Source organism: Caretta caretta, chromosome 4, assembly GCF_965140235.1.
Source record: "Caretta caretta isolate rCarCar2 chromosome 4, rCarCar1.hap1, whole genome shotgun sequence".
NCBI lineage: Eukaryota > Metazoa > Chordata > Testudines > Cheloniidae > Caretta > Caretta caretta.
In genome coordinates, this window is record NC_134209.1 from 150,676,166 (window position 1) to 151,202,165 (window position 526,000).

At 48.0% G+C, this 526,000-nt stretch overlaps 2 protein-coding genes across 12 annotated transcripts; both read right to left on the minus strand.

The window, feature by feature from the left end:
- Window positions 1-92,448: 92,448 nt before the first annotated feature.
- Window positions 92,449-396,740, minus strand: DYSF (dysferlin). 7 transcript variants are annotated; one of them, XM_075128160.1, is made up of 57 exons: window positions 396,546-396,738; window positions 356,059-356,114; window positions 353,195-353,286; window positions 332,097-332,202; window positions 315,890-316,004; window positions 309,083-309,270; window positions 308,599-308,727; window positions 307,248-307,310; window positions 304,509-304,559; window positions 304,369-304,399; window positions 302,824-302,939; window positions 299,077-299,203; window positions 298,197-298,300; window positions 292,301-292,369; window positions 292,156-292,199; window positions 291,141-291,223; window positions 287,882-287,923; window positions 285,752-285,867; window positions 284,952-285,065; window positions 283,767-283,944; window positions 281,360-281,484; window positions 273,519-273,625; window positions 256,909-257,101; window positions 251,006-251,161; window positions 245,071-245,202; window positions 243,985-244,151; window positions 241,649-241,763; window positions 240,760-240,865; window positions 239,336-239,478; window positions 234,385-234,558; window positions 218,238-218,331; window positions 215,961-216,038; window positions 202,360-202,541; window positions 200,724-200,864; window positions 199,015-199,044; window positions 195,031-195,057; window positions 193,551-193,592; window positions 190,031-190,132; window positions 189,235-189,396; window positions 187,880-188,045; window positions 186,637-186,710; window positions 166,752-166,814; window positions 154,122-154,220; window positions 152,141-152,269; window positions 147,577-147,732; window positions 145,444-145,535; window positions 142,192-142,362; window positions 141,363-141,505; window positions 138,338-138,477; window positions 135,224-135,312; window positions 134,721-134,816; window positions 132,459-132,600; window positions 120,310-120,409; window positions 110,046-110,224; window positions 109,026-109,135; window positions 108,239-108,386; window positions 92,449-96,133 (listed from the first exon to the last, which is right to left on the minus strand). In XM_075128160.1, the coding sequence occupies exons 1-57, from the start codon at window positions 396,631-396,633 to the stop codon at window positions 96,095-96,097; spliced, it is 6,324 nt and encodes a 2,107-aa protein (XP_074984261.1). In that variant the 5' UTR covers window positions 396,634-396,738; the 3' UTR covers window positions 92,449-96,094. The 7 variants fall into 7 exon arrangements, with proteins under 7 accessions (XP_074984261.1, XP_074984265.1, XP_074984262.1 ...); XM_075128164.1 differs by lacking the exon at window positions 396,546-396,738 and adding an exon at window positions 380,174-380,299; XM_075128161.1 differs by lacking the exon at window positions 287,882-287,923.
- A 17,691-nt stretch (window positions 396,741-414,431) lies between these two features.
- Window positions 414,432-486,659, minus strand: ZNF638 (zinc finger protein 638). 5 transcript variants are annotated; one of them, XM_075128169.1, is made up of 31 exons: window positions 486,419-486,659; window positions 477,475-479,098; window positions 469,989-470,050; window positions 469,656-469,694; window positions 465,714-466,015; window positions 462,986-463,335; window positions 461,466-461,612; window positions 461,155-461,286; window positions 460,747-460,805; window positions 460,533-460,594; window positions 459,899-459,949; window positions 458,930-459,001; window positions 456,801-457,013; window positions 456,606-456,674; window positions 456,454-456,522; window positions 455,253-455,305; window positions 452,707-452,838; window positions 452,408-452,536; window positions 451,828-451,869; window positions 448,984-449,124; window positions 444,181-444,306; window positions 431,267-431,316; window positions 425,126-426,581; window positions 424,454-424,519; window positions 420,663-421,785; window positions 420,397-420,468; window positions 419,362-419,535; window positions 419,182-419,241; window positions 417,252-417,344; window positions 415,739-415,857; window positions 414,432-414,916 (listed from the first exon to the last, which is right to left on the minus strand). In XM_075128169.1, exons 2-31 carry the CDS (start codon window positions 478,894-478,896, stop codon window positions 414,845-414,847), a joined length of 6,957 nt encoding a protein of 2,318 aa, XP_074984270.1. In that variant the 5' UTR covers window positions 478,897-479,098; window positions 486,419-486,659; the 3' UTR covers window positions 414,432-414,844. The 5 variants fall into 5 exon arrangements, with proteins under 5 accessions (XP_074984270.1, XP_048702395.2, XP_074984271.1 ...); XM_048846438.2 differs by having other exon boundaries at window positions 419,182-419,535; window positions 486,419-486,657; XM_075128170.1 differs by having other exon boundaries at window positions 419,182-419,535; window positions 426,416-426,581; window positions 486,419-486,653.
- Window positions 486,660-526,000: the final 39,341 nt, after the last annotated feature.

Genomic DNA, 526,000 nt, shown 5'->3' on the forward strand with positions numbered 1-526,000 from the left:
ATTTTTGTTACCAATCTGCTTGAGGCATCAGGAGATCAGGCTGAGGCTACAGGATTGTTGGGGGAGGAGATAAGGGAACACAGCAAGAGTCTAAATTTTAAAGCTTTATTAATAAAATAACAGGGGAGAGTGATGGGTGCTCCCCACGTCACTCTGAGGAAGGAAGAAACCGTTAGTGCCCCAAGCCCTAACCCACTTCCATACTCACACACTTACTACCCGAAGCTGGCCAGGCCTGGGTGTAACGTAAGAAGAAGAGGGGGAAGGGTGGACGGGAGTTCTGTCCTGTGTGCACAGGTTGTCCAGGGTCCGCTGTTCATCTCCAAATTGCTCCAGCTCTTAGGAGGGCTTTAAGTCCTGGGTTCCTTTGGGGGTGTTTTATTCCATGACCTTTGTTCCTGGGGCTTTTTGTGGTCTTCTTTGCTTTTTTAAAACATACTGGCTCCAGGGACATGAAGCTCTGCTCCCCCTTCGTTCTCTTGCTGGTGTTTTTCATTTCTGCACCCCTGGTTTAGAGTATTTTTTTCTTTTTTTGATGGCTATCTGTGGCTGGGTGAGAGATAAACGCAGCTGAAGACTTTTTATTTAGGGCCGTGACCTTGGACTGGGGCCAGCGTCTTATCGTCAGACTGAGCTTGCTAGCTGCAGTGTTGAGTTAACCCGTTCTCTGCTCTCTTTCTCCTTCCCCCTTTGGTCTTTTGCAGCCTGCAAAGGAATCTTCCACTCCCCCCTTTGCATATATAATGCTGATTTGCCTTCCCCAGGAAACCCCCTGAGGGAGGTGGCCTTTGGGGTGTGACACTATGACTGGAAAAAAATTGGGCTTTTAATTTCTAGGATGCTTTTAAATTCTAGGATGCAACATGGATTGTCTCAAGTGTTTTCTCCACTGAGCTATCTGAGAGAACCCAGCATCATCTCATGCCACCACACCAGGCCAGCTATTGCCAAGCAATAAGAAGATGGGTCAGCAGTGACCTAGTCTGTTCTCACAAACTGAGCTGGGGGGTTGGTTGAATGGGTGACTTCCAAATCCATCCCACATACTACAGAAAATGATGTGGCTTACTTAGAAGGTGGCACTTTTCCCTGAGAGTCAGTATTGAATCAGGGGCTGAGCTTGGTACCAGATGGCTAAAGATGCTGTCTTTCAGGTGAGATGCAGAAGTGAGGTTGTCAAGGTTCCTTCCCCACTCTGAACTCTAGGGTACAGATGTGGGGACCTGCATGAAAGATCCCCAAAGCTTATTCTTACCAGCTTAGGTTAAAAGCTGCCACCACCAAAGTGTTACACAAAGAACGGGGAAAGAGCCCACTTGGAAACGTCTTCCCCCCAAAATATCCCCCCAAGCACTACACCCCCTTTCCTGGGGAAGGCTTGATAAAAATCCTCACCAATTTGCATAGGTGAACACAGACCCAAACCCTTGGATCTTAAGAACAATGAAAAAGCAATCAGGTTCTTAAAAGAGAATTTTAATTAAAGAAAAAGTAAAAGAATCACCTCTGTAAAATCAGGATGGTAAATACCTGACAGGGTAATCAGATTCAAAAACATAGAGAATCCCTCTAGGCGAAACCTTAAGTTACAAAAAGACACAAAAACAGGAATCTACATTCCATTCAGCACAACTTTTTTTATCAGCCATTTAAACAAAACAGAATCTAATACATATCTAACTAGATTGCTTATTAACCCTTTACAGGAGTTCTGACCTGCATTCTTGCTCTGGTCCCAGCAAAAGCATCACACAGACAGAGAGGACCCTTTGTTCCCCCACCCTCCAGTTTTGAAAGTATCTTGTCTCCTCATTGGTCATTTTGGTCAGATGCCAGCAAGGTTATCCTAGCTTCTTAACCCTTTACAGGTGAAAGGATTTTTCCTCTGGCCAGAAGGGATTTAAAGGTGTTTACCCTTCCCTTTATATTTATGACAGGTCCTGGCTACTCATCACCCTTGACTGCCCCATGTCACTTTTCATCATGTGGGTTGGTGGCTCCATTTTCGTAGCTAAAGAGATTCAGTGGAGATGTATGTTTGTGAGTACAAAAAAATGGCCTCATGATACCCGTATGATAAATTGGGCTCATTTCACATCTTTGACCACCAAGCATGCCCCTTCCCTCTAGCCCATCTGAGCAGGGACCGCTGCTACCCTTCTGAACCTCTGAGCCGCTGCCACTTTGTAATAATACAAACACAACCTGCCACAAAAATACAGGACTGGGAACCTAGAGATCGGGGTCCTTTTTCACAGTGGAGGCCCTGTTTTAATGCAGAGATTGTCTTGCGACACCTCCCCGTTCATTTACAAATCTGCTACAACCCAACAACCATTACTGTGGCTGCTTCAGGTGAAAAAGTAACATCAGGGAAGTGTTGCGTACAGTTATTAGCCATTGGTCCTTTACGAAGGACACTGGGAGGAGCAGCCAGCACATGGAATGGATAACTAGCAAGCAGATCACAGCTTGAGAACCCTTGCTGCAATGTGTAACATCTGGTTACCTCACCTTAACCTGCATAAGTCTAGTTACCCTCCCTAAAATCATCCATCGCTGTTTAGAACCCAGCTTACAGCATTTCATGCTCTGAACTCCTGCATCAGTGAGTTCCAAAGGTAGGAAGGACGATTTTCTTCTTTCGCTGCCTTTCATTCTGTAGAAATCAAAACATTATGAGCCATGCTGATGGGAACTGGGGAATGTTGTCCTGATGCATTACACATTTCTCCAGCAGTGTGAATTTTGTTTGGGGTTTTCTCTGCTCCCACTACTCCCTGGGTCCCCCATAAGGCCCTGACAGGGTGCTGATAAACTAGTTGGTCCCTGATGAACAAGGAGTTAACTCCATCTCACCTGTCCCTCCACTTGCAGGGGTGCTCAAGGCTATAAAAATGGCTGCTGGGGAGACAGAGGTGGGGAGTTGAGAACATAGGACTGGAAGAGACCTCTTGGGTCACTGAGTCCAGTTCCCTGCTATCTCAAGCAATCCCATTCATAAACTTGATCTTAAAACCTAGTCAGCCATTTGCACCCACTCCTCCTACTGGGAGGCTGTTCCAGACCCTCCCTCCTCTGAGGGTTAGAAACCGTCTTCTAATTTTCAGCCTCAATTTACTCATGGTCAGTTTATCTCTATTTGGTCTTGTGCCAACACTGTCCTTTGGCTTCAACAGTTCATCTCTCCCCTTGGTGTTTATCCCCGCAATGTATTTATAGGAAGCAGGCATAGCCACTCTCAGCCTTCATTTTGCCAGACTAAACAACCAAAGCTCTCTGAGTCTCTTCTCATAAGACAGGCTTTCCATTCCCTGATCATCCTAGCAGTTCTTCTCTGCACCTGTTCCAGTTTGAATTCATCTTTCTTGAATGTGAGTGACAAGGAGAGCGCTGGGAGAGCGCTGAGCCAATTCAACTGAATGTCTTCTCATGTGGACTTGCTCTGTTCTCTTGTTGGGAATATTGTGCCTTGATGAGCAATGGCAGGTACGTCACCACAATGATCATAGAATCATAGAATCATAGAATATAAGGGTTGGAAGGGACCCCAGAAGGTCATCTAGTCCAACCCCCTGCTCGAAGCAGGACCAATTCCCAGTTAAATCATCCCAGCCAGGGCTTTGTCAAGCCTGACCTTAAAAACCTCTAAGGAAGGAGATTCTACCACCTCCCTAGGTAACGCATTCCAGTGTTTCACCACCCTCTTAGTGAAAAAGTTTTTCCTAATATCCAATCTAAACCTCCCCCACTGCAGCTTGAGACCATTACTCCTCGTTCTGTCATCTGCTACCATTGAGAACAGTCTAGAGCCATCCTCTTTGGAACCCCCTTTCAGGTAGTTGAAAGCAGCTATCAAATCCCCCCTCATTCTTCTCTTCTGCAGGCTAAACAATCCCAGCTTCCTCAGCCTCTCCTCATAACTCATGTGTTCCAGACCCCTAATCATTTTTGTTGCCCTTCGCTGGACTCTCTCCAATTTATCCACATCCTTCTTGAAGTGTGGGGCCCAAAACTGGACACAGTACTCCAGATGAGGCCTCACCAATGTCGAATAGAGGGGAACGATCACGTCCCTCGATCTGCTCGCTATGCCCCTACTTATACATCCCAAAATGCCATTGGCCTTCTTGGCAACAAGGGCACACTGCTGACTCATATCCAGCTTCTCGTCCACTGTCACCCCTAGGTCCTTTTCCGCAGAACTGCTGCCTAGCCATTCGGTCCCTAGTCTGTAGCTGTGCATTGGATTCTTCCGTCCTAAGTGCAGGACCCTGCACTTATCCTTATTGAACCTCATCAGATTTCTTTTGGCCCAATCCTCCAATTTGTCTAGGTCCTTCTGTATCCTATCCCTCCCCTCCAGCGTATCTACCACTCCTCCCAGTTTAGTATCATCCGCAATGTCACTAGGGTGACCAGATGTCCCGATTTTATAGGGACAGTCCCAATTTTTGGGTCTTTTTCTTATATAGGCTCCTATTACCTACCCCATCCCGTCTCGATTTTTCACACTTGCTGTCTAGTCACCCTAGATGTCACTTTCATAGATTCCAAGGCCAGATTGACCACTGGGATCATCAAGTCTGCCCTCCTGTGTAACTTATAGCCTTTCTATCTTACAATGTGGGAAGACCATAGCTGTGCCCTGGGCTGTCATGGCTATAACTGCATATGCCAGTTGCCCTGCTGGGACCTATGTTTTTTATAGAATCATGGGTCCTTGTGCAATTGCATTTACTCCCTTCTCTCAAAGCTCCTAACGGCTTTAATGGGTGTTTGCCAGAATAAGGGAGGATTAAAAACTGAGTACAAATTATGTAAGGAGCTCAGGATTTGGCCCATGGAAATTAGAAGGGGATAAGACACACCTTGTCCCTCCCTCTACTCAGTACAGGCCTGTCCCTACAGTATATGCTGTCGTGCTTTGTCTAGTTTAGTTTCAAGCGGTGAGGAAAGCTGGTGGCCTGGCGCACAGGTTCTGGGTTCAAGTCCCATCTCTGCTACATGCTCCCTGTGTGATATGTGGCAGCTCACCTTGTCTCCCTAGGGCTCAGTTCCCCTTCGGTACAATGATGGTTTGTGCTCATTGCCTCATCTTTGTCAGATGGGATTTTCAAAAGCACGCCCCGCAAGTGAAGGGTTCAGTTCCAACTGACAGTCAATGGAAGCGAGGCACCGCACTTACTTGGGTGCATCTGAAAGTCCCCCCCTTCAGATAGCAAACCCTATGGGGGCAGAGACGGTCTCCCACACCGTGTCTGTACAGCACCTGGCATAGTGGGCCCCCAATCTTGACTGGGGCCTTGGGGTGCTCACCTTATGCAAATAACTCAAGCCACGGAGCTGCTTCTAGAGCTTCCTCGGCAAGACTCTCAGGCAGTCGAGTAGGAGGACATAGTACGACTTTCTTCAAGTTCAGTTCCCTTTTGTTGAGCTTTACCCAGTGCATCTCTCTACTCCCTTGGACACGCTAAGGAATGCCTCTCTGTCAAGATTCTTCTGCTCTCTCCCTGATGCTCAGCACATCAGATGGCACTTAAGCCCACCTCTTGTAACAAGAGAAGCTTCAGGCGCATGCATGCAGGCTGTCTAAGATTTTTGCTTTCCATCACCCTCCAGCCCAGGTAGCCGAAGAAAAATGTTTTCTACATCGGTCGCTTGAAAGACTACAGATCACCTACAAGTATTTTTATTGAGGCAGTTTTGTTCTTGTTCCGAACTGTAAATACTTTATGTCTTCCAGGTGCCGGCTACTTGGCTGTTGATGGAGTGTGTTTAGCCGAGTGCACAGCTGGGCCATGCAGGTGTGTAGAACACACAGTCAGGTGAATCTAAACAGCTGCTGGACGGGGAGAAACTGGAAGTCCCTTTCAGTCCTCGTGCCTTCTTAAAGTTGAAGCCACGGGGTGCAGTGTGCTGATGACCCAACGCAGGCTAACTGCTTTGAGAAGGGTCTCTCCTGCAAGCTGATTTTCAAAATCAAGCAGTGGAGGACAGCGAGCGGTGCGTGCGATAGAAATGACACAACACTGGGCTGTGCAGACATTGCATGGTAAATAGATGGCAACGTTCAGTCATCTCTGCTGCCTTGGCAACACCTTCTGAGTCGTCACTGCCTCTGAAGCAAAGATGAGTCCTCCGCTGAGACATGACATGAGATGGAGAACCCTGGAGGTGGAATGTGTTATGTCAGTCACAGCTGTGTGAAGCTAACATGAGATGGGTGTGAACCACGGTCCGGGAGCATTTTACTGTCCACTTTTGCAGCGGTGTAAATCATCATGCAGGAGGTGAGGCTGCGGAGAATCAGCAGTTTAGGACAGCAAGTGAAGCAGAATACTGTATTCTGCACTTCAGAGGGAATTTTGGGAGGCAGAGTGTAATTATCCAGGCTGGAATTGGGGAAGGATATCAAAGGGGCAATTTACATGAGATCGGGAGATTGCAGAGCAATTCCTGACTACTTTCATCATACCTTCTGAGTCCCATATAATACATTAAAGGCCAAATTTCACTCTGTGAATCATCGTGACAGCTGTATAGATCTCAAGGCCCAGGCTGAAGCACACAAGAGCTGGAAACAAAGCATCTGGCTATGACATGGACTTCCAGGGGAGATTAAAAAAACAAAAAAAATCTAGAACCTGATCATTTTAGGTCACCTTAGAAAAAGACGTTACACGATAGCACTAACACCCCCTATAGGCTGATATTATGGTTCAAATTTTCAACCCAGTTCTTTGACACAATCTCTAGAGATGAGAAAACACCTGGGCGGGGGTGAGGGGAGGGAAGAGAAAGCTTCGTAAACTGCAAATCTCACCCCAAGCATGTTAACCAACCTGACTCATGTGTGGAATTTTGATAATTGAAAACCCACAGTGCATTCAGGTGCCTAACTCCCGTTGAAACTATTGTAACTAAATATCTTTAAGGCTCTGGGCTTTGCTGACTACAACAGACAGGCTGAGAATTTTTCACCTGATTTATTCAGTGAACCAGTTTTGTATCACAAACAAATTTGAAAAAACTTACAAGCTGCTTGTGGGCAGTTATCAAGCTGGAAAAGAGGTTAACTTAATCAAGGTATTTAAGCCTTGGTAAAATACATCCCCTTCGATTGAATGTTTTCCCTGGTTTTTTTAAAGGGAAATTAATCTTTCAAAAAAGTCCATGCTCATTCTATTGTTTGTTTTTTAAAACAGCAGGAACACGAAGCGTTAGCCTTCAGCTTTGAATTTCCGGACTTTTAGCAGCTTTTGCAACACCCTTAATTAAATGTGTGTGGCGGGTGGTGGGAGGATGTATGTACATATGTTGTGGCAACGAGCCAGTCCTTAGATGCCTGGATGGAAATGGAAAACGGGCTGTAATGAAGGAGGAAACTACATCTGCAACCCATGAAATCATCAGAAAGATTACAGGCTGCAGCTGGCTGCGAAGATGTGTTGCTCTGGAGAACCAGAGAACAGGTTCATTTCCAAAGTTCTCCTCCCCAGCCTCAAATGGTGACAAAGGATGAGATGCTGTCAAAGCCTGTGTCTCTGAAAGAGAATGAATCCATTAAATTGGAAGTAATGCAGTAGCGAATCGGCTGAGGGCTACTGAGGGTTAAGCTGGTGGCAGGAAATCCCTCCTCTGGCTTTGCTGGAGGTGCTTATCCAAGTGTAAATGAAGAGAAGGAATCAGTCCAGCCTCAGAATTTTCACTGGTGGGATCCAAAGGAGGTGAACTGCTTTCTGTCTCCCAGGCGTCTGCAGAAACAAACGCCATGCACAGCACATCAAAGATGGTCACGTGTTGCTGAACCCCAAGCTGGAGGAGGAGGAGGTGGTGGTCTCATGCTCCATTCCCTTTGATGCTTTCCAACACTCAGCCTACTATTCAGCAATAAAACAGAAAGTGCAAGCATGTGCACGTTGGCAGTTATTCAGAGCACCTCGCTCTTGGCCTGTTTAACGCATCATGGAAGGATTTTTCCTTGGCTCTACAGTAGCTCATGTTCTGTCTTGAGGGTACTGACTAGGGCGGTCTGGTCAAAAATGTTCCCTCAAAACTGTTTGCAGTCAAATGAATGTTTTTGCAAAAAGTGTCTGCTTTCAATGGAAAAAGCTGGATTTTTTTCATCCAGAAATCAACCACCTGAAATATTCTGATTCAGCTATCTCCCCATAGTGTCTCATTGGAGTCATAAGTTCCGTTTCCTCATGTCTCCATTCACCTCTATGAGCCTCACTCTCCAGCTAGACTACATTTCCCATGAGGAATCACGACCAGGGATTCCCACGATGTAACCTCTTCCCCTCACCATGAGAGGACACCATGGTGCATCATGGAAGGTGTAGTCCAGCTAGGGAGCCTGACCTATAAAAAGGGAGAGTAGGAGACTGCCAAACTACCCCTCCCATGATGCACTGTGGTAGGCTAGCCAAATTGAAATATTTCAGTTTTGATGAAATTTTTCTATAGGAAAAAAAGGCACTTTTTTGTTGTTGTTTACCAGCTCAGCTACTTACCCCTGTTTTTTCAGGGTGGAATTCACCCCTGTGCCGAGGGCTGCCACCAGATCTATGCACCATTTAAGTCTAACTTCTTACCCATCATACCTCCCTTGTGTGTGCCTCAGAGTCATAGCTACTGATATTAGCAGCTATGATTTGTTTTTGCACCTTCTTAGTCCAGCAGGAGCCCACACAGCCCTGGGAAAGGGAGCTGGGGTCTGTTCCGTCTTGTGCATCATCAGCAGAATTCTTTACCAAGCTCCAATCCAGTCCACCTGTGCAAACCCATTGGAGGTGGTGAGACTGCATGTGTCCTGAGGGCACACGGTATCCAGCTTTTATCTCAGTGATGATATGCAAGCAGGAAAGAACCCAGTTTAATTCTTGGAGACCAAACTGAGTTTGCAGTTTTGCCAGGTACCAAAACCACTTTTATGAATGTAAGCCAAGCACGTTTACTGGCCTGATTCTCATTTCCATGGAAGTAATGCAATGGAAAGGACAATCAGGCCCTCGCTATTGAAACTACGAAGACCCGGTAGGCACAGAGCCCAGCAATGCTGTTTCTGCAGTCTCTTTTCAGGGCAGAACCGTATTTTTAAGGAGCCCAATTCATTGCTAGCATCACTCCCTGGAGTTCAGTAGAGCAACACCATTTTAAAGTGCCATAACGGTGCAAACTGGAACACAGTCACAATTGAGCTCTTGGGTCTAAGGACTCAGAAGTGGCATGTGGTTGTGATTTCCTCTGGTTTTTCGGAGGACGGGCATTCAATATGGTGTGAACATCAGGCCTCTTCAAAGTGACTCAAGATGGACAACCGACCATTGTTGCATCTGAAAATCACTAGCTGCTTCTGCTAATGTAGGCCACAGTTTAAAGGGCACAGGCAGAAGCAGTATACAGGTGATGCATGGGCAGCTGCAGAGCAGCAAGTAACCATTATAACCTGAGTGCCTCGTGGAACAGGAGGTCTCCCTGGAGCACTAGGGGACATCTCTACAGGCAAAGCACAGAGAAATGGATTCATGCTGACCACGGTCTGCATGCCTCCTCTGGACAAAGGAAGCTCCTCTTGAGTCCCACAGCAGTTTGAACCCTGGACAAGCCCCCACTTCTGTGATGGTTGCTAACTCCCTAGCGAGGGCTGTAACAGGCTCATATCAGGCAGAGAGGGGGACCTGTATGTTATATGCACTCAGCAGTGCATTACATAAACACAGCTCAGAGTTCCCAAAGACCAGCCCTCAGCTGTCCTGCAAAACTGATAAGGGCTGGCAATGCATCCTTCCTCTTATTGTTGTTTATTTGTGTGGCTGTGGCACCTGAGAGCCCCAGTCATGGACCAGCCCCGTTGGGCTAGACACTATACAAAACACATCAGAAAGATGGTTCCCTCAAAGAACTTCCAATCAAAGCAGAAGACCAGAGGCAATAATAGATATACCCGGGAGCGGAAGAGACCAAACCGGCGACACTGGACAGCATGGCCGGCAGGATCTCAGCGCACCAGTTGTCTAACCCTGGACAAGTTTTTTGGAGGCATAACGCTGACACCCGTGGGTGGGTTGTCTGCAGCAAAGATCACACCTGGGACCACTGGAGCTTAATACACGAGCTTCTATTGCCTGAGCTAAAAGGCCCACCTCTGTTAGCTAAGGCGGTAGCAGGCTCGTCAACCTCTAATTGGCCCAGCCACCACTAGAGAAGGGGGATCTTGGTATAGGGGGGCAGAGGGGGACAGAGTTCCACACCGAGCAGGCACCGCATACGTCGCTATCCTGGCAAAGGAGGAAACGCTTGCCGTACGACAAAATATTGGGCCATGGTGAAAGGTGCCAGCTTAACTCAGTCCTGCAGACTGAATTCCTCTGTTCCAGGAACAAGTGGTACCACCGGGCAGCAGCAGGAAAAGTTGTCTCAGCAACTGGTCTCCACCATTACCCAACAGGACCATTTCCAGAGATGAGAGGCCCTTTCAGGCCTTGGTCTCCCTGCTGAGACAGATAGAGAAAGGGCTACTTCATACCAAACAGGACAGTGCTCCTTGGGATGGGGATACCTGCTCACTAGAGCCGGACCGAGACCCACGACTCATTTCACAACGAGGGCACTAAACTCACTTCAGCCTCATTTACACCAGAAAGTTGCACCGGTTCAACCTCCGTTTCTTTTTGAACCAATTTAGCTAAAATTGGGCAAGCCATGAATGGATGCTCTTATTTTCAGTTTCAGAGTGGCTTACTGTAGTTTAGCTCAAACCAGTTCCTAACTGGCTTCAACTAAACTGAAATAACCTGATTTAAACCAGAATAGGAGTGTCCACACACCATTGTTCACCAGTTTAACTACAACTGGTTTTAAACTCACACCTTTATAGGTCGTGGCACAGAATTTAAGGCCAGAAGGGACTGTTTGGTCATCTACGTCTACTCTGACAGTGGCATATAGAGTACAGGCATGACACATGTTGCTACGTGCCATGGAGAAAGGCAGGCTGTGTCTACACTTGCCTCTGTGGTGTGTTGCTACCCGTGGCAGTGAAAGACACTGGCAGCAGAGAGCTGCAAGAGCCTTTCCCCACCTGCCAGAGCTTTTTACTGCCGGGGGGGGGGGAAAGGCTCAGGGTAGCAGGGAGGCAGCGGGACAAAATGAGCAGTGTAGATGTGAGACGCACTGCCTTGATGTGTAGGGTACATACCCTGTCGGGTACTCTATGCTACTCCACCCACCTAAACCAGGCCTCACCAGCTACCCTGATATTTACACCAGAGTGAGCTGGGCATGCAGTGTCTGTGCGCTACACACTCCCGTTCGTGTAGACATCCCTCTCGTCTGACCTCCTGTACGTCACAAGCAACTTACATTTCACCCAGGTACCCCTGTATTGAGCCCAGTATCTTGGGGTAAACTAAAGGCATATCAGTCCTTTGGAGACTAAACCATTCTGTGTCACAGGCAGGGAGCAGGAGAGACCGAAGTGCCACCCATGGCCAAGGCACTTACAATGGCGGAGAATTGATTGGAAGAGACATGCCCAGATGATCCCAGCGGGCGATCCACACTCCATGCTGCAGAGAAAAGTGAAAAATGTCCAAGGTCCCTGCCAATTTGAGTCTATTCTACTCTAAGTGCCAGGTGCATTTCTTTGACTTTGCCTTTTCTAACATAAGCACCTAGTAATGTGTGTGAATGTAGAGAAAGAGAGGGAGATTTTAAAAAATCCCAAACAAAACACTCCACTGCACACTTCTCCCTCTGGGGAGAGGATGAGTGAACAAACACACGACGGACATTACTCACGACTGGGAGGTGCTCAGAAGCTATGGTAGTGAGAACAGCTTAAGAACCAAGACAGAATAGAAACCAGTGCAATTCGGCATGTAGACCAGCCCTTAAAACCCTATGGTAAGCATTCTGGGCCAGGGACCATGCTTTCATTATATGTCTGTACAGCACGTAACACTGTGGGGCCCTAATTCCCAACCTGGGCTTCTAGGCATTACTGTCATACAAATCAAAAATAATCATATCCATATAGAAATGTCACTTAGCCCCTTCTGAGCTACACTCACTTGGAATTGATCCAGGAGCAAAAGGCATGATAGCCCATTACCAATGCCTGAGCTATACACTCCCCTTGCTCAGACATGAAATGAAAGGTCACAAAGGCTTATCTACTGTATCTCAGATTCGTTAGGTCAGTGTTTCTGGTATTTTAATACCCTGACAGTTATTAAAAACATATTGGTTGAGGTTTACAAACTAATCTAGCCATTGCAGAGCTGTTAAACCTCAACAAAATATGTTTCTAATACTCACATGCTATTCATTTAACATGAAAATTTCCTTAATAAATCGGAGCTTGACGTAATTTGGGGATCGCTGCTTATTGTTAAATCACTGACTGATGAGTACTGAAAACACTTTTAGCAGGGTTTAACAAGTACCCAACAAATCAAACCCACACGACTGTCATTGGCTCAAATCTAACAGCTGTAATCAGTCCTTGCCCAGGCAGCCCTTCCCGTGGGCTCACGCCTGAAGTCCTTACGCATAGCCCGTGTTTGGAGCCTGATTGTGCAATGCTGTTATGCTGCAGTGAAATACATGCCTACATGAGGCTCCAGAGGGCTTTTGTCCCCTTTAAGAGGTGCACAGACTTTACTCTGGGGTGATGCGTACTTTCGGAACTCATCCCGTTGACGTCAATGGAGACACTCAGCGACACGTGCAAGAATTGCACAACTGCCTCTTTGAATTTTGACTGGATACACAGTAAGGACTTCATTGATCTATTTGCTTGATTAAGAACTCAGGAGTTGCCCCATCATGACTAGAGCTGGAATGACCCCCCAGTCCCGTGTTCATACTGTCTAGGATACTTATAGTCATTCCTGAGCACCTCACAGACTTTAACGTCCATGGTGCCCATGGAGTGTGTGTCTCATCTTTCAATGGTTTGATGCATTGATTATGCCCTTTTCATTCAGATACAGGGCGTAATTCCCTTGCACAGAGCAGGCCATTGGCCAGAGCTGCCAGCACTCAGGTCCAGATCCTCAGAGACATTTAGATGCCTAATTCCCGTTCATTTCAATGGTCGCGAGGTGCCTAAATACCTTTGAGGATTGGGGCTGAAGCGTCTGTAGCACAGGGTAGTGGTATTGTTGCTTTGTGAAAACAGATTCCCCTATGTGGGTAGAAAGAACCAATTAAGCCACAAGAGAACTGTCACTCACCGGGTGTATTTCAGGCCTTGGGTTGCACCGTCTAGAACCAATCTCTGCATGGGATGGCCCAAACAGGCACAGTCATTGGGCTCTTCTCGGTTCTTGCGAGCACATCTGCTCACCTGAAGATGCTGGCAAGTTCCCACGGAAGAGGCAGTCAGTGCCACTCATGCTACTCATGGCAGGCAAAAGTCACACGCTGGATAAAAGCTCTGCTAGTTGGCAGCGGAGCCTGAACCATCCATGAGAATCTGTTTCAGCTGTTGCTGGCCGTACTGTCGCTCATCTGGGCGTCGTAGCAGAGAGTGGAGGTGTAGTGTCTAGTGAACAGGGCACCATGTTGGGTGACCAGGGTTTCATTCCTGAACGACTATGTGACTGTACGCAACCCTTATAGCTTTGTTTCTGTCTTGTCTATTTGACTGTGAGCTGTCTGGGGCGCAGGCTGCTTCTTACTACGTAGCTGGGCAGCACCCGGCGCAAGGGAGCCCTGATCTCACTCGGGGCCTTTTACAAAGATAACATTGTATTAAAGCCCAGACTGTGCAGTGAAGCTCACCATCAGCATCTGAATTTCACATGTGGCCCCTATTTTGATCACAGGCCAAACCAAAATCCTGGCTCCAAAGATCCCAGAATTATGGAGATGTTTAACATTCCCATCTGGAATCCAGTCCAGCCTCTTGGCCAGTGCAGGACTGCTCTCAACAGTCGATTCTCCAGTGCTCCCTTTAAATGTCTCATTGGTGCTCAGATACTTCAGAGGGAGACCATGGTATATTAATCCAGGCAAACTATAAGTATATTGACTTGTGATCATACCCACAATGCATAAGGTGCTGTGGCCAGAAACAGCCTGGCACAGTCCCTGCCCTAGAGCTGATTGAAAAATGGAATTTCCGTCCCATGGGAAATTCAACTATTTCATCCTGAATCAAGACAAAAGTTGAAATATCAAAACTGTTCCGCCGTGGTGCATCATGGGACATGTAGTCTACCTGGGAATTTGTACCCATAGTGGAGACTGACGGCATGTGGGACCCAGAACTACAAGTCCCATGAGGTAATGCAGCCATTCAGGAAATCCAGAAATCAGGGTCAACTGAAAACAAAATATTATGTTTCAGGTTCCACAAACCGAAACGAAGCATTTTTGTTTCAATTTTCCAGATGCAAAATTCTTCCAAAATTGATCTTTTACTGCAGAAAATTTCAATTTCAATGAAACCCCATTTTTCTGACTGGAAAATGTTTTGTTCTCAATTTTTCAGTCAGCCCTGTCCTGCTCAAAAAGAGCTTGCAAGCGAAGAGTACAAGGAGAGGGTTAAAACAATCAATGGGGCTTGGGGGTGTTTATTTTAAAATAAATATAAGATATCCCTAACTTCCCTTCCGCTGAGCCGTTGTTGGTTGGCTGATTGATATAATGGTTCAGAAGCAAGTTCCAAGTGTGGCTCTGAAGACGGAGAAGGTGGTGGCCTTGTGGGCAGGGGAAGGGGGATGTCCCACGTGTATGGGGTGGAGTCGGAGACAGAAAAGAGAAATCTGTGGGAGAGGTGATCAAATGGGATCTGAGCAAACTTCTCTTTGGAATAAGTTGGCAAGATCTTGTGCGGGGTGGGAAAGAGCTTAGAGGAGTAGGAGGGAAGGTTTTAGGTTAGAGACCAGGGAGGTGAATAGGCAGCTAGGACTGGGAGTCAGTTGATGAGACAGGAGCATCCGTGTTGTTCAGCCATGAAGATCGCAGAGGTGAGGGAGCACAGAGGGTGAGCTGATAGTGGAAGAAGTCTCTATGGTCACAGGACTTTTTTGGTGCTCAGTAGCATAAGGACAGGAGTGGAGGAATCAGGTGTTCAGGGGTGAAGCAAGGCTGGAGAGATGGACTTTGCTGTTGGAGAGGCAGGCAAAGGAATCGAGGGTGGTGGCCGGCATCAGTGACTGAATCAGCTGAGAAGAGGGCTGGGAGAAGGGGGCTAAGAGTGGGAGAGGTCACTTAAATTGCTGGTCTGAATGGAGCAGCAGGAGATGGCAGGTAAGTGGGTGATGCTGAAGTGGAAGAGGTGTTCGCAATCAGACAGGAAAGAACTCCGTGATGGAGGGATCAGAGAAGGAGCAGTGTATGTAGTTCATGTTGTCACAGCATTGGGCTCTGATTACCTTAAGTACTGAGCACACCCAGCTCCCACTGACTTTATCATGTGCTCAGCCCTTCAGAAAAACAGGCCCTGTGTGTCTCTGTCCGCCTCTAGTGGCTGGTCCACCTAAGAAGATAAGAGTCTATTAATGCTACCAGCTGGAAGAGTTACACCTTTGGCCTGAGGAAGATCAGCTCATGCTTTTGGCTGTGAGGGTCTCCCATTCAAGCCTTCTGGTGACTCAGGTAAGGCTAGTTACTCAGGTAAGCCAGCCTGGGGCTTGAACTTTGGTAGGCTTCAGACTGAGCTGCCCTAGACAAGGGAAGTAGACGACCCACATTAGCACAGCATGTTCTTTGTCACCTCCCAGAGGCTGCAAGCATAGTACAGCTGGCATGTGTAGGCGTGATTATACTTAGTGAAGACAAGGTCGATGGAAAGATGGCCCTGGTTGGGTTTCCAGACATTTCTCCTGGGAGACTATTCCAGAGGGGATAGGTCCAGAAGGACATGTTTCCTTGGTGAGACTGTTCCCCTTCTTGGAGTTCCTTCATGCTCCACGTTCTGTGCCCTGCAGCTCTGACCTGAAGAGGCCCATACAAAATACAGAAGCACCCAAGGGGACAGCGCATGAAGGGGGATTACTTGAAATCCAGCCAGGGTTTCCGTTGTGCACACACCACAACTTTTCTCACTTGACTTCTCTTTGGCAAGACTGTGTTATGAATGCTCCCCCCGAGGCGTAAATCAGAAACCACAATGAGTCGTCTTGACAGCGCCGCCATAGGAAATACGCCTTGTACAGCCATCTGGAATGAGATAACCCCGCTGATCTCCTCATGACCATTCAAGTTCCTCCACCTTTGGTCAAAGGTCCCAGTTTTTTACTCCCACGTCTATCTGGGCCTTTTTTTTTTTTTAACACGTGGAGGGGAGAAGAGACTCGGTGCTACTGTAAATGCTGAAATGCTTAGAGTAGCACCGATGGGGACGAGGGGGCGGGGGTGGTAAAAAGAAGCATGTTATTTGGCCAGCTGGATGCCTTTGGCAGGCAGGTAAAACCAGGAATATATTTTTTATCAAATTGCCTAATTTCCCTTACAGATGTAGACATAAATAACTTAAAAAACCCAACTCCCTGATTTCTTCCTCCGAGCCGAGGTCAGGCAAGGATGTGCACAGAGAGAAATCGTACGCTTTCAGTCACTGTTTTGCATGGATAAAAACTCTATTTTCGGTTCCGCCGTGTAAAAACAAAAGAAAATGAATAACATTGCCCCATTAGAGTGGAACGTTGCTGCTTCTTTTTAATCATTTTTCCTTTCCACGCTGTGAAGAGAGCAAGCCAGAGGTCAGGCACTGCTCAGAAGTATATTCAATATATTCCCCGCAGCAGGACGACTGGGTTCTCCTCCGACTGCCCAATCCACAAACGAAATGAATTTCTTCCGTAATAATGAGCGATGGCTCGCGCCGCTCCAGATATGGCACGGGGACAAGATGGGAATGAAATCCAATGAAGATGGTCTTGAAATATCAGCTACTGCTTGTTATTAGATTTCCTGCTGCAGCTAAACGTCTTCTTTTTTTTTAAGTTCTATATCGAGGCGCGTGGGGCCGCCAGCACTTGTTTAATTGTAGCCAAGTGAAATGTTCTCGCCTGGTTGGTTTACCAGCCGCGGGGAGGAGAAAAAGCTTGGGGATTCCCGTCATGCTGAATAACAAGGCTCAGCCACAGAGCAGATCGTGTGCGCCGGGGGAACTGGCTTGGGACCTCCTGCACAGTAAGTGGGTCTGAGCTGAGGAATGGGGTGCAGGACTAGAGGGGAGATCAAGAGATGGGTGATGCTGCAGGACTGACCTGGGGAGCAGGGCTCAGGGAGGGAAACAGAAAAGCCTTTATTTAACTGATTCTCCCACTCCAGTGTGATGCTTCTAATTTCTATTATGTCACCAGAAGAAGATACAGCTCCACCCTGTAGACCCCAGCCCAGCTGGACATCAGGTCTCTTTCAGAAAGTCATCAAAACCCCTTGAGGATGTGGCATTATGATTTACCTGGGGCGTGGGGAAGGACCCTGGGTGGTTGGAGATGGAGGGGGCTCATCATGCAAAGCCATTAGCCACTTTCCCATTGATTTCAACCTGGCACATTTCAATGCTAGACAGAATTCACTGGTGCTGATTCTTTGACGAGCTTCACAACCTGAGCTGGGAGCTTCAATCTAGCTCTTAGTGGACAGTGGACGTCGCAGCTGATTACAGCTGGCAGTCTCCACGGGGTGGCTGAGGATTAAATGGAAGTTGGGGACAGATTTCCCCTCTCACCCTCCAGGTCAGGGTTGACAACCCATCAGGCAAGGCCAGGAATGGGAGACTTGCATAGCTGCAAACCATTCCTCTCCCCTGTGACTCAGAGAGCAGGTATCTCGGACTGAAGCAGATACAAAGCTTCCAAGCCAAACAGATGGTGATGAAGAGGAGTGTGTGTGTGGCGGGGGAGATAATCCAGCCACTTAGCTAGTGGGGAGTGCCTTGTGGCCCACCTACAAACTTGCAATTCTGCCTTGAATCTCTCTCCAGCTGATATCGTAACCTGGCCCTCCAGTTAAGAGCCTGTCTCTTGGAAGCAGCCCTTTGGAACGCCTGCTGTTTTACTGCTTCTCCAGGCCAGGTTTTCCAGGCTCTGTGTTGGCCAGTTCCCCTGATTCCAGCCTTGCACTGTGGGATTGTTTTATTTCATTCTCAGCAGCTGCTTGAGCTTGAAATGATAGACTGGAACAGAGCAAAAAAAATCCACTCTGTTGGAGAAGCCCAGTGTTTCTGGGTTGGTTATTGTTACAGAGACAGTCGGAGTTCCATTAGGAACAACGAAATGAAAACCCCACACCAAGTGCCACACGGCTTTCCAGTCCAACTGCCATCCTATGGGAGCTAAGCCATGAAGGCAGAGTGGTCTAGTGGGCAGGGTCCTGCATTGAGGAGTTGGTCATTCTATTCCTGACCTGCTGTGGGACCGTGGGCAAGCAGTTTCCCCTCCATCCCTTTGTCTGCTTCAATTTCTCGGGTCAGGAACCATCTCTGACTATTGGTTTGTAAGATGCTTAGCACAGTGGCTACTAATAAACACAGCATCAAGGTGATGCTGATTCTCTCAGCACCTTTTCCCCACAATCACTGGCCAAATCCATTTCTGTTGCTTGTAGATGTGTGAGGAGGGTCCAGATACAGGATTATAGCCTACTACTGCTATGCTTTAATGGATTTACCGCTTTAGCTCAAGTGAGACCATTTAGTGCTGTCGTGAGGCAGAGCCCAGATTTAAAGGTGGCTCATGACCAAAGGTACAAGTGTGAGTTTGGGATGGAGAGATGTATGCGTAGCTTATACACGGCACATGCTTTGCTGCAAAACTATTTTTACAAATGTTTTGTAAAAGTTTTTAAACAATGGTCCTGGGACTATTTTTTGTATCCTTCCACCAGTAAAGTCAAGTGCATTAGGGTGTGTCTACACTACACACTAAGCCCAGGCTCTGACTCAGGTTTGCGCCCAAGACCGCCTTCCATCCATATACAAATCAGTCTGACTCGGGCCAGCAAGCACTCAGGACCCGGGTCCTAAGACCCTGCTAGTTGGCAGTGAGTCAAAGCCTGAATCCGGCTGCAAAGCTGGTCCAACCCCTTTCATTTTGCAGTGTGGATGCAACTCAAGCCACAGACCTGAGTCAGAAGGTCTGTGCACTGCAGTGTGGATATGTTAGCATGGCTGTGGATCCAGGTCCAACAATTGTATCCCTAGGTTTACAATGCAAGGTGGACGCTCAAGCTTGGGCTTGGAAACACTGAATCCTCAAGCCTGGGTCCCACAGACCTGGGTTTACAATGCAGCAGCTCCAGACCTTCAGTCACCATGAAGGCAACTATAAGGAACTTGCAGGAAAAGAGGAATGACATGCAACAAAAATGGAGTAGCCTCTAGACATGACCTAAAATAGCTTTTCTGTACATCATAACCCTTGAGTCTAGGGGTACAGGCCAGTGTAGCACATCCCAGTGGAAAACTGGAAATATTCCCTTTGCAAAACTTCAATCTCCTGTTTCTAGTCTGGACAGTTTGCAGGATATTAGATCCTAAACTTCTCAGAGGCCTAGGACTGACTGTTGCGGTCCAATGTATAATTATTAGAGCTGGTCAGTACAAAAGGTGTACCACCACTTGAGGCAACCACATTAGGGGGTTCAGCAGCAAGGCTCTCCAGCTAGAGCCCTGCACAAATACAAAATGTGCATCTGCATCCGATCTGCGATCTGCAAACAGGGTCAATGGATAGCTGTAGATTTTCAGGGCTGTAGCTTCGGCCCCAACTCCAGTGCATCCCAAGAACCACGCAGGCATGTCGCTACCATGAAGGGCTATTTTCCTAGAGCTGGCAGAGAGCGGGAGGTTGCAAACACCCTTGGTACCATGGCTTAAACAGTTGCAATTTAAGGTAAAACCATAGTGGTTCTTATTTGGACTCCGGAGGGAGGAGAGTCATGAGTGGGTTAGCTCTCCATAGGCCTCATGCATGGAAGACCTTCTCCAATCCAGTCCTATATGAAAGGCGAGTATGTGTTTTCAGGTTTCCAGGCAGGATAGTTAGTGGTCTGTCTCATTGCGCCCCGCACGCTGCTGCTTCCCCAGAGGTTCTGCGTGGACCTGACTCCAGCTGCAACATCTGCCCCCTCAGCCTGTTCCACAGGCGGTTCCTCAGCTCCTGCTGCAGCTCCATGTTTGGTTCCCTGGCTGTTACCCCCACGTGCAGCATCCCGGCTATTCCCCGTTTGCCACCTGGGTGCTGCTGCCCAAAGGCCCAGGGGACGTCTTGGGTCGGGATCTTTTGCAGAGTTTCTGCCCTCTTCTCCTGGCTGGCCCCAGGACAGGAATGTGCCCGTGTGTCCTCCCCCAGAGGGTCATAGCGCGATGGGACGGAGGGGACTGATGGGAAGGAGCGTTCCCACTTAGCAGATTCGTCACACGTCACTTTGGGGTGAAATGCCGCATTTTCAAGCATAACAGGCACGTTTCTCTGTGGAGTCATTTTACTAAAGATACAGCAGCTGCTGGAAGCTGCTCAGCAGCCTGGATTGGCAGCAAGAGCCCCGGTGGGGGGAGGGTTACCTACAGGGGCAGGTGAAGGCTGTCAATACATACATTGGGTAGTTGAAAGATACTTTTTGGATAGGACACAAGTGCTAACACTCCGACTCTGGTAAACAGCATCATGGGAGCTTTAATAACGGCATGGTCAGGACTTCAGGTTTCTGTCTCATTTGAAAGATGGCCCCCTCCGCCCCTACAAGCTCCAGGCTGGGGCATCAGCGCTGTCATAAACATAGAGATAAGGGTAGCATAAAATCCCTCCTGGGCAGCTGTACTAAATCGCTTTACCTGTGAGGGGTAAGAAGCTCAAATAACCTAGTTGGCACCTGACCAGAAGGACCAATAAGGAAAGAAGATACTTTCAAATCTGGGTGTGGGGGGGGGGGAAGGTTTTGTTTGTGGCTCTCTTTGTTTGTTCCCTCTCCGGACATGGACAGACACGGAAAGACTCAAGTCTGACCCCAGGGGCACCTTGGTTTTGAAAGCAGGAGCCAATGCTCCTTGTGGGGCAGTGGGGGTGGGGCTCAGGATGGCTTTTCCAATGGGGCAGTTCTCTCCCCCCCCCAAGACTTTGGTTACCCCACCCCAGGCTTTCATAGGTCGATCTGTATTGGAAGGATTCGATTTTTATCGGCAAAAGTCAGGAAACATTGATTTCACCATACCCACGCAAACTGACATGGAAAGTAATTCCATCGATAAGCACTGAAATTCACAGGGAGGCAAAGCAAGGCACATACAGCTGAGCGGATGATGGAAGGCTGCATATGTGCTGTATTTTGACATGGGATGTCAACCATTTGTGTTTTAACAGCTAGACAGAGGTCACTTTCAGAGTCTCAACCGCAACTGTCATGAAATGACACACCCCCGTCACACCCCACAACGGTGAAAGCGTACACTGACAAAAACTGGGGGGAAATGCTTCAAAATAAACATTGACATTATTCGTCAAACATATCAAAAAAGCAAAATCAAATTCTGCTCAGCCTGGCTATATGCTCCACTCCCCCCACCACCCCCTCCCACTGGCTTTGCAGAATATAATATAAGCACACATAATCTTCTATATGCTGACACAACTGTGCCCCATCCCCACCCTGAATTGCTCGGAAATAAAGCCGCTGGCAGGGGCACCTAGGGCCCACACCCCTGAGCGACAAAAGGTTTGCTGACTTGGGTGTTAGTGTAAACGTGGCCTAAATGAGGGGGCAGGGCATACTGATGACTTTATCACACTGTATCCGTGCATCATAGGATTTGTCTACAGGGAGGTGCTCAGGAAAATTAATCTGAATTAACTAAAGGTGTGAATTTAAAGTGGATTACTTATATTGCATTAAACCTCTGTGTGGCTCCTCGCATTCCAGAATTAAAGTGGCCTTAATTTAGTTAAAATTATTTAAGGCCACATTAAATCTGAATGAAAGTGTCCACACAGGGGCTTAATGCAATGTAGCTAATCCACTTTGAATTCACACCTCTAATTAATTAGGATTAATTGTCCTGTGTGTCTCCATGTAGACAAGCCCATAGAGTAACAATCAGGCTCTGCTCCATGGCACAGTTGCTCTCCACCCTTGCAAGGCTGAATAGTGCTGGCAGGGCTGGCTTCCAAACACAGCACAAAGAAAAGGCTTTTATAAAAACTGGGGTCGGGAGGGGGGGTTTAAAAGAAAAAAAATTCTTCACATTTTGGTCCCTTTTTATTGCCCGCATTGCTTAAGATAGCATTACCATAAATCGACTTGACCAGAACATTATTTGGAAACCAAATGGATTACCACATTTATTAGAATATTTAAACCATCTGTGTGAGGCTCAGTGCTCTCTGTGCCATAGGACAGACACATATTGGCCAGCTAGCCTCTGCTCCTCTTGGGCATGGAGCTGCTGCGTTTTTACTGAAGAGGGTTGTATTCCATATTAATGTGAGGAGAGGGTCGGTATTTTTCCAGCATCATTTACGTGGGGACCTCAATGGAATTTACAAATATTATTTAAGCCTCAGAGCACCCTTGCATGTCGTCCCACCACCATGAGAAACCTCAGGCACTGGGAGATTGAGGCCAACATTTTGAAATGTAAGAGCCCAAAGTTAGGTACCTAAATTACTTGGCCTGACTTTCAGAAGCTTTGAGTAGCTCTTGGAGGAGAGTTGTGGGTGACCAGCAATTCTGAAATACCAAGGCAGGTTACTGACAGAACATGAGGAACCACTAGGAAAAGGACAGACATGAGACAGAAAATATCATAACGCCACTATATTAATCCAGGGTACGCCCACCCTTTGACTGGGTGACGTTCTGGTTGCCCCATCTCAAAAAAGATATATTAGACATGGAAAAGGTTCAGAGAAGGGCAACAAAATGATGGGAGGGGAGGCGGTGCAACAGTTTCCATATGAGGAGTGAGTAAAAAAGACTCACTGTTCAGCTTGGAAAAGGATGGAAAGTGGGGGAGGGGATCTGATCGAGGTCTATAAACTAATGACTAGTTTGGAGAATGTGAATAAGGAAGTGTTATTTACCTCTTCACATAACACAAGAACTAGGGGGTCACCCAATGAAATCAATAGGCAGCAGGTTTTAAACAAACATAAGGAAGTACATCTTTATGCAACACACAGCCAACTCATTTCCAGGGGATGTTGTGAAGGTCAAAAGTATCACTGGGCTCAAAAAAGAACTAGATAAATTCATGGAGGACACATCCGTCAATGGCTATCAGCCAAGATGGTCAGGGACACAACCCCATGCTCCTGGTGTCCCTAAGCCTCTGACTGCCAGAAGCTGGGACTGGATGACAGGGATGGATCAGTCAATAACTGCTCTGTTCTGTTCACTCCCTCTGAAACATCTGGCACTCACTGCTGTGGGAAGACAGGATACTGGGCTGGCTTGGACCATTGGTCTGACCCAGTGTGGCCATTCTTATGTTTTTATTGTGTGCGTACATGTAGACTAAGATGTCTAGCTTTAAGCATCCACATTTCTCAATGTTGGCCTAAGTGTCTTGCTCCAAGATGACACAGTAAATCAGGGCCTGAGAACACAACAGAAGAGTCCTGACTTCCAGTCCACTGGCATGCCATTCTCCACCCCTAGATATTGGCCATCTATTGATTGCTTCTTTTGGTCGTTATTTTACTGCACCTCTCTTTCAACAGGTGTTAGCTTCCTGGGCATAGAAATAGGGTAAGGGACATTTACCTTCAAAGGGGTGAGACTGGACACAGTCTGGGTGTTGTGCTGGTTTCCGAGTTTCACAAAAGGCCAGAATGGATTGTCAAATAATCTAGTCTGACCTCCTGTATAGTACAGGCCACTAAATTGCACCCAGATAGCCCTGTATTAAGACCAAATACTTTAATAAGAACAAGACGTTTTAGTCCCTCGGAAATAAAACTGTATGCCAAAGGCAGAGAACAGGAGAGACCAAGATACCGCCCATGCCTGAGGCATCTGCAACGGAATCGATTAGGAGAGACATGCCCAGATGGTCCCAGCAGGCGAACCCCACCCCAGGCTGCAGGGGAAGTCGAAAAACTCCAAAGGCCCCTGCTAATCTGGCAAAAGGGTCTGTGCCCATGAGCTCACACGCCCCTTCAGAGCCTGGACTAAAACCCAAGACCAGTGTGCATTTCATCCCCCCTCTCACAGAGGATAACAACCTACAGTGCTATCGGTTAGGCTGTTAGCTTAATTGGAGAGGGCTGTGGTGGCTCAAAAGATTCCACCCCTGTTGATGAGCCCAGGGGACGGGAATGATGCTGCGTGATGGAATTTCTTCAGTTTGCTTTTTTAAAAACCTCAGAAATTATTGGCAACAAACCCCACCTTAAAAAGAACATGGGGGTTGTAAACTCAAGCTCTCACAAGTTAACGGCCTGGGAAACCTTAATTCAGCCTCCTTGTGTGTGTGCATTGTGATAGTGTTTTTAACTACATGAGCACAGACTGTTTCTACCACAGCGCCCGCCTCGTTCAGTGCATGGGTTGGACCTACTGTAGGGACGACCACAGTGAAGGAGGCTTTTGTGTGTGGGTATGCATCACAGCAAAAAAAAAAACAAACCTGCAGCAGGGAGTCTCAGAGCCTGGGTCAACAGACTCGGGTTTGCAGAGCTCAAAGTAGCAGTGTAGACATTCCAGCTTGGACTCAAGCCGGGCTCTGAGACCCTCCCCTCTCACTAGGGCTCCGAGTCCAGGCTCCAGCCCAAGCCTGAACATCTGCACGGCTATTTTGAGCCCTGCAAACCCGAGTCAGTTGACCCAGGCTCCGAGACTCTCTGACATAGCTCTTGTTTTGTTCTGCTGCGCAAACGTACTCTGTAGGACCCCTGCTTCATTTGTTGCCAAAGTTGGATCGTGAATAAGGCAGGAGCTTGCAGGGAGAGAGGATCCGATCTCATGGTGAAGGCAGTTAAATGCAGCTCTGGAGAACTGCATTCTACCCCTGCCACTGAGTTCCTGTGTGATCGTGGGCATGTTACTTACACCTAACTTTGCACAGGTGGTTGCTAATTGTGAGTTCTTCATGTTTTGAGCACCCAACTTGAGACCCTGGGGTTTGATTTGCAGAAGTGCTGAGCACTCACAGCTGCAGCTGGAGTCAAAGGGGGCTGTGCTTGGAACACATTGCTTTACGAAGCTAAGTACTGGGAAATTTAGGTTCTAGGGGTCTCAAATTGGGCACCAAAATTGGTGAACTTCTTTTACCTTGATCGCTCTGTGTCTCACTTATTTGTCTGTAAAATGGACATAATAGCACGCTTTCCCCTCTCGAGGTGTTGGGAAGATACATTAATTAGGGTCTGTAAAGCACCCCTATACTGTACTGATGAGTGCCACAGAGCAACACACGGGGAAATTAATAACTTTGCCTTCGAAGCAGGAGCAGCGGAAGCGCCCTAAAAGTGGGGGGCCCCCACAGGTGCCCAAATCATGGCCCCACCCCACGCTGTGCCCCCGAGACCCCACCCCCACACCACCCCTTCTCCAAGCCCCCTGCCCTCACATTGCCCATTCACCCCGAGGCCCTGCCCCCGCACTGCCCCTTCTCCCCAAGCCCCCACACTGCCCATTCCCCCCAGCCTCCGCCTTTGTACTGCCCGTTCTCCCAAGACCCTACCTCTCACACTGCCCCTTCCCCCAAGGCCCCTCTCCCACGCCACCTCCTCCCTCCTAAGAGCCTGTCCCAGGCTCGTTCCTCTCCGCTCCTTCCCCCACGTTGCTCACCCTTACAGCTGGTAAAAAGTGGGAGGGCCATGGCCCCCTGGCCTCCCCTGTTTTGGTGCCCCTGCCTCGAAGCTAGGTTTGAATGGTGTGCAGTAAAATAAGCCACCCATTGAAGAGGGAGAAAAAAACATATGTTATAGCTTCAGTGATGAGTGAAAAATGGGGGGGGGGCTTGTAGCGTTTCAGACCCCCATGCAGCACATGTAAATCCCCGAGATGATTCTACTATTGGTAAAATCTGGGACCGAGTCATTTTGGTTCCATTTTGTTTTGTTTTGTTTTAGGGATGAAATGGGGGGTGAGTCTCCGGCCCCCCAACCTCTGAGACTGTCAGAATGTGCTGAGTCCAAGCTTGCGAGCCCGCAAAGTGGCCTTCAATGCCAAAGGACGCTCTCTGAAAGGGCGAACTGGCAGCAGGTGCTGAAATATGAGCGGGGGGGGGGTTATTTTACTAAATCTCACTAGGGATTATAGTTCTGTCTCGGGCGGTGGTTGGTGCCTGTTCCCTAATAATTCTGTGCTAAACCTGCTTCCCCGTGGCTTTCTCATACTACGGGTTAACAATAACAGGCTGGCGTACCTCCACATGTCCTAGCTAACCCAGCCGGGAGGGAAAGCACACGGTTTTATCACCTTGGCTTCAGCATGGCTCTGATTTCCTCTCATCTGCAATGGAAGGGCTCCCTCTGCTGCAGTCCTGAGTCTTCTCCGTTGCTTTCCCGCTGGTCCAAGAAGGGGCGTCTTTGCTGCCATCTCTCTGCCTCCCCTGGGGAGCTGAAAGGGCCTAGTGTTACCTGTTCTTCTGAATCAAGAAAACTTGATTAATCTGCAAATGTAATTGCAAAGTGGTTTGGATCATAGAGACTCTATAATCTATCATTTTTATTATATGATGTGTGTTATATATGTGGCAGGAGCATTGCTCAGTGCAGCGGTGAGCTACCTTGCAATCTCAAAATTCTGCTGGGGAGATGGGACGTGACATTTTCTATAGAATTTTAGCTTTGATTGTTGTTATTATTTTTAATGACGTCAAATGGAAAGAGATGCAGGTTCTGGGGAAAGTGCAATTCAAACTATTCTCCACAGGAATATGCTTTCTGATCCGGTACCATTTGGAACTAGCTCCCTGCTGGAGTTGGACAAAAATGGTCCAGTTTCATTCATCATTCTGCAGAGAACGTCGCCTACCACATTCCGGGTGGCAGGTCTGGGGCGAAGGTCTAGGCCCTCAGCATGATCCTCCATCACAGACCCATTGCTTGGGAAGATGCCAGTGTTGACCACATATCAGCCTGCAAGGCCAGGCTCCACATCCATCTGCAAGGACAGATAACATAGTAAAGGTACTTAAATACACCTAGCAAAGCACTGGAGGAGGAACCTAGATAGAGAGACTTCATGTCATATTTTGACAGACGTATTCATCCATGGTGCTGAATAAATATTAATATCTCACAGTATGATGGGAGCGGCTATCCCTGACCAAGAAGGGCTGGAAACCATCATTCTCAAAGCAAACCACATTATGTGGTACACAAAAGATGAGAGAAGAGTGAGAGGGATGTTCCCAAATCAGAACCCCTGTGGGCAGGACCCCAGATTAGGAGTTGTGTGACTGGCCACGGTTCTTCCAAAGACTCCGTGCATGGACTTGAACAATTCACTTAGGACCACTTCTTTCTTCTAGCTCCCACTGAAATCAAGGAGAATTTGGCACCTATCTCCTTTTAAATATCTGTCTCCTAGGCTCTGTGCCTCAGTTTCCCCTGCTGTAAAAGGGGGATAACCATACCTCCCTTCGCAACGCTCTTTGAAAACTCTTTGAAAAATCAGTATTAATAATGATTATAACCAGCCAGACATGCCCAAAGGGTGGGAAGGGAGTTGTTACTATTATTTATTATTTAGTGCCTAAAAGCCCTAGTCACGGACCATGATCCCATTTTGCTAGGTGCTGTACAAATACAGAACAAAAAGACTGGCCCTGCCCCAGAGAACTGAGTTCCAGAGCGGACCCTGCACACAAAGATGAGGTGTCTCTCACTCTCTCTCGCTCTCTGCGTGGAGAGAAAATGAAATTGTTGACGCAAACCTGCATTCCAGTTGTGAGAGGTGGGCCCATCTCAGAAGTTGCCTTCGTAATAGCCCCCAAATAAATGTGCCTTAAAGGCTAAGCTGGCCCCACTTCTATATGGAAGGGAGGGAAAGGATGCAGGGGTCTTTCTTGGCACCTGCACTCCATGCACAGTTCCCTGGGGGGGCACAGGCTCTGCTAGCACCCTGGCATAGACATCTGAAAGGGGGCAGGGGCCTGGTGCCCAGGGAGGCATGTCAAATCGCTCCCCTAGCATGGTGGCATTGCCTCTCCTGTGCATTTGTCTTCAGAGTTACTTTGAGCCTCAGCAGAGGGTTGAATGGGTCATGGAGACTGAACCTTTGGGTGTTCCGGCCAAGGTCAAGTTTGCGGTTCATTGATGGTGCAGCATAAGAGAAGCTTGCACTGCCTTTTCCTTTGTTTTCTCTAGAGCTGTCAATCCAACAACCAAATCCAGTGAAAAAACAACAGCAATGAATGCCAGGCCCAAATCTCACGCCAGCTTCTGATGCTCCCTGCTCCCCAGTCTCCAGCCATTTTGGCGTACTTCCTGGGGAAATGGGCCTTGCATTCCAGCCATACATCTCCACATTTACAGGGAATATTTTTTCAGACACAGCTGCGTCTCTACCTTTCCCCCTCCCCCCTTCCCCCCACTTCTCCATTTTCTTTTTGCTGGAAAGCACAATTTGCTGCAGGGAATGCAAATAGAAATGTTCTGTGGAGGTTGGTGAAGTGTCATGCCGAGGCTTTGATGTTCCTTTGATTTCCTTTAACTATGGGAAGAAAAAAAAAGATGGCCACCCCCAGCATGCCATAAAATGTGCTGAAAATTAGCATGGAAGGAGATGGGGGGTGGCGGAGGGTGGCGGGGGAAATGGAATAAAGGCTGGAATGAACCAGACATGGATGTGTGGCAAAAAAAAATAAAAAATAAAAAACCCAAAACCAACGCTCTCTTCTTAATTGGAAACAGCTCTGCGAGGGCAAGTTCTGTAATGAGTTTACGAGTGGGTTTGGAAAGGGAAGGATCGCACATGTAATTAAATGTGCAGGGGTAATAAAAATACTCGAAGAACCTTGTGTGGAATCAAGAGGGAGTTTAAAACCCCAAGGGCTAAACCGAGCTGCTAATAATTATAAGGCCATGGGAGTGCTAGTCCCTGAATAAATAATGGGATTCTTTTTTTTTTTCTCCCATGGAAGTTGAGAGGCAGCTCTTCACCGGGCCAGGCCTTCATGCCAAAGCAGATGAGCAGGGGCTGGGTTTTGAGATGGGAGCGCTGGGCTCTGCGATGTAACCTGACAGCTTCATCAGTCAATGGCAGGCAGAGGGATGCAGCAGACCATACGTTTTCCTGCCTTTGCTCCAAGAAACCCTGTGGTGGTGGTAACGATATTAAAAGCAAACATGCAGAGGGACTGCCACGGCTCTTCTGGCCCGATGAGTAAAGCGTTGTATCAAATGGTTCATTAATGGCCCTAAAAGTCCCTCAGGCAGCAAGCTCCATGTCCTTAGAAATGAGAGGACTCTCGCTGAGACTACGGTTCATTCAAAGTAGAAATACCTGGGGACCAAGGCGTTTCCAGGGGAGTGAAGGTTTGGGGCTGATCTGGCATTAAGGTTCAGTTTAGGAATACTAGGCCTTTAGATAGCTCTTTCCAAGCATGGATTGCATAGTGCCTTACAAAGCGGGGGGCTAAGTGTCTTTCTGCCTCTGAGCCCATCTGGCTCCAATAATCTTAACACTTAACGAATTTACCTTCAACAACCCTTTCTGTGAGACGGGAAGTGCTATTACCCCTCTTCTACAGATAGGGAACAACAAGATTGGGCAGGACGTGCATGGCAGAAGCTAAAATGCAATGCCAAGCTCCTAAGTTCAGTGCTGCCCACCCTCAGTTGTGATTCCCCTTTTCACAGGGAGGTCAAGTGACTTGTCCAAGGTCACAGAGAAAGTCAGTGGCAAAGAAAAGAGTAGGTCAAGGTCTCCTGTTTTCCAACCCTATTAGGACACATCTATTTCCATTTGAATCTAAGGAATTTTGCTTTTCCCAGTAAGTCAACTGCAACAATAGAAATCTCTCTGTCTTTTTCTCTCTTTGTAGGCATTTATACTACACTCTGGGACCTGGAACAGTTCTGGAAGAAGAGAAGGGGACGGCATGGCCAACCAGTGAGGTAGCCCTGAGCCAAAATTCCAGGTCCCAACTGAGAAGCTGTTTGGACTCCAAACCTCGATTCAGGCCCCCTATCTTACCAACAGGCTAAAGCAAAGCAAAGCCAAACCAAATTCATTAGCTGTGTTCTCCGGTTCCATGAACACCCACGTTACCCACAAGATACAAACTATATTGTCTAATATCTGGTAAGGGACATAGGTCACCAGCCAAACAGGTTTTCATTTGCTGTAATGCTGCAACATTTTTCAACAGCGATAACAACTCCATCATAGTCTAGTGCAGACACCCGCTTATCACCACCACGTGATACCAAGCTACAGTGTTTGGTTCTTCGTTCAAAGTTAGGAGTAATTTGGATCTGGGGGAATAGGTTCTGCTCTGTATATAAGCAGGGCCCAGAGGTAGTTGGTTCTGTGGTTTGGGCCCATCTTCATTCATCGACTCATAGATTTTAAGGGCAGAAGGAACTAGCTGATCACCTCTTCTGACCGCTTGTACCACACGAACTATAGAACCTCACTCAGCTACCCCTGTACTGGGCCCAAGAACTTACATTTGGCTAAAGCACATCAAGTTGCAGTGGGGGAGGTTTAGATTGGATATTAGGAAAAACTTTTTCACTAAGAGGGTGGTGAAACACTGGAATGCGTTACCTAGGGAGGTGGTAGAATCTCCTTCCTTAGAGGTTTTTAAGGTCAGGCTTGACAAAGCCCTGGCTGGGATGATTTAACTGGGAATTGGTCCTGCTTCGAGCAGGGGGTTGGACTAGATGACCTTCTGGGGTCCCTTCCAACCCTTATATTCCATGATTCTATGATTCCAGAGAGGCATCCAGTCTGGATCTGAAGCCACCAAGAGGTGGAAAAGTCACCATTTCCCTTGGGGGTTTTGTTCCAATGGTTAATCACCCACACTGTAAAAAATCCGTGCTACATTTCTAATTTGGATGTATCTGGCTTTAACAAAGTCTATCAGTCTCCGGTATCTGAGGGACGGATGCCACTCTAAAACAACTAGATCTACCACTGTATGTATTGTTATTTATTTGTTTGCGGTGTTGTTGTAGCCATGTTAGTCCTAGGATATGAGAGAGACAAGGTGGGTGAGGTCATAGCTTTTATTGGACCAACTTCGCAGAGCTCTTCTTCCGGTCTGGGGAGGGTACTCGGAGTGTCACAGGTAAATACAAGTGGAAAGGATGGTTAAGCATAAGAAGTTAACACATATTGCAAGGAACTATTCAAAATGAAGTGGGTGGTTAACAACTCAGCAGTCATAGGACAAAAGGGAGTTGGTGGGTTACAGATTGTTGTAATGAGACATAAAACCGGCAGCATCTCTGCGTCCATGATTTTTAGCATCTATCAGAGTTATGAATTTAAGCTCCCAAGCTCGTCTTTTGAAGGTGCTGTGCAGGTCTCCTTTATTATTTATTTGTATCACAACAGGACCTAGTGGTGTCAGCAGGGCAAGGCCCTATTGTGGTAGGCATGGTACCGATCGATCTATCGATCGAAATCCCGAACTACCAGCCATCCTGATCTCGCTCACACATGAAATTCCATTGGCTTCAGAGCTGTTACTCCTGATTTAGAGCAGCATACGGAGATCCGATTAGGGCCCGACTGTGTCTAAATCTTCAGAGCTTATATATCACACCACAAACTTTATCAGCCATGAAGAGGAGAGTTAAACTCTGTTCTCCGTAAAGGGAAGGAAACAAGGGGGGAAAAGCCAGGTCACTGAGCAGAGCAGTCGTTCCTCCCCACTTATCAGTTTTGCTTCATATATTTCATTTATGGCTTTTTTTTATTGACCAAAGGAAGCCATGGAAACCTTATTTTCCTTTTTACCGTGGCAACACCGACGTGGTAAGACTGGGGACTGACCACATGAACATCTGAGCAGAGGCACTAAAAATTCCAGTAAATGTTTTTCTAGTATGAAACTAATAGTAAGTAAGCAAACCAGTCTTCCTCCGGGAGCAATTAACCTTGCTGTTACCCAAGAAGATTCTGCTGAACTCCATCAGCTACTCAGCTTATTTAGACGTACATCTTGGGGGGCGGGGAGGTTAGTACATCAGCTGTAGGAGCCTGCGGGTGCTCCGTTTGACACCACGGACTAGATTTTACCTCAGAGACTCACCACAGCACGTAATTAAGGGTCTCTGTGAAAACAAAAGTCACCTGCTTTGCTCTCCATATGTTGCTGCCTCTGGTGGGGACACGGTAACCACATCCCTGCTTGTGTCGCGTTTGGGCTGCGTCATCATGGCACCAGGAAAAGAACCCCCTGGGGTCGCTGATATTGGAGGTTGTGGAGTGCTGGGGGGGAGGAGATGAGGACTGGATGCCCGTAGCATGACCAGGAAAACTCTACGGGTGGTGAGAAATGGGAGGTATATGCAGACAGCTCCGAGAGAAGGAAGGACGTGACAGATTGAGTACAGTAAACAGATATCGATTAGCTAGATGCAGGATTGGGAACAGAGGCGGATCCTCCGCTGAGCATATGGCCCCCAAGTGTTCTTCACCAGACCTCATCGCTAGCAGATTTTCTCCTCCCCCGAGACCCCCAGAGGGATTTCAGTGCCTTTCCTTAACTACAGGAAAAAGATCAACGTTGTCAGGCAATGGGACTTGTATGATGTTAGCAGAAGCTCATCTTTTGGCAACAAAGTTTCTGACTCTTTTTTTGTACAATGGCCTGATGACAATGTGAACGTAAGTTATTTTCCACAGCTATTGCCTTTGGCTTGGGAGGGCAATAGGGTTATGGGCTCTCTGACCTCTACAGATCAGTGTCATCAACATCAAGTAGTTATATAGATCAACAAAACACAAGCCAATGTCTTGCAGAGAACAATCCCCACACATGGGGTTGATGAGGCCTAATTAGACATGGCCCTTCCATGGTCCTTTTGGGTCTGGATCTGAGGCGATCTGACCCAGTGTACTCGTTAGGTGAGAGCTAATTAGCCATTTCTATCTTGTGGTTCTTTCTGTGGTTCTATGATTGAATTAGCTCGTTATATGGTGGGGAGGGCATGCTAGCGGGGTGATGGAGCTGCAGTGTTTTTCATTTCTGCATTAGGTTTCCAGCTAGAATCCAGCTCAGATTGCAAGAGGTTGAGCAAAGTATTGTCTCACATTTGTTTGAAGGCCTCTACGAAAAGAGATGGGCAGGAGGGGCCATCTGTCTAGCTAGCCCCATACTTTTCCATCCATCTGTTTGTCCATCTGTCTGTCTATCCCCAGAGGATTTCTCCATCCATCCAGCTGTCCATCCCTATATGGTCCCACACAGCTATCTATTGATCTACACTTACACACACACATATAATATATTACCTTTTGACCTTGAATCCAGGGTTTACACTCTCCCACCCCCGCCCATTGGGATAAAGTTCCAGTTGCTCAAGCTCCCGGGAACCGCAATGTTTTCCACTGGTCTGAGTTAACAGCAATCCCTCGCAGTGGTGCTCTAGGTCATAGGCCGGCACACTCCATAAATCAGCCACCCAGCCTTGTAAAAGCATGTTGCACACGCTGTGTCTGGTAATGAGAGTCTCCCGGTTGTGAGGGTCGTGGGGAGGGGGCATTAGCACCTCCGCAGACTGACGTCAAGGGACTCTGACTAACCTCCGAGCAATCCTGCCAGTCTGATAGACGCCCCCCTCCCCACACACACACACTCTTTGTTCGAAGGAAGTGAGGGAAAAGTGCGGGCTGGCCCTCCACCATCGGCTGTGAAACTCCCAGGGCAGATCCCAGCTATAGCCCCACCACGCAACCTGATGGAGCTTTGATCCTTGCTGGGTTTTGTTGCGCTCAAAGGTTAAACACTGAGAATCAGAGACAGAGAAGGGCCTTTCGGGTCAGCTAGTCCACCCTCCTGACCACAGCAGGGCTGTTTCCAAAGAGACATTTCCTAGGGCGTTTTCCAGCCTAATTTTACATACAGCCAATAGATGAGCAGTCCTTTCCAGGGGAAATCATCTGAAATTAAATTGAATTTTCTCACTCATGTCAGTTGATAGTGCTGGAGGCTGAAGTCCTCTCAAGCATCCACAGCCAGACCCTCTTCCACCCACTATCCCCCAAGCCAGCCTAGACCTGTCAGCCACAGCCTTGACATGCAGGGACCACCCTTAGAGAAGAGATGGCCGCTCAGCCTCCAGGTCTCTCCGCAAAGGAGGAACCTCCATCACCAGTGGTGAGTTTCCCTGGAGTGGAACCTGTTCTCGCCGGAATGGAATCTGCCTCCTCATCAGCCCCTTAGACTCTGAGACAGACGGGAGCCTGATGGCAGAGGATCCTGTATGGCGACGGTCTTGCTTCATAACCATGCATAGGCTGGGGGCTCCTCCTTGCGGGGCTGATCTAGGGAGTAACAAGCCGCAACTCTAATCGGCAACTTGTACCATTCATGGCACATTCACAGGCACTCCCACCTGCTGTCTCGGCAACTTTGGGAGATGAACACTTCTCCGCTAGCAATGGGACCGAGGCCCTCAGCTCAGCTCCTACTGGTCCCTCCCACAAAGATCTTGCAATCTAAATATAACAGGAGAGGTGGATGCAACAAACAGACCACAGGAGCGCAAGACAGGAGCGGGTGAGGGGAGGAAGAGATGTGGGAAGGAGGGAAGGAACAAAGGAAAGGTGCAAGGAGGGGGCGTGGGGGACCTGGAGCCTGCAGCCAATCAACAGAGGAGAAAGACAATTCCAAGCAAAAGCAGACTGATGACATCATTGGCGACTGATGGACCCTGCAGAAGGTACTTGTAGAGATAAAATTAGAAAGGCCAAGGCACAAAACAAGACTTAACTAGCTAGAGATGTAAAGGGTAACAAGCAAACATTCTACAAATACATTAAAAGCAAGAGTAAGACCAAGGACAGGGTAGGCCCATTACTCAATGAGGGGGGAACAACAGTAACAGAAAATGTGCAAAAGGCAGAAGTGCTAAATGATTTTTTGTTTCAGTTTTGACCAAAAAGGTTTGTAGCAATTGGACGTCTAACATAGTGAATGCCAGTAAAAATGAGGTGGGTTCAGAGGCTAAAATAGGGATAGAACATGTTAAAAATGCCCTACACAAGTTAGATGTCTTCAAGGTCACCAGGGCCTGAAGAAACACCTCCTAGAATACTCAAAGAGCTGACTGAGGAGATGTCTGAGCCATTAGCGATTATCTTCAAAATGTTAACGAAGACGAGAGAGATTCCATGGGACTGGAAAAGGGCAAATATAGTGCCAATCTATAAAAAGGGAACTACGGACAGCCTGGGGAATCACAGACCAGTCAGCTTAACTTCAGTCCCTGGAAAGATGATGGAGCAAATAATTAAGCAATCAATTTGCAAACACCTGGAAGATAATAAGGTGATAAGCATGGATTTGTCAAGAACAAATCGTGTCAAACCAACATAATAGTTTTCTCTGACAGGATAACAAGCCTTGTGGATGGGGGGGAAGTGATAAATGTGATATATCTTGGCCTTAGTAAGGGTTTTGATACTGTCTTCATCAAGGATTTAGATAATGGCATAGAGAGTACACGTCTCAATTTTGCAGATGATACCAAGCTGGAAGGGGTTGCAAGTGCTTTGGAAGATAGGATTAAAATTCAAAATGATCTGGACAAACTGGAGAAATGATCTGAAGTAAATAGGATGAATTCAATAAGGACAAATGCAAAGCACTCCACTTACGAAGGAACAATAGGTTGCAAACATACCAAATGGGAAATGACTGCCTAGGAAAGAGTACTGAAGAAAAGGGTCTGGGGGTCATAGTGGACCACAAGCTAAATATGAGTCAACAGTGTAACACTGTGGCAAAAAAACCCAAACATCGTTCTGGGATGCATTATCAGGAGTGTTGCAAGCAAGACACGAGAAGTAATTCTTCTGCTCTACTCTGCGCTGATTAGGCCTCAACATGAGTATTGTGTCCTGTTCTGGGCACCACATTTCAGGAAAGATGTGGACAAATTGGAGAGAGTCCAGAGAATAGCAACAAGAATGATTAAAGATCTAGAAAACATGAGCTATGAGGGAAGATTGAAAAAACTGGGTTTGTTTAATCTGGAGAAGAGAAGACATGATAACAGTTTTCAAGTATATAACAATGACAAGGATGAAAAATTGTTCTCCTCATCCTCAGAGGATAGAACAAGAAGCAATGGGCTTAAATTGCTGTAAGGGCAGTTTAGGTTGGATATTAGGAAAAACTTCCTAACTGTCAGCATGGTTAAGCACTGGAATAAATTGCCCAGGGAGGTTGTGGAGATTGGAGATTTTTGAGAGCAGGTTAGACAAACACCTGTCAGGGATGGTCTAGATAATACTTAGTTCTGCCTTGAGTGCAGGGGACTGGACTAGATGACCTCTTGAGGGCCCTTCCAGTCCTATGATTCTAAGATTCTTTGTCTGCCTCTACTGGCGTGAGCACAAATTGCAACCGAAGCCTGTTGTCCTGCTTTGTATTAAACATGCCGGCTGCTCACTGCCATCTTACCCCTTTATATTGTTCAGTGAGCACAGGCGGGTTTGAGATCCGAGGTGGGGATCACAAGGAGCGGCAGACCCGGCCAGCTCACATCGGGAGCAGTTTAAAAACCCTGATTTCATCCCTTCGTGGCTTTGACATGCACTTGCTTAATCAAAGGCGTCTGGTTTATATTGTCACACACAAGCTGAAGAACCTCTGGAAGGGTTTTCTTTTTGTTCTGGAAGTGTGAAAGGTTAGAGCAGCTGTTTATGTGGAAAGGAAAATCTTGGATTAAAATCTGGGCAAGAGGCTGAAATCATTCAATTCCCATGACTTGCCTGTTTGGTAAATCTCTCCAATGCACAGGGCATAGCATATGAACTCTGCGGCCACTCGGGGAGAGAGGGGGTATACGTGCATGTATTGTAAGCCCTTTTGTCCTCTCACCCCAATGCACAGCAAGAGCATCTGCACTCCATCCCTGACGTTGCATCGACGCAAAGTAAGAGGCAAATCAAGCCCTTAATTCCTCATTCTCAGCAACACGCCAGCAGCTGCCGAGACCAGAAATAAAAAAATGTACCAAACACAGGGCAGCCAGCTTGTAAATCCTTTGCTCGCATTGGCGAGCCGTTACTTGCATGAGCTGTCCAGCTGAACTCAGACTTGTGAAGGGATTCACAGTCTGGCCCATAACAAGCAGCAGCTGCACGCATACAAATAGATGCCCTGCCGGAATTGACCCAGGGACGTCAGTATCAAAACCCCACATCCTTGCCATGACGAGCAAGCTCGCCTTAGTGACCCTGGCCAATTCTGCTAAGCCAGTGCCTGGAGCACAGGCCCCAAAGGAATAAGGCCATTTGCTAAATTCTGGCCTGAATCTAGGTTTGGAGTTCAAACGTTCCCACAAACAAGGTTTGTTCGGATTGGAGGCCCACAAATGCTGAGAAGAAGAGGGTGGGACTTTGAAGCCTGGCATCTTTCCACCTCTCAGCTGATCACCCATCCCTCTCTCCCCAGTTACTCATGGACCCCATCCCCATAGGATGAGAGCAGCCATGACCTTTGGAGTGTCTCAGGGCTACTGGAGAAAGAACTGACGTTAGAAGGCAGCTACGGCAGCTAGGCATCCAAAAGTCCTACAATTCTGGAAACAGTCCAATGACACACAACATCCCTCTGAAGCCTTACGTCTCAGGCCAAAAGTGTGAGGTATAGCCAGCCACATGAGGCCACCACGAACTTCTGATTACTGTGCCTGACCTCACTTAAACCACATGAATGCACCTCAGAGATGGTCGGAGACGATGGCCCAGTTTCTCCTCCTTTCCGCCCGGGTGAGGCCACGGATTCCGCTCCGGCTGGCCCAGCCTGGGAGAGAACTGGCCCAATAGCTTCTCTTTTTGCCTTCTGCTCAGATGGCTCTTTGGTGCCAGGTGAGAACGTTGCAATGTGACATCATGGTCTTGCAGTGCAGCCTTCTGGCCTGTATGCTCAACAGGAGGCTGGGGAGCAGCAAAGGGGCCATAAGCCACTCAAAACTAAAGGAGACAGAAAGGCTAGAGTAGGGGAAGGAGGCTGGCAGCTTCTCGATGTGCGAGTTGGATGTCACTGCTGCCCAGGGGAACTCTCCAGGAGCACATGGGGTGGGGCACAGGCTGTGCCTTGACTCCACCCTGTACTATTTGTAGAGCAGCTGTATATTAGTAACCCCGCCAACCCCGGAGCTAGTGGGGAACCAGGCTGGAATTGTATTGTGGAGTCACAACAGCTCCTGGGGCCTCTCCTAGGATGGTGCAGCCTACACTTCACCCCTAGCTCAGGGCTGCGTGTGTACAGGTGTCCCCCTAGCCCTGTGTAAGACAATCTTTGTTTCTCTTGTAACCAGCACACTCTGAAACCTCCGGCATACAACCCCAGAGGTGTGTGCAGGGGAGTGGACTTGCTGATGGATGGCCTGCTGAGCCCACCACTCTACACCACCTGTGTGCACTGAATAATTACACCCATCTTACAGATGGGGAAAACAAGGCACAGAGACTGAGTGGGGCTGACCCAGGACCACATGGTGTCTCTGTGACAGTGCTTGGGATGAGACCCCCCAAGGATTCCTGGGATCCATTTCCATGCTTAGAGCACACAGTCTCTCGTGTATGTTGACAACATTCAGGCAGGACTGCTAGAAGGTCCCACTGGGCCATATTGGCTAGGGCTTGTATCTGATGTTTACATGCAATGGAATTAAAATGTCATCCAATGGGGGGTGCCCTGTTTTTTATCAAGACAGAAGCGTCTCTTGTCTTCTAGCAGATATTTTTCCTTCCCTGGTTGGGAAAAAAGCAAACTCTTCATGCAAAGAACGAATGTAGTGGGGCTATGAACACAGTTATAAATATAGAAATGAAAGCAAAAGTGTCACATCAGTGAACAACAGGGCATTTATGGGATAGTTACCACAAATTAAGGGCTGGCACAAGCTGACTTGGGAGCATAATTTATACCGTTGCCTAAGTCCTGGCTCGCAGAAAAATGGGATAAAGTTGAGTTCACTGTGGAAGGTCTCTTTTTGTTCCACAGGCAGGGGGAGTGTTGTGTGCTCTGGAAGAAGTGGGTTGGGCATTATGTGAGAGACTCGAACCAGTTTGTGTGGGTGATGCTTGTTGTTAAGCTCTGTGCGATGAAAGAGAAGCCCGGAACAGAGACGTGCTGCATGATCTTCAATACAAGATTGGTGAGTAACAGAACATCAACCATCCGTGTCTGATGATGGATGAGGCCTCGGTTCTATGTGTGTAACTGACACATGGCTGGAGGACACTGCTAGAAAGGTTGATTCCTACACTCAAAAGACATACACAATAGGATATACAAAAGCCATCTTATTTCTGTGATGTCCACTTCCTGTGGTTCCTCCCACAAGTGAGGTCCTTGCAGTATACTCCCCCAGGGAAGTAAGGGAAGCCCTCTTGCTTGAGAGAGGACAGAGCGCTGGAGAAGGTACCATAGGGAATAATCCTGCACTGGCCGTGTTGAGTTTCACCATCTAACTTCTGCATTTCTCAGGGCTGCAAATTCTTGTCATTTTTATCGCAAGTTTCCCCATATTTGGTGTATTTCTCAAAGCCCCAGCTCTGGGAATCATGTGATTATGTGAGAATCTCAGCATTCATTTAAAAATCAGACAAATCCAGCCTTGTAGTTGCAGAGAAAAGCTTGAAAATTTGACCTGAGTGGCCCCTAAAGGCTCAGAAGCCACAAGGTAAATGAAAAGAACCCAGCATTTATTATTTTTGAAAATCTCATGGTTTTTAAGCCAGTCTCATGCATTTTAAACATTTGGGGCTGGGAGTCCTGTTGCTATAAAAGCTCTGCGTTAACTGGAGAAGAAAGAGTGATTGGGCCATTTTCCTTCCACCTCGCACCTCATTTGGTCTGAAACAGTCTCAAACTGATGATATCAGCAAGTTTAAAAATGTATGGATCGGATGAATAGACTATAAGGTGGGTAGAAAGCTGGCTAAATCATCAGGCTCAACGGTAGTGATCAACATCTCGATGTCTAGTTGGCAGCCGGTATCAAGGGAAGTGCCCCCAAGGGTCGGTCCCGGGGCTGGTTTTGTTCAACATCTTCATTAATGATCTGGATGATGGGATGGATTGCACCCTCAGCAAGTTTGTGGATGACACTAAACTGGGGGGAGAGGTAGATACACTGGAGGGTAGGGATAGGATACAGAGTGACCTAGACAAATTGGAGGATTGGGCCAAAATAAATCTGATGAGGTTCAACAAAGACAAGTGCAAAGTCCTGCTCTTAGGACGGAAAAATCCCAGGCACTGCTACAGGCTGGGGACAGACTGGCTAGGCAGCAGTTCTGCAGAAAAGGACCTGGGGATTACAGTGGACGAGAAGCTGGATATGAGTCAGCAGTGTGTCCTTGTTGCCAAGAAGGCCAACGGCGTATTGGGCTGCATTAGTAGGAGCATTGCCAGCAGATCGAGGGAAGTGATTATTCCCCTCTATTTGGCACTGGTGAGGCCACATCTGGAGTATTGCGTCCAGTTTAGGTCCCCCCACTACAGAAGGGATGTGCACAAATTGGAGAGAGTCCAGTGGAAGGCAACGAAAATGATCAGGGGGCTGGAACACATGAGTTATGAGGAGAGGCTGAGGGAGCTGGGATTGTTTAGCCTGCAGAAGAGAAGAATGAGGGGGGATTTGATAGCAACTACCTGAAGGGGGTTTCCAAAGAGGATGGAGCTCGGCCGTTCTCAGTGGTAGCAGATGACGGAACAAGGAGCAATGGTCTCAAGTTGCAGTGGGGGAGGTCTAGGTTGGATACTAGGAAAAGCTATTTCACTAGGAGGCTGATGAAGCACTGGAATGGGTTACCTAGGGAGGTGGTGGAATCTCCATCCTTAGAGGTTTTCAAGGTCAGGCTTGACGAAGCCCTGGCTGGGATGATATAGTTGGGGTTGGTCCTGCTTTGAGCAGGGGGTTGGACTAGATGACCTCCTGAGGTCTCTTCCAACCCTAATCTTCTACGATTCTATGATTCAATATCAGATTGTGGCACATGTCATTGTCCTGGCAGCTGCTGTCTTAGGAGGTGGGCATGCTATATTGCATCGTACTATAGTAACTGATGTCTTGGGCTTGCTGAGTGACAGATTCTGCCCAAAAGAACTTGCAATCCCAGTATCTGACAGGAGATGACCGATGGAGGGAAAGTGACAGACAGGGGAGCAGAAGGAAGCAGTGAGACAGTGTTGGTCAGAATGACGGGCAGGGGTCACAGCCCACGGCCAGCCACATCCTGCTCAAGTGTTTTGTAGGCGTCACGGCAAAGGAGAGGTTTGAAGGAGGACAGCAAGGTCACTTCTCCCAACGGTGAGGGGCATCTTTCTTATCACATGATAACGTGAATTCTCCACAGGGAAGAGAAGAGTCTTTGTACCCTTTGGTGGCCTGCCTTGTCCTCTGGCTTTGGTAAGTATGTCTGCTCAGCACGTACCCTGCGTACCCCTGCTCGGTAGCTTGCACTATGCCTCTGCTGTGGATAAACTGGGTTCAGCCTCCAGCGCTATCAAAAATGGCCTTAACAATAGAGAATGTGCTGGGAAATGGCAAGGAGCAGTTGAGCACAGGAGCGTCAATGAAAATAAAGCGCAGCTAGTGCGCGATGCCCTGAAGTCGCACTACCATAAGCTGCAGCATCTGGGACTAAGAAAGCTAGGGCAGGGGGAAAGGATCATTTAACTCAGCTAGCCACTGATTCAACGGAGACAGTATGAGCCTGTGAAGAGAGCAGAAGACAGATTCAGGAGAGTGGGGGCAGAGCCTCACCCACAATGGAGCTGGGCCAACTGATACCAGCTAAGGATCTGCTCCTAGGATTAGACTTTTGACTCTGCTGCGGACTTGTGCAGCCTGGGACAAGTTGTTGCGCCTCAGTTTCCCCACGTGTGAGAAAACAATAAGGACTGTGGGACTAATGCTTCTTCTGTGGTGCATTAATATCTAGCCCCAGGAAGTGCTACATAACGGTGAAGCATTGTTACTTTCACTCACTAGGACAAATCTGAGTGAAGACTTTTATATTATATAAACCATAAAGCCCTAACAAGAGCAATTTTGTGGCTTTGCTTTTATTTTTTAATAATGAAAAGGTATAATCGTAATATGGCTTCACAACAGCCCACAGTATATGCACAGTAGTTTTATTTAACTAAAAATCGAGACTGATTTAAGTCATGGCTACTTGCCAGGGGCATTAAAAAATATATATTAAAATCAAGCTAAGCTACTGGGGTTTTAAAAAACATTTAAAGATAAATTTAAAATCATTACCAGCCTCCGAGGGGCTATTTCCAGGCTGCCATTTGAGGTGAATGGGTTTCCATTGGTGACGGAGTCACAGGTTGATACTGCTATGTCCCATGGTATACATTTTAGCTTACTGAGCCAAAATGGCAATTTAAAACACTGGTGCAAACTCTTGGGCTTGCTGAATGTGTCACTCAAAAATTCCACATGTTAGCAGCAGAAGATGCTAGGATAGAGTTACTATAAATATTATGTACCCTTGGCAAAAAAAATAAAAATAAAAATAAAGGCCAATTGAAACTGGAACCTGATCTCATTTTACTATTACAGTTTGTCAAACTTTGTGGAAGCCTGTTCCACTGATAACGAGATTGGAGGTTTCCATAGTAGCTGAGCTTCAAGGGACAATTCACATCCCCTCTCAGAGAGGGCCAATGTTTTTTATTTGCTGTGAATAATCATCATCTTATATTGATATGGCTTGAATGCAAAATGAGTCCAAGCTCCTTCACAAACGATTTGCTGAAGGAACAGGAAGCAGCGAGTGTGGGTGCAGTGGTTAGAGGACAAAAATGGGAAACCATATTCTTGTGTTCTGGTTTCAGCTCTATTGCTTGCTCTGTGAATTTGGCAACTTGCCCCCTTTCTGTGCCTCGGTTTCCCCATTGATAAAAGTGGGGTAATAATACTTCCTTATCTCCCAAGTATGTTGTGAAGTTAGATTCATATTTATAATGGAGAGGGTCCTAAATCAAAAGCACAGATCTTGACAGGCCTCTGAACCTGTTGGCGTTTTCTGAAATCTGAATCCAAATTTTGCTTCTCCAGCCTATCTCTGGTTTATAAAGCTATTTGCTATATAAATGCATAGTATTTTTATTAGTATTCCAACCAAAAAAAACTAAACAGAATGTCAAGGTTGCCCGCATAACCTTACCTCTGCCCCTTGTGTGTATGCACTGCAATCTTGAATCTGAGCTGCACACAAAGTTGCAACAGTTTAACAACAGGTAGATGTCTGAGCGGGGGAATATCAAGCAGGGGGCTTGTATTACCACTCTGTACAGATCAGTGAGACCATTTCTGTGTCTAGTTCCAATGCCCACACTTTCAAAAGCAGGTTGACAGACTGGAAAAGGTTCAGAAAGAGCAACAAGGTCTGGAAAACCTGCCTTACTGTGAGCGACTAAAGAAGCTCATTATATGTAGTTTTTCCAAGCAAAGGTTAAGAGGGGACTTGATTAGAGTCCATAAGTACCTGCCTGGGGAGAAGATTCTGACAGTGGAGGACTCTTTAATCTTGCAAAAAAACGGCATTGCCTGGAAACTGAAGCGAGACAAATTCAGACTAGAGCTAAGGTACACTTTTTAACAGTGACGGCAATTAGCCATTGGAATAACGTACCAAGGGATGTGGAGGACTCGCCATCTGTCATAAATATAAAGGGAAGGGTAAACCACTTTAAAATCCCTCCTGGCCAGCGGAAAAATCCTCTCACCTGCAAAGGGTTAAGAAGCTAAAGGTAACCTCGCTGGCACCTGACCAAAATGACCAATGAGGAGACAAGATACTTTCAAAAGCTGGGAGGAGGGAGAGAAACAAAGGGTCTGTGTCTGTCTATATGCTGCTTTTGCCGGGGATAGAACAGGAGTGGAGTCTTAGAACTTTTAGTAAGTAATCTAGCTAGGTATGTGTTAGATTATGATTTCTTTGAATGGCTGAGAAAGGAACTGTGCTGAATAGAATGACTATTTCTGTCTGTGTGTCTTTTTTGTAACTTAAGGTTTTGCCTAGAGGGATTCTCTATGTTTTGAATCTAATTACCCTGTAAAGTATCTACCACCCTGATTTTACAGAGGTGATTCCTTTACCTCTATTTACTTCTATTTCTATTAAAAGTCTTCTTATAAGAAAACTGAATGCTTTTTCATTGTTCTCAGATCCAAGGGTTTGGGTCTGTGGTCACCTATGCAAATTGGTGAGGATTTTTACCAAACCTTTCCCAGGAAGTGGGGTGCAAGGGTTGGGAGGATTTTGGGGGCAAAGACGTAGTCCAAAACTACGTTTCCCAGTAAACCCAGTTAGAGTTTGGTGGTGGCAGTGGATATTCCAAGGACAAAGGATAAAATTAATTTGTTCCTTGGGGAAGTTTTAACCTAAGCTGGTAAAAGTAAGCTTAGGAGGTTTTCATGCAGGTCCCCACATCTGTACCCTAGAGTTCAGAGTGGGGGAGGAACCTTGACACCATCACTTGAGAACTTTAAGTCAAGACTAGATGTCTTTCTTAAAGACCTTTTCTAGCTCAACCACAAGATATGGGCTGGATGCAGGAACCAGCGGGAGAGGTCCTCTGATCTGTGTTACGCAGGAAGTCAGACTGGATGTTTATAATGACCCCTTTTGGCCTTCAACTGCGACAGTTGTGACTCGCCAGTGACGGATTGTGGGCCTTATTTTCAGAGGTTGATTGCCTTTTGCCTGCTGCTCCCCTTTGGAGCTGTGAGACTCCCCTTGGGCGGCGTGATGAAATCACAGCCCTGAATCCTGAGTACAGCTGGTTCATCTACAGCCTGGCTTGCTCTGGGTGCAACACAACAGAAGCCAAGGCTACAGGGAGGTTGTGGTGTTGCTTTGGGTTGTCGGTGATAAATGGGATTCTGAAGGCTAACAAAAAATAATGGTGAGAGAGCTGTCCGGCTGCTACGGGGAAAGCCTGGAGTAGCTAAGCCTTGGAAGGAGTGGGTAAGTATGTCACCCTGGTAAAAAAGTGATACTGCATTAAACTGAGGGTCAGTGGTTATGTGTCACATCCATTCCAGCATTGCCCAGAGGCACCTACAGTCACGGGTTGTTTCGCACCAATTCATTTATACAACTTTGCCTGCTTCCTCCTTTGCATCCTTCCTTCCCTTCCAGGCATTTTTACGCCTCCTCCTTCTTCTTGATCTGTGTTGTGTTAGCACTTCTAGCTCCAGGCCAAAACAGAGATCAGGTTCCCATGGTGCTAGGCCAGGTACAGACTCATTTTACATAGACATCATACAAGTGCCAGCCACAAAGCACTGAAAGTCTAAATCAGGCATCTCGAGTATGTACTTGTGTGGCCACTATGACATATTCAGGATGCACGTAATATTCACTTTCATTAAGAAGAAAACAGCAAGTTTCTAGTCCTCATGGCTGCAAAGAAAATCTTCCAAATCAACTTGAGAGGAAAATGACACAGCGTTGCCTTCCTGAATCTGCAAGGAGCCTGAAACAATGGCTCGGAGAAGTGTGAACTCCTCTTTCCCCTGTTAATCCCGTTGGGGTGGCAACGAAAGTGATGACACTTTAATGTCAACATTAACTATTGAGCTGCTGGATGGAACAGGAAAGGCGGTGTGAGGGAAGCCCAGGACGGGTGGGTATTAGGAGTCGCTGCAGGGACAGAAATGCAGAATGAGGAAAGGAAGAGACAGAAAGACAGAAAAGAGGGAGAAAAAGGAAGATGGGAAAGAAAATTAAAGAGCAGAAATAGTGCTGGCCCAAAGGAGGGGGTCCATATTTCCCCACTGAGTGACACTGAATGCGACAATGAAGTGCTTAAGGGACAACAGTAACTGAAAAATTAATATAATATAAAGCCAGATTCTATCCTTGATATCTCTGTGCAAATCTGCCCTGGAGATCAGTGGGTGCTCTGCTGGGCATAGAGGGAGACCTACTTGGACGAATGGACCAAAACTCTTAATGGAATTCAGCCCTCCCCACTCATAGAGACCCAGACGATGTACCCAGTCTAAACAGACCGGACAGACAAGGGGGTGCGGGCGTCAGAAGGGAGGAAGGAATATTACCCCTATTTTACAGAGGGGGAGCTACGGCACCGAGAGGTGAAGTGACTTGCCCACGGACACATGGGGAGTGTGACAGAGTCAAGAATTGACCTCAAACCTGCTGAGTCTTAGGCCAGTCCTTTAGCCAGACAGCCATCCCTGCCCATCTTAACCAGAGAGCTTGCCCCCCTCTCCTGCTAGCTGACAATTCCATGGCATGAAACAGGAGAGCAATCATCAGGATACAGATTACACAGAGACCAGGTCTAAACGGCAAAAGGCCCAATAAAGATTCCAGGATACACTAACCTGTCCCTCATCAATTCTTCATACCTCATTACCAACACTTTCCTGCAGTTGTAGGATCAGTGTATGTGGCTATGATAGACGCATCTAATGATAACTTGCTACACAGGATTCTAAAGCCAAATTCTGCTCTCATTGATCAGTGGGGATGCATACAGGTATGTGAGAGCAGAAGTCATCCTTTCGAGAGATTAGAGAAGAAAGACACCTTCCCGTCCATACCTCCATCCCCTTCCTGGCCAATGCAGGGTCAGATTCTATTATATATCCGCCAGGGCTTTGTCCAGTCCAGTTTTAAATAACTCAGCTGATGGGGCTTCCACCATTGCCCCAGGGAAAGGTATGGATCTCGCCATTGGAATTTTATTGCTGATTAGAGCTGGCCAAAATTTTTCCAATGATCAATGTTTCCATTGGAAAATGCTGATTCCGCAGGATGAACACATTCCATGGGAACGTGTTAATTTTGTTGAGACTTTCGATGAAATCAGGCAGGCAGGTAGGATGGCCTGGTTTCTTACCTTCTCACCCGACTCCCTAGAGCTCCTGCTCCCTAGCAAATCGCAGGTTTGCCAGGCTGCTGGGTGGCTTTTTCAGTAGCTGGCTGGCTCTCCGGGCAGCCGCTGTCCACCGGATGGACACATGGGTCCCCAGCTAGGGAACCAGCCAGAAACTTTTTAAAAAAAATCCATTTTGGTTCTTCCAAAAAACATTTTATTTTAGAATTCCTGTTTCACAGGAAATTTTGCCTTTTCTGGCATTTTGTTCCAATTTGGAATGAAAAAAAGAAATTCAGAAATGCAAAATGTGCGGTGGGATGTACAATTTCAGTTCCCTCCCAGTTCCATTACTGCTGTTCAGCCCAAACTGTCCTTTTGCTTAATTTCATCACATTAACCTTTATTCTTTGAAGCATTATCAGCAACGTGTTCCCCAGCATGGACCAGTTTTAAGTCAATACGGGAGGTTTTTCTAAAAGCTCAGCTCTCGGAATTATTCCGGGGACGTTCTATGGTCTGTGTCATGTGGAAGGTCAGACTAGATTATCACAGGGGTTCCTTCTGACCTGGGAAGCCATGAATCTATGAATTCCTCTGTTTCCTTGAAGCGTTCAATGTTTCTAGATAGTCTACCTGCTAGGCGACTCATATGTAGGCCAACATTGTCAAGCTTGGGTACTTAAAGCTCTCAGCTAGTTTATGTCCCAATCGTGGGGTTGCTGGACACCAGGACAGTCTTGAGGCACAACTTAGAGTGGTCAAGGGGTTGTTCTAAATTGGGCTGGTTGCTTACTTCCCAAAGCTAGTCCTGGTAGCTGGAGATCAGCCCGACATAAGGGTGCTCTGGCTATGCTTCCCCCCACCCCGCAATTTTCCTCAGCCAAACTGGAGGCTGGAAGGGGGTTAGTGTAAGATCCACTACACCCGTCCTACACATCTGGGGATTCACCCCATTAAGCCAGTTTCCCAGCTGCTTTGTTCAGCCTATGGGGCGTGAAGAAACTGGAGCTGGGACTGAGAATCTCTGCAAGCTCCCTGCTTTAGTACCGAGAGAGAGAGACTAGAATATGTCTCTGCAATGACACATTTCATTTCTCTTCTGCCTGCAACTGCTGAGGCATCCAGCATTGAGCACAGGCTATTAACTTAACAGCTCAAGAACGTTTGCTTTAGTCCAGCCAGAGTCTAAATACAGTTTTATACCCTAAACCCCAAGCCCTCCAAAAGGTACAGCGATCATCTGCAGCTGAAATATGAAAAGGGCTGCGGTTAGAAGGGAGATTCTTGGATGCGTCAGTCAGTCACTCTGGAAAAATTACTCCAGAAGGGATTATAGTGGCACGGTTTATGATTTTTAAACCCAGGGTGACGACATTGAAAAAGCAGAGTCAGGAAGCTCTCTGCCATGCAGACTCTGACACGGGGAAGCCACGGAGGAGACGAGGTCAATCATGACTGCATCCAAAATGGAAACAGGTAAAACAACAGCAGGATTCAGTTCTAGTCTCTACAGGTTCTTGTGCTTCACCTAGCCTGACTGGGTGAAAAATAAGGAATATACTTGCTGAATCCAGCTGGTCTAGTGGGTCCCTAAGGCCAATGACACACCAATCTCAGCCATATCATTCAGGGGCCATTGGGTATCTTGACAGCCTCTAACCTGGAGGAGCAGTCCTCAAATACTGGGCTAAAATGCAGCCCCGAGGTTGACTCTCGACTTCCATCAAGCAGAGGTAAATTGGGCTTGCTTTGTCCATGGTGCTGGGATGGCATGTACGCTGTGCTTATCGTGGGCTAGCCAGAGTCGTCTAGGCTGGAGGGCACTCATGTAACCTAGGCCTGCTTGGCGTGGCGCTCTGTCCCTCTCTAGTGGCACCTAGCACAGCTAGAGATTGATGAGTGTGTTACAACCTTAACTAAGAGCCACATGGCGTTTAGCTCATGCAGTGGAGGCTCATGCATTTAGCTCCAGAGGTCCCAGGTTCGATCCTGCCCATTACACTCACATAAGCCTTCACACTGATGTATGTGAACCCCTTATGAGCAGCAGCTGCTTTGGAATAACCTCAGGGACATGGGCTAGTCTAGGACCAGAAGGTCTGCGGTTAATCCAGACACTGAACCCAGGTCTCCTGAGTCCTAGTCTGGTGCATTATCATAGAATCATAGAATCATAGAATATCAGGGTTGGAAGGGACCCCAGAAGGTCATCTAGTCCAACCCCCTGCTCGAAGCAGGACCAATTCCCAGTTAAATCATCCCAGCCAGGGCTTTGTCAAGCCTGACCTTAAAAACCTCTAAGGAAGGAGATTCTACCACCTCCCTAGGTAACGCATTCCAGTGTTTCACCACCCTCATAGTGAAAAAGTTTTTCCTAATATCCAATCTAAACCCCACCCTCACTGCAACTTGAGACCATTACTCCTCGTTCTGTCATCTGATACCATTGAGAACAGTCTAGAGCCATCCTCTTTGGAACCCCCTTTCAGGTAGTTGAAAGCAGCTATCAAATCCCCCCTCATTCTTCTCTTCTGCAGACTAAACAATCCCAGCTCCCTCAGCCTCTCCTCATAACTCATGTGTTCCAGACCCCTAATCATTTTTGTTGCCCTTCGCTGGACTCTCTCCAATTTATCCACATCCTTCTTGTAGTGTGGGGCCCAAAACTGGACACAGTACTCCAGATGAGACCTCACCAATGTCGAATAGAGGGGTCTAGATCACGTCCCTCGATCTGCTCGCTATGCCCCTACTTATACATCCCAAAATGCCATTGGCCTTCTTGACAACAAGGGCACACTGCTGACTCATATCCAGCTTCTCATCCACTGTCACCCCTAGGTCCTTTTCCGCAGAACTGCTGCCTAGCCATTCGGCCCCTAGTCTGTAGCGGTGCATGGGATTCTTCCGTCCTAAGTGCAGGACCCTGCACTTATCCTTATTGAACCTCATCAGATTTCTTTTGGCCCAATCCTCCAATTTGTCTAGGTCCTTCTGTATCCTATCCCTCCCCTCCCGCGTATCTACCACTCCTCCCAGTTTAGTATTATCCACAACAGTAGGCCATCCTTCCTTCCCTGCCCACCTCCATCTGCCCTTGGAAAGCTAATGCCTCCCCAGCCCAGGGGACAGGGCTACATCTAGCTAACCGGGGCAATGTCACCCGCAGTATTTTCCCCACACAAGCAGGGAGCTCAGCTGTTCACATGCTCAGGTGGGAAACAGGGCACAGGGACCCAGGTTAGTTATAGATACATAGCATGGTTCCAGGGTGGGACAGGCCTATTAATGTGATGCACTTCTGGGCTAGTGGTTCAAACACATACCAGGTAGGCAGCATCTGAAGCTCATTCCTAACCTGACAGCTATAGTTCTCTGTTTGCAGGAGCTAATGGGCTCTGTCCAGTTCTGCATAGACAGGTGTCCACATTACAAAGAACCCCATCACCACTGGTCTGCTTGTCAGAACGCTCAGCAGAGGAGGGGCCTGGAGAATGAACTGTCCACTCATCCCACAAGATCACCAGATATGGCGATCAGCTAAACCCTGAGCATATGGGCAAGATTCATCAGCCAGATACTACAGAAAATTCTTTCCTGGGATCTGAGTTACCCAGGAAAGAATTTTCTGTAGTATCTGGCTGATGAATCTTGCCCATATGCTCAGGGTTTAGCTGATTGCCATATTTGGGGTCGGGAAGGAATTTTCCTCCAGGGCAGATTGGAAGAGGAAGTTTTTCGCCTTCCTCTGTAGCATGGGGCAAGGGTCACTTGCTGGAGGATTCTCTGCTCCTTGAAGTCTTTAAACCACGATTTGAGAACTTCAATAGCACAGATATAGGTGAGAGGTTTTTTGCAGGAATGGTGGGTGAAATTCTGTGGCCTGCGTTGTGCAGGAGGTCAGACTAGATGATCATAATGGTCCCTTCTGACCTAAATATCTATGAATCTAAGACAGGCATGGTACTGCGGTGGCCATTTCAACAGCTGCTCTATCTAATGGTTGTCTAGAGCTCCCATCACTGGAGTTTCCAAGGGCACGTCCACACTGCATTGTAAACCTGGCTCAGTGGTTGCCCCAGGCATGTGGACTCGGTGTTTCCAAGCCCACGTTTGAAAGTCTACACTGCATTGTAAACCTGGGCTTGTAGTTGCTGGTCCTGGGTTTCACAGCCATGCTAACACGTCCATACTGCACTATGCAGAACTTCTGACTCAGCTCTGTGGCTTGACCTGCAGCCACACTGCAAAATGACAGGGCTTGGGCCAGAGTCTCAGCAGGACTCGGGTTCTGCCCCACTCTCGTAGGACGGGGTCCTGAGTGCTTGCTGAGCTGAGTGCGACTGATATGTGTATGGACAGAAGGGCTCTTGGGCTCAAACCTGAATCAGAGCCTGGGCTGAGTATGCACTGTAGACCTATGCTCAAGTATTGTTCTGGCAGTTGTCAGCAGGTAGCGGTGTTACACATCATCTTCGAAGTGCTTTTCTTAGTGTGCAAGCAAGGTTTCGTTTTAGGGAAAACATGCTGGATTGCTGTTAGTTTCGGGTTATGGAAGGTTTTTATGTAGAGGCAGCTTTTGGCAAGGGAACTGTGGGAGCAGGAGGTGAGCTTGATCGCTGCCATGGGCTCTGATTAGAGTCAATTCTGAGGCCAAGTTGCTTACGGGAACTGGGCTTTGGTGTTGGGCTGAGATTCCTTGAAGAAGGGATTGTCTTGCATGCTGTTTGACCACCTCTGTTCCAGGTTTTATATGTGTAAATAAAACAAATTACAATTGGAATATATACAGATTCTGCATCACTGATTTCTCCTGCAACCGGCAAGGCCCAGGGCATCTGTTACTACTCTGCCCAGGGGTGACAGAGGAGTCAGAATGGGCCACTGGCATCAGAAGAAGGGGCAGCAATGTCCCTTTTGTCATGTGAATATGCAAAAAATAACACGCTAAGGCAGCATTTCTCAAACTTGGGGTCCCGACTCAAAAGGGGTTGCAAGGCTATCATGGGGGGGGGGGGGGCGCAAGATCACAAAAAACAGAGTTACCATACATCCGGGTTTTCCCAGATATGACCTCTTTTTTGGTCCTTACGCATTCTTTTTCCTTGCCTTCAGACCTGGGTGGCCGAAGAGCGGAAGCTGCTGGCAGCGGCGACTGGCAGGAGTGCTGTGTTCAGAGCTGGGCGGCCAGAGGGCAGCAGCTGCTGGCCAGCCACCCAGGTCTGAAAGCAGGGCCGCCACCACCAGCAGCGCAGAAATAAGGGCAGCATGGCATGGTTACTTAGCTCTGTAGGGATTTGCACTGATGCAGCAAAAGCTACATCCGGTACCAAGAGTGGCGGTCGGGGGCTTAGCAAAATCTGGAATATTTTCAAAGGGGGGCCCAGCAAAAAAAGTTTGAGACCCCCTGCTCTAGGTCTGTTAAGTGGGTACCTTTCACTGGCACTTAGTTTCTTCACTCCAAACTAAAAACATCATTTAGAAATAAACCCAAAGAGTATTCACATGTGAAGTAACCTCTGTCCACATTGAAAAACACACATGCATGGAGGGGAAGTAGAAGTGGGTGGAAGCCTGGGCAGCAGTGACCATGAGATGGCTGAGTTCAGGATCCTGACAAAAGGAAGAAAGGAGAGCAGCAGAATATGGACCCTGGACTTCAGAAAAGCAGAATTTGACTCCCTCAGGGAACTGATGGGCAGGCTAATATGCGGGGAAAAGGAGTCCAGGAGAGCTGGCTGTATTTTAAAGAAGCCTTATTGAAGGTGCAGGAACACACCATCCCAATGTGCAGAAAGAATAGCAAATATGGCAGGCGACCAGCTTGGCTTAACAGACAAATTTTCAGTGAGCTTAAACTCAAAAAGAAAGCTTACAAGAAGTGGAAACTTGGACAGAAGACTAAGGAGGAGTCTAAAAATATTACTGAGCATGCAGAAGAGTAATCAGGAAGGCCAAAGCACAACTGGAGTTGCAGCTAGCAAGAGATGTGAAAGGTAACAAGAAGGATTTCTACAGGTATGTTAGCATCAAGAAGGTGGTCAGGGAAAGTGTGGGACCCTTACTGAATGGGGGAGGCAACCTAGTGACAGAGGATGTAGAAACAGCTGAAGTTTCTCAATGCTTTTTTTGCCTTTGTCTTCAAAGACAAGGTCAGCTCCCAGACTACTGCACTGGGCAGCACAGTATGGGGAGGAGGGGAGCAGCCCTCAGTGGTGAAAGAACAGGTTAAAGACTATTTAGAAAAGCTGGACATGCACAAGTCCATGGGGCTGGATGCAATGCACCAGAGGGTGCTGAGGGAGTTGGCTGATGTGATTGCAGAGCCATTGGCCATTATCTTTGAAAACTCATGGCAATTGGGGGAGGCCCCAGACGACTGGGAAAAGGCAAATATAGTGCCCAAATTTTAAAAAGGGAAGAAAAAGAATTCAGGGAACTACAGACTGGTCAGCCTCACTTCAGTCCCTGGAAAAATCATGGAGCAGGTCCTCAAGGAATCCATTTTGAAGCACCTGGGGGAGAGGAAGGTGATCAGGAACAGTCAACAGGATTCACCAAGGGCAAGTCATGCCTGACCAACCTGTTTGCCTTCTATGATGAGATAACGGGCTCTGTGGATATGGGGAAAGCGGTGGACATGATATACCTTGACTTTAGCAAAGCTTTTGATACGGTCTCCCACAGTATTCTTGCCAGCAAGTTAAAGAAGTATGGATTGGATGTATGGACTATAAGGTGGATAGAAAGCTGGCTGGATCGTCAGGCTCAACAGGTAGTGATCAATAGCTTGATGTCTAGTTGGCAGCCGGTATCAAACGGAGTGCCCCAGGGGTTGGTTCTGTGGCCGGTTTAGTTCAACATCTTCATTAATGATCTGGATGATGGGATGGATTGCACCCTCAGCAAGTTCATGGATGACACTAAACTGGGGGGAGAGGTAGATAAGCTGGAGGGTAGGGATAGGGTCCAGAGTGACCTAGACAAATTGGAGGATTGGCCAAAAGAAATCTGATGGGGTTTAGTAAGAACAAGTGCAAAGTCCTGCACTTAGGACAGAAGAATCCCAGGCACTGCTACAGGCTGGGGACCGACTGGCTAAGCAGCAGTTCTGCAGAAAAGGACCTGGGGATTACAGTGGATGAGAAACTGGATATGAGTCAACATTGTGCCCTTGTTCCCAAGAAGGCTAATGGAATTTTGGGCTGCATTAGTAGGAGCATTGCCAGCAGATCGAGGGAAGTGATTATTTCCCTCTATTTGGCACTGGTGAGGCCACATCTGAAGTACTGTGTCCAGTTTTGGGCCCCCCACTACAGAAAAGATGTGGACAAATTGGAGAGAGTCCAGCAGAGGGTAACGAAAATTATTAGGGGTCTGGGGCACATGACTTACGAAGGGAGGCTGAGGGAACTGGGATTGTTTAGTCTGCAGAAGAGAAGAGCGAGGGGGGATTTGATAGCAGCCTTCAACTACCTGAAGGGGGGTTCCAAAGAGGATGGAGCTCGGCTGTTCTCAGTGGTGGCAGATGATGGAACAAGGAGCCATGGTCTCAAGTTGCAGTGGGGGAGGTTTAGGTTGGATATTAGGAAAAACTATTTCACTAGGAGGGTGGTGAAGCACTGGACTGGGTTCCCTAGGGAGGTGGTGGAATCTCCATCCTTAGAGGTTTTTAAGGCCCGGCTTGACAAAGCCCTGGCTGGGATGATTTAATTGGGGTTGCCACAGGACATAAGACAAATGAGAGCCAGGCTCAGAAGTAAAGAGTGATATACACTTAATAGGGGCTATGGAATACACGGTAACAAACGTTATTTGTTTACCCTCCCTGCCAGTAAAACCCCAACATGGAAATAATGAATGGACCTTGCAAATTAGTCACTAGAAATCACTTAACTCGTAAAAAATTATTAGCCCAGGAATAGAGGTTTGGAGAAAACAGTGAAAAAAGCCAGAGGAACTCTTGTCTTTAGACAAATGTTTTTTACACTTAAATTAATGGGGGTCAGGCAAGGGCATGGAAATAATATACAATAGGGCAGGAGGGTGGGGCGGGGGGAAACCCTCATTGGAGAAAGCCAAGACAAAATGAAGTTGGATATTGGTCAAATAAGTATTGCAATATTCTCAAGAAACCTGCCTCATTAGGCCAAATCCATTGCAGAATAGATATGGAGAGTATTTTGAAGTTAAAATATAACATAAGTGGGAGAAGCTAAGTAATTGCAAGTCTAATACAGTACAAAAAAAATTCTGGTTATAACAATATCACAATCTGGTGACATATTAAACTGCTTCACAATGGTGTGAATCACAGATTTGTAAAGACAGATTAATTGAAATAGATAATATGTAAGAGGGTTAGGTAGATATTGAACCAGCTTCTGTTAGAGAGACACAAGTTTGGGAGCTACACAGAGCTCTTCTTCACGTCTGGAAAGGTACTCCGAGTGTCACAGCTAAATACAAGGTAGAACAGATAGTTTAGCATAAGTAGATAACACATATTCTAAGGGACCGTTCAAGGTGAAGTGGCCTGTTAACGCCCCTGCAGTCATGGGACAAAAGGTCTATACATCAACATCCCTCACAATGACAGCGTAGTGGCCTGCCTCCAATATTTACAAGATAATGGACAACACTTAGGTATCAACCTCATACACATCACCAAACTCATCCATTTCATCCTCACCCATAACAATTTCACATTCAACAAACATTTTGTCCAAACCATGGCAACAACCATGGGTACTAGGATGGCTCCCCAGTATGCCAGCTTCCTCATGGGCCACTTTGAAGAAGAATTTCTGGACAAATGCACCACGAAACCAATAATATACCTGAGATACAGCAATGATATTTTCATTCTCTGGACAGGTTTCAGAGTAACAGCCGTGTTAGTCTGTATTCGCAAAAAGAAAAGGAGGACTTGTGGCACCTTAGAGACTAACCAATTTATTTGAGCATGAGCTTTCGTGAGCTACAGCTCACTTCATCGGATGCATACCGTGGAAGCTGCAGAAGACATTATATACACACAGAGACCATGAAACAATACCTCCTCCCACCCCTCTGTCCTGCTGGTAATAGCTTATCTAAAGTGAACATCAAGTTGGGCCATTTCCAGCACAAATCCAGGTTTTCTCACCCTCCGCCCCCGCACACACAAACTCACTCTTCTGCTGGTAATAGCCCATCCAAAGTGACAACTCTCTTCACAATGTGTATGATGTCTTAAACGTCCTCATAGATTTCCACCACAACTTCAACAACCACCACGCACTTCAAATCCTTCTGACAACACTTCTGCACCAGCATCAACTTCCTGGATACAATGATCAGCTTCAACAATGGAACCCTACAGACAGCCAAATACAAGAGACCCCCAGATCATCACACTTACCTTCAAAGATCCAGCAACCAGCCCAGATACACCAGGAAACCTGTTTTCTGCAGCCAGACACTCAGATATCAAGAATAAGAGTACTTGTGGCACCTTAGAGACTAACCAATTTATTTGAGCATAAGCTTTCGTGAGCTACAGCTCACTTCCCTAAGGTGCCACAAGTCCTCCTTTTCTTTTTGCGAATACAAACTAACATGGCTGCTACTCTGAAAGATATCAAGAATGTGCTCCAAGGAGAAAGTTCAGGATACAGACCTTAACGTACTCAAAATTGCCTTCATCAAACAAGGGTGCTCCACCACAGACGTAGCTCACATCACAGAATGGTCCAAATACCCGAGAGAACCTGCTTCAATACAGAAATAAAACCCCCTCTGACTGCACAAGTCTAGTTGTCAGCTACCACCTCACACTAGAACCCATACAGGGTATCATCAAACAACTACAACTCATACTCGACGGGGACCCCACCCTGAAAGAAATCTTTCCTGAACCCCCTCCTCTGGCTTTCAAAGAACGCCCGCAACCTCTCCAAGTCTCATCAGCAGAAGCCAACTCCCCACAGACCAAGACCCACCAACTCAAAGCAGTACCAGGCCCTAGAACAACAGATGCAAAACCTGTATCTCCCCTGCTAGTGATGAACACCCCCCATGACACCCCTTTCAAGATCATGGGACTGTCCTACACATGACTATCATAACATGTGGGGTACCTCATCCAGTGCATTAAATGCCCCAATAGTCACTACCTGGGTGAAATCAGTCTATCACTGTGCTCTTGAATGAACTCGCACAGAAAAATGATAAAAGACAAAAACACCCCATCACCTGTGGGCGAACACTTTTCACAAAGTGATCGCTCTGCATCTGACCTGTCAGTTCCTGACCCTCAGAGGAAACCTGCACAACACTTTCAAAAGACGAGCCTGGGAGCTTAAATTCATAACTTTGCTAGACACTAAAAATCATGGTCTTAATAAAGACACCCTGTAACCCACTAACCCCGCTTTTAGTCCTTGCATAATGACAGGTTTCAGAGTAGCCGCCATGTTAGGACTTGTGGCACCTTACAGACTAACCAATTTATTAGAGCATAAGCTTTCGTGAGCTACGGCTCACTTCATCGGATGCCACAAGTCCTCCTTTCCTTCTAATCCTATGACTTCAGGGGCGTTAACGGGCCACTTCACCTTGAATGGTCTCAGAATATGTGCTATCTACTTCTGCTAAACAATCTGTTCCACCTTGCATTTAGTTGTGACACTCCCAGTACCTTTCCTAGAGCTGAAGAAAAACTCTGAGTGGCTCGAAAGCTCGTCTCTCTGGCCCACTAGAAGATATAACCGCACCCACCTTGTCTCTCTATAATCCTGGGACCAACACGGCCACAACAACGCTGCATACAAGAGGATTAGGTAGCACTTTCAAAAGCTGCTATGAGACTTAGAAGCCAAAGTCCCGTTTTCAAAAGTGATGGAAGGTTCATCTCTGAGGTGCCACAAGGACTCCTGTTCTTTTTGCGGATACAGACTGACACGGCTGCTCTGAAACAGCTCCTCAGAGACAGTTAAGGTGCCCAACTCTGGGCCTAGGCATGTAGGAGCAGACATCTCACAGCATGTCAACAGGACTTAAGCTTACCTGCCGAAGTCTCCTCTGAAAATGGGACTTTCGGCACCTTAGTCCCTTTGTCATCAGGACCAAAGTTATGGAAAATAGTCAGATTTTTATCGTTTACTCTAAGGTACAACTAACACCTTTAGACGGCAGCAGCAGGGTACAGTGGGTAGCACATTAAACTGTGAATCAGGAGATCTCTGTCCCATTCCAGGCTCTACCACTGTCCTGCTGCGTGACCCTAGGCAAGTCACTTCACCGCTCTGTGACTCAGTTTCCCCTCCCACCTTTTGTCTATTTAGATCATCGGGGCAGAGACTACGTCTTCCCACCTGCATGTAAAGTCTAGCACAATGAGGCTGCAGTCTCAACTGGGGCCATCGGAATTTTGTATTTAGATAAAGATCAGATACAGCATCAGTCTCATGGGACTCTTAACATCAGTAGAAGCAGGACTGAGTCTTCTCATGTGAGGAAAAACTCCTATTGACCTTAAAAATGGGAGTTATTTCTGAGTAAGGAATATGAAACTGAGCTCTGTGTGTGTGTGTGCACACGCACTCATGCAGAGTATCAGGTTTGCCATTCCCTTCCAGTTGCTATTTGGAAATACAGAAGAGTCAGAACACATCTGAATTTATACTAAGCCCTATTAAACTGTGGGTGCTCAAATCCCACACTGAAAACTGAACGGAGGGGGAAATCTTGCACTGGGAAGGGAGAAGGCTGGATAATTATTTAATGTTTCATACTCCCAATTCTGTTCAATAGGAGGCCGGCTTTTTTTCCTCCCTCCTTCTTTCCCAAAGGTCAGGCGCGGGGCAAGGGAAACAGAGCGAAGGTGGGAATTATCTCAAGCTGCCTTGTGAGCAAATTTACCCAATAATTTACTTTGTAACAGGTATTTATGGAGCAGCAGGGACTGGCATCTAGGCCAGAAAATGGGCCAAATTCCCAGGGTATCCAGCTGTGATTTTTTTTTCACAAGCTATGACTCTTCAGAGGAGGAAAAAATACCACTCCAAACCCTATATTACCATGTGCAATTAAAGGGAAAGGTGGATACCAGTTCCCCTGGCTGGTGCAGCCTGTCTGGGCTGGGTCTGGCCTTTTATATGCAATCTCAATTACCTCGAAAGTGCATTCTTTTGGAAAAAAGGAAAATTGCAAGCAGACCTCTCAAAGGTTGGGGCTGGTTTGAAACACAGGGCCTCACCAGTGACTGCCTACTGTACCCAGAGACACAGCTGCCTCGTAGCCTGGCTTTAAATTAAAGCCAGGCTTTGCCTTTCGTTTTCAGCTGAAGTCCCCACCGCAAATCGACAAGCAGTGTGCTTTGCCAACAACTGTAAATAATGTTGCTAATAAACATTTGCCAGGAAGGAATAAACAGAGAAGGAGGTGGGGTGTCCCAGAGCAGGGGCACCACCCCACCAGCTGGGACAGACTCTCCCCCTCTGCTAACAATATATATGAACAAAATTATTGTTCCTGCTAATTTCCTTGGACGTCTGAAACCAGAAGCTAAGAGTCCACTGTATAAACTGCCCAATCCAGTGAAGTGCTGAGTAGCCCTGGTTGCTGTTGATTTTACTCGCACTGGTCTTGTGGTGAAAGACCACTGGAGCACTCAGAAGATATGGGTTCAGTTCCCTGCTCTGACACAAGTTTCCTGTGGGACCTTGGACGATTCACTGAATTGCCTCAGTTTCCGTCTTCTGCTTGTATGTTTGTTCCTTTCCTACTGCCCTTGGTCTATTTACACTGAAAGCTGTTTGAGGCAGGGAGTGTCTCTCACTGTGTTTATACAGCACCGAGAACAATGGGGCCCTGTTTTTGGTTGGGACTTCTAGGGTATGTCTACACGGCACACTAAGCCTGTGCTCTGACTCAGGTCTGATCTGAAGCCCCATTTCCATCCACACACAAATCAGTCTGGCTCAGGTCAGAAAGCACTCAGGACCGTATTAAGCAGCTGGATCAGAGCCTTGTCCTGTTGTGACTTGGGTCCAAGCCCTGTCATTTTGCAGTGTAGACGCAGGTCAAGCCACAGACCCAAGTCAGAAGGTCTGCACAGTGCAGTATGGACATGTTAGCATGGCTGGGAGACCCAGGTCCAGCAACTGTAAGCCCATGTTTACAATGCAGGGTGGTCACTCAAGCACAGACTTGGAAACACCAAATCCACAGGGCTGGGCCCCACAGATTTGGGTTCACAATGGCATCACCCCCCCCCCCATTTTACAGGTAGAGAAACTGAGGCACAAATTGGTTGAGGGCCAAACTTTTCAAAAGTAGCCTCTGATTCTGCACCCCCCCTAAAAACCCCACTTATGAATATGTTAGCCTACGTGAGTACAAAACCCAGCCCTCCTGAGTACCAGGCCTGTGTCCTACCCGCTGGGCACCACAAAGAGGTGTCTAGGCTAGGCCTGCGATTACCAAGCCTGGGGAAATATGCTCAAAACAATAGGAAGCAGGGCAAATCACGGGGACTGCCCTAAAACAGGTGTAAGAATGAGCTGCACTCCATGGCCTCGGAAGCCAGCGGAAGTTGGGGGGTGCCGGGAGGGAGCTCACAGACCATCAGCTCCTGGCAGGGAGTTGTCAATGTTTAACGATTTCTAATGGACTGTCAGTGCTGATCATTCTGGTGTCTTCCAAATAACAGCTATGGGAAGTGCTGAGCACAGCCACACGGCGATGGGCACGGGGCACGCTGCATGGGAACCCAGAAGGAAGCCCACTCCTGTTCAAGGAGTGCAGGGACTTGCTGCTCAGCTTGCTTGGCTGCAAAGTAACTCTGAGTGTTGTTAACCCCTCGTGCAATTGCCCCCCCGCCCCATCTCAGGCATTCCTTTCAGTCCCTATGCTGGTCTCACATATTTACCTCGAGATTTAACACAGCAAATCCGTGTTTTCTAGAGTGGACTCTGTTGCAAGCCGGTCCAGAACGTCCCTATGCCCTGTACATTGCTAATTCCTTCAGGCTTCTGAACCCAGGAGCTCCTGCTGAGCCGCCTCGCCTCGCATTGGCTCCCAGGCAACGTTTCATCAATGAGTGAAAGAGAATCGGCTTGTGCGTAAGACATTGACCAGAACAGCAGGGTTCCCTTACGACCTCTGCCACAGACTCCGTCTGTGACCTTGGGTGCACCACTTAGACCCAGATCCAGGGTCGCACAGAGGTTTTGGGTGCAAAATCTCAAACTGAGGCCCACCACCCTTCCAAAAAAATTACCATGAGGACAAAAGAGCAGCTGGGCCAAGACCTCCACAGGGGCGCTGCAATTCCATGTGCCAATGGTACTTACTCAAATTCCACAGGTTTGTGTCCCGCGCAAACAGGGGGCCTGGGACACACTGCTCCCCTCCCCTACCAGTGGCCCTGCCCAGACACTCAAAAGTATACAGCTACCTAACTCCCACTGAAAGCAGGAGAAGTGAGGTTCAGAATGGGCATATTCCCTGTACAGTTCCAACCATACCAAGGGGTAGATTATTGTGGGGATGGAGGCCATATAAGGACCTTAGTAGACAGACAGTGCTGCTCTTAGTAGAGACAGGCCCTCTTTGTGCTGAATATAAAGGTAATGTTTAACAAGGCTGCTGGGCCCAGATAGACCCTGTGGTTCTCTCTAGCTCCCAACCTCTGCTACTTAGTGTTTCCTTCCCAGGATCTCCCTAAGTCCTGGCCATACACGAAGCAGTCCTGCAATGAGCTACTGACCAACCCACGGGTTCTATGGATTTAAATTAGCAGCGGGAGGGGACGGTTAGTGACCTCAAACCAGGTTTATGAATCCGTAAAGTCGTTTTAGAGGAGTCCTTGAGGTTCATCCTCTCTGGGGCGAACTATCAGTTGATGTCCAGGTAGGAGTGATGTGGTTTTTGGAAGTTTTGAGAAGACTTTTTCCCGGACTGTGCTGTTAATTCACTCTCTAGATGCAGTTCAGCTAGGGGCACACAGTATTTCTAGCTGGCTTCAGGACTCTTGCCCTTACTCCGGATACAGTTATTGCTTGCCATTACATGGTTGGGTGGATAATTCAGGGGGCTGTGTGTCCCAGGTGCACAGTCACAGATCCCGTTAACCCTAAGTGCGCATTCGGAAGCCTGGAATAGCAGGTCTGCCCCAATGCCTCTGACCAGTCAATTCCGAGGAAGCCTCTTTGTTTTTTCAGCAGACAAGGGTTCTGCTCTGTGCCATTTTCCCCATTCCTCTGGCAGCTTTCAGAAAATCACAGAATCTGAATGGCTGCTGGATTTTCATTCTCATTTCCAGGACAACCAATTTGCAAGGAGAACAGAAGAACCCATGATATCCTGTCTTGGATGCTGCTGGTTGGGGGTGGTTCTCCTACATTACTGGCTCCAAAAGCTTTGTTGCTATCAGAGCTGGGGGTAAAATACTGCCAGCGTGTTGGGTGTTTTTCTGAAAATCATAATTTGCATTTTAAATGAATTTATTTTCACTGTGCTCGAGCCCCTTTTGTGTTCACTTTCCAAGGGTGAGTTTGTCAGCAAGACCGTTTGTGGACCACATAAGAGAAAATATTGTCCGAGAGCAAATGTCTGAGTTTGTAATCCATCAGTCTAGGTACTCACACAGCACCAGCCACTGTAGGATGTGGACAATTCCCAACTATGGGGTAGGGGAGGTCTCAGGACCTCCACTGTACAGATGAGGAACTGAGGCACATAGTCACTGGATGATCTGCCTAAGGGCATGTGGGAGGCCTATCAATAGAAATCATGTCTACTGAGGCCCTCTTCAATGTCTTAACTACAAGATCATCCTTCCACACCCACAGCCCAGAATGGCAATATGCCCGAGACCTATTCACGCTCAGCCAATCCAGAAATATCACATAACATGGGACCTGTTAAATATATCCAGTCATAAGTAACCAATGCAGCTCCAGTAACAAACATTAGATAATTATATGGACAATCAACCAAGTATTAGGTGCAGGTATTCAGAGAATCGTTCAAAGGAAATGCAATGTGCAAACAGAAGATATTATATTAACCCACTAAACTACTTGCTACAAATTGTTCCTTAGGCTATGTCTACACTACCACGGTAAGTCAACCTACACTACGCAACTCCAGGTACGTGAATACTGTAGCTGGAGTTGATGTACCTTAGGTCATGTTACCGGTGGGTCTACACTGTGGGAGGTTGACAGGAGAAAATCTCCCATCGACTTACCTTACTCGTCTCATCGGGGGTAGAGTACAGGGGTTGCCTGCAGAGTGATCTGCTGTCAATTTGGCTGGTCTTTACTAGACCCGTTAAATCGATCTCAGAGTGTCGATCCCCGCAGTAGTGTAGACCTGCCCTCAGTCTGGTGTTTATACCCCTTTGTCATTGTCCTTCCTCTGCTCAGGAATTCACAGAAAGCTCTTTGGGAAGGAAACAAGATATACTCTAACGGTGTAGCATGTACCGATCGGATCTGACACTGAGGGCCTTGTAAATACCCAGAACCTTATCAATTGGTTGAGATATTTATACTGTGGTCATCAACATGGGGTTATGAGCTGGGTGAAAGCTTGTTATGGGTTAAAAGCCCATTGAGATTGGAAGGTGTGAACTCCCCCGTCAATTAACATAGCGGTAAGCATAAGCCCCACTTAACACAAAAGGTGTGTGTGAAAACCTTCCAGGAGCTTTTGGCTGAATGTTGTTTAGGTGTGTGGGGGGAGGGAGAGAGCTCACAGAAAATGAGGCCATGTCCACACTACAAAATTATGTTGACCTAACGTCAGCATACAGCCACCGCACTTATTAAATCACTTACGGGTGTGCGTAACCCAGGCCTGCTTGGTGTGGCACTCTGTTCCCCTCTCGTGGCACCTAGACCACCAAGAGATTGATGAGTCTGCGACAGCCTAGGTTAAGAGCCACATGGCTTGTAGCTCATGCAGTAGAGCCTCATTCGTTAAGCTTCAGAAGTCCCAGGTTCGATCCTTCGCGCCGATGTCTGTTGGCATTACATAGGCACACTTGGCTCCTTATGTCAGCGGGATACGTCCTCACCGGCAGCACTTGTATCAAATGCACCGTCAGTGTGGGGCATTGTGGGATGGCTCCTGAAAGCCAGTAACAGTCGATGTAAGCAACACAGTGTCTATATTGACACTATGTCAACCTAGCTACATCGACCATGACTCTATGCCGCTCGGGGTGGTGGTGTTATTAAGTCGGCGTAGAGAGGCACTTACGTCAGCAGGAGCCAAATGTAAGTGAAGACTCTTCCACAGCTAGGTCAACGCAAGGCAGCTTATGTTGACCTAACTGTGTAGTGTAGACCAGGCCTGAGGTCCAACAAGAACCGATGGAGTGAGAGGCAGCCCAAAGCAGCAGCCAGGGTGTGGCTGACCCTGGAAAAGACCTGGGGAGAGGTTTTTGAGTCAAGGGTGCAGGCTGAAGAGTGTGGCTGGTGCTGCGAGCAAAAGATCTGATTTGATTCCTTCTGCATTCAGAGACACAGGACTTTGGTGCATTCTTTGTTAATAAACAGAACTGCATCAAAGGAATTCCAGATTACCACCAGTTTCTACTCCCAACTGGAACGCCCGCAGGGCTTCAAACTTTGCCTAGCTGCTCGGGTCAAAAAGGGGCCACAAGAGTAACAAGCTACAGGGATTCTCTAAAACAATCTGTCTGCGATGGGATTCGGCCTAGAGACAGATGGACCTTCAAAGGATCTGAGCTCACCTTCCAAGAAGCACCCGAATGTTCAGATGCTTCTCTGGCTGCCTCCGATTAGCATACGTGGGGGCTAGAAATCTCAGGAGAAGAAGGGTGTTTTGTCTCAGATCCTTCCTTGTTCTGTCGAATCCCAGGGTCCTTCTGGGAAACATGAGCAAAATAAAGAGGGAAGGTTGAACAGCTCCAGCCTCGGTGTGGGATAATCTGGGGCATCTGGATGTGTTCTGAACTGGCGCAGGGACAGCTGTTTTAGGTACAGCTGGCAAATGGGGCAGGTCACCCCTTTTCTGGAACCAATTGTCGTTAGATTTTTATATATAAGTATAAAACTGAAGTCTGCTTGGCACCTTGCTCCTCCTGGTTTCCCCTCCCAGCCCAGCCTCCAACGCTTATGCAGACATTCAGACGGCTTAAAAATAGACCCAGCTATTGCCACTGTAATGAAAGATGCACTACTCAGGCAAAGAGTGAAAAGCACTTTCCAAAGATGGAGAAGTATTGCTAGCTCTTTGCCCAGATTGGGGAAACTGAGGCACAGCCAGGGTAAGTGACTCGCCAAAGGTCAGTGGTCCCCATTACAATAAGATCTAAGCACCTCACGATTTTTACCATTGTTACCCTCACACACCCCCTCCTGTGAAGTAAGGCAGTGCTGTTATCCCCACTTTACAGATGGTGAAGTAAGGCGCAGCGAGACAAAGATGCTCTCTTCAACTGAAATCAGAGCCCCAACCAGGGCATTGCGCTGGTTTAACTCATCTGGTTTCAGTTCACTCCTTTAGTTAAGAGGGCACACCTCTCAGGGTAGACAAGGCCTATGTTGAGTCAAACACCATACTTGGGTAGTAAGGGGAAATTGAGGTAGAGTGGCTAAAACCACATTTTTCAAACGTAGAGGCCTAAATTAGGCATCTAGTTAAGTGGCCTGTTTTTTTCAGAGGTGCCAAGCATTGACTAGTCAATGGGCAGGAGGTCAGCACCGCTTTAAATCAGGCTACCTATTTGGGTACTGGAGGATGGATGCGGGCACCTAATTCTGGGCACACTAGTTTGAAATTTTTGCCCTAAGAGGCTCACCGAAGAGCGCACAGAGAGTCAGGGGCCCTTCCACCCTCACTCTCGCTTCCAGAGAAAACCTGTGAGTTACTGAGCATACAACTTGAAGACACCCCATTGAGCTAGTCTGCGTGTAAATTTCTAACCAGTAAGGTAGAGGAAGGCTGGGCAAGTGGGGTAATTAACCACTGGAACAACTTACCAAGAGTCGTGGTGGATTCTCCATCATGGGCAATTTTTAAATCAAGACCTGGTGATTTTCTAAAAGATCTGTTCTGGTTCAAACAGGAATTAATTCAGGGAAGTCCCATGGCCTCTGTTGTGCAGGTCAGGTTAGATGATCATAGCGGTCCCTTCTGGCTTTATAACATAATCTACTGATTAGTTTCCATGCGCCCTATTTCCCCATCTCCCAGCAAGCTTGGGAAGGTAACTATATTAGCACTTGTGAGGGGCGCAGAGCCTATCGGAATGGGAGCCAGGTGAGTACCGTAGACAGACAGGGCTGCTGTTGGGTTTGCCAGCCGACAGAAGACGCTACAGAGGACTCGTCCAGCAAACGTCCCCACCCTTGCGCAATTGGTGGCTGGGCGGAGTGCAGCCGAAGTGCAAACCGGGTCACTCGCCGTGCTCGAAGCTCGTCCGGAGCCCTGGCTCTGTGAATACTTGCTCGTCTCATCACCAAACCATCATCAACCCCCCCCCCCTTTTTTTTAAGGGGTGGGGATGGAGCATTTCTCTCTTTTCACTTTGAGCCAATTCAAGTGCAACTCAGAGTGCAGACGCCTCGGGGCCTGGCGAGGGGCTACAAAGCCTTGAGCAAAAGCCATCGCTGTCCACTGACTGGCCTGGGTGAAACAGGCTGGAAGAGCCAGGGCCTGGCTCCCCAGACTCTGCATCAGAAAATCCACCTGGCTAATACTCCTTGAGTTCTCAGCCGCGACAGAAGACTGAATGGGCCCCTGACATGGAACCACACAGGGCCTTTTGTGGGTCCAGATTGCCGTCCACTGGCCGGGCCCTGAGTGGAAAAGCTTGCCCCCTGCCTCTGTCGTTTGTAACACAGTCACACCTCGAAGCCCCAGCCACAGTAAGAAACAGACTCTCCTGTGTACTTTTACCAATGAAACAGACAAGAGTGAGAGGGGAAAGAGAGATCCAGAAAAGGGAAGTGACTTGCCCAGGGTCGCGGAGCAGAGAATCCCAGGAGTGCATCTAGCTACAGTACTGATCTGCTGCCCTCACCATGGTATCTGCAGACCTGTACAGACCTGCAATTATCCCCATTGTACAGATGGGAAACTAAGGCACAGAGGCTCAGGCCCAGGGTTTTTAAAACTATGGAGGCCCCGAACTCCCAGTGGCCCCAAGAAACGTGCCCAAGATCACACTGAAAGTCTATAGCAAAACAGGCTAGTGCCCTACCCACTGGATGATCCTGAATCTCCAGCTGGTGCTCTAGCCAAGGGACCCCTCTGCCTCCTCATTCCTGCCGGTGTCTCTCCCACAGCTAAAGCAAAGCTCCTCATTCTCCTGGGATGCCAATCCAGCCAGTTCCAGAAGCACCCTGATGATGGTGAGGGTCAGCATGCGGCCATAGCCACAACATCCATCATCACTGCCTCAGGCTCCCCAAGGCTATCTTCGAGAGGTACCCCAGGTCCCGACAGGGGGAAGTTAAAGGTCATTGCCGCAATGGGGCTGTCGGGTAAAGGAAAGGAAGCGAGGGAGGTTACCCAGAGGGCCTGGCCCTGGCTTAACTCATTCCTGATGGCTTGCTGTTAGAAAACAGGGCTCTGCAATAAGGGAGAACAATACGCTTAAGGTCTAGCCAATAAAAGGTTACGAGCCATGCCTCAGAGCCTGGCAACAATATCACATTTGATCGTAACCCACGGATGTCTTGTAAATCATTATTTGAGAACCCACCGCCTGTGCATGGCGCATGTTTTTATTTAGGACCTTGTGCTGTCTCAGACGTATATAGCACTGGGATCAGGTGGTGAGATGTTTGATTTGGGGCCCTTCTGTAGCTTGGACTGTACACTGAATGGCAAGACATACAAGGGGATGTTGCATGGGAGGGGTTGATGCATGAGCTACTTTTGCCTCTTGGGAAGAAGGGCGCAGTGCGTGAAAGTGGGGCTCCATATGTCGCCGTCAAGTTGTGATGCCTTTGTTTCCCATGTACCGTGACTTCAACGCGGCTGTGTGCGGGACCATCAGGCATTTTGTTCTTGGGGTCACTGCAGCTGCAGCATTGACCAGAAAAGTACCACCCTGGCTAAGCAACAAAGTAGAAAAGGCAGAGAGAGGCAAAAAGGCATCCTTTAAAAATTGGAAGTCAGATCCTACTGCGGCAAATAGACTGGAGCATAAACTCTGGCAAGTTGAGTGTGAAAGTATCCTGGGGCAGGCCAAAAAACAATTTGAAGAGCAACTAGCAAAAGACTCAAAAACTAACAGAAAAAAAAATAAGTACATCAGAAGCAGGAAACCTGCTGAACTATCAGTGGGGCCAGTGGATGATCACAGTGCTAAAGGAGACAAGGCCATTGTGTAGAAGCTACATGAATTCTGTACATCAGTCTTCAGTGCAGAGGATGTGAGGGAGATTCCCACACCTGAGCTATTCTTTTTAGGTAACAAATCTGAGGAACTGTCTGAAACTGAGGTGCCATTAGAGGACGTTTTGGAACAAATTGATAAATTAAACAGTAATATGTCACCAGGAACAGATGGTATTCTCTCAAGAGTTCTGAAGGAACTCAAATAAGAAATTGGAAAACTACTAACTGTGGTATGTAACCCATCATTTAAATGAGCTTCTGTACCAGATAACAGGAGGATAGTTAATATGACACCAATTTTTAAGAAAGTCTCTAGTTGTGATACTGGCAATTACAGGGTTAAGCCTAACTTCAGTACAAGGCAAATTGGTTGAAACTATATTAAAGAACAGAATTATCAGATACATCGATAAACATGATTTGTTGGGGAAGAGTCAACACAGCTTTTGTAAAAGGAACACGTTTCACCAATCAATTAGAATTCATCAATCGATTAGAATTCTTTGAGGGAGTCAACAAACATGTGGACAAGGGTGATCCAGTGGCTATAGTGTCCTTGGACTTTCAGAAAACCTTTACCCAGGTCCCTCATCAAAGGCAAAGAAAACAGTCATGGGATAAGAGGGAAGGTCCTCTCATGGATCAGTAACTGGTTAAAAGACAGGAAATAAAGAATAGGAATAAATAATTTTCACAAGGGAGAGAGGTAAATGTGGTGTCCCTCAGGGGTCTGTACTAGGACCTGTTTTGTTCAACATATTCATAAATTATCTGAGAAAAAGGGCTAAACAGTGAGGTGGCAAAATTTGCAGCCAATACAAAATCACTCAAGATAATTAAGCCCAAAGCAGAGAGCAAGGAGTTACAAAAGAATCTCACAAAACTGGGCAACAAAATGGCAGATGAAATTTAGTGTTAAGAACGCACATTGGAAAACATTACCCCAACTATACATACAAAATGATGGGGTCTCAATTAGCTGTTACCACTTCAGAAAGAGACCTTGGAGTCATTGTGGAGAGTTCTCTGGAAACATCCACTCAATGTGCAGCAGCCGTCAGAAAAGTTAACAAAATGTTAGGAACCATTAGGAAAGGGATAGAAAATAAGACCATAAATAACATAATGCCACTACATAAATCCATGGTATGCCCACCTCTTGAATATTGTGTGTGCAGTTCTGGTCCCCCCATCTCAAAAAAAACTATATTAGAATTGGAAAATGTGCAGAGAAGGGCAACAAAAATGATGAGGGGGATGGAACAGCTTCCCATATGAGGAGAGATTGATAAGACTGGGACTGTTCAGCTTGGAATAGAGATAAGGAAGGCGGAATATGATTGAGGTCTATAAAATCGTGACTGGGGTGGAGAAAGTGACTAAGGACGTGTTATTTATTCCTTCTCATAACACAAGAACCAGGGGTCACCCAATGACATTAATAGGCAGCAGGTTTAAAACAAACAAAAGGAAGTGTTTCTTCACAAAACGCACGGTTAACCTGTGGAACTCATTGCCAGGGGATGCTGTGAAGGCCAAGACTATAACAGGGTTCAAACAAGAATTAGATAAGTTCATGGAGGATAGGTCCATCAAGCCAAGATGATCAGGGATGCAACGCCATGCTCTGGATATCCCTAGCTGAGTGACAGAAGCTGGGACTGGATGATGGTATAGATCACTCGATAAGTTCCCTGATCTGTTCATTCCCTCTGAAGCACCTGGTATTGGCCACTGTCAGAAGACAGGATACTGGGCTAGATGGACCATTGGTCTAACCCAATATGGTCATTCTTATATTAGACACACACGCACACACAGGTACACATACACACAGTGCTCTTGTGTTCTCACACACTGTTCACTTTAAGTTAAACTGAAAGTCTTTCAGACTTAGAGTTTATGGTCACTCTACGTGTGAAAAAATATAACACCTGGTTCCTACCTGGTGACTGGAGTAATATTTGACTCTTGATAACATGCACACCCAAGGACTTTCAAGCACCTTACAAACATTAATAACTCCATCTTTTAATGTGGCTAGCCCTCAGGATTGTGACAATGTCACTGAAAATGTGAACCAATTGTAAGCGGACACAGTGAAGCCTGCCTGAGTTTGCAAATAGCCTGGAACAAAATCCTGAGAGCTGCGAACTGGCCCATTCATCTCAATGGGGCATTAACACAAAAAAAAACCTAATGATGATTATTCAGATGTCAACACAGTCATAGATTTAGCAGGTTATGCCTCCCTAGGTAGCTCAAACTGTCTCCCATACCACTCTAGAGCCCAAAACATCCGTCACTCTCCAGCCCTTCTCCCAGTACAACAGTTACAAGGCCATTGAGCCGTTTCCATTAAAAGTGATATTCTACAATAACAAGACACTTAGGTAGCAGGGGTCCGTGGTGCCAAATGGCCACGACCACATCACACGGCTTAATTCCCCGCATCCCAGAGCTCCGCGGGATCCTTACAGATCTGGTGCAGCCAGGTTAATCACAAATGACTCTGGTCGTGCAGTGTCCTCTCCTGACCTGAGGTCCAATCTCCAGGGGTTGAAATGTGGGGACTTTATCTCCGAATTGGGCTATATGACCAACAAGGGCCAGCCGGTGGTGACTGATGATGCCTTCAATCGCCTTGAGGCCAGTTCTCAATAATATATCCCTATGAATGATCAAATCAAACCATCTTATGCCCAGTAGTTGCCACCGGCAACATATATGAAATGCCTCCAGCCTCCTGATGCCTTGTTTAAGTAGCATCCATGTTTCAGATCCATATAAGAGGATCAGAAGTACACAGGTTTGATATCTCCCTGTTTGTGTATATAATTTCCCCTTCTTTAGGCTCCAGACCCTGGGCAGGTCTTTCATGCCTGAGGCTGCTAAACCAATTCTCCCTAAGCTGTTTGACTGGCTGCACCCATGTGATGACAATTTACTGCCTAGATAGATGAAATCATCCACTACTTCTACAGTTTGTCGAGCAGCACAGACCCCTTGTATCACAACTTCGGGGCTGACCCCCTGGATTTTTGTTTTGTCCAAGAAACCCTTAGCCGAAGGCCTAGTCGCACACGCTGGACGCTCTTTAATCATCTTTAAGGTCATTTGCGTCCGGGCTAAAGAAGACAACGTCATCCTCATAATCCAGGTTGATAAAAGAAGTTGATGTGACAGTTATCCCAGTCTTTGTGGAGATGTGTTCCAGGTGCCAATCCACTGTGTGGCAAAACAGGGCTGGGAGTCAGGGCACAGCCCTGCTTCATCGCAGCTTTTGTCTAATCCCCATTGGAGCTCAAGGTCCCCCATCACACCCACACCTCTAAGCCTTTATATAAATCTTGACTCAACCTCAGGAGGATGTTGGGAACAGCAAAGCCTTGTAGGACCTGCCACAGGGCAGTTCTGTTGACACAATTAAAGGCTGCCTTTAGGTCTACATACGCTGCTGCCAAAGGACAATTGAATTTGCGATGGATCTCAGAGAAAAGGCAAAGATGGAATATAGCGTCCATTATAGCACGCCCCACAAGGAAGCCCGGTTGCACCCAGCATAGCCCCAAACTGCCAAGGTGGGGATGCTGTGCTGAGTGCATTGTTCATTGTCACACTGAATAAAACCCAACCTTGAGGGAATTTATCTGATGCTGCTGCAGAACTGAACGGCCTCCTGACCATTATTGACTCCTGGGCTCTTCTTGAAAAATTTAGGTCCAAGTCTCCAGGGGGTACACAGGGCCTCGATTGCAATGAAGCACCTCCTGTGCGTATGTTACTGCTGCCCTCTTCTGGTTGGAATCAAAACAGCTCAACTGTGTGTCACAGGCCCTAGCCGGATAACCCTGGTGAGCACAAAATGTTCCTGGAACTATTGCGAAGAATGAACATATTGGTAAGAATCATGGCTTATTGGAGGATCGGTTACAATCTGAGCAAAAGGGCCCTTTTGCTCAGCTAAATTAATTGGAGCAAACCTGGTGCTGACGCGTATGATAATCATCTAGCCCAGGTCCTTCTTTCCACCGCTTCTTCCATCTCACTGTGATCAAGATTCTAGATATTAAGGCCAGAAAGGCCTGTCATGATCAGCCAGTCTGACTTCCTGCAGAACACAGAGAACCTCACCCAGTGAGTCCTGGGCCGGGTTCCATGACCTGGGGATTGGCTCTGATACCAGCTCTGGGATGGAGAAACATTTCAGAACCCCTCAGGCCTGGCAGCTCCAAGCTGAGGCCTGTGGAAGAGATTGGCGAGGTCTGGGCAGGTGGCTGAGAAGCCAGGAGTGGAAATATATTAATTTCAATCCGAACATTGGCGGTCCTGGAGATAAAGCACAAAGTGAGAGCCGAACGCCTGCTGCCATGTTAGATCCTCTAACTCCATGGATGAATCCTCCGCCCCTTCCCCCTCCAGACCCCAGGGCCCAGCAGTAGCTTTCCTGCTCTCATCAGCCTGACAAGGTTAACAAGGCAATATTGACCTGGTAGCCTTTAACATGTAATTAGCTTGTGGCATCACGTTACGTGTGACCGGGCTGCTTTATTTATGGAAACTCTGACTTGCTGTTCCCACATTTGGTTTGCAAAGGGAGGGATGGAGGAAGGGAGCTGTGGGGGAGTGCGGGGGGGGGGGGTTCTTTCTCTCTCTCTCTCTCTCTCTTTATCTGCTGTTCATTACAGACCTCCCGACAAAGCCTCTGGAGCAGAGAAATGGAACATTCCCTGACATGTCGAATCAGTTCAGCCAAAGCTTGGAACATCCCCGTCATTGCCATGGCCAAAGTAAACGCCCCAGGCCATCAATACGATTATTATTATTATTATTCTAAGTCAGTGCGCTGGATGGAAACCATGAACTGGTTTTCTAAGTTCTCAGGATCTGTTTTTTTTACTGAATAACAAGAGACAGAGAAAAAATAAAACCCAAGGCCACCACATCTGCAGTGACACAGGGTGACCGATTTGCTCAGCTGAACAGAGAGGGAGACATGCCCTGTATATGTGTGTGTATGTCTCTCTCTCTCTCTGTTTTTCAAACTTGAAGGCTGAGGTATGACACCACAGGCAGCCACTGTGGGCTGGTGTTTAGCAGCCTGGACTAGGACTCTGAAAATCTGGGTTTAAATCCTGACTGTGCCCCAGACCCCCTAGCTATTTTACGTAATCTCTCTGCACCTTAGCTTCCCTCGTGTATAAAATGGGGCTGCTAATGCTGCCTTCCTGTAGGGGGCGCTGTGAGGATAAACTCATTAATCACAGGGTTAGAAAGGACCGCGAGGGTCATCTAGTCTAACCCCCTGGCAAGATGCAGGATTTGTTGTGTCTAAGCCCCTCTGTGTGCAGTCGAAGGGACATTCTCCATAGTCCCTGGTAGGAGCCAGTTAACACCCAGTCACTGTACTCAGGGCCTGGGGAGTGGGCTGGAGGCGCTGGGGTCCCCAGCAGGAGGTGTGAACGCAGGAGAGGAATAATTGAGCTGAAAAGTCGATTTGACTCCGGGTCCAAATGTTTCTGACGCGGTCTTCTGGGCAGCAGGGCAGGGCTGCTGTGATATGCCCCCTCACAGGGCGTGCAGGTTGGTACAAACTCGAATCATAGAAGTGGTAGGACTGGAAGGGACCTTGAGAGGTCACCGAGTCCAGTCCCCTGCACTCATGGCAGGACTAAGCATTATCGAGACCCTCCCTGACAGGGGTTTGTCCAACCTGCTCTTAAACATCTCCAGTGATGGAGATTCCACCATTTCCCTGGGCAGTTTGTCCCAGTGCTTCACCACCCCGTACGCTCCAGCTGGGCACTTACTCTGAGCAGCAAGACGGGAGCTCTCCTGCCATAGCACCAGTGAGGGGAAAGGGCCACTCTCCCATACCCACGGCAGTGGTTAGGTCACAAACGTACTTCCGAAGAGAAACGCAAAGGGCTATTATGGGTTAATTTGAGCTGGCAGGATTGCTCAATGTGAACAATACAGCCCTCTTTCCTGATTACTATTTGTGTCCCTGAACCCCTGGAGGCCTGAGCTGATATCAGGGCCCATTGTACTAGGTGCTCCACTAGGGTTGCCAAGTCTCCGGTTTAAAAGGCACCCTAGCGGCTCTGGTCAGCACTGATGACCAGGCCATTAAAAGTCCAGTCAGTGGCACAGTGGGACTAAGGCAGGCTCCCAGGTCGGGAACCGTGGCCAATGGGAGCTGTGGGGGTGGCGCCTGCAGACAGGACAGCATGCAGACCCACCTGGCTGCGCCTCCGCGTAGGAGCCAGAGGGAGGACATGCCATTGCTTCCAGGAGCTGCCTGAGGTAAGCAATGCCCAGAACCTGCACCCCCTCCTGCGCCCCAACCCCCTGACCCAGCCCGAAGCACCCTCCTGTACCCCAAACCCCTCATCCCCAGCCCCACCCCATAGCCTGCACCACCAGCCAGAGCCCTCACACCCCCCCCCCCCCGCACTCCAACCCTCTCCCCTAGCCCCCTCCCACACTCCAAACCCCTCAGCCCCAGCCCGGAGCCCCCTCCTGCACCCCTAATCCCTCATCCCCAGCCCACCCCAGACCCCACACCCCCCAACCAGAGCCCTCACCTCCTCCTGCACCCCAACCCCCTGAGCCAGCCAGATGAAAATGAGCAAGTGAGTGGGGAGAGTGAGTGACAGAAGGAGGGGGGATGGAGTGAACAGGGGTGGGGCCTTGGAGTAGGGGCAGGGCCCCAGAGGTGGGGCAGAGCCTCAGAGGAGGGGCAGGGCAAGGGTGTTCAGTTTTGTTTAAGTATAAAGTTGGCAACCCTATGCTGTACGAACACAGTGAAAGATAGGCCTTTGCCCTCAGTTGGGGCCCAGTCCACCTATCAGACCTTGATATTTACAAAGCAATTGTTTGATGGACAGTTTACTCAAATTCCAGCCTCTGGCAAGTTTGCATACAGTTCATCTTGACTATTTGCTGCGTGTAACTGGGTCACCTAAGTGACATGATATTGTCACTGCTCACTGATTGGAGGATCTTTCTAAGCAGGAGGATGCCATACAACAGATAATGGATAAAAGATACACTTGTCCACTCGCCAAACCGCTCACTCACAAGTGAATAAAGTTACCCAAACAGAGCCCAGCCGTGCCTCAAATCTGTGCAAACTCATTTGCATAAATATTTAGGACCAGCAAATAAATTGGGTCACAAGTCGAGCTCATCGGGAATGTTTCAAGAAACCAGGTTTTTGCTGGAAAATTCTGATTTGTCAGAGCCAAAAAATTTTGCAGCAAAGGGTTGGGATGATGAAAATTTCCTCAGGAAGGTTTCCCAAGTCCGAGAGAGAAAGAGAGAGAGACCTCCCTTCCCCAAAGAGCCAATAAGCTGACGGTTAGGGGCAAAACACTCACCTGGCATGTGGAAAAAACAGGGTTCAACTTGCTGCTCTGAATCAACCAAAGTAGGGACTTGAACCTGGGTCTCCCACATCGCACCCTAATACTCTAATGAGCAGGCAGGGGGAGGAAAGCTTAGCGTCCCTCTTGTTTTTCACCAAAATAAAATGAAAGGCCTCATTTTCCTCCTGATGAAAAAAGGGAAAACATCGAAATCTTGAAAATGTTTACAGGATGGGAAAAGTATTTCCCACCTAACTCTGCCAGGGACCTTCAGCACTGAAGCACAAAGCTAAAGGAGTAACTCCATTGTCTGGCTGCAGTGGTAGGCTATTATCTTCTGTGTAAACCAGATGCTAGAGGAGAACATTACCTATACTTCATACGTGTATTACAGAAATAGCTGCAGTCCCAATTCCCGTCCCCAGACACTGCTACCACTTATCTAACTATGAACCTCCAAGACAGCTGCGCTCCTCTCGGATAAATCAGATCATAAAACGCATGAGACCTGGGCACAAAGCATCTGCGGTCAAGGGGATTTGGCTGTATAACAAACCACAGGAGAGAATCTGGAGTCTGATCACCTCTTGAAAATGGTGCAGAACCTTCCTCCTTGACAATGTTTTTCCACCATAGCCACAAGGACTTTCAAAGCATTGCCAAAGCCTGGTTTCGCCTTGTACACATCTAGCTCTTCACCATACCATCTGAGCACCAAGTAGGTGCGCATCTGTTGCTGTGTAGGAATTTCTCAACATTAATACAGCTTAGTTCACTGCAATATTTCCACCCCAGCCCCAGACATTCAAAAATTGTGATTCAGGGCCCCAGCAATCATGAGATTGAAAACAAACAAACATTAGGTCCTTTTTTATTTGTCGTCCCGTTTTGGAGTCTTTGAAGCCCTTCTCCACATCCATGAAGGCTAGAAACTTACTCCTCTTTGGGTTTAAATGAAAGCCTCGAGTCTCATGTGATCACCTGACTCCGGGAGCTGGGATTTGAATGTCACCACACAATACCATGAAGTTAATCAGCTGAGAGTGGCCTGCTCACTTGTACATTCTGTTTGTGGCCAGTCACATTTCCTTCTCCTCACATGCCAACCACAGTGCTGTGGTGTTTGGGTTACTAACGAGGCAGGGGAATCATTCAAATTAACTCCTTTAAAAAAATCTGATTTCTTTGTAAGTAATGCACAAAAATGGATCCGTTCTTATTAGATTACAAGGCAGCTGATGAGAAGCAGGAACCGCACTGCTTGGGCTATTTCAAAGCAAGGCTGGAGGGAGCACTAAAAAATATACTGCAAGCATCAGTCCTGCATTGAGTGATGTGATGTATTGAAACTGTTAAAATTACAAGCTATTGCTTTGAGTGTAGGGTGTTTCCTGGTTCTACTTGCATCCAGGTGTCTCTGTCAGGTGACACGTGATGAGAATCAGTTCTGCCTAGATTAAAGTCGGGTGAGTAGCCTGCTTTCTCTCTCTCTGTTTTGTGGTTCTAGTGTGGTAATGTTCTGAATTCTAAGAAATAAAGTCATGTTACCATTAAAAAGAACAGGAGGACTTGTGGCACCTTAGAGACTAACAAATTTATTAGAGCATAAGCTTTCATGGGCTACAGCCCACTTCATCGGATGCATAGAATGGAACATATAGTAATATATATATATATATATACTTACAGATAAGTTGGAAATTGCCATACAAACTGTGAGAGGCTAATTAGTTAAGACGAGCTGTTATCAGCAGGAGAAAAAAACTTGTGTAGTGATAATCAAGATGGCCCATTTAGATAGTTGACAAGAAGGTGTGAGGATACTTAACATGGGGAAATAGATTTAATATGTGTAATGACCCAGCCTCTCCCAGTCTCTATTCCAGGTTAATGGGATCTAGTTTGCAGATTAATTCAAGCTCAGCAGTTTCTCCTTGGAGTCTGTTTTTGAAGCTTTTCTGTTGCAAAATTACAGTCTTCCAACAAGAGTATGTTGTGTTTTTCTCCGAGTTCTCTGTGTGTAGGCTGGGAACTTAACAGATAAGCAGGGCAAAACTGGAGGTTCTAACAGATCTTTTCCACCTCTATCTTTACACCCCTTTTCCCCCTCCGTATTTTTCCAAGCTCTAAATTTCAGGCCTCAGATTCCCTGAGGATTATCCCCTTGAAGAGAGTCCCCCAGTGCAGAGTTCAAACTGTTTAGCAACAGGAAAGAGAGACACCATCCCTGCTTTCTCCTGACCCTGACGAAAACCCCAGGGCAGCCTTGATGGCATAGCTGTGGCAGCTCAGTTTAGAAAACTCTCTTGGGTGGCATTTGCGTGTTTTACCTCCTTCCAGTGCCACAGACAACTTTTTTGTTCTTAACACAGTAGCCAGCTGCTACCGAGGAACAAAAGACCCTCAGAGCTGCAGGCCACTCCTGCCCGAGTCATCAGACAGAGGTCTGTGTGGTTTTTACGTTGATGAAAGTAACGATTACACATTTTCTTTTCTTCATTAGGGAGTTTTACTGTTCCTGTAAAATACGCCAGGGTCCTTCCCCCCAACCGCTCCTGTCAGGGCTCGAACGGCAGGCAGTGTTGGCATGGGATCAACAGAATCAATGAGCTAATAAAGGCGGGCAGCCCTGATCCTCATTCATGCATTAACTTGGCATAACATTTATATAAACCCAGACCTGACTTCCATTACCCCAAATCCCCAACCGGAGCAGCTAACCTTCTATCGTAGCAATTAGTCTTTTGTCCAAGTTGGCAGCTTTCTTCCCGTCAAGGTCTGGATGATTTACTGGACTGGAATAATCTGGTAAAGGGGTGGGGGGTGGGAGGGTAGGAAAAGGCCTTTCCTGCAAAGTGTTTAACTCCTTCAGTGACAAACCTCCTCTCTCTGTGGCTTGCAGGCCCTTGCTGCTGATAACCAACTGATCAGCCTTTGAAATCAAATTACAGCACCAGTCTTGGGGGCATTCGCCTGATGCATCAGGACTGTGTCAGCTGGCAACCAGCTCAGTGGGTGCAAAGACTACCCAGCCCTGACAACGAGCGCAGCTGCTGAAAGGTTCCACCACAAATGCTTTTCCCCAACACCGTCTCAGGAAACAACAATGACATTTAGTGGCCAGTTTGCTTCATCACCGCAGGACGGAAAGGTTGAGGGATAGCAGGGGCTTCAGAACAGCATCCTCTCCTGTTTAGTGAGGAATTGCATCCTAGGGAGGCTACATCTCCCAGCATGCACAGCCGGCTTTATACGTGTGGCTCGTCCCAATCCCAGCTACCCCAGCCAGAAGTCAATGGGTGAGACCCTGTTAACCATACAGATTGTCCCATTCAGACACAGGTATGGCCATCTCCAGGTTCTGTCAAGTAGCCACTGTGGCTTTTAGTGGGGCAAAGTTTGGGAGCCCTGTTAATCAATGGGACCACTGAATCACAATATTAGACGCCTCCCCAGCTTAAGAAGCCTGGTCTAGTGGTGTGGGCATAGGTTGAGGACTTTGGAGACATTAGTTCTATTCCCTACTCAGCCTCTGTCATCCTGGGCCAACCTCTTTGTCTGTCCTGGGTGTGAAATGGAGATAGCAGTGAGGATAACCTCCATTTATGAGTGCGGTGGGAAGGCCCTGGCCCCTCATTACCCAATGGGGACCACCCGGTTCACAGACATATCAGAACAAAACCGAAAAGTCCGTTCTCACTGAATGTGCCCTAGGCAATACCAGAGATTTCCTAAGACAGTCTGATGTCACCAGACCTCCCTCCCAGGGCCAGATCCTCAGCGAGGGTAAATCAGAATAGGTCTATTGAAGTCCACCTGCAGAGAATCTGGTCCCTGAGAGACTGGGATGAACCACAACACTAGATACAAATGTAACAATCCTCATGGGTCACAGGGCCTAAACCTGGCACCTCTGGGACAGCAGCACAGATCGCTGCCACATATGCTAAAGGAGCAGCTCTGTTAGCTGGAAGTAGCAGTAGGCTGTTATCCTGTATGGACTAGCCACTAGTAATGGATAAAAAACACACTTTACAAGCATATCATCTATCTTACGTACCTCTATGGCCCCCGTTACCATCGTTTCTGAGTGCCTCACAATCTATGTATCCTCATACTCCCCTGTGAAGTAGGGAACTACTATTATCCCCATTGTATAGCTGGGGAAACTGAGGCACGGAGGAGCTAAAATTTTCCACTGAAACATATTTTGACACCCCACCCCACCCCCCCAGAAAAGGCTTTTTGACCACAATAAAATATTTTGTGGAAAATTTTCATTTTGATTGACGTGTTTCAGTTTAAAAAAAAAAGTTCGGAGTTAGGTTTTCAACAACTAAAGAAAAGGGAGAGAAAAGGGAGAGAAAAGGGTGAAGAAATCCAAAACCCACCCCCCCCCCCACGTTTTTTGTTCAATTTCAAACCAAAACAAAGTGGATTTTTTTAAATTTTGTTTAGTTGAACTCCAACAAAAAGTCTGTGCAAAATTTTGCATGAAATGACCAGTTTCATTTCTTGCACAAATGCTCGTGGCAAATACCACTTTTGAACATCCTTCCTATTTGTCTTTCTCTCTCTCAGTCTAGGCGAGCACCTTCCACGTCAAATCAAGAGCAACAGCAAAGGCCTTAAGGGACTTTCTGGACTCTCTAGCATGTCTCCCTTTCTGGGGTAAAGATTCTGGGATATCACTTAGATAGAGGCTTTGGGGAAAACATGCAGGGGCTGTTTGGGGAGATGGGAGTAACAATACTATGAGTGTCATGCTTGTTCTGATGAAAAGACCTTTTCAAAAAGACAATCACACTCTAGATTCACCTGATCTCCTCTGGAAGTTTGTTGCATAGCTTGATCTCTTTATCAAGACTGCTTGTCCACTAACAATGATCATTACCCCCCCCCCGCCCCCTTTGTGATGCCTGGATGAAAGATGATCTACTAATGAATATTATTTATTAATCCTAGTGACTGTATTAAGATTCCCATGCCTGTTAGCTACTGTACTCCAAATAACGCTAAGTGGAAAAGCACATTCCATACTGTACACATTGTTTACATTTAAATTGTACCCTCTGGATTCTACATCATCTCAAGGCGACCAGCAGCCTGAGTTAGCTGTTAAGCACTTTCTGCGTCTGAGATGGAAGACAGGAAAGCTCATTTGATAGACGATCTGATGTTTTTCCATCCTGAGACCCTTTGGTCATTATTATTATTATTTTGGAACATTCATTGCACAGCCAACTGCCTATAAAAATAACAAACTGTTGGCTTTTAACAATCTGTTACCGAAAAGTAGTATTCAATGATCTCCAGTTCTTCAGCTGGTCTCCTGCGTTTTAATCGCACACAGACCTTGCGGAATGTAGCAGCCCCGTGTTTTCCACTGGGATGATGCCATATTAGAACTGGATTTCCTCCCAACGGGCCTTCCCATGCTCAGTCTCGCATGGGGTTTCTGCTTGGGTCTTCAAACCAGGAGCTCAGTGGTGAGTAGGCCCTTTGCACAGGGTGAATATCATCCAGTGATATCAACTTCCATCCTTAGAGGAAGGCAACTGAAAAAACGAATAATGCTCCTCAGTCAGAAATGTGAGGTGTTGAGATGCAAGGATTTGGTCTGGGGGTCATCTCTACTTGTAACAGGTGAAAAGATATGCCTGGATCTTCCATTGCTTCATTGCGCTGCTTGCAGTGGGAGTTCAGGATGCACAAGACCAGGTCTGGTCCCATAATAACCAGCAACCGCAATAACCTTCGAGCCTGATTCTGATCTCATTTGTGGTGGTGGGAATTGGGAGTAACTCCACTGAGGTTAATGGCATTCCCAGGTGTAAGTGTAAGAGGAATCAGGACCTTTGGGGAATTTTCTTATTATATATAATGAATTCATAAGAACGGCCACACTGTGTCAGACCAAGGGTCCATCTGGCCCAGTGTCCTGTCTTCCGACAGTGGCCAATGCCAGGTGGTTCAGAGGGAATGAACAGAACAGGGAAATTATTGAGTGATCCGTCCCCTGTCGTCCAGTCCCATCTTCTGGGAGTCTGAAACTTAGGGACACCCAGAGCATGGGGTTGCATCCATGACCATTTTGGCTAATAGCCATTGATGGACCTGTCCTCCAGGAACTATCGAATCCTTTTTTGAACCCAGTTATACTTCTGGCCTTCACAACATCCCCTGGCAAAGAGTTCCACAGGTTGTCTGTGCGTTGCGCGAAGAAGGACTTCCTTTTGTTTGTTTTAAATCTGCTGCTTATTAATGTTATTGGGTGACCCCTGGTTCTTGTGTTATGAGAAGGAGTAAACAACACTTCCCTAGTCACTTTCTCCAAACCAGACATGATTTTATAGACCTCGATCATCTCCCCCCTTAGTCGTCTCTATTCCAATCTGAACAGTCCCACTCTATTTAAGCTTTCTTCACACACAAGCGGGTCCATTCCCCTAATCATGTTTGTTGCCCTTCTCTGAACCTTTTCCATTGCTAATATTTTTTGAGATGGGTTGATCAGAACTGCACACAGTGTTCAAGGTGTGGGCGTACCATGGATTTATATAGAGGCAATATGATATTTTCTGTCCTATTATCTATCCCTTTCTTAATTATTCCCAGCATTCTGTTTGCTTTTTTGACGGCCGCTGCACATGGAGTGGATGTTTCCAGAGAACTATCCACCAAGACGCCAAGATCTCTTTCTTGAGCGGTAACAGCTAATTTAGACCCCATCATTTTGTATGTACTGTTGGGATGATGTTTTCCAATGTGCATTACTTTGCATTTATCAACACGGAATTTCATCTGCCATTTTGTTGCCCAGTCACCCCGTTTAGTGAGATCCCTTTTTCCAGATCAGTTGTGAATATGTCGAACAGCACCGGTCCCAATGCAGACCCCTGGGGGACACCACTGTTTACCTCTCTTCTTCCTGAAAACTGAATTTCTTGCTAGTGAAAGGCCCCTGGGAGACTGGAGTCGTCCGACTGCCAGAAAGTAAACCACGTGACACACATCAGTGGCAGTGAAAGCTTCCTTCACACAGTGCCCCAAACCTGACCTGGAGTGGTCACTTACAAGAACACCTAGCTCTTACCCAGTACTCAAAGCACTTTACAAAAGAGGTAAAGTTATCCTGAGGTAAAAGAGGTAAAAGTTATCCTATTATTCTGGCCAGTTTTCAGATGGAGAAACTGAGGCACAGGGCCAGAAGTGACTTGCCCAAGGTCACTCAGCAGACCAGTGGCAGAACTGGAAATAGAATTCAGGTCTCCTGCACCCCAGCCCAGTGCTCCATCCACTAGGCCATGCTAGGAATGTAGAGAGCTCACTCTCCATGGCACATTCATTTCACAAACTGGGAGGAGTGGTAGATACGCTGGAGGGGAGGGATAGGATACAGAAGGACCTAGACAAATTGGAGGATTGGGCCAAAAGAAATCTGATGAGGTTCAATAAGGATAAGTGCAGGGTCCTGCACTTAGGACGGAAGAACCCAATGCACAGCTACAGACTAGGGACCGAATGGCTAGGCAGCAGTTCTGCGGAAAAGGACCTAGGGGTGACAGTGGACGAGAAGCTGGATATGAGTCAGCAGTGTGCCCTTGTTGCCAAGAAGGCCAATGGCATTTTGGGATGTATAAGTAGGGGCATAGCGAGCAGATCGAGGGACGTGATCGTTCCCCTCTATTCAACATTGGTGAGGCCTCATCTGGAGTACTGTGTCCAGTTTTGGGCCCCACACTACAAGAAGGATGTGGATAAATTGGAGAGAGTCCAGCGAAGGGCAACAAAAATGATTAGGGGTCTAGAACACATGACTTATGAAGAGAGGCTGAGGGAGCTGGGATTGTTTAGCCTGCAGAAGAGAAGAATGAGGGGGGATTTGATAGCTGCTTTCAGCTACCTGAAAGGGGGTTCCAAAGAGGATGGCTCTAGACTGTTCTCAATGGTAGCAGATGACAGAACGAGGAGTAATGGTCTCAAGTTGCAGTGGGGGAGGTTTAGGTTGGATATTAGGAAAAACTTTTTCCGTAGGAGGGTGGTGAAACACTGGAATGTGTTACCTAGGGAGGTGGTAGAATCTCCTTCCTTAGAGGTTTTTAAGGTCAGGCTTGACAAAGCCCTGGCTGGGATGATTTAACTGGGAATTGGTCCTGCTTCGAGCAGGGGGTTGGACTAGATGACCTTCTGGGGTCCCTTCCAACCCTGACATTCTATGATTCTATGATTTGCTGACACACCAACAATGGATCAGGTGGCAGCAGGTATTTTTTGTGACACCTGTCCAGTAGGCACCAGCCTCAGACGGCTGTTTAGACTTATCCCAATTGACCTGGAGAAACCCCATTGCACCACCATCACCAGGATCAAAAGGTGGGCCAACGGACTCATCTCATGTACAGGGTGCCCGTCATCAGCTGGCAACAACAGTCAACCTGAGCTGGAATAAAGTTGCGGTGAATGAGGACAATTCCCCTGCACCAGACAATCCTCAGCGACAGCAAGCGACTTATAATACCACCACCAAGCTCTTACATAGCCGCTCACACCTGTAAACCTCCAAGCGCTTTACAAAGGAGGCCATTCTCATTTCTCAGATGGAGGAAACTGGGACACAAGAACAAACATGATTTGCCTCAGGTCACCCAGCGGGCCACAGGCAGAGGTGGGACTACAACCCAAGTCTCCAGAGACTCAATCAAGTATGCTAGCTACTAGGCCACGCTGCTTCTTCATGGTGTACAGCAAGTGCCCCCCCTCCTTGTGCAGTTCACTGTCCACATGAACCAGTGGATGACCTGCATCTTTTCTACTCAATGTTTGCCTCGTGGGCCAAGAAATGATTGGTCAAAAAGAAGACAGTACATAGTTAAACTTGGGTTTTTTTTCCAATGCTGTTGTAGGCTTGGAAATAAATGTATTAACTGTCCATGTTTTGAAAAATAACTCTCCTGTGGATCTGCCAGTCAGCATCCCAGGGAGAGCAAAAACCAAACAACTGATGGCTAGAAAAAACAGTCCTGTGCTAATGTTGACAGAGAAGTGCAGATTTTGTTACACTGGCTGGATAAAGCTTTACAATTTGTTCTGCTCTCCTCCTTCCACCCAAGGATCCTTGGAGCTTTCTAAACGTGAATTAAGCCTCACACGACACCTCGGTGAGAAGGGGAGCATTGTTACCCCATTATACAGTGGGGGAAACTGAGGCACAGAGAAGTGAAGTGATTTGCCCCAGGCCACAATGAAGCAGTGTCAGAGCTGAAGACAGAACCCCGACACCTGCCACTCCAGCTGACGCTGTAGCCACAAGAACACGCCTTCCCTCTTGACCAGTTATGTTGGTGCAGGGATTTTAGATTGCGGCTAAAATTTTCAAAAGCACTTACGTGGCTTAGGACTCTAACTGCCCAAGTCACTTTTGAAAATGGGGCTTAGGTGCTTCAAAAATGTTACCCCATATTTACCACTCACATCGAGTCTCCAGCCCATCCATTTCATTGGGTTCAGATCCCCTCCCCCCAGTCCCAATCCGCCTATTTGTTCTGGTTCAATAGCAAACTGCATCCAAACTGGGAAAGGAGTGGCTCTCCAGGTCTAGCCCCAGCAAGACTGACTGGTTTGGGGTCAAAACACTACAAGGAGAGCTTGCAAGCAACATATTCAATCCTAGCCCTGGACTGACCTTCAACCCAGACCCTGACCCCACCAGTACACCTAATCCAGAGTCTCATCAGAGCAGCCCTGGCCAGGGGCCCATCTCTTCACCAAAATGTAGGATGAAACAGCTAATTCCATGCACAGTTTATCCAGGAACTACCGAACTACACAGACCAGGGCTCGCTCCATTCTTCTCTCTCCAACATTGGCCAACACCAGATGAACAAGAAACGCCCCAGTGGGCAGCTATGGAACAGGGGGCAGATAACCAACAGGGGAAGTGTGGTTAATTCATTGGACTGAGACTCATGGCCTGTATAAATCATGGCTCCGACACAGATTCCTGTGTGACTTTGGGCAAGTCACTTACTCTGTGTCTTGTTTCACAGAGGAAGATGTATCCCCTCCCATCTATTTAGACTGCAAGCTCCTAGTGTAGTGACTGTATCTCTGAGGCAGATCTGCACAGGGTCAGGACCAATGGGATCACAGTCTCAGTGGGGGCCTGTAGACATTATTATACTATGACCACAGCTGCAGCCTCTGATTCTGGTATTAACAGAAAAAACTTGTTCTTTGAAGCACCAGACAAAATCAGTTTCTACCGATGATATTTGCGCGATAATATGGATCTCGTTACCTTGCATATTTTGCAGAAACCTTTTATTGTATGTGAAGTATTTCAATGAAACTATTATAAAAATGGGTGTGTCTTTCTTATAAATTGTTGATTTTGCAGCAGGCATTGAAGTTGGTGTCAACAAATCAGAGCGAGGAGAAATCAGCTACTGTCCCTGTATTTCTTGTGAAATAGACCTGCCAGCGTTGCTTTCGACTTCCAGGACTGCCTTCCTTATCAACAGCAAATCAACAGCCTAAATGACCATTCCAATGAGCAGCGCTGCTCGTGAAGTTGTTTGGTCAGGCTTAACGGTCAGAATGAGAGCATGATGAAGTACTAAGCTAGGAGAGTTTGTTAAGAGCGTCTGTTTCCTGTAACTAACTACGTAGGTTTCACTAAAAGTTAAAAGCAGTTGTCTCAAAGCCGAAGCATTACCTAGAGGACCGCACAAGTGTCTTATTGCATCTGACAGGCAACAGCCAGCCTCTGGAGGGGCAGATTGAGCATATCACGAATCAATTTAAAGGGCAATCTAGGGAGGGGAAAACCAGAAAGTAACGACTACTTATAACCACACTTTCAATATCTGTGTGTTGTCCATATTTGCTTTCTGGCAATTAAAGTGCACGCCTGGGAAATCTACGTTCAACTCCCTCCTCTACCACAGATGCTATGTATGACTTCACACAAGCTTCTGTCCCTCACTTTCCACACTGTAACCAGGTGTAATAGCATTGCCCTTCCTCACAGGGGTGCTATGACTTCAGAGATACTACAGCAATGAGGGTACCGGGGTACCATAGCTAGATAGAACCAAGATCCCTGAGAAAATATCCATAAATCTGAGCGGGGGTTTCCATAGTCTCTCTCCTTCCTGAAAACAAAATGCTGGATCCAAAGGCCAAGGAACTGGATGGAAAGGTTCCCATTGACTCCAGAAGGCTTTGGATCAGGGCTGGAGAGCTTTCTCCAGTTTAAGTGCCCTGGCTTTGCTCTTTTCCTTCATAAAGAAGGTGGGATTTCCATAAAGGTGGGATTATGCTATTTCCAGAGGAAACCCCCATAAGGCCCGATTGTTGGTCGTGAGCAAAGCAGATGAATTTATTTCACACATGTTCTGAAAAGGAGAATGAAAAAAGAGAAAGAGAGAAGGCCTTGCGAGCGCTGGGACTGTCCTAACTGGTAAACCTATAATTCATGACTCCTCCTGGGATGGCATTCGTTTCACGAGGTCTGGAACCAAAGTGATGTCAAGCCACAAATGAAAAAGTACAAGAGGGGAAGAGACTTAAGGAGAGAGGGGGAAAATAAAGTATTCCACTTACAGCATCCCAGGCTAGAGAAGTGCTCCCGTGGCCACAGAGGGACAACCAATGGGGCCGTGGAGACTTAACGTCACTGGGGAAGAGGGTCCAAAGTAGAGATGAGAGATGGAGCTGAGCTACTCAGACATCTAGCTTGCCCCAGGCATCCAAAGCAGGGTGGTGCCCTATGGAGGCATTGCCAGGAGCTCGAAGTCTTAGGTTGTCTTCTCTTCTCATTAACAGCAGTGGGGTTGTCATGGGTGCAGCGAGGCCTTCTCCACACTGGGGACTGGCCCCAATTCCAGCTGCACCATTGCAAACCCTAGCGCAGAGAATCACAGAGTTACAGACTATCAAGGTTGGAAGGGACCTCGGGAGGTCATCTAGTCCCGCCCCCTGCTCAAAGCAGGACAAATCCCCAACTACATCATCCCAGCCAGGGCTTTGTCAAGCCTGACCTTAAAAGCCTCTAAGGAAGGAGATTCCATCACCTCCCTAGGGAACCCGTTCCAGGGCTTTGCCACCCGCCGAGTGAAAACGTTTTTCCTACTATCCAAGGTAAGCCATGATTTGCAGCGGTGCAGCTACATAGGTTCCAAGGCCAGACAGGAGCATTGTGATCATCTAGTCTGACCTCCTGCATAACGGCCCAGAGAACTTTTCCACCATAATTCCTGGGGCAGATCTTTTAGAAACACATCCAACCTTCATTTAAAATTTGTCACTGATAAAGAATCCACCACAGCCCTTGGTAGGTTGTTCCAATGGATGATTACCCTACCTGTTAAAACATTTACTCTGTTAAAAGTTTGTCTAGTGTCAACTTCCAGCCATTGGCTCGTGCCAGACCTTTCTCTGCTAGGTCGAAGAGGCCACCAGCAAATATTTGTTCCCCAGGTAGGTATTTATAGACTCCTGGGGACTGAAACCTCCCTTTTGTTATAGGGTGTGTACAACAACTAATCACAATGTGGCTCTGATCCCTGACTGGGACCTCTAGGTGCCATTGCTACATGAATGAATAATAACGCACCAGTGGCCATGCCAGTGGTGTTTGGAGTCACCGGATGCCTGAGAAGAGAATCTGCCCACTCCTGAGTCCCTGTCCAGTGCGCTATCCCCTAAGCTACACTGCAATCAGACAGTAGCATGCAGCCACCACAGAGCACCAGCAGAGTTTGCACCCAGTACCATCTGCACCAAAACACAGATATTGCCAACCGAGTTTAAAGAGCAGCTCCAACCCACAGGAGGCTGTTATCCTCTATAGGGACCAGCCAGTAGAGGGCGACGTGACACACACCGTACACGCAAAGTACAATGGCCTTTGCATAGCACATTTCCTCTTCAAAGTGCTGCTCAGACATTGACTAGTTCGTACTGATTGGGAAGTTTCCCTACAAACTGGCAGCGGGACCCACCTCTATGCTTGCGTGAGAATACCAGGCTCCAGGCCCAGCTGGGGACAGTCTCCCTCCAGACCCCAAAGTGGAGTCAAAGCAAACACTTCCTGCACTTGATGGTAAGAACATGTTTTACGGTGCCTGGCCTCTGAATGTTTAAGCACTGGATATTCGAGGCGGCTGTAGGATGTAAATGGGAAAAGCAGACTGCACAAATGGCTTGGTTTTGTACTGGGAGCTGATTCATGGCAAAGACCGAGAGATGCTGGTTTCACGCCCCATTGCTTACCTGTCTGCATCAGAGCTTGATGCAGATCAGAGCCCAAAGACCATCACACATGATGCTTGAAGCAGAAGCTCAATTCCCCCAGACCTCAGGTGCAATTTTGGTTTGGCCTGATAGACAGATAAGAGGTAGCTGCTAGGCTGGGATCTGTAGTTTACCCAGCAGCCCCCTTCCATGACTACATAGTCTGGCCAGCATTTGGGGAGACCCCGGGCGGTGACACAAGCCAGCACAGGCTGTTAGTCATTTTGGGAGCCAGAGAGCCAGGGTCTGGCGGTGTCCAGCAGCCTCAACAGAGAATCCCCTTTCTATTCATCCACTGCCAATCCTGCTCTTGCTCTACCAGGGAGGACGTTTCAGGGCTCGGATCCAACCTTCTCAGTCGAGGAGTGTTTCGACGGGGGCCTTTTACACAGCCAGGGGCTGACTGCGTCATTCAGAGCTGGATCGAATTTTCCCCCAAGCCTGAGGCTGGTCTGGGCCGATCATTACATACCCAACCCCAGGCTAACGTGGGCCACTCCAATGGCTGCACCGCCGGTGGCGTGCAGAGTACAGGGCTACCCGGGTGGTGACGCACGGCCGTGAAAGCAGGCTGTGTCCACGCTTGTCCCTGTGGTGTGTAGCCACGTGTGGCAGTGAAAGGCTCCAGTGGGGGAAGGCGGGGGGACACTATGCTGCTAAAAATACCAGTGTGGACATGGAGGCCTGGGGAGGATGTGTAGAGAGATACCCAGGAGATATCTTAGGATTCAGGCGAGGAGGGCCCAGCACCCTCGGAGCCTAAGCCGGGCCGCAGCGTCTCCACTGCTCTCGATCCCCGTGCCAGCTGGGTGTGCAGCGTCTGCACGCGACGTGCCACCGGAAGGGTAGACGTACCTAACGGTGCAGTAATATACCAGCCTACCAGGAGTCAGCGCCGGACTGGGCAGCAGGAGCCCTGGGTTCGAATCCTGGCTCTGCTGTGTGACCTTGGGCCAGTTGCCTCCCCCTCTATGCCTTTGCTACCCTTAGTCGTGTGACCTCTTTGGGCAGGGACTCTCTCTCCCAGACCCCGATCTGGGCAGCACAAATAGGAAGTAGCCAGCTGACGACAGAGACGCAGCAGCAGGTCCGAGCGCATGGAGCGCAGTGCGTTCTGCTCCAGGCCCGGTGCAGCCAGCCCGGCCCGCCTTGCCTGGCTCCTAACAGGAGCTTACACGGTATGTTTCCGTTCTGTCGACAGGTAATGAGTAGAGCTGACTGCAGGGCCCATTAGCTGGAGTTAAACCAACAAACGCAACCCCAGTGGGGCAGGGTCTCCAAACGGCTTTGCAGAGCGGCGTTTTATGGACAGCACGCAGACCCCCTCCTCTAATACACCACCCTGATGAAATCGTCTTATTGCAATGACCGGCCTGGGTTAACCCTCTCTTCTGAGCACCTGAGCGCCGGCAATCAATACAGCCCCCCCCCCAAATCCCTGCTTGGATTTTATTTTTAACTCCCGATTGGAGACAGAGGAGCCTGCCGGAGGTTAACAAAGTTCAGCCCGTTTGCGGTCTGGCAGCCTGCCAGCAGCTAATCTCCTAGGCCCACCAGCTCGCAGGGCTGAGCTGACCCGGGTGTCAAACACAAAGGCAGGCTGTTAGGGTGTCCCCTAAGGGGGACCCAGGCACTTCATAACTCCAGCCTTCAATTAGCCACGACAGCGAGTTAAAGACCAAGGAAATAATATAAAAACAAGCATCACAAAAGGGTTTAAGCAGTGGAACATTTGGTAATTAACTTTTACAGACATAAACACACAGACACAGCCCTGGAACTCCAAATGGCAGCATGGGAGACTCAGGCCATCCATTTGCCCGCTCTGCGCCTCAGTTTCCCCATCGATTACATGGAGGGGATAACATTTCCTGCCCTTGCCAGGGCAGGCAATCCATTACACAATTTCATGTGTGAAGGCCCTGATCTTGCGACTGGATCCGTAGAGCAGCCCCTGGAATGGAGCCCCATGGCAGCCCCTTCATTTTGTGCTCGTGCCATGAAGGGCTACTAGTCTTCTCTGTATCCCTGCAGCAGCTAGAGGCGCCAACTGAGAGCCAGGCCCCATTGTGCCGGGCGCTGTACAGACACAAAGCCCGCAACAGCGCCTGCCCCAAAGAATTTGCCATGGAAATAGATGAACGGGACAAGGTTTGGGAGGGGAAACCGAGGCACAGCGAGAGGGGAATGTGACATCCCCAGGGCCATGCAGCAGCTCAGCGCTGAGCTAGGAATTGAACCCAAGGGTCATCTATCCATTAGCCCGCACTGCCGCTATCCATGAACATGTGGACGGCGTGTTGCAGAGCTGGGCCCTACACATGTTTCACACTGGCTCTCTGAGCCCCCTGGCAGAATATGTCATCGCCTTGGGAAAGAGAGCGGAGATCACTCACCCGCTGGAAGGGAACGAGAGAGGCAGCCCCCCGCCGCCACAGGACAGCTACACTAAGGCCGCAGCTGCTTGTCTCTGCCCAGTTAAAGGGCTGGCCCCAGGAAGGCAACTCAGTAGGGCCCTGTTCCCGTGCAGGTATGTGAGAAGTAGCACACCCCACTGGTAGGAGGAACGGAGGCAGACCCACCATTCGGTGCCTCACGGGACTGGGCTCCTTCGAAGCGTCCCTCCAGCTCCCCTGCCCCTCCCAAAGGCTGGGCCTCCGCTGACGGGGGGGCAGGGAAAGTGAGAAGGCATGCAGCCCCCACTCCTTGCACGGCAGGACATCCGTGGGCACACGCTTCCCCACCCCCTTGGCGCCCACAGCTGTACCCATGTTCTGCACAGGGCACGCCATTGGCAGGGGCAGGGCTGCCCAGGGAGGCAAAAGGGGCCGTTTGCCTTGGGCCCGCAAACCGAACGGTCGCTTCTCACCGAAGTTCGGCTCAGCGGCCTGTCATGACGCGGGGTTTCCAGGCCGAACCCGAGTGACGCCGAGCCCCCTAGAGAGAGACAGCGGTTCAGTTTTGTGAACCATTTCCAGGACCAGCCCGGAATGGCTTCTACCCCGGTGACAAAGCCCCTGGCTCCTCACCCCAGCCTGGGCTCTGCCAGGGTTTACAGAGCATCACCTAGGCCAAGCTTCTCCGACGTAACCTTGCCCTAGATCCACTCTCGTGGCCTCCTCCCCAGCCACGCTGCCGCTCCTGGCAGCTGTGCATTCAGAGGGGTTGTACTAGACAATCTCCACTCCCACCTCCAACCCGGTCTCTGTCTCCTCTCCGTCTCCACATGCTGTCTCTGTGCAATTCACACACGTCAGCAGCCTTGCCCATAGCCTCACGGGAGTGAGCAATGAGGGGGCAGAAGGGGCATCAAATATCAGATGCATTTTGTGTGCGTCGGGGGCAGGATGGGGAAAGGAACAATAACCTCTCTCGGGCTGTGCACTTTGGACAATAAAACACACTGGGAACTAGAAGGTTTCATAGCATTTCATTTGTAACCACAGTGAAATCTGCAGTATTGCATCTAAGGCATAACAGGTGATAACATACACATTCTGGCTCCCTCCCTTCCAGCCCACATTGAACAACAGGTGACCCAGGAGAGGCTCCGCATGACTCTGGACTTCTTGTCTGTTTTGGTGATGGGACGGGATGCAGCAAAAATACAAAGTGCAGTAGGCGGACAGACAGCTCCTTTGTGCTACAACATGAAATTAACGTTCATTTGATCTTTCTTCTGTCATGATTTAGGGCCCCGTTTTGCCCAATTAAGTCCGTGGGAGCAGCAAACTCTTCTGAGAGCAAAATATGGCCCTGTGGTTTGAACTAGGGAAAGTGGAGGGTATTATATGGGGATGAAATTGAAGCAATACCATCCAAATGTTTTTGTTCTATGTAATGGTTTATTTAGGGAATCTGAAATCAGTACCCTTTATTAATGTTCTTTTCCCTCCATTGAACAGCCACCCTGGTTTGTTATGGTAGGGTTGCTCGGAAATGCTGGGAAAAACGCAGTGGTTTCTTAATGCAAGATGGCTTGTGAGAGTTTGAGCTGTAAATGTGGGTTTGCTCTAGTAGGGTTACTTGTCAGTGCCGGGTGCACAGAGTGGTTGTTGGTTTGGGTTGCTAATAAGCATCTGGCTGCATGCACTGGTTTGTTACAGCAGGATGGTTTATCCTTGCTGGGTTGCTGGCTCTGAGGTTTTCTTTCTGAGAGAGTTGGAGGTTATATAGCAGTGTGCTGGGATAAGGAGTTTCATGGACTCTGCAAGCAGATGCAAGAAGAAAAGGGAAGTGGAATTTTCTGCCTGATTCCCAACTGCAGCCTTGATGGTGCCTCTTTGCAATGAGTGCAGAGTAAGGAGATCCTGCAGCCAGCAGAAAGTACAGCACATAATACGTTGACACAGGCTGGGTATGGAGGAAGGAATAAATGAGACACCCACATAGACACAGGTGCATCTGCAAAACATACGGAGCCAACAGATGTGAAAAGGACATGAAATACTGGGTGCAAATAACACAGGGAGTTGTCCATACACTTCTCTTTCTTAGCCCAATCTTCTTAATGGAGAAAGGCTGGACTCTAATTTAACCCAACTTTGACTAAAACGCAGCAGTCTAATGTCTACAAACAAACAGGGCTGCAGTTTCTGACCTGAAATGCCTGTCAGTGGGGCTGGGGGCTGTTTGTGGAGCTGAATGGCAATCGGATAACTGCATCTGGCATTGGCCACTGCTGGAAGACAGGGTACTGGGCTAGATGGACCGTTAGTCTGACTCAGTCTGGACATTCTTATGGTTAGGAAGAACCCCCCCCCCCCCCCCGCCATCAGCAGGCTATTCCATCACTGACTTTGACAGAGTTTCTTGCACCTTTTTCTAAGCAGTTGGGGTTGGCCACTGTTGGAGACGTGATATTGGGATAGATGGAACCTTGATCTGAGCCAGCCTGGTGATTTCTTTTCAGAGCTGTGTATGGTCTTCAGGGCAGGGCCTGTTGCCCCTTGTGATTGCAAAGACTGGCATGTTCTGGTGCTAATCTCAATAATTAATAACAATGTATAAGGGATTTAGGGCTTGTTTCGTCTCCTCTCAATCCAGCAAAGCACTTAATTATGCGCTTCTTCGGGGCTTCCATTTAAACACATGCTTAAGCTCCGTGCTGGATGAGGATCACAGGGTCGCTAAGGGTCACCTTTCATTGTGGCTTGCTCTCACTGTGCACTTTGCATGGAGGGTTCAGGTACTGAGTGAAGCCGACCTACTGGACCAAACTGTCAACCCACTGGAGTCAATGCAAAAGGTTCCATTTACTTATTATTATTAGGGGGAGGGATAGCTCAGTGGTTTGAGCATTGGCCTGCTAAACCCAGCATTGTGAGTTCAATCTTTGAGGGGGCCATTTAGGGATCTGGGGCAAAAACTGGGGATTGGTCCTGCTTTGAGCAGGGGGTTGGCCTAGATGACCTCCTGAGGTCCCTTCCAATCCTGATATTCTATGATTTCAATGGGGCTAGGATTGAGCCCACAGACAATGAAAATAGTGGAATAACCTTATTGGAAAGAGACATGGGTCTTCTCACCTTTCACGTCCTTATTTTGGAAAGTGCTAACTTACTAGGGTAATGGACACAGAACAACAACCTGAAAAGACCAGATCCATCTAGTCTAGGATACTGCCTCCAAGAGTGGCCAAGGCTAGAAGCTTTAGAAAAAGATATAAAACCCTTTTCATCCACCTAGCTATACCAGGGGGGAAATTAGTTCCTGATCCCAGCTAGTGATCAGCTTACGTCCTGAAGTATGAGGATGGGCAACGAGAGGAAATGCAAATGCTGTTCTCATACAGAGAAATATGCATGTTCAAATATTGCGATCCTTACTCAGGCACAACTGCCACTTACTTAAATGGGAATTTGGACTGAGTAGGAGCCATAGAATTTGGCCTCCAATCCTTTAAAAAAGAGAGAGAGAAAAGAAAAAAAACGTATTAGGCTATTTCCCTCAATAATATCGTGTGGCAGTGAGTTCCAAAGGTTAGATAGTGAGTGTGTCTTAAATTATTGCCTTTTATTCCCAAATCCTGATTTAGAAGTTGAGGGGCATTAAACTGATTGTAATGTTGTATATTTCACTAGTGTTGCCATAATGTGATTTAACATTGCAGTTTGAGTGACACGTACATGTTTCTTCGGGGGAAGGGAGGGAATGGGAAACTAACATTGCACTGTCTGGCTCATGTGCTTATTCCTTCGGTATGTATTCACTCTGATTCCATTTAGCATGTTTGCAATGATACACTGTGAGGAGGAGGGTAGCTGTCTTGGAGGGGATGCAGATGGAAATGAAGAGTGCTATGGAAAGAAATCCTTGTAGCCCTTCTGAAAGCAAAACCCTCACTGAAGAGCGAGGGAGGTTTGCTCCAGTAATTACAATCAAATCCTGCCGTGCATTTGGTTGCTCTAGATTCTAATTCTATTCCTCTTCACAGTTTGATCCTGCAGTCCCTGTGTAGGCAAAGATCACACCCATTGACCTCAGCAGGAGCAATAGGTGCATTGTAACTCGCTTTAGGCTACACAGTGCTTTATATACCAGCTAATTCATCTACATTGCACAGAGGGCGAAACTAAGGCAGAGAGACTTATGCAAGGCCACCGAGAAAGGTATGACTGGAACTCAAGAGCACTTGGCTTGTCAGCCACTAAGCAGATCACTAGCCCACATTTCCTTTGCTAAGGACTGCATGATCAGTCATCTACACTGTCTCCGCAAAGCCTCGCAGAGTCTAACCAAGCCATACCAGACAAGGCCGTTTCTCAGTGGTGCATTGATATTCAAGCTTTACAGAATGCAGCATATAAAATAAGGGTAAAATAACAAATATTCCAAACTGGTATCAGTTACATGCTGCTTCTGAAACATTATTGTGCATACTGCATCGTTGCAAAGTTATAGCTGCTTTTTGGCAACAGTCTAGCATCCAAGAGCATGTGTTTCTTTTCCTTCTCTGCACCGCCACGCAGGCCGATGTGGAGTGGTCACTGATGTCAAACGGTGCCGTGCAGTATCCCAGGATGTACTAGACTCTCTGGCCCTCACTGGTGCCGGTTCAGCTGAAAGGTTTGACCAGTTTCATAGCAGCGTAGTTCTAAGGAAGGGAAGGAAACGAGAGGGGGGAAAAGAACAGACATAAAGCAAATACAATATAATGGCACATATATGTTAAAATGTTCTTCCTTCACATTGCTGCATGGCCCCAGCTTCATGGCAGGAACTGGTATAGAACTCACATCCTCAGGCTGCTAAAAGACAGGTCTATTACATGTGAGCTAAAAGGGACTCGCCTCTGGTTAGCAGCAGTACAGGGCTTTTGATACACAGGCAAGTGGTTCTGATTCCATCCAGTAGAGAGCAGAGGTGTCCGTCGTACTCACTAGCCACTAAACCATTGTAGTTACTCTCCAATTCTGTTTTCTCCTTCCATCTTATTTTTAAGATATCGAAAGTCGCACCTCTTCCCACACTAGTGTGTGCAGGGTGCTGCTGCCTGTCTCCTCCCATCAGCCCTGGCCTCAAACAGCCCCCCCACCAGCCTCCTTGCTGCAACTGAGTTTTAAACCCCCACTGACTTGCTCCAATCGCTCTGTCTCTTTCTATTCCCACTGTCCCCTTATCACCTGCTCCCTCTCTGTGCTCTTGTCCAGTCTCACTGCCAGGGATGCAAGAACCTTCTTCTCTGCAGATCCTACCCTCTAGAACAGACTCCCTGTATTGCTCTGACCTCAGCTGAAAGCTTCCCCTCTCTCACTTCCTTGTGTGTTCCTCTTAGTGCATTTCCCCTCTGTTATTGGCCTCATGGTGCAATGTGGCATTCCCCCCAACACACACCCCCATACGATATCATCCCCTTACTGTTTTCTGTGATTTCGAGCACCTTCTGCGAACCCTTGAATTTTGTATACTGCAAAGTGTCTTGCGATACAGGTTGCACGGAAGGAACTATACAATAAAGCCAGGGCATGTCACATTCTACTGTCGGCAGAATGCCCCCTTGAGAAAGGAGATGATAGTAACATGCCGATTAAAGGCTGGTTATCAAGACCATAATAGAAACATGTTAATAGGCGTGTTTATGTCATTTGGAAAGAGCTATATTTAAACTAGCTTTGATTCAGACACACGACCCCCCCCCCCAGCCAAATTGGAAGTTTCTTCTAAACACACTGAATCTAATTGGTACAAGATGTTCTGTCTTAGAATCATAGAACAGGAAGGGACCTTGAGAGGTCATCTAGTCCAGTCCCCTGCACTCATGGCAGGACTAAGCATCATCTAGACCATCCCTGACAGATGTTTGTCCAACCTGCTCTGAAAAACCTCCAATGATGGAGATTCCACAACCTCCCTAGGCAATTTAGTGTTTAACTACCAAGACAGTTAGGATGTTTTTCCTACTGTCCACCCTAACCCACCCTTGCTGCAACTGAAGCCCCTTGCTGCTGGTCCTATCCTCAGAGGTTAAGGAGAACAATTTTTCTCCATCCTCCTTGTAACAACCTTTTATTTACTTGAAAACTGTTATCATGTCCACCTCAGTCTTCTCTTCTCCAGACTAAACAAACCCAATTTTTTCAATCTTCCCTCATAAGTCATGTTTTCTAGGTCTTCCATCATTTTTGTTGCTCTCCTGTGGGCTTTCTCCAATTTGTCCACATCTTTCCTGAAATATGGTGCCCAGAACTGGACACAATACTCCAGGTGAGGCCTTATTGACGTGGTATAGAGCGGAAGAATTACTTCTCGTGTCTTGCTTACAACACTCCTGCTCTGCAAGGAGTCACTCTGTTGTTTTTAAAAGACAAAAACTAAAAGCAGGTTACAAGCAAGCTCTTTTGAAAAGCACAAGTAAAGTTTGACTAAAGGCATCATGATAAATTACAGCGCCTAGCGGATTAGGAGGCTGTTTGCCAATTGAGCGTCGCTAATAATGCCATAAATCAGGCGAGCAAAACTGGGGCTGCTTACCAAAAGTCATTAGAAAAGCCTCCAGTGGAATAGAACTTTCTAATTAATTACACACCATTTGTCTTTCCGAGTCTATCCTCCAGAATAGTATTATTTTTATGATTTGACTGGTTCCCTTTTGGAGGGGAGCAGGTTTCCTGTCCAGCTTTGAATTTCTATTAACGAAGTGCTGAAAGCCAACTAGGATTATCAATCAGTGCAGAAAGCAAGCTGTAATTAGAATGAATGGCAATGGAAGCAAAGCTGAGCTTGCATAGCACAAATAGAGCTTGAAAGGGGAGTAAACAGCTGTGTGAAAAAGAGAGCAGAATCCAGCTGGAATGAGCGTTACATTTTTGTATTTTGGTGGCCGCTAAAATCTTTACAATAAGCACTTTGTCAGGTAGATAACTTTACTGGGGTATTCCCTACATTTCATAGATTCAGAAGGCCAGAAGGAACTGTTATGAGCCTCTAGTCTGACCTTCTGCCTAACAAAGACTAGAGAATTTCATCCAGTGACAGGCATATTGGAAGGCAATATCTTTCCTTATTAAGTCAAGCTCAAATGGAAAGCCCATTTAGGTCGAAGGGGGTCTTTTCCATTAACTTCAGTGCACACTGGATCAGGCCCCAAGTGAGTGGTACTGAGCCTGACAGCTGGTGGTAGAGATATCTTTTAGAAAGACATCCAATCTCAAGTTAGAGAGTTCAAGAGATGATGAATTTACCACAGCTCTTGGTACGTTTTTCCAGTAGTTAATTACACTTGCTGTTAAACACACCATCTTATTTCCCATTTGAATGTTTCTAACTTCAGCTTCCAGCCACTGGATTTTCTTATGTTTTAGCCTGCTGATTAAAGATGCCCCGATGACAGACAAGGTAGAGGGTATATAGAAGGATAGGAATTTTCCAGGGAACATCACCATCAGAGTCCTTATGTGCAAAGGTAATGGTAAAGATTATAAGTGGCAACCACTGTATGAGTAAAGTTAGTTCAGGCTGTCAAGTAATCCGGCTGTGTGGAACAGTCTCCACTCGATTCAGGAACCTCAGACTACCAGCTTTTCAATATTTTGTTTCCATTTTTGCAAAACCTGACAAATTTTAGAGACAATCCACCAAACCTTGCAGTTTTCCGCTCAAAACCAGGATGTTTTTTGAGTGGAAATGGCTTCATCGTCAATTGAAAAAGGTCAATTTCCAATCATCTGCCAAAGTTCAATATTTCTGTAGCAAAACCCACAAAACTGGGATTTTGGTACATTTCCGTGGGAAAATGTGGTATATGGCAAAAAATTCATGAAAAAAAGCAATGGACTCACAAAGCAGCATGGAATGAAAGTGCAAATAGGGTTTTCTTTTTTTAAATATTGCCCCAAAATATTTGCTGTTTGCACAAAGCCCCAGTGGGAGGAAGGACATTCTTGTGAGTAAATTTTGAGATTAGGCCTGAGGAGATCTTTGTTCTATTCCCAGATCTATCAGAGACTTGCTTTGTGACTTTGGAAAAGTCACTTAGCCCCTGAATCGGCTAAACATGTGCTTAAATCCACCCCTAAGTCCTTAGGTGCTCTGCTCATCTGGGGCCTTCTCAATTCTCCCCTCTGTACAATGGGTGAAATACCTCCTCAAGCTCACAGTTCAGTTGTGGAGCTTAATTCACTGACATTTCTAAAATGAGCTGAGGACTTAACCAATTAAATCAACTGTAAAGCTTCCCTTGACTTACGTGGGGGTGCAGAATCAAACTGTGAGAGCCATGGATGGCAGGAACTATGCCAGGGAAAATTACTACTGTCGAAAGCCCATGGCTTAGACCTATGGATTGGCAATTTGCTCTTGGAATGTCTGATGACACTGGCTGCCAGAAACTGGCATTATTACATTGGGCATGGGAATCAATCCATGAGTCAGCTGGCTTGTTTCTGTTTCCTGATGGGTTCCTTTCTGCCTGAAATTCAAGGGCTCTTCAAGCTGTCACAGGATAAGAGGGAAGGTCTTCTCATGGATTGGTAACTGGTTAAATGATAGGAAACAAAGGCTAGGAATAAAGAGTCAGTTTTCAGAATGGAGAGAGGTAAATAGTGGTGTCCCCCAGGGGTCTGGAGGGACATTCAACATATTCATAAATGATCTGTAAAAAGGGGTAAACAGTGAGGTGGCAAAATGTGCAGCTGATACAAAACTACTCAAGATAACTAAGTCCCAGGCAGACTGTGAGGAACTATAAAAGGATCTCTCAAAACTGGGTGACTGGGGAACAAGATGGCAGATGAAATTCAATGTTGATAAATGCAAAGTAATGCACATTGGAAAATATCATCCCAACTATACATATAAAATAATGGGGTCTAAATAAGCTGTTACCGCTCAAGAAAGAGATCTTGGAGTCATTGTGGATAGTTCTCTGAAAACATCCACTCAATGTGCAGGTCTATAAAATCATGACTGGTGTGGAGAAAGTAAATAAGGAAGTGTTATTTACTCCTTCTTATAACACAAGAACTAGGGGCCATGAAATGAAATTAATAGGCAGCAGGTTTAAAACAAACAAAAGGAAGTATTTTTTCACACAACACGCAGTCAACCTCTGGAACTCCTTGCCAGAGGATGTTGTGAAGGCCAAAGCTATAACAGGGTTCAAAAAAGAACTAGATACATTCATGGAGGATAGGTCCATCAATGGCTACTAGCCAGGATGGGAAGGGACGGTGTCTCTACCCTCCATTTGTCAGAAGCTGGGAATGGGCAACAGGATGGATCACTTGATGATTACCTGTTCTGTTTATTCCCTTTGGGGCACCTGGCATTAGAGCCACTGTCGGAAGACAGGATACTGGGCTAGATGGACCTTTGGTCTGACCCAGTCTGGCCGTTCTTATGTTCTTATATTATATTCTATTCAGAGTAAGCCTTAGCTCCTGCATTGTCAAGTCCCTCAGAGTCTCTGGTGGAGATGCACCCCAGGTAAGGACATGGAAGCAGATTCCACACACCTCAAGATCTGGGACCTTTGACAACATTTTCCTAGCTAATACAAAGTGAGGAGGGCTCTCTAGCTCTGTACTCATAGGCCCATCTATGGAAAGACAATTCCTCCTTGGATAACATCCTGTGACACTAAATAACCTGGGCAAGTTTAGTGATGAGCACACAGTAGGAGGGCTTAGGGGGGAAAAAAGAACCAAGAAAGCTGTGGATCACCCTGATGAACCGCTGAGGAAATATACGCGTTTCGGCGACCCAGCACGAAGGACCTCCAGCAAAAGAAGCATCCTTTATTTGAGAAATGAACATACCACCAGAAGACGCTTCTACCCCCGGTATGGGTAGCCAAGTCCACAAGTGTGCACCTCAGCTACAAGAACAATGCTTGCTGGCAAAAAGGTAAGTGTGTGGGGCTTAGGGGCCCATGATGCAAAGTATCGTGCAAGATGCTTGATGTCTCTCTACAACAAAGTCAGGGAGAAGAAAACTGAGCAAAGCAGCACAGATAAGATGTTGCATGGGATTACCTTTGCTGAAGAGACAAGCGTTCACTGAAGAGACAAGACTGAATGAAGCTGTGACTCCAGTCTTTAAACTAGCAGACCTCCCACGGTTCTATAGAGCTAGACTAGAACAGCTGTGGGTGGCTGGCCAGGAGCATTCACAGCACTGAACTAAAATCCTGCATCCTTTCACATATGCCAGGTGTCCAAGCACAGAAAAGACATGATGTGCTCCATGCCTTCAACCAGGATATTGGACACACCCTCCGAAAAGCATGTGAGGAAGACTCTGACAATAGCAAAAATTATTCCAAGGGATATGTTTCAAATGAAACACAGTTTACTGGATCATTTGACCCAGGATGCCAAGCAAGATCTGTGTCTGAGGCACTATCGGCACTGATGTCCATGATATTGGATGGTCCAAACATTAAAACTCAGAACAAATTTCCATTCATCCAACTACACTTAGGTTGGCACACCTGTTGCTGTACAACAGCAATATCCATCGCCGTGAAGTACCACAACACAGCTTGAGAAAGATCTTTACCAATCAACATTGGTTTGACATTTCATGCACAGACACGAAAAAATGAGTGAGTGGATACCATCTTTCAATGTGGATTGTCCAACTCCTAAGACAGTGTCGGCCATCTGTCCCAACGTGGCAAACAGTGCATGCCAACACTTCCATTATGAGAAATGTTGTCTGTCTTCTAAAGATTTGTGGTGGTCCATTCACTACTGTGGATGACATAGACCACAATCCCAGCTCCAACACAGCCACAGACTCCTTCCACAGAACTGGGATATCATTTTTTCAGCATCTCAGTACTCAAGTAGAGGGAGTTGTCTGGGAGATTTCCAGCCCAGACCATGAGTCTGCAGCATCAGTGATGGAGACTATCATCACTTCCTGAGTCTTACACAATTGTCCCTCCCTTGATCTTGAAGAAAACCAGTGCTGCCATCCCGGCAGCAAAGGTTGACATCAGGACTGATTGCCAGCTGATTACCCAAGCCCTGCAAGAAGAATGCAGGTGGCTTGAACAAGTAAGACAAGCAGCAAGCCTGGATACCTTCAATAGAGATCAAGACATTTCCTGGGCAGTTTACTTCGCCAGCAGACAGCCAGTGCCAGATTTCACCCCAACCATTACTGAGTTTCTGCTCTTTCCAGGTGACTCCAAGTCTGTAGCAATGGTTCAGCATGCCAGGAGGTGATCAAGAGGGCTGTACACCACCTAAACCCATGCCAAGTGCCCCTGACTGCTGTGAATCAGCCCATAACCAAACAGACACAGTCGACCTGGCCTGCTGGGTACGGAGAGGACAAATCAGTCATTATGCTGGGTGGTCTTCATCTGGAAATGGCAAGTCTGAAGCTGATTGGAGATTGGCTAGAGGACAGTGGATGGACGGAAGCCCTTGTTCAGGCCAAAGTGGCCTCCCCAGCAATGGCTGATCCTTCTAGAAAGTGTCTCATATTGCATGAAGTAGGCATGCCCACCAAGTAACGGCCAGCAATCTGTACATCTTGGTCCCAAATGCAGACACAGAAGATCTCAGGGAAGGTGAGGCCTCCGTGGGGTATAATAAATGGTGTTGTCAGGTGCACAGCTGGCTCTCAGCTTGGTTGCTAGGCAACCCAGCAAGCTCCACTGGCCCAAAGAACCGTCTCCAAGTGGCCGTGCTTCCTCACTGGGCAGGGGAGCCAGCAGCCAGCCGTGTGAGCCTTGCGGCAGCACCGGGGCTGCTCAATACGTCCTACGCCCGCAGCTGTGTTTGCTCTGCTCCTGGTTCCAGTCCATGTTCCAGCCCTGCTCCCACCTGGTTCCAGTCCTTGTTCCCGCCCTGCTCCAGCCTGCCTCTAGCCCTTCCTCCAACCCTCACACCAGCCAGGACTCCTGTCCGCTCCAGTCTAGTCCTTGCCCTGCTCCTGATTCTGACTCCGGTTCTGACCTTTAGCTTGGCTCCTCGACCCTGGCTCCAGCTTCACCCTCGGCCTGCTGCCTGACTCCCGGATCTACGCTCACCATTACTCTGTGAGTAACCACCATGCAAGATCCTGCTCTACCGACTAGGTAGGCTGCCCGTGCCCCAGCAGCTTGGAGTGTGAGCAGCCCAAAAAGACCAGACATAAGGAGGGTGCAGGCATAACAATGTGGTGGTCCCTCCTGGAATGACTCCGCGGGAGCCAAACTCCCCCTTACAGAGTCAGTCAGGGCCTTCCAGGAACTGCAGACCAAGGTTGCTGCACTTTGGGATGAGAATGCAGTCTGGCGGGCCCAGGCTGTGATGAGACAATGACACAGGGATGCCACCCTCCAAGCCCCGGCGGTGGCTACAGCCCCCGACCTTCACGCATACTGTCCGCAAGCCCATGGTCCCCCAGGTTTAATGGGGACTGTGCCAGGTTCTGGGAGTTCTTGAATCAGTGTTGCCTGCAAGTGTTGAGGTCACCCCTTCTCAGAAAAGAGTGCAGACTTAGTTAAACTGGTTTCAGAGTAACAGCCGTGTTAGTCTGTATTCGCAAAAAGAAAAGGAGTACTTGTGGCACCTTAGAGACTAACCAATTTATTTGAGCATGAGCTTTCGTGAGCTACAGCTCACTCTTCATCTGATGAAGTGAGCTGTAGCTCACGAAAGCTCATGCTCAAATAAATTGGTTAGTCTCTAAGGTGCCACAAGTACTCCTTTTCTTTTTAGTTAAACTGGACACCAAAGACATTGCAGACTCTGTGAGGGAGGTTGAGACTTTGTGAGAGAGATTGAGAAGATCGGGCAGCAGCAGTTCCACATTTGTAACAGAGACAAGACAAAATCAAGCCATTAACAGAGCCTATCAAGCAAAATAAACTCCCTTTGTTCAGCAGACCTCCTGTAAGGGAGATCTCCAAGACCAAATTGCAGGTCTCATGGGGAATGGGATGTTTCAATATACTGACGACTGTGAAAGACTTTCTTGTTTCTTAATTCATTTTAGGCTGCATGTTTATGTAAACTTTATATAAACTGCCTTTTTGACACACAGCGATATCCAGTAATGCACAGATCAATCTGATATAGCATTATTAGCAAAGAGATATGTCACTTTCTGTTCGTGAAGAGAAATTTGTAAACTTATTGTGTTATTTTTCTACATAATTAATATTTCAGTAAAGACACTGGTGACATGCTACAGAGCATGTTAATTATCAATATTTTTGTGCAAGCTCAAGCCCTCGCAATCCATTGCGTTAGTTTTTAGGACACCTAATACAATAGGAAGGCAAATGTACAGAAATAAAAACCACTGGGAACCATAAATAATCAGTAACAGAAAAACGTCAATAGAAAAATTGCATTCAGAATTGTAAATGCTGCCGCAGAGGGAAAGACTACAGAGGAGACAGGAGTTCCCTGTGCAGAGAAACCCACAGGGAGCGGAAGAGTGATTGGCTCAGCGGAGGAAAGAGAAGCTAGGATGCTCTAGGGAGAAGCCAGAGGCCTGCAAACCAAAGGAAGGTCGTGTTAAACCCAAGCTGTGGGGAAGTCGCTTGGGGGCTTGGAGTTAGGACGTGAGCCAGGGAAACAGCAGCATATCAGAAGAAGCAGCCCTAACTGCTTAATAGACGGTCCCTGAGCTGGAACCCAGAGTAGAGGGTAGACCTGAGTTCCTCTAACAGCCCTGAAGAAGGGGCGTACAAGCCCAACAGAAGGAAAATTTAGCCTAGGATATGGCTGAAGACTGACCCCAAAGGACGGGCCAAGGAATAAACCATAAGGAGGTCAAAAGCTCTTTTGTGTTGGGACATTTAGTGAACATTCAAACTGGACTTTTTTGTGAACCCGGAAGGGGACTGAACTGTTTGGGACTTGGCTGGACGGCTGAGCCATGGAAGACCTGGTGAGAGGCAGACAGCCTGCAGGAGGCACCAGGGACAGGGGCCCCTTGCAGCATCGCACCCTGACACAAAGGGGAGCTAGGGGTAGTAAGGACACTACCTTCGAGCACCACCATTCAGGAAAGAGGTGGACAAACTGGAGGGAGTCCACAGAAGAGCAACAGAAATGATCAAAGGTCTAGAAAACCTGACCTCTGAGGGAAGGTTAAAACTGGGCCTGTGTAGTCTTGAGAAAAGACGACTGAAGTGGGGGGGGGGGCCTGAGAGTCTTCAGATGGGCCAGAGAAGTTACAAAGCAACCGGGGATCAGCTGTTCTCCACGGCCACTGAAGGGAGGACAAGAAGTCATGGGCTTCATCTGCCACAAGGGAGATGTAGGTTAGATATTAGGGAAAACTTTCTAACTCTAAGGGAGGCTGTGGAATCCCCATCATTGGAGGTTTTTAAGAACAGGTTGGACAAACAGCTGTCAGGGATGGTCCAGGTTTATTTGATGCTGCCTCAGCACCAGAAGATTGGCCAGACGACCAAGGTACCTTCCAGTCCGACATTTCTATGAGTCTATAAAAATCCTTAAGCTCTCTGCTGCTCTGAGACCTTTAGCTCTCCGTGTCTCAGTTTTCAGCTTTTATCTCACACCCTTTGTCTGTATAGATCAGTGGCTCTTTTCCATAATGCAACTTCCCCAAGTTTCCCCTCCCATTTACTTGGAACACCCTCCTCCATCCTTCCATTACCAATATGGGAAGGAAAGGCAGTCACAACCCACTGACACCTGCTCATGACTCCCAGACTGAGAACATATGCGTGTAAGCTTTTCAGGGACTGTCTCTTACTGTCTGTACATGCCACGCCTAGCACACTGTTGGCTGAAGCCTCTATGGACTACTGTAATCCAAATAATAATAATAAAGGCTTGTCCTTTAATGTATGCACTCTGAATTGTAACAGTGACTCTTGCCAAAGATCTGTATGTTATGGGTATCTAGAGTGACCAGACATCCCAACATTATCAGGACCTTCCCAGCATTAGGGGCTTTGTCTTATATATGGAACTGTGCCCCGCCCCTGAAAGAAAGTGTCCCGATTTTTCACACTTGCTATCTGATCACCCTAGGGGTAACCCCAAAACAGAAACAATCCCCACTGTTCTAGCTTTAGTACCAAAGGTTGATATTTAAGAGAAAGGAACTAAATCTCCAAATGGGATAGACAACCCGGTGACCCAAAAAACTGGGTGAAGCCATTTTAAATAAATAAAAACAGAAACATTCCATGAAACAGTCTAGCTTTCACGAAAGATGACTAAGCCTGTCCAAAGTAAAATGAAATACAACAACAATTTGCTAGGAACAGTCAGAGAAAAACACAAGCAATAATGAATGTAAATTAATATTCAGAGCTAAAGGATTTTTGTTTCTCTCCACTTAGTTTTAGTACCATAATATTGTAACAAATCCTAAACCACTGGAAATGTAAAGGAGACAGTAGGGATAGAACGGAGATCCTCCTGCTCAGAAAGAAGAGTCCCTGCTACTTGAGCTAAGGAAAATTGCTTGTAGTATAGGGCATAGGAAACACAACTGACCATTTCTGATTCTGTCCAGCAGAGGACGGTGCTTCGCACTTGTCTGATTATGTCTTTTTAAATAATAGTTAGCATGTAACTGATCCTTTCTCAGATGAGGCAAGTATTATTGTCCTCTAGTAAAGATGGGGAACCGGAGATAAAGAGACGTCTCTAGAGTTGAAAGCCAGGGACTCCAGAGCTGAAATCTTTGTCCCTCATATCTGTGTCCACAAGCACAATCTATTGTGTGTGATCTCAAATGGTTTGAAAGAGATTACAGTGCTTAGGATACTTGAACACTTTGCTTTATGGCTGCACACGAAGCAATCTGCAAATGCAGCCTCTCTCTTGGATAAAGATATAAATTACCCCAAAAGAGTGTGTGTTGGCGGGGGGTTATAGATGTACACGGCACAGAATTTGTTAAGTGCTGGAAAGAAAGAGGTCGGTCATTTTTCTATCAGTCTGGGGAAGGGAGGAATGGGATCCAAAACACAGCATGAATTATTTCAGTGTTTTAAAAACAGGAGGATTTGAAACCCATCCCCAGGCCAAGCTGGAAGGCTGGAGGTTTGGTTATTTATTTATTTTGTTTTGCAAATGGAATTGAACACAAGGCAGAAAAAGCCACTGTGCTGATTAATGAGGTGGGATCCTTTCCCCTCTGTTCCATACATTATATCAGCGGAACACTCCTTCCAAGCCCTGATAATGAGAGATTGGGCTGCTTGGATCCCTGTAAACTATCCTGCATCTTTAACCAATTACATTTGAACATACTTTCACTCCTGCTCAATGGAGGGGGGTGGGGAAAAGCTGCCTTTCTCTTCAAGTCAGCAGCAGAGCTTTCCATCCCTGGATGGCCTTCCACTTGGGGATCTCAAAGCACTTTGGAAATCAATGAAACCTCACCACCTACCCCGCGAGGCTGGGATTAGTATAATCGCCATCCCCATTCTACACATTGGGGAAACTGAGGCACAGAAAAGGTATATGACTTGACACACAGCAGAATCCAGACAGACAGACCCTGGAAACCCCCACGATCCCCATCCCTGGGGCAGTTCATTGGCGCTAGCAATGGAGATAAGGCTAGTGCAGGCCGACCATGACGAGGTGTGGCTGAGAAAACAAGGACATGCCCACGCTAGGGCTATGGGCGGAGTTGTGCCGACGGCAGGGCAGTGGTGGGAGATGGGTAAGTAAAATGCTAGCGTAGCCACGGCATGGGTGTTGGTTCTAATAGCTGCCTGGGGGGCCTGGCAGTGTTTCTCCAGCCCCTGCTGACATCGTACCGGGAAGGCGTAGATGAAAATCCCAATGAAGAGCAGCAGGATGAAGACCACGACGGCGACGAGAAAGACCCACTTGAAGCGCCGCCATAGGATGTACTTCATGGTTTTGTAGGGGGAGGTGAACCACAGGAAGGAGGTTTCCGGGCGCCTGCAACCAGGACCATCAGGGTTAGCTGTGAGCTCGCTGCACGGGATGGCCCCCTCAGCCTTTAGCGACTGCTGAGCACGACAGGCATCTCTAAGGGGGACTGCGCCCAGTCGGACGCGCCGCGGAATGTGCCGGCTGAACCCCCACACAGCGATCCTGGGTGCGTCCAGGCAGAACATGCCAGCTGAGCCCCCACTAGATATGCACTGACCAGATGTCCCCATGGTACCATCTGAACACTCTTGGATACCATGGGTACATCCTGGCACTACATCCCATCTGAGCCCCCGTGGATGCCATGAGTACATCTGGGCAATACGTGCCATCTGAGCCCCCTTAGAGACCACGGGATACAGGCAGGCAGTACGTGCCCTCTGAGCCCCCTTAGATACCCTGGGGTACAGGCGGGCAGTACGTGCCCTCTGAGCCCCCTTAGATACCCTGGGGTACAGGCAGGCAGTACGTGCCATCTGAACACACACACACACAGATGGTAACGAGCTATAATGCCCCACTATAAGTGTTTGCTGGATTGGGCCTCTGTAGATTGTGACCTCTTGTCACAGGGGCCTGTCTTTTCAACTTGCTTCTAAAGTGTCCCGGGTCCCTATGGTTGAGTTAGAATCAACAAGCTCTTACTTGGGGTCCTCCAGCTTCGGGTTCATGTTTGGCTCGTCGCGGCCCATCCCCGCCGGCCTTTCTTCCTGCTCCTGCTCTGTCACAATCTCCAAGGTCATTTCCAACTTACCCTGCATGGGAAAAGAGGCAGGAAATAGAGTAATTGGCTCTGTGGAGCGAAACACTGAATTGGGAAAGGAAAATTGTTTCAGGGCTTCGGCCAATGGCTAACTCTTAGGGATCAGGGTGATTATCCCACATCTGCTACTGCTGGATTTGGGTACTGGCCACAGGACGCTGGACTAGATGGACCATGGGTCTGATCCAGTCTGGCAATCGTTGTGTTCCTCTGTTTCAAATTAGAACTCTCTGTGCTAGGAGGCTGAGCTCGATTCAACCATATTTTTTTACGCCAAGAACATATCCCTTCCGTCGATTCTTCCATGAAAGCGCTAGCGAATAAGTGTACAGGCTGCAATGTCTGAGGAAACAACCAATATTGAGCCACTAATGGAGAATATTTGCAAAAAGTGAATTTTCAATATGTAATCACGCGCGTTCACTGGGGTCTAAGTACTCATCCAGTCAGGGAACAGACACGTGCTGTACCACGTGACCTCAATGACCAATCAGAACAATTCAGTTTTCCAACTATCAAACTCTCATTCAGGGACCATCATTTTGATCTGTTTCTATGGTGCCTAGCACAATGGGGCCCTGGTCAATGACTGAGGCTCTTAGGGCACACAAATTAATAATCATGAGAAATTTGAGAATACAAAACAAGGCAAAGTTCACTACAACAAATGATTTGTTCTGAATTATTTGCCCAGTGCTATGACAAAAGCTGGAAAACCCTTAACTGAGGAAGGATGGACCAGGGTTTAGGGCACTAGCCTAGACCCAAGATCAATTCCCTTCCCTGCCACAGATTTTCTTTGTGACCTTGGGCAAGTCACTTAGCCTCTCTGAGCCTCAGTTCCCCACCTGTACAACAGAGATAAAAGCAAAGATGATGTCAAGTGAGCCAAAGGGACTTACTGCTATGGTCTTCTTCTCTTCTGCCTCCACAACACAGGGCCACCAGCCCTTGACAGCTTTCTGCTCAAAGAGCGACACAAATCGATCAGAGGACAAGGTCTCATTCAGGATGTTTAAGGAGCACTTCTCAGCCGTCTTGGCGGGTGTTGGCATCCGGTTGAGGTCCATCTGAACAGAACCTGCAACGTTGAGCATTTACAGGTTGAGCATAAATCACATCTCCCAGGATCTGGAGGAAGATTGGGTTCGGGACAGGCTGGGGGTTCCCTGATCCCATGGCCCCAGCCATAAACGTTAACACGTGGCATAACGGGCACCGAAATCAGGACTGGATTTCCCTATGAGCTCAGCTCCCATTGTGATACCATCCGGCAGCTTTTCTCAGGAACTTAGTGCCCAATGTGCGGAGTGCTGGCCCCAAATGGTCGAGGACCAACTTATTTAAGACCTTGTCTCTCCCTGTGCCCTAGTGCCACTGGGGCAGTCAGGGGGCATCTGGTTTGTATAAGAGCAAGGGGAAACTGGCAACATTCTCCATTCTCAGGGTCTGGCTACACTGCAATGTAAGCTCAGGGGAAGTGGGGCTCAAGTGGAATCCTGGGCTTGAACATCTACATTGTATTTTAAAGGTCTATGTTAAGACCTTTCTAACCCATGCTCGAACCTAGGCTTGGGCGTCCACACTGCAGTGCTCAGACCCGAGTCAAAGTCACCATATCCCAAAGTCCCTAGCAACCCCTGCCGAAATGTGGCCACTGTAGCCCTAGGACCATGGTGCACTGGGGGAAAACTTTACTGCCCGCCCTACACATTACCAGGAAGCAGCTTGCTTTGGAAAAGGTTTGATGGATTCGCTCACCCTTGCAAACCCAGGCGGCTCTCTGATAGTGTGCTTGGAGATCGGAGATCAGAAGAGAAGGGGTTAACGCTGGCCTGAGCTGCTGCTTTTTGCAAATGGGAGGTAGCTTCCCTTCTCAGTGGAGTGGATTGCAGACTGTTGGGACAGAGAGGCCTGAGGAAGTTGTCCCGTGGAATCGTGGGATACTTCTGGCTCTCTCCTGGGACCCAAGTCAAACAGGGCTGTGTCTACACTGCAGTAAGCCTTGGACCCTGGGTCCCGACTTAACTCACTCTTGGACCTTCCAGCCATGCAGGGCCCTGGGACCCTGGGTCCAAGTCCTGGGTGAGCACCAGTGCAGTGTAGACGGAAGGGGTGTGAGGCTTGAGCCCGAGCTTGTGCTGCAGCATAGACATACCCTGAGCTTTGGAAGTCACTCCCTCTTGGTTTGACATAATTCAGGGTATGCTGCAAGCCATGCTGGCTTGCCTGAGCTCGGAGAGCCTGGCAGGCCACCAGCGGGAGCGTGAAGAACTAAGGACTATGGGAAGAATGAGATCTCCCTTTGTAGAGAGCGTTGAGTTCTATGGATGAGATGTAACAGGTACTATCACTCAATAGACATAATCAGCTGCCTCATTTATATGTGCATCTACGCTGCGTATAATTCATTGCTTACAGCGCTCTGTTAGACGCCTGACAAAAGGGCCTCCCAATTTTGGTTCTCGCTTTGCCAACATTCAGCAGCCTGAAATGCGGATTTCACGTTGTCCAGTCTCTCAAGTTAAGCAGAGGTTTTCTACAGGGAGGTTAGAACAACGTTCAGATAAGGAACCACCTAAGGAAATCCCAGAATTAATTGCTCCAGTGTGGTGGTGGGGCCGATGTGCGGCTGGAGGCACAGAAGAGAGGTAATGCTTTGGTCCTGACCATTTGTGGACAATAAAGACCCCACAGCAATATTTTCAGGGGGCAGTCTGTTAGCCCAGATGTCCTGCTTCCCACCCCGTTGGGTATTTACATTCTGCCTGCCCCACCCCTTCCACCTCTGCAATTTCAATTGGATACAATTTGCCTCCTCACTTCCCGTCCCAAACTGTTTTGTCAAAAATTCACTAGTTGTGAAGGATCTTGTTTTCTCCCTACATTGCCTGAACTAGCCATCTTCTAAATCTTACCGCTCCATGGTCCCAGCTAGCCTGATGGGGGCTGGGAACTTCGAATGCACCTAAGTGACTTAGGAGTAGGGGATTTCTCCTTCTAAGTCACTTAGGAAATCTCACCCCTGGATCTTGCTAGTGCATTTACAGCTTGAGCATAGATCACATTTCACAGGATCTGGGGGGAGATTGGGGTCTGGGACCGACTGGAGGTCCCCTGACCCAACCATTAAGAACTGCAAGAGAAACATCACCTAGGTCTGATCGCCCACCGCCACTGCTCCAACACCGTACTAGCCTGGGAGAGAAGTGGAGTATCTAAAGTTAGACAGCAAAATGCGTCGCAGACACCTACATGCTGATGTAAAGAGGGATTTAGACAGATAAATGCTGATCCAGGCACCTCCTTTGCCTCAGCCAGCGTTTAGGTGACTCCCAGTGGTATTCGGGTGCTCGACTTAGGCAGCCATATTTGAAAGTGGGGCCCAGCCTCGCTCTTTGCGTGTTCAGAGCCAGCAGTGACGAACGCAGAAGAGCTGCCCGGGGGAGTCAATGAGAGACAAGGCAGAGGAGGTAACATCTTTCATTGGAACAGCTTCTCTCCCTCTCACTAACAGTGGAGCCCATAAAGATGTCACCGCGCTCACCTTGTCTCTCTAGTACCCTGCGCCCGACATGGCTACAGCTACCCTGCAAACAGGAAGAGTAAATGAGATCTCCAGAGTCGCCCCTTGGCATGTCCTTGGCAGCTGTTCTGACCAGTCACCGGTGACGCTCTGTTGTGCTGCCTGCCGCAGTCTGCAGAGAGGCAAAAGCTGCTCTCAGAGACGGGTGGTCATTCGCCTCAGGGGGACGTGCAAAGCTGGACCTTAAGCCACTGTGTCACGTGTCCCCCCGAACCGCGGCTGGGTTAGACTAAGCCCCTCACAAGAGGGTCCTGAGATCCTCTATGTCCCTGGGGTGGTGTGTGCATACCGATGGCCCTCAAAGATATCATCTCTCTCCGCACTGCATCGTTAGCTGAACACAGAAACTTTTACCATGATCTATCCCGGTGTATTGTGATAATAATGCAAATCTTTAGACCCACGTAAAAAAAAAAAAGTGGCAGATTACATTATTTTTCTGGCAACTGGCAAATCCATTAAAAAAAACGGCCAGGCTGGTCAAATGCTGGCCAGGTGGTGACCCTACTTTGGCCCCTTTTCCCAGTGCTTCTTCCCCACCAGTTCTTTCCCAACGGCCCTTTCTGCCCAACAGTTATTCCCAGAATTCTGTGGCCTGTCCAGGCTGGGCCCCATATCCACCCCACTGCCTGTCAGTGAAGACACAAGGGGAAGCTGTCTCCAGCCTAGAGTCATGGCCAAGGCTAACTTCTCATGCTTGCTCTGGAGTCTGGGCTGCATTGTGCCTCCCCCAGGCAGTCACGCCTGATCGTATGGTTAAATTCACTGTGCCAAGCACTCCCGTGCTAAGAGCCAGGCCATTGCTCCAAGGCCGACCAGCTGTCATCCTTGGGGAGGCGCCGGGGACACTGACAATGATACCGCGCATGTCACAGGGCCGTTCCCCCCAAGAGAGTCCAAAGTGCTTTGTGGGCGTAATCGAAAGCCCCCCTGAAGTCAGTGGGAGTCTCAGTGGGAGTCTTTCCAATAGTGGCAGGCAGCGGGGAAGAATGGATGAGAGCCTGGGAGGCTGAGTTCATTGCTGGCGGGGTACGGGGATTGGGGGAGAGCTCCTGCAGCGGGAGACCAACATCACTTTAAGAAATTTTGAAGTATTGGCAACACTAATTGTCTCTCTCTCACACACAAACAACTCAGAGGGGGGAGTCAGGGGAGTGCAAAAATCAAAAACCAGACCAAAATCACAGCGTGTACACGTTTAATCTTCGGCTTTTTGGATTTGTCTTGTGGTGTTTGAACCATGGTGGTTGGCCAAAAGCTGCTTCAGGGAGACTCCATCCCTTTAACATGCAGCGGAGGCTACAAGTCCCAGTGGGTGCAGGGTATGATGGGACTGGTGGCAACTGAGGGTCGGGGGGCAGAGTACCCGGGCTGCGGTGAACGGGGAAGGTGGTTCTCCCGAAGGGGTCGATCCTGCCTCTCTTACCCAGCTACAGCATCCACTGGGTGGGGCTCACAAGCCCCTTCTCCCTGGGCCAGCGGGCGGCTGCCTTTTTTCACCTGGCTCATTTGTGCAGGTTCCTGCGAAATGTGAGACTTGTGGGGGCAAATACAATTGCTGGGCTGGAGGAGGGTCAGATGCGGGGGCTCCAAATTAATTATTTACATTGTTGGGGGTTGGGCTCGGCTCCATCAGGCACGAGCGAGAGCAGGACCAAAAATCTCCTAGTTAGGATTGGGTGTTCCTGTCACAAAACAACACATCCCTCCATCTGCAGTGTGTGGAGACACACATGCCCCCAGCAGAGAAGCCAAGCACAGTCCCCCAAAGGCTCACAAATCATGAGTCAACTCCAAAAATTATGAGATTTAAAAAAAAAATTTAATATGGACTTTTTTGGTCGGTCTTTTTTCTTTTTTGATCCCGCCCCACCATGCATGTGTAATTCAGTGTTGCCAGCTCTTCCAAATTTGAGTGAGATGATTTTGGCCCATATGTTCTTTTCTCCCCCAGCTACTAACACTGTTCTCCACCAACTAGGTTATTTGAACTGCTTAACCCTTTACAGGTAAGGCGATCCAGTACAACTGCCAAGGAGGGATTTTATGCTACCCTTCCCTCTATAAAAAGGAAAGGAGGACTTGTGGCACTGGGGTGGGGAGCAGCAGTTTTCGCTCAGGTCCGTTGCCCAGGGCGGACCAGGCCCGAGAGTAGAGCGAAGGAGGGAGTTCCCCGAACTGGCTCCAGCGAAATCTGGGGGCGCCCTCCGCTGGCAGCACAGTTGAGGCCCGTCACGTTACAACTGCTGGTCATGATACTCCGGCGGGTGGACCGACGGCTCCACCATGGCCATGAGTCACCCCTCTAAGGCCCTGACGGGCGCAGTAGTGAGGATTACACCGCAGGGACCGGGATGTCAGCACGTGGGCTCTGCACTCGAACACATGCGAACACGCCGTGTGCTACCCTCGAGAGCCAACACGCAGGCTGCCGGGAGCCTACGTGCCATTGACTGAGTCTGACCCCGCGAGACCGAAGCCCCGCAGGACAGGCCCAGCAACCCCACACTGCATCCATGGTGGAGAAACCCCGAAGGTGTTTCCCCGACCACCTGTCCCTGCGGGAGGTTCCAGGTGGCCCTGAGCTGGTCAGCTCGGTACAGGAGTGAGGAAGGGGGGGGAAGGGGAGGTGGACGAGGAGCACTCTCGGGCCCAGAAGTAGCTCCATCCCCTTCCTCACACCAAGCTCAGCATGCCCGGGACGCCGAGCCTGTCCCTGCACTGACCAGCTCGACAGCATCATGACAAGAACCCGCAGGAACCCGCACAAATGAGCCAGGTGAAAAAGGGCAGCCGCCGCTGGCCCCGGGAGAACCCGCTTGTGAGCCCCGCCCTGTGGATGCTGTAGCTGGGTAAGAGAGGCAGGATTGACCCCTTCGGGAGAACCACCTTCCCCGTTCACCGCAGCCCGGGTACTCTGCCCCCCGACCCCCAGTGGCCACCAGTCTCATCCTGTCCGGTACCCACTGGGCACTGGGACTTGTAGCCTCCTGCATGTTAAAGGCACAGAGTCTCCCTAGAGCAGCCTGGCCAACCCCGGCAGCTCAAACACCACGAGACAGACCCCAAAACCAGGTGATTGGCTCAAAAGCATGTGAAGTTTTGAAAACACAACCTAACTGTGTAGTTTTGGCCTTTGGAATTTTTAACAGCCCCTGCCCCCAGCATGGGATTTTGGGCCTCACTTGCAGGAGCTCTCACCCCACATTGCCCATCCCAAGTTCAGCACTCAGTTCTGCTCCCCAGCCGGAGCCCAGCTTCTCCTGCAGCTCCCAGTTTTTCACCCTCCTCCTTCCAAGCCCTGGGGACTGCAGCAGAGCCCCTTCCCTCCCTCTCCCAGGCCAGGTGTTGCAGGGGGAGGGGAAGGATATGGGGTTGTACCATCCGGTCCCCATTGCTCACAGGGGTCGGGGGACAAGTGGTGGAGCCGCCCTGAGCTGCTGGGGTCTCTGCTCCCCCCTCCCCTCCTGTGAAAGCAGCGTGGGCTCCTAAGAGTAGGGGAGAGAGCCCTGCCAGCTTCCAGCAGCAGTTCTCATTGGCTGCTCTTCCTGGGAGACAGGGCAATAGGAAAGGCAGCCAATCAGAGAGGGATCTGAAATGCATGTAGGCATTGGAGGTTCTGACTTCGCCCCAACCTGGCTTCCAGCCCTAGCCCCGCTGGACTCACCCCCTCCCCTGTCAGGGTGAGGTCTAGGGTTGCCAACTTTCAAATTGCACAAAACTGAACACCCTAGCCCTGCCCCTTCCTCGAGGCGACGCCCCCTGCCATGCCACTTCCCCGAGGCCCTGCCCCCCACTCACTACATTCGCTCTCCCTCGGTGGCTCACTCTCCCCAACCCTCACTCACCTTCACTGGGCTGCGGCAGGGAGTTGGGATGCAGGAGAGGGTGACAGCTCTAACTGGGGGTGTGGGCTCTGGGGTGGGGCTGGGGAAGAGGGGTTTGGGGTGCAGGAGGGGGCTCTGGGCTGGGGATTGGGATGCAGGAGGAGATGAGGGCTCCATCTGGGGGTGCGGGTTCTGGGGTGGGACTGAAGGGTTCAGGGTGCAGGAGGGGGGTGCAGGTTGAGGCAGGGAGTTGGGGTGCAGGGGGGATGAGGGCTCCAGCGGGGGTGTGGTCTTTGGGGTGGGGCTGGGGATGAGGGGCTTGGGGTACACAAAGGGGCTGTGAGTTTGGGGGGGGCTCAGGGCTGGGGCAGGGGGTTGGGACTCGGGGTGGGGGTGCAGGCTTACCTCAGAAGGCTCCCAGTCAGCAATGCTGTAGGGCTAAGGCAGGCTTCCTGCCTGTCCCGGCACTGTGCTGCAACCAGCAGGTCCAGCTACTAGGCGGAGGGGCCTGGAGGCTCCGCGCACTCCTCTCACCCTCAGGCACCGCCCCTGCAGCTCCCATTGGCCGCGATTCCCGGGCAGTGGGAGTGTGGAGCTAGTGCTCTGGGCGGGGGCAGCGCGCGGAGCATCGTGTCTCCCCCGCATAGGAGCCGGACTTGCTGGCTGCTTCCGGGGTGCAGTGCAGTGCCAGGACTAGCCTGCCTTAGCCCTGCAGCACTGCTGACTGGACTTTTAATGGCCCAGTTGGTGGTGCTGGCCGGAGCCGCCAGGGTCCCTTTTCGACGGGGCGTTCCAGTCGAAAACCGGACACCAGGTCACCCTAGTGAGGTCCCTGCAGGTCAGGGACGAGGCTCGGCGGGGGATGGGAAGGGCTGGTGCTGAGGTGCCATGCAGTTCCCTTTGGGGGACAGCAGTGGCCATGCTGGGCCCAGTCCAGAGCTGGGGCAAATGGACGTCAGTGGCAGTGCCCCCATTTACACCCACTCAGGATCCGTCCCGCCACCTCCAGGGCTTGGGCCAGCTGAGCCCTGAGCACACTGAGTGAAGGAAGACACCTGGGGATTTCATTAGTAGAGACTGAGGGAGCCTGATCCCTCAGGAGGAGCAAACCTAGCAGGAAAACGGCCTATTTCCCAGGCAGCGCCTCCGGCTGCTCCTGCATTAACCCTGTGCAGACGATGCAGGGCAGGGTCGGAGCTGGGAATTATCGGTGTTTTCATTCACAAGTGCCCAGAGAGAGGGTCACACTGGCACCAGGCCGCTTGCATGGGGACCACCTCTAATTTGCATTCAGTGGAGAAGATTGCATGCGCACTCTCTAACATATGCAGCCACCTTGCAAAGCCCTCACTGGTGCCGCTCTCCCTCGTGGGGTCCACTAGGACTTCAGAGGCGTATCCCATAGTGCTTTGTGCTGCCGTGACCTCAGCCACTCGAAGTCTTTCCCCGTGAACTCTGAGAGCCCTGGTCTGCGTTTGTGGACACACAGGGGGAAGGGTGGGAAGGCGCTGGAGAACTATCAGCGCTCGCGTAATGTAGCCTGGGTCCATACTGCTGAGTGGGACACAGGCTGTGACCCACGTGCCCAGCTGGGCCAGCTAGCCGAGTGAAAAGCAGCTCTTCACCAGGGTCAGAGGGTTGGGGGTGTGGATGGGAAGGGGCGAGGGGAACACCCAAGACCCCGCATTAACTCTTTAGTGAAGACAGACCCTGGATACTGTTGTGTTCCGGGGGAGCACAGCATGTTAGATGTGGAGTCTCCCCCATCTGCCCCTCTGTGTTAACAACAGTGGCTGCAGCACAGAAAGCTGGGGGCTGCGTCAGACCTATGGGGTGCATTGTGTCCCAGCCCCCACTTTAAGCAAACTAGAAAACATCCCTCCTCCAACCCTGAGTCAGGCACCTAATAAACAGCCACTAAACAATTCTGCGGTGCAGAGGCAACTGCCTATTCATACCCTGGACAACAATGGACCATGTGGACATGCAGATAAATCCGCCTGCTCACTCCAGCACACACCAAGGGAGACAGAAACATGGACCTCCAGCCAGACTGATAAATACACGGACACAAAGACTCTCTCCCAAATTTCAGCCCTGCCTGGGTGAAAACCCCCTCTGAGATTGGCTGCCTCCCTCTGGGGGCAGAGCGTGTCTGGACTGCTGGGGGGGGAGGGAGAAGTGATGGAGGCGGCACAGTGATGCAGAGAACTGATAGGGAAGCTGGGGGGTGGGGGGATGAACTGATGTTGGGGGAGAACTGATGGGACAAAGCTTCTGCAGCAGGGGGCCAAAGTCACTTCACTCCATACATTTGGGAGACCAGGCCACACTGATCATCACCCGCACACATTGTATTCAGAAATCAAAAGAATGGCCAGAAAACTCACTGCAACATGCAGCAGGGCTGAGCTGAAGAGTGAGGTTAGTTTTGGGCAACACATTTCAATGCAGAGCAGTCAAATCACAGAGAGTTTGGAGAATAGAGATCAGAAAGGTTTAGAAATTAAAATGCCCTGAAGAGATCAGAAGATGGAACACCTCACATTTCTATGGCACCTGAAACAGCCCAAAGCACTTCACACACTATATACATCCCGTGCAGCCACTTCTGGGGTAGAACGCCCAGCAAACTGCACAAAACAGAGCGGGCGGGATTTTGGCCAAGGAAGCCAAGCTCCTGCATTCTTACACAAAATGCCATCGGATCTTTAATGTCCATGCAGAACAGACCGGACCTTGGTATTTTAAAGTCTTGTCTTAAAGACTCATGTGTAGCAAACTGCATGGAATTCAGTTTATCTACCTTGGCATGGGCTGAAAGGCCGGGCATGTTTGTTCTGGAGGAGAAAAGGCGGAGGGGAAACATGAAAAGTGACTACAAATACAGGATACTAAAAGGGTGTTAGAAAGAGGTTTGAAGCCAATTCTCACTCATTACTGAAGACAAAACAAGATGCTCTGGGCTTATGGAAAGCTGCATCAAGGTGGAATCCTACGAAAAACTGTTTAAACTCTTAATAATATTGAAGATGATGGGGCAGGTACCAAGGTTTGTGAAATCAGCATTAATGGAGGTAGTGGGATAGAACCAGAGCTCATGTAAATCAGAGCAGCTCTACAGAAGTCATTGGAACTACTACTAATTTATACCAGCTGAGGGCCTGGTGCACTGAAGGTGGAGACTGGAGACCTATCACTTAGGGATTGCATCAGTCCTGCTGTGATACAGGGATCTGAACTATGCTGCCAATGACCCACTAGACTTTCCTGTAATCCAAAGGATTCCACAGTGATTTGATCTCTAGGGCCATAGCTTGCTCTCTCTCTCTCTATTTCAGTACTGGGCGTGACATTCATTGCCTGAAACTTTTTATCAGCGAAAAACGCAAATTCTGAGACACCAAAACATTTCTCAGATGTCTGACGGCTTCACCGAGTGGTTCACATCGAAACCAAAAAAACTTCTGAAAAAAAGTTTCAATTTTTCACTTCAAAATGACTTGTACAGAAATTTCATTTGGTTTTTTTAAAGTTAAAAAAAATCAAACTAAATCGACGTGGAATGTTTAGTGTTGAGTCCAACAAAACATTTTGTTCTACTCAAAAGGATTTTTTTTTTACTTTTCTATTTGCCAAAAATGTTCTAAAAATTACTTCTCAGGTCGACTCGATTTTTTTTTTATATATTTTTCAGAATTGACAGCAACCTGAGAAATCAGTTCTTTGAACTAGGGACAAGTCCCAACTTACCCAAGTAGTCATCAAAAGAGAATTTGTCATTGTCCCAGATCTGGAGGATAAGCTGGGGTGGGACTTTATTATCCGTCTTGTCCAAGCTCCAGAAGTGCTCCTGTGATCACAGGGGAAAGGAAACAAACCAGAAAAGATGTTGAGCAGAAAGAGGAATACAGGGGCAATCGTCATTTCAGACATTGTGTGTCTTTAGCTCCTTCAGTGTACGCAGCCATGCTACCACAGACTATAATCTCATTAGTTCTCACATGTTATAAACACTGGCCTTAGCCAAAGCATGGATGGGAGACATTCAGTGGTGGTGTAGGTGTCTCCTGCTGCCTAGACCACCCAGGGCCAATGACCCCGAAGGGTGGTAACAGGTACCATGCTGCTGAAGGATCTCTCTTTTCAATGCATACATTTTAAGGCCACAAGAACCAATCATAATCATCCAGTCCGAACTCCTGCATAACAGAGGCCAGAGGACCTCACCCTGCAATTCCTGCATCAAGACCACAATTTCTGTTTGGGCTATGGGAGATCTGTTAGAAAGATATCTAGTCTTGACTGAATGGCTGCATGTGATGGAGAACCCCACCACATCCCAAATTCCAAATTACCATCCATGTTTACAATGTATGCCTTATTTCTAGTCTGAATTTGTTTCCCTTCTGCTTCCAGTCATTGGATCTCATTCTGCCTTTTACTGCTAGATTAAAGAGCCATCTACTGTAAGAAATCTCTTCCACATACAGATACGTACAGACTTTGATCAAGTTACCTCTTAAACTTTTCTTTCATAAACTAAATTCATAGAATCATAGAATCTCAGAGTTGGAAGGGACCTCAGGAGGTCATCTAGTCCAACCCCCTGCTCAAAGCAGGACCAGTCCCCAGTGTTTGCCCCAGATCCCTAAATGGCCCCCTCAAGGATTGAACTCACAACCCTGGGTTTAGCAGGCCAATGCTCAAACCACTGAGCTATCCCTCCCCCCCAAATTGATTGAGTTTCTTCAGTTTCTCTCACTGGAAGGCACGATTTTCAGATCTCGAATCATTCTTGTGATTTTTTTCTGAACCCTTCCAATTTTTCATCATCTTTTGAAGTGTGAACCACAGAACTGGATACAGTATTCCAGTAATGGTCCCACCAGATGAGTCTTGGTCCCTGTCACAGGGGGCCTACCCCGCACCGGCCCTGAGAGGGTTAAAACCAGCTGAGCGGCAGGCAGCCAAAGGAGTGGCTGCAGGGGAAACAGCCAATCAGGGCCCCGCTGGCCCATATAAAAGGAAGTTGCAGACCAGAGTGAGGGAGTCTGCTGTAGGGAGCCCTAGGGAGAAGAATGACTTCCTAGGGGACTACAGAGAGACCAGCACCTGGGGAAGGGCAGAGGCTAGCAGGGACCGGGGAAAGCTAGGGAGAGCTCCTGATGGGCTGCCAAGACTTACAGGCTCGAGGCCCTGGGAAGAGGGCAAAGGAGCTGGAGCCAGAGGCAGGAGCAGAAGGAGCTGAGGCTGCGGGGAAGTGGCCCAGGGAATAGAGACAGTGGGCTGGAAGGAAGAGGCAGCAGGAAGCTGCTGTTTATATGATCCCTGGGCCGGGGCCCAGAGTAGTGGGTGGGCCTGGGCCCCCCCACTAGCCGCTGAAGGAGCGGCCCAGCTGTGTACTGCCAAGTCGCTGCGAGGAGTGGCTGGACTCTTGGTGGAGGAGTCCCCTGGAAGTGGGGGAAACCGGATGGTGACCCGGCCGCAGGGCTGTGCCATGAAACAGATGCTCAGAGGAAGGAGCCGTAACGGGTCTGCAGGCGGAGGCAAGGACGGGAGCCACCACCACCTGAGGGTGCACCCACTGGGACTGAGCTAGTTCCCAAAATGCCCAGCAGGAGGCACCAGGTGGTGGAGTGACCCCATGACAGTCCCACTAATATTCCGGCAATGGTCCCACCGGAAGAGTCTTAGGCCTTGAACACCGAGTCATTAAAGATCCCATGGCCCTTTTTGCAAGAGCTGGGATGTCAGTCCTGGTGGTCTGGCCATATGCTGATGTAAGAAATTGCATTGTGACCATCTAAATGTTCCCTGCACTTTCCATTAGATATGGTGCTCTCCCTCCATTCACCATCAGCCAGCTTTGCTCTTTGCAAATCTTCCCTCTGGAAACTTGGGTTCACATCCTGTGTACGCTCCAAGTGAAACTGAGCTTGTGGTGGCATCATCTAGTTTATCATAGATATTGGCCCACGTCAAAAAAACTGCCACTTAATTTGGTACAATTGGTCAGTGTCGTCTCTAAAAGGACCTGGTACTATGCTATTAGAAAGTGCCTGCAGATTAGGAGTGAGGTGCTTCGGTAGAGAGAGATGGAGACTCGTGCACAGTGAAGGCTTCATAATTCCTGGATCTAGTCAATGGAGTATTGCTCACATGGGGACGCAGGGTCAGGACCACTATCTCTGTTGAATGTTCTCATTAAGAGCCATGGTGCATCCCGTAGGCAAGGCTTCACGCCATCCTGTGTCAACATGGCACTATCATAAATGAAACTTGATTTAATTAAAACCAGGAAATGTGGGAATTATTCATGACACATTCTCCCCGCCATAAATTCACCACTGGAGCTACAAACCTTGTATTCATTATATCAAGCAATATAAGAAAAAAGAATGTGTCAGACTCCATAAAAACATAAATAATTGACATGGGGCGATGGTGGGGGGAGGGGAATATTTAAACCCCATTGAAACTGGTTTCATTTAAGAGATCCCTCTGGAAGGTTGTATTTCAATTTATCTCCAATCCTCTGCTCACTTTGTAAAAACACACTGACGGTTTTGAAATGGGGTGTTTTATTTATGCATCTTAAATATTTTAGGATCCAGAAAAATTATAAAATAATAAATGGAAACTTCAATGTTTTCACTTCTTCCTCTGAGAAACTGGTGTTTTTTCAAGGGGGTGGGAGAGGGGAGTCATTTTCCCAAGTAATAAATTATTCTAAATTAAAACTGCTAAAAAGGACTGGCGTCTGAGTCTTCCCATTCCTACATTTTGATTATGTCCTACCCTGTAGAGGGACTGTTAGCTACCCAAGGGGGAAACCACAAAAGAGGGTCCCCTGGGAAGTGTTATGGATATAGAGAGTCAACTTACAAAAGAGATATGGTTAAAATGTGGATGTCTTAAAGTGAGCCACCCAAATCCGTATTTTAGGTACCTAGACTATGCAACCCCATTTTCAGACGATCTGAGTACCTGCAACTCCCAGTTACGGGAAGGGCCTAACTTTAAGGGACCCGAGTTTCAAAATGCTGACCTGCCCCTTTAAATGCTGGAGGTAGGAGTGGCCTCCTTTTGCTCACCAGAAGAAAGGAGGCGGAGCTCCTGCCAAGAGGGGCAGAGACTTAGAGTCTGAAGGACCGACAACGAGGCTAACTGGCTCTGAGGGTGAACATATCATAGAAGCCGAAGATATCGCTGTATGTTCAATTTCACAGTGTCTCCCACAGTGAAAAGCACGTAGCATTTAACTGACTTTCATCAGCCGAGTCCATACTTTTTGCCACCGAAAACATGATGTTGGGAACAGGGATGAAATGTAGAATCTATTCGCAATTCATGGGGTGAGACGAAGAATTCGCAGCAAGCCGAATGCTGGGGCCCCTTGTCTGAGCCAAGTCCCGCCACGCTAACTCACGCTCCATTTTGATTTCAGTGGGCTTGATTCTAATGGCCTTATTCACATGTAGGCCTTGTCTACACTCCCACTTCTGTCAGTGTAACTTACGTCACTCAAGGGTGTGAAAAAACCCACATCCCTGAGCGACATGAGTGACACCGGCTGAAGCGCAGGTGTGGACAGTGCTATGTCGGCGGGAGAGCGTCTCCTGCCCACACAGCTACTGCTGCTCGTTGAGCTGGTTTTATTCTGTGGGCGGGAGAGCCCTCTCCCAATGGCACAGAGCGACTACATGAGCGGCGCTATCGAACTCACATAGACCCATCGAACTCAACCGTATGGAAAACGGAAGGCAGCCTGGACTGGCAGCAGGGCACTGACTTGGGTGTTGGTAGACCTGGCCTCTACTCCTAAGCAGCTGTGCAACCTCGACAAGATCTCCTCTCTATCTCTGCTTCCCCCCACCCCCAAACCCTTTGCTGATTTAGACTGTAGCTCCTCTGGGCAGGGACTGTAATGGGGCCCTGATCTCAGCCTCTCATTGCTACTCTAATGCCAATAATAACATGTGGAATACGGTGCTACTGAGTCTGGGCAGCAGAAACTGGCACAATGGGATTGCTCATGTACTCAGTTACTGCTCAGCCAGGGTATCAGAATCCAGTCCTCAACTTTTAGTCTGTAATAAGCACATTCACCGTCCAACACTGCAGCTTTTACTCAGCTGATCAACCCTGCCTTCAGTGAGGCTCTCTGCCTGACTAAGGATGATTCACGCAGGATGAGGCGTTTGGCGGATTCAGATACAGCACACAGTTTGCACAATCGGTACAGCTTGGCCTTTCTTGTGGAAAAATACTGTCAGCGTGGCTTGGCCAGCAGGAGAACACTCCTCCTAGGAGCCATGTGAACCAAGAGACACTGCAGAGCAAATCTGGAAACTAGGTTGTGAAAAGGGATCAGGTGGAGGGGAAAGGGGAGGAATTTGATGCATAGCTAAGTTTATGGTCTATTTCGAAGCAGCGAGAAATTTGCCTCGATGATTAAACCTTGCTACGAAGGTGCACCATAAAATTACCCTTTGCAACAATTTTGCAAGCCCGGGAGGGAAAAGGAGGTGAATTATTGTCGGTTTTGTTTTGCAGTGGTTTGGAGAGGGGGCGGTGTGTAAATGTTTTATGATTGTGAATAATACAGGAAGGAGGCATAAGAAATTGTTTCTATCGCTAGCAAAGTGTTGACAGCGCTGCAATTCTTCTGGGCTGTTTATGTTCTACGGAATACAAAGTCAAGAGCATTTTCTCTGGGGCATTGTGACCCTGAACTGCTGGTTTCCACTCGGTATCTTTGAAGAAAGTCTGGCTTGTTTCAGCCTGTGTCTGGAGGAAAGAGCTTCTTTTTTGGCCCCATAGCCTGCATTTGTTCCTCCTGGCTGCTCCAGAGGGGGACCCTGTGGCTGGGCGAGAGGCCCTGGAGCATCTCATTGGTGGTTGGCTGTCCGCTTTTTCTTGTGGCAGTTGAGCCCCTCCTCTTGTGACAACTAGAACTAACTGTTCCAAGGAGCAATCCTTCAAGGTGTCAAGAAACAGCTTCTCTGAACTTTGTCCCATTAGGACATTTCATCTATTTATAATAAGTAGGCAGCTGAAATCATCCGTTATTACTATTTCACTTGACTATGTTGCCTCTTTGAGCTCTGACTACTGTTGCCAACTCTCACAATTTTATCCAGCCTTTCACAATCCTTGGTGTTTTTCTTCAAGCCCCAGCTCTTGGAGTCAGGTGACTGCAATAGAGTCTCAGTATTCACTTTGAACAAAAATTCAGTTTCTAGCCTTCCTGGTAACAAACAAAAGCTTGGAAATGTGACCTCTTCAGGCTCAAAAATTAGAAGGCAGATGAAAAGAACCCAACGTTTCTTATTTTTAAATTCTCTTGATTTTTAAGCCAATCTCGTGATTTTTGGGGGTAACTGGCATAATTTTTAATTCTTGGGATTGGTAGCAACAGTCTCCATTAAAATTCTATCCTCAAAGTCCTTTCACTGATCAGGAGGCTGGCACCTTAACCCTATGAGTAATATACTGTTACTACTATATGACTGTGCAGTGCCTAGCACAATGGAGCCAAGAGCTAATGGAAGGCTGTAGTTGTCATCACTCTCTAAATGTTAAATAAATTATTTATTATTATTATTAATAATAATAATAGACTTGGGATTTTTATTCTCCAGACCAGGGGAGGGCAAACTATGGCCCATGGGCCAGATCCTGCCCATCAGGGCTTTCAATCTGGCCCACGGGATTGCCAGCCCCATGGTGCAGCAGGGCTAAGAAAGGCTCCCTGCCTGCCCTGGCCCTGCGCCGCTCCCGGAAGTGGCCGGCACCACATCCCTGCGGCCCCTGGGGGAGGGGGGAGGCAGAGGGCTCCATTGGCCGGGAACAGGGAACCGCAGCCAATGGGAGCTGCGGGGGTGGTACCCACAGGCAAGGGGAGCGCGCGGCAGAGCCGCCTGCCCCACCCCACCCCCAGGAGCCACTGCCGGACATGCTGGCCACATCCATGAGTGGCGCAGGGCCAGGGCAGGCAGGGAGCCTGCCTTAGCCCCGCTGCGCGCCGCTGCCACCGCGGAACTGCTCGAGGTAAGTGGCGCCGGGCCGGAGCCCACACCCCAAACCCCTCCTGCACCCCACACCCCAACCCCCTGCCCTGAGCCCCCAAACCCCCTGCCTTGAAACCCCTGCCTCACCCCTCCTGTACCCAAACCCCCTATCCGGAGCCCCCTCCTGCACCCCAAGACCCTGCTCCTGCACTCCCTCCCACACCACAATCTTCTGCCCCAGCCCTGATTCATAGCCCTGCATACAATTTCCCCACTCAGATGTGGCCCTCGGTTTGCTCATCCCTTCTCCAGACCGTATGGCATGGTGCTCTCTACTCTGGAATTGTGTCTCACTGCAGTCTATGGAATGTATTTGGCATAGTGCTAATTCCTCAGTCTCTACAATCTGTTCTTTCTATATAATTTATAGCCAGGTACCAGAGTGTTTGTGTGACTTTTGTTATTTCACTATCTTTCAGTAATGTCTAGCACATCATATTCCTCGTACATTGCCAGGCATTTCGGTTCACCCATTTTTGCCTTCCATTTTCTTGCTATGTTATCCATTTCTGTATATGTTTGTTTCTTTTATTATTAATACAATCAATAATCGGAAATAGAGCTGGTTGAAATTTTTCAACTGAAATATTTTTCATCAACATGGAAATGTTAGATTTGATTAAAATTTTGATTTTTCCAATGGAAACAAACTGAATTTTTTTGTTTCAAGTTGAAATTTTCATTTCATTTTTCAAAACCCAAAATATATTCAGTTTTCAGGTTCCACCATCTCATCTTTGTCTCCTGTATTTTACATTCCCCTTATTTTTTTCCACTGTAAAAGAAGGGAGGAAAGCAGGAAAAGGAGGGGGGGAAATCTCCATACTGAAAATCAATTACTGTTTTTTATCCCAGTTTTTGATAGCCAAAATGAAATGAAAATTTCAACAAAATGTAAAATTCAGTTTGAATTTTCTTCAACTGAAAAAAATCAAAATTTTCCACTAAAAATATCAAACAAAAATGTTTTGGGCACACTATGTTGCAGGAATAAACTTGGATTTTCCAACCAGCTCTAATCATGAGAAGAAAGAAAAGTTGGCTAGAAAGCACGCTAGATTGTCAGGCTCAACGAGTAGTGATCAACGGCTCGATGTCTAGTTGGTAGCCGGTATCAAGTGGAGTGCCCGAGGGTTCGGTCCTGGGGCTGGTTTTGTTTAACATCTTTATTAATGATCTGGATGATGGGATGGATTGCACCCTCAGCAAGTTCACAGATAACACTAAACTGGTGGGGGGGAGAAGTAGATACGCTCGAGGGTAGGGAAAGGGTCCAGAGTGACCTAGACAAATTGGAGGATTGGGCCAGAAGAAATCTGATGAGTTTTTTAAGGCTCGGCCTGACAAAGCCCTGGCTGGGATGATTTAGTTGGGGTTGGTCCTGCTTTGGGTAGGGGGTTGGACTAGATCACCTCCTGAGGTCTCTTCCAACCCTAATCTGCTATGATTCTATTTACATGACCCTATGCAAACATTTTCAAAAGAAAGGGTTTTAAAGAATGTGCCACTGATCCTGCAGGCACTCCATGTATGAACCCAGTGTTAGCTGAGGTTCCCTGGCATCCTACAGAAGGTGCTCAGCACCTTGTATGATCAGAACCTAAGTTCTTCAAGGAGCTTTGGTATCTTTCAAGGTGAAAAGCACAATATACCATGAGAAAAAAGCTGTGGTGTTGTAGCAGCAGTAATTGTAATTCTGGTTATTTTTCATGAGGAGGAAGGAAATGGGTAACTGTCCGCATAACTCAAGGGATAAACTCCAGGGAATGTGTGATGAGCATACTGAGCCAGATCTGCCTGTCTACTGATTTGTCTTAGGATTTTATAATGCAGAGCACCTCCCACATAGAATCAATAGCAACAGCAAAGTCCCTAATGGACTTCACAGAGTCTCTGGCTCTTCTCTTTGACCCCAGGCTGGCATACATCTGCTTAGGTCCATGGAATGCAATGGCCAAGTTACCCCAGAAGAGGTTCTGGCCCACAACACTCCTGGGCAGTCACTACCAGGAAGACATCAACAAATGGCAGTGAATCGACAGGAATTACTTGGTGAAAACAACTTACAAGGAAGCGAGGTAGGGTGAGGGCTGGACACGGCTATAGTTAGGAGTCATGGGGAAAAAACAAGCCTCTGGATGTAAGTCTCCTTCTTGCCCACTTTTTCCACTAGTCCATAGTGCCGCTCCCTGCTTCTCTTCAGATCCATCTTAAGACCCACCACTACCATGATGCCTACAGGAAACTGCCAACTGATAATGGCTACATAGAAAGCCGGTCAAGTTTGCTGCTATATCTGGGCCCTGATTTAGCAAAGCATTCAAGCAGAGGACTTCAACAGGGACTTAAACATGTGCTGATGCACTTTGTTAAACTGGGGGTGTATTAATTTACATACACATCCTACATTTAAATGTCTCACAACCATCAAGTCATGCCTCTGGGTATCCTACATAACCACTTATTCTTAGCACTGTTATCCACCTGCTCCCACCCCAACTACCCACTCTCATTTGTTATATCCACTTCCTGTGTCTTATCTTAAATAAGATTGAAGTAGGGGTGGTGTCTCCTTATATGTTTATATAGCACCCAGCCCTTGTCTAGGTCTTCAGAGCCTACTGCTATAGAAGAATCATGGAATCATAGAATATCAGGTTTGGAAGGGACCTCAGGAGGTCATCTAGTCCAACCCCCTGCTTAAAGCAGGACCAATCCCCAACTAAATCAAGAATCACACAAAATGAAGGGGAAGTAGAAGAAGAACATGCAGGGTGAGTATTAGGACATTTTCTATGGGTGAGATCCATTAATCTGCGGAGTAAACTCCCAAGGGAAGTAGCAGAAAGCTCATTGTTTAAAACAAAACTAGCCAAAGCCCTGGAGGAAAGTCTGTAGGAACCAATTTTGCATTGGCAGAGGAATGAGGAAGATGATTCAATGGACCTGTATGCATCTCTACCTTTGATGTTTCATTACGCTATTACAAGCAGAGACGAGCCTTATGCAAACCTCTTCATTTGATTTTCCCTCAATTTTAGGGTGAATATTTGCAATCCGGATCTGAATTTTGCATTCCGAGGTCCATCTCTCAATGGGGAGCTCAAGGTTCTTTGTGGATTAACTAACAGAGCGTGTAGCCCCAGGACAAACAAAGGAGTGGAAAGCCAGTGCCAGCACTCTTCTCTGCAGCACTTTCAGCTCAAATGCCACCTCCAGGAAGCCTGGGCGCAGGTGGCTTTTAGCTGCTTAGAATTTGCTGTCTGACCGTTTTGATTTAAATTCCGCTTTCTATGGCTGTATTTAAAGATCAGTGCATGGGCTTTTTACAGCAGCAGTAATGAACCTGGAGTTCAAACAGCACATGGCGAGATCAAAAATTGAAAGAGTGGAATGTGTCCTGCAAACACAAAGCATGGCTTTTCATTCGTTATTTTTGCCTCTACAGAGCTATTTTACAAGCTGTTTATTTTCTGATACAGTGTTGGCAGACATGTGGTCGGAGGAGAATCAATATCGGCACAGTGGGATGTATTTTCTCAAAGGGTTTATTGGGGGGGCTTTGCTTTTTCAAAGGGGATAATTGAATGTGCTACACACTGTACTTTTGATTTGTTTAACATGAAGCGTGAAATGGGTAGAGGTATGATTCTGTCAATCATCTTAAGTATCCAGTGATTCGCATTGAAACTGGGCACCTTCACGGGGGGTTGAAGCGGTGGGTGGAGGGGCTGGCTAGCTCAGGGGATTGGTAATGGAGCTAAGGAGTCTTTCGCACCAAAGCCCTGGCTCCGATCCATCTAACTCCAGAAAGTTATTTTCCTGTGAAGGGAATTGGGAGAGTGGCTTCTAATCTAGGTCACATCTAGGCAAAGGCCACACCCCAATAAGCTTTCTTAGGCAGAGAGACCAGTGGCTGAATGCACACAGAGACCAAGTTCTTACTGGAAGGGCAGTGAGATGGAGGCAAGAGCTCTTGTGGGGGGATTAATTCAGTATTGGAGTTTGTAACTGTAACACCGACAGACTCTGGTTATCAGCAGGTGGGATCAAACCTGGGACCTCAGGAGCTAAATGCATGAGCCTCCACCGCATGAGCTAAAAGCCCTATGGCTGTTAGCTAAGGCTGTAGAGCAGACTCATTAATATCTCTCTCCCTCTCTCTCTAAGTGGTCTCAGCATCACTAGATGGGACAGAACACCACACCCAGGAGGTGTGTGGTGTTACATACTTCCCCTAGCTGAGGAAGCACATCCCAAGCTTCAGAGACTTCCCAGTGGAAATCCCAGATGAGCTCCCCCTTGTAACGGCGACAGATCCTGGTCATCGGCAGGCAGAATCGAACGTGGGACCGCTGAAGCTAAATGCATGAGCCTCTGCTGCATGAGCTAAAAGCCATGTGGCCCTTAGCTAAGGCTGTAGAGCATACGCATTCATCTCTCTCTCCAGGTGGTCTCGGTGCCACTACAAGGGACAGAACACCCCACCCAGGAGGCCTGTGGGTTACATGATGATACCCCAAAGCAAGCCAGTTCCTGCAGAGAGAGATGGGACCTTAAAAAAAAAACTTCTCGGGAGAACTGGGGTAGGAGAGGTGGGGCAAAGTAGAATAGATCTCACCCCACCCCCCACCCATGAACGTATTCCTGGATATTCTGCCTACATTTTCCTTAATTTAATCCCAGCATGTCTAGCTCTACCCACCCACACACCCCTGCCTGCTCCTAGGCTTCCCTGACACTTATATCCCCTTCCAATATCTGTAGGCTCTTCCCTCCCTTCACTTTTGCCAACCCACGTTATGAAGATAATTGACTATTTGTAGCTTGATCAGCAGCACAGTGCTGAGGACTGTCATTGTATATTTGGCCCCAATTCAGGATACGTGTCGACAATTTCCTCATCTCGGGGTTCACTGCTACAGCTGGGCACACATGAGGTAAGTCGAGTGCCCTCTGAAGGTCTGTTTGATCCCCCTTGTGGCTGTCTTTTACTAGCACTACTTCATATGTCCAGAACCCCTTCTCGAGAGTCAGTCCCTCTAACCCAGCGGTTCTCAAACTGTGGATTGTGACCCCATTTTAATGGGGTCACCAGGGCTGGCTCAGACTTGCTGGGGCCCGGGGCCAAAGCCCAAGCCCCACCACCCAGGACTGAAGCTGAAGCCTGAGCCGCACCACCCAGGGCTGAAGCAAAAGCCCCAGGGCTTCAGTCCGGGGTGGTAGGACTCAGGTTACAGGCTCCCTGCCTGGGGCTGAAGCCCTTGGGTTTCAGCTCTGGACTCCCTGCCTGGAGCAGTGGGGCTTGGGCTTTGGCCCCCCAACCCAGGACAGTGGGGCTCGGGCAGGCTCAGGCTTCTGTCCCCACTCCTGGGGTAATGTAGTAATTTTTGTTCTCAGAAGGGGGTCACAGTGCAATGACGTTTGAGAACTCCTGCTCTAACCCCTTAACCACTGCTGTTGTGTAACCCACTGATTCATCGATTCGAAGGCCAGAAGGAAAGAAGTGTCACTAATCCTCCCTTCACCCCCATCATTCCCATGTAAAAACAGATCAATGGCAGGCATATCATTGCATAACTTCAATATGTTGTTTGCTGTGTAGAACAAGCACATGTTGTTTGCGGTGTTGTTGTGGCCATACTGGTTCCAGGATACGAGACCAGATGTATGAGGTAATTCTTTTACTGGACCATGCTTCTGAGCTTTTCTCTTTCAGCAACAAATGTTGGTCCAGTAGAAGATATTGCCTCAAATACCTTGTCTCTAACAAGAAGTATAGTCAGTCCCCCAAGGACTATAACTAGGCGGATGTAAGAAGCTTACCTTTTTAGCAATGTGACAGACTTGCTCAGCGGGAAGGTAGTCAAAGGGGAAGACAAATCTCCAGTTGAAATTCCCTTCGCCTCCCATAGACCGGTAATGCACATCGGTCTTCTGTTTGTTCTCCTCATGGCCAATCATCCAGCTGCAAAACACAAAGGCACTGAGTAATGAAATGAAAACAAAGGATCTTTGAGCAACTCACTCAAAACTGATGGGTGCAGATATAAAGATGACTGAAGGAATAATGACAGGTTTCAGAGTAGCAGCCATGTTAGTCTGTATCCACAAAAAGAAGAGGAGTACTTGTGGCACCTTAGAGACTAAAATTTATTTGAGCATAAGCTATCGTGAGCTACAGCTCACTTCATCGGATGCAACTCACGAAAGCTTATGCTCAAATAAATTTGTTAGTGTCTAAGGTGCCACAAGTACTCCTTTTCTTTTTGAAGGAATAATGATTGGCATATTGCCCATTGGTTGCCTATTGGCTTCCAACTGGTTTTAAGATGTTTTTGACCTACAAAGTCCTAAATGACCTGGGACCTACCTACATAAGGGAGCCTAACTTTAGCTTTGACAGTTTTTGTCAGTAATTGCAAAATAACTTTCTGTAGGAAATTTTAATACAAAATTATGCATTTATTTAGTATAAAATTTAATACAAAATTAGAAATAAAAAAATCTCCTTGTCATAGAATCATGTGGGGCTGAAAGGGACCTTCAGAGGTCGTCAAGTCCAGCCCCCTGCGCTGAGGCAGAATCAAGTAAGCTTAGATCATCCCTGACAGCTGTTTGTTTAATCTGTTCTTCACAACTCCAGTCATGGGGATTCCACAAACCTCCGTTGGAAGCCTATTCTAGTGTTTAATCATCCTTACATTAGAAAGCTTTTCCTAGTAGCTAACCTAAATCTCCCTTGCGGCAGATTAAGCCCATGACTTCTTGGCCTACCTTCCGTGGGCATGGAGAACAGCTGATCACCGTCCTCTTTGTACCAGCCCTTAATGTATTTCTAGACATATCTGTACTGGTGCTAACAAGGACCATCATGCCTGGCACAATGGGGCCCTGGTCTCTGTTGGGGCTCTAGGTGCTTCTTTGATACAGATAATAAATAGCAGTTTAGCTTCTTGCAAACAAAACGCACTGTTATTTATTTGAGGTATTAGGGCCCTGATTGTGATCTATCTCATCTGCCTGCTTATAAGGACCCAGCCCATCACAGTAGCCTCTGAGCTCTAGTTAGGAGGCCAACTAGGAGTCACACATAGTCACTAGTCTGACTTGTGACAGAGGTGCCTTTGTACCATAGGGCACAGTGCCAAATCACTTATGTGTCATTTGGGATTGGCTTTATAGGAGCCAGTGTCATGCAGGAATGTTGATTACCCCATCTTGGGAAGACATGGCAAATGATGGTTGGGCAAAGCATTTAGCTCATTTACAGCAATGGGTGATCTGTATGTTGGGAATGATAAAAAACCAGGCGGGCGGGGGGGCTTGATCAAACTTTAGATATTCCCACTTCCCCAATGCTATCCCGCCCCACTCTGCTAATTCCAAACTCCAAAACGTATGGAACCTCTTGGCTAGAATTGACAACAATGAACTTGATGCGAATACCAGGTAAGCCGTGTGCATTTTGGATTTACAGGAGGAAAATTGGGATTGTAAAAAAGGGATTTACAGTCTGTTTCAAAATCCTCCCTCTTCCTGTTCATAAAACCAAGAACGTACAAAATAAGTAACTCCCTTGGCTGTGATCGCACTATTTTACACAAGATAAAACATAAATGGAGTCAGACAGAGAAGGGAAAACGTGCCAGAGGAGTTACTGCCAGCTGCCACATTTTTGTCCAGGAAAAGGAATTTCAAAAAGGCAGCTATGTAAACAAGACTAGCTCTGTATACAACACATGCATAATCCATGCCATGGATGAGGCTTCAGTTGGGCTGGTGTCCAGCAATACAACATACTAGCACCTCTCTCAAGTTGCTATCTTGTCCTTCAGAATCTCAGTTGTTACGGTTGCAAAGAAAACCGCAGAAATGTGAAGTGACTGTAGCTAATGCACTGGTGTTTGCAAAGAGCCTGGAACAACAGCTCGCAGAGGTGTGAACTTGCCCCATTTATCTCAGTGAGGGGTTCACTCAGATGCCCAATGAAGACCACCTGAATGTCGCAATAGTTAACTGTTTCCTTGCTGATCTGTAACACATTGACACATCACTAACATAGCCTGAAGCAGCGGGATCGCCTACCCTTTCACATAGATGTCGCTCATCTTCTCTCCAGTGATACTGAGGTCATCTAGGATCACGTCTTTGGTGTTCCAGATAATGCAGCGCAAGAAGAACCTGAAATATCCCCCCACCACACACCGAGACATCAGAATGGAATAAAAACCATGGTCTAAAATGGAAGGAAGCTAAGGCTATATTTAAAGGCACTTTGCTTGCAGAATAGCTCAGATGCAAAGGGTCTGATCCTGTAACTTTCACTCATGTGAGAAATCTCCCTGGGTGTAAAGTCACCCAGGAGAGTTTGGGCTAAAGGATGCTTTAGAAGCATATGGCTGTAGGCAATTAGGGCAGGAGAACGCTCCAAGCACTCATATCTCCTCTGACATGTGCATTACGATTCCCTGGGCAGAACGTGCAAGCAGCCACTATTTCTTTGTGTAAGTGACCAGATAATGTGGTCTATTCCATCAGCATCCCCGACAGGGAGCTCACACACCAGCAAGAAACAAAAACCAAGTCACCTCTTTGCTCTGCGCGGCATGATGTTGAACGGAGGTCCAGGCGGACCCAGAGACTTTGGAAACAAGTCTACCCACATCTGTAGCTTTCCCTGTAATGAAACAAACAGCTGTGAGGTCTAGGAACTGGGTTAACGTCACTCTCCTTGTTTGATGTGTTCATGGAAATATCGACTCAAAACAATGAAAGAGCTCAAAGGCAGGAGGAGATTTATTTTCGACAATGGCAAGGAGCCCACTTCTTATTTCAGCAAACAGATCTGGGAGCTGAAGCAAAGTACCCTCCCGGGGAGCACATACAGCGTACGAAACGGCTCTTTCATTTAATAGAGAGAGGCTGAGCAAGAACCGGCTGGCTTAGCTTCCAGAAGGCCCCCATTTTGAAATAAGGGTGGTTAACCATTGGAACAAACTACCAAGGGAAGTGATGGATTCTCCCTCCATCTCTTGATGTCTTCAAATCAAGACTGGATCTCTTTCTGGAAGATACTCATTAGCCAAACACAAGTTACTGGGCTCAATACCTGGGTGAAATGTACGAGCCTGGGATACAGAGGAGCTCAAAGTAGATGATGTCATGGTGTGTTCTGGCCTTAAACTCTATGACTGAATCTACCTACATTGGGTCAGATGCTCTGCTGGTGTCAAAGGGTGTAGTAGCTTCATTGACTCAATGGTGCTAGATAGATTAACACCAGCTGGGGATATGGCCTGTTACTTTTTGATGTTGTTGGGAATGGGTGCAAGGAAGAATCTAGGGACATTTGACTGTGCAGTGTCAAGGGCATAATACTTATTGACTTTGAAAATCAGCCCATCATAAATGGCTTTGGGGTGGGGGGACGCCATGAAAAATCTTCTTGCAACAGGAAACGGTAGCAAACTTTGGGCAGGTCTCCACTACTGCTTAAGCAGATCTAACTTACATCGCTCAGGGGTGTGAAAAAGACACTCCCTGAACAACACAAGTTACAGTGACCTAAACGCTGTCCACACCAGCGCTATGTCAGCAGGAGATGCTTCTAGTGTAGACCTGCCCTTTGAAAACCCAGCGTATAACTTACTGGAAACAAGTGCACACATTCTTGTGATTGATTGTAAATGATTAGGGGTCTGGAACACATGAGTTATGAGGAGAGGCTGAGGGAGCTGGGATTGTTTAGCCTGCAGAAGAGAAGAATGAGGGGGGATTTGATAGCTGCTTTCAACTACCTGAAAGGGGGTTCCAAAGAGGATGGCTCTAGACTGTTCTCAATGGTATCAGATGACAGAACGAGGAGTAATGGTCTCAAGCTGCAGTGGGGGAGGTTTAGATTGGATATTAGGAAAAACTTTTTCACTAAGAGGGTGGTGAAACACTGGAATGCGTTACCTAGGGAAGTGGTAGAATCTCCTTCCTTAGAGGTTTTTAAGGTCAGGCTTGACAAAGCCCTGGCTGGGATGATTTAACTGGGAATTGGACTAGATGACCTTCTGGGGTCCCTTCCAACCCTTATATTCTATGATTCTATCTCCTAGCTTTAAAACAGTGGGCCAGGGCCTTCCTTTTGGGAACTCCAGAGGAGCTGCCCCGTGGACTCCCTGGGCCCAGTTTCTTCACAACTGATGAGAAGAGCCAGAGTGAATCCTTCTACTGATCCTTGGTACAAATCCTGAGAGGTGCTGAGTACCTGCAACCTGCTTGACTTCCATGGAACCAGCGCTTCTCGGGATTTGGTCCACATTAGTTCTGTGGGGGTGGCAATGGGCAAACTGCCCAAGATCTGGAGGATCCTTCAAGACTTATCCAACCGCTTGAGCTCAAGCTTCTTCCCAAGATTTCTGGTTCTGCTCACCAGGGGAGACCAGAAAAAACAACTCCGCTCATCATAGTTCTAGCCAAAAGTACGAAGCGCCGCACGGGCAGTACAATGTTTAGAAAAAAGAAAAGGAGTACTTGTGGCACCTTAGAGACTAACCAATTTATTTGAGCATAAGCTTTCGTGAGCTACAGCTCACTTCACGAAAGCTCACGAAAGCTTATGCTCAAATAAATTGGTTAGTCTCTAAGGTGCCACAAGTCCTCCTTTTCTTTTTGCGAATACAGACTAACACGGCTGCTACTCTGAAACAATGTTTAGAAAGGAGTTAACAGAACAGAGTTTAGTCTGATTATAAATTCCGCAAGCCAAGGACCATCTCTTCTGCTGTTGTGTCTACAACAATGTCATGCAGCCTAGAGGACTGAGCCCTGGGTTCTAATCTTGGTTCACCTACTAACCTGCTGCATGACCTCGGTCATGTCCCTGCACCTCTCTTTGTCCTGTAATCCTTCTCTATTGAGATTGTGAGCTTGTTGGGGCAGACAGTGTCTATCGCTATGTGTTTGTACAGCCCCTGACCTCGGCCTGCCTCTTTAAAGGGTGCTGTAACAGAGCAGAGCCTGCTATTGGCACATCAGTAAATAAGATTCAGGTGCTATTGTAGTCAGCATGCTCCACCAGAGGGAAAAAAGTGGTTGGAGAGACAGCGTGGCCAGGAAATGCTAGGTCCTAAACCTGAAAGCGCCTCTGTGGCCATGAGAAAGTCTTTAACCCCCATCCCCATCATCTGCAAAGGGCAGGCAATAGTCTGCTCCCAGGGAGTTATAGGCATTGCTGTCTGCTCAATACTACGGAAGTGCCCATCGTTACTTAGTGGGTTATAGACTAGCGCTGGTCCGAAGAGTTTGGTGGAAATCTGTGTGATGGATCTATTCGGGCATCACCCACTCATACCCACGGCCACCTCCTGCAATCCCTATCCCCACGGCAAGCAGTCCTCACTGACAGCAAGGCCACCTGTCCAATGGGATTACTCTGCAGGAGAAACGCTTTGTGGGATCAGGCCGTGATTGGTTCTTGTTTGATACACAGGGGAAGCCTAGCACCCCCTGGTGGATGCATGCACAAGATGCAGCTGCTCATGGCGTAGAAAGGCACTGCCAGGGTCATCAGAAGCCTGATCCTTGACAGCCCAGTATGAACCCGTGATGCATGGCAGACCCTTTGCCAGGGGTCCCTTCTGAGCAGGCTGCTGCTGGACCAGTAGAAAAGCTCTGTTTCAGGCTTGGTCACTGACATACCCTGTGGCTCCTACCTGCTCAATTTCAGGCTGCAGCGGGCTGTAGAGAGGCCTCGTCTCCACATGCTCAGGCACCAGGCCCTGCTTCCGCAGCGCGTACAGGGCGAGCCGCTCCTCTGGCGCTCCCAGGTGCGGGTTGAGGGGCTTGCCATCCTCTGCCACAGAGAGATCAGACAGCGAGCGAGGTTACTGAATGCCCTTCATGGCTCCATCACCGACCTGGGGCCCGATTCTGATCTCACACTGCGGCTTACCCCCGGGTCACTCCACGGACCACCCTGGGTCAGCGTGAGTCCAGAAGCCCGTCTCATGGGCACTGTGACAATCTGGGGCACACGAGCTAGCAGCCTGCTGCTTGGACCAGGAGGGAGCTGGCTGGAGGGGGACAGATGGGGGCATGCTTGGTGAGGGATGCTCAGCTCTGAAAGCCACAGTCCTCTTTGTCCCACCAGGTCCCGCATCTGATGAAAAGCCGCCCTGCCAGCGCTGGTTTAGGGTAGAGTGGCTGGAGATGGGAAGGTGAACAGGACCATTTGGGGGAGTTTGCTCGGAGGTCTGCATATATTTTTGTTAAGGTTTGATCAACATGGTTCAAACTGGGTCAGTTTAACCCATCTTTCTAACGTGCCGAGGGCTGCGGAGGGGCACTGCTGAAACCAGTGAGATCACGGCTTGTACCCGGGTCAGGGTCTTCTCTCCTGGCATTGATCTGAATAAGGAGCAACTCAGCTCTTCCATAGCACTTATCAGTATTTCACACACTTTACTGTATTTATCCTCACACACACCCTGTGAGACAGGGCAGGGCCCTGTTCCCGTTGTACAGATGGGGAAACTGAGGCACAGAGAGGCTAAGTGACTGGCCCAATGTCACACGGGGAGTCTGTGGCAGATCAGGGAATCCAACCCAGGTCTCCCAAGTCCCAGGTTAACGTCCTAACCACTGGAGAGGTGAATTGGCCCCTAGTGATTACATACAAACACCCATTTGCCCCCTGTGATATTTCTGATGAGATTTTCACAAGAGGCCAGCACAGAACGTTCCTCCATTGTGCTGACCTCTGCTGACCCTCATGCAATGAATGCCAGAAGCTTCCTACCTTCTGAATCATGTTTCAGTCACAGCTCCCTTCTCCGTCCCTTATCCTTGGGAAAAGGTGCATTGTCTGCTATTATTGGACAAGATCTAACAACTTTGGTCCTGGTCTGCTCTGCACAGACATTAAAGATCCCTCATCATTTTATGGAAGAGGAGGGAGTGTATCCAATTGTCCTCACCCAAAACTTTCCCTCTCCACATATCTATGCACTGATTTGCTGGAGTCCTCCACTCCAGAGGTGGCTGCACTTCAGCAGAGCTGAGAGTCGGTTCAAAGCACCCTGAGGGCCTTTGAAATGAAATGCGCTATATCAATATTATTACAGCTCTGCTGTTTTCAGGTGATATATCCCAGCTTCTTTCTTGGCAGTGCCTTGAAGTGGTTAAACTTCATACACATGGGATTCGTCCCAAGTCCTGGAAACCTGGCTTGGGTGTGTATTTGTGTGAGGCTCAGAAATAAAAACCTCTCTCTGAAACCAACAATGTGGGGGTTATGAAATAATGGTCTGGGCACAATGCTTGTAAAACCCCTGCTCTCGTATTTAATGGCTTCACTTTATGCCCCGCCAGGTTCACATCTGACACTGCTCTGCACACACAGCTGGTTTCCAGATCTCGCTGAGGTCAAACACCCAAGCTTTGTTCTGGTTTTGAAGTGATTGCCATTAAAAGAAAGCAAGGTGAAAGGCAGGCTGGGGTGGGGAGAGACGAGCCCCCCTCAACTTAACACCTCTCCAGCACTTGGCGAAAACCTGACGCAGAACAGGAGGCTGTGAAGAAGTGGCTGCTTCCTAGCTCCTTCCAAGCGGGGTCTGTGCAGCAAAACCCTAAAACATTTGGGAGTGCTTTGTATTTCTGCTACGTACCCCAGGTCGCTGCACCAATCTCAGCCCGTGCAAGCAAAGCGCAGCTGCGTGATCACACAACCCTTTGCGCTTGTCAGACCTTATGAGGAAACTGACACCTTTTGGCACCCCTACATATTTGCATGGTGCGATTTCGCCTCTTCGGCTGGACGGAAATGCACCGTTTTGAGTCCAAAGAGGAGGAATTCCATCCTCCTGGCAAGATGGTGAATCCTGGTAGATTTCAACCGTGCACAGAAATACCATTCATGTGTATACCACAGCGGATTGCCCTCGAAATCAGAGATGGCCACCTGGGCACGGTTGTAGCTACAATGCTACTGCCTTTCAAGCTGTATGATGATAAAGGTAAGGGTGTGTTACGCTGGCCTGGTGTATGTGATATTGTCGCTCTCTAGTGGCTATACCCAGCAAGTCCAGCAGCCTGCTACCTCCATGCTGTGGCAGATTTTCTGCAACTCAAGGGCTAAAGGCCTGCATTTGTGCAGCTGAAGGCCCAGGCTCTAATTCCTCCTGATGAGAGTGGTGTCTATATGCGTTTGGCCATGGTTTGCTACAGTTACAGAAGGTATTAAGCTGATGGAAGGATGGCCTTGTGGTTAAGGCATTGAACTGGAGTTCTGGGTTCAATTCTTGAGTATACCACAGAGTCCCTACAGCACCTTGGGAAAGTCACTTCATCTCTCTGTTCCACCTCTATAAAAGGAACAGGACCATTCGTCCTTTCTCCCACTCTTGGGCTGTCTAATCTGTTTAGCCGGTGAGCTCTTTGGGGCAGGGACTGGCCCTATGTGTATGTACAGTGCCTAGCACAATAGGGCCTCGATCTGGGCTGCAGTTCGAGGAGCTGATAGGAGCACTCCAGATTCTATAATGATGATGGCTCCTTTGGGCTGGCCATGTGGGTTTTCAGATCAGAGACAACATGAGCTGAAGCTGTCACTGTAAATCAGCTTGACTGTTCATCTTCACTCATCAGTTTCGCCACCCTGTTTCACATGCTGCCAGTCTCCAGTGCAATAAACAGGAGGGGAAGTGGGAAAGGTTTATGGATGCAAGGAGACTCCTTTACCGAACTCAGAGAGGATGTACTCCTGTTCCCTGAATATGACCCGGTCTGGCTTGTAGATGGGAGCTTTGCAGTTGCGTTGCAGGGAGAAGAGATGGAGCAGTTGGGAAGGTCGGAGCTGGTCTCGCCACTGGTTGGGTCCAGAACTGAAGCAAGACGTTAGTAAGAACAAAGTGTTGTAAAATACATCCCACCTCCAAGGGCCACGACTGTTCCTGGGGCAACTGCCGGGGCTGCGGCAGAACTGCAGCCGGGGAGAATGAGGCCAGGATATTTTTTAAAGAAACCCAAACTGAACTCTAAGAGCCAGCAAGGAGCTGAGGGTGGAAGCAGCACGGCGGGAGAGGAGCTGTTCCAGGGGACAGACCTAGGCACAGTGGGATCCTCGTTATGGCCTTACACAGCACATTTCACCCTGCTTGCGGGTGAATCTCCCCCAGAATAGGCAGAGGAAACCTTAGGCTGGACCTGACCGTCTCCCAGGGGAGATGGGGGGAGCCCCATTAGCTGAGACATTTCAAGCTGTAGGGACCTCCCCCCATCCCAATATCTGCAGGATGACCCTGGTTTTGGCAGGGTGACTCCCACGTGCTCGTGGCAAGCCCTTGGGGTTTTGGGGCCAGCCACGCAGGGCCCAGGAGGCATTGCATGGCGTGAAGGTGATGTTCTGACACAAAGCTCCCCTGGCAGCGCCTCTCCTGGGCATGTCGGTGTGCTGATACCACAACAGATGCAGGTGCCCAGGATGGTGCTGGGTATCTTCCCTCCTTGACCCAGCCACGTCTCCCCGACAGGGCAGTTCAGTGCCACCTGAGCTATCAGAAGTACCTACATGCAGTAGGTCTGGGGCAGGCCGCACCGGGCACCGAATTTTGACAGGAACCGGTTCTCCAGGTCTATGACGGTCTCGCCAATCTTCTCATCCTTCGACAAGAGGTCATAGTCGTAGAGAGCGACCTTCAGGTCCTTCTCCAAAGGCAGAGTGCAGGTCAGCTCAAACATCCTGTGGAAAGGGGAAAAGCAAGAGAGTGTCAGGGATCAGGGCCTGCAGCCGAGCCAGTCTCTGGGCTGCTGGCCTGGCGTCGGCTGCCTGACGGGTGCACCTCCCGACTGGTGAGAAGAGGCAGCAGACCGGCTCTGAAGCCCAGCAGCAGCAGTTCAGTGGCTGCTCAAAACAGTCGCCCGGCGTTGCGATAGCTCCTGGGCCTGCTTGTTCCCAGCCTTCATACAGGTAACCCGGTCCTGTTCCTCAGCTCCGACTCCTCACCTGTGACCCTGGCTCTGGCACCTGGCCTCTGACTCCGGTTCTGACCCTGGGCTCCAATTCCTGATTAGCGACTCCTGCTCCAGCCATGAGGCACAACCACCCACGACAGAGAGAAGAACTGGGGGCAAGTGGCTTTTCCCGGGGTCTGTTGTTGATCACCTCTTAGGACAGACAACCCAGTGGAAACAGACCTCATGTCTTCCACCCTCCATCACATGACAGAACAACGCAGGCTTATCGGCCTGCCTGTCTCGCCACTGCCTCACCGTGCCTGATCAGAGCAGTGAGCTACTGGACTGGGCCATGGGAGACCCTGGTTCTATGCCCAGGTCAGCTGCTGACGTTCTGTGTGACTTTGAGCAAGCCTGCTTTCCCTCCCTGTGCCTCACTTTCCCAATCCACAAAATGGGAATGGTCCTGACTCGCTTTGCGATCTACAGATGGAAAGCAACTAGAGGAGAGCTGGGGATCACTCGTGAATAGTGGCCCCAGAATAATAACAGATTAACAGATAATAACAGATAATAATTCCCAGAACAGAACGTTGGGAATCATTAAGAAAGGGATAGATAATAAAACAGAAAATCTCATATTGCCTCTATATAAATCCCTGATAAGCCCACACCTTGAATACTGTGTGCAGATGTGGTCACCCTATCTCAAAAAAGATATATTGGAATTGGAAAAGGTTCAGAAAAGGGCAACAAAAATTATTGGGGGTATGGAACGGCTTCCGTATGAGGAGAGATTAATAAGAGTTGGACTGTTCAGCTTGGAAAAAAGACGACTAAGGGGGGAGATGCTAGAGGGCTATAAAGTCATGACTGGCGTGGAGAAAGTAAAGAAGGAAGTGTTATTTACTCCTTCTCATAACACAAAAACTAGGGGTCACCAAATTAAATTAGCAGGTTTAAAACAAGCAAAAGGAAGTATTTCTTCACACAATGCACAGTCAACCTGTGGAACTCCTTCCTAGAGGATGTTGTGAAGGCCAAGACTATAATCGGGTTAAAAATAGGTTCATCTATAGCTATTAGCCAGGACGGGCAGGAATGGTGTCCCTAGCCTTTGTTTGCCAGAAGCTGGGAATGGGCGACAGGGGACGGATCACTTGATGATTCCCTGTTCTGTTCATTCCCTCTGGGGCACCTGGCATTGGCCACTGTCGAAAGACAGGAGACTGGGCTAGATGGACCATTGGTCTGACCCAGTCTGGCCGTTCTTATGTTCTTATAATACCTTACTTTAAAATGGGGGGTGGGAGGTGTCTTTCTTCCAGAAGCATCCCAAAGAATTTCCTAAACTCTCTGGCTCAGCTCCCCAGCTAGTGTAAATTGGTGTCTCCACTGGAGTCACTGGGGCCAAATCCTCAGCTGATGTAAACTGATAGAGCTCTGCTGAAGTCAATGGAGATGGTCCTCACTCTCCCTTTACATCATATACACACATGCACATGCATTAGGATGGGCCTTGTTCTCATCTCACTCACGCTGGCCTTACCTCACTGATCTTCACTGACTTCCATGTGGAGTCAGTCCTGGTTTACACCGAAGGCCAGGATCTGGCCCATTGTGTCTGGGAGTCACTTCACCTGCAGCTGAAACGTGGCTGCCTCCACGGTGGAATGCGATGCCCTTTTAACAGCGCTCCCACCACTCTGCAGCAGCTTTTAGGAGGGGAAGTGAGTGATTGTGCCTCCCATTAAAGCAGCAGGAGGAATTCAGGTCAGCAAATCGTAATTGGCCAAGCTGGAAAACAGCCAGGATCCCAGGGTTATTCTTGTGAAATGGGAGCTTTAATAGCCATGAGCAGCCGGGACCTGGGTTTTCCGTCTCGTCTTCGCGACGGGGTGGTAGGTGCAGAACTCTGTCTAGACTGGTCTTTGGCTGGAAGCCAAGCCTGGCAAAAGAGACCCTACCCTCGGCTTGAGGAGCTTGCTGTGAACAGCCGAGTTCGTATTATTACATGTATCATGGTAGCATCTAATGCCCTAACTGAGAGCAGATCAGCATTGTGTTATGGGCCATTCAAACACATAGTAAAGGGATGGCCCATGAGCTGAAGGCCTTATAGCGCTAAAGACACAATGCGGTCTGACGGAGGTCTATAACATCATGAAAGGTGTGGAGAAAGTGAGCAAGGAAGTGCTATTTACCCCTTCGCATAACACACAAACCAGGGGTGACCTGATGAAATTAACAGGCAGCGGGTTTAAAACAAACATAAGGCAGTACTTCTTCACACAACGCACAGCCAACCTGTGGAATTGGTTGCCAGGGGATGTTTTTAAAGGCCAAAAGTATAACCAGGTTCAAAAACGAATGAGATAAGTTCATGGAGGATGGGTTTATCAATGGCTATTAGCCAAGATGATCAGAGATGCAAAACTATGCTCCCTAAACCTCTGACTGCCAGATGCTGGGACTAGATGACAGGGGATGGATCACTCAGTAACCGCCCTGGTCTGTTCATTCCCTTTGAAGCACCTGGCACCGGCCACTGTCGGAAGCCAGGATGCTGGGCTAGATGGATCACTGGCCTGACTCAGGACGGCAGTTCTTATGTAGCATTATTACCGCTATTTCACAGACAAAGAACAGAAAGTAAATGACTCGCCCAGGATCACACAGAGTCAGGAACTGAACTAAAACCTTGCAAGTCCCAAAGCACTGCCTTAGTCACAAGACCATCTGTGCTCTCTGACACCAGCCTTTGCCTTCCTCTCCTTTTCCTGCTCTTTCTGGTCTGCTTGTGATCCTGCCTTGGGAGGCAAGTCCCACCATCCCCATCTGGAACTGAAGCGAAAGAGAAACATACTTTCCGAAGACGGGCTCCAGCGTGCATGGGATGTAATTGTCCTGGTCATTTATGGATTTCTTTCCCACCAAAATCTTCACATAGGGGTCACACTACAGAGACAGGAGGAAAGAAACAACAGAGGAGGTGGGGCTGCTACAGACTCATCTTCAACAACAATACTAATCACTAAGGAGCAGATTCTGCCACCCTTAGTCATATGGATCAACCCCTTATTCCATGAACAGACTCTTGCGTAACACCCCACATCAGCAAGGGGGGGCGGAATCTGGCCCTTTGCTGTTCAGAACAAATTCCCAAAGGTGTTAGCACTGGCTGATCCAGCTGCGACCCCTGTGCCAGGCCTTGCCTGCCCACGGACAGGCAGTGGGGATGAGCAACTGAGGGGGCAGCATAGAAGGGGCTTACCAGAGTTGCCTTTTAGATCTCATTACCCCATAGGCGCCGACTCCATGGGTGCTCTGGGGCTCAAGCACCCATGGGGAAAAAATAGTGGGTGATCAGCACCCACCAGCCACCACTGATTGGCAGGGCTGCCAATCAGCTGTTTGGCGGCTGGGGGAGGCACTTGGGGGAGGGCAGAGAGCAGTGAGCGGCGAGGTCCTCAAGGGAGGGTTGGAGCAGGGGCAGGAAGAGACGGAGCAAGGGTGGGGCCTCTGGGAAGGGGGCAAAGTGAGGTGGGGCCTCAAGGCGGAGCAGGGGTGGAGCACTCCTGGGGAAAAATCAAAGTCAGTGCTTATGTAACACCGACAGACCTTGGTCGTCAGTGGGCAGGATTGAACCTGGGACCTCTGGAGCTAAATGCGTGAACCTCTACTGCATAAGCTAAAAGCCACATGACCTTTAGCTAACGCTGTAGCAGACTCATTAAGCTCTAAGTCGTCTAGGTGCCACTAGATGGGACAGAGCACCACACCCAGAAGGTTTGTGGGTTACACTATGCATGATCCCACTCTTAAAGGGACACATCCCCTTACTTTATTTCAGATCAGCAAATGGCCTTCTCCCAGGGAGATAATAGCCAGGGACTCCAGCGTGGAGGGGAAGAACCCATGCTGAGATCCTCAGGGCGTTTTCACTGTCCCACAAGTTTTTTAGAAGGGAAGGATGGAGAAGCCCTCAGTTAGCTAAGTCAGAAGACGTAACTCAAAGACACACAAGGAGCACGGGCACTGAGTAAGAAGCAGCCAGTTTTCTCCTGGCTGCATCAGGCAGGAAGAATCAGAGCATGCTGGGAAGGGGAGATGGTTGAACCTCTAATGATTTCTTTTTTTGACAGAAAATGGCTTTCCCACCCAAAACACTTCTGATTTCACTGAAATTCTTTGAAGGAAAGTTCCTCTATGGAAAGGAAAGTTTTCGTTTCATTTCAGTTTTTGAAAACTGAAAAAAAAAATTGATTTTCATTTTTGGTTTTTCCTCCCTTTCCTTCTCTCCATTTTTTAACCATTTCCAGGGCGAGCGGGGAGGGAGTTTCAGAAAATGTTTTTTGTCATTTTTAAAAGCAGAAACAAAATGGAAATTTTTCGTTTGACCCAAAACCAATTTTCTTTTCATTTTAAATTTTTGTCCAAAAAAAAAAAAAAAAGGGTGTTTCTGAAGTTTTCTGCAAAAAAAATTTTTTTGAAGGTAATTTTTGCTTCCTTTGAAATTTTGGCCAGAAATGAATTTGGATATTGCATCCCGCCCTATTGAAAATCCCAACAACAATACAGGAGAGCTTAGGCCCTGGGGCTTCAGAACCATGGAAAAGGCACTTTGAAGAGCAAGTTGGTGTTAGTTTCTTCCTAGATGCCAAGGCCAGAAGAGTGAGCAACAGGGGGAGGGGGCAGAGAGAAGCGAGCGGGGTTGGGGTCTTGGGGGAAAGAGGCATCACAAGAGCGGGGTCTTGGAGGAAGAGGCAGTGTGAGGGCGTGGCCTCGGGGAAAGGGGCGGAACAAGGGCAGGGCCTCAGGGGGAATGGGTGGTACGAGGGCGAGGCCCCAGGGAGAAGGGATGGTTCAGGCACCTGTGCCCCCTCCCCCATTTTTTAGGGTGTTTCTGCCACTCCTGACACAGGCCATGGAATTCCACTCCGCGATTTCTGCCCTCAGCCTCATTGCCACATCTCCCAGGTGCTCCCCTGAAGGATACCTTTCCATTGGAGTCCTTGGGTTGCAAGTCAAAGGCACGGATGATGTAGACCCTGATGAGACACTCCTGGGGTCCTTTGGCTGGGAGCTGATGGAACTGGCGTGGTGGGACCGGCACACTTGGGTCATCTGGGAGGGGGTACATTTTGAACGAGCCCTGAGAAGACATTGAGCATCCACATGTGTGCACATACGGGCGTGTTACACTACAAATGCTAACAGCTGGCAACTGACTGAACTCAGGGCAAATCAGTGCAATGCTGCTTGTGTAACACCACATCCCCAGGCAGGACGTCAGCAGGAAGGATGGAACCTCAGAATCTTTACGTGTACCCTTCTGCTGCCTGAGCTAAAGAGACAGCAAGCTCCGCAACTTCTTTCTGTGTCCTGCACACCACCAGAGGGGGACAGAGTGCCACACTGAATGCGGGCACGATCCTTCACTTCCTGTCCTAAAGCTGTTAAACAGCTGCGGTGTTTCAACCCAGAGGGGGCCGCGAGTCAGTAGTAGATAGGTAAAGTGATGCCAAAGGGTAAGTCTACGCTGCAGTTAGACACCCAGGGCTGGCCCATGCCAGCTGACTCGGGCACGCAAGAGGGGCCTTCCCCCTTAGCAGAGTCCTAGAGCCCAGATGCCAGCCCGGGCCTGAATGTCTATACCACAATTAAACAGCCCCTTAGCCCAGAGCCCTGCAAGCCTGCATGGGCCAGTCGCAGGTGTCTATTTGCAGTGTAGACATATCCTATATGCTCTTAATTACTATGCAAGGGACATCTGAGGCAGAATTACTTAGATCTTGATTCTCATTTACGCTGCTGTCATTTGTCCCCTTACGATGCCAGAATGGTGCAAAGGACCATTAGTGCAAATGAGAACTGAGCTCTTAATGTTTTTAAGGCGCCGAGATCCTCAGATGAAAAGGTGCTTTACATGCACAAAGCATCATTTGCTACAGAGCCATTCAAAGAGAGACCAGTGGAGTGAGTGCCCTGAAGGGACTGGCTCCAAGCACTTGCGTAGACAGCCTGGCAGCTCTCTCACACACATGCTGTCCCCACCCCAGGGAAGAAAGATGCGCCACTGTTTTGACCCAGTCAGCCACAGGCAGTGCTGACTCCAGATGTGATTTTCCACACGGATTATGTCTAAGCCTGTATCAGTTCAGAATGTAGCCATCGCCAGGGAATAAGGCAGTCAGACCTTACTCTGATTGCGTTTGTTTGTATACTGTTTGACCAGTTCTCCATGGGGATGCTAATAATAAATCTTTCATCCTAGTAAGCACCAATCCAGTCTGCTTCTACAAAATTTTTCATTCGGCAGGATCCCAAAGCACTCTGGTGACAGCGTACAATGCACATTCTCTCTCCCACACACACTATGGAGAATCACTTGCCCACCACTGAAATGCTGCCCCCTCTAAGTGAAACACAGCAGCTGCCCTCTGCCAGCCACACTACAGTGGTGTTAAGTGCAACTTCTTCTTACTTAGATTGTAAGAACTTTGGGGCAGGGATTGTCTGTTTGTTCTCTGTTTGTACAGCTCCTAGCACAATGGGGTGGAGCAGACCAGGGCTTCTAGGTGTTATTGTAATACAAATAAATAACAACAGGCCATTGCATCAAGACTTTAACATCTTATCCATAACATGGGCTCTAGAGGTGACCTGGGGTTTGTCCACACTTCGACATGGAAGTGTTTGATTCTTATTGGTAAATGCCGATAAACATCTATTTCACCGGACACACAGAAACCAACAAAAAGTACTTCCATCGATAATAATCTAAATTTACAGACAGGCCAAGTAAGAAAAATGCTGCTACAATTTTGACAAATGATGTCAGAGAGACAAGGTGGGTCTGGTTTTTATTGAACCAACGTCCGTTGGTGAGACAGGCTTTTGAGACACACCAGGTGTGTCTACACAACAACTAGCATCCCGCAGCTGGCCCATGCCAGCCAACTCGAGCTCACGGGACTCGGGCTTTGGGGCTGTTTCATTGCTGTGTAGGTGTCTGGGCTCTGGATGGAGGACCTTGCGAAGTGCGAGGGTCCCAGAGCTCAGGTTCCAGCCCAAGCCGGAAGGTCTACACAGCAGTGAAACAGTCCCACAGCCCGAGTCCCGTGAGCCCAAGTCAGCTGGCATGGGCTAGCTGCAGATTTTTCTTTGCTGTGTAGACAGACCTAAGGAGCTCTTCTTCAGGTCTGGGAAAGGTACACCCAGCGACACAGCAAAAGGCAAGGTGGAACAGATTGTTTAGCATAAATAGTTAGCACATATTGTAAGGGATCATTCCAGGTGAAGCGGTCCATTAACGCTCCTGTTGTCACAGGACAAAAAGAGGGGGTTAGTGGGTTACGGATTGTTGTAATAAACCAGAAATCCAGTGTCTCTCTTCCGTCCGTGATTTTAAGGGCAGGTCTACGTGAGAAATTTGCATCGTGTGCCACTACACCAATTCAGCTGTGCTGCTGTCGGGCTTCTAGTGAAGACAGGAGAGAGCTCTCCCATCAGCTTCACAACTCCGCCTCCGCGAGAGGTGGTAGCTGTGTCAGTGGGAGACGTCTACACCAGCGCTTAGGTCAGTATAACGACGTTGCTCAGGAGTATGGATTATTCACCCACCTGAGCTCAGCAACATAGCTGTCTCAGAGTAATTCCGCAGTGGAGACCAAGGCTTAGTGTTTTGTAGCCGTCTTTTGAAAGTGTTGTGCAGGTTTCCTCTGAGGATGAGGACTGAGAGGTCAGATGCAGAGCGATCGCTTCGTGAAAAGTGTTCGCCCACAGGTGATGGGTTGCTTTTGTCTTTTATCATTTTTCTGTGTGAGTTCATTTGAGAGCGCAGTGACTGTCTGGTTTCACCCACATGGTGGTTATTGGGGCATTTAGTGCACTGGATGAGGTACGGAACATGTTGTGATGGGCATGTGTAGGATGAAGGGATCTTGAAAGGTGTGTTGTGGGGGGTGTTGATCATTGTAGCAGTGAAGATATGTCTGCAGGTTTTACTCTGTTGTTCCAGCAGGGTCTGGTGCTGCTCTGAGTTGGTTGTCAGGTACCACCCCACCCTGGAACCTATATAGGGTTTCATCAAACAACTACAATCCATACTTGATGGGTACTCCATCCTAAAATAAATCTTTCCTGAACCTCCACTTCTGGCCTTAAAACAACCCCGCAACCTCTGCAAGCTCATCATCAGAAGCAAGCTCCCCACAGACCAGGACATGCCAACTCAAAGCAGCACCAGGCCTTGCTAGAACAAGATACAAAACCTGCAGCCATATCTCTCCTGCTACAGTGATCAACACCAATGATTCATTACTCTGCTAGACACAAAAACCCATGGACTGAACAGAGACACTGGATTTCTGGCCTATTACCACAACCTGTAACCCACTAACACCCCTCTTTTTGTCCTCTGACTGCAGAGGTGCTAACGGGCCATTCTACTTCGAATGGTCCCTTACAATATGTCCTAACTACTTATGCTAAACAATGTGTTCCACCTTGCCTTTATCTGGGAGGCTGGGAGTACTTTTCCCAGGCCTGAAGAAGAGCTCTGTGTGGTTCCAAAGCTTGTCTCTCACCACCAGAAGTTGGTCCAATAAAAGATATTTCCTCACCCTCCTTGTCTCTCTAATATTCTGGGACCGACACAGCTACAGCTACACTGCATACGGCAGTGCCATCTGTCTTGGATGGTTTAGACACAAGCAATCCTGCATCTTGGCAGGGGGTCAGACTAGCTGACCCTCGTGGTCCCTTCTAACCCTATGATTCTATGACATACAATGTTGACAGATTGTGTTTTAACTATTATAAAGCTTTAACTTTTTTCATCTCCTTGTCTCTTGTCATTAAATAATTATCTGACACCCTCATCGTCTGGCCCTCCACACTTCCCTGCAACTGTGAAACTTTAAACTGATAAAAATGAAAACAAATGCTTCCAACCCATAACTTCACGCAACTGTGAACATTTCAGTAAATAAAAATAGGGCTGGGGGGGGGGGGGACAAACAAAATAAGCATTGACATTAGCTGCCGAAATTATTAAAAAAAATAAAAATCGAATTCTGCCAAGCCTCGCTCTATTGTAATCACAGCGCGTCATTGCAACTCGAACAATCAGAGCCCACCTAGCTTCGAACTAGCGAGCTCAGACAGGGGTGCAGTGAAGCCACTGTACAAAGCCACCTGGAACCCTGGGTAATTATTCATGGGGTTAGCCCTTGCTGAACAAGCTTCCATGGCTTCATTGCTCTGCGACCTACACTAGCTAAATTAGAGCTAGCTGGGGTAGGTCTACATGAGCTGAAATCACACCCTGTGTTTGCAGTGTAGACACACGCATCGCATCCAGCATGTTAAGCACCAACTCTTGTCTGCTCTGCCCTCTGCAACGTTCCCAACTTCTGTCAGGCCCGGGGTCCAACAGATCCTTCCCTGCTTTATAACAAAGAAATATTCACGGGAAGGCGTTAGAGGGATTCGCTGCTAGTTTCCAATTGACTATTGCTAGGTCAAGTGACTCTGGGTATAAAGAGTGGCCGTCGGACCTTGAATTCCCCCACCACGGAGGGATCTTCGTTAACGTCCTGTGTTCTGCCGCGGTAGAGCTTGAAGGTGTGGCAGAAGTCGGAGAGCTTCTCAAATTCCTCCATATTCTCCAGCTCTGTCTCGTAGACCTAAGGAGGAAAACCCCTCTGAGTAAAAGGATGAATTTCACCCATAAAGTACAAGGTGCACACCATCTGCAGAATACCATGGATGCCTCTGTATTGCCTTACACCCAGAGCCCTAAAGAAAGTCTTTCAGATCACTATGGTAACAATGACCTTTCATGGAGCCCTTAGACATTGTCTGCAGACCCGCCCCCTAGGGGTCCGCAGACCACAGGTTGAAACCACTGACCTAGACTGTCCCTTGAGGCCAATGTGGGATTGTCACTCTCCAAGCACTTTGAGGTTTTAAATGACTCAGGGTATGCCCTGAATGCAATTAGATATCTGCATGTCAGCTGACTCTGGCTCACGGGGCTGGCCAATTGAGGTGAAAATGTATGGGCTTGGGCTGCAGCCTGGGCTCTGGGACCCTCCTCGCTAGCATGGGCCTAGAGTCTGGGATCCATCCTGAGCCTGACCCACACACACAACAAGGCAACAGCCCCTTAGCCCAAGCCCCGAGAGCCTAAGTCAATTGGCACAGACCAGCCATGGGTTATTAATTCCCGTGTAGACCTATCCTCAAGCAACAGGGCTCCCGCTGCTTCCCTATGGAGGGTTTTTCATAGCCCAAGGGATCGCACCATTCCTGGCAGTCAGGTGATGATTTCTCTGTTTTAAATTCAACGGGGGTTGTTATGATACACTCGTCACTGTGGGATGAGGATTTCATTCATCCCTCTTGTACTAGCCTTAACAATTCCTCTCCTCCCTTGGGGTACACGCTCTCCTAGGCAGGTCATTTGTTCGGTTATAAACCAGACAGTCCTCTTTTTGGGTGGTTAGTTGTTCCCAGCCCCAGTGCTGAAACAAAACCAGACATGGTTTTGTCCAATATCCGATGGGGGATGCTATTTTGAAAGCGTGCCACTGCGCCCCCACTGGTGTGACCTCACAAACGCCATGCATGTGAGATCACGCCGGCGGGGGCAGGCCCATTGGTACAAGAATGATGAGTATTCTGGGAATGCATGAGTGGCCACCCCACACTCTTCTAATACTTGTAGACTGGTAGCTCCCTGCCACACCCAGCCTATAAGCCTCGACGCTGCAAACAGCTACTTGTGCATATAGCTGATCAAAAATTGTCCAGCTGTTGAAACTGTTTTTCATCAGAAATATGGCTTTTCAACAAACAAATTTTTTCTGAATAATGTTTGTTTGCTGGAGGAAATTTGGATTTTTCACCCAAAAAAAGGGAACACCCCTAAAGAGAAATACTTCAGTTAAGGAAGGGTGCCTCAGTGCCTCATGAGACTTGTAGTTCAATTGTCTCATGTCCCCCTTCTCTTCTATGGGCTGGGCTTCCCAGCCAGACTACATCCCCCATGGCCAAGGACTCCCATGATGCACTGCCACCCTTCTCCAAGAGGGGAGACTGTGCATTATGGGACATGCAGTCCGACCAGGCAGCCGGGTCTATAGAGGAGATTGGAAGCATGAGACACAGAAACTACAGCTTCCATGAGGCACCCCGGCAGCATTTCTAAATGTAAATATTTTGGTTGTCGGCCAAAATGTGTAGCACTTTAATTTTGTCCAAAAAAAGTGTTGGGTTTTTTTGGGAGGGGGTGGGAGAGGGCTTCACAACCAGCTCCACCCATGTGCTTAACTTTACACATGGGAGTCATGCCGCGTCCCAAGGACCCAACCCAGCTCCCGTTGAAATCAACAGCAAAACTCCCACTGATGTCGGAATCAAGTCTGGAAAAAACACCCCTCTACTGGCGCTCCCCTTTTAAAATAAATCTCACTCCACAGACAACCAGTATCAGCCAGCTGCTGCAAGGCCTCAGCCACAAGGAGATGAAGTTACCTTCATTGTGTCAAAGCCCTTCTCTAAGTAGCCGCCGCATTTCTCTCTTTCCCCTGTTGAAGCGTAGAACTTGCTCCACCAGTCGATGAACTCTTCCTCCTGGAGGAGGGGGAAAAAAATAAAGTATCTCCCTTGGGAAACCACCCGGCGAAAACCACGCCCTTTAACGTAATCGCTATGGTTGATATTCACCCCTGTGCACAGAGCCAGCACAAAACCCATGCACCCAGTGGGTGTTACATGTTCCCCTTTGGGCCTGAGCCACAGAACAGCGAGGCTGTAGCCTTGTCTGCACTAAACAGGCTCTTCTGATACAGCTCAACCAGTGTAGCTACATCAGCAGAGCCCCCTGGTGAGGACGCAGTGTGTGCCAACAGACAGAGTTTTCCTGCCGGCATAGTAACACCACCTCCCCAAATGACTTTAGCTATGCCCAAAAAAGCACTCTTTTGTCAGCATCGCTGCATCCACACCTTGCCACTGTAGCTATGTTGGCGAGGGGGTGTGGTTTTTACACACTCCCGACCAGCCAAACTCAGTAGTTTGGACTTGATATGTTACAGAACCTGGCTCTTTAGCCCAAGCTGTATAGAGTCTTTCTTTTAGCTCTGAGGGTCCCTGGTTGCTGGGTCAATCCCCAGTATGGTGGCCAAGACAGAGGTTGTCAGACAACACTTAGGCATTCAGGACTCTAAGTGGTGCCTAAACCTCTCTGCACAGTGGTGAATCTCACCCCAGGAGTGGGTCAAAGATGTTCTGGAGAAGAAGCCATCAGAATTTGTTTCCAGATGGCAGCTTTTTGCCAATCTTGGTGGCCCTCCGCTGGGGATCTCCATGTAGAAGGAAGGATGGGTTATAATAATAGCCCCCAGACCAATAGGGCTACATGTCTCAGAATGCTGAGGATATGTGCTGGGATATCTCATAAATAAAACCTACCCCCAACTCTAAGCTTAGGTTGTAAACTTTCTGGGGACAGAACTGCATTTTTGTTCTGTTTGTACAGCACCTAGCACAAGGGGGCCAAGGTCCATGCCTGGGTCTCCTAGACACTACCGTAGTATTAACTAGATAGATCCCTTAAAACAAACCTGGACCCCAAGAAATTCCACCTCTCTCTAGACGAACGTAACAACCATGCAGATCTATACAATAAACAGAAATCACCAATCCAATAAGCTTAGACTTTTGAAAGGAATGGCAGGAGACTCAAAGCCAGTAAGGAGATTGCACCTCATCAGTTATGTAAACTGGGAGGGCTAATGGGCTTTCAGGACTGCGGATATTATTCCAAGGAGAAAGCTGGCTGTCGGGTTCAGAAAATATGTATTATTTTATTATAAGTGCACAATTTTGAAATTTATGCAAGCAAAGATGAAGGGGCTTTGACCGTGATTCATGAAACATTCCTGAAAACTAATGATGTCTTATTTTAGAAGTCCACAAAATTCCATCACACTGACCTAATGGAGGAATCATAGTAGAGGTTTATTGGATTTAGATTTTAAGCCAACAGTGCAGGCTTCAAATTGCTGTCTTGAATAGACAGCGTCTTTAATTGCAATATTACATAAATTAGCTCTGAGGCCTCTGCTGCCTCCTTTTTTTTAAGTCTTGCCTTTCATCACTCCCCTTGTTTTATTGTTTAAAAATCTAGGTCCTAACCAACCTGGCTTTATTATGACATTCCACAGGTACCAAGTTACAAAGAAAGCACTTAAACTAATCTCACGACTTACCCACGGTATCTTCTGCAGCCCCAAGACAAAGCATTTGGTTAGATATTTTTGCTGATTTCTACTGATGTTACAAAAAGAAGAAGAAGAAAAGAAAAAAAGCCAGAGGAAGCAGCTGGAATGTTAATAGCGAAGGACATTAATCGTTTTGCCTGCAAATGGAAAAGCCAGTTAAAGCAAAGGACCCAACACGCAAGTGACTGGCTAGGGGGATTTGATTTAATCATAAGGCAACAGCCAAAAGCACTTTAAGAGTCTTATCTGGGAAGCCAGGCTGTGTACTGATCAGAGGGCAGGACTGGGAGTCTGGGTTTCTATTTCCAGCTCGGCTACTGACTCAGCAGGGGTGGAATCCATCTCCTGGGCAGAGATCCAGCATCGGGCCAAGGAGTCACTGGAGTCGCACTTAACCCGACAGCAGACGTAAGTGGGACATTTACCATGTGCTGGGCCTCTGTCCTTGGGAACATGGCCATGGGCAAGTCATTTGGGCTGAGACTTTTCACAGCTGGATGCCTCAAGTCAGCACCATGATCCATAGACAGACACCGCAGTAAGGCCCTGATTCTGATGGAAGCTTTGCCAATGATAACAGCAAGCATCAGATCAAGCCCTGAGTGGCTTAATTTTTCAGACATGCTGAGCAGTCACGACTCCCATGGCTGCCAGGGGAATTCACTGCTCTGTGCCTCCATTTTGGCCTCCCCGATCTGTAAAATGGGGATAATCTTTACCTACCTCACAGCGATGCTCAGGGGAATTGGTTAATGTGTAAAAAGTGCTGAGATCCCTGCATAAAAGGCACTAAAGAAGAGCAACACATGAATCTATTTAGCTCATCCTATTTAGCTTAACAAAGAGAAGGTCATGGGGTGACTCGATCCCAGTCTATAAATACCTACATGGGCTATTGAACAATGATATTTAACAATGGGCTTTTCAGTCTAGCGGGCAGAGGTCTAACATGATCCGATGGCTGGAAGTTGAAGCTGGACAAATTCAGACTGGACATTTTTCACAGTGAGTTTAATTAATCACTGGAACAACTTACCGAAGGTGGTGGTGGATTCTCCATCCCTGGCAATTTTTAAATCAAAAGATCTGCTCTAGTTCAAATAGGAATTAATACTGGGAAATCCCCTGGCCTGCGTTATGCAGGAGGTCAGGTTAGATTTTCACAGCGGTCCCTTCTCACTTTACAATCTAACAATCCATTTTATTTTACCAAGTGACATATCGGAAGGGAGTACTGTGATAAGGCAAAATGAAGGGTTATGTTAAAGAGAAATTAATTCACATTCTAAGAAGGTCTAATAAATAACAGCGTTTTACAAACACATGGCACTTTGCAGCAGAGGATCTCTAAGCCTTTTTGAGACTAAGGCCTTGATTCAGCAAAGCGCTCAAGTATGTGCTTAATTTTAATCACAGTATTGAAGTCTATGGGATTTAAGTCTAAACTTAAATTCCTTCCTGAATCAGGGCTCAAATTCAGCCCTGTGGAAAGGGCCAGCCAAAGGCATATGTGCCCTTAAATCCTACTTACGCCCTCAAAACAAGACTTAAAAGGGACTTAAAAGAGCACATGGTCTTTGTGCAGGCCCTCGCATAGGGGTGTGTTTCACTCTACAGATGTGAATGAGGTAAACCTCACAACCTCCTCTGAGATAGATCAGTATCATTATTAGAGCTGGTTGGATGGCTTTTTGATAGACAGGCTAAGGGACTTGTCCAAAACCATACAGGGAGTCAGTAGTAGGGCCAGCAATACAACCCAGGAGCCTTGAGATGCAGTCCCCTGCTTTAACCATTAGACCCCACTCCTCCCTGTATGAGTACACTTAATTACGGTGCTAATAAGTAAACAGTAACGTTAAAGAGACAAAAATCAGTTCTTTGCTTTCCAACCTACCAAAGTCTAACGTCAGGTGGATGTGTTTGCCGTTATGGGGGATGGCATGTGTGAGACCTAACGCTGGATGGGAACACAGATTGTGTTAGGGCTCAGTAGGGCCAGGCCAGGAGATGTTGTGGCTTACTTTTAAATGATCATCCATGCAGGCAATTCTTTAACTGCTCTGTGTGAAATCCCCCCCCCCCCCCACACACACACACACAAAAAGCTCCCATTCACTGTTAAAAGCAGTGTCACACATAGCCCTCACCCTCAAGCATCATGCAGCAGGTTACCCCTATGCATTGAAAATCTCAGGGCTGGAGGTTACAGCCATTGCTGAGACAGGGCATGGAGGCATATCAACCACACTGATGTCAACAGAGTTACACCAGTGATGAATCTGGCCCATGGACCAGACCCCTGATCCTAGAAGATTCCCACAGTTCCCATCACGGAGCAGCGAAGGGGCAGCCAGAAGACAGGCAGCAGCCTGTCATGTGCTCCCATCGGTTTCCCTTCTGGCTGATCATGGACCGCACACAACACAAGTGTATTGGGGCCTGTAACAGGGTGGCTGGCACCTGCTCCCTCCAGGTGTCTATGGGCAGGAAGTGTCCCTTTTTATAGCCCTGCCCCCTTATCCCAGAATTCCTTGCTGTCCCAACCTCCATTCTAGGCTGCAGTCATTATAGGCCTGGGCTTCTCCTTAAAGGGCCAGCACTCTGTTACAGGGTCATTCCACCCATTCTCATATCACCTTGGTGGATCCTTCAGGAAAATGAAGCAATGAAGTGCTGTACATGCAGCAGCACAGACCAGCAGCATGGACGTGAGGGTGCAGAATTAAAGAGGAGGAAAATCCTGCTCGTCCTTCTTCAGGCGATGAAAAAAGTGTGGTGGGAGGGTCGGAGTTGTGACGTTACACGCCGTATCCTTTATGGAAACATGCTTATGATATGGATATGACATAACTGAGATGTACTTTACGCAAGATGGCTCATGTAAGGTACCATTGGAAAGGTTATGGTTTACTGAATGTGATTATCCAATTTGTATGCCCGTATCATTTCTGTATCTGAAGTTAGGAATATTGACCATGTTGCTGTATTTCAGATGTGCTTTTTTGGGTGTCACCCACAACTAGTCCTTCAGGTACAATAATGAAAAAGCCAGACAGGGCTGATGGCCCATTAGGAAGAAACAAGAAGACTGAAGATATTAATCTCTCTTCTTCCTGAGAGTTCTCCTGGGACTAGCTGTGACACTGCTAGGTCAGGTGGTCCTGCCACCTGGTACTAAACTCTATCTTGGACTTCTAGTAATTTTCCACTCACAGGAGTGGGAGGTCAAGTTTGGAAACAAAAGGCTTCCCACCTTATGTAAATTCTATTTAAGGCTGGGAGGGAATGCATTCCAGACTCTCCTCCATGGACTACCCAAGGAGAAAGACTCCTGAAAGAACCTGAAGGGACAAAAGAAACTAACCTGAAGGGAAAGGCAGAGGTGAGTCCAGACTGAGACAGGGGTCCAGTCAGTAGAAAGAAATAACTAGAACTCTGAGCTACAGAAACTCTGCATCCTGCCTAATTCAACATTTAGGGTGAGAAATTACATTTTGTAACTGGTTTCTTTAGTGAATCAAGCTTAGTTTGCGTGTTTTGGTTTATTTGCTCAGTAATCTCCTTTGTTCTGTTTGCTACCGCTTTAGCCACTTGAAATCTGCCTTTTATAGTTAATAAAATTTGTTTTGTTTATTATTACACCCAGTTTCTATAATTTCTAACTGGGGGGCGGGGCAAGAAGTTGTGCATATCTTCTTCCACATTGAGGGAGGGGCCAATGTATGAGTTTGCACGCTGCAGATTTTTCCATACAGTGCAAAACAATATACCTTTGGGTCTTCACTCCAAGGGAGGTGGGCACCTGAGTGCTGGGGCAAGTCCCTTAAGCTGAGTCTTCCCAGAGCTGATCACAGTGTCTGTGTCTTTCTGCAGAGGAGTGTGGCCTAGCCTGTGTGTGTGCTAGAGGAGGCTTAAGAGCCTGGCTCAGCAGGACAGGTGGGCTCAGTGGTATCTCAGCACATCAGGTGGCATCTTCAAGGGGTGCAACCCATCACAGGAGTCTCCTTTGACCAGCCCCCAAATTATTTACGGCTAGAGCTGCAAAATGATCATCTCTGGGAATTTCAGGCAGCATTTCTTCTTCCCCACTGTGTCATTAGTTCTCCACCTTGAATGTTTTGCTTTCTTGCCCAAATTTGGACAAAATGGATATTTGTTTGGATCTAAATAACGCAAACATTTGGCAACAGATGAGGGAAAGAACATTAGAACGGCAACAGTCGGTCAGACCAAAGGCCCATCTAGCCCAGTGTCCTGTCTTCCGACAGTGGTCAATGCCAGGTGCCCCAGAGGGAATGAACAGAACAGGGAATCATCAAGTTATCCATCCTCCGTCACCCATTCCCAGCTTCTGGCAAACACAGGCTAGGGACACCATCCCTACCTATCCTGACTAATAGCCATTGATGGACCTATCCTCCATGAATTTATCTAGTTCTTTTTTGAACCCTGTTACAGTCTTAGCCTTCACAACATCCTCTGGCAAGGAGTTCCACAGGCTGACCATGTGTTGTGTGGAAGAAATACTTCCTTTTGTTTATTTTAAACCTGCTGCCTATTAAACTTCCTTTTGTTTGTTTTAACAGCTTCTCTCCAAAAGTCAGCTAGGCCAGGGGCCCTGTGTTTACAATGTGCACTGGCGTTGGTAATTGTCCTGGTTCTGCCCCCCCGGCATTAGGATTGCTTTGGGCTGTGCATGTGTGCTTACAACCAGAAAAGTGGGAGGGGAAATGGAAGGCGAGAGCGGGAAAGTGGCTTTTCTGAGGACACACACCATGAAAGCGATAGAGCCAGAAACAGAGCCCTGACGACCATTGCTGTGCCTGCTCCGTTGGACCACCCGGCTTGGATGGAATTTGTGAGGCTGCACAGAAGCATAAAGCCCCCAGGCTCACACATTGCACTGACCGCTTACATGTCATAATACGTCCCCTCAGAAACTTGACTGCCGTTGCCTGCTCTACAAACCGATCCAGAGCGTCGGAGCCTCTGCAGCGTTTCCCTCCAGATTCCATTATTCTCTAGCGCCGCTTCACGTCCTCTGCCAGAGTGGCACAATGGACCGGGATGTGCACAATGCTCGAGGGAGCGACCGCAGGAATGCGGAGAGGGAGGGCTGGACTTTGTTTCAGAGCGGGATATCAGCTATCAGTTTCAGCTGTAGATATCCGATCCCGACAGCTCGTCCAGCTAATAGTAACAGGATAAGCCGTAAAATATGTGCTCTGATTTGGAAGTAGCAAACACAGCAAATAACCAATTATTCCAAATAGTTTACAGATTTCAACTCTTCTTTTTTTTGGCCCATGTTCTCCTCACTAGCTTGTCATTGGATGAGTTATTTGTATTTGTTACAACTAATGACACAACTAGCCAACAAAATAAAAAGCCTTGTAATGATTTGGGCAAATAGCATAGGATTGCTCCTTCTGCTCCAAATTATCATGATTATTTTATATTACAGTAGCGCTTAGAGGCCCCAACCAAGTTCAGCATCGCACTGTGGTAGGCGTATAGTGAGAGACAGTGTGGCCCCAAACACCTTACAATCTAAACAGACCAAGGTGGGCAGAAAGGAAGCAGTGTCAGGTCCATTCTACAGGTGGGGATGCAAGGCACAGAGAGACTAAGGGTATGTCTACACAACTGCTGGGAGGTGTGACTCCCGGTTCGCATAGCCGTACACATGCTAGCACCTGCAAATAGCAGGGTGGTCACAGCAGCGCGAGTCCATCAGAGACTCTAGGCACATATTTGGTTGCCTAGCCTGAGCCACTGCAGCCAAACTGTTATTTTTAGGCCCCAGCATATATACATCTCATGGGAATCATGCTTCCCAGCTGCAGTATAGATGTACCTGGAGATCAAACAGGCAGTGCGTGAAAGAGGCAGGATCTGAACTCAGATCTCCTGAATCCCAATCCAGTGCCTTATCCACAAAACCATCCTTCCTCTCAATCTGACCCCCCTCCGGATACATGTTCTTTAAAGCTCACCTCTATATAAATCCATGGTACGCCCACATTTTGAATACTGAGTGCAGATGTGGTCGCCCCATCTCAAAAAAGATATATTAGAATTGGAAAAGGTTCAAAAAAGGGCAACAAAAATTATTAGGGATATGGAACGGCTTCCATATGAGGAGAAATTAATAAGACTGGGACTTTTCAGCTTGGAAAAGAGACAACTAAGGGGGGATATGATTGAGGTCTATAAAATCATGACTGGTGTGGAGAAAGTAAATAAGGTAGTGTTATTTACTCCTTCTCATAACACAAGAACTAGGGGTTACCAAATGAAATTAATAAGCAGCAGGTTTAAAACATACAAAAGGAAGTATTTCTTCATGCAACACACAGTCAACCTGTGGAACTCCTTGCCAGGGGATGTTGTGAAGGCCAAGACTATAACTGGGTTAAAAAAAGAACTAGATACATTCATACATCAATGGCTATTAGCCAGGATGGGCAGGGATGGTGTCCCTAGCCTCTGTTTGCCAGAAGCTCGGAATGGGCAACAGGGGATAGATCCCCTGTTCTGTTCATTCCCTCTGGGGCACCTGGCATTAGCCACTGTCAAAAGATCGGACTCTGGGCTAGATGGACCTTTGGTCTGACCGACTATGGCCATTCTTATGTTCTTATGAGTTTCCTTGTGGGCCTCACTTTTCACTCACCTACGTCAGTGCAAACTGGGATAACTCCACTGAAGTCAATAGAGCTCTACCGGTGCCAAAATGGTGTGAATGGAGAACCAGGCCCATTCAAGAAAACAAACAAATGCTCTTCTCTCCTGGTCCAATCCTGCAAGGTGCATGGGGGAGAATTTAAGGCTCAAATGGAAACTGGAGACTTTCAGTGAGAATCAGGTACCTAGCTACCTTCTGTGCCTTTGACCTCCTTCCCCTCAGCACCCCACACAGAAATCAGCGAGAGGGAACAGGGCTCAGGATTGTCGACAATGAAAGGAAAGTGTTGTTTAGTGTATTAGGAGAGTGTGTCTGTGAATTAAGAGCCAACAGGCATTTCCAAAGGGATTAGCAGCCCCTGACATTTTACACTAGATGACAATTCATAGACTGTATGGCCAGAAGGACCCACTATGATCATCTGATCTGACCTCCTGCATAGCACAGCCCAGAGAATTTCACCGAGGGATTCCTGCACCCAGCCCATCACTTCTGTATCTTCCTAGTGGGGGAAATTCACTGCTGCACAGCACAGACGAGCACACGGACTCTCAATCAATCAAGTCCTATTCTGAGGGGTTAAGTGGCGCACAGGCTCCCAGCACACCTGGGAATTTCACCATGCTGGTGTGAGGACTCATAAAGAGCAAGCATTGAAATGAACAGTGGTCAAAAGCTACTGGATTGTAAAATTTTCTACTTTCTCTGCTAGTTAGTTGCAAAAATGATCCAGTCAGGGAACAGAAGCAATAGTACAACAACTAGCCAAAACAGCACAAGTCGCAAGACTTTAAGATCTTTGGGGCAGAAACTGTGTCTACCAACAAGGTCTGTACAGCCCCTTGCACAATGGGGTCTCAGTCACGGTTGGGGTGTTTCTGGGCACTGCTGAAGTACTACTAATAATTGAAAATAATAATAATTACGTGAATATCTGCAATGAACACTTACAGATATCAGAGTCTTCAATGGCAAAATTTACATATAACTGCAAACAACAAATACATCTGAGAATTTCACCAGGCAAAGGTTGAAATATTGGATTTTCCTGAGGGATGGGGATTACCATTATGGAGGGGCTAGTTGCAGCTCCATAGTGAAGGTCGAACTGAGCGGTGCACTAACCGAAGGCTGAATCCCTGCCTTAAATATGAAAAATACAGAATATCCAGCCCCCAAACATCCAGCACTTATCTTTGAATACATAATTAATGTTCTGAGATATTATAAATAAACCTAACTAGTTTAGCAGATAAAATTTTTAAATGGGCCCTTTAACAAATTTTGCATCTCCCCTTTGTCCCTAATTATCTTAATAACTGAATAACACAGACTCTTCAAACTTTCTGTGTAGTTAAAATTCACTGAAATCTTGTGTGCACACACTATGCTTGAAGAAATTAAATTGTAATTAAGATAAGTTACTACTGATTGTTGTATGCAACTTGATTTATTTGAGCATAAGCTTTCGTGAGCTACAGCTCACTTCATCGGATGCATTCAAGTACTCCTTTCTTTTTGTATGTAACTGTTATGCTTTATACAGCCTATGGATAGGACCAAGTCCACAGCTCGTGAAGCTATTAAGTGGACCCATTGAGACATCACTTTTCCTCTACAACTAATCTGCATACAACGGTTCTATTGGTTGCAGTGTATTAAGAGTAGGCAGGAGACAGGGACACAGCTGTCAAGTGTTCTCATTGGTAGATTACTTGGTCTAGCCCCATCACTGAATTTTAAATGTTCCATAGCCACATGCTAGCTTGGGCATTCTTCTCAGAAAGACTCCGCTGCAGGGAGAACAGAGGAACAATGTACCAAGGGTCATGGTGGATTCTCCATCACTGACAAATTTTTCTTCCTAAAAGCTGCTCTAGGAATTATTTTGCGGCAGGCCTCTGGCCTGTGCTATATAGGAGGTTCGACTAGATGATCAGAATGGACTTGGGATCTATGAATCTGTTAACTCAAGGTAAAAACCCCATGTGGACATGCCCGAAGATGTGGGTACACTAGTCTTAAACCTTGGATTGCCACTGGTGGCAAATCCACAGCCTCCTGTCTCATCTTGTCTCACTGTCCTCCAGGACCACGGGGCCAAATCCAGACCCAGTGAGATCTGGTGGGACCCTGTGGACTTCAGAAGCATTGTGTGTGTGGAATTTTTGGCCATAAAAGTTTTTCCAAACATTTAACCTAAAATTTTCCAGCTGCAACCTCTACGCCCAATTCCAAAGCAACAAAAGGACCTGTTTTTTGTGCAAAGATCCTTAGCAATAAAGAACAGGGAGACATGGAGGGTCAAATACATGGGGTGTGAGTGGTGCAGCTTTGAAAACAGAATGGATTCCAAGGTTTTCCCTGAGAGGCGTCAGCAGGGCTTTAGATCGTGAGGTTTATTATATTTAATCACATTCTTATAGGGTTCCAGCACACAGCACTGGAATTGGTTTATTGCAGCCCAATATTCTGTGGCTTTTATTTTAAATTAATGACTTGCAGCTTTTTTTTCTTTTCAAAATTTTACTTGAACTAAAGCAAAAACATATTCACCTAAATTAAAGATGTTGATGAACGGGGGAGGGAAAAGACTATTTATGGACCTTTGTTTCCATATTCTAAATCCTAGCAAAGCCACTCATTCTTCTTTCTGCATGGAGAAAGGAAACCACTTTGGGGAAAAGATACGTTTTCCAGGCATAAAAAATATATTGGGTTTTAAAGGTAAATGTGTTTATTCAACAGGACAGATGGGTCTGTTTAAAGGAGATGAGAACACAATGTACATGACACATTGGACCATATCTGTGTAGATGCCACTGCGGGCTTTTTACATGCAAAAAGCCGCAGCAGCAAGAACCTACAATGCAACAAATGGAACATACTCCATCAACTACCTGTTCAGTACAGCCTGCGGAAGCCCATCTCGGTCTCTTTTAGCAGTAGAATTTGAACCTAGCCTTACCAAATCCAAGGGGATTTATTGTGCCTAATCCCAGAGAAGCACAAAGTTTAGATACAGACTCAGATCTGAATGTCTTCAAAGGCTTTGGCTTTGGGATTGGGTTTGGCCCTTCTTTGTTGTATACATGAACACATATCGAATCAGGTGAGGGCAGTGTTGGTCGGGAGGAATTACTTGGATTTATTCCAATTAGGGAAATGGAAAGCAATGCAGCTAAATTCTGACTTCAGGGGTGCATGGGAAACTCTTGTTGACTTCAATGGAAGCAGAAATTGTCCTATAGTTTATGGGTCAAATTCAACCATGGTCTAAGCAAGTGGAATTTTTCCCTGACATAGAACAGAACCACTGCAGGTCTACAAAGCTACACCTTGTGGCTATCGACACAGATCAAGGGACAAAATTTTATCACCCTGTCTGGCAACAAAAGCTATGCAAACTTTTGATTTTGCAAAAAATTCAAGGTGGGAACAAGATACTGCACTTTGTTACAAACGGGCAAGAGATGGAATGATTTGACACCAACTGTGGGCCTTCCCTCCAGACAGCTCTAGCCTTCATAGCACTCCTCTAGACCCAGGGGACCAAGATTGCCCTGAAAATCCATCTATAGGCTGCTGCCTTCAAAGCACTTAGGCTGAAAATCTGTCCAGTGCAGTGGACTAGCACCACTTGTCTCTACACGGTTTATGTCCCACTTAAGACCAATGCTGAGGGCTTAAATGGTGCCTAGGTCTCCTATTAGTCCCCTGAACAGGGATGGGTTTCACCCTGAATACGTTTTTTTTAGCTCTTCCCACAAATGATGAGAAAACATACCACTTTGACAAATGAACTGGGTAAATAAGATCTAGAGCATCACGAACTGCCATGCAGGATCTGGATAATTTCCACCTAATCCCACATCTTGGACTCAAACCCATATCCCTTCTTCTTCACAAGGCCAGCCCTCCAGAACATGCATAGCTGGGCACTTACAATCGGAATAGGAGGGAGGATACTTTCTGGTTGTCCTCCCCAACCCCACCTTGGTTTCTTTGACTTTAAGGGAAATGATTGACCAAAGACAAACATGCCCACAAACTGTCACTTTTCTAGCAGATCAGAAGAATCTTTTACCAAAAGCCCTGGTCCAATTTTTGAAGATTTTTTTTAAAATGATAGTCTTTATGAAAACCAAGCAACCCACTTAAGTAAGTTAGAAATGAAGCAATACATACATGGAGATCGGCCCAAGAAGCTGGCATGTTAATTAGAGCGGAGCTGGTCATGCCCTCTGCAAGCTACAAATTAAAATGACTGGTTAGCAATGGGGTTAGGGAAACACAGTTCAACAAAACGACAAAAGCAAATTTTAGAACAAAATTAAGGAATCAAAACAATGCAAAAGCCTTCCAAATAACAGAGCCACATTCTCCCAAGACTGGACTCTGCCAGCGTGAGGGGAGGATATGGGCCATGATCTGTAATCATTTCCATAGCTATTTTTAGGATAAGCTAAAATGTTCAGGAAAATCCAAATCTGAGGAAAACAGAAGGGTTTGTGGGGGTTGGGGTTGGGCAGTGTTAAGTGAATTTAGTATTGGGGAAAAGAGACAGATTAACAGTCCTGGAGACTGGAAGTTTCCGCACATGGATCAGGGACAGCATAGACAATTGCAGGCCAAGTTTCCCTGGTGTTGCCTTACCAATGTGCCTTCCTTGTCTTCACTAGGAAAATCAGAGTACGGCCCAGAGGAGCGTGATGAACACTTGTCAAGCACAACTTTGCTGTCAGTGTGGATGGGGACTGGTCAGGTCTCTGGTCACCACCAGGGTTCCAGAGGGTTCCAGAGGACTGCCTCCAAAGAAGTGTTTTTTTACCCACAAAAGCTTATGCCCAAATAAATCTGTTAGCCTTTAAGGTGCCACCAGACTCCTTGTTGTTTTTATGGCTACAGACTAACACAGCTACCCCCGATAGAGGACTGGTCTGTTCTCCTGACCAGCTAACACAAGGCTCAGTTCCTGTCTATGCTGAGAGCTGAGTTGTTGTTAACATCAAGTTAGTTAACACGACCTCTTGAGGTAACACGACACCTAAAGTTCTAGCACAGATGAGCCTGAGTGTGAGGGACAACGTTCGGTCTCCAAGGCCCAGTATCCTTGGCTTCTCTACCAAGATTGGGGGTCAGTAGTAGTGGGCTTTTTGTATGACTGTCCACTGGAAACTGCACTGAGACTTACGCTACGTAGAAGCTATGAACGAGGCTGGAAATTGTTATAAATATTGTCTCATGCATGAAAAAAGATGACAGCTCACCCTGTCAACACAGAAAACCAGGGGTGCTGAAACAATTTTTATAGTGGGGGTGCTGAGAGCCATTGAACCAAACTGTAAATCCTATATATGATGGAAATCACTTCAAGTCATGGGGTGCGGCAGCACCCCCAGGACCCCTACTTCCAGCATGTATGCACAGAATCTGAAATGAAATGAGCTACATTCACTGCTGAGGCCAATGGTGTCAGCAGGAATAAATCAAGCCCAAGGTGTTTTAGCACAGGCGATTAGGAAACTCATGAGCCAGATCTGTTCTAAACAAGCACTGAATGGAGCTGCTTATCCTTGGCCAACAAACAGCTGTCCGGTTGGTTGTTTAGATTGTCTCTTCTCCACCATAAATAATGCAGCAGGCTGAAACTGGACCAACATCTCAAAAGGAGGAAATGTCTGAACTGCACGTTTCTTTTGGGGGTGAGAAATGGTGGGACAAACAATGGGAGACGCTCACCAAGAAACAATGTATTGACGTGAACATCAAGCTGAACTTGACAAATTTCCCATCAAGCTCATGGTTTAAAGTATATTTCAATCCAGTTACATATTGTTGCCAATGGCCCCTCACTGTCCATGGAGTGAAGCATCCAGGGTGCTATAAAGGGGGGAAGATTGTAATAATTGCAACACATTGCGTGAGGCTGATTCTAGAGCCAGACTCTAAAGTGGAATCCCACTATCTGGGCTCAAGCCACAAAATTTAGATCCAAACCCAGGTTTCCAGGGCATCTGCAGCAGTTCAGGATCCAGGGCTCTGGCACAAAGAGGGAGCCCATCCCCTGGTTCTCAACTGGAAAATCACCAATGCTGTGAGCAGGGACTCAGATTTGGGCTTTGATTTCAGCCCACCTCCCACGAGCACCCTGCAGGTTTATGGCAGATAAAACTCAGATTGGGAGCCTTGTGATCTGTTACCCATCAGCTCCACCAGGGTCGCCAAGATTCTCTTTCCCACTTGGCTGGGCTGGTGGTCGGAGCACGTCTCAGCTGAAAAGCAACATGGGGCTCAGATTTCCAAACGTGCTCAGTGCCCACACTGGGGGGGGGGGCATATTTCAGCTCCCATTGAGGGACCTTAGGTGACTTTTAAAAGAGCCCATTGAGAACGAGACTGCTGGGGGCTGGAAATATGGCTGCTCTACCAGGTGCCTAAATGGACACTGGGCTCTTCTAGAAAACCTGGCTGACAAATGTGGGTGTTGAGTCCTTGTCAAAGTTCAGGCCCATGAGCATCTGCCAGAAGGGTTTAGTGTAACTGGGCACCAAGGTGTCATTCAGGAACCCTGCAAAAGGGTGCTGGAGAGCCTGGGTGCAGTAGAGTTTCCTTCTTGTGGGTCTCAGGCAGTACATTTCTTGCTCTACGTTATTACCTATGACATTTCTATTGCATTATGTACACGGTAACAATGGGCACATTCTGCACACATTTTTTTAAAACAAACTTACCATCCCACACCTGCTAGAGACAAGGGTGCAGCTCAGCTCGGTGGCATCAGAGGCCGTGTTTTAAAATAAAAAGACAACCATGTGATCCTGTTCCCAAATTACACTAATCTGATGTGCTAGGAACCAAAACCAGACTTGGAAAGAAGTGGAGCAAACGGCTTAGAGACACGCCGAGGAATACACAATGCTCTCAAGACGAGGGGGAAAATAACCTTTTCCCTTGCTTCAGACACAATCGGACAATCAGTACAGAGCAATGCTGGCATCCACTCCCCTCCACATGTGTGTGCAAGCATGAGGCAGACGGGGAGTCCATACATGGCTGGGTAAAGTTTCCATTTGCCAAAGACAAGACAGAAAAATGCCCAAAGCAGTTTGGGACCTGATTGCTTGAGAGATCACTTCTCCCACACATGGCACACTGCTCATTGTAACCACTGGGGGTGCCTGAGCTGAAGGCCTAAAGGCGATTATGACTCACATGGCAGTAGTAGCTAAAGGCCCTTCCACAAGATCTGGGCCCCACTCCAGGTCACAGGTGGGGACAGAACCCAGGTTTTGCCTGACTCTCTGTCTGTTGCACCATGCTTCCTCCCAATGCTTCAGATGGGAGGGGACAGCTGGCAGGGTGATCTCCAGGAGGAGCCCCCCGCTTTGGAACTCATCCCCACTCCTTCTTCTGAACTTGCCCATATCTGTGGAGCTAGAGGTTACGCTGCAATGCCCATCTTCACAGAAGGGTCCCATGGTTCTCTCGGTTTACTGGACCACCTGAGAGAACAGAAAATTATACCCCAGCTATAGAATTCTATAGGATAGTCAAACACCCTACAGAAAGGTTAGAGAGAGACGGCGGGTGAGGTATTGGACCAACCTCTATTAGTGAGACAAGCTTTCGAGCCACCCAGAGCTCTTCTTCAGGTCTGGGAAAGGTACTGAGAGTGTATTTACTGATAGCGTTGTGTTTAGCTATGACATTCTCAGGACCTTTGCCAGACCCGAGGAAGAGCTCTGTGTGGTCTGAAAGCTTGTCTTTCTCACCAACAGATGTTGGTCCAATAAATGATAATACTTCACCCACCTCGTCTCTCTAATAACCTGGGACCAGCACAGCTACACCTGCACTGCACACAACTACAGAAAGGCTGTCATTTTCTATTAAATTTGATAGGACTAGAATTGTTTCCATAGTCCTTTATTTGTTTCACACAAATAAAATTCCACAGGACTTTTGCATAACAGTGTCAATTTTCATGGGCTTTTTGGGGTGAGAATGGAAAGCTCGGTTGGCTGTCGGGAGATTTTTATTATTATTTTCTGGGAGTATGGCTGGGCTTCTGGATTTGGGGTGATTTCAGTCACGTATTTTTTTTACTTGATTTGATTTATTAACAGACCCATTATTTTAAAACAGAAATCTTATAACACTTGTTTTACAACTTAAATAGAAATAACATAGTATATACACAAATACACAATTATAAATTGGCCTATGGGAGTCCGTAAAGCTGAACTGATGAGACCTTTCATTATCTCATGTTCAGGTCCAAACTTCTGTTTTTCTTACCTTTATATGCATAACCTGTTCATTAGTTGTCCTATCAAAATTCTACACAATATTAAGCTTTTCTCCTTTTTCCTCCTATTTTCTTTGTCTTACTATCTTAATTTTGAGTTTCATTATTGTTGAAGGGATTTCTCTCTCCCATAGTATTCAAAGAAAGTTCTCAAACTATCCAATTTGCTGACAGCGATTCCTCCAGCAAACTCCAAAAAGTTCCACCAGATTTCTCAGTACAGGAGTTAGCTTTTTTTCTTTCTCCTTTGTAAAACTTTGACTTGATGAGTTAATTTTTCTAGTACCAGAATTTCCCACACTTTTTGATACCAGACAATACATTTAGGGGAGTAACTCCTCTTCCACCATCTTGCTATGGTAATTCTAGCAGCAACCAGGAGATGAGTGATCAATTCCTTAGGGCTTTTATAAGATGCAGAGTTTTTAGGACAATTTAACAAAAACACTAAGGGGTTAACTGACAGCTGACACCATTATCTCCTGTATGGAGTCCCCAACAGCTTTCCAAAATGTCTTAATTTTGGGGCAGGCCCACCATGTATGCTCCCATTTTACTACATCATCTCCAGCATTTTGCCCACCCTGTTCCATAAATTTCTTTAACTTTAAGGGGAGTTGGGTGCCTTTGATAAAGAATTTTAATGTCATTTTCTTTTTATTGACATGTTTATTGAGATAGACAGAGAATCGCTCCATATGTTCTCCCGTTCCTCAATTTCAGTGTCTATGCATACCTCAACTTTCCATCTTTTCATGAACATAGTTATTTCCTGTGGGTAACAGTGATTACTTTGTTAGGCGTGGAGATAAGCCTTTGAGTTTCATGGATGTAGTGAGTAGTTTCTCAAATGCTATCAATTTTCAGCTTAGGTTTGCCTTTTTTGGGGGGTGGGGTGAAAAATGTCTCAACAGTATTGATATGCTGGAATGTTGATGTCTTTTGCAAGGTGTAGTTCAACGGAGTGTGTTTTTGATTCTTGTAAGACGTGCCTAGAGCACTGGCAAGTACTTTTTTCCTTTGCTGGTTGTATGAAATTGAAGTGAATAAATAAATGGTTTAATTTCTTTTTACATATATATAAATTAAAACTCTAAGCTACTCCCTGCTCAGGGTTCTTTGAGGCACACCCATATTCTCTGCATATGTCTTCTAGAGACTGATAGATCTTTGGGGCCAGAATCGTCTTAATTTGTGGACCTTGTGCACACAGTCAGTACTAAAATAATAATAGTAATTGTCCTCCCAGTTTTGCTCTTCATTAAAATAGACATTCAGGAGCAATAAACAGAAAGGTAAAAACACAGGAATGGAAAGTGCTAGAAAAACACGAAAGATTTACTTTCACAGCTCCCAAAGCAAAAGCAAAACAAAAGTGTTTGTGCTCTGTGAATGTCAAAATGCTTTACAGGGGACGGTAAATATCATCATTGCTGTTTTACAAGTGGAGAAACCTATAGCATCGAGAGGTGAAGTGATTTGCCCTGGTTACTGGCACAGCTAGGACAAGAATCCAGCTCCCTCATTGGCCAGGCCAAAGCTCTATGTACCAACCTATACAGACTATAACGCCTGTACAGACGGTATTCGTGAAATATGGGCATGTGCTATGTAGTCCATCATTCCCCCAGCCTCATAGACATGGAAGTTGCCAGGTTAAAAGAAAAAGATGAAAGAAAAACAACTTTTGATTGGTATGTTTTGGACATTTTGTGCCAAATTCTCATAGATTCAAGGCCAGAAAGGACCATAATCAGATGAAGTCTGACCTCCTGTGTAGCCAAGGCCTTCAGTGGTGCATTAACCCGGCCACACAGCTGTCTAGACAAGGATTTAAAGGTTAACACATGTTGACTAACTCCTTCTAAAAGTCTAACGTTGACAGAGCACATTCCCTTTACTGCTGCTAAGCTGGTCACGTTAAGCACATGCTAAGCTGGACAAGCCTCTTGCTGTGCACATGTGATCAATTGCACGTGATAAATTAGAAGCCAACGATGAAAATCTGGCCCATGGAACCCAAAGACGGGATTGCGGCTGGAGAACCACTCAAAAAGGAGTAACTACCCAGCTCCAATGTCACGTGGCACTAGTCATCATCCCAGATGTCTTGCGATCAGGGTTCAGACAAGGGTGCAGCTCTAGTGGCACTAAAAGACGACCTCCTGGCCACAGACACAGGTCAGATCTCCAGGCTCGCACTGCCGGACCTCGCCGCAGCCTTTGACAGAGTGAACCAGATAGTACTGCCAACCCGCCCAACATGATATAGCGAGAGCAGATGGCGCAGCACTGCAGGGGCTCCAGTCGTCCCTCTCCAGCAGAACTCAGAGTGATGATGAGCAACTTCTCCTCCTCTTCGAAGGCCTGGGACCTGCTGGGCCCCATAGGGATCCAGACTAGCCTTGCATCTCTTCAGTATCTACATGAGACCTCTGGGAGAGGGAATGAGATGACCCCTGCCCCCAGATTTAGCGGCTGATGAAATTCAGCTATGCATCTCACGCTCACTCACTGCCACTGCTAACAAGTCCGATTGTCTATAGGAAATTAACTCTTGGATGAAGAGCAGCTGGCTCAAGCTGAACCCAGGCAAGACCCAAGTGATGCTGCTCGGTTGGGGGAAACATGGGAATCCAGCATGGATTCACCAAGGGAAGGTCATGCCTGACTAATCTAATGCCTTTTATGATGAGATTACTGGTTCTGTGGATGAAGGGAAAGCAGTGGATGTATTGTTTCTTGACTTTAGCAAAGCTTTTGACACGGTCTCCCACAGTATTCTTGTCAGCAAGTTAAGGAAGTATGGGCTGGAAGAATGCACTATAAGGTGGGTAGAAAGCTGGCTAGATTGTCAGGCTCAACGGGTAGTTATCAATGGCTCCATGTCTAGTTGGCAGCCGGTATCAAGTGGAGTGCCCCAAGGGTCGGTCCTGGGGCCGGTTTTGTTCAATATCTTCATAAATGATCTGGAGGATGGTGTGGATTGCACTCTCAGCAAATTTGCGGATGATACTAAACTGGGAGGAGTGGTAGATACGCTGGAGGGGAGGGATAGGATACAGAAGGACCTAGACAAATTGGAGGATTGGGCCAAAAGAAATCTGATGAGGTTCAATAAGGATAAGTGCAGGGTCCTGCACTTAGGACGGAAGAACCCAATGCACAGCTACAGACTAGGGACCGAATGGCTAGGCAGCAGTTCTGCGGAAAAGGACCTAGGGGTGACAGTGGACGAGAAGCTGGATATGAGTCAGCAGTGTGCCCTTGTTGCCAAGAAGGCCAATGGCATTTTGGGATGTATAAGTAGGGGCATAGCGAGCAGATCGAGGGACGTGATCGTTCCCCTCTATTCGACATTGGTGAGGCCTCATCTGGAGTACTGTGTCCAGTTTTGGGCCCCACACTTCAAGAAGGATGTGGATAAATTGGAGAGAGTCCAGCGAAGGGCAACAAAAATGATTAGGGGTCTGGAACACATGAGTTATGAGGAGAGGCTGAGGGAGCTGGGATTGTTTAGCCTGCAGAAGAGAAGAATGAGGGGGGATTTGATAGCTGCTTTCAACTACCTGAAAGGAGGTTCCAAAGAGGATGGCTCTAGACTGTTCTCAATGGTATCAGATGACAGAACGAGGAGCAATGGTCTCAAGCTGCAGTGGGGGAGGTTTAGATTGGATATTAGGAAAAACTTTTTCACTAAGAGGGTGGTGAAACACTGGAATGCGTTACCTAGGGAGGTGGTAGAATCTCCTTCCTTAGAGGTTTTTAAGGTCAGGCTTGACAAAGCCCTGGCTGGGATGATTTAACTGGGAATTGGTCCTGCTTCGAGCAGGGGGTTGGACTAGATGACCTTCTGGGGTCCCTTCCAACCCTTATATTCTATGATTCTATGATTCTATGAAACGCTCTGAAGAGCTGGCGAAGACATTGTCTCCACCTTCCATCGAAGGCTTCCAGCCCCCATTTGTTAAAAGGCTGCAAAGCCTTGTGGCTCTATTTGACACCTCGCTAAGCCCAGATGATCAAGGATCATCAGTTTCCAAAAAATGCCTTCTTTCACCTCCAGCTCACCTGGAAACTTCCTCCCTTCCCCTCAACAAGGAGCAGGCCCCAGTGATCCCTGCGTTCATCAGCTGCAGACTGCATTACTGTAACTACCTGTGTCTGAAGCTGCAGGTGAAAATGATTCCCGGGCTCTAGCTGGTACAGAATGCAATGCCCACTTTCTCCATGGCTCAGGCTATGGTAAACACATCACACCCACCCTCAAGACCCTGCACTGGCTCCCTGTCAGCTTACAATGCTGGATTAAGGCCTTGGTCCTAATTTTCAAAGCAATTAAAAGATCAAGCCCCAGCCACATCAAAGACTGAACTTCGACCCATGACACCCCATGACAGCTGTGCTCCTCTGGGACAGGGCAGAGCTCAAAGCCCTGAACGGAATGCTGGAGAGCTAGGGTCAAAGCACTCCCTGTTGAAGGGATCCCGCCACAGGACAATCGCCCACAGGAGATCAGGTGAATCCAGGGCCTGACCATAGTTAGGGAACATTGGAAAGACTTTATCTTTGAAAAAGCCTTTCCACCATCATTGACATGCACAATCTGAACACCCCCCTTTCGTTCCCAACCCCCCCTAAAAATCCCTACCGCCAAGCAGAGTTCTGACCCCCGAAAGGGAGAAGAGCTGGAGACTCCAGGAAGGGGGACTTGGTTGTTGCTATTGATTTTACATGGAAGCAGCTTGAATACTATGGCAATGGGTGGCAGGATTATATCCTAAAACACATAGATACTAGATAGGGAACACTCCAAAGTCTGGAAGCTTTTAGGGCTGGGAGATTGAGGCTGTCTCTGATTAGCACATGCAATGGTGAACAACAACAGGTTAGGACCAGCAGCTCAAAGTTCAGGTGCATTTCAGAGCCTGTCTGCTCTGGAAGTCTTGCTAGATCAGGTTCCTGTATGAAATTTACTAATAGACACCCTACTCTCAGCTGGGATGGAAATGACTGTTTTCCTTTGCGGTTTCAGCATTTCCTGGCCAAATCCAGGCAAGGAATCACCCAGTTCTGGAAGGAGTCCTCACTCCCCATGAATCATAGAATCATAGAATATAAGGGTTGGAAGGGACCCCAGAAGGTCATCTAGTCCAACCCCCTGCTCGAAGCAGGACCAATTCCCAGTTAAATCATCCCAGCCAGGGCTTTGTCAAGCCTGACCTTAAAAACCTCTAAGGAAGGAGATTCTACCACCTCCCTAGGTAACGCATTCCAGTGTTTCACCACCCTCTTAGTGAAAAAGTTTTTCCTAATATCCAATCTAAACCTCCCCCACTGCAGCTTGAGACCATTACTCCTCGTTCTGTCATCTGCTACCATTGAGAACAGTCTAGAGCCATCCTCTTTGGAACCCCCTTTCAGGTAGTCAATGGAAAGTCAATGGAGATGAAGGTCATATTCAGAGCTTGCAGGATTGAGTGCTTAGCTCTGCAGGAAGCTTCTGCAACGAAGCCAGAAACCATGCAAATCTCAGCTAAACTTTGGGACTTGATGATACCAGAGGAGACACCTTCTACATTTTGGGGGAGATCCCTTCCCATGATTAGTGCAGTAATAACCTTAACCCCTTGTATCTGAAGAGCTCATGGCCTCTGCAGGGGTGGTTAAGTATTTTTCTTATTTAGCCAATGGAGAAAGAGAGGCACAGAGGCCAGATTCAGAAGCAAACTTTCTCCGGGTTTTGATCCAGGATTCCCATGTGAGCTGCTGCATTCAGACCTGGACCTTAAACTCCTCCAACGTTGGAGGGGTTCAGAGCTGGGGTTCGGACCCCTTGCTATGCTTGCACATGCAGTAGCAGCCCCCCGCAATGCTGGATGAATGCCGAGGTTTGAAGCAGTTAACTATCGATCCCTCTTTTCTCTCCCCCAACCCCCTGCCGCTCGCTGGCCCTAAATAAAATTAATGTTTGTTCTCTCCGTTCCTGGCTGGAATAGCATGCTGGGGGGTGGGGGGCGCAGGAGGGGTGGATCTTGTGGCGCCAGTGGTGACAGGGTGCGGCAAACAGAATAATTATTTGCCTATGACGATCCACCGCATCTAAACAGGATTAATTTTTGCCATTTAAACAGTTGCACAATGCCAGGGCATTCAGTATACACAATAGAGGAGTCTCTCAGCCTCGCTCCAAATTAGCCTAATTAGGAGCAGGCTTCAGGGTCGGCTTAAAGAAGAAACGGTCTGTAGTCTGATGCGGCGTGTCCGTCTCCCAGCAGCTGTTTTAGCCCTAGCGCTTTGGAGACTTGGTAGAGATCAGCTGGAAAAAATAAACTCAGCCCAGTGATGACAGATAGATCAGCAGAGATAGTGGCTGCATAGACTCAAATTAAATCGATACACACACAGTCGTGGTGCGTGCCAAGGGCCTAATTCTGCACTGATCCAAACCTCCAGCTGTCATTAACACCACACCGTCAGCAGCATTTTCCATTCACTTGACACTGGCGGAAACGGCTGTGCAAGGCCCGTGGCGATGGGGAATCAAACGTGCTTCTGAAGAGGCCTCCCACGCAACCCCCACTTAGAGGGTGCCATTATTACAATTTATCGCTTCTATGGCTCAATGGCAGGCGTAAATGGGAGCACTCGGGTATGGAGCCTGCTGCTACTGAAGTCACTGGCAAAACTCCCATTGACGTCAGTGAGTAGAATGGGACCGTTTTTTAAGGGTATGTCTATATGCAGCTCAAGCAGACATACCTGGGCCAGCGGGGTTCCCAGAGCAGCGATGTTGCAGCAACGTAGGTTGGAGACGCCCGTCCAGAACCGTGGGTAATTACCAGCAGCGCCAGTTCACACTGCTGCTGCACCACTCCAGGACCCAAGCTAGGTAGATACAAGCTAGCTCAGGCATGTCAGCTCGAGCGGCAAACACAGTCAGTGGCTGCAGTGTAGACGTACCCTTAGAAGCCTGAATAGCTGATTGGTGCCTAAATTGTGTGTGTTTGTAGTTAACTGCACCCCCAACACTGGTAGTGACCTTTTAAAAATAAACCAGGGCTCATAGGTATATGTCTATTTATATATGCATGCATGTCTATCTATATAATCCCTGCAGTTTCTCTCTCTCTCCAGCATACTGCAGACATGTAAGCATGCATACATATAGAGCTACACAACAAATAGCAATTTTTTTTTTAAAATTCAGATTTTTCAATGCAAATTAAAACCCCAGCACTGAAATTTTTCAGTTTTCCAAACAAAAAAACCAAAAAGATTCTGAGCTTGCTCCCTTTTTTTCCTCCTTCCCCCCGCATTTTTCAGTAGCAACATGGGGGGGGAAAGAGTGGAGAAAGCAAAAAGGACAGGGAGAGGGAACAGCGTGAGAAAGGAGAGGGAGGCGGAAATTAACAGTCAACACTTTTTTCTGTTTTTCCCATAAAAAAAAACAAACACAAGAAATCACAAAGGAATTAAAATCTTCCTGACATTTTTGGGGGGAAAAAAAAGGCCATTTTTCAGACAAAAAAGATAATTTGGAACAATTTCATCCAAGATCTGGATGCAATGTCCAACTCTTCACAGACCCCCTGTGTGACCTGGGACAAGTCACTTAGGGTCAGATCCTCAAAGATATTTAGGCTCCTCCATTGAACTCAATAGGAGTTAAATGCCTGAAATCTTTGAGGATCTGGGCCTTTATCCCTCCGTGCCTCAATTCCGCATCGGTAAAATAGGGACTGTAATCCTCGCTCCTCCCATTTGTCTGCCTCCCCTGTTGATATTGTCAGCTCTTCCGCACAGGGGCTGACTCTCGCGGTGCGTCTCTGCAGCGCCTACCACAATGGGGCCATGAATTCGGTGGGGGCTCCTTTAAACATGAATAACATGGGCACACCGTGTTGTCTGTGGACAGACGGGAGAATCAGGCTTTATGGACAGCAGCCACCATGCCTCAAGGGACATTCTGCCCTCGTGGGGAGATTCTTACCAACCCAAGACAAATGAAGGGGGAAAAATGGCCGATACACCCGGGCGTTTCAGAGACTGCGACACTGATTCCACGCCCAGGCCCTGAGGGCAGTTCTATCGGGGCAGTGACCTGTGCGTGATGGCGGTGTCGATACTCTTGCCTCTATCCAGGCTTGCTCATGAACTGCTGCTGGGAGCCCTGGGGGCGGGCAGGGGTCTTAACACTGGTGGCCATGATGCAAGCCCAGCCCCCGCCGGACTAAAGACTCCAGGAAGAATTACCACCGAGATGAGATTCCTCCTCAGTAGGAGGCCTTCATCAGTGGGGAATGGGAGCAGAGTTCCTCTCCCTCGGCCGTGCTTCCTGCCACCACTGGGATTGCGGCCGCTACCTTCTGGTGCAGCAAGGGCCGAACTGCAGCATTTAGTCACGAGTCTGAGAAGAAGGCCCCCATGGGCCGCTCTAGAACCAGCCTGAGAGACAGGAGCATTTTCCAGGCTGCAATGAGGATAGCAACTTACCCGGGCCACAACTCCTTAATGCTTTCCACTCCTACCCTGAGGTCAGGGTCTGTGACCCATCCAGCCCTAGATCTGAAAGGAGCCAGTCTCTAGCTCTGGGCCTCGCAATGGAAGGGCTGCAGAACAGAGCACTTGAGCAACTGGGCCAAAAGGAACTGGCACAGAGGCCTCGCTTAGCGTGCCGGGCAGAAACTCCCAGCGCAGCTGCAGCCTTGTCTCCGTGCCCGCAAGATTCTCAGCGGGCCGCTCTAATAAAGAGCATTTATAAGAGGAAATATTTTTTTCCCACACAAAGGCAGCAATTGGAATAATAAACAGCCGGCAAAATAAAGTTTAGGAATTTCCATTAACAAGAGAAAGAGGGCAATTAGTGAAGTGGCTTGGATCGCCCGGGTGCGTTTGTTTGCCCAGTCTCAGAACGCCAGACTGAGGGGATGGCCAGGGAAAATGAAAGGCAGTCACTTTAAAAACTAATCAAAGGAAATGCTTTATCTCGTAATCAGCCTGGGGAACTCTCTGCCACAATGTACCACTGAAGCCAAGAGATTAGCAGGAGTGGACATTTGTATGGATAAGAGAAATATCCAGGTAAAATAGTAGATGTTAAAAAAATAATTAACAAGTGCTTTGGAAGGGATATAAACCCTCCTGCTTCAGGTCATAGCTCAATTAATGGGTGGTCAGGAAGAAACCTTTTTCTGTGGGCAAGTTATTCCATTAATTGTTGGGTTTCTTGCCTCTTCCACTGAAGCAGGTCTTACCAGCTACTACTGGCGACAGGATATTGAACTAGACAGACCAATGACTGATCCAGTCTGGCAGTTCCTATATTCCTAACGCAAGGAATTATTTGAACCTTTCGCCCAAGCTCGAACTCGGCACTCTGCATTATGGTTTGGAAGAGTTCTCTTTGCTCCTTCCTCGCCCCCTGCCATTCTCTCTCACTTCTGGGCTTCCCTGGCTCTAGTAATGTTGCTGAGACAGGATCAGGGAATATTGGGCATCTCCCTCTGAGGCCTGTTCTTGAGCGCTCTCCAGCCAAATATGCTATATATGGTAATTAGTAACAACCGCTCCATGCAGCTATTCGCCTCTCCATTTCCAGAAATGTCTCACTAACAAGAGTGGGCCCTCAGACTGCCACAGTAGGATCTAAAAGCAATCATGTTTGATAGCTGTTTCGCAAACTTACATCACCCACCTACCCCCCCTTTGCAGCCTGGCACAGCTCAAGCTTGCGGCATGTTTCCCCAAACTCTGGTGGCGATGATCCCAATTTGGGGGCATGCTTCCTTGAACAGAACCATGACGTTTTGGATGGTTGCCTATCACTACTGGAATCTTGCCGCTTTCCTGATGCCAAATCTGGGCCCAACCCGAGAAGCTTAGCTCCCACTGAAGTTGATGGCTGGGACCTTCGGTGTCTTTAGGCTCCGAGTCAATGATACCCTGTTACCTCTGGGGGATTGTGGGCTGGCGGGCTCGCTCACCTGCCTGGGGCAATAACTAGCCACTCCCTGATCAGCTCACTCTCAGTCCTTGCCTCGGGGACTGAGTTTCCCGTATGGAACCTTGCAAGGTCCCCTCAGTTTCCCGTATGGAACCCCCTTTCAGGTAGTTGAAAGCAGCTATCAAATCCCCCCTCATTCTTCTCTTCTGCAGGCTAAACAATCCCAGCTCCCTCAGCCTCTCCTCATAAGTCATGTGTTCTAGACCCCTAATCATTTTTGTTGCCCTTCGCTGGACTCTCTCCAATTTATCCACATCCTTCTTGTAGTGTGGGGCCCAAAACTGGACACAGTACTCCAGATGAGGCCTCACCAATGTCGAATAGAGGGGGACGATCACGTCCCTCGATCTGCTCACTATGCCCCTACTTATACACCCCAAAATGCCATTGGCCTTCTTGGCAACAAGGGCACACTGCTGACTCATATCCAGCTTCTCGTCCACTGTCACCCCTAGGTCCTTTTCCGCAGAACTGCTGCCTAGCCATTCGGTCCCTAGTCTGTAGCTGTGCATTGGGTTCTTCCGTCCTAAGTGCAGGACCCTGCACTTATCCTTATTGAACCTCATCAGATTTCTTTTGGCCCAATCCTCCAATTTGTCTAGGTCCTTCTGTATCCTATCCCTCCCCTCCAGCGTATCTACCACTCCTCCCAGTTTAGTATCATCCGCAAATTTGCTGAGAGTGCAATCCACACCATCCTCCAGATCATTTATGAAGATATTGAACAAAACCGGCCCCAGGACCGACCCTTGGGGCACTCCACTTGATACTGGCTGCCAACTAGACATGGAGCCATTGATCACTACCCGTTGAGCCCAACAATCTAGCCAGCTTTCTACCCACCTTATAGTGCATTCATCCAGCCCATACTTCCTTAACTTGCTGACAAGAATACTGTGGGAGACCGTGTCAAAAGCTTTGCTAAAGTCAAGAAACAATACATCCACTGCTTTCCCTTCATCCACAGAACCAGTAATCGCGTCATAAAAGGCGATTAGATTAGTCAGGCATGACCTTCCCTTGGTGAATCCATGCTGGACATTATGGACATGCTCATAAGAAAATGCTCATCCCAGCCCAGTCTCCAGGTGCCGCGCCGCCAACAACTATTCTGTGGGATTCTACTCAACGGGCATCTTTAGTACCAATCCACCCTTTGCTAACACACACCTCATAACTCAGCCACCTCCCCGGCCCCTCAGAGAAGATTTAACAGCAATCCCTGGGCAGAGGTAGCAAGGTCCAGCACATTACGCACAGACCTCGGAATCAGCAGTCTGCCACTAGCTTACTGTGTGGCACTGGGCAAATTACTTCACCGCTGCCTGCCTCAGTTTCCCCCCTCTGTGAAGTGGGGAGAATAACATCTGTTAGAGCTAGACAAAAAACAGGATGACAGTTTCATGAACATTTTTGACTCTGTCTAATAATATATGACTATGTCTAAATCTTCTATAGTGCTTTTCATGAGTAGATCTCCAAGTGCTCTTCAAAGGAGATCCTGCATTTTACAGATAAGGTATAGAAAGGACTTGCCCAGGGTCACTACCAGAACTGGAAAAGAACCGGGGCCTCCTGAGTACCAAGCCAGTCCCTTATTCACTACGCCACACTGCCTCTCCTTTGGCATAAAGCGCTTTGAACTCTACAGAAAAAGAGTGGTTTTATCATTCTGATTCTCAGCGAGGTCTCTGTGACAATCAGGGTCCGGACTCCGCAGAGGGAAAGCAGGGGGTCTGAACCCCAAAGAATAAGTATTGAATCAGCTAATTTATAGTACAATAATATTGTATACAAAGTGTATCAAGTAAGGTATCATATAAAAACTGGTGACACGCTGGTCATGAATATATTTATGTGATGTACGGATGAATGGTGTGTTAAGAGTTATGTTATGTGCTGGAAATATGTTCCTACAATATGTTTGGGGGGCAGAGCTGATAAAGAAGCCTGTCTTACACAAAGGAATGTGCATTTACCTGTCTGGGTCAAGCTTTGTAAGCCCTGGACAACGGCAATACATTTACATATAAGGTAAACAAAGCAATCAAGCTAACAGGAGGTGGAGGAAACAGCGTAGTGAGCACATCGGGGGACAGAGTCTGCACCCCGGGACATCTTCCTGGCTCTCGAGGTCAAGACAATGGACTCTGGGAAATACCAAGGGAGCCAAAAGACATTCTAGTTATCTAGACCCTACGGGACGGTACCCTCTGATTCTGGGAATGTTGGATCTTCTTACCAGGAAAGGCTGGAGATGCTATTAGCTTGACGGAAGTGAGCAAGCTGTTTAGACAAAGCCATAGCTTGCTAGGATCAAGTTTTGGACACTACAAAACATGCTATTTTTGTTTGTTTTTAACCATACCCATTTCTTTTTCTCTTGCTTAGCATCACTTAAAACACTGTTTTTTATTAATACAGTGTTTTTCTTAGATTTACTGTAACCCATGCAGTACTGTTATATTGATGTAAAGAGTGAGTCTGCAGCTCAACTAATAGGTAGGTGTGGGTACCGTCTCTTTGGAGACAGCAAAACGGAATTATTTCCAGGGGTGTCCAGTGAGAGGGACTGGACTCAACAGAGACATGTCTCTGGGGAACTCAGGAACTGGGGGTCCCTGATTGTTACTTGCCAGGCTAGGTGAAGATGGGCAGAGTCTCGAGGAGTTTGCTGGTGAAGCACAGACTGGTGTGGCAGGGGGCGGACACACAGTCTAACCTCCAGCAAAGCTCACCCCTTCTGACACAGTGGCTTAAGGCTCTGGGTTTCCTGAACAGAGCATCACAGTATCCTATTACTAAACTTTCAGTCTTTTCCAAGACATGTTCCAGTGCCTTTCCTGGTACATTATGAAACATTATCATAAATAATTCAAATGAATCCACAAATGGCAAACAGAGACCGAGTACATTTTTATCGCATGATCCTTTGGGTGTCCCCATCCCCCCCCCCCCCCGCCCCCCGTTTGATTACGAGTGTTCACTTAGATCAACATTTTCAAATCTGGGTGTCAAATTCATCTGCTAGCTCCATATTTAGCTTGATTTGCACAGGTTCTGAGCCCCTGCTGCTCCCAGTGGTTGGGAGTGCTCAGTACTTTTGAGACGCCAAACCACTTTTATTTAGGTTTCTAACCATGGATTTAGGAGCCTAATCTTCAGGCAGCTGCATTTCAAAATGTTACCCTTATTCCCTAGCTTTGCAAATTTCAGTCCTTTGCAACGGGCTCCCTTGCCAGGGGTGTGGATTAACAGGGATGCATAAGCAAGGATTCTAGTGCTATGCAGACAACTTTTACTGCTGCACTTTGACCCAAACTTTCAAGCCACCTAGTCAAGGGCCCTGGTGTGCAAAGATGCTGTGGATTGAGCACACATGACACACTGGTGGGTAGGTTGCACTAAGATGCCACATTAGAGGCAGGGGAAGCAGTGTACTGCACACATAGAGAGGGTGGTGAATTAGGATTACAGATGGAACCGAAGTGTCAAGTTCATCTTCAAACCAGGATCTGAACCAGAACTTCCCCAAAGTTCCGGGAGACTGTTTGATCCTGGGGTGCTGGTGTGGACCCATTTCCAGGGAGGATCATATAAGTTATGGGGAGGAGACCTACTGGACTGCAGAGTCCCCCGGGGCATTACAGAAGGAGGTGACCGATACCCAGCCGAGGTGAGGAACAAGCAGCAGGAACAGAAGAAATGGGAGACCCTGCTTTCCACAGCAACGGAACACAAGGTATGATGAGAAACAGAAGAGAGATACTGTAAAAAGCAGCATTGTTTCCAGGGAACAAGGGCTTTCCATTCCCAGGATTCTGTGCAGCGTCAGGGGCTCCTTAAAGTAGGCAGTGAGGAATCTGCGGGATTGGCAAAGCGGGTGCTTAGCACACCAGAGGGGGAAAAGCAGGAGCCGATTAAAATGCTCCACTGACCTTCCTGGAACCCCTCATCTTGGGGTTTCTTAGCAATCGAGTTCACATGCAGCCCTGTGCCTCAAACACACAGGCTTAACCATTTGCACATGTTCGACAGCAGCTAAGAAGGCCAAATGGTTACGGAGCTGGGAAGCCTCATGTTCGGGAGCTGAGCTCAGAAATGGTGCCCTCTGGAGACCACAGTCTTCTCGACCGCATGGGCAGGGCTGGAATGCCAGCGAGCAGCACCAGACTGGCAGCTCGGGAAGGGGAAGCAGCAACATGTTCTTCCTTCGGCACCTCCCCTCGAGCGAGTCAAATCCCCCGGATCACCGAAATCCCAGAAAATGCCACAGCCTGTCACTACCCACCCACAACTGGGTTTTCTGAAAACTCTGCCCTTTCAGATAACAGCCAGAGACAGAGGGTTGGTCCCCGCAGATCTGGCAGTCAGCAGCTGCTGCTGCTATAAACACTGCACCTCTGCTTCCAGCTCCACTGGTAGAACAAAGCCAATAAAAACTGAAAAAGGCTGGAGTGGTCCTTTGTTTCCACAGGACGGAAATCCACCGCCTGTTTCTTTTCGGTGCAATGACCACTCTGCTGTTTTCCACCAGCGGGAGCAGTCAGAGTCTGGGGGCCACAGTGTGGGTGCAGGCAGAAAGAAGGAGCCTGAGCGATGGACCACCACAAAATTCTAGGCTGTGCCCTAAAGGCGCCCAGAAGGACTAGCCAGGAAAAGAGAGCGGCCTTGTACACTGGCATAGGACTCAGGAGACCTGGGTCCAGCTCCCAGCTCTACCCTGGCCTCCCTGTGTGACCTTGGGCCACTCAGTTTCTCGGATCCCCCATCTGTAAAGTGACAAGCACCTGTCTCATCTACTCAGGCAATGTGCATCACTTTGGGGCAGGGTGCATCACTTGCTAGGTGTATGTACAGCACCCAGCCCAGCAGCGCCAGGGTCTTAGGAGGGACCCTCTAGGGGCTATTTGAATACACCTGATAATAGGTTGCTGTAGATCTTTATTGTAGAGCAACAACCAACTGCTAACCAAGGGGACCTGTGTGAGGGCCAAAGGGATAATTCAGTATAGGGACGGGCTCAGCAAAGAAGCTACCTGCTGCTGCGGCAGCCAGGCCAAAGCAGAAGGGCCCAGACCATCAGCTCAGCATCGATTTTAAATGGTGAAGGAAACCCAAACTCAAGAATTGGCTGCCTGCCCCTTTAAGCTAACAGACACACACCAGATGTGAGTGCTCAGCTGCAGTGCTTAAGCCTGGGTCCTGACCTGGCCCTGGTGTTCAGGGCTAGTGCAGGGAAACTCCTCTTCTGCCCTAGCCCCACTCAGCACTGCCCCTCAGAAGAAGCTGGCAAGCCTTCTTAACTGGCCTGCTGCCTCCCTATTGATCAGTGTCTCCTCCTGGCCCTTGTAGGCCCGCAGAGGACTAAGTTTCATTGGTAGCCAGGCCTGAGTGGGTTTTCCTTAAGCAGGGGGATGCCAGGGCACTGATGCCTCCAGGAAAAGGCAGGGGAGGCTTGATAGACCCCTCGCACCCCACCCCGTCTTGTGTTCAAATGGAGGGAAGGAGGAGGAAACTGGGATCCTTTGTCCTGCTTTGGGGGACCAAACACCTGTCCCTACTCAGAGACACTGGAAGCGGTGAAAGGACAGGCCGCTGACCAGGTGCAATGTGCGTATTGCAGGGTCAGTACAGTTCACAATACATCGCAAAGCCCCACCCCCTGCCCCAAACCCATGCAACCCCAGCTGCATTCTGCTGCCAAAGAGATGGAGAAACCTAGTTTCTTTCTACCGCTATCACTCCTTCCCTACCTGAACAGGGATCAGGGGCTCCTTGTCGTCAATATCAATGAGGACCTCGTCTCTGGGGGTGAGGCTCACCTCATCTGCAAAGAGAAGAAGGGTGGATCTAACTAGGAAATTGATGCTTCACAGAACACAGAGGCCAGTAGCTTGAGGACCGACATGCTAACTTTATTATCTACTGAGATTCTGTCCATCTGATTCTTTAATGTTTTAATCCACCACCCTGTCACTGAGCAATTGATATACATTTATACACACATTGCCACTGTTTATGTAGGACCTACACTATGTTGTGCTTTGCTACTGGGCAAGTATCAATGGGAGTACCGCTAAAAGTATCTCACAAAACCACCAGCACAAATGGCACTAATTGGCTCCCTTTGATGACAATCTCAAAATTATTCACCAAACAATGAGACTTAACCACCTGTGGAACTCACTGCCACTAGGTATCATTGAGGCCAAGAGCCCAGCAGGATTCAAAAACAGGATTCAGCATTTTTACAGGAATAATGAGCGCATCCACAGTTACATTAACGCAAATAATAGAGAGAGAAACCCTGATGCTCCAGAGTATATCAACCTCTAACTAATAGGGGTCAGGAATAAATTTCCTCTAGGGGCAGGCTATTCTATAACTGTCCAGTAAGGGGTTTCTCACATCTTCCTCTGAAATAGCTAGGACTGACCACTGTCAGAGATGTACCTTGGAGTCTGATCCAATCTGGCAATTGCCCTGTTCATAAGTATTATTGCTCCCAACATACTGGTGGAAAATGTAAATCTGTGGCTTGCCCACCACGCACAATGGATCTATCGAGGGTACTTCTCTGGCCTCCATCACCTGAGCACCTTTCCGTGTTTAATGTATTTATCCTCACAATCCCCTGCAAGGAAGGAAAGTGCGATCATCCCACTGTTGCAGATGAGGAACTGAGGCACAAAGAGGCATCTCCTCAGCGGACTGATCAGGATTTCTCACTGCCCTTCCCTCTAGCTCTATCTGGCCTCAGACAGACTGAGTCTCCTTCTACGCTGTTCCTGATGAGACCCACCTGCTCTGACTACCAGGGTGAGTCAGCCCTGCACTGACCAAAGCTCGGCATGCTGTCACGGGAGAACGGAGGCACAGAGTTCCAGGCTCAGCGTCTTGTGCTCTGTCCGCTCGACCGGAGTGTCTCCTGCTTCCCTCAGTGGTTGAAACAGGGAAGGGAGGAGGACAAAGGAGCAAGCCTCTCCCCTCCAGTACCTGGCTGTTCCTCGGGGGTGTCGGTCTCCTCTCTGTACGGGTTGCAGTAGAACTCCTCAAGGGACTGGATGGTGCACTGACCCACCACGGGCTTTCGGCCAAACTGCCTGTTGTCGATGACTTTGATGATGACAGGAGGGCAGTACAGAGCTTCCTTGGGTAGGCGCTGCAGCGAGGGAAGCACACACTGAGCACCGTGTGGCTGGGGAGAGGGGCAAAGGACAGCTTCCCTGCGTCTGGCAGAAGCACATGGAATAAACCCGCGGGCAGACTGGAGCTAAAGCTGGGCTCCTTTATGCTCTCCTCAAGCTCCACCCACAAACCCAAGCCCCACCCACAGTCCCAGAAGGGCTGGGTGTTGCTGCTAACGTGCGCAGCAGATAACCAACCATGTGGTGGTTCAGACTGTCCTCATTAGACACCTGAGTTAACAGTGTGGAGCTGGGCAGAGGCTGTTCACACCCCTCTGAGCCGCTGGGGCAAATGTTGCCTTTAACTGTACCCTGTGCAATGCCGCCAAAGGGGAGTGTACATCAGGGCAAAGTGTCACTCATCGGCTCTCTCTGCAGACAGAGGCAGGCGGGTCACACTGGGAAAACAGGCTAGCAAGACTCTCAGTCTCTCAGAAGAAAACCGATTCAGCAGGGGTCTGAGCACCTCCCGAAAGACATGGAGAGCCCTCAACCTGCCATGTCAGGACCAAGTCCTGCTCCCTTTCAACTCAATGGGCTAAACCCCAACTGATTTTAATGGGAGCGGAAGCCGCCCCTGAGAGTCATGTCAGAGCTCCTCACTAGAGGCTTGGGCCCTGATCCTCTAAGGATCCCCTGGATTTCAGTTGGAATGAGGCACCAGAATAACTCTGAGGGTCTGATTCTTATCAGAACTCACAGCCTCACGTCACTGCATTTTAACCCTGCAGCAAAGGGCTATGGAGCATGGTTAGTATCCACGGTTCCTTGCCTGACATTCAGCAAAGCTATTCCAGCTGCTTACAGGCTGACTAACTTTGGGGTGGAATATGAGTTTACTGCAGAGCTGCAATTCAGAATCACAGACTGGGGTGGTAGGTCATTAGATCCTCTTGCTGATAAACGACAGCAACTCCCCAGTCTCCCTATTCTAGGAGCATGCGTGAGCCTAAGCAATCAAGGACGGGAATACAGATCCGCCCCCATCTTGGCTGAGCTTGCTGCAGTCTCCCCCGGGAAGAGGGTGGCTTCATTCCCACTGGGAATGGCTCCGATATTCGGAGCTAAAAGGTGGGCAGCCTGGAAGGCAGACACGCTGGTTAACCCAGGTGCAGCCATAGCTCTGTGAGCCAGGTGGCAGGTGCGCAGCGAGGGAGCCCTCACCACTTCCATGAAGAGCACGCAGATGTCGAAGTTGGGGTTCTTCTTGACGTTCTTGATGACGCAGGACTGGACCGTCTGGCCTCCGCACTCCACCTGGAGGCTGGGGGAGGTGATGCTGGCCAGCTGATAGCTCTTCAGGTTCCTCAGCCCCCAGGCCAAGATCTGCAGGATGAAGAGACAAGAGGAGATGAGGAAGGACACCGGGATGAGGGGAGGCGGTGACAGCAGATGACAGATAAGAAGCCAGGCTGAGCCTAGACCTTGTCTACACTGCGATTTTTGCACTGATATAGCTACATCAGGAACCCCCCACCACCTCCAAGGACCTGATTCTCCTCTCTCTCCAGCTGGGGAAGAGGAGAGTCTAATTCTGAAGAGCTGCCCTGAACACAGAGCGAACTGTCCCCTTTCAGGGTAGTTGTGGCCAAGGGCCAGTTTGCCCTGTTCTAAGGGTTTAAGCCTCTTTGAGGCTAAGCATTCTGGGACTTCTCTTTCTCCCAAAAAGATCACATGGCTAAGCTGAAGCAGGAGGTCCTGCTGGGAAATAAGGTCAGGTGGCAGTCATGTGACAGGACTACATGATAAAAGGGAAGCCCGTGGGCCAGTTGAGGCAGTGCTCAGAGGGGGAGGAAGGCTTTAAGACTAGGCACCCTCTCCTGGGAGAGCCACTCTTCAGCAGCAGCCCCCTGTTGTAAGGGTCTATGATGCACAGTTGTGCAGGTCAGATTCGATCTAGTCGCGGGCAGCTGTTAGCCAGGATATTCCCCTATTCGCTCCGCCCCACCGAACCGCTCACCTCAATGGCAGTGCGCTGGAGCACTGGTTTGATCCCTTGAGGAACCATGTAAATGTTGGGCTCCCGCTGGGGCGGAGGGTAGGGCAGGTCCGAGTCTGCAGACTGCAGGGGGATATTGAAGGAGAACATCAGCTCAGGTTGTTACAGACCACAGATCAGGCGCCTCCTATCACCGCACTTTCCCCTAGCGCCCATCACCGCACAGGGAACAGATTTCAGAGTCTGCTAGCTCCTAGTCAGAGAGAAGGGCTGATGGGGAGAAATGTCACATGCAAACCACTTCTCTCCCCCTGCCCCAGTGTCGGGAGCAAACAATAACCTACTGTTACATGTTGGTTTTTGTTCCCTAGGTCTTTAAAGGGATCGCTTGCCCACCACTGAAATGCAGCCACTTCTGCAGGAAACAACGACATCCATTCTATGCCAGCCATGCTGCCCCATAGTCTAGGAGAAGAAAGGAAGACTAAGGGATCCACTGGAACTGCAGTGGGGGGGTGGATTGAGATAGGTCAGCGGTTCTCAAACTGTGGGTCAGGACCTCAAAGTGGGTCACAACCCCCTTTGAATGGGGTTGCCAGAGCTGGCTTAGTCTTGCTGGGGCCCAGGGCTGAAGCCTGAGCCCCACTACCCAGGGCCGAAGCCAAAGCCCAAGGGCTTCATCCCTGGGAGGCAAGACTCAGGTTGCAGGCCCCCTGCCTCAGTGGGGCTCAGGCTTTGGCCCCCCATCCAGGGCAGTGGGGCTTGGGCAGGCTCAGGCTTCTGTCCCCGCTCCCGGAGTTCTGTAGTAATTTTTGATGTCAGAAGGGGGTTGTGGTACAATGAAGTTTGAGAACCCCTGAGACAGGTAGAGTGTAATTCCTTGCATTGGAACGAGAGCCGGACACTGGAGCGCTGGTTCCTCCTGACCTTGATCTCTGAGTTCAGAGTCACCAAAAATGGGAATGCAAGCAAAATCTCTAAAAATGTGCCCCTCAACTGAGGGCAGTTGGAACTAATTTAGAAGGCCGTGATTCTTTCCAGGCTTCAGTGTTATTGCATTAAATTAAGCGGATATATATATATTTCAAGTATAGGATTGGGTCAGATTTATATATTTAAAAGTACTGCACAGAAATTTTTCTTGGTGGCATATTGGATAGATTGTACACTGAGCTGTGATTTTCATTGGCAACTGCTGGTGGCTGCCAAATCAAAGCAGCTTGTTAGCTGAAGACTTTGCTCATTCCATTCTGGGGCAGGCAGGATGGTGGGAGCATCTGGCTTTCAACACAGGGCAGACAGTAAATATGTCCCCAACCACCCCATCCCTGAGTGTCTTGGGCATATACACGGTCAGCCAGGCTTACAACCTGGAGACATGCAATCATTTCATGGGCAAAGATCAAGGTCTGCTCCTGAGAAGCCCTGAGCACCCTCAACTTTTGAATGGGAGCCAGTGGGTGCTCACCTCCTCTGGAAATCAAGGCACTTATTTAGGTGCGTGACTTTAGGGTCCCAAGATTTCACCATGAGCGTTCTACAGGTGTAGAAGGTGTAATGTACCCATAGTCGTCAGTGAGGATAGAACCCAGGAACTTCAGTACCTGGCACTCTGACCTCCACCATTTCCAGAGAATCTTCGTTAGCTGTCACTAGTAGAAGGGCTTTTATCCTCGTTGGAACAGTCACTAAGGGGCAGCACGGTAACATGCACCCCAATTCAGGAAATCACCTAAGTACATGATTAACATTAAGCACCTGCTTAAGTCCATCCTTGTTTAGCTAAGCACCTGCTTAATTTTAAGCAGGTGCTTAAGTTGCATTGATTTCAATTGGATTTAAAGACATGCTCACCTGTCCTAAAGCGTATGCTTGAAGCTAAGCATCTCGAAAAGTGCTTTGCTGAATCAGACCCTTCCCCCATTAGGTTTTAGTCATCCCTCACTTTGAGAAAGCTCTGGAAAGAGATTCCAGTTGTACGGGTAAAGTTGAGGGGTAGAATGGTTAGTGGCTGGACCGTCAGAGGCAGTGAGCATGTGCAGCTCCCATTGAACTCAACAGGAACTACTGCTCCTCTGAAGTTCTGATCAAAAGTGACTTGTCCAGGCTGAACGACAGAGCTGGGAATGGAACCCAGGAGTCCGGATGCCTCGCATCCAATGCGGCACTCTCTCGCCCTGAACCTGAGATGAGAGAAGCAGCCGTAAGTGGAAGATTGTGCCAGGGCCTGCCTCACAACAGGAGGAAAAATAATCTAAAGACCCTAGAAGAGTAAAACGAAGAGGAAAGTATTGCCTGCTTATTTGAAAGTAGAGCTGAGCAGCCCGAGAGCAAGCCAGTTACCTGGAACCAGGCAAACTCAGGGGCTTTGGGTGAGTTTGAGTTTTCAGATTTTGAACTCAAAATCTGACAGCAAAATTAGGGGAAGGGAAACAAACCCATGAATTACAGAATAACTGGCTAAGCCCACTGGCAAAGTGATAGAGCTGGAGTTTGGCAGAGCAGTGCCTGAAATGTCAGTAGGTGAGTGGTGGTAGCCAAGTCCCTAAAAATCCAACAATTCCGTCTGGTGAGAACAGGTTTCCCATCCAACACTGTTTGCAAGGCTGCGCCAGCTGCTGAAGCTACAAGCACTTTGACCTTTAACCTCTGTCAGGAGCAGGTGGAGAGAAAAGATCAGTGAGCAGGTCAAGGGTGGGCATCTGGGGAAAGGGGTTACAGAGCCATGGGCAGGGCACAGGCAGTCACCAAACAGAGCTTCCCCTCTTTTCCATCCATCGGAAGAAGCAGGTGTGAAAAGCATCAAGGCAGGATTTGCTGACAGGCTGGGGCAGTTTTAATGCGGGAGATTGCAGGGACTTGACTTTTGCATTGGAACATGCAGCAAAGTCCTATGCAGAAGGAGACGTCTTGGGAAGCAGATGCAGATCAGGCCTGACAGAGACAAGGCAATTCACTTCCCTTTCCGTCAACTCTCCATTGGTGTACAATTGGCCCAAGTTATTTCACTGCAGCTGTAATCAATTTACACCACCAGGGAATCTGGCCCACTGACACCAATGGAGCTACACCAATTTACACCCATTGGGGATCTGGCCCCAGTGACTCCAGTGGAGCAATATCAATTTACACCAGGTGGGAGTCTGGTCCATTGACTTGGATCGAGCAACTCTGATTTACAGTCGCTGGTGATCTGACCCACAACTCCAATGGCACAATGCCAGGTTACACCAGTTTGGCTCCAGCTCCACCATTATCACCATGGGCCTGGCTCTCCCATAGCCATTGGGAGGCCATTTACACAGGCCATGTGGGTGAGAAAACTCCCCAGAGGAAGGGCCGTGGAGAATTCAGCAGACATGAGTGCTGTCATTGGGTGTTTCACAAGGCGGCTCGGCTGACTGGTCTGGGCAGGCCAGACAGTCTATCCAGTGGGGAAGGAGCTGGTTTCCACACTGGGAAGCTCTGTTGGGACTTTGCTTAGTCCCCAGCCATGTGCAGAGAGGAACGGGAGGGTCAAGGGTTGGAGACTGAATGGTACCCATTGCAGGAGCCCTTCGTAGAAGAAGGCAGGTGTGCCCAGCTGTGGAGCGCCAATCCCAGAAATGGCCGTGGGGGAGAAAAAGCAAAGAGATGGTTACATTTCCCTGGCAGAGTTCAGTTCAGCGCCTGCAAAGCATGAGGGTAAGTCCCTCTCCTCCAGAGAGGAAGCACCAAGCCCAGGGGTATTTGGCGCTGGGGGAAAGAGCTGGATTGAAAACAGAGCTGATCAAAACTCTAACATCGGAAAATGCTGATTAGACAGAAGTGAAACATTCTGCAAGAATGGGGCTACCAGTTTCCCTGGCTGGCTGGCTCCCTGGGTGGCCAGCTCCCTGGGCTACCAGTTTCCCCACCAGTATTTCCAAAACAGAACCTTGTGGAATTTCTGTTCCAGCTGTTTGGGGATTTTGTCCTGATTCGGGATGAAAACCCAGAACTTTTCCCAAGATGGAAGTTCTGTTTCCAAGCAGTGCCCTACCCTGCCTTTGAGAGGGGGAGAAGGGAATCTCCACAGCCTAGTCAGCTCTTTGGCCTGTCTGCCGAGGCTGCTGAAAAAGGAAACCAAGAGTGGTGATGGGGGCTGGCACGGTTTCATCCCTGGTGCAAGCAGGTGCAACTGTTCAGCCCGGCAGAGTTGCACATGCTTGCACTGGGGCTGAACAGAGCCACGTGAAAATGCGACCCACTCTAGTGTGGGGTAACCAGGAGGTTACCCCATACTACAAAAAGCGAACCCAGGACCTAGGGATCCAATGGCATGAACCTTGATTGACTAAGTGACAGGATCAGGTCTGTTAATTGAGGCATGCATAACTCTAACTCCTCTTGCAACTAGAGATGGGCCCAAACCAGATCTAAAGATCACCCAGACTTTTGGGGAAAGTCCTGATCCAGGCCTGATCTCTATAACGGGCCAGAACCAAATCACCAGACCCAGAGACACCCATGTTTTGGAACAGTTACGATTTGGGACCAAGCTGTGTGTCTGGCCTTAATTGCTGCAGCGGGTCGAAGGCAGCCCAACTGACCCAAACACTCCACATCTTGGGGATTGTCAATCTAAACTTCACAGCTTGAACTGCTCTCCAGCTACCACCATCTTGCAACTTCCCAAACCCCTCGCACCCATCAGCACCTCACTAAGGATGAAATTCACCCCAGGGCAGGTGCCCAGCACAAAGCCCAGGCATTACTTAGGACCCACTTAAGAATTAAGGGTGCAGAAGCATCACGCCAGTCCTCCGCACCAGAGTGAATTTCACCCTACTTGCCTTGCTGTTAGAAAACTGTCCCAGATCAGGCACAAAATCCACATACCTATCTTTCCTCAGGTGACTAATAGAAGTAAAAAGCTAATGCTATTCATTGGGCTCACCCATCAAAACGATCGCTTGCCTGTGTTGGGCAGAATTTCATATAAAATCATAACTAAATATATGGGGAAGAGACTAACAACTCTGCAGACACGGTAAGCTCACCTCATCCAGACTGGCGGACAGCTCGCTCTGGAGGAGGAAGAGAGAAAAGGACATTAAAATATCATTATCTAACACACTCACACATGCACGCTCTGCACCGCAGGAAACATCCTGCAGCTGTTTGGAAATAAGCCCCTTTTTGAAAGTAATGCTGATGTCATGGCTCAGGGCAATATAAGCAACAATGCATCTGAGAGCCAGTCGCTCTTACAGCTAGCTGCCTAGCGTAATGCACGTGTAACAGGGTGGCTTGGTTTTAAGGGCTGGAGGGCCTGGGCCAGCCAACCCTGATTACAAAGGAAACACACCTGGGTCGGATCAGGGGCTTCCTTATAAAGAGCAGCAGGACAGCGTGGGCTCTGGCTGCCCGGGAGAGGAAGTCAAGGCTAGCGCTCCGGCCAGAAAAGGATCCGGGCAGAGCTAGGCCTCTGTGTGCAGCAGAAGCACCAGCGCTGAGTGTAACCCTTCGTGTTACGGTTAGGGACTTTGATTGGCATGCTGAGGATTGCGTGAACCATTTCTGTTATTAAACCAGCCTGAGGTGGGGGTGCTCTGAGCCAGAAGAGAGACTGTGTGGAGTTCCTACAGGGTTCACAAAAGGAGGCTAACAGGGAGGGGTAGGGTGCCTGGCCACAAGGTCTCTGTGGTGCCCTGCTACCAATTTCACAGGTGACTAAAACATTCTGCTCCTGGGGTCCAATTTGTTGTGTCCTTACCTACTGGCCATCTCGCCCCTAGCTCAGTCCCTCTCTCCCTTTAGGTAGGGAGTCCACAGGCCCCCAGCTGTTAGTAAGTTGTCCTACTGCACAAGGCCAGTGCAGCTGTGGGATTCCTAGAGAGGGCAGGAGGGCCATAGACGGCTCTCAGAGCTGAAGAGAGAGGTGACCCCATACATGTAGAGCACGGCCATCATTCGCTGATATTTTATCTGCTCAGAATAGAGCTGGTACAAAAAAAATTCATTTGAATATTTGTCTAATGAAAACTTGCCTTTTTCACAACTCAAAACTTTGTGAAAAGTTTTAATTTCCCTGAACTAGTTCATTTTCTCATCAAAAATGAAAATCTCCGCATTTCAAACACGTAACTTTTTTCTATGTGTCCCTTTCTCCCACTTTTCCCCTTATGTCTTTTCACCTCTGAGCACCATAGAATGAATATCGAGGGTCTGAGGGGTTTTTGTGGGGCTGTCAATCGCAGTTAATTCACACGATTAACTTAAAATTATTAATCATGATTTTAAAAAATTAATCGCAGTTTTAACCACACTGTTAAACAATAGAATACCAATTGAAATTTATAAAATATTTTGGATGTTTTTCTACATTTTAAAATATATTTATTTCAATTACAACACAGAATACAAAGTGTACAGTGCTCACTTTATATTATTTTTATTACAAATATTTGCACTGTAAAAATGATAAACAAAAGAAATAGTATTTTTCAATTCACCTCATACAAGTACTGTAGTGCAATCTCTATCGTGAAAGTGTAACTTACAAATGTAGAATTTTTTTTGTTACATAACTGCACTCAAAAACAAAACAATGTAAAACTTTAGAGCCCACAAGTCCACTCAGTCTTACTTCTTGTTCAGCCAATCGCTCAGTCAAACAAGTTTGTTTACATTTACAGGAGATAATGTTGCCCGCTTCTTATTTACAATGTCACCAGAAAGTGAGAACAGGCATTTGTGTGGCACTTTTGTAGCCAGCATTGCAAGGTATTCACACGCCAGAAATTCTAAACATTCGTATGCCCCTTCAAGCTTCAGCCACCACTCCGGAGGACATGCTTCCATGATGATGACGTTCATTAAAAAAAAAGTGTGTTAATTAAATTTGTGACTGAACATCTTGGGGGAAAACTGTATGTCCCCTGATCTGTTATACCAGTCTCGGATGCTGACCCAGCACATGCAGTTCATTTTAAGAACATTTTCACTGCAGATCTGACAAAATGCAAAGAAGGTACTAATGTGAGATTTCTAAAAATAGCTACAGCACTCGACCCAAGGTTTAAGAATCTAAAGTGCCTTCCAAAATCTGAGAGGGAGGAGGTGTGGAGCATGCTTTCAGAAGTCTTAAAAGAGCAACACTCTGATGCGGAAACTACAGAACCCGAACCACCAGTAAAGAAAATCAACCTTCAGCTGGTGGCGGAAGATAATGAAAGCCAACATGCGTCAGTCTGCACTGCTTTGGATCGTTATTGAGCAGAACCCATCATCAGCATGGAAGCATGTCCTCTGGAACGGTGGTCAAAGCATGAAGGGACATATGAATCCTTACCACATCTAGCATATAAATATCTTGTGACACCGGCTACAACAGTGCCATATGAATGCCTGTTCTCACTTTCAGGTGACGTTGTAAACAAGCAGCGGGCAGCATTATTTCCTGCGACTGTAAACAAACTTGTTCGTCTGAGCGACTGGCTGAACAAGAAGTAGGACTGAGTGAATTAAAGTTTTACATTGTTCTATTTTTGAGTGCAGTTATTTTTTTGTATATAATTCTACATTTGTAAATTCAACTTTCATGATAAAGACATTGCACTACAGTACTTATATTGGGTGAATTGAAAAATACTAATTCTTTTGTTTCTTTTCTACAGTGAAAATATTTGTAATAAAATAAATACAAAGTAAGCACTGTGCACTTTGTATTCTGTGTTGTAATTGAAATCAATATATTTGAAAATGTAGAAAACATCCAGAAATATTTAAATTAATGGTATTCTATTATCGTTTAACAGCATGATTAATCATGCAATTAATCATGATTAATTTTTTTAATCACTTGACAGCCCTACTTTTCTTTTTCCACTCTTTTTCAAAATTTCCTCAAGTTTAGAAAAGCTACAAAATAGCCAACGGAAAAAGGAAACACTGTAATTCTGCTACTCCTCTACCTTTTCAAAGTTAGAGAAGTTTTGAAGCTTTACAAGTGGCAGAGTTAGTTTCATTTTTTCCTTTTGCTGCTCTGTAACTTCACAAAAAGTGGAGAAGTTTTTAACAATTTTAGAGTAGCAAAATGAGAAGTTGAGGGGGTGGGGTGGAACTAACAATTTAGGGGAAAATAAAATCTTGGACATCATGTATTTAATTGCACTTAGTGGCAAGAAGGAAAAAGATGGGAAGGAGATAAATGAAGATTCAAAGTTTTGAAAATTTACCAAAGAAGTCAGAAAAATGACAACTTGCTCTGTTTCAAACCTCCCGAAATGGAACCAACTTTGAAATTTCAAATTTTTCCAAAAGCATTTGTTCATTTTCTGGCTAGCTCTCCTGCGTAGCATGAGACACATTACGCCTGTATCTGTTTTCAGGGTGAAACCTGGCTGTCCATGCTCAGACTATGAAAACATTCCATGTAGCTTCACCCGGCCTCCTCCATCCCAAGCCCCTCTTGCCAACTTGTTCCAAGGGGGAAGAAGGGGCGGGTGTAGCAGGTGTGTATAAAGGGCAGAGAGGATGGTGGGTGGGTGAGGATGGCAGTGGGGGCAGGAGCAGCAGGTGGTAGGTAGGGTAGATGGAGCCTGCCAGGCCAAGGAGGGGGTGAAAGGCGGCTGTGCTGATGGGGATGCCACAACCCTTTGATCTGGGGGCTGTGCTGTGGCGCCGTTAACATGGCATGTTGCGATGAAAGGGTTAAACCCAGCCATCGCTAGAACCCGTGGGGCCCGGGCTGCAGAGGCCAGCAGCCGGCAGACAGAGAGCAGGAATCTCTCTGGCATCTCTCAGAGACATACACCACCGCTCTGGGGACGGCTCACAGGGCTCCAAGCCTGGGGACTGAGCTCCACAGTCAAGGGAACGTCAGCAGTGAAATCAATCTGAGCAGGACGGATCACAGGAGCCTGACTCAGGCAAAGTTCCTAGGACATTAATGGGAGTTTGCTAGAGCTGGGGCTTGGGGATCTGGACCATTGGGGGAGTGTTTCAGGCCCTCAGAGTGGTCACTGTGATGCAAGCATTACCTCGAAGCCAGGGAGATGGTGAACAGCCGGCTGTGGAGAGCAAAACACAAACCGTCAGTGGATGATCCCTGCATTGTCACCAGAGAGCCCCTGCTCTGTTCTCTGCGAGAACATTCACACCCTCACAGCCAGGTCCTGCTCCCAGCAACGCCAACTGAGTTCCCAGGCCTCTGGGGACCTACGGTAAGGCCACATCCCTGGGCGGGTCATTGTTTGTGGGGACTGAACGCGGGACGGCCGGATCAGAGTGCACGAGTCTCTACTGGCTGAGCTACAGAAGCTGGCTCTGTTAAGGTCAAGCCTTTAGAGACTCATATGCACCTACGTGGTCCGGCCGCTGTGTAAGCATGGGCTACGCTATCACGATACCTGCCTTATCTCTGGAGACGTTAACACACGGCAAGGCCAATGAGTGTCAAATTCGGTGTCCTCCATCAGCCCCACACAACCATCCCCCAACCAATTCCCTCTTTCTCTACTGGCAGCCACTCACCCACGCTGTTCTTTCCGGCCAGAAATGTTACCTTGGCGCTTGCCAAGGTCAATAGCTCTCGCTGGCCAGCTGGCTCGGGGTGCCCACGCACTGGGCAGCCTGTCTCATTCCCCAAGGTGTTTTTCCCTACCGCACAGCTCCTCCTTGCTTCTTCCACTGTCTGCCACGCATGAGCCTACCCTCTGTGGGGGGTGCCCTGTACCCACCCACAGCCCCAAGCTACTGGTAATGCCAAACACTGGTAATGAGGACATCACAAGTGCAGACCCCGAGCTCTAGAACAGCAGGGCCTGAATGTCCCGCGTCTCCCGCTTAGATCCTGGAGCAGGAGGGAGAGAGAAGCAGCAGGGGGAGGGAGGAGAGAACTCAATGAGCGACCTTAACATTTCCTGGGGAAGCAGCCACTTCCCTCGCCTTCCATCCCACGCACTCTCCTGGCACTGGGACAATCTGGGGAGCAGCCAAACCCGGGTGAGTGGAACAGCACATGGAGGTGAAGACGGCGCGGGGGCGGCCTGCGCATGGTGGGGGGTAAGATAAGCACGTATGGGGCCAAAGAAGAGTCTCTCCCAACTGGTCTGGGGCCAAAGACCAGTCGCTTTCCCATCAGCTTGTTAAAGGAGAGACACTTGACTTGGACGCTTGTCAGCCTGCTCTTCCCATCTCTACATACAAACCCTCCAGAAGCTCATTCTAGGCTCCCAGGGTGAGCCCTGCAACTGTGGGGAGCATCCACTGTGTTCTCCATGCAGCACAAAGGAGCCAAATCCCAGCTCAGCCCTAGCTCTAGAGCCGCGAGCAACGCCTCCACAGTCTGAGCTGGACTCTTCCAGAGTCAGAGAGACTGAGGTAGGTGCACCGGGCAGCCAATGCTCTGGTTTCGCAAAAGCCGAATGAAGGAACCGCTGGCCTCAAATGGCAGGAAGTGCCTCCCTTCAGGTGGCTGCTGGGCTAGACAGCAGCAGCCCCGCCTAAATGTGGCAACCAAGACGGGAAAGGAACCACTGAGATGACCCGTGCCCTTGGAATATCCTGCATCTGTTAAAGCTGGTTGCAGGCAACTGGAGAGCTATTTTAGCCAGCAAACTGGCCCGTGTGGACTGGCCCAAATTGGTTCACAGCCCCTGCATGCTCGAAGCTTGACCCTGCTAAGCACCCATAGATTCCAATGAGATCTGGTCTCATAATTCCAGGGGAAGTCCTTTCCAGGTCTCACCTTCTCTCTCTGAATCAGTTCAAAGGCGGCGAGCAGCTCTCCTGCACTTCGGTTCCCCCTAGTGATAGGGTGCCAGGACAGCCTCGGGGAGCGCTCCAAGCTGGGTTTGCAAATGCAGCGGCCCATGAACTCATCCGCACCCTGAAAGCAACACACTGGCTGTCATGGAGGTCGCGGAGGCCTCGCTCATAGTCCTATTTCTTGGCTTAGGTGGCTACCCCCCACCGGTCTCACTTGCTATGGCTAACCCCTTTCATTCCAACATTGGGAGTCAGGGCAAAACATTCATGAGATTGGGTTAAAAAATCGTGAGATTTTTAAAAAATCATAAATTTGGGGGCTTTTAAATTTGCCTTCTGGCTTTGGAGCCTTTAGGGGTCATGTTTTTAAGCTTCTCTCTGTAACCATCATGGCTAGAAACTTACATTTTTTAAATGAAAGGTGAAATTCTCACAGAAGCACCTGACTCCAGGAGCTGGCACTTTGAGTAAAATATCACCCACAATCAGCAATGTGCAATAAAATCACAGGAGTTGGCCAGTTAAACTGTCTGCAGGAACTCCCAAGCTAGAAAGTCCATGACCATGGGAACGTGAATGACATTTAGGCTTTGAAAGGGTTTTCTCCCAACATTATTTTGTGGGGGAGTGGAGAGGAAGTGGGTTTCAGGAAGTAAGAAGCGGCAGTACTGGGCAGTTTTTATGATCTGTATTACAGTAGCACCTGGAGGCCTTAATCAGAAGCAGGGAACACCAATTGTGCTAGGTGCTGTACAAATATAATACAAAAAACAGTCCCTGCCCCTAGAGAGCTTCAGCCCAAATCCTGAAAGGTATTACAATGGAAGTTAAGAGCACCTGGGCCTTCCAGCTTTAACAGCGAGAAGATGTGAGCAGGGTATAGAACACAAAACAAGGAGAGAAGGGTCACAACAGTTGGAACACAAGGCAGCAATTATTAGTAATATTTAGGCCATGCCAAGAGGCTCTAGCTGAACTCAAGGCCCAACTGTGCAAGGTGCTGTGCAAACACCTAGTGAGAGACAGTCCTTGCCCCCAAAGAGCTTCAGATCTAAACAAAAATAAGGGTGAGAAATTAAAAAACCACAATCCCCACTTTGCACAAGGGGCAATAGGGCAAAGAGCACGACATGCCCAAGGTCACCAGGAACTGGGCCCACATCTCCTGATCCCCAGTCCAGCACGCTAACCACGGACCCAGTCCCCCACCCTCGAAGAGCTGCAGAGAGATGAGTAGGAGGCCGTCCTAGCAAAGTACGTCATTGCCCATGAAACATTACAGAAAGAGCGAGTCTCTGGCTGACAGCACACGCAGGTGCAGAGGGACAGAATAACCCATCACTCAGGCCTAGTCAAGCACGTACATCTGGGCCCTACTTCCCCATACGGCTCCGGGCTCCATCATGACAGAGAGACAGCCAGGCCAAATTAGAGCGAGTGGCATTGTGACCCGGAACATGTGGTCACAGCGCCACTCAAGTTTGGCTCCATTATGACAGGGGTGGTCGGGCCAAATCGGGGGGCCCCTCAAATTTGGGCCCAAGGCACATGCCTAGTTTGCCTACGCCTTAATCCAGCCCTGCAGATAGGTCCGCACGGTGCATGATAACACTTACATAGGTGTCGTGGTCGTAAATCTCCACAACGATGTTGGGGGGGACATCGGCAACGTTCTGGGGATCCCCGAAGATCTCGACCTCGTAGAAGATGAGAGTCTGGTCCCAGGTGGGATTCAAGGTGTTCTTCACCACCACCGTCTTCTGGCTTTGGTGGAGGAAGGAGACGGTGGCGTACGGATCTGCAGCGAAGGGAGGTGGGGAGTTAGGGAAATCACAGGAGTTATAAACAGGGCTATGTCTGTCCATACTGGAAACAGGAATGGGAGGAAAGGGCAATACGAAGTTCAACGTGCAGCAAAATCCGTGATGAGCCACTGAGTACTACAGTCTTCTAGAAAGCCCTAGGCTGCTCCCATCTCTCCTGGCTCCACAATGGCCAAAATGCTGCTGTCCAAGGATCTACTGTATATACTGTAGCACTAGTGGCTCTCACCCAAGGCTCTGAAAGTACTTTACAGGCACTGGGAACTAACCTGAGGCAGTATAGCCCAGCCCAGCGGGTAGGGCACCTGACTGGGCGTGAGGAGACCTGGGCTCTTCCCAGCTCTGCTGCTCACATGAACCTGGGCGAGTCACCACTCTTTGCCTCAGTTTCCCCATCTGTCATGACGGTCACCTTCTTTAGTGAGGTTTCAGACTAGCAGCCGTGTTAGTCTGTATCCGCAAAAAGAAAAGGAGGACTTGTGGCACCTTAGAGACTCACCAATTTATTTGAGCATAAGCTTTCGTGAGCTACAGCTCACTTCATCGGATGCATGCAGTGGAAAATGTAGCTCATGAAAGCTTATGCTCAAATAAACCTGTGAGTCTCTAAGGTGCCACAAGTCCCCCTTTTCTTCTTTAGTAAGGTGCTTTGAGCTCTATGGATAAAAAGTGCTAGGGGATGCTATTATCTAGCTCCAGCGGCTTAATGGCTCTAAGAGTGGCTGCCTATGCTAGGAAGTGCAGGTTCAGGTCCCAGCGGGGTGAGGAGGTTATTAGCAGCTGGTCTGCCGGCACAAATGTGCAGCTTGGGCTGAGGCCCTGGGCTGGCAGAAGTAAAGACGACGCCTGTGTTATGTGGAAGCTCAGATGACCCTAAGGTTCCCTTCTGGCCTTAAAATTGACAAGACATTAATGCTGGCTATGAAGCTAGAGGTTGTTCTACGTCTCTCCTCCAGTACATCGGGGCTTATAACCCTCTAACAAAGTGGTGAGTCAGACTGCAGCAGCCACGTGGGTAAGCAGAACAGTCACTAGCTCCCGCGTGGATATGGAGGGGAACACGTGTCTCACTGAGACTGGGTAAATTGGCATAGGCTAAGATGGAGGCAGTTCTGCCTTCATTGCCGGGTGGCTGGCCAGCAGCAGCCACTCTCCAGCCGCCCAGGTCTGAAGGCAGGGCCACCGCCCGCAGCAGTGCAGAAGTGAGGGTGGCCTGGCATAGTTACTTAGCTCTGGAAGGATCTGCACTGATGCCGCAAAAGCTATGTCCAGTACCAAGAGTGGTGGTGTGGGGGTTGTCACAGCCTGAAATATTTTCAAAAGGAGGCCCAGCAAAAAAAGTTTGAGTTCCCCAGGCTAAGCTCCTAGACTTTCAGAGCACGGACTTTCTTCTTGGAATAGGCCCCAAAAAGAAACAGAAGATACCTCGGCTGAGCATGCAGGCAACAGACCCTCTAGCATACAGCCTCACCCCTTTTGCCTAGTGCAGTGCATTGTTGAGATCAGGTGTGAAGACAAGTCCCATTGTAACCTGCACCCTTAGCTTGCTGGACTGGGAGAAGGAGCTAAGGAGTGCCTAGTGGGCCAGACAGCAAGCAAGGCAATTAACACCTGAAACATGTTATTTGTCACCACTGTAGCATCATCCCTCCCAAGCAGCTTCACAAAGTCCATATTCCAAACTTTCCCCCTGAAATGCAGCCAACTCTGGGGAAATGCCTCCCAATCATCAACAGTGCCATGGGAATACAACAGGGAAGAGTATTTTGGCCAAGGGCACCCTGATGGATTGAAAATTCGCCAAAGGATTCTCAGGACAGGACGAGTGCCCATTAAGGTCTCACCTGTAAGACCTTAGAGCAAACGTTATCATTCATTATCTGGTAGCACCAAGAGATCCCAGCCAGGGGCCAGGGTCCCATTGTGCTTGACCGTGCATACAACAAAAAAGACAGCCTCAGCCCCAAAAAGCTCATGCTCTAACTTGCTTGCAAATCAATTTATCTACCTCAAAAGGACTGAGTAAGCACCCCAGTGAATCCAACCCAGAGAGGCAGGGAGCGATGGCTTTCTAAGCCCACGGCTTCACCCACCAGAAAACTGGGGACAGATTAAGCAGCGTTGTGTGTACTGTACTCTCTCTCCCGCACGCTCCTTAGTACTGCCCCGCCTTTGTTGAATTCCCAGCTGATGCAGCTGTGTTTAATGAGCTGGGCTTTTTGCGATGCCACGGGCTACACTACAGCATGGACAGAACCTTTTCCACTTGTGCACTTTTTTCCAGGACAAGGAAGGCAGCAGAATCCATTACAATAAACAAAAAAACATGTGTTTGGGCCTGGGTTTAAAAAAAAGCAGGGGGGGGGGATTGTCTTTATAAAGCCCTTTTGTTTGGACCCTTGTGTGTGTGGCAGGGTTTATTTTTGTAACTGTGTAAAGTGCCTTTAATGAACTCTGCTTTGTTAAAGCAAGTGAGATCATAAGTCCGCATTGTAACATTTTGTTGCTCATGTTGTCTTTGGCTGCGTTTTTCCTAAGGAAGGGACTCCCTCTCTTCCCAGCCAATCAGGAGACATGAAATCACCCCTCTCAAAGCCGGTCTGAGTTTTATTTTAAACAACAAACTCATTGTGGAGGCAGAGAGGAGAAAAGATTTGGGTGGACTCCGACACTATTTGATTGTTCACTCTTTCCCACCTCTTCCCTCCTGTTTCAAAATAAAGGGTGAAATAACACCGAAGATCCCCACCCTTCCCCCTACCAGAGTCAAAAAGCTGCAAAAGGAATAGAAGGAATATGTTGGTGGCTCAGTGCAGGGCTACCACAGCCTTCTGGCTTCTAGAGCTGCTAGGGAACCCGGTTCTGTGTTTTAATACAAAGGCAGTGAGTGTCTCTTGTCTAATGGTGAGCACTGGGGACTGGGTGTCATGACTCCTGAGTTCTATTTCTACTCTACTGTTGCAAATGCTCAGTCAGATGGAATCTTCCGAGAATTCAGCTGCCAAACTCTAACAAGTCTCCACTGAGCATGTGCGAACAAAGACTTATAGCTCAGCCATATTTGGGTGTATGATCACAGAGATGGCCGACAGCATAGCCCTGACACCAGGACGATCCCCTGGCAAATCTCAAGTCCTTGCCCCAAAACATGGGAGCATCTCAATGAAATGATCATGAAAAAAAAACCCTGTAACATGTCTCTTTCCCCAGCCTCTTTCTGGAAAAAAAAATATTTTTGCAGAAAGTTTAAAAAAAAAAAAATTCAGCCTGAGGCATGGAAAATTTCAGCCAAAACTGCTATGATTTGGCAAATTTATAAGAAACTGAAAACAGGGCCTTGTAATGGGAAGTGTTGGGCAACCTTAATGATAGACAGTGCTACCAGCTCCACTGAGAATACAGACAAGTGTTTATTATCACATAAAATGCTCCATATTTCTCAGGATATAAAACACCACTCACCTCACTTCTAGTTGGGATGAAATCCTTCATGGTAGGCACATTTTAGTACAATTAAAAAGACAGGATACAGATGCTCTTAATCCCATGAAAATCTGGTTTGAGTCCCAGCTCCTTTAAGAAAAACACCCCTAGCCTTTCAATTCCCGCACCTCCTTTCCAAAGTTTCCAGGGTGGACAGACTGCTCTGATTTAGTGTTTGGTAGTAAAAATAAATACTAAAGATTTTATAGATGTGCCAGTGTCAGGTATTTTCTTTTCCAACTGGCTTTTCACTCAATTCTTTCATTCACAATAAACACGACGTGAGCCGGGCCTCCCCCTTCAGAGAGGTTCTTTGGTTCACAACAAGCCCAGGAGCTTAAACTCCCTGTTTCTTTGTTGGAAGGAAGAGGAGGATGGTCACAGGGAAGGGAGCAGAGGAGGGATTCAGGGGTTAAGTGGGGAATGGAAAAAGTGATGTTCTTTCTTCATCCCATTCCAATCTGAGCTTAATTTGTACAGTCGCTGGTGTTTTGTTAACATTAAAGTTCCCAGGCCAGACTTCCAGAAGGAATTCCCTTTCAGATCTCCCTCAACGCTATTAAACAAACAAAAAGAAAGAAAAAGAAAAAGAAAAAGGAAGATGGACGGAGGAGGAGAAAGCCGAGACACCAATATCTCTGCCCGTTATGAAAGATGGGGCCTACAGGTTGCCAACTCTCCAGGACTGGCCTGGAGTCTTCAGGAATTAAAGATTAATCTTTAATTAAAGATGATGTCACGTGATGAAATCTCCAGGAATATGTCCAACCTGAACTGGCAACCCTAGACCTAGTGCAGCTCTCACATGATACATTAACAAAAAGGGCATGGCACCTCTCTGGAGAGATCATCGGCAGGTCTCGGGTTGGTGTCAGCAGCTGCTAGGGGCTTGTTTCCACCAAGAACGGTCTGTTAAACCCCTTTTGAATGAACACCCCCCTTGAGGGGCAGGCTGCCTGCATGTGCTCTGGGGTCTCTGACAGGATTAGATGTGCTCTGTTAGCATCCTGCACCTCCTTCTCTCCTCCTCATTCTTCTCATGCAGCCATAATGGCACTAGAGTCATTTCCGACCCACAGTGGGTTATGGGCGAGGGGAATCAGAGCCCTGCTCTACAGATGTCACAGGGTCATCTGCTCCTGTTTACACCACTGTAAATCCAGCCAGTCCAATTAATGCAGGTGTCACAGGGCAGGCTCTCTCCCACTCTGGGGTCCCTTAGAGTCTTGGAGGCTTCTTGCTTGTCAACACCTCTGGGTGTTTTGTTTTATTGATGTTACCACCACCAAATTCCCATCACAATCCCTGTGCAACATGTCTACCTACCGTGTCCTTCGACCCTCAGCCCTTCCTCCAGGAAGTGGGAGCGTTCTTTGCAGCCAGAGACCTAGCCTCCAACAGCCTCTGCTAGCACCCCCTCCCGTTGCATATCCTTCCTGTGCTTTTAACTAGCCTCCCCAGCTGGTGGGATAATTAGCTCATCAATGCCAAGTCTGCTTAGGCAATTAAGTACTCTCCACCTCCATCAAGCCTTTCCTGGTGGACTTAATTATTGCTGATGTGGTCAGCGTGCTGGGTCAGCTACTGGCTCTCAGCACTCTGTCCCACAGGGGTAAATAAAATGAGAATTTGGCAAATTGCTGAGTGCAACTCGCTGCTGAGAGGCTGATACAAAGGGCCGGGTTGTGATCTCTGTTACCTTGGTGGTAACTCGACTGAAGCTAATTGAATTTCTCTGGATTTGCACTGGCCAGCATCTCTGAGAACAGCATTTGGTCCCTGGGGCACCCTGGAGAGGCTTCCTGCTACCAGACAGCTGGTTGGTTCACTCAGAAGCTACTCCAAAGTCAGCTGTAGGCGTCTTGACAGCCTCTTCAGCAGGATGACGCCGAGAGACGCTTACATATGGGAATCTTGTTCTCTCTGCACCACTCCGATGTTGCTTTTGGTGTGGTGATAACCAGGGGTTGCATGCGCCCAGCTCAACTGTTCTCCTAACTCTTCCTCTGTCACCAGTCCCTGGTTTTACCTCTCCTCCCCTCTCACTGTTCTTGGCCTCAGTGAAAGCTTGTGGCAGTGAGTTCCACCATCTAATTATACCCTGTGGGGGGTCAGTATCATTTCTCCTGTCTTACAGATGGGGTGTGCTGAGCCATAGAGAGGGTAAGTGACTTACCTGAGGTTATGCAGTACCTATGTGGCAGCACTGGACTCAGACCTCTGGGAAAAAGTCCAAAGAGCCATGGTCTCTGCTTCTGCTGGGATCATCTGAGATGGGAGTTTGTGGTCTGTTCAAAAGAACTCCAAGACCCACGAAACTCCTCTCAGACCATCCAGTGGGAGAGACTTAGGCTTGCCACAGACGTTGGCCAGATCCACATGAGAGACAGAAAGGCTCCAACCTCCATTACCTAACCTCCGATGACTGCATCCCTGTCAGCCCTCCCAGACAAAGGAGCCCCCCAGTGGGCATTCCACATTCAGATTCTGAAGCTAGCTCTAAGCCTTGAGCAAGCTGGAGGAATGTCCATGCCATTACTGCACATGCCACGCTCTCTCCTTCCTCTGCAGAAAGACATTGAAAATGGGAGAAAGTGGGTGTCCGCAGCAGCACAATGAAGGGATCCATGCGCGGTCTCTCCATTAATCTCAGTGCTGTGTTCACTCTGAAACTGAATAACAGCCACCTAAATGCCCACAGTGTGAACTGTTATTGATCAGTTTAAGGAAGGCGCAGGCAATGGGCTCCTTCAGTCAAATGCCCTGCTGCTTTGTCACAGCTGTGGCTCTCAGCCACATGGGCTCAGCCAGAGAAGGACCCTGAAGACTTCCCTTGTAACTTACCCAGTCTGCTGCTCTGCTCTTCTTCAACAGCTGATTATTACTGCATATAGGACATCCCAGCTAAGAGTCCCAAAATACGTGGCAAGCATCACATGGGAATCACCAGACTGGATCAGCCCTGAGGTCCATCTGCTCCAGTATCCCATCTCTGACAGTGGCCAGCAGCAGATGCTGCAGAGAAATGTGTGACTAAACTCACTGTAGCAGATGTAGGATCACCTGTCCCCCATGAAGGCCTCATATTGATCCCTAATAGATAGAGATCAGCAGGATCCTGAAGCAGCAGGATTTCAAAAAAACTGGCATCAACTGTTATACTCTGGATGGTCTTGTTATCCATATAAATGTCCAGTCTCTCGTGGAGTCTTGCTACATGACATCCAGTAGCAGTGAGTTCCATCATCTAATTGTGCCTCACCAGACCCCAGGGGTAGGTCAGTTCATTATTCCCATTTTACAGATGGGTGAGCTCAGCAACAAAGGCGGGAAGTGACTTGCCCAAGGTCACACAGCAGACACATAATAAAGCTGGGGAGAGAACCCAGGCATCACCCTGACCCCCAGTTCCTACTTCTAACCATTAGACAACACTCCCCCCGCCTACAACTAGGCCTGGAACACAGGAATTGTGACCCTCATACCCTCCGCTCTAACCATTAGATCATACTCTTCAAGGTAGGCAGAACCTGTGGTGTGGTGATAGAGTTCCTAGCTGCAGTGGAGAGCTTAATAACATAGCAGTTTCTTGGTCAGGATGTCCTCTAGCCGCTGCTGAAAGCATGGCTCTCTGTGTTTATATCTTCACATGACATGGAGTCAAAAGTGAGTGAATCCCTCTCTCTAAATAAGGAGTAAAGGAAAGGAAAGAGGCCCCCAGGGTGGTGAGCGAGTGGGGAAAGTGGAAAGCCAGGGAGGAGGCCTGTGAAAGCTGCAGCAGGAAGGAGGCAGAGCCCTGTCTCAGCGCAGCAATAGAGTCCATAGCACAAATGGTGCCGCTAGAGACGTTTGATTTTGCGGGATGTTTTGATCCTTGCTGGATCCGTAGATCTGAGTGATTCCAGTATCTGGCTTCTGGTTTAACAGAGAAAGTACAAGGACACCAGGTAAATGCTCTGATATTTGCCAAGGGTGATGCTGCTGTCCTATGTACCTTACCTCTCACTGGTGAGAAAAAGAAAGAATACTCCAAAGTGAAAGGCTTTTGATGCCCATTTCTTAGGCAGAGAGAATATTACATATGAAAGGGCCAAATTTATAGGAGGTGCCAGGAAGAAGGGGAAACAGCTGAGATTTTTACTCCTGCAGTTCATAGTCTTGCTGAACATTGCAAATATGGAATGTGACAATAAGAACTACTAAGAGACAAGATAGTTGTTGGTATAAGAGATATCAGTTTATCTGCACAGCTTCAGTTAGACCCAGATCTCACAGTAGCAAAAGCTATAGCAAAAGTGAGACTGCAAGAAACCATAAGGAACAGCAGTGTGACTCACAAGCTAGCAGCCTGGCGGGGACGGGACGGGACTGCATCAAATAATATTGACACAGGAAAGAGAAAAGACCCAAATGTGAAAGGAGCAGTCAGACCGAATTTACAACCTAAGAACAGTGCACAAGTAGAGAGTGGGAGAGCAAAGACCCTTAGTAGGAGGGTAGCTTGGAAAAGCTGTGGAAGGTGTGGCAAGACACTAAGCCATAGCTGGCAACAATGGCCTGCTAAACAGATGGAATGTGGGAGAGGCCACAAAATGGGACAATATACAGGTTATCAAGAGTAGTGGGAACAGTTTAAGAGGGAAATGCTATTATCAGACGACGAATCCCTGATTCTGAGACTATATCCTCAATAGAGCAGGCAACACCTTGGTGCACAAGCTTGACTCTAAATGGTTGAAGCCTTAAATTCAAAATTGATACTTGGGCAGCAGTCACTGAAATTCCAAAAAAAATTATAACCGATCCCAGGATGAAGAAGATCTGCAAAGACTAAATAAGATTCTATGTGGGGCGAGTAACATTACATTGGATGGTTGAGGCCAATTCCTTGAGAAACTGGAGAAAGGATGGAAAGTTCTTCAACAAATAATATATATAATACAAGGACTGACAACACCCTTAAAGCCAAATTCAGGGAAGGCATTACTCACCTAACCCAAATACAAAGATATTTCTGCTGGAAAGAGATTCCTGGGCATCACAAATCATTGTGGGGAAACTCTTACCAAGTATAACTCATTTAACAAAATCCTTAAGGGATCTCCTGAAAGGTCACAATATGTAGATCTGGGGGAGCACAAAACAAAATGCATTTCGTAAAATAAAAGAACTATTGACAACTCCACCTGTTTTGGCACAATATTTGGTCAAGTATCCAACCATAATAGCAGAGGATAAATACCGGAGAGGGAGAGGAATTATTTAAGCTCAGTACCAATGTGGACACAAGAACAAATGGATATAAACTGGCCACCAGGAAGTTTAGACTAGAAATTAGATGAAGGTTTCTAACCATCAGAGGAGTGAAGTTTTGGAATAGCCTTCCAAGGGAAGCAGTGGGGGCAAAAGATCTAACTGGCTTTAAGATTAAACTCGATAAGTTTATGGAGGATATGTATGATGGGATAACATGGTTTTGGTAATTAAATATTCATGGTAAATAGGCCCAATGGCCTGTGATGGGATATTAGATGGGGCGGGATCTGAGTTACCCAGGAAAGGATTTTCTGAAGTATCTGGCTGATGAATCTTGCCCATATGCTCAGGGTTTAGCTGATTGCCATATTTGGGGTTGGGAAGGAATTTTCCTCCAGGGCAGATTGGAAGAGGCCCTGGAGGTTTTTCGCCTTCCTCTGTAGTATGGGGCACGGGTCACTTGCTGGAGGATTCTCTGCTCCTTGAAGTCTTTAAACCACGATTTGAGGACTTCAATAGCACAGACATAGGTGAGAGGTTTTTTGCAGGAGTTGGTGGGTGAAATTCTGTGGCCTGTGTTGTGCCGGAGGTCAGACTAGATGATCATAATGGTCCCTTCTGACCTAAATATCTATGAATCTATGAATTTATGGATGCATCTTCGTATGGTTCAGGAGAAGTGCGCACCCAGCCAGAAGGAGATCAGAGACCTGGTGCATTAATACCAAGAAGTGTCACAGAAACCGAGCAGCGGTGGAAAAGGAACTCTAGCAGTCACTTGGGCCGTGAACGGCTCAGTGCCTACCTGTTTGGCTTGAATTTTAATACAGAAACAGACCACAAATGCTTAGTTGCATTATTGAGTTCAAAACAACTGGATGACCTTCCACCTAGGATTCAAAGATTTTGACTATGGCGGATTCAATTTTCTCTCAACGCTGAACACAGATCAGGGAAAGCATTCAGAGAGGCAGACTTTCTACCTAGAGCCCCAGATGTGCAGCAACCAATGGAAGAGGAAAAGGCTTTAGAGAAAGATATCAAAGTCTAAACTGACCTTTTTCTGGCAGCAATTCCAGCATCTGCCAGCAGACTTCAGCAAATTAGAAGTGAACAACTAAAGGACGAGACCTGCCAGAAACTGACTCACCTCTGCCAAAGAGGGTGGGGTTGAAGAAGTCAACTGCCAACAGACCTGCTACCATATTGGCAGAATCAAAATGACCTTCACATGACCAATGGCCTGCTTCTGCAGGGATGGTGCATTCTTATCCCCACAGTATTTCAGAAAGTGATGCTCTCCAAATCCGTGAGGGACAACAAGGTATAAACAAATCCAGGGCAAGACCCCAAGAATCGATATGGTGGCCCAGTCTGAGTAGGCAAATTAAGACCTCAGTAGAGGGCTGCAAGGGCAAGATATGTAACAAGAGCGGGAAACAATCACCAGGACCGCTACTCTCCACAGAACTACCTGACAGACCTTGTGTAAGCGGGGGAATAGTCCCACTATTGTGGGGAACTTTCCTGGCTTCTGCACTACCCCGGTGAAGTGGGCTAGCAAAAGGATCTGAGTCCTCGCTCCCACTTCCTTTACCCAGTGGCCTCCCTGTCCTGGAGGACTCCCCTTTCACTCTCCTGTCTGGCAGAGTCCTTGTAACCCCAACAAGGCTGGGCCCAGGATTCCTGGGGGGCTCAACCCCCAACCCTGCTGTGGTCACCTAGGACAGGGGCCAGGGTGTCCCCACTCCGGGGTACTCTCTCTGCACTGGGCACTTCTCTGACCCACTGACCATTATATACAATTTAAAGCAAATGCAAGTTATTTAATCAACAACTAATTTTAAAAAGAATAAGGGAAAATGGGAAAGGTGAAAGGAAACACATCACCCCGCTCTGTGGCAGGGAACATCACAAACAGTGTCCCTGGAATGTCCGGGCAGTTCACAGTCTGCTCCTTGTAAGTCCCAGGCCCCTTCTCCGGCCCTGGCTGTGCTGTAGGGATGCTGTGGGTTGGACACTCGCTCAGGTGGTGGCCACACACTCTCAGGCTCTAAGTGGTAGGACCCTTCTTCCCAGTGTCGCCCCCGCCCTGTCGGGGTTACAGTCCAAGCCTGGCCTGCAGAGCCTCTTGGCTGAGGCGTCTCCCTGGGCTGGGCCCGCTGCCCAGGGTCCCCCTTGCTCTCCCCAGCTGCTCACCGCATCCAGCTCGGACTGCTCCAGCCCCAGCCCCACCACTCTGTCTCTGCACTGCTACTGCTCTGCCTCCAGCCCCCTGGGCTGCTTCTCTGGCCCCTCTGGCTCCGGTTGCTGCAGCTCTGCTCCCAGGACAGGTCTGCTCTGCAGGCTGCTTCTGTGACTCTGCTCCCAGCACAGACCTGCTTCCTGGGCTGCTTTTCTGGCCCCTCCGGCTCTGGTTGCTGCAGCTTTCTTCCCATGGCAAGTCTGCTCTCTCTGGGCTGTGCCTCTGGCTTTGGGGCTGCAGCTCTGCTCCCAGGACAGGGGCTGCTCTCTCTGGATCTGGCCCAGCTCTGCTCCCCTCCTCAGCTTGAGCCCCTGCTTTCTCCTTAGCTCGGCCCCACTTGGTCTGACCCAGGCAATTCCAGCTCACACCAAGGACTGGACCTCCCTGGCCTCCTGATTCCCTGATTAGCCTGCCCGCCCTGTCATTCAGGCTGACCTGGAGCATTGGCCTCTCCCCATTGTTCCTGGGAGCTGTCAGCCTCAGGGTCCTGATTCCCCATCGACCCTTCCCCCTTTTTAGTACTGGGAGCTAGAAACTAAAACACCCCCACTGAATGTGAGTAAGGGGGCAACAGCCCCCTTACACTTGGCAGCAACTAGCCAGAGATTTGTTTTTCTGTAAAGGACAAACATATGTAATTGTAGTTGATTACTTCTCCAGATATATTGACTTGACTATACTTACACAGATCTCATTGGCACAGGTCATCCAGAAACTCAAGTCAATGTTTGCAAGACATGGAGTTTCTGAAGTCCTTATATCTGATAACAGGCCTCAGTTTATCTCTGAAACATTCCTAGAATTTGCAGAGAACTTGGATTTTGAACTTCACACTAGTAGTGCATATTACCCCCAGAGCAATGGGGAGGTGGAGAGAGCAGGACAGACTTTAAAAGGATGTTTGCAAAAATCAGTGGAGCTGTATAAAGCACTCCTGGTATATCAGCCAACACCTCTTGCGTCTGAACTATCTCCAGCAGAACTTCTAATGGGAAGATGAGTAAGGGCATCTTCACCTGTGGCATCACTACAACTTAGCCCTAAGTGGCCCGATCTGAAGGAATTTTGAAAACTGGGGGCGGAAATAAAAATGTGTCAATCACAAAACTTCAGTGTTCCACACAGAACAAAAGCGCTGCTTGAACTGAGAGCAGGACACAAAGTTTGGCTGAAAAGCTCTCAGACATTTGGAGCTGTTTAGAACTTGGCAGACGCTCCCAGTTCCTACCTAGTGGAGACTCCAAAAGAACTTCAGATTCTTCAATATTTCCCAACGCAACAAAGAAGGGATCTGGGACCTACACTGTCCGGAAGTGAGCCCTGTCCACAGGGAACTTTATGCACAATCTCAATACAAGTGAGTAAATGCTCTGGAAGACTGATCAGAGCCCCGCAAAGACTTGATCTTTAGAATACTGCTCCGGACCAAGTAAATGCCATTGACAAGGGGACATGGTAGTGTAAATAGTTTAAAGGAATCTAATGTTGACTTTGGACTCTTGTGTGCATATACTTTGGTGTATAATTTAAGTTTCAATCGTTTATTATAAAGCACGGGAGGTGTGAAGTGGTTATAGAGTTCCTGGTCTTGTACAGTTACCGGAGACGATCAGGATGCGTTGCAGCGGGGAGCTTAAACATAGGAACTTCCTGATTAGGGAGTTCTCTCCTTGCTGCTTGCATGGCTCTTTGTGCCTCACATTACAGAGCCATAGTAGATCACAGGATGTGGGAAGTCTAAGAGAGGAGCACCCAAATCAGAGCATCATTTAGACCGGGAAGGATCAAGTGTAAAGCAATGTCGGTGCAGAAATGCTCGTTATCTGCCCTGTATCCTTTCATTTCCTCCATGCGCATCAGGGGAGCCTGACACTTATTACTGGTCAGTGCAGAGAGGACTATCACCAGCTCTCAGTCTTATCTGCGTTCACGTGTAGACTCTTATCCACACTGGTGCGGGCGCACGCACAGGGACTGGCAGAATCAAGGTAGCACACTGCTTTAAACATCCCTGTCTTCATTTCTTTTTAAAACCACCGAGCTCTCTGCTCTCCAGCTGTGCCACAGGCTTTCAACATAAGCCTGCATCTGTGAGCAGGGACCATTAGCAAAGCAAAAGCGACATGATTCAGGAGTGACCTGGGTCGACTGTGGTTTCTGGCTGCTTTCTCACAGAAGATTCTTGAAAGTCTGACTCCTTCTCTGATGGGAATCAGGCTACTCACTCCTGTTTCCTTGGGAAAACCTCCTGCATCTATCTTCTGTTGCACAGCAGCACAAACCCCCTTTTATTTCAATCTGTACCAACAATTACCCATAGAGCACTGAAGGCTGCCTTATGGATCCCTGGTCTAAGCTACCGTGCTAACTTGGAATTAAATTGTGTGCCCATACGAGCATCTGTGCTTACCTGAAAAACTGTCCTTGTCCATGGCGATCAGATCCCGAGCTTGGTATATGTAGCAACGCAGGTGGTATCTGCTTCCATCTTTATTGAGAAACAGGGGGAGAAAAAAGCATTCAGTTCTGCACCGCTGAAGTGCTGGAAAATCTGTGATAATTACACAAGGGGCTTGAATGTTTCCTTGGATCCAGGGTGTCATGTCTTGGGCCTAAGGAAGCCAATCAAGAGTAGCGCCATCCACAGCAATGGAGTTACTCCAGATTTACACCAGAGCAGAATCTGGCCTGCCTATTGTATATTATCTGGTGAATGGTCTAGTCTAGCCTTTGAGTTGTGAAAACCATTTTTTTGGTCCCACTACAATCGCATGGGAAATGCACCAGCTCCCTGCACTGTCCCAGTGGACCATACACTTACTGGGGCAAAACTTGCCTTAGGAGCTGGGCGGGGTACCTGCAGGGAGCAGAAGGAGGTGCTCCATAGAGGGATCCTCTACCCTAAGGCCTCAGAGTTAGCTACACATCGCACACATCTTGCAAGTCGGTGCATCCACCTAGCTGTGGATGTAATGGCATAGGTCGCACCCCGATCCGCATTCCCTTTGCTGTTCCCAGCTTTTTCACCGAACAAAAACGTCCTTCCAGGCACAGGACCCCTGTGTGGCAGAGGATCTGTCGTGAACATTCCAGTAGGGGGCACCATAGCAGCACTTCACTGAACAACTCGGCAGATGTTCATAGATTCATAGACTCAAAGGCCTCTTGGTAAGCTGTTCCAACTTGTTTATTACCCTCAATGTTATAAATTTACATCTTATTTCCAGTCTGAATTTGTCTAGCTTCAACTTCCAGCCATTGGACCATGTTAGACCTTTGTCTGCTAGACTTGAAGAGCCCACTGTTAAACATTTGCTACCCATGCAGGAACTTATAGAGTGTGATCAAATCACCCCGTAACCTTCTCGTTATTAAGCTAAATAGTTTGAGCTCTTTGAGGTCTATCACCATAAGGCATGTTTCTAATCCTTTAATCATTCGCGTGACTCTTCTCTGAACTCTTTCCAGTTCATCGACACCCTTTAGTTGTGGGCACCAGAGCTGGACACAGGATGCCAGCAGCAGTTGCCAAATACAGAGGTAATATAATCACTCTACTTCTACACAAGATTCCCCTGTTTACACACCCAAGGATTGCGTTGGCCCTTTGGTCACAGCGTTGCACTAGGAGCTCACGTTCAGCTGACAGGAAACTTTTTTGAAATCTCAAAATTTTTCCCAGTTTCCCACCTAGATCCACTTTCAGCATCTTCACAGCAAGCTTTAGGATCACAGAAGCATAGAAATGTCGGGCTGGAAGGAACCTCAAGGAGTCATCTAGCCCAGCCTCCTGTGCTGAGGCAGGACCAAGTAAACCTAAACCATGCCTGACAGCTGTTTGTCTAATCTGTTCTTTAAAACCTTCGACGATGGGGATTCAACAACCTCCCTTGGAAGTCTTGCTGTCATGATGAATATCTAGCCTCATCTATACTACAAATGCTAACAGCTACACCAGCAGAGCCCCCTAGTGCACACACAGTGTATGCTGACAGACAGAGTTTTTCTGCCAGCAGAATACCCCCACCACACTGAGGGACATTATCTGCGCTGACAGAAGCACTCTTCTGTTGATATAATTGGGGTTGAGATTTCCTGGAATCTATGTCACCAGAGTGTGAGTGGGATTTTTAACACCCCTGACTGACATAGCTGTGCCAGTGTAGTGTAGACCTGGCCCTAGGCACCTTTTTAAAATGTGGATCCTGGTCTTATTAGCCTTTATATAAACAAATCTGCATTCAATCCCAGCCTCTTCCTTTTGGTCTGCTTTCTCTGGTGCCTCGACTCATCCTGACAGCGGGTGAGCCCCCAGGGAGCAGATATTACAAGGCTTTCGTCAGTGGCAAAAAACACCACAAAAACAAAAATTGCCATCCGCACCTCAATATTGTACACCAGGGAAAGAGGATCTCGTTTAGACAAACATGTGATACACCAGCATGTTGAACACACCTATGTCAAGGCCCAATCAAGACTGCTGCGTTGCTCTGCTCAGGATGGAAACGAGCTGAACCTTCAGGTACTGGGGAATGGACGTGAGGTAAACTGGGGTATTTACACCTAGGGTGAAATTCACCCCTGTGCAGAGAGACAAGCACAAACCCCAGGCACCTTCTGGGCTTCACTGGATCTCAGGTGGTGCCTGGGCCTTGGGAATTTCACCCCTACATCCTAGATGACTTACAGTCAAATATGCAGGAGATGGTGGGTCTGTTTACGCCGAAGCTCAAGGTCGAAACCGATTTTCCATCATCGCTCTTGTCGTCTGTCACGCCCCCCTGAAGGAGAAATAGACGTAACATGAGTCCCGCAGAGCCCAGCTTTTGAATAACCCTCTTTTGGACGCAGGGCCATCCCAAGGGGGGTGCAGGGCCTGGGACATAGGCACTGAGTTTCTAATCTGCCAGGGGGTGGGGGGGGCTCCCCACTGGCTCAGCCCAGGCCCCACCCCCACTCCACCACTTCCCCCAAGGCCCCACCCCTACCCTGCTTCTTCCCACGCGGACTCTGCCCCGCCCCTTCCCGCTCTCGCCCCTCCCTGCCTCTTACCTCCCCCCGCAGTTCCACCCCCTTCCCTGAGCATGCTTGGCCCTCGCTCCTCTCCGCTCCCCAGCACCTCCTGACACCACGAAACATCTGATCCACGGCAGGCGGTAGGCGCTGAGAGGGAAGCAGAGGTGCTGATCGGTGGGGCCCGCTGGCGGGCAGAAGGTGCTGGAAGAGGGGGAGGTTTTGGTGGGGGGCTCCTCCTCGTCCCCCCTTCGCCCACCTGCCGCTAGCCGCTCACCTCCCCATTCGCCTCCTCACCTGCCTGCCTCCCCGCCTACCTCCTCACAACTTTATAGAAATGCGAGGCCCCCCAGAGCGCAGGGCAGTCTCCCCAATTCGCCACACCCAAGGGATGGCTCCAGTTGGACGTGACGGTCCGTGACATAAAACAAGGACAGCCGCTGCCCAGAAGACCTTACAGTCTAAATGGGCCATGTGCTGAGAAATGAGCAGTCTAGCCTAGATCCCATCTATCTCAGGTACCGCCCCTCCTTAAGGCAGTATCTTAGTGCTTCATTATTTTTAAGGTATTTAACCTCTCCATGAGGTAAGGCAGTGCTCTTAATCTCATTTTACTGTCACACAGAGAAGCTAAGCAACTTGCACCGAGAAAGACTGAGGAGAAACAAGGACTTAAACCCAGGTCTCCCAACTGCTGGGCTACTGCTCTATGCACCAGACCATCTAATAGAGCAATTGACATAGGACTTGATTAATGAAGAACTAAAGGAAGGTAATATAATTCATGCTAATCAACACGGCTGTATGGAAAACAGATCCTGTCAAACTAACTTGCTATGTTTTTCTGATGAAATTACAAAGTTTGGTTGATAACGGTAACAGCATTGACACAATAGACTTAGACTCAAAATGAATTGTAAACGGGGAATCATCATCAAGGAGGTGTGTTTCTAATGGGGTCCCCCAGGGATTCGTTCTTGTCCCTACACCATTTAACATGTTTAGCAATGATCTAGAAGAGAACATGAAATCATCACTGATAGAGTTTGCAGAGGACACAAAAATTGGGGAAGTGGTAAATAGTGGGAAGGACATGTTAGTGATACAGAGTGATCTGATCACTTGGTAAGCTGGGTGCAAGGAAACAATATTTGTTTTAATATAGCTAAGTATAAATATAGACATCTAAGAAGTAGGGTTGCCAATTTTCTAATTGCACAAAACCAAACACCCTTACCCTATCCCGCCCCGACTCACTCCATCCCCCCTCCCCTCCATCGCTTGCTGTCCCCCATCCTCACTCACTTTCACTGGGCTGCGGCAGGGGTTGGTGTGCAGGAAGGGGTAAAGGCTCTGGCTGGGGGTGCAGGCTCTGCGGTGGGGCCAGAAATGAGGAGTTCAGAGTGCAGGGGGGGGGTCCGGACTGGGGCAGTGGGTTGGGATGCAGGAGGAGGTGCAGGCTCCAGGAGTGAGTTTGGATGTGGGAGGGGTCTCAGGGCTGGGGCAGGGGGTTGGGGTGTGGGAGGAGGTGCAGGCTCTGGGAGGGGGTTCAGGGCTGGGGCAGGGGGTTGAGGTGCAGGCTCTGGGAGGGAGTTAGGGTATGTGAGGGGGTTACAACCTGGGGCTGAGGGTTGGGGTGCAGGAGTAGGTTTGGGGGGCGGGCTCCAGACGGGTGGTGCTGACCAAAGTCTGTCTGCTTATTTGACTCTACCCAGAACCTTCTTTACTCTAGAAATCAGGCTGGAATCTCTCTCACCCAAATAAGTTTTCTCATCAGGTTTCTGGTGCTTTGTGGCTTAGATTGGGGTTGGTGAACCAAGAGAATAGCATTTCTCCAAGGATTTCTGCTTCCCGCCTCATCGGAGACAATGAAACATGAAGATGTATGAAAATGAGAAAATATAATGAACAGAATTGAGTCAAACCTCCAAACAACCTTGTTGTTGGTTCAAATCTCACCCAAACCAGCTGACCCAAAGTTAACATTTGTAACCAGCTGGTGACCTACCTACGGCTTCGTTGCTATAATTTAGGGTAGCACTGCTTAGGGGCCTCACCTCAGGTCAGGACCTCACTCTGCTAGACACTACATAGGCGCATAGTAAGAAAGTGTCATTGCCCCAACAGCTTACAACCTAAATAGACCAGAGGTAGGAAGGAAAATGACTTGCTCAGGGTCCCAGAGCAAGCCAGCATCAGAGCCAGGAACAGATCCCAGGTCTATTGAGATGCAATCCAACACCTTAGCCCCTGGACCATGCTGCCTCTCTGACTTCCTGCATGTCACTATCCTGCACACTGAGATCATGTCGAACTTGACAGCTAAAGCAGGGATAGAACCCAGATTCTCTTATTTCTGGAGCACCGGCCCCAACTCTTGAGCAAACAGAAAATCGCAGATGGCAGTATAAGGCCTCTGACACACAGATGAGCAGTTCTGACCCCATCCATCAGAGCCCGGTGCATCACAATGTTATTGTACAACCCAGAAAAAAAGCAATGCACGTAAGCGGCCCTTCAGTCGCATTGTTCTGTTTGAAAGATCTCACAGCACGGGTAGTTAAAGTGTTGCACTAAGTCCCCTTGTGAGTAAAATTAATGGAGTATGAATTTTGTTAATGGTGATACAGATGGTGTCAAATGCAGTGAAATACTCCACTCGCTGCTTGAAAGGATCCTTGCCTAACCTGGGCCAATGCTTTTTCCTCTTCTTGTTTTTGCATGCGCGCACCAGCCCTTTATCACCTCCTAATTGCCATATGTGACTTGAAATATTTAGTTGCAGGAAAAGGTGCATAAAGATAACTTCCTGGCTAGCATCAATCGGATCCTTAAATATTTCCAATTATCAAATGTTTGGGAAAGACGGGAGGGAGATATTTGAAAATAGGGCTGAGATGGATTTTCCAGAGCCATGGGCCGCCCGGGCCCAAAAATGCGTCAAAGAACTTAGGTGGTCTGCAGAGCCCTTTCTTCTTTCCCAAAAGCTCCAGGGCAGGAATAGTCATTACCAGGGCATTGTCTTCAGATCAAGCGCTGGGGTTTGCGGTGCAACTTATTTACAATAATTAAGTCATGCAGAGTTTTTAAAAGCTTACCTCCTTTTCTTTCCCTTTTACCCCCCACCCCCATCTCTCTCAACCCCTCCTCCCCAGCCTCCCAGCTAGGTTTCCTTAGCGTGGAGAAAAACGCAAAGCCCCAGCCTGTGTCTAAGGAATTTGCTGGGAGCTGAATAGTTCCACAGCTATTTTTATGACCTTTTCACCAAACATGCAGGATGGCCTGGCACGTGTCCTGCTGTTCGAAAGCTAGACGCTGCAAAAGTTCCCAATCCACACAGCGCTGTTGCGCGGCCACGCCGGGGAACAGAATCTGCCCCCGGCCCTACTCTGTTCCAGGGACGTAGCAGACAAGGTCTGCACCAGGGCAGGGGGGACTGGGGAGCCCACGCAGGAGGGGCAAGCTCTGTGCAAATGGCAAAAGAGGTCCCCTGTATCCCAACACAGGGAGGAGGGTTTGGTGTGGCTCAGAGAAGGGACACATCCATGGGCCTGATCCAATGGCAAGACACCCTTGAGAATGAATGTGCTTGCTTAGAAAGAGCGGTGTGGTAACTTAACTGTGGGTAACTAGGTTATTATTACCCTCTGAGGAAGGACGACAAACCCGAGCAGCTGAGGCAGTCTGTGTTGCTGGGAAATTCGTAGTGTAGGCAGGGAACTGTGCAGCCTGAAAAAACCCTGGTTAGGAGGGAGAAAGACACGTGTCTCCACCCAGGAAAGGTGATGGCTGAGGAACCAGAAGCCTGAAAATGGATCCCCTGGCTGGACGACAGAGGGGGAATACAGGTGCTGCTGCTCTGAACCATGACACACCAAACTTGTAATCTAATCAAAAAAAGGTATCAAGGTCGTTTGACAGGATCTATTTTATATAAACCCATGTTGATTGGCATTAATTATATTACCCTCCTTTAATTCGTTATTAATCATGCCCATTATGAGCCACTCCATTATCTGGTCTGAGACAGGCCTATAACTACCCGGGTCACTCTGTTTACCCTCTTTAAATATTGGCACAACATTAACTTTCTTCCAGTCTTCTGGAACTTCCCTCGTGCTCCAAGACTTATTGAAAATCAGCATTAACAGTCCAGTGAGTACCTCCGCCAGCTCTTTTAAAACTCTTGGGAACAAATTAAACAGATCTGCGGATTTTAAAATGTCTAACATTAGTAGCTGCTGTTTAACACCCTCCAAGAGATACTAGTGGAATGGAAAGTGTGTTATCATATGATATGACAACATCATAACAGAAACACTGGAGAATACACTGTAGTTCTGTATGGAACAATACTATACTGGCCCGAGGCGGGGAACAGCATTGGGTAGGACCCACCAGGCCTTTTCCATCACTAAATTCAAGGGCCTGACCCTCCAGCTTTATTGCAGGTCACACTCCTGTCAACCCTGAAGCCCCATTGCTTCAGACCTGTATAACTCGATTGGAGAGTGGTTCAGAAGAATGCCCTGTAGGGAACAATCCTGCATTGGCTAGGGAGAGAAGGACTGGAATTAGCCCGTTGGCCTTTTCCATCTCTGAATTCCCGGACCCTTGCTGGAGCTTGCAATGGGAGCTGGTTCAGGGCGGTTAGCGGGAAATGATCCTGTATCAGCAGCTATCAGTTGCCCAGTAAAGTGCTGCTGAAAGCGTGTCATCCTCTCTGAATTTCCTTTAAGGCTTAGGAGTGGACGATGCACAGAAAAACAGGTAAAGAGGCAAACGGTCCCCAGTCCCCCGACTGTCCATCATCCCCGCAGACAACAACAAGCCCAAGTGAACGGCATGTATCATTACTCGTATAACACACTGGTGAGTCGGCCAAGATGGCCAATTGAGGGCCTTGGCCACTCCGGGCAAGTGTTCTCTTAGCAGAAGAAGCTTATGGGGCAGCTGCCCTCTTTCCCACCCCACCAGAGATTGAAGCAGGCACCTCCCCGTGTCACAGCTGGAGGTACTGGATTAATGAGTAATATATGGGCCAGGAGGTCTCATAAGGGATTGTCCCAGCGAGCAGAATGGCCCAAAGGAGGGAAAGTTTTGCCTCTTAAGGAAACAGCTGGCTCTGCCTGCGCTGTGCGAATGTATTTGTCTAAGGCCTTGGCAGAACGTCCTGTTCCTGAGGTGGTTGAGGGGACCTCGTCCCAAGACACGGGTGGCTGTAGGGAGGGCTCCTGAGAACTGCTGGGAAAGCAGGCCAGGCCCCCCAGAAAAGAGCCCCTTGTGGAGTGGAAAGCAGAGGGGCGAGTCCATCGGCGGGAAGATGGATCAGTGCTTGCGAGAGTGGGAGGCAGCATCGGAGGCAGCCGTGTGACAGGCCCAACGGGAGCCCTCCATCTGTCAGCCAACTGGCGGCAGGCGAGTGCCAGGGCAGCCAGAAGCCAGCACCACGTGATGAAATAGTCCCTACAGCGGGTGCATGCGGCCCGGCTCTGGCCAACAGCACCCTGTGTGTGGCCGGAGCCGCTAGCCCCAGCACGAGTCTGAGCGGGCGCAGAGGCAGAGTGGCCTGCCACCTCTCGTTAATGGCCATCGGAAGTGGTTTGGATGGGCGTGTAGGTGTGAAATCGGAGGCTGTGCATAGAAACGTGTGTGTGTGTTACACAGAGAGAGAGAGGATCCAAGGAAAGCACATTAGTGAGGATACAATCTGGCTCTCCCTACCTTCTAGCGTAATGAGGCATGTTTCCCTCCTCAGCAGGAGGCGGAGGGAGATGGAGTTGCCGTGGCTACTCCCAGGCTCAGCAACGGCTGCCTGGCCTTTCACAGGCCTCAGGCTCTCGAGCCATGGCCCGGTGGCCAGCAGTGGCCAGGGCACCGCTGCCAGGTCAGCCATGGAGCTGCTTTCATCCCGAAGGCAGAGCAGCTGCCGTCTACAAGCAGAGGCACTTCCTGCAGGCAGTCACCCAGTGTGGGTCTGGATTAGGCTACCTGGGGCAAAGGCCCTGGGCGCTATTCCGTGCCCTGCGTGGCAGCTTCTTGCCTTTCACCGCGGGGTCGTTCTGCAGAGTAAATTAACCGGGCACCAAGGCTGGAGCAGGAGGCAAAACACAAGCTGCACAGTGACCTGGAGAGAGCAGAGCGGTGTGGGCTCTGTCTTACTGCGCATGCCTCCTGTGCCCATCATCCGTCTGTCTAGTGTACTAACGTGGTTTCACCAACAAGCGAGCCGCACCCCAAGCAGACAGTGCAGGCCCAGGGGGCTGTGTGGGGAGAAGCACAGTAGCATTAAAATCCTGAGACTGGTCTCTTTTGGTTTCTATCAATCACTGCCAATTTCTGTTATGCAGATGCCACTTTCCTCCTGCTGATGCCCCCTCTTCCACCCTGAGATCTGCCTGGAACTCATGGGTTTGGCAGGCTATGGGGACCACACACACTCCCCAAACCTGCCCCACCCACTGAAAGAATAAGCTAGAAACTCCCAAGGATGAAACCAGCTGGGCCCCCCTTCCCGCCTTTGCTCACTGCCTCCTGACTTCAGTGGCGAACTTGTCTGATCGGAATATCAGGATTAGGATCACTGCCCACAGCTGAGAGCCATGTACAGGGCCAGTCCCGTTCCCAGTGAGCTCAAATGCACAGATCCCATTAACTCCCAGGCTCTATATGAACTGAGAACTCAGCATAATTTCCAGTTGGCCGGGTAACCTATGGACACAGATCTCTAGAAGCAGACTGGAGAAGTAGGAAGGAGCTAACCAGCCCGGCTGATTGACCCTCTACCATCACACACAGGGGTTGCTCCCTTGACACATCCTGCCTGGCTCCGTGCTAAGAACCTGGTCCACTAACCGCGCCATTGCCTGTTCACACCATTAGTGTCTGGATCGAAGGGGAATTCTTTTTTTCCTTTTCTCCCAGAGATGGAACTGCCATGAAACAGCAGGAAACGGCATGGCTGGTTTGTCAAAGCAGCCTTGAAACATGCATTCGCTGGCAAACATGTAGGGAAGGCAGCTTGTTCACAGTTGTTCCCTGAGCTCTTTTGCACACAGTACAATTAATGGCCTTTCTGAAAGCAGGATTCTCAGCCCTGGAGACCTCTTGCTGGTGCGTTTTCCTCACTGTCCCGGCCAGCATGGCTCTACCATATGCCCTGCCATGGGAAGGCAGCTCGTGCGTCTCGGAGGCCCATTCAAAGCATGTGCTTTTGGCAAAGTCAGCCAGTTATTACCAGCTGCAGCTGAGGGGTTTTGGAGGCAGAAGCTGCTAGGAAATGGAGTGAGGTCACCTGGTAGCTACTTGTGGCTTTGGGTCACCACAAAGCAGGCAGGGATTAAAACCAGTGACCTGGAGGTGAACATCTCCAGGACCAAGGACCAGGTTGCTCCTGATCCTCCAACATGCTGAGCATGGCCAGTGTGGTGCCATGAGGCTGAGGAATTCAGCACCCACCATTGTGTTGGAATTTCCCACAGGAGCCTAAGGGAGACAGCTGCCAGCTCCGATCGAATTCCAACACCAATTGGGAACCAATCTCTCTTAGTCCCCTTTGCGGTCCCAGCCCTGGTGTTTAATGTGGTTTCAATGATGATGCAGATGATTATACAGTTCACCAAGGCAGACGTGGTGGTAACGGGCCAAAGTGACGCACAAATCAGCTAGAGCAGTGAAGACTGTGGCCCAGAAACCCCAAAGTAGCATACACACATTCTTGTATCAAAGACAAATTCCTTCTGGTCATGTTTGGTATGATCTTCCTGTTGGAAAACAACCCTTGTAAATAGTTCAGTAAATCCGTGCCGGGTGCTGGCTTGTTTCGTTCCCCTTTGCACTTCAGTGCTCACTGGGCTTCAGTTTCCCTGCAACAACATGACGCTCCATAATTTGACCATCTCGGGGAAGCTACACCACAACCACAGCAGGGCACAGAAGCATGGCGTAAAGAACCCAGCAGGTAGCGGGAATTTGATGGAACAGGCAGAAGGGCCTTCGAGAGGCACTATAGTCAAGTGCCTTCCCAGCTCCATCACTGGCAGGCAGCCAGGGTAAACCCAAAGTTAGCAGATGCATCTCCACTGCTGGCCCAGCAGCTATAGCCTATTGGCTCCAATGGGCTTTGGACCATCCTAACACTTGGCAGTGCCCTGTAGAGGAGCCAAGTTCAGTTCCCCGTTCTGGCTTCCTCCTCCTGTTATATTTTTGCCTTTCGTTTTACAACAGGGACCCCTCTGACCAGGTGAAGAAACCACAGAAATCAGAGCTGGAAAAGATCTACAAGGTCATCCAGCCCTGCGCATTGTGGATGCTTTCCACGGTGCATTTACTAATGTTCTGTCCAGGGTGGTTTAAAAAATGAAGCTTCCAAAATTTCTCTTGGGGAGACTGTTCCAAAGCCTACAACATCTCGCCGCCTTCAGAGTCTTCCTAATATTCCACCTAAGCTTTCCTTTTCTTCCTTTAAATTTACCCCATTACTCTTATTTATTCTCTGCTGTATTATGCTAAATCCCTCTTTCTACTCGCGGTCTTTCCCCTTCAAACATATGCAGACTTGTTTCCTCAGTTTGGCACAGAAAAGCTACAGTAGGAATTCTGTCTGGTTGATTTTGGTCCAGTTGATCCTCCTGGAGTAGGGCTGTCTACATTTGGCTTTTTGATGTAGGAGGCAAATACTACAACACCACTTCATGGTGATGACACTGATGCCTCCTGGCATGACATCATCCGTATTCCTCCCCAGAGATAGCTGCATTTGAGAGGCAGGGGAATGAACCCTAAAGCACCCAGGGGCTCTGAGCTTTCTGGATGGAAGACACTATATAAATATAAGGTATTATTGTGGCACAGAGCATCCTGGAAAACACATAAGTCATGCAGGAATGAGACCCAGTTAGTGAGGAGTGCTGGAAAAGGCATGAATCTGCAAAACCATAAAGTATGGCAAGATCATTTATAAAGCAATCTGCAAAAAAACCCAAGTAACCACAGAAAATGTGGCCACTAACCCCAAACTATGAGGGCATAAAGGCAAACCAGAATGACCTACTGCAGATGGGAATTCAGAGAGCTGAGCCCAAAGACTTTGAGAGTTTGCTTTGAGCTATTAGGCCTGTCTCTGAGCCAGACCCATAGCTGGGGTATAATTCACCTGCTGGGCTCTTCACAGCATTCGCAGAATAGTTCAGATCCGACAGTGTGACCGTGCCCACTCTTCTCAAGGGGGTCCCAGCCAAATACACACAACCCAGCCGCACAAGGAGCTGGTGCTTCCCCGCTGCAAACAGGAACTCTGGAGGAATGAGATTGCCTCTAGATCATGACGGAGTCTAGGAGGCAACCCTGGAATGGCTTACATAGAGACGTGATGTTTGTCCATCACTTGGAGCCCAAGTCAAGACTGGATGTCTTTCTAAGAGATGTGCTGTAGCTCAGCCAGAAGGTAGGTGCTTGATGCAGGAATCACGGGGCATGGGTCCCTGTTCTAACTTTGGGCACCTTGGTCTCCGGAAGCCCAACTTTGAGGCCTGATTTGAAGACTTTCCCACCACCCACCATCCCAGCCGCAGTCAGGGGGAGCTGAGGGCGCGCACCGGCTTTGAGACTCAGACCTTACGTGCCTCCAGCTGGGCCTGCTTGACCCAAGCTGAGCAGCGGTGGCGGGGCAGGGGGGTTGCGTCTACGACACAGTACCGTCACCCCAGAGCAGCCCTCTCTGTTGATGCCCACACCCCCAGCACAGTAGCCGGCATTTAGGCAGACCCATTTTATTTACAGGCTAATGAATCTGAAACCAGGACCTTCGTGCGGCTGGTAAAGCCCTCATAAAACTTCAGCACTCAGGCAGGGAGGGCTGCTGGGGGTTGAAATGAGACGGAAAGAAACGCAGCTAGATGTTTAAGCCCTGCCGCCCGCTGGGGAAAGGGGAAACAGCAGAAGGTTGATTGGGGAGCAGCAAGGTGCAGTTACAACACCATGTGAACCCCCTGCCCGCAAACTCAGTGACAATGGTGAGCATACTCACGCTCCAACTGCACACTGACATTGGCACACCCCCCCCATGCAGTCACAACAGCTGCGCCCACACGCACCCCAAACGCACAATTACCATGGCTTCGCACATCCCCCCCCACACCGTTACAATGGCAGTGCGTACACACACACACACGCACACACACACTCCATGGCACAGTTACAATGGCAGTACACACACACACACACACACACTCCACGGCACAGTTACAATGGCAGTGCACACATATACACACGCCCAGTCATAATGGCAGTGCACACACACACTTCAACCGCAGCACACGTAGGACTGAAGACTCAGTTACATTGGCGCGCATGCACAAACACATCCAACACACAATTACAACGGCAGCACAGACACACACACACATACACCCCAACGCACAGCACCGCGGCAGCACACGCACACACAGACACACTGCAGCACAGTTATATTGGGGCACGCACACACACACTCCCCACGGCACAGTTACAATGGCAGTGCACACACACACACACACGCACACACACTCCACGGCACAGTTACAATGGCAGTGCGTGCACACACACACACACGCACACACACACTCCAAGGCACAGTTACAATGGCAGTGCACACACACGCACACACGCACACACACACTCCAAGGCACAGTTACAATGGCAGTGCGCACACACACACACACGCACACACACACTCCACAGCACAGTTACAATGGCAGTGCGCACACACACACACACACACTCCACGGCACAGTTACAATGGCAGTGCACACACACACACGCACACACACACACTCCACGGCACAGTTACAATGGCAGTGCACACACACACACACACGCACACACACACACACTCCACAGCACAGTTACAATGGCAGTGCACACACACACACACACACACTCCACGGCACAGTTACAATGGCAGTGCACACACACACACACACACGCACACACACACTCCACGGCACAGTTACAATGGCAGTGCATACACACACACACGCACACCACGGCACAGTTACAATGGCAGTGCGTACACACACACACACACACACACTCCAAGGCACAGTTACAATGGCAGTACACACACACACACACACACACACTCCACGGCACAGTTACAATGGCAGTGCGTACACACACACACACACACACACTCCAAGGCACAGTTACAATGGCAGTACACACACACACACACACACACACTCCACGGCACAGTTACAATGGCAGTGCGTACACACACACACACACACACACTCCAAGGCACAGTTACAATGGCAGTACACACACACACACACACACACACTCCACGGCACAGTTACAATGGCAGTGCGTACACACACACACACACACACACACACACTCCAAGGCACAGTTACAATGGCAGTACACACACACACACACACTCCACGGCACAGTTACAATGGCAGTGCGTACACACACACACACACACGCACACACACACACACACTCCACGGCACAGTTACAATGGCAGTGCACACACACACACGCACACACACACACTCCACGGCACAGTTACAATGGCAGTGCGCACACACACACACACACACGCACACACACTCCACGGCACAGTTACAATGGCAGTGCGCACACACACACACACACACACTCCACGGCACAGTTACAATGGCAGTGCGCACGCACACACACACACATGCACACACAAACACACACACACTCCATGGCACAGTTACAATGGCAGTGCGCACACACACACACACACACGCACACACACACAGAGGACCCTCTTTTGCCATGCTGCTTACAGTGAACTGAGCTGACCTAGAGACATGCTACCCACTGTTGCTCTCCTTCGCCTCCCTGTCTATCTGTGGATTGCGAGGCTCTACGAGGCAAGGGCTTCCCCTGCCCAGATGTTTAGCAAGCACCCAGAACCAGGGCCGGCTCCAGGCACCGGCTTTGCAAGCGGGTGCTTGGGGCGGCATTCAGAATGGGGCGGCCGTCCCTGTCCCGCAGCGGCCATTCGGCTGCAGCTCCACCGCTGATGCAGCGGCGGCAATTCGGCGGCAACTGCTTGGGGCAGCAAAATTGGTAGAGCCGCCTCTGCCCAGAACATCAAAGACGGGGCTGTAAAATCCATCAATAATAAAATGCACTGAAACTAGTTCTGTTTTCTTGCTTTAATTTTAATCCACAGCTATCCAGGGAGATCACTGCTGTCTCTTTGCTGTACCACACATTTTTCAGTGCAACAATGGGGCTAGAACTGCTGCCTCAAAAGTTCAGGATCCTGCCAATGACGCTAAAGGAGAATCTCTATCAAACTGCAAGCAGTATAGAGCCTATGACACAAAATTGAGCAGCTCCGATTCTATCCAGAAAAGGGCAGTGATGCACACTTCCACAATAGTAAAGGCAGGGAGAATACAGCCTACAAGAAGGGGATTCTCCCAGCTCGTGTAGGCCCTATGTGGAGGGTCCCTTAGGGAGGCAGGAGAACTGGATTCTAGCCACCAATCTGCCATTAACTCAGTGCGTGATTTAGGAGAAAAGTATCAGAGGGGTAGCCATGTTAGTCTGTATCCACAAAAACAATGAGGAGTCTGGTGACACCTTAAAGACTAACAGATTTATTTGGGCATAAGCTTTTGTGGGTAAAAACCCCACTTCTTCAGATGCATGGAGTGAAAATTACAGGTGCAGGCATAAATATACTGACACATGAAGAGAAGGGAGAACCAGTGTTAACAAGGCCAATTCAGTCAGGATGGATGTGGTCCACTCCCAATAACTGATGAGGAGGTGTTAATACCAAGAGAGGGGAAATTGCTATACCCTCCTGGCGCCACAAATCTGCTGCTTCCCTGTTATCGGAACGGGGACAGACTACCAAGAACTTGGCCAGGAGGGGTCACTCCTTCACAAGGACTTGACAAATGCAGAGTTGGGTGTGGCCAAATCGTGGGGGATGGAGCAAGACTGGTGAGCTAACAAATCGAGACCACCCCATGTGAGACTCTCAGTTCTGGATGGGAAAATTTGGAAATCACAAAATCTTTCCGGACAGAGAACCTGTTTCCCAACCCGCCCTACTATGGTCTTCAAAGTGAGCACAAAAATGGGGCATTCTTCCCCCGCCACCAAACCTAAACTGGATCCAAATTCTGCAGCTTGGGTCGATCTCTAAGGAAACCCTCCTGAACACAACAAAGGAATGTCCATATCTGTATCCCCATTGCGCTGAAGGGGACACTGAGGCACAGAGAGGGAAAAGGAGCTGACCAAGGTCACAAAGCAATTTAATGGCAGACCATCATGCTTTACTGCCCCTGTGCGTGTGTGACACCACTGCCCTCTACGGCAGTGTTTTTCAAACTGTGGGTCGCGACCCACTACTGGGTTACGGCATGTAAGGCACTGGGTCGCACTGCTGACCGGGACGTTAAAAGTCCCGTCGGCGGTGCTGCCCAGCGAAGGCAGGCTAGTACCTACCTTTTCCGACACCGCGCTGTGCCCCAGAAGCAGCCCGCAGTGGGCCCGGCTTCTAGGCAGGGCGGGGACAGGGCTCCATGCGCTGTCCCCACCCCGAGCACCAGGTCCACACTCCCATTGACCAGCAACCGGCCAATGGGAATTGTGGGGGGTGCCTACGGGCGAGAGTTGTGCAGAGCCGCTAGTGCGCCTCTGCCTAGGAGCCAGACCTGCTGCTGGCCACTTCCGGGGCGCAGCGTGGTCCGTAGTGCTCCCTGGCTGTGCTGCTGACTGGGAGCCACCGGAGGTAAGTCCGAGCCCCAATCCCCTGCCCCAGCCCTGAGCCCCCCCAAACCTGGAACCCCTTCCTGCACCCCAAACCCCTCATCCCCAGCCCAGAGCCCTGACCCACCCGCCCCCCAACTCCCTGCCCAAGCCCTGAGTCCCCCCAAACCCTGAGCCCCTCCCACACCCCAAACCCCTCATCCCCAGCGCAGAGCCCTGACCTCCTCTCGCACCCCAACCCTCTGCCCCAGCCCTGAGCCCCTCCCACACCTCAAACCCCTCGTCCCCTGCTCCACTGGGTCACGGGCATCAACAATTTTCTTCAGCTGGGTCCCCAGGAAAAAAGTTTGAAAACCAGTGCTATAAGTGGAGAAACCAAGACTCAGAGGGATTAAGTGAGTGGCCCCAAGTCAGAGAGCATGAGCAGCAGCACTAGGAATAGAACCCAGGAGTCCTAACTCCTGAGCCTGCATGCAGAGCGTGCATCTCTTCAGGGCATGCAACAGTTAAGATTACTCTCTGGAAAAACCTGGAGAGCTCGCAGGGTCGATGTGAACATAAAAAACCTGACATGATTAAATTCCATGTAGTAAGTTGTTTAGAACTTACCACCGAGTTCAACTGTCAGACAAAAGGAAGGACAAAATGTAGCATGAAGAAGAAAAATCCAAAGGGGAAAAAAACAACCCTATAATAGGGGCTTTGTACTGCAGTGGTTGTTTCCCATTTAGCTATTGAAAAAGCCAACCGATTATGAAATCCAAGATATAAAGAAAGCCAGCATATTAGTTAAACAAATAATAGAAGGGCCCAGAGAGCAGATAACAAGGCTGTTTGCAAGCCTGAGCTCCGAGGTGGGACTCACAGCTATTCAAAATGGACTGGGCCACCTGTGCCGGCTCCTCTGATGGAGATGTGTCTCTGAGCCTAGGGGGATGGGTCTGATATTACAGTGGTTTATTGAATTTCTCCTTCTGTATGGGCCTGTGTTGCATTAGAGACTGGGCCCACACCACCACCCCTGCCCAACTCTGGGGAAGTTCAGGTTTGAATCCAAGTATCCTGGCTGAACCCTGTATCAATAATAAAGGGCTGAGATGCACCCTGAGGTCTAAGTACCAAGGCAGGTTGGAGGCGCAGTTTATGATTCTGGAGAATATCTGGGTTTCCTTGTTGCCTTTGGCGAGATTCTACAGTAGATTCAACTAGCTGAGAGGGATTCCTGCCCTGGACGATGGCCAGATTCACTGCCCATGCAGCTGGGACTTGAACCTTACAGTCCTTAAGCAGCAGCTCTGCTGGGATAGCCTCTCCCAAGCCATGGTGATAAGAGCTGTACTGCCTTCATCCCAGCTGGAGAGCCCTCTTCAGCTCCCTTTCTCACTATCCCGTACAGGTGCATTGAGCAAGTCCGCTGAGCAGTCCCCCTCTGCCTGGCAGCCAGACTCACCAGGCTAAATCCAGCCCTGCCTGGTGTAACTCCACAGAGAGACAAGGATGACTCTGACCCACCTGTGTGTTCATCGTGCATGTTGCAGCAGCAAAGGCCTGAATCGGGAAGCACATGTTCCCACGACACCAGGAGGAGCCAAAAGGAGAGTGGCACCTTGGTTGAGCCAACTGGAGTTGGGTTGGTACAGACAGAGCTAACCCCACACCCTGCAGCTGCCTTTAATCTAGCAGCCAAAGGCAGACCAAGATCCAGTGGCTGAGAAGTGGAAATATTCTTACTGGAAATAAGGAACAGGGTGGGTGATTAACCACTGGAACCGCTGCCAAGGGCCAGGGTTCTCCATCACTTGGAGTCATCACATCAAAACTGGATGTTCTTCTGAAAGATCTGCTCTAGCTCAGCCAGGCGTTATTGGCTTGCTTTAGGAATCACTGAGCAAAATTATCTGGCCTGTGGTTTGCGGGAGGTCAGACCGGATGACCCTAATGGTCCCATCCGGCCTCACAATCTATCAAATAATTTGGATCTGGATCTGAATTTCCTGGCTCAAGCCCGTTTCTACCCACCGCCTTCCAAAACCCCAGGACTTGGCAATAAAACCTGCCCTGGTACCTACCAAAGCGCCCTCCAGGGCAAAGACAGCGGCCGCTCCAGTGCGCTCCAGCGGCTCCATGCGGCGCCTCCAGCGACGGCGGCGGAAGGTGTCCGTCTTGCGGTAGTTGAGGTGGAACTTCCAGCCAAAGAGAGAGGCGTATTCCCAGCCCTCACCTTCCAACTCCTCCTGCTTGTGCTGCATGGGGGCAGAGAGCAGGGGAATCACAGCGCTGCAAGGAAGGACCATCTGCAGGGGGACAGATCCGCTCCCCAGCCCCCTTCTGGTTAACGCTGATGCCAAGAGCTGGATTGACCTCTGGAGAGTGGTGCCAAGTATCCACAGAGCAGGCCCAGGACACGCAGCCACAGGGCAAGCTTCCCCCATACTGCCACTGAGCTGCCCCATCCCCCCAGACCCATTCATCACTGGTAGTTAGAACGGGTACCCCACTGGTCCAGTTGCTGGTGGTTCTTTGGCATCAATCAAGAACCATGCTGAGAGCCCCAAATTAACCTGACGGCACTGCAGAGCCATCCAGGGTACAGCCTTTCATTCACTACCATCTCCTTTGCACCCCAAATAGGGATAATTTACTCACTACTGATGTGCAGCCACCTGTGGGGTGAAACAAGACCCCTGTTTACTTAGGCCCAGATCTTCAGAGGTATTTAGGAGCCTAACTCCCATTGATTTAAATGGCAGTTAAGTGCCTAAATACCTTTGAGGAGCTGGGTCTTGGCCTGTAAACTCTGGATGGCAAGGGCTGTCTCTTCATTGTATGTGTGTACAGCGCCTAGCGCAATGGGTCCCCAGCCCTGGACAGAGGTCTTTAGACCTGGCCCCGCTATAAAGAATAAATACGACCAGTAAGTGTTTAACACCACTTGTAGGCGTAGTGGGGAAGAGATAAAGAAGATCATCTGCACTTGACACTGCAGGGGAACGGAGCTAGGTCGGCAATAATTGACCCCATGCTAATGTTGCCAGGCTGCTAAAGTCAGCTAACACCTTGATTCTTACCACAGACCGGCCAAGCGCTTTGCCTTACACCTCATCTGATGCAGAGCATGAGCTCAGCGATGACTCGAGGGGAAGGACACCGCCTACCGGGTCACCCGCAGCACCCTGTTTTCCTTGGAGGTCTCCCCTCCAAGCTCTGGACTAGCTCAAAGCTGGGGAGCTGCTACAGTTGTAGGCTGAGGCACTTTAGAGACTTTGCCATTGTAAAGGAGAAAAGCATCAGGTCAGTTTCTCTCCTCGCTGCCCTCATCCCCCATGTTTCTCTGCCTGCATCTGATACTTCAGAGCTTAACAGTATGTTTCCTCCCCTGCCCACCTTTGGTTATTCACCAGTGAGCAGGGCGCTTCTGACGGGTTTCCTCGCTGGTAAACCCTGTCGATACTTTCCCCCTGGACCCTCTGCACTGGATTTACACTGAGATGGAAAGCGGGACAGACTTGAGGCTCTCAGTTCGAGGTCACTGTTTCACACGTGGCTGGGGATCTGAAAGTCCTTCCCACATGACAGGCCTGTAAAATGAGTCAGTCCCTTGCCCAGCGAGTCTGAGCTCCTTGGAGAATCGATTGGACCCTGGAGACAAGTCCCCCTCTCTTTGGATCACAGCTAAGGCCTGGGGCAGGGATGGAAGTTCTGCCTGTCTTCTGGATAAGGAGAAGACATCAGCATCCGTTGTGATATTATCACTCGTATTTGTACGGTGGTAGGAGCCAGCTGAGATCAGGCCCCATTGTGCTGGGAGCTGGACAAACATATGGTTATAGACAGTCCCTGCCCCCAGTGAGTTTACAATCTAACCAGACAAAGGCAGGATTCCTATCCCAATTTGCCAGAGGGGGAACAAGGGGTGTAGAGAGCCTAAGTGACTTGCCCAAGGTCCCCCAGGAGGTGTGTGACAGAACTGGGACCTTTCACCAGCACCGAGTTCTCTTCATCAAATAATACTAAAGGGGCAGGCGTGCTGGCTGGCAGAGCTTAGGTGCCCTGGTAAGATTTCAGAGGCTGCCGTGCCATGTCGCTAGCCTATCGCAGCCTCTGGAAAGCCACGGGGGCCCGATCGACCGCTGTGCAGTGGTTTGGTAGTCGGGTCTCCCTGCATTTTCTAGTGAAAGAGCAAAAGAGAAAATCTTGCGGGCATTTGACTGTCGCAAGCCTCCAGGCTGCAGCCATTTCAACGGCATTCCTGGGCCAACGGGGACACCTAGTGGGGAGCAGCGAGACAGCGGGATGCTGGGAATATTTCAGAAATTAGGCAGGGAGGCTGAAACCGAGCCCTGGGCAGAGCTTCCGGCACAAAGCCTGGATCCCCCCGTCCACAGGGTCTGATCTCCGGCCGTGAATGTACGGGCTAAATGGGTTATCGCCCCTCGGGGCTCCAGTGGTGTTTAAGTCCTTGTGCTAGCCTCTCTGCACGGGAGCGGGTCTCACCCTCGCCGAACAGCCTGCTGTGCATATTTCACCACAGCCAGGAAAGCTTGGGCGGGCATGCACGTGAGGTGGGGAGGAGGGGGAACCACGTGTGAGAAGGATTGGGACTTGGTGAAAAGTGCCAGCTCTGGAAACGGGGTCCTCTGCTTCTCCACATCAGCGATGCCCACTGCCCTGCCGACACGCCCTCACTCAACGGGCCTCGGGAGTCAGAGACAAGGTCACCTTCCAAGCCTCAGTCAACCCTTGGCTTCTCTCCTGAGCCTGCTGGCAAAGGTTGCCCTTCCCCACTGGGACCTGAGCCACGCCTCTCAGCCACTCCCAGCCTGCAATGGGTTAAAGCTACAGTCTGAGGGGAAAGGCTCCCTGTGCCATTCGCAGCAGGAACGCCTACAGGAATCCTTGCTGAGGGGCGTTCTGGTTTTTAATTTTGTTTAAAACACAATTCCGTTCCAGCGGACGTCATGGGAAGCAGCAGGCACTCAGTCAAAGCGTCTCAAGCTGTTCATCCAAAAACGGAGGCACATCGACATGGCAGCTATTCATGAAAATCTGATCCTGGACCTCTCTTCTGAAATTGCCCCATCTGTGCAGTGGGGGACAACAACCCTTACTCATCTCACCAGGGCCTGGAATACCTGATCTTGGTCAGCTGCTCGGAGACAATGGGCCAGCTCCTCAGCTGGAGTGAATTGGAGGAGCTCCATCATCTTCAACTGAGCAACACCGACTGACACCAGCTGGGGACCTGCCCCATTGACTCCAATGGAGCTACGGCCGACTGACACCAGCTGGGGACCTGCCCCATTGACTCCAATGGAGCTACGGCCGACTGACACCAGCTGGGGACCTGCCCCGTTGACGCCAATGGAGCTACGGCCGACGGACACCAGCTGGGGTCCTGCCCCGTTGACTCCAATGGAGCTACGGCCGACGGACACCAGCAGGGGACCTGCCCCGTTGACTCCAATGGAGCTACGGCCGACGGACACCAGCAGGGGACCTGCCCCGTTGACTCCAATGGAGCTACGGCCGACGGACACCAGCAGGGGACCTGCCCCGTTGACTCCAATGGAGCTACGGCCGACGGACACCAGCAGGGGACCTGCCCCGTTGACTCCAATGGAGCTACGGCCGACGGACACCAGCAGGGGACCTGCCCCGTTGACTCCAATGGAGCTACGGCCGACGGACACCAGCAGGGGACCTGCCCCGTTGACTCCAATGGAGCTACGGCCGACGGACACCAGCAGGGGACCTGCCCCGTTGACGCCAATGGAGCTACGGCCGACGGACACCAGCTGGGGTCCTGCCCCGTTGACTCCAATGGAGCTACGGCCGACGGACACCAGCTGGGGACCTGCCCCGTTGACTCCAATGGAGCTACGGACGACGGACACCAGCTGGGGTCCTGCCCCGTTGACTCCAATGGAGCTACGGCCGACGGACACCAGCTGGGGTCCTGCCCCGTTGACTCCAATGGAGCTACGGCCGACGGACACCAGCTGGGGTCCTGCCCCGTTGACTCCAATGGAGCTACGGCCGACGGACACCAGCTGGGGTCCTGCCCCGTTGACTCCAATGGAGCTACGGCCGACGGACACCAGCTGGGGTCCTGCCCCGTTGACTCCAATGGAGCTACGGCCGACGGACACCAGCTGGGGACCTGCCCCGTTGACTCCAATGGAGCTACGGCCGACGGACACCAGCTGGGGACCTGCCCCGTTGACTCCAATGGAGCTACGGCCGACGGACACCAGCTGGGGTCCTGCCCCGTTGACTCCAATGGAGCTACGGCCGACGGTCACCAGCTGGGGTCCTGCCCCGTTGACTCCAATGGAGCTACGGCCGACGGACACCAGCTGGGGACCTGACCCGTTGACTCCAATGGAGCTACGGCCGACGGACACCAGCTGGGGACCTGCCCCGTTGACGCCAATGGAGCTACGGCCGACGGACACCAGCAGGGGACCTGCCCCGTTGACGCCAATGGAGCTACGGCCGACAGACACCAGCAGGGGACCTGCCCCGTTGACGCCAATGGAGCTACGGCCGACGGACACCAGCTGGGGACCTGCCCCGTTGACTCCAATGGAGCTACGGCTGACGGACACCAGCTGGGGACCTGCCCCATTGACTTATTAATAAAACAACAGCAATAACCTCACAATTATTCCTGTTGTGTCAGTGTCCCAGGTGCTTCTGAGGCCGAGGGGAAGCCAAGGTCCCTGCCCAGAAAAGCATACCACTGAAGGGACAAATTTTCTCCCCCTACGCAGGTAGAGTCATATGCCACCCCAGAAGTCATACTATGTAGCTCTCAAACAGGGCTTTCCGTCAGATCTCAAAGTGCTTTGGAAAGGAGGTCAGTAGCATCACCCCCATTTTACGACTGTGAATCAGAGACAAAGTGACTTGACCAAGATCACCTGGCAGCCCAATGGCAGAGCTGGGAACAGAGCAACACCAATGGACCCCATTTGGGGATCTGGCCCTAGGTATTGTTCTCCTCTGGGATCGCCATACCTTTTTCACAGCCTCCATCTGCTTAAGGTCCCTCCTGCGGAGCCGCACCCACCGCCGCTGGCGGCTAGTGTGGTACATCTTCTCGGCCGGCACCCAGGCCTTGGGCTTACGGTCTGGCGGGATAGCGATGCCGTACTCCCAGCCTCAGAGTAAAGGAGATACCAGGGTGAATGCGGGGATAGGGCAGCTGCCTTTGCATCTAACCATTAAGTCATTGCAGATGCTTTCAAAATCAATTTCAGTTTGGGTTTTCCTAAATAACAAAACTTGCTTTCCAGAACCTGCCTGCAACATGCTTTTAAAGTGTGTGTCACTTCCCCGCTCCGAGTGGCTGGCCACACAGAGAATAGCAGCCTACTACTGCTGCCAGATGTCAGAGTTACCCCTTTAGCTCAAGTGCCCAAGGCTCCATGCTTTGGACCAGATGACCCTGGGTATGCATGCCCTACTGCTGATTCATGCAGGGGGCTGCTCTGTGGACATTCAACTCTTGGGTGTGACCTTAGAACAAATCCTTCTAGGTCATCCAGATGGTTCCCAGCATTTCTAGTCATTTGTCCAGGCTGGTCTGCAGTCCCTCTTCGTCCATCTGGGATGGCTGAGAGGTTAACATGCTGGTCTTGAACTCCAGTAGGGTGTCCCGTGCTGCCTCCCACTCCAGCAACTCTGGTTGGTTTGGCTGCCAGGTTAAGTAATCTGCTGGTCCCTTCAATAAGTAAGTATGTGATGGGTGCCTACCCCGTCCTATGGGAGCACACTACCCAGCTGACTGCTTCGCACTATCAGGAGGCTCAGATCCAGCCCAGTTGCATCTCGCCCTCCTCCTAGTAACCCCTTGTGTCCCTACACATTCCTTTCCTCCTCGGCACTCACACCTTTCCAAGGCTCAGCAGCCAATGTTCCCCCTTTTAGCTTGGCTCTGTCAAAGCAGGGGCAGTCCCTCTGGGGGACTTTTGTTGCTCTCTCGCCCGTCTGTCGGTATCTTTCTGGTGAGGAATCCTGGCTGTGGCTGCGCTAGGGATCTGCTGGCCTCTTCTACGCTGGCCCTTTCCCCATCGCTGGTCCAGCACGAACAGAGGGGTAAAAACGCTTTCACCCTGCTGGCACGAGCGCTTCCATCCCTGCTAACTTCAGCCGAGCTGTCCTCGTGCTAGACTGACGGGGGAGAGAACTCTCAGCACAGACGCATCCCAGGATCCATCAGCTCCCACTGACGTGAATGGAAGCACTGCAGTGGGGCACCAGAGTAGACCCAGGTAGAAATGGAGGGAATGTTTTTGTAGCTGTAGTGGACAACGGGGGACAGGTAGGCTGGGATGGGGAAGCTGTGTGCAGGGCTCCTCCCTGGAGAGGCAATGGCCACAGTGGGCAGAGTAAAGGGGGATGGGGAGGGAAGCTGAAATATACGTAAGGTTCTGGCATACCTCTCTCATCAACCGCTCGGTTGAGATCTGTGTCCCATTCCACGTCTTCCCATTTCCATCCTGGGGGACACTCGATCTCCTCCTTAGGAAGCACTTTCTCCCCATTCTGGAAGACATGGGGTGCGTTTACTGAGCAATATTCGGCCTATAGCACACCCACAGCCCACACAGACTTCCAAGGTGGCTAGCAACAAAGCCGGCCTTGTATCAGTTCCCCTTTTAGCCTGTGAGCCCTCTGGAGCATAGAGCACCCAGTGCCAGGCTCCATCCTGATGCTTTGTAAATAGTATCTATGGATGGAAATGTTGCAATAGCTCCGTTGTTCGGGTTATGCTGAGACTCCCCGCAGGGACTCACTTGCTGTGCTAGATATGGACCAATGAGACAGGGAGCCCTCCCCAAACTGACAGCACTTGGCCGGATGGTGCAGAATGGATTCCCTGAGAATGCACAAGGGGATCTGCTGATCCGTGGATGAGCTGCAGTCATTTCCCGATAACCCCTCTGTGAAATGGTCAGTGAATCTAAACCTTTTTTTTTTTTGATCCCTCGGTGCAAATACATTCCTGAAGTCTGAAATGTGACAACTGACTCATTTGTAGGGGATTCCACAATCTACGACACGGGCTACCTTTTCAGTTGGTTAATGCGGGCGTGGTTTGATTGACACTATGAATAAATAACCTAACTCTTTTCACCAATAGATCTCAAAACACTCTACAAAGCAAGCCAGGATCATTATCCTCATTTGGCAGATGGGGAAACTGAGGCACAGAGTGGGGAAGTGGCTTGCCCAAGGTCACCCAGCTGGCCAGTCCTAGGACAATCAGGAGGTTTGCCATCTAAAGGAATACAACAGCAGTCTACGGGGGTGGGGGGGAGTTCTTACCACATCTGTGTAGGCCTCAGCCATGTGGATCCACTGGCCTCCAGGAAGCCGGACTTGATTCTCAAACACTTCGTCTACAAAGCTCATGTGACCGGCATCTGTGTCATAAAGTAACCTGCATCCAGGGAGGATGAGAGGGAAAGAAAAGCAACTAAGAGCTCCCCTGCATCATCTCCACAAACACTCGTCCTTTCAGCCAGCTGCTGCCTCCTAGATCCCAACCCGTTACCCACAGAACGGAAAATGCTCACCAATGCCACTGAGCAGATGCCTAGAAAATACAGCTGGATTGTGGACACTCCAGTTATAGGCTCTTCCAAAGCAGATACAAGCCTGAACTGCAGCATCCGCACTGCTGTTTCAGCCGGACATGCTATTCCAGCTGGATTTGCTTCTTGTGTGAACCTGCATTGCACTGCACATTCAACAGCTGCCATGTCCCACCCCAGAGGTGGCTGCATTTCCATGGTGGGTGAAGTAACACCTGCTTATACAGGGCCACTGTCTCCTGGCAGTTCAAGAGCTATGGGAGGCCAGCAATACCATGGATCGTGCCTGGAGGCCCCAGGCAGTGGGAAGGCGGTGCAAATGGATCTCCCAGCCCTGTGCAGTATACAGCTGAGCTCTGCAATGGCACTGTCTGTGAAAGTTGGAGTTCACAGATTCCCAGATTCCAAGGCCAGAAGGGACCACTGTGATCATCCAGTCTGACCTAAAGACATGGGCAAAGTAGGTCAGGATCAAAGGCCACGGCTTATCCCCTTGAGCCCTATCCAGCTGCCGACCAGGGGAATGGACAGGCTGGTGGGTACCAGGACCAGATCTGTGGATATGTGCAGTGAGTGGATCCACTGGCCACCAAGCCAGCATGGGCCGCTCTTGCACTGCAGAAATTCCCTGCAACCTGCTTCCAGGTCCAGCCCCCCAAATCCCTCAGGTAGGCCCCATACCCAAATCTCTTGTACTTAGGCTCTGCACTGGGGACCAGCAGCTTGTTAGCTTGGACGCTCCTTTCAGCGGACCATCTTTTTTGTCTGTATTTGTACAGCACCTAGCGTAAAAGGTGCTTGGTTCACACCTGGGGCTGCTAGATGCTACTGCAATACATATCATCTTAATTTAATAGTTCAGGAAGTGCACTGAATTCTCAACAGCTGTCAGGGGAAGAGCTGAGCCCCAGACCCACATCCCTCTAGGCTGCCGGATGGTTTGCTATCAGGTCGCTACATGTCCTTAGGGTGTTTATGGACCCTTAGATGAAACGTCTTGTAATTGACAAATGCTATTTAAACAGGGAGCTCCCATGCCCCTTGCTGAGGGACAGATTCATAGATTCGAAGGCCAGAAGAGTCCATTGTGATCATCTAGTCCAGGGGTCCTCAAACTGGGGGTCGGGACCCCTCAGGGCATCGCGAGATTATTACATGGGGGGTTGCGACCTGTCAGCCTCCACCCCAAACCCCGCTTTGCCTCCATCATTTATAATGGTGTTAAATATACAAATATATATTTGTTCCCATGCAAGTACTTATAAACTGTGATCAAATCACCCCATATCTGCTTTTTGTTAGGCTAAGCAGACTGAGCTCCTTGAGTCTACTGCTACAAGGCAGTGTAGCGGGGTGGTCACGCAGTTCCCAGGCCGATTGGGGAAGCAGGCTCAGCTGTGGCCACGCGCCAATCAGGGCTCAGCTGGCCTTTATGAGAGAGCAGTGGGCCAGAAGCAGACAGAGTCTCCTCTAGCTGTGGAGGGAGCTGGGCCTGGCTGCTGGGGAGCTTGAGAAGGTACCTGGAGTGGAGCACGGCTGGGGAGCTCTAGCCTGGAAACCCCCCTCCTGGGCTGTGGCCTAGTATAAGGCCAAATAGGTACTGGGGTTGCGGGGGATAGCCCAAGGGGTAGGCAGAGGCAGCAGGTCCAAACCCCTCCTTGCCTGTGATGAGTGGCAATTAGACTGCAGTCTACCCCAGTGAGCGGGGGCTAGATGGTGGCTGGTAGTAGCCATGTACTGAGGCAAGGTGGGGATTGTGGGTGGGGGTTCCCCTGGGTGGGGAGACCCAGAGAGTGGGTGTACTGCCTGGGGCAGCATCCAAAGAAAGGGGCACCGGGGTCCAGGAGGGATGTGGGCCTGCAGAGGGTGCTGCGGAGCTGGAAACTGAGCTAATTCCCAGGAACCAGCAGGAGGTGCCACAGGGGTGAATCCCACCCCGTTACAGGCAGGTTTTCTTTAATCATTCTCGTGGCTCTTCTCTGAACCCTCTGCAATTGACCAACATCCCTCTTGAGTTGTGGGCACCAGAACTGTTATCTTACTGTGTCCATCAAGCGATCTACTCACGTCTTTTCTGGGCTGATGAACCAGTCCCCGGCCCACGTCCAGCCGACAGAGGGACGGAAGCTGTCCTTAGGCAGTTTGATTTTGCCGGTCACGTCGCTGTATTTGGGGTAGGTCAGGCCAGTCGTCCCCCAGTTCCCAACCAGTGCCAGCTTCACCTGGTTCTCATACTTAGACATCAAAATGAGAGACACTTTCAGGATAACAGTTGGGTATATGGGAACAGCGAGAGCATGGAAAGAGACCCACAGAGAGCAGCTACTTGGGAGTAAATTCACTACACAGGGAAGAGCACTCCATCATAGAGGCAGTTTGAGGGATACCGTCAAAGGAGTGGCCTGAGAAGCCAACTCCATGCAGGCCACCAAAGAGCGTGGCCATGATCTTCAGGGGCTGTTAACATGAGTGAAATCTGACTTAGTGACCCAGAGGTGAAGGACCCAACCCCCGGCTCAGGGTCTGCTTGGAATGACTGTGTTTACAGCTGGACTGTGGCTGCCCTTCCTGCCATGAATAACTGCACCAACTCGCAGCAGAGCCCTGAATTCACTTCCTTCCAGGGCAGGATGCTTACCTGCCACTTTAGCGCCCCTAGAGGGAAGAAGCGGGAGGACTCAAGGATCCAAAACTCAGTGTCAACCTAAGTTCCTTGTAAACTGCATGGCCACACAACTGCGCCGCAGCCTATTAAGTGCCGGGCAGGCGCTCGGGGAACCCAGACCTGCCGTGGCCAGGGGACAGGTGCCCCTCCCCCAGCCCGAACCCAGGCCCGTCCTGGACCTGCTGCGGCCAGGGGTGAGGCGCCCTGGTCCGACCGGGGAGGGTGGGGGAGAGAGAGCTGGGTGGAATCCTCTCTCCCTGCCGTAGCCCTGGGGCAGCCTGCACCCCCATCCAGAGCCCTCATTCCCCCCCCCATACCCCAACCCTCTGCCCCTCCCACACGCCAAACCCCTGGGCCCCACCCCACCACATGAATTTTGCTACGTGCACCAACTGATGTGACACATCACCTCCATATTGGTGCATACAACAAAATTCATTACGCACATGGGTGGGGAAAATTTAGAGGGAACACCGGTGTCCACTCACGGTTTCGGCAAAGACGGAGAGCTTCCCTTCTGCGTACTTGTTAAACTCCTTCTCGTCTACAGCCAGCCCAAACCAGAGCTGAACCTGCAACTGGGCCGGGATCCTGGGGCCCATCGCCTCTTCCTGTGGGTACTGCCAAAGAAAGGGAACCCAATTAATATCCGCAGGGCAGCGGCTGCCTGTTAAGGGTAAGGGCTGCTCTGGGCTAACGCCTGTCCAATAAGGATGAGAGAAGGTGGAAGCAGAGCCCTACTCACTCCTGTGCACCCAGTGACATAGAATCATAGAATATCAGGGTTGGAAGGGACCTCAGGAGGTCATCTAGTCCAACCCCCTGCTCAAAGCAGGACCAATCTCCAATTTTTGCCCCAGATCCCAAATGGCCCCCTCAAGGATTGAACTCACAACCCTGGGTTTAGCAGGCCAATGCTCAAACCATGGCCACCCAGGCGTGCAAACGAGTGTGTGGTGTGCCCTATAGTGGCTGCACTGCCTAGAATCTGCTCTTGGACAACAGAACCCCACGCCACCCCTGACCCGCTGTGCCCTGTTAGGGATCAGAGCCTGTGGCAAAGCCAATCTCTGGGCAACCTAACGAGTGCAGCTGGCTTATAGTCAGTTGCCTGATTGGCTCCACCTGTCAGCAGATCGGGTCTTAACCCCAGCAGCAGTTCATTGGGTGCTCAAAGTACTTGCCTGCTGCCACACCTGCTTTACTCTAACCCAGTCCTGCCCTTCAGCTCTGATTCCTGACTTCGGCTCTGCCCTGGGCTCCTATTTCTGCTCCAACCACTGGGCACAACTGCCCCACATCCCGGTCTTTGCCATGCCCTGTGGGCACAACCAGGTCCCTACTCTCCAGACAGCAGTGGCAGCCTGCTCCTGAAAAAACAGGCTGGTGCTTCAGCTTTTTGTGCCTGGGATCCTCAGCTCCCTCCGTCCTTCAGCTGGGATAGTGCCCACACTGAGCAGGGGGCTGCATGCACGGGGCGGAAGCTGCCTCCCCATGGCCCAAAGACCTACTGGTAAAGGGGGCAGGCAAAGGGAAACTGAGGCAGAGAAAGGGGTGGGGGAGAGTGAGGCTGAGCAGCTGAAGAGTGACCATGGCAGGCAAGGGGCAGGATGAAGGGGCGGTCCAAGAGCCAATGACAGTGCAGCAAATGCTGAGCGACAGGATGACGTCAAGAGGCCATGAAGTCCTTTCCGGCAGGCCCTGACTTCCCCGCTGCACCCTCTGGCCAGTGCTGGTTGCTCTGGGGACGGAGCCCCGAGGGTCTAGGGAGTCTGCCCCCTAAGAGCTCTCTGTGATTGCAGCTCCCCTGTGGAGGGTCACTCTGGATTAGGGGGTAGGTAAGGTGAGCTGGAAGGCCCTGATTTTCCACCAGTGCCCACAGTCACATGATGAGCACATGTGATGGGTCCTAAAGTACCACCAGTGCCCTCTGCTCCCGTCTGCATGCCCTGGAGCTGGTCTGTGCCAAACGCCAGCCTCCCAGCAGACAGGGCTGTGGAGCAGCCCCGCTTCCATACCAGCTCAGAGCCCACAGGAATGGGAAGCAGCATGCACAGGCTGCTACAGCCAAAGCGTGAGTCTGACACACGGGTACAGCTGCCTGAGAAGGCCCTGAGCCACTGCCAATGGGCCTGGAACCCTCTGCAACATCCCCAACATGCAAAGGGGACTGATGGACACAAGGGGGTGATGGCCCGAAGCACATTAACCACTGCATGCATTGCCATGCTGAGAGGGCACAGATGCTGGCATCAAAGATTACAAGCTCCCCCCATGTGCCCAGCAGTCTGGACCAGCTAACACTGCCTTGGCTAATGATACAGCATGTGGACATGTGCTGAGGCCAAATTCTGTCCAGTGATGCTGGTGTAAATCCAAAGTGGCCCCACGGGAGCCAGGGACACCTCCAGAGGGACACCTGAGTAAATGAGAGCAAAATCTGGTCCCTTCTCTTTAAAAAGCTTCTAAACTGTGTAAGTAACTGCATAAGCTGGTACCTCTCACAGGTAAATGGATCTGCTCTGTGCTCTTTATGTAGACAGGGAAATACACAATAACGCTCATCACTTGTATCGCATCTGACAACATCAAATGGCTTCCCAACTGGCCAACCTTGTTGCGTGCCCTGCCACTAGAGGGTAACAGCCTACTACTGCAGCTAAGCAGTGGAGTTACTCCATCAGCACAAATGGTGGAGGTCTGTGCTTCAGGGCTCAAACCCTAATGAAGACTGGTTCTTTTGGGGGGGGGGGAGTTGTTACTATAACCAGGTGGGAAACAATTTTCCTGTCCCATGAGCATTTTCAAGATTTCAAAATCTTGCCTGTTTTGCATCGGGATGAAACCAAGACCTTTTGAATATTCTGGTGAAAAGCCAGAGACACACCCTCTGCAGAATAGTCAATACTATGGCCCCCACTGTGACTCAGGCAAAGCAAGGACTTGAACCCAGGTTTCCCATGTGAGCATTCTATCCACTAGACAACTGGCTACACTGAAGTGGAAAGTGCTCACTAGCTCGCTCGCTCTCTCGTTTTCACTGACCCTTTCCTGTGAAAAGTTTTGGTGAATCGAGATACTTCCAACAAAAAACTATTCTGAAAAGCTCCAGACCAGATCTAGCTGTTCCATACCATTCCTCACAACACCCCTGTAAGCGAGGTAGGCAGGGGAAACTGAGGCAGAGCACAGTTAAGTGACTTGCCCCAGGTCCTGCAGCAAGCTAGGGATAGTACCCAGGTGTCCTGGCTTGCAGGTAAACCATGAGACAGGAGTCTTTTAGGCTGCTGACCTATTTTTACCCAGCAAAGAGCAGGAGAGAGGATGTGACTCTCTGCAAAGTGGTTGGTGCTGTTTATCTACTGGTAAGACGACCTTCAAGACTAAGACACTGAAAGCGGCCAACATATTTGAACAAAAATAGAAAAAATAAACAGTGAAATGTCTCGTTTGGTTTTTTTGCTCTCACTTGCTTTTTTTTTTTTTTTTAAGTGATGCTAGTTTTCCATCCGTAGCTGAAGTTGAGAAAAAAACTAAATATTTTGGTTCTTCCTTTCCTGCCAGCTGTTTTTTAGAGCTGCAGCTCCCAAATGGGGAGGACTGGAGAGAAGACATTTCATTCGAGACACAAGAAGCTTTCTTTGGCAAGGGGATCATAACTTCAGTTCATTTGGGTAGCTGCGGGTTGGGAATTTAAAACTCCCTCAGCCAAATTCTGTCCTCGTTTCCAACTGGGTAATCCCGCTGACTGCAGTGGGGTGGTGAAACAATCCCAAAATGCTGGCCCTTGGTGGAAATTGGACCCAGAAGCTTCTGTGCTAAAAAGGACAGGCTTCTAGCACAGGAGCTACAAGAATGGCATACTGGTAGCACTAGTCGGTGCTCAGCCACTTTGTGAGCCAGCAGCTACAGGGGAACCTAACCCAGGCTGAACCAGGAGGTTATGCTTGAACAGAAGTAACCAAGGACAGAAATTGTGAGGAAGGGACTCTGGGTACATCTACACTGCAATTAAAGTACCCGTGGCTGCGAGTCTTAGGAAACAGACTAGCTGAGGCCTAGGGAAAGTTACAATTCTTCCCCCCTTACAGATGAGCTGAGGCAGAGAGAGATTAAGTATGTCCCTGTATCCCAGCAGGATCGAGGGACACCACAGTGCTGAGGAAGACAGATGGTCAGCTGGAGAATGTCTGTGCTTTGACCTAGTTGTTTGATCACCTCCTGTGTTACTCATAGACTTCAAAGCCAGAAGGGACCATCGGGATCATCCAGTCTGACCTCCTGCACATCGCAGGCCACAGAACCTCACCCACTCACTCCGGTACTAGACCTCTAACCTCTGGCTGAGTCACTGACATCCTCCAATCAGGATCTAAAAGACTTCAAGTGGCAGAGAATCCACCACTGACTCTACTTCAAACTAGCGAGTGACATCAAACCAGGTCCGGCTCACCGTGTCCAGTAGGTGTCGCACTCCCACTCAAAGTAGCACCACGCTCACAAAGTTCTATGGCTGACTCCGCCCCCTGGGGAAAAGCCTTTGCAGGGAAAGAGGGAGACAGTGAAAACGTTGGTGTTGGGCACACAGATCACTGCCAACGGGCATTCTGGAGTGGGTTCTTCATGACAGCTCCCAGTACCTGCTGGGAGTGTGGAAGCAGGTTCGATTCCTGATGACAGCCAGTCCCCGGGAATCCTTACGCTGTCACTATGGCAGCTAGCCCTATGGCTGCAGTGGAGGAGCACTGCACCAGGAGACATTTTCCCCTTGCGAGTATGAGCAGGAGCAGCTCCCCAGTGAACAGCAGATTCTTGCCAGCAAGTTTAAAAAGTATGGATTGGATGAATGGACTACAAGGTGGAGAGAAAGCTGGCTAGACTGTCAGGCTCAACGGGTAGTGATCAACATCTCGATGTCTAGTTGGCAGCCAGTATCAAGTGGAGTGCCCCAAGGGTCGGTCCTGGGGCCGGTTTTGTTCAACTTCTTTATTAATGATCTGGACGATGGGATGGATAGCACCTTCAGAAAGTTTGCAGATGACACTAAGCTGGGGGGAGAGGTAGATATGCTGGAGGGTAGGGACAGGGTCCAGAGTGACCTAGACAAATTGGAGGATTGGCCCAAAAGAAATCGGATGAAGTTCAACAAGGACAAGTGCAGAGTCCTGCACTGAGGACGGAAGAATCCCATGCACCGCTACAGACTAGGGACCGAATGGCTAGGCAGCAGTTCTGCAGAAAAGGACCTAGGGATTACAGTGGACAAGAAGCTGGATATGAGTCAGCAGTGTGCCCTTGTTGCCAAGAAGGCTAAGGGCATATTCATAGGAGCATTGCCAGCAGATCGAGGGAAGTGATTATTCCCCTCTATTCAGCACTGGTGAGGCCACATCTGGAGTACTGCGTCCAGTTTTGAGCCCCCCACTACAGAAAGTGTGTGGACAAATTGGAGAGAATCCAGCGGAGGGCAACGAAAATGATCAGGGGGCTGGGGCACATGTCTTACGAGGAGAGGCTGATAGAACTGGGCTTATTTAGTCTGCAGAAGAGAAGAGCGAGGGGGGATTTGATAGCTGCTTTCCACTACCTGAAAGGGGGTTCCAAAGAGGATGGAGTTCGGCTGTTCTCAGTGGTGGCAGATGACAGAACAAGGAGCAATGGTCTCAAGTTGCAGTGGGGGAGGTCTAGGTTGGATATTAAGAAAAACTTTTTTACTAGGAGGGTGGTGAAGCACTGGAATGGGTTACCTAGGGAGGTGGTGGAATCTCCATCCTTAGAGGTTTTTAAGGCCCGGCTTGACAAAGCCCTGGCTGGGAGGATTTAGTTGGGATTGGTCCTGCTTTGAGCAGGATTAGATACCTCCTGAGGTCTCTTCCACCCGTAATCCTCTAGGATTCTACCCCCATGAAGCGGGTGTACCGCTGGCTGCAGTTGACGCTAACACCTCTACGTGCCTTTGGGAGGGGTGTGGAATCTGCCTCCTCCAGAAAGCTAATCATTTTTAGGATATTGCGTTCCGACATCAGAGGCCAAGTTCCATGTTCCCCATTTACAGATGGGGAAACTGAGTCACAGAGGTGCGACGCAACTTATCCAAGCACACCCAGCAAGCCAGGATTAGACCCAGATCTCTTGACTCCCAGGTGACTACTGGGGGGCAAACACCACAATCGGGGGGGGGGCCTTCCTCTGCACAGTTGGGGAGCAAAGACAAACACCAGAGAGTTCTCCCCTCCCCCTCACCTTGCAATCCCAAATAGGAGTGGAATCCAAACCCTAAACATCTGCTGTTTTTACAGGCACTGCTGGCTTTATTTTTTCCCTGTTTACAGATTTCCCTGCTGGGTTTTGTTGGTTATTTTTTAAGGGGAGAAAAATGTTATTAAAAACAAATATACTTTCAAAAAGAAAAACCCAACCTACTTTCAAAAATATCGTCTGAAGTTTCCCACAGTTCTTGCCACAGTAGTTGGCGCCGGTCCTGGAGAAAAGAACTTCATGGGCTGGCACCCGGGCGTAAGCCACGCGCTTGTCTCCTCGAAGCATCCAGATCACTATGTCTGGCAGGCTGTTCTGGGGCTGGAAAACACGGTGGCAGACAAATCGCATCTATTCAACCTCCCCAAATCAATACCATGAGTCAACAAAAATCCAGGCTGAAAAGTGAGACACGGAGGGGGATTAATGGAATCTCAGCAGGTCTCACCACAGAGCAGGCAGCTCCGAGACAGCTGGCAGGGTCGCAGAAAGCAGAGACGGGAAAGACCCATCATTATTAATGTATTACAGTAATGCTTACGTGCCCCAGTGGAGAACAGGGCCCCGTTATGCTAGGCATTATGTAAACACAGAGTCAGACAGTCTTCGCCCCAAAGAGCTTACTGTCAAAATAGACCAGATGGACAAAGGGTGGGAGGGGAAACTAAGGCACCAAACAGGGATGGGACTTGTCCAAGATCACACAGCAAGTTAAAGTCAGGAACCCAACCCAAGTCTGAACGCAGGGCCCTACCCACTGGACCACCCTGCCCCACTGTTACGCAGCTAGACCCATTCCTGCCTTCTGTAGTTGCAGACCCTCAGAATCAGTTGCTGGTTTGTTGGGGGTGTTTTCCTGTGCTTGAATTTCCCTGTCCATGAAAGGGGTCAGGCTACTTGACCTCAGCAGGAAGGAGGGAGGAAGCCCCCTAGTCTCCAAAAGCCCTCACCCACAAGAGCATCAGGTGTGGTGTCAGCATGTTTACATGTGGGGGTAGTAGGTGGAACTCACAATACCAACAAAAGGAGGAGGACACAGACCCAAAATTTAACACAGGGATAGGGGTGCAGGTCCCAGGGTCCAAACAAGGGATCCAGAAGGGGACACCACACAGAGGACCCCAGATAGTGCCCACTGCCCCGAGGAGGAGTCCAAGGAGCCAGTGGATGTCGCCCAGAAAAACTCTGCCCCAGAGTCGCAGAGACACCACACATACTCCTTGCAGCTTCCTCCTCCTGGCCTGTGCTGAGGACGACGGCCCTGGAGGCTGAAGGCCACTGGCTGTGACCACAGCAAAGACAGCCTGGCAAGGCAAGTGCATCCTGTGACGGGCTTCATCTCGGCAGTTTAGTCTCCATGGTTTAGTTGGCCTCTGCTGGTGGCGCCAACAAGGACACCATCTGCTGCCAAGTGCTGTGGGCACCTACCCACTACCCATGGGAAAAATAGTGGGTGCTTAGCACCCACCAGCCACAGCTGTTTGGGTAGCTGCCACCGATCAGCTGTTTGGCAGCTGGGGGAGGCACTTGGGTGAGGGTGGAGAACAGGGAGCAGCAGGTGGGCGGGGGCCTGGGGGGTGGAGTGGAGAGGCCTTGGGGCACAGCAGGGGTGGAGCACTCCCGGGGGTGTCACTCCTTTAGCTCAAGCGGTAGAGGTGTGAGCTTTCAGTGCAAAGGTCCTGGATTCACCCGCCGACGAAGGCACATGGTGGGAAGGGTCATTACACTAGGATTCAGCGCATCATTAAACACTCAGCACATGCGCTACGTGTAGCTCCCAAGCAGGGGCTGGGTATCTCAGATATGGAGCCTTCTGCCTGGCAGTCAAAGGTGAGGACCCAGCACAAGGTCAGAACTGATCACAAGCTGTTAGTTTCTCGTGGTTATTTGGTGGCCTTCTCCCAAGAACCACCATTGTGCCTGGCCCCCTTGCCGACAGACACAGCAGAGAAGGAAAGGACTGACTGGGACATGAACCCCCCTGCACCCTGCAAGCATGAGCAAGGCCCACTAGCCTGGTTTGCGTAGCAAGCCTGCGTGATGTGTGTCACAACCTTCTCTAGTGGCTGCTCCAGAAAGAGGATAACAGCCTACTGCTGCAGGCAGCTAATGGACTGTCTCCTTTGGCTTGGGCGGTAGCACGCTGTGCTTCGGTGCTGCCGGGCCAGGCCCCGCTGATGCCATGGGGGAGGAGTTACACGGGCACCGGTGTCAGTGCCGTGTAGTTTCTGTGCATCACTAGAGGCCGTTCCGCGGGGCTGCCGTTTTGGCATCTTTCGTCAGCTCGACAATTTCAAGACAGAAGTAGCGCCTGTCCCATGGCCAGTCCTAATTCAGGAGCGCAGAAACCATGCTACCCCGCTATTCCCTTTCGGCCACTTGCCCATTCCCCGGCGAGCCCCAGCCTGCAGGACGATGCTAGAGAGTGCAACTCTCAAGGCTCGGGGGCAAATTTCAAGCCCACCCAAACACGGTGCATTTGAAATTGTAGCTTAGATGCTGAAGTTATTGGGTTCTGCTTAGGGGAAGGGAGAGGGGGACGGAGTGGGGATGAAGGGTGAATGCAGAGACACAGAGGCTGGGAATGAGGAAGCAAAGAGAAATCCAGTGCAGGAAACAGCAGCAGAACAGCCTGGACTATTATCCTCAGCACCAAGCGTCCTATTTGCTTCAGCAGACGCTCCCCCAGCGTCAGGGCATTTCTCCCTCCTGTCCGGCCGGTGGCTCCTCTGCAGCACGGCCCCTCCAGCCAAGAGGGGAAAGCCACAGCAGCCAGTGGGATGCCCGGCCCCAGCCAGCAGGAGGTAGGCAAGCAAGGGCAGCCGACTCCCTTCACTAATCTGGACTTCAGGACCAAATGTTCTATTTCAAAGCTGGGGCTGGCAGAGTCGCAAACCAGAAACCACTGCAGCTGCTGGCCCACATTCTGAAATGTGCCTCCCTCTTCCCTGAGAGAGAGTCTCTGACTCCACAATCACAGCAGCTGGCAAGGGCGCCAGGTACCTCCTGTGCTGACCTCAGTGCTAAAGCTCTGTTGGGGGATGAAAATAGCCTGTCCCCAAAGGGGAGCGAGGGACTTTAGATCCCATTAAAGGAGGGACACCACAAAACCCTTCCTGTGGCTCCAGTCCCAAGGCAGGGAGGCCAGCTCCTTCTCTTCTGTGTTTTCACTGCGGGTGGCTTTAAAGATCACAGAAACAGTCACTGGGCTGCAACATCACCCCCCCGCCCCCCCAGCAACTGCCTGACCAGGATCTTGGAACAACCAAAGAAGAGATGGATCTCCCTCCGCCAGAGAATCCAGCCCCGGGTTTTACATCGTGCTGCTGGCTGGGCGTAGACTCTGGGGGCCAGCAGCACCCCATCTGGTACAAATCAACATTGCCACTAACTTCAGCGGAGCTATTTCCAGCCGCTGAGGTTCTAGCCCTGGGCATTTAAACCCAAATCACTCTCCCACTGAAATCAGTGGTAAAACTGCCTTGGCCATGGCTGTGGGGGGGTCTCACACCCTACAGGGGTAAGTGCAGCCTAGGTTGAATGTAGAGGGAATTAATAAAGCTCCAACTATGGCACTTTGCTACCAAATGTCATGGCTTTGTTTTAAGGAGCGCCCCATAGCCCAGGACACCATCCCAGGAACCGCCAGGCCCAGTTTTCAAACACAGGCATTTTAAGGGGGCTTCCAAACTCCCGCCTTTGATGTCGGAGTTGGCAGTTGGGCCAGCAAATTCCCCTCGGTTTGAAAATCAGGCCTTAGAAAGCTTTGATGGCTTGGAAACCAGAGGCTGCACCCCAAATTAACAGGCTAGACTCTGGATGTTCTAAATCCTGCCATTTAAGGTATAAAGCCAAGACTGACCGCCAGCCTAGATCCAAACACCGCCCAGATTTCAGGGAGTCAGGGTCCAAACAGGGGGGCTGGGCCCTACCTTGGATAATGGGCTGAACCCAAACCTCCAGATTCCCCAGCACCCCTGAACTTTAGGAACATTTGGATCCAGATCTGGATGCCCCTCACTCTCCCCAACCCCCCTCTAGAACAGAGTGTGGCAGAGAGGAGCCAAACCAATTGCTACCGAAGCTGATGGATAAAATTCACCCCTGTGCAGCAGGTCAGTCGAAGGCCTATGGACTCCATATATCAAGAGCTTAGGTGGGATGCACAGGCCCTTGCACTGATGTTCTGCACAGCAGCGACCTTCACCCTATGGGAAGCCAGCAGGCTTAAAAGCAAACCTGACCGGGGTGACATTGTCTGTATTGTGTATTTCTTCTGAGGTTAGAAACCCAGCCAGCCAGTGCCTTTAATGAAACCCCCAAGAAAACTGTTGTGGAGATCAGAGAGTGCCGATGTAAGTTTTCAGTATAGACCAGCCCTTACTCTGGCATAGCTATAGCATTTTAAATTCACTCCCTACCTTATTCCAGAATACCTTCCATGGACAGACAAGTCCTTAGCCCTCCAGAGCCAGCTCAGGTATGGGAGGGTGAGCTAGACATCTCCTCTGGCTTGTGCATCAGCAACAGAATTGCTTACTAGGATCCCCCCAGGCCTTCTCTGTGCTTAAAAGTTTGTCCCTTTAATTCTTTAAAGGCATAATTAAAGCAGAACTGCAAGGCTAGCATGGATGCAGTTATACCAGCACGACAGGCAGTTACATCAGCATACCGTATTCCAATTCAGTGAAGTGAAATAAGTTATACAGGTATAAAGCACCTTATACCGACATAAGTGTATCTACACCAGGCAGGCTTGGCTGGCATAACCACACAGGCAAAAATCACCCCCCTTACTGTCACAGTTATACCGGTAAATGTTTTAAAGTGTAGTGACAGCTCTGCAAACCCTCTGAAGGAAGTGAACTGCACAGGGGTTACCGAAGGAAGAATCTGTCCTGGAGCGCCCTTGCTACTCGAGATGATGAAGTGTGGAATGGAAAGGACCCAGTTTGGTCCTCAGATCCAAGGGAGAGTCTGCATGGATGGGTGAAGGGTTACCCCATCCTGGAGCAACCACTTGAATGGGCACAGGTGCCCAATGCAGTTTTGATCTGCTTTTAGTTAAGGACCAGCTGCTAATAGGTGGCTGCTTTTCACTGGTCCGGAATGAGCGCTTAGGCAGGTTTTGCTGTACAGGACAATGCCCAGATACTGAAAGGAATTTAAGTGCTTAACGCCCTTAGGCACCTAATGGGCTTTGATAATCTGTGCCAATATCAACATTTGCTTCAACTAGAGAAGAGTTTATTGTACCTGGAAGCTCCTGGCAATAGTTGAGCAGTCACAAAGTCCTAAACTATCTCATTTCTAATGAAGCAAACAGCCTACTGCTTGAAGGTTTGGGTGGGGATTATTAATTTCCAGATCATCGTCTGTTCCCCTGGTGGGTCGGTAACCTGCTGAGTCTCAAAGAGTACAATTCCTAGCGTGCATCAGTTTGGGAAAGTTCTAATGGTAAATTTGCTAAGAGGACACTCTGGAAAATTAATCCAAATTAACTAAAGGTGTCGATGTAAAGTGGATTACATAAACCACATTAAACTCTGATGCGGATGTTCATTCAGAATAAATGTGGCCTTAATTCGATTTAACTTCATTTGCTTCCAAAGTGAATATAACTAAAGCGAGTTAAGGCCATGTTAATTCTCAATGAGAGCATCCACACAGGGTTTTAATGGGGTTTAACTAATCCACTTCAACCATTCATTTAGATTAAGGCCTGAGCTATGCTAGAAAATTAGGTCAGCATAACTACGTTGCTCAGAGGTGTTAAAAAACCCTAAGTCCCTTTGTAGGTGTGAGGTTATGGAAGAATTCTTCCATCAACCTAGCTACCACCTCTCAGGGGGTGGGCAGTGTCTACTCTGAAACATTGCCCTGGTGTAGTGGCTCAGCTGTAATGTTTTAAGTGTAGACACCCCCACCGGTCCCTATGTAGGCAAATCCTAAGGAGTTGCTCCCGGTTAGGATGGCTTACCTCAAACAAGCCTGTAATAGCACCAAGATGGGCTGGGTGGGAAAGATAAAGAGCCATCAGGGCAAAAGCAATTCACCCCCACTTTTACCTCCTCTGCCATGGCTTTTAGTCTCAAGAGCCAGTCCTCAGCCTGGTCCAGCACTGTCTGGAGGTCAGAATCCTCATGCTTCAGGTTCAGAGCTGCCTGGACAATCTGGTTCAGGTTGGTGCTGCGGAATTTGTACATGTACTGATCCAGATGGGTGCTGGCTGTCTTGTTGCTGACATCAACGAGCGGCTGGCTGCAGATGGGGGGTGGGAGAAAGGAGCACAGAGAAACAGGCCAATGTTAGCTGTGCATTGCAAAGCAACGGCTTTACTGGGGACTTTCCTTTTATGAGCAAGTTTATGCAAAAATAACAAGCCACCAAAGAGATATTTGGTGACTGAACAAGCGCCAGGAGCAAGGAAGGTTCAAACCACACTTACAGCCCTCAGACACTATTGCAATGAGTTCCAAAAAGGAGTTGCAACTGAGCTTCGTGCATCACTACACACACACACACACACACATAAGTTGGCTCAACCTGCAATATAAATATTCCAGAAGCTCAACAGCATCTTCATCGTGCTAAGCTGTTTAAGAGTTTTCATGTTAAAACTCAATGATTTATGAGCTACCCTTATAGACATATTAAAGAACAAAAGTCCAACTGAAACAGAATGAGATCTGGGTTCAATTCCCAGCCCTTCCAGAGTGACGCTGAGCAAATCCCTTAACCTTTTTGTACTTTTTCTTCCCCATCTATAAAATGAGAAGGCAGACAGACAGACTGACTGATAGTCTATTATCTCTCTCACAGTCTTCTCAGGCTTAGTAAATCTTGCAGCAAGATGTTGTTTAAAAATAATTCCCATAATATGTGCAAATTGTGGGGCTGATAATGTCTCCGTCTAGTGGCTCTGCCACATATAGGCTAACTGCCTCCTTCCACTACAAATTACAAGTTCGTTTTTCCAGTTCAAATGGTAGAGGTCTATGATTCTGGCATTGAAAGTCATGGGCTCTATTCCCACTGACAAACTGTCCTGGATGTGGAGACTGGGAAAATGTCTGATTTATTTTTACAAAAGGATATGTGTGACTCACTTTCCCCTCTCACCTTGCTGGGCATGAAGGGGTTACCTTCTTTCTTGAAACATGAGAAGCAATGCAGTGACTGCAGAGAAGTCACTAAGCATGAATGAACCATCAGAAAGTAAATGTCACTAAGAGGTAATTACTGCAAATCCCTACACCCATGTTTTCAACCTTTTTTCTTTTCTGTAAAATTTGAATGAAGGTGTGGACCTCTTTGGAAATCTTAGACATAGTCTGCAGACACCCAGGGGTCCACGGACCACAGGTTGAAAATCACTGCTCTAGACAGATAAGCAGGTTTGCGGAAGTACCACCCCCTGGTGCGGAATGGCATAGACTGTTTTTGACAACATTCAAGCGGCCCAGCAGACAAGGAACAGAGAAATACATAAAGTGGGAGGACAGCTATAGAGGAAGGGTCACTCACACTGGATCTAAGAACTCACACGAGATGGTAACCAACAGGAACAAAGTTGCTAGAAGGGTCTGAAGGGCTTTGAGACCTACCAGCTCTTGTGCACCATGGGTGACACCTGTGGAGCTGGGCATACATATAAGCGGTTTGTTGTTGTCAAGATCGGCTTCCTCTGTAATGCTTTTGGTTCTGAATAAATACTTTGCTTTATGAAGGCTGGCTGGTCTCCGGTAAATCCTGCCCATTGCCGCAAGGAGATCACAGGACGGCAATTGCTGAGCTAAACTCGGACTTACTAAGGTGATCACAGTGAATGGAAGGAGAAATTGCAGCCTAAATCCCTGGTCTGGAGGGAAAGGAACAAATTCCCACCCCAAAAAAGATGACAGCTTGAGGCTTGAGATCTAAGGGCGTGCCATGAAAGAGACCATGAAGATGGCAGAGGGATAGTTAAGCCTGAAACCGTGACAACAGGGCCATCAGAACTGTATCCCTAACTAAAGTCATGGCCCCAATAAATTCATTGCTTGCGCCAGAATTTCCGCTTTCATTGTAAAAATATAATTCCAGTTCTTGCCCAGATGGTTGCAGAGATAACCTCACAGAGGTGAGCCAAGGTTCAGCCAATGCAGGGCTTCCTGCCTGAGTCCACACAGTCTGAAACATCTCTGAGAGGTGTGAACTGCCCCAGTAATCTCAACCGGGGCCGTGTGGACTCCATGATTCTGCAGCCATAGTGTTTAAGATCTCATCTGAAAAAACTCCAACACTGCAAACTGCATAGGATTCAATCATCTGCCCAAGATAGACAAGTGGGGCAGGAGTAACCACTTGAGAGTAAGCAGTTGAAGTCTGCCATGCATTTTGTTAAGAGAGCCTTCACCCTGTACCTAGTTCTGGGTGGTTGCTGTATGAACTATCCTTGAGAAATTGTTCCAATGGCTAATTTCCCTCACTGTTAAAAATGTACAACTTCTTTCCCATCTCAATTTGTCTCCCTTCAACTTCCAGCTATTGGATCATGTTATACCTTTCTCTGCCAGACTGAAGTGCCTATTATCGAATTTCTGGTCCCTATGTAGATACTTATAGGCTGTGATCAAGTCACCCCCTTAAACTTCTCTATAGCTCCTTGAGTCTATCGCTATAAGGCAGGTGTTCTAATTCTTTAATCATTTTCGTGGCTCTTCTCTGAACCCTCTCCAATTTATCAACATCCTTCTTGAATTGTGGAAAACAGCAGAGGTTACAGCAGAGCCAAATACAGAGGTAAAGTAACCTCCCAAGGGATAGACATACAGCTAATCCAGAAGCACTGGGCTCCTCACAGGGATGCTCAATACCTCTTACCAACCATGGTGGATGCTGATGGTAGAACCATTAGCAATCACTTTAGGAGAGACTGTGAACTAAAATAAATGGCTTTCTGCAAGTAGACAACAGATAGCCTGAAAGACAGTATAGTGCAGTGGCTGGGGAACTAGGCTAACATTCAGGAAACTGAGGCACAGAGCGGGGAAGGGACTTGACCATTGACTTGCTGGGTGAACTTGGACAAGTCATTTCCTCTCCCACCTTTTGTCTGATTAAAGTGTAAGCTCTTTGGGGCAGGGACTGTCTCTCACTATGGTTGTATAGTACCTATTGCAATGGGGGCTCGATCTCACTGCTACCATAGTACAGATAATAAAGGCATTTGACAAACATCCCTCCCAGCCAATGTTCTTGTCAGATAGGAATTATAATCACCATTTTACAGATGGGAAAACTATGTCCCAGGCCGGTGCAATTCGTTGCTCAGTCTCATACAGAAAGCGGCCGAGCCACGAACAGAACCCAGGAGCCCTGCTAGCTTCCCCCACCACTCTCTCTATAATGGAATATAATAGCTTTGAGACATGAAAGAATGGCAATAACACAGATCAGTGGTTCTCAATCAGGGGTAAGCGTACCCCTGGGGGCAGGCAGAGCTCTTCCAGGGGGTACATCAGCTCATCTAGATATTTTCCTAATTTTACAACAGGCTACATAAAAAGGCACTAGCAAAGTCAGAACAAACTAAAATTTCTTACGACTTGTTTTATAGTGCTCTATATACTATATGCTGAAAGGTAAGTACAATATTTATATTCCAATCATTTTATTTTATAATTATATGGTAAAACTGACAACGTCAGCAATTTTTCAGTAATAGTGTGCAGCCACTCCCATTTGACACCGTCAAACTAGGCCTGAATAAAGACTGGAAGTGGCTGGGTCACTACAAAAAATAATTTTCCCTCTGTTCATATTCACCCCTTCTTGTCAACTGTTGGGAATGGGCCATACATCCACCCTAATTGAATTGGCCTCGTTAGCACTGACCCCCCACTCAGTAACACAACTCCCATCTTTTCATGTGCTGTGTATTTATACCTGCCTACTGTGTATTCCACTCCATGCATCTGATGAAGTGGGTTCTAGCCCACAAAAGCTTATGCCCAAATAAATGTGTTAGTCTCTAAGGTGCCACAAGGACTCCCCTTTGTTTTTGCTGATACAGATTAACACGGCTACCCCTCTCAAAGCTGAAGCAAAAAAGGCATTAACTCCAGCCATGGCTGTGTTTTCTGTCATTGTCTTTCCCTCCTCATTGAATAATAGGCTTGCCCAGAAGAGTCTTCCTCTTCTGTCTCATGTATTTGTAAAATGTTTTCTTTTTACCGTTTATATCCCTAATTTGTTTAAACTTGTTTTGCCTTCACCTTACTAATTTTGTCTCTACAGGCTTCTGTTGTTGTTTTTTATATCTTCATCCTTCATAATTTGTTTCCAATTTTTATAGGACTCTTTTTTGAGTTTCAGGTCATTGAAGATCTCCTGGTTAACCGGGGTGGTCTCTTACCATACTCCTCTCATAGAATATAGAATATCAGGGTTGGAAGGGACTTCAGGAGGTCATCTAGTCCAACCCCCTGCTCAAAGCAGGACCAATCCCCAACTAAATCTTCTCAGCCAGGGCTTTGTCAAGCCTGACCTTAAAAACCTCAAAGGAAAGAGATTCCACTACCTCCCTAGGTAACCCATTCCAGTGCTTCACCACCCTCCTACTGAAAAAGATTTTCCTAATATCCAACCTAAACCTCCCCCACTGCAACTTGAGACCTTTGCTCCTTGTTCTGTCACCTGCTACCACTGAGAACAGTCTAGAGCCATCCTCTTTGGAACCCCCTTTCAGGCAGTTGAAAGCAGCTATCAAATCCCCCCTCATTCTTCTCTTCTGCAGGCTAAACAATCCCAGCTCCCTCAGCCTCTCCTCATAACTCATGTGTTCCAGTCCCCTAACCATTTTTGTTGCCCTCCGCTGGACTCTTTCCAATTTTTTCACATCCTTCTTGTAGTGTGGGGCCCAAAACTGGACACAGTACTCCAGATGAGGCCTCACCAATGTCAAATAGAGGGGAACGATCACGTCCCTCGATCTGCTGGCAATGCCCCTACTTATACAGCCCAAAATGCCATTGGCCTTCTTGGCAACAAGGGCACACTGTTGACTCATATCCAGCTTCTCGTCCACTGTAATCCCTAGGTCCTTTTCTGCAGAATGGCTGCCAAGCCACTCGGTCCCTAGTCTATAGCGGTGCATGGGATTCTTCCGTCCTTAGTGCAGGACTCTGCACTTGTCCTTGTTGAACCTCATCCGATTTCTTTTGGCCCAATCCTCTAATTTGTCTAGGTCCCTCTGTATCCTATCCCTCCCCTCCAGCGTATCTACCACTCCTCCCCTATCACAGTGGGATAGTTTGTTCTTGTGCCCTTAATAATGTCTCTGTCAAAAACTGCCAACAAGTCTGAACTCTTTTTTTCCCCCAGGACTTACTTCTCATTGGGGGAAATCTTACCTACCAGCTCCCCCTCTGATTGGCTGCCTTTCCCATGGCCCCGCCTCCTAGGGAAGAGAAGCTAATCCGAAATGCTGCAGAAGCAGGCAGAGCTCTCCCTGCTCCTCTTGGAGGGGGCGGGGGGAGCAGAGACCCCAGCAGCTGAAAGACCCTCCTTTCCCTTCCTCCCTGTGAGCAATAGGACACCCCTTGCTTCTCCTCCTCCCACTGCAGCACCTGGCTGGGGGCCAGGAGGGATGGGGACCTGCCCCGGCAGGCCTGGGAAAGGGAGGGGACCCACTGCAGCCCCCCAGATCTGGGAGAGGGCGATGAAGAACTATGAGCTGCAGGAGGCCAGGGGGCAGGTTGAGGGCAGGGGAATGGGCAGAGTACCTGCAAGCAGAGGCCAGAAACACCGATACATACATTTGGGAGTGCTAGTAACAGTAATTGACTCACACACATGTGCGGGGGAGAGGGCAGGGAGTGAAAAGTTCAAACATCAAAAGACTGAACAAAACTACACTATCGTCTTTTTAAAAAACAAATCTCATGATTTTGGTCCAATCTCCTGGTTTGGGGTCTATCTCAGGGTGTTTGAACCATCGGGGTTGGCCAGGCTGCTACAGGGAGACTCTGTCTCTTTAACATGCAGGAGGCTACGAGTCCCAGTGGCCACTGGGTACAGGGTATATGATGGGACTGGTGGCCACTGGAGGTGGGGGGGCAGAGCACTGGGGCTGCAGTGAATGGGGAAGGTCCCATTTCTCCCTCTTTTGCCCAGCTGCAGCTCATAAGCCCCTTTTTTTCCTGGCCCAGTGGGTGGCTGGCCCTGTTTTATCTCCAATTAGCCACCTGGTCAATCCCAGTTCCAACCGGCCACCAGGTCAACCCAGGGAATGAGGCAGAAATTTTCTAAGTCCCCACCCAGCCACCAGGTCAACCCCAGCTCCGACCAGCCACCAGGTCAACCCCAGGGAAAAAGTCTGGAAAGTTTCTCATCCCAAACCGGCCACCAGGTCAACCCCCCCAGAGAATAAGCGCTGTCGGACCCCACCTCCCTGGCGGTGGGGAGCAGCAGTTTCGCTCAGGTCCGTTGCCCAGGGCGGACCAGGCCCGAGAGTAGAGCGAAGGAGGGAGTTCCCCTAACTGGCTCCAGCGAAATCTGGGGGCGCCCTCCGCTAGCAGCACAGTTGAGGCCCGTCACGTTACAACTGCTGGTCATGATACTCCGGCGGGTGGACCGACGGCTCCACCATGGCCATGAGTCACCCCTCTAAGGCCCTGGCGGGCGCAGTAGTGAGGATTACACCGCAGGGACCGGGATGTCAGCACGTGGGCTCTGCACTCCAACACACGCGCACGCGCAGTGCGTTACCCTCGAGAGCCAACACGCAGGCCGCCGGGAGCCTACGTGCCATTGACTGAGTCTGACCCCGCGAGACCGAGGCCCCGCAGGACAGGCCCAGCAACCCCACGCTGCATCCATGGTGGAGAAACCCCGAAGGTGTTTCCCCGACCACCTGTCCCTGCGGGAGGTTCCAGGTGGCCCTTAGCTGGTCAGCTCGGTACAGGAGTGAGGAAGGGGGGGGAAGGGGAGATGGAGGAGGAGTACTCTCGGGCCCAGAAGTAGCTCCATCCCCTTCCTCACACCAAGCTCAGCATGCCCGGGACGCCGAGCCTGTCCCTGCACTGACCAGCTCGACAGCATCATGACAAGAACCCGCAGGAACCCGCACAAATGAGCCAGGTGAAAAAGGGCAGCCGCCGCTGGCCCCGGGAGAACCCGCTTGTGAGCCCCGCCCTGTGGATGCTGTAGCTGGGTAAGAGAGGCAGGATCGACCCCTTCGGGAGAACCACCTTCCCCGTTCACCGCAGCCCGGGTACTCTGCCCCCCGACCCCCAGTGGCCACCAGTCTGTATGGGGGCACAGGCTGGCAGGGGAATGGCGGGGGAAGGTTCGGGAGGAGCGGGGCGCTGTCTGTATGGGGGCACAGGCTGGCAGTTAGGGAGGTGGCGGGGGAACGTTCGGGAGCAGCGGGGCGCTGTCTGTATGGGGGCACAGGCTGGCAGGTAGGGAGGTGGCGGGGGAAGGTTCGGGAGGAGCGGGGCGCTGTCTGTATGGGGGCACAGGCTGGCAGTTAGGGAGGTACCGGGGGAAGGTTTGGGTGGAGCGGGGCGCTGTCTGTATGGGGGCACAGGCTGGCAGTTAGGGAGGTACCGGGGGAAGGTTTGGGTGGAGCGGGGCGCTGTCTGTATGGGGGCACAGGCTGGCAGGTAGGGAGGTGGCGGGGGAAGGTTCGGGAGGAGGGGGGCGCTGTTTGTATGGGGGCACAGGCTGGCAGGTAGGAAGGTGGCGGGGGAAGGTTCGGGAGGAGCGGGGCGCTGTCTGTATGGGGGCACAGGCTGGCAGTTAGGGAGGTACCGGGGGAAGGTTTGGGTGGAGCGGGGCGCTGTCTGTATGGGGGCACAGGCTGGCAGGTAGGGAGGTGGCGGGGGAAGGTTCGGGACGAACAGGGCGCTGTCTGTATGGGGCCATAGGCTAGCAGTTAGGGAGGTACCGGGGGAAGGATTGGGAGGAGCGGGGTGCTGTCTGTATGGGGGCACAGGCTGCCAGTTAGGGACGTGGCGGGGGAAGGTTCGGGAGGAGCGGGGCACTGTCTGTATGGGAGCACAGGCTGGCAGGGAGGTGGCGGGGGAAGGTTCGTGAGGGGCGGGGTGCTGTCTGTATGGGGGCACAGGCTGGCAGTTAGGGAGGGGGCGGGGAAGGTTCGGGAGGAGAGAGGTGCTGTCTGTATGGGGGCACAGGCTGGCAGTTAGGGATTTTGGGGGTTCCTGGAAGAGTGGGGCGCTGTCTGTTTGGGGGCACAGGCTGGCAGTTAGGGATGTGGGGGGGTCCTGGAAGAGTGGGGCGCTGTCTGTTTGGGGGCACAGGCTGGCACTTAGGGAGGTACTGGCGGAAGGTTCTCGAACAGTGGGGTGCTGTCTGTATGGGGGCACAGGCTGGCATTAGGGAGGTGGCGCGGGAAGGATTGGGAGGAGCGGGGCGCTGTCTCTATGGGGGCACAGGCTGGCAGTTAGGGAGGTGGCTGGGGAAGGTTCTGGAAGAGTGGGCCGCTGCCTGTATGGGGGCACAAGCTGGCAGTTAGGGAGATACCGGGGGAAGGTTCGGGAGGAGCGGGGTGCTGTTTGTATGGGGGCACAGGCTGGCAGTTGGGGAGGTGGGGGGAGGTTCTGGAAGAGTGGGTCGCTGTCTGAATGGGGGCACAGGCTGCCAGTTAGAGGGGTGGGGGTAAGGTTCGAGAGGAGCGGGGTGCTGTTTGTATGGGGGCACAGGCTGGCAGTTAGAGGGGTGGGGGGAAGGTTCTGGAAGAGTGGGGCACTGTCTGTATGGGGGCACAGCCTTGTAGTTATTGGGGTAGGGGGAAGGTTTTGGAGGAGCGGGGCACTGTTTGTATGGGGGCACAGGCTGGCAGTTAGGGAGGTACTGGCGGAAGGTTCTGAAAGAGTGGGGCGCTCTCTGTTTGGGGGAACAGGCAGGCACTTAGGGATGTGGGGGGAGGTTCTGGAAGAGTGGGGCGCTGTCTGTATGGGGGCACAGGCTGGCAGTTAGGGAGGTGGGGGGAAGGTTCTGGAGGAGGGGGGTGCTGTTTTATGGGGGCACAGGCTGGCAGTTAGGGAGGTGGGGGGAAGGTTCTGGAGGAGCGGGGCGCTGTCTGCATGGGGGCAGAGGCTGGAAGTTAGGGAGGTGGGGGGGAGGTTCTGGAAGAGTGGGGCGCTGCCTGTATGGGGGCACAGGCTGGCAGTTAGGGAGGTACCAGGGGAAGGTTCGGGAGGAGCAGGGTGCTGTTTGTATGGGGGCACAGGCTGACAGTTAGGGAGGTGGGGGGAGGTTCTGGAAGAGTGGGTCGCTGTCTGTATGGGGGCACAGGCTGGCAGTTAGAGGGGTGGGGGTAAGATTCGAGAGGAGCGGGGCGCTATCTGTATGGGGGCACAGGCTGGCAGTTAGGGAGGTACTGGCAGAAGGTTCTGGAAGAGTGGGGCACTGTCTCTATGAGAGCACAGGCTGGAAGTTACGGGTCTGGGGGGAGCTTCTGGAAGAGCGGGGCGCTGTCTGTATGGGGGCACAGGCTGGCACTTAGGGAGGTGGGGGGAGGTTCTGGAAGAGTGGGGCGCTGTCTGTATGGGGGCACAGGCTGGCAGGGAGGTACTGGAGGAAGGTTCTGGAAGAGTGGGGCGCTGTCTATATGGGGGCAGAGGCTGGCAGTTAGGGAGGTACTGGCAGAAGGTTCTGGAAGAGTGGGGCGCTGCCTGTATGGGGGCACAAGCTGGCAGTTAGGGAGATACCGGGGTAAGGTTCGGGAGGAGCGGGGTGCTGTTTGTATGGGGGCACAGGCTGCCAGTTAGAGGGGTGGGGAGTGGTCCTGGAAGAGTGTGGCGCTGTCTGTATGGGGGCACAGGCTGGCACTTAGGGAGGTGGGGGGAAGGTTCTGGAAGAGTGGGGCGCTGTCCGCATGGGGGCAGAGGCTGGCAGCTAGGGAAGTGGGGGGAGGTTCTGGAAGAGTGGGGCGCTGTCTATATGGGGGCACAGGCTGGCAGTTAGGGAGGTGGGGGAGGTTCTGAAAGAGTGGGGTGCTCTCTGTATGGGGGCACAGGCTGGCAGTTAGGGAGGTACCGGGGGAAGGTTCGGGAGGAGCAGGGCGCTGTCTGTATGGGGGCACAAGCTGCCAGTTAGGGAGGTGGCGGGGGAAGGTTCAGGAGGAGCGGGGCGCTGTCTGTATGGGGGCACAGGCTGGCAGTTAGGGAGGTGGCGGGGGAAGCTTTGGGAGGAGCGGAGAGCTGTCTGTATGGGGGCACAGGCTGGCAGTTAGGGAGGTACCGGGGGAAGGTTCGGGAGGAGCGGGGCGCTGTTTGTATGAGGCACAGGCTGGCAGTTAGGGAGGGGGCGGGGGAAGGTTCAGGAGGAGCGGGGTGCTGTCTGTATGGGGGCACAGGCTGGCAGTTGGGGAGGTGGCGGGGGAAGGTTCGGGAGGAGCGGGGCGCTGTCTGTATGGGGGCACAGGCTGGCAGTTAGGGAGGTACCGGGGGAAGGTTCGGGAGGAGCGGGGCGCTGTTTGTATGAGGCACAGGCTGGCAGTTAGGGAGGTGGCGGGGGAAGGTTTGGGTGGAGCGGGGCGCTGTCTGTATGGGGGCATAGGCTGGCAGTTAGGGAGGTACCGGGGGAAGGTTCGGGAGCAGAGGGGTGCTGTTTGTATGGGGGCACAGGCTGCCAGTTAGAGGGATGGGGGTAAGGTTCGAGAGGAGCGGGGCACTGTCTGTATGGGGGCACAGGCTGGCAGTTAGGGAGGTGGCGGGGGAAGGTTCGGGAAGAGGGGGGCGCTGTCTGTATGGGGGCACAGGCTGGCACTTAGGGAGGTGGGGGGAGGTTCTGGAGGAGCGGGGCGCTCTCTGTTTGGGGACACAAGCTGGCAGTTAGGGAGATACCGGGGGAAGGTTCGGGAGGAGGGGGATGCTGTCTGTATGGGGGCACAGGCTGCCAGTTAGAGGGGTAGGGGTAAGGTTCGGGAGGAGCGGGGCGCTGTCGGTATGGGGGCACAGGCTGGCAGGGAGGTACTGACGGAAGGTTCTGGAAGAGTGGGGCGCTGTCTATATGGGGGCACAGGCTGGAAGTTAGGGGTCTGGGGGGAAGGTTCTGGAATAGCGGGGCGCTGTCTGCATGGGGGCAGAGGCTGGCAGCTAGGGAGGTGGGGGGAGGTTCTGGAAGAGTAGGGCGCTGTCTGTATGCAGGCACAGGCTGGCAGTTAGGGAGATACCGGGGGAAGGTTCGGGAGGAGCAGGGCGCTGTCTGTATGGGGGCAGAGGCTGGCAGTTAGGGAGGTGGGGGGGGAAGGTTCGGGAGGAGCAGGGCGCTGTCTGTATGGGGGCATATGCCGGCAGTTAGGCAGGTACCAGGGGAAGGTTCTGGAGGAATAGGGCATTATTTTTCAAGTGGCACAGGCTGGCAGCTCGGTAGGGGGCGGGGGAAGGATCTGGAGGAGCCATTGAGGCGTAAGCGTTGCAGTAAGAGGCCGTGAGTGTGTGTTGTTATTGTGTGTGCTGGTTGTATTGATTTGTGAATGGTGGGTTATGGGTGGGTTGCGCTGGCAACTTTGTGTTGGGTTGTACAGGTGGTGAATCAACCTTTGAAGAACTGTGGCAACTGGACTAAGTAATCCCCACTCTGAGCAGTCCCCTTCATCGCACTGACTCCTTAGAACCGCTGAAACTGGTGCATGCAGATTCGGTGTCATGTCAGTGTGGTGGTTGGTTGAGATACCTCTGTTAGCAGAATGGTTGAGGACTCTTGGCATGGCATAGATCATAGAATCATAGAATCATAGAATATAAGGGTTGGAAGGGACCCCAGAAGGTCATCTAGTCCAACCCCCTGCTCAAAGCAGGACCAATTCCCAGTTAAATCATCCCAGCCAGGGCTTTGTCAAGCCTGACCTTAAAAACCTCTAAGGAAGGAGATTCTACCACCTCCCTAGGTAACGCATTCCAGTGTTTCACCACCCTCATAGTGAAAAAGTTTTTCCTAATATCCAATCTAAACCTCCCCCACTGCAGCTTGAGACCATTACTCCTCGTTCTGTCATCTGATACCATTGAGAACAGTCTAGAGCCATCCTCTTTGGAACCCCCTTTCAGGTAGTTGAAAACAGCTATCAAATCCCCCCTCATTCTTCTCTTCTGCAGGCTAAACAATCCCAGCTCCCTCAGCCTCTCCTCATAACTCATATGTTCCAGACCCCTAATCATTTTTGTTGCCCTGTTGATACAGGTCTTTACTTTTTTATTATACGGAGATTCTGTTATCAATTCAGGGAAGTCCTAGACTCTGTTATACTGGATGTCAGACACTATGATCACATTAGTTCCTTCTGGCCTTGGACTCTATAACGTATTTATACTGGGACTGTCAGTTTCTTGGGACAAGAAACCTCTTCTTGTTCTGTGTTTGTGCAGCACCTAGAACAAGGGGCCCTGATCCATGATCGGGATTCCTAGGCACTACCACAGTATAAATCACAGCTTGTATTTACAAGGATAAATATCTCCATTTCTAAAGCGTCTCCCTCCAGTATACTTCGGTACCCCCTGGAGTTTAAAATAAAGTAGCAAGAACACCACTCCATTCCAGGCAATGGTACCTTTCCTGTTACCCCAAGAATGGCTAGAGTCAATACCAACTGCTATAGAGGTCTTGAAAACATGCCTCACTGTGATAGACTATTATCCAAGAGAAGGTCAACAGGTGACTTGGTCACAGTCTCCAAGTACTTACATGTAGAAGAGATTTCTGACAGCAGATGGCTCTATATTCTAGCTGCAAAAGGCAGAATGAGATCCAATGGCTGGAAGGTGAAGCTAGACACATTCAGACTAGAAATAAGGTGCTCATTGTGAACAGTGAAGGTAATCAATCATCACAACACCTTACCTAGGGAAGTGATGGATTCTTCACCACTTGGAGTCTTTAAATCAAAACTAGATGTCTCTTTAAAAGATATGCTCTAGCTCAAACAGAAGCTATGGGCTTGAAGCCAAAATTATTGGGCAAGATTCTCCAGCGTGTGCTGCGCAGAAGGTCAAACTAGATGATCGTACCGGGTCCTTCTGGCCTTAAATTGAAAAGGATCCCAAAGAGTGTTCAATTCTCCAATGACTGGCTCAGTCAGATTTCTAATGAAACAAGCAACTCAGTGGTCCAATTTTAGAGCTTAACCAGTCCCTCTTAGGTTAGGCCTCCTGGCAGACATTGCTGCAATGCACAAGACTCCCCAGAAGGCACACGTGGTTGGTATCGGCAAGCCCATCAATTTGGATATTATCCTGATTAGTTTAGCAAATTCTGCTCTCTTTTCAGAACATGTGCTAGTGCTCCTCGCTGATTTATTTAGGCCAATTTCTCTCAGCTATGCAGAAGCAATTTACCACAGGAGCTTAGCACCGAGGAGGAAACAGCCAGAACGAACCACTGGCTTGGCAGCTCCCTCAGTGACATTTTTTCCTCATTTAATTGAATTTGTTTTGGAGGGAGCAGCATCTCTGGAAAACCTAAATCCTGGGATTATCCTCGGGTCACGTATGGCACACACAGGAGCAATGGAATATTTACAGCCCTTACAATAGCTCTGACCTTTTCCAAGGAGCTGGGCGGGGGGGCGAACATCTCCCTGGTGAGGCTTAAAATCAAATAAATAGGTTTTGAAAAGAGCATCCTTAAAGCTGCCATCCTCGTTGGTTTATGGAGCATTTCCCGAGCAGCAGACTTGGCTCATCTGCATGCCACACGCGGAGCATGTTATTCCATTCCATCGCCTGCCCCTGAAAGAACAAGCTACTGGCCAGTGAACAAACCCCACAGGATGTGAGTGAATGCCGTAGGCTTCCAAACACCTTTGCTAGTGACCTACGTGCGTCTTAGCAAAGAGCAGTGAGGACCAGGTGGCTCAAAGGACCATTAATAGGCTCCATGCTGTCTTTTGCCATTAGGTTACTGGTTCAAATCCAACATAGGTTGGTAGAGTGAGTCAGTGGCATCGCGGGGGTGAGCCCTGTGTAGAATGAGTTAATGGGTCTTGGTCCTTTTCCCAGTGAACTAGCATCTGCAACTGAACACGTTTGTCTCAACGAAGGCTGGGGATAGACACAGAGGCCAAACTCCCCTTTTCTCCCTAGAAATGGTGCCTCTGAGTTGAGGACTGAGATACGTGAGTGGAGCAGGGCTGTAGCTGTTCAGTCACTGGGAGGCATCACTTTCCAAAGCTGTCAATTGGCGCCTTTCTCCAACACTTTTCAATATGAAGAGTGACTATTTCTGTACCCCTGGGTATTTTAAACTGGGCAAGCTTTATGAAAAGCAGCAGTGGTTAATAGCTGCCACCTTCTTCAGAATAGGCCACAAGCTGTTAACAATTCCCTTTGGCAAAGGCTTATCATCACACCCTACTCAACAACTAAAACCATATTAAAGATTTCCCTGTGAGCAATTGCTGGAGTTGGGACGATATGAGGGGAGGTGAATTGAGATATGGTGATAAAGCCTGGGAACTCCAGTTTCAGACCCCACGGCCCCAAGATTTCACGGCGACGTGGGCCACGGAAAAACCTAGACAGAGAGTCAAATCATATTGGAAAATAAAATTCAACAAAAGTTTGTGCCAGACATTCAATGCTCTTCCAACAGACCTTTCTGCTACTGGTGCCTACCTGCAATAGGTCCAGGTCACAGGACCTAGGACACATCGTTAAGGGAAAACATATTGGACTCTTTGCCTTTCCTGATTATGATATAAATCAGATGCTTCAATGGGAAAGGTTAGGGTTTTTCAAATGCGTGCATAACGTTGGATTCCCTCCCTTTGAGGGGGAGATTAAGAGCCGGTTAGGCCCCAGTTTCAGACTCTGTTTAAAAACAGAATGTGAATTGATCTCTTTCCATTATTATTTGTATTTCAGTAGCATCTCCAAGCCTAACTGAGGTCCCGGCCCGATTGTGCTAGGTGCTGTACAAACACAGAGACAGTTCCTGATCCAAAGAGCTTACGGTCTGAAGAGACAAGACAGAGGAAGGGTGAAAGAGATGCACAGAGTGTCTTGCCCAAGGTCCCACAGCAAGTCAGTGGAAGATCTGGGGATAGAACGCCAGTTTTTTGCTTGGCTGTAGCATCAGTAATGAAACAGCCTGCAAGTGCCAGGGAACCAGAAACTGACCTTGCAGTGACGTGCTGTTAATATTCAACCTGGGCTGTGTGAGCTATGCAGAAGGACAATAAGGAACTGGAAAAATCTATTCATTTTCTTTACTCACTTAAGCAAAAACCTCTTTTTTGTGACCACTGCCAAGGGAAGAGCCAGCACCTCTGGGACAAGGTGATTCCATTAACGCAACTTCCTCTAGCAATATTTCGACTTTGTCCTTGAAAAAGTATAGAAAGACCAAGATTTTCAAAAGTAGGAACCTACACTTAGACTCCTCAATCCACATGAAGTGGCCTCATTTTCAAATATATGAAGCACCAGCATCCCCCACCAGAGTCAATGGGGGCTGTTGGGTGCTTAGCACTTATTTAGGCACCTAAATACAGAGTAAGGAGCCAAACTCTGGGCCCGTATTTGAGAAAATCTTGACCTATTTTTATTGATAGCATAACAGCTTGTAAGATTTGGTGTCACCTGAAACAGGATGGAGTTAAGGGCCTGGAAACTAAGTGTATCCTCCCCTGGCAGAATTTTGTGAAAAATACAGATTACTTTTTCATTCCAACTGTAAATTAATCTGTGGAACTCCTTGCTACAGGATGTTGTTGAGAATTTAGGAAGAGTCAAAGAGGAACTGGATGTTCATATGGATAATAAGAATATCCAAGATTATAATACATAATGCTTAAAAAAAAAGAGTATTGAAAGGGAGATAAACCTTTTTCAGGGCTTTAAACCCATCTCCTATTATTAGAGATCAAGACAAGACCTTCATGGTGGCAGATTCACCCAGCAGGGGAGGTTTAGGTTGGATATTAGGAAAAACTTTTTCACTAGAAGGGTGGTGAAGCACTGGAATGGGTTACCTAGGGAGGTGGTGGAATCTCCTTCTTTAGAGGTTTTTAAGGTCAGGCTTGACAAAACCCCGGCTGGGATGATTTAGTTGGGGATTAGGTCCTGCTTTGAGCAGGGGGTTGGACTAGATGACCTCCTGAGATCCCTTCCAACCCTGATATTCTATGATTCTCCCATATCTGCCTAGTGATGGGGTCCTTACACCTTCCTCTGAAGCACCTAGTGTTGATCCCTGTCGAAGGACGGATACTGGGCTAGAGGGACACTTGTCAGATCCAGTCTGGCTGTTCCCATGTTCCTGTGAGTCAAGAATCATTCTCTCACACACAATACATCCAGAGGAGAAGTCACTGCTTCATAAAAGTTCATTCCTACCGCAACAGTATCTGCAAATGTAAATTCTAGGCGGCTCTTTTTTTCTAGCCCTAGATTCCAGCTGGAAGCATATCTATTGCAATGGCTCAAGCTGCGCTACAATGGGGCTTATTCAGGTATGCTGGGTTGCAGCCCTTGCATAAAGAGTGGAAATTTATGATCTGCTTTAAATGTCACCTTTTCAACTCCGTGCCTTGGCTCAACAACCTTTGAAGTAAACATTAGCAAATGACCAGGATTTTTCAGCACAAGGCCCCTTCCAACATAAATAAATGTTCTTGTAATAAGCGCATGAAAAGGCTCACAGTTGAATTTGGCAGAAATACCTGCAGTCTGCGATGATGTCATCAATCAACTGGGCAACCAATGAATCCAAGTCATTTGATGAGCATTTGGCCTTGAGCGCAAGGTGGACCAGCTCCAAGCCTGCTTCCTACACAACACACAGAGCAGAGAACTCATGCACTGATTATGGCACCTCCCAGCCTTCCCCTCACCCGCACCCTACAGACCAGCACTGCACAAAAGTGCAATGTCATTTGAAGGCCCAACATAGCCCAAAGGCCTCCCATCCTGCAGCCAATGGGAGGCCCCAATTTTCATAGCCTCCTGTGGGTGCTTGTGAATATGGGTGTCACACCCCCCTCTAGTTGCTGGTCCACACAGAGGATTAGAGCCTACTACCACTGCCAGTTAACGAAGCTACTCTTTTAGCTTGTGCTCTTCATGTTGAAGCACCAGAGTTCCATTCCTGCTGGAGACCCAGCTGGGGGAGACAGAGAGCAAGAGAGAAACATTGGTGTCCTACAGATGGCTTTGTCTTTTTTCAATCTGGGGGACATCTCCCTAAAAACAAACAGATTTTTAACGAAGGCCCTTCAAGCTTTCATCCTATAGTAACTCCTTGCTTAACATTGTAGTTATGTTCCTGAAAAATGCGACTTTAAGCGAAATGATGTTAAGCGAATCCAATTTCACCATAAGAATGAATGTAAAAGGGGGGGGTTAGGTTCCAGGGAAATTTTTTTTGCCAGACAAAAGACTATATTTTATAGATATACAAACACATATACACAGTATAAGTTTTAAACAAACAGTTTAATACTGTACACAGCAATGATGATTGGGAAGCTTGGTTGAAGTAGTAAAGTCAGAGGGTGGAAGAGGGTGGGATATTTCCCAGGGAATGCCTTACTGCTAAATGATGAACTAGCACTCGGCTGAGCCCGCAAGGGTTAACACATTGTTGTTAATGTAGCCTCACACTCTACAAGGCAGCACAAATGGAGGGAGGGGGACAGCATGGCAGACAGAGACAGAGAGACACACCCTGTGTGTGTGTGAGAGAGAGAGAAAGAGAGATGTGCATTGCCCCTTTAAGTACGCTAACACCACTCTAAGTACATTGCCTTTTTAATTAGATCAGCAAGTTGAGGCAGCAGCTGCTGCCAGCAAGCTCCCTCTGTCCTGAGCCCTGTCCTGTCCGTCTCCCGTCCCCACACGGCTTTATGGAGATGGCGTAAGTGGGGGGCAGGAGCAGGGGGGAGGGGGACACCCTGACATTAGCCCCCGTCATTCCTGCACAGCAAGCAGGAGGCTCCCGGGAGCAGCTCCAGGGCAGAGGGCAGGAGCAGCACACGGCCGTGGGGGGAGGGACAGCTGAACTGCTGCTGCACAGGGAACTTAGGGGAGCGGAGAGCTGATAGGGGGGCTGCCGGCCCACCCTGGCTCCAAGACACCCCTCCCCCCCCAGCTAGCTCCACTGGGCTGCTCTTCCTGCAAGCAGTGGACGAAGCAGGTGGCTGCCAAACAACGTTATAAAGGAGCACTGTGCAACTTAAACAAGCATGTTCCTAATGGATCAGCAACGTAACAACGAAACAACATTAACCAGGATGACTTTAAGTGAGGAGTTATTGTACTGGAGCATTTCCTGAGCGGCAGGCTTGGTTATTTTAAATTTCACACACACAGGGTTCATATTATGCCACTCCAACCATGAAAGGATGCTCCACAAACAGAACGTTTCGCACAAGTAAGTTCTGGGTTCAAACCCTGCTGTCAACCTAGATGGGGGCGGAGGGAAGGTTTCAGAGTGGAAATAAGGCATATGTTTTTAATGGGGAGTGTAATTAACCATTGGAACAATGTACCAAGGGTCATGGTGGATTCTCCAAAAAGAAAAGGCGTACTTGTAGCACCTTAGAGACTAACAAATTGAGCATAAGCTTTCGTGAGCTACAGCTCACTTAATCGGATGCATTCAGTGGAAAATACAGTGGGGAGATTTATATACATAGAGAACATGAAACAATGGGTGTTACCATACACACTGTCACAAGAGTGATCACTTAAAGTGAGCTATTACCAGCAGGAGAGCGGGGGGTCGGGGGGGGAACCTTTTGTAGTGATAATCAAGGTGGGCCATGAAGGAGTCCAGGAAAGCTGGCTGTATTTTCCACTGAATGCATCTGATGAAGTGAGCTGTAGCTCATGAAAGCTTATGCTCAGATAAATTTGTGAGTCTCTAAGGTGCCACAAGTCCTCCTTTTCTTTTTGTGAATATCGACTAACACGGCTGCTACTCTGAAACTGGTGGATTCTCCATCACTGACAATTTTTAAATCAAGATTGGCTGTTTTTCTAAAAGATCTGCTCTGAGAATTATTTCGGGGCAGGTCTCTGGCCTGTGCTATGCAGGAGGTCAGACTAGAGGATCACAATGGTCCCTTTTGGCCTTTGAATCTAGGAATCTATGCTGTAAAAGCACTCTCTGTACGTTACATGTTGTGGCCAACCTAAGAAGCAGTTAGACATGTTAGTAAAAGTGAGTTGTTATGAGCAGGGTCTGAGAAACAGGAGAATATTGATCTGGCCCCCTGATCACCTTGATGCCCCTACTGAGATCAGGGCTCTGTTGTGCTAAGCACTGTGTATGTTAAAAGTGAGGCTCCATCCCAAAGCGTTGATTGTTCCATTGTGCAATTTCAGAGGGGGAGAGCCCAGGCCCAGAGAGACGATGTGACTTCCTCAGGGTCACACAGGGAGTCCCTGGGCAGCGCGTAGATAGCGCTGCAGGCCCCAGGTTGTGCAATGGGCTCATGCAGCAATGGGGCACCATGCTGTGACCCTGTGAGGCAGCATGCGCATAGGTGCTGTGTCTGCCCAGAGCAGCACAGCTTGCTGAGTGCAGTGTGCACGTGTGTAGCTTGTGCAGCTGAGTGAGTGCAATGGACGTGCGTGTGGTGCGGTACTTGGAGTTGCTCAGCCCAGCGTGCGCATGTGTGGTGCAGTACTTGCTGCTGCTGAACGCAGCGTCTGCGCCTGTGGTGAGCAGCGGCTGAACTGCAGTGTGTGTGTGTGGCGTGATATTCGCAGTCGCTGAGCGCAGTAGCGGACGTGGGGCGGTATTCGCGGTCGCTGAGCGCAGTAGCGGACGTGGGGCGGTATTCGCGGTCGCTGAGGGCAGTAGCGGACGTGGGGCGGTATTCGCGGTCGCTGAGCGCAGTAGCGGACGTGGGGCGGTATTCGCGGTCGCTGAGCGCAGTAGCGGACGTGGGGCGGTATTCGCGGTCGCTGAGGGCAGTAGCGGACGTGGGGCGGTATTCGCGGTCGCTGAGGGCAGTAGCGGACGTGGGGCGGTATTCGCGGTCGCTGAGCGCAGTAGCGGACGTGGGGCGGTATTCGCGGTCGCTCAGCGCAGTAGCGGACGTGGGGCGGTATTCGCGGTCGCTCAGCGCAGTAGCGGACGTGGGGCGGGATTCGCGGTCGCTGAGCGCAGTAGCGGACGTGGGGCGGGATTCGCGGTCGCTGAGCGCAGTAGCGGACGTGGGGCGGGATTCGCGGTCGCTGAGCGCAGTAGCGGACGTGGGGCGGGATTCGCGGTCGCTGAGCGCAGTCGCGGACGTGGGGCGGGATTCGCGGTCGCTGAGCGCAGTCGCGGACGTGGGGCGGGATTCGCGGTCGCTGAGCGCAGTCGCGGACGTGGGGCGGGATTCGCGGTCGCTGAGCGCAGTCGCGGACGTGGGGCGGGATTCGCGGTCGCTGAGCGCAGTCGCGGACGTGGGGCGGGATTCGCGGTCGCTGAGCGCAGTCGCGGACGTGGGGCGGGATTCGCGGTCGCTGAGCGCAGTCGCGGACGTGGGGCGGGATTCGCGGTCGCTGAGCGCAGTCGCGGACGTGGGGCGGGATTCGCGGTCGCTGAGCGCAGTCGCGGACGTGGGGCGGGATTCGCGGTCGCTGAGCGCAGTCGCGGACGTGGGGCGGGATTCGCGGTCGCTGAGCGCAGTCGCGGACGTGGGGCGGGATTCGCGGTCGCTGAGCGCAGTCGCGGACGTGGGGCGGGATTCGCGGTCGCTGAGCGCAGTCGCGGACGTGGGGCGGGATTCGCGGTCGCTGAGCGCAGTCGCGGACGTGGGGCGGGATTCGCGGTCGCTGAGCGCAGTCGCGGACGTGGGGCGGGATTCGCGGTCGCTGAGCGCAGTCGCGGACGTGGGGCGGGATTCGCGGTCGCTGAGCGCAGTCGCGGACGTGGGGCGGGATTCGCGGTCGCTGAGCGCAGTCGCGGACGTGGGGCGGGATTCGCGGTCGCTGAGCGCAGTCGCGGACGTGGGGCGGGATTCGCGGTCGCTGAGCGCAGTCGCGGACGTGGGGCGGGATTCGCGGTCGCTGAGCGCAGTCGCGGACGTGGGGCGGGATTCGCGGTCGCTGAGCGCAGTCGCGGACGTGGGGCGGGATTCGCGGTCGCTGAGCGCAGTCGCGGACGTGGGGCGGGATTCGCGGTCGCTGAGCGCAGTCGCGGACGTGGGGCGGGATTCGCGGTCGCTGAGCGCAGTCGCGGACGTGGGGCGGGATTCGCGGTCGCTGAGCGCAGTCGCGGACGTGGGGCGGGATTCGCGGTCGCTGAGCGCAGTCGCGGACGTGGGGCGGGATTCGCGGTCGCTGAGCGCAGTCGCGGACGTGGGGCGGGATTCGCGGTCGCTGAGCGCAGTCGCGGACGTGGGGCGGGATTCGCGGTCGCTGAGCGCAGTCGCGGACGTGGGGCGGGATTCGCGGTCGCTGAGCGCAGTCGCGGACGTGGGGCGGGATTCGCGGTCGCTGAGCGCAGTCGCGGACGTGGGGCGGGATTCGCGGTCGCTGAGCGCAGTCGCGGACGTGGGGCGGTATTCGCGGTCGCTGAGCGCAGTCGCGGACGTGGGGCGGTATTCGCGGTCGCTGAGCGCAGTCGCGGACGTGGGGCGGTATTCGCGGTCGCTCAGCGCAGTAGCGGACGTGGGGCGGTATTCGCGGTCGCTCAGCGCAGTAGCGGACGTGGGGCGGTATTCGTGGTCGCTCAGCGCAGTAGCGGACGTGGGGCGGTATTTGCGGTCGCTCAGCGCAGTAGCGGACGTGGGGCGGTATTTGCAGTGGCTAAGCGCAGTAGCGGACGTGGGGCGGTATTTGCAGTCGCTCAGCGCAGTAGCGGACGTGGGGCGGTATTTGCGGTCGCTCAGCGCAGTAGCGGACGTGGGGCGGTATTTGCGGTCGCTCAGCGCAGTAGCGGACGTGGGGCGGTATTTGCGGTCGCTCAGCGCAGTAGCGGACGTGGGACGGGATTCGCGGTCGCTGAGCGCAGTAGCGGACGTGGGGCGGTATTCGCGGTCGCTCAGCGCAGTAGCGGACGTGGGGCGGTATTCGCGGTCGCTCAGCGCAGTAGCGGACGTGGGGCGGTATTCGCGGTCGCTGAGCGCAGTAGCGGACGTGGGGCGGTATTCGCGGTCGCTGAGCGCAGTAGCGGACGTGGGGCGGTATTTGCGGTCGCTGAGCGCAGTAGCGGACGTGGGGCGGTATTTGCGGTCGCTCAGCGCAGTAGCGGACGTGGGGCGGTATTTGCGGTCGCTCAGCGCAGTAGCGGACGTGGGGCAGTATTTGCAGTCGCTCAGCGCAGGGGGGGGCGCGGTATTTGCAGTCGCTCAGCGCAGGGGGGGGCGCGGTATTTGCAGTCGCTCAGCGCGGGGGGGGCGCGGTATTTGCAGTATTTGCAGTCGCTCAGCGCAGTGGGGGGGCGCGGTATTTGCAGTCGCTCAGCGCAGTGGGGGGGCGCGGTATTTGCAGTCGCTCAGCGCAGGGGGGGGCGCGGTATTCGCAGTCGCTCAGCGCAGGGGGGGGCGCGGTATTCGCAGTCGCTCAGCGCAGTGGGGGGGCGCGGTATTTGCAGTCGCTCAGCGCAGTGGGGGGGCGCGGTATTCACAGTCGCTCAGCACAGCGTGTGCACGAGCTGCAGTTGATGCACGGAACATCGTATTTTTGAATAGCGCAAACATTCCTGCTTTGGCAGCGCAGCTCCCTTCCAAGCACCAGCGAATTACGGGAAAGTATGAAGTGGCTCCATAGCTAGTTGGCAGCCGGTATCAAGTGGAGTACCCCCAGGGTCGGTCCTGGGGCCGGTTTTGTTCAATATCTTCATAAATGATCTGGAGGATGGTGTGGATTGCACTCTCAGCAAATTTGCGGATGATACTAAACTGGGAGGAGTGGTAGATACGCTGGAGGGGAGGGATAGGATACAGAAAGACCTAGACAAATTGGAGGATTGGGCCAAAAGAAATCTGATGAGGTTCAATAAGGATAAGTGCAGCGTCCTGCACTTAGGACGGAAGAACCCAATGCACAGCTACAGACTAGGGACCGAATGGCTAGGCAGCAGTTCTGCGGAAAAGGACCTAGGGGTGACAGTGGACGAGAAGCTGGATATGAGTCAGCAGTGTGCCCTTGTTGCCAAGAAGGCCAATGGCATTTTGGGATGTATAAGTAGGGGCATAGCGAGCAGATCGAGGGACGTGATCGTTCCCCTCTATTCGACATTGGTGAGGCCTCATCTGGAGTACTGTGTCCAGTTTTGGGCCCCACACTTCAAGAAGGATGTGGATAAATTGGAGAGAGTCCGGCGAAGGGCAACAAAAATGATTAGGGGACTGGAGCACATGAGTTATGAGGAGAGGCTGAGGGAGCTGGGATTGTTTAGCCTGCAGAAGAGAAGAATGAGGGGGGATCTGATAGCTGCTTTCAACTACCTGAAAGGGGGTTCCAAAGAGGATGGCTCTAGACTGTTCTCAATGGTAGCAGATGACAGAACGAGGAGTAATGGTCTCAAGTTGCAGGGGGGGAGGTTTAGATTGGATATTAGGAAAAACTTTTTCACTAGGAGGGTGGTGAAACACTGGAATGCGTTACCTAGGGAGGTGGTAGAATCTCCTTCCTTAGAGGTTTTTAAGGTCAGGCTTGACAAAGCCCTGGCTGGGATGATTTAACTGGGAATTGGTCCTGCTTTGAGCAGGGGGTTGGACTAGATGACCTTCTGGGGTCCCTTCCAACTCTGATATTCTATGATTCTATGATTCTATGGAGAGCACGCCAGCCTGGGAGCAAGTCAAGCAGATTCCCTGGGTTCCAAACAGCCCATTTCGGTTAGTCCTTTGCAGACTGTACAGTCACCTCACCTATTTTTAGACGTGTTCCCTCCTGTGTCCCCTCAGTGTGTCTTTCCTGTTTGCCATCGTATGTGGCTATTTATCGACGCCAGATGTTTGCAAGCGAGAGCCCCTCCCTGACTCACTCTCCCCCTGCTCAGGTCAGAGTCCCTTGGATGTGACATTAAATCCACGTCCGTCGGACGCCTTTTCTGCCACTTTCTGGGTGGATCACCGTCAATCCTCCTATGTTTTCTGCCATTCTTAGTTCCTCAGACCCACCATCACACCCTGTATTCCTGGAGATCACCATTTACCAACCCCTCCACCTGTCTGAGTGCAGCCTCCTATGGGGAGGAACACTGAGGCTGTTTTAAGAACAGTGCCACACAACTGTTTAAAGCCCAGATGTGAAGGATGCTATTGGCTAAATGGGGACTTAGAGAGGCTGCATGTAACTATGATAATTATTTGGCCTCCTAGACACTGTCATTAACTCCCCTATTCATTTCCCAGGAGCTTTAGTGATCCCAAGGTTTGAGGAGCTTGGTTTTCTATGTCTGAAAGATGCCGCCCCCTGCAATACCATGCCCCCAGAGTCACTAATTAACTCAATACAGATTCCTCCTTGGGGTACATGATAAGGCTCAGCACAAACGCCAGCAGACCTGACAGCCCTGGGCTCTCCCACGGAGATGCAAAGGCAACGCTCCACTCACCAGCCTGTCTGCAGTGCGTTGGAGGAGGTTCTGCACGTCCGTTCTGTGGCTGATATCCTCCCAGTAGGACGAGAGCACCACCACGGGCTTCACGTTGCCCCACGGGAGGTAGTAATACTGGCAACCTGAGGGACAGAACACATTCGTATCTGGCTGTGTGTGCGGGATGACACCTGCAACCGACTGGCCCATAGACAGAGAAAGGGGCAGAGGCCTGCTGCATTGTGCTCTTTGACCTGAAGGGCAAAGGTTTTAGCCTTGGTTCCCTCCGTGTGTGAAGCAATGAGATGAATTATAATCCAATCAGCCTTGGTATGAAACAAGATGTCGAGTGCAACTCGAACTGTTGTAAGAAACCCACAGCTATGTAGGTGCCACTATGCTGGGGCCAGCTGGGACCTCCTGAGATCAGAAAAAGGTTCTGCTCCAAAAGCGCAGGCCCCGGCATCTAAAGGGGAGTCTCCATTATGTGTCGTTATTGGGCCTATGACTCATACTTGAACAGTTCTGATTTCCTGCAGAGGAGGGCAGCAGTACACGCACACACAATCAGTTCATTGCAGTCACAGTAACAGCTTACACATCTGTCACACCATTTATACCCCCGAACCCTACACGCACCGAAACCACTCCACCCACCACAGCAATGCAGCCACTGCTGGGGTGCACCTGAGGGCAGCTGAGTCCCCTGCAACACCACTCAACAGTTTCGGCTGGGGAGTGAAGGGGAATACCACATCCAACTAAAACAAAATTAGTTGGAAATTTTAGGCAGGCAGAATGCAATTGCCCAAGATGGAACGTGGCCGGGACAGCAACCCTAAACACTGCAAAAATGGCCATGGCATCCTGGATGGCCCTGAGCACCCAAGGAGTTCTGCACAGCTAGAGGAGATGGAAGGGGGAGGTACATTTTACTCAGGGGTGCGGGCTTTTGAAGGTATCCCAAAAAAGGAACATCCAATAGTGGTAGGGTGGCCAGGTGTTCGGATTTCAACTGGAATGCCCAGTCGAAAAGGGACCCTGGTGGCGGTGCTGATCAGACCATTAAAAGTCCAGTCGGTGACACAATGGAGCCAAGGCAGGCTCCTGGAAGCGGCAGCATGTCACCCCTCTCTCTGGCTCCTATGCATAGGAGGCCTCCGCAAGCTGCTCCCGCCCCAAGCACCGGCTCTGCAGCTGCCATTGGCCAGGAACCATGGCCAATGGGAGCTGTGGGGGTGGTGCCTGCGGATGGGACAGCGTGTAGAGCCGCCTGGCCACGCCTCCACCTAGGAGCCAAAGCGGGGACATGCCGCTGCTTCCGGGAGCTGCTTGAGGTAAGCACCACCCGGAGCCTGCACCCCTGTCCCCCTCCTGTGCCCCAACCCCCTGCCCCAGCCCTGATCCCCCTCTGGTCCTCTGAACCCCTCGATCCCAGCCCCACTCCAGAGTCCACACCCCCAGCCAGAGCCTTCACACACACCCCAATGCCCCAATCCCCTACCCTGATCCCCCTCCTGCACTCCAAACCCCTCGATCCCAGCCCGGAGCACCCTCCTGCACCCCAAGCCTTCATCCCCAGCCCCATCCTAGAGCCCACACCCACAGCTGAAACCCTCACCCACCCCCCGTGTCCCAACCCCCTGCCCCAGCTCTGATCCCCCTCCTGCCCATCCAAACCCCTCAGTCCCAGCCCAGAGCACCCTCCTACACCCCAAGCCCCTCATCCCCAACCCCACCCCAGAGTCTGCACGGTCAGCCAGAGCCCTCATCCCCCCCAGCACCCCAAACCCCTGCCCCAGCTGAGCCCCCTCCTGCACTCCGAACCCCTCAGCCCCAGCCCAGAGCCCCCTCCTGCACCCTAAATCCCTCATCCTGGACCTACACCAGAGCCCGCCCCCCCATCCGGAGCCCTCACCCCACCTCCAATTCCCTGAGCCAGCCCGGTGAAAATGAGCGAGTGAGTGAGGGTGGGAAGAGTGGGGGCCGGGCTGGAGTGAGCGGAGGCGGGGCCTCTGAGAGGGGCGGGGCAGGGGGTGTGGAAAGGGTGTTCGGTTTTGTGCAAGTAGAAAGTTGGCAACTCTAAATAGCGGAACACGGGGCGTGTGTATTGGAGATAAGCAAGCTCCATGATCTCAGGTCAATCGGCGTCAGAGGGTGAGCTGGGCCTGTGACGGGGCAGGGCTCTGGCCTTCACCTGAGCCAGGCCACCCTGGTTCCCACGGTACAGCAGCGCAGAGGTGCTGTGACAGGCTTGCAGGGAGCAGGAAGGCCAGGAAACCTGCCAGGATTCAGGCGGTTTCCTCGGCCCGTCGTATCGGGGGCATTGCCTCTGGGGGGCTGTAGTCACAGGGTCCCCTTGGGCTCGACCCGGTTTGAGGAGCGGCCTCCTTGCCACGCCCCTTTCCCCGTTGCCGCGCCTCACCGTCAAACACGGCCCCGCTGTACTGCGTGGCGGAGGCCAGCGGCAGGCACGTGTTGTCGAACTTGTTGCCGTAGTTGCCGATGCTGACTTCGAACTGGACGGCGGCGTCGACGTCCTGCAGCATGCTGGCCGCGTAGAAGGCGGCGAAGAGGCAGTACTTACGCCGTCGCAGGTGCTTCTGCAACACACAGAGCCGGCCCCGTGGGAGGAGCCGCGGCCCGGGGCCTCTCCCAGCCAAACCCTCGCCCACTCCCGCATGTGCCGGGTCCCGGGATGGCGTGGAAAGGGGCAGGGAGGAGCAGCTGAAGGCTACCATGCAAGAGAGCTGCCCCTCTCTCCCCACACGAAGGGGGAGACAGGAGGGGATAGGGAGGGATGAGGGGTTTGGACCCTACTCCACCCCTCACCCAGGAAGTGGGCAAGGAGAGTCACCCAACAGATCTCCTGATGTAAGTGAAACCCACTGCTGCACATGGCTGGAATGCCCTCCGGCTGGAGAGCATGGGGCTAAGCCCGCCCTGGCTGCATGATTAGCCCCACCTGAGAGGAATTAGGTGACCCCAGGGTAAAAGGCAGCCAGAAGAGGCAGACAGCTCCAGAGACTGCAGGGAGCAAGACGGTTCTGTAGGGCCCTGAGTCAGCAGGGGAAAAGCGCAAGCAGGAGAAAGCTTTCCTGACAGGGAGACCCGGGAGAGACCCTGCCCAAGGAGCTGGGCAGAAACCGGGCTGCAGGCTGCACCAGTTTGCATTTCACTCATTGTGTTGGTGTACTGCGGGGCGGGACACTGACCTAGGGCTGGAGCCCAGAGAGCCGGTAGGCACCTGAGGACTAAGTGGGATCCCTTCTGGAGACCATTTGAACTGACAGTTCACAAAGGGCCCTGGAAGAGACAGGACGGCCCCAGGCACAGGGCCCCAGAGGGCGACCTCTCTCCATATGAGGGGTGGCCAAGAGGCAGCAGACGACCACACCGTACACCCTCAATGCCCGAGTCAGCAAGGAGATGAGTCTGCGACAGCAGCTGGCTAGCAGGGAGAGCCTTTTGGCTCCAACTGTGCAGCAACAGGCTTTAGTTCAGGAGGCTGCAGGTTCAGTGCCCAGCTCTGCCAATTACCAACCCTGTGATTTATAGCCAGCATGATGCTTGGGTCCTCGGTAGTGCTTCAGCAAGGATGCCCACATACCTCTACCCGTAGAATATCGTCAGGCGGGATGTCCTCCAACTTCTGCTCAATATGTTCCACCAGTTTTGTCTCCAGCTCCATCAGCAACCTGCCCCGAAAGGCCACTCCCTCTCCCTTAGAGTTAGATAAGAAGAAAGTGCTGTTACCAAGATGGCCGCATCACAGATAGGCTCCCACTGGAGTCTATGGGAGCTTTGCCGTTGATTTAGTTCAGTTCAAGAGGAGCAGGATCGGGCAACGTATTTATGCAGCCCCTTACAGATGCAAAGCAGACAATGTTATTTTTTGCCCCTCAGCTTATGCTCAAATGCCAAAATGTACTTGCCAAAAGGGGTAATAATTTCCTGTAGGTGCAACGGATCCTGTTTAGATCTGGGAGAAGAGCGGCTTTTTCAATTCAGTAGCAGTTGTGAAAAAATCAAAAGAGTTTCCATCTGGGTCAAACCGACTGAAAATTTTGGGAATTTTTTGTGAAACGAAAACGTCCTTTTGGGAGCTTTCCCACAACCGGGGTAAGTGTCCTAAGCACTCAGCTAAAAACTATTTGGGGAAACGGGGCCAGCAACAGCAGCAGCATCTCCTCCTCCTCCGCCACCGCCTGCTTTGTGAGTGGCTGAACCGATTTGCATCCAGTTCGTGAATAGTTTTACGTCGACCAAAGCTGCATTTTTTGGCAAACTATTCTTCCAAAAAATATAACCCAGCTCCAATCCTAGTACCGATTAATGAAAGTTTGGGATAAAGAGAGTGTTTCACTTTGCAAAGAAGAATTTTGGAAAACTGAACCACCACAGCTTCACCTTTCCCATGTTGAGTTCCTCGTAGGGATCTGGAAACCCGGTAAATTCCCTCGGGCTGCCGTAAAGGTTTACGTAACAGGGTCCAAATGTCGGCAGGAATCCCAGCCCATCGTCCACTAGGAGACCACAGGGAGCAATTGGTTACTGAACCACTGCAACAGCACTTCTAATTAATGCATAAAAAGAGAACGAGCACTGAGAAAACTATAGCATATCCCTCTAACTACAGAGTTACGGGTCCAATGGGTGCTAAGGGCAGGAACACGATCCCTTGTGGACTAGACTCTGTTATTATCCTAGAATCACAGGACTGGAAGGGACCTCGAGAGGGCATCTAGTCCAGTCCCCTGCACTCAAGGCAGGACTAAGGATTATCTAGACCGTCCCTGACAGGGGTTTGCCAAACCTGGTCTTAAAAATCTCCAATGATGGAGATTCCACCACCTCCCTGGGCAATTTATTCCCGTGCTTCACCACCCTGACAGTTCGGAAGTTTTTCCTAATGTCCCACCTAAACCTCCCTTGCTGCAATTTAAGCCCCTTGCTTCTTGTCCTGTCTTCAGAGGTTAACGAGAACAATTTTTCTCCCTCCTCCTCCTCCTAACAACCTTTTATGTACTTGAAAACTGTTATCATGTCCCCCTTCAGTCCCCCCACATTGCACAACACACACACTGGCAATTTAACCGGCTCATGGAACCCGCGAGTGGCTGGAACCTCTCCACTGCCACCCACTAGAGGGCTTGTAGCTGAGGTAAAGGAGGCATGGCTGGTGTGTCAATGCCACAGCACAGCCAGAGGCAGCCAGCCCTTAAGACAGCCTTGGGGCAGATCTAACTTACACCAAGGATCTAATCGCTCCTGACTGGCGGTTTAAAGCCAACTTTGCATTCCCCAGCCTCCCTGGCTGCACCAAGCACAGACGTGGTCTGGGACTGGGGCCATCGACGTCAATGGGGTGACACCAGCGTGAGTGAGGTCAGAATCAGGCCCTGGTTAGGTGACAGCTCCATACGGTGTTTACTCTGTACAACTACTCCAGCGTTACACCGGCAGAACTGAGAGCCCTTTCTGTGCTGCGCTAAGACCAGTCCCGTTCCCAATAAAGCCAGTCACAAAGCGCCCACGATTTCAGTGGGAGGCAGACGGACCACCCAGCACTTCCTCTATCCACACAGCAGTGGACACAACTATACAATTCAACAGAAGGAGACCCTGCCAGTGAGAGCCTGGTCTCAGGGACTCTGGTCCAGCCAATCTGCAGTAATCGCACTGAATTCAAAGGAGCTACTTCCGATTTATACTGGGGAGCCGTGCCAGTGCTAGGCCATGTCCACACCAGAAAGGGGCCCAAGCCACAAAATTCAGATCAGGATCCAGATTTTAGCCCCATTCCCTCTTTCGGAGTGTTTGGAATTTAGAGAACGGAATTTATTCTGGGACGATGAAGACTCTCCTCTTCCTATAGTCCGATATTTGGGGTTCTAAAGGAGTGGGCCAGATTCCCGGCAGGCGTCAATCAGCGTCACTCCGCTGACCACAGTGAACTGGGAATCTATCCCACTGACTGCCATGGAGTGTGTGCCGGTTTACACCAGATGACGATCTGGCTCAGTGCCCTCTTCCTTAGGACACCTAATGATCCACCAGGTGACCCTCAGACCATTGCTTGAGAGATTGGCATCAGATGCTAAGTGAGCAGGAATAAATTGGTGTCCCCCTTGTACTTTGAAACCAGCCAGGCCCAATGCACCAGGTCTTGGCCCAGTGAGCAGCGCAACACATCCTGGGTCCTGCTTACCCCACAAAATACCATCAGCGTTCAACAGAAAGATGACTAACAGAGAGCAGTGCCTCGTGCTTGGCATACCAACCCCACCAGAGGCCAAAGGACGGTGGAGACTCCGACCATGGCCCATCCCACCCCACTGATGATCCAAGGGGGCACATATGAGGCTGGAGGACGTCTGGGGCCATATCTCAGTGGCTTGCTCCCTTTGACAAGCCACATTTCAGACACTGAGACTTTTGCTGATCCTGGTTCTGTCCAGTTTCCCAGTGTGTCTAAACACAGCTGAAACAGCCAAATTACCAAACCATGATTGCAATCAATAGGCTAGAGGGACGTACTGGCTGTAGCTTTCAGGGGCTTCGCGAGAACAGGAAACTCATCTGAGGCACAAAGAAATGAAGAGAAGGTTAGAGTGGGAACAACAGAGAAGGGGTGGAAGGAGCATGACATGAGACCAATGCATTATGGGACATGCAAGCTGCTGCTGCAAGGGGGCTTTTTGTGCCAGACTCTAGAGAGAGACCAAGACGGGACCTATAACAGCTACAGTCTCCTAGGTCACTCTGGCGAGAAGCTACTCATGCTGCACCATGCCACATGAGGCCCTGGGAGTGGATTGGGAGCCTTTCCTACAGAGCCCAGGCCTGGCGTCCTTACTCAAATCAGCCGGCCAAGCCGCCTCACAGGAGCCCAGCGGAGGTCCAAATCTACCTCCCTGCTCTGTGTCCCACAACGCATTGCACCAATCTAGCTGTGGCTCAGGCCCGTCTCTGACAATGGCTACACCCAACCCCTTCACCCAAAGGTCCCCGGGGCTACAACGGGCATCCCAAAGCACACCGGAACAACTAGGGGCTTCCGTTCTGCTCCTCTATAAACGCTGTCTCCCCAGAGCTGGCCTTTGGTTCTGTGAGGCCCAGCGCAAGGCAAGACATATGGGGCCTCAGACAGACAGTTGGTCATTAGGGGGATATGGAAGAGGGGGATGGGTCCCTTGATGGCTACTGAATCCAGGCTAGGACATGGGGGGACCCTGTGTGGTGACTGTAGGCCAGAGAGACCCACAAGGTGTGTCTGTGTCCAGCAGCCTCTGTATGCATCACAGCCAAGCCGCAGGATTTCTCTACCACTTGGGACACTGCACATGTTGTATCTGGGGGACCGGACAGAAAGGGAACAAGGGGCATCTGGGATGGGGTGGGGAGGAAAGGGTGTATCCCAGTGCTTCGTCCTTCGAAGAGTGTGGTTGCAATGGGCTGTCGAGTGGGAATCTCCTGGGTACACGGTAGGTGCGAGTGTAGGTCCCTGTGCGGCCTCCCACGATGCCCACGTGACCTGCTCCTGTGGCCGGTAGAGAAGTTAACTGTGAGGGGGTCCCTCTGTATCCAGCTGCCCCAAATTTCCCAGAGTGCATCAATGGGAACACGGCGGTGCTATACAATAAGTATGGGCAGGCCAAAACCATTGACATGTGATTGGCCTGGGAGAAATGCTACAGCGTGGATACACCAAACCGTGCAAGCTGCAATTGTGTCAGCATCTGGCGCCCACTCACAAGGGTTCTGTCTGGAGTGCAGCCAAACCAACGGGAGCACGGCAGTGAGGACAGTCGGAACAGAGCAGCAAAGGGAGTTAGCTGCAGGAGTTATTCAGTAACAGATGGGGTTAGGGCAGGTTCAGGCCACAGTCCCTACCACAGCTCCGAGCAGCTGCAAAGACCCGGGTTATTCAGAAATCCCAAGACAACAAAGTGAACCATGAGTCCCTGCACTTCCTCCCGCCTGACACGAATACCATGACACGAAGGTCTGGCCGCTGATTGCCACACCCCTCCCAGCCCCCACTCGGGACATCTTCAGGACTTGAACCCAAGAACCCTCAGCACTAAAAGCACGAGCTGCTACCGCTGGAGCTAGGAGACCAAGCCTCGCTGCTGCAGCAAACAACAGGCTCACAAACCTCTTACGTGAGCCAACCACTGAGGGTTCGTCTAAGTCCAGCCTCTGATTTAGGTTTGATCTCCAGTCCCCTTTTGGGACCTGGGTCCTAGGACTCTGCTGGGGGCGGGGCAGGGGGGAGGGTCACAACCCAAATCCCACTGCGACTCGGATCTAAGCCTGTCATTTTGCAATGTGGACACTGCTCAAGCCACAGACCCGAGTAGTGCAGTGTGGATGCGTTAGCATGCCTGAGAGACCTGGGTCCAGCAAGTGTAAACACAGGTTTACACCTGGCCTTGGCCACCGTCGGAAGACAGGATACTGGGCTAGATGGGCCTATGGTCTGACCCCACTATGGCCGTTCTTATGTCGGTTTACAATGCGGTGTGGATGCTCCAGCACATGGCTAGAAACACAGAATCCACAAGCCCAGGCCCAGCAGATCCGGGTTTACAATTCAGTGTAGACATACCCTGGAGGGAAGACACTGAGTCAGGACTTAGCAGAGCCCCAGATCCCTGAAACCACACAGTCTTTCCCCACCCTCTACGCACTGAGAACAGGCAGGAGGGGACTCTTCCTGGCTCCTAGATTACAATGTGAAGGTGGGTTCAAACTAAGGCAAAATGAGCTCCACGCTCCCTAACACTTCTTTCGTGAGCAGCCGGGGCATGCTCAGACAGAGCAATTCTCCACCCCTGCCCTACGGAGCTTGCACTTCAAAGCGGACACACATGCAGAAGTTCAAAGGGCCACCACCGGCATGTCACCAGGACTTTCCCAATGCCCAAGCAACCCCGGGCCCAGCGGGAGGTTAGCAGGGCTTGCACCAGTCAAGAAGCAAGGGAAGAGTTTGGCCCAGAGAATCCAAAGATACCCCATGGATATAGGCCCCGATCCATCATGTGCTTACCCTTTGGACTGGAGCAGGCCCAGTGAAGCCAAGGGGATAATCCACCTGCTTCAAGTTACACACCTGCTTAAGTGCTTTGCTGGACCAGGCCATAGCCAATAACTGGAAGACACGCTGGGGTCGTGCAGCGAGGATTTGGGGTCAAATTGTGCCCCCCATTCGGAGCTTTGCCACTGGCATCAATAGAGGCAAGATTTAGCCCTGGATGCCCTAGTGCCAAGTGATGACTGCCCCTTCCACAGGTGCCCATGGGACAGGGAGGGCACAGGATGCCTCCCCGCCTTTGTACCCCACACTGTGCAGGAGCCAGCCACACCTCTCCCGGCTGTCTCCTAAGCAGCCGGCAGAGCCGTCCGAGAGCACAAGAGAGCGTATGCTCCCCTCCTGTCCACAGGCAGGAGGCAGCATCCCACTGCATGCCCAGGGCTCATCCCCCTGATTTCTAGTGCCCCTGCTGGGGTGGAGCTGGGCTGCAGCCAAAACCCACCCAGAGCTTCAGCGCAGACGACATTCACGACATGCCTTAAAGAGTCACCCACTTCTGTCGCGATGCAACTTCAGTCAGAGTCACTTGAGATTCCCCCATGCTCGCCCGTCGGAGGAGAAGGCACCAGCCCCCAGGGTTTCATAGAGAGGATCCCAGTCAGTATTTCTCCTTCACCAAAGCCAAGACCAGCCTCCGAGCCACAAGCATGCATTCCCCATAGCACCCAGTGCAAACTCCAGGGATGGGCCTCTCCTTACCTTCCAGCTCTCCTCCCGGGGCAGAGATTTGAGACATGCACAGGTGTGTCGTGCCGATGACATCGTTGTGAGTGACACGGTCCCTGAAATAAGGGGTTCAGTTTAATTGTAGTAAGCGTTTGGTTGATCATGCTTTGCCCATAAAGAGCCTTCCTTGGGAGATCTCCATGTTCTTTACAAACGTTAACTCTTCAAGTCATCCCTATTAAGACAGGTCAATATTATTGGACTAGATCCCCATCTGGCGTAAATCCACATTGCTTCATTGGAGTCAGTGAGCCAGATCCCCAGCGGAAGTCAATGAAGCTGTGCTGATTTTTACCAGCTGTAGATCTGTCCCATTAACTTGGTGTTACAGAAGGGAAACTGAGGCACATAGCAAAGTGAAGTGACTTGCTCACTATCACAAAGGGAGACAGTGGCAGACTGCACAATAGAAGCCAGGAATCCCAATTCCCTGTCCACTGCTCTAGCCACTTAGGGTCCAAGCCTGAACATCCACCCTGCAATTTGATAGCCCCACAGCCCAGGCGTCACAAGCCCACATCAGCTGTCATGGGCCACCCAGGAATGTTTAATTGCAGTGTAGACATTCCCTTAGCCTGCTCCCTCCTGCGTGTAAGATTATTAGCCTAGCACCCATCACCTTATTGCCTACAGCTACTACCAACCTGTATGTTCCTGGGTGTTTACAAAGGTGAGAAATAATTTCCTATATGTTTTAGAGCCACTTGGTTGCAGGTAAAGGAAGTTACTGCCCTGGGGAGTGCTCCTTACAGCCAGATATCACCTGACCCACCCCGGCCTTAACGTGCTTGGCCCTTGCGCAGTGGAGGCGTTGGTTCTGGGAATGCATCTGGCTTGGGACACTCGCTGCGTTTCAGATCTGGGTTGCACTAGTACAAGACCATTGAGACTGAGGGTGCCTAAATTGGTCCTTAGAACAAGCTCCCCACTGTGTAGACACGGCCCATCTCCTCTTGGACATTGTCTCCTATCTCCATTTCAAACTCACCAGTCCATGACCCGGATCCTCATTTTCTCACACATGGAAGGAAACTAGGGAAACAGGCACAAAAGGGGAATGGTCAGTGCAAACGGCTGAGGGAACAGTGCTCGGAGCGAAGCGACCCACGGGGCAGAGATCTGCCGTTGCTCACCATGGCCGGCACGGTGATGCGCTGGTTCCACTGTGGGTTGGCGTTCTTCTCCAGGATCTTAGAGCTGATCTGGCGGGAGAAGGGAACAATAAAAGGCAGCGTCAGAACAGCATTGGCTCACCCTTCTTTATGAGCCACAGACGCATTTGGTTGTTTCCGTTACGTTTCCCTGCCCCAGGTGGGTTTTTCGTGGCTTCCAATTCTTAGGAAACCTTCCAGGGTGCAACAACATGCACCTGAGGGAGTGAATCCTGAGCCATAACAGGACAGGGTGTCCAAAAACCACGCCTTCCCGCTGCTGTCTGGCTTTGTGGGTGGTGTCAGGGCAGGGGCACCAGAGGGCCATAGCTCCACCGCTTTTAAAAAAGGGAGGGCTATGCCCTCCCACTTTTTACTGGCTGTAAGGGAGAGCAACAGGGGGAGGGGCCTCAGGGAAAGAGGCAATGTGGGGGCAGGGCCTCGGAAGAAGAGGCGGGGCAAGGGCGTGGCCTCGGTGAGAAGAGGCGGCACGGGAGCGGGGCCACAGATCAGGCATCAGTTACACACACACGCACACACTTTTAGGGCACTTCTGTCGCTCCTGTGTCAGGGTCCTCAGACTGTCTCTCTCAAGCCAAATGTTCTTCAGGGTCCTATGTGATGCCAGGAGAAACACATACTGTGTGGGGGAAAGGAAGGCTTGGAGCTCCTTCCAATGCCCGGGAGGAGCAAGCCATGGCTACGGGAGGAGGGGGAGCAGTGGGACACACAGTAACACCCGGGTACAAAATATACAGAAATAACAGAGTAGGTCACACTGGTGGGGGACTGGCACTATATGTGAAAGAAAGCATAGAGTCAAATACAGTAAATATCTTGAATGAAACAAACTGCACCATAGAATCTCTGGATAGAAATCCCATGCATGAACAAGGAAAGTGTAGCAGTAGGGATATCCTACCGACCACCTGACCAAGATGGTGACAGTGGTTGTGAAACGTTCAGGGAGATTAGAGAGGCTACAAACACAGAATTTCAATAATAATGGGGGATTTCAGCTATCCTCATATTGACTGGGAACATGTCACCTCAGGACAGGATGCAGAGATAAAATTTCTAAACACCTTAAATGCCTGCTTCTTGGAGTAGTTAGTCCTGGAACCCACCAGAGGAAAGGCAATTCTTGATTAAGTTCTAAGTGGAACACAGGATCTGGTCCAAGAGGTGAATATAGCTGAACCACTCAATAGTAGCAACTATAATGTAATGTAATTTAACATCCTTGTAAGGGGGAAAGTGCCAAAGAAACCTACCACAGTAGCATTTACCTTCAAAAGAGGGAACTACACAAAAATGAGGAAGCTAATTAAATGGAAATTAAAATGAATCGTCATATGTGAAATGCCTCCAAACTGCATGAAGACTATTTAAAATACCATAGAAGAAGTCAAATTGAATGCATGCACCAAATAAAAAAAAATAAAAAAGTAAGAGGACCAAAAAACACCACCATGGCTAAATAGCAGAGGTGGTTAGAGACAAAAGGGCATCCTTTAAAAATCGGAAGTCAAATCCTAGTGAAGAAAATAGAAAACTCTGGCAAGTCAAATGTAAAAGTACAATAAGCAGGTCAAGAAAAGAAAAGGAGTACTTGTGGCACCTTAGAGACTAACCAATTTATTTGAGCATGAGCTTTCGTGAGCTACAGCTCACTTCATCGGATGCATGCCGTGGAAACTGCAGCAGACTTTATTTATACACAGAGAATATGAAAAAATACCTCCTCCCACCCCACTGTCCTGCTGGTAATAGCTTATCTAAAGTGATCATCAGGTGTGCCATTTCCAGCACAAATCCAGGTTTTCTCACCCTCCACCCCCCCACACAAATTCACTCTCCTGTTGGTGATAGCCCATCCAAAGTGACAACTCTTTACACAATGTGCATGATAATAAAGTTGGGCCATTTCCAGACTCCAGCGAGAAACTGCTGAATTGGAATTCATTTGCAAATTGGATACTATTAATTTAGGCTTAAATAGAGACTGGGAGTGGCTAAGTCATTATGCAAGGTAGCCTATTTCCTCTTGTTTTTTCCTACAACCCCCCCCCCCAGATGTTCTGGTTTAACTTGGATTTAAACTTGGAGAGTGGTCAGTTTGGATGAGCTATTACCAGCAGGAGAGTGAGTTTGTGTGTGTATGGGGGTGGGGGGGATGTGAGAAAACCTGGATTTGTGCTGGAAATGGCCCACCTTAATTGTGCACATTGTAGGGAGAATGGTCACTTTGGATGAGCTATTGCCAGCAGGATAGTGCGTTTGTGTGTGTGGTTTTTGGGAGGGGGGTGAGGGGGTGAGAGAACCTGGATTTGTGCAGGAAATGGCCCAACTTTATTATCATGCACATTGTGTAAAGAGTTGTCACTTTGGATGGGCTATCACCAGCAGGAGAGTGAATTTGTGTGGGGGGGTGGAGGGTGAGAAAACCTGGATTTGTGCTGGAAATGGCCCACCTGATGATCACTTTAGATAAGCTATTACCAGCAGGACAGTGGGGTGGGAGGAGGTATTTTTTCATATTCTCTGTGTATAAATAAAGTCTGCTGCAGTTTCCACGGCATGCATCCGATGAAGTGAGCTGTAGCTCACGAAAGCTCATGCTCAAATAAATTGGTTAGTCTCTAAGGTGCCACAAGTACTCCTTTTCTTTTTGCGAATACAGACTAACACGGCTGTTACTCTGAAACAGGTCAAGAAAGAATCTGAAGAGCAATTAGGTAAGGACACACCAAAAAAGCAACAAAAAAATTAAGTATATCAGAAACAGGAAGCCTGCCAAACAGTCAGCGGGCCACTGGATGATCGAGGTGCTAAAGAAATACTCAAGGAAGACAAGGCTGTTGTGGAAAAGCTAAATGAATTCTTTGCCTGGGTTTTCACTGCAGAGGATATAGGGGAGATCCCACATTCAAGCCATTCTTTTTTAGGTGACAAATCTGAGGGACTGTCCCACATTGAAGCATCAATAGCTGAGATTTTTTAACAAATTGATCAACTAAACAGTAATAAGTCACCAGATGGTATCACCCAAGAGCTCTGAAGGAACTTAGATATGAAATTGCAAAACTACTAAATGTGGTGTATAACCGATCACTTAAATCGGCCACTATAGCAGATGACTAGAGGGTAGCTAATATAATGCCAATTTTTCAGAAAAGGCAATCCTGGCAATTATAGGCCAATAAGCCTAATGTCAGTATCAGACAAATGTTGAAACTAGTAAAGAAGAGAATTATCAGACAAATAGAATCTATAGATGAATATGATGTGTTGGGGAAGAGCCAACAAGGCTATTGTGATGGGAAATCATGCCTCACCAATCTATTAGAATTCTTTGAGGGAGTCAACAAGCACGTGAACAAGGGTGATCCAGTGGATATAGTGTACTTGGACTTTCAGAAAGCCTTGACAAGGTCCTGCATCAAAGGCTGTTAAGCAAAGTAAGCAGTCATGGGATAAGAGGGAAGGTCCCCTCATAGATCAGTAACAAGTTAAAAGAGAGGAAACAAAGGGTAGGATAAATGGTCAGTTTTCACAAGGGCAAGAGGTAAATAGTGGGGACCCCCAAGGATCTGTGCTGGGACCTGTGCTGTTCAACATATTCATAAATGATCTGGAAAAGGGGGTAAACAGTGAGGTGGCAAAATGTGCAGACCATACAAAATTACTCAAGATAGTTAGGGACTACAAAGAGTTACAAAGGGATTTCACTAAACTAGGTGACTGGGCTAAAAAGTGGCAGATGAAATTCAATGTTGATAAATGCAAAGTAATGCACATTGGAAAACTTAATCCAAACTATATATACAAAATGATGGGGTCTAAATTAGCTGTTACCACTCCAGAAAGAGACCTTGGAGTCATTGTGGAGAGTTCTCTGGAAACATCTGCTCACTGTGCTGTGGCAGTCAAAAAGGCGAACAATGTTAGGAACCATTAGGAAAGGGATAGATAATAAAATAAAAAATAACATAATGCCACTATATACATTCATGATACGCCCACACCTTGAATACTGTGTGCGATTCTAGTTGCCCCATCTCAAAAAAAGATATATTAGAATTGGAAAAGATTCAAAGAAGGGCAACAAAAATGATGAGGGGTATCGAACAGCTTCCATATGAGGAGAGATTCAAAAGACTGGGACTGATCAACTTAGAAAAGAGACGACTGGGGAGGGAGAGGGGGGGATATGATCGAGGTCTATAAAATCATGACTGGTGTGGAGAAAGTAAATAAGGAAGTTTCAGAGTAACAGCCGTGTTAGTCTGTATTCACAAAAAGAAAAGGAGGACTTGTGGCACCTTAGAGACTAACCAATTTATTTGAGCATAAGCTTTCGTGAGCTACAGCTCACTTCATCGGATGCATACTGTGGAAAATACAAAAGATGTTTTTATACACACAAACCATGAAAAAATGGGTGTTTATCACTACAAAAGGTTTTCTCTCCCCCCACCCTACTCTCCTGCTGGTAATAGCTTATCTAAAGTGATCACCCTCCTTAGGTCCACCTTGATTATCATACACATTGTAAGGAGAGTGATCACTTTAGATAAGCTATTACCAGCAGGAGAGTAGGGTGGGGGGAGAGAAAACCTTTTGTAGTGGTTCATGGATCACAGCTTGGGAACTGAGAACATTTAAGAGACAATGAAACAATGATCATCCATCAATTTAAGCCTGTTCCAAAACTGTAGCCGAGCCCCGAGCTAGGAAATTATTTCTTGGTTATTTCCCCACCCCTCCCCGCAAACACACAAGGATCTAAATATTTGCATTGTCATTTTTAATACAACAGCACCACTAAGAGCGTGGAGCAGAAATTACTCATATGCAGCAAAGAACAGAAGACACCATCCATGCTTTCTCCAGAGAGATGCATCCCATGGCTAATCTGTTGCTACTCAGAACCTAGCTTTGCCATCCTGTCTGTGTCCTACCCTGCAAATAGTCCTGTGAGCAAAGGCAGCCAAGACTGGCTCCTTAGTTATGGGTTTTTATTTATTTTTGCATTGAGAGGGATCAGAGATTTTAATTAAAAAAATGTTTTGCCATTTTAATTTTGTGACACTGACAAAGGGGTAGTGGCTATAGGCACAAGTACGAAGTAGGAAAATCTGTCCATCTATCTCGATATTCTTAGTGCACCCTTCTTCGTGGTATTTCAGCACAAGGGCAGAAAAGACAGATCAAAGGGGGCATAACTAAGGCTGATGAGATGAAACTGCGCAAAGGGAAACTTGGACTGGGCATCAGGAACCATTTCCTAAGAGTGAGGATGGTTAGAACATGGCACCAGACTGGACAAAGGTGTTCTAGGGGTCTGGGCAGCACTGACCAGGCTGGATGGAGGAGTTGACCTAACCCCGTAGATATTCCGGCACTACGGAAATGAGCAGAGTATGAGCAATCAGACCGACAGATCTTCCCCATCTCTAGCTTTTGGGAGTAAGATACAGATGTGAGCGATGCCACTGCGTGCCCACCGGGGAGCTGTGTCAGTCCAACAGGTCAAACTGCTGCAGGCATCACCTGCAATAAAACTCTGCCCAGGCCTCATTCCTCTTTGTTTTTCTCCAAAGCAACAAACAAAGGCACCAGAGATGCCCTAGACCACCTATTCCCCCATCTCCTGACCTCCTTTACTTTCATCTTCTAGAAAACGGTGCCACCCATCTCCCACATTTCCATGCTCCAATTGACCCCTAGGTGACAGCTGGCTCACAACCAAACACTGTCCCATGGAACGAGGCTGGTGGCCCATTGATGGGGTTGCTAAGGGAAGAGGAGTCCAGGAGACAGAGGCAGATTTCCTGCTCAGCCAGAGGATGGCCCGTCAGTTTCCACCACTCACCGTTCTGCCAGCAAAGCTGACTTCCACAAATGGATCAACCAGGTTCTTCTTGTTGCTCTCAAAGCCGAAGATCTGCTTGACATTGTCCATGATGGCATCATCCACTGGAACAGAAGAGAACCCTCAACAATCAGCGCTCATAAGGCTGGAGCGCATAAGGCGTCAGCTGACTGTGATGCCAGTGGCCAGCCCAGAATGGCCCCGGGCTGGTAGGCCCTCGGCTTCAGAGCACATGGAGGAGTCTGAACTCTCTGCTTAGAATCTGACTCTGAACTTTTCCATCTCTGTGGCCCAGTCTTTACTGATCAGCCCTTCAGATAGTACCAGTTATGAGGTAGTGACAGATGTGACCACTGTGGCACTGAGACCACTATGGGATTTTACATCCATTGAAAGGCAATGAGCTCCAGTCCCTGGTGGAATAAGAGGTGGAAGCCTCTTTAACCAGCCGCCAAGCCTTGTCCCGGTAACAATCCTGGCCCTGTACTAATTACTTTTACAGCCCTGAAGCCGTAAAAGTCCATCTGCCCTGCAGGGCGCATGCCTCTGAGTGACACCAAGTAGAATGTCAAAGGACAGCTCCTCAGCTGGTGTAAATCAGCATAACTCCACTGACTCAAGTGGCGCTGCACCAATCTACACCAGCTGGGGGTTTGGCCCATTGTCTACCGTGGCGCTCTGATGATTCACATGCACGGGAGAGCTGGTCTAAGGCGTTAAAGAGTCCAGTGTCAGAGTGAGATGCACGGAATGGAAATACAGAACACAGGTGGACTATTTCCCTTCACCCTTGGGCTGTAACATGTTACTGCTGCTGTGCCATTTCCAAGGTGATGAGCATGGATCAGTTGCAATTAGACCCCACAGCAGAAACACATACTCTGGGGCAAGTCTTCAGCTCTGTAAATTTTCAGGCAGAAGTGAGCCCCTCTCAGCGTGACCCCAGTTGGGCGCAGAAGATTCCCCTCAATATCTTCCTTCTCTTCAACCACTTCTTTCTTCTCCAGCTGTGAGACAAACAAACAAGCTGTTACAACAGGAGAGAAACAGGGCTGAACCTTTCCGCAAAGCAGAGAAACAGAGTCCGCTAAGCAGAAACTAATGCATCCCACCCCCATGGTGAGACCTCCTTTACCATAAACCAGCAACGGGCCCCACCTGGGACCCTCAGACCCAAACCAGTCATGAAAGTTTGGATTCAGAGCCAAACTCCAGGGATCAGGCCCATCTCTGCTGTAAAGCCACAGACACATAGAGAGTGCAGGATCTGAGCTAGAGGGTGGGACCTTTAAAGGGTTCAGCGTTGGCCTAACTCCACTCTCATGAGGTCCATGAGCATTTTACCTCTGACTTCCCTGTGTTGCATTTTGAGTTTGGTTCTGCTGGTAGTAAGAGGTCAAATAATCAGGTTCAATCTGTATTTATCAATCATAGATTGTAATCAAAGATTAATACAGCGCAATACAGAATACAGAAAGGAAGGTCATGTTACCAAACTGATCTGAAGAATGGAAAAGTGACTGCAGCTTGATTCATTCCCAGAAACTGTCCCCCTTTTATATTTTGCTTTGGACAAAGGCACTTCCTTTCTCAAAGAAAATTCCTAACTGATCTACATGTAGAATCCCTTTCATGGTATCTCAGCTTATCTATTCAATATGCCAGAGAAATCTGTGATTAAGTCATTATTATAGAAAACACCTGTAGCAATAAGTAATTCCTAATAAGCTAAAAGCATCTCTCGCTGGCTCAAATTATCTCATCGATCACCGAAGATATTTGCAATAACAAGTATCCCTCATCAATTACAAATGGTCCCTTCCTGGACATCTGGACACATTCTCCGTGGGTCAAGAGGCTTCAGGTACTAATATTACACACATTCCACCATTTGGTCATACACTAAATTCAGCCGAAGTACATAGTCCCTAGAATCTTAGCCTCAAAAATTAGTATGGTAGATACGAAATGCTTTGGTTCATGCACAAAGGATCATGGGGTTGCATATACAAAGAATAATGGGAAGTTTGGTTCACTTGCTAACAAGTAGAAGCAGGCTAATTCTAAGCGTTTTAGGACCCCACCCCCCTTTCATTCGCTCTGTAAGCTGATCACCTGCAAGGTTAGGTAGAACTCTTCCTTGCTGGCATGTAACAGCACTGGACAGGACTATTATAGGTGACCTGCAAGGGGTAAAATGGGATTTTGTTCCTTCATATAAAGGTGACCTGAATATTTTTCCCCTGATTTGAGATTCAGGTCATCTCTACCCTGGAAGACTAAGACAGTTAAAGAACTAGCTTCGTAGATTCCAAGGACAGGAGGGACCACTGTGATCGTCTAGTCTGACATCCTGTGCAACACAGGTCATAGGACTTCCCCCAAAATAATTTCTGCTTGAATTACAGAGAAATGTCCAATCTTGATTTTAAAAGTGCAAGCGATGGAAAAGCCACCATGACTCTTGGTAAATTGTTGCAATAGTTCATTACCATCATTGTTAAACTAGTGAATTTATGGCATCAGAAAAGCGAAGGAAGTGAATCTTTGTTAAATGGGAGGGAGTGGCATTTTCATTCACACTGTTTATAACTCTTGGGGTTTGGTTGCTTGCTTTGTTAATCCTATTAGCTCAACCACTAAGGAGAAAAGCTTTCTGTGTGTATTACCACCACCATGACCACCACCTCAGCCCCTACCTTCACAACTAAGGACTGAGAAATTTCCCAAGCTACATTTGAGTCACCCAAGAAGTTTTCCAAAAAAAGTAGGGATGTCTTAACTTGAAATTCCTAATACAGCTAAGGTACAAAATAAGCAGAAAGAAACACTTTCAGGCTCTCTTTACAGAATCATAAAATCGTAGGACTGGAAGGGACCTCAAGAGGTCTTCCAGTCCAGTCCCCTGCACTCATGGCAGGACTGAGTATTATCTAGACTATCCCTGAGAAGGTGTTTGTCTAACCTGTTCTTAAAAATCTCCAACTATGGAGATTCCACAATCTCCATAGGCAATTTATTACAGTGCTTAACTACCATGATATTAGGAAGTTTTTCCTAATGCCCAACCTAAACCGCCCTTGCTGCAATTTAAGCTCATTGCCTCTTGTCCTATCCTCAGAGGTTAACGAGAACAATTTTTCTCCCTCCTCTTTATAACAACCTTTTAAGTACTTGAACACTGTTATCATGTCCCTCTTCAGTCTTCTCCTCCACACTACACAAATCCAATTTTTTCAATCTTCCCACATAGGTCAAGTTTTCTAAACATTTAATCATTTTTGTTGCTCTTCTCTGAACTTTCTCCTATTTGTCCACATCCTTCCTGATGTTTGGTGCCCAGAACTGGACACAGTACTCCAGTTGAGACTTAATCAGCATGGGGTAGAGCGGAAGAATTACTTCTCGTGTCTTGCTTACAACATTCCTTCATCCAGAATGATGTGTTACACTATTGACTCATATTTAGCTTGTGATCCATTATGACCCCCAGACTCCTTTCCTTCCCAGGCAGTCATTTCTCATTGTGTATGTGTGCAACTGATTGTTCCTTCCTAAGTGGAATACTTTGCAATTGTCCTTATTGAATTTCATCCTATTTACTTCAGACCATTTCTTCAGTTTGTCCAGATCATTTTGAATTTTAAGCCTATCCTCCAAAGCACTTGCAACCTTTCCCAGCTTGGTATCATCTGCAGACTTTTTAAGTGTACTCTCTATGTCATTATCTAAATCATTGATGAAGATATTGAACAGAACTGGACCCAGAACTGATCCCTGTGGGACCCCACTCCATATGTCCTTCCAGCTTAATTGTGAACCACTGATGATTACTCTCTGGGAATAGTTTTCCAACCAGTTATGCACCCTCCTTATAGCAGCTCCATCTAGGTTGTATTTCCCTAGTTTGTTTATAATAAGGTCATGCAGGACACTATCAAAAGCCATACTAAAGTCAAGATATACCACATTTACCACTTTCCCCCCATCCACAAGGCTTGTTACCCTGTCAAAGAAAGCTATTAGGTTGGTCTGACATAATTTGTTCTAGGCAAATCCATGCTGACTGTTACTTATCACCTTATTATCTTCTAAGTGTCTGCAAACTGATTACTTAATTATTTGCTCCATTATCTTTCTGAGTACAAAGTTAAGCTGACTGGTCTGTAATTCCCCAGTTTGTCTTTATTCCCCTTTTTATAGATTGGCACTATGTTTGCCCTTTTCCAGTCATCTCTCCCTTTTCCATGACTTTTCAAAGATAGTTAGTCATGGCTCAGATATGTCCTCAGTCAGCTCCTTGAGTATTATACATCCTGAAGAAGCAAGAACAGGCTCAAAGCCATCATTTTCCTTTGTAGGGCACCATTAAGGAGAGGGTTCGCCTTCCTCTGAAGCGTCATTTATAGGTCACTGCCACAGGCAGGTGATTGCTTTAAGTGGACCAATGATCTTTTGGAGTTCCTATGACACAATCATTGTCAGCACATCCCCTCAGATTGCTTCCCATCATTGGTCTAGCACAATCTCATTCAAGCCAACCCTTCAAGTCTTCTTCAGGCAGCAAGACAAGAGAGCAGGCCCTCAAGTAGCTCTCTTTCTCCAGTGACAGGAAAATGGTACTTACAGGAGCTTCGTCGCCAGGTCCCAGCACAAACAGGCTGACTTTCACATAACCTTTGGCCCCAGCAGAAAAGTCTTCAGAGTCAGAAAGAAGCAGCCACTTCCTGAGCAAGGCATGCTCTAAAAGAGAGAAACCAGGTTTCTGGCTTATTACTGTCTGCCTCACAGGATGGAAAGATTTTGTAGCATCAGAATAAGGGATGTGGGAAAGCATTTCACAGTATTGTCAACCCAAAGCATTTAATAATCATGAGCCAGCTCTAAAAATATCATGAAATTGGCTCTAAGGTCATGAGAGTTTTAAAAATAATAAATGTTGAGTTCTTTTTATTTGCCTGCTGGTTTTTGAGCCTATAGGGTTTGTGTCATCAAGCTTTTCTTCGCAACTGTAAGGGCAAGAAACTTACTTATTTTTCTAGTGAAAGCTGAGATGCTCACATAATCACATGACTCCAGTAGCTGGAGCTTTAAGAAAACCACCAAACAGCACGAGACATGTGATAAAATTGCAGGAGTTGAGGTCACTGAGTTCACCTAAACTAAGAACAAGACTTGAACCTTCCTCCAACACATCTGAACTTTTGCATCCAGAAAAAGTTGGGTTGGAGGTTTTGTTTGTTTCTCACCCCTTCCGGTTTCAAATGGACAGGGATGGAAAGGGTTAAATAGATGTAAGAAAGTCTGGCTTCTCATTGCATTTCCTACACAGATAAAGCAAGCTGCAATGTAAGTCATTCTAGCGGCTTTCGCCATATCTAGGCACTCTGTCAGTCTTCCTTTCTCTCTCTGCAGGGACAGCTTCTGGCTGTAGTACAGCCCCACTCTTTCCAGCAGGAACCCCCACCCCCCGCAGCCTCTCTGCTAGGAGACCATCCTCACCAGCAGAGTATCCCTCACTCCCCATGGCCCTCTCACTGCTCCCCTGGGTCCAGCTCTCCAGTGTGGAGACGTCAGTGGGGTAAGCCCCACGGCTCCTCTATCTTCAGCTCTCTCTGACCCTCAGCTTCAGCAGTCAGCAGGCAATGCCCTCTGCTGGCCCTCCTGCCTTCAGGCCTCTCCAGCCCTGAATCTCCAGCTCTGGGAGGTCAACAGGCAAACCCCACTTGACTTGTTCTTCTCCTGCCTTCAGCCTTCCCCCAGGAACCACCTACAGCTTCCTTTAGGGACCTTGCACAGTCTCTTGGTCTCTGGCATCTCTCAACTCCCCCTTTTCCTGACTGTGTCAGGCAGCCCTGATTCACAGTGTCTGCTACATCTAGGGCCCAGGTGCCCTCTTTCAAACCCAACTGGGGTCAGCGGACAAGTCACAGGTGCATGGGTCTCTTCCCTCTTAAAGGGACAGCGTCACCCTGTGTATATATAACTGTGTGTGTTTGTGTGCTTACATTTAAATATACATGTGTAAATACATGTGTGCGCACATGTAGACCTCTGCATTTGGCCCATAGAAAGTTGTAGCGAAGAAATGTCCCTAAATTGTACAAATTTGATTTCTAATTTAAAATCTCTAATGGTTCCAAAAATCTCTAACTATAATTGTTTAACTCACTTGGTTCTGCATAAACTGTCCCGACATCCAGCTATAAAATAAAATGAAAAACAAAATCAAATGTTTAGCCACAGGCTGCACAGAAAAGAGGCCAAAATGATTAAAAATATGTAGAGAGAGATGAAATCACAAATCGTTACCCGAAATTCCCCAATCACAGAGTCTGTCCGGAGAGACCGGGAATCAACAACCTGGAGGGGGGGGAAAGATGCAAAAATGTAAATCCAGCATGTAAGGAAAAAACTCTCAACCATCCATGTTAAATCATTAGCATTCTCAGTGCACTCAGCTTGGTGGTTTGGAAAGCAGGTCAAAACTTGTCAGATTTCATCGCAATTCTTTTCTCATTTCAAGTTTAACAAGAAATCAGGGAAATACATTTTGCAAAAATATCATGATCATTCCCCCCACTTCTTTGACACACTCTAGCAGTTTGTGTTTAACCTCACTAGGGGCCTGACACGAAGCCCCTTGAAGTGAAGGAGAGAGTACTGTTGAGTTCAGGGTGTTTCGGGTCAGTGTGATGTTGGCAGACCAGGTACCAGGTTACGCCGAGGTCCCTAGGCCTCTCTGAAAACTGACAAATGCATGGCTGGGAACCAGTCTAACTCACCTGTGTGTTCGTGTTGTTAAACAGGTATTAGATTTCCAGAGACGTGTTTAGTGTTTGGACTTTATGAAATGCTGGTAAATCGCTGCCTGCATTAATCTCACTATTAACACCTGCATCCTGTTTTCTAAGGTAATATTTAAGTATTTGCTCAGTAACTATAAAAGTGTTCGCTGTGACTAAGGCTAAGATTTTGTCACGGTTATTTTTAGTAAAAGTCAGGGACAGGTCACGGGCAATAAACAAAAATTCAGGGAAGCCACGACCTGTCCCTGACCTTTACTAAAAATACCCTGGGGAGGGAGGGGAGGGACAAACAGAGCACTTCTGGGGCTTGCGGCTGCTCCTGCGGCAGGGGCTGACGACTGCTGCTCCAGCCCCAGGGGGGCCGACCCAACCCCAGCTGCTGCTCCGGTGGGCCGGGGACTGCTGCTTTGGTGGCCCCGGGGCTGGCCACCACTCAGATCTTCCAGCAGCCCTGGGGCTGACAACTCTTCCAGCCCTGGCCAAGAAGAAATCTCAAAGGTCCCGGAAAGTCACCTGTGACCTCCATGACAGAATCATAGCCTTAGTTATGACACTGGAAAACACCCCAGTCAGTAAAGAAGCATTACCAAGGGTGACAAATCTCAGAGGGGTGTTAGTCTGTATCCACAAAAACGAGGAGTCTGGTGGCACCTTAAAGACTAACAGATTTATTTGGGCATAAGCTTTCGTGGATAAAAACCCTCTTCTTCAGATGCATGGAGTGAAAATTACAGATACAGGCATAGCTATACATTGGCATGTGAAGAGAAGGGAGCTGCCTTACAAGTGAAGAACCAGTGCTGAAGGCCAGTGCATCCCGGGTGGATGTGGTCCACTCCCAGTAATTGATGAGGAGGTGTCAATACCAAGAGAGGGAAAATTGCTTTTGTAGTGAGCCAGCCACCCCCAGGCCCTATTCAAGCCCAAATTGATTACCAAGGGTGAAATACTGGTTTACCACAAGTGGCATCATCTCCTGCCCAACAAAAGACGACCCATGGACACCAGACAAGCCACTGCAGAACATCAGTGGACAAAAGACTTTGCTGATTGCTCCCCCCACACCCATGAAGAGGAGACCTGCACAAATGCTCGTCCCATCAGTTTGAACTCTGGGGGAAGGGAATAAAAACAACTGAGCAGAAGGAACTTTGTCACTATGCTGCTTGAACTGTGAGGGGGAAAGACTTTTGAGCATTAGCAAGAGATCCCCAGTTGGTTAGCCCGGGTTAGCCCTAAAGAAAATACAGAGCTTGCTTATTATAGCGGGTTCTAAAAAGCAACAGAAGCTAAGACTGTAACTGATTTGTGTGTGTGTTCACCTACTTTAACCTTGTAAATAACTCTCATTTCTTTTCTTAGTTAATAAATCTTTAGTTAGTTTATTATAGGACTGGCTACAAGCCTTCTCTATGGTGTAGGATCGAAGGTGCAGTTGGGTAAGTAACTGGCCCTTTGTGACTGGGAGTAACCTGAATAGTGTTTGGATTTTTGATGCAAGGGACCATCTACCACCAAAGCAAGTTTGCCTGGCTGGCAAGATAGACTGTGATGCCTAAGGGGACTGTCTGTGACTCCATGGGTTAGGCTGCTATGGTGCTTGAGAGCTTGTTACTTGGTTGGTGAAATTTAATTGTAGAACACATATCCAGTTCGGGGTTTGTGCCCTGGTTTGTGACAGTCCGCCCTGAAGTTGGCACTCACAGTCATGAGCAACTCCAGACAGCTTGACGGCAGGGTCGGGTACTTTTGATGCCAAAGGCCCCAGGTCTGATCCCTGCCCATGCCCATGGTGTCTGTGTACGCATGGGCCACCACAGCAAATGAGTGCAGAGCTGGGACGAGTGGATTGTTGCCTATGAGACAACCCTGGCTTTAGTGGCTTTGCATCCCTCACATCAGGGGTGGTCAGAATGTGGCTAAATATAGCCCAGCAGAGACTTCATCTCCAATACAGAGATGCTACCCTGAAGGACAACAGAACCCAGCATCCAATGCTCCATTTGGATCAGAACTGACAGCCAGCCCCTGCAGCCTACCCAATCATATCAGTGGTAAGGCCGGCTGCAAACTGTTTAGCATTCTACCAGCTAGATACAACTCCCAAGCTAGTAGCAAGTGGCCACATATGGTCCTTACCTGGGTCAAAGTTTGGGGGTCCAGCCCATCATTATTCCAAGGAACCATAGGGCTACTGTGAAGAATGGAAGAGGAGTTTGGCCGTTTTGTCTCGAGAACTTACCGTGATGAATATGGGCTCATCAAACAGCTCGGCCGGAGATTCAAAGACATTGAAGAAAAAGATCTGTTAAAAAATACAGATGAGACAAAGATCTGAAACGTGTCCGAAATATGTACAAGGGGCACGTTGCCAGTAGCCTGGCAAAGGCTGGCAAAGGTTGGCCTTGACATAAATTGATTAAATCACAGTGCAATCCTTAGAGATGCTTTCCACTAGCTGCTGGAATTCAATATTTCTCCACTTCTCATCTGAGGATCTCAGAGCACTGGATCAGGACTTGAGGGACTCAGCTCTGCTACTCACCTGCAGGGCAAATCACTTCTCTGAGCCCCTCTTTCCCCTCCTAGGCTTTGTCTTTCTTTTATATTTAGACCCTAAGCTCTTTAGGGTAGCGTCAGAGCCACAAGGCAGCCAGCTGAGGCAGGAGACGATGCAGGCTGCAGCCGGGGCTGACTACCGTGGGAACAGGCCCAGGCTGGAGCAGGGACAGGGACAGTCTGTTCAAACTACTGGCAGTGAAAATCCCCGTGGCCAGCTAGTGAGGTTGAGCAGACTGGAGAGACTGTGTCCCATAGAACCCTGGGTGGGGCCTCGCCTGTAGATTGGCTGAACCCTGGTTGAATGGCATGGGACCGAACACAAGACCTGCAGGTAATTGCCTCTGATGACCCATCCCACCCTGGCTCAGGGATGATCCTCAGGCTGACGCAGGCTCAGGTTCAGAGCGGTCACAGGCAGGGACCATCACACTGTGTGGGTGCCCAGTGCTTAGCACAGTGGGGCCCTGATCTCGGCTGGTACCTCTAGATGCTACTGTAATAAGAAGGTGAGAATCATTTCCTGGCTCTCTCCGGGCACTAGCTGTACCTGGAGGAGCGCGTGGGCGTGTGTCTATGCACCTGTCTGCCACGCAAACTGCAAGTGACTAACGTGCTAGGAGAACGTTCTCAGGTGCCCTGTCACATGATCCCTTTCGGGGGCCCTACAGGATCAAAGCAAGCCTAGAGTGAGGCTAGACTGCTAACGCCACAGGGCCAAGTGTTGGCCCTTGCACTGCGCAGTGCTGGGCTCTCGAACAATCAATCCCCCCATCGGACAAGCGCCGGAATAACGAACCCCATCTCACCAGCTGCTAAAACAACTGCCTGCGTGGGTTACATCGTAACGAGGGGGTTATGACTGTCTAAGAGCAACTGAGGCATTTCCCACAGCACCTTCCTAAATCCTAGATCGTGAGCTGCCAGGGGATGGGGGAGGTCTATGTGTTACTTATGTACACAGCGCCTAGCAGGATGTGACCCTGCTCCCAGGCGCTACCCCAGTGGAGACACTGAACAATAGCCGGACTCACCTCATCGAAAAACGGGCCGTTCCCCTTGCGGATCCTAGTTCTTTTCGTCTGTCCGGCAACCGTCACTTTCACCACTGATTTGATGTTGACACCGGGAAGCTGCCTGCCCTCTATGACTCGCACCCTGATCTAAAGGCAGGTGGAGGAGAAAAGGGCAACAGCCCGTCAGACGCTGGGGAATGCTCAGCTCTCAGCTACGCCAGCCCAGCCCACTGGACTCAATGGGGTTGCACCCACAGTGGCAGACGGGAGTCTGGCCTACAGGGAGAAGACGCAGCCCTGAGCTGCAGCACTGGGCTCCCGCTCCCAGCTCCCACAGGATTCCCAAGTGCTTGGATCAGTTTAACGCATTGCGGGGCAATGAAGACCCCAGGATGGTCACGCACCAGAGAAGGTTTCACTCCTGAGGTGGCGCAGTCAGTGGGACGGTAAAGGAAGAGCAGCTCGGAGAGGCGAACGTCACACACACATTGCTGCTGCTCACCTGGAAGTCCTGAGGTTTGTTGGACAGCAGCTTTTTCGGGGCGCTTTTCCTCCTCTTAATCCCATGGACGTGGTGTGAAGGAGGCTTCCGGGGGAGCGTGGGCTGCTCCGACCCAGAGGGCCCTGTGGAAGGCTCCGTCTCATCCCCTGTCGCTATCTGGTCTTCAGTGTCTTCCTCCCCAGCTGTATCTGCAAGGCATGGGGGTGATAGCTCGGTCAGGGAGGACATGGAGAATTGGGAACTGAGCCAAGAGATCAGAGCTGAATCCACAGAAACAGGCCGGGGCAGTTCGCCAGCGTTAGCTTTGCACAGGAGAAGGGCCCACGCGGCAAGGGTCAAGCTGTCCAGATCTGGCCAGGGCTGTCCGCAGTATCCAGACCTCAGGTTGGGTTCACACCACACGACCCCCCTGTCCCGGGCTGGGACCCAGAATCAGTCCCAGCTCAACAGGATGAGCACCGCTTCCCGAGCAGCCATCACCACGTCCTAGGGCAGGGGTTCTCACAACACATGTTTTGGTGGCCACCAATTCTTGCTGGTGGCCGCCCTGACAAACCTGTCTCTCTGTCCCTGCCGCCCATAGCCCGGGGAAGGTGGGTTGGGAACTCACCGGCCGCCTGTGGAGATCCAGGCTCCCGGTGCCCCGGCCGGGCGGGCGAGCAACCGAACACCACAGCCGCCTCCAGCACCACGCACACCGGCCCCACGTGTCCCCAGAGGCACTGCCCGGAACCCCCAAAGAGGCTACCCAGTGCAGGGTGCTGACCCCTGCTGGTGATGCCAGTGCAAACACCAAGGTGGCACGCATCTCACTGCCCTTGGGCAGAGCTATTCAGGGGCAAGAGGAGGGAGGGGCTGCTGATTCTCCCCCCCCCCATCTCCGCCCATGCTTTGGAGGCTGTCACAGCCGCAAAAACATCCACTGGCAGCCCCATGCGAGGAACGCTGTCCTAGGGGCATAGGGTGGAAATACTCCACAACTTCTTCTACTCCTCACTAAGCCTGGCACCTGGGAGCATGGGCACCCCTAGGCACTGACTTTCATTTTTCCGGGCGTTTGCTCCACCCCCATCCGCCCTGAGGTCCTGCCCCTACTCACCCCCTCCCCCAAGGCCCCACCCTCACTCTGCCTCTTCCCACCCCCACTCTGCCCCCTCTCCCGAGGTCCCACCCTCACTCTGCCTCTTCCCACCCCCACTCTGCCCCCTCTCCCGAGGTCCCACCCTCACTCTGCCTCTTCCCACCCCCACTCTGCCCCCTCTCCCAAGGTCCCACTCTTGCTCTGCCTCTTTCTGCCCCCACTCCACGCCCTCCCCCCTGCGCCTCCCGCCCGCTGACAAACAGCTGATCAGTGGGGGGCCGGTGGGTGCTGAGCACCCACTATTTTTCCCCGTGGGTGCCCCAGCAGGGATGTTTCTTTTACTTACTAGACGGGGGGAGAGGTGAGGAGGAAGCAGTCCCTGGGATCCGTCTTAAAACAAAAGACGATTTCTCGAAGCAACTACAGCTTTAGCTCCCAAGCTCAAGGTGCACGAAGTGCACACTCAAATCTCTGCAAGAGCTGACACCCAGCACAGCAGCATCTGTTGGTTATGATGCACGTGACCCACACTAGAGAACCGCACCGATTTTTGTCCTCCCCTTGGGGCTAATCTCTTAAAGGGCTTGGCAGCCTGCTGTAGAGATGGGTGAAACTTTTTAGCCACAGCTGCTTTTGGGGTGGGGGGAGGGTGGGGGGATGCAGATTTGGTGACAGCAAAACATTTTGCTCATTCGCGTCAATTTTGCTGAATTGTTCGGTCTGGGCGGGAGACGGGGAGGAATCTGGAAAAACCAAAGTTGATTTTTTTTGGTGTGGTTTGAAGTGACTTTTAGTTTCACAATTTCCTTGATTTTTAACAAATCCAAAAACATTTTTTAATGGTCAAAATCGAAACAAAGCAGTTCAATTTTGTCAACACAAAATGGTTCATTTGACCCCAAATGAAATTTTTTCCACCATTTGATTTGCTCAAAATTTAAAGAGGCTTCCACTTTGGTCCCAACCAAACGGAATTTTTTTTTCAGCTTTTCAAAATTGCCAACGAATTAAAACATCCCTTATTCACCCAGCTCTAGTCTGCTGCTGCTTCAGGCTAACAGAGGAAGTCCCACGCTAGAGGCTGACGCATTTCATAGAATCATAGAATAGAATCATAGAATATCAGGGTTGGAAGAGACCTCAGGAGGTCATCTGGTCCAACCCCCTGCTCAAAGCAGGACCGATCCCCAACTAAATCATCCCAGCCAGGGTTCCGTCAAGCCTGACCTTAAAAACTTCTAAGGAAGGAGATTCCACCACCTCCCTAGGTAACGCATTCCAGTGTTTTACCACCCTCCTACGGAAAAAGTTTTTCCTAATATCCAACCTAAACCTCCCCCACTGCAACTTGAGACCATTACTCCTTGTCCTGTCACCTGCTACCACTGAGAACAGTCTAGATCCATCCTCTCTGGAACCCCCTTTCAGGTAGTTGAAAGCAGCTATCAAATCCCCCCTCATTCTTCTCTTCCGCAGACTAAACAATCCCAGTTCCCTCAGCCTCTCCTCATAAATCATGTGTTCCAATCCCCTAATCATTTTTGTTGCCCTCCGCTGGATGCTTTCCAATTTTTCCACATCCTTCTTGTAGTGTGGGGCCCAAAACTGGACACAGTACTCCAGATGAGGCCTCACCAATGTTGAATAGAGGGGAACGATCATGTTTAGCGCAGGAAGTCCCAGGTTCAAACCCCCTCTGCAGGGTTGGTTATAAACATGGCATCAGGGGTGCCGGAACGGGGAGATCCATAGCCCCATCACTTTTTACCGGTTGGAGGGGGCAGAGAGGCGTGAGTGGGGGCGGAGCCTCAGGGGAAGAGGCGGCACGGGGGAGGGACCTCAGGGAGAAGAGATGCCAGTGGCCACCCTGCACTTTTAGGGAGCTTCCATCACCCCTGTGTGGCACCAGCTAAGTCCCATTAGCTGGGGGCAGTGGCATGTTCATCAACCTCTTGAAAGTGACAGAAACACACACACCCCTGCTGTGGGTCTCCTCCCCTCTCTCACAAACACACAAAACAGGCAAAGCTGGAGAGGCTAGAAACCACATTTTGGATGAAGCTGCTGCCATGCAAAGTTCAACTCCCCAGCCAGCCTGCAATGGGGAATGATTCTGGATGGGCGATTCAATCTCATTTTGGTTTTTCATCATCACCACCACGATGAAGGGTGGGGAAGTCACTGTCCCTGGGCTGAGAACTTTCCCTGATGACTTTGCAGGAACAGGGCAAGAAGGGTGTCCTCAATTACCAAGTGCCCTGGGGAAAACACCGACAAGAAGTGGCCAGAGGGGTGCCGGCAGGGCCGGATCAACACCCATGAATCAATGCAGATTTGCATGCCAATAGAAAGAAGCTCGCTCGCTTGAACTAGTGGCGTTGGGACCTGGCGCATGGAGCTATAGCACCATTCGGGGCGGCCCAGCCAGCCCACTGCCACGATGGAGACACGGCTGGCCTAAATTTCAGTGAGTGGCGCTGCACACTGGCCCACGGAGTCACAGCACCACTCAGGTTTGGCCCGGCCCCTCTCCTTCACAAGGAGCTGCAGGATGTGTCACTGGTCCCAGCAGCCCCGCAGCATGGCCAGTCCGGCTGCAGTGAGTGTACAGTGTGGCTCTTTGTTGTGATTCCTCTTACAATGCAGGAGCCCAGAAGTACATCGGTGCATCAGTCCAGCTGTGCTGTGATAAGCTGGCTAGTGCAGGCCTGGCCTCAGATTGTCACAGCTAAACGCAGGGTGAAACAGACTGTTTAGCATAAGTAGTTAGCACATTTCAAGGGACCACTGGAGGTGAAGTGGCCCTTTAACACCCCTCCCACCATAGGGAGGAAAGGAGGGGGGCAGCAGCGGGAGGAAGGGATTGTTAGTGGGTTACAGGTTCAACAAGGAAAAGTGCAGAGTCCTGCACTTAGGACGGAAGAACCCAATGCACCACTACAGACTAGGGACCGAATGGCTAGGCAGCAGTTCTGCAGAAAAGGACCTAGGGGTGACAGTGGACGAGAAGCTGGATATGAGTCAACAGTGTGCGCTTGTTGCCAAGAAGGCCAATGGCATTTTAGGATGTATACGTAGGGGCATTGCCAGCAGATCGAGGGACGTGATCGTTCCCCTCTATTCGACATTGGTGAGGCCTCATCTGGAGTACTGTGTCCAGTTTGGGGCCCCACACTACAAGAAGGATGTGGAAAAACTGGAAAATGTCCAGAGGAGGGCAACAAAAATGATTAGGGGAGTGGAACACATGACTTATGAGGAGAGGCTGAGGGAACTGGGATTGTTTAGTCTGCAGAAGAGAAGAATGAGGGGGGATTTGATAGCTGCTTTCAACTACCTGAAAGGGGGTTCCAAAGAGGATGGATCTAGACTGTTCTCAGTGGTAGCAGATGACAGGACAAAGACTAATGGTCTCAAGTTGCAGTGGGGGAGGTTTAGGTTGGATATTAGGAAAAACTTTTTCACTAGGAGGGTGGTGAAACACTGGAATGCGTTACCTAGGGAGGTGGTGGAATCTCCTTCCTTAGAAGTTTTTAAGGTCAGGCTTGACAAAGCCCTGGCTGGGATGATTTAGTTGGGGATTGGTCCTGCTTTGAGCAGGGGGTTGGACTAGATGACCTCCTGAGGTCCCTTCCAACCCTGATAGTCTATGATTCTAGGTTGTTGTAATAAGCCATAAATCCAGTGTCTCTGGTCAGTCTGTGATTTCTAGTGTCTAGCACAGTAATGAATTTAAGCTCCCAGGCTCGTCTTTTGAAAGGGGGCAGGTTTCTTTTGAGGATGAAGACTGAGAGGTCAGATACGGAGTGATCGCTTTGTGAAAAGTGTTTGCCCACACATGACAGGGTGTTTTATCATTTTCCTGTGTGAGTTCATTCGAGGGCGCAGTGATTGTCTGGTTTCACCCACCTAGTGGTTATTGGGGCATTTTGTGCACTGGATGAGATACAGCATGTGTTGTGATGGGCATGTGTAGGATCCGTGGATCTTGAAAGCTGTGTTTTGGGGGGGTGTTGATCACTGTAGCAATGGAAATACTTCGGCAGGTTTGCAAGGGTTGTTCTGGCAGAGTCTGGTGCCGCTTTCAGCTGATGCGTCTGGAGCTAATATCATCCTGGGGGGTATTAACAGGAGTGTCGTATATAAAACGCAGGCGATTACTGTCCTGCTCTACTCGACACTGGTGAGACCTCAACTGGAGTATTGTGTCCTGTTCTGGGGGCCACACTTTAGAAAAGATGAGGATAAATTAGAGAGAGTCCAGAGGAGAGCAACAAAAATGAGAAAAGGTTTCGAAAACCTCACCGATGATGAAAAGTTAAAAAACTGGCCATGTTCAGTCTTGAGAAAAAAGATCTGGAGGAAGGTAGAACAAGAAGTCATGGGCTTCATCTGCAGCAAATGAGATGTAGATTAGATATTAGGGAAAGCTTTCTAACTCTAAGGGTAGATGAAGCTCTGGAACAGGCATCCGAGGGAGGTTGTGGAAGTTTTTAAGAACAGGTTGCACAAACCCCTGTCAGAGATGATCTAGATTTACTGACTTCTTCAGGTCCCTTCTAGCCTGACATGTCTATGATTCTATACAACTTTTGCAGAGTCTAAAGAGGTTCAGATCCAGGCCCGTGTCTCTGCTAAAAACTTCTGGAAATCCAAAGGATCATTCACCACATCATTTTCACCGCCATTGCTCAGCTCCCTATCACTGTGAAAAGTAATGCACATTGGAAAACATAATCCCAACTATACATATACAACGATGGGGGTCTGAATTAGCTGTTACAACTCAAGAAAGAGATCTTGGATCATTGTGGATAGTTCACTGAAAACATTCATTCAATGTGCAGCGGCTGTCAAAAAAGCTAACAATGTTGGGAATCATCAAGAAAGGGATAGATAATAAGACAGAAAATATCATGTTGCCTCTGTATAAATCCATGGTACACCCACATCTTGAATACTGTGTGCAGACGTGGTCGCCCCATCTTAAAATAGATATATTGGAATTGGAAAAGGTTCAGAAAAGTGCAACAAAAATTATTAGGGGTATGGAAGGCTGCCATATGAGGAGAGATTAAGAAGACTGGGACTTTTCAGTTTAGAAAAGAGATGACTAAGGTGGATATGATCAAGGTCTATAAAATCATGAGTGGTGTGGAGAAAGTAAATAAGGAAGTGTTATTTACTCCTTCTCATAACACAAGAACTAGGGGCCACTGAATGAAATGAATAGGCAGCAGGTTTAAAACAAACAAAAGGCAGTATTTTTTCACACAACGCACAGTCAACCTGTGGAACTCTTTGCCAGAAGATGTTGTGAAGGCCAAGACTATAACAGAGTTCAAAAAAGAACTAGATAAGTTCATGAAGAATAGGTCCATCAATGGCTATTAGCCAGGATGGGCAGCGATGATGTCCCCTAGTCTCTGTCTGCCAGAAGCTGGGAATGGGTGACAGGGGGTGGATCACTTGATGATTCCCTGTTCTGTTCATTCCCTCTGGGCCACCTGGCCTTGGCCACTGTCAGTAGACAGGATACTGGGCTAGATGGACCTTTGGTCTGACCCAGTTTGGCAGTTCTTATGCCTGCAGCAGACTGTAGTGTAATGCTATTGTTAAAGTCCAGGATAATGGGTTCACTGTGCAGGCCAGATAGCACAAACAACACACGTAGCAGAATGCAGCCTAGAAATGCGACAAATACACATGCAAGAGTGTCTCTTTACCGGTGATTGTGTCGAGCTCAGCTGTGGATGGTGTTGGCTCCGGAGGGGTAGGCGGTGGGAACAGAGGAGCGGCCCCGGGTGGAGGAATGTAGGAAACCTGCAGGTTGAGGAAGGCCTGGAGAACAGAGAAGGATCATTATAAAAGGCTCATATGCAACATGACTGAGTAGGTCATTACAGAACAAGTCTCAGTGGTTTCAAGTGCATTGTCCCCTCCTCACGTTTGCCAGGGATCATTCCAGCCTGAAAGAAATTGCAGAGTTAAATACGTCACTGTCGTACCAAGTATTGTGCATGCAATGCACCTACCCTGCTGTCCATTATCTCAAGAGCATACCTGCTAGGCTGCCCAGTGACCCAAGTACATCCCAACAGGATGCACTTGCTGCGCAAATAAACATACCAGGATGCTGAGCCTGCAAATAATACCTTTATCTAGCACTCTTCATCAGTAGCTCTCGAAGCACTTTACACGGGGGTCAGTTTAATCATCCCCATTTTACAGAGGGGAAACTGAGGCGAGAGGAGATGTGACTTGCCCACCATCACCCACTAGGCCATGAACAGAAGCCACGTCTCTGGCATCCCAAGCCAGTACATTATCCAAAGAGAGGACTCAAAAGTGAAAGGTTTAAAATGCTCCTACTGGCCTTCTTTTCTGAACTCATTATGGTGCGGCGGGGGAAAGCAACAGCTCTGTACTTGAAAGGGTTTCTGCCTTCTGGGCTCCCGCAAAATAATCATTTTTATGGGACAGAAAATTCCCAGTTCCGTCCTAGCTAAATGGATACATCCCCACCCCATCCAGCTTCCCCCAGCCGTTCAAGAAATAACAGAGCACTGATGATGGCTGCTTTTTAGACAATTTAAAGATGCGCTTGTGATTAAATAATCGGCCAGTAGAGGGCAGCTCTAGACTGTTTAGTGTCTCTAAAGCCAAAGAATTGAGAAACTTCCTCGGAAATGGAAAAGGAAACAGGGGTGGAGGGACACAGCCGGGCAAGGGGCAGGACTGGGAGCTAGTGGTGTATAGTGTCGAGGGACCAGAGACATGGGTTCTATTCCCGGTGTTGCCAGTGACTGCTATGGTACGTTGGGCGGCTCCGCATCTCTGTACCGTCGTCTCCACATCTGTAAAACAGGGATAAGGTTGCCAACCGTCAAGAATTTTCGAGAAGGCTTCTTAAAGTGCTCAGGCCTCCTTCAATGAGAAAGGCAAAGGCACTATCCCTGGATCTGAACACACGTCGTGGACAAGGTTAGCTGTCAAAAAGGAACCACTGTTATTAATTATTCACAGATTTTTTTCATAGATTCCAAGGTCAGAAGGGACCTCCTGCATCACACAGACCCTACGACTGTCCCAAAATAACTCCTAGTGCAGAAACACATCCACTCTTGATTTAAAAATTGTCTGCGCTGGAGAATCCATCATGACCCTGGGGAAACCGTTCCACTAGTTAATTACTCTCACTGTTAAAAAGTGACACCTCATTTCCTGGCTGAATTTGTCTAGCTTCAACTTCCAGCCATTGGATCATCTTATACCTTTCTGAAGAGCCCATGATTAAATGTCTGTTCCCCAGGCAGGTACTTATAGTCTGTAATCAAGTCACCCCTTAGCCTTCTCTTTGTTAAGCTAAATAGATTGAGCTCCTTGAGTCTCTTGCTATAAGGCAGGTTTTCTAACCCTCTAATCATTCTCCTGGCTCTTCTCTGAAATTTCTCCAATTTATCAACAACGTTCTTGAACCGTGGGCACCAGGACTGGACACAGTACTCCAGAAGTGGTCACACCACTGATAAATACAGAGGTAAAATAACCTCTCTGCTCCTCCTGGAGAGTCCCATTTATGCATCTAAAGATCACATTAGCCCTTCTGGCCACAGCGTCACACTGGGAGCTCATGTTCAGCTGATTATCCACCAGGACCCCCAAATCTTTTTCAGAGTCCCCCGTCCTGTAAGTGAAGCCTACATCCTTTGTTCCCAGATGTAGATATTTATATTCAGCTATATTCAAACATGTATTGTTTGCTTGTATCCAGCTTATCAAGCAATTCAGATCACTGTGTATCAGTGACCTGTCTTCTTCATTATTTCCCACTCATTGATAAAATTGTCAAATAACATAGGGCTCAGAACCGATCCCTGCTGGTCCCCACTAGAAACACACCCCCTTCATGAGGATTCCCCATTTATAGTTACATTTTGAGACTGATCAGTTAGACTCAGACTTTAAGGCCAGAAGGGACCATCGTGATCATCTAGTCTGACCTCCTGCACATTGCAGGCCACAGAACCTCACCCACCCACTCCTGTAATAGACCCCTAACCTCTGGCTGAGTCAGGGACGCCGGAATGGGGGGCAGGGGGGTTCAGGGGGCCATGGCCCTCCCACTTTTCGCCACGGGCCCTGCCCCTCCTCTTTCCCCCAAGACCCCGCCCCCTGGCCAGGCCGGCAGCTGGAACTTGGCCAGCTCTGGAAAGCCACGGATCCTTCACCTGCCTGGGGTGGGGGGCCCTGGGAGCAGCCCCCGGCCCGTGTCCCCACCCCACAGGGACCCCCATCCAGGGCAGGTGGAGGGTCTGCAGCACTTCACAGCTGCCCACACAGCTCTTACTCCGGACAGGGGGCAGGGCCTCGGCGCTGCAGCCCAGCCATAGTAAGAGCCGTGCGGGCAGCTGTGGAGAGCTGCGGACCCTCCACCTGCACTTGGCTGGGGCCCCGGGGGGCAGGACACAGGCTGGGGGCTGCTCTCAGGCTCTCCCACCCCAGGCAGGCAGAGGATCCGCAGCTATCCAGAGCTGCCTTGGCTCCCCGGCCAGGCTCCAGCTGCCGGCCTGGCCAGGGGGCGGGGCCACAGGGGGGAGAGGAGGGGCGGGGCCACAGAGGAGGCAGCGGCCCCTCCCCCCGCCCACTTTTGGGAAGGCTCAGCACCCCTGGGCTGAGTTACTGAAGTCCCAGATCATGATTTACAGACTTCAGGTTAAGAGTCCACCATTTACACCAGTTTAAACCTGTAAGTGACCCATGCCCCATGTTCCAGAGGGAGACAAAAAGTCTGTGACAATCTGACCTGGGGCAAAATTCCTTCCTGACCTTGAGCATTTTGGCAAGATCCAGCAGCCAGACACCTGGGAAAGAATCCTCTGCAGTAACTCAGAGCCCTCCCCATCAAGTATCCCATCACCAGCCCTTGGGGATATTTGCTACTGGCCGTCGCATATCGGCTTGTAGTCAGCCTCCTCAGACCATCCCTTCTGTAGCTCAGTCTTGAAACCATTTAGGTTTTTTGCCCCCACTGCTCCCCTTGGGAGCCTGTTCCAGAACTTCACTCTTCTGGTGGTTAGAAACTTTTGCCTAATTTCAAGCCTAAACTGTTGATGGCCAGTTTATAGCCATTGGTTCGTATGTCCACATTGACACTTAACTTAAATAACTCCTCTCCCTCCCTGGTATTTATCCCTCTGATGTATTTATACAGAGAAATCATATCTCCCCTCAGTCTTTGTTTGGTTAGGCTCAATAAGCCAAGCTCTCTGAGTCTCTTCACATACAGTAGGTTTTCCATTCCTCAGATCACCCTAGTAGCCCTTCTTTGCACCTGTTCCAGTTTGAATTCATCCTTCTTACATGTGGCAGACCAGAACTGCACACAGTGTTCCAGATGAGGTCTCACCACTGCCTTGTATAATGGTACTAACACTTCTCTCTCTCTCTCTCTCTACTGGAAATACCTTGTCTGATGCATCCTAGGATCACATTAGTCTTTCTCACAGCTGCATCATATTGGCAGCTCATAGTCATCCTGTAGTCAACCAATACACCCACATCTTTCTTCTCCTCTGTTGCTTCCAACTCATAAGTCCCCGGTTTATAGCTAGCCAGCTTTTAATCCATTTAATGTGTGCCGTTTTAATTTTACGTCCTTCTAGTTTTTTAATCAAAATGTCATGTGGGAGCAAGTGAATCCCTTTACAGAAATCTATGTGTATTATTACCACAGCATCTAGAAGCTCCATTCATGGCCCAGGACCTCACTATGCAAGGCGCTGTACAATCACAGAACAAAAAGCCGGTTCCTACCCCAAAGAGCTAACAATCTAAGCACATTCCTCAGTAACTCAAACCAATGCCCAGATTGACTTGCAACCTGACAGAACATTGAATCTTCACTTGGAGAGCCAGTGGGGCAAGTCTGGGGAGGATTCGTTCTGTTTTTCAGAATTAAAACAAGACTGAATCCCTGTTTTACATGCAAATCGCAATGTGCTGTCCATGCCTTCAAGGCAGATCAAATAGATACCCAGTCAGCTGCAGCCCTGCCTCTTTCTGGAAATGGAATCTATCTTGGTGGAGGGGGAGGTGGTTGCCCCATCCGTATGAATAGCAGATTGCAACACCCTAAAATCTGGTGTATGCTAGATGGAGGATTTTATGTCAGTAACAATTCAGTCCCAAGATGAAACCTCAACAGCCAAAAAGAGATTCACAGCCTCTCTACTGTCCATCTGCAAATGCACTAACAAACTGCACCAGGGAAACGGGAACTTTCTACTGTAAATCCTCAGCTGTTGACACATTTTCCTCAACTGGGATCTTATCAGATATAACAAGGTGAGCAAGGCTCGAGACTTCCATGGAAAAGAACAGGGAGCCCCAGGGCAAAGGTATCAGTCACTCATAGATGGCACTCTTCTTTCTGCTTCAATGGCCCACCGTGGCAGAGCTGGTCAAAAAGAAGAGACAAATGTGATTGATATTTTTTTTTTTAATTTTGAAAAATTTTGGCCAGCTATAGGGGACAAATTTCACAAAAAATTCCACCAGTTTTTTCCTCAATTTTTTCAACATTTGAAATGTGGTTGAAATTTTAACGTTTGAAAACATTTAACTAGCTCCAAGACTGGAGAGAGCTGTGTCGCTGGAAGTGCCGTGCTAGAGGGGAAAGAGTAGAAGGAAAAACAGGATTGTAGAAAGTAAGGGAAGGGATTAATTTTATGCTTTAGGCCAACACAAGTGACTGGGCTCAATGCAGAGGTCACTGGCTGACGTTCTCTGGCCTGTGCCAGACAGGACATCAGACCACATGATCGAATGGTCCCTTCTGGCCTTAAACTCTAGGAATTTACAAACTACCTTCTCTTCCACACACTGGCTTTCCCGCTGCTGCTGCTCCTGCCATCTCAGCATGCAAGTGACAATTGCTCTGTGCACCCACAAAATGCCCAGTTGGCACAACTGAACTGCTCTATCACCTCTTCCCACTTTCTCACCCACTTATACCAGCCGTGAAAGTTATTATACAGCAGCATTCAGACGTGCCAACCCCAAATGGCTGGGATGATTTAACTGGGAATTGGTCCTGCTTTGAGCAGGGGGTTGGACTAGATGACCTTCTGGGGTCCCTTCCAACCCTTATATTCTATGATTCTATGATTCTATGAAATGTTCATGTCAGGTCCCAAAAAGCACGAGATTGGTTTAAAAACCATGAGATGTTCATAAAAAATAATCTTTGTATTTGCCTGTTGGTCTTTGAACCTTTAGCAGGGCCTGCTTCCAGTCTTTTCTTGGCAATCCGCTCACTACTTTTTAAAAGAATAAAAGTGGAGATTTTCACCTAATCACAGGATCTAGGAGCAGGAGCGCTAAGAAAGCACCGGACACCATGAGACTCACAACAGATTCACAGTGCGTTGGCAACACTGACTTACGCACCACTGCAGAATTTGACCTACCGGTTTGGAACTTGATCCTCAGTCAGGAAGTGCGTGTCCATTTGTTTGGACTTTAATTGCAGACTGCTTCCAGAGGAGAGGATCTAACAGGCTAACCAAAGTGACCGAGGGATGATGTGAATTCACTCTTTTGGGGAAGCTTGCAGAAGCTCATCTGAGCGGTTACTGATCAATGGTACCATGCTACAGATGTGCCTGGTGCTGGGCAGTTCAGACACAGATGGAGTCTCTACCTCTGAGAGACTGGCAGTCTAAGCTTTCATTTAACAGAAGAATGAAGTGCAAGCGGGGCCCGTCGCGAGACAGCGTGGTTCCGTGAAATTCCAGTTAGAGGCATTGCCTGGCACGTGGGTAAAGACTGGAGGAGCGAGCGTTTTTGCATGCCCAAGCAACGCTGACTGGGCCCAAATCGCAGATCCAGTGATGATTCTTTCCAGAGCAGTTACACAGTGGCGGTGTGGAAAGGGGACAGGAATCACAAGCAGATGCACACACACCGCACCCATTCCATGCACGGATGTTTAATCCATCTCCTGAATTGTCTACCAACCCTGCCAGTCTAGTCTCTGCTGTCCTCCTCCCACTGTGAAGTATTTTATCTACCACTGAGATCAGTTCAGGTGAATGACAGGTTGACTGTAGAACTTCTCAAGGCCCCCGCCCCCCTCCCAGCAAGCTGCCCTTTTGCCAGTCTTTAAAACCAGTAACACCGAAGCTAACTCTCAGAACCAGATTGTGCCTCAGCCCCTGGGGCGTCTCCTACTCCCTATTCTGTAGCCCCAGAGGTGGCAGACCATGGGTTGGTTCTCAAGCTGGGATTCAGGACCTTGCCCCTCTTAGGGGTCACAAAGAGGTGTCAGGGACTCACAACTAGAGCTGGTCAGGAAATCGGTGACAAAAGCTCTTTTCATCAGAAAACGCAGATCCATCAAATCTAAAACATCTTGTGGGAACGGGCCGTTTCTATGAGTTTCTTCCTACCCAAAAACATTGTGGAAAATATTGTGAATTTGTCAAAATGTTTCAAGATTTTGAAAATGAAAAATTGCGGGGTTTTGTTCAAAAAGTCTTTTTGCTCTGAAATTTAAGCTAGTTATAGCAAAAAAAATGTACATGGCCAATATTGAAACAAAGCTGATAGACTCAAACTGGTTTGTTTATTATTGTTATTCTCATTTAATTTTTTTTTTTTTTTTAGTTTGCAAAGGTTTTTGGGATTTCAACTTTTCATCCCAATTCGGGCAGGAAATGTTTTCAATATCTCAAAAAATGTCATGGGACAGGAAATCCATTAACCAGCCGGCTCTCCTCGCTATCCCCTGCCCCGGGGAAGCGATCGGGGGTATAGGCTAGATGGGAGGAGAATTTCGAGGTGAAAGGGGGCCCTGGTGTGGAATAGCTGGAGAACAACGGCAGCAAACCCAGTGTTGAAAACTCTCATGATATTTAAGGTAACGTCATGATTATTGATTCCTTGGGTTTGCCGTGCTGCCTCTCACTTTGGGTGCCTTCGTTTTTAGTTGCCCAACCTGAGACACCTTCGGCCTGATTTTCAGGGCTGTTGTCTAGCCACAGCTCTAGTGATTTTTCATTATTTGCCCCCTTGTACTAGGCACTGGACAAGCACAAAAGAGATCACGCTGAGAGCTCACGTTCAGCTGATTATCCACCACAACCCAAATATTTTTCAGAGTTCCTGCTTCCCAGCGTAAAGCCCCCCCCCATCCTGTAAGTGAGGCCTACATTCTTTGTTCCTAAATGTAGACATTTACATTAAAATCCATACTGTTTGTTTGCACCCAGTTTCCCAAGTGATCCAGATCCCATTGAGCTGGTGACCAGTCCTCTTCATTATTAAATATCAAGGGAAGGGTAAACACCTTTAAATCCCTCCTGGCCAGAGGAAAAACCCTTTCACCTGTAAAGGGTTAAGAAGCTAGGATAACCTCGCTGGCACCTGACCACAATGACCAATGAGAAGACAAGATACTTTCAAAGCTGGGGAGGGGTTCTCTCTGTCTGTGTGATGCTTTTGCCGGGAACAGAACAGGAATGGAGTCTTAGAACTTAGTAAGTGATCTAGCTAGATATGCGTTAGATTCTGTTTTGTTTAAATGGCTGATAAAATAGCTGTGCTGAATGGAATGGAGATTCCTGTTTTTGTGTCTTTTTGTAACTTAAGGTTTTGCCAAGAGGGATTCACTATATTTTGAATCTGATTACCCTGTAAGGTATTTACCATCCTGATTTTACAGAGGTGATTCTTTTACTTTTTTTCTTCAATTAAAATTCTTCTTTTAAGAAAAAGGTTTCAGAGTAGCAGCCGTGTTAGTCTGTATTCGCAAAAAGAAAACGAGTACTTGTGGCACCTTAGAGACTAACAAATTTCTTTGAGCATAAGTGTATATAAATCTCCCCACTGTATTTTCCACTGAATGCATCCGATGAAGTGAGCTGTAGCTCATGAAAGCTTATGCTCAAAGAAATTTGTTAGTCTCTAAGGTGCCACAAGTCCTCCTTTTCTTTTAAGAACCCGATTGCTTTTTCATTGTTCTTAAGATCCAAGGGTTTGGGTCTGTGTTCACCTATGCAAATTGGTGAGGATTTTTATCAAGCCTTCCCCAGGAAAGGGGGTGTAAGGTTTGGGGAGGATTTTTGGAGGGAAAGACGTTTCCAAGCAGGCTCTTTCCCAGTTATATATCTGTTAGACGCTTGGTGGTGGCAGCAATAAAGTCCAAGGGCAAAAGGTAAAATAGTTTGTACCTTGGGGAAGTTTTAATCTAAGCTGGTAAAAATAAGCTTAGGGGGTTTTCATGCAGGTCCCCACATCTGTACCCTAGAGTTCAGAGTGGGGAAGGAACCTTGACACCAACCCTCTTCATTATTTCCCACTCCCCCATTTTCTGTTTCATTTGCAAACTTGATCAGGGATGACATTATATTTCCTTCCAGGTCATTGATAAAAATATTAGAAACATTTAATCATATAACTATTTAACATAGAGATTTTATAGCATCAGGCCAACAACCGACCCCAGTAGAAACAGACCCACATGATGACGACCTCACTGGAAACATGCCCGCTCGTTTGCCATTACATTTTGGACCTATCAATTAGCCAGTTCTTAATCCATTTAATGTGTGCCATGTTCATTTGATCTCATTCTAGTACTTTAATCAAAATGTCATGCAGTACCAAGTCAAATGCCTTACCAAAGTCTGAGTCTATTACATCAACACTATTACTCTTATCAACCGAAACTTGGAATCTCATCCAAAAAGGTATCAAGTTAGTTTGACAGGATCTATTTTCCATATACCCATGTTGATTGGCATTAATTATATTACCCTCCTTTAGTTCTTTATTAATCGAGTCCATTATCTTGCCCGGAATTGATGTCAGGCTGACAGGCCTATAATTACCCAGTCATTCCATTTTCCCTTTTAAAAAATTGGCACAAAATTAGCTTTCCTCCAGTCTTCTGGAATTTCACCAGAGCGCCAACATTTATTGAAAATCAACATTAATGGTCCAGCGAGCTCTTCAGCCAGCTCTTTTAACACTCTTGGATCCAAGTTATCTGGACCTGCTCATTTAAAGATGCCTGACTTTAGTAGTTTCTGTTTAACAAACTCCAGAGATACCAGTAGAATATAAGGAGTGTTATCATCCCCATATGATTAGACCATATAATCTGTTTTTCCCCAAACACAGAAAAGAAATATTTATTGAATATTTCTGCCTTCTCTGCATTATTATTGATAACTCATTTCCACCAGGAATGGACCAATACCATTGTCAGGATTCTTTTTGTTTTGTTTTGTTTTTTAAACACCTTCTTGTTGTCCTTAACTCTGCTGGCTCCACGGATTTCTCCTTGTGTCTCTTGGCTTCCCTTTTCAGTTTTCTACAATTCCTCTTCTCAGCTTGCTAGCCCACAGCTGCCCCTTTGAGAACTTAGAGGTGTAGATGGACCCCAGTAGACTAACAGACAAATTCCATAAGGAGGAAACCATAAACATTCACGATAACCCACATGCTACAGAAGAGTCATCTGGGTTCCCGGTTGCAATGAGCCCTGGGAGCCATTTGGAAAAGATACACCTCATCGGGAGAGACTGTATTGCTGCTGGCAAGCTCATGCCACTGGCCATAAAACTAAACCGGGATCAGAGAGACAGCCAGCATTAGCTTCTAGTCTCCCTCCCCCCACAATTATTTTAAGCATCACTGCCTTTCCATGAAGGTTTCCTTCAGTCTCAGTCCACCGTCATCAGCTCAACATCCCACATGCCACTGACTCATCCAGGGTCACACACCACCACAGAGGAAAACAGAAACAGCACCACAGCTGCGCGCCTCAGAGCCACTGCGAGCCAGCTTCCTGCTCTCAATCCCACAAAGAGCAGAACACCTCCTGGACTGGCCTGACCACTGCACAAAGCCAGAATGGGTGACTGCCACCTGAATGAACTGGACAGAGAGTGGGAAATAGGACACTCAGCCACAGAGAGACTGTCATGAGGAGTTTGGGACAGAAGCCAGCACTGAATCCACATCTCCTGAGTCTCCCACCCATGGCTTAACCCCAGACCATCCTTCCTCTCAATGCCCTATTAGCACTTCTGTGTCTCTAGCTTCTCCATCACTGGGGTCTTCACAGCAAGACTGGCTGTCGCTGTCTCTGTCTCAAACACACGCTTTAGGTCAACCACAAATGATGGGCATCGTCCAGGAATCACTGGCTGAGGTTCTCTGGCCTGTGTCACGCAGGAGGTCAGATGAGATGGTCACAGTGGCCCCTTCTGGTCTTCCAAACCTTGCCCGTGGATGTTACATTTCCAAAAGACATGGGGCCCACGGTGCGCTGCGGCTAAGACATGCCTTTCAGGAAACAGGACTGCTAGCTAAATGGCACCACTTCACTTAAAGCCCTACATAATCAAAGACTAATCACACTACAAGAACCCTGTCTTCTCTCCCCTCAGATATTTTTATTAAAGACCTCCTTGTTCAGGGGAAGGATGGTCCAGTGATTAAGGCATTAAATCATAGAATATCAGAGTTGGAAGGGACCTCAGGAGGTCATCTAGCCCAACCCCCTGCTCAAAGCAGGACCAACACCAACTAAATCATCCCAGCCAGGGCTTTGTCAAGCCTGACCTTGAAAACTTCTAAGGAAGGAGATTCCACCACCTCCCTAGGTAACCCATTCCAGGGCTTCACCACCCTCCTAGTGAAATAGTGTTTCCTAATATCCAACCTAGACCTCCCCCACTGCCACTTGAGACCATTGCTCCTTGTTCAGTCATCTGCCACCACTGAGAACAGTCTAGATCCATCCTCTTTGGAACCCCCTTTCAGGTAGTTGAAGGCTGCTATCAAATCCCCCCTTATTCTTCTCTTCCGCAGACTAAATAACCCCAGTTCCCTCAGCCTCTCCTCGTAAGTCATGTGCTCCAGCCCCCTAGTCATTTTTGTTGCCCTCCACTGGACTCTCTCCAATTTGTCCACATGCTTCTTGTAGTGAGGGGCTTAGCTCATGGAAGACCCCTGCTCTTCCTGTGTGACCTGAGCCTCAGTTTTCCATCTGTAAAATGGGGATAATAACGCAGGGCTGTTGTGAGGCGCAATACGTTAAAGACTGTGAAACGCTTTGAGATCCAGTGATGAACAAATAGGCTTTATCGTTCTCCCTCTACCCTGGCCACGCCTGTTGTCGCCTAAGCACTGCAGACTCGCCTGCCCTGTTTTAGCAGGTCTCCCACTGGGCATGTTGGCAGCTCCACAGGCGAAGGTGCTGCTGGGCTCCGTGTCTGAAGAACTGTGCAGCAGCTACCAGGAAGGAAGGAAACTCATTCAAAGCATTCGCTGATCGGCTGGCAGACGCACAATGCATTTAGGAAGGGAGATGCACTGACTTGAGTGTCCCCACTGCCAGGAGTCCCCTCCAGCTGGGGTAAAATTAGAGCACCAAAACAAACATGCTTCCAAAACTAGGGAGGCCAGGTGCAATTTGTCATCCTGGGGTATCTGCTGCCAGGACTTCTGGGGCCAGGGAGGGGAGAGGAGCACGCTCCTAGACTGAGAGCTGCTGTTTATAGGAACACTTCGCTATTTACGGGCTGTCTGTGAACTGAGTTCCCCAAACAGGAGGCGAGGGAAGCGCCGGTTGGGAATGGAAGTGAGCCAGTAGCCGAGCAAACACGGAACAAGCAGAGCCACAGGGGAACTGCTGTAGGAAGAAGTCAAATTTTTGCCATCAAAGAGCCATAGGACAGATATTTTCCACATATCCCAGGGGGAGAGGTGCACAATTTACTTCCCTAGTTTCATGCTAAGGCAATAGCTTTCATGTCTACAGAGGACCTGGAAGAGAGGAGGAAAATTGGCTTCCTTACAATGGCTAAAGAAGGGTTGATATCAGCGTTCTCTCTCATTTTTCCCACCCACGTGCGGAATGAATTTTGTTATGTGCACCAATATGGAGGTGATGTGTTGCACATCACCGCCATATTGGTGCATATAACAAAATTCTTGTGGCAGGGGTGGTGCTGAGGGGTTCGGAGTGTGGGAATAGGGCTCAGAGCTGGGGCAGAGGGTTGGGGTGCAGGGGGTGAGGGCTCCAGCTAGGGTGGGGGCTCCAGGGTGGAACTGCAGATGAGGGGTTTGGGGTGCAGAGGGGTGCTCTGGGGCTATGGTGGGGAAAGAGGACTCCCTCCAGCTCTCTCTCCCCGCAGCAGCTCCAGGGCTGCAGGATAGGCGCCCCTCCCGCAGCAGGTCCGGTCCAGGGCTGGGTCATCCCGGCTCCACCTCGGTGCAGGCCGGGCCACGCGGCCCTGGCCATGCCTGGGTCTCGGCCGGGCCACACCTGGATCTGAGCCAGGCCGCCACAGCAGGTCCGGGCTGCAGCAGAGTTGGGGCTGGTGAAGGGGCGCCTCGGCCGTGGCAGGTTGGGGGCGAAGCTAGGTCTGGGCTAGGGGAGGGGCACCCCTCCCCTGGCCGTGGCAGGTTCCCAGGTGAGTTACCTGAGCACCTGCATGGCGCTAAATAGGCTGTCGCGTGGCCACGCAGCTTCCAGGGAACTTAGGTTGAAATTCACCTCCTCTGTCCCTGTTTCCCTTGGAGAGTCAATGGAGGACTGGCGAACTAGTGGGACTGTCACTTAACAAAGCTGAAGTAAAACAAGGTGACCTTCTGGCCTTGTGCTACAAGGTTCCTGGTCACAATGGTCTGTAGAGGTGGTGTTCAGATTCGGACTAGACCTGCACAAGAGTTTGGGTTCCTGGCTGGATCGGGGGGTTGGGCTCAGGATCAACAATGTGGGAATCCTAAGAGAAGTTGTCCTGAGTTTCCCCCAAGCATGGAAGGGCCCCGCAGCCTCGCACTGACATCTGTTCTAATCTGTATTTGAACCAGAAAACGGGATTTGAATCTGACCCACATGGTGGGGTCCGACCTGATCCAACCCCATAAGGAACTGAATCCAAGTTCCATTCCCAGCCCTGTCGGTAACAATAGTATGATTTATTAGCTGTGCAGTGGCTAGACCAAAGCTGAGGAAGAGGAGGTGAAAGGCGTGACAAAAGAGGATGAAGCTCTGCCGGTTGTCGGGTGGGTGAGCCAGCACGGCCTCCTGGGAGAGTCTAGCTTATGGGAAAGGCACTTGCATGGCTGGGTCCCAGAGCTGTCACAGCCCTTGGCAGCTGCATTGGGGAAAGGTCTATAAAGAGAGTCAGCCTTGTGCTGCGGACTGCCCAGCCTTACCGACGTACAGAACACGCTTCCCTGGGAGGGGAACGGAAACGCTTTGTTTAGAAAAGGGCTCATCTAAACAGGAACAGAAACACATGGAAAGGCTTAAAACAGACCCAGGAATGTCCAGCGGGGTCCCAGTCAACTGGATCGGGCCAGATCTGAGCCCAGCTTGTCCCAGCCTGCACCTTGTGCAGTCGTTTCCCACCGGTGCGTAAGCAGGGTCTGAATGAGCTCTCCCCTAACATCTAGTGCAGAAAAGACTCTCGGGACCAGGCCACGTTTTCATGAACTCGCCTACTCTGCCGAGGTATTCAGCCGGAGCTGCCAGCCCCCAGCAGTGGGGCTCCAGCTGTGAGCCCCGTGTGGGGCTGACAGCTAACAGGTGATGTAAGTGTCTACACAGACACCGCAGCAGCCTCTCTGCATCAACCTAAGCACTACGCCTCTCGTGCAGATGGAGTTATTCGCTCGGTGTAGCGGGTGAGTTACCTCGGTGGGAGCAACATTTTAGTGCCGACGCGTACAGAGTTAGGTCGACATAATGCTGACCTAACTCTGTAGCGTACGCCAGGCCGGAGAGAGACGTGCTTGCTATGAGTACCTGCCTAAAAGGCAGTAAAGGGACATTAGCAATGGTAGAGCAGCCGGCTGAAGGACTGCTGGTCCCCAGTGGAGTCATAACCGTCCCCACTGAAACCCAGGAAAAGGTGATTATAGTGATTGCTGATGAAACAAGCCATGATGTCATTGTGAAACCAGGGCAGAAGACAGCAGACCCGAAACCATCGTGAGACCCCAGTGTGAAGCTGAGGTTCCAGCCATAAAGCCTACAAAGTTTAACTTCGGAGATTCACCATTGTCCAAGGAGCAGAAGGATCGCCTGAGGAGGAAACTTCGTGAAAGATCCAAGATGTTCTCATTACATGAGTGGGCCGTGCAAAGGGAGTGGAACACAACGTCAGACTACAAAAACAACGAGGAGTTCAGTGGCACCTTAAAGACTAACAAATTTATTTGGGCATAAGCTTTTGTGGGTAAAAAAACCCGCTTCTTCGGCCCTAAACCCCCTGGCGGAAGCTTTAAGAGCTGGTTCAGGAGCAGAACCTCAAGAGGTGGCGTGGCAGAGGTTGCCGTAGAGAGGCAAGTGGTAGCAAAGAAAGCAATGGCAAGCAGCACAGGGAAGGACAGTGTGGCAGCAGCCATGGGCAACGATGCAGAGTGAACGGCTGCAAATGTGAGCAGGGCGCAGTGGAGGGAGGGGAGGGGCGTGTCCAAGGAACATTTGTTTGTGGGACTTTCACACCGTAAGGTGAGGAACTGAGGCAAAGGACACTGCCCAGCATGCTCCAGGGTGGGTGTTTTGCTTATGATCGCATGGTTTTGAATGTGTTTGTGGTGTTTGCCCTGACTAATGCTGGGTTCCAATTCCCTTTTAATAAAAGTTCTCCTTTGTTATACACAGACTCGGTCCTTGAAAAAGGGGAAGTGTTGCCTCTTAGAGGTGCCCGGGGGTGGTGTTACATTTTCCCAGATTAGCAGGTGGGGGCTCGAGCTGGCCCTGTTTTATTGTGCCAAGAGGAACGCCTAGACAGCTAACCCGGCCCTTGTTGCTGCCGAGTTCACCTGGCAAAAGGGTTACAAGAGTCTTACGCTCATGAGCAGGGGGTTGGACTAGATGACTTCTGGACGTCTCTTCCAACCCTAATCTTCTATGATTCATTTCTCATGGGCCTCAGTGACGGCACAAGGGGGCAGGGGACTGGCTCGTCAGGAGTTTGGTAAATCAGGAGCTAGATCCTTATCTCAGCGACACCAGTTCAATCCACTGATGCCAATGGCACTCCTCTGGATTTACCCTGGGACAGCCACCCTCCCATTCCTGCCCAGCTGCTACACTCTGCAGGACTGAAGCCAGCTTGACAGATTCTCTGCCGTTCTAGGTCCCCCAGAGTCCTCTGCAAACCTCCCATTTACTGGGCTGCCCCTTTGGAGTTCAGCAAGCAGGGAGGTTTGGCTAATCCGGGGTCTGCAGTTCACCTGCGCTCTGGGGCTTCAGGGATCACATCACACGTCAGGGAGGAAACCCAGAATCCTGACCGTGGGGTCCTGCCAGGCCTTTGGGCCCAGTGCCTGAAATCAGAGGCAGTTTTGCATGTCCCCTCCATAGCTCTGCCCATAGAAAAACTGGAAGGGTCAGGGGAAGGCGCCCCATGATTCTGCCTCGACTGTGGAGTTCTGGGAGTGTCCATGCACAGCCAGGCGGCTGCATCTAGCCCACAGTTTCTCCTGTGCCTCCAATCAGCACCTCCCGGAGTCCAAAACCCCCACTTTAGTGTAACCACAGGGCTTGAAGCCTCGTTCTGTTCAGACTTCAGTTCAAGGCTGCCTGGGCAACAGGGGAGCAGATGGAACCATCCCAGCCTCTGGTCAGTTTTACCGAGACAGGCGTTTTGTCCCAAGGGCCGCCTCCTCCACCGGTTCTGCTGCCCACACGCTTCATCGGGATCTGAATTCCCACCCTCACCAGGGACCGACACCACGATCTGCCTTGGGCAGCAACATCACAGATTTTCCAGGGCACTGGAACTGCCGATGGGTGGGGAGAGCGTGTGTATCGTATCACTTCCCCCCAGCCACGCCCAACTGTCCTCCCACAGGGAAATGTCACCGCACCCAAGACCCCAGACTAGGAGAGGGACTTACCCCAGTGCTCTGCCTCTTGGTGTCAAGCAGGGGGACGTTAAAGCTGGCAGCCAGGGTGGGAGAGCCCAGGATGTCCTGCAGGGGCACTCGGGCTTCCCCCAAAAACCTATAAAAGAATCAAAGGAACAAAATGTTAACGGGGGAGGAAGAGAGACACTGAATGCATCAGGTTAAGACTGGGGGTCCCAGGCTTGGGTGAACTGGATAGCGTCCCATGGAAGCCAACAAGATTAGGTATAAAATACACAGGAAATACCCCAGATTTACAAGTTTGGAAACTCCTTGGAGACACAGTCCTGAAGATCACCTCTTTCTCACCTGCTTCTGGGAGGGCGGCCCCTGAGACAGCAAAGCCAGTATCTATATTATACAGAGATCTCAGGGACACTCAAACTTCCAGATAAGCAAGAGCTCTCCATGGTGAAAGCTGAGGTCCCCGTGGTCCTCCTAAACACCGCTGCGCCTCCAAAGCCTAGGAGCTCTGCAGGGTGGAAACGTGCAGCGGTCTATAGGTGCAAAGTACAGTACAGTGTGAGCCTAGAACACTTCTGGGCAAAAGAGAGTAAAGAGGCTTTATTTCATTCCCCTCCCTGGACAGATGGCCCAATGGTTAGGGTGCTAGTTTGGGGCTTGGGAAAACTGGGTTCTATTCCCTGCTTCCCTATGGCCTACTTACATCACCTTGGGGGAGTCATTTAGCCTCTCTGTGCCTCAGTTTTCCCATATGTACAAGAGGGATGACAGCACTGCCTTGCCTCGCAGGGGTGTGTGAGAATAAATACATTAACAACTGCAAGGTGCATTGGTGATAGGGGCTATATCATCATCTAAGCTAGACAGATCCCCTCAACAGCCCTGTGAGATAGACCACATTGTATAGATGGGGAACTGAGGCACAGTAAGGGAACGTGGAACATGAACTGGCTATTCCCTGCTCCAGGCTCCCAGCCCTGCATTCAGACCACTAGATACCTGTCTCTCAATGCTGTGGTAACAACACAACCCTGTGAGTATATTCCACCCACACGTGACAGGGTGAGGCCAGGCAAAGACCATGACTTGTAGGGTTTGGCTTGTTTCCTCAACAGCCCAGGGGAGCTAGAGTCAGGCTGATGTTCGCCTCCCTCTGATTAGACAGTCAGCATGGACCGAGCTGCCAGAGTGTGGGGGAGGAAGACTAGCAGCTTCTCCTCTAACGTGAAGAGATATCAGAGCTGCTGTCCTGGTGCTGCACTGAATACGCCAGAGGACCAGCAGTGGGTGCCATCCTCAGAGACCACAGCGGGCTGAAGAGGACCCCAGAGATGGGCCTCCCATCTATACCATGGTCTAGCTCACAGGGCTGTTGAAGGGATCTGTCTATGATGATACAGCCCCTACCATCAATGCAAGACGTCTCCTAGCTGACACACCAGGTAGGTCAAACAGGATGTGCTACGGTCATTTCTGTTCGCTCCGCCCACGGAAAACACTGTGGGGTCTGTTCTATACCCAAGACGCTAATCCTAGGGGGCACTGGGCATAGACGGCACAGGGGGGACTGTGGTTCTCAACCTGCGGCCCAGGTAACACATGGGGGGCCGCACATGTGGCCTGCCATGATAAATAGGGTGAGAACCACTGCTTTAGAATTGTTTCCGAGGAGCAGCTGTGTCAGTCTGTAGCTGCAAAAAGAAAACCAGGACTTGTGGCACCTTAGAGACTAACCAATTTATGCTTTAGAATTAAGCATCTAGATTCCCTTGTGCTTAAGGTAAAAGCGCCGGTATCTGTCGAACTGTTTCAAATGGGAGTACTTCACAGAGCACAGTGGAGCTTTTACTATGCAGGAGCAGGGTCTGTACGGCAAATTACAGCCTGGCGGGCTAGTGCACCCGAGCTTCCCACCCCAACTCACCCTAGAGACAGGCCCTAAGTATTTATAGCACATCCACCTCACTGCACTGGGACGCTCTGAACTCAGCCCTTCCGGTTTCCTTGGGAGCTTAAGTTCCATGAAGATGATTGGGTGTGTGAATCTTGTACTAATTCTTAGTATTCGGCTGATGCTGCTTGCGATCTGATTGCAAATCTCGCGGTCGTTGGTGTTTCTCTCAAAGCCCAGCTCCTGGAGTCATGTGATCACGCGAGGATCTCAGCTTCCATTAGGGAAAAATGCAAATTTCTAGCCCAGGTGGCAGCTAATGGCTCAGAAACCAGAAGGCGACTAAAAAGAACCTGAGTTTTATTTTTCAGGCTCATGACTCTTTGGGGCCTGATTTGTGCCTTTTGAAGGCATGCGGTTAGGAATACTGTTACTTTTGCATATTGGCATTATTGATGGAGCCATGTGAGCTAACACCTGTATTTACTTTCATCGTGGCTAGGTCTAGAAACCCCAGTCAAGGAGCGGGGTCCCATATCGTGCCAGGCATAAAAACAATAGCCCCTCCCCCAGACAGCAGGAAACAAGTGGACCAGACTGACGACCAGAGCAGGGATGGAGTGGGAACACGAGGCAACAGAATTGAGCAGAAGGGCAGAAGTCCCAGGTCGACCCTTGCTACCCAGTGCCAGATGGGTGAGTGATCTGTGGGCACCAAGGCACAGGAGAGATTTGGACGAGGGCAAGGTGGCGACGTCATGAATATTGAAAGGGGAGTTTACCCCATGCACGGGGGGGCAGCATAAGAGAGCCGGGGGTGCTCAAGGGAGAAGCGATGGAGCGTTATTGCTGGTGGCGAGACGGCAGAGCCCATGGTCGATAAGCTAACTGGGCAGACAGAGAGGGTAGGGCTAAGTGATGACAGGTCTTAAAGGCAAAGGCAAGGGGTTTGGGTTCGAAGCAGAGGAGGAAGGGAGGCGGGGGGAGGGCGCAAAGACGAGGGAGGAATGAGCCAGGAAGGTTCTGAACAGGCTCGAAGGGGCAACATGGCTGGTGGCGAGGCCAGAGAGGAGCAGATTATAGCCGCCGAGGGTCAGGAGATGATGAAGGCTAAACTGGAGCCCAGGCAGCATGGACAGAGAGAAGCTAAGAAATACTATGTAGGTACAAACAGCCAGACCTGGACCTAGCCTGCAACACTAGCTGGGAATCCCGCCCCCGGTTTTTAATCCATCGACATCCCCTTGAATTCGCTCCCCTCCTGGATTCAAATCCTCCCTGACGCCTCTCTCTTTGGGTAACCCCTTCGGCTGCTCTGACCCAAAGCCCTGCCAGATGGGCTAACCGAGCTCTCTGCTTTCCCTTCGCACTCGTGCTGTGGGCTGAAATATGCTGCACTGGAAACTAAAGCAGCGAGATGAGAATTCCTGGAAAAAAGGTATCAGTCATTCTGGGGAGACAATGAGGGGAAGCCGGGAAGGGAGGTGGCCAGACAAGCCTGTAACATAAATTATAATGCAGCCACTCTTCGAAGGGGTTATCGTCCTAGCAGGGAGGGGGAAGGCGCCTGGAGCTCACTCAAGCAGCCAGCCTGAGGTTTATTATTTCCCCTATTTTTAAGTTTGATTGAACACAAATCGCCTGCCAAATCCCCCCCTGGAGCCGTTGTTTTCCCATTGCTCCATTTGCTGCACAAATCCCCAGCAACTGGAGGCAGGGCGGCCACTGGGGGCATGATGGGAACTGGGTTTTCTCTCTCCCTGTTTAAACAGTCGGGGCCTGATCCTTGGCTTGGGTCACAATGCAGCAATGTTGATTTACACCAACTGGTGATCTGCCCCATTGACTGCAGTAGAGCGATTACAATTTTTCACACCAGCTGGAGATCTGGCCCACTGACTCCACTGAAGCTATGGCTGATTTATCTCAGGTGGGGATCTGGCCCTTTCTTCCTAAGGGATGGGGTGGGATGGGATGACCCGCACACACACCCGATACCCCCGCTGTTACATGACAAATTCTGCCCTTTGTCATAGGTTCCTCACCACTAAGGGAAACAAGAACCGCAGGGCAGGGACTGCAGCTTCCTCTCTGCACCGACCGTGGGGGTGTCGCTTGGTTACAAACGCCAGGCCTAAGCGACTAACATTTCACTGATACCTGGATGGCATGTTGCTAAGGAAAACCCAGCGGCTGCAAGGAGTGGCGTTAGTGACTCAGCAGGGGGCGCCCTTCCCTAGGCATCAATACTGACCTCAGCCCCCCGGGGCTGTACTGCAGAGAGTGAGGTTGGCCCTAAGAGGCGCTGTGCTGCAGGGAGTGCGGTCTTTCCAAAAAGATGTAAATACAAACTTTCGGACCCCTTGCGGTCGCTGACTATCCTATAGCACTTTAACCTTGGCATCATGGCCAAATTCCAACGTGTGTAAGTTACACTCGACCTCCTTCCATTGCCCCGGCACATTGCACTGGGTATGGCCTTCTCAGCTTAAACAAGATACGCTGGAGGGGAGGGATACGATACAGAGGGACCTAGACAAATTGGAGGATTGGGCCAAAAGAAATCTGATGAGGTTCAATAAGGATAAGTGCAGGGTCCTGCACTTAGGACGGAAGAATCCCATGCACCGCGACAGACTAGGGACCGAATGGCTAGGCAGCAGTTCTGCAGAGAAGGACCTAGGGGTTACAGTGGACGAGAAGCTGGATATGAGTCAACAGTGTGCCCTTGTTGCCAAGAAGGCTAGCCGCATTTTGGGATGTATATGTAGGGGCATTGCCAGCAGATCGAGGGACGTGATCGTTCCCCTCTATTCGACATTGTGAGGCCTCCTCTGGAGTACTGTGTCCAGTTTTGGGCCCCACACTACAAGAAGGATGTGGAAAAATTGGAAAGAGTCCAGCGGAGGGCAACAAAAATGATTAGGGGACTGGAACACATGACTTATGAGGAGAGGCTGAGGGAACTGGGGATGTTTAGTCTTCAGAAGAGAAGAATGAGGGGGGATTTGATAGCTGCTTTCAACTACCTGAAAGGGGGTTCCAAAGAGGATGGATCTAGACTGTTCTCAGTGGTAGCAGATGACAGAACAAGGAGTAATAGTCTCAAGTTGTGGGGGGGAGATTTAGGTTGGATATTAGGAAAAACTTTTTCACTTGGAGGGTGGTGAAACACTGAAATGCGTTACCTAGGGAGGTGGTGGAATCTCCTTCCCTAGAAGTTTTTAAGGTCAGGCTTGACAAAGCCCTGGTTGGGATGATTTAGTCGGGGATCGGTCCTGCTTTGAGCAGGGGGTTGGACTAGATGACCTCTTGAGGTCCCTTCCAACCCTGATATTCTGTAAAATAGATTTTTATTAATCTTTGCAATATTTTCCCCTTCCCATGTAACAGCCAGATGGAAGCTCCAAGCTGGGATCTATTTCCTAACACCAGCAAGACGGCTCAGACGGGCTCAGCAACAGGGACCGATTGGGGGAAAACCTAGCGTAATGATGTGTCCACTGTCATTTGTGCTTATCTCTACTATATGCGGTTAATATATGCTTCTCGGTCAATTTCAGCCCCTGCCTCTCATGGTCACAGAGTAGTGGTGACCCTTTCCCTTAACACTGAGAGAGCCTTCAGCGGAACCCCCTGTAGGTACAGCACTTAGGTCTGACCAAAAGAAAGCCACCCTGCAGCTGTAGCTCATTTGCCTTAGAAAACAAATCCACTTTGTATAAAATGTTTGAATAGTTGTTGGGCCAGAGAGTGAGAGAATGCCTGGTGCACTCACGCGGGAGGAGGAAACCCCAAGTCCAAGTCCCTGTTCTAATGAATATTCATTTATACAAAGTAGAACAGCTTCAATAGGACAGACAGAGTGCCACCCTGCGTCACCCGGTGGTTTGGGCACTCACCTGAAGTGTGGAGACCTAGGTTCAATCCCTGCTCTAGAGTGGGGATTCAAACCTGGATCTCCCACATCTCGAGTGAGCACCTGAACCACTGGGCTAGAAGTTATAAGAGGACAGCCTCTTCCCCCCTTTCAGCTGTGTGAATTCAATCCCTTCGAAAAGCCAGGAAACAAAATGTTACGGGTCGAACGACGTGTTTCAACCAACCCAACGTGGCCTTTTTCAATTTGCTGGAATTTTTCCGATTCAGTTCAGGTCGAACCAAAATGTTTTTTCAATTTTTCAGAACTGCCAGTGATCCAAAAACAACGAGTTAATAGCCTAGCTCTGCTGATGAACTCATGAACCACAAAAGCAGTACCTGAGCGTTGCTTTTACAACAACCCCAAGACGCAATTCTCTCGGACATCACTGTATGATTATCAGCTTGGATAACTGTTAGCTGAGAAGGTTTCTCACCATCTTTTGGTTTGGTTTGTGTACGCTCCTTTTTCCAAGATGTAGCACAAGGCTGTCAATTTCTGTTTGCAACTAGTGTGTCCAGTTCTGGCGCCCACAATTCAAGAAGGATGTTGATAAATTGGAGAGGGTTCAGAGAAGAGCCGAGAGAATGATTAAAGGATTAGAAAACATCCCTTATAGAGACCACACTACTTGAGTCAATCTATTTAGCTTCACAAAGAGAAGGTTAAGGGGTGATTTGATCACGGTCTATAAATAACTACCTGGGGAACAAATATGTAACAACAGGCTCTTCAATCTACCAGGGAAAGGTCTAACATGATCCAATGGCTGGAAGTTGAAGCTAGACAAATTCCGACTGGAAATAAGGCATGCATTTTCAATGGGGAAAGTAATTGACAACTGGAACTATTTACCAAGGATCATGGTGGATACTCCATCAGTGACAATTTTTACATCAAGATTGGCTGTTTGTCTAAAAGCTCGGCTCTAGGGATTATTGTGGGGCAGGTCTCTGGCCTGAGCTATGCAGGAGGTCAGACTAGATGATCACAATGGTCCCTTCTGGCCTTGGACTCTGTCAATCTTTGAATATATAAAAATAGGGAGAGAGAACAGAGCAGTAGTTAAAGTCCAGTACTGAAGATCAAAAAATCCAAGTTCTATTCCTGCCTCTGGCTTCCAGGTCAACCTGGGGCATCACTATCTCTCTGGGCCTCAGTTTTACCATTGGTGAATTGGGAAATATGATGCTAACTCCCATTCCAGGAGGGTTGCTCATTATGTTTGTAAAGCACCATAAGACTCTTGGTAGGACAACTGCTAGTAGACCTGGACAGTGTTATCTCCCTGCTATTTTTCAAAGAGAAGTTGATTTCAAACATTTCTTGTAGGGATTTATTCAGCAACAGGGAGAATTTAAAATATTGCCACCAAGGCAGTGCAGATTCAGGCTGCGATGGCCCAAGTCAGACTTCAGTAAGTAACACGCCTTTGTGCGTCATCCTAGGATCCCACCACAATGCTCTCACCATCAACAGGAGGCCAAAAATCAATCCTACGTCCCAATCTCACAGGACAATCCATGGCATTGTCGTCACTCTACTCTCAGGGTATCGTAAAAAGGAGCTGGATGCGTGGATTCCTTATTGCCTGGGAACACTCGAACTGTTCACTTGCCCAATGATCACTTACATTCATGGCCAGGAATATATTTGTCTCAGCATGTAGTATGTCCACCGAGGAAAGGAGGTTCTGGTAAAAACAAATACCCCAGAGAAGGAATTTGCATGACCTACCCACTTCTGAGGCAGCCAGCTGCTTTGTCTACCAGATTCACAGGTAGACATTCCATATCCAGAAGCTGGTAGCTTCCAACAGCCGTCCTGAGCTGTAAACATGCTGGAGCAATGGCTCAGGCTCCTTTCAGTCAAAAACAAGGAAAGTGGGGTATGTATAAAACCAACCATTAAGGGACAGAAGACACAGCCACCTTCTGATGAAGGTTACAGCACTGTAAATCCAGAGCAACTCCACTGCCCTGGATGGAGTTAATTTGGATTTACCCCTGGGGAAACAGAGCTGAATCCAGCTCCTGCTGTAGAAAGAGAATAAGAAGCAGCAGATCCCAAGCCCCCTTTCTTTGGCAAACAGAGGACAAAATCCACAACGATAAACATTTATTTTTAAAAAAGAAAAGGAGTACTTGTGGCACCTTAGAGACTAACCAATTTATTTGAGCATGAGCTTTCGTGAGCTACAGCTCACTTCATCAGATGTTTACCGTGGAAACTGCAGCAGACTTTATATACATACAGAGAATATGAAACAATACCTCCTCCCACCCCACTGTCCTGCTGGTAATAGCTTATCTAAAGTGATCAACAGGTGGGCCATTTCCAGCACAAATCCAGGTTTTCTCACCCTCCACCCCCCACACAAATTCACTCTCCTGCTGGTGCTAGCCCATCCAAAGTGACAACTCTTTGCATAATCAAGTCGGGCTATTTCCTGCATAGATCAAGGTTTTCTCACATCCCCCCACCCCCATACACACACAAACTCACTCTCCTGCTGGTAATAGCTCATCTAAACTGACCACTCTCCAAGTTTAAATCCAAGTTAAACCAGAACATCTGGGGGGGGGGGGGGGGGGGTAGGAAAAAACAAGAAGAAACAGGCTACCTTGCATAATGACTTAGCCACTCCCAGTCTCTATTTAAGCCTAAATTAATAGTATCCAATTTGCAAATGAACTCCATTTGCAAATTGGATACTATTAATTTAGGCTTAAATAGAGACTGGGAGTGGCTAAGTCATTATGCAAGGTAGCCTGTTTCTTCTTGTTTTTTCCTACCCCCCCCCCCCCAGATGTTCTGGTTTAACTTGGATTTAAACTTGGAGAGTGGTCAGTTTAGATGAGCTATTACCAGCAGGAGAGTGAGTTTGTGTGTGTATGGGGGTGGGGGGATGTGAGAAAACCTTGATCTATGCAGGAAATAGCCCGACTTGATTATGCAAAGAGTTGTCACTTTGGATGGGCTAGCACCAGCAGGAGAGTGAATTTGTGTGGGGGGTGGAGGGTGAGAAAACCTGGATTTGTGCTGGAAATGGCCCACCTGTTGATCACTTTAGATAAGCTATTACCAGCAGGACAGTGGGGTGGGAGGAGGTATTGTTTCATATTCTCTGTATGTATATAAAGTCTGCTGCAGTTTCCACGGTAAACATCTGATGAAGTGAGCTGTAGCTCACGAAAGCTCATGCTCAAATAAATTGGTTAGTCTCTAAGGTGCCACAAGTACTCCTTTTCTTTTTGCGAATACAGACTAACACGGCTGTTCCTCTGAAACCATTTATTTTTAGGTGCAGGACAAAGTAAAAAGAAAACAAACCACACAACAAGCACCAATTCCAAACCACTAGAGACCCTGCTAGTAAGCATGCACGCAGGGCTTTACATCTTCACAACCCCAGGCAAATCTTAAATTAAAAAGGAGCACCCAGGCTGCCCTTAACGCCCATGGTACTTATTCCTAACAGCTGGCATGGAGCAGATTCCGCTTTCCAAAGAGAAGGTGGGATCTGAGGTTGGGGGGAGCCAGACAGACACAGCACCCTACTGGGAGTGCCTGAAGAAACTACACCTGCCCAGGTTCTCAAGGGGGATGGGAAGATAACCATGTGCGTAGACTGATTGTTGCTTTAAAATCCTTTTTCTCTCTAACGCTTTATTCCAACGGCAGAACACACAATGCTTGTGATTTCAGAAGGTTGCCTGCTCACGGCAGTCACCGCTGCTCACAGCCTCCCGCAGGACGGAGCCACAGGTGCCCAATTCCAGCCGGACCTGCTGCATAAGCATGGCGGACACGCGGGGGCCCACTCTCATTAGGGGAGAGTTTCAGAATTACAGCCCAGGAGAGGTAGAGGCCCTAGGCTCAACACCTGGGGGGTTGCTCCCAGAGAGGGACAGAAATGCAGCTAGCCCTGTAACCATGACACGCCTGTATTGCACAGGCCAGAGAATTTCAATTCAGTTCCTGCATCAAGCCCATGTCTTGTGGCTGAGCTAGAGCTCCCCTTCCCACCCCCACCCCCGCTTTTTTTTTTTTTTTTTTTGGTAAAGAAATTGCTTATAGAAAAGGAGTACTTGTGGCACCTTAGAGACTAACCAATTTATTTGAGCATAAGCTTTCATGAGTTACAGCTCACTTCATCGGATGCATATGCAAATTGCTCATAGAATTTTAAGTGAATAGAATTTTAGTGAATAGAATTTTAACTATAGAACTATATAACTATAACTATATGTTAACTAACTAACTATATAACATAGAATTTTAACTAACTATAACTATATAACATAGAATTTTAAGTGAATAGAATTTTAACTATAAGGTGGGTAGAAAGCTGGCTAGATTGTCGGGCTCAACGGGTAGTGATCAATGGCTCCTTGTCTAGTTGGCAGCCAGTATCAAGTGGAGTGCCCCAAGGGTCGGTCCTGGGGCCGGTTTTGTTCAATATCTTCATAAATGATCTGGAGGATGGTGTGGATTGCACTCTCAGCAAATTTGCGGATGATACTAAACTGGGAGGAGTGGTAGATACGCTGGAGGGGAGGGATAGGATACAGAAAGACCTAGACAAATTGGAGGATTGGGCCAAAAGAAATCTGATGAGGTTCAATAAGGATAAGTGCAGGGTCCTGCACTTAGGATGGAAGAATCCAATGCACCGCTACAGACTAGGGACCGAATGGCTAGGCAGCAGTTCTGCAGAAAAGGACCTAGGGGTGACAGTGGACGAGAAGCTGGATATGAGTCAGCAGTGTGCCCTTGTTGCCAAGAAGGCCAATGGCATTTTGGGATGTATAAGTAGGGGCATAGCGAGCAGATCGAGGGACGTGATCGTTCCCCTCTATTCGACATTGTGAGGCCTCATCTGGAGTACTGTGTCCAGTTTTGGGCCCCACACTTCAAGAAGGATGTGGATAAATTGGAGAGAGTCCAGCGAAGAGCAACAAAAATGATTAGGGGTCTAGAACACATGACTTATGAGGAGAGGCTGAGGGAGCTGGGATTGTTTAGCCTGCAGAAGAGAAGAATGAGGGGGGATTTGATAGCTGCTTTCAACTACCTGAAAGGGGGTTCCAAAGAGGATGGCTCTAGACTGTTCTCAATGGTAGCAGATGACAGAACGAGGAGCAATGGTCTCAAGTTGCAGTGGGGGAGGTTTAGATTGGATATTAGGAAAAACTTTTTCACTAAGAGGGTGGTGAAACACTGGAATGCGTTACCTAGGGAGGTGGTAGAATCTCCTTCCTTAGAGGTTTTTAAGGTCAGGCTTGACAAAGCCCTGGCTGGGATGATTTAACTGGGAATTGGTCCTGCTTCGAGCAGGGGGTTGGACTAGATGACCTTCAGGGGTCCCTTCCAACCCTGATATTCTATGATTCTATGATTCTCAATATCATTTGAGCAGAGGGCTGGAGGGGGGCAGGGAAAGAGGGGGTTCATGTTTTCCACTGAGAAAAGCAGCAGGCTCAAGCCCAGCAGTTCCTGGCAAAGAACAATGTTGCTATTCCAGCTGTTTCAAAACATCCTCCACAGGGCCCAGAATTAACCTCCCTAGCCAGATTCCAGCCCCCAGGGATGACAACGTGCTGTGTTATGTGCCCTGCTGCACAGAATTCAGCTGGGCCTTGCTGTCCGCGTCAGGGCATTTCCTGCCTCAGAGCACAGCCTTCCCCACCCCCTAGTTAGCTCCCCTAGTTAAGGGTTTTTTCCTTTGAGCTGGATTAAAGCAGAGGTTCTCAAACTGTGGGTCGGGACCCCAGAGTGGGTGGGGTCGCAAGGGCTGGTTTAGACTTGCTGGGGCCCGGGGCCAAAGCCCAAGCCCCACCACTTGGGGCTGAAGCCGAAGCCCAAGGGCTTCAGCCTTGGGCGGCGGGGCTCAGGTTACAGGTCCCCTGCCTGGGGCTGAAGCCTTCGGGCTGCAGCTCTGGCCTCCCCACCCGGGACCATGGGACTCAGGCTTCTGCTTTGCCCCCTGTCCCAACCGAGGATGGTGGGGCTCGGGCTTCGGCTTTACCCCCCACCCCAACCCGGGCAGCAGGGCTCGGGCGGGCTCAGGCTTCAGTCCCCCTCTCCTAGGGTCACATTGTAATTTTTGTTGTCAGAAAGGGGTCGTGGTGCAATGATGTTTGAGAACCCCTGGGTTAAAGCACGGCTCTGCTCTACAAAGAGAGCCTTGCAGGGATGCAGGTTTATGTCATTCGCTGCTTACGAATCAAAAGGGCTGAGTTTACAATCAACTCTGCATACTCTGTCTGGGATCTGTGAGTGAAGCAGAGTTCTTCATAATGTGAACGTCATCACCAGAAATCAATTATACCCTCATTCCACTTTTCTCCAAAAAAAAAAACAACAACAAAAAACCACAACACCCTCTTGCATTTGCGAGGTCCTTGGAATAGATGTTTTAGAAATTGATTCACAGTGTTTACATTTAATCATTCTGAATGCAGATTGCATATATGTTTGTTAATGATAAATTAATCTTTCCAAGCCTATATGTAATTTATAACAGTAAATGCCAGGCAACATCGATTTCACTGTACACACACACACACACGGATGGAAAAGCATTCCCATCTCTACTAATCAAAGTGCACAGATCAGCAAAGTAAGAAAAATGCTGCTTGAAAATTTAGAGTTTGATTTAAGGATTTTTACTTTATATATTTTGACATGGGATGTTGACAATTTGTATTTTAACAGTTACAGAGCTTCGACTTTTTGAACATCAGCATCTATGCTCATTAAATATTGTCTGACCCCCACGACTGTGAAAATAAACTAGATAAATAGATAAAAACTAATAAAAATGCTTAAAAATAAACATGGATAGTCTCCCGTCGAATTATTAAAAAAAAATAAGACTGCAATTCTGCCAAGCCTAACGAGATAATGAGAGAAGCGGGAGCTGCCCCTTTGGAAGAGGGTCAGGGCAGGGTGAGAGAGTTATTGCAGGGGCTGGAGTGTACAGCGTGTTTGCTGCTGCTTCAGGAGAGGGCTGGCTTGTAGATGGGCGCTGAGGGGGCCTCTGTCTGCAAGAAGCTCTTAAAGCAAAAGGTTTGAATGCCCAGCACAGACCACGTTTTCTCTGGAAAGCTGAGTCGTGTGACTGAGGGTAGAACGCCTGCTTTCCTTCACCAGATTTGTGCCCTCTCCCGCCTTGAACCCAGAGGCAGGTCAATATCAGGTTTATAACAACAGCCTTTCACTCCTCAGTAGAAACATTTCTCCTCCCTCCCCCCTTCTAAGTGTTCCTGAAAACAGTTTATTTTTTCTAAAAACATAACATTCCCCTGCAGCTTTTGCAACCCAAACTGCAGCATCCCTGCTACAGTGAGGGAACCGCCAGGTGAAACTGACATACCCACTAATGTGAAATGACCAGATAGATGTTAGTTTTCACCTATAAAGCCTTAAATTATCAGGGACCTACCTGCCTTTTTCCCCAAATAAGGTACTGTGAATAAAGCTGTATTGATATGAGAGATGGGGCTCTGGCAAGGTGTTTTCCTTTACAGCCTCTTAGACCACACTCAATTATACCCTGAAGTTGTTAACATTCAGATCAGATTGTTTTCAGAGTAACAGCCGTGTTAGTCTGTATTCACAAAAAGAAAAGGAGGACTTGTGGCACCTTAGAGACTAACCAATTTATTTGAGCATGAGCTTTCGTGAGCTACAGCTTGGCCCTTCTTTACTCTTTGACCCCTACAAAGTTGAGAGCAGAGCAAGTGATTGGGGAGCAGGGGGACTCTGCTGGTAATTTTGACCACAATCCTGCAGAGAATTACTCATAAACTGAACTTTAAACACATATTCAAGTGGCTTTATTGAATCGAGGCCTTTGTTACTGTGGTTTATTAAATGTTTCTGTGTCTATATTGCTGTGGGGAACATGCTAATTGCTGGCATCTGTCCAGTATTCATCTCATAAAATAAACAGTTTGTCAGGGGCGTTTGGAATGGATACTATTTTGTTTACACATTCATAACTGTAGAGAAATAGTCTATTATTCTCCAAACGGAACAAAATGCAAAATGCCAGTGTAGCATAAATGATGACACACAAAATAGGATAGCTAATGTACCTTTGGTTTCAGGATATAAGGTGTTTACTTGTAACACGGACAAGGAAATCTGTGTCCCCACTCACCCCAGTGCATGAATTTTAAGCCCACACTTTCCTTTAATGTTGTTCTGTGCTTGCCCAGCAGTTTGAAGAGCTTGAGATTCTTTTTAGTTTAATCATTTTTTCTATTCTTAGATATTCCATTTATAGGAACATGAGAATGGCCAGGCTGGCTCAGACCCAAGCTCCATCTAGCCCAGAGTCCTGTCTCTGACAGTGGCCAGCCCCAGCTGCTTCAGAGGAAAGTGAAAGAAACCCTGTGAATGACAGATGTTGAACCATCTGCCTATTAGTTCTCATCCTAGCCTCCTATAGTCAGAGATTGGTGGTTTTGTCTCCCTTCCAAGCTCTGTAAGTATAAAGAGAGCATGTAGACATGCTTAAATAACCCTCTACTACCTTTAATCCCATTACAATGAGCCTTCCAGACAACTAGATGCTGCGTCCTAAAACTGACGTGCAAAACACAGGGAAGACAGAGTTAACCTAAAGCTCACCAACCCTGGAGAATGTCTACATTCTGCCTGCAAAACTTCAATCAGGCCACAGGTAACAATCTTTGCATGGATGATCTGTTGGGTTTGAACCAGGCCCTGCAGCCCCACCACACTGTTCTTCAATACTTGAGCTATGAAGTAATTATCAGCTGGTGGCCGCAGTAGGTTGTTAACCTACTTTGCCAATGTATTACGTGTGCAGAGCAAAACATAGCCCCGAGAGAGCAGGAATATCTGCTCACTGGCTGCATTCGGAAGCAGTGTCTGGTTAGGTTTTTTTAAACCCCAAAGAGACTAAGGAGCATGTTTTCAAATCATTGCATGGATGGGGGAGGGTGAGTCAGATGGGTCCACTCTTATATCCAGGGGCACAGTGGATGGTATTTTCAGAGACAGGTGCACACCCAGCCACAAAGCTAGAATCAGTGACTCAGGGCTGATCTACACGAGAAAATTTTGCCAACAAAACTTTCTGTGGGTCAGTCCAGCCTTACGTACATCCATGCTCAGTTTTGAGCCTTGTTGACAAAACTCTCAAAATTCTACTAGTTCCCTGAGCAACATACGTCCTCTCCCCCAAACAGTTCTACTAGGGTTATGCCTGTGTGGACACAGACAAACCCTGTTGCGGTATAAGCCATCCTCTAGCAACACATAGAGAACATAGAGAACTGCATATGTGGATCAGCCACATCACACTCTGCAAGCGTGCTATACACCCTAATTGCCAGAAGATACAAACAACAGGAAAACTTCAGCCCTGTAATGACTGGCCATGGAGCATTCTCTCCAGGGCAAGCCCTCCATGGCCCTAGCAGCCACTTCAGTGAAGCCGTGCTGGGAAGCTGATCAGCCTGTAGCCCAGTGGTTCTCAAACTTTTATACTGGTGACCCCTTTCACATAGCAAGCCTCTGAGTGCGACCTCCCCCTTATCAATTAAACATACTTTTTTATATATCTGCCACCATTATATATGCTGGAGGCAAAGCGGGGTTTGGGGTGGAGGCTGACAGCTCACGACCCCCCATGTAATAACCTCGCAACCTGCTGAGGGGTTCTGACCCCCAGTTGGAGAACCCCTAGCCATCTCACTGCCTCCCCACCTCTGCAAGGGGAGTGGTGTAGAGTTAACCCCTGGCTTGCCGAACGCAAGGCGGAGCCTCCGCACACGCCGATCTAGGAGATAGAGAGCGACGGTTCTGTATCAGAAGTGATTAAACTAAAAAATAAATAAAGGGTCCCCCAAGAAGCCCGGACGCACACAGGCGCACAGTGCAAATGCTGTTTGCAAGGCTTCAGTGGGAAGGCAGCTTCCGGGAATGTTTATATTACAACCAGCTCCCTTCCCAGCTCCAGCACAGCATGAGCCTGGCCAAACACAGGAAGGGAAACAAACCCAGCCTCCCTGAGGCACTAAACAGGACTTAATCTTTACACCTCCCGACACTTACAGGGATTACCCAGGGGATAAAAGGCTACACAGAGGGAGGTGGGCTTAGAACCCTCATCCTTCTGCTCTACGGACACAAGTCTCTGTCACTTGAGCTACAGGAGAGCACCTGAGCATTCCATCTCTTATCCTTTCCCTGGGCCAGCCGCGACAGCCAGCCGGCCCGAAGCACTTCTATGGAATGTGCTGTAGAGGCGCAAAGGGTTATTTACTTTCTCGGTACTCGAGGAAACCCACCATCTGCAGAAAAACCTGAGAGTCTCTGGATTAAGTTCAGAAGCGTGAGCAACAAGGATGATGTCGTGGTGGGAGTCTGCTATAGACCACCGGACCAGGGGGATGAGGTGGACGAGGCTTTCTTCCGGCAACTCACGGAAGTTACTAGATCGCAGGCCCTGGTTCTCATGGGAGACTTCAATCACCCTGATATCTGCTGGGAGAGCAATACAGTGGTGCACAGACAATCCAGGAAGTTTTTGGAAAGTGTAGGGGACAATTTCCTGGTGCAAGTGCTGGAGGAACCAACTAGGGGCAGAGGTCTTCTTGACCTGCTGCTCACAAACCAGGAAGAATTGGTAGGGGAAGCAAAAGTGGATGGGAACCTGGGGGGCAGTGACCACGAGATGGTTGAGTTCAGGATCCTGACACAGGGAAGAAAGAAGAGCTGCAGAATACAGACCCTGGACTTCAGAAAAGCAGACTTTGACTCCCTCAGGGAACTGATGGGCAGAATAACATGAGGGGGAAAGGAGTCCAGGAGAGCTGGCTCTATTTTAAAGAATCCTTATTGAGGTTACATGGACAAACCATCCCGATGCGTAGAAAGAATAGTAAATATGGCAGGCAACCAGCTTGGCTTAACAGTGAAATCCTTGCTGATCTTAAACAGAAAAAAGAAGCTTACAAGAAGTGGAAGATTGGACAAATGACCAGGGAAGAGTATAAAAATATTGCTCGGGCATGCAGAAGTGAAATCAGGAAGGCCAAATCACACCTGGAGTTGCAGCTAGCAAGAGCTGTTAAGAGTAACAAGAAGGGTTTCTTCAGGTATGTTAGCAACAAGAAGAAAGTCAAGGAAAGCGCGGGCCCCTTACTGAATGAGGGAGGCAACCTAGTGACAGAGGATGTGGAAAAAGCTAATGTACTCAATGCTTTTTTTGCCTCTGTCTTCACGAACAAGGTCAGCTCCCAGACTGCTGCACTGGGCAGCACAGCATGGGGAGGAGGTGACCAGCCCTCTGTGGAGAAAGAGTGGTTCGGGACTATTTAGAAAAGCTGGACGAGCACAAGTCCATGGGGCTGGATGCACTGCATCTGAGAGTGCTAAAGGAGTTGGCAGATGTGATTGCAGAGCCATTGGCCATTATCTTTGAAAACTCCTGGTGATCGGGGGAGGTCCTGGACAACTGGAAAAAGGCTAATGTAGTGCCCATCTTTAAAAAAGGGAAGGAGAAGGATCCGGGGAACTACAGGCCAGTCAGCCTCACCTCGGTCCCTGGAAAAATCATGGAGCAGGTCCTCAAGGAATCAATTCTGAAGCGTTTAGAGGAGAGGAAAGTGATCAGGAACAGTTAGCATGGATTCACCAAGGGCAAGTCATGCCTGAATAATCTAATTGCCTTTTATGACGAGATAACTGGCTCTGTGGATGAAGGGAAAGCAGTGGACATGTTGTTCCTTGACTTTAGCAAAGCTTTTGACACTGTCTCCCACAGTATTCTTGCCAGCAAGTTAAAGAAGTATGGGCTGGATGAATGGACTATAAGGTGGATAGAAAGTTGGCTAGATTGTTGGGCTCAACGGGTAGTGATCAATGGCTCCATGTCTAGTTGGCAGCCGCTATCAAGTGGAGTGCCCCAAGGGTCGGTCCTCGGGCCGGTTTTGTTCAACATCTTTATTAATGATCGGGATGATGGGATGGATTTCACCCTCAGCAAGTTTGCAGATGACAGTAAACTGGGAGGAGAGGTAGATATGCTGGAGGGTAGAGATAGGATACAGAGGGACCTAGACAAATTAGAGGATTGGGCCAAAAGAAATCTGATGAGGTTCAACAAGGACAAGTGCATAGTCCTGCACTTAGGACGGAAGAATCCCATGAACCGCTACAGACTAGGGACTGAATGGCTAGGCAGCAGTTCTGCAGAAAAGGACCTAGGGGTTACTGTGGACGAGAAGCTGGATATGAGTCAACAGTGTGCCCTTGTTGCCAAGAAGGCCAATGGCATTTTGGGATGTATAAGTAGGGGCATTGCCAGCAGATCGAGGGACGTGATTGTTCCCCTCTATTAGACATTAGTGAGGCCTCATCTGGAGTACTGTGTCCAGTTTGGGGCCCCACACGACAAGAAGGATGTGGAAAAATTCGAAAACGTAAAGCGGAGGGCAACAAAAAAGATTAGGGGACTGGAACACATGAGTTATGAGGAGAGGCTGAGGGAACTGGGATTGTTTAGTCTGCGGAAAAGAAGAATGAGGGGGGATTTGATAGCTGCTTTCAACTGCCTGAAAGGGGGTTCCAAAGAGGATGGATCTAGACTGTTCTCAGTGGTAGCAGATGACAGTACGAGGAGTAATGGTCTCAAGTTGCAGTGGGGGGGGTTAGGTTGGATATTAGGAAAAACTTTTTCACTAGGAGGGTGGTGAAACACTGGAATGCGTTACCTAGGGAGGTGGTGGAATCTCCTTCCTTAGAAATTTTTAAGGTCAGGCTTGACAAAGCCCTGGCTGGGATGATTTAATTGGGGATTGGTTCTGCTTTGAGCAGGGGGTTGGACTAGATGACCTCCTGAGGTCCCTTCCAACCCTGATATTCTATGATTCTATGATCTCCCCCCAAGCTTTCAACTCAATGTCATCAGAAATGCAGCACATTCCTCTCGCCGCTGAAGTTCACCCACACGCCGTGTGTAGGTGGCCTAAGTCACACATGCCCTTTGTTAACATTAACCAGGAAAGGCCCGCAGCTCGCACACTCTGTGTGTATATAAAGTCTGCTGCAGTTTCCACGGTATACATCCGATGAAGTGAGCTGTGGCTCACGAAAGCTCATGCTCAAATAAATTGGTTAGTCTCTAAGGTGCTACAAGTACTCCTTTTCTTTTTGCGAATACAGACTAACACGGCTGTTACTCTGAAGCTCGCACTAGGGGAGGCAAACCAAACCCCCAGTCGCTCCAGCGAGACCTCTGCTTAGAAAGCCTGTTACCTATTTACAGACAGATCGGATGAAACTCAAACCCCTCCCAGGCCCATGGCTTTAAGATAGGGAAAGGAAAGAAAACCCAGCATGCTTCCCTCCTGGTTCCCCTTTCCCAGGGCTCCTCTGCACTGCACGCCCAGCTCCCTGAGCAAATGAAGCTTTTGGAGTAAAAGCAGAAAAGACCAAAAAAGCCAAATTTTGCCCTTCGAGTTAGTCACAAGTGTCCAGCCCCTACTCAAGTCAGAGGAGCTCTGTGTGTGTCTGTAATAATCATACCTTATCTATGTAGCCCAGTGGGCCGGCTTACCTGTATTATACTCATTGCTTTGTTATTCTGCTTTATTATATTTAGTAGTAATTCAAGGAACCTACAGGCTTTTATCCTGTAAAATTTGGCTTTAGTAGATAGTGGGAGGCTTGAGACCCATAACCTTTGGTATAGATAAACTTAAATAACTCATAAGTTATAGGGAATTGGAAGTAGCAGGCAAGAGGCAGAATTTTGTCCAGAATACCAAACTCAGCCACTCACAGAACATCACTAACACCAGCATCTGGAAGGTTCCGGACAGAACGTCCAACCGCAAAGGTGCCATGACAGCAAATGGACGTGTCTGGTAATAGGGTAACATCAAACATAAACTAACCTATAGAAAACGGACACCTTAAGGGGAGGAAATACAAATAAGGACTTCTATTGAATCACAGAATATCAGGGTTGGAAGGGACCTCAGGAGGTCATCTAGTCCAACCCCCTACTCAAAGCAGGACCGATCCCCAATTAAATCATTCCAGCCAGAGCTTTGTCAAGCCTGACCTTAAAAATTTCTAAAGATGGAGATTCCACCACCTCCCTAGGTAACGCATTCCAGTGCTTCACCACCCTCCTAGTGAAAAAGTTTTTCCTAATATCCAACCTAAATCTCCCCCACTGCAACTTGAGACCATTACTCCTCGTTCTGCCATCTGCTACCACTGAGAACAGTCTAGATCCATCCTCTTTGGAACCCCCTTTCAAGTAGTTGAAAGCAGCTATCAAATCCCCCCTCATTCTTCTCTTCCGTAGACTAAACAATCCCAGTTCCCTCAGCCTCTCCTCATAACTCATGTGTTCCAGTCCCCTAATCTTTTTTGTTGCCCTCCGCTTTACGTTTTCGAATTTTTCCACATCCTTCTTGTAGCGTGGGGCCCCAAACTGGACACAGTACTCCAGATGAGGCCTCACCAATGTCGAATAGAGGGGAACGATCACGTCCCTCGATCTGCTCGCTATGCCCCTACTTATACATCCCAAAATGCGGCTAGCCTTCTTGGCAACAAGGGCACACTGTTGACTCATATCCAGCTTCTTGTCCACTGTAACCCCTAGGTCCTTTTCTGCAGAACTGCTGCCTAGCCATTCGGTCCCTAGTCTGTAGCTGTGCATTGGATTCTTCCGTCCTAAGTGCAGGACTCTGCACTTGTCCTTGTTGAACCTCATCAGATTTCTTTTGGCCCAATCCTCCAATTTGTCTAGGTCCCTCTGTATCCTGATGCACCCCCTGGAAGAGCTCTGAGTACCCCCAGGGGCACACACATACCCCTGGCTGAGAGCCACTTGGCTAAGAGCCCTCATGAATACTGACAGATGACCCATGGGCTTCATGGAAGCATCTTAAGAAGGGATTTGAGTACAGAGCAGGGGCTTGGGGAGAAGGAGGTCAATCTATGGTTGTGATTCTCCTCGCTCGCATCTTGTGTCATCGTTTACAGCCATGCCATGGAGATGTATAATGCAGCCTTCCTGATCTGGGACGGGGAGCTTTTTATACACGCAGCCCAAGAGTAAAGAGCAACCCATGGTACAGGGCAAGTCAGAGGATTCTGAAGATGAGAATTGGAAAACTTGGTTTGTCCTCCACCCAAAATAAAACCCCCATGTTTTGGGTTATGAGCTGCCCAACAGCCTACCTTATAAACAAATCAGTCGCTTTAATGGACAAGAAACAACAGAGGAGATTTGGGGGCACATCTTACCTGTTTCTTCCGACAGTCTCATGGTCTTTGACGACAACAGTGAGTTCAGCATTCTGGTCTAAGGGAATTCCTTTCAGATCCCAGTCAAACCCCTAGAGCGAGAAGAGAAACAATAAAAAATCATTGCCATGTTATAGCATTAGCACAGACAGCTATTGACCCACAGCTAGAACTAGCCGAAAAATGGAATTTCCATCCCACCGGAAATTCTGACATTTCAAAATTTATTTTCACTCCAAATCAGGACAAAAAAAATCAAAATTCTAAAAAGTTTCTGTTAAAAAACATTGTTTTGCTTCAATAATGTTGAAACAAAATGTAATATTAAATACAGTATATATAAATATTATTAAAATGAATATTTTAGTATAAGAGCCTAAACTAAGTGAAACAAAATGGGAAAGTCAAAATGAAATGTTTTTACCGTATCAAAACTTTTGACATTCAACTGTCTCCAGTCAAAAAGTTCATCAAAATTGACACATTCCCACTAAATGTGTTGATTTTGATTTGACTGCATTTCCACTGAAAACGGTTACACCAAAAATATTCTCAGCCAATTCTTCCCACATTCCTCCTTCAAAAATGAAGGGTGTTCACATCACAGCATTTGCCATGATTTTAATCATCAGTCTTACAACACAAAGTTTGTCAGGAACCCAAATTTCCATTCCATGGGAAATTCCAAAATAAATTAAAAACAAAAATCAGAAAAGAAAAGATGAAATTTTGAAAATTCCCACAAAATGAAAAAAACTAATAAAAAAATTTATTTGGGACCATTTCATTTCAATAGTATCAAACCATTTCACTTCAACTTTTATATTCTACTAAAATTATATATATATGACATTAAATATAACATACTGAGTTGTATTAAAATGAAAGTTTTCATATAATATAGAAGTCTAAACAAAACGACATTGTCAAATCACATTTTGACTTTTCCCTCTTGAAAAATCTTGTAGGAATCAACACATTCCCATAAAACATTTCAATTTCAACAAAACTGCATTTTTCAATAGAAAACTATTCTATCAAGAATCTTTTGACCAGCTTTCGTCATGAATTCAGACTTGATCTTGGCTGGCGGAAATCATTGGAATGGCCTAAGACCTTTTCATAATTTTAAGTTCATATGTACTCTAATGAGATGCTAACCAATTTTTTTTTAAAAGAAGCTTTGTAGATTTCTTCCTTCCCACCCAGGAGTCTGATTGGGCAGCGCACATGCTGTCCTGGTACATTGGTTTAAAAGCACTGGTTAGGAAGGACAGTGGATGAGGCATTATATTGTGACTTAGGGCACCTGGGTTCAATTCTCAGCTCAGCAACAGACTTTCTAGGTGACCTTGGGAAAGTCACTTGAGCTACCCTGTGCCTCAGTTTCCCATCTGCAAATCTTGCAGGAGTTTTGGGAATGTAATGAAGGTGCTCAGGTACTACAGTGAGGAGGACCAAGTGAAGTACCTACAGTGATGAAACGGCACTTTAAAAAGCGCTCAATTCCACGGGACATTCTAAGAGAGCCCACCACTTTTGCACAGCAAGTCACAGCTTCAGAGCCAGTTCGTCATGAAATTGACGGAAAAGCCAGGAAGTCTGGACCTGGCAGACCTCTGGAAAATTCCCTTGGTGAACTGAATTCTGGATTTCAGGTTTAGTCTAAACAAGAGAAGAATGAGGAGGGCCATGATAACAGTCTTCAAATATGTCAAAGGTTGTTATCAAGATGACAGTGATCTATTGTTCTCCATGTCCATGGAAGGTAGGACAAGAAGTCATGGGCTTAATCTACAGCAAAGGGAGATGTAGGTTAGATATTACCTAACTCTAAGGGGAGTTAAGCTACCTCTCCAAAGGCCACACCTGGCTGATACCTCACACTTTGATCACTCCAGTTTGCCCTTAAAGGACCCACGGCAGAGCGGCTTTCAATTAAAGCTAATTCCTGCTAGGAGCACGGATCAGCTTGCCTTGCTGTGGCTGGCTACTAGAGGACAGACTACTGCCGCTGCCTGCTAACAAAGCTACTCCATTAGCTTGAGAGGTCTGTGCTTTGACGCTGAAGGTCCTGAGTTCAGACACTGCTGATGCAGTGTAGTCATTACACAGACCCAGGGGCATACGTGCACCAGCATTTAGACCACCCCCAGCCCCTGTAGTCTCTGCCCCAGATCTCCCGTCCAGGGCTCTGATCACAGAGGGCCTGCAGATGAGGCTTCCTGTGGGCTTTAGTGAAGCCAGAATCGAGATGGGAAGCAATGCACCCACCAAGTTTTCTGAAGGGCACGATCCAATCCCCAGCAGTGATGGAGCTCTCATCCTCCTGCTCTGAAAGCACCCACCCGAGCGAACGGAGAATCTCTCTTTCCAGCACAGGGGCCGAAGACACACAGCTGAGCAGCTCTGATTCCACTCAGCTGTGGCAGCAGCCAGGTCACTTCACAGCACGGGATTTCTGAGCAGGCTGCTGACCACACAACACACCCTAGGCAAAGGGGGAGGAGCCTGGAGGCTATTTTGCATCCTATTCAAATAACGCGCTGGCGGAACTCAGGCCAGTGTCAGGAAACAGGCCGGGGCACAGGGGTGAATCAAGGCAAGATCCTAGGGTTCTGGACCCAGCCGCAAACAGCAAAGGGCTAAATTAGCCCCTAGTGTAACTGCACTCATGGCAGTGTAGCTACACCAGGGATGAACTTGGGTGCTAAAAAAAGAGAGATACAGAGCTCAGCTCTTTTCCCACACGGGGTAGAATTCGGACCAAGCTCTGTGACTCAAGAAATGGAATGAACTCTGGATCCCACAAACGTGGCTCCGGGCAAGAAAGGGGAGCAGGTTCAGAAGGGGGCGCCACTTGCCTCATTCCACACAGGGTTCACGTTGTTCTTGATCACTTTGGTTCTCTTCTTCACACCTAAAAAAGGAGTAAAGCAGAAGGGTTAGGAAAGTCCTCAGACACTCCCCTCCCCATCTTCCCCTGAGCAAAAAAATTCCTGCTGCTTTAAAAAACAACAAAACATATTGCTCAAAGTTTGATTATCCCGTGAAGATCTTAGGAAAAGGCAGCTGCATTCCCAGCCTCAGAGAGCTTCCCGTCTAACATCCCGGATCCTGCAAGGAGGGCTGCAGGGTTAGGCCCAGTGTTAAGGCAAGACGCAGGGCCTGGGGGCAGTGGATGAGGAGTGCAAAGCCAGGAGGATTCCTGGAGAAATGGGCAGAATGATCTCAGCTGGAGGGTGGCGTGAAGCTGAGGGAGGAGGAAGGTGACCCCAGGAGCACTACTGGGAGGAGAAGGGATCTAAAGATGCACCGTAGCCCCAGGAGGTAGGCCAGGGGTCCAATATGTAATGATGTCTCCGAGAACGAGGAGGAACATGGCAGCTTTTCAGCAGTACATGGCCACACAGAACAGAAAGAATCACTGACAGAAGATGGGGAGGTAAACAGAATGGCCCGGATCCTCAATGGTATTTAAGGAGCCTAAATACTTTTGAGTATCTGAGCCAATGTGATCAGCCCAGGCCCTTCACTAACCCCACTCTTGTCTCCTCCCTCCTCCTGCATTGGAAATGGTAGATGGGGCCCATTACTATTTCTGATTCGTATGTCAGTAGTGGTAGATCCCCAGTCACGGACCTAGGCGCCACACAAACACAGTCTCTGTCCCAAAGAGCATCCAATCCAAGTACAGCAGAGCCCACTTAATAGCAATCCCAAGATTAACAACTTTTGCAGAATAACGATATTCTGCTAGGAGCTGATCCCGTCCCAGTGATGTGAATGTTAATGGGATTTGGATATTGGCAATAGGCATGCTGCTTAATAGCTACCTTTTTGGGAAGAAAGACCCCGGCTGCAGGCAGGTTTGCAGGGCTGCAACAGGGGAAGGAGATGCCAGGGCTGCACCATCTCTCTCCCTGTACTCTCCAGACTGCACCATGCCCTGGCACCAGGGGCCCAGGCTCAGTATGTCCTAGTGCTGCAGCAAACTTGCCTGTGGTCAGGGACCTGCCACTCTGACAGTCTGCACCTTTACGTTCATCTTTTTTACAAGACTATGATACATTTTGTAGAAGGTATCCTTGTGAGGTATCATTTGAAAACTCATAATTTGCTGATCATTATTATCCTAGTAAAATATGTATGGCAACATTGTTAATGTAAAGTTATGAGATCCTACTGTATAATGTTGTTGAAGGCATGTCCCATGGTTAGAAAAGCAGACACAAACCAGTTTCTCAGCAATTAATGACCCAGCCAGGTATCAATGAGATCATCAGGACCATCACATAGCGGAGCGACCATTCACTGGCAGGAAGAGGGGAGTGAACAAAAATTTACATTTTAAAAGAGAGACAAACTTTATGGCATGTGAGCCATAGCAGGAGATGGCTCTTGTGCAAGAGAGTGGACTATAAAGGTAGAAAGCCATGGCCCCCAAATCACCTCTTCTTCCCTTTCTCTCTGCTCACAGCAGCAACAACACCTGAAGGAACACAGGGTTGGGGGAGGGGTCCTGATTGAAAACGATTTCAGCCGGTCAAACTGGAAAAGCAGATGGTGAGACAACCCTTTGTTTTGAATTCATTTAGCTTGCTAAGTTAGATATTTAGTTACATTTTATTTCTTTGTAACCAATTCTAACTTTTATGCTTCATGATTTGTGGCCACTTAAAAATCTTTCTTTCTGTAGTTAATAAACTTGTTCTACTGTTTTATCTAAACCAGAGTGTTTGGACTGAGGTGTTTGGGAACCTCCACTTGAGATAACAAGGTCTGTGCGCATATCATTTTCCGTTGACAAAATGACGGACTTTCCATGAGCTTGTGTTGCACAGAAGGAGAGATCTGGGCAATACAAGACACATATTTCCTTGGGACAAGCCTGGGACTAGGAGTTTGCTGGTGTTGCCCTGTGTGTAATTCGTGAATGTCTGGCCTGAGTATTCATGTAACCAAGCAGGGAGTGATTTTGCAGGATAGTGGCTGTGTGTGAACTGGCCAGGAATGGTTGATCTCTCAGCAAAGCAGTGTAAAAGGCACCCCAAGCTGGAGAGTTAAGGGAACACAGCAGTCCAGATTGTACCCTGGGGAATGCCAGACCCACCCACACAGATAATGGGCTGGGATACCCTCGTGCCCACACAGTGTGTGCGGGGGGTGATCCAAATGGCCCACGTTGGTATCATGGGGGGGGGGGGCCACACAGTTATGAGTCTGTACCCAGGGACTTCCCTAGATAGGCATGTTTTCCCCCGTGATGGCCATCTGCATGATATTTCACCAAAGGGACCCTGCATGGTCTCTGCCAAAAGCAAAGAACTCGGGGGTTGTCATGGTTATTGCAGGATGTACGTACTGGAAATATTTTAAGAGTGATGTAACATGTCGAATATTGTGTCCAAAGTTGTGTCCTGGGAGTGAAGCAGGTCACCGGGGTGGCTGGTTCTCAGAGATAACCCCATCAAGAGTGAGAATAATTGACAATTTCAACCTAGCCTAGTCCAGTGTTGACAGTCTAGACAAGGTTACACACTTGGGCCTTTTCAAAGCATAAAAGAGCTCAGAAAAAAGACCCTGTACAAGGGGACCACTGGGGTGAACTGAAGATTGCACTGTGGGTTTTTCTTTTATCTGTAACCATACATTTCGAAACCTTGTATTTACTTCTATTTGAATCTTATGCTTTGTCAAACTTCTACACTGGGAACCCATTTATCCAATCTAATTGGGACCGGGACCAGACTGGATAATCAAAAACGCGGATAATCAGGAAAGCCCCGTGAAGCTATGTTACGTGCTTCAGCCACGCATGGCAGGGCTCTGGCTGTCAGCCCCAGGGAGTTGACAATTACCAGTCTGCATCCAGGGACTTGTTTAGACATCCCTAGGTGGCCATGTTTCCCTTGTGATCACCATCTTCACCCTATTTCACCGAAGGGGCCATCTGTGGTCTCTGCCAAAACCTAAAAACTCACTGGTTGCAGGATGTATGTAGGGAAATATTTTAAGAGTCACGTAACAAGTCTAATATTGTGATTAAAGCTGCCCGAGGTGAAACAGGACACAGGGACTGGCTGGTTCTCAGAGCTAACTCCATCACATGTGAGAACAGTTCCCAGATCCCAGCCAAGAGTGGAAAGTCTAGACAAGGTGCATTCTTGGGCCATTATGAAGCATAAAAGAGCCAAAGAAAAACACCTTGAGCCGGGGGGACCATCAGGGCAAGCTGAAGTTAACAAAACGCCCTGGCGATGAAGAGAGACAAAAGGTCTGGGTGTGACATTATGAGTGTAATATAATATCTCATTGAAAGGTGACATAGGGCCAGAAAGAGTTAATCAACTCACAGAATGACATGACCCATGGCCAAACTTTAAAGACTGGTTAGGAAGATATGTGGTCACAACTCAATGGCCCCCTCCCCGCAGGGAGTCCCCTGGGAAGGCAGATCAGCACTGTATATTGCTAACGCCATTGCAAGAATCGCAAAGCATTTTGGGGAGGGTCAAAGGTGTGCGAGTGGGGAGTAAACGTTTCCTTTATAAGGTACGAGAGGCCAAGAACGGGGGGGAGAAGAAGAGAGCAGAGAACGAGTTAATTCAACACTTCAGCTAGCTCAATCTGAAGATAAGACGCTGGCCCCAGCCAGCCCAAGGTCGCAGCTCACAGCCAACGTTTGGCTGTGAGCCGAGAAAGACGAGGGCTTGAAAGTTGCCCGAGAAGCCATGAGAAAGAAAATCCAACTGCACACACATGCACCTGCAAGACAGCAAGCCCAGGGCGGCAGAGTCTGAAAACACAGACGAGACAACAAGAGGGGGAGCCAAGCCAGGCGTCCCTGAAGCCGGGATGTTTTGGGAAAGGGAAAGAGACCACAGAAAGCCGGTTTGGACTGGCACAAAGAGCACCAGGAATGGAATGGAATGGAATGGAACACCCCCAAAGGAGCGCAGGACTTAAAACCATCCTTAGAGCTTGAGCAATTTGGAGATTTGCAGTGGACCTTGGACGACCTGGGCCCAGGACAAGAACTCTCGTCCACACACCCCCACTTCTTCTTATGTTACACCCGGGCCTGGCCAGCCTCTGGTAGTACGTGTGTGAGTATGAAAGTGGGTTAGGGCTTGGGGTGCTAATGCTTTCTTCCTTCCTCTGAGTGACGTGGGGAGCACCCATCACCCTCTGCTGTTATTTTATTATTTTATCAATGAAACTTTAAAACTTAGACACTTGGTGTGTTACACCATCTCCTCCCTTAAAGATCCTGCAGCCTGAGCCTGATCAACTGATGCTTCAGACAGACTGGTAACAGAAATCTGTCGCAATGTAAATGAATAGAGCTTTAAAATGCAAGCTTGTATTGTTAGATATAGAAGGGTAGCTGTTTGCTCAGGTCTTGTGATGTAAGCAAACAAGTCTTGTCTATTACTATGGCTTTGATTCAAAGATCAAAAAAGGAGTATTAACATTTAGGAAGACATTTGAGTGAAATAGTATCATTGTCAAAATGTCTCTTTGAAGGTTGTGGTAACCTGTATCTGAACTGTTTAATGGATAAATTACCCTGTGTTAATTGCCACGATCTTTGGGAGAAGGAAAGTTAAGCCTATTGTTTTCTCAGGCCAAAAAGCTGCTGGAAATGTAAAAAACCCTGGGACACGATCCTTCTTCATCTCAGATCTGCTTTGGGTTTCAAGAAGGGGAAACCCTAAGCCATAAGAATTGAGATCCCCAGTCACTGAATATGGACACTGAACTGTAACTTGTGGACTATTTCTAAAAGAACTTTTGGCAACAACAAACTCACCATCTCTGCTATGTAACTGGACCTCAAGAAATTAAACTCAAGTCTAAACTCTCTCTCTTTTCTTTTTTAATAAATTTTAGTTGAGTTAATACGAATTGGCCATAACCGTGTATTTTGGGTAAGATCTAAGTTATCATTTGACCTGGGTCTGGGGCTTGGTCCTTTGGGATCAGGAGAACCTTTTTTCTTTTACTGGGGTATAAGTTTTCAGAACCAGTCATCCCCATAAGGAGCGGTCCTGGTGTCGATACTGGGAAACTGGAGTGTTTAAGGGAATTGCTTGTGTGACTTATGGTTAGCCAGTGGGGTAAAACCAACATCCTCTCTGTTTGGCTGGTTTGGCATGGCTTAATAATAAAGGACAGGCAGTTTTGGGCTGTAACTGCCCTGCTCTAAGCAATTTGTCCTGAATTGATGCTGTCAGTTGTGTCCTACCAAAGGCAGCATCGTTACACTGGGACTACATACAAGGAGAAAGGGGGGCTCAAGGTGGCCTCCATTACAGACGAGATGTTCAGCCAGCATCCATGCCTCACGAAAAGCGGATCCCCACTCTCTCGACTGGACAAGCGCTGCATGATCATTGGGTGAGAAATTCCTTATTAGACAGGAAAGGAACTAGTTAATACGTGAAAACAACAAGAAGTCCGGTGGCACCTCAAAGACTAACAGACGTATAGGCTCTCGCTTGCGGGATGGGGGCGTCTGTTCTCTGTAACCATGCTTCCAGTCCTCAGACTGGCTTCTGTTTGAATCTTTATCTCAGGCTCTGCCACATAAACTTCTATTTGGTTTTACCATAGACACGACTAAACGCCACATGCTCAGGATGGTGCTGAACTTAGGTGAAGCTGATGAATTGGGAACTTTGTTTCCACATGGGCAGCAAATCCGTGCACGCTGCGGGTGTCCAGAGGTCAAGGAACTGGACTCTCGAGCGTAACGCAACGGGGTGTACAGGCAGGTTGGTGGGACCTGTGCCCTGGGCTAGAGCAGGAATCTGGGGGACTAACTATCTCTGCTGTGCCCTAAGTACTCATTTAAGGAGCTGAAAGACTGGGGGATGCAAACTGCCAGCCTGCATGGGGCAGAGCGGGGCTTGCAGAGCTCCAGGAGGACACTTTTCTTGCCAGCAGCTGGTAGTTCGGTGCAAGTTTCCCGCAGTGGGCACAGACAAGCGTCCCTTGTGCTATAAGCAGGCGGTAGCCATTCACCCTCTTTCCCTTGAAGATTCCCAGGGAGCCCCTGCCAGAGTCCTGGAGCTGCAGGCAGGGTGGGGGCTGCAGCCCGGATGCTGGGGGTCTCCCCGAGGAACGGAGACACTGGGAGCCCGCGTTCTGCCTGGCACCTCTCCCTGAGCTCTCCAGGCTGCATCCTGCCCTGGCACCAGGGCCCAGGCTTGGCACATCCCAGCGCTTCCTGCCCTGACTGCAGCCCCTCAAGCCTGCCTTCTGCGTAACAGCAACTGCTGGAGAATGGAAACTTCTTGCTGGGAACCAAGAGGTTGCTAATAAGCAGAATCCACTGTATAAAATTACAAGGGCGTGGCAGTGCGGCCTAGTGATTCAGGCACAGGGCTGGAACTGAGGAGATCTGGATTCAATTCCTGCCTCTGCCACTGCTATGCTGGGGACCTCAGGCAAGTCACTTCACCTTTCTGTGCCTCAGTTTCCCCACCTGTAAAATGGGAATAATGATTCTGCCCTCCTTTGTAAAGTGCTTTGAGATCTATGGATGAACATCAGCATACACAAGTATTATGATTAATAAATAATGAGCTGTAATCAATACTATATTAAGTCAGCGGTACTCAGATACTCAGACCTCAGTGGTTCAGGAGCCCAGATGTTGCTTCAAAATTTGCCATCGATGAGTTGATGCAGAGAAAAATACATAAATGCTTTGAATTACATTAAAAAATTCAGCAGCCTCACTAGAAGCTGATGCTGCATCACTGACCACCAAGTTCAGCGAATGAGAACTGCATGGGACAAAAAAAGCTCGAGGGTTTAACTCTCGGATCCGTGTCTGCACTGCTCTGTTCTTTCCTCTCATGTTGGCACCATTATCGTAGCCCTGACCTCTCACATCAGTGATCGCAATTCCCGTCTCTTCCAGCTTTTTAAGAAGCACATTTGTCATACCAGGTCCTGTAGTATCATCAATGACGATAAATTCTAGAAAATGCTCTAACAGTCACCATTGCAGGGACATTTTCACTAGGTTCTGTTGTTGTTACAAAACGCACCATTAAAGACATTTGTTCCGTATGGCTGATGTCAGGTGTACAGTCCAGAATAACAGAGGAATATCTTGCTGACTTCCGATCTGCCACAATCTTCTGTTTGACTTTTGTTGCCAGGAACTGTCTGATCTCATTTTGAATTGTTTTTCCAAGGTAGTGGTGAGTGTACGTTTCTTGAGTGGTGACTCAGATGCTCCTGGAGCACAGCACCAAAGTCAGCCATCAGCTCCACTATTTGAAGGAAGTTTCCACTGTCTGGCACATACAGCTGATCTGAAGTGCCACGCAGTGCTAGGTTTTGGGTAGCAAGCATTCTCATCATGGCCATGAGCCTTTTCAGAACATTTGCCAGTAAAGAGACTCTGATGCAATCTTCTCTTGATGCTGATCCTCTATGGTGGCCTTTAACCTTAGTCTCATCTCAAGCTCTTTCCACCGATGGAATGCTCTCTGGTGATTTGCTGCCTTCTCATGGCATGCCAGATTTCTAGCCAGATTTTTCCAGTCCTTTGTTCCTGTAGAACCCAGTGTGGTGGGAACATTAGACTGGAAGAGTTTGCAACAAAAACAGTATGCAGCATTCTGGGTTTTTGAGTACATAAGCCAGGTCTCTCCGCTTTGTCCCCACTGGGGATTTCACGCCAGTAATGGGTTAGATGGAAACTTCTATTTTCATTGGCTTTGGGGAACATGAAGTTTTTCACTTGCTGTGGCCCGTGCAGTACAAGGAAGTCCCTCAGGCTACTGCTCAAGTGGGTCCACAGTCCTGGATCATCTAGACTTAACGAACTAAACTCAGCAGCAGCTGTTTCTTGCGCCTCCACCACACTCTTCTCTGATCTACACTGTTCTTCAGGACCGTGCATGGCTACATCCATTGAAGATGGAGATACGGATGCTGCAGTAGCTGCCAGGTCACCTGCCCTCTGACTGACTGGAAGATCAGGCATCTCCTCACCATTCACTCCTCCCTGGGGCCGGAAGGCTCACCGTGAACATTTGTGTCTATGTCTCTCAGGATAGTTCCTTCCTGCTTAGATAGAAAAGCTTCCTTTGCTTGCTTGCTTTTTCTGAATGCTGCCCCAGGGGGGCGTTTTCTTCTTTCACTCACGGCTGCTGTTCTGTGCCAGCTAGAGTGGCTCTCAACACTCAGTTGAAGGGGACAAATAAGCAGGCTGGTAGCAGGGCCCGAGCGAGGGAAGAGATCAGAGTCTTAAGGGCCTAACTGGCTCCTACTACTTCAGCTGACGGCCTGTTCTCCTCAAGTGAGTTCCGGGAAGCAGCAGGAAACAGGAAGCTCCCTGAGAAGCTGGGGTTAATCAGTCCAGGCCTTGGGGGTGCTAGAGGGGTACACACATACAATATCAGGGTTGGAAGGGACCTCAGGAGGTCATCTAGTCCAACCCCTGCTCAAAGCAGGACCAATCTCCAATTTTTGCCCCAGATCCCCTAAATGGCCCCCTCAAGGATTGAACTCACAACCCTGGGTTTAGCAGGCCAATGCTCAAACCACCGAGCTATCCCTCCCCCAATAAATATATCAGGGTTGGAAGGGACCTCACGAGGTCATCTAGTCCAACCCCCTGCTCAAAGCAGGACCAATCCCAATTTTTGCCCCAATCCCTAAATGGCCCCCTCAAGGATTGAACTCACAACCTTAGGTTTAGCAGGCCAATGCTCAAACCACTGAGCTATCCCTCCCCCCCATACATAAGAGGCTCCTCCTCCTCTCTCTCCCTGCAGCTCCTGCTGCTTTCTGTGATTCCTTCTCACCTTTTCTCCTGCCTGCCTGTTATGTCTCTTGTGCCCTCCTTCCTCCAGCACAGCACTCCCCCATCTCTGTGCATCTAGAGCAGAGAGGATACATATGCACCAGCAGCAGACAATTTTCTACACCCCCCTCCACTCCCCAGCCCCCCAGTCTGGCACCTGAGGCCAGGTATGGCCAGCCCTGGAAATGTGTTTCCTAATATCCAACCTAGACCTCCCCCACTGCAACTTGAGACCATTACTCCTTGTTCTGTCATCTGCCACCACTGAGAACGGCCGAGCTCCATCCTCTTTGGAACCCCCCTTCAGGTCATTGAAGGCTGCTATCAAAACCCCCCTCACTCTTCTGCAGACGAAATAACCCCAGTTCCCTCAGCCTCTCCTCATAAGTCATGTACCCCAGCCCCCTGATCATTTTCGTTGCCCTCCACTGGACTCTCTCCAATTTGTCCACATCCTTTCTCTAGTGGGGGGCTCAAAACTGGACTCAATACTCCAGATGTGGACTCAGCAGTGCCGAACAGAGGGGAATAATCACTTCCCTCCATCTGCTGGCAATGCTCCTACTAATACAGCCCGATATGCCGTTAGCCTTCTTGGCAACAAGGGCACACTGCTGACTCACATCCAGCTTCTCGTCCACTGTAATCCCCAGGTCCTTTTCTGCAGAACGGCTGCTTAGCCACTCGGTCCCCAGCCTGTAGCGGTGCCTGGGATTCTTCCGTCCTCAGTGCAGGACTCTGCACTTGTCCTTGTTGAACCCCATCCGATTTCTTTTGGCCCAATCCTCCAATTTGTCTAGGTCACTCTGGACCCTGTCCCTCCAGCGTATCTACCTCTCCCCCTAGCTTAGTGTCATCTGCAAACTTGCTGAGGCTGCAATCCATCCCATCGTCCACATCCGGAAGCTTCTAGAATTCAGGGTGGTAGTTTTGGGTCTGCTCCAAGAGGTTCTCTGTGGCCGGGGTCAGACTCCAGGAGGGCGAGCAGCCAGGGCAGCTGCTTTGCAGGGGACCATGTGCCCCGGGTGAGCTGGGAGAAGCTGAGCCCAGGGGCAGGAAGCAGGCTGGTGTCCCTAACTCTGAAGGATTTTGCAGCAGGTTAGTGATATTGTTATCCTCTAACAGGGAAGCCTGGGCAATGCTAATTATATCATGGGAAATTGGGAGGGGAAAATAACTTCTAGTTTAATTGAATGCTTTGAATGTGGTTTTGATTTTAGCCAATCTGTTCTAGTTATATTGTCTGAACTAGTCTGAGTCACCAGGTGTTCTTTAACTGTAGTAATGGGGAACGAACCATTTCTAGTTTGCTATTTTCAGTTTTGTATTTTCTTGTAACAGGGTTTTCTTTAAATCTAGACACGTAACTGGGTGGTTGGTTAATCAGTTCGCTGACTGGCTGGCAGTGATTTCAGCACAGGAAGAGTCTGCCTGGATCCAGCTGAAGATCCCTACAAGCAAGTGGAGGGAGGATGTTGTTTTAGACTCAGCAGATTGTCTAGATTTGGTGATCAGAGACTCTAAATGAGATTTAGGTGAACTAATCCTAAACTTTTGGGAACTTTCAGTTTCTTCCCACTGTGTTTCTGTTCAGATTTTAATTTGTTTTCTTTATTTATATTTATGTATAACTGTGAAGGTAATGTCTGTGGATTATAAAATAGCCATGTCATGCTGTAAAAATTAGATTTTTATTTGTTTCTTTATCATAAGATTTTATAAAGTTATTTAATTAAATTCATTTAAATTATTAATTTATTAAGTCCTTTTAGGACTTGACTGTGGGCAGATTGACCCTGTGCAATCCTTGCTAAAAATCCCTAGAGACCGAACTCTGGGTCTCCAGCTACTTTCTAGGTGAGTTGGGGGTTTCTTTAAGGCACTGGAGATGGGAAATGAAGTGAACTCCAGCCCACCCAAAGGTTACACAAACATTGCAGCACTAAGCCCTGGGATAAGAACCAGAAAGTGAAACTAAGGTATTGACATGCTCTTCCCTCCCTTGCAGGCACTGGTGCTGGGGGCTCCAGGGTAAGGCAGTATAGATACTCTTACACCACTTAGGATCCATCTTTTCCAGTAGTTCTCAAACTTTTGTACTGGTGTGACCCTTTTCACATAGCAAGCCTCTGAGTGTGACCCCCCCCTTACAAATTAAAAACACTTTTTTATATATTTAACACATTATAAATCTGGAGGAAAAGCAGGGCTTGGGGTGGAGGCTGACAGCTCACAACCCCCCATGTAATAACCTTGTGACCCCCTGAGGGGTCCTGATCTATACTGTGATCACAGGGTGTGTGGACATACCCCAGTTACCTGAGCTAGCTAGATTTAAAGCTAGCAGAGCAGCAAAGCCATCACAAGTCAATTATCCAGCGTTCCTGGAAGGCTTGTACAGCCCATGCTGAAGCCTACGCTGGGCAGTTTCACTACTCTGGGACCCGAGCTAGATTTCAATCAGAGACGTCCCCTCAAGCTGCATGCACACCCTGTGATTGCTGTAGAGGTGATGAGCACACCCATACAGAGCCCCTGCCCCGGGGCAGCGTTAGGGTTCTTGGTAGGCCGAGGGGCAGGATTAGGGTTACTGCTATGTGGAAAAAGAAAAGGAGGACTTGTGGCACCTTAGAGACTAATAAATTTATTTGGGCATAAGCTTTCGTGAGCTACAGCTCACTTCATCGGATGCATTCAGTGGAAAATACAGTGGGGAGATTTATATACACAGAGAACAGGAAACAACGGGTGTTACCATACACTCTGTAAGGAGAGTGATCAGGTAAGGTGAGCTATTACCAGCAGGAGAGCTGGGAGGAGGGGAAGGGGGGGGACGGGGACGACACAGGATGTGCAGGTGAACGAGCCTCTGATAGTGTGGCTGATGTGATTAGGCCCTATGATGGTGTCAAGGTTCCTCCCCCACTCTGAACTCTAGGGTACAGATGTGGGGACCTGCATGAAAAACCTCCTAAGCTTATCTTTACCAGCTTAGGTCAAAACTTCCCCAAGGTACAAAATATTCCACCCGTTGTCCTTGGACTGGCCGCTACCACCACCAAACTAATACTGGTTACTGGGGAAGAGCTGTTTGGACGCGTCTTTCCCCCCAAAATACTTCCCAAAACCTTGCACCCCACTTCCTGGACAAGGTTTGGTAAAAAGCCTAACCAATTTGCCTAGGTGACTACAGACCCAGACCCTTGCATCTTAAGAACAATGAACAATCCTCCCAACACTTGCACCCCCCCTTTCCTGGGAAATGTTGGATAAAAAGCCTCACCAATTTGCATAGGTGACCACAGACCCAAACCCTTGGATCTGAGAACAATGAAAAAGCATTCAGTTTCTTACAAGAAGACTTTTAATAAAAATAGAAGTAAATAGAAATGAAGAAATCCCCCCTGTAAAATCAGGATGGTAGATATCTTACAGGGTAATTAGCTTCAAAAACATAGAGAACCCCTCTAGGCAAAACCTTAAGTTACAAAAAAGATACACAGACAGAAATAGTTATTCTATTCAGCACAATTCTTTTCTCAGCCATTTAAAGAAAACATAATCTAACACATACCTAGCTAGATTACTTACTAAAAGTTCTAAGACTCCATTCCTGTTCTGTCCCTGGCAAAGACCAGCATACAGACAGACACAGACCCTTTGTTTCTCTCCCTCCTCCCAGCTTTTGAAAGTATCTTGTCTCCTCATTGGTCATTTTGGTCAGGTGCCAGCGAGGTTACCTTTAGCTTCTTAACCCTTTACAGGTGAGAGGAGCTTTCCCCTGGCCAGGAAGGATTTCAAAGGGGTTTACCCTTCCCTTTATATTTATGACAGATGGTGTCCCCTGAATAGATATGTGGACACAGTTGGCAACAGGCTTTGTTGCAAGGATGGTCACATAAACACCACCTATACCGGAAACCTACTGACCGCTATTCCTACCTACATGCCTCCAGCTTTCATTCAGACCACAGCACACGATCCATTGTCTACAGCCAAGCTCTATGATACAACCGCATTTCTCCAACCCCTCAGACACCTACAAGATCTCTATCAAGCATTCTTACAACTACAATACCCACCTGCTGAAGTGAAGAAACAGATTGACAGAGCCGGAAGAGTATCCAGAAGTCACCTACTACAGGACAGGCCCAACAAAGAAAACAACAGAACACCACTAGCCATCACCTTCAGCCCCCAACTAAAACCTCTCCAATGCATCATCAAGGATCTACAACCTATCCTGAAGGACGACCCATCACTCTCACAGATTTTGGGAGACAGGCCAGTCCTTGCTTACAGACAGCCCCCCAACCTGAAGCAAATACTCACCAGCAACCACACACCACACAACAGAACCACTAACCCAGGAACCTATCCTTGCAGCAAAGCCTGCTGCCAACTGTGCCCACATATCTATTCAGGGGACACCATCACAGGGCCTAATCACATCAGCCACACTATCAGAGACTCGTTCACCTGCACATCTACCAATGTGATATATGCCATCATGTGCCAGCAATGCCCCTCTGCCATTTACCTTGGTCAAACTGGACCGTCTCTACGTAAAAGAATAAATGGACACAAAATCAGACGTCAAGAATTATAACATTCAAAAACCAGTTGGAGAACACTTCAATCTCTCTGGTCACGCGATTACAGACCTAAAAGTGACAATTCTTCAACAAAAAGACTTCAAAAACAGACTCCAAAGAGAGACTGTTGAATTGGAATTAATTTGCAAACTGGATACAATTAACTTAGGCTTGAATAGAGACTGGGAGTGGATGGGTCATTACACAAAGTAAAACTATTTCCCCATGTTTATCCTCCCCCCCTCCCCCCACTGTTCCTCTGAGGTTCTTGTCAACTGCTGGAAATGGCCCACCTTGATTATCACTACAAAAGGTCCGTCTCCGTCCCCGTCCCCCCCCACTCTCCTGCTGGTAATAGCTCACCTTACCTGATCACTCTGGTTACAGTGTGTATGATAACACCCATTGTTTCCTGTTCTCTGTGTATATAAATCTCCCCACTGTATTTTCCACGGTATGCATCCGATGAAGTGAGCTGTAGCTCACGAAAGCTCATGCTCAAATAAATTGGTTAGTCTCTAAGGTGCCACAAGTACTCCTTTTCTTTTTGAGAATACAGACTAACACAGCTGCTACTCTGAAACCTGCTATGTGGAAGGCAAGGGTGCAGGTTAGGGGTCACTTGATTTCCCCAGGGGGAAGAGCTGGCTGCTTTCCAGTCCTGTCATGTGGCAGGAGAGGAGCAGCCTAGAAACAGGAGTGTGATTCTTAATCAAAGCGCAGCCCTTTGAGCAACCGCCCAAGGTGTCGGTGGCAGAGCTGGGAATCCAGCCCTCCCTCTGGGAAAAAACTGCTCATTGCAGCTGCCGAGCAAACTGCGCTCCTCCTCTGAGGGCCTAGCTCAGCCGCTGAGCTTCTGCCATCGTACGCACCGAGCCAAGAGCCTCCGTCTCGCCGGCACACAACCTCCACATTCCGTTCCAAAAAAGATGTTACCTTCCCCAGCCAGGCAGGATAGAAACACACGGGATGCAGATTGCAGACTGATGGCTAATCAATCACTGGCATCAAGTAACTGGAACAGGGATGTTCAGGGGGAAGGTAGCCCCTGGGGTATTTACGCAATCAGCCCCCGCTCCCTGCACGCCCAGCTGCTGCCTCTCGGCATCAATTCCCCCTCCAGCAGCTGCCACCATCCCAGCCTCTAACCTTAGGACTGGGGGGCAGAAATGGGGGCCCTTTGGAGCTTCCCTGTCTGGCCAGAGGAGGGCGCTGTCGAGAGACGGTGCGCCCTTCCCCTCTCTGCGAGTGCTCTCCAGAGCCGGCCCCGACTTTGGAAGGTAACTAGGTGGATGCTGCTAGAATTGCAGGCCTGTGCCGAAGAGTCTGGAGATTTTCTTCAGTAACCCCTTCTTGCCAACCCCACAGCTCAGCTCAGGGAAGCCCTGGGTTTATCGCGGAGGGCCAGATTCTGCCAGCTGGCTCTCAGGCTGGGCTCAGCCGTCACTCTTGCCTCTGGGGCCCCGCCAGTCCTGGGCAAGTCCACTGCTCCCCACAGGAGTTGGGCTCACTCCCTGGGTTCTCTCTCGATCCAGTTACCTCCCGTCCCTGGCGCTGCTCCCCAGAGCCAGCTGCAAGATCCTGATGGTGACCAGACACCCAGAGCAGTATCTGTCTGCCCTAAAAGGGGAGGGAAGGCTGGGTCACTTCCCCAGGCTGGGCTCTCCTGACTGCTGGGCCTCTTCTCTTGGGCAAGTTTCCCTCTGCTCTGTGGCCAGCTTCACCTTTTGAAGCTCCCCTTCTCCAGACCCAGCACACGCTGCAGGAGCACACCAAATTGGCACTGCCTGATGTTAGGCTAGCTGGCAGTGGGACAGGAGCGTGTCCCATCACACCCTCATGTACATGGCAGCTGCCGGCTGAAGCCACCCACATGCTACAGATCCACAGGCAGTATGTTTATGGTTATCCCTTTCTGAGCCAATCCAATTTTCAGGGTGTTGGGGCTGTTTTCATTGGGAGATTTGATGATGGAATCAGGTCTGTTCTTTAGTGCAATACTGTCTATTTTCAAAAGAATGTATGAAGTCCTTTTTCTCTGAATACAGAAGGAATCAAAAAACAGGAGATTGATTCACAGTTACAGGCCTCTTCCAGCCAGCACTTTGCCCAAAAGCTCTCTTTTAGCTTTTTTTCCCCTCGGTGTCATGCTATCATGGCTTCCCTGTGGATTCTTTGCTCCTTCCTTCTCTCTGTTTCTCTGCTGATTCTCTCACACAGAGACACACAGCTCCACCAGTCAATGCCCCAGCTCCTGCATTTGCTATATCAGTCTCCATTCTCTGCTTCTACTCAAGCATTTCCATGTGCCCAAGCTTAGGGTGGAGGCTGCTATGGTTTGAGCTAGCTGGTTCCCTTAATGAGCTTGACTGGTTCTTACATGTATCCTGAATGAAGGTTTGCAGTAAGGCCCACCAACTTCACTCCAGCTTTTCCCAGCCTTCCCCCACTAGCATAACCACACATGCCCCAGAGTCATCAGCGGGGCTCGAAGATGCAACCTTCAGCACAAGCCTCTGGCAGTTGAGCTGAAGCAGCAGTTCCCGAGGTGTGGGTAAGCAGCAGGCTCTTCTCTCTGCAGAGCAGCTACAAGAGAGAGACATGAGCACCCATGCTCCATCAGCCCCCTTGACCCCACAGTTCCTTGGTATTTAATGCAATGGTTTAAGGGCAGCTCCCTCCTGTTTTTCTTCTGCCTCTGTCCCTCTTATATCTGCAGCCCAGGCCCTGTTAAAAAAAGCTGATGATAGTGTTTCACCTCCTCCAGCACCACCATCACCAGAGGACCTCAAAGCACTTTACTGGTTTATCGTCAGTGCTCCTCTGAGAGGAAAGGAAGACTTATTGCCCCCTGTTACAGATGGGCAAACTGAGGCACAGTGCGAGGCCATGACTTGCTCAAACCAAGTGAGTAAGTCTACAGTTGACCCTAGTAAAGATCCCCGCTGCCCCCCAATCCTATGCCTTAACCTCAACACCATCCTTCCCCACCAAGGTGCATTACCTTGCTAACAGCAGCTGTACTAGATTCTACACTGAGCCAGTGTCTCATCTCAAGCACACTGGCGTAAATCTGCAGCATCCCCCTGCCCCTGACTTCAGTGAGACAAGCTGTGAGGTATGGCGCTGCAGAACCTAATGAAGAGGCCTTTTCCTGTGATCTGCAGAACCAACTCTTCTCCTGCTTCAGCACCTTCCAAAGCAAGTCACTAGGTGCCCTCCCCTGCTTGGCGATTTTCAGATGGGCTCTGTTAGTGGTGGTTGCTTCATTTAATCTGAAAGTAACATCCCAAAGACTGAAGATACAGGTCCATACCTCTTATGGCCAGCACTCTGCCCAAAAGCTCTGTACGCCGCGGGGCAGGCAGGGGGATAGGTCTGGGCGGAGTTGTGCAGGGTTTTGTTGACAAGAACAAGAAGCTTGAACTGGTTGCGGAAGATCAATGATTTTGGGGGTCATCATGCCCAACACCAAACCAGGCAGCAATTCAGGTGTCACATGCGCATCTGAATGTGACTGTCAATTACAGCATGCTCCTCGGTACTATTTACTATTTGTGAAGGACCGACAGTGGGCTCAGTGATCCCAGCCAGAGGATCCCACAGCCGTTAAAAAAAAAATCACATAGGGACTGAAATGCAGCAACCTCTGGGGTGGGACACCACAGCCATTTACCAGTACACAGGGACACTGTGCAATAGTTTAGGACGGGAAATGAAGAGGAGTATTTTGTTCTGCCCAGGAGGAACGTGTGTAAAAATAATATGGAACGAACCAGATTTCGGTTCATTTCTGGTCACGACACTCGCAAAACTTGCCATAAGGGTTCTTTAATGACCACAGATGGTCAGGATCCCAGGGAGACTTCAGCCTGAATCCGCAGCATAAACGTGTTTTCCTTTAAAGCAGGGGTCTCAAACACACAGCCCGCAGAGTTATTTGCTGCGATCCGCCGAGCTCCCCGCACCCCCACCCCAAGTTACTTCCTGCGACCACCAAGCTCCCCTCCCCCGCTACCCCTCGTCCCCCAAACGTGCCGTGTCCCCGCTCCTCTGCCTACCTCCAGGTGCTTTCCACCGCCAAACAGCTGTTTGGTGGTGCTTAGCGCTTTCCAGGAGGGAGGGGAAGGAGCGGGGAGCTGTGCGGTCGGGGGAGGAGGCGGAGAAGAGGCGGGGATTTGGGGAAGGGGTTGGAATTAGGGACAGGGAGGGGGCGGAGTCGGGGGACTTTGGGGAAGGGGTTGGAACGGGGGCGGGGAAGGGGTGGGGACTCATGGAAGGGGTGGAGTGGGGGTGGGGGCAGCAGGTGGGGTGGACCCACTGTACTAGTCCTCATGTGGCCCTCGTGGTGATTTGAGTTTGAGACCCCTGCTTTAAAGCACCTGGGCTACAGCACAGACGCTGCCTTACCAGAGACGCCGCAGGTATGCTGCTTCCCTCACACCTCCACCATCCAATCAATCTTCTTTGAGGGGTATGTGGTTAGTTAATGCCAGGACTTCACCACCCCGCTGGATCAGGAATAACTCAGCCCAGGGCAGGACATAAGGGGCACCTATGACATAGCAGAGCAAGCCTGGTGCTGGTAAATCAGGACTCCTGGGGCCTATCCTTACCCCTGCCACCAATGTGCTGCTTTGCTTTGGGCAAGTCATTTAACTGCTCCGTGCCTCCGTTTCCCTTTCTGCAAAATGTTTGCCCACATTTGTAAAGTACTTAGAGATCAACAGATTCATGGGTTTTAATGAACCATAGCCCAGGCCAAAGACCCTCATCCAGGGATTCCTGCAAAAAAGTTCACTAACTCTTAATTGAACTGCAGATTATTTTTTAGAGACATCCAGTCTTGGATCTAAAGGCTTGAAGTGATGGAAGAGAAGTGCCGAGAAGGGCTACTCGGAGGCTCAGGGGAATGGAAAGACCCTGCCTTACCAGCAGAGCCTAAGAGCTTGGCTTGTTTAGCCTGGCAAAATGCAGAGGGGTGGAGAGTTAGATGGGCCCATGGTGCCCGTGCTCCAGGAATATTCAGGGCTCCACCAATGTTCGGGGCCAGGTCTCTCCCCTGGCCCCACCTGACACCCCCACGCGCCTCCTGGCCCCACCGGCCGCCCCCAGGCGATTTAAAAGGGCCCGGGGGCCCCCAGCCACCGCTACTGGCAAAGCAGCGGAGCTAAGGTGGGCTTCCCACCCGGCCTCGCTCTGCACCGCTCCCGGAAGCGGCTGGCACATCCCTGAGGCCCCGGGGGGGGGTGGGGAGGGGGGGTTCATGTCTCTGCAAGCTGCCCCCGCCCAGAGCGCCAACTCCACAGCTCCCATTGGCCGCCATGAACTGTGACCAATGGGAGCTGTGGGGGCGGGGCCTGCGGGCAGCGGCGCACAGAAACCTCCCGGCCCTTCCCGCCTAGGAGCTGCTGCCAGAGGGATGTGCCGGTTGCTTTTGGGAGCCACCTGAAGTAAGCGCCGCCTGGTCGGAGCCTGCACCCCTCACCCCTCCTGCACCCCAACCCCCTGCCCCAGCCTAGAGCCTGCACCCAGCACCCAAACTGCCTCCCAGAGCCCGACTCTGCACCCCCTCCTGCACCCAAATTCCCTCCCAGAGCCCATCCCCTCACCCCTTCTGCACCCCAACCCCCTGCCCCAGCCCACACCCAAACTGCCTCCCAGAGCCTGCACCCGGCACCCCCTCCTGCACCCCAATCCCCTCCCCCAACCCAAAGTCAGCACCCCGCACCCAAACTCCCTCCCAGAGCCCACACCCCTCACGCACTCCTCACCCCCTGCCCAGAGCCCACACCCTGCATCCAAACTCCCTCCCAGAGCCTGCACCCGGCACCCCCTCCTGCACCCCAACCCCCCTGCCCCAGCCCAGAGCCCACACCCCTCCCGCACTCAAATACCCTCCCAGAGCCTTCGACAGGTGTGTGGGAGGGGGGCAGGATTTGGACCCATTCTGGGCACCACCAAAAATTATACAAATTTTTTTTACAAATTTATACAAACTGCCGCCCCTGAAAATGCAGGGTGAGAAAGAATCGGATTGCTCTCTGCAAATACTTCAGGGAGGGAGAAGAGCTGCCAAAGCTAGAAGACCATGTTGGAAAAAGAACAAGTGGCCAGGAGTAAACTTCAGCCGGAAATTAGGTTTCTAACTCTCAGAGGAGGGAGGTTCCAGGACAGCTTCCCGCTGCACTGGGGCAAACCAGCGAACTAGTTTAAAGATGGAGCGTGAGAAGTTTATGAACCGAATGATAAGAGGGGGTTGCCTCTGAGAACAGGGGACTGGATGCTATGACCCAGGAGAGCCTTCCAGTCCCGTGCAGAATCCACCATGGCGCTAGGTACCTTCCATGGTTGATTACCCCCCCAGCCTTGTTTCCAGTTTGAGTTTGAAAAGCATGATCATCACCAAGACTCCACCAACCCCCTGGTGCATGCAGCCTTTAGCCCTAGTGATGGCATTTCTGGGTGCTAGTCAGTTTGTGCAAAGGGGAAAAGGAAAAGGAAAAGCCTTTCGCATGAGGCACAAAAACAATAGCAGTGACTCAAATGCCAAAGGCCTCCCAAAAGGTTTGCCTGATGGTTTTTCTTCCCCTCCTTCCGTCTGTTCGTCACACACAGCGTTCACTATGACTATATATGGTCACTGTAATTCCAAGCAGATTCACAGAATCCGAATGCATGTAAATCCCAGCGCTGCGATCCAGGCTTGTGAACCTGGTAGCCAGGCTTAGGGGTGGGCCAAAATTTAGGTTTTGTTGTTGTTTTAAAGAATTTTACAAAGATACTTTAATGGGCTGTTTGTTTTGCTTTTCAGAGAGCAATTCAGAGGAAACCTGACTTGGGGAGGGAGTGAATTGACACGTTCCCCTCTGATGTTTGCAAACCAAGACCCTGGCCCTGCAAGCCACATGCTTAACTTTTATGCACTTCAAGGCATCCCACTGAGTTCAGTGGAACTACTCACCAGTCATAAAGATCAACAAGTGTGAGTCTTTGCCAGACTGTGGCTCAAGACCTCACACCTGAAGCTGCTCTGCCTACATACGTGAGCCCAGGATGCAGAGTAACAGCCGTGTTAGTCTGTATTCGCAAAAAGAACAGGAGTACTTGTGGCACCTTAGAGACTAACCAATTTATTTGAGCATGAGCTTTCGTGAGCTACAGCTCACTTCATCGGATGCATACCGTGGAAACTGCAGCAGACTTTATATATACACAGAGAATATGAAACAATACCTCCTCCCACCCCACTGTCCTGCTGGTAATAGCTTATCTAAAGTGATCAACAGGTGGGCCATTTCCAGCACAAATCCAGGTTTTCTCACCCTCCAACCCCCCCACACAAATTCACTCTCCTGCTGGTGCTAGCCCATCCAAAGTGACAACTCTTTACATAATCAAGTCGGGCTATTTCCTGCACAAATCCAGGTTTTCTCACATCCCCCCCACCCCCATACACACACAAACTCACTCTCCTGCTGGTAATAGCTCATCCAAACTGACCACTCTCCAAGTTTAAATCCAAGTTAAACCAGAACATCTGGGGGGGGGGGTAGGAAAAAACAAGAGGAAACAGGCTACCTTGCATAATGACTTAGCCACTCCCAGTCTCTATTTAAGCCTAAATTAATAGTATCCAATTTGCAAATGAATTCCAATTCAGCAGTTTCTCGCTGGAGTCTGGATTTGAAGTTTTTTTGTTTTAAGATAGCGACCTTCATGTCTGTGATTGCGTGACCAGAGAGATTGAAGTGTTCTCCGACTGGTTTATGAATGTTATAATTCTTGACATCTGATTTGTGTCCATTTATTCTTTTACGTAGAGACTGTCCAGTTTGACCAATGTACATGGCAGAGGGGCATTGCTGGCACATGATGGCATATATCACATTGGTGGATGTGCAGGTGAACGAGCTGCAGTTTCCACGGTACACATCTGATGAAGTGAGCTGTGGCTCACGAAAGCTCATGCTCAAATAAATTGGTTAGTCTCTAAGGTGCCACAAGTACTCCTTTTCTTTTTGCGAATACAGACTAACACGGCTGTTCCTCTGGAGCCTCTGATAGTGTGGCTGATGTTATTAGGCCCAGGATGGGGGCCCAATACATTGCCGCCTTGGGCCAGTGCCCAAGCATACCTCTCAGCCTTGCGAGGACCTGCCTGAGCCCCAAAAGGAGAGACACACAGAAGTTACTCATTCAGGAAACTGAAATTGCTGTAGGATCTTTCCTTGAGCATAAATAACCGGCCCCCATTCAGGAAAACCTCCCTGTTCAGCAGGGCATTTAAGCGGGTGCTTAACTTTATACATGTGCTTAAGCCTCAGAGACGTCAAGCTCACTGCTCACATGCTTTCCTGAATCAGTATCTCTGCCTGTGTCTTAGTTTCATGCTTCCTTATTGCTGATGGAAGTTATTGCCACCATGAAAAGCGAAGTGGCACCAAATCTGCATGGAAGGCAGGTATGTTTGGGACTGATTGCAGAGACATTTGAGAGGCAGGCGCATGAGAGTCCCCAAGGGAAACTGACTAGAAACGAAATAGAAACAGGATAAATAATGAAAAGGTGGTTCCTAAAATTCTGCCTGTTTTAACCCAAATTTGAGTCCCAATCCTGCAAAGAGATCTGCCTCTGCAGATCCAGTAACAGCCTGGGGGACCTGTTAGCTCCCCACACCCAATGGGTTTTTGATCTTTAAAAACAAAATTAAATGTTGCCACTTTAAATATATTTCAAAAATAAAGAATCATCTACACTTTAATTAGGGACTCAGATATTAGGGCACTGGAGACCACAGACAGCAGTGGGAACAAAGACATACCTACATATACACAGCCATGCCATATTTACCTGTATGGCATGCAAAAATCCACTGGGACCTTTTATTACCGACCAGGGTTCCTAACTCCGTCTCTCCATTTCTACCACGACCTTAGCGGTAGTACCAAGCACCATGTACAAGAATGCAGAAAGTAGCCTGTAAAGCAGAATTCATGCCCGATCCTCAGCTGTCTAATTAGGAAGGTCTTGGGCCAGATCCTCAGCTGGTCTAAATCACCAGAGCTCTGCTGATTTCAATGAAGGTGATCTACAGCAGCGGCAGACCTGGCCCATAACTTTTCCCTTTGATGTTTATTCTGCGGGGGGTGGGGGGCTGTATTTGTGGCAGCCCTTCACCTGGGTTGATGAAGACGGCATCACCTCATCAGTGCCCTGAGCTTTCAGTAAAGTGACCATTTAACAACATAACCTGGGAAACTCTTCATCCTCCCCCACCTATACAGGGAAAACCTTTCCCCCCACACCCTGCCTACTAGCAAAAACTGCCCCGAGTTAGTAACACGCTTGATTCACGTAGGAAAAAGGCTTTTCTATAAACCTCCCCTCACCCACCGGCTAGCAACAGTTCAGGTAGATCGGCTTCTGGAATTGTAAACCCCCAACCCGAGTAAAACCACAAGCCACAGCTCGCATGCAACAAAACCCATGACTAGTGAAATCCTACTAGTTCATCAGCACATTGTGCGTATCCTGCCCGTACAGCCCCTTGCGTCTCCTATACTGGAAGCCCTCCAGATTCTGTCCCTTTAGCCCAGATCCATGTTGATGAACCCTTGTGCCCATGCAGACTGCAACTGAAGTCCATGGAGCTCTATGTGGGCACAAGGGGTCACCCATGAGACTCTGGCAGCATGACCTAGTGGATAGAGAACTAGGGGGCGAGGAGACCTGGGTTCTATTCCCAGCTCCTCTACCAGCCTGCTGGGTGACCTTGGGCAAGCCACTTTACCTGCCTGTGCCTCAGTTTTCCCATCTGTAAAATGGGGGTCAGGATACTGACCTCCTTTGTAAAACACTTTGAGATCTCTGACGCTAAGAGCTAGGTCTTATTATTACTTGTTGATTCAGCGCCCTGCACAATGGAGCTCCGGTCCCGCCCGGGGGCTGGGGGCATTCCAATAATAATCAGGGTTTTATCCAGGCTCACTGCCCGGGTATTGGAGCACTGCAGGGCCTAGACGCACACCAGACAGGAGCAGCCGGGCTGACAAATTTAAGATAAACCGACTTCAAAACATGAAAAGGTGCTGGGAGCCGAGGTGCCAAGGCAAGGAACGACAGGAAAACCCAGGGCAGGTGTCTCCAGCAGCGTCTCTCTGTCTGGATTCACACCCAGGATAGAGCATCTACACTGGGGGGGCTGCATGGAAACATCGGGGAGCAGGGGAGTAGAAACAGAAATCCCCTCCACAGAGACCGGTGCCTATCCGGGGTCGATCCGTCGGCTGCAGCCAGGGCCCCCGGACTCACACCGGCGCCCCCCGGGATCAGACCCGTCTCCTTGCCAGCGCCCCCGGGGGGCTGATCTCTGCCCAGGGCTGCTGCAACTTAACAAGAGCCTGCACCCAGGGAGACCAACAGCAGGGGAGGGGGCTGTTCCCCGGCTGCCCCCCCATAAAACCCCTCCCCTGTAAGAGCGGCCATGGGGGTCGGGTGCCCTGTCCCCCCCGCGCCCCGTGTAGCGGCGGGGACCCGGCACCCCCTCACCTCGGAAAGTCAGGCTGGCCACCGGGTCGCTCTGCTTGTCCCGCTTCTCCAGGTTGGGGAGGCTGGAGGCTCCGTGCAGCCGGCAGCGCAGCATGGCTCCGCCGGCCGGGGGCGCAGGACGGGGAGACCGAGCGCCGCGGCGGGGCGGCAGCGAGTGGGGCGCGGGACGAGCGGCTGCGGCGCCGGCCCCTGGAGCGCCTCGGGGCGGCCGGCCGGGAGGCTGCGGGCAGCCGGTCCCGCCAGCATCCGCACCGCCGGCGCGGGGCGCACGCAGCCGCTTGGGCCAGCAGGGGGCGCTGCTGAGAGCCGTGGGCGGGCCCTGGGAGCGGGGCTCAGCAGCACCTGCTGCCGGCCACGGACCAGCCCGGGGGCGACTTCCCTGCCTCCCCGGCTAGCAACCGGCCCGCGGCTACTTCCCTGCCTCCCCGGCTAGCAACCGGCCCGCGGCTACTTCCCTGCCTCCCTGGCTAGCAACCGGTCTGGCTGGCTAGTGGCTACCTCCCCGCCTAGCAACCGGTCTGGCCGGCCCGCGGCTACTTCCCTGCCTCCCCGGCTAGCAACCGGCCCGCGGCTACTTCCCTGCCTCCCTGGCTAGCAACCGGTCTGGCTGGCTAGTGGCTACCTCCCCGCCTCCCCGGCTAGCAACCGGTCTGGCCGGCCCGCGGCTACTTCCCTGCCTCCCCGGCTAGCAACTGCTCTGGCTGGCTAGTGGCTACCTCCCCGGCTAGCAACCGGTCTGGCCGGCCCGCGGCTACTTCCCTGCCTCCCCAGCTAGCGACCGCTTTGGCTGGCTAGTGGCTACCTCCCTGCCTCCCCAGCTAGCAACCGGCCCGCGGCTACTTCCCCACCTCCCCGGCTAGCAACCGGCCCGCGGCTACTTCCCCGCCTCCCCGGCTAGCAACCGGCCCGCGGCTACCTCCCCGGCTAGCAACCGGCCCGCGGCTACTTCCCTGCCTCCCCGGCTAGCAACCGGCCCGCGGCTACTTCCCTGCCTCCCTGGCTAGCAACCACTCTGGCTGGCTAGTGGCTACCTCCCCGCCTCCCCGGCTAGCAACCGGTCTGGCCGGCCCGCGGCTACTTCCCTGCCTCCCCGGCTAGCAACCGGCCCGCGGCTACTTCCCCGCCTCCCCGGCTAGCAACTGGCCCGCGGCTACCTCCCCGGCTAGCAACCGGCCCGCGGCTACTTCCCTGCCTCCCCGGCTAGCAACCGGCCCGCGGCTACTTCCCTGCCTCTCTGGCTAGCAACCGGTCTGGCTGGCTAGTGGCTACCTCCCCGCCTCCCCGGCTAGCAACCGGTCTGGCCGGCCCGCGGCTACTTCCCTGCCTCCCCAGCTAGCGACCGCTTTGGCTGGCTAGTGGCTACCTCCCTGCCTCCCCAGCTAGCAACCGGCCCGCGGCTGCCTCCCCGGCTAGCAACGGGTCCAGCCGGCCCGCGGCTACCTCCCCGTCTCCCCGGCTAGCAACGGGTCCGGCCGGCCCGCAGCTACCTCCCTGCCTCCCCGGCTAGCAACTGGTCTGGCTGGCTAGTAGCTACTTCACTGCCACCGTAGCTAGCAACCGGTCCAGGCAGTCTGTGGCTACTTAACTGCTACCCTGGCTAGCAACCGGTCCAGCCAGCTAGCAGTTACTTCACTGCTACCCTGGCTAGCAACTGTTCTGGCCAGCCTGCGGCTACGTCACTGCCACCCTAGCTAGCCGATCTGTGGCTACTTAACTGCCACCGTGGCTAGCAACCGGTCTGGCCGGCTAACGGCTACTTCAATGTCACCCTGGCTAGCAACCAGTCCGGCCAGCCAGCAGCTACTTCACGGCCACCCTGGCTAGCAACTGGTCTGGTTGGCCAGTGGCTACTTCACGGCCACCCTGGCTACCAACCGGTCCGGCCAGCCAGTGGCTACTTCACTGCCACCCTGGCTAGGAACTGGTCTGGCTGGCCAGTGCCTATAATACTGCAACCCTGTCTAGCAACAATCCAGTCATCCAGTGGCTATTTAATTGCCGCCCTGCCTAGCTACATCCAAAGAGCAACTATCTCCCATCAGTGCAATGTTCTTTAGCAATTCAGCTGCCTGGGGCTAGCAATAATTGCAATCTGTGGGCCTGATTCTACTATTCCTTCTGTGCATGGAACTCCCATTGACGCCAATAGGGGGTTCTGTGCATGGAAATCCTGCAGGATCTGTCCCCTTTCTAGCCACAATCCAACAGGCAGATTGCCTCACTAATTCAGGCTTTGTAGCTAACAAGGTGGACAAGCCGGTCAGGTCGCTGGCCTTCTCCTCATTTGATTTTCCTTTTGACAACTGAGCACAGAGCTTTAAAGAACATTAAAAAAGATGCACAATGGAGCGTGGGCACAGCCTAAGGAAGCAGTGGAAAGCCAAATGCTGATATAAGTCGTCTATTGAAGGTATTTTTAAGGTACCAATCAATCCCCTTTGACGTCTAAACCCCAGTAAGGATTAATAATCCTTGGCCCTTCTCTCGTCCATCCCAGGACCAAAGAGCACTTTGCGAACAACAAAACCTCACAGACTCTCTTCCCCAGGTGAGGCATCCAGCCACTTGGTGGAACTAATCTGACGCAAGGTGTGCGGCCAATAAGCGTAACATTCAGGTAGCCAGTGCCAGGTTTGCCAGTCTCAAGGATGAAAGTGAAAAACCTTCAGAGCTAAACTCCAGGGCTGCTACAGCTTGAGCTGAAGAGACTGTACCATGCTCCCCGCCTGTGGGTCAGGTGGGATACGTAGGTGACATTGACTAGTAGGTCACACAGACCAGGCCGCAGAGCCTCCAGATACACACGGAGATTGACTCCATGGCTCCAGACAGTCTTTGCACATGAATGAGAGATGCTAGGAAATAAGATAAGGGCTTCTTGTGGCACCTTAGAGACTAACCAATTTATTTGAGCACGAGCTTTCGTGAGCTACAGCTCACTTCATCGGATGCATACTGCGGAAAATACAGAAGATCTTTTTATACATGCAAACCTTGAAAAAGTGGGTGTTTATCACTACAAAGTGTTTTCTCTCCCCCCACCCCACACTCCTGCTGGTAATAGCTTATCTAAAGTGATCACTCTCCTTACAATGTGTATGATAATCAAGGTGGGCCATTTCCAGCACAAATCCAACAGGAGAGTGGGATGCACCCCAAAAACATCTTCTGTATTTTCCACTGAATGCATTCGATGAAGTGGGCTGTAGCTCACAGAAGCTTATGCTCAAATAAATTGGTTAGTCTCTAAGGTGCCACAAGTCCTCCTTTTCTTTTTGCGAATACAGACTGACACGGCTGCTACTCTGAAACCTAGGAAATAAGATGTCTCCTGATTTCCCGTGGGATGCTCTTCGCCCAGCAAGGACCGTATTGTGCTTTGCCTCAGTTTGGGTGGCCATGAGGAGTTAATGGGACGCAGCGCAGAAGAGTCTGCTAAGCGACTAGCCATGAATTTGGGATGAGAATGTTTCTAAGGGCTACCTGGCTCCCCCATTCCCACCGAGTGGTTTCTTGATCTTCTTTAAAGGGTTGTGTTCAGCTCCTGGGAGAGAGGCAAGCAAGGGGGAGGAACTGGGAGCAGCTGACAATCCGGCCATGGAGGAAGCGATGTTGAAATGCACTAGCCAGACGTACAGTTGCCTGAATTATTGCTAACAAGGGATAGCGAACGTGCATGGGCACCGTGAAAGGCCTATAGTCGAGAATGGCTTGAATTGCTAAAACACAGCCCCAGGACACCCCCTGCTGGGTGAGCGTGGGGTGTGTATTCCTGGCAGGATAAAACAATTTTTCCTGTAGCAAAATTCCCTCCAGTTCATGCAGTGCAAGTGATCTGTATGAACCAATCTGCCTGGATAATTAGTTACATCCCCCCAATCAAGATGGAACACCTCTCAAACATTAATTATTTACCCTCCTGTGTGGTCGGGATGTAGTAATACTTGGATGGTAAGCTCCTCCAGGAAATGGACGGTTGTTTTGTTCTGTGTTTGTACAGCACCTCGCACAATGGAGCCCTGATCTACCACTGGTCAAATAAATAATTATTAACTTCAATTTTCATATGGGGAAACTGAAGCAGAAAGAGATGTAGTACCCTGGCCAATGTTACAGAGACTCTACAAACCGGGAATTAAACTCATGAGTCCTAAGCCTTAACCATAAGGCCATGCTTCCACTCTAGTGTGGTCCTGAAAGCTGAACCTCCATAGGTCTCAATCCAATAGGCCTGGCTCCCTCTGATCAGCGATGCATGTAGCAATCAGGGGAGGATTTTACAGGGGGTGGGTGAAATTCTCCCCAATGCAGAGGGCCTAGAGAAGGGCCCTAACTCTCTAAAAATGGCACCAGTTGGGGCCACAACTGTCCTCTCCAACACACGCCAAGCCAATTTGCTACGTTTACAAGTCAGGAGCAGGCTTTTCTGGCGGCCGGCCCCACCAGGTCCCCTGGGGGTCTGAGAGCCGAGAGGGGAGCCTTCCATTCTCCCCCCCTCCCCCGGAATGAAAGGTGAAGCAGGCCCTCAGTGACACTTGCCCGTGTCTCTGCCTTCGATGGGGTGGCACAGCTGGAACTGACTGGAACGTAGCAAAGAATTGTGTTGCTGGTACACAAGAAGAACTAGATCCCGGCTCCCTCCCCAGTAGCTGGGCTGGCCTGGGAGAGCTAATGGATTGAACGCAGCAGAACTGGAATTAATTTGCAAACTGGACACCATTAAATTAGGCTTGAATAAAGACTGGGAGTGGATGGGTCATGACACAAAGTAAAAACTATTTCCCTATGCTAATTTTTTTCCCCTACAGTTACTCACACCTTGTCAACTGTTTGAAATGGGCCACCCTGATTATCACTACAAAAGGTTTTTTTTCCCTCCTGCTGATAATAGCCCACTTTAATTAATTGGTCTCATTACAGTTGGTATGGCAACCCCCATTTTTCATGTTCTCTGTGTATATATATATATCTTCCTACTGTATTTTCCACTGCATGCATCTGATGAAGTGGGTTTTAGCCCACGAAAGCTTATGCCCAAATAAATTTGTTAGTCTCTAAGGTGCCACAAGTACTCCTCGGTTTTTTTTGCTGATACAGACTAACACAGCTATCACTCTGAAACCTCTTTTGAACAAGAGTCAAGACAAGAAGGAATTTTTAGTCGAGTGGGTTTCCTAGAAATATTTGGGAGAAGGGGAATGCAAATACCCACCTCCAAATCCATACTTTTGAAACTACACCCTAAGGAGAAACCCACTGTCTACTAATTACTTATTGCCAGGACCAAAGACCCAATGAATGACAGACTTATTTCTAAGTGTGTTTGTTCTGAGCTCCTAGCTGTTATGAACTTGTGACCACAGACACATCCTTGTGTGGGGTTTGAAGGCTTGTTCACCTACCAGAGGCCTTGTGGGACTTGCGGTGATCTCTGGCACACTTATTAGCATGAGTGTTGGTTCGCTGATTGTTTTGTGTGTAATGCTCTTCCCTTAAGAATTAATGTGCTTGCTTAGGAAGAGCAGGGTGGTAACTTAACCGTGGGTATTTACGCTGTTTATAGCCTCTGAGGAAGGAAGGCAAAGCCGGCCTGCTGAGGCAGTCTGTGTCACTGGGGAATTCAGAGTGTAGGCAGGGAACTGTGCAGCCTGCAAAAACCCTAGGCAGGAGAGAAAGAGACATGGGTCTCTGGCCAGGAGAGGTGGCAGCTGGGAGACTGGAAGCCTAGAATGGGTGCACGGGCCGTACCGTGAAGGGGAAATACAGGTGCAGTCACCCTGAACTGTAACAGTAACCATTAAAACATGGCAACTAAATAGAGTCTTTATACTAAATCTCCTGGTTAGCGAAAAGGAGCAGTGTGATATGTTATATCCATACCCATTTATTTAAGCACTTATACAGCTCAACTTACATTACTTCAGATTCTTAATGTTTACATTCACTCTTATTTTAGGAAGGGGAGACGGATACATTTCTTATTGACTAGATGATGATTAATTATTTTACTTGTGATTTTCATCCGTCTCTCTGTGGCTGAAAACTCAAGGTCAAAGCCAAATGCGCAAAAGTAACATTTTAATTTTGTTTTATGAAATAAAATAACCTTAAATAGGCTGGTTTTCAAAAAGGTTTATCAAAATTTTATCAAAAATGCTGCTCCTGTGGGAAACGAACTGATTAATGAAACCCAGGAAGCATTAGCTGTAGTTAGTAAAATGAACTGATTATTTCTGAGCACTACAGGTGGGATCCACCAACCCCCAGATTTAGATCCACAAAGCTCCCACCAGACCCTGTAGGGTCCTCAACTCTCTCAGCAGCTAAGTTTTCAGGATAAAACTTCCCTCTGTACAGAGGTTTCTGCCTCTGGGCACGTACGCTGCTGCTCCCTTTCGGCATTGGGACCCCCATCTCTCGCCTAAGCCCAGAGCGATTCGTGAACCTGGGTGAGATGGGCAAGCGAACGCCTGTCCCTCCTGCAGGGTAGAGGCCGGCTACAAGCCTGGGTCCCATCCAAGCTCCCGGGGCTGGAGGAGGAAGGGGCACTGGTGGGGCCCCACTGTCTAACTTTTAGCCTAGCGGTTAGAGCACTCAGCTGGGATGTGGGAGCCCTGGGTTCTACTCCCTCTCGCTGAGCTCTGGGCTGTTCTGCTGTGGGGCTCCTTCGGTCTCTCCTCCTGAAGCTGTTCCGGTGTGGATAAATAATGAAAGAGGGACTGGTGCCGGAGCAGCCCACCTAAGCCCACCTCACCTCAGTCCCTGGAAAAATCATGGAGCAGGTCCTCAAAGAATCAATCCTGAAGCACTTGCATGAGAGGAAAGTGATCAGGAACAGCCAGCATGGATTCACCAAGGGAAGGTCATGCCTGACTAATCTAATCGCCTTTTATGATGAGATTACTGGTTCTGTGGATGAAGGGAAAGCAGTGGATGTATTGTTTCTTGACTTTAGCAAAGCTTTTGACACGATCTCCCACAGTATTCTTGTCAGCAAGTTAAGGAAGTATGGGCTGGATGAATGCACTATAAGGTGGGTAGAAAGCTGGCTAGATTGTCGGGCTCAACGGGTAGTGATCAATGGCTCCATGTCTAGTTGGCAGCTGGTATCAAGTGGAGTGCCCCAAGGGTCGGTCCTGGGGCCGGTTTTGTTCAATATCTTCATAAATGATCTGGAGGATGGTGTGGATTGCACTCTCAGCAAATTTGCGGATGATACTAAACTGGGAGGAGTGGTAGATACGCTGGAGGGGAGGGATAGGATACAGAAGGACCTAGACAAATTGGAGGATTGGGCCAAAAGAAATCTGATGAGGTTCAATAAGGATAAGTGCAGGGTCCTGCACTTAGGACGGAAGAACCCAATGCACAGCTACAGACTAGGGACCGAATGGCTAGGCAGCAGTTCTGCGGAAAAGGACCTAGGGGTGACAGTGGACGAGAAGCTGGATATGAGTCAGCAGTGTGCCCTTGTTGCCAAGAAGGCCAATGGCATTTTGGGATGTATAAGTAGGGGCATAGCGAGCAGATCGAGGGACGTGATCGTTCCCCTCTATTCGACATTGGTGAGGCCTCATCTGGAGTACTGTGTCCAGTTTTGGGCCCCACACTTCAAGAAGGATGTGGATAAATTGGAGAGAGTCCAGCAAAGGGCAACAAAAATGATTAGGGGTCTGGAACACATGAGTTATGAGGAGAGGCTGAGGGAGCTGGGATTGTTTAGCCTGCAGAAGAGAAGAATGAGGGGGGATTTGATAGCTGCTTTCAACTACCTGAAAGGGGGTTCCAAAGAGGATGGCTCTAGACTGTTCTCAATGGTAGCAGATGACAGAACGAGGAGTAATGGTCTCAAGTTGCAGTGGGGGAGGTTTAGATTGGATATTAGGAAAAACTTTTTCACTAAGAGGGTGGTGAAACACTGGAATGTGTTACCTAGGGAGGTGGTAGAATCTCCTTCCTTAGAGGTTTTTAAGGTCAGGCTTGACAAAGCGCTGGCTGGGATGATTTAACTGGGAATTGGTCCTGCTTTGAGCAGGGGGTTGGACTAGATGACCTCCTGAGGTCCCTTCCAACCCTGATATTCTATGATTCTATGAACTGCACTGATAAGAGTATACTTGGGTTTCTCCAGGACACTTGACTTAGTGCCATAGATTTGTTAATTCCAGGGCCAAAGGGGGACCACTGTGATCACCTAGTCTGACCCCCTGCACAGCACGGGCCACAGGACTCCCCTGAATTAGTTCCTGCTTGAGTTAGAGATGATCTTATAGAAAATCATCTAGTCTTGATTTTAAAATTGCCCCTGATGGAGAATCCCCCATGGCCCTTGGTAAGTTGTTCCAGTGGTTCATTACCCACACTGCTATCAATGTGCACCCTTATTGCCAGTCTCAGTTTGTCTAGCTCCAACTTCAAGCCCCGTTGCTCCGAATGAAATATTTGCATGATATGGAGTTAACAGGGAACGCACTGGATGGATTAAAAACCGGCTCGCTTATGGATTGCGGAATGTAGCTGTTAATGGGAAAAGATCAAAGAGGAGGGCTGTTTTCAGAGGGGTCCCCAGGAACTGGTTCTTGGTCCGATGCTGCTGGATATTTTTATCAACGACCTGTGTCTATCTACCACATGCGCAGGGAACTGAAGCAGGGCACAGGGCCTCACCCGTGGCGCCTGGGTGTCAGGAGAGCTGCCATAGCCATACCAGATCCTCTTTACCTCCTAGCAGGAGCTAGGTCAGCCAGACGGGTGTTTCCCCCTCCCCCTTACACCTCCCTCCACAAGTTCCCTTCCCTGCTCATCCTCCTCTAGTCACCCAGAGCAGAGGAAGGTGATGAGACACCCTTTGAACTGCAGCATTGTGTAATTTTCCGGCAGGCGATAACGGAGAAACGTTGTTTCCACAACATCCACATTTTCCATGAAGAATGTGCAGCAGGCTGGCTGGACACCCCCCAGGTGTGGCAGGAAGCATTGTCCAGTGGTTCAGGAGGCGGCTGGGAGTCAGGATTTTGGGTACTGCCATTCCCTTGCTGTGTGATGCTGGGCAAATCATTTCCTCTCTCTCAGTCTCAGTTTTCCCCATCTGAGCATACAGATCCACTCCACAGGCTTTATTAGGGAGGGTTAAATCATGAGTAGGGCCCTACCACATTCACAGTCCACTTCGTTCAATTTTACAGCCAGAGGGTTTTTTAATTGGTCAATTTCACGTTTTCAGATTAAACATCTGAAATTTCAAGGTGGTGTAACCGTGGGGACCCAGAGATGGGTCTGAGCTCCTTCCCCCTCCGAGAGCGGCTGTGTAGGGGAAGGACAAGTCCTGTCCCTCGCCAGCCTGGCTGGGACTCCCAGCTAACTGCCCACTGGCTAGGGTGCTCCCAGCAGCCTGGGGAGATCAGATTTCGCGGGGAAGGGCTTATTTCATGGTCCATGACAGGTTTTTCACGGCTGGGCAGTGAAATTGGTAGGGCCTGGTCATTAGTATTTACAAAGCGAGCCACGTAACCCACACTAATATGTCGTGGTTCTCTGCCCCCTTCTAGTGGATACAGCGGTTATGAGTCTTGAGTGTCTGCAATTAACAGATCTGGTCCGTCAGCTCAAACTACAGTGGCTTGTAACATCTACATCTAAATGCCCCAGCTTTGGTACCCCCAGGCATCAGATACTCGAGAAAAGCAAAATTATTAGTTTTTCCTCATTAGTGTTGCAAGATCCTTTGGCAAAAGGTAAATCAGCATTTGTAGTACTTGAATGCCAAGTGATAGTCCCTACCCAAGAATCAGCTGTACAGGGGGGCCATATAGCCAGGAAATCCCCTGCGGTTTCTGCCAGGATCACAAGGATGAAAGTCCATTTTCCTGCAGCAGAGCGGTCAGTAGCCAAAGAACCCTGCAGGTCAGAGCCTGGCACAGAACCATGGAATAGAGACGCTCAATAATTTTCTGTTGATTCTTTGGGTTTTGATGGAAAATGGAGGGTTTTTTACTAAATGGAAATTTTCAAAGAGAAAACAGTCTATTTTTGTCTGAACTGTTCAGGTTTCTTTTTTTCAATTATTTATTTTGCTAACAATACTTGAGGGAATTTAAACATTTTCCATTTTTTGACAAACACACAAACATTTGCACTGTTTGTTTTTGTTTTTAAACCTTTGTCACGGATGTTTTTCATGGGTGAGAACACTGGTCCCCGACCAGCCCCACAGCGCAGCCCCCTCAGGACCTGTGTCAGCTGCAAGAGGGGCTGGGCTCGCCCCAGGGCTTGGGTGTCTCCACCCTCTGCGCCTGTCTGGAAAGCGTCCGGACGCTGCTGGCTGTTTGTATCCTATCCCCTGGCACCTGAGCTCAGCATTGGCAGGCCACAGAGGGGGAAATAAAAGAGAGGGAGAGAAAGTAAGAACGCGAGAGGGAGCGTGCACAAGCAAAGTGTGCCTGGAGGCAGGAATCTCCGGCCTGATTTTCGGAAGTGATCCCCACGCCCCACTGAGATGGGCAGCCATGAGCGCTCAGCACCTCTGATAATCAGACTCTTCTTGTACAAGATACACACTTTGCAACATCACCAGGAAGAGCAGAGTGGGGAAGGATCTGTTAGCTCCCCCGGTCCCTCTCCTGGCCAGGGCAGAATTGTCTCCTATTAAGCGTTTACTGCACTTGGGTTTCAAGCATCCCAAGTGATGGGTTCCTGTCTGCTCCCCTTTGAGACATGAATCCACACTCCACTGTCCAGAAGGCACTGCTGATATTCACTCTCAGTTTGCCCCTTCTTAATTCCATGCCATTACTGCTCCAGTGCCTTCTAAGGAGGGAAAATATCCCTTCCCTCCTTGGTGTTTGTCCGTCTGAGCCGTGGACGCTGGTCTCGCATCCCCGCCCCCTTTGGCGTGGTTCAGCCAATCATTACAGATTCAGCTCTTCCAGGTTTGCCTCATCCCTACCCTCAGCCTCCTTGGCTATTTTATGGCTCAGCTGTGGGGGGAGGATCTGGTGGTTAGCGCATTAGCCTGGTACTTTAAACACTGGCATGCGATTCCCCAGGCTGCTATAGGTGGCCTGGGGGACCTTGTGCCAGTCGGTTGGTCTCTCCGTGACTCAGTTTCTCTAGGTGTATAGTGGGGAGGATAGCCTTTCCCTGCTTCACAGGGGCAGAGGGTGAGGATAAATACACGAAAGCCTGCTGAGATACCCCAGTCACAGGGGCCGGGTCAGACAGACATCTCTGATCTCCCTCCACTCGGTCAGGATTTTTCTGCTGATGGGAAGCCCAGAGCTGAACCCTCAGATTCCAGGCGTGCGGGTCTCAGTGTCACGGCTTTCCAGATTCCTCCTTCATTCACCCCGAGCCTCTCCTGTGGGGCCTGCTCCCCTGCCCAGGGACTGGCTGCAGTTTTCCAGCTTGAACCTCCTGGTCATTTTCTGCTGGAGTCCCTGGTCTCTGCAGGCCCCTTTGGTTTATTTCATAGATTCATAGATACTAAGGTCAGAAGGGACCATTATGATCATCTAGTCTGACCTCCTGCACAATGCAGGCCACAGAATCTCACCCACCCACTCCTGCGAAAAACCTCTCACCTATGCCTGAGATATTGAAGTCCTCAACTTGTGGTTTAAAGACTTCAAGGAGCAGAGAATCCTCCAGCAAGTGACCCGTGCCTCATGCTACAGAGGAAGGCAAAAAACCCCCAGGGCTCTGTTCTCTGTCCTCGGTCGCAACTCCTCCGAGTGCAGCCTCATCTGCATATCTTAGTAAAGTGCCATTACTCCCTTTTCCAGATCCTCAGTGAAGACGGTACCTAAGGCCACACCTGACCCCGGTCGCCGCCCTCTACTAGGCGTCTTCCTCCAACTACGGACAACGCTGGCTGCCCGGACCCCTGCTCACCGCCAGTTCTCAAAGCCACAGGCTGCGGCTCGGCCTGAAGCCCTGCCTCTCTGAGGATTTGCAGGGGTAGAACAGCATCCGTGCAGTTCGGCCAGTACAGCCCCCTAATGCAGACCTGCTGCACGGATGGAAAGCAGGGTTTCCGCTGTGCAATTTGCTCTGGTCAATGGCTGGATGAAGCCACGCTGGTATGCGCCTCGCTTTACATCAGCGCATCAGGTCACACGAGGGTCCTGAATCTGTTTCTCTAAAGCAGCCGGGGCTGAAGGCACTTTGCAGTCAGTTTCTCATGTCAGCGTTCAGGAGGCAAATAGAGCTGGTCGGAACATTGCAGGGGTCTCTGAATGGGTGAGGAAACACTCTGCCATGACTCACGCAAAGCGGAGACGTGCACCCGGGTCTCCATCCACCCCAGCCGCTGCTCTAACCACTAGGCCACTGCGTCCTGAATCAAACCCCTCCGCTTTTCTGCGCAAAGGGGTCGTTTCAACACAGTTCAGTTGTCACAAAAACGTTCAAAAGCATTTGGGTTTGCTCCAGTGTAGAAAGACACGACCTCTGAAATCCCACTCAGCTCCCCACAGCTGCACATCTTACACCCAGGCCCCATCTGCACCCCTCTGGCAAGGGAAAGGGGCCTTCCTAAAGTAGTCATTGGTGGCACTTCCTCCCGCCTCTAGCCCTTTAGTACGAGGAGAGTCATGCAAAGGGGGCCTAGTATAAACGAGCAACCTCTAGCAGAGAGAGCAGCCCTGTGCCAGCAGTCGTGAAGCACGGCCTCGAGCTGGGGAAGCCACAGGTTCCAACAGCAGGAGCCCAGGCGGCTTCGGTCCAGGACACCAACCTCTGCCGGAGACACATGCAGCCCCTGGCAAGAAAGGCTTCCTGAACAGTAACTGGGGTGAGACACTGTTAGTAAAACAAAGCTCATTTCCAAGTATCTGGATCCTTCCCTCCCTTCCTGGATCTGGATCCTTCCCTCCCTTCCTGCGACCACGAATCTGCGGGCCACTGGGAAGTCAGCCAGCCAGGGTACAGCAGACATGCATTCCAGGTCTGTACAATTTTTTACATTCCATGATGCGGTTCAACCCAAAGGATCCCAAAGTGATTTGCAAGCAAACTGCTCTACTCCTCGTATCCCAGGGATCGCTTCTGCCATCGCTGCTCAGATGTCCAGCCCCTGCTTAGCTGTAAACTTTGGTCCGCCACTGAAGTGCAACTGTCTCTGGGGTAGAACACACAATGTTACTATGCATCAGAAGGTGAAGAAAAGTACTAGTGATGTTGCGGAGGAAATTTGGGTACCAGAATATAGTTATCCACAGTGTGTTGTGGTCAAGAAACCAAGACTTATCCTGCTATTCTTATGAAAAGTACCGTAGGACTTGCAATGATCACAAGTGGCCAGGATCTCTGCTTCATGTCTCATCCAAAATACAGCCCCTCAGCGTTGATCATCTAAGGAGCTTAAATGGCCCCAGTACTGTAGTATGTCAACACCTCAGATCTTTAACTCCCAAGATCCCTGGGAGATAGGGGAGTGCTTGCACTCCCATTGCACAGAGAGACTCAGGTCACACAGCGAGTCTGTCGTAGAACCAGGACTCGAACCCAGACCGGCACTAACCACATCCTTCCTCCCTCGGAGATAACAGTGGCCCCCCTACAGTCTCATCTACAGCCTTCCCTGCAGAGCGCTGCCTCTTAGCACTGCGCTCAGCGCTGACTTTGAGGGGAGAGCGCCCCGTGCTGAGCACCCACGCTGCTCTCTGCGGCACATCGGTGTTCCTTCGGCCGCTCCCAACCACGCACTGGCCTGGGCTGTCCCTTCCCTGCTCAGCTGTAAGCTCTGATGGGCTCCCCTCCCAGGGTGGGGTGGCTGCAGGACACAGAAAGGGCTTGCGGGGAGGGGGTGGGGGGTTGTGAGCTGCTAGCTCATCCTTGAAGCCCCACTAACAATTGCTGGGTCCTGAGGCGAGCAAGAAAGCAGGGAAAACGTGTCCCCAACACCCACGAGCCACCTGGGCCCCTCCTGTTCCAGGAGAACTAAAATAAATGTCCTGACTGAGGCACATTTCTCTGTGCTGGCAGAAAGCTCCAAACGCCACAGCTGGGAAGAGGTTGAAGGCTAGGCCGCAGTACAGGCCTGTGTCATTCAGTGCTGAGAGAGAGAAACAAACGCCGCAGGACGGAGTCCAGGACAGGCTCTGCCAGGCAAATGAAACTGCCGAAGCTTCCCGAGTGCAGGGGAAGAGCAAGTCCTGTCCCTCCCCAGCACCGTGGGGGAGATCAGACCCACTTCCACCTCCAGCGACCTGCAGCGACTGCAGGAAGCTCCGGGGGTGCTGAAGGCAGCGCAGGAGTGACGGTGGCAATCCAGTGACCCCCCCCCCCAACAGCCTTGTGACTCCCCCTACGACCCCCTTTTGGATCAGGACCCCCCCAGTTACAACACCCTGAAATTTCAGATATAAACATCTGAAATGTGAAACTGACTAATTTTCATAGCCTATGGCGTTGAAATTGACCAGAATGGAGGGTGAATTTGGTGGGGCCCTACCCATCTGGCAGGGGGCTGCCAGACCACTAGTTCTTCCACTACGCCCTCGCAGCACTAAGATCAGATCCTCTCTAGCCATATTCCCTATGGATCTGCCCCAGCAGTCACCAGCCTTCCAGCCAGAGACAGGCTGGGACTCCCTGTCACCACTCCTGAGCATCATGCCCTGTGTTCTGCCCCCAGATGCCGGGAGCTCTGCAGGCACTGAGGCCCGACAGGGAGGTAGGAGCTTCTTGGATCGTGTGTGCACTGAATGCACATTGGCACAGTGCTCACTGCCCAAACTCCTACCTCCTGTCCCAGCATGCAGTCGGCCCGGTATAAAGCCCTGGCTGGGTTCTCCAGACAGAGGGGTGTCTCTTCTTTGGTCGTAGCCATCTCCCAGGTACCTTGCACTCCCACAGTGCCCTCCCTCCGAGGGGCTCAATGCACTTTGCAAACGTTAGCATGGTCTCCCAACCCCATGGAGGCTGGAGGAAACCTCTCCCAATTAACAGAAGGGAAACTGAGGCACGGAGACAGTGGAATGACCTGCCTGTGGTCACAAAGTGAGTCACTTGCATAGGTGAAAGATAAACCCAGGTCCCCACTTCCCAGGCTTTAACCACTCGGCTATGCCTTCTATCTAATTGCTCTCTCTCTGCAATCCTACCAGGAAGTCTCCCATGTGTGCTTTGCTGTAGTGATTCAAACTCATTAGAAGTGAAATTCACCCCCGTGCTGGGGCCCTGGCCCCACTTAAGTCCCTGGTGGAACCTATCTGGCTGCAGGATCTGTGTGCAAGGTCAGTTTCCCCCTATCAGAATCAAGTGGATCAATTCTCAGGAGCAGAGACTTTTCACTGGGCCAAGGAGGGCCGTGCAGCCACAAAGAGGGGGTTATAAATAGCGTGAAATGATCTGGAGGCTTTACCAGCTGCTGTTTTCTTGCATCGTCATCGACTCGGTTCTAGCAGAGACGCTGGGACCGGGGGGCTGTGCAGAGGCCTGGCGAGAAGGCTCAGAAACACAGTGGGAATAAGTGGGCTGAGGCACAGGGCAATTTGAACGCAACATGGGAAGACCCAGAACGATTTTAGACATGCAGGTCCCTTCTGTGCACTCAAGGGTTAAAAGAAAGAGAGGTACAGTAACTTGATCTGGAAACCACAGGCGTGTGTCTCTGCAGCCTGGAAAAATCCCCAGGATAGACCGTTAGCTCAAAGCCCAGGATTTTCCCTCCCTGTTAGGGCATGATCCCAAGAGGTGCTCGGTTCTCACTGAAGCCAACAGAAGCACTCAGCATCTCCCAGGATTGGGCCCTTGAAGCTTCGAGACACAATATTCTACAGCTAGGGAACAGAGTGAACCCCCATCCAAGCCACAGGCGCCTGGGAGAACCTCCATCCATCAATCAGTTCTAATATGTATCCTTCACAGGATGCAACCTTAATTCTTCAACGTCCAGAAACCTGCCGCCGGGTTCTGCTCTCAGACACGCCCATGCCTCTGCTAACCTCTGTGGATTTACTCCAGTCTAAAGCAGGACCTGGTCCCAGGGTTCTGCTCCCCTCTCTGCCCCAGAATGAGCCTCCTGGGGCAATTCAGGCTGCTTTTCTGCACCTCGATTTCCCGCTTGTAAAATGGGGACAATGGCACCAGAGGGGTTTGTGGGCTTTCATTCATCAGGGCCTGGGGAGCCATGGGTGGGCGGGGCCAGAGAATGACCAGAAAGAAGGGGCAACATGATTCTTCTGTCCAACAATGAAGCTTTCCCCTTCGGTTTTAAATGCTTGTTTCCTCCCAAGGGAAGCAGGAGGGGAGAGGTTCCGTGTTATTCCCCAACTGGCAGTGCCAGCTGCAGAATGCTCCTCCCCTGCTTCGCCAACACTCAATCCCTTCCTCCCGTTCATGGTGCCTCCTGCTATCTCAGGGCTCTTACCTTCAAACACCACAGAACAGTAAGAGTCACTGATGTCTGTATCCGGTGTCTGGACATTTTCAGCATGGAGAACGAAAACCCTGAGCATTCCTTCAGCCGGGGATGGGCTTGCCTGCTTCACTCTGGGATGGTTTATGTCCCTGCAGCCAGCCCTGTCTCCCTTCTGTTCCCTCAGCCATATGAGTGGCTGGCACATTTATACTTGTCAGACGGACAGCGAAGCAGCTCTTAAAGGGGAAGGGACCCATTTGAATTCAGAGTGTATAAAGAAGGACCCTCCTGCTCAAAGGAGATGCCAATCAGTAACTTGTTAGTTCAATAAACTCTTTGGGGCAGGAACTGTGTCTGCCTTGGGGTGTTTATTGCAGTTCCCAGGTTTGGTTAGACATATTCCTGAAGGTTTCAGCCTATGGCATAATCTTTAATTAAAGTAATCTTTCATTTAATTCAACCTTTCCAGGTGACTGTACCCCTTTCAGGAGGCTGATTTGTCTTGCACACCCCCCAAGTTTCACCTCCCTTAAAAACGACTTGCTTACAAAATCAGACATAAAAATATAAGTGTCCCAGCCACACTAGTACTGAAAAATGCGGACTTTCTCATTTTTACCATCGAATTATAAGATAAACCACTTGGAATATAAATCTTGTACTTACATGTCAGTGTATTCTATATAGAGCAGGATAAGCAAGTCATTGTCTGTGTGAAATTTTAGTTGGTACTGACTTCATTAGTGCATTTCATGCAGCCCATTGTAAAACTAAGCAAACATCTAGACGAGTTGATGTACCCCCTGGAAGAGATCTGTGTATCTCCAGGGGTATGTGTACCCCTGGTTGAGAATCACTGAATTAAAGGTTGATCTTTAATTCCTGGAGACTCCAGGACAATCCAGGAGGGTTGGCAGCCCTAGTGTTTATACTGCGTTTAGCGCCAGGGGCCTCTGGAAGTTACTGCAAGGCGTGGGGTATCTGGAAGTGATGGCAATACAGCTGATGACGAATAGGAATATTCCCAACAGATCCGCTGTCAGACATTTGGGGACGCGCGTTTTGAGCGGTGCACTCTGCTGGTGATCCGATGGCACACGGTCCCAGCCCGCTCCCTGACTTCCAGCAATTTCCTCACACTGCTCTGAACTCCGCCGGCGCTGGCTGGCTGAGGACCCCCAAAGCTTTTAATGTCCAGGAGAGTCTGACACCGCACACGATGCAAGCGAGGTGCTTGCTACAGTCTCCACTTTGCAGCTAGGGAAACCGAGGCACAGAGCGGTGAAGAGATGTGCCCAAGGTGACCACAGTGGCAGAGTCAGGGACAGAAACCAGCTCCCCTGCCTCTGACCATTCTTCTTTCTCCACAAGATCACCCAGCTGGTTCATGGGTGCTCTGTCTCCACATTCAACTGCACAGTAGCTGGGTGATTTGGGAGAAACCTCCCTGGCTGGGAAACTCTTTCCCTCTGCTCCCCACAGCACGAATTTTCTACCAGGGGGCCCGATCTTGAGCCCCCTCCTCATTTCAGAGAGGAGGATGCTCAGCACCTGGCAGGACCAGGCCCATTCAGATCACATCCTTCCAGACAAGCGTTTGGCAATGCATCACTGATGGAGAGGTTTCTCCCCTAGCTTAGGTACCTATATGGCCCCTGCTGCCACGGGATCTGGGTGCATCAGTCTTGAATGGATTTATTCTCCCAACACCCCTGCCAGGTAGGGCTGGGCTATAATCTCTGCTGTACAGATGGGAAACTGAGGCACAGAGAGACCAAATGACTAGTCCAGCAGTTCAATGGCAAAGCCAAGGATTGAACCCAAGAGCTCTGAGTCCCAAGCCAGTGCTTTGTCTGCTAGCTCGCCTGCCTCCCCTTCCCTGGGACTGTCTCCCATGGGCACCATACCCCCATGTGACGCTTGCTCATGAGCGGTGGGTGAACGAGCCGTTGGGGGAGGCTAGCCACTGGCCCCTCCCCTTCTGCCTGAGGCCCCACCCTTCCCCGTCCACCCCTGCCGGAGCCCAGCACACCCCCCTTGCGGTCACCAGACCCCCTGTGTGCCCCCTGCCCCAGAGTGCCAGGCAAGTGGCTTGGCCCCAGTGCCCCCAGCCCCAGTTTGCCAGGTAGGTGGTGCGGCCAGAGCACCCCCAAACCCAGCGCTGGGTGGCATGGTCCCAGTGCCCCCAGCTCCAGCCCCAGAGTGCCAGGCGGGTGGTGCGATATGCCTCAGCCCCAGTGCCCCCAGCCATGGGCCTTGCACTCACTGGCCCCAGCTTGCCTGTCCCAGCCTCTCCACCACAGAAGAGCAGGAAGGGAACTGGAAGCAGGCAGGAGGGAGCCCCTAGGTCCTTTTCTGCAGAACTGCTGCCGAGCCATTCGGTCCCTAGTCTGTAGCGGTGCATGGGATTCTTCCGTCCTTAGTGCAGGACTCTGCACTTGTCCTTGTTGAACCTCATCAGATTTCTTTTGGCCCAATCCTCCAATTTGTCTAGGTCCCTCTGTATCCTATCCCTGCCCTCCAGCGTATCTATCTCTCCTCCCAGTTTAGTGTCATCTGCAAACTTGCTGAGGGTGCAATCCACACCATCCTCCAGATCATTTATGAAGATATTGAACAAAACCGGCCCCAGGACCGACCCCTGGGGCACTCCACTTGACACCGGCTGCCAACTAGACATGGAGCCATTGATCACTACCCGTTGAGCCCGACAATCTAGCCAGCTTTCTATCCACCTTATAGTCCATTCATCCAGCCCATACTTCCTTAACTTGCTGACAAGAATACTGTGGGAGACCGTGTCAAAAGCTTTGCTAAAGTCAAGGAACAACACGTCCACCGCTTTCCCTTCATGGGATGGGGTGGTTACAGTGATTACGGACAAAGGGTGGTAATGACTGACCTTTATATACACCACAGTCAGCACCGCTCCAGCGGTGATCTCACTTCACCTGATCGCGCTCAGACCTGGGGGCTCACCTGCCTCTCCCCAGTCAGACAGGTCCCCAGATCCGCTCCCATCTAGCACAGGAATGGTTTAGCAGACGCACACAGGTCACAAATGGCCGGTGCCAGAGTTTACAGGCGTGTGCGCCAATCTCCCGCTCCCTGGGGCACAGGAGGAGGGAGAGGCTGGCTGCTGACAGAGTGGCCAAAATAAAATGCAGATTCTGGCCTCATGCTGGTAGCTCAACCCTTGGTCTAGGACAGGCCAGATCCAAATGCAAAGACCCTGACAGCTGGGGACAGGCAGACTCGAATCCAGAGTTTGGACCTTCACATCCAGGGATGTGCAAACGCAGGGAGAGGCTTGGACCCCATCTCAGCATGGGTCTGGGGCATCAGGAAGCCTGCTCGCTTCCCAGCTCTGGCTCCTTGTGTTGCATTGGAGGGAAATCATTTCCCTTTTCTGTGCCTCAGTTTCCCCTAGCTCTAAAATGGGAATAATGCTTTACTGGGAGGGACACTTTGAAGCTTAATTCATGTTTGCCAAGAGATGTGGTTTTGTCCGGTATCAGGCGGGAGAGACCATTTTGAACAGCGCGTCGCTCCGTTCTCACCGACGTGACCTCGTACGCATGCTGAGTGCAAGGTCAGGCCGGCAGGAATGGGGCAGCCGCATGCTCATCAAAGTGGCATCCCCCGTGCAATGTGACGTCACACACACCGTGCGTATGAGGTCACGCAGGCAGCGTCAGGCCCATGTCATTCCTGGTAAACGCTGGAATATCCGGTATTCCGGGAATGGGTGAGTGGCCACCCCACTTCACAGACTGACTAATTTACCCTCATGCCCCTCTTTCAGTTGGCATCTTATCCCTATGCTACAGACAGGGAAACTGAGGCACAGAGAGACGAAGTGATTTGCCTGAGCCACAGTGGCTGAAGCAGCGGGATTAGTTTCCAGGAGTTTCCTGCTCTGGGGCCTGTGCGCAGATCACATCTCTCTCCCCTGGCCTGCTGCCCCAGCATCCTAGTGACAACTGGCAGGCTGCCCCCGCAGGGGTATCAACTTATCCAAGTCCTGCCTTCACATGGGGACGTCCACCCTGACAAATACCCACAGGTGGCAGCGTCTGACTCAAAGTAGTGCTGTGGGTGAGTTCCTTGTGCTATTTAAGGGGAGAATTATTTTTACTTGCTGGGCAGATTTCATCTGGGGTCAACCATGAACTTCTCTTAACTTTCTGAATTCAGAAAAGCACCGAGAGCCAGAGTCAGCTCCTGGGTGTAACACCACCGCTGCCGTTACACCAGGGATTAATTTGGATCAGCTTTGCTGACTCTTCAGCCAACCCAGTGGCTGATTTAGATAACGTTCCACAAGTGCTGGCACGGAGAGCCCCTTCTTTAGTGTTTGAACAGATTCCCGCATGTCCAACGTGCCTCCTCCGAGCCAGGACAGAATTAAAGACACAGCCTCCGCTTTTGAGGAGATAACAGGCCGCTCCAGAACTTTCGCAATAATTTAGAGCACTGGACATTTACCTTGAGGCCCTGAAACTCACCAAACAGATCTGTGCGCACGTTTATTAAGCTCTCCATTTCTAGCATAACCCACCATATGCTGGGTGCTTTCCAGACGTAAAAGGACATCCCTCCCCCCAGAGTTTGCAATGTAAGGGCATGTCTAGACCACACACTTAAAAGTGTCCCCCAAAGTTATGAAGCTAGGGTCAACCACAACCAGCTAACATAGAAATGCCAGAGGTCCCCAAACTTTGGGGCTCATCCCCATAGGGGAGCACAGAAGAACATTTGGGGGGTGCAGCGGGGCCCGGGCCAGCGCCCACGGGGGGGAAGGGAGGGAGCACCACCCCGCCCCGCTCTGACCCTGCCCCCATCCCCAGTTCCTGGCCCCACCCCCAGCCTTGACCCCTGGCCACAGCTCTATTCCCAGCCCCACCCCCAGCTTTTGCTCTCTTATTCCTGTCTGTGTCCCCAGCCCCAAGTTGTGGCCCCACTACCGGGAGGGGGGGAGGCAGACAGGGGTAAGGGGTGGGTGTGACCATGAAGAGTTTGGGGACTACTGTGTTAAACGACGTCTACACTAGAGAACACATTTCCAAACACGCCCTATTTACCTATCTAGACAGGCGCCAGGGCACGTTAAAAGGGATCAAGGTAGCAGGTGGCCGGGGCTTGGGAATATAGGCCACATTTCCAAATCTGGTGGCCTGAAGTTAGGCGCCAAACCCCGCTCAGCACCTAGCAAACAACGGCCTGCGTTTCGGAGCGCCGCAGCTTGTATTCCCTTCCCCAGGCGTGCAGACGGTGCAGCACCTTGGCAAGTCAGCTCACGTCTATCCGGGCGCACGACCTCCAGAGTCAGCCGCCGAGCCGTCGGCAGCCAAGCTGGACCACCCTGGCAACAGGTTTCAGAGGAGCAGCCGTGTTAGTCTGTATTCGCAAAAAGAAAAGGAGTACTTGTGGCACCTTAGAGACTAACCAATTTATTTGAGCATGAGCTTTCGTGAGCTACAGCTCGCTTCATCGGATGCATAAAGTGGAAAGTACAGTGAGGAGGTTTTATATATACACACAGACCATGAAAAAATATACTTGTAAGGAGAGTGATCACTTAAGATGAGCTATTACCAGCAGGAGGGTGGGGTGGGGGGAGAACAACATTTTCACACCGCAATCCTTTTTGGCACAATAAATACTTCTCTCCAGCCAGCCACGTTCTCGCTATCATCAGCAGGTTTACAGTTAGGGAGCCAGTAAACTAAGACCAACACTCTGCAGGAAGCAACATGGTGCCGTAGCTGGGACACTGGGCTGCGAGCCAGGGCACCTGGGAGCTAGCCCCAGCTTTGGCACTGACCTAGATGATCCTGGCCCCGTCCTTTCCCCCTCCCTGTGCCTTTGTTTCCCCTCCCACCCTTTGTCTGTTTAGATTGGGGACTCTGGAAAAGGGACTGTCTCTATGTGTCCGTACAGCGCCTAGCACATTGTGGCTGGTAAGTGTCACCATGACACCAGTCCTTTTAAAGAGCCCTCTTCTTTTGAGGCCCAAAACAAAGGATTTAATAACTCAGTTAATATAAACAGTCAAGCGCAGATCCTAGAAGAGGCATATCCACACAGACTTCAGTGGGACTCGCAGCACAGGGTTTGCCCACTCAGATCACACTGCAGGATGAGATCCTCAACCATCCCCACCTCCGGGATTCCCAGTCTCCTCTGTTGTTATTGGTAGGATGCTGGGTGCAGAGGCTGCATTTATTATTCCGATTAAAAATAAGGCACTCGTTTATAACGTTGTGGGTGAGTGACCATTGGAACCAACTGCCCAGGGAAGCGGTGGATTCTCCATCTCTTGATGCCTTCAGCTCAAGACTAGTGGCCTTTCTGGAAAATGCTCTTTAGCCAAACACAAGTTACTGGGCTCACTACAGGGGTGACTAGGTGCAGGCTGATGGCCTGAGCTATGCAGGCCAGAGTAGCTAATCCGATGGTCCCTGCTGACCTTAAACTCTATGAATCGAGTTTTGAGTGTTAATTAGTCTCCACCGACAAATAAGAACGTAAGAACGGCCAGTCTGGGTCAGACCAAAGGTCCATCTAGCCCATTCTCCTGTCTTCCGACAGTGACCAGTGCCAGGTGCCCCAGAGGGAACGAACAGAACAGGGAATCATCAAGTGATCCACCCCGTCGTCCACTCTCAGCTTCTGGCAAACAGGCTAGGGACACATTCCCTGCCCATCCTGGCTAACAGCCATTGATTGACCTATCCTCCATGAATTTATCTAGTTCTTTTTTGAACTCTGTTATAGCCTTGGCCTTCACAACATCCTCTGGCAAGGAGTTCCACAGGTTGACTGTGCGTTGTGTGAAGAAACATTTCCTCTGGTTTGTTTTAAACCCGCTGCCTATCCATTTCATTTGGTGACCCCCTAGTTCCTGTGTTATGAGAAGGAGTAAATAACACTTCCTTACTTTCTCCACACCACTCATGATTTTATAGACCTCACTCATATCCCCCCTTAGTCATCTCTTTTCCAAGCTGAACAGTCCCACTCTTATTCTCTTCTCATACAGCAGCCATTCCATACCCCTAATCATTTTTGTTGCCCTCTTCTGAACCTTTTCCAATTCCAATATATCTTTTTTGAGATGGGGTGACTATATCTGCATGCAGCATTCAAGGTGTGGGTGTGCCATGGATTTATTTAGAGGCAAGATGATATTTTCTGTCTTCTTATCTCTCCCTTTCTTAATGATGCCCAACGTTCTGTTCGCTTTTCTGACGGCTGCTGCACATTGAGTGGATGTTTTCAGAGAACTCTCTACACTGACCCAAGATCTCTTAGTTGAGTGGTAACAGCTAATTTAAACCCCATCATTGTATATGTACAGTTGGGATTGTGTTTTCCAATGTGCATTACTTTGCATTTATCAACATTGAATTTCATCTGCCATTTTGTTGCCCAGTCACCTAGTTTTGAGATCCTTTTATAACTCTTCACAGTCTGCCTGGGACTTAACTATCTTGAGTGGTTTTGTATCATCAACAATACTAATAACTGTGATCCTAAGCACCCCCCTGGTCACACCCTACAAACTTTTGTAATAATCTTAGTACAAAATATACCTTGGGAGGTCAGGAGCAGTGGAAGTGCCCTAAAAATAGGGGGGCCACAGGTACCCAAACCATGGCCCCACCCACGCCACACTGCCCTGAGGCCCCACCCTCACGCTGCCCCTTCTTCTTAAGGCTACACCCCTGAACCACCCATTCCCCCAAGACCCCAATCCCTGCTCACTGCTCCCTCTCCCCGCTGTTCACCCTTATAGCTAGTAAAAAAAGGGGGGGGCATGGCCCCCTGGCCCCTCTATTCCAGTGGCCCTGTGTGAGGTATCATTTGTAAACTAGTAACCCACTCCTCACGGATATTCTTGTGGAATGTGTATACATTGTAGGCATTAGGAGTTATGGATATATGTTCAATTATGACTGAAGCGTGTTTAAATCAGGCATGTTGGCGGAGTCGTGAACAGATCTGCCTTAGACAAGGAATGTGTATTTCATTTGCTGACGCGCCTGATCTTAAGGCAAAGACAGTGAAGGTCCATTTTTACACACTAGGTAAATAAAGCTATTAAGCTAACAACTACTGGAAGAGTATGGAGCTTCCTTTACCACCATAGCCCAGCTCTCCTTCCTCACAGGTTGAATAAACTTTACTCTGAGCGGCAACCCTCAGAAGAATCCACTTCAGAGGTTTGCTGGTCCATATAGACCGGTCTGAACCTCAAAGGGTAGATAACTGAATCAACTGATTGTACACAATATTACTGTATTGTATCTAGGAGTATCTAGAGTGAGGTCTTTTCAGAAAATGGTATTAATCAGAAACTGGTGATTAATACCATTGTGAAATGTCTGTACTAATACGACAGGAGGAAATATAGATACTTAATCATATTATGTTTTAAAGACTGTGGCTAACTTGGGATAAACAGGTTGCTTCCCAGGCTGCAGAGAAGGCAGCTATTTACCTGTGTCCTATGTAAATTAAGCATGGTGGAATCAAAACAATGGAAGCCTTATCTACATACAGGAGGACGGGAAGCCCACAGGAAGGGAAAACCGTCATGAGATCATCCTGCCTCTCAAAACAGTCATTGAACGCTGGAAGATAGATGCAAAGACAGAAGCCATCTTTGACATCCATCACCAGACAGACACAAGGGACCAGAGCTCTTGCAAGCTGAGAAAGATGGGTCCTTCAAGCAAGGGGGCTTGAAGTCTCTGGGAATTGAATATAGAACTGCTTAGACAAAGATCCTTCATTCAGGAGGACATGGGAAGCCAGACCTTTGTGCTTCTGTGGAAGGTCTGAAGAGAAAAATCAGCCAGGGCTGGGAAGAATGACTGGTGAGAGAAACCATCTTGAACAAAGCCTGTACCTCGATAGATTGTTTTAGACTTGTAGATGCACGTTTTCACTTTAATTTGCTTGGAGCATAAGCTTTCGGGGGTGAATACCCACTTGGTCGGTTGCATGTGATGAAGTGGGTATTCACCCACGAAAGCTTATGCTCCAATACGTCTGTTAGTCTATAAGGTGCCACAGGACTCTTTGTCGCTTTTACAGATCCAGACTAACACGGCTACCCCTCTGATACTTTAATTTGCTTGTAACCCTTTCTATCTTTACTCCTTTTACTTGGCATCCCTTAACCTAGGTCCTTGTGTTAATAACTGTGTATTATTTTTACTACAAACCAGCTCAGTGCTGTGTGTAAATGGAAGGGTGTATTTACCCCACTTAATAAACTATGATGTGCTTTTGTATCTCTAGAGGAACAAACAAACCTTAGTATTTCTCTGAACTGTCCAAGAGAGGGCTGGACATGGCAGGGCACATGGTTCTGGGGAAATCCGGGACAGGGAGTGTGTTGGGGTCACCTTGCTGATTGTAACCCAGGCTGGTGAAAGCCAGAGTGGGGCTGTAGACAAGCTGCTGGGTTCAGAGCTGCTAGCACACAGACACTTCAGGGTCTGACCTGCATGCTTGTAAGCTGGCTGAGAGTATCCCAGGCTGGGAGTTACAGCAGCAAACCACTGTAAGGCACCCAAGGATGCAGGGCAAGTGATGACACAGCCCCTCACTGGTCTGAACCGCACTCCATCACATAACTCACTTACTGTTGAATATTTGTATTATATCACCCAAAGGGCCCAATCAGGATCAAGACTGCTGGGGGCTGTTCAAACAGTCCCTGTACTGAAGCGTTTACAATCTAAATTGACAACACAGATGGGGGAGGGGAAAGGGATGGAGCTGTCTTGTCAGATGCTTTTTGTTGTTGTTGAGATGTTTTGCCATTCTTTGATGAATAGACCTCATGTCAGAAACATATTTTAAAGGAGGGTTGGATAAGAGGGTGGAGGCCTGGTGGGTGTGAGCTGAAGGGAGAAGGGGTAGTGATGGGGGACTTCAACTACCCAGACATATGCTGGGAAAATAACTGGGACTCAACTGGAGTCAACTGTTTATTACAGACAGTGGAGAAAGTGACTATGGGAAAGGCATTCTAGATTTGATTCGACAAATAGGGAGGAACTAGTTGAGAATTTGAAGGTGGAAGGCAGCTTGGGTGAAAGTGATCATGAAATTATAAGAGTTCATGATTCTATGGAATGGTAGGAGAGAAAACAGCAGAACAAACACAATGACCTTCAAGAATGCAAACTAGCAAACTCAGAGAATTGGTAGGTAAGATCCCATGGGAAGCAAGTTTAAGGGAAAAAGAGTTCAGGAGAGTGGACTATTATTTAAAGAATCATTAAGGGCACAAGAGCAAACTATCCCATTGTGGTAGGGGAGATAGGAGTGTGGTAAGAGACCACCCCAGTTAACCAGGAGATCTTCAATGACCTGAAACTCAAAAAAGAGGAAACTAGGTTAAATTATGAAGGATGAATATAAAAAACCACACAAGCAAGTAAAAGGCCAAGGCAAAAAACAAGATTACACTGGCTAGGGACATAAAGGGTAACAAGAAAACATTTTGCAAACACACAAGAACAGGGCAAGCCTACGAGGAGGGAAAGAAGAGAACAGAAAATGCAGCAATGGCCGAAGTGCTACATGCCTTTTTAAATTTGTTTTCACCAAAAAAAAGTTAGCAGTGATTGGACGACTCACACAGTGGACATCCGTGCAAATGGGGTAGAATCTGCAGCTAAAATACGAAAACAAGTTAAGAAATACTTAGGTAAGTTAGAGATCTTCAAGTTGGCAGGGCCTGATGAAATACATCCTAGAGTACCTTAAGGAACTGGCTGAAGAGATCTGACCACTAGCGATTACCTCAGAGAACTCGTGGAGGACAGGAGAGATTACCAAGGACTGGAAAAGGGCAAATATAGTACCTATCTATAAAAAGGGACAACCGGGGAATTACAGATCCGTCAGCTTAACTTCAGTGTCCGGAAAGATAATGGAGTAAATAAACAAGTGCGTAGAAAAATAAAGGTGCTAAGTAACGATCAACATGGATTTGGCAGGAACAAATCCTGTCAAACCCTTTGGCAGGGTAACAAGCCTTGTGGTTAGAGGGGAAGATGATGATGTCATGGAGCTTGACTTTAGTAAGGCTTTTTACTGTCTCATGTGACAACTGGCACAATTGGCTGGAACACCGTACTCCGAGTAGTTCTCAATGGTTCCCAGTTGAGCTGGCAGACCATATCTAGTGTGGTCCTGCAGGGGTCTCTTCTGGATCCAGTTCTATTCAATATCTTCATAAACTATTCGGATAATGGCACAGAAAGTACGCTTATAAAGTCTGTGGAAGCTAGGAAGAGTTGCAAGAACTTGGGAGGACAGGATTTTTCACTAGGAGGGTGGTGAAAGACTGGAATTGGTTACCTACCTAGGGAGGTGGTGGAATCTCCATCCTTAGAAGTTTTTAAGGTCAGGCTTGACAAAGCCCTGGCTGGGATGATTTAGTTGGGGATTGGTCCTGCTTTGAGCCACGGGTTGGACTAGATGACCTCCTGAGGTCCCTTCCATCCCTGATATTCTATGATTATAATTCAAAATGATCTTGACAAACTGGAGAAATGGTCTGAAGTAAATAGGATGAAATTCAATAAGGACAAAAGCAAAGTACTCCACTTAGGAAGGAACAATCAATTGCACACATACAAAATTGGAAATGGCTGCCTACGAAGGAGTGCTGCAGAAAAGGATCTGGGGGTCATAGCGGCTCACAAGTTAAATATGAGTCAACACTGTTGCAAAACAAGCAAATATAATACTGTGATGTATTAGCAGGAATGTTGTAAGCAAGACACGAGAAGTAATTCTTCTGCTCTACTCCACACTGATAGGACCTCAAATGAAGTATTGTGTCCAGCTCTGGGCACCACACTTTGGGAAAGATGTGGACAAATTGGAGAAAGTCCAGAGAAGAGCAACAAAGACGATGAAAGGTCTAGAAAACATGACCTATGTGGGAAGATTGAAAAAACTGGGTTTGTTTAGTCTTGACAACAGTCTTCAAGCACATAAAGGATGTTATAAAGAGGAGGGTGGTACATTGTTCTCCGTAACCTCAGAGGACAGGACAAGAAGCAATGGGCTTAAATTGCAGCAAGGGCGGTTTAGTTTGGACATTAGGAAAAACTTCCTGTCAGGGTTATTAAGCACTGGAATAAATTGCCTAGGGAGGTTGTGGAATCTGTCACTGGAGATTTTTAAGAACAGGTTAGACAAACATTTCCCAAGGATGGTCTAGATCAGAGTTTTTCAACCCATGGGTTGGGACCCCAAATTAGGTCCCCAGAATGTTTCAAAGGGTCACATGGCCGATCCTGTCCCACGGGGCTGGCTGGGCTCGCCTCCCTGCTCCAGGCACTGCAGCCTCTGGGGTCCCAGCGCCACTCAGGTTTGGCCCAGCCGCCAAGACGACGGAAGCCCGGGTAGGCCAAAAGTGAGTGAGTGGCACTGCAACCCTGTGAGCCAGGGCACAACTCCCCTCGCCCAAATTTGGTCCAGTCAGAGGGGTGGGACCAAACCTGAGCAGCGCTGCAGCCCCAAAGGTTGCAACGCTCAGAGCCAAGAGCCAAGTCCAGCCAGCCCCACAGCAAAGGAGCCACCACTGCTGGGTGAGTGCCAGGCAGGACCCGACCGAAACCACGCCAGCGCCTCCACCTCCAGACTATTTACTGGGTTGCAACAGGTCATAAAGCTTTACAAATGGGTCCTGAGCCCCAAAAGGTTGAGAACCTCTGGTCTAGATATTTAGCCCTGCCTCAGTGCAGGAGACTGGACGAGATGTCCTATCGAGTCCTACATTTCTATCAACCTCCTGAGCAGCTCCGCAACCAAGGACTGCCTCAGATTTGAAATTTAACAACTCATAGGATGTTGCAAAATTAAGTATCAGCCTTATTTCACAAAATGGGGGGACAGCGCAAAGAAGTGAAGTGACTGCCCCCAAGGCCATGAAGGAGTATCTGTGCAGACGCAGGAACCGAAATCAGGTCCAACTCCCAGGCACTCTTCCTCCCAAAAGCAAGATTTACCAAGTTCTCTCTTAGCATTCATATTCACTGTAAATAACTCTCATCATATTACCTGCGGTCATTAAAGACCCTATGGCCCTATTCTTAAGAGGCCATGGATACGTCACACTGGTAGGATTTGGAAAAAAGAAAAGGAGTACTTGTGGCACCTTAGAGACTAACCAATTTATTTGAGCATGAGCTTTCGTGAGCTACAGCTCACTTCATCGGATGCATACCGTGGAAACTGCAGCAGACTTTATATACACACAGAGATCATGAAACAATACCTCCTCCCACCCCACTGTCCTGGTAATAGCTTATCTAAAGTGATCATCAAGTTGGGCCATTTCCAGCACAAATCCAGGTTCTCACCCTCCGCCCCCCCCCACAAACTCACTCTTCTGCTGGTAATAGCCCATCCAAAGTGACCACTCTCCCTACAATGTGCATGATAATCAAGGTGGGCCATTTCCAGCATAAATCCAGGTTTTCTGGGGGTGAGAAACGCATTCCAGTGTTTCACCACCGTCCTAGTGAAAAAGTTTTTCCTAATATCCAACCTAAACCTCCCCCACTGCAACTTGAGACCATTACTCCTTGTCCTGTCCTCTTCCACCACTGAGAATAGTCTAGAACCATCCTCTCTGGAACCACCTCTCAGGTAGTTGAAAGCAGCTATCAAATCCCCCCTCATTCTTCTCTTCTGCAGACTAAACAATCCCAGTTCCCTCAGCCTCTCCTCATAAGTCATGTGTTCTAGACCCCTAATCATTTTTGTTGCCCTTCGCTGGACTCTCTCCAATTTATCCACATCCTTCTTGTAGTGTGGGGCCCAAAACTGGACACAGTACTCCAGATGAGGCCTCACCAACGTCGAATAGAGGGGAACGATCACGTCCCTCGATCTGCTGGCTGTGCCCCTACTTATACATCCCAAAATGCCATTGGCCTTCTTGGCAACAAGGGCACACTGCTGACTCATATCCAGCTTCTCGTCCACTGTCACCCCTAGGTCCTTTTCCGCAGAACTGCTGCCTAGCCATTCGGTCCCTAGTCTGTAGCTGTGCATTAGGTTCTTCCGTCCTAAGTGCAGGACCCTGCACTTATCCTTATTGAACCTCATCAGATTTCTTTTGGCCCAATCCTCCAATTTGTCTAGGTCCCTCTGTATCCTATCCCTGCCCTCCAGAGTATCTACCACTCCTCCCAATTTAGTATCATCCGCAAATTTGCTGAGAGTGCAATCCACACCATCCTCCAGATCATTTATGAAGATATTGAACAAAACCGGTCCCAGGACTGACCCCTGGGGCACTCCACTTGACACCGGCTGCCAACTAGACATGGAGCCATTGATCACTACCCGTTGAGCCCGACAATCTAGCCAACTTTCTACCCACCTTATAGTGCATTCATCCAGCCCATACTTCCTTAACTTGCTGACAAGAATACTGTGGGAGACCGTGTCAAAAGCTTTGCTAAAGTCAAGAAACAATACATCCACTGCTTTCCCTTCATCCACAGAACCAGTAATCTCATCATAGAAGGCGATTAGATTAGTCAGGCATGACCTTCCCTTGGTGAATCCATGCTGACTGTTCCTGATCACTTTCCTCTCATGTAAGTGCTTCAGGATTGATTCTTTGAGGACCTGCTCCATGATTTTTCCGGGGACTGAAGTGAGGCTTACTGGCCTGTAGTTCCCAGGATCCTCCTTCTTCCCTTTTTTAAAGATTGGCTATTACCAGCAGGACAGTGGGGTGGGAGGAGGTATTGTTTCATGATCTCTGTGTGTATATAATGTCTGCTGCAGTTTCCACGGTATGCATCCGATGAAGCTAGCTGTAGCTCACAAAAGCTCATGCTCAAATAAATTGGTTAGTCTCTAAGGTGCCACAAGTACTCCTTTTCTTTTTGCGAATACAGACTAACACGGCTGTTACTCTGAAACCTGGTAGGATTTGGGTGAACATATGCTTGAGGTTTGTCTAAATTGGAGATTTGCCTCCACAGCCACCAGTGTAGCCAAACCAGCGCAGACAGGTAACGTCACTACTTGAACCCATGGAACTTAATGTGGTTTGACTCAGTTCCATCGGTACAAACAGGAACTTTGCCCATCTGTACTACTGATTTGCACCGGTGCAGCCTCACAATGGCTGCTATGGAGGTAAATCCCCCAAGAGCTGGCTAACTTAGGGAGCTATCTTGGCTTGTACGTCACTGCTGCTCTCTACTAGGTGAAAATGGAACTGCAAAACCAGTTGTGGGGCAATCTGGGTGTGGGCGACTTAGTGGGGGAATCCAGGTGCAGGATCTGGCTGCACAGGGGCTTGTTGGATGCAACAGTAATGGGACTCTGCAGGGGGGTCCAGGTGAAGGTGGCTGGGGCTCGAGGGGGTGCGCGCGGGGGCGGGGGAAGAACTCGGAAGGGAGGTCTGGGTGTGGGGGGCTCAGTAGGGTGGGGATCCACGTGCAGCTGGTTGGGGCTTGGTAGGGTGGGGATCTGGGTGGCTCGTTGGAGTAGTCCAAGTGCAGGGGGAGTGGGGCTCATCAGTGGGGGTTATGGGTACAGCAGGAGAGTCTGGGTACAAGGGCATCTGGATGCGGGGGTTGGGCAGATGGAGGAGCAGCTCCCTACAGTGATCCCTCCCCCTGCAGTTGAGGAGCTGGAAGTGCAAGGGGTGGTGGGGAGTTTTCAGAGCTTCCTACAGCCAGGGGAGAAATCTGGGAGTGGGTCTGACATGGCCCTGGATGCTGTGCAGGGGAAGAGGAAGTCTCATCCTCCCCAGCCCAGCTGGGACTAGCAGCTGAGCCTGGCATAGGGTAAGAGCCACCAGCTGGGTCTTCCCCAGTCCCGCCCCTTGCCCTACAGTGATTTACCTCTCTGCCAGCTGCCCTGAGCACCCGAAACATACTGCTGGGGGAGAGGTTGCATAATCGCTCTTGTGGCTTCCCTTTGCTTCCCCATCAGAAAGCTATTTTTCTGAGGGGAAGCAAAGAAATCTGCAGGGGACAAATTCTGCACATGCACAGTGGCGCAGAATTCCCCCAGAAGTAATACATTTACTTTGTATAGGGTGTTGCTTTCTCTGTAAGTATAACAGGTAAAATTACAGCAACTTGTTTACACCATACTATAATTCTAGCAGAAGTTTTCAAAGGCATAAAAGGGAAGTGGGCAGCCATCTCTCCATGTAAGTTAGGTGCCCAGCACCTCACTGGGCACCTTTGGAAACTTCTCCCTTTGTGTCTTTGTAACTGCTATTTTCAACAAAACCCAAGTTTTGCATCTGCTTTTTTTATTAAAAAAAGATCAACCAGTTCCAGGGAGGGCATTGTCCCTTTCCAGAAGTCCACAAGACATGTTTTTTTTAAAAAAAAATCACCCACTTAAAAGTTACAGCTGCATAACAAACAATTTTACACTTTATTCCTGTAACTGCAGTAAACGGTTTTTGAAAACTAGGTTCAAAAGTTGCCATGGTTTATCCTGGAGCACGCTGTGCAACTGATAACAGGACCTAACTCTGTTGGAAAAACATTTGCCATTCAGAAGTTTTATAAATGCTTTCCAACACCCAACTTTTCTACAGTAAACCATCTGTCTTATCTATTTTAACATCACTTTTCTGAACTCTTGAAAACAAGCTCTTCATTTTTGAGAACTCTGGGCCAAATTCTGCCCTCTGTTACACACGCCTCCTCCCCGGCCCACTGATTTCATCACACAGATGTAATTCAGGGCAGAATTTGGCCCTTCCTCCCTCTTTTTAACGCAGCCTGTATCCCTCAGTAGAAGGTAGTAATTTACAGAGTGAAAAATCAGGTGTTGTCTCCCATGCTTTTGACAGAGATGTGGCCTGAGTTTCACAGGAATGCATGGAACTACTCCCCCACTTTCCCAAAGGAATATGCGCTTGTAAATGCCCGATGGACTGGACTTTGCTACTAGGAGAGTTCTATCACGCTAAGAACTCAGCCGTGGATCTTTCTTGAGCAGACTCGATTACACTGAAAATATCTGTACCAATGATATGATGTGACTTTTAAGGTCCAACAAATCTTTGCTTTGACTGGTGGGAGCTCTCATTCATTACATCTGCAGGACAAGGGTTATGCACAACACCATCCATTCAACATTTAAGGTTGTTAAAGTGGGTCTGACAGGAAAATTTCAGGCAGCAATCTAGGTGAAAGCAATCTAGGTAAACGGTAAACAGTCAAAGCAGAGGCGATTTCTCTGAGATTCAGGTATGTTGTGTGTGTGTGTGGGGGGGGGGGGGGTAGAGAAGAGGAGAAGGTAGCAAGAATGCCTGAGGTACATATTAGACGAATATCCAAAACCAAGCCAAGCACTTCCAGACAGATCGCTGACTGTTCGGCTTTCTTTACCCAAAGGCCTTCTATTATCTCATGGAGGAAGACAACAACACCTATTTGCTCAGAATAACTCTGCCTTAAGCTTAGTGATAAACATTATACAGAGCAAATTGAGGGCCAGATTCTGCTCCCACTGACGTAAGAACAAAACTACACTGATTTCAAAAGGTGTGGGATCAGGCCTTCAGAACACATGAAACTACAGTGAGCAAACAGATTTTCCCATTCCATGGCCAAACTGAAAGAACTGGGAAACAAAAATATCAGTTAATTTCTAAGCAAAATTTAATTTCTCCGTTTTTTCTTGCTCAAATAAAAAACACTGAAAAAATGTTGTTTGGGTGAAACAGACATTTTGTTTCAGCAATGTCAACTGAAAATAAACCATTTTGACATTTCCACAATTTCTGTTTGCAGCTTTTTCAACTGAAACTATTCAAGTTTGACCCGAACTGGTAAATAATTGATGCCTCGAAAAATATATTTTTCAATGAATTTACTGTTCTCAGAAGACAATTCACTCAGCTCTACATGAAACATATGAAGATTGAAATTTTAATAGCTAAGATCTGCGAAGAAACACTAAATGTGGATCTCTGGATGTAGTAAATTGCCAAACATGAAATTACACCAAACACAATCACATGGTGTTAACTATACAGTAAGAACATTTATTTCAACATATAAGAGATCTCTCCTAAGCCAGATGATTTGATATAGAAATCAAAATGACCATACATTTTCTTCTCTGTCTTTGTCTACCTTGAACTCAAATTTATACAACATCAGAGTTTGCTTCTGAAACAAAATTACAAATTAAATCATAACAAAAGACACAAAATTTACTGGACCCTAAATTAAATTCTTTTAAAGAATTCTTCTCTCCTCCTGAGATCACCTGGAACTAAGTTCTTCCCCCTCGTCTTCCTCCTCATCTTTCCCATCCTTTTGCTTGGCCATGAATTTCTGTGGGGGAAAAGATTTTAAAACGTCTTACTTTGTAGCCAATGACAAGACACTGCAGTTAACACTTAATTCTCCACGGCAGGATATGCATCATGTTCTAAATACAATGCACATTTACATGTATTGAACAACCAGAAGCTGGCCAACTCCTGATATTGACTAGATTCTATCCTCACCGAAGTTTGCCAGTTAATTTTGCCTAGAGACTCATCTTCAGGTCTGCTGGTAAAATGCACTTATCAATGCTCCTCTTACTCTCCCAAAGCACACACCTGCACCATTGAGGAGATGGTATAAATGACTCCTAAATTAAATTTTCTGATGGTCAAATTAGTATCTTAAGTTACATGTGCAGCCATTTTAATCACAGTCTGGAGCCTTGATGACTCAGTAACATTTGGCAAGGCTAGGCTCTAAATATAGATATATGGAGATTTGCCAAAGATGGTAAGACAACTAATATCCCTCCCACACCTTCGTGGGAGGGGAAGATATCACAGATAGGATTTCCCAGCATTTAACTCAATGGTCAAGGTCATTAAGGGGTTAATAACTTCATTTCTTTAATTTGAAGTGTAGTACACTCTAGAAGTTATTTTTATTTGATCTACAGAACATAGCCATGAGTGTCAACGTATTGAAAAAAATAATATAATTTGCATCTATCTGCAATTTGTTTACAAACCATTCTTTTCACCTAGAACCTACGGTTTAGCAAAACCACTACCTGAGATAATTAGCAGTTGACAGAACAAAACAGATTTAAAAATCTCAGGTACTTTATTACTTACGGTTTAAAGGGAAAGAATCAAAAATTGTTACCTCCATATTCTGCTGATGACGCAGTGTCTTGCAATGATTTTTCATAGACATTTCACCTGCGTAGAAGAGCGAGCAGATCTGACAGAAGTAGCCAGCCTTTGGAACAAGAAAATCTAAACCTAAAAAAAAAAAAAAAAAAGGGGGGGGGGGGGAGAAGGGGAATTTAACAATTCATAAACAACTCTCAATTAAAATCTACCAGGTACATTTAACCAAAATGTGCGCGTGTGGGGGTGGCGGTCTCTTTTAGTAAGGCCGGAAGGGATCACCAACTCTTCATTCGCATGCTAACCCCAACAACCAAATTAGTTATTTGGGTATTACAGCCCACAGAAGATTAAACCATTATGTGCCACAGGAACAAAATAGGAGGGACCGAGGTTCACTAGTTCCCAAGGCCCCTGAAATGGCGAGAAATTAAGCAAGATATATCCAGATAGTCCTAGCAAGTGACCTTCACTCCATGCTGCAAAGGAAGGTGAAAATCGGCATGGTCACTGCCAACCTGACCAAGGGAAAAAATTCCTTCCTGGCCCCACATATGTAGATCCTGAGCACATACAGCATGACCCATCCAGCTAAGCATGTGAAAGACAGAATGCTTGGTGCCACTGCAGAGCACCATCCTACCCATCCAGTGTCCCACCTCTGATGAATCCGAGGAAAGAGACCAAAGAAAACCCAGAATATGATGTGGTTTTAAGGGGGTAACCTTTCCTGACCCCCTGAAGCATGAACTTTAGGAACATAATAATTACAAATTATACCTTACATCTTAAGTGCCTTGTTAGTCTTTGCATCATTTAAATCATTTTATACATACTGTTCTCCCTAAACATAATATAATTCATTAAGTGAATTATGGAAGCATGCTCTAGATCAAGGACAATTTTATACAAGCATCGTGTCAGAATTCAAATTTCTTAATAAATTCCTTTGCCCTGTGCATGTACATGCTTCCCAAATCCAGTAATCCAACATGGCTACAATAACACCGTAAACAAAATTAAAAATTATGGCACCACAAAGATCAGTTTACATGGACATCTCAACTCCCAACATTCAAAAAGCCTTAAATCTTAGGATATGTCTATACTGCAATTAAAATCTCATATCTGTTCAATTTCAGGATAGACCCTCTGGCGTCCCCAAGCTCAGACTCTAGCCCAAGCCCAAACATCTACACTACAGTTAAACAGCCCCTTAGTCCAAGTCAGACACCCATGGCTGACATGTGCCAGCTAACTGCAATGTAGACATACCCTTAAGGAACAGAACATCCTAGCAAATCATTCACAGCAACTAGAAATAAACCTTGTACAATCTTTAATTGTCACAGGTGTAAAAAGTTATTTCATCCATCAGAAACATCAGATTATTCAGTGAATATATGCACACATTTTATTTATAAATATGCATAAACAATGCCCACAGTTCCTATAATTAAGATATTCGTTACTAAAATCAAGTTTTATTGGGATTTAGAACATTAAACAAAGATTTTAGATTTTACCTTTTGGAGTGCTTTGTGTCTTGGATTTATCTGCTGAGGAATCAACTTTTCTTCGTTTAGACTCTGGTTCTGTATCTCCTGATCCAAATTCATCTGTTAAAACCATAAAATAGAGTTTGAAGCAAAGACTTACACTAATTTAAAGGTATTTGGTACATAGCTTAAATATTTTTCATTAGTGTGGGAAGCAAACACCAGGTCTATGACCGTTACTGCTTCTTACACTGTTTGGCTTAGCCAAGCTAGAGAGTTCTTTTGTTTTTTTTTTAAATAGACACAGGGATGGTATCACCAGATGAACTTGAAATTCAACATTTGTGTTTTACTATGTCATTGCAAGTGCCTTGTTTCCAGCATGAAGCTCATTACAGACAAAAGAAGCACTACAACTGCCCTCAGTTTCTCCCTTGTAGAGACATCAGCTCAGAATTCATAGATTCCAGGGCCAGAAGGGACCACTGTGATCAAGTCTGACCTCCCTTATAACACATGCCATAGAATTTCCCTGAATTAATTCCTGCTTTAAGTCCAATATTTATCTGTGACTGAACTAGACTATCATTTAGGGAAAACAAACACTCCTGATTTAAAAATCCCTAGTGAGATACCTGGATAAGTTGTTCCAGTGATTAATTACTCTGACTGTTAAAAATTTGCACTTTATTTCTAGTCTGAATTTGTCTAGCTTTGACTTCCAGCCACTGGATCTTGTTATACCTTGGTCAACTAGATTGAAGTGCACTCTATTACCAAATTTCAGTTCCTGATATCAGTGCTTAAGACTGACTTCTGTATCCACATATAAATTAAAACATTAGAAGGACATGCAGATTGTCGTAACATTCTCAGTGCATTTCAGTTTACTGAAACACAAACTTATGTTATACAGGTATAATTGACTGATATGCTGCTCAATATTGAATTTTAAATACTGCACACATGTCAACTAGTTTCATTTGGACTGGAGAACACTGATTCCATAAAAAAAAAATTAAGGGTCTGTAGAAAGAGTTTCCTGGTTAACTTGGTCTAAGGTAATACCAAAATATTTGCTTCTGGAGACATGCAGATTGATAGGTTCCCCTAGAAAATGGGTGATTGCATTGTCATTATTAGCAGTAAACATTTATATATGATTTTACCCAAAGGCCCCAGTTAGAATTGAAGCATCATTGTGCTTACTAGTGTAGAAAACAGAAAAAAATCTTTGTGGGTGTCTGAGCTCCCAAACATTAAGGCACCCCAACATAAAGCTGCAGGACTTTGCAGCTTGAATTTGAGTAACAGTTGGAGGCTTTTGTAATCTTGTTTCTAGAATGCTCAAAATAGAGGATTCATATGCAGTCTCCCAATGGTTAACCATTTTAAAATGGGCTCCATAGGTAATGTGGCATGGCACACTATCTCATACTGTGAATCTGCAGAAGCACTGTCATGAATGAGAACAGAATCGAGGAACAACTTTCCAAAGGCTGGGTAGACTAGAGGGAGCACTAATAAGTACTGACTTTCCCTACCTACTCATTGCTTGAAACTTTCCATCCTAGCATGTTCTCCTAAAAATCTGTCTCTACTGTTAATCTATTCAACTTGACCTTTGGGCCAGAGACTAGGGGGAGGCAAATTGTACCTGGAATCCTGGAGGAGTGTGGGGCCTGTAGAGGGGAAGAAGCTGAGAAAAGTACACATCAATGCTTTAAGGGTTGTTCTTGAATTCTGGCTATAGGAATTCTATCATGTTGTGCAATATAGTATACACCTAAACCAAGCAAAAAAACCTGAAAGGGCAAAATTAAAAAAACAAAACAAAGCAGTTTCAAAATGTTCTGTTACAAAAACAGCTACAGCTTCCTTTTAGATTGAAAATGGATGAGACTCCAATGAAAAATTATGAACAAGCAAGATAACAAATCTCTACATCAGCCCTTACCTTTCACAGTTTTTTCAGAAGATTGTGAAGGCGTCTCACTGCAGACTTCCTGCTTTATATCTGCATCAAGCAGTAGACTTGCATTTAGATCAGGTAATACAGATTCTGTATCTGATTCTTTAACAGTTGCAGTCTGACTGTCTTCATTCAAACTATTTGATTCTGGGGTAGTCAAGGTACCTTTTCCCATTTTCTCCTTGCTGGACTCAGAAGTTGAGCCTTCCACTAATTCTGTTTTATCTGCTTCCTCCTCAGTGTTCTTGTCACACTTTTCTTGCTCTGTTTCAACAGGTGTCTCAGCTGGTGGAACAATTGGTCTTTTCCTAGGCCTACCTCTTTTGCCTGGGGTTTTCACTACATAAATACAGAACAAAGAATATTAACTCATTCACCATGTATCAAAAAGCATTTCTTCAGATTTATCAATACCATTAAAATTACCAGTGAAAAATTTAAGCATTTGGCAATTTAAAAAAAAAAAGCTTTTTATATGTGCAAGTAACTTTGGAAATGTGGTTCTCCCAGAGAATGATGAAAGGAAATAATTTTTCACCACCTGTTGCTGATATTACACAGTATGTTTTCATACAAATGAAAGTGTGAGATAAGTCTTTAATTTAGATTCATATAGAAAACAGTCTAAAAAAACAGAGTTTAGAAAACTCCGCTAATAGATCTGTGACATGTACAGACTTTTGGGACTGTTACAATTATTCCTTTTGGATTGGCCAAACCGGCACTAAAGTGATGCCTACTGATTAGCATAAGCTAAAGTTTAAGAAGTTCCCTGTTGTAATTAAGATTGTGGCCTCTGCAATTTTTCCCCATCTGCCTTGTTTATCTCTCATTCGTCTCCATTAGTAATATATGTCCAAAGGACTATCAATTGCACAGGGACTAAGTAGGATAACAGTTTAATCCATAAATCCTTCACTTCTGGACACGCATATTTATATCTTAACTTCAGGTCAGTAGTGGGGAAAATAATTAGAACAGGAGATGATGCGTATCAGAACTGAAATGTATCACTGATGCGAGGGAAAACTCAGCAATACTGGATTGACACTATGCATTAGCATTGGTGAGAGTCAAATTCTATAAAGCTCTCCCTGCTAAACTCTCACCCTTTTATACTTATTCTAATATATTTGACCTTAATTTGTCTGCAGTTGTAGATCACAAATGCTTCTGTCCATTTCTGGCTCTACTTCCTACCTGGAGGCTGCTGCTTGTTCTTAGTTTGTCTCCCCATTTCATTTGATTCATGCGCTTTGCTCAGGCTTAGCTCTGTAATTAAAGATTATATTTAACTTCTACGCTTTTATTTAGGTAGTTTGTTTCTTCTCTTCATTGATACAATATCCAGTTATCTGCCCTGACAGATACTGGCTAATATTAAATGACACATTAGCATAGTTTTAAATGTCTTTATGTTAATTATATATTTTAAAATGCATCTATAAAACTGTATCAGTTCCTACCTGCAGACTGCTGCTCACTCTCAGTTTCTCCTTTGATCTCTTTTTCACTTGTCTTGTTCCAAACTTCAGCTTTTTCAGTCTTCTCTGTATTTGCTACAAGTGCCTCCTTGTCTGCCTCCTGTGTACCTGCTACAAGGGTCTCATTTTCTATTTCCTTTGTGTCAGCTTCAAGAGTCTCCTTTTCTTCTGACTTTGAGTTTGCAATAGCAGCCTCCTCTTCTGGCCCTATATCTGCCAGAATTTCCATTTCTTCTGGTCCTGCAATTGCAACAATATCCTCCTCCTCCAGGTTTGTGCCTATAAAAGTATTTTCTTCTTCCTCTTCATCCTCCTCCCCAACTTCATCTACAGTAACGAAGTTTAGTTCTTCTTTTAAACGGTTGAAATCTGCCAAAAAGTCTTCGTCATCTTCAGTAACTTCATCTAAAGTTACTAGAGGCTGATCATCACCGTCTTCCTGTATTTCATCTACTGTCACTAAAGTACTAGGATCTTCAGGCAGCTGAGAAGAGATAAAGTCACCAGGATCCTCAGTAGCCCGTTTATCATCCTCTTCCTTAGGTTTTAAGGTCTCCTCAATATTCAAATCTGAAGGCTCATTTAGAGGGAGCTCTTCAACTTCTCCTATTTCATCCACAGTTACCAAGGGTTCTGCTTTTAGAAGATCTTGCTCCTCATAAACTGAACTGGAGACATCTTTAGGTACATCATGTGAAAAGTCTTCCTGTTCAGATATCTCATCTAAAGTAACAAGTGATTGTGGGTCTTTCACTGCTTCTGAAATCAGCTCCTCTTCTTCATTTACTTCATCCACAGTAACTAGACCCTGTGGGTCTGTTATTGCTTCTAAATTGGAGTCTCCTACCAATTGTGCAGTCATCTCCTCCTCTTCTCCAATCTCATCCAAAGTGACAAAGGATAATTCGCTCTCAGCAACATGTGCTATGGAGTTTTTACCTTTCTTCCTCTTAGCAATAGGCTCAGAGGAAGAGTTATTTTTAGCAGAATCTTTTCTTTTCCCCCGGGGTGGATTTCGCCTGGTTTGAAGAGGAAAGTCTGTCTCTTCTACAACCTCATCCACAGTAACAAACTCATCCAAGTTAAATGGGAAAAGCTCTTCTTCCTGTGAAATGTAAAACTTAATTTAGTAGGCAAAGTGCACCAATACTATAATGTCCGTCATCCACATTTTTAGACAGAACCTGAAACTGCAATTTTTCAGGTGAATTCAGTGGTTGTGAAAGGCATCTGCAGTTTGAAGCTGACAGTGAAATTTTGAAGTTCAATAGCTAAATGATGTATCATACACGAAAATGGAAAAACCCCACTGAAATCAAAGACATTTTATTTTGTGTATGTAGCACAAAACATTAATTATGTGAATGGATGCATATCAAAAGGAACATATACACAAGAAACTCATGGAAAGAAAAGTAATTTGCTGAGTTTATGGGCTCAGTTGCAAGTTTATTCAGTATTGACATTTCTACTCTGAAGATGAGCCAAAGGAATGTAGATACTTGAGAATTTTCCAAAATCATACCTGGGTAGACTTGATTTTTTTTAAAATGGACCACAATGCCAGTGTATATTTTAAATGTTTTTCTGAATTTGCAAGAATTCAACTGTAGCCTTAACTCTTCAAACAATGTCAGCACTTGGGGGGTGGAGACGATATTTGATGTAACAGATAAGACAGGCTTCAAACTGTCCACTCTTTAAAGTCTTTTCTCTTCCCTTCAGACATTTCACCTTACATATCCCCTTTTCTCTTTCCTTCCAACCTTTTATTCTCTGGTTTTGACATCTAAAGTGTGGTACATTCACTACGGCTCCAACATACATACTGACAGAACTGGTGAGGAGAATCTCTCTCGACCTTCTTTCCTTTAACCTCCTCTCTCTTCCTCCTCAACCCTTTCTCCCACCAATATCCACAGCCATTCCTTGTTGTGGATAACCCTTTTCAGAGGAGACATGGGAGGTTTCGGTTTTGTGAGGGCCTTGACTGAGTGGAAAAAGGAGGAGGTTGTGACTTAATGGCACATGCAGCGGTGAGAAGGCAAAGAAGGATATTGGGTGTTGGCTTTCACTAACTTGTTTACAAAACTGAATTATTTTCGACTGATTTTAAAAAGATGTAAATAGATGGTGAACATTTTGGTGCTAATTTAGAATTTTGTTTGCTCCAAAATGGTTAAGCCATTTTCACAGGAGTAGGAAACTAAAAACTGTCTATTTGGGATTCAAGTCTGTTTTGATTCATAACTTGTTTTTTCTCTCCAGTCTGATAGGTGGGAGAGAGTCCTTCTGAAGGCACTTTATAAGTAATAAGATGAAAATCAAGGAGGCAGCAGAAATTAACTCGACAGTGTGATGTAAGTTAAAAAAAAATCCAGCCTCCTGGCTCCAAATTTGGAATCAAATTTGTTGTATAAGTAATCAATGAATTTGTCAAAACCTCCATCATGCCAACGTATACACTTCTGCACTTGCACATGGAGAGATGAAAAACTTGTTCCTATAACAGTTTAGGCCCAAAGCAATTTGACTCCCTCTTTCCTATCAAATACCATAGCTATATAAAAAGGGACTGTACCCTTATTCCTCATTTTTTGGTAGTCCTGGCAAAAATCAAATTGCCAGCACAACAAACTGATCGACGTGCAATGTCACGTGTCATTTTAAGAAAGGAAACAGAATACAGCCAAGTTTTTTTTTAAATGACTTCTTTCAAACTCAAAAATGAAATTATTGTAGGTCGTCTTCTCAAATTTTGCAGGCAATAAGCACTAAAAACAGTGTCTCTCTACCAATCAGAAAGCAAAAGAGTACACGAAGATTACCGTGTAAATCAGATGGAATATATAGCCAAGACTGGAGGGGAAGGAGAGAGTGGCTGGCTACACATCTCTAACTAAAGCAAGTCTTTTGCCTTCTTTTTTTCCCTGCAGGCGGAGAAATGCTCTGTGTCAAGTTGTAGAACGGTGAAAAATAAAGCTACACATCAATCCTGGATTGGTAACTGACTTTCCACATCTACTGTGCCTTTTTCAATTTGCAGCATCTGTACCAATCTCAGTGATTATTTTAGTACAGCCCTGGAAATAATGTCAGTCAACATCTACTTTATGGAGAGAAAAGGAAGCACGTAATATTGAAAAACTGACTTTTCTCCCCTCTTCTCCCTTCCTGCCAACAACAAACAACATGAAACAGAGGGAGAGTCAAACTGAGGCTTCTTCAACTCAGCTATCTGTAAAAACTATAAAAACTTAATACCTACCAATCCCTTATTTCAGCAAATGGCATATCAGGAATGTAAGTATTGTTTCTCTCTAGCATAAAGCACAAAAATGATTTGTTTATGGGAGAGGCACTGTTATTGTGATTGGTTTTGATCCCTCCCATTACACCAGTTATTTGAGAGAGGACCTGGGAAGATTGTCTCTGTCATTCTTATCCCATGCCTCATCACGGCACTTGTAAGGAAGAGCTCTAAGATACGCAAACTTGAGATCTAATAGTCAGACAGGCTCCTTTTTGAAGCAGGCAAAATTTGGGACCTAAAAATTACCCCGTCAAAGAAAGTTAAGCTTTTTATATTCCTGAAACAGGAAACTCAGGCTCTTTTCCCAAGATGAACATAATTTACAGACAACTAATAAAAAGTTGTAACGAACAGTATCCTGAAAAATCCACTGAGCAAGAGCTCGCAAGAAATAAAGCTAAACTTATTTTGTTCTCAAAGAAAATCGCTACTGTAAGTTCAACTACGTTTGGTTCCTTACCTCTTTTGGTTTTACGTTGCCACCAGAGCCAGTTTTAGTATTCCTACTAATTCGACCAGTAGGAACCTGCAAAATTAGACAAAAATTTAAATGAAACAAGTTAGCCAATCAATCATCTCGTCAAAAACAACTTCTTCTCTTAAGGAAGTTCTTTTTAAACAATCCAGATAGAGTCATTTGATTGCATGCTTGGCATGTACAGAACTAAGCCAACCACCAATTATAAGTCCAGGCATATAGTCTCTAGTACCAAGTCACCGGTAACGTCTTGTTTAGTTATCTGTTCACCTTTCAGCAACCAGTGCCTGTGCAGGATAATCTAGGACTTGACAAAGGAAGCATCAGCTCACAAAAGGAGAGAAAACTTCTTTCCCATTCAGAACTATACCAAGAACATAAAGTTATGACACTCAGTACAGACCTGCTTACAGAAGTTACCTTCCTGCAATTTTATCCAAGTATCATTTTCAAACCAGTTACATACTTGAATTGTACACAACTGGTTGCTTGCCATCCTACTACTCCAACTTGACTGTTGGCCCAAATCAGTTCAACAGGTTACAGAAAGGGGAAGGGGAACATAATCTTACTGTCTCATATTCAACATCTGGGAGAAGCATCAGAGTTAGTTACTGGTCAGTCACATTGAACCAGCCTTCTTGCCCTTCTCACCTTATTGCCGTTGTCGTCTTTCTTCATGCTGGATGATCTACTCTCTCTCTCTTGAGACTGCTTTGAACTACCCCTAGAGTCCACTCTTGAGTCCTTGTCTTGCTGAGATGAACTCCTCCCACTGCCTCCCTTTACAACAACAGGACTTATGTCCAGTTTAGACTTGGTGATGCTATCTGGCAGACTTGATCTGCTGCCAATAGCTCTTGGCTGACCCACTTCTTTTGATGAAAGTTTCTTCTCAGTAGCAGATCTGCTTCTGGTCTCAGGTTTTGAGGAAGCTTTCTGCTCCTCTGTTCTAGTCAGAGAAGTCTCATTTCTCCGCATCATAACTCTTGACTTTGATATATCAGGGATAGACACCACAGCCTTTAAGATTGTTTTACTAACAGAGGTAGGTTCCTTGATGGATACAAATGCGGCAGCAGACGTACTTGCTTTGCTGGTTTCATCTATTTTAACTTGTCCTGGTCCTTTATTTTGATGTGCCTTGATTAAAGTTCTCTCATTCTTTTCATTCAGCACTTTTTCTTCAGTGTTCTCTATGTCTGTCCCAACACTGGCCAGAGGCTTTTCGGGTTTCTTCTCTACATCTGTCCCAATGTTGGCCACTGGCTTTTCTGGTTTCTTCTCTGTATCTGTCCCAATGCTGGCTACAGGGTTCTCCAGTTTCTTCTCCATAGCTGCCCCAATCTTAGCCGCTGACTTTTCCAGTTTCTTCTCCAAGGCTGGCCCGACTTTGGCCACTAGCTTTTCTGGTTTCTTCTCTATAGACACCACAACATTGACCACAGGTATTTCAAGTTTAGTTTCCACTGCATCAGTAACAGCATTTTTTACAGGAGTATCCAATGTGTTGCTTGATTGTATGTCTTCAGCTGACAGCATTTCCACTGAAGCCGCAGCAGAATCAGGTGGCACTGCTTCAGAAACAGCCTCAGCTGTTTCCATGGTTGTTGGTTTCACAGCAGAGTCTGACTGCCCATCTTCTAGCTTGCCCACACTGGATAACTCTTCTGATGATCCACTGACAGGAACAGGCAATTCTTCAGGTTTCACTTTAGTTTCTCCTTCTGTTACAGTTGTGATAGCAGATTCCAATAATTCTGTTTCAGAGTTATCTTTAACTACCTCTTCCTTCTGAAGACTGAAAGGAGGCAGCAGGATCTCTTCTGATTTAACTTTGGATAATTCATCATCAGCTGGTTTGGTAGCTGAGCCAGTAACTGCAACTTCAGATTCCCCCTTGGATGTTTCAACTTCCGATGGCTTTGTAGCAGAATCACGTACCGTTCTTTCAGGCTCCAACTCAGAGGCTTCTATCTGCACTGTCGAAGTCTCGGCTTTGACAGAGTTGGAAATGATTTCTTCCTTTGCCACACTAGGCTCTACTGGAGGATTAGCAGCTGCTGTTTGCACCACTCCTGATCCCTCTGGGTTTTTTTTCAAGTCAGAGCTAAATGTATTTAAAAAAAACAAAAGAAATCAAACTATGTTGAGAATTCCACAGTTATCAGTAACCTCTTGACGCCAATGGTTGGGATTTCCTGATGCATTAGTGGCTTAGCATTGGGAAATCTAGCCTATCAGCGTTAAAATGGTTAGAATATTGAGGCAAATAACTGATTAGTTTACAATTTTTGTCTAATCCACTTCAGTACTGAAGACCTCTAATAATTCAAATTACATTACTTACTTGTAGTTAGATTTCTCTGAAGGTACTATACGCTATAGATGTGTCCTGTGACCTCAGAGCTGACAAGCAAGCTTAAATTTGGATTCCCTGATGTGGGACAGACTGTGTACACACACACACACATAAAATGTAACTCAGTTTTTCTATATAAACTTAGTCTAAAACTATGGTAAATTGCTCAGCTCTCCAAGAGCGATGTTTGACGATAATATCCTCTACAGTAACTACCCTACTGAACTCCTCATATATGTTACAAGTTTAATAAGCACTTTCCTTTTCAACTGAAATTATCTTGGTTATAATTGTGGAAAAGGCCATGCGCAGACGAGGCCTATTTTCTGCAATGCTATACTTTGCTGTTTAAGCTTACTGTCAGCTCCCAAGATAATAAAGCCCAGGATGACAAAGAAACAGGATAGCACTTTTCAGAGAACTTCAGTTACAGGCAAGTACATTATTTTTCTCTGAAGAAAACATTGTCTATAGACATTCTTGGGAAACTTTGAAGCTGGAGATGTCTAAACCTCCTTTTTCGTGTCTCCTGAAAGTGGCCATCCTAAGATTACATAAAACTAGATGAAAAGATGCCAATACATCGATCAATTCTGATGTTCTAGTTAGGTGATAAAACATTATGTAGACGATCAGTCGAGGGGATAAACAGAAAACTGGTTAATAAGTGGATATGCACCAAGATGTGGATCTTTATTATGGTCTCTCAGATCCAAAGTACATAAAAAAAATATATGCACAACTATATGAATCTTCATGAAGGGCTGCCATTTGGTTAATACTTCTGGCATGCTGACATCAAGAAAGTCCAAAGCTGACGCAAACGGAATCAATCACCGAAGGCCCAACTTTGATGTGGTAAGATATACAAGTGTTAAAGACTACATTAAGTCAGAACAATTAAAGCAGCCAAAAAGCAACAAGGAGTAAATCTCCATCACCTAAGCACAACAAGATGCACACTTCAATGTGCCCTGAAAGCTCACCTCGCACCTAGCGCCATCATCTTCATCTGCCACATATACTGAAGAGAAACAGGAAGAGTGGGGCTAGTTCTGTTTCAGAAGTATCACTATAGATTGAGCACAGTTGTAACCTATGTTACTATTATGCATCAGAGAATCAGACGAAAACTTGCAGGAAAATGTAGTCGAGCGGCTTCCATCTGCGATAGGTGATCTACTGCAGTCCTCCCCCTAAAAGGTGGCAGGCTCACAGCATTCCAAAGTACAGCAGAAAAAAATCTCTCGGAGTAATGGATCCTGTGTGTTTCTGAACAGCTCCTGCACGGAATTTTGGGAGTTTCCTCCCAGGCCTCATTGTTTACTTCATGGTAATTGGAGATCTCATAAAAGAGTTAGAAATATTTTCTCACTTGCCCATTCAAATAAAATTTTCTCCTTCCAAAAATTTGCTTGGAGTTGAGTCATTTCGAGTCAGTCATGTCCAAACACCAGTGGCTGGGGTGAAAGTGTTTCAATTAGTTTTTGACCAAACAAAACTAATCTGTTTCTCGTGGCACAAATATTAAACACACAGATCAGTTGTGACAACGAAGATACTTTGGTATTTAACAACCTTAGAAAGGCAGGTCTCTGAATACCAAAGACTCTATTATGTTCCAAAAGTGAGATTCATTTAAAATATATTTCCCTTCTATTTGGGCATACAATAGCCCCCCGCGACATTTGCCTAGTTTTTGTATGTAGTAAAACTCATCTGGACAACTTGATGCAGTGCATAGGCAAAAGAGGCAGTCCTGAAAGACCAGCTCTATTTAAGAAGCATAGAGATTTTGATCAAAGATAAGCTACGTCCCCCCTGCCAAACTGCACACAGCTCAGCATCTGCAAAGGGGGAGAATCTGTCCATAAGCTTCTACTAGGAATGGAAAAAACAGCAAGTTTATTAAATAGCAGCAAATAATGCAAGACCATACATTACTTGCATCTTCAACTGCTTATAGCGAATGCTGTAAGTGCACACACATACATCTTCTATATAAATCAACTGAGATCAGTCTGTGGATCTTCAGGACTGTGTGACTTCTCTCAGAGACAAAAGTACCTTGGTGGTCTCCAAAAAACATTAATCTGACAGATTCAAACTGGACTTTCATAGCCCGGGCTGATGCACAGTTCTGCTTCCTTGCCCAGAATGTAAGGTCAATGATGAGAGAGTGAGGCAAAAATATCAAGTTGGTTGAAAATAATGGGTGCAAGGACTTGAAAGCCCTGCTACGCTATGGGAAGGAAGTGGCATATTGCACTACCAGAAGGATATTTCCCATTGCATAAAAAGGGTAAAACCCACAAATACCTGATGCTCCAGTCTTGCATCTTCAGTCATTTGTGTCAACACCTAACATCACTCAGAGCTGCCCATCGGAGTTAACAATGGAGGTCAAATAAAGGGTGAGCTCCAGCAACCCAAAAAAGAGCAGGCATGTGCCATAAAGGATGCAAGATAGAGGCAAATCCTTAATTCTCCATTTTAAACTCAGATTAAGAAAGAGATTGCAGGCTGGTCTTCAATTCTTCTGGAATCTTAATCTGGAACAGGAAAATTCTTGACTACATTTGCTGAAAGAAACCACCTCCTTCATTATTAGAAACAGTTGGGATATCCATGCCAGTGGTCTACCACCCCAGCCAGAAGGTCAAGTAAATGGCCTTAGGCCATTTCTTCATGCTGGGTAATGATCAAATGTCAAGAAACATTCCAAGATTTCTTTAAGATTATCTTGACCATCCATAGGAATCAAGAATACTGTTCCCCCTTCTCTCCTCAAATTATCCTATCCCATTCCTCTCCACAGAAAAATTCCAGGGGGGAAGCGTGACAAAACAGCACTCATCCCATATTATGGGACTTACTTTTTTGCTTCTTATATGGTGATTATATCTCAAAAGGATAACAGGCCTTACAAAGAAAGGCTTACAAAGCTGAATGTAAGGATCATTCCGACATGGAGACAACTGCCTCATAGGCTGAAAGGGAATCTGTACAGGGTGAAGTTGGTAAGCAAAAACTTTATTTTGTCCATTTGTTCACCAGCCACAGTACTACTTTGCGCAGTATCTGGGACTCATAAAGATAAGATTAATTTGTATTGTGCCATATTGGTAGGTCAGCTGCTACCTAGAACCCATCGATCTGGAATCAGTAAGGTTACCTGAACATCTATATTGGTGCGACTCAGAACCACTAGTTCAAAAGCAGTTCCCCTATGCTTCCAACTTCCAATGTGCTCTGAACACCACTCATAAGTTTAAGAATGTCTTAATACACTTTTGTTTTACATTCATAGCTTGACATTATTTTCAAAACCAGCACGTAGACCATGAGAGAATCATCAGGAGCACAGAGAAGGAAGAAACCATGCTTTGAAAATATTACACCATTAGCAGCTGTGTGATATTACATATAACGTCTTATAAAATGTTACTATACTATAGAATAATAGTGCATAACACTATAGGTAATATTACCTTAAATGGTAATTTTTGGACCATTACTAAAGAGCACTATAGATTAAATCTCTCTCTCTCTCACACACACACGTACATACATGGATCTGAGTTACAGAAAACATTTTAAGGACAATTATCCTTTTCCCACCTACAGGAAGTACTTTGTATGATCTACTGTCATTTGAGATAAAAAGTATTTGCAAAACATTGTGTTTTATATTCTAGAACCAATGAATAGTTACTCCATAATTAGATATTTTACTATCATTCAGGCATACAAGGTGCATTTAAAAAAATTTCCACTGAGTATTACAAAATAATAATTTCTCTTTTCTGGATTCTGATGTTAAAGTTAAGTATCTAAACTAGTTTTCCATTATCTAGTTAGTGGCCTATATCCGTTAGACAGAAGTATAAAGTAAATTTAGAAAACTGAACCACCTCCTCTAATTTGTTTTAGCATTTGAAAACAAACAATAGATGTTGTGGCTTGATAAATGACAGCACTGAAAGATGAAATATAGGAATCACCTACTGACCAAGTACAACGAGAGCTTTTTCAGCAACATAGTCTTCCACCAAAACTTAAACACATGGGTGAAATCCTGGACCAGTTGAAATAAATGACAAAACCATTTACTTTAACAGGGCCAGGATTTCACCATTTCTCCACACTCATTCAGACCCCAGACTCTCAAGCAAACACATATTTTACAAAAAACTCTATGCAAGTTAAGAAAGTAAAGGTCTTTGATACACAGGACAAAGAACTAAAAAAAAAAAAGGAAGTGACAGTAGGTAACTGTTAGCACATCTCTAAATAATCCAACTGCAGTTTTTTCCCATTATACATAGCTTGCTTTTGAGAGAAATGTGTAGTAGACTACTTAATTCATCAATCATGGAGGGCCACTTTTTGAACAGTGCATACAGAAATTAACAAATATTTGAAAGGCATACCTTCCTTTACTTGGTTCTTGGTTTTTCAGCTCTTTTTTCATAACTTCAGCCTATAACATAAAATCACCAAGTGTTGAACATCTATGAAATTCAGAAATAACAGCACAAAAAAGTATATATGCCCAATACATCCAGTTAAAAGCACCACAGAGCCCATTCATAACTACACCCGGAAGATCAAATGACAGTGAATAATGTAAGTCATTCTAAAAGGTCTTATTACAAAGGTCTTATTACAGTTTGTAAGATGTGTTTTAGCCTGATGTCTTGTGGCTCTTTATAGCTGTGATGACTTTAAAATGATTTAGCATTTAGTTTCTGTGATGTTTGGAGGTGGGGGGGAGAGAGAGGGGGTTAAACGTATTTCCCCTGTTCAAGCAGCACCCTCTTTCTGCTCCTTCGTATCCTCATCAATGTAACAGATGTAGTGCCCTGATACAACTATGATTTGTCTGTCAGAGACAGATATACAGAGGACATAAGTTATCTTTAAAGAAGATATTCTAATGTATGTTCCAAATACAACAAATATCACAGCTGTACTAAGCTAAAGGTTTGACTCTGCCCTCCAAAATGTGCTGATGTGACATCTGTTTCTTAGAGGATAATCAAGCCATTTTGTTTTTAAAATAATTAAACTCACTTTTTAAAATTTAAGGACTATGTCCTCTGAAAAACAAAGCACTACCAATCCAAACTCTCCAGCTGCTATGATGGAGAGTAAAGTTCCAACAACCTTTTAAGCAATAACAGGGACTTTGAAAGTGGTAGTGGTAGGCTTTGGCTCAAAGTGGAAATTCAGTGTTTAGAACTATATTATACTAAAATAAAGAACATCACCTTTACAAAGAATTGCAGGTATACTCTAATGACAAAAACTGATTTGGAACCCATTTTCAGATCATATGATTTCAGTATTATCACTTCTCTCCCATCCATCCAACACCAGATTTTAGTAATAAAAGAATACGGAAAGCCAGTTTGCACACTTTGTAACTGGAGTGTGCTTGGAAATAGGAAAAAATATAGCTTAACTGATTGTTAGTTTCTCAAAATAAATTAAAAGGTAATGGGAGGCTTTTTAGAGAAAAGAATGCATATGGGGAAATAGAGCTGGCGCTCTTGGGCTCTACAGAATGTGGATAGCAGGATGTTTCAGCATTGTAAAACTCAAAGAAGGGTGAATGCACACTGAGAGGTTGCTGCGATCCGAAGCAGCAAGGAACAAAGGGGGACTCATCCTCTCCCTGCTCAGGTGACCCACTACGGGCACTTCCCTCTCCTACCCAGCTACGCATAAAAGAACTCCGAAGCACTGGAAACTACACCTATAAAGTACAGTTTTCTGACTGTGGAGTGAAAATTGTTAGGGCCCTATTCACATAGATTACAACAGTGCTAGAATAAAGCATGTTTAAAGGACAATCTCAGCTCTAATTTAGAACCGAACAATGTGCGTGTTGTAAAAAAAATGCTTTTACAACACCTAATAGAAATATTTCCATATGTTTTAAAAATATCAATAGACATTTAATAAAAATAGATTATGCTCCCTTGCATTGCAAGCAATGTGGCATTGGGCTAGTACATGAGAACACAAAAGTAAACTGATTTTCCGTTTTAAGATGACAAACAAGATGTAAACGAGTAAAAAGTTAAAATGTTAAGACTTTCAGCTTTAATAACTTTAGGTGTTACTAGTAACATAGGTAAGGAATTTTTTTTTTTATATCAAATGGGTTTTTACATGAATGTTCATTTAAGCATGGTTACTGCTAACAATGTTGATATACGCTGCTTTCATGAGGCTAGAGGGTGTAGTAACAGTATTATTCTATGTCCACACCTATATGCCATCTTCAGATGTATGGACTGCACACATATAGGTGTGTTTACATTAGACAAGTTAGTATTCATACCACAACAGCCACCAAATCATAGAATCATAGAATATCAGGGTTGGAAGGGACCCCAGAAGGTCATCTAGTCCAACCCCCTGCTCAAAGCAGAGTTGAATGCTCAATCTAAATGGTGAAACACCATCAGCCACTTACACAGGCATGTTTCAGAGTGGTAGCTGCGTCAGACTGTACCAGCAGAAAGAACTAGGAGTACTTGTAGCACCTTAGAGACTAAAATTTATTTGAGCATAAGCTTTTATGGGCTAGAGCCCACTTCATCAGATGCATGCAGTGGAAAAAATACAGTAGGAAGAGATATATACACATACATATACAGAGAACATGAAAAAATGGGGGCTGCCATACCAACTCTTAACGAGACCAATCGATTAAGGTGGGCTATGTCAGCAGGAGAAAAAAAAAACTTCTGCAGTGATAATCAGGATGGCCCATTTCAAACAGTTGACAAGAAGGTGTGAGTACCAGTAGGGGGAAAATTAGCCTGGGGAAATAGTTTTTAGTTAGTGTAATGACTCATCCACTCCCAGTCTTTATTCAAGCCTAATTTAGTGTCCAGTTTGCAGATTAATTCCAGTTCTGCTGTTTCTCATTGGAGTCTGTTTTTGAAGTTTTTTTGTTGAATAATTGTGACTTTTAGGTCTCTGAGTGTCCAGGAAGCTTAAAGTGTTCTCCGACTGGTTTTTGAATGTTATGATTCCTGATGTCAGATTTGTGTCCATTTATTCTTTTGCGTAGAGACTGTCCGGTTTGGCCAGTGTACATGGCAGAAGGGCATTGCTGGCACATGATGGCATATATCACATTGGCAGATGTGCAGATGAACGAGCCTCTGATACTGTGGCTGATGTGATTAGGTCCAATGATGGTGTCCCTTGAATAGATACATGGAAAGAGTTGGCAACGGGCTTTGTTGCAAGGATAGGTTCCTGGGTTAGTGTTTTTGTTGTGTGGTTGCTTGTGAGTATTTGCTTTAGGTTTGGGGGCTGTCTGTAAGCGAGGACTAGCCTGTCTCCCAAAATCTGTGAGAGTGAGGGATCGTCCTTCAGGATAGGTTGTAGATCCTTGATGCACTGGGGAGGTTTTAGTTGGGGGCTGAAGGTGACTGCTAGTGGTGTTCTGTTACTTTCTTTGTTGGGCCTGTCCTAAAGCAGGTGACTTCTGGGTACTCTTCTGGCTCTGTCAATCTGTTTCTTCACTTCAGCAGGTGGGTATTGTAGTTATAAGAATGCTTGATAGAAATCTTGTAGGTGTTTGTCTCTGTCTGAGGGGTTGGAACAAATGCGGTTGTATCTTAGAGCTTGGCTGTAGACAATGGATCGTGTGGTGTGGTCTGGGTGAAAGCTGGAGGCATGTAGGAAAGTACAGCCATCAGTAGGTTTCCGGTATAGGGTGGTGTTTATGTGACCATCGCTTATTAGCACTGTAGTGTCCAGGAAGTGGATCTCTCGTGTGGACTGGTCCAGGCGGAGGTTGACTGTGGGATGGAAATTGTTGAGATCATGGTGGAATTCCTCAAGGGCTTCTTTTCCATGGGTCCAGATGATAAAGATGTCATCAATGTAGCGTAAGTAGAGTAGAGGCATTGAGGACGAGAGCTGAGGAAGCATTGCTCTAAGTCAGCCATAAAAATGTTGGCATATTGTGGGGCCATGCTGGTACCCATAGCAGTGCCGCTGACTTGGTATACATTGTCCCCAAATGTGAAATAGCTGCCGGTGAGGACAAAGTCACAAAGTGTAGCCACCAGGTTTGCCGTGACATTATCAGAGATACTGTTCCTGACAGCTTGTAGTCCATCTTTGTGTGAAATGTTGGTGTAGAGGGCTTCTACATCCATAGTGGCCAGGATGGTATTATCAGGAAGATCACCAATGGATTGTAGTTTCCTTAGGAAGTCAGTGGTGTCTCGAAGATAGCTGGGAGTGCTGGCAGCATAGTGCCTGAGGAGAGAATCTACATAGCCAGACAATCCTGCTGTCAGGGTGCCAATGCCTGAAATGATGGGGCATCCAGGATTTCCAGGTTTATGGATCTTGGGAAGCAGATAGAATACCCCTGGTCGGGGTTCTAGGGGTGTGTCCGTGCAGATTTGTTCTTGTGCTTTATGATCAAATAAATTGGTTAGTCTCTAAGGTGCCACAAGTACTCCTCATTCTTTTTACCTAGGCATGGCTCAAGACATTTTTACCACTGTGTCAAACATATAGGCTTTGGGTTTTCACTACCGTCAAGACCACCTGCAGATTTTCATAACAGTGGTAAAAACGCCTGAGCCCTATGTACCCTACTGCTTGTATGCTCATGTTGCCATGTTGTTGGAGACTGTTGCTGCTATATGGACACTAGTTTTTCCGTTGTATCATTCAAAGCACAGATGAGGGGAAAAAAATACTGCTTTGAAAGCACAGAGTGCTGAAAGCTGCTCTTTGTTTGCACTAGCTCTAATTTGGTTAAACATGTATTGTAACAAAGCCATGTTATTTGTTGCTAAACAAGATACGGGCAATGGTTACAGAAAGCACATTTGCATCTTACAATGCATCTTTGAAAGACATTCCCTTCACATCATTTGTCAAATGTACATGCTAAGTCAGTATTTATTTTTTTATTGCTAATTGTGAGTTTATTTCTAGCATTTATACACTGCTTAACATTTTCTAAAGTGCTGTGAAGTCTGTTACATAAAAATGAAATACTATATAACACTCTTAAGAAAAGGTGCAAACTCAGTGCCCCTTTCCATTACAACAGAATTGGTATCATATAGAATACAGATGGAAGATACTTCCAGTGCCATCTAATCCAGCCCCCAAATCAAGCAGGAGATACTATATATGGAAATTATTTACCTCTCATAACTGGAGTTCTTTGAGATGTGCAGTCCCTATCTGTAGTCCACTATGGGTACAGATGCACTCCATGCACCCTGAGAAAATTCTCACAGGTAGTGTCCCTTGAATCTATACTGTGCCCTGGCTCTCCTCGTGCTCTGTACTAAGGGTATAAGTGGCGGTGGAGACAGAGACCTCTCCAGTTCTTCTAGTCTTACTAGGAATCAGAGATTATCTGAAGCTGAGGGGAAGGAGGGCAGACAATGGAATCACTCCAATTATAAAGAGGTAACTAATTTCCCTTTCTTCTTTCAATGCTGGTCCCTATATGTATTCTACTGTGGGTGACTGACCAGCAGCATTTAGAGAGGAGGGGGTGTGAGGATTCATGTGGTATGGCTGCTTGTAGAACCACTGCCGCAGAGAATGCCAAAATTTGCCAAAATAGCTTGTTTATTATTATTTTATTATTCCCCCCTCCCCCCACTGTTCCTCAGACGTTCTTGTTAAACCCTGTATTTGTGCTGGAAATGGCCCACCTTGATCATCATACACATTGTAAGGAGAGTAATCACTTTAGATAAGCTATTACCAGCAGGAGAGTGGGGTGGGGGGAGAGAAAACCTTTTGTAGTGGTAAACACCCATTTTTTCATGGTTTGTGTGTATAAAAACATCTTCTGTATTTTCCACAGTATGCATCCGATGAAGTGAGCTGTAGCTCACGAAAGCTTATGCTCAAATAAACTGGTTAGTCTCTAACGTGCCACAAGTACTCCTTTTCTTTTTGCGAATACAGACTAACACAGCTGTTACTCTGAAATAATTCAAATAGTCTCTCAAAGGAAGTAGGAAAGCATCTCCCTCTGAAGAATTGTTCCAGAGCTCCCCTGGCACAGTATGTGCTGCACGTCCTGTTTGTTTGGGAGGCAACCAGGACCCAGGCAGGAGTTCCCCATGGAGTGAAGGTACTATTCACCATTAAGCTATTTAATAACCACTTGTGGTCAGCGGCAAAGTGCCTGTTACTGCTGTCCAGCAAATTTTGGGTTCCTAAGCAGTACACTGCCATTAGGGTAATTTGGTCCTGGATACAGCAAGTCCATAAATTGGACACTTCTATATACCAAGGAATGGATCTTGCTCCTCCCTGACTGTTTATGTAGAATAAGGTTGTTATATTGCCTGATGTTACAAGAATGGAATAATGGTAAGAATGCCCAGCATGCTCCACAGACCACTCTGAGTTCAAGGAGATTTACGTCCATTCTAGTTTCTTGGGGTACCCAAGTGCCTTGTGCTGTGACACTGTCCATGCGAACGTCCTCTCCTCCCTCCATTCTAGCAAGGAGGCTTCTGTGATTATTGTATTGCTGGGTGTCTGGGATAGAAAAGGAATGCCTATGCACACTTGTGCAGGATCTTTCCACCAAGTCATATAAGGATTGTCTTTATAGTGTTCATGCTGTGTTTACTTAGTGTATATATACCATTCAAAGCTAAGCCTGCAAGCAGTGGAGGTGGAGTCTGATGCATGGTGTTACAGAAGTACAAGATGCCATGTGACTCAGCAGAATAAGGCAAATCTGGACCTATGTCCAAGAATTGTGTATAACCTGATTTATCAAGGTGCCCATGGTTTTGAATCTGTCCACAGGGATATAACCCTTTTCTTTCACTGAGTCTAAGATCGCTCCTTTGAAATCTATAGTCTGGGTCAGTATCATGGTAAACTTTTCCACATACACAGTACTTCTCAAGGATCTAGGAAATGGAGCAACGATGAGGTCAATGCTTCTGGATGTGTCCTGCTTATAAGAAGCCAGTCTTCTAGATATCGGAAGATGGTGGAACCACCCCATCTGAGCTGCACTGCTGCTACTGTGGAAAACCCTTTTGTGAAGGTCTTGGGTGCAGCTGCCAGATTGAACACAAGAACCCTGGTATTGACAGTGGTCAGGATCCATCACAACTCCGAGGATGGGTCTCCACCTTCCTGTCTCTCTGGGAACTAGAAAATATTTTGAATAAAATCCTTTTCCTTGATGTTCATGCTGCTCTATTGCTCACTGCTGGAGGAGGGATTTTGCCTTCTGAAGGAGGATCTCCTCATGAGTATTCCTTGTAGTGGGCCAGGGAAGGAAGTGTGGAGGAGGTGGAAAAAGAAAAACTCAAATGTTAAAGCTGGAATGGATAATATGGGGCACCCACTTGTCTATTGTTACTGCCCTCCAGTTGGGCAAAATTATGTGAGGTGTCCACCAAAGAGGATCTTGGAATTGGGTGGAGATAGGCCACTGGGGAACTAGGAGTCAGAGTTGATGCTATCAAAACAACTGTTTGGCCAGAGGTGACGCTGGGTAACCACGATGGAGGTGGAATGGGAAAGTATCTCAATTTCTGCACCTTCTGCCATTTGCAAGATGTCTTATAAGAGCACTGGTGGTAGAAGGGCTGCAGTAAAGGCCTAGCTTGTAAGGCTAATTATTGTATTTCATCTTCTGAAGTGGTGTGTGTGTGTGTATATATATATATATACACACACACACCCACACACACACACCCACCCCCCAGGGGGCTGAGAGTTGCCTTGGGGTCTTTTAGTGAACACTAAGACTTGCCTGTCCTCTCATTAAAAAGATTGATTTCATGAAAAGACAAGTCCTGTACAGTGTCCCATCCCCCCTGAGAACCCAAAGAATGTAGCCAAGATTCCCAGCACATCCTATAGCAGTCACCATGGATATGAACACTGTATTAGCAGCACTGACCAGAACTTGTAATGAGGTTCTTGCAACTAATCTGGCCTTGAAACTGAGTGCTATCCTCTTGGGGGTAATTTTTCTTTAAGTCCAGAAACTTAGAATAGTTAAAAACAAACAAACAAACAAAAACAGTTGACCAGGAGGGCTTAGAAGTTAGAAATTCTAAATTGAAGGCTGGTGGAAACAAACATCTTTCTCCTTATAAGGCCCAAATGTTTGGCTTCCTTATCTGAAGGAGTGGCCCTTGGGTGCTGTTGTCTGGACCTTTCTGTGGCTACTTGGATGACGCAGGAGTTCAGAACAGCATGGGAGAATAAGAACTCAGCTCCCTTAGTCATGAAAAAGCACTGCTTTTCTGCCCCCTTGGAGGTAGGAACACAGGCAGCTGGTGTATGCTGTACCAGTTCTTGCTGGTTCAAGTATGGACTCATTCAATGGGAGTGCTACTTGACTAGATCCCATAGGCTAGAGGATGACCAGGAGCCTGTGTTGTGGGTCCTGGACCTCCTATAAGGCAATTTGGAGCTGTTCTGCCACTCTCTGAAGCAGCTCTTTGAATTGTCTGTGGTTGTCCAGAGGAGAGAGACAGGTTGGAGAAACTGCCTCATTGGGCAAGAAAGATGATACACCTGTGAGTCGGGTGGCATCAGCAGATTTGGCTCATTTTCCTCTTCTTCCATAGGCTCAGGAGGTTCCAATTAGCCTCTTGAAAGGTATGTGTGGTAAGATTCCCTATCTTGGATCACACGGACTCTGGGAGGCGTACACAGATCCCAGTAAGGCAAGCATGAGAGGCTGAAAGTAGGTTGTGATAGCACTGGGTACCATCAGTTCCAAGGAGAGGATCTCTGGTTGGGCAGACAAAACTAGTACAAAGAGACTACTCTTAATCCTCTGTCTGGTTCAATTCTCTCGGTGGAGGAGAAGACTGTTTCACTAGTACATCCAACTCACCCGAGGGTGAGAAGGTTGGGTCCAGTTCTATCAGCAGTGCTGTCCGTACCAATGTTGAGAAACCACAGATAGAGGATGGGGTAAGGAGATGGGCTTCTCCCTGAGTCCATGACTTCTACTGGTGTTAGAATCTCCCAAGTGAGGATCGGTCCCAGCAATGGGGAAACTGCGGGTCTGGGAGGATGAAGATACCCTGCGGAAGCAGCATAAGATACTGGAGCCTTGGAAGGTTGCATCTCATCACCTTGCACCAGAGTCAATGTAAAGGGATTTTCAACCATCAGTGGTTCCTTATGGGACTGCTCCTGCGGCTTTGTCTTAGTCAGTACCGTGGTCGGTGTCGATGGCAACGTGGGGGATGGTACTGAATGACCTTTCCTCCTATGCACACCTTCTGAACACAGCCATGAGATTTAGGAGGACCTAAAAGCCCTTGTGTCCTGGGCATGGAGACCTGTCTGATCTGGACAGGGTCAGTATCCCTTTTCTAGGTAGATCTCGGAGGCAATCTGCTTTTATACTTATAAGTGCCTGTTACTTATGTGAGAAGGCTGAGATGAAGAATTCTTCACTTCAGTTATTCCTGCTCCTGAGTCAGATATCTAGTTCGGAGGCACCCTTTTTGATGGTTTAGGCCGATGTACTAGCCCTGGATCTGACTGAGGCCTCAAAGTTCCATAAAATGCTTCCAAAGCCAGAGTTCTTACACTTGCTGTGCTCGGCTGGGGAAGCAGCTCCAGATACTGCACTTAGTAAAGACAGGAGCTTCTCTGAAGCAGTGCTGGTGGTTGTCACTGACCAAAAAGGAGGAGGAGCAGAAGATCAATATTTGAAGCCCAGAAGCCTGGACAAAACCTAAGTCCTCTGATCCTCCAGTGCAGGACTCCCAGGGGTGGGTGTTCAAATTAACTCCTAGTTAAAATTTTAAAACTATTAACAATACTACCAATATATGAAACTTGTAAATATTTACAAGAAAAAGTTTAAAAGCATCATTCAGGACACTGGAGATTCCGACTGAGGCCATGAGGCAGTAAGAAGGAACTGGAGAGGAGTATCAGTCTGCACAGTCCCATGTACCCTCAACAAAACACGAGCAGAGCTAGAGCGCACAATGAGAAAAATGAGAGTGGTGTCCAGGCACATGGAGCACATGCATACACACCAGCACTAAGGAAAAACTACCCTTTCCATACACTTATCTAATTGTGAATTGGAAAGCGTCTAAGAAATAAATAGCTGTCACAATTTTCATAGACTAGCCATTCTGTCTATTTCTAATTTAAGTTAAGATACTGCAAAGCAAAGACAAGGCCATTGCATACTAGATCAAATGAACAAGGGAAACAATGTGACCTACTGGTTAGAGCAGCAGACTGCTCTCCTTCTGTGTCTCAAACTATACTAAAAGACCTGACTAGGAAGGCCTATGCTACCTCTTGGGAGAAAGGGATCTAGACCTAGAAGGAGGCACAGCCGTCGCTGGCTTGCAGGAATGGGGTTGCATACCACAGGATGCCAGTAGGGCCAATCCTGATAGGCATATGTACACCAGACCCAGAGCAGGATACCAGTGGAGCGGTTCTCTGACAGCTGTGCCTTTTCATTTTGACAGACCAGTCCTTGAAGATTCTCCCAGATTCCCACTGTGATCCCCATGAAAGGGCGGGAGGGAGGGAGAGTGAGAGATCAATCCCTACTGTGCATCAAAAGAGAGGAGGAAAAGCAGTATGCCTCCACCAAAGGGTAGGCTGTTCTTTCAGGAATACTAAGGTGTTCTAATGTCCACTCTATCTGAGAGGGAGACGGAGTTGGTACTTCTGATACCTCTCTTGCCTGTGGTCCAAGGTCATCAATGCCAGAATGGAGGTGGATGACCAAGGCCTGTTGGTTGATGTAGCACAGGAACTCTGGATGGAATCTTGGCTCACCAAGCTGTTCATGGAAAGGGATTGACCGGAGGACCAAGGTTTAGCCGTGTCCTTCCTTGTGGGGTACAGACAGGCTTGCATAGGGCGCTCCATGAGGAATAATTTTAGGCAGGCCTTTCTACCTTTCCGAGTTCGATTAGAGTAGCAGTGACATATGGCACATTGCTAAGGAATATATCCCTCTCCTACACAAAAAAGGCAATGGACTCTCTCTCATAAAGCAGCACTGAAGCATCACACGATGGGCAGGTTTTGAATCCAAGGGATTTCACTTCTGCCATATTGTGCAAACCCACATATAAGGGAATGGTGAAGGGTTCAGCCTAAGAACTAAATAATTGAATAAGTTTTGTTTCTTGCCTAAAAGTAAGACGACTAACATTTAATTACTAGCAATACAAGTAACTAACACTAATAGCAGCACCGTGCACAGAGAAGCAGGCGGACACCGCAGGGATTCAGTCTCACTGCCTGATGCAGTAAGGAGGAACTGGGCCTGCTCTGCCTTTTATACCCTCAGGTGCAGGAGACGCAAGGACATCTAGGGCACAGGAATGGCCCCAACAGATATTACTAGCCAAAAGAATCGGATTGTGTGTGTATGAGGTGCATTCACACCAACAGTAGGATCCAAGTAGATTACAACTCAAAAAAGAATCCTTATTTACCCCAAGACAACCAAGAAGCTCAATTTTTAAAAAATACTTAGAATCTGGCTGTTCACATAGATTATTCAAAGCATCATTCTGATTGACTCGTTAGCCTATGATGTCACAGTTGTGCCTGAACTCCCAACAGTGAACAATTGGGACTGCATGACTAAACAAAAAATTCCTACATCCCTGTTAAATGAGTGTGGGTAGGAGGAATGGAGAGAGGTTAAGGTGAGGACAAAAACAAAATTATAGGGAAATGTGCAGCTGGAAAGTGGGGGGGAAGATTAAGTTCTAAACTGATCCTTCTTTCTCCTAAATTGCTAAACTTTCATGTCAGCTGTACTTTCAGCCATATTCAGTAATTTTCTCTTGTAAAAGATAAATTGGGGGCTGTTCAATACTTCTGTCATAACCACACAGCTAAGGGTAGCCTAGAATTCCTCCTTACCTGTAAGGAGTTAAGAAGCTCAAATAACCTGGTTGGCACCTGACCAAAAGGACCAATGGGGAAAGAAGATACTTTCAAATCTGGGGTGGCAAGTCTTTGTTTGTGCTCTTTGTTTTGTGTGTTCTCTGGGGAAGCAGAGAAGCATCCGGGTAAGAAAATTCCTTCTCCTAAAATGAGTCTCAATATTGCAAAAAGAGTAAGTAAATAAGGCAAGGCGCATTAGATTATCTTTTGTTTTTAGCTTGTGAATTTTCCCTGTGCTAAAAAGGGAGGTTTATCCCTGTTTTTTTGCAACTTTAAAGTTTTGCCTAGAGGGGAATCCTCTGTGTTTTGAATCTGATTACCCTGTAAAGTTTCCTTACATCCTGATTTTACAGAGATGCTTCTTTTACTTTTTTTTCCTTTATAATAAAAGTTTGTTTTTTAAGAATCTGGTTTACATATTTGGTTGGTATATTATTCTCAAGCCTCCCCAGGAAAGGAGGTGCAGGGGCTTAGGGGGATATTTTAGGGAACAGGAACTCCAAGTGGTCCTTTTCCTGAATCTTTGTTTAACTCACTTGGTGGTGGCAGCAGTACCCATCCAAGGACAAGGAAGGATTTGTGTGCTGGGCAAGTTTTTAACCTAAGCTGGTAGAAATAAGCTTAGGGGGTCTTTCATGTGGGTCCCCACATCTGTGCCCTAGAGTTCAGAGTGGGGAGGGAACCTCGACAACTCCAAAGTTCATTTTTATAAAATAAAGTAACTTAAGTGGCTGCTGGCCCACAAACTGATGCTCAAACAGTTGGCTGGGGTTTTTTAGGGGAGGAGGCTGAAAAAGGTCAGCGAACCTTAAAACTAAGCATTCTCAAAACCATAGGGAAAAGGTGCTTCTAACCATTTTTCTATTATTTTCCTCTTAACCCTTTGACAGAAGCTACTTTTAACAGAGGGAAGAGATTCCACAAACACAAAATTGATTTTAAAAGATATTCCAAAAAAATGGAAGAGCAAATTAAGCAGCAGTAATCTCAATATGCTATTCTAGGGTGCACATTTGTAGGTTGTTGGAACACTTCTCTAGTAGCTGGTTTCAGAGTAGCAGCCGTGTTAGTCTGTATTCGCAAAAAGAACAGGAGTACTTGTGGCACCTTAGAGACTAACAAATCTATTTGAGCATAAAGCTGTGGCTCACGAAAGCTTATGCTCAAATAAATTTGTTAAGTCTCTAAAGGTGCCATAAGTACTCCTTTTCTTCTCTAGTAGCTGTAGGCACTCAAACTTTGGATTTGAATCTCAGTGTACCTGAGGTACATGACTCCGAAGTAACGTGCACCAACAAGACTGGTGTTTACTTTTGTTTATCAAAGGCTAGACAGCCCACAAAAGCAAAAAAAAGTTGTCTAACCAAAAAGACAATTGTCTTACCTCTGCAGGTTCTCTCCTTGGTGATAGCATACAAGTCAGTGTATTTTCACCCATGTTATATGGGTACTGTTTTAGGAAGCAGCACATTGATTTAGCTGAGTCAGGACTATCTAGCTGAAGAATTGCCTTTAAAAAAAAATATTAAAAAATGAGCAGATGGATTTATTTATTCTATTTTGAACACATAATTAACAAATAAAGCCAACACTTTTCTAAGTAACAATAGTGGTTAGGTTTGCTTTCCTTAGTTGAGAGCACTAACATAGGTTTACTAAAGTGACATTGCTATTGCATCTGGCTTATTTCCTCAGCTGTACTGATATTTCAAGGACCTGTTCAACTTTTTTTAAAATTACCTTAAAAAAATAAAAAAGAAGGTAGGTGAGGTAATATTTTTCACTGGAGCAACTTCTGTGGGTGAAAGAGAGAAGCTTTCGAGCTATACAGAGCTCTTCTTTAGATCTGGGAAAGCTACTCAGAATATCAGAACTAAATACAAGGTGAACGAACTGTTTAGCACAAGTAGTTGAGGCATATTCTAAGAGACCATTCAAGGTGAAATGGTCCATTAACACCTCTGCAATCAAGAGACAAAAAGAGAGGGGTTGGTGGGTTACAGATTGTTGTAATAAGCCATGAATCCAGTGTTTTTATTAAGATCATGATTAAGACCATCCCATTCCCTCTGGGGCACCTGGCACTGGCCACTGTCGGAAGCCAGGATACTAAGCTAGATGGACCTTTGGTCTGACCCAGTCTGACCATTCTTATGTTCTGTGTAAAAGGACAGCATTGCTCCCTGCCTCGGATATTTACAAGACAATGGACACCCCTCAGATACCCATCCCAAACCTATCCATTTAATTCTCACCCATAACAAACGCTTTGTCTAAATCATAAGAACAGCCGCAGATAGTAGGATGGCTCCCCAACATGCCAGCCTCTTCATGTATGTAATGTTGTTGTGGCCAGGTTAGGCCCAGGATACTAGAAAGACATGGTGGGTGAGGTAATACCTTTTATTGAACCAGCTTCTTTTGACTGGTTTCAGAGTAACAGCCGTGTTAGTCTGTATTCGCAAAAAGAAAAGGAGTACTTGTGGCACCTTAGAGACTAACCAATTTATTTGAGCATGAGCTTTCGTGAGCTACAGCTCACTTCATCGGATGCATACCGTGGAAACTGCAGCAGACATTATATACACACAGAGATCATGAAACAATACCTCCTCCCACCCAGCAGGACCGTGGGGTGGAAGGAGGTATTGTTTCATGATCTCTGTGTGTATATAAAGTCTGCTGCAGTTTCCACGGTATGCATCCGATGAAGTGAGCTGTAGCTCACGAAAGCTCATGCTCAAATAAATTGGTTAGTCTCTAAGGTGCCACAAGTACTCCTTTTCTTCTTTTGACTGAAGACACAAGCTTTCAAGCTACACAGAGTTCTTCCTCAGGTCTGGAAAAGGTACATAGAGAATTGTGTTTAGCTATGACACTCAGTACCTTTCCCAAACCTGAAGAGCTCCGTGTAGCTCAAACACTTGTCTTTTTCACCAGCAGAAGTTGGTTCATTAAAAGATATTACCTCACCCACCTCGTCTTTCTAACCTCTCCACAGGCCACTTTGAGGAAGAATTTCTGAACAAACCACAACACCAAAGACATAGCTCAGAAACACTGGTGTTTTCATCCTCTGAATAGACGACCTAAACTCCCTCACAGATTTCAACCACAACGTCAACAATCACCACCCATCCATCAAACTCTCTCTAGAACACTCTCACATTACATCAACTTCCTAGACACCACAATCAGCTTCAAGAACAGAACCCTACAGAGAACTAAATACAAGAAGCCTACAGATCACCACATTTACCTTCACAGATTCAGTAACCACCCCAAACACAGAGAAATTAACTACAGCCAGGTACTCAGATACCACGGAATATGTTCCAAGAAGGAAGTCCAGAATACACACCTTAACACACTCAAAATCACCTTCACCAAACAAGGACACTGCACCAGAGAAGAAGATCACATCACGGAACAGGCCACTCAAATACCCAGAGAACCTGCTACAACATGGGGAAAAAATCCTCTGTAAGCATATCCCTAAGCTGTTACCTACCACCCCACACTGGAACATATAAAGGGTATCATTAAACAATTACAACCCATACTCAGAGCGACACACCCTGAAATAAATCTTTTCCAAACTTCTTCTTTTGGACTTGAAGCAACCCCTCAACCTTGCCAAGCTCATCAGAAACAAGCTCTCACAGACCAAGACTCACCAAACCAAAGCGAAACCAGACCCTGCAACAACAGATGTAAAACCTGCACAAATATCTCCACTTCTACAATGATCAATTCCCCTCCCCCCCCCAACACAACTGTCAAGATCCAGGGTCCTACACATAGAATCACAGAAAAGTAGGACCGGAAGGGACCAACAGCTCATCTAGTCCAGCCCGCTACACTGCCTATCACAACATGTGGCATATCTCATTCAGTGCCGTAAATACCCCAACAACTACTATGTGGGTAAAACCAGACAATCACTATGCTCTCAAATGAACTTGCACAAAAAAACGATAAAGACAAAAGCTCACTACCAACCTTGGGTGAACACTTTTCACCATACTATCAACTGTATAATCAGACCTCTAAGTCATAGAATCATAGAATATCAGGGTTGGAAGGGACCCCTGAAGGTCATCTAGTCCAACCCCCTGCTCGAAGCAGGACCAATTCCCAGTTAAATCATCCCAGCCAGGGCTTTGTCAAGCCTGACCTTAAAAACCTCTAAGGAAGGAGATTCTACCACCTCCGTAGGTAACGCATTCCAGTGTTTCACCACCCTCTTAGTGAAAAAGTTTTTCCTAATATCCAATCTAAACCTCCCCCACTGCAACTTGAGACCATTACTCCTCGTTCTGTCATCTGCTACCATTGAGAACAGTCTAGAGCCATCCTCTTTGGAACCCCCTTTCAGGTAGTTGAAAGCAGCTATCAAATCCCCCCTCATTCTTCTCTTCTGCAGGCTAAACAATCCCAGCTCCCTCAGCCTCTCCTCATAAGTCATGTGTTCTAGACCCCTAATCATTTTTGTTGCCCTTCGCTGGACTCTCTCCAATTTATCCACATCCTTCTTGAAGTGTGGGGCCCAAAACTGGACACAGTACTCCAGATGAGGCCTCACCAATGTTGAATAGAGGGGAACGATCACGTCCCTCGATCTGCTCGCTATGCCCCTACTTATACATCCCAAAATGCCATTGGCCTTCTTGGCAACAAGGGCACACTGCTGACTCATATCCAGCTTCTCGTCCTCTGTCACCCCTAGGTCCTTTTCCGCAGAACTGCTGCCTAGCCATTCGGTCCCTAGTCTGTAGCGGTGCATTGGATTCTTCCGTCCTAAGTGCAGGACCCTGCACTTATCCTTTGTTGAACCTCATCAGATTTCTTTTGGCCCAATCCTCCAATTTGTCTAGGTCCTTCTGTATCCTATCCCTCCCCTCCAGCATATCTACCACTCCTCCCAGTTTAGTATCATCCGCAAATTTGCTGAGAGTGCAATCCACACCATCCTCCAGATCATTTATGAAGATATTGAACAAAACCGGCCCCAGGACTGACCCTTGGGGCACTCCACTTGATACCGGCTGCCAACTAGACATGGAGCCATTGATCACTACCCGTTGAGCCCGACAATCTAGCCAGCTTTCCTTGTCCTAAAAGGAAACCTGAACACCACCTTCAAAAGAAGAGCCTGGGAGCTTAAATTTATAATTTTGCTAAACATTAAAAATCACGGTCTCAGGCCATGTCCATGCTACACACTCACTCTGATATAACTACGTCGCTCAAGGGTGTGAAAAATCCACACACCTGAGTGATGTAATTATACCAGCGCAAATATTTGTAATAAAAAATAAATATGAAGTGAGCACTGTACACTTTGCATTCTGTGTTGTAATTGAAATAAATATATTTGAAAATGTAGAATCATAGAATATAAGGGTTGGAAGGGACCTCAGGTGGTCATCTAATCCAACCCCCTGCTCAAAGCTGGAAAACATCCAAAGGTATTTAAATAAATTGTATTCTATTATTGTTTAACAGCACGATTAATTTTTTTAATTGCACAATTAATCACTTGACAGCCCTAATTAAAACAACAAGAGACTTAAATAAGAAAAGAAAATGTTTCATGCTACTGATTAGAGTAGCAGCTGTTTTAGTAATTTTAAAAAATAAAAAAATGTAAAATTAAATATAAAAATAAAATACACAAAAAAAAACAAAAATGTCAAAATCAAAACTTTTTGTTTAGAAAAAACAAAATAATTGGCTGTCTAAACCATTTTTCAAAATTTTAATTCTGTGGGAAATTCTAAAAAAAATCCATCTTTTGTTCCGAAACAGAAGAAAAGTTTCCAAAATTTTGGAATTTCCCTGTGGAATGGGAAATTTGGGTTTCTACCAGCTTTAACCTCTAATTTCCCATTATCAAAGGCACATATTTTGGTGGCCGTCTTTCTTGATAACTCAATTCCTTTCTCTTCCAAGCCTATTGAAACTATTCCTGAACCAGCCAGAGTAGGTAGCAGCATATACCATTCCCTTTCTCTCCGACGCAAGAAGTACTTGTTCATAGCAACAATAGTCAAAATCAAGGACCCAAATTTTAATCTTTAATCTCTTAAATAGCAGCATACGTTGCTAATGAGAGATTATCAGGTCAGATCATTAAAAAAAAATTAAGGGTCTCACCACACCAAGATTAAAATTATATATTTACCTTCTTTTTGTTCTTCAACACAACATAGTGATCCACCTTCCCAAATCGAAGTCCCACGCAAACTACTTCAAGTTCTGTGTATCCATCATCTGGTAAATTACCAAGATGCACAAACTGATTATATAAAGTTTCTGTATTTACCTAAAAGAAAAGCACAAAGACTGAAATTCAGAAATATTGTATTGAACTGGTAAATACAGTAAAATTACTGTGAAAATCCTGTCATATCTGAAGAGAAAAAATAGTCATATCTATCCTTTTACTCTGAGTTAATATTCAATTTAGAATATTCAGTGAACCACAGCATGACTTCTATAAGAGTACTCCAGAAGAATTCCTCCTTCATCCTTTAACTCAGAGGTGGGCAAACTACGGCCCACCGGCCCCTCCTGCCTGGCCCCTGAGCTCCTGGCCCAGGAGGCTCGCCCCCAGCCCCTCCCCCACTATCCCTCTCCCCCGCAGCCTCAGCTCACTGAGCCGCTGCTGCAGCAGGGCTGTGAGCTCCTGGGGCAGGGCAGCTGCAGAGTCCGCAGCTGCAGACCTGGCGCTCTGTGCTGCACGGTGCGTGGCTGGCTCCAGCCAGATGGTGCAGCTGCCTGTCCTGGTGCAGCCGCACTGCCAGCCACCAGTGCTCCAGGCAGTGCGGTAAGGGGGCAGGGAGCAGTTGGACAGACGGCAGGGGAGTTCGGGGGATGGTCAGGGGTCGGGGGTGTGGATGGGGTCAGGGTGGTCAGAGGGCAGGGAACAGGGGTTGAATGGAGACAGGGGTCCCGGCAGGGGGGCAGTCAGGGGAAAGGGACCAGGAAGGGTGGATGGAGTAGGGGTCCTGGGGGTGGGGGAGGCAGTCAGGAATGAGAGGAGGGGTTGGATGGGGGTGGCAGGAGGCTGTCAGGGGTAGGGGTCCTGGGGGCGGGGGAGGCAGTCAGGAATGAGGGGAGGGGTTGGATGGGGGTAGCAGGAGGCTGTCAGGGGTAGGGGTTCCGGGGGCAGTCAGGGGACAGGGAGCAGGAGGGGTGGATGGGGTAGGGGTTGGGGGGGCAGTCAGGAATGAGAGGAGGAGTTGGATGGGGTGGTGGGGGCAGTTAGGGGTGGCCAGGGGATGGGGGGGAGAAAGGGGGAAGGGGTCCCGGGGTGCCGTCAGGGAACGCGGGGGGGGGGGCGGGGTTGGAGGGGGAAGGAGGTCAAATAGGGGGCGGGGACCATGCCACGCCTGGCTGTTTCGGGAGGCACAGCCTCCCCTAACCAGCACTCCATACCATTTCAGAAACCCAACGCGGCCCTCAGGCCAAAAAGTTTGCCTGCCCCTGCTTTAACTGCTCAAGTTTTCAGAATTTCAACTTTGGTATACAAGGCCACATCCCAAAACAGTAAGAACTTCTCACTCCTTTAGAAAAAAAAAACCACTTACAGCCTGTCACCTCAACTCTTGGCTGGAAAGGGATTTTATTTCTTGGGCAAATAAACCTGTGTGTCTTCTGGTATTTCTTTGTCTTTGAACCATTGTTCTTCAACAGTAAAATGTGGGCTCAATCTGAAGTCTGAGTTCCAACCTGTCTAAACCAAACTTCCTCCTTCTCAAGGTTCGTGCCTAAAGACTGCCAAGACCTTTCTTTGATGTGGGAAATTATTATTTTAGGAACTGTCCCATGTTAAAGCAAAATAGAGGATTCCTCCTATTCAAAGATTAATATATAACAAATAGAGAGCTGAACATCTGCTAAAGAGAGGAAGATTGATCCAACTACCGGTCAGAATGCTCAAAAGGTTTCTGTCTGCTGCACACATGGAGTCAGTTGCACAAATTTTAGTAGATTACTGTAATGAAATGGGAATTTTCTGTAGTGTTTTATTAATTCTATGTGTACCTCAGTTTCCCCTTTCCACTGGGGGACAGGGAGGATTAAGTTTGCTCTTAAGGCCAACTAAGAGACATAGGCATGTGGGGATCATCTCCCTGTCTGGGTGGACTGAAGAGCCATAAAGAAACCCAGATCAACAATGGGACCGGAGAGACAATGAAAGTACCAAATACTCAGATTTTCCTGTACCTCTCAGCAGGGAAGCTGAGCAGAGACCCCAGCTTGAGAACAAGGACTGGAAGCTGCAAAGCAGGGGCTTAAGAGTCAGCTTCTGAAAGATGCTTGGAGCTCTCTCTCACCTAAGAACTCACTAAGGAAGGAAGTCGGAGAGATAGAGACAGAGCCTAAAAATGGAATTCACTACAGCATGGCTGGTGCTCTGGGCTAACCAAAATGGACTATGCTTTAACCTTCACTTCTCTATACTAACCTAAAGACATACTATACTGCCTTCCAGTTGACTAATAAACCCTACTGTTTTGAAAGCTCTGTATGAGCGTCACTGTAAATACTTGGTGAAGTGCATTAACCCCTGAATAGTGTACAAGTCTCTATCAAGAGTCCATCTCAGTTGGACTCACTGAGCTACAATGGCTGTCAGTTATAGAGCTTTATTAAAGTTGAGGGAGGGCAAGTGTGTGGAGAGAGAGAATAGGAGGCTCTCCCAGGACTCCTATTAAATGCTTATCACCTGCACTCATCCATAGTGTGTATCTAAATAAAGTGTATGCTTACTCAGTCCACTTCTTGCTTCTTGTTAGTCTATGAGCTCTCCTACTGACTTCTTTATTACTACACTTTTTATTCAATTAGAAGTGTCTTCTGTTTCTAATGTTAATTTTTAATATTTTTATTTAATGGAATGCAACATTTACATAAAATTTTAATAGCACTCAGTGTAGCAGCTACACTCCCAAATTATACAAATGTAAAAGTTAGCAAATGGCTAAATTACTGACCAATTTTTTAAAAGTCTCTAACTTACCTTCGAGTTGGCATCTTTAATCATAGCAGTAAATATAGCTTCCTAGAAAGAAGAGACAGGGCGTTAAGGTTCTGAACTTTAGAAGTTGGTTGGTATGGCTGCATGTAATTGGAAGGCACAGCATCCCACTACTCCTACCAATAATATATCGAAACAGAACCTGAAAAGTTAAGGTTCGTGGCAACCTTTCCGAAGTTCATGAGTTTGGTATTGCCAACCTCTCTCTAAAATTACTTTCATTATTATCTTCACATTCTTTTTGCCAAACAAAAATTCTGTCTACAACTGTATTCACTAAAATACTTGCTAATGAAAATAGAAACACTAGGAAAGTAGTAGAGTTGAGTTTCAAAATAGGATATACCCAGAGGGTTATAGAGAACCTATATTATGTGCCCAGGAAAGAGAGGAGGCAGGGCGTACAATCAACATAACAATAACTTGAAACAGCAGGGCCCTAATGAATATTAAACAGAGAGCAGTAGTCTAGACTGGCAGAGAGGTACTATAAAAATGGATGTTGAGTAACTGCAGTCACCTGAAATAGAAAAAAAAATTGCTTCATATTCCATTTGCTTACCTCATCTTTTATATTCTTGTATTCCGGCGCCATACTAATGCAGAGCTGATTTCCATCCACTGACATTGGGAAGCAAGTATAAAATTTAACCATGGAATCTGCAGATTTTTGATTTATTTCCAGATATGCCTTTTAAAACAAAAAAAGTCTAAGTGGCCTCGCAAAGCACAATAAAAAAGGAAGAACTACTGTGTCCCCTTTAAGTTATTTCAACATCTGAACTTGTTACAAATTTCTTTGAGAGCTTCTTTAGGTGATACTATGCCAGAAAACTTTTTTCTAAATACCAATTACAATACCTTTTTATGAGAAGACAAAATTAAAACATCTTTCAGTCCTCCAAATGGCTTTGTTAGGTTGGAAACTTCCTCAACAGAATATCCTTTATCAGGTAAGTTTGAAATAAGCACAACACATATGTCATCAAGTTCCTGCAAACAAAGGAAGGTACAGATTTTCATTAATCCTTGCTTCTACTCTAAACCAACTGTCAGTCAGCCTTTCTGTATTTAATTCTTATTGTTTATCTTAAAAGTGCATGTATTATTCTCAGATAAAAACAACATTAAACTGGAGTTAAATTGGAATACATAGCAGATATTTAAGAATAAACTTATGCTGATGCTGTAATTATCTCAAAAGCAAGCATTACAAACCCAGAAAAATCAGAATTAAGATTAAATTCAAATATGTTAGTGTATGGAAACACACAGAGCACCCAAATCACCTTTATTCTGCCCTGTATTGATGCCATGTAATAACCATTATTAGTGCATAGTAAGGTCTTCAGTTCCAGATTAGATTAAATCAATTTCTGAATACATACTAGATTTTTCCTGAATTTCCTGGGTTTGTAATGCTTGTTTCTGGAATCATTTCAGCATTCCTGTAATGATTTATGAACTTCATCTTTGTGTTTTTTCTTAAATGTTACTAGATACTTCTAACGATTATGAAGATATGTAGCAGTGACCCCAAACCTTTATTATTATTATTTTAAAATTTTTAGGGCCAGATGCACCAGGACACACTGGCTGCTTTGTGTCACTCTGGAACAGCACAAGGCAGCCAGTGTACTAGCCAGTTCCCCCCAGCTCCTGACCTCCACACAGGCATACACACATCCCAGTTTTCTCTTCTCTCCCTTCCCACAAATGTCCTTGCACACCATCCACAAATAGCCTCCCTCCTCTTATTTTTTCTTCCCTTTTTATAGAGCAGATACGAGTAGTTTTTAAAAAGTAATGTTTAGGATTATCAGTCATTTTTTACTATTATTCTTCACAAAACTTCTTCAGAATGAGTCAATGAACAATATTCTTCTACAGAGATTTCCACAAACTACCTTCTTTCAAAATGGCTGCCAATTCCTACAGTTCTCAATTAATGTGAGCTACAGGATTGTTATTAGCAGAATGACCTTCATATTGGCCACTGCCTCCTAGTTCCAAATGAGACTGAGCCAAGCTGCCCCAGGGAAGATGGTGGGTAGCATGACACCATCTTCAGCCCCTGCAGAAGGAGAGGCTCTCCGTTATGAAGAGCAAAAAAGAACCATTAATCCTAAAACAAAATCTTGATATCTAGACAATGCACAAGATTTTATGTGAGGGGTTAACTGTAGGGAAATTTGAAGGGTCTATGTTCTTCCACTATTAAGATAATTTGTTACAGAAAAATGGCCCGACACAGGATGCTGAATTTCTCAAAAGACCCATTTAATGAATTTAAACTGAATTTAATTAGCCGATTTACTCGTAATTTCTCAGAAAATTCATTGTGCTACAGAATTCATCAACTACTACAATTTTCAAGAGAATATACTCTATTCGTCATAAAAAACAAAGTGGTTAAATTCCTGCTTTAAGAGTAAAACTCAACTCATCCTTAACTATGGATATGAGAGTGGCATTGCCATAATTTGTTAAGACTGCCAGTGTGCGCTCAGGGCACTGACCCACCCTAAGGAATTTACACTCTAGCATGGTTGGTCAAAGAATATTAAGTCAAACAATGTGGTAAGTCAGAGGGTCTTTATAATGAGGTGACGGCATCATATTACTGACATGACAGGTTTCAGGGTAACAGCCGTGTCAGTCTGTATTCGCAAAAAGAAAAGGAGTACTTGTGGCACCCTAGAGACTAACCAATTTATTTGAGCATAATTGGTTAGTCTCTAAGGTGCCACAAGTACTCCTTTTCTTTTTGCGATTACTGACATGAGTTAACATTTGTGGGCATCACGTAAGCAGTGAGTTTTAAAGAGGGGACTGGACTGAAGAGGGTGGCTGTCTAGAGTAATAAGGATGGGGGCTGGCGAGGGAGTTCCTGATAAGGAGAAGGGCATGCAAGAGGGCACAAAAATGAGAACATGCTCTATAGAAGTTCTCAGGCTCTGGTCTGTAGACCACCAGCAGATACATGGAAGCTTTCCTGTTGGTCTACAGAATTAAACTTTTGAGAACCAAGGTGGAGCAGGGAAAGAGTTGCAGGAAAAGTGGCTCATAAGAAAGTCTCTCCCTTTCAAAGTGGACTGCAGAATGAAGAATTGGAGACTCATTGCTCTGTAACCTATATACATATTGAGAAAGACCAAGAACATAACACTGATTGTAAAAATTATTCTCATTTACACATCTGCTTCTCTCACAGGACCATACAATTCTGGGGAAAGAAGATGTGAAATCTGCAGAAGTTTCTTTGCTAGCCCTATATATATTATAAATATAAACAGAAGACCTGAGATTCTGGTAAGGTCTATATAGGTATCTTTCACCAACACTGAATTCGTACTTGAAAAATATTTACAGATTCAAATAATTTTGGTTTGAATGTGAAACCTGACCTTGCTAGCTGGCTCAGTTGGTTCTTCGCTCTTTGTAGTCTCTCCAGTAGCTTCTGGGGGGGAAAAAGGGAGTAGGCAGGGGGATGTTTAGGTTAGTATATCTTTAAACACCATACAAGTATTTACATATCCAGGGAATGCCCATATAATCTGTCAAAATAGTCTCATGCAAATGATCACTTGCTTAACTGCCATTTTAAGATTTATAGTTTCAATTCTTCTGAAGGCGATTTTCAAAGTGATAGAAAATACTGGGACATGTCTTCATTTACTAGACATGGAGAACACTACACTGGTGGTGCATACATGTAGCAACGGAATTACAAACCAGATTTATTCAGAAAATAGTTTTTAATAGCCATAGGACTTTGTACATGAAAAAATGCCATTATCTGAGGAGCTCAGAGTATGCTGTAGTCACTATGGCCCTGTCCATATAACAAGCATATTTTTGTAATCAGGTTGTTGACAATCAGCCGACCTGGTTACAAACACCTCTGAGTTGTGCCCACACAAGATATCACTCATGTTTCTATCTCCTCCCCTATGAAGCTGCCTGTGTTTATATCAGTGCATTCTGCGAAAAGTATGTGCAGCTATCTCATGATGTTTCAGAAGACGATACAGTGCCCAGAAAAATGCAGACAGAGCAACAGCATAACATACAGGGAAGTGGTCCTGACCACAAAGTTGTAAGGGACCAAGCAAATCTGTGATGCAGGCATAGTAAAAGGGGGCTCATCTATATTACAAAAATACGTCTTCCTGTAACTACTTCAGCAACCCTGAGCCACTATCAGCAGCTGGCAAGGGCAGAACACTATTAGGTACATAGTAACAAGTATTAACCATGTTGTGTGTGAATAAACCCTATTTAGAACCAAGCACGACAGTAACTGGCTAGAACCCCAGTTATAAGAAATAATGTAACCAGGGCCTATTTTAGCTAATTTTTCATAGGTAAATTGAGGCACCAAGATTAAATGAGTTGGTGGGAGAGTTGGGAATAAACATAGGAATGCTCACACCTTTGCTCTAACCACTTGTAAATAAATAACATGCTCCATTCGTGCTACAAATGAAAAGTGCTACATAAGAGGTAAGTAGTAAACTCCCTGAAGATGTACATTTTCTCATTACAGTCTTTCCCTAGCCCCCGCCTGCAAAAGAATTGCTTGCATATTTTTCTCCATGAACCTACTTGAAGCATTTTCCTTCTTGGTACTCTCAGCTGTCTTCACTTCCACAGTGTTCTTGGCCTCAAGATTTTCTATGTGAAAATATTCTCATTTTAGTTTGCAAATATCGACACGTTTATGACAGAAGTGAAAAACTGTTTAAACTGCAATTTACCTTTGTTGGCTACAGATTCCATAGACTGATTTGATTCCACCTCCAGAGTAGAAGTCAGTGTAATTGACTCTACAAGAACAATTTTAAAGGAGCCATCAGATCAACAGTAATTTTATACAACTTAATAAATCAGATCAACAGTAATTTTATATAACTTAATACAACATTTTAGATAGCGTATCACTACAAATTTACCTTGCACAGCTACAGGTTTACTAATTTCTTTGGCCTCATCGTCTCCAGCTTTCTTAGGTTCTGTGGTCTTCCTAGCCTCTACAGCCTGTTTAGATTCTGTGGTCTTAGCCTCCTCAGCCCGCTTCGGTTCTGTGACTTTCTTAGGTTTTGCATCCTTCTTTTTGGATTCTGCAGACTTCTTAGGATCAATACGCTTCTTTTCATTAGGTTTTGCTGTGTTGGGAAAGGAAGAGCAAAGCATTCATTATTTCAGCATATTTAAATTACCTAGTTTGCAAACAGAAATATATAACACAATTTCTGTTAGATGAATGTCTTAGGCCTTAGGGATCATCTCCAGCTCAACTTAAACATATTCGTGATTATCTGACCCCTCCTCCCACAAAACAAAAACCACCCACACTATTGTCTCATTCTTTCTGGAACAGGACACAGAACTATTTAATTAAACTCTTGATTTTTTTTTTTTTTTGCTTACTTATGGACATAAGATGGATATTTGTAGGATAGATGTAATAATTGTTTCCGAGCCCTAAAAGCTGCCGTCTACTATAATTAACAGGTAAGATGTACCAGAAGGGGTGGGGGCGGGGAGGTGGTCTCCTGACCTGACTCAGACACTGGTCAAAGTGAGTACTCCATCTTTAACAGTCTGAGCTTAATTTCCCTGTTCTTCCATGCCTTAGACTTGACAGCTAGGCAGAAATTGCACTTCTGGGAGACATGGGACTATGCCACGCAATGGACACATTTAGAGTGGCCATCACTCACAGGTACCGCCTTTTGACAGGAGAGACCGCATTTGAAGCCTGGCAAGCCAGACATTCCCTGCCAGGAAGACAAGGCTCCACAAGGAAAAAAAAAATTATCCACTTACTAACTAACCTAGAACCACTACTAACGACTAACTGCAATAACTAATCTTTAAATTAATACAAAACAGCTGAGGCATGCTCAAGGCAGACAAACTAGAACTCTATCTCAGGCCAAGGCTATGGAGAAGGAACTGTGGGCAGTTCATCTGCGCATCCCTACATAGCCTTGATGTGCATCATGAGGAGGCACAGGGCACATGCGTGGGCCAAATGGGCTCCGGCAGTGGAAAAAGCTCTGCCCAAAGGCTTGAGAGGTGTATGCGCACCTGAATTGGCACGGCCATAGGGACACCACTCAAAGAACTGGTTTATGTTTTTACAATACCAAGCATACAGAAGATTTTCAGTAATTACTAACCACCATTTTCTGAGGATAAAGGCAACTCGATCAGCATGCTCTTCCATTAATTATAAGCATTTTATTCAGAAATATGCCAATTCCTGGAAGTGAGGGACGCTAATCTTGCCTCAGTTCAGCATCAGAACCTAGAATTTTAGGTGTCTAGTCTTCTCAAATAAGCACAGTTGGTGATGAGAAGACAAGACCCCTTAGAACAGCATTTCCCAAACTGGGGGAGGGCAGGGCAGCAGCAGAATGCCCTAGACTAATCTGGGGAAATAGGGTAGAAAAGAGCTATGGGAATCGCTCAATGACCCTGGTTTCACTCTAGCTTCCCATTACAAATATGCTGGTGTAGGTATAACGGCCCACTTCTTGAAACCCACGTTCCCTCTCTGCTCCCGTAGGCAATGATTATATGCCTTCTGCAAACAGCACCTAAGTACTGGTGCTATCATAAAACAACTGCTGCCAACAACAAGGAGCCCAAAGCAAGGGAACATAAGGGAGTCAGGCAGCTTGCCTATCAAACAATCTATTACAATGACAACGAGTCCGGTGGCACCTTAAGGACTAACACATTTATCAGAGCATAAACTTTCATGGGTAAAAAAAACACTTCTTCAGAGGCATCTGAAGTGGTTTCAGGTTGCATCTGAAGAAGTGGATTTTTACCCACGAAAGCTTATGCCCAAATAAATCTGTTAGTCTTTAAGGTGCCACCGGACTCCTCGTTGTTTTTGTGGATACAGACTAACATGGCTACCCCTCTGATACTTGACATCTATTACAATGGGGACTCCAGAGGGGAAAAAGCTGGGACTCTTTGCCTCAGAACCTAAAGCACTTCTGTTTTATAAGGAAAAGAATTTCTGCATGTTTTCACTGAAAGTGAAAATTCTAATTTGCCTTACCTGAAGTGGTTGAAGTTTTCTTAGTTTTACTATCTGTTTGCACTGCCAGTTTCTTTGTTACTTCATGTTTACCTAAGTAAAATAATTGTAACGTAAGAACTCAGTATAAGCAGGGGTGCTGGAACTGGGCCTGGCTTGAAGTAGTAACAACCACCAAATACACCGGACCCTCGCTAGAACGCGGGATTTGGAATCCATGTGAAGTACTGCATTAACGTGGGGACTGTGTTATAGCGGGGACCGCGTTAAAATGAATTCCAATTAATTAAATTTGGGATTCATGGCCGTGACCACGTCATATGTGAATTTGCGCAATACAGACAGACGTGTGTTCTAGCGAGGATTCAGTGACATAGTTTCTGCTTTCAGCACTCCCACTATAAAAACTGTTCCAGCACCCTTGAATATAAGTGGATATTATTACACCAATTTCAATCCTAAAGGAATCCCAAACACATTACAAAATGGTATACAATTCATAGGAATCACTTCATCCATGACTGAAATAGAGCCAGCTCTGGAGTAAAAAGAGGCAGCGATTTAACTGTGCACAGCAACACAACAACAGAGACAAGTGGGCAAGAACACCAACAGTAACCGCAGAGGGAGTTAGACGAGTAAAATACAATTACTAAAATTCAAATTAAGCTAGGACATTGAGGTTCTGTTCTTACAAAGTGTATTTTTTAATGATCACAAGTAATCTGAATCTCAATTTTACCTTATCTGGGGAAAAAAAAAAAAAAAACAGCCACTAAGGCACTGGATTCAATGACAACACAAGGAGAGTGCCACCAACTGAATCAACAGCAGCACGTATATTTAAACACCTGACTGGTTTCCCATCCAAATACTGACTTGTCCTAATCATGTTTACAGTGGCTTGTGAAAGCTAATGGAATAACAGTACATGGCAGCATGGCTGTTTAGTTACTTTCAAATGTACATTAAAACAAATCTAAAACCTACCAACAAGTTTAACTGCTTTTGTTGCGGTATGTCCAGCTTTTGTTAATTTTCCTGAAGAAACAAGAAAAACGTGTCATTAACAAATCCTAAATCAGAAGACTATTTTGCTTTAAAAGCATGACAAAGCCTGGTGGCGAAAAATTATAAAGCCCTATTTTAGCAATGGTCTTCAATCTTTCAACAGGGTGTTTGAACACTGACAGATCAAAGCTAGCATGCACTGGGATCTAGAAGGGAGCATAAGGCACTTGCTGCAGTGCCTCCTGACAGCTGAATAACTGAGCAGCACTGGTATGGATCTTGGAGGCAGCTATTGCTTATGGGGCTGATCCATAGCCTATTAAAATTAACAGAAAAAAACCCATTGATTTTATATGACTATCAATACCATATTCACCTTTGCAGATAAAAGCATACAATTTGTGATCAAGCTATTGGAGCATAGGAGTTAGGGATTTATTTTCTTAAGGGGTGTGTGGTTGTATTGAGAGAGGAAATTTCAAGGACAAACCAATTGTTTTCTAGCCCCCTTCTTGGGCCTGCTTTCAGCCACAACTAAGGGTAGGCAAAAGTAAACCCATACTAGCCAAGGAGGAGGAAAGGGCGATATTATCAAAGAGTGACTAGAACGCACCTGCAGAAGCAGCTGGAGTAGCAGATTTAGTCTTCTTAGTAGTAGTACTGTTTCCATCTTTTCTAATATGAGAAAAACAGGATCAGAGATGACAGGTGGATTTCGTAAGTTTTTAAAAAACAATTTCACAAATGTAAAAACAACAGAAAGAAAATGAATTTTCAAGAATTACTAGCAAAAGTGTTACTTACTATGCATGCATGTCAACACTTACTTTGTACTCAATGCAGCTTTCTTTACGTTCTGTGGAGCCTTCTTCAGACTTACTTTGATCTGTAATTTACAGAAAGAATATGAAGTAAAACTTTACTGTGTTCTCTACACATCTTACCTGTTACTATAGACTACATATTTTATGGCTCGGAAAAAATTACTACATTTATCCACAATCTTCTGTCCATAAACAAGCAAAAAACGAAAACAGAAAAAAAAAAATCAAAGAAATGTAAGAGCTGGAATCAGATACATTTATATTTGTTTTAGACTACTGTTCCTCCATAGATGGAGATCCGTACCAATCTTAATTCCCCAGAGAAACCTGTAGCTTTAATCATGCATTTTCTAAAGCTAACGTAAGAACCCAACAACAAAACACCACCCTGTTCCCCAATACCCTGCTTACCTGACCAGGAGGTGCTTTCGGTTTTTCTGCTACGCTGATTTTCACACGCTTCCCATTTACCAGCACTGGCACGGTCTCACCATACTTCACAGCTGCTATCACTGCCTCTTTGTAGTTCATTTCTAGGAAGGCCTAGAATAAATTGCAAGTTTGTTCTGAATTATTTGCCATATAATTGAAACTTAAGAATCAAACAATATTTTGTTTTAGGATCTCTGTTCACACCATGTCCATAGCCATGTACATTTAAGGCACTATAAGCATGGCATATGGATGCCACATATTGATGGGCACCTTAGAATATAGCTTACCTCATTTCTAGAGCGAAGCACCAAGAGATCACTAACTTTACCAAATGGCTGAACAATTTTTTTAATATCTTGATCTGAAAAGCCATCATCCGGCAAATCCGAAATATGGAGAACTGTGCCACAACTCAAAAGCTTCTCTCTCAACAGCTGTAAATAACAAAACAATTTTCTAAGCCACGCACATTAGAAGAAAAAAGCTTTGAATGAAAATCGTTGCAATTTAAAAACAGATAGACTGGTAAGTTAACTTTTGGCACTTTTGTTTAATACTAGGATTGACTGTAAACCTGCCTTCCCTTCTTTCAAATCCTTGAGGGGGCCATTTAGGGGTCTGGGGCAAAAATTGGGGATTGGTCCTGCTTTGAGCAGGGGGTTGGACTAGATGACCTCCTGAGGTCCCTTCCAACCCTGATATTCTATGATTCTATGTCTAAAATTTTTTAAATTTACTTGTAAAACATGATGTGGGACCACAGTATAATGTAACTGTAATATTATGATCTATTTTGAATATTAGGCCTATAAGTTTTTAAAAAGTGTTATAGTTTTAAAATCCTTTTAAGTTGTTTGGTCTTATGATGCACAAAGTGCTTCACAGGTTCACAAATACTACCAATGTCATTTAGTTTCATTTGGATATCATCTATTTAATTTACATTTATCCTATTTACAAAGATATAATGTTCTTTTCGTTGTACACTTTGATGATGGGAAATGACATGCGTCTAGCAGCATGATTGGTTGCATCCATCACAACTAAACAGTGCTAAATAATAAATTCTGCAGACACCACCCACTCGTTTATGTATGGTTTAAGGTGCCTATTAACAAATTTATGAGAACAGTCATGTGGTTAAATTATTCAAATGAAACCCAGGAGTTCTGGGCTCAATTCCTATCTTTACCACGGGATTCCCATGTGTATAAGGGCAAATAATCTAATCACTCAGTGCCTCAGCTCCTTATCTGTAAAACTGAGATAGTACTACTTTGTCTGTCTTGTCTATTTAGATTGTAAGTTGCTCTGGACAAGGTCTGGCTCTTAGAATGTGTATATACAAGTGCTTAGCACAATGGGGTCCCTCAGTTGGGGCCTCCAGACAGTACTGTAATACACATTATCATTAATAAATACATAAATGAATGAATAAGAACTACGGAATAGATAGTACTGAAACAAGCACCACAGAAATGCATATTAATTGGTCAACACCGCATTGTTATTTCTAAAACCAGAAAAGTGAATTCATGCTACAAAAGCTGTCAAAGTCAGAGGCCAGAATGACCTATATGCATCTCCTGAATAATGTTCAGCTTTCAACATATCGTGTTGCAGTACTGCTTATCAGACTTACTAGCAAGTAGTCACTGCTACATTTAGATGACAATTTCTACTATGCAAAGCCAGCAAGCCAGCTGTTTAAAGGGAATAGTTACACCTTTTTCCAAATGATCTCCCTCAAGATGAAAAGTATTAACCAAATTCTCAAAACCACAATTGAAAATACAAAAACACTGACTCTGTTATAAGGAGCAGGACGAGGAGCATTGGTTTCCTTTGCAGCTTTCCCATCAAAATTCATCTCTTTCTTTTCTTGAACACCAGCAGTTTCAGATTTCATTTTAGAAGCAGCTGAGCCAGGCACAGATGATAAATCTTTCTTCAAAGTCTTGTGATGACCTGTAGCACTTAGTGGCTTTTTCATAGGTCCATGCATCTTCCCTACCCCAGAAATCCCTTGTGCAGGTGATGCTTTTCCTATCCCCGAGGACCCTTGTCCAGTTGCTTGAAGTGATTTTTGTTTATTGAACTCTGCAACGAAACTGGCTCCCAAACTTTTTACTACAGCCTCCAAAGCTGCCTTTTTGTCTGAGGAAAAGAAAAACAGTTTTTCTATACAATACATTGTTTATCAGTTTCCCAAGCAGAATTGGAGCTGTAAGAAACTGCTTTATCTAAACAAATCTGATAATTTGCAAAAGTGCAAAGGAAAATTATGAAACAAGATAGAAAGGAACCTAATGTGTTTAGTCTAGTGTGTTTTCCTTTTATTGTTGTATATAATTAAAACTGTAGCAAAACCAAAAAACGTTACTTTTTACCATTAACATTGCCTGTTTTATTTCAGCAATACATTCATAGCCTGGACAAAGTAGGCAGGCAACAGTGAGTTTCCGTTCCTAAATATGTGCAGTAGCACAAAGCTGCAACGTTTGGATTGCAAACACTGCAGGGGAATTTTTCAGTATACAAACCTTATTTTTTTCTTTAAGTTCCAATTAAAACAATTAAAATAAAAATATTCTTTTGTAAAAACTTGTGTAAACAAGGTTTAAGTTTTGGGCCTCAATCACCCCAACCACACAGTATATTCCCTTAGCAAGCATAACTCCATTTTCAGAACTAAGTTGCACACATAGTTGCCCAAAAGAATATGAACTTTTAAGAGCTGTACACACTTTCAAACTGGGTGAAACGAAGTGAGAGGCAGAGAAGAGGAAAAGAATAAAAAGTGTCCATGTGTACTTTATATTTCTAAAATCTTCCAGCTAGCCTCCTAGAATTTTTTTTTAATCCCATCCTGCTCATCATTCCCCAAGCCACTTTAAAACAAACAAAAACAAAAGACTTTCAAGTGTGAAAGAATTAGTAGAGATTTTAATATAGCTTTCTCTGCTCCTCCTCCCCCTGCACTACCACCAGCCCTCTCCTCTATTTATTGCCCTTGCCAGTGCATCCTCCTGTTCCTCTTTCCTCTCTTCTATATTGCAGTTGCCAGAGCAGCTTTGCAGTTATTATGCTGCGGGAGGGAGGGTTCTTCAACTGCTCTCTGCTCCAATCTCACCTCATTGATCTAAGAGGTGAGCAGGGGTACTATCAGGTTTCCCTCCCCACTCTCAACTCTAGGGTACAGATGTGGGGACCTGCATGAAAGACCCCCTAAGCTTATTTCTACCAGCTTAGGTTAAAACTTCCCCAACGCACAAATTCTTTGCCCTTGGAGGGTATGCCGCCACCACCAAATGATTTAACAAAGAATCAGGGAAAGGAACCACTTGGAGTTCCTATTCCCCCAAAATATCCCCCAGAGCCCTTACACCCCCTTTCCGGGGGAGGCTTGAGAATAATATCCTAACCAATTGGTTACACAGTGATCACAGACCCAAACCCCCCTGGGTCTTAGGACAATAGAGAAATCAGTCAGGTTCTTAAAAGGATTTTATTTTAAAAAAAGGTAAAAAATCACCTCTGTAAAATCAGGACAGAAAATAACTTTACAGGGTAACAAAAGATTCAAAAACACAGCAGAACTTCCTCTAGGCTTAATTTCAAAGTTACAAAAAACAGAAATAAACCTCCCTCCAGCAAAGGAAAAATTCACAAGCAAAACAAAAAGTAATATAACATGCCTTGCCTGGCTTTTACTTACAATTTTTGTAATATGAGAGACTTTTAGGATAGTTTATAGGAGAAGGAGTTTTCTGACCTGATGCTTCTCTGCTTCCCAAGAGAACACACAAAACAAAACCTCCCCCCGCCCAAGATTTGAAAGTATCTTCTTTCCCCATTGGTCCTTTTGGTCAGGTGCCAACCAGGTTATTTGAGCTTCTTAACCCCTTACAGGTAAGGGGGAATTCTAGGCTACCCTTAGCTGTATGGTTATGACAGGTACAATTAACGTATTCTCTCAGCTGGCAGTGTAATCCCTTCTCCCCACTACTGACACTGCTAGAAGAAGGCAGGCCTAAGATCTTGAGCAGTGAGGAATCTGATACCCTTCATAGAATCTGCAATAGTTGATAATGTCACCAAAAGGTAAAATGGTACAGGGATGACATTCCACACTGTTTTAGGTGTTGCTGAGGTTAAAAAAAACAAAAACAAAAAAACACTTTTGCAGGAGAAAAAGAAAACTGACATATGGAATTGTTAAAACATGGTTCAGTTCTCATGGCTCAGGAGACACCATCAGCTTACAAAACATCGTAACGGTCTGAAAATTTACCACTTCTATTAACACCTAAAATTATGAAAGGCTTAAAAAAAAGCAAAAAACAAAAAAAACCGACCACTTTCTGCAGCATTATTCCAGGCACTTGACAGCAGTTAGTGAACGGTGAGTTCCACTATTTCCACTATATAATCAAATTGGCAGGTGGGCTCAAGGACAGGTAAAGTTCCTGAAAACTACCAAAGTTTCAGTATGATAGCTTGCCCTTTAATTTCTGTAATATCTATCTCCTTACCTGGAGATCTTGTTGTCCTCCTTGATGTCCATTCATTGCTAGCAGATCTTTGGGGTCGTGGACTACACCTCAGAGGATTTCTAGATCGCTGTGGTGACCTAGACCTGTGTCTAGGGCTAGGACGACGCATCTGCCTTGGACTTCGACTTCTTGGTCTAGCTAGCCTGAAACGGCCAGGGCTCCGGGATCGGGACCGGCGAAGCATGTGGCCAGAGCCTGATCCTCTTGAATGCCTAGGACCAGGACTAGCAGAGTTGGAACGTCTCTTTGGGGTCTGATTTTCTTTTCTCTCGCCTTCATTTCTGTGAAACAAATGTAGATGACCAGATTACCCAAAGTAGTTCCTTCTCTAATTTGAAAAGGATCAATTCAATTTAAAAAGTCCGTTGAAACAACTTGTGAAAATAAAACTAAAACTGGAGATAAGAGTAGGTGTGCTTCAAACTCCAGTAACACAAGTTCCTTAATGGAATTTAAGTACTGGGAATTGAGTTGGAGAGGTGACTAGAATAGAGGTGGCAACATCTGAAGGGAGAAAGAGAGGAAACTAAAAAGATAACTCCAAAGTTTTGAGCGTAAGAGACAGGGAGGATGGTGGTACTGTCAACAACAGAAAGAGGAGGAAAAGAGGGTCCATCAGAAAAAATAATTATGTGTTGAAACTGAGTTTCGTGATGGGCAATGCAGGACAATAGGCCTGCAAAACAGTCAGATACATGGGTATGAACAAAGACAACATGACAGGATTTAAGTAAATATTAGACAGCTGCAAATAGATGCTACCTACATTTGTGTGAACTGATGCAGAGCCAAAGTATATAGGGAGGAAATAATATAGAACAGAGCCTTGATGGCTAGGGGGAGAAGAAGGATCACATGAGAAGACAATGAAAGCAGTCAGAGGTAGTAGAACCTTGATAGACCAGGCCACAAAAGCCAAGGAAGAACAGGATGTCCAGGAGAGACTGATCAGTGGCTAAAAACTGCAAGGTGACTGAAGATTCATAGGTTTCAGAGTAGCAGCCGTGTTAGTCTGTATTCGCAAAAAGAAAAGGAGTACTAGTGGCACCTTAGAGACTAACCAATTTATCTGAGAATAAGCTTTCGTGAGCTACAGCTCACTTCATCGGATGCATTCAGTGGAAAATACAGTGAGGAGATACACAGATTCATACATACAAGATTCATAGAGGTTCTAAGACCAGAAGGGACCATAATAATCTAGTCTGACTTCCTGCATAACACAAGCAATAGAATTTTATCAGTAATTCCTGTATCAAGCCTAGCAGAAACAGATAAGGAAGTAGCAAACGCAAAATGTGAGGATGACAGGAATAGTGGGAAGACAGGGCAGTGTGAGAGAAAGGTAAAGGAGTTGTCACTGCAGTGTGAGGCTGTGTACTAAATCTCATCTTAGTGGAATTTCAAATTCGAGAAAGGCAACCTGTAAAGTCTTATTACTCATATCTCCATTAAAAAACAAAGTTTTTATATCACATAGACCAATCACAGTAGTTAAGTAAAAACGTAACACTGCCCTATGGATGGAAGATCCAGTAACTGCTGCTGAACTGGGAACCATGCACAAGTAATACTTCCAGGCCCTTGAAAAACAGCCAGCAGCTCTGGGTCTGACTGACAGGCTATAATAGCAAGCTACACCCAATTTCTCTCACTGTATTACCATGATACAGATATTCAGAAAAGCCCCACCCCTCAAAAAAATAAAAATAAAACCTTGCACACCCTTAAGCCTACTTAAGGTCCCTCAACCCAAGCATTGCTAATGTTAGAAAAGGTTCCTACCTCTAGGAACATGACATTCTCTTCATTCTGTACTGCACTGAGCACGTCAGTACTCAAAAATAATCATTAGCAACAAAAACATCCACTTGAAGTTTTAACAAAATTCTCTCTTCAATGAATGTTTCAAAACTTAGTCAGCCATACGTATTCTCAGACAAAATCACTAATACATTTAAAAAGGTGCCTGTGCACTAGATCTATTCCAAATAATTTTTGTGTTCATATTTTCAGCCTTTTAACGAGAAGCTTCCCAGAAGATACAGAATCATAGAAATGTGTGGCTGGAAGGGACTTCGAGAGGTCCTCAAGTCCAGCTCTCTGGGCTGATGCTGGACCTAGTAAACCTAGAGCATCCCTGATAGGGGGTTTGTTCAACCTGTTCTTAAAAACCTCCAATCATAGGGATTCTACAACCTCCTTTGGAAGCCTAATCTAGAGTTTAACTACTCTTACAATTAGAAAGGTTTTCCTAATATCTAACCTAAATCTCACTTGCCACAGATCAAGCCTATTACTACTGTCCTACCTTCAGTGGATATGCAGAGCAAATGATCACAGTCCTCTTTATAACAGCTCAATGTATTTAAAGATAGTTTTCAGACTCCCCCTCAGCCTTCTTTTCTCAAGTCTAAACATGCCCAGTTTTTTTAAACTTCCCCCACAAGTCAGGTTTTCTAAAAACCTTTTATCGTTTGTTGCTTTCCTCTAACCTCTCTGCAATTTACCCACATCTTTCCTAAAGTGTAGCCCCTAGAACTGGACGCAGTGCTCCAGCTGAGGCCTCACTAGTGCCAAGCAGAGCTGGACATTTACCTCCCATGTGTTACATACAAACATTCTTTGTTAATATACCCCAGAACAATATTAGCCTTTTTCACAAATGCATCACCCTGTTGCCTCTCATTCAATTTGTGATCAACTATAACCTCCAGCTCCTTTTCAAAAGTACTACTGCATAGACAGTTATTCCCATTTTGTAGTTGTGCATTTGATTTTTCCATCCTAAATCAGGTACTTTGCACCTGTATGAATATCATCTTGCTGAATTCAGATAAATTCTCCAACGTGTCAACGTCATTTTGAATTCTAATCCTCTCCTCCAAAGGGCTTGGAACCTTTCCCTCTTGGTGTTATCCTCAAATTTTATAAGCACACTCTCCACTCCCTTATCTAAGTCATTAATGAAAATATTGAATAGTACCAGACCTAGGACTGACCCGTGGTACCCCACTAGATACATCATCTTAGCTTGACAGTGAAACGTTGATAGTTACTCTGTGATTATGGTCTTTCAACAAGATGAGTACCCATCATATAGTAATTTCATCTAGACCACATTTCCCTAATTTGCTTATAAGAATGTCATGTGGAACTATGCCAAAAGCCTTACGAAAAATCAAGGTATATCACATCTACTGTTTCTTCCCTAGCCCCTAGACCAGTAACGCTGTCAAAGACAGAAATCTATCATTTCATGATCACCTTCATGCAAATTGCAAACATCTTGCTTAAAAGGTATAGGCCAACTTCAGGAAACAGAAAATTATCCATCTCTTTCCTGATTTATACACAAGAGATGCTAAAAATGCACACAATTCTGAACAGAATATTCTGATTTTGCTGAAATATAAACAGAATTAAGCGAACAAGAGTAGAGATTTCAGTCTGTGTTTTCAAATAAAGTTGCTTCAGAATTCATGTATGCATAGATCTTAAGGTCAGAAGAGACTATCAGATCATCTAGTCTGACTTTCCGTATAACACAGGCCATAGGTAATGGTGACATACTACCTAATGAGCCCAATAACTTGTGCTTGACTAAAGCATATCTGCCAGAAAGGCATCTAATCTTGAGCAAGACAGTACTGTTCTCCATACTTTTCCAGAGACTGTTTCCTCAGCCTTGTACTTTTCTCTGAAAGAGTAGCCCCAACAGTACAGTATTGCTGTTGTATAGAGAACCTATGATAAAGCATAAGAAACCCTCATTTAGTATAACTGTACAATAAAAACTTAAGGGCACCACAGCTATTACTCACAAGAGGTAAACTAGATAAAGGAAAAGTAAATCACTATTGTATTCATTTTTTATTGTTGGAGTAATTGAAAATTGCCTGATTTCTCAAAGGTAGTTACCTCTTTGAAGAATGGACCTCAGGATTCCAATCAGGATACCTGTTTTAAAAATAAAATAGTCAATGCAACAAGTTGAACTTGCAACCTGAACTACTTTAATATTAGATTTCCAACTACGTTCCTAACTTATTTTCACTGCAATAGGTTTGGTAGCTCAAGTACTGGACCAGGAACAACTGTAAGTATCTAATGCTAGCTTAAACTCTCTCCTAATCACCCAAAACAAATAAGGATGACAGATACATATAAGGCTAGTTAAAGAAATATGACAGTGATATGGTATACCGTATGACTACCGTATAAATGTACACACAAATAACAGAAATCCCTTACTGTTGACGTAACTGACGGCAGCTCTCAATGTGAGCAGGATTATTCTGATGCTGAATCCAATCCTGTTGGAGGAAAAGATATCCACAGAAGTTTAATAATGTATAAATGCCAAAATTTGTCCAAAATTAATATAAAGCAAATTTTTCTATTGTGTCTTCCCCATCACTGGCAAAATTTTATTTATCAAAAAATCTGATGTTTAGTTCAACTCTCTCATCTTAAATGACTAAATTTTATACTAAATAAAAAACCACCAATATCACATTAAATTTGTTAACCAACACACACATACAAATGACGACTTTAGCAGGAGTTAAATAGAAACAATGCATTAAACTAATCAATTTGCTTCAAACGAGTGAGTGGTTTCAGTCATCATTACTTAATTCCATCCTTAGAGGTTTTTAAGGCCCAGCTTGGCAAAGTCCTGGCTGGGATGATTTAGTTGGGGTTGGTCCTGCTTTAAACAGGGGGTTGGACTAGATGAACTCCTGAGGTCTCTTCCAACCCTAATCTTCTATGATAACTTAAAAAAAACCTTTAACAGCCAGTTTATGTATAAGACTATTAGCTATCTAAAAAATTTAGAGTTTAATGTGTTGTTACTTACGTTGAGAAAATCTGACAAACCGAGAACTGCATAATTTCAGCAACACAGATGTTAGATATCAAAAGCTAAGTCATTAAGACTTATGCCATTATATTAACGCCTCAAACTCAAGAACAGAATTTTAAAATGTTCAGCCTTACTTATGCATTAAAATATATTGTAAACAAAATATTTTAAACTTTTATTTTCTGTCATTTAATTCACGTGGAGAGGAAGCATTTTTTACCACATATAAACACAGAAATATTTATTTATATTTAGGAACATTTGGCTGGAAATTAATAACTGACACTTTAGCCTAAAGGACCAATGCCTCACCTGCAAACCCTTATGTGCTTAAAGTTAAGACCATATATGAGTAGGCCAAATGAGATTAATTAAGGTTTGCAAGACTAGGGCGAAAGACATTATTGCCTAATCTACACTAGCAAATTGACCTACCTTTTGCTGAAAATTATTGGTACCAACAGGCAGTTTGTCAGTACAGACAGGTCTTATGGCCCCAAACTTGTAAAGTACTGAGTGTTCTCAAATCCCAATGAAAGTTTCCCTAAAGCCAACTGCCATTCCACTTTAATAATGGTTTAAAAAACAGATATTATATATTGCAACTAAACATGTAAACTTTTACAAAATAGCAAAATTCTAATGTAAAACCAGTTTTGCAACAGAATGAAAACCAGTTTTTAAAATCAATTAAATTGAAGTCCCATGCTACCGAAGCCGTAAGTGTTCCTTGTTGCAAGAACACAGTTACTGGTAAAAGCATATTATTTTTCCAAACACATTTCAGAGTTTGTACATAATATTAAAAAAAATCACCTTGTGTGAAATTTTAGAATACTGTCCTGTCTTCCTCCACATGCCAGCAGAAGTTATCAAGATGGCGCAGAGAAATATTTGTAATGGCTTTTTTGGTTTAAAGCCACAAAAAGGGAAATTCAACTAACCCTGTCCTCAACTAGATCGCTCCACTTAAGTAACGCAGCAAAATTGGTACAAAACAGCACCTCACTGCTTGGCATTACCCACATACCAAAACAGCAGCATGAGTTACAAACTAAAAAACAAAATTCAGGTGTTGAAAGTTTATTTCTATTTAAAGTCGGTAAAACAAAGTTAAAATAAAACTTCCTATAGCTTATTTTTTTTAAGCCAGTCTCAGAGGGGTTGTGAGGACTCATTACTAGTGTTTGTAAAACATTCTGAAGATTCAAAGTGCACAGTATTACTCATACTTTAATAGTAACACTTGTTTTGACAAAATATATTAAGAATTTTTTTTTTTTTTAAAAGACGACTACTATTGAAATTGTTTTCATTCAGGAACAAAAATATTTCAGGTTTCAGCGTGGTAGCCGTATTAGTCTGCATCAGCAAAAACAACAAGGAGTCCTTGTGGCACCTCTAAGGCGCCACAAAAACATTTCAGACTCTGAGACACTACGACTGCCATAGTTGACTGCAAAACTGTATGCATAGCAAAGTACACTTATTTAAAGATTGCAACTTGCACTAAAATACAAATAAATTTTCATAAACTACTTCTCCCAAAACTCAGCATCCATTTTTCCTACTCTTAGAATAAAATGCCTGTAGGCTGAACACTTGTAGCTAAAAAAAATGGGAGTTTAAATTGATTAATCTGTGGAAACGAAAGGGAAAGCAATTAACCCACCCACCATCTTCCTTCTGGTCCCAAATGAGAAAAATCACCACTCATTTTCAGGGAGGGGTGTAAAGAGGCCATTTTTGTTTCCAAGTCTCCTTTTAGCTAGCAATCCAACTAGCATTAACTAGAATGGCAGACAAAGTGATACATACAAATAAGCTAATCATTCGTTCTGAACTTTAATTTCCCCAATTCCCTCTGGTATTTCATATAATCATCATTCCCAATGTATTTCCTTCCAATTTCCAATCTGATTCCCTCAATCCCCAGGACTATCCCTCTCCCACCCTGCAATATAAGAATTTTCTTTCTGAAAAAGGTATGAACCAAGATCCCTCTATAGCATCGTAAGTGTTCCTCTTTTAGAGAGTTAAGCCTCATCTACATTAGCATCACACCTGCCATGCCAGGTTTGTTGCCCAATTACAATATTCAATGAGCATGTAACAAATTCATTCAACACTGAAATTACAAACCAATCTCATTCTAAAAATAGGGGATACTGACATTTTTAAAGCTAATATGTATTTCTACTGTACAATTTACCTAGAATGGTGATGTTAAGTCATGAAGAAAGTTACATTTCCTGGATATAGTCACTAAATGAGTTAGAACAATCCTGGTTATTTTGTTTGTTGCACAAGAGGTGGTTTTTCCCTCTTAAAAAAGCTTGCTTATTTTGAAAGAAAAAAATAACACGCTTAAAAAAAATACTGACAGATAATCAGAAGAATTGCTATTCCATTTTTTGCTCTAACAGGAAAATAGTTTCCATCTGAAACAAAAGGCTGTAGAACAAAAACATTTGAGTATTGAGCAGACAGACATGATTCGCAATATCATCTATGATGAAACTCAATTTTCTGGCTTTAATTTTTTGCTGGCAAAAAAAATTATTCAGAACTCCAACCTGACTACAAGACTTTTACACCAAACAGCATTCAGCACAGCAACCCCAGTCAGAACTACAAAAAGCAGTAGAGGCATGGAGATAAAAAACAATATGCATGCAATCAACTTATTTGGGCCACTCAGAAGTTCAAATCTTTATTGCTTCTCTAACCTCAAGGAGCCTATCAGGATCATCATGTGCCGTGAAACTGACCAGTCCCATAAGATAAAGCAGGGTTTGGCTGGGTCAATACTTAGGCCACACATTGACAGAAGGATACCACCTGAAGTTGTGCTAGTGGCACTCTTCTCTGATGTCAGAAAACAACCAACACCCCAGCATGGTAACAGGACTTTGTGATGCTGCTGGTGCCATCTTCACAGAACCAAGGGGTTGAACACTTTTAATGATTAGAGAGAACCAATGGCCAGTTTTTGTAGCAACAGTGATTTTAACCCCAGTGGTCCTTGCCAAACTCCACTATGTGTAATTACATTATTCCTCAAATTCCTTCTACAATTTGAAATGGTGAGGCTATTCTTTACTTTCTGTTCTAAACTGTGGTAAGGTTGCTATGCCTTATTAAATTGCTACAGAAATGGCTGCATTTCAATGGTGACAGGAATGATAATACATATCCCTTACAAGGAAGTTGTGAGATTTAATGTTGGTAAATGCTATGAGGTCTTAAACAGCGCCATACAGATGCAAATTATTATAATCTTTGGGTTTTGTACAGCTTCTGATACTGAAAGAACAAAACAAAAGCTATTGCAATAGAGAGGCATTAAAAAACTAATTTCAGATTAAAATGTTCTATTGTATCAAAGAGACAGAATACGAAACTTCAGAATACTGTGAACACCAGGACCATCTTCAACTGATCAGATCTCACAAGTTAAGCAGGGGTATGTAACTGCAGGGACATCCACGGGGAAAAGCCTAGGACTGTTCCCCAAGGGTCAGTCCTAGGACCAATCCTATTCAACTTATTCATAAATGATCTGGAGAAAGGGATAAACAGTGAGGTGGCAAAGTTTGCAGATGATACTAAACTGCTCAAGATAGTCAAGACCAAAGCAGACTGTGAAGAACTTCTAAAAGATCTCACAAAACTAAGTGACTGAGCAACAACATGGCAAATGAAATTGCATGTGGATAAATGTAAAATAATGCACATTGGAAAAAATAACCTCAACTATACATACAATATGATGGGGGCTAATTTAGCTACAGCTAAACAGGAGAAAGATCTTGGAGTCATCGTGGATAGTTCTCTGAAGACGTCCACACAGTGTGCAGCGGCAGTCAAAAAAGCAAACAGGATGTTAGGAATCATTAAAAAAGGGATAGAGAATGAGAGAATATTTTATTGCCCTTATATAAATCCATGGTACGCCCACATCTTGAATACTGCGTACAGATGTGGTTCCCTCATCTCAAAAAAGATATACTGGCATTAGAAAAGGTTCAGAAAAGGTTCATAATTTAAAATGATTAGGGGTTTGGAACGGGTCCCATATGAGGAGAGATTAAAGAGGCTAGGACTTTTCAGCTTGGAAAAGAAGAGACTAAGGGGGGATATGACTGAAGTCTATAAAATCATGACTAACGTGGAGAAAGTAAATAAGGAAGTGTTATTTACTCCTTCTCATAACACAAGAACTAGGGGTCACCAAGTGAAATTAATAGGCAGCAGGTTTAAAACAAACAAAGGAAGCATTTTTTCACACAATGCACAGTCAACCTGTGGAACTCTTTGCTAGAGAATGCTGTGAAGGCCAAGACTATAACAGGGTTCAAAAAAGAAACTAGATAAATTCATGGAGGATAGGTCCATCAATGGCTATTAGCTAGGATGGGCAGGGATGGTGTCCCTAACCTGTTTGCCAGAAACTGGGAATGGGTGACAGGGGATGGATCACTTGATGATTACCTGTTCTGTTCATTCCCTCTGGGGCACCTGGCATCGGCCACCGCTGGAAGACAGGAGACTGGGCTAGATGGATCTTTGGTCTGACCCAGTATGGCCATTACTATGTTCTTAGATCCTGGCCAAATTGTTTTACCTTAACATAACCTATTACCTCAGCTACTTTATTCTTCAGTTCCTGTCCAAGATCATATGTAAGGTTACTACTGCTGGTGATATACTGGTTGCTGCACCAAACTCCAAAGATAACTAAGTTTCAGTGGGGAGAAAAAACAGACTCCTATGTATGTTTAAGTTTATAATTCTGTATAATACTGGCAGCTGCTTTACGTAGCATTCTTTGCAAACAATCACCAATAATCATTTGAACCTGAAATTCAGCTGTCTTCCTAGCAATAATGAAACTAGTCTGCATCCTCTTTGACATATTTCCCAAATTCAGAAGAAGCTGAGGGGATGGGGATTTTCCCCACTTTGCCATTTCTCTCATCCTCTTCATAGTTCATTATATATCTATTTGTTATCATCACTGTTTGCGTGCCTTTCTTCTTTTAGACTGTCTCAAGCTTTTCCTATTTGCCATTTTATAAAGTCACCGTTTGCACCATGGAGAGTCTGAATCGATTGCTCTGCAAAGTTGTACTACACTTAAGCTTACAAAAAGATTTTAAAAATTTGACCTAAAAGCAAAACATCTTAAGATCTAGTTCTACCTTCAGGTACAAAAAGTTTTCAATCATATATTTGTCTTTTCAGCATAACATTTATCATGAGTTCAAAGAGGACAATAAGTTGGATGCATAGAAATCTTTACCTTGAAATCTTTCAATTGTAACTGAAATACAAAAAAACAGATGTTTTACTTGAAAAAAACAGACTAGAAAGCTGAAACCAAAAGTAATATTTGGATTCATGAACTGTTTGGAATACATACCTATATAGTGTTAATTAACTTTTGCTGAAAGATCTTCGTTCTTTGCTTTAAAAATCTGATTCCTCCCCCCCTTTTGTATCTTTATGTTTTTCCAAAAAAGGCTATTCAAGAATATCCTGGTTGTTTTGCAACATTTTTTTCTAAGGCACGTTTCAGAATTCCTCACAAGAATTCATTACTGTCCACTCAGCAGCAACACACGTACATTAAATAAGGTTGCAGAATGTTCAGTTTAAAAGACCGGTATTTCCAGTCAATACTTGCAATATAAATATTTACTTGAATTTAAAAGGGGCAAGTGAACTAGATACTGAGTAGTTCACATCCAAGGGAATCAGCTACATAAGTTACTTTAGAAAAGAAAATCATTAATTACAAACCCAAATTCGTTACCAAATTCAGCATTAACATTCTATTTTAATCAAAACCCAATTTCTTTGTTAAGTTTTAACAATTTAACAGAATAAAAAACATATACATACTAAAACCAGAAGCACTGAAGCCCATTAAAAAAAGGTATTTAAAATACACTTGTATTCCCACAAGTACAGAAGCTTCTCTTGATTGTCCTCAACCCCATTTACTCCTCTTTAAAACAAGGAAGTAGTTGTGCACCTGGAAATCTTTGGGAACTTTTACCAAATTCTGTGGAAGCTTTTCCCAGGTTTTGCAAACTTTTCTGGTAACACTGTTTAGGCAAATTTAAATTATGAAAACCATGCTGAATTATTTTGCAAATATTTGAAATTAAAATGACATTCCCCAGGGTTTTGTTTTGTTTTTTTTAATTACTTCTAACATCCTTTCATTTACTCCCCAAGGTCTTCTCCTAGAATGATCTTCTCCTTTCCCCATACTCCCAAACTCCTTGAAGATTTTTTTAAACATTGAAAGGGTCTTTAGGCTTCAGAATTGAGACCCCAGTTAGATAAATGAAAGCAGTTAACACCTCGCAGACCTATTCCTCAGTCTCTGGTAAGACCATGTTGCACCAACTCACATTCAGAGTGACATCTTTGAAACCACACAGACTGCTTTTTCAAAGAATGATTGGGGGGCGGGGGAAGAGACAATATGAAAATCTATCCTAAAATTGTGCTATTGTATAGAAATTGCTGTGTGTGTTTCTAGTGGCCTAGTTATGAGGTGTTAATGAAATATTTTTTTTATTTCTCTGCCAAATATAGTATTTAAAAAATCAGTGCAAACAGACCTAAGAGCCTTAATATTGATGTAAAGAACATTTGTGTGCCTATACAGTCATAAGAGCAACAGGCTAGCCAGTATTAATATTTCTAATCTTTTAAAACCCACAGATCAGGAATCATACCGGAGCACAATATGCACAAATCATCTAATGCATAGTAAAAACTATTGAATAAGATAAGATGTACCCGTATGTTGGATACAAGTATTTTACACAGTAATCTTTGAAAAACACTCACCTTCATATGAGTGCATTCCATGTTACACAGAGAACACATATGTGGAAATATCCTTGGAGATGTAGCATAGTAGTCATTCATCATAGATGGAGTCGGCAGTCTCTTTACCTTCTGAGTAGCAGCCTGTGAAAACACTGGAAGCCAAGAGGCTTTCACAATTCCAAAAGGAGACTTAATAGGAGCTTCAACTTGTGTCTGGAAGTTCTTCTGACCTGAGCCAATCTGTGCATTAGATTGATTAGTCCCAGATTCATGCTGAATCCTTTCATGATGTCTTACAGCTGCAAGAAGTTCAGCTGAAAAGGGTGGATGGCTGATAGGTGGCATCACAGGTTGGGCCATAGGTGGCTGGGTCAAAGACTGCTGGACAATAGGTGTCATCACAGATTGGGGCATAGGCGGCATCCCAGGTGGCATCATAGGTGGCATCCCAGGCTGGCTCATAGGTGGCATCATAGGTGGCATCCCAGGCTGGCTCATAGGTGGCATCATAGGTGGCATCCCAGGCTGGCTCATAGGTTTTACCATTGGGAGTCCTGTAGGTGTCATACATAACCCTGGCACCTTGCCTGCAGCATCAACTGGAAAAAATGACTGTGTATTGGATGAATCACTATGGAAACCCATCTGTTTCATTAATTCCTCAACTGGAAACATCGGGTTACACGTTACATTGGATGGTGGAACTGAAATAGTTTGCTGCGGTTGAAATTCTTTTCTGTTCTCTTCAGCTGGTTCTTCAGGATTGTACACACGCACCTCAAGAGGATCTTCAGTGTATCCATACCTGCTTGTGTGCCCATAATCAATCACTTTGCTCTTAACAGTTGAACCACCAGTTCCACCAACAGTTTCTTTTTCTCTGCTCTGAGAATGTAAATTGGGTAACTGATGACCCATTTTACGCATTCGTATATCCCTCAAAATTAGTGGCATGTTTTCAGGTGTTAACTGGTCATCTGGGTAGCGACTGAGTTCCTCCAGATCTTCATTAGATAATCCAAAACTTGCTAAAATACTTGATGCACTCTCTGTTGTATAACGGCTCTGGACATTTGTATTCTGCTCTGTGATCCGGGTTGACGCAGGATGCTTTCGGCTTGTGTTTCCAGTTGGACATGGATTGTTATCCCAACGTGAAGTACGAACCTTTTCCTTTTGCTCTTCCTGTAAGTTTGCCATCTCCTTTGCTTGCCTTGGATCGGTTCTGTGTTGAGTTACCTGAACATTAGTTCTTCGTGATCCTGTCCGCTGTAAATTTTCATGTCCTCCAAATCTTTGTGAAATTCCTTGAGGTGTTCCAGGTGCAGGCTTTCTTTGAAGACCTGCTATGCCACCTCCCCTAAAAGCTCCTGGAGGTTTTGAGCCAGATGGGTTAGGTGCTCTTGGCCTCTGATGCAAGTTTCCTCTAGGACTAAACATGGCGATTTTCAGGAATGCCTGATTTAACAAAGCATAAGGTGGTGTTGAATTGTTTGAGGCAGCTGATGTCAACTGCTGAAGAGCCAACTGCGTCTTAATTTGAGCAAGCTGTAAAGGAGGAGGGCCCAACAGAAGTGGACTTACAATGCCAAGGTTCAGGGAATTCACAAGTGGTGCGAAACTTTCCAAGAATAATACAAAGCTGAAAGTTAAAACACAAATATTATATTATTTTCTTTTCAACTACTTTGTGCAGTGGATTCCACAATGCAAGCAAAACATTTTTTAAAAGTCATGAAGCAGTATTTTAATGTCATAGTTTAAAATATATATATTATATATATATATATACACACACACACACACACATTAGAATGTAGAGTTTTGTGATCAAAAAAGTCAGATCTCTTGCTGTAAGAATTCTCATCTAATCCACTGGGCAACTTGTAGTTAAGTGTATTTTGCCAAACACCCATGATTATTATGTTTTAGATGAGACAGAAAGACATCCAGCTGTTGTCCTCTCCTCAGCAGCATCTTCTGAACAATGAGTTTTAGATCTTCAGAGAAACCTCTTCAAAGCCACTGTAAATTACTTCACAAAATAGTATGAGCAAATTTTAAAATCCTTTACAAAGCACAGGAAAAAATGTTACATCCAAATATATTGTTAAGAAAATAATTAAAAAACTACTGGAAAGAAACATAATTGTAAATGAGAACCTTATTTATGTAGGGTACTCTTTTTTTTTAAAAAAAAGGGTGGGGGGATCAATTTACCCAGGAAGTTTATAATGCTCTTATCTGGAAGTAGTTACACAGGTTTTCAATGTGAATACCAGTGTAACTGTTCCCATGATTAAGGTACTATACCAAAACCCCATTTAAGGGATGTGACAAGTGAGTATTTTTATTCTGTGGTCAGAAAATTTCCATTTTTCACATATTACAGGTAAGAACCTGTACTGATTGTGTACCTGTACAAATAAAGACCATCTCACTCATCTCAAAGCTGAAGTTACTTAAGGCAAGAGCAAAAAATAAGCAAGACAATGGACTCTTCTTTCTGAAGAGCAAGTTTTTCAATCTCAGATGAAGGCACAGACAAGTGAATCCTTCAAGATGACAGAGGCACCTATGAATAAGGATAGAGTACAGTCAAAGGTTGCCCAAACTAACAAAAAATTAATAGCGGCAACTTGGCTCACATTCTTGGGGATAAGGAGTTACAAAATTTGGGAGGTCTTTTGAAGCCTTGGGCCTGAATTGCACAGTTCTGCCTGTACTTACAAGTACATCAGTTACTATGTTGTAAAGAAGCTAGATCAGACTTCAACTTCCTTAAACCAGTTGATCTGTTAGTTTCATTTTTTCTGCTGTAGTTTGGGCTTCAGCCTGAGGTTTTATAGCATAAATCTCATTAAGAATCCTTCTAAATCACAGCCTGTAACTTCCTTTCCAGTCATTCTTAACTTTGCAAACCAAGCTTCTTCAACAGACTTGAAGTACTTGCCTCACCACAGCTAAATCCATAGCTGGTTTGAAGTTTAAAAGCATCCTGTTTGAGTTGAGTTGAGCAAAACATTTCTCTAAAAGGGAAGTGCCTCTCCTTCATGCTTGCAATTTAAAAATGGCGGTGCTGATTTAGTTCCTTGGGAAATTTCAGCTCAAAAGGCAAATGTCTGACAAAGCTATGAATGGAAATATCAGAGGGGTAAAGAACAGAGTGGTGCTTTCAAGAGGTTTTTTCCCCAAGTGCTTTCAGTAGTTTTGATGTCAGCCAGGCAAAGGAAACAAAGAGCTCATCTTTAGGATCTAAAAGAATGAGCTAGCAACCAGGAGCGGCTAACAGGAGAGTTTTGTGAGGGAGTTCTCCAGGTGAAGGAGGAGCAATTAGGTTACACTTTGGGTAAGTTTGTCATCTGTAGTGACTGTATTATTGGTGTGCATACTGCCTGACTGAAACACACTGTGTAGTCTGTTTGGGGAACTGTGTTTGTGTTGAGACTAGCCTAGTGGCCTGATAGGCATGGCTGAGAACTTCTTGACAAGGCTTTGATCCCCAAGCCCTTTAGCACCCATCAACCCTTAACCAGGGGGCAAAGCTAGTCAGGAAGACCAGGGCTTTAAAAAGCCCCCTCCTAAGCACCAGAGGAGCTAGGGAAAAGGACTGGCTAATAGGGAAGGCTTGGGAGGGAGTTCTCCAGAGGAAGTGTGGGGGGGAGGGCTAGATACACTTAACATTCCTTAAACTTCTTTAAACTTAAAGCCAAAAACTCCCGATAAAAACAAAAGAACAAATGAATGAGCTTCAGAAGTAAAAAGAGAATGTAGGCAGAAGTCTAGCAACAGAGTGGGGGCTATCCAGTTTATTGCAGCATGTCCCTATGGGCAGGTGGTGTATGTGTGCATTTGGTGCAAGGAGCTCCTGGCCCTCAGAGACCATGTACAAGATTTGGAGACCAGAGTGGCTGAACTGGGAAGAATGAGGGAGGCTATGCCTCACCAAACAGCGAGACGTGGCCTGACTCCGGCCTTCTATCCAGCCCCCCGGAACCCTCACCCGCATCCAACCCTCCTTGCTCCCCACCCGACTGCCCCCCCAGACGCCCGTCTCCTATCCATGTCTGAACATGCAGGATCTTCAGGTTGGTAAACTTTTATTTCATACTTCTTTCTTAAGGACTGCCAGTCTTCCTTCTGGACTATTCTTGAATTCTCATGTTTGAGCAAAAAAATATAGTTGTTAATTCTTATGGTACTGTCATTTTAGATGCAGTTGTGATAAAAAATGAACAGCTGAAATAGGCAGATCTTCCTTTTAGAGTTTCACCTTTTAAGTAGTACTCAGTGTCAGTGAATGCAATGAGTAGCACTAAATGAGCAGTATGGTAATAATTAAATAACTGCATTGACTTATTTTGTTTAGGAGAATCCATCCTCAACATACAGGATTCTGAAGACTATCCACCTTCAAGATGACTATCATTTTCTATAGTTTCAGAGCCATCTGCCAATGATAGTGTTTCAGTCACATCATGTATGTCACATAGCCACAGTATATCACCTGTAGCAAAAAGAAAAAAAAAACTCCATCATCCAGAAACAAGCACAGATAAGTTTGTGATAAGAACCAGCAGATTACAAAAAGAGGTAATTGCCCTGTTTGTTTATGCAACAAACTCTCCTTTCCCTATGACTGAGAACCCACACTTCATTAACATGGTTCAGTCATTAAGACAAGGATACAGTCCACCCAACAGAGCAGATGTCGCAGGCAAATTGCTGGATAAGGTGTGTGAAAGAGAAATTGAGCAGTGTGCAAAAGTCCAGAGGGTGAAATTGTTAAACTGAGTCTTGACTGGTGTAGCAGTGTTCACAATGATCCTGTTGTATGTGCTTGTGTGACAACAGAAGAAGAGAATGTCTTCCTTACAGAAACAATTGATACGTCAGGAAATGCACACCAGCAGAATACTTACAAGTAGCAGCAGTAAAAGCTATAACAAACTGTGAAAAAAAATTCAAATGTCTAGTATGGATCTTGGGCACAGAAAATGCTGCAAACGTATCCAAGATGAGAAGAAATTTAGGAGAGAGTCCCAAGCTAACAACTTATGGGTACAGTGCTCATTTGCTGCACCTCCTAGCCAAAGACTTTAGTGTTCCAGAAATAAAAGCCAATGTTGAAATTGCAAAATACTTCCGTAACAGGTGAAGTGTGTACCTTTGACTAGTGATTTAAATCAATCTGATTTCAATCAAATCCACCCTGCTAATTATTAGTGATTACATCACAGGAGGCCCCCATTTTCCTGTATTCCAGGGAAGGAATTAAGTGACAAAATTAACCTAATTAATTCCCAGTTTGAAAGGAAACAAAACACAATGACAAGACATGTATTTCAGAAAGCTTGAATTCAGTGATTGCACCTAAGTAGCATATACATTGCTCAAAGTTAAATCTAGTCAAATATTGACAAACAATATATCTGATTATTGAACTGAATATATAAACTTAGCACTCCAAACTATCAACTGCCAGCAGATAATGTGAAGTTAACATTAGATACTTATGGGACATGAGATTGCTGAAAGTAACATTTAACAAAAAGTATCCATCCCCAGATGAGAAAGCATTTTAAGAAAGCACAGTAAACTAAAATTTCTGAAATATGACTAGAACTTGGTATGTAATTAGTAACATGCTACTAATTTGAAACCTTTTGAAAAAGTTGTCCCCCAACTGCTATTTGAGTTCAACATAGCAGGTTGTTACAGAACTGTACATTAGCACAAATCAATTAGCAAGTAGCACTGAAAATGGGAAAAAAGCTTTACAGTATCCTTAAAACAATTTTTACTACTAGTATACAGACCTATTCCCTTTTTAAAGCCGTTGTTTCCCCTCTGTCAATGTTAAGAAAGGCCCGACTCCACTAACTGTTCCATGTGGGCAGACTTCTGTACCACTGAAGTCCATGGGTCACCGCATACACGCAAAGGTCTGCCCACATGGAACAACATGCAGGATCAGGGCCTAAATGAGCTGGAGAAAAAGCAATGGCAACACTAATGCTTCCCATCTTAAATCTCATGCTTTTAATTATTTTAAAAAACAAGACACCACCATTTCACAGAGGAAGGTTTTAATTTGCTGGCACAGAGTGATAAAGATTTAGTATTAATCAAACTTCAATTCCCCTTAAACTTGAGATGGCCACAAAAACCTCAGAGATCTTGACCTTTTCACTTGCAGAAGAGCTCTGAACTTGACCAAATCTTTCAAGAGAGGACAGTTCTTTGAAAAAAGACACTGAACATAACCTTAAGTCAAGCAGACTGTAGGCCCCCATCAAGATACTCTGGAAATGAAGAACAGGGGAAGAGGAAGCCAGTAGTGTTGTATCCATCCACTAACCCCCTAATGCAGTAGTCCCCAAACTTTTTCTGACACCCGCTCCCACCAGTAATGGAATCTGTCCACGCTCCCTCAGAGGCCGGGTCCAGGAGCCGAGGCTTGGGCGGGTGGTGCTCCCTCCCTGGGCCCTGCCTTGCCCCTCCCTCGAACGTTCCTCCACACCCCCTACCGTTTGAGGACCAATGCTAATTAAGACCAAGTCTGCCTCTTCCCCCCCTCCCCAACCAATGCAGGACTGTTCCCAGTTGGCTCTCGCAGACACATTTTTTTAAAATACAAACAAACAGATTGGGAGTTTTGGGGAATGGTTTCTTCAAGAGGAAAAAATAATCTAACCCCTATAAATATGTCCCTTTAAGGCCCCACAGCAGGGGTGGGCAAATTTTTTGGCAGGAGGGCCACATCCGGGTATGGAAATTGTATGGCAGGCCATGAATGCACACGAAATTGGGGGTTGGGGGTGTGGGCGAGGGGGTGGGGTCTGGAGTGGGGACAAAAAATGATAAGTTCAGGGTACGGTAGGGGATTCCAGGTTGAGGCAGGAGATTGGGGTGCAGAGGTGGGGGGTGAGGGCTCCAGCTGCGGGTGCGGGCTCTGGGATTGGGCTGAGGGGTTGGGGGTGCAGGAGGGTGCTCCAGGCTGGGAGTGAGGGGTTTGGAGGGCAGGAGGGGGATCGGGGTGGGGCAGGGGGTCAGGGGGTCAGAGGTGCAGGCTCCGGGGGACGCTTATCTCAAGCAGCTCCTAGAAGCAGTGGCATGTCTGTCCGTCCGTCCGTCCCCCGGCTCCTAAATGGAGGCGTAGCCACCTGTCTGTCCACAGGTGCCATCTCTGCAGCTCCCACTAGCCGTGGTTCCCAGTTGCATGCGGAGCCCCCTTGGTTCCCCTATGCGTAGGAGGGGGATGGGGGCTATGCCGCTGCTTCCAGAAGCCACACGGAGCAGGGCAAACCCCAAACCCTGCTCCCTGGTGGGAGCTTGAGAGCTAGATTAAAATGTCTGGAGGGCCAGGTTCGGCCCCTGGGCCTTAGTTTGCCCACTCCTGCCCCTCAGCCAGGGTAGGTTGATTTGCATCAGCAATTTTAATCATGTTTTGCATTTGTACATTTTAGTTATTTTCCTAAAGGAAGGTTGATTCTCATTAGGTAGTAACCTTTATAATATGTTGATTGACAACTAAAAGAGTCTTTACACTAAACTTGGTGCTTCCTTTTGCTATCCAGGATACACTGTACCCATACATATTTATTTAGCTATTATATTCATTAACTTTACGAGATGAATTTTTTACTCGCAAATTGTATCAAGCTATATTTAGATAAAAATTCAAATTAAATTAAAATGCATAAAACCAGCATTTTTCTTTTATTCAATAAAATTACTTTAAATGTGCTGGATACATTAAAAAGTTGACCAAAACATTTTTTGCATTTAAAACGGATTATACAAACTAAGTATTATCTGTAGTTAGTGCACTGAACTGATTGCTTATGGTCACCACGTCCTTCAAGATTTTTAGAAAGAGTGCTTCTCCCAATGTTTGTTCTTAGCTTGGAAGAGGAAAAGAAGCTTCTCACCTTTTTGAACTCCCAGCTGGCTTCTTAATTTTGACTGACCTAGTCACTGAACTGAGGGAATTAACTGGAAGAAAATGTTCTCTCTGCATCTACAGAAGAGGCTAGTGCTGCTAAAAGTGATTTAGATCTTCAACACACCGCACATACTACTTCATGTTATTTTCTTGTATTTACATTTTCTGAATAAGTTTGACTACATTTAAGACTTAACATAGCTTATCTATTTCAAGTTAGTTTTAAATGTTTATTTTTTTAAAAAAATCTATATTTAACTTAAATTTAAAAAAAAAATCCGTTTTTAAATCACTGATTTTCCCCCCACTCTGCCCACAGTAGATCTATGACCCAAGATTTTGAACCTCTAATCAAACAGAACATAAGTGCCCCCCCTAAAAAAAAATAAAATAATTAAAAAAAAAAAGCAAACGCCCAACTGCAAGCACACCTGGAAGGAAACCTGAGTCTGTTAACCGCACAGCTGCCTCCTTGCAGCTACAAACGCCTTTGGACCAGGAAGGCGCCTTCCGTCCCGCACTGGGTGCGCTGCCCAACAAGCGACTATTTACCGGTGCGCTCGGCGCTGTACCATACCCAGCCTGCTCGCCCCCGAAATCTGCACGGCGGGGGGCGGGCGTTCAAGGCATTTCAGTCCCCGGCACCAAGCCCGACTCGCCCCTTAACCCTTTCCCAGGGCCGGCGGCGCCCCCCGCCCCCGCCAGCCGCGATCTCCTGGCCCAGCGCGGGGGGAGGGGTGGGATAGGGGCCTCCCGAGCCCCCTCGGCTCGCACGCCTGCCCCCGCCCGCCCAGCACTGCGGGCGCGTGACCCTCCCCAGCAGCAGCGCCCCTAAAGCCGCCCCTCCCCCCAGCTCCTGGGCTCCTCGCCCCGCCCCTTCCCCGTCGCCCCGCGCCGCCATTTTGAGCCGCCGCGGCCCCTTCTGCGTCACACAGGAGCTCGGTGGAAACCGCCTCCCCCCCCCCCCGCCGCCGGACTCCCCCCGCCCCCGGCCGCATCGTGCGGGCCCCATACCTCTCAGGGGGAACGGCGGAGCCGGGTGGCTCCCTGCTCCGCAGCGGCCTCTCGCTCGGGCGCTTTGGCCGATCAGCGCCGCCCAGCTCGGGCGCCCCTCCGTCAGGCAATGGCTGGCGTCACACCGCTGCGCACGCGCACAACTCAACGACCGGAGGGACGCGCGCGTGCCTCCAGGAGTAACTCCCCGGCGGCCCGCGAGGGGGGTGATCGCGACGCAGCCGCAGAACACACCCCGCCGGGCGGCTGCGCCATGGGCTGCCCAATGCGCTTGCGTCAAGTGGAACGGGCAGGTGCGCACCCACGGGGGCTGACCTCGCGCTCGGGAGAGGCGGCTGCCGGCGCAGGCGCCCTAGCTTCCTAAGAGCTCCCCCCCCCCCCCATTACACAACCGTCCCTCGCGCCCGCTGGACCCTCCCCGCCTCCCTCTTCCCGCGCGTGCGCGCTCAGAGCCTGAGTGAGCGCAACCGTGGAGCTAACTGCGCAGGCGTGCCCCATCTCGCCGCAGGGCATGATGGAGCGCTGGCGACCACTATATAAGGGGACGGCAGGCGGCGCCGCCGGTGGCAGAGGGTTTTGTGGTGTCTGTTGGGGCTGGGTGGCTCTCTCCGATCGCTCCAGCCCCACCCAGGGGCTCCCTTGTAGGGGTGCCTTTGCTGCGGACCATCTATCTCCCTTCGGCCCAGAATAGGTCTCTTGCTGCCTGCTCCTTGCCCTCTGCTTACAAACCCACCTCTGTCACCCCTGCCCCCGTGTCGAGCTGGAGCCTAGAAACCCTCCCGGCCTGGAATTCAGGAGCTGCCGCCTTGTGCCGAGCTAGCTGCCGGAGATGGTTTCTAGAGGCCCCTTGCCGGCACGCACAGGGGTGAGGTGGTGTTCTCTTTTCTCCACCCCGGCATGGGTTGCCGCGCTGGGGCGGAGAAAGAGTCTGTAGCGGTGCATGGAATTCTTCCATCCTAAGTGCAGGACTCTGCACTTGTCTTTGTTGAACCTCATCAGATTTCTTTTGGCCCAATCCTCTAATTTGTCTAGGTCCCTCTGTATCCTATCCCTGCCCTCCAGCGTATCTACCTCTCCTCCCAGTTTAGTGTCATCTGCTCGGGGTGCAGTCCATGCCACCCTGCAGATCATTAATGAAAATATTGAACAAAACCGGCCCCAGGGCCGACCCTTGGGGCACTCCGCTTGATACTGGCTGCAAACACGGAGCTGTATCTCTCAAATCCTGGATTGAATTACCCCAAATCTGCACCACAAACTAGCCATGGGCCTCCTTCTAGGCCAGTCTGACATTGCTTGTTGATTTAGAGCACTTTTAAAAAAAAATTGGCTCTAAGTTGAAAGCCTTTATTGAGAGTGCATCTAGGGTGCCATCTCATAATGAGCCACAAGGAGAGATGGTACCAGCGCATCTCACAAGCAACCTCTGCCAGACACTCTTACAGAGTTTCAACCATAGGTGAAAGCTGTCCTCCTCCTTGCATCCGATGGAGCAAGCTATAGCTCACGAAAACTTATGCTCAAATAAATTGGTTAGTCTCTAAGGTGCCACAAGTCCTCCTTTTCTTTTTGCGAACACAGACTAACACGGCTACTACTCTGAAACCTCCTCCCTGTGTAACTGTTCCCAGGGCCAGGGGTCTGTGGTACCAGGCATGGCCTGCCTTCCCACTGGTGAATCCCACCATCAACCCAGAGAGCAGCTGGCATGATTGGCAAAGGGAAACAATATTCCCTGTGGCCACCACAGTGAATCCAACCCCATATCCTAATCTATATACCCAAAGAGGCTGAGCTAATTTAACCTTAACTCTGGACTATCCTGGTTTTGAGTGCTTAAATTTAACACCTCTTGGGAGAGAGTTATGGTATGTAGTGTAGTTTGGACTCAATGCTTTCGAGAAGGAAGAGGAGACAAGGGCCCTGCCGGCATGGGGTTTGCACTTGGGGTTTCCAGCTCCCCTTGACAATGCTCTGATATTCTAATGATAGCTGCTATAAAAACACCTTAGTGAGAAGGAGAGGTGGACAGAGTTCAAAAGAGAGCAGGGTTAGGTCAAAAAAATTACAATCTAAAGGCCAAATCCCGCTTCATTTATTAATGTGAATACTTCCACTGAAGTCAGTGGAAATAGTCACAGACACAAGGAGGATTGCGCCCCATTTGTACTAGGATATAGGGTAAGAAGACATTCTGATTAGGCTGTGTCTATATTCCCAGCATAGTGATACACGCCTAAGAAATAGCACTGATAAAGGAAAATATCTGGGCATAGGGAGTGTGTGTTGGAAGAGCCAGGAGGCACAGACAGAGGGTTTCAACATCATAGTTTAAAACCACAAAGGGATGTGGCCTTTAAATAGCTTTTTATATTGTACGTTTGCAAGTGGTGACTAACCTACACATTTTCCACTCCGTGCATCTGATGAAGTGGGTTCTAGCCCATGAAAGCTTATGCCGAAATAAATGTGTTAGTTTCTAAGGTGCCACAAGGACTCCTCAGTATATGTTTAGATAGTAAATGACTATCACTGACACTGAATCCCAGCCCCGTATGATTGCTTCGAATGGCGTGTCTTAATCCTTTTTTAATGCAATACTTTTTTTAGGGGTTTCCAAACTGTTCCTATCACCTCAGCGCCTGGACATGCTACAGTGTTTCAAAACAAATACAAAATTGGGTCTTAAAATAAAATGCTATATACAGAGCTTGCTACAAAAATAGCTCAGAGGGTTAATAAAAGGGTAACCAGACAGGTAAATCCTATACTGCTCTCTCTCGGGCTCAAACTCAGGCCTTGGTAGAAAGGAGCTGATTTCCAAGGGCAGGGGATTTCAGCTGAAGATGTCCTACCACTGATCCTAGAGCAGTTGGCCTCTGGAATTAATACAACAAATCAAATTGGACATCAGGATATTGTTGGAGCTTAACAAATAATGCAAAGGAGTCAATTGTTAGATCACCCAGTCTTAGACCATTTAAGGCTTTATGGATTGTCACCAACACCTGAGCCATACCCAAAAGCTAACATGCAACCAGTGCACTACAGAGGGCCCTTGCGATGCAGAACTTTCTGTATGTTTCATATAACCAGACTAAGAAATATAGTCTGGGAGCGGCTGAGTGTATGTTTCCTTATGCCAGGGAATGTTTCTCCACTAACTACCCTTTCATTTCTGGCTAGTTTACACTACACAGACTTTGCTGCTACTGTGGTATAGTGTAGCAGCTGAGGCCCCTCGTGTAGACACAGTGTACGCCAACAGGAGGAGGGTTTCTGCTAGCAGAGTGACACCACCTGCCCAAATGATCTTAGCTAAGCTGTACGCAATGCTGCAGTCATGTTGGTCCCAGCATGTTAGAGAGACAAGGTGGGTGAGGTAATAACTTTTATTAGACCAACTTCAGTTTGTGAGAGAGACGAGCTTTCAAGCTTATGAAAAGACATTACCTCACCCAGCTTCTCCCTCTAATTAGCTAAGCTGACAGAAGCGCTCTTCTGGCCGCACACCTGCAACTGCACTGGGGTTTTGCTGCAGAGCTGTGTGGGTTTTTTCACCTTGAATACTGCGTGCAGTTCTGGTCACCCCATCTCAAAAAGCTATATTAGAACTGGAAAAAGTGCTGAGAAAGGCAACAAAGGTGATTAGGAATATGGACCAGAATAAGGAGATTAAAAAGAAGCGATGACTGGGGTATGGGGGGAGGTGGGAAATATGACAGAGGGTTATAAAATTATGACTGGTGTGGAGAAACTGAATAGGGAAGTGTTATTTACCCCTTCACATAACACATGAACTAGGGGTGACCTGACGAAATTAATTGGCAGCCAGTTTAAAACAAACATAAGGAAGTACTTCACACAAAGCACAGTCAACCTGTGGAATTCGTTGCCAGGGGATGGTGTGAAGGCCAAAAGTATAATTGGATTCTAAAAAAGAATTAGATAAGTTCCTGGAGGATAGGTCCATCTATGGCTGGTAGCCAGGATGATAAGGGATGCAAACCCATGCACTGGATGTCCCTAAGCCTCTGAGTGCCAAAAGCTGAGCAGGATAACGGGATGGATCAATTGATAGTTATCCTGCTCTGTTCATTCCCTCAGGGGCACCTGGCTACTGTCAGAAGCTACTGTCAGAAGTCAGAATACTGAACTAGATGGACCATTGGTCTGACCCAGTCTGGCCGTTCTTATGGTCTTACCTTTTAAAAAAAAATTAAGGGTAGAAGGTTAAAAATGTGAGACAAAATGGGGGGAAAAGCTCTCTAATTTTCCCATCCCCAGGGAAAACAGTGTTGAAGTGGGTTACTGTCACACACTTAAACTGCAAAAAGAACAGGAGGACTTGTGGCCCTTAGAGACTAACAAATTTATTTGAGCATAAGCTTTCGTGAGCTACAGCAAAGCTTATGCTCAAAGAAATTTGTTAGTCTCTAAGGTGCCAGAAGTCCTCCTGTTCTTTTTACGGATACAGACTAACACGGCTGCTACTCTGACACCTGCACTTAAACTGTAAAAGTTTAAGTGAAAGTTTACTTTCTAAAAAGTGAGTTATTTTCTTTCACTTTTAAAAGTCTTTTTCTCTCCACTCCCCCTCCCACCCCGCACAAAAGTTTTCTAGAGGAAAAAGGGATCGAATCCGAGAGAAGGCAGGCATTTCCCCACAGTTTTGAAACAAATATTCATAAACCCAAAATTTCAAATACTGAAAAATGTCATTTTTTCTGCTGTTTTTGATTGAAATTTTAAAAACTGCATCAAAACCAATATACGGGAAAATAATTAGTTTACCACTAAACTCCATTTTTTTATGGAAAAATTTTAGTTTTAAAAAACATTAAGTAAGCTCTAGGTTCCTGGATCCCAGGTCTTATGGCATCCCAGCTCCACTGGAAGACAGAGGCAGATGCACCAGGGCTGTTCGTTCCAGATCAACCCTTCCCCATGCCTTGTTGCCTGGTGGCATGTACGGGGGCCTCTGCAGAACTGATTTGCACAGTGTGCAGAACACCCTGTGCAAGTTCCTCGTGTCCCCAGGCCACCAGCATAATCAAACTGGGCTCCTGAAGCTACAGAACAGAGCAAGATTTAGCACCCAGAAAAATCCCCCATCCCCCCATTTTGAGCATTTTCCCTTTGGCTGTGAAAACATGGCCCATTTCAGCTTATTGCCAGATATTTCAGGAACAACAGCAGGACCCGAGTGGCCGAGTCACCTTAATAATAGGGTTGCCAACAGTCCTTTATTACAAGGGACGTCCCTTATTTCTTCATCTCTGTACAACAAGGTTGGGAGTTGCTGAGTACTGCAAAAAGCAGCAAGAAATACCCCTGGCCAGTGTAGGTAAGTCCTGCTTAGTGTTATTAGTATTTATAATGATGATGATGAGAAGAATATCAGGAGGAGGGGTGAGGCGGGGATGCTAAGAAAACAGTCCCTTATTTTTTAAATATAATGTTGGCAGCCCTACTTAATAATGACAGGTTTCAGAGGAACAGCCGTGTTAGTCTGTATTCGCAAAAAGAAAAGGAGTACTTGTGGCACCTTAGAGACTAACCAATTTATTTGAGCATGAGCTTTCGTGAGCTACAGCTCACTTCATCAGATGCATACCGTGGAAACTGCAGCAGACTTTATATACACACAGAGAATATGAAACAATACCTCCTCCCACCCCACTGTCCTGCTGGTAATAGCTTATCTAAAGTGATCAACAGGTGGGCCATTTCCAGCACAAATCCAGGTTTTCTCACCCTCCACCCCCCCACACAAATTCACTCTCCTGCTGGTGCTAGCCCATCCAAAGTGACAACTCTTTACATAATCAAGTCGGGCTATTTCCTGCATAGATCCAGGTTTTCTCACATCCCCCCCATACACACACAAACTCACTCTCCTGCTGGTAATAGCTCATCTAAACTGACCACTCTTCAAGTTTAAATCCAAGTTAAACCAGAACATCTGGGGGGGGGGGTAGGAAAAAACAAGAGGAAACAGGCTACCTTGCATAATGACTTAGCCACTCCCAGTCTCTATTTAAGCCTAAATTAATAGTATCCAATTTGCAAATGAATTCCAATTCAGCAGTTTCTCGCTGGAGTCTGGATTTGAAGTTTTTTTGTTTTAAGATAGCGACCTTCATGTCTGTGATTGTGTGACCAGAGAGATTGAAGTGTTCTCCGACTGGTTTATGAATGTTATAATTCTTGACATCTGATTTGTGTCCATTTATTCTTTTACGTAGAGACTGTCCAGTTTGACCAATGTACATGGCAGAGGGGCATTGCTGGCACATGATGGCATATATCACATTGGTGGATGTGCAGGTGAACGAGCCTCTGATAGTGTGGCTGATGTTATTAGGCCCTGTGATGGTGTCCCCTGAATAGATATGTGGGCACAATTGGCAACGGGCTTTGTTGCAAGGATAAGTTCCTGGGTTAGTGGTTCTATTGTGTGGTATGTGGTTGTTGGTGAGTATTTGCTTCAGGCTCGTTCACCTGCACATCCACCAATGTGATATATGCCATCATGTGCCAGCAATGCCCCTCTGCCATGTACATTGGTCAAACTGGACAGTCTCTACGTAAAAGTAGAGTAAAAAGTAAAAAGTAGTAAAAAGTGAGCTGTAGCTCACGAAAGCTCATGCTCAAATAAATTGGTTAGTCTCTAAGGTGCCACAAGTACTCCTTTTCTTTCTACTTAATAATGAGGGGGAAAGACTCCTGCGAATGCAGCAATCATAGGGTACAGCTACTTCAGTGCCACGGACCCGCCGCCGAAGTGCCGCCGAAGACCCGGAGCGAGTGAAGGACCCGCCGCCAAAGTGCCGCCGAAGACCCGGAGCGCCGCCGGGTGGGTACAAGTGGCTGGCACTTTTTTTATGTCCACTCTCCCCCTGTTCGCTCCACCTGGCTACACCACTGGGAGGGGCCCCCGAAATTGCTTTGCCCCAGGCCCCCTGAATCCTCTGGGCGGCCCTGGTCCCAGAGCTCAGGCTCCAGCCCCAGCCCGTATGTCTACACAGCAATTTTACAGGCCAGCAGCCCCAGGCTCCCCTCCCCCGTGAGTTGAAGTCAGCTGTTTAATTGCTGTGTAGAAGTATCCGTAGGGGCTTGTACAGAAGGCCTCTGTGCCAAAGGAACCCTCTTCTCTAAGCAGGACCTGAGAGTTTTCTCCCAGCAGATGGTGCCTATGAGCTTGGAGAAGCTCAGCAGAGACAAACACGAGGCATATTTAACCCTACACCAGGATTGTGTGGTAACCACCGTAGTCTTTGCATCTCTAAGCAACGACTAAATGAGGAGCAATCCCAGACAATTTCTTTCTCCTGATTTCTGTCCCTGAGTGTGATGCTTTGTGGGACGAGGACTGTACACATTCCCAGATCATCCCTCCCTGTCATTGCCACTTGTGCTGGCTGTGGTGTTGCACTACTGTTAAGTACCTGTTGCCCAAGGGCCTTACGTACACTTTTATCATATTAAGTTTCAAAACCACCCATGTGGCAAGTGTAGTTTAATAGCCATTTTAGATGGGGTAAACTGAGGCACAGGCTGGTTAAAGTGACTTGAACTCCAGGTGGCAGAGTTGGAACTAGAACCCAGAAATCCCTTGCTCGAAGGCTCCCTCTATGGAGCATGGGCAGCATCTGCCAGTGTGGGATCTATATGCATGGAGACAATACTGAGATTTCTCCCCCTTCTCTTCTAAAGGGCCACAAACAACATGAACTGAAACTCGAGGGAATGTTCGTGTCCGGCGCCGCAAAGCCTTTCTGACACGGTTATTGTGACGTAAGAGCAGGGCAGATATACCATGCCCTCTGACAGGGTAGGTAGGCCCCTCTTGACTCCTTTCTGTCCCTCAGAGGGAATCCAAATAGCCCTATGCAGCTCCTCCTCTTGCCTTCCCCACACTCACTGCAGCCATAGGGGCATGCTAGACCCAACGGCAGGAGGATATGTGGCCAGAGCTCTCTGCTCTTCTGGGCTGGCAGACAGCTCCATAGGGAGCCATTGTTGGCAGCATATATTAGAGTACCCCTTGGATTGCTCTAATTTACACCCCCAAGCAGCCCATTAGTTGGCAGCTACAAAGGTAATGGTAAAGCATTGCTCCCCTGAGCCCGCCTGGACTGCACTTCCTGCAAGGCTGTAATGCCCAGGAGTCAGGTAGGTCAAGAGCAGTACAGATCAGTGGTCAGAGTTCACACAAGAGGTCCAATAGCCAGGAGGATCCAATCCCAAGGAAACATGCAGCAACATAGCTAGTGGGGCCAGGTCCAAGTAGTAATTAGCAGGCAATGGTTTGTTGATCAGACAACACCCTAACAGAAGCAGAATGTTTATATGTGGTCGCCAGCCAGTCAAGGTCAAAGTTATGTGGTCATCTGGGCTACAAGTGCAGAACCCTGGAAGCTGGCTTGCCCCAGTCTGTGAATTCCCTGGTAACTGGGCGGGTTGGTGAGGTGCAATGACCCAAGCTGCTTCCTAAGAACGCATAGGGCATGTGTTCAAGAATGGAATTTGAGAGTCCTGCCAAAGGCTCAGCAAAGAACTGCTCTAGAAATATTGAGCTTTGCAGATCACACTGCCCACCGCCATGCTTTAGATTTTTACTCTCCAAACACAAACCTGCCCAAAGTCCAGCTAAGGACTGTGGATACTGTAGTCCAGCAGGCATTTCTTGTGCAAAGTACAGTATTATCTGAAAGAGCTTCCACTAGAGGCCATTGTGACCAGCATGTGCACAAATTGCTACATTACAGGAGGACTTGATATTAGTTCCCTAGATTAGCGGTGTTGCATCTCCACCCGTGTTCTCTCTACTTGAACAAATAGCTGCCCAAGCTCAAGCCTAAAATCTTCTTCCTCGCTGCCTGACTGGTGAGGTTTGCTCTCATATTCAGGGTCTGACTGATGGCCAGATTTGGGGACACAAAGGAATTTTCTCCCAGGTCAGATTGGCAGAGACCTTTGGGGAGTGGTGGACGATGCCTTCCTCTGCAGCATGGGGTATAGTTCGCCTGCTGGGCATGTCTCACTTAGCCAATTCCTGCTTCTGCAGGAACTTCAGGTGTTGGTGGCACCTCAGTCTCTCCTGTTCACTCCCTGTGGCTCACAGGGTTTCCTCCTGAGGAACGAAACGCTTTAGTCTAACAAAAGTTGATGGGATTAATATAGTGTATCTGGGTGAAATTTAGCAGCCTGTGCTATAGAGGAGGTCAAGCTAGATGATCTAATGCAGGGTTTCTCAACCCATGGGTCAGGACCCAGAATTGGGTCCCCAGAATGTTTCAAAGGGTCACATGGCAGCTCCTGTCCCACGGGGCTGGCTGGGCTCGCCTCCCTCTCCAGGCACTGCAGCCTCTAGGATCCCTCCCAGCACCACTCAGGTTTGGCCCAGCTGCCAAGACGACGGAAGCCCGGGTAGGCCAAAAGTGAGTGAGTGGCACTGCAACCCTGTGAGCCAGGGCACAACTCCCCTCGCCCAAATTTGGTCCAGTCAGAGGGGTGGGGCCAAACCTGAGCAGCGCTGCAGCCCCGGAGGTTGCAAGACCCAGAGGTTGCAAGACCCAGAGCCAAGTGCCAAGCCCAACCAGTGCTGGAGAGGCTCCATGTTAGGGCTGGCGGGGGGAGGCTCCTCCCCCCACCGCGGCAGGTCTGTGCTGGTGGAGAGGCATTTCTCCCCACCGCAGCCCTGAGCCCCTGCGTGGGGCTTAACAGGCAGCTGCACGACCACGCAGCTTAGAGGGAACTTAGGTCCTGAGCCCATTTGGGAAGTCCTGATCGAATGGACTGTTCCGGTCTGGTCCGCACTCGAGAACCGAACACATCACACCGATGCAAGCGGCAGTGGTGCAGGGAGCCCGCACAAGCTGCACTGTTTCCGGTGTAGTTCTCTCCCACCTGCACACAAGCACGGCACTCCTCCACTGCAGAGCCAATGACCTTGGGGACCTATCCCTCAGTCCCCAGCACAGCTCCCCAAAGCACTGGTCTTTAGAGGGCTTTATCACCGCTTGGGCCCATCCACGCAGGCAACACCAAACTACGCTATCACCTGGCCAGGGCACTGTCGCATTAGAATCCGACCCCCGGCATAGTCTCCACGGGCTGTGCATGGGCCCTTCGAAAACCGGCAGTCCCCAAATGTAGCACAGGAGCAATGAAGCGCTGCTTACACCACAAGGGCAGCGTGATGGGGTGTCCACCCCACACAAGGCCAGAAGAGCTAAAGGGGGCCAGCTGGGACAATTAACCACCCAGGCTGCACATGGAGGAGGAGCCGGGGAGCAAGGACTAATTAGAGATGGCACAGCTGGACAGGAACAGGAGAGGCCTTGGTAAAGCCCAGTAGCTGGGGACTGAAGGGGGCTACAGAGAGAGAAGGTACAGGCACTCTCAGGGTGAAAGGGGGCAAGGTAAGCAGCAGCCCAGGGATACAGCAGTAAGGTTGAGGACTGTGCAGACCTCGACTGCATGCTGTGTGGTCCCTGGGCTGGCACCCAGTGTAGAGGGTGGGCCTGGGTTCCCCTGCCAACCACTGGGCAGTGGCACTGGTAAGGGACAGTGCATCCTGTGAGATTTCGATACCCTGGAAGAAGACTACAGTGACCTGGCCGGAGGGCCAAGCCACGAAGCAGGAGCAGCCAAGTCCCAAGCAAGCAAGACAGGGAGAGTGGATGGAGTGCAACTGCAGGAAGGGGTGCTAATCCCCAGATGTAGCCCGAAGGAGGCGCTCCAATGGTGAGTGACACCCCCCACTCCCCCTGTGACAGGTAGACAAGGTGGATTGAGGTTAAGTGGGGCCCAATCAGGCTGCCTCAAGGAAAGAGTTTTCCCCCAAGGCTATCCCATTTCCCCAGACAGATTCTTCAGCAGGGCTTCCCCTGACCACCAGGATGAGCATCTTCTTCTTCTTAATTATAATTTGTATTAGTCATCTACCAGGACTCCACGGTGCTAGGTGCTGTACAAATACATAAGAACATAAGAACGGCCAGACTGGGTCAGACCAATGGTCCATCTAGCCCAGTCTCCTGTCTTCCGACAGTGGCCAATGCCAGGTGCTCCAGAGGGAATGAACAGAACAAAAAGGTGGTCCCTGCCCCAAGTAGCTGCCCATCTAAGACAAGAGAGAACAGCTGGATCCAGACAGACATAAATTGTCTTCCCCCCTGGATCTTGTTGCTCCAGAGAGGCCCAGGCAACAACCTGCTGGCAACGATCAGCTGTGAGCGGTGCTTAATTTGTACCAGAGCTTGCCCGGGCAAAGCCCCGGCCTCTCTGGGCTTGGCCATTCATAGCCCCGGCCCCTCTGGGCTTGGCGATTCATAGTCCCGGCTCCTCTGGACTTGCTGCATCAGTTTATGAAAATAAAAAAATTGCTTGAGCCTCGGCACCTCTTTCATTACAAATTAAGCACTTGCTGCGAGCTGCCTTCTGCTCTGCCATCCTCAGTGTTATAGGGCCTCAAACCCAAACACCTGCCTTAATCCTTCTCCCATCCAGGGCCAAGTCACTTGTGTCTCTCTATACTCCTCTCCTGTGCAGCGGTAGCAGATTGTGTACGCGTAGGGGGAAAAAACCTGCCTTCCTAAGGTCATTGGGTCAATTGGCTTATTTATAAGACCAAGAGCATACAGTGGGATGAAATTTTAGCCTATCTAAATTTCTTGCTTTATTGATGGGAAGGGTAATGAAGTTAATTTCATTCCCTCTTCTGAAGCCTAGGCAGGCTGTTGTGCAGGTGTGTGGGGATATGGGCATGTGGATGCATTACTCAGCACCTCACAAGAGCCTCAGTCCCTTTGCAAAGTTGCCAGCAGACACAGAGAGGCTGGGAAAGGGCTGAAAGGCAGGAAGCCATGGGGAGGGCAGGAAGCCTGCAGGGCTGGAATTGCCCTTCCGAATGTACAGTCACAGCAGATGTAAAAGTCACTGCAACTATAATGCAGCTTGAAATGGCTAAACAGAGACAAGAACGGTATCGTTTAGACTCTGGAGGCCTGATTCTCCTCTTGCTTACACTGAAAAAACTCTTGTTCAATGGAGTTACTCGAGATTTACACCAGTGTAAGAAGAGAATCAGACCCCATTGTGATGCTACGCCCCATGTTCGTCATAGAGATATGGTTATGATACGATTATGGCATAACTAAGATGTATTTTGTGCAAATTAAGCCGTGTGAGATATCATTGGGAAGGTTATGATTTACTGAATATGATTATCCTACTTGTATTCATGTATCATTTTTGTATCTGAAGTTAGGAATATTGTCTATGCATCTATTACAAATGTGTTTACACCTGGGGAACGCCCACTAGACAGAAAGCAATCAGTCTAGGTGGCTAGCTAGGAGAAGCCATTAGAAAGAACCATAGGGCATATAAGATGTTTATCACCCACCGGGAAGTCTTCCTGAGAAGGCTTCCTAGGGACGCTGCAAACAGACTCTGAGTTATGGCTGCAGGGACATGTGACCATAGAATCATAGAAGATTAGGGTTGGAAGAGACCTCAGGAGGTCATCTAGTCCAACCCCCTCGTTAGGGGGCTTATTCCTTCACCCACTTACTTCCCTGGTCCTTCTCGCATGAACAGAGAGCAACAATACCCGAAGTCCAAAGGTGCAAACAATTCGATGTTTATTGGGGTGAACTTCCAGCAAGCATGATTCCAGTTTCCTTCCTTAGTATCTTCCTTCCCAGCTCTGACACCACAGAGCCTTACGCCTGTGTCCCTGTTCCCATTCCTGCCCTTAGCCAAACATGATTCCAACTTCCTTACTCCCATTCCCTGTTCCCATTTCCCCCTTTAGCAAAACATGATCTCAATTTCCCCACTCCCATTCCCTGTTCCCATTTCCCCCTTTAGCAAAACATGATTCCAATTTTCTTACCCCCAGTCCCTGTTTCCATCTCCCACCCGCACCCCCACTCCCCCTCCCCCTTCCCGATTGACTGCAGACTATATAGTAAAACTTGAGTTCTGCTTTGCTATACCTTAACCAATCATCTTCCTGAAATTTAACTAACCAATCCTAACATATTGTAACATGATTATTTAACCAATTATATCCCACCACCTTAATTAGTTTACACCCAGCAAAATTAATTATACAGCAGACAGGAACAATCACAGAACCAGACAGAGATTATACAGACAAACAATAGCAAAGTGGGAACTATAATGACAAAACAATACAGAAGTGAGGATTTCACATCCCAGCTATTGATAAGTGAGTTCTTGCCAGACAGGATGCTATCAAACTAAGTTTCCTTTTACATTTTCTAGGCACTTCCCTTTCTCTGGAGGTGATAGGCACTATCAGGACAGGATTGTATTCCTAACAGACCAATAGCACTTATTTCAATGTGACTAGTTTGGAATGTGAGGATGTGACCATTCACTTCCCAGTTTATGGCTGCCTCTGTTGCTTAGCCAAAGGTCTTAGCCTAAGAACAGGGCCTCAGACTGTCACAGTAAGAGAAGGCCCTTACACTGGCAGACAGTGGTTTTGATTCTTTCTTTTATACCTCTAACTAGCCAAGTGATAAGAATACACCTAAATTCTTAGAGTAGAGTATAGGCCTTTACAGACAGACCTGAATATCTATATCCTAACACCCCTGCTCAAAGCAGGACCAATCCCCAACTAAATCATCCCAGCCAGGGCTTTGTCAAGCCAGGCCTTAAAAACCTCTAAGGATGGAGATTCCACCACCTCCCTAGGTAACCCATTCCAGTGCTTCACCACCCTCCTAGTGAAATAGTGTTTCCTAATATCCAACCTAAACCTCCCCCACTGCAACTTGAGACTATTACTCCTTGTTCAGTCATCTGCCACCACTGAGAACAGCCGAGCTCCATCCTCTTTGGAACCCACCTTCAGGCAGTTGAAGGCTGTTATCAAATCCCCCCTCGCTTTTCTCTTCTGCAGACTAAACAAGCCCAGTTCCCTCAGCCTCTCCTGGTAAGTCACGTGGCCCAGCCCCTGATCATTTTCGTTGCCCTCCGCTGGACTCTTTCCAATTCGTCCACATCTTTCTGTAGTGGGGGGCCCAAAACTGGATGCAATCCTCCAGATGTGGTCTCACCAGTGCTGAACAGAGGGGAATAATCACTTCCCTCGGTCTGCTGGCAATGCTCCTACTAATGCAGCCCAATACGCCGTTAGCCTTCTTGGCAACGAGGGCACACTGCTGACTCATATCCAGCTTCTCATCCACTGTAATCCCCAGGTCCTTTTCTGCAGAACCGCTGCTTAGCCAGTCGGTCCCCAGCCTGTAGCAGTGCATGGGATTCTTCTGTTCTAAGTGCAGGACTCTGCACTTGTCCTTGTTGAACCTCATCCGATTTCTTTTGGCCCAATCCTCCAATTTGTCTAGGTCACTCTGGACCCTATCCCTACCCTCCAGTATATCTACCTCTTCCCCCAGCTTAGTGTCATCTGCAAACTTGCTGAGGGTGCAATCTACCCTATCATCCAGATCATTAATGAAGAAGTTGAACAAAATCAGCCCCAGAACTGACCTGTGGGGCACTCTGCTTGATGCGGGCTGCCAACCAGACACTGAGTCATCACCTGGTACTGGACACCATGTTAATACTAGTGTTTTTCCACTGACCAGGTGTGGGACTCAAACTGGGAGACAAAGGATTCCTGCCATATGCAAAAACTATTTAAGGCAGGTGAGCGACATCATCGTGGTTTGTTCTTCTCCACAGACTCTCCACCCAAGATGACTGCTTATAAATGCCTAAGAAATAAAGACTGAACTGTGGGGGAATGACTGAGCCCAGGCTAGAGGGTTGTCTGGCCTGTGAAAGAAATACCTGGATTTTTAAGCTTCAAGCAAGTGCAGCTTCCCTTCAAGAACCTCTGCAATCTGCCTAAAACAACACTTAGGGTGAGAATTTGCTACTTATAACCAGTTTCTTTAGTATATTAAGCTCACATTGCGTTTGTTTTATTTGTTCGGTAATCTACTTTGATCTGTTTTCCATCCCTTATAATCACTTAAAATCTATCTTTTGTAGCTAATAAACTTGCTTTTGATTTGTCTTAAACCAATGTGTATGGACATCATACTTGGGGCAGAAAGCTGTGTATATTCCTGTCCACATTGAGGGAGGGGGCAAATTTCATGAGCTTACGCTGTACAGTCCTCTGTGCAGCGCAAAACGGTATAATTTTGGGTTTACCCTCCAGAGGGGGGTGTGCACTTGAGTATCTGGGCAGTTCCTTAACTGAAGCCTTCCCATGCACGGGCTAGTCAGAAAGCCTGTTTGCATGTTACAACAGCTGGGTGTGTCCCTACCTGTACATGTGCTGGTGAAAGTGTGAGACAGGGAGCGTGTCTGCAGCTTGTCACAACTTTACAGTTAAAGTTAAAGGGAGCCCAGGTTGGTGGGTCAGGCAGGCTCAGTGGTACCCCCATTCCAAGTGGCACCTCGAGGAGAACCTGTCACACCCATACTGCAAACCTATATTTAATGGGGGCTTAAAGAGACCCTACCACTGCAGAGAATATTGAAATGTACGTAGCCAATCTCTTTTTCTTTCTTTTTTTTTTATACCCTTGCTTATCAACAAATGCTTCTGTACAATTTCTCCTCCTCCTCCTCCAGCAACCCTAGCACCTCATTACATCTTCGTTGTGCAGCTAAGATATAATGAGCCAGGTATTTCTGTGGCCGCTGACTGATGTCAAAGACAGAGTTAATAGTATGATTCTGCTCCAGCAGAAAGAGTAATTGGACTCTGTGTGTGTGTGTGTGTGTGTGATACCTGACAAAAATAAACTGAATAATACCCAAATGAGTGAGTCCTGCAGCCCAACCCAAATAAATGTAAATAAAATGTTTATGCAACTGGAAACTATCACAAAATCTGCCTGTCACTTAGAATTGTTTTAATGGGTTTAAAACAATAATGGGGATTTTTGACTGTATCTCTATACTCCTAAAGCTAGGGGTGTGAGTTACAATTAGTCTGACGGATCCAGCTTCAGAGTGAGCCATGTAGATCTCCTCAAATGATCTAAAATTCACATCAGTGTCAGGCTGAGTATCTCAGGCCCTCCCAGAGCTAGGAATGACCATTCAACCCATCAGGACACTGGCAATCCCCACTTCCTAATGGGATAACAGCCCCGTTCCTAGCCCTGAAGGGCCACACAAGAGATTGGGATATATTCCTGACATTGTACAGAGCAACAGTCACTCACTGGTGCAGGATGAGAAGGTGCTAATCCAGGTCCTTGGACAGGGCTGTTTGAGGGGGAAGGTGGAAATTCCATATTTAGGAGGAGAAGGAGGCAACGTGTCTGAGGCTGATTGATTTTTCTGTAGCTTGTGGGGTTGGGTTTTTTTTTTTTTTTTGAAAGCAGCTGTTTGAAGTTGCAAAAAGAAAAGGAGGACTTGTGGCACCTTAGAGACTAACCAATTTATTTGAGCATGAGCTTTCGTGAGCTACAGCTCACTTCATCGGATGCTGTAGCTCACGAAAGCTTATGCTCAAATAAATGTGTTAGTCTCTAAGGTGCCACAAGTCCTCCTTTTCTTTTTGTGAATACAGACTAACACGGCTGTTACTCTGAAACCTGTTTGAAGTTGCTGAGCTTTTGGAATGACCTGGGCTGATGGAAGAGCAGGCAGAGTGCAGGTGAGTGGAGACGGAAAACAAGAACAATAGCTTGTATGTTATATCCCATCCCCTACCCTTCACCTGATTTGTGACGGTTTCTTATCTCTGCTTGTACCCCTGAGAGGGGCCTTCAGGCGCCATCCTAATATAAATGCTTCTAGCATGGGAAAGCAAAACCAGAACCAATACACAAGACAAGAAGGGATGGGGGTGGGGGGAGGGAGAGAAAAGACAGGAGAAGGAGTGAGTGCACAGACAGAAAGAGGTGTAGGAACTATGGCCATGTCTACACTACAAACTTCTGTTGACTCAAGTTACATCGGCATCCAGCAGCCACAGTCAGCACATCACTTGAGTGTGTGCACACTATGCTCCTTGTACGCGCACCACCGACACTCACCAGGAGCGCGTGTACTGATGTGCAGCGCAGTGCACTATGGGTAGCTACTCAACTGTGCCACTTGCCACTGTCCAGCACAGGGTCTTTTGGGAAGTGTAGGCAATGCACGATGGGACTGAAACGAGTTGCACGGGGTGACTGGGAGCATGGGGTCAACTTCCCAGTTTGAAACTGTTTCCATCCCATAATGTCAGCAGTGTGCCATAATTTTCATGCCTTTTCTTTCCAAAATCCCACAAATCCATGTGGTCCTCCTCTCTGTCCACCATCACTGACAGAAGCATGGTGTGACAGGATCCCCGGGGTGCAGCCTGGGACTGTAGGACCACTGTGCCCCCCTGAACTCTCTCCAGCCTGGGCTGTCTCTCACTATGCCTTGCCAGCGACCGGCAGCAAACCCCTCCAGGCGCTGTGATCACGCAGCACAACCGCATGTGGAGTCCCATACCCAGCTAGATGGCATGAATGCTGCCGGAGCCGCTCACGAATCACACAGGGAAAAGCACCCGCCAAATCCCCCAGTTCCCAGCCCTGGACCTCAGGAATATACCATCTTGGACTGCTCAAGATGAGCAGTGCAACTTTATTAATTGGTTCACCGCTTCATCGATGGAAAGTGGACATACTCAAGGAGCTGACTGAGGAGATATCTGAGCCATTAGCGATTATCTTTGAGAAGTCATGGAAGACGGGAGAGATTCCAGAAGCCTGGAAAAGGGCAAATGTAGTGCCCATCTATAAAAAGTGGGAAAAGGACAACCCAGGGAATTACAGACCAGTCAGATTAACTTCTGTAGCCAGAAAGATAATGGAGCAAATAATTAAGCAATCAGCTTGCAAACGTCTAGAAGATAATAAGGTGGTAAGTAACAGTCAGCATGGATTTCTCACAAACAAATTGTGTCAAACTGACCTGATAGCTTTCTTTGATAGGGTAACAAGTCTTGTGGATAGGAGGGAAGGGGTAGACATGGTATATCTTGATTTTAATAAAGCTTTTGATACTGTCCCACATGACTGTCTCATAAATAAACTAAGGAAACGCAACCTAGATGGAACTACTATAAGGTGGGTGTAAAACTGGTTGGAAAACCATTCCTAGAGAGTAGTTATCAGTGGTTCACAGTCATGCTGGAAGGGCACAATGAGTGGGGTCCTGCAGGGCCCAGTTCTGGGTCTGGTTCCGTTCAATATCTTCCTCAATGATTTAGATAATGGCATACAGAGTACACTTATGAAATTTGTGGACGATACCAAGCTGGAGGGGTTTCAAGTGCTTTGGTGGGTAGGATTAAAATTCTAAATGATCTGGACAAACTGGAGAAATGGTCTGAAGTAAATAGGATGAAATTCAATAAGGACAAATGCAAAGTACGCCACTTAGGAAGGAAAAATCAGTTGCACACATACACAATGGGAAATGACTGCCTGTAGGAAGGTGCTGGTGCAAAAGCACCTAATTAGCCCCTGCTCAGCCAGCTCCAATCAAGAGAAATAGGTTGGGGCTGGTGGGACAGGCATGATGCCTGGCTTGGGGATTGGCCCCACCTGCAGGCCTGACAAGCAGCAGCTACAAGGGCTGGGAGTCAGTATAAAGGGGGCAGCCAGCGGGAAAGGTCAGGCTCCTGGCTGTGGGCTGACTGCTAGCCAAAGAGGGAACTAACCCTGTAAGCCTTGTAAATAGCTCAACACTGGTGGTGGGAGAACTGTGTGTGTAAATAAAGCCACGGGTGCTGCATAACTGGAAGCCTCTCTGAGCGTTATTGGGGCAGTCAGCGGGACCCAGGAGGAGAGGACGGAGCTTCCTGGGCAGAGGACCTGTCACACTGCTTAGGAAGGAGTCCTGCAGAAAGAGATCTGGGGGTCATAGTGGATCACAAGCTAAATATGAGTCAACGGTGTAACGCTGTTACACAAAAAAGTGAACATAATTCTGGGATGTTTTAGCAGGAGTGACCTGAGAAGTAATTCTTCTGCTCTACTCTGTGCTGATTAGGCCTCAGCTGGAGTACTGTGTCCAGTTCTGGACACCACATTTCAGGAAGCATGTGGACAAATTGGAGAGAGTCCAGAAAAGAAGAACAAAAATTATTAAGGGTCGAGAAAACATGACCTATGAGGGAAGATTGAAAATATTGGGTTTGTTTAGCCTGGAGAAGAGAAGACTGAGAGGGGACATGATAACAGTTTTCAAGTTAGAACGAGGAGGAAGAAAAATTGTTCTTCTTAACCTCTGAGGATAGGACAAGAAGCAATGGGCTTAAATTGCAGCAATGGCGGTTTAGGTTGGACATTAGGAAAAACTTCCTGACTCTCAGCGTGGTTAAGCACTGGAATAAATTGCTTAGGGAGGCTGTGGAATCTCCATCATTGGGGATTTTTAAGGTTAGACAAACACCTGTCAGGGATGGTCTAGATAATTAGCCCTGCCACGAGTTCAGGGGACTGGACTAGATGACCTCTCCAGGTCCCTTCCAGTTCTATGATTCTATGATACACGAGCCTTTGCAAACCTGAGCAGATTTGACACACACTTCAGGCAAACTCACTGGTAAAGATAAACAGTTAAATTTATTGACTACAAAAGATAGATTTTAAGTGATTATAAGTGATAGGCAAAAAGTCAGAGTTAGTTACGAAAATCAAATCAAATCATGCAATCTAAACTCTCAACCTTATTAGATTGGGCAACATCTAGGTTAAGCAGTTTTTCTTACCCCACTGGATACTGCAGTTCATTGTACACAGATTTCACCCTTGAAATCCGGGCCAGTCTCTTCTGTTGGAGTCTCAAGTCTTCAGTGTCCTTGTTGTTTGCAGCGCAGGTGGGGTCAGGAGAAAAGGCCAAGCATGGGGCCCATGTGTTCTGTTTTATGCTCTCAGTCCCCTGTACTTGGAGAACACAAGTCCAGGCATGTCTCGTGGGCATTGCTGAGTCCCCAGGCAAGGCTGAGCAATTCTTCTGATGTGGCCTCATGCAGGTGAGTCACTGAATTGTAGCTCCCTTGCTGGACAATGGCTGTTGATAGTTGTTTGACACCCTCCCCAGGTGTTGGTTACTTTCCTTGCTCTTGTCTCTGGGGGGCTAATATCTGGCTGATTCCCCAACTTACTGCATGTTTTAGTGACAACCATACAACATACTGCTCATAACTCAATATGCATTAATAATTTTATGGATAGAAAAATGACTTTTAGAGGATCATAACCTTTCCCCTGATACCTCACACGGCCTGCTTTATATGCAAGATCACAATCCTATATAAATGAGGAATATGGGGGTTACAGGGTGCTCCCCCAAAGTACAGAGTATCGCACATGGGTCCAGCACAGCTCTACACTATTATCATGACGGCTGCATCACAGGGTGCATGATTCTGCAGTATTTGCAGAGTTGTAAGAAGAGAAGTGGGGAACATGATGATTCCTTGCAGGACAGATGGCTGTGGGACAGAGTAAGAACCATTTTAAGGTGGTGGTTGGCATTCACAGAGCATTGGGAGATGGTGGCACACGAGTTCTGGGTCCGAGAAACAAGCACTGACTGGTGGGATCGCATCGTCATGCAGGTTTGGGATTATGAGCAGTGGGAGAAGAATTTTCAGATGTGCAAGGCCACATTCTGAATCCGTGTGCAGGGATGCCAAAATAAGAGCTGCATTGACAGTGGAGAAGTGAGTGGCGATTGCACTATGGAAACTTGCAACACCAGATTGCTACCAATCAGCTGGGAATCAATACGGAGCCAGGAAAGCCACCGCGGGGAGCAGGGCCATTAATCGCCTCCTGCTGTGCAGGACTGTGACTCGGCAATGTGCAGAACGTAGTGGATACCTTTGCTGTCATGGGGTTCCCGAACTTCAGTGGAGCAATACAGTATGCATATCCTTATTTTGGCACGAGACCACTTTGCCACTGAGCACATCAACAGAAAGGGCTACTGTTCCAAGGTCATGCAAGTGCTGGTGGATCACTAGGGACTCTTCACTGACATCCATGTGACACAACACTTGCATCTTGAAGAACGCAGGCCTGTTCAGAAAGCTTTCTTTCCTGACTGGCAGATTACCGTTGGCAATGTTGAAATGCCAGCAGTGCTCTTGGGGAACCCAGGCTACCCCTTATCCCTCTGGCTCATGAGGTCGTACAACGGCCACCTCGACAGCACCAAGGAATGCTTCATCTACCAGCTTAGCAGGTGCAGAATGACAGGTGAACGTGCCTTTGGTTGATTGAAGGGAAGCTGGCGTTGTTTACTCACATGATTGCACCTCAGTGAGAAACATATCCCAATGGTTATAGCTGTCTGCTGTGTCCTGCATAATATATGTGACACAAGGCGGGGGAAGTTTCCACCAGGGCAGATGGCAGAGGTGGAGCGGCTGTCTGCTGAATTTGAACAGCCAGGTACAAGGGCTATTAGAACTCAACAGAGAGCTATGTGGCTGAGGGAGGCTTTGAAAGACCATTTTGATAGTGAGCCGGAGTCGTGTGCTCTACCTGGCCATGCTCGTTTGCAGCCAGGTATGACTTGAGTGGTGACTGCTGTATATGCAGGAATATATCATTGTTAATGCATCTATTAATGTTGTTTGTGAATGGTCTTATGAGTTGTGAGTGAGACTCTGCAGTAACAGGTAACTGGTCACTTTCAGAACTACTAAGCACTAGCCAGCATACGTAGTGAATTAATAAAGACGAATTGTATTCCAAATAATAGAATTTTATTCTGTAACAATCTGTTCAACCCCCCTCCCAGGCAATTCGAAAACTGCATTTAAAATTTAATAATTAAGAGAACAGAACTAATGAAGGGGAAAGAACACTCGTCCATTTCAGCTTCACATACACCAACCCTGGCTTATGCTGACCTGTGAATGGGAAGCTCTGGTTGTCTTCAGTGACCCCCAAGGTGGAGTGGTACGGGCAGTGCAGCCATCCCTGATGTGATGTGGAAGGTTGGGGGATCTAGGGAGGTCCTGATACTGAGTTCTCAGTGGGTTGCAGAGGGAGGTGAGCCTGGGATTCTTGAACCTGCAGGTCCACCAGAGTCTGCAGCATCTGTCTGCTGCCTGAGAAGCTTCATTACACCCTGGTGCCTCTCCCTCTCCTTTTTCTGCTGGTGTAACCCTTCTGCCCGTCAGAGTTGGCAGCAACAAGGGCCGGGTTCAATATCTAGGGGATCCATTCCAATAACACAATGCGAACCGGCTTGAGCCCCCACCCAGTGACCTGGGACAAATATATACCACCCCCGCTGGGCGCCTCCAAGAGGCAATACTTCCCCTCTCGCAAGCACAGAGTCTGAGTGTGGCAAAAAGCCTTTTAATATCAGAGAGAAACAATGTGGCATTATGTTGGGGAAACACCACCAACAGGATTCGTAACACAACCCATGAGCAAAAAAAACCCACCCCAAGCAAATTGGGGCATGCCCCTTTCCCTTTGGTTCTTGAGTCCAGCAACCCCAAGTCACCCAAAGTCCCAAAAGTCCAATGACCCAAAAGTCTCTGTCCCTGGTCAGGGCAGCCCCAGAGTTTGAAAGTTTATCTGCAGAGCTTTACCTCCCAACCTGGGTGGAGATGGGACGGGGGTAAGAGGCACCTTACATGATCTGAAGCTGACCGCCCCACAGCTCCATAGGCCTTCGCTCCGCCAGCCGCCCCATGAACTCCTTTGCTCAGCTCTGCTCCGCTCCACGGCCCACAAGTAGCTCCCGCCGGCCCACGAACTGCTCCACCAGCCTGTCCACAAGGCACTCCAGCCATCCCGCAAACTGCTCCACACTATATCTTCAGGCTCCCCCACTACTTAACACAACGCTCAGTGTGATTTCAGCTCTTAGTCAGTTCAGCTCTTTGGTGAATTCAGCTTGGAGTAGGGGAGCCTCAGTACTGGTGCACTGTTAGCCCAAAGTGAGCTCAGCACCTGTAACTAGACTTCTAATGAAATCAAAATTAGCTCTGATATTCCACAGTGGAGAGAGGAGGACGTGCAATTAGCATGTAAGGGACTCACCAAGGGGTCCATACCACCAAGTATTAATACTTGTCCCCAGCCTCTCTCAATTCACAGAGTTTTGGAACCCATGACCCTTGCCTAGCGAGTGCCACTTAGTTGATGGTGAGTCCCTCCATCATAACAAAAGGCCAAGTACAGTTCCAAGCACAGTTCCCATAATCAGGGTAACAACAATTTATTCTTCCTGCCCCAATAACAGAGACACTGGGGATCCCACAGCAGCCAAAGTGACCATTTGGGCAGCTATGGCTTCATTCTAGGCGGGGTGGGTGTGCCTATGCAAATGAGATCGGCCCCTGAAGTTCTTTTCCACAACTTGCCACACCTCACCACCAGATGTCAGGGTGGAGCTCATCCTGACACTGCTTACATCCTCCCCCCAGCCGAGAATTTGTCGTCCCAACAAATCACACTCCCTTTATACCAACTCATTGGTTTCCTCCAAAGGGCCTCAGGAAGCCCACTTTAGCTTCCACAAGCCTGTGTGCTAAATGTATTGGCTCCTCACTAGTCACCCCAGGTGCATCATAAGTTAACCGTTTCACTGGTCTTATCACCCTGTCTCGTTTATTGAGAATCTCTGTTGCCGAGGTAGGGGGAACATCCTCTTGAGTGACGGATGGAGAGGCTTCCCTGGAGGGTCCCTCGGCTACTGGCATAGGCCCCTGCACTCCTAGTTCTAACGCTGGAGGGTCCAAGGTGCCCAGGACATCCTCTACCTGTGTGTCTCCATTGTCCAATAACCTGTGTGTGTCATCACAGGGGGGTCTCATCAGCAGCATCGGGGTGTCAGAAAGGGACCTAAATAATTCCGCCATGGGGTTTAGGGCGGAAAAGGGAAAACTCTCGTTTGGTTCAGCTGATCAAGACTGAAATCTTGTGTCCATCCCAGGATACACCAGGGTTGTGTCTTCCTCCTCAGACTCACTCTCAGATGTGCATAATAGGGGTAAGTTAGCTGCACGGGGCCCGCTGTCTGTGTTGGATGGCGGCTTTGGTCTAGCACCTCTGTTCTGCCCGGCGGCCCTGTCGTGGCCCATCTCATAAGGGGTGCTTACCAATTCCCCCACAGGGAGCAAAAGGTTTCTATGGACCGTCTTTATTTGCCCTGGACCGTCTTCAGGTTTGATCTTGTAGACCGGCAGATCTCCCAGCTTTTCCATCACCAGGTAAGGTATTGCCTTCCATCTGTCAGCTATCTTGTGTTTGCCAGCAATACCCAAATTTCGCAGCAGGACTCTATCCCCCGGCTGGAGCTCCTGCGAACGCACTCTAGCATCATATCGATGTTTGTTGCAGTCTGCATTCTTCCTAGCTGCAGCGGTAGCTAAGTGATAAGCATCCCGCAGCTTTTCTCTTAGTCGGGATACATATTGCTGATGAGTTTCATAGCTATCTCCATCTTCTGATACACCAAAGCACAAAAGTCTATGGGTAATCTTGGTTCTCGCCCAAACATCAAGAGATATGGGGTGACTCCCGTAGCATCGTTCTTTGTGGCATTGTAGGCATGCACCAGAAATGCGACATGCTGGCTCCAGGTTGCCTTCTGCTCTGGTCACAAAGTTCCCAACATATCTAACAGGGTTCGGTTGAACCTCTCTGGCTGAGGATCACCTTGGGGGTGATAAAGCGTTGTCCTAGACTTTTTAATTCCTGCTATCCTCAGGACCTCCTTCAGAAGGTGACTCTCAAAATCCCGCCCCTGATCAGAGTGTATCTGAGCCGGGAATCCATAGACTGAGAAATATTTGTCCCACAATACTCGAGCGATGGTGGTGGCCCTCTGATCACGTGTGGGATATGCCTGTGCATACCGTTTAAAATGGTCAGTCACTACTAGAATGTTCCCAACATTCCTCTTGTCTACCTCTACAGACAAGAAATCAATGCATACCAATTCCAAAGGTTTGTTGCTGGTGATGTTCTTGAGATATGTAGCCCTCGTGGGCAGAGTTTTCCTTTGAACACATTGAGCGCAAGTCTCACATTTCCTGCGAACATCTTCAGCCATTCAGGGACAATAGAACCTACTACGAATAAGTTCCAGGGTCCTCTCCATCCCTAAATGCCCAAAGTCATCATGCAGGGCCCTCATGGCCAGGGCTCTGTACTTTTTTGGCAGTACTAGTTGTGCTCGTTGTTTTTGTAAAGGGTCAGTGGTCATTCGGTGTAGCAACTCCCTGAATCAGTTTTAATTTGGTCCATTCTCTCAATAGTAGTTTACCCTCCGGGTTAGGTGGGACAACCACAGCTGGGCTTCGCCCTCCCTTTTGGCAAGTAGTGTATCACGAATGTCAATATCTTGCCACTGGGCTTCTTGCCAGTCAGCCGCATTGAGCATGGGCAAAGGAGATTGGTCCAATGCAATATAGTTCACTGAAGCAGAAGGCATGCATTCAGGGGGCAGGCCCAAAGCTTCTGCAACACATCCCTGAAGGCTCTCACAGGCCTCTAGCTCTCGGCGACTCACACTGCAAATAGCTCTCACTCCATCTGTGGGTATCACAGCAACTTCTGGAGCCTGCGGACACCTGGACAATGCATCTGCATCTACATTGCTTCTCCCTGATCGGTACTGAATGCTGAACTCATAGCTAGCCAAGGAGGCCACCCATCTCTGCCCTGTAGCATCCAGCTTAGCACTTGTTAACACATAAGTCAGTGGATTGTTGTCTGTCCACACCTGGAACTGAGCACCATACAAGTAGTCTCGAAATTTCTCAGTGATGGCCCATTTCAAGGCCAAAAATTCCAGCTTGTGGGTGGGATAGCGAGTTTCACTATCAGACAATCCTCGGCTGGCAAAGGCTACAGGTTTACGTTTGCCTTCCACTTCCTGGTACAGGACTGCTCCCAGACCCTCCAAACTGGCATCAGTATGCAGGATAAATGGTTTGCTTGGGTCAGCAAAAACTAGGACTGGAGCATGAGTTAGGCAAGTAATGATTTCTCGAAAAGCCCTTTCACATCTCTCATCCCACCGTGGCCCAAATGGTTCAAAGGGGCCATAGTGTCTCTGCACAGGAGGCTTTGGGAACCTCCCCTTATTCTTGGACTTAGATTTGTTCTTGCTGGACTGATGTCCCCTGGTAAGATCGTTCAGAGGCTTTATAATCGTAGCATAGTTTTTCACAAATCTGCGGTAGTAGCCACTAAATCCAAGAAAGGTCTTGAGTTCTCTGTAGTTACTTGGACGTGGCCATGTAGTGAGTGTTTCTATTTTATCAGGATCAGTACTCACACCCTCTTGGGACACGATGTGACCCACATACTTCACTGAGGTTCTGCAGAACTGGCATTTGTCAATTGAAAGCTTCAGACCATAATCCTCCAACCTATCAAGCACTTTAAGAAGTCTTTCTTCATGCTCCTCTAAGGTTCTTCCAAACGCAATCAGGTCATCCAAATAAACTAACACTTGCAGTAAATTCATGTCTCCCACAACTTTCTCCATGAGACGTTGAAAGGTGGCAGGTGCTCCAGAAATCCCTTGGGGCATGCGTTCAAACTGATAAAACCCTAATGGGCAGATGAAGGCTGTCTTCTCCTTATCTTCTTCTCCCAGAGGGATCTGGTAGTATCCACTTCGAAGATCCAACACAGAGAGCCACTAGCTTCCCAGCAAACAGTCTAAGGCATCCTGCACTCGAGGCATAGTGTACTGGTCGACCACAGTACGGCTGTTTAGGGTGCGGTAGTCAATACACATCCGGATTTTCCCATTCTTTTTACGGACTACCACAATGGGTGAGGCGTATAGGCTGCGGGACTCTGTAATGATGCCATTCGCAGCCAGCTCCTGAAGACGATGTCGCACATCTTCCATCTCAGAGAGAGCAATCTTCCTAGATCTCTCCCTGGAAGGTCGAGAGTCATGTAGTCTGATATTGTGCTCTACTCCTTTTGCACATCGCACATCCCACTCATGCAGTGAGAACACCTTGGATCTTTCACAAAGTTTCTTCCTCAGGCGATCTTTCCAGTCCTCGGAACTGGTGAATCTCCAAAGTCAAACTTTGCTGGGTCTATTGTCAGAACTTGAGTTTCACACTGGGGTTTTACAATCGACTCAGGCTCAAAGAGGTCTGCTATCTTTTGTCCTTGCTTCACAACAACATCACGACTCGTTTCATTAGCAATCAGTATAGTCACCCTTTCTGGGCTTCAGCAGGTAGGGTTATGACTCCACTGGGGACCAGCACTCCTTCAGGGAGCTCTCCTCCCATCGGCTGCTCTATCATTGCTAACGTTCCTTTACTGCCTTTCAGCCAGGTACTCATGACAAGCACTTCTTGCTCCGTCCTTGCAGGCACTACTAAGGGGGTCATGCCTGCGTACTTCAGTGCCCCAAGCGGTAGCTCAGATGTGTCCCTTTTAGCGCTCTCAATTTTCCTATAGGCTTCAGCACAAAGCGTATGGATCATCAGGGTATTCAGGTACTGGTCCCCAGCCCGCCTTCTGCAGTAATCCGCGAGTACCTTGAAGAGACTGGAGTTGGTCCCTATCAGCACAGACACATCAGAGGTCCCTTTAGGGTCAGGGCATATTAAGGCAGCTGTGTCTACCTCTTCTCTTACCCAGCAACCTCCTCTGGGAATTCCAGGTGCAGTATGACATACCCTTGGTAGGGGTATTCATCCATGCTGAGGCCACACAGGCCAAGGCCAGTCAGTGGCTGTATAGGCAGGTGCCTAAGCATCTGTTGGTAGAATGACTGAAATATAATAGTCACTTGAGATCCAGTGTCAAGCACTGCTTTACACTCCACCCCTTCAATCCTCACCGTGACCTCTGCTCGAGGCCTTATCAGTCCTGCGGGGATCCCAGCTGGACAGTCTTTTCTGGGGGAATCTTCAAATCCTGCAGACCTGGGGGGTCCCCGTCCTCAGACCCTCTGGCAGCTACCGGATCTCTCCCAACTGATCCTCAGCTTTCCATACACTAAGGAGGGGTTTTCTTCATTATGGCACTTGGCAGCACTGTGTCCATCCTGACCACATCGGTAGCAGAAGAATTGACCTTTCCCCCTTCGCCTGGGTGGGATGGTGGCTCTAAGTGCGGGCTTCTCAATCGCCACAGTTTGAGGCTTCTTATTCCTGGAAGTCTTAACTCGGTCAACGGTACTTTGCAGCTCAGCTATCCATTCCGTCAGGACCTGCATTTGTTGGGCAAGTTCCTCTCTGGTGCTCACCATCAGTACACTGGCCGTTTGCAGTGGTGTTGTGCTGGCTGGATCCGATGTTTGGGCTTCCCAAAATTCACTGGCAGCCTGCCTTTCTTCCTCCTCTCTGACCTCTTTTATCAGCTGGGAGTAACTTGGGGGATGTTCCCGTCGTTCTCTTAGCTGGAGATGAAGTAGAATCGGGTTCTGATACTGAGTTCCTCTTACAATTTGAGCCAGTCTGGTCTGATCCATCTGCTCAGCAGTCACTGCTCCCCTCATGACAGCTCTCTGAAGCAGTCTCTCCAGTCTTTGTATGTAGGCTGAAGCCTTCTCGCCCTTTTGTTGTCGGGAATTAAGGAACTTACAGTAGCTGTCTTCAGGGCCCTCTACACTCCCAAAGTTGTGTTCAAGGGCCTCTAGGCAGTCCTTCACATTGACCCCAGGGTCAATGAGCTTCAGGGTGCGAATCACATCTAATGCTGGGCCGCCAAAGCTCTCTATGAGGCATCTTCGCTTTTCTGCATCTGGTATGGCCCACTCTTGCAGCATTTCAGTGGTATGCTCTAACCAGGGTTCAAACTCTTCCTCCCCAGCAAATAATCTTAACTTACGACAAGAGTTTGACGCAGCATGGGACAGCATAACCTTTTCCAATGTGTGCCCCAGAGCTTTTGTCCAATCATCAGCCGAGGCTGCAGCCTCTGAGCTAGAAGCTGCTGAGCCAGGGCCCAACAAACCTGACATATTAGCCATTATACAAACAGTAATTTCCTCAAAATATAAGCACAAACAAAAAATATATAAATTGTTTCCCAATGTAGTGGATCACTCAACAGGTGCTTGCGAGGGGTACTGTCCCAGGCATCCCGGACGAGCCCCCAAAAATGTAACCCTTCTGCCCGTCAGAGTTGGCAGCAACAAGGGCCGGGTTCAATATCTAGGGGATCCATTCCAATAACACAGTGCAAACCGGCTCGAGCCCCCACCCAGTGACCTGGGACAAATATATACCACCCCCGCTGGGTGCCTCCAAGAGGCAATACTTCCCCTCTCGCAAGTACATAGTCTGAGTGTAGCAAAAAGCCTTTTAATAACAGAGAGAAACAATGTAGCATTATGTTGGGGAAACACCACCAACAGGATTCATAACACAACCCATGAGCAAAAAAAACCCACCCCAAGCAAATTGGGGCATGCCCCTTTCCCTTTGGTTCTTGAGTCCAGCAACCCCAAGTCACCCAAAGTCCCAAAAGTCCAATGACCCAAAAGTCTCTGTCCCTGGTCAGGACAGCCCCAGAGTTTGAAAGTTTATCTGCGGAGCTTTACCTCCCAACCTGGGAGGAGATGGGATAGGGGTAAGAGGCACCTTACATGATCTGAAGCTGACCGCCCCACAGCTCCATAGGCCTTCGCTCCGCCAGCCGCCCCACAAACTCCTTCGCTCAGCTCCGCTCCGCGGCCCACAAGTAGCTCCCGCCGTCCCACGAACTGCTCCACCAGCCTGTCCACAAGGCACTCCAACCATCCTGCAAACTGCTCCACACTATATCTTCAGGCTCCCCCACTACTTAACACAACGCTCAGTGTGATTTCAGCTCTTAGTCAGTTCAGCTCTTTGATGAATTCAGCTTGGAGTAGGGGAGCCTCAGTACTGGTGCACTGTTAGCCCAAAGTGAGCTCAGCGCCTGTAACTAGACTTCTAATGAAATCAAAATTAGCTCTGATATTCCACAGTGGAGAGACAAGGACGTGCAATTAGCATGTAAGGCCCTCGCCAAGGGGCCCATACCACCAAATATTAATACTTGTCCCCAGCCTCTCTCAAGTCACAGGGTTTTGGAACCCATGACCCTTGCCTAGCGAGTGCCACTTAGTTGATGGTGAGTCCCTCCATCATAACAAAAGGCCAAGTACAGTTCCAAGCACAGTTCCCATAATCAGGGTAACAACAATTTATTCTTCCTGCCCCAATAACAGAGACACTGGGGATCCCACAGCAGCCAAAGTGACCATTTGGGCAGCTATGGCCTCATTCTAGGCGGGGTGGGTGTGCCTATGCAAATGAGATTGGCCCCTGAAGTTCTTTTCCACAACTTGCCACACCTCACCACCAGATGTCAGGGTGGAGCTCATCCTGACACTGCTTACATCGGGACTCCTGCGCCTTTCTCCTCTCCACACTTTCCTTCTCCAGGATGTCTGCAATGTTCGTCCTCCAGGCTCTGTGCTCACTGTCCGATGCAGCACTGGCTTGCAGGATTTCCTGGAACATGTCATCCCAAGTCCTCTTCTTTCAGCTTCTTACCCGGCTCAGGTGCTCGGTGGGTTTGGAGGGGGAGCCCCTGAAGGCTGCGACGACAGCAGTTGCAGATACAACACACTCGGGTACCATTACCAGTGTTCTCACTCTGGAAAGTGACATGTAGGCTGAACTCACTCCCCTTGCTCCTTGAAAGCTGTAAGCACTACCTTCTCACTTCTGCTTGGGATTGCTTGTGCATGGCACCAGACACTGCACCAGCCCTGGTGAGCGTGGCCCTAGGGGGGCGGGAATGAGAAGCAATTGCTTGGTTCCATGATTCTAGTAGTACAGGGCAATGGCACTGAATACTGGCACTATTTCCAACAGCCAGTAGGGATTTTAGCTGATGTCTCACTCCTGAGGGTGACAAAAGCAGAGAGAACACAGCTGCTGCTGGCATCCCGAAGCCCCCCAGGTCTGCACGCTGCTAGCCTGTGTGCTGCCATGGTGCCTGCTGAAGTTATCCCTGAGTGGCATAGGAAAGTATCCTACTGTGGCAGAAGGAATAAGGCGGCCCTCCCCAGAAACCTTCGGCAGAGGGCTGCAAAGTGCCTCCCTGACAGTTTCATCGAGATCTCTCCAGAGGATTCACGGGACTTCCCTGTACACATAAACAAACTACTCTGCCTGGTTTTCCCTACCTAGCTCTAGAGGGGAATGAAAAGCAGTTAGCACTCTACCTCCCTCAATCGTACCTCTCCCTCTCCTGGCATGAGTCAATTAATGAGTCAAAAGATGTGTCCTGCTACTTTGGGGGAGGGAGAGCATTCCTGTTTAAAATTAAACTACACACTTAGTAGTTTCCTTCCCCTGAATCTGACTCCTCCCTGCTCGACTGGTGGGACTGCAGTGAAGTTAAGAACAGGTCCTGGCATGCTGAGCAGCTGGATTCCCCTGGTCTCCTGTCCCCCACACTCCTCCTCTTCCTCATTGTCCACCTGCTCCTCTTCGCTATTCATAACAGGGGCCTGTGAGTCGGGTTCCTTGGAGGGATCCATGATGCTAGTGGGGGTGGGGTCAGGGTCTCCTTTGATCATGGCGTGCAGCTTTTTGTAAAACCAGCTGGTCTGTGGCTCGGCACCGGATCAATTGGTGGCCTCCCGGGCCTTCTGGTCTGCCTACTGCAGCTCCTTGGCTTTCACGTGGCCCTGCTGCTGGTCCCTGTCGTAGCCCTTCTCCTGCATCCCCTGCGCAATCTGCTCGTAGGTGTCCACGTTTCTACGGCTGGTCTGTAGCTGGGCCTGCACAGCCTCTTCTCCCCACAGGCCCAGGAGAGCCGATATCTCCTGTCTACTCCAGGCTGGAGCGTGTCTGGAGTAGGTAGCCGGCCCGGGCAGCTGCACTGAACAATGGAGAGCTGCTATGTGCGCTCAGCAAGCTGGGCAACCAGGAAAGGGAATTTCAAAATGTTGCAGGGCTTTAAGGCAGGGGAGGGGGACTCCTGGTCTCCCTGACCAGTGGAGTTCACACTGGTGACCAGAGCAGTCCATGTGGGGCATTGTGGGCCGGCTGCTGGAGGACAGTAACAGCCAACATGAGTAACACGGCGTCGGCCCTTGCGCTGCATTGACCGTGGGTCTAGGCCGCTCGGGGAGGTGGTGGTAGTAAGCTGGCGTAAGTGGGGCACTTTTGTCGGTGGGAGCCAAATGGAAGCGAGGACACACGCGCAGCGAGGTTGATGTAAGCTGCCAGGGCGTGGTCTGGGGGACTGTGCCGGCAAGCAGGCCCTGCTGTGTCACACAGGCTGGTGGAGAGGGGACCAATAGACCGCGCTGGAGGGCTGTGCTGCACGCAGAAGCAGACTGCAGCTAGTTTAGCTGCACGCTGACCAGCAGCTTGGAGCTGCTGCTGCCTCGGTCTCACCCACCCTGTCAGTGTGGTGCCTTGTCCCCCTCTAGTGGCAGCGGGGCCATACACCGAGGCTGGTGAGCCTGCGCCAGGCTTGGCTCGTGGCATTGTTTAGCTCAGCGAGTAAAGGCTCCTGCTGTAAGGCCCAGAGGTTCCAGATGTGGGCCCTCCTGCTGCTGCCACACCTCGGGGGACGGTGCTACATCAGTACCTGCTCGTTTGGGGAGCAGAATGGTAGCAGGCTGCTTCTTCTGAGGTTGCAGGAAAACAGAAATAGATCATGAAAAAGCAGTCGGTCAAAATCCACCGCATGTGCCAACAGCCAGATTGCAGTGTCTGGGGTCATTGCTGTATAGACAATAGGTAGTATCCAGGGGAATTATTATGAGTTCTATTTCAGTAACTACTAGAGGCCCCAGCTGAGATGGGGGCCCTGTTGTGCTATATAGACACAAAGGGAAGGAAAGTCCCTGTGCCCAAGATCTAAGGAGAGAAGACAGACACAGGTTGAAAGGGGAAGCAGAGGCACAGAGAGGGGCCGTAACTTGCCTAAGTCACACAGCAGAGGGGACTAGAACCCAGGTCTCCTGAGTGCTAGGCCAATGCACAATCCACTAGGCCACACTCCCATTCCACAGGTCAGGCAGAATAATCCTGCTCTGAGCAGGGATTTAACCACCCTCACCCCAAGAAGAGAAACAAGCCCCTAGCTAAAAATTCTTGGGTTTTAATAAATAATGAAGCCGCTTTAACAGTGCAGTGGGAAACCCGATATTCCCAGCTCATTCCTTCGACTAGAGCCAAGCAAAATACCTCCAGGCTTGAGGGACTCAGAGGGAGCCACTGGCGTTAGGGCCTGAGTCCAGAAACAGAGGCAAGGCTGGGGCTGGGACAAGGAAAACACTTAGGCCATATTTAAAATTCCATCCGTCTACCACTTGGGCGGATTCTGTGGCAGGGAGGAAATTGCTGATTCTCTGGACTAATTCAGGGCACTCTGGCCTTTACCACCCTCCCCCGTCTATGTTCCCGAAAGAATCTCCCACCCAGCCAACACATTCGACCCATTCATCGGAAACCTGTTTCTAATGTAGCCCTTTGGAGACTCAAGCAGCAGAGATCTGTGGTCTGTAACAGGAACAAGAGAATTGTGAGTATGGTTCCCAATGCATTTTTGATAGGGGGCTGAAGACCAGGAAGGTAAGTCCTGGCTAGGATCCTCCATCCTGAGCTGAGGGTAGGCAGTGGCATGTTAGTTAAGCTATGTAACTGGTCTGCATGTTTCTCCCCCTTGCCAGGAGCTATTTTTAGCTGGCATATTGCAGGGCGGTATTCTCAGCCATAAATGGAGCCGTCAGGCAGCTCGTAGGTTCAGAGTTAATTTGTCCCTGTGGTGCAGTTTCAGACAGTTAGAGACGGCTGGGGAGAGGCACAGCTGGGGATTGTCACCTTCCCGGAGCAGCACGCTCCTATTACAATTTCTTCCTAAACGAGTTGTCCAGCTCCAAAACCAGGCACGGGCAGCTCTGGACTTCCCAATGTGCTGTCTCCTCTCCTTGCCAGCGTACATGACTCACATTTAGGAGACTGGACGTGTTGTAATGTTTTCCCCTCTCTGTCCTGCCTCCCACTTCCTCATTCCACCCCGCTCCCCCTGGTCAATTACTGCCTTGTTCCAAAGAGAGCAGGGGAATGAGGCCAAGCTCCATATGGAGAGCATCTCCTGTCCCAAGTGTGCTGGGATTCTTGAGGATTTATACTGTCAGCTTCTCACACTGAGTCTCTGCACCAGGAGACTTGCACCAGGAGACTGAGACTTGCACCAGGAGGCAAAAGGGTAATTAACTGTCTCAGATAATTTGCCGGTGGGAAGACAGATGGTCCAGTGATTAGGGTGCTAGCCTGGGACCTGGGTTCAAATCCCTGCTCTGCAACAGACTCTGCCTGTGTGACCCTGGGCAAGTCACTTAGCCTCTCTGTTCCTAGGTTTCTCATCTGTACGATGGGGATAATAGCATGTCTCTGCTTCACAGGGAGCTGGGGGGAGAAATGTATTAAAAAGTGTGAGGCGCTCTGATGCTATTGATGGGCGTCAGATAGATACTTGAGATAGAGAGAGAGAAAATGACTAAGGAAATATCATCTTTCTATTGTGCTGTTCATCTCTAAAATAGCTGCAAGAACTTTACAACCTGGAACACCCAACACTGAAATGCAGTCACCTCTGGGTTAAAAGATAGCTGCTGTTCAACAGAGCACAATGGGTTAGCAAAAGCAGTGAAGAACACTGTTTCTGATTGAAACTTCAAAGGGGTTTTTAGGAAGCAAAATAGAGTCTGCCCCACTCACCCGGCGCTGGTTTCTCTAACTGTGAACTGATCAAGATCCTGGGGTTAGCAATCCTGCTCTTGTGAATAGTGTCATGGGATCGCTAATGACCAAAACAGGTGCAGACCTTGGCCCAGACTCCAGGAATTTAGACTCCTAAATGCCTTTTGCAAATGAGATTTAGGCTCCCACATCATTTAGGTGTTGTGACACTGAACACCTAAATAGCTTCCAACCAGATTCAGGGAGGAGGGGGGAGCAGCTGGGCCCTGAGTCAGCAGCATGGCCGGCTACAGAACCCAGGAGTCCTGGCTCCCAGTTCCTTGATCTAATCCCTATACCACGTTGGTTCCCTGTTTCGACTTTTTTAGTCAATGGGCCAGAATCTGATGTGATTCAGGAGTAACTCCGCTGATATCACTAGAGAGGCCCAGGTGTAAAATCAGTGTAAATGAGATCAGAGTCAGGTCCAAGGGGAGCAGCAGCATTCAGGATTGGTCCCCCACAACCATCTCAGCCCAACAGCCTCTTCCCCCACTGAAGGGACTTCACAAGATCAGCCCCTCCCCTCTGGACCGAAAACACACAGGGGAAGAAGGGTTGTAAATAGAGGCTCTTTAAGCCTAAAACAGCTGGCGAGGATTCCAGGAGACTGGAGGTCAGAACACCCTGAACTACCCAGAAGCACTGAAGGGCATAAAACATTCCTTCAGCTCTCTGGGAATGCTCCCTCCCTCCGCAGCATGCGCATGGTTGTGTGTGCACTGCAGAAGGGAGGTTTGGGGGAATGGCTCCATAATTTGCACTCAAGCAGCGCTGACCTCCCGCTGCTACACAGATTGATGACTGAGTTAAATCAGAGTCACTGCTGCATTACTCCAGTCAGTGTTATGTGTTAGTTCAGTGGGATTGCATGGGCATAAAACTGTACAGGCAAATTACAGATTAGCAATTGGATGCAGTTTGGGGCGAAGCCCTGTTAGCTGGTGAACTCGTCCCGAGAAGGCTCTCCAGCCACAATTCTGAGCACTGTTCATTATTATTATTCATTTGCATTCCTATTGGGTCTAGGAGCCCTGGCTATGGGCCAAGACCCTACTGTGCTAGGTGCTGTACAAACACAGAACAAAAAGACAGTCCCTGCCCCACAGACCTTACAATCTAAGGAACAGAGCTGCTTTTTACACACCAAACACCAGAATGGGTAAAAAAAAAAGAGTAATGATTGTTTAAAAATATTCTGAGAACATTGAAATAATGTGCATTCTGCAGGTTTGGTTTATGCAATATTTTTTCCCCCAACTTTTTATAGAAAATTTCTGGTTTTGAAAATGTTCCGTTTTTCTCCCCCATCCCCCTTTTCCCATTTTGCCAATAAAAAAGAGAGAGAGAAGGAGGGAAAAAATATCAGAAAAGAAAAACCGAAACCTGAAAGTGTTTCAGGTGGGGGTTTTGTCAAAAAAGAACAGAAAATGTTTTGGGGGGGAAATGAAAATAAAAAACACCTTTAAAAAAGTCAGTTTGGGAAAAAGGGCCATCTTAAATCATCATAAAAAAATCTCCTCAAAATTCTTTGCTCCGCTCCCCCTAGGACACACATGCACAGTGGGACAGAGGATTCAGGGAAGACCCCAACCTTTATACAACTGGGGACTTGGTTAACTGTGGCTATCCCTGATTAGAGTGCCAGCCTGCCTGAGGCCCGCTGGGCAGATAAGGGGTCCACAGGAGAAGAGCACTTTCCTCCGTGTAACCCCTCCCAGCGGTAAGTGGGGTTTGCTAAAGAGATTCCACTGCTGTTCGTCCTGTCCCACAAAGAGGTGGAAGGGTTCATGTGACTCTCCCCAAGGGGAAGAGCTCAATTTGCCCCACATTCAATATCATCCCCTCTGTACCTTAGTCTTCCCCTAGGGGGCCCCCTGGCACAGCTGAGGCTGTGGGTTCGAAGGCAAGTCCCCTAGCACTAGCCTGCTCAGGAGGGAGGTCCCAGCTGTTCATGCAGCCAGAGGTTCCCCAGCTTGGTTGATGGGTGTGGCCATGGGCTCTCCTGCAGCTCTAGAGGGAAGCCAGTTGAGGTGCCCCTTTAGCTCAGGGGTACAATTCGGCAGTGGGGTATGGCAGATTCCCAGGTTTGTCCCAGGGGTAGGCTGGTGTGTTTCTAAGTCCCTGGGTGTGGGGAGGAATGAATGGTAGCCGTGCAGCTAATTTGCTTCCAAGACCCTGGGCTCCATGACAACATGTGAGGGGACTGCGACCTACCCAGGAACAAGAGCACTAAGTGGCCTGTGGCAATAGCTGCTTGTGTCCTCTGCTAACCCTCTGGTGCTGCTGGGCTGCGGGCACTGCTCAGCTGGCACCCCCCATAGCTCGGCTGGGGGTGATGCAGACTTGGGGAAGCTGGCCCAGGGTGGGGAAGGGGCGTGTCTCTGCAGAAATTGGTCGTGGTGGGATTTGAACCTGGGCTCCCTGCAGGGCAGCCCCTTCCGGGTAGCTGGAGCTGTATTGCTGTGGGCAGCGGGCTGCTCTTCATAGCATCCTCCTCCTCCAAGCCCCTGGGGATTCCCCAAGGGGCTGATCCTGTTGCCTGCCCCTCCCTCCATCGCTGAGCAGCAGGGATTTCATAGGAGTGCATCATAGCTGGGCTCCACACGGGGAGTGGAAAGGGAGCTGGGAACAGCATGGAGCTACCACTCCTCTACATAACACCCTTGCCTTCTGTGGGGATGGTCTCGGGGCGTGCACAGCTTCAGAGGGCAAAGCCACTGCCTGTCTCCTTGGCTGCTGAGATCCTGCCCCTCACCACTGGAGGAGTCTCCTGTGAGTGGAACCTGCTGGCACTTCCTGAATAACCCCCAGTGGGGCTGGTTTGGCTCACAGGCTGTAACCTGCCTCCCCCAGCCCTGAGCGGGTGACAGAGACTGGGTCCCCAGGATGGTCCCTGAGCTTGGGGCCATGGGGTCGGGCTGAGGGATGATGTCCAGAAGTAACCAGCCCTTCTCCCCAGCACACAGAGAAGAAGGTGCCCTGGGGAGGAACAGATTCAGATGGCAAGCATCAGAGGGGTAGCCGTGTTAGTCTGGATTGGTAAAAGCGGCAAAGAGTCCTGTGGCACCTTATAGACCTACAGACGTATTGGAGCATAAGCTTTCGTGGGTGACTACCCACTTCGTCGGATGCATGTAGTGAGGTGTTCAACTGCTAGAAGAGGACCTCATGCTCCCTGATTGAACTAACCTCGTTATCCCTAGCCCGATTCTTGCTTGCATATTTATACCTGCCTCTGGAAATTTCCACTCCATGCATCCAAGGAAGTGGGTATTCACCCACCAAAGCTCATGCTCCAATACGTCTGTTAGTCGAGGAGGTGCCACAGGACTCTACCGCAGATTCAGGTGGGCAGATCCTGCAGCAGTGGTGCTATAGGAAATAGATGAGTAGCCGCAGAGACTGGGTCCCTGCCCATTACTGGTTTGGGGGCTCTCAGTGTGTCCCTTTTCTCTGAGGGGGAACAGTTCCTCTCCTGTGCAGGAGGGAGCAGCACTTACCGTCTGAGAGGGTCCAAGGGCAGCTGGCTGGGGGGCTCCACACCCTTTGCCCTCTTGTCTTTGCTCACGACTCCCTGGCTGCCCACCGCTCTGTCACCGGGCTGCATTTTCCCATCCAAGACGTGGCTCTAGCGGGTCGCCCGGCGCATCCCTGGGACACTTCCTTTTCCCTGCCGCTCGTTGGCAATCAGCTGAGGGGACAGCCCCCACATGAATTCCCCTTTGCCCTCCGGCAGCCCCCCAAGCATCAATCCACCAGTGAGAGCAAAGAATCTGAAAGCCACCACTGCCTCGCTCCCTCGGGGGATTGGAGATGGATGTGTCCAATGGGGACCCCCCTCCAGAAATGTCCTCTGCCTCGGGCGAAGGGAAGGACTCTGAAAGGATCCCTGTAGCCCTGACCGGCCAGGAGACTCCCTGTAGCACCTGGAGTCCAAGCAGCCCGGCTGCCCTTGGCAGTGGCCCAGTCTCAATCTCTGTATCCCACAAGCTGTAAACACGAGGCTGCTTTCCCAGTAGAGCACCCTTCCTTTCTTCCCCCGCCTTGGCAGGCAAGGGAAGTTTCAGCTCTGCAGCTCCTCCAGACAAGGGGCTCTCTGTTCTCCGAGAGTTCTTGCTTCAGGGTCCTCTTAACCCTCCGTGGAAGGTGCTGCCCCAGGAGCAGCTGCCTGTCAATCCGGTAAGGCTGGCTGCCCAGAGAGGGGCTCTGGGCTGGCTGGGAGAGGCTCAGTGTGTGACAGGTGCTCATGCTCAGATAAGTTTTTCTTTTTTTAAAACCATCTTGAGCCAAGAACTTGCCCTCCCCAGAGAAGCAAGGGAGGTGATCCTCTCCTCGCTGGCCGTCTCCTACCCTCAGTGTCCCTGCACCTGTCCCTAGCAAATCTCTCAATGCAGCCTGTGCTTCTCTGCAGCTTCTGTGCCTGTTTACAGAAGGTCATGGACCAAGCAGTATGTAGTGTCAGAGCCCATGTACCGTACTGCAAACAGCTAATGGGGAGTCTCCTTTAGATCAAGTGAGCTTTCTGCCGCTTGATCTTTGTTCCAGTGCCCAATGGGTGCAATATGAACAGCTACAGAGATGATGGATACACGGGATGGATTCCCTGTGCAATTCACAGTACCTGTTTGCGGCACAGTGACAATCCCATTTGGCTGCTGATTATTCTTACAACGCAGCCCGTGTCTCTGGTTATGGTGCTGGATGAACGACAAACTCCTCAAAGATCCCATGGCTGCATGTTGCTGGAAAGACTCCCCCCCAAAGTGCAGGAATGCCCATGAAATCTAAGTGTAGAACTCAACCAGTTTGCA

What these genes read in the sequence shown, in the direction of transcription:
- DYSF (XM_075128164.1), bottom strand. Translation starts at nt 380,267, where the DNA reads ATGCTGCGCTGCCGGCTGCACGGAGCCTCCAGCCTCCCCAACCTGGAG. An exon ending in AGGATCCGGGTCATGGACTG is followed by an intron (nt 291,224 to 292,155) that starts GTGAGTTTGAAA and finishes CCCTTATTTCAG; the next exon opens with GGACCGTGTCACTCACAACG. An exon ending in TTCATCAGCCCAGAAAAGAC is followed by an intron (nt 241,764 to 243,984) that starts GTGAGTAGATCG and finishes CCCTGGATGCAG; the next exon opens with GTTACTTTATGACACAGATG.
- ZNF638 (XM_048846438.2), bottom strand. Translation starts at nt 478,896, where the DNA reads ATGTTTAGTCCTAGAGGAAACTTGCATCAGAGGCCAAGAGCACCTAAC. An exon ending in CGAAAGCACCTCCTGGTCAG is followed by an intron (nt 460,806 to 461,154) that starts GTAAGCAGGGTA and finishes TGTAAATTACAG; the next exon opens with ATCAAAGTAAGTCTGAAGAA. An exon ending in CAAGAAGGAAAATGCTTCAA is followed by an intron (nt 455,306 to 456,453) that starts GTAGGTTCATGG and finishes TTTCCCCCCCAG; the next exon opens with AAGCTACTGGAGAGACTACA.